We start from the raw sequence: 576716 nt of genomic DNA on the forward strand, positions 1-576716 counted from the left end.
AATATACAGTTGATCATCGAACAAGCCAGGGGGATTACTTATGCCAATCCCTGCCCAGCTGAAATCTGCATATACCATCTGAGTTCCCAAAAACTTGAGTGGTCTCTTTATATCTGTAAGAGATTGGTTCCAAGACTTCTGTGCATTCAAAATTTATGGACGTTCAGGACCTGAAAGTAAAATGGGGGAGAACAATGCATACAATTAGCCCTCTGAATCTAAAGACTGAAAATACAGTTTTCCATTCTGTTGGTTAAATCCACAGATGCAAAATCTACAGATTCAGTGGATGAACTGTATATTTATTAAAAAAATCCACGTACTTATTGAACCCATGCAGTTCAAACAAAAAGCTAATTGTACTACAAGTTTATTTTACTACTTTCCTGTGGACACTAATTTCAAAAGCTTTCATTTTTGTTTCATTTCAAGAAATTTTTTAATATCTTCCTAATACTTATTTTAGTATTTTCTTTTGTTTTTATAGTTTTTCTTCCTATCCATATTTCTTTTTTAAAATTTTATTTAGTTATTTTTCAAGTAAAGTTTGTTGTCTATTTCTTAAATTATTTAAAAATTGTTATCTTATAGACTTTTGTTCTACTACACCCCAGTTGTGCTTTTTTATTTGCTAAACCTGCTTTCCCATGAACTTCAGTTTTTCATGTTCATGAATCATAATTTTTTAGCTAAATATCACATACACACGATTTTAGAAGTCCTCTGTGCACTAGACTAGAAGTATGGGATTCTATTCCTTTACAAATTAAGCTTCCTGCAGTTAATTGGAAGAGGTTTTGTAGTCCTATCTTCGGTGATGAACCAGTCCTTTAAATCACTGTGTTTTACACAGGGGCTCAACTGCAGTTCTGTTACTTGTCAAACAGGAGAGAGACCTTCCACAGGGAAATCATCAACCACAGCCCATAGAGCCTGTATGCAAATACAACATCTCAGTTTCAGATCCCATTTTTCTTCTCCCTTTGTGTTCTTTCTTCATTTCTGGCACCTTCCCACTTTCATCAATGATGTATCAAAAGACATATTTAATATTATTTAAAAATTTTGTGTGTTTATAGAAAATTTGGAATCACTTTGAATTGTTATAATAGCCCTGTTGTTCAATATTTTGAAAGAATATTTTATCATTTGTTTGATTCTATCCCTGGTGATTTCTCAAACTATGCACATACAGTTCAGATTATGTAATACGTACTTTTTCTTTTAGCTATTTCAGTGTAATTAAGTATAATTAAATATTCTAATTGTCTTAAAAACCCAATAATATCACTGTTTCATTAAACCTTTGGCTTATATACAAATTTAGCTAAGAATATTTTTATAAAAATTAAACAACAATGTGTAAATATTATAGAACTTCTAGATATATAAGCAAATGATTTATATGCAGACTTTTATTCTCTTTTATTTAAACTTAAAATGGGAATTTACTTTAATCCTATTCTACTGCTATATGCTTTATTATTTTCTTAAAGTTGGCGAGTAGTCAAGCATTAACTCCCATGTCAGTTGACATTGCTTTGTACCATCATTGTTAATGGCTTCCCATCATATTTTAGGAGCAGACCCATTATCTAAGTCTGTCCAGAAAAAGTCCAGCCATTGTTACTATAACTAATGGTTTGCATGACATCAATGTAACCTGGCAGCCAAAGAGAATGGACTGGAATGGGCAAACATGAACAATGATGACTTCACTGTACTGGACAGTGAAGGTGGTAGACACTGTTGAGTGAGCATGTGTACTGAGTGGCCATCACGTTCAAAATGACTGAAGTGAGTAGAACAACAAATCTGCATCAAAGTTTGTGTCAAGTTGGGACATTCCTCTGTGGAAAGGATGGTTCAGAAGGCTGCAGCAATGGGAACTGGTGAATGGCAGCTTCATCATGACTATGTACTTGCTCATACATCACATCTCATGCAAAATTTTGGTGATACATTAAATCATCTAGGTGACTCAACACCCCCTCACTGCCCGGATTTGGCACCCTGTGACTTCTGGCTTCTGCCAAAACTAAAATCACCCTTGAAAGGGAAGACATTTCAGACCATCAATCAGAGTCAAGAAAACAAGACAAGGCAGCTGGTGGCAATTGGTAGAACTGTGGGAGGTTCCAAAGTGTCTACTTTGAAGAAGACTGAGGTGTCATTTTTCAATGTATGATGTTTCATGTATTTTCTTCAGTAAATGTCTCTATTTTTCATAGCACGTTTAGATACTTTCTAGCCAGACCTTGTAGATTAATACTAAAATTGGAATTAAATAGTACAACACTGCATAAAAATTATATCTTATTTTGTTCTCATGACAACCTTCTGATAAAGATATTATTATTCTCATATGGGTCAGAAGCCAAGTTTTACAGTCATTAAGAAATTTTCTTTAAAAAAATATTTGTGAAGTTTCAGAGCCCTGAAATAAACACACTGACTCCAAGGCCTATGTTCCTTTTATTGACCAGTGCAGAGTCCCATCAACATCCATGTAACTGATACCCTATTCTTTAATATTTATGTTTTTGTACTATGTATTTTGTTTTGGCTATTATAAACAATTAAATGATAACTGTTCTTCAGTTAAATATAAACCTACATGCAAATGTTCGTACTGTTTCAGTATAAATTCTTGTATGTGGGAGTAATTAAATGGTGGTTTTATTGCTTTTATTTTGACAAATTATCATCCATCAAGTTTTTACTAACATATACACTTGCTTGAGCAATTTAAGAAAGTTTCAGTTTTCCTATGTCTATGCTCATATGAATTCTGGTCAGCCTTTTTTTTCCTTTGCCAATCATCAATAGCATTGTCAAAACCCAGAAATTATGAAAGGCATTTTCATTTAAAATTATTTGATTACTGTTTAGATTTACTGTTTGTTTATTTTATTTTTTCTTTTGCAATTTGTATTTTTAAAAAGATTTTATTTATATATATATATTTTTTTATGTAGAGGAGAAGGGGGAGAGAAGGAGAGGAAGAAAAACATCAATGTGTGGTTGCCTCTCACATGCCCCCTACTGGGGAACCTGGTCTGCAACCCAGGCATATGTCCTCACTGTGAATGAAACCAGCTACCCATTCTGGTGCTCAGTCCACTGAGCCACATGAGCCAGGGCTGTATTTTTTTTTAAATTGACAGATCGAGTACACAGAAGGTTGCCCAAGGAAAGAACACTCTTAAATAGTTTGACTCTAAGATTGAGTATGAAGCATATTTAGACAAAGTCTATAGTTTTTAGACATGGGAAGTAAAAAGCTAAGAAGATAAATGATTTTGCTGATGTCACGGATTTTCTGGGATTGTAAGGATTGAAACCCAAGTCTTCACAAATCCATTTCAGGACACTTTCTATTATCCTACTTTTTCTGCATTAGATATTGATTAAAGTCATCAAATTTCTACTAATTGAAAAGTTTTTCATTGAAAATTACTGAAAACAATGACAATTTACCAGGAACACTTGTTCTGAAAGTTTCCAAAAACATGGTGTCTTACAACATATTTGGTGTGATGAAATAAATTAGAAATCAGCTGTGGACTATTATAAGTTTTTAATAATTAAATGCTTCATCACCAGAGACCAAAAAAGGTTCACTTTTTAAATCAAGAGGATAATTATTTTTTCCTACTAGACTTCACTGTGCTTAATTGAGATTTGGGGATGCATATATATAAGTTGACAGTTTGCATTTACTGTGTTTTCCCCTAGGTGAAATCGGAAAGTGTCTCATAAGTTTTAGTATTAATGAGAACAGAGACCATTAACCCTAAAAATGCCCTTTTTGCTCAAAGGAATATTCCACCTGGAAAAGTGATTTAAAAGTATATTTGACCATGAAATGAAAATTTGGCTTTTTAAATAAGACATGTAACCCTTTAATTCAAGATATAAAAAAATAAAGAAAATCTTCATTGATTTTCATGGTAAAACTATATTTAGCTTGGCTTTTAAAGAGAGGTAAACTGGATCATTGTTTTTTGCATTAAATTTAAGTGAGCTGGTATTAGATTTTTAAACATGGAGGCCGTGCAAAAATACTCAGAAAGCTAACTTCCGTGAAAACTGTGTTTTGGAAGCAAGACAGCCCTACTTTAAGAAAACTATTCTTATTTATTCTATTACAGTTGTCCCGATTTTTCCCTTGTGCCCCTCTACACCTAGCCCACCCCCATCTCCCACAGTCAGTTCTCACTCTGGTGTCCAAGTCCATGGGTCATTCATACATGTTCTTTGACTAGTCCCTTCCCCTTTTTGCACCACTCCTTCTTCCTTCTTTCCTCTGGCAGCTGCTAGTCCGTTCTCTGTTTCCATGTCTCTGGCTCTGTTTTCTCACTAGTTTATTTTGTTTCTTAGATTCCTCTTATCAACGAGATCATATGGTATTTGTTTTTCACTGCCTGGCTTATTTCACTTATTTCACATAATAGTCTCCAGTTCCACCCATGCTGTACTAAAGGGTAGGGATTCCTTTTCTTTCTTTCTGCTGTGCAGTATTCCATTGTGTAAATATACCACAGTTTTTTAATCCATTTTATCTACCGAGGGGCACTGAGGCTGTTTCTAGCACTTGACTATTGTAAATAGAGCTGCTGTGAACAGAGGGGCACATAGGTTCTTTTGAATTGGTGTTTTGGGATTCTTAGGGTATAGTCCCAGCAATGGAACTGCTAGATCAAAATGCAATTCCATTTTTAGTTTTTTGAGCAAGATTTATACTGTTTCCCATAGTGCCTTCACCAGTCTGCATTCCCACCAACAGTGCAGTAGGGTTTCCTTTTCTCCACATCCTCACCAGCACTTGTTTGTTGATTTATTAATGGTAGCCATTCTGACAGGTGAGGTGATATCTCATTGTGGTTTTAATTTGCATCTCTCTAATAGTTAGTAATGTTGAGAATTTTCTATATGTCTGTTGTTCTTCTGTATGTCCTCCTTGTAAAAATCTGACAAACTTACAGGAAAGGCAGGCAAGTGGCACTCTCCCCACATCTGCAGACAGCTCAGTTACAGCACAGTGATTACTGTGGAAAACACAGTACTAATCTGAGACACTAGCACCTCTTTCTCCAGAAGACTCGGCGTTGGTTCTATGGAGAGGAGGTCATCTGTGAGCAATAAGGTAATAAGGACTCATTTGGATGCAGATTTGAAGACAGAGAAAATCTCACATTAAATATCAAAAATATAGGGTGAAAGTCGAATAAGAGAAAAATAACAAGCCCTGGCTGGTGTAGCTCAGTGGGTTGAGCGTGGACCTGAGAACCAGATAATTGCAGTTCTATTCCCAGTCAGGGCACATGCCTGGGTTGCAGGCCAGTTCCCTGCAGGCCAGTTCCCAGCAGGGGATGCATGAAAGGCAACCATACACTGATGTTTCTCCTCCTCTCTCCTTCCCTTCCCCCCTAAATATAAATAAAAATCTTTTAAAAAAAGAGAGAAAAATAACAAATAGTTGACACCTGTAGTGTGATTACTCAGTCATTATCAAAAGTGCTTTTCCAGGTCCATCCATAGTGCTGCAAAGGGTAAATTTTTCTTCTTTTCTTACTACTGAGTATTATTCCACTGTGTAAATATCTCATAGTTTTTTAATCTACTCATCTACTGATGAACACTTGGGTTACTTCCACATCTTGGTGATTGTAAATAATGCTGCAATGGACAGACGGGTGTTTTATGTTCTTTCAAATTAGTGTTTTGGGTTCTGTCAGATATATTCCCAGAAGTGAGATAGCTGAATTGAAAAACAGATCCAATTTTAATTTTTTGAGTTATCTCCATTATGCTTTGCACAGTGGCTGTACCAGTCTGCATTCCCACCAACACTGCAAAAGGGTTCCCCTTTCTCCATATGATGAGTTTTGTAGGTTCTTTATCAGTTTTGGGTATTAACCCCTTATCAGATGTATCTGAAAATATGTTATGCCTTTCAGTGAGTTGTCGTTTTATTTTTGCTGATATTTTCCTTTGTTGTGAAAAAACTTTTTAGTTTGCAGCAGTATGAATAGACCTGGAGAACATTATGCCAAGTGAAATGAGCCAGTCAGAGAAAGACAAATGCCATATGATTTCACTCATAAGTGGAATCTAATAAACAAAGTGAACTAACAAGGAAAGTGTGGACAGACTCACAGATGGAGAGCAGGATGACAGCTGTGGGAAGTGGAGGTCAGGGGGTGGATGGATTGAGCAAAATAGAAAAAAAACACCTCATGGACATGGCACTAATGTGGTGATTGTTGTGGGGAGGGGATAAGGGAACTAAATGGTAATGGAAAAATCCAATAAAGATTAAATTTTTAAAAAGTGCTTCTCAGGATTTATCCCATTTAGTTTACATAGCTATCTTTGAAGTCTAATTACTCTCTCTGTTTTATAAACGAATAAACTATAACCAAAAAAATAAAGACATATGCTCAAGATTCCACATCAAGTGCGTGGTGAACCTTGGCAATGAGGTTCCAGAATAAGCACTCTTAACACCATACTCTCCACCCTCCTGGTGGATCCAGTCTCAGTCCCACATGATGCCCATGAAGACGTCAGTTAGGTTTTATAACCCCAAGTCTGACAGCTGGTGTGAACTCTTTCGAGAATTCCCTAAAGGACTTTGTTAAACGAGGTGGCATGAAGCTGAATCATGCCATTCATGACTCAGGGCATCTGCTAAGGAATTGAAGCAGAGAGCCCTGACTTAAACCTGATTTCTAATTTTCTTTTTCACATTTGCCAAATGGTTAAATTCAATCTATCTTGTCTACATGCTTATCCCCCTAAGCTGCTCGATTGGATGAAATTCCATGAAAAGCATGACTGATAAATTCCTTCATGTTTTAAAAATTAGCATGTTTGCATACTAACAAATATGAATATAGGAAAGCAGTAAGTGCGATTGAAATTCTTAATAAACAATGTTCGATTGGGTTATAGTAAAAAAAGAAAATAAAACATTTCTATTTTTATTTATTTATTTATTTTTAAACATTTCTATTTTTAAACTCACATACTATGCCTAAGTAAGTTCCAATATGCTTTTCTTTATTTATGTATTGTTTTTTAAAGTGTGTAAATATATTTAACTTTTTGAATAAAGGGAAGGTAAGACAAGCATAAAATTAATTTTAAGGCAACAAGGGGAAAAGACTCTAATAAAAAAGGGTTAGGCCAATGAAAGAGGATACAGCAATTGAGGGGTGATAGTCGAAGGGAAAGTGTAACACAGATTTTTTAAATATTATCTTTATTTATTTTTGAATAATATAAGCATATAGCACACAATTAAAAAATAAAAACAGCCACTCAGGCTCTTCTTTTAAGAGAAAACTATTATAGTAGTATCTTGCATTAGTTTCTTCAATTATATGGAGAAAACTCTACATATAAAAGGCCCACATATATATACATGTATACATGTACACATATATAAACACACATATGATACATGTATATATATTATTTATATATAGTGTCTGAATGTGTGATTATGTAAATGTAAAGTGTAATGCCACTTGAAAACAAGCATAGGTCACTAAAAAGAAGAATTTAAAATAAGTTTCAGGGTGCCTTGGCTGGTGTGGCTCAGCAGATTGAGCGCTGCCCTGGAAACCAAAGAGTCTCCAGTTGGATTCCTGGTTAGGACACATGACTGGGCTGTGTCCAGTGACAGGTCCTTGGGTGGGGACGTGTCAGAGGCAACCACACACTGATTTTTCTCTCCCTCTCTTCTCCTTCCCTTCCCCTCTCTCTGAAAATAAGTAAATAAAAAATAAATAAAGTAAGTGGGAGTTCTGGATAATTCTTATAAATGCACTTAATCTATCACTTTACAATTTTAGCTCCCATCATGAAGCAGGCACACAGAATTGCTAAGGCAGTATTTTTTTCAGGAGGATGTTAAAATCTTAATTTTACTATGCAGCAATTCTTATATAAAAATGAAAAAAAGATAACGAGAAAGAACAAAACAGGGGAGCTATATTCAAGTTTGCTTGGTGACATTGAGTTAGGTTGGGCCTTTTGTAATCTTTTTTTTTGTAGGTAAAATAAAAATGCAAAAAGAAAGGAAGACTCAGGTCCTATTTTTGTATTTCAGGTATCCTTTTGTCCCTAATACATATCCTAAGCCATCTTTTACTAGAATTTTCATTCCAGTTTTGCACAGGCTTACCTAATGACTGAGCTCAGCTCCACTATTTAAGGTACAAATTACATGGCAAAGTAGTTATTTCTCTCTCAACTAAATACATGGCATCCAAGAAACATGTAGGAAAAGTATTCATGTACAAAGTAACCGGGAATAAATAAAATTTTTCACTTGCTTAGAGAAAAAATATTCCCAAGGACCACATTGATTGTATTCAAGTCAATAATGTATAGCCTGCCCAGCAAACCCATGGTGAGAGCTCCATCAGGTCAGGAGGGGAGTGAGGCAGAAAACGACTGGGGTGGCCATCAGGGAGTCCAGTGTCCATGGGACACTGTGCACTGGGGAGGCATGCAGTGCTTAATGAATGTTTGCACCAAGTCACATTCAGAAGTTCTCGCATGATTCTTTCTATACACAGATAATTTTTCTTTAGTAGTTTAAAGTCTCTCATAAAAGCCTGATATGTCAGAAACCAAATCTCTTTAATGAAAACTCAAACAGGTTTTTTATGCCCCCTAACAAAATGGTTTTTATATTTTCCACAGATAAAGTAAAATTAGCAGATATTTACTCAACATCCACAATAACAAACTTTACTGGAGGAGACCCAGTGAGCCTCTGGTTCCTCTTCAATAGACCAAGTAATCTGAGAAATAAATTAAAAGTTTAGATGAATTCTGTTCAATAGAATTACAATACAGACATACCTGTGAGCCATATATGGAATTTTACAGCTTCTAGTAGCCACATTGAACAAATAAAACTTAAAAAAATACATTTTACTTAATCCCACATTAAAAATATTTTATTTCAGTATTTAGTCTGTGCAAAGATTATTGAGATATTTTGTATTATTTTAGTATTAAGTTCTCAAATTCCAGTGAGTACTTTTTCACTCACCAGATTATCTCAGCTGAGACTGCCCATATTTTATTTTATCTATCTTATTTTTAATCCTCACCTGAGAATATGTTTATTGATTTTAGAGAGAGAGAGAGACATTGATGTAAGAAAGAAACATTGGTTTGTTGCCTCCCATATGCACTGCCCTGAATGGGGATTGAACTCACCTACATCCTTTTGGTGTGTGAGATGATGTTCCAACCAACTGAGCACCTGGCCAGGGTGAGACTGCTCACGTTTTAGGGGCTCATTAGCCATATGTATCTAGTACTTGCTAACACAGCTATGATTCTGGACTCAGAAAAACATTGTGTGAATATACACGAACAATTTTCCATGAAATGCCAAATGGTCCTTGAACCCCAAATTAAGATTTTTGTTCACATAATTAACTATCCCTTAAAAAGATCACGTTCCTGTCAGAAATTGCAGAAATATCTTTAAGGAGCCATAGGATAAAATTCTTTCCAACCATATAAAAACTAAACACAGAGAGCAGGATTAGTAATCTCTTATAAGAATGCTATCCTTTACATCCCACCTTTCATTTCCTCATTGGACTATGAACATAAAAAATGCTTGATCGGAGTTCACAGACAGCCTGTGAATTGCTATAACTACCCAAACAGAACTGCTTCCCGAATCATCAGTGGCAGATGTTTTCTATTTACCCTCTTTCCAATTCAAACCAAGTCTCTCTTCTCCTGCCATGTCTGTCTTTCTGCATCCTCCTGAGTCCTATGTTACAACAGGTGCAAGTAGTTGGTGTTTACCTTCATTTCCATTATTCAAATGCAACAGGATGACCGTCTACAAAAGTAAATTGACTGATACAAGGAGTTGTGACTTGGACGTGGCCGATAATTTTATAACTAGTTCTTCCGGGGGGGGGGAGGACAAATGATGGCATGTTAATGATGAGAAGGCTTAAATTTCATAATCCTTCACAGCAGTTTAAATGAAGTCCCAGCTCAGTTGTGTTTTACACTGGTTCTCATGTTCATCTCCCAATTTATTTTCCAACAAAATTTCAAGGTGTGTTAAACACCTTTTATTTAGGAAGACACTGACACCATTTGCGCAACATACTTGCAAGGCTAAAATCACTAGTAAGCCAAGAGATCACTAAATACAGTAATATGTTCATGAAGTACCAGTTAGAAAGGAAGGCAGATGCCATAGACTAAGTGGTTGTATGCCAAGAAATGAAGATACACATTTGGGTGCCAAAGCATGTCAGTCACCATAAAAATGACTAAGAAAAATCACTTATATTGAGTGCAAAGTGATGGTCAGATTATATAAACTGGGAAATATGTTTTATAATAATCATAATTGTAACTTTTTCCATTATTAATAATAAACTTTGCAATTTTTCATAGCACCAAAGAGCTGCATGATATAAAGTCTACTTGAATAAATATTTACATAAATATTTAAAAGCCTTTAATATTTAAAAAATGATAAGTTTGAAACCTTGTTCTACCTCTAAGTAGATTACTTTCCATTTTATTTGCACATTTGACACAAGTTCTAGAGTATACTTCCTTAAACATCACCCCGTTTGATATCAATGCTATTTGTAAATTTATATTTATATATTTTGAAGTTTTTTAATCTTCACCTGAGGATATATTTATAGATGAGAGAGAGAGAGAAAGAGAGAGACATCAATGCAAAAAACATCAGTTGGTTGCCTCCTGCACATGCTCTGACCTGGGATGGAACCCACAACTTAGGTATGTTCCCTGACCAGGAGTCAGATCCGCAACCTTTTGGTATGTGGGACAATGCTCCAACTCACTAAGCCACCAGCCAAGGCAATCTATATATTTTTGAATTTTCTCAAGTGGGTCCAAGAGAGAGCTTTAACTCAATCTGTCGTGGCTTGCAAGTAACTTTTCTTCTAAGTAATTTCTGCAGCAATGCAACAGATTGACTAGATAGAATTAAGAAAAAATAAAAAGAATTTCAGTGGTAGGTGGGAAAGTGCTGAAGTCAGAGGTGAAACACTTGTATGAATGAGAATGCAAACCTAAATTAAGAGAGTCCTAGTAATTGGGGAGAAAAGTGATGGCATAATGTATGGGACAGATCTTCTCTAAGCACATGAAAACCAACACCGCGGAGCCCACAGAGAAGCATTAATTCTGCTCTGCTTCCCTGCACACTAACAGTCCCTGTCCTAATTAAATGTGCTCCTGAAACATATGTTTCATTGTCTGAGCTGTGCTGTTAGATTTGATATACTTGTGACTCCTGTCATCTGGAATGAGAAATCCCTCTTGGAGGCTTATATTAGTATCAATGATTCCCTGCACAGAGAATACCTGAGTGTCATATTGCATTGGCAATGAAGAGCAAGTGCAAATATAAGAACTAACAACACTGAAATAATTCCTTTGAAATCAGTATGCTTATTAGATTTATTAAAAAAGAAATACATGTGTAGAAAAACGTGGCTTAAATCCATTTACACAGTATTTTTATTTCACTTTGGACTGTTGCAGTTTTTTTAATTAAAAATGTATTAATTATGAAATCAGATATTGCCAGCTAATTACCATTACTTACATTATTACGTCAATTTGAGTTGGTTTTTCAGGTAAACTGGTTCCCACTAAATAATTTTTTTTCAGTATGAAAAAAGGTATCACTTAAGCAATTTTTTATGACTTCAAGTATGTTTCATTGAATACTGGAGTAATTGTTGATAAGGAAAGTGGAGAATGAGGAAAAGATGAAAAATTCTTAATTCTTAACAGTGTTAGAATAAGTTGCTTAACTGGATAAAGGAAATTATTTAAGATTAATATAACCCCTTGGAGATTTTAGCTGGTTCTAAAATTCTAATAGAACACATCCTTTAGGGTGAAATAATAAAATATTAGTGAAATATGTGTTTTATTTTCTGGAATCTCTTGATTCTACTTCATAGAAGTCTCTGGCTTTTCAAAGAACTAAAGGGAAATGTGGCAACAATGGAAAAAGGAAGTTTTCTTCTTGCTACCATTAGGCCCAAACATCAGAACCTTGCATTCTTTGTTAATTGTCAAATACTCTCAGTTGAAATAGGGCCCTTTGTTTCACAGGTTCCTCGTAATTCTGTGTCACAGATTAGTATGACTTTTCTGTTCTGGTGGAACGAGAAGAGCCCAGCATCATCTCTGTAGCAGCTATGATGTTCCACATACAGCCACAGGGAAACAGCATAGCTGACTATGAAAAGTTCATAAGCTTAGGTTTAAATGAAGATTGTTAGAACTATTTTTGTAAATCCCCTCACTAATATTAGACATGGACTATTCACTGTCATAATCATCTTCCTAGTCACTAAATTCACAATCATTATAAAACAATAAGGAGAATAGGGTCTTATTTCTGTAGGGTCAAAAGTGTTCAATGATATAGTGTTTGAAGGCTGATTCTAAAGATAGGGTTTATAGAGAAAAATGTATATATACACACACATAGATATCTATGTGTGCATAGATATATATACATAGATGCACTGAAACAATAGGTTAAATATATACCATCCGCTGCAAAGTCCTAAATTTAAAAGGCCAAAAATTTTCCGTTGTGTAAATGCACCATAGTTTTTTGATCCATTCATTTACTGATGGACATTTAAAGTACTTCCATCAATTGACTATTGTAAATTGTGCTGCTATGAACATTAGGGTGACATGATGGACTACTACACAGCAGAAAGAAAGAAGGAACTCCTACCCTTTGCAACAGCTCAGATGGATCTAGAGATCATTAGGCTAAGTAGAATAAGACAGGCAGTGAAAGACAAACACCATATGATCTCACCTGTAAGTGGAACCTAATCAACAAAACAAACAAGCAAGAAAAATATAACCAGAGATATTAAAATTAAGGACAAACTGACAGTAACCAGAGGGGAGGTGGGAAGAGATAATGGGGGGGGAAGGGGAAGGGTCATCAAGGAACATGTATAAAGAACACATGGACAAAACCAAAGGTGAGCAGGATCGAGGGTGGGAGGAAGGGATAGCTGGGGTGGCAGGGAGCACTGGGGGTGGGGAGTGGAGAAAGCTGTACTTGAACAATAAAAAAGAAAAAATAAAAGAAAATATTTTATATATGAAAATAGATAAATAAAAGACCAAATTTTGAATATTGAGTTTACAGTTTTAAGCAAATAGAAGGCTTTAGATTAAAAGTGACATGATAGAATTTGAAAAACTTTGGTCTTAAATTTTCTTGGCAGAAGAATAATCTTTGAAACAGCGTCAAGATTGTATAAGCAATTCTCTCAGGCTATTGCCTTCTCTTACCCAAGGGTACGTGCAAATTGTATGGGAAAAACTCTGATGACAATTCATGTTCCAATTCCTTGAAATATTCTTCTTCCTATCATTCACTGATTTTGTCATGACATTAATGCATATGTGCAGTATCAGTGTCATGAACTATAGACTAGGGGAAAAAGAAGACAAGGTCCTCTGACTTTTTAAATGTATTTCTTTTATTTCTATTTTGCTGTGAGTTGCTCTGCTCTTTACTTTTGGGATTTCTCCTCTGTGAGTCTGATATCTTTCCTAGTGTTTCACTTTATTCCTGTTATCTTTATCCATCCTTATTCATGTTGCCATTACTCCATGCTGAAATGAAATGTTTGGACTTTCTTTTCAAGTACATACGTTTTTTTCAACATAATTATTTTGCTGCACGGTTCTGCAGTATTTAATTTTTTAAATGTTTCCAATTATTTTTATATCAACACACCCATTTCTGGTCTTAGTTATTCCTCAGTTTATAAATTCAGTCTTGTCAATCTCTTTGAGAATAAGAATTTTCCAGTGGTCCTCCCAGCAACTATTATGTTACAAATGTGTTTGTTCTTGCTCCTTAAATATTTTCTCATCCTTAGAATTAGAGTCACTTTCTATAACTTATGATATTTATTTCTCTTAGATCAACTTTCCAAATTATAGTCCATAGACTATCCTAGATTTTGAGATATCAAAGGAGTCTATCATATTTGTGACTCCTTTAAGTTCACAGTCACATGAAAAAAGAAAAGGGAAATCTTAGCATTTCTAGAGTTTTATTTTTCTAGTACGGAAGTCTCATTGTCTCTCTCTGCAGAGCTCAGTCAAACTACAGAGGGGGGCATCTGTGGAAAATAGGAGTATTTGTGGGCCTACAGGTTTCCAGTTCATACTATTCTTTAACTGGCTTTAGATTTTCTTCCCTACCCTGCATAATGATTATCATCAGAAAGTGGTGTTATTTTTGTTCCTGCTTAATGTAGCAAACTCCGCATGCCTGGAGTAATGTAGTGAGCACTTTGATGTGCTCCCATTGGCCCCTAACCCCAACTCAAGAAAGGGTCTATCACCTAGGTGTTGGAAGGGCTGTCAGTACACAGTCTTCTGGTTTCAGTTCCTGTTGTGGACCGTTCTGCCTGGTTTTGGGAATTGTAACTCTACCCCTTGTGGCTAAGGACAAGGGAAGACCTTTGGAATGCTAATCTCAGGAGACAAAGCCTGTCTCTGGTAACAAATGTTGCCTCAGTTCCTCTCCCTGCCCCCAAAGCTTGGTCAGAAGTCAATGAGGAGTAAGACCCCTCACAGCGGGGGGCAACCTATGCCAGACTCGATCACTTGGGAGGCCTTTATGGAAGAACTCAGGGGGCTGCAACAGTGAGCAATGGACTCTCGCCCCCCAGCTTTGTCAAAGCCCGAGCCCCCATGTTCTCTGGGAGAAGAGCTTCCTGGCTCTAATCCCCTTAAGCCTGAATACTTGATGGGGAGAGGTGTAGCTCCTTGTCTGAGAAGAGCGTGCCCTGGGGAAAAATCTGGCACCACAAAGACTTCCTGATAAACCTGTGAAATCTGCTCTGCTAAGAGTGCTTTCATTCATATGTTAAGGATTCGAATAGGAAACTGACTCTGACTCATACTAAGCCCTCAGCTTTCTTTGAACTGTTATCTACTCTTTGATCCTTGCTGCCCTGTATTCCTGAGTCTTACAACCCAGTAAAAGTTCTTGGAGGAAGGGGCTCAACGCCGCCTTTTTCCCCTGAGAAACTGGCCACTGCTCACGGCCTTTTTCCTCTGGGAAGATGGCCACCTCAAATGGCCACCTCTCCTTTCCAAGCAGATCACATCATATCTCTGTCATGTTTACTCTAATTTGTGGCACATAGGCGGACTTGTGAGGAAAGTCGCCCCCACAAGCTCCTTCAGGAATTACCTTCATTATAGAGAGCCACCCTGTCCAAGGTGACAGCCCTTCCCATGAAGATCCACATACAGTGTTTGATTGGTTTGTAGTAATAAGGTCTGAGCATCGTGGCTCACTTTGAAACAACTCAGAAGAACCATTCTGCTCCACAACTTCCCACTGGGTTCGCTGCTCCACTGGGTTAGCCAAACCTATAGCTAAACCTCAGCGCATGGCATCTCAACTTCTCCTCTGCTCAATGTGTTATCCTTCCTCTTCTCTGAATCGTTATTGTCTTGAAAGGCATTCCTTGACAAATATCTAAAACATAAAACTCTATTCTTAAATCTGATTTTAGGGGAATCTACCATGGAGCAGTGTTATAGAATGATCTCTGGGTATTTTAGCTGTGTGTGAACTCAGTAACAGTGAATATACAGAAAACATTTGAAGAATCTAGATCTCACTCCATGCCCCTAAGCTAGCAGTTGTCATTGAAAAATCCTTAGGTGGTTTTGCCCCATTATTTTCCCTCAGGGCTCCTATTTTGCACATAGTGAACAATGAATTTAACGGCCCTGCCCTCAAACCAGTTCTCTCTCATCTCTCTTTCTGAAAAGCTTCTGGTTTCAGGATGATATAGTTGTCCTAGATTATCACAATTTTATTTCTTATTTTCTCTATTTTTGTAGACCTTTGATTATTTACAGTGAAGTTTTGGAGAGAAAGGAAAATTCATAAGCAGGAGCTCAGACTACCATCTCAAAGGAGATGTTTCTGACATACTCTTGATATCAAAATTAATATGTGTTTCATCTCCACAGAGGGAAAGGAAAATAGAGCACCAAAATTTATTAAACCAAAAATGAACAGTGTTTTTTTTCTTATACAAACTAATGATATCTGAAGTTCAAATTAAGATATAGTTATCTATCTGCCCTGGCTGGTGTAGCTGAGTGGATTGAGCCCCGGACTGCGAATTGAAAGGTCACTGGTTTGATTACTGCTCAGGGCCACTGCCTGATTTGCAGGGCAGGTGTCCTATTGCAGGGCATGCACCCTTCTCTCTCTCTTTTCCTTCCTGTCTCTCTAAAAATAAATAAAATCTTAAAAATATATATAGTGATCTTAAAATCACTTTGATTATAAAGATCATATAAATAAGAGGAGACATGCACAAAATTTTCTAGTTAAGGTTCTTTATTCAGAGCAGTTACAAGTAAATTAGGAACATAAAGTTAACAAGCATTTCATCTGGATTTAAATTCCGAGGTGTTGGTGTTGCTGTCAATTTTGTTTGAGTGGGAAGACAGATAACTCAAATATAAAGAAAGCGTAATTGTTTGATGCAGCGACATTCTCTGAACTGAAAACATAGATTCATACTATAGCATTGTCACAAGAGGAGTGGGATCTTGAAAACTTATTTCACATCACTGTCACTCAGTTTTCTCATCTATAAATGCAAATAAAAAACAGCCCTGGCTGGTGTAGCTCAGTGCATTGAGCACGGGCCTGCAAACTGAAGGATTGTGGTTTGGTTTCCAGTCAGGGTACATGCCTGGGTTGCAGGCCAGTCCCCAGCAGGGGACACAAGAGAGGCAACCATACATTGATATTTGTCCCTTTCTCTCCTTTTCTCCTTCCCTTACCCTCTAAAGATAAATAAATAAAATATTTAAAAAGAACAAAACAGGATAAATTCCCTTAAGTGGAATCGCTGAGTCATAAGGCAGCTCCATTTTTAATTGTATGAGGTATATCCCTACTGCTTTCCACAGTGGCTGCCCCATTCTGCATTCCCATTAACAGTGCAAAAGGGTTCCTTTATCCCCATTTCCTCACCAGCACTTGTTGTTTGTTGATTGATTCATGATAACCATTCAAATAGGTGTGAGGTGATATGTCGTTGTGGTTTTAATTTTCATTTCTCTGACGAGTAGTGACACTGAGTATCTTTTCATATGACTATTGCCCATCTGTATGTCCTCTTTGGAGTAGTGTCTAATCAGGTCCTTTGCCCATTTTTTTAATTGGTTGGTGTGTGTGTGTGTGTGTGTGTGTGTGTGTGTGTGTGTGTGTTGAGTTTTGTAAGTTCTTATAAATTTTGGATATTAACCCTTGTCAGATGCTTTGGCAAATACATTCTCCCATTCTGTGGGCTGACTTTTGATTTTATTGATGATTTCCTTTGAGGCACAATACTGTTTATTTTGATGTAGTCCTATTTGATTATCTTTTCTTTTGTTTCCCTTCCTGAGAAGATATATCAGAAAAAAATATATACTGCTATGAGTTATGTCTGATATTTTACTGCTTATGTTTTCTGCTAAGATTTTTCATGGTTCCCGGTCTAACATTTCAGTCTTTGAGCCATTTTGAATTTATTCTTATGCATGGTATGAGGTGATCTAGTTTTATTTTTATATATGTATCTGTCCAATTTTCCCAATACCATTTATTGAATAAACTATCTTTATACAAATGTATATGCTTGCTTCCTTGGTATAAAGGAAGGTATTGAGTATAAAGGCATGCATTTATTTCTGGGCTCTCTTTCTGTTCCATTAATTTACGTGTCTGTTGTTATGCCAGTACCATGCTGTTCTGATTATTCTTACCTTATATAATAGTTTGATATTAGGTAGCAGGTTGCTTCAGATTTGTTCTTCTTTCTCAGGATTACTGTTGCTCTGTAGGGCCTTTTGTGGTTCATATACCTTTTTGAAATATTTGGTCTAGTTCTGTGAATTATTGAAATCTTGATAGGATTGTATTGAATCTATAGATTACTTTGGATATATGGACAATTTAATGATGTTAATTCTTCCTATTCATGAACCTGATATGTGCTTCCACTTATTTATATCTTCTCTAATTTCTTTCCTCAGTATCTTAAACCCAAAACACTTATTTGAAAGAACACAAACACCCCTCTGTTCATTGCAGCATTATTTACAATGGTGTCCATTGTAAATGGACACTAGAAGTAGCCCAAGTTTCCATTAATATACGAATGGATAAAACAACTATGATACATTTGCATAGTGGTATACTACTCAGCCATAAACAAGAAGAAAAATTACTATTTCGGACAGCATGGACGAACTTGGAGAACATTATGCTCAGTTAAATAAGCTATTCAGACAAAGGCACATACCATGTGATTTTACTCATGCATAATCTAATGAGCAAATTGAACTAACAAGCAAAATAGAGACAGACCCATAAGACTGACAGCTCTGGAGTTGGGCAGTGGATTACAGACTAGAGAGATCCAGCAAAAAGGATGAAGGACTCATGTACATGGACAACAGTGTGGTAATTACAGGGAACAAATGGTAATGAAAAAAATACAATAAAATGAAGTTAAGTGCAAAACAAAACAGTTATCTTACAATGTTTGACATTATGTGTTATGAGAATCAGATTAGAGGATATATATATAGTTTAATATATATATATAAACTATCTTGAAAATATTTTAGTGTTGTAAACATTTAAGACATCATCACTGTTACTCTTTTCTTTAATCCAGCTTATTGATATCTTTTTCTGAAGTTTGTGGGAAGTTCTTACCTTGGAGTTCAGGGATCAAGCCTGTCTTCTTATACTAAAATCAGATCATCTGAGTTAATTACTGGGGATGAACATCTAGAATATAATAGTGTCTAACTTTTGAATTCAATAATTAATGATTTATTCACCTTGGCAGATTAACTTAGAAGTGAATACCACCGTATATACATTTCAATACAACTATTAACTTTTTATTTAGTGAAGCTTTGAGAAAGAGAGACAGAGAGAGGGTGAGACAGAGAGAGGGAGAGAGAGAGAGAGAGAGAGAGAGAGAAGAGAGTGACAAGCAGCAATGCAACAAAGAAGGATAATGGCTCATTAGGTTTTTGGTTTAGTCTAGTCCATGGACTGAACATCCCAGAAACCATGGAAACAAGAACAAGAACTCAGTCACAGGATATGTCATGGAATATTTTCAGTCTTCTAAAAAAATCTCAAAAATATGTAGTAAACTAAGTGTAAAACAATTTGATGTTGTAAATATCCTCATAAATTTTCAAGGGTATTAATTCTAGTGTTCAGATCACTAAGGAAGACTTCTAGAAATATTTTTCTAAAACTGTGAAACCTGTGGCTAAACTATAAAATCTATAATCTTTAATGTGTGGTACACTTATTACTTATGTTCTCTACACAAGAATATATTCTAAAAATCCCCAGCAAGTGCCTGAAACTGAGGATAGTATCAAACTCCATATAAACTATGTTTTTTCTATAATACATACCTATGATAAAGTTTCGATGATAAATTAAGAACAGTAAGAAATTAACAACAATAGTGGTATAGAACAATTATTCTATAATCAGAATAATTAAGTTGTCTAATCATAGAACAATGATAACTACATACTACAATAAAAATTAGGTGAATGGAATGTGGTCTCATGCTTTCAAATCTCATCGTACTGTACTCACCCTTCCTGTGATAATGTGACCTGATAAAATGTCTGAGTGATTAGATGAAGTGAAGTGACTGAAACATTATTAAGTGAAATGAGTGTTACTGGACTACAAGCACTTCTATACCAGACAGTGGATCTGATAAGCTACATGGTTACTAGGTGACTAACGGGTAGGGACCCTACAGATCATGCAGATACTGCACAAAGCAGTAATTCATGTCATCAATGAGATGAAGCAGGGCAGTTTGAGGTTTTATCACATCAGTTTAAATGGCAAACAATTGAAAATTTGTAAATGGTTTATTTTTGGAATTATCCATTTAATGTGTTTGGACTACCGTTGACTATAGGGGACTGAAACTATGGGAAATAAAACGGCGAATAAGATGGGCCTGCTATACTTCATTGTGTTGTTGACTGCAGATTTTCCAGTCTATTTCAGTACTGGCTCCAGCACAGATAGTAAAGATGAATTCTAGAGATGAATGCAATAAGCAAAATCAGAATTACAAGTAAGGTCAGAGGATTTGTATCTTCTCTCTGGGCTTGTATCTTCTTCTTTGTACCTTCTTGCAATGAAATTTCTCTGAGTTTTAGTTTTTCTAACTAATGATTGGTAATACTTGTATCCTTAGGACTATCATGTCATAATATACACCCATAGATGAGGTAGACAAAAAAGGTTATTATAATAACAATATTCGGATCAATGGCTGAGAAGTCCAAAAGTTCATGGAGAAATGTGATAGGTAAAACGTGCATAGGACAAAGGTCTTCATGGCCTCTCAGCTCCATTTTGGGTCCCTTGACCTAAATGACTACACCTTGCAATCTCTGGTCATGTTATCAATGTCTTTCTTCTTCATGCCCACTTTATGAGATGTGTGTGAAATAAAATGATACTGAGTAATCGAAGTGGGTCATTGTGATAATGAAACATAGCATTTATTTTCCAGATTAAATTGTCCCATAACCCATTTTATTGTCTATATGTTATAGTGTCAATGACCATATTGATGTCTAATCCATACATGGTAGGAGTTTCATAATCCTAGAAGACCCTAAGTAATTCTGTAAAGCGTTTGTGCTCTCTAAAGTGGAGAACTCATCAATGACAGTGTACCCTGGCTATGATGAGGACAGACCTGAGGAGGCATGTGCCATTATATATGTTGAATATGTGTCTAGGGGGAATTCACTGTCTCTCTGGAAAGAGTCTCATGGGCCTGCCTCCTACAGAGAAAGCTCTGGCATCCTTTAACACTAGTAAGACTGTGGATGATGACCTAAGCTCCACATTCTGGCCAGTGTCTGCCAGAACACTGATTCTGTAGGAGGTGAGGGGACTGCTCATCTAGGGTTTCAAATTTTAGATAGAATGTTGTATCAATGCATGTTTACTCATTGTTGTTGTTCACCTATAACTCTCCATTATACTAATTTCAGGATTTCTACATATAGGGCCTTTCAAATAAGTGTTATTGATGCTTCTGAAAGTTTTGAATGCCATTGGGGATGGCACTCACTTTCTGTAGAAATAAACTTGCCATTTACTGTTAGCTAGTCTTGTCTTCACATGGATGTATTCCCCCTGTATAGTGTAACCTGAGCATAGATGTATAGTAAAGAAATTACTTATTCCCATTTAATTCATTTTGTCAATGATTACTTACACAATGAAAAAGATATTCTCATGAGAATTTTTTTCCTAAAAGACCTACAGCATTTGACATGTAATTAGGGCTCTGTTAGAGTAATATTTCAGTACATTTTTTCTTTAGGAATTATATATGCAAGTCTGCAAAGATGACAGGAAAGTAAGCACTACAATTATAAAAGAAAATAAATGCAGAAAAAGATCGCTATATTTATGAATTGCAAGAAATTAGATACAATTATTCATGTAAATATTGAAGCACCAAGTTCGATTTTTGTTGTCTCTTCATAAGAGAACTAAATCCATAAATAGTCCAAATATATTTAACATATTTTAAACAATAAATGTTTTCTAAACCTTGAACCTCTTGGGTAAAGCTCCTGAAAACTATTTGCTTAATAAAAAAAAAAGTACATGAAAAGATTGGATTAAGTCCTTGATCTAAAAACAATCATCTCAAGCCGGGCAACATGCCCTAGTTTGTAAACCACCTGCTAAGATACCTGTTGCACAGTTTTCTCAAAAACAAGCTATGGTACTATAAGATTTAATTTTCACATAAATGTAATTTGGTCAATTTTGAAGTGCTGGCAACTCAGTTTAATGCAAAAATGTCTTCATTTTCACCTCCATTTACTCTTGATTCTCAACATTTATGGACTTTTACTAAAAATGCTAGATATAAGCTATAATATATGCATATTCTATATTTTAGTATATTTCTATATTATAGCTTTTGAGTATATAAAAGATATATGTATATATACAATTTTAAAAATAATTTATATATTTATTTTTAGAGAAGGGAAGGAGGGAGAAAGAGAGGGAGAGAAACATCAGTGTGTGGTTGTCTCTCACATGCCTCCTACTGGGGACTGAGGACCTGGCCAGCAACCGAGGCATGTGCCCTGACTGGGAATCAAACCAACGACCCTTTGGTTCACAGGCTGGCACTTAATCCCCTGAGCCACTCTAGCCAGGGCTATATATGGCTTTTGAGTGTATATATATATATATATATATACACATATATACATATATATGTATATATATGTGTGTGTGTGTGTGTAAAGATATGGGTATATTTTGTATTTATATTTAATAGAATTTTCCAGTACTTTTTAATCTTTACTATTTTCAATGTTCACTGTAAAGGCTGAATATGTCAACATTGATTTTTTGGGTTTAGCAGGTATACCTCATTCTTAAAAATTTCTTCTTATTATTTCAAATAATGAGTGATTTTTAAAATTCTCTATAAATGCACACGAGAAATACAATGAAACAGCATGTAGCCACATAATTTTATCCCAATTGGTTGTGGTAACACATGTGTCAGGAGTCCGGATGACATTTAATGGCATAGTGGTAATATAGTGAGGAGACAATTGTCATTGTGCTGTTTTTTCATGGTACCCACAGGACCAGGTTGTATGCACATCCATGCAGAGAAATTGTTTATGTTACCTGACATCTAAATATAAATTTTTATGCCTTGACTACATGTCAAAATTGAAGCCTGTGACATTCAAAACAAAAAAACCTTGGGATCATTAGCCTCCTAGCTGATGCAGTCTGAATGGCATCTTCCCCAATTATCCCACAGCAAAAGTTAATTCACCTTGCTGACCCTTTCAGTAGCTCATTTCTGTTTTCTTAATTTGATTGGACACATCTTTGTATCTTTGTCTTGTAGTGCTTTTGTAAGGATGAACCATGATCTGCAGATGTTCCTAGAAGATTTAGGCACAGGCAGCAAAGACATTAATGTTTTTCCAAGCACAAAAGAATGAAAATAGAATAAATTGAGAAAAATAATGGAGAGATGCATAAGCTGTGTCCTGTCATACTCAGTGTTCTTGTTATTTATCCCGGTTACTGTTGAGCTGGCCTGTCTTTGTCTTAAATGTTTGCGAAGCCGCCAACACTAGCCCAGTTCTATTTCTAAACAAATAAAACCTAATGAAGACATAATTCATATTCAAAATGCTTATTATTATGCCATTGGCTATGGTCAATAACTTGAAGCAGATTTTCTGGGAAGTTGCTAGATTTGCTCCAAACAAATTAGTATCAGATGATAATGGTTTTGTCTACTCTCAGCTGTATTTTATACCCCCCACTCCTCCTTTCCTTCCTTCTCCACTTCCTCTACCTCCTCTTTCTTTTTCCCTTTTCCTTTCCCCTTGTCTTTCTCTTTCTTAAAATGCTGCTTCTGAGTCCTTCAGGGATGTTTTCTTCTAAGTATTTGCCAATCTGGCAGTTATACTCACAGACAGTTGGTAACAGGGAGAGGGAGCTTTTAGATCTTACCACTGAAAACATTATTCTAAATCCCTCCCGAGCATGTGTACCTTTGACATTTCTTCCAGAGTGTATATCTCAGATTAGGCTGATCTTTGAAAAAAAATTAAATAAGGGAGAAATTTGTCTAAACCCAGATATTTTTATTACTGAGCAAAAGACAAGATAACTCCATTAGTTCAGTTTTATGTGTTTAACAGACTAGATTATCACAACTAATTAGTTGGTGATGGAAACCCTGGTGCTAAGGAAATTTAGGATTTGTAAAGAGCTGATGCTTCATTCCATCTTTGACCCTGACAAAGGAAGTGACGTTTTTAGTTTAACCTGATTCTCAGTTTTATTGTCAGTAAAATGGGAATACCACTAGTACGTATCCCATGGGTTGCTGTGAGGACTAAAATGCTTGTAACATTTACTTGGAGCTTTGTTTAACACATATGCACATATGTAGGAAAATAAAGTAATTGAAAATTAAATGTAAATCATTACATAGTATAGCATAGTGCTTGGCACTCAAAATAACAAATTATTATTTTCACTCTGGAAATCTCTTCAATGCTTTCTGCATTCTACAAATAATGATGAAAACAGAAAGAAAACTCTCAGCCTCTCACAGCCTTAAATAATCAAAGTAATGAAGTAGAAAACTAAAAACTTTCATCTTTAATTTCACCCATCCTCACACTGCCCCTCCCCTTGGGCAATAATCATCGTATTCTCTACTTAGGGATCTGTTTCTCTTTTGTTTTATTTATTACTTTGTTTTGTTTATTTAGAGTCCACGTATTAGTGAAATCATAAGATATTTGTCTTTTTTTGACTTATTTCACTCAGTCTAATATCCTCTAGGTCCATCCTTGTCACAAATGGCCAAGTTTCATTATTTTTCATTGCTAAGTATTATTTCATGCAATATAAGCACCACTTCTTTTTCTATTCATCTGGTGTTGAGAAACCTAGGTTTCTTCCATATCATGCTTATTGTATATAATGGTGCAGTGAACACAGGGGTGCATATGTGTGTTTTTGAATTACTATTTTATTATTATTGTTTCAGATAAATATTCAGAGATGAATGGCTAGTTTTTGTGGCAGATTTATTTTTATTTTTATTTTTGAGGAATCTGCATAGCGTTTGCTATAGTACTTGCACCGATTTGCAATCCTTCCAATAGCATATAAGGTTTCTCTTTTCTCTACATCCTCTCTAGCACTTATTTTTAAAAATTTTTGAAAGCCATTCTGACTGGTGTGAGTTGGTATCTCAATGTGGTTTTAATTTGAATTTTCTTGGTGAGCAGTGATGTTGAGCAACTTGTCATATATCTGTTGTCCACATATGTGTCCATTTTGGAAAAAAAGAACCATTTAAGTCCTCTGCCTTAAATTATCCAGGTGATGAAATGGAAGAATAATAACTTTTTATCAGACTTGAGAGAGTATATTAACCTTTGGGAAACTTGAACAGTTCAATAATTTCCACTTCTTAATAAAGTTAGTGAATAATACATTAAATTATGCTCATGTTTTTGTGAAATTCAATAACTCTTCCCCTCTAACTAATTTCCCTAGTAATAAATCCATTAGAAAGCATTGATACACATTAAAAACAGCTCTGACAAATTACTCATGTTCTTGGCCCTAAGCAACTCTTCAAACTTCTGTGTTCTTTTTCATAGCCTTTAGTAAACATGGATTGTTTAGTGTATTACAACCTAAAGGCTGCATTTAGCAATATTTTCAGGCATAGAACTTGAGTTACTCAAAATAAAATAAATAAATTTGGGGTTTTTTAACAGTTTTAGGACTCTCTCTCTCTTTCACACACACACACACACACACACACACACACACACACACCAGAAGCAAAAAAGCAAAAGTCCCTCTTTCTCACTTTTCCTAGCATCCAGTTATTTGCTCTGCTTTTAAAATTATACCTTTCATGGTAGAGAGATGGATTAAAGAACAATGAGGTAGACATATATGGGGAAACTAGACAGTGTTTTAAAAAGAATTTTAAATGATTTTTTGAGAGAGAGAGAGCAATTTGTTGTTCCATCTATTTATGCATTCACTGGTTGCTTCTTATATGTGCCCTGACCAGATTCCAACCTGTGACCTTGGTATATCAGGATGACATAACTAACCAATGAGAATTTAGCCAGGGCTTAAGGAGAATTTAATTGTGAGCACACCATATAAGTCTAAAGCACAGGGGATTTAGAAAGGTTCCTGGATTTGTTTCCAGAACAAACACAAAGGGAAGAATTCTGGATCAAGGCATTTAAGCTTTTTCCCTCACTTTTATCATTCTCTTTTGTTAACTAGAGGCAAGTATCTTAATTAAATTAGAACATATTATGAATATTATCATATATAATATGTGATAATAAAAACCACTGACAAGGATAAAATAAGGCATATTATAGAGATTCAGATAACTGCCTGTTCTGGAGGCAAAGTGATTAGTGGATTTAAAAAAAAACTTATAGAAAAACTATAAAGTAACACTTACCCTAATGAATAAGAACCTCCAAAATGTAATATTAGAAGTTTTTGGAAGATGACCATGTAATAGATATATGTCTTTGATAACTTATGTTATTGCAATTTTAATATTCACCTTAATATTTCAGGATGTTTTGTGATCATTGATGAGCACTCTGGGTTGCTTTCTTCCCCAATGCCTATATTACCCCAAAGGAGAAGTCACGGACTTTCACTGAATAGTAGGGTATCAATTTTGTGAAAGGCCTCGTGGTCATACTATGCTGGCAATAAGTTGCTTACTTGATATACACAACAAGCCTCCATGGTGCTGGCAACCAGGTTTACAGAGAGATTTCTTGAAAGCTTTGTGGAGTTGGGATCATGTTTCTGTGGAGGACACTTTATCCTTCCCTTTATTTAAGATCAAGGTTGGCAAGGCTTGATCCTCATCACAAAGGAATACCGTAGCACTTCATTGAGACACAGCAGTAAGGCCAAAAATCCAAGTTAGGCCAAGCAGGTGTTGGATCAGACAACTTTTCATCAAACAGAAAAGGTTTGAGAGAACCAGCTTGAAATAAGAAGAAAATTTATATTAAATAAAGTTCAGAAGGCTTCAGTCTGTCGCTTGTTCAGACAGGCCTTTTGTGCTTGTACTCCGCAGAATTCTAAGTTTGCACTGTCCCAGACTTAATTGATTGGTTTTGTTTTCCTGGCAGGAGCTGTCTAGACATTTAAGACACCCACCTCTGCATTACAAACACCTGTTTGTATCGAGAACATGGAGGCACTGTTCTTCCCTCGCCCTTAGCCATAAGAATGCTTAGTGTCTACCTTCAGTGACAGTCCTGCTGACTCATTACATGAGCCCACTGGAAAATCAAGAACTTAGTCAGCACTGTGGGCTGGAAGAGACATGGACTGTTCTTTTTTCCAGTGCTTGTTTTGTTCCCCTAGGTTAAGTCAGCGCTCTTAGGTAGTGGCTATAAATCTGGATCCCTGACAACACACCTTGAAAATGAGAACCCCAAAACAAAGGAGATTTAGAGACATAGATATGTTTTCTTTGATTGAAAACACCTATTTGTAAGGACAAAGTGGAAAATCAAACAAGAAATAAAGATATTAAAAATGTAAAAATCGGTATGATTTTCAAGTATAATATTCTTTCTCATTATAAAACACAATAAATTTTTTTAAATATATTTTTTTTATTTTTTAGAGAGGGGGGAGGGAAGGAGAAAGAGGGGGAAAGAAACATTGATGTATGAGAGAAACATTAACTGGTGGCCTCTCCAACTTGCCCCAACTGGGTTCCAAATCCACGACCTAGGCATGTACCTTAGCCAGGAATTGAAATGAGCAACTTCTCACATTGTGGGACAAGGTGCAACCAACTGAGCCACACCAGTCACGGATAAACTTATTTTTTACCTAAAACAGAGAAGCATAGATTTAGAAAGATTTTATATGGTGTTACTAGACAGGACTTTCAGTGATCTACTGAAATACTATTGTTTGTTGTGTTGCATCTAACTTTCGCAAATACATAGGCCCAAGGACATCAGTGAAAAAATACTTTGCCTTTAATTTGAAGTCACACTTCCTAATATATGTTTGTAATGTGCAGAATTTTATATTTTGGGTTCTTTCATGGTTGTCTTATAACTCTAAATCCAGATATCAAACTTTCTCTGAAGGCTTGACTGGGGTTGGAGGATGGGTTCCAAGACCATTCGAGTGCATTTTTACAGGAGACATCTATTCTTGCCAGATGGATCTTTTTGTAAGGTTACCTAACTCATTATTTACCCCAGAGCAAGGGATGAGAGAAAAAGAGGAAGAGAAAGGAAAAGAGAAAGAGAGAAAAACTAGGAAGGAAGCTGCATTTTTTTCTTTCAATAACTTAATCTCAAACATGACCTCCCTAAACATTGTGTTAGTAATATTCTATTGTTCACACAGATCAGTTCTGATATAACACGGAAGGGATCTACACACAGGTGAATATCATAAGCCAAAGATCATTGTGGGCTCTCTTAGATATCAGCTACAGTATAATTTATTAGTTTACTTATTCTTATGACTTTTGCTTAAATGTAATTTCATTAGCTTATTCAGTAAACATTTGGGATTTTTAAAAAGATTTTACTCATTTCTCTGTAGATAAAGGGAAAGGGAAGAAGAAAGAGAAGGAGAGAAACATCACCATATGGTTGCCTCTTGCACTTCCCCTACTGGGGACCTGGCCTACAACCCAGGCATGTGCCCTAACTGGGAATTGAACCTTCGGCCCTTCAATTCACAAGGGGGCACTCAATTCACTGAGCCACACCAGGCAGGACAATCAGTGAACATTCGTTACGTGCATAGCATGAACGATAAGGATTTACATTACCGTCTAGTAACAGGAGATGGAAAAGGAAGTGAGAAAAGTGAGAGGTGGTTTGGGCTTTGAGGACACGGCTTGGCGGGTGTCCATAGAAGACAAGCATCTGGGTGAGTGACACATACACTGAGAGAGGAGTCACATGAAAAATTTGGGAAGGTAAGAAACTGTGCATATCATGTCAGCATTTTAGTGTAGTTAGAGGATAATAATATACCAGGGGTGGGGAGATGAGAAAGATGAGTTTGTGCATAATGGAACTAGAGAAACCTTCAGAAAGCCAGTGGCAGAATCGAAACATAAATTCCAGACTTCTAACGAATCTTTGGCTGTGCATGTTATAATCCTCAGGAGCCCTCCGAGAGACAAAAAAAGTGGGTAAATATCCTTGAACTCAAAGGAGTGCAGGCCTTTCCAGGAAAAAGCCAATGATGTAAACACCTTGCAAGGATTAAAAGCCTAATTTTCCTTTTATCATCTTGATAACCGGCATCGACTTTGCTCTTCCACTTTTAGGTAATACTAAATCAACTCCCAGAGGAACCTATTAATAGCTCCAACCCTTTCCAGGAATGACCTGACAAAGCCCCTGCATCATTTCACATTTTTCTCTACATCCCACATTTCACTTGTAGGATGAGAGAAATCCATATAAAGTGAGTTTAGAGAATTGATTTCTCATGAAGGGAATCTATCTTTCTTATTTGTAATGGAATCACCATTTTACTTACCTCTGGGAGGCTGCATGTGGCACCTTTTGCTTTCATTGCACGAAGAGAAATATATCACACTACAGGCGAGAGGAAGATATAATAAATGATACAGAAACCAAGACAATAATCTCACTTCCCAAACCTCTTTGTTTCCCTGCTTCTCTTCATCGTACACCCCATAGGCCCAACACGGACTTGTATTCATTCCCTCACTATCTTGTCGTTAATAATGCTTAATCTTTATCTCTTCAATTGTTCAGATTATCTCCATTGTAGATAAGTTTTTAAACAGTGTATACACACATACATGCATACAGATAAACCAGAACACATATATGCATATATATGAACCGGTGTGTGTGTATATACACATACAGACACCTATATACATACTTATATGTATACACATACAGCCAAATATATGTATGTGAGCAATCCCCTACTTAAGTCACTAGAGTCAATCAGAACTCAGTTACCAGCTTCAAATGAAATTTCTATTAGTCACAATGATTTATCAAATCATATAAACTAAGAATCATGCTCTTGCGTTTTTTAGTGTAGAGGTTTAAAAAGTTCATATCTTTATGTCTTTCTTACACCATACACACACACACACACACACACACACACACGGGATATACAAGAATACATATATATTTCCACTTCACTGGTATATAGACAATAAACACTATAGTCATTTGTTTGTATGGATTTTGAAGACCTCTGATTGGGAAAGTTAATGGAGGAGTAACCTGCTCATTTAATGCCCTGCCACGGAAATCACATGTGGTGCCACCTAACATGTCCTGCTCAGTCAGGTCCCAATTGCTACAAAAGCTACACATTTCTGCCTGCTCATTCCTGTTCCCTGAAGATGCATATTCAAAGATGTGCTAGACAATAGAAATGTTTTTGAAAAGTCAGCACCATGGTAGGTATTGACCTGAAGAAGGTGGATGTCGTGAACTACATTGCAGTAAAAAAAAACAAAAAAAAAAAACAGGGTAGTCAACAGAATATCTTGCTGCCATATTCCATTGTCTGGAAAATCTGTTCCATAGATCTGTGCTAACGGTAAAAGGAGTATAATACTGAATCAAATATTAGCATACCATTCAGAGACCTGGAAATATGGAGAGTGGCTCTAACGTTGCTACTTAAATCGAACATTTACCAGGATTTACGGGATCATCTGGCAATATCTATGACTTGAATATAAAGGAGATCCCCATCTTATCTTGTTGAAAGATTTCTTCTAGTAAAAACATCAGCTCTTGACTCAATTTTTGTTTTAATCTTTTAAATTACTGCTTCTTTGCATCCAAATGTGTGACTTATGTTGTCTTTAAGTAGGGTAATTTAAAACATGGGTTTTTCTGCTTATTTAGTGTCACAGTATATAGAGAGCCATATCATTGTGATTCTATCTACTTTGCCATTGTCCTGGATGTCTTCAGTGTGGTTCCTGCTCTTGCTACTCTGCACAAGCCCCAGGCCTTTCCCACATTCCACCTCTTGTTTTTGTTCTCTTCATTTTTCACACCAGTTCTTCCAGATATAGGACTCTAATTCAAACTCCTTTTTTTCTATTATAATTAAGGTTCTGCCCTGAACTGTAATAACGGTGGCTTCATTTTCCTTCATGTACATCCTTCCTGAGGCTATGTCTAGACAAAAGAGTAAATCACTATTTTACTGTCTGGTAGGCTTTCCTTATCATTGGCTTCTAATCCTTTACATTAACCCATTTTGGAAACCTCTCCTTGCCTCATCAGTTTCTAGATCTCCCTCATTTCCACTGTATTGATATTTTGATTTGCAATAAGTGTGATATTTTCTCTGTCCCTCCCCAAACACAGGGAGATGTATTTAGATTATGGTTACCTTTAAGAAAGAATGGGTAACAAGTGAAGTCTCATGTTCGTATTTTAATTGGAATACTGGTATACATGCCATGAAAATCACTTGTAGTTCCACCCAACCTACATTAATATAGCAAATATTAACTCCTGATGTGAAAAAAAGATAAAAAACAGATAAACTAGATTTTCCATCACTGTTTTCTTTAAAGGCAAAGAAATATGAGATACAACATCTAAAATAGAAAAAAAAATCTTTCTCATCCAAATTTCACTCCAAAATGTTTTTTCTTCATTTATATAAGTATTTAATAGGATACTTAAGTTTAGATTTTGGATTCGTGAACTTATGCCAATTGGGATACTTTCTGCCTCTGTGTGCTTATGAATACCACCGTTCTTTGCAAAGGCCTCATCCCACACTAATGCGTAGAAGTTAATGAACATGAAGAAGTGCTGCAGCGTTGCCATTTAGGATTTCACATGGTTCATTTGGGGCTTCCTCCTCTATTTATTTACTCGAGGCTGTAAGCCAGAACACAGAAAGAAATATTTAATTAAACGGAGTTCAACAGGAAAGTTAATTGACTTTAGCATGACAATATGAAAACTATGCCAAAAAAAGAAGTAAAAAGACTGAATTATGAATGAACATTTCCTCCCCCCTCCTCCTCTCCTTCCCTTTCTCTGTGTCTTTGCATGATTGGGGTTGTCTATAAGGGGTGACTTTTTCCCCCCCCAGTTTTTTGTTTATGTTATTTTTCTCCTCAGTTGATCCATTTTCTTTCATGACTGGGTCCCACTATGCAAATGAATTTGGATATTCAGTTTAGAAAAAAACATTTTTTACATATTCGATTGACTCTAATTTTTTTTGTTTATTGTTCTTAACCTTGTAGCTTTTGTTCAAGGGTCTGATCATTTTCTGACTGCTAGAGTGGATACATATAAAACCTGACATGTCCCCTATAAATAAAAAGCCTTGAGGAATTCGAGGGACTACTGAGTCACTTGGAGTGGTAAAATCGCACAAATAATATTTTCAAAATTTGTTATTTCTCGCTCATTACAAGTTGCTGGATTTTCTGAGTTTCACTTCTTCTTGACCTTATTTTCCCTTATTACTTGAGATAAGCTTTTTCCTTGGATGATTTTCTATTATTTATTTAGTTAAGTCAGTGAGCAGACTCCCATGGGGAAAAGTATACATTTATGGATGGTGGATGGCAGAGCTTTTGAATAGAATATTAACATACAATTGCCAACATCAGACTTTCTCAGCTACATTTATGAAAATTGCTATAACAGTATATGTATGTCCAAATATATATGTCCTTTAAAATATAAATGTATATATATATATATATATATATATATATATATATATATATCCCTACAGCATGAGACCTTTCTGTGAAATATGATATTTAAACAGAAAACCAAAGATAAATATTATTAAAACTCATTCCATTTACTTTTAAACTACAAAAATATTTTAATGTACTTGGCATTGCACTAAGGCTCATAATTTGATTCATGTATAATATTGGATGTGAATCATTCCTATCAAAATGAATAATTTCACTCAGGGTGTGTTTGGGTGGATACTTTTTATGAAACAGTTTTTTAAGATCTCTGGGTGATAAACCTTGTCCAAAATACATTTTGTACTTAACTATTTATAAAATAATATATACTATATAGAATATACATTACGCATAAACACAAATATTATACATGTATTCATTTTCTAGAATAATAATAGCAGTGCCACCAAACAGGGAAACTCTATATGCAGCTGCTCCTTCACTTACAATGGGATGACATCTCAATAAACCCACTATAAATTGAAAATTTCATAAGCTAAATGTGTATTTAATTCCATAACCTACTGAACACCATGGCTTAGTGTAGCTTACCCTAAACATACTCAAATCACTCACAAACATTAACCTATGGTTGGACAACATCATTTCATACAAACCTGTTTGCTAATAAAGTGTTGAATACATCTTGTAAATAGTGTATGGACTACTGTACTAAACATGAAAGACAGAATAGCTGTATGAGTATTCACCATTAATGTACACAACTGAAAGCACACTGGTACACAAGTGGGAACTTTTTGGATGTGATGGAAAGCAAAAACCCAAAACACAGTATCCAAATAATGTTGGTGACACAGGACACTGTGGCATATTTGTTGTTTATGCCCATGATCCTGTGGCTGACTAGGAGCTGTGACTCACTACCACTGCCCAGCATCACCAAAGTGATGATGGTGATACAGCTCCTACACCACATGCTAGTAGCTGGGAAAAGATCAAAACACAAAATTCTAAGTACTGTTTCTATTGACTGAGTATTACTTTTGCACCGTTGTAGTCAAAAATTTTAAGTAGAACCACCGTTAAGTCGAGACCGTCTGTAGTCATGATGAGTATCTGGTTGCACGATGAACTACTGCTCTTTTCCTATGCACATTCATTTGCACCAGAGCCTTCTATCATCTTCTGAACTATCTTATTTTATTTTTTATTTCTATGGCATAAATCTTTTGTTTATTTTTAAATCATTCTCACCCACCTTATAAATTCAAACTTTATAGAATTAGTCAAAGCAAGCTTCTTGGTTTTAAAGTTTCAGGTATGTGTTTTTTAAACTGTAAGCCTCAAAATAAGTCTATGTTTTCTTAACCTGTTTGCCTTGAATTGAGGAGAAAACACCACTTTTGCTCTGTCTTGGAGAGGTAATATATTATGCTATATTCTTATTTAAGTGCAGTTCAGTTTTATTGAAAAGATGTTCATAATAATATTAAGTTTAGGAGCTAATAATGACATCATAACATACTGTTTCCTCTTTAAAATTGACACATTTTCTCTTATTTAAAGAAGATTCAGAGAGAGAGAAATGACAAAACAGAAGCTGTCCAACTTCAGAAACATCATTAGAAGGTGGATTCTTGGGAAAAGACAATAGTGCTGGGGAAAAGAGAAGTCAGCAGGGAAAGAGAAAGACCAAATATAAGATAGAATGACTCCATACAAAAAGCCATAGGCATGTGTGTAAAGGAACTGGGCAGGGCTCTTGAGGACAGAATACTGGAACATCACTCGTTCAGAGAGTCACCAGGAGTTGGAGCCAATTCACATTTTCTCCACCCATTTCCAAGAAAAAAAAACTAGTTTATTTTACCAGGACTTGAAGATTTGAAATTAAACTCTGTCTCTCGTCTTGTTTACCTCTCTTGTCACTATCTTCCAAACAGTACACCTACGCACACACAATCCACACAGGCACATACATTTTCTGTGTTTATTTTTCCAGACTGGTTTCAAAATCATTCTGTACACTTGAGGTTCTGTACTTAAGAGCCGTAGACTGCTGCTAGAAAGCCAAATTATATGTTCTCAGATTGTCAGAGAACAGGAAATGTTGATAGAAGGAAGCTTTCCTCCATCGACACAAATGCCATGCATCAGCAAAGTGAGTACAACGTTTGGCTCCATCAGAGATGCCAAAGACGTTCTTTAAACGTGCAAATTTTGTTTTCCTATGAAGATAAATACTGTTCTTTGTATGGAAAAAAATTGTATTTTCTGGTACTGTTGAGAAATTTCTAAATAAACTTGAATCTAAGAAAGTGAGCTTACAAAAGAGAGATGCTTCAAGGTATTTTTGAAAATGAAGCATCAGAAGCATGAAATTATATTAATGACCTAGAAAATTAGTCAACTATTTGAAAACCTTATGTACCTCGTTTCTGAATTTTTTAAAATGATCCATTATAATATTCTATTTTATATAATTGAATGAATATTGGGAAAGATCTCTGCTTTAAGTAGTATTGATATTTTTAATTTTTTTTTACTATTTTAATAAAGCACATGTTTTGAAATTCTCACCATCACCTTTTAGTTCAGTTTCTGCTCTTGTCCTACACTGTTAGCACACTTTCTATGCCACAGGCCCACCACCAATGGGCCAAGGACAGGTACTGCTCTGGGTCTCTTAGGAAATGGACCGAACAGCAGGAGGTGAGTTTGAAGGCAATGAGCTTGAATCATTCCCAAACCGTGCCTACCCCTAACTGGTTCATGGAAAAATGGTCTTCCACGAAATCTGTCCCTGATGCCAAATTCACTGGGGACCACTGCTCTGTGCAATGATTTCTTAAGTCTCTTTCAAAGTCATTTGAGAAACTTGCAGGATCAAGTAGATGATATATTAAATAAATAAATTGCTACTTATTAAATAAATACATGCTCTCTCACATTGGCACTCTACCAAATGCCAATGTTGTGTGCGAAGTTATGTGAACCAAATCTGGACCAAAGCCAATTTTCAACCTTCTAACACCTCCCTTTTTTGACAATAACTGTGAAGGTCTGTGTAAAAGTGGATCACTGAGTCACATTTTGGAAACTTTTCTAGAATTATGCCTAGACAGCAAAATTTCCATGAGTAAAGATTAGGTACATATTGTTAAGACATTGAGATTTGGAGTTATGTGCAAATTTAAGCTATCCTTATTAATATGTGAGTCCTAGTTCTTCAGACAGAGTAGGTTCTTGATCAGCTACCCCAGCATATCTTTATAGTTCAATTCCGGTCTTGGTATAAAAAGCAGAAAAGAAGCCAAGACTAGAAGAGAAAGTCAACTAGAGCAATAATATTTAAAATTCTAGAGATCTAAGCCAAACTTCATTTGGAAATTACGCTATAGGAGTAGACTTAAATAATTGGTTACCACATTTTAAAATTATATAAATGATTTTGTTGTCTTTTAATTTTATTTCTTGGAAGTACACCCCAAAAGGCTAGCTCATCATTGCTCTATCTACAGTAGCTACTCTAGATGTCGAAGTAGGCAAAGTGAAACATGGCTTACATGAATAAATGATTACTTGATATCTATGCCTATGAGTAAAGCCCCATAGACTATGGTTGGGTGACATCTTGATTAGTTTCTTTTATATCAAAATATTTTTTAAAAGATTTGATCTTTAAATGTCAATTGAATAAATAAAAATTAAAATAACATTAAACTTGCTGCTAATAATTAGCACTTACTAGATGTGAAACACAGTGCTAAGTGAGCATTACATGAGTGTTCAGGAAGTCTTATTTTATGTGTGTTTTCCTAGGATAATTATTGATAGCTCCCTTTTCAAAGTATCTTGATTGGAACAAAAATGTACATGTTCTAACTGGCCCTTTAGAATTTTCTCACTAGATTTTTAAATAATTTCTATGCATTATTATCCCCATTTGAGAGGTGAGAAACCCAAGTAATTTTTCTCTAGCTCTCAAGTAATTAATAAATAAGAAGTCAAGAACTATGTCTCCATAATGCATGTTCTTAAACACTAAGCTTTATCACCTTCAGCTTTCCAGGAACATATCTATTGCATTCAGCAATGACCATTCACTTTGATTGATTCAATTCTACTAGAGTCCAAATATTGCACTTTATCAAAAGCTGAAGAGCCTCAATAAGAAATGGGTGTAATGATGCCTCAACAATGTGGCATGCTCTATCCATCATTGAAAGATTTTGAGGATTAATAGGAAGCAAGTAGGATTAAAAAAATTGTGTTCCAGCCAACTCAGAAACCACAGCAAAAAGTAAAAATGTATTTGGCAGTGACTTATCAGTTGCACTGATGTTACTGAAGAGTATACATTTTCTTCATACAGAAAGGATATACTCTTCTGAGTTTGAGGTTGTAGATTTTTCTAGTTATTACATCAATATTAATACTCAATGTTTCTGAGATAAGCTATAATTTAATAATGTATGGAAGTAAGATTATCACATTATTTTTAAGGGTTTTTTATCCATTTTTCATAAACATCATGATGTGAAATGGTCCTCATTCCAGTGGCAGTGTCTCTGTGAAATCTACCAATTCCTCGCAGTGACAATATTTGATAAAAGTGCTAGTCTTATATCTATTAGTAAGATCAGTGTGATGAGGAGGAATATTTTCTGAAGGCAATAAATTTACTTTTAATTATAATATTAATTGCTAAATTCAGCGAACATGAAAAATAGTAATTTAGTTGTGAAATAAACTTTAGATTTTGACAGTAATAATTTTTTGTGTACAATGAAGAAGTTTTGAACTTCACAATGAGAGTTTTGCAGACAGAAAGTTCTTCCACTGTACTGAAATTCTGTCTTTTCAAACAGCAGAGTTAGACCCAACTAACTCAATTATTTTTTTATTGTTTCAATTATAATTAGCATTCAATATTATATGTTTCAGATGTACAGCATAGATACTTATTTATACAACTTATAAAGTGATCCCCCATAAGTCTGGGGCCCACTTGGCACCACACAGAGTTATTAGAGTATTATTGACTATTATCCCTATACTGCACTTAACATCCTAGTGACTGTTTGGAACTAGCAATTTTACTTCTTAATCCCTTCAAATTTTTTACTTATCCCCCAACCCCAACTGTTAAGCACTATTTTGTTCTTTGTATCTATGAGTTTCTTTCTATTTTATTTGTTTGTTTTGGTTTTTGGATTCAACATATAAGGGCAGTCATATGGTTTTTGTCTTTGACTTATTTCACTGAGCATAACAATAATAATTAAATATTACCATATGCAACAACTCTTGAATTCTTAATGCAGAAATAATCTCTAGCACCTAAAATAGGTCCAGGGTCTATAAATGTGTTAGAATGCTTGAATAAATTAAGCTAGTTATGAGATTTTAAATATTTTATTTATTTTAGAAAGAGGAAAGAGAGGGAGAGAGAAAGGGAAACATTGATATAACAGAGCAACATCGCTCAATTGCCTCTTGCACCCACCCTGACCAGGGACCAAACACACAACCCAGGCATATGCCTGACTGGGAACTGAACTGGTGACCTTTTTTGCATTGAGAAATGACACCCAACCAACTGAGCCACACTGGTCATGGCCAGTTATGAGATTTTTTAAAATACAAAAGAAAAACATGTATTTATATATGTTCATACAATCTGTGGAACTCCCATATGGTTTAAAAGATTCTAAATTGAATCAGTTGAATTTGTTATATTCATTATCTTCGCTGTATAATCAGTTTGATGTGGCAAAGTTATTTATTTGACTATTGCTAATATATAAAAATTACTTTGCACACTTTCCACTGCCATTTGGAGCAGATGTTCTATGGTAAAAAAAAAAAAAGAAAGAAAGAATGTTGCTTGAAGAAAAAGACAGAAATTTATAATTGAGTATTAGATAGTGTATAGTGTATTTCCTCAATTCTCATGAATAAAAACAAATGCACATATTATTTACATATGTGAGATATAATTAAGTTTTACAATGAAAAGTCTGACATTTTTGCTTTCTATTTAGTCACTATAAAATTGTATATCTTCAAGTTTCTTTTTTAATCTTAGTTTTAATTCTTAAAATTATAGGTATTTGAAAATATATGCTAAACAAAATTAATACAGGGATGTTCATAACAGCATTATTTATGACAGAAAAAAACACAATGTCCATCAACTGATGAATGCATATATAAAATGAATCATATGCATATAATAGAATACTATGCAGCAATTAAAAGGAAAAATAAACTATTTATGATACAACATTGGTGAACCACATTACACAGTGCACTGTGAAAAAATAATAAATAACAGGACACATATTATTAATTTAATTTATACGATATGTGCAGAAGAGGCAAATAAATAGATAAACTGGTTGCCTGGGGCAGGCGTGTGTGTGTGTGTGTGTGTGTGTGTGTGTGTGTACAGCATATGTCCATGAGGGACCATATGGGTGTGATAAAAGTGTGCTAAATATGATTTGGATAGTGATAGTTATACAACTTGGTAAATGTCCTAAAACATCCTTGAATCTTGCATGTTTTACTTGAAATGGATCAACTATATGATATGTAGAGACCTTGGCTTATTTTGAAAACAGGAAGGAAGGTTGAGTACATAGGGGACCAGGAAAAACTTCTTATATTTTTCTAATATGAAAAATAGGACAATTGTTGTTTCTTCACTACAAAAACAATACAGAACAAAATTGTGCTCCCATTGAAATCCCCCCAATATTGTGTTAAAAGTTAGCATGTTATTCTCTGCTACATATACATAAAAGAAATTGAAACATAGTTGATTCTTTTGAGTTGATTATGAAGCTATTTTATGAACCTACACACTTTGGTCTAATTGTGTACCTTCATACTGTCAAAAACTGAGGACATATTTATAACCAATGATAGCATTTAGTTTTTATTTTTTCCGAATACAAAAGCAAAAGTTTAGTATAGAAATAATTTTAAAAAAATTGTCAAACACAAAGGTTATTTGAAAGTACTCACAATTCCATTTCCAGAGATAACTAATATTAATATTTTGGAGGCTATGTCAGTAGTAATTTTTCAGAAAAATGATGTTCAATTTGTATATAATAGCGCAGGCTCCTTTTGAAAAAAAATTTGATAACTATTCATGCTTTAAACAGATGTCTTTCTATAAAAATATGATTAATAATGGCATAGTACTCCAATCTGTCATGGTGTATTTCACAAGTTCCTTCTAGTTAGAGGTCAAAAATATTTCTGATTCCAATATCACATAATAGGAGTCAACAAAACATGGCTGCTCTGACAAATCAATCACTTGTCTTCTCTTTCCTATAAACTAGTATTAATGCTAAAGGTATGATTGGACTCAGCAATAATGCTTTTGCAGCAAGAACACTTTGTGGGTGGTGCTGAGCCTTTTGTACTGCATTATATGAAAATTGTCAATACTAGTTACTGGGAATTGGGAGATGTTCAGTCCAAAGCTAGTTTTAGTAAAGCATGTCAAGGTATTGTTACTGTCATCAGATGAAGCATTTAATGGTATGCTAAATTATATTATTTTACTGTATTATTTTATTTTGTGCTAAATTAATTCAAGTTAGCACAAATTCTTTGAAAAATGATAGATACTTGCTGTTCTGTCATATTCAATATTATTAATGCAAGTGTGTCAAAAGAGTGTGATGAGGCTGACAAGGTTAATGTGTAAATGATGCAGAAATGACAGAAAATGTATTGAATGTTAGTGAAAGGAACACGAGGATGCCAAATGATGAGAAAACAATCAATAAATAGCTTAGAAGGAAAAATAATAATAATTTGTGGGAAAGGGTGATTCAGCTATTCATAAAGCAATTAGGTTATTTATAAAATACCCATAAGTTATTTGTCTCCAGGAACTGATTTATCCACATTTTTGCATTCTACATTCATGAAAATCACATAAGTGACTGTGAATAAAATATTATTTTATTTAAAATTATGTTCAGATGAATGTTAAAATTTAAATAAATGTTATTATATTTAAAAGAACAAACTGACAGTAACCAGAGGGAGTGGAAGAGAATAATGGGGGAAAGAAAAGGAAGGGTCAAGTCAAGGAACATGTATAAAGGACCCATGGACAAAGATAATGGGGGGTGGGGAGGGTTGAATGTGGGAGTTGAGGGGTGGGTAGGGCAGGAGAGAGTAATGGGGAAAATGAGACAACTGTAAATGAACAACAATAAAACAATACAATACAAAGTAAATAAATGAATAAAAGTTATTATATGTAAATACTTTGAGTATTAGTTGGATTCCATAGCCTTTAGTCAACCATAATAATCAGTGAAACATCTGTTTTTACCACTTATTAATTTATGCAAACATACAAGTTGGTCTGACTGTTCTCCCTATTACTTAACATTTATTATAAATGATTTCTGATATGCAAAAAACATAAAAAACAATATTCATGTGGCAACTATACTCCTAATAAAATGAAACATTTAAAATTATACACTATTCTTAATTGTGCTCTAGTTCTTTTCCTCTGGGAGTAACCATACAGTGTATGTGTGCAATTGGGTACATGGCTTATAAAAATGCAAATATATATATATATATATATATACAAGTTTTAATACAAATACATGTAAAATCAGAATATATGCATTATTTTCTAATTTTTAGTATAATAATATATTTGTGAGATTCATTCATTTTGCCATGTATAGGTCTAATTCATTCACTTTCACTGCTATGCAAATAGTCATGAAAACAGCACAATTTCTTTTTCCATTCTCCAATAGTACAATAATTTGTATGTAATTATTCTGCAATGAGAAGAAACATTGTCATTATGAATATACTTATCTATGTTCACTGGTGCAAAAGTTTTTCTGGGTTATACCTAGGAGTTTACCCATTTACTATATAATTACAGACTACATAATTGCTCCATAAATTGTCATTAATCAATTTAAATTACCACAAAAATGTATGTGGTTTCCATTGTTCCACCTATTAGCCATCTTTTGATATTTTCAGACTTTTATATTATGTCAGAGTAGTAGGTGTGAAGTGGTAATTTATCATGGTTTTAATATTAATTTCCCTATTTATTGGTGAAGTTTAATAACTTTTCCTCTTTTTTGACTCTTGAAATTTCCTCTGTATATATTTGCTTATTGATTTGTTTTTATTTTATCGATTTGTAAGTGGTCTTTATCTCAATTCTAAAAATTAACCTTTTGTAGATAATATGTGTCATACAGGTTATACTTTCTAGTCAATAAATTGTATTTTGAATTTTTAGCAAAAATGTTTGCATCACAGAAGTTTATAACTTAAGCATGATCACTTTTATCAGTACTTTTATTTGTGGTATGTATGCTTTATGTCTTGTTAAGTTATTATTTCCTACCAAGAGTTATTATGGATTCTTTTTAAAAAAATCTTAAATTGCTTTTCAAGTACAGTTGTCTCCATTTTTCCTCCACTACCACCCCCTACCCCAGCATCCCCGCCTCCCACCCCTGATCCCAGCCCCTCTTGGTTCTGTCCATGTGTCCTTTATAGATGTTCCTGAAAACCCTTTCTCCTTTTCCTCTCATTATCCCCTTCCACCTTGCCTCTGGTAACTGTCAGTTTGTTCTTAATTTCAATGTCTCTGTTACATTTTTAACTATAAGTGGAACCTAATCAACAAACCAAACAAGCAAGCAAAATATAATACAAAATAATTCTTGTATTTACTTCTAAACTTTGTAAAGTTTGAATTTTTATATTTAGATCTTTAAAGTACAACTATAATTTTTGGTCTATGGTAGAAGGTAGATATTTTACTTTTTTCCTATGGGAGGAGACTTTATTCTATGAATTACGCCTGAGTAGCCCTTTTATCCCAAGAGATCTTTAATGTTATCTGTTTTGCATGATAAGTTCCCATGAAAATATAGTGTTCTTTCTTCCTCAATATTTAATTTACCTTTGGTCTAATTATCTATCCCTGTATCAATAACACATGTATGTTTACCACACAGCCATAATGATATTTGGCAAGAATGATATTTGGTAGGAAAAACAACTTCAAATTTTACTTGATTAATTTAGAATCAAGTTCTAGATCTAGAATCAAGTTTTGAATATATTTGTGATTTCTAATTATTTTTCAATGTAAATAATAATTTTTGTTTTATATGAAAGTGTTTATCTTCTTTGCACATTTAACTTTGTCATATGTAGTTTGTAATATTCCCAAATTAAGGTTTAAAATTTTGAAATGTCTGTAATTTTGTCACTTTTTTACTCTTAGCATTTTTGTTTCTTTGTTTTGATTACATGTACAAACTCTGGAGCCTGAATATTGAATAATTTTTTAATCTGTTCAAATGATAACTTTTTCCTTTATTGATCCTCTGTCTTGTCTTTGTTTTGTGTTTCACTAATTACCTTTCTTCTATTATATTATTTTCTTTTATATTCTTGTATCACACTATTCTTTTTTTAAATTTCTTTAATTCTTGGATGAATCATTTTTACACTTTATTTTCTCTAAAATGAACACTAAAGATTTAAAATTTTATATTAGCTTAATTTGCTATTATATGCTTTTATTATTATTATTTTAGTTGTATTTTTAAATTTAATATTAATTCTCCTTTAATCCATGAGTAATTAAAAACATATTTTAAACTTATTTGTTATTTTTATGTATTATGTCATGGATTGTTTATATGACATACATTTTTAAATTTGTCAAACATTGCTTTATGGTTTTGCATAAGTTTAATTGTAAGTGAAGAAGAATGTGTAGTTTTAATTAATAGTTGCAAAATTTTATAAATAACCATAAATAAATTGTGATAATCAGATTACTCAATTTTTTTCTTACACTTATTTAAATCTCTTTCTTAACATTGAAATTTCCAAATAAAGGTGGATTGGTCAATACACCATTGTAATCAGATAGTTGTACCTTGATAAATGATTTGCCAATATCAATAAGGTTATATACAACAGGAGAATTTTAGTATCTTCCAAGTGACTTGTCACTTTGATCATTATATAAAAATTATCTTGATGCCTAGTGTTTTTAGTCTTAAAGTACTTTGTATTGATGTCATGATAGCCCTCCCAGCTTGTTACTGGTTAGTATTCACCTGCCATACATTTTCTATACTCTATAACCTCAAATGCTCTATAACCTCACGTTTTTACTGTGTTCTTAATAAATACTATTATAGTATGTATATGTAAATATATTGGCATGTGAATTTTGTGTTTCAAATGAGGCCTTAAAATTGAAAAGTTTAGTCCAATTGCCTTAAGATGATAACTAAAATATTTGGAATTATTTCTCTCACTTAATATGGGCTTTTTATTTACTCAGTTTTATACACTTTATCTTTCAAGTTAGAATCATTTCTCCTCTTGGATTAATTAAAGGTCATTCAATTTTTTTCCTGGTAAATACATTATATAGTCTATTTTAAGTTTTTGTAGTTTTTATTCATACTAGAATGTGCTTTTATTTATACTAGATTTGGCAATGTCTGACTCTATCATCTCTACTCCACTCTAATACTAATTCACAAAATATAATGTTTTTGCTTTTATTAATCTCTTTTATTTTATATGATGTTCTCTCAGGCATTTAACTTGTATTTTGATTTTTACTAATTATCTAATTATAGACATATTTCATTATTTAAAACTCTATTTTTGTGTATATTTATTCACGGGTTAATCAAATTTTTGCTTACTATATTTTTCTTACATCTCAATTTTTTCTTAAGAGCTTAGAGATCTTCTACTTAAAATTTCTTAATAATAACCTTTTTATGAATCTCATTTTCTCCCTCATAACAATGATACCTGAACATATTTTAGTTCTAAGTTAAGAGTTTTTATTCAACACTTTGAAGGCATTATTCCACAATTTCTCTATTCTATTATTGCTGTTGAGAAATCTGATATTCTAATTTTACATTATTCCTCAATTCTAGAAATATTTAGTAGTTATTTTATTTACTATAACCTCCTTTTCATTCTCTATGTTATATTCACCTGAGACAGCAATTTCATGAATAATACACATAGGGCATATTTGTGGATATTACTAAGTAAGAAGTTGTTTTTTAAGCAGCTGGATTTAGTGTGCTTTGTCTCACTGGTCCAAGACTGGTCCAAAGAATCTACAGATGTCTTATGCTATTTCTCTATCTTGGCACCAAGTCACAATGACCACTGTCACAATAGGCTGAGGGATTTTCTGAGGCTACTGTTCTCAGGCTCCCTACTGCTAAATTTTTTAACCCAACCACAGTGCTAATTGGTATAAGTTTTATGCCTGTGCTATGTTCCCCTTGCCTCCACCTCAGGACTTCCCGTGGCTTCTCAGGCATGAGACACTGTAGGACCTGTTTTATATCCACAGATGTACAATCTTAATGTGAATGGAGTTTACCTCTACGTGGTAAAGTGCCAAGTAGAAGATTGAATTCAGTGATCAAGAACAATTCTCATCTCTGGTCCAGACAAGACCATCCACTCAGCTTGCCAGGCAGTTGTGACAAGCTCAGTGATGTGCTTAAGACATTTGGTTATATTTTTTTCATCTGCTTCCCTGATTCACTTCCCTTTTCCATTCACTTCTGCTTCCCTGGGATTGCACTCCCCATAAAGTGTTAGCTAGCATATGATATTTTTTTTGCCCAGGAAAAAAGGAAACTGGGCAAAGACATATGTTTATATATTTTCATATTTCTGTTATTTTATTTTGTGCACATATGCCTATCAGTTCATTAATTCTCTTCGTTATTCAATTTAGCACATCTATCAAAATATTTTAATTAAATAATTATATTTGTCTTTTATGTATTTTTTCATAGCTGCTCATTTTCTTTTCATACTATGTGTTTTTGTATGGTCCTCGATTCTGTCTTCAAATATACTAATTTTATATTTCTGTCAACTTATTGTTTTATTTTTTATTTAATTATTTTTCAACTACAGTATTCTGTCTTTTACTCCCATTCCAGCCCACCCTCCCCATGCCCCCCGTCCCCTCCCATTTCCACCCCCCTTAGTTGTTGTCCATGTGTCCTTTATACTAGTTCCTGTATTTTTATTATCTCTACCCTATGTTGGTGTTTGTATTATGTTTCTGAATACTCCTAATGGTTCTCACTTACTGTGGCTTGAGTCTTTGTGTATTTGATAAATTTAATTAATAAGCTCAGATTCCCCAAGATTTAGTTTGTGAGAATTCTATAAATATTGGTTTAGCATTTGCATACCAGGAGAATATTTAGACTTAATTCAGTCAGGCATTCTAGGTTACTATTAACCTGGAGAAAATGTAAGTAAACTTACTGACTGACATTATTTTTCCTGACCCATGCAGAAATTATAAAATCAGAAACTTAACTATGGAGAACAGGCTGTGATTACACATTTCTATGGGAGAGATTTTTCCTTACCAGATCTTAGGCCAAGAATGTCATATTAGCTTATGGGTGTGCATTGACCAGCAGAAAGAATTTCTCTATCTCACCAATTCACGGAAGATGCAAGCCATTGAGAGTTCAATTTAACTGTATGTATATGTGTGTGTATTTTACCCAAGGTCTTGTTTCCGATATAACAGTTATTATTAAAACTCAAGCTGCCAGCAAACAAGCCTCTTGTTTAATAAGGTCAGCAACTATACACTGGTTGCTTTAGTTTTACCATTAACTTATCATTCTATTTTTCTTTTCTTTTAAGATTTTCTTTATTTATTTTTAGAGAGATGGGAAGGGAAAGAGAAAGAGAGGGAGAGATACATCAATGTGTCGTTGAATCTTGTGCACGCCCTGCTGAGGACCTGACCTGCAACCCAGGCATGTGCCCTCACTGGGAATCGAACTGGCAACCCTTTATTTCACAGACCGGTAGTCAGTCCAATGAGCCACACCAGCCACAGCTCATTTCTTTTTTTTTAAAAAGTGAACTTACTGAGGTGAGTCATAAAACCATACTTCCATTATGCCAAGCCAAGTCTTTTATTTCATCTTCCATCCCTCCTTTGTCCACCTCAACCGTCCCTCCTTTCCCTGTGGCTGTCACCACACTGTGTCCATGTGTCATAGACACCATAGGCAGATAGATGAGAGACCGTAGATAGATAGATGATAGATAAACAGGAATGATATATGTATCATTCCTATTGAAGTCCCCTCTTCTTTGGGGACTCTGGTATTTAAAATAATACTATATTGTGAGCTCAGCTGCAAAGTTTACAAAATTGTATTTTCTTTTTCCCCAGACTGCTTAGGTGTGCTTACTTTCTTTGTGTTATTTAGATAACTTTACTGCTAGAAACAGAAGTCTGTTCTCTGACATTATGTTGTTAATTCAGTGTGCTAGAGCTTAACAGGCTTTCACCAAGTATTTTTTAAATTATGACAAATAACATCTCAACTTAACTGCTTAAAAAGAAAAACAGATGAACACATGCTTTAAAATTTTAAAGAAATGCAACACTGAAAATTCAATAAAGCGTGTTGGTTAACAACATAAACTGCAGGCACACAGCCTAAGTTTGATTTCTGGCTCTACTGCTTCTATAACACTAGACCTTGGGCCAGTTGCCATTCTCTGTGTCTCCTCTTATCTACAAAACGATGCACAAATAACAGTATCTACCTTGAGTGGCTGTGATGACTAAACAAATTAGTTTAGGTGAAGTATGTAGAACAGTTCCTGGCAATTTAAAATGCTCAAATAAATAAATAAATAAATAAAATGCTCTGTGAATTATATATATGTATGTATGTATATATGTGTGTGCGTGTGTGTGTGTGTATATATATATATATATATAATTGCTTTATACAGTCCACCTTCACTGGAGCTTCGAATTACTTAATCAACATAGTCAAGACAGTATTTTACAAGGCTTTTTAACCTAGATTAAATTCACATTCTTTTTCCTCTTTTCAAAAATGGATTTATATTATTGGGCAATAACAATAGAATAAAAGACTTGGTTCCTTGTAGCTCTTCATTATCCACATAAGTTTTGTACAGATAGGAATATTCAGACAAACAGGAGAGGTTTAAGAGATGTAAGAGCTCAGAACATTTAGAAACTATTTTAGTCTCATACACTTCACATTGGTTAATTGGCTTATGATAAGAAGCTATATTTAAATAAGTAGAAAACATTACCTGATGTACAAAATGCAGAATATAGACAAAAAGAAGATATAAATTTGAAACTAAATGATTTGATTGTTCTCTTTAGTTGAACACACTTTTTAAAATAAAAATTAAAGGAATTGTGTCAGACAGAAAATTGTATTTCACATGGTGTTTGCTAAAAATGCACATTAACAACAAAAGTCACATTAGCATTAGCATTTCCCTGAAATACAAAGCCAGGCTACTATGCTTTCTTAATACATAACTCTACGTTTCAAAGAAAATAGGAAATTATATTAATCTCTAATTTTAGTTTAACTTAATCTATGTTTACCAAGAGAATCAGGTCGTTGTTAAAAACCTCCAATAATTTACAAGTAACATACTTTCAAAAGAAAAGTTGTGGACTTCCACTAAGATGGAGGCATAGGTGGAGACGCCAGGCTTTCTCACAAAACCAAGTTTAGAGACAACATAATATTAGCAATAGAAAACACAACCAGAACACATAAAATTATATATATAAAATTATCACTGACATTAGTATGAAACTGTAGCTTACACTAATTGTTCATTACCATGTCCTATAGCACATAATTCAAAAGATGTAAACTGTAATTTTACATATATATGTGTGTGTATATATATTTATATATATGTATATGTATTTATACATATACCATAAATTTGGGTACTTTATAAATGTTCTCAGCTAAGATAAGCTCTTATATGCAGTTTTAAAATTATTTCTCATGACAATACTATGCAGTGGTATTACTCATAATTATTTATTATTAAACCAGCTGAGCTGACCCCATGGAACCCAAGACAGCAGCAGAGTAGGGGCAGCTCTGCTCACCTGCTCTCAGAGACCGTCCTGATTTGAAGTCAGAACTCAGAGCAGAGAGTGAGTGAAAGCACCTATAAGTGAGAGCATACATGGAGGAGAGTGTGGGGAATGCGAAGTACTCAGGAACCAGCCCACCTGCAGGGCACCTGGGGGCTAACCGCCAGGCTTTCTAGGCTGTCTGTCCACCACCGCTGCCCAGCCCAATATTGCCTGGCTGCACAGAGCTAGGGCGGCTTAAATCTGCGCAGGACCGCAAGAGAAGGCAAGAGAAGGCTATCAGGATGGCAAGAGAAGGCCTGGAAGATGCGGGCTTCAGAAACAGTGCTGGACAAACTGGCAAACCCAAGGTTGAAGACCTCTGGAGGGAGCAGGGACAGCACACCGTCACTACCTTGTGTTAATGTAGAGCTGAGGGGATCTTCCCAAAACCATCCAGGAAAGATTCAGAGAGAAATATTATCTAAAATTGTCGGAGCCCTGTAAGGAGGTGCCCAGCCCCAACCATTAGAGATTGGGTGACTTTAGGGAAGGGGGAGCACATGGAGAACAGGACCACCAGGGACCCACACTTCAGCATGGGGGCCATAGAGATGCTCTTTTGAAAGGGGAGCTGAGACATACTGGAGGCTTGGCAGGAACCCTGGCACGAAAACCAGTGTGCAGCAGCAGGACGCAGCAGCTTTGCTAACCAAAAAACTCAGAGGTAGAGAAAATACTGAATGAGAGGACCCGACTCAACACAATTCACAAACAGAGGGCAGAGAGAGAGTGAAGAAATCTGGGTGCAACCTCCTGGGAGCGACAGGCAGGCTCTGGTCTGGAAGGCAGGAGCTGAATGCCTTAGATTTGCTCCAGTCAGCCAGAGGCTTTCACAGACAGGTGAAACCCAATCCCCACTTGCAGGATAACAGAGGCAGCAGAGCAGTGAAGTTTGGCCCAGGAGTTTCCTGTTGCTGTATAAATCTCTTCAGGGGAAAGAAGAAAAAGGCCCCGTGGCAGACACTACTGTGCTACATAGTTCCTTGGGTCTGGGTTTACTAAACCAAGCAGATCAGAAAAAATAGAGACAGACACAATAAATCACTGTAGTTTATCCTGCAAATTTGTTTAACATTCATTTCATATCCTTCAAAGTTTGGGCATAATAAGGCACCAGATTTTATAATGTAGTAGTCTATTTCAAATCTCCTATACTGCTCTTCCCTTCTCTTACTCCATACCACTTCCTTCCTCCTCCTCCTTCATGTATTTGTTTTAAATTCTATTTATCTCTTGCTACAGTTTGTTTCTATTCTGCACTATTACTATTGCTCACCACTCTAGCACCTTAAAACCACTTGTGATAGTCATTAATCAGTTCACATTCTTTCTCCTGTCCCTAAAATACCCTTATTCTCTCTGCACCTTTATCAATCTTTGCTCATAGGAAGTGGATAAGGTGGTTGTTACAGTTCTTCAAACTTCTTTCTAGATAGTGATTAACTTCTATTTCAAATCTCAGATTTCACTGTTCCCCTCTCTTATTCCATTTTGCCTTCCTCCTGTACTTCCTTTTTTTCATTTTAAACATGAATTATTCCCTGTCTTACCCAGGTTTCACCCATACTCTTAGTATTTCTTCTCCCTCTACCCTCTCAAAATAACTTGTCTTCCTTTTAGGCATCCCTTAAGCTCTTCTTTCTTACTTTGTTACCTCCTATTTCCATTCTACTTATATAAATTTTAGCTCACTGTTTGTTGAAACCTCTGTGGTGGAGATTTCTCTGCAGTTAGGGCCATTTGTTTTGGTTTTGGTTGTCTTTTTTCTCTCACTATAGATCTTCTTTAAATTTCAGTTTTAATCTAATACTACAAACTTCTCTCTTATTCCATTCCACCTTCCCTCCTCACACTTTAGTTATGAAGTAAATTTTATTATCTTTCCTGCTTTGCTTTGTCTCTGTTCCCTACTCTTATTATTGCCCCTCCCTCTATATTCACAAAATCAGTCATCTCATATTCATTTTTCATTTCTAATGGTAGTCTTAACCTCTCTAAACCTTTATTAATATTGGCACATTGGCTGTTGGTAGTATAATTGTGAGTGGAGGTGTCTCTGTGTCTGTGGATCTGTTTCTTAGGCTGTTCAGTTTTTGTTCTGGCAGCACCTGTACAACAGTATACAAGATGTGGAGGGTGCAGTGACTCTCAGTCAGTCAGCCGCAGGGAAGAACCCTCCAAAGAACGATGACCCAAGAGCAACCAAAACTCAATTATAACCACATAAAAGGCCTAAAGAGCAGTGTAAGAGCATCAGGCATAGGTGATCAAAGAGATTGCACCACTGAGTTCCACATATCCCTTACCACAAAAGATCATACCACAAAGACAGGGAGCCAAGGTAGATAAATCTAACAAACAGAAAAAAAAAGAAGAGACATCTAAAATTAGGAAGAAAAAGAAACAATGTCCAATCGAAAGTAAAGGAAATATCCCCAGAAAGACTGCTAAGTGAAATTGAGGCAACTGAATTATCAGAAAAGGTCAAAGTAGTGATTATAAAGATGCACAAGAAGCTCATTGAGAATTTTAAAGAACTCCAAAGAAGCTTCAAGGAACTTACTGTGAACTACACCAGCATGAAAATTGACATAGAAACTATCAATGAGACAAGAAGAAATGAAAAATACAATATCTGAAATGAAGAGCACAATAGAAGGGATTAAAATCAAGTTAAATGAAGCAGAAGATGGAATCGGTGAGCTGGAGGACAAGAAAAGAATTCCCAGATAGAACAAAAAAATGAAAAAAAAACCTAAAAAAGAACGAGGACAGTTTAAGGGAGCTACAGGACAACATGAAGCATCGTAATATTTATAAATAGGGATACCAGAAGGAGAAGAAGAGGAGCAAGGGATAGAAAATTTGTTTGACAAAGTAGTGATAGAAAAGTTCCCTAAATTGATGAGAGAAAAAGTCATGTAAGTCCAGGGGTCACAGAGGGTCCCAATCAAGATGAAACCAAAGAGGACCACTCCAAGACACATTATAATTAAAATGGCAAAATTCAAAGATAGAGAATGTTAAAGGTAGCAAGGGAGAAACGGATAGTAATATACAATAGAGCTTCAATTAGGATGGCATCTGACTTTTCAGTGGAAACACTCCAAGCCAGAAGAGAATGGCAAGAAATATTCCAAGTATTGAACAACAAAGGCCTGCTTCCAATATTACTCTACCCAGCAAGGCTCTAATTTAAAGTGGAAGGCCAAATAAGGAGCTTCCCAGACAAAAGAAGGCTAAAAGAATGAACCTCCACCAAATTATTATTCCAAGACATGCTAAAGGGACTGCTTTAACAAGATGAAGAAAAAAAGTTAGAAAGAGAGGAACACAGGTACAAAGGGGAAAAATGGCAATGATTAAGTACCTATCAATAATAACCTCAAATGCAAATAGATTGAAGTCTCTAATCAGAAGACATAGGATAGCTGAATGGATGAGAAAGCATGACCTACATATATGCTGTCCACAAGAGACCCACTTCAGAACAAAAGACATACCCAGACTGAAAGTGAAGGGTTGGAAAAAAATATTCCAAGCAAATGGACAGGAAAAAGAATCAGTGTAGCAATACTTTTATCAGACAAAATAGATTTCAAAACAATGGACATAAAAAGAGACCCAGAAGGACACTTCAGAACACTCAAGGGAAGAATCCGTCAAGAAGACAGAAACACTGTAAACATATATACACCCACCATGAGAACACCCAAATATATAAGAAAAATCTTGGAGGACTTCAAGAAAGATATAGACAGCAACATACTTATAGTAGGGGATTTTACTACCCCACTGTCAACAATAGACAGATCCAAGAAGAAAAACACCAAGACACATCATAATTAAATTATCCAAGATTAAAGATGAAGAGAGAATCTTAGAAGCAGCAAGAGAAAAGGAGACATTTATCTACAAAGGAGTTCCCATAAGACTCTCAGCTGACTTCTCCAAAGAAATTTTATAGGAAATAGGAGCTGGCAAGAAATATTCAAAGTGATGAAAAGTAAGGACCCATATCCAAGATTATTCTATCCAGCAAAGTTATCATTTAGAATGGAAGGGCAGATAAAGTACTTCCCAGATAAGGTAAAGCTAAAGGAGTTCATCATCATGAAGTCCTTATTATATGAAATGTTAAAGGGACTTACCTAAGAAAAAGAAGATAAAAAAACTATGAATAGTAAAATGACAACAAACAACTCCACAACTAAAATTTTAAAAAGTAAGCAAATGACTAAAACAGGAACAGAATCACAGAAATGGAGATCTCATGGAGGGTTATCAGTGGGGAGAGTGAGGGGGAGAGAAGGGGTAAAAGGAACAGGGAATAAGAAGCATAATTGGTAGGCAAAAAATATAGAGGGGGAAGTTAAAAATAGTATAGACAGTGGAGAACCCAAAGAACTTATATGTACAAACTCATGGATAAGAACTAAGAGGAGGATGCTGTAAGTAAGGAGGAGCAAGGCAGAAGGGGGAGAGAGGGGAGAAAAAAGAATAGGACAACTGTGATAGCATAATCAATAAAATATGCTAAAAGTAAAAATAAAAATATGTTTAATAAACTAAGACCTGGTAAAGATAAACTGGGTGTGAATATACACGAGCATATTTGTATTTCTCACCTTGTTTTAAAAAATCCACACAGAGATATATAAAAATTGCACATGCTTCTTTGATGTATATAGTGCCCTTTTGAATAGATTTCTAAGTTGTCTTTTTTCCAGTTTTATTGAGAAATAATTAATAAACAACCTGTATAAGTTTATGGTATAAGACATGATGGTTTGATTTATAATTATTTTGAACCACAATAGTTTCAGCTAATAATTATCTTTTCATATAGATAAAATAAAAAAGGAAGAAAAAATGTTTTGTGATGAGAGTTTACTCTCAATAGCATTCCTGCATATCACAGTGTTTTTTATAGTCGTCATGTTATATACTAGTACTTATTTTTCATTTTTAAATTTTTTATTGTTGTTCAAGTAGTGTATCCATATATTCCCCAACACTTCTCCCTGCCCCACCTACCAGTTTGTACATTTGGACCACCTTCTTCCAATTTCCCCTGCCTCCACCCCCTGCCTTAGGTAACCACAGGTTTGATCACTTTTTTCTTTTTGCTGCTGCTGTTATTCCTGATATGTGAGATCATGCAGTATATTTCTTTGTTTGTATTATTGTTGTTGTTATTGTTATTGTCGTTCAAATACAAAATTGTCTCCATTTCTTCCCACCACTTCCCCCACGACACCCATCCCCACCTCCCATCCTCAATCCTACCTCGCTTTGGATTTGTCAGTGTGCCCTTCATAAATGTTTCTGAAAACCCTTCCCCCCATTGTGCCCTCCCACCTCCGCTCTATTTACTGCCCGTTTGTTCTTAATTTCAATGTGTCTGGAATTATTTTAGTTAGCATGATGCCTTTAAATTTTTACTTATTTTTAGAGTGAAGAGAAGGGAGGGACAAAGAGAGGGAAAGAAACATATTGCAAGAAAGAGACATTGATTGGTTGTGTTTTGCATGTGTCCTGACAGTGACTGAACCTACAACCCAAGTATGTGCTCTGGGAATTAAACTGATGATCTCTAGCTTTGGAGAATGATGCCTACCCAACTAAGCCACACCATTCAGTGTGCACAAGGCCCTTAAATTCCATTTATGTTGTTGCAAATATTCGGATATCCTTTTTTTAATGACTGAATAATATTCCATTGTGTGTGTGTGTGTTTGTGTGTGTGTACAAAAACATCTTTATTCATCTACCAATGAACACATAGGTGTTTCTATGTCTTGGCTAATATAAATAATGCTGCTATGAACACGGTGGTGCTGCTATGTTTTGGGTTGATGTTTTAGTTAAATGGAATATGCCCAGAGAAGAATTTCTGGATCATGTGGAAGTAAAGTGGTCTTTAAGTAAAGTTGTAAATTTGTCTTTAACCGTGGAAGCTGTAAAAATTCAAAATAAATGTTCATGTTAAAATGTATTTAAATTAATAGTCATTTCTATAACAAAACTTACTAAAAGAAAGAAATAAAAGAGTAAGTTTGTGTAATCTGATTTCCTCCAAGCATGTACTCGAAAGTTAGTTAAAAAAACAAGGAAATTAACACAAGTGGCTAGGAAAAATAAGAATATCCTGTACCTCAGAATCAAAATCCAAAAGGGTACATCAATATTGCTGGAATTTTACATGAATTATAAAGATAAGTGAGAATTAGGACAGAAAAGTTAATGAAAAGAGGCCAGCAAGAAAACAGGTGCTCTTCTGGTCTATACTTATCTTCCAGAGAGAAGGCAAGAATAAATAAACAACAACAAAAAATAGACAATAAACATCAAATACAGGTGTAACTAAGGTTGCTAAATTTAAATCAGAGAATATTGTGTGGATTATAAAACTAATAGAAATAGGATGAAAATTGAATAAGAGTTTTTATTTATTTGATTATTTGAAAACATAAAAGCTGACTACATGTATCTTCATAAATCACCTAATGCATTTTGTGGCTGTCACTATTGAAATATTGCTTCCAGAGATGAGCGTATCTGATTGGTCCAGGAGGATATTTATTGACTCAGCAATTGCCTATGGCAAGAAAGTTGAACAGTTTTTCACAGTGCCGTATTATCAGAAAATGAGGTCTAGAACATTTTTAAAACCTATCCATACTGTACTCGGAAACTGATAAACTGCTATGGAAATGTAAAATTCAGAAAAATGCCTATATAGAATTCCAAACTACAAAATACACCTGGCATTTATTGGGAAGAAAGCCAATTCTCCTCTGTACTTTATATTTATAAATAATGAAAGCCTGAATTTTTCTGGTGTGAGGACAACCATGCATACATATGTAAATTTAAATACTCATTTATATTTGTAAACATATAAATGAATATTTAAAATAAAAGTAAATTTAAAACATATTTCCATTATAGAAATTTCATTCAAGCATTCACAAAACTGGAATATACAGAAATCTATAAAGGAGCAAGTAAAATAATGGAAATAAAAACCACCATTAGTCTATCATTCAATAAACAGTACAGGCCTAACTTTTAATTAATAATCACCGTGCTTCATGGACAGCAAATCCAGGAATCAGAAATTTTATTTCTGTAATAGAAATCATAGTAAATATTATAAGCCCATAGGTTGTAAAGTTACTGCCGAGAATACTCAATTCTGTAGTCTTATGGTGAAAGCAGCTACGAACGATATGTGAATCAGTAAGCAAAGTTGTGTTCCAATAAAACTGCACTTACAGAAGCAGGCATCGAGCCCTCTTGGCCTGCCAGCTGCAGTTTGCCAGTTGTTGTGCGTGACTATCATGGCATTTAAGATCCCTGCTCCAGGTTTAACTCCATAAAAAAGATGAAATATTTAAAATTTGTAAAGTCCAAATCCATTACTGACAGAAAAGACAGTTTTTCTTTGGTGAATGTGTTTTTCTTTATTTCTAATGTACTTTTAAGCATCTCCTCAGATGACAAACATTGGTGTGATTGTGGAGTAAAGGGAATCCTTGTATATAGTGAATGGGAATGTAAATTGGTGCAGCCACGATAGAAAACACTGTGGAAGTTTTTCAAAAAGTTAAAAATACAATTGCCATTTGAACTAAAATTCCAATCATGGGTATATATACAAAAATAATTGAAATCAGGATTGTAAAGAGGTATCTGCACTCCTATGTTTATTGAAGCATTATTGACAATATTCAACATATGAACCCAACAGCCCACCAACAGATGAATGGATAAAGATAATCTGTTATATCCATACACTGGAATGTTATTCAGCTTTTAAAAGCAGGAAAATCTGCCATATGTAACAACATAGGTGGATCTGGAGGATATTATGCTAAGTGCAATAAACCCAACACAGAAAAATAGATACCGTGTGACCTCTGTTATGTGTTGAATCTTAAACAGTTGAACACGCAAGCAGAAAGTGGTGGCACCTGGGCTTGGTGAGGGGTCTCTGGGGAGGTGCTAATCAAAGCATACACGGTTTCAGTTATGCAAAATAAATAAGCTCTGGAAATCTACTGTACAACACAGGGCCTATAACTAACAATACTGTATTGCATACTTAAAATTTTGCTGAGTGTGAATCTTAAGTTGAGGGGCAATGGGAAGGAAACTTTTGGAGGTAAAGGCATTGTTAGTGATGATGGTTTCACAGGTATATACTTATCTAAAAACATAGCAGGTTGTAGACATAGAATATTTATAGCCTTTTATATGTCAATCATACTTGAATGAAGCAGTTACAATTATTCTTTCTAATTAGAGGCAATTTTCATAAAAGTCTCGACATGTTTCCATAACCTTTGGTTTTTGTACAAGGTTTACTACTGTATGCTATGTGGATCATGTAATCTGTTTGTGCCAAAATCCCCAAAGATAAGTAGCTTTCTAAAATAATGTCAATTGTTTTATAATATACTATGACCGCTGATCCATACAAAAGACTTTTTGACTTGCTAAGTTAATAAAATATTGATTAGAAAAAATACAGTTTATAATAAATAAAGAACAAAGCCAGCTCATGCATTATCGTTGTAAAATTTCACTTTATTATTTCACTTTGTTGCCAGCCTCTCTGTCATTTGCCATCTGTGAGCCCATAGAACTGTACACCAGAATATATATTTGTATATATCCTATGTAGAATATATATGTATAAAATATATGTATAGAATATGTAGAATATTCTACATAGAATATATAGACGTGTGTATATATTCTATATAGAATATATAGACATATAGAATATATATGCATATAGAATGTGTGTATATATTCTATATGTATAAGGTGTTCTACATATATAGAGAACAATACGCTAGAGAATCTATTCAACATATATATATTCTACACATGTAGATAGGGAATATTTATATACTTTAATAAGAATATATATAGAATTATATATATATAAGCACACAATTCAGTAAGAATGTTTTATTGTTGTTGTTGTTGTTGTTTTAGAAAGAACTATATATTAAATTAAAATATGGAGAAAGGCATCTAACACTTAGGCCCTGAACAGTGTGGTTCAGTTGGTTGGGTATTGTCCCACAGAGAGAAAGGTCAGGTTTGATTCCTGGTCAGGGCACATGCCTGGATTTGGTCCTGGACAGGACGGGATGTGTACAAGAGGCAACTGATTAATGTTTCTTTCCCTCTCTTTCCTCTTCTCTTCCTCCCTCTCTAAAAACAAATATATAGTATTTAAAAAAAAACTAACACAGAACCAATTTGAATTTTCTAGTCACTGTTGGATTAGTTTGTTGCAGATATAGAGATATAAGAGGACAAGATTGGACAGGATCCTTGAAGAAATCTCAGATAGTTCATGGGGGATATATAACAACAAAAATAACCCCAGTGCTGCTTATTGCCTTATAGCAAAAAGTAAACACATGACATTATGAGAAAAACCTTGCTTGAAAGAGTACCTCAAGCACTTCAGAAAGGAAGTGAAATATGGAATTTGTGACTATAGGTACTGGGAAAATGAAATTAGGAAATCTCTTGAGAAAATAAAAACAGAAAGAAGCACATCATTTTACTTCTTCGTGCTTCTTCTTCTTCACTTAAAAATGCAATACTCCCTGATATGGAGAATTGTGAAGATTTATTATTTCTCATATACTAAGTACTATGAAGGTGCTCCGTGTAACTTTCTCATTAATCAGAATGGAAGCTTCTTCAGTCTTGGTCAGTGTACTACTGTTTTAGAGGGTACTGAGTACATTATACAGGCATCAAGACAAACCAAGAAATTTTTGTTTTTATTGCCCAAAACTATACCCTGGATTTTCACTAGACTTCATCATTTCACGGGAGCCATCTTTACAGTACTAGAGGTCTTTCTGGATCTTGTGCACTGGAGGGTTCTTACTAAGTTCCAATATCATGAGCCGTGATTAGGGAACACAAGCAAACAGCATCTTCCACAGCCCCCGACAGTTGGGTTTTCTATTATGCTCCGCAGGCATTTCTGGAGAGTTAGAAAAGAAGATTAAATTTATGAACAATAAAGTGGCAAAAATACATACCCATCAACAATTGAATCTAAAAAAGAAACTAAACAAACAAGAACAGAGACAGATTTGAATACAGAGAGTGTTTTGATGGTTCCCAGATGGGAGGGCAGGTGTGTTGAAATGAATGTAGAGGTGAGAGGATTAAGTACAAATTTGTAGTTACAGAATAGCCACAGGGATGTACAGCACAGTATAGGAAATGGAGTAGCCAGAGAACTTACATGCATGACCCATGGACATGAACTGTGGTGGGTGGATGGATTGCCTGAGGGAGTGGGGGGGCACTCAGTGGAGGACAGAAAAGGGGGAAATCAAAACAACTGCTACAGCATAGTCAATAAAATGTAGTTAACAATTTAGTGAGGCTGAATGCAGCCTCTCACAAGAGGACCATCTGGCACAGTGATACAGATGGGTTTATAGAATACCCATATATAGTCGAAGAAGCATGTACTACCAGGGCTCTGCCCTTCAGAAGATAACTCCATTTTTTCGAGGAGGTCCCCCCTTATAGGCTTGTTCTTAGCTGAAAATTTTTATTTGTACAACATCATCAATCTTGAAATTATCTAGAGTTTTGCTTAAAATATTTTGTGATGCAGGAAATATTGAAACTTTCAATAAAGCATATTAAATTGAAAAAAAAAGAAACATCTAGTGCCTAGGTGTAATGTCATAGCAGAATTTTCTAATGTTTGTGACTAGTTCCAAATGGTTCCTGGAATAACTGGAAAAGGTCTCTGGCATTTCTCATCTGAAGTATCTCTTAGGATATTGTAACACTTACCATGTTCCTAGACTGGAAATAAGCTAACACTGGCCAAGTTTTCTCATCTCATGCCATCAGGTTAATTATAGGTATGCAACAAATATATGGATTTAGAGAATTTTCTGAAATTTGTGGCAAAATCTATTGATGCTTCTAACTAATAAGGCGACCTGCTACATATTTGAAAAGAAGGTCTTATGTTACACACATACATCCATACAGAGTTATCACCTCTTGTGTTCCTATATCGTTTTTGTACTGTGATATACTCTGTGTACAAACAAATGCAATGGAAGATTTGGCATGTTTTTCAGAGGATCTAAGTACTACTAATTAAATAATCTATCAGAGAAGATAACTGACTCCAATAGTTGCAATGTCTGTCTTTGTGTTTCTTCATTTTGTTGTTGTTTAATGTTATTATGATCACTGTAAATAGGAAGGAGAGAAAAATAAGTTTCCTGATAAATGGATAAACTGATGCAGATTTTGGTACTTTCACATTTAGCATAGGTCTAGTAATAAGGAAATGCTTACAGTCTGTTTTCTCAAAGGTTACTTTTACAAATAAAGAAAATGGTCATTCATGGATTATTTGGACAATGACAGCATCATTTCAAATCACATAACTTAAAGCTAGAGAATATTGGCAATATAAAAATTATATTTATTTGCATGGACTTTTATGCTTTCATTTTTACTAATGTAACACTTTACGGACATTTAGACACACATTCAATGACATTGCCCAGGCTTCATTTCAATATAGCAAAAAAGAATAAATATTATTTCCCAAGAAGAGCAAGAAGATATTCATGCTCATTTGTTATAAGAAAAATACTACAAAGTATCCTTCTCATTAACATGGACAGTTGTTACTATAAGTCTGTTTTTTTATGCACCGCTTGTTTTCTTCTACGGCTATACTTCAAAGGTTAGGAGAGTGACGGGGTCTGAAAACTGTGATCCCATGTTTCCACTTGTCAATTCAATTATATTCCATCAGGGATTTATGTGGTGAAATATTCTTTAAAGTATTTGAAATATGCAAATACTCTGCATCCTGTGCATAATATGTATCACTACAAATTAGAGTAGTATACTTCTCAAGATAAACCCAAGTACTGAAGAAAGTTTTCTATCTTTCAGGGACATTGTGAGTTCTACTAAGTATTGTAACTCAGAGACACACCATGGATGTCAGATGTGCTTCTAATGAATGTTTTCCCTAGCTGCAGCATCTTTCTTTTTGAAGAATGGCTCTGAGAGAACAAAAACGCCTTTTGCTTCATGTAATGTCAGAAGCTTTACTGACCAACATAGTATTAGAAGAAAAAGACCTACAAAAAATGGAAATAGTTCTTGCAAAGGAATCTACATCCAGCTTCAGAATGGCTCTTAGAGAACCTAGCTTAACTCCCCAACCACTCCATTCATTTAAAACATGTTGAAAGTAAGTTTTAAATTATGATTCTTAGTATCGCATTTGAATTCTACTTGCATGGATAAAAGAACAATACACAACTCGACAAGTTTATAAAGAGATCTTAAGTAGCATTTAGTATTATTGCCGCTATAGCTATATCCTTGTAATCCCTGTGAAGCATGTCACACATTTTTGTAATATAAACCCACTAAATATAAACCACAGCTTTATTTAGTCTGAAGAAATTTAAAACAATCTAACTGTAGATTTACTTACTAAAACTAATGAACAGACTGACAGAGAATCCAGTTTATTTGTGACAAAGGCTAATTTTTACAAGCAGAAAAATAAATAATTCACCTTTTCTTTAAACACTATTCTTTCAAAACTCAACCTCCAGATAAATATCAGAATGATATTCTACACTTAATGTTAGTCTGTTTTCAACTTCAGATTTATCATATGTTAGAAGGGGCATCTCACCTACTATCTACTCTAAGAAGCCACCACTGATGGTAAAAATAAATAAATCAACAAATCTTTAGTTTTCATTCAAGAATGAAAACTTGACACCAGATATTCTGGCACCAGATATTCTCCCTGTCAATGACACCAGATATTCTGATCTGGCTTCCATGATTCATACATAATTTCTGCTTTAAATCGACAACTATCTAGTAGTCTTGAATGTTGCCATATACATTTCCACTGAAATACTTGATCAATCATAGAAAACAGCAAAATCTTATAAGGTCCTAAATGAAGTCAAACTTCTGCTGGTGTATCTATTTCCCTTTAAACTATACTTGATGGAATTTATTTGATTAAATCAAATGTCGGTGCACCTTTGCTATACCAATGAGGAATTACAGGAAAATCTATTCTATGTTTTCTTACCTTTGTTTAGAAAGTGCAGATTTATAACAAATGACCTGCTGCCATTCTAATGTTGAGGGCTAATTTCTTTTTTTGGGGGGGGGAAGGCGGTGTCTGTTTTCATCTAATTTAAAAGTGGAAGACTAATTGTTGTTGCTGTTTTTTTCATTGTTGTTCAAGTGCAATTGTCTTCATTTCCCCACCACCACTTTCCCCGCCCCACCGACCCCCGCCTCCCACACTCAATCCTACCCTCCTTTGGTTTGTCCATGTTCCTTTATACTTGTTCTTCGATGGCCCTTCCCCTTCTTTTTTCCCATTAGCCCCCTCCTCCCTCCTCTCTGGTTATTGTCAGTTTGTCATTACGCTGAGTGAAATAAGCCAGGTGGTGAAAGACAAACACCACACGATCTCACCTATAAGTGGAACTTAATCTACAAAACAAACAAGCAACAAAATATAGCCAGAGACATAGAGGGCTAATTTCTAAAACAGCGCTTCTTCCAAATCAGGACTTCTATTTCTACTTTCAATTGGTGACTATAATCCACAGCCATAAATCCCATCCAACCAGATAGAGATAGGTAGATGACAGATATCAACTGGGTAGGACACATTTAGGAAAGTACAATCTTGGAAATTCAGTCACTAAAAATACAGTGCAATAGGCTTAGCAACCGGAATAATGGATCTAGGAATACTAAACATTTAGCCTTGAGTTTTTATAATTCCAAGCATTACAGGAAAGGGAAAATGTCATCTTATTACTAATAATTTCCACATGATAAATTTGACATCAACAGTGGGAAGTATTCATGGGGCTGTGCATAAAAATTCACTTTCCCAGCTGCAAATTTGAAGATATTTATCACCTGGTCTCAGGGACAGAGATCATACCGATGCAATCCACAAACCCACACTGTTAGCCAAGGTTGGTTAGAAACAGGGTGTCTATGTTTGAGGACAATATAAAGGTTGAGATAATAGAACAACAGAATACAATTCAAGTAGAAATAGAAAAGGATGTGTTTGGCACAATTAAATTATTTAAATTTTGCCTTCAATACAATGAAGCATAAATAGACACCATGCAATAGTGAAGGGCAAACTTGTAAAGGTTTATGCAGAAGAAAAGTACAAATGTAAGACAATGATGAGAAAAATAATGTAGAGCTAATTAAGAATGCATTTCTCAAAATATAAATGGTAAGATTATGTATATTTAATAGGAGACTTTTAGCTGAAAAGCAATTGGACTATATAAATAAAAAGTGTTTGCCAAATTTCTAGAAAAATCTTTTTTAAAATAATTTTATTTAGTTATTTTTCAAGTACAGTTTTTTTGTCTATTTCTCCCATCCCAGCCCTCACCGTGCTCCCCACCTCCCTCCCATTTCCACCCCCCCTTAGTTCTCGTCCCGGTGTCCTTTATACTTGTTCCTCTAAATCCCTCCCCTTTTTTCCCTTTAAATTCCCTTCCCTCTCCCCTCTGGTCACTGTCCCCTCGTTTTCTATTTCAGTGTCTTTGTTTTTATTCTGCTTGCTTTTTTGTTTTGTCGTTTAGCTTCCTGTTAAAGGTGAGATCATATGGTATTTGTCTTTTAACCCCTGGCCTATTTCACTCAGCATAATGCTTTCCAGTTCCATCCATGTTGTTGCAAAGGATAGTAGCTCCTTCTTTCTCTCTGTTGCATAGAATTCCATTGTGTATATGTACCACAATTTTTTGATTCATTCATTTACTGATGGGCACCTAGGTTGCTTCTAGCTCTTGGTTATTGTAAATTGTGCTGCTACGAACATTGTGGTGTATAGGTTATTTGATATTGATGTTTTAGGATTCTTAGGATATAATCCTAGCAGTGGAATTGCTGGGTCAAAAGGCAGGTCGATTTTTATTTTCCTGAGAAAATTCCATACTGTTTTCCATAATGGTTGTACCAGTCTGCAATCCCACCAACAGTGAACTAAGGACCCCTTTTCCCCCACAACCTCTCCAACGTTTGTTGTTTGTTGCTTTGTTTATGATAGCCATCCTGACTGGTGTAAAGTGGTATCTCATTGTGGTTTTAATTTGCATCTCTCTGATGGCTAGCGATATTGAGCATCTCTGGATATTCTCTATGTCCTCCTTGGAGAAATGCCTGTTCAAGTCCTTTTCCCATTTTTTAATTGGGTTGGCTGTCTTCTTAGAGTGTAGACATGTAAATTCTTTGTATATTTTGGAGATTAAACCCTTGTCTGAGGTATCATTGGCAAATATATTTTCCCATACAGTTGGTTGTCTTTTTAATTTAATACTGCTTTCTTTAGCCACGCAGAAGCTTTTTATTTTGATGAGATCCTATTTGTTTATTCTTTCCTTTATATTCCTTGCTCTAGGGGACATGTCAGTAAAAATGTTGCTGCGTGAAATATCTGAGATTTTCTTGCCGATGCAAACTGTATTATAAGGCCACTGTAATCAAAACAGCCTGGTACTGCCATAAAAACAGGCACATAGACCAATGAAACAGAACAGAGAGCCCAGAAATCAACTCAACTCTCTACAGTCAATTCATATTCAACAAAGGGGTCAGTAACATAAAATGGAGTAAAAATAGCCTCTTCAACAAATGGTGTTGGGAGAACTGGACAGCTATGTGCAAAAAAATGAAACTTGAGCACAAACTTACACCATACACCAAAATAAATTCAAGGTGGATAAAGGACTTAAATAGAAAAATCTTTTAAAAGGTACATATTTAGCTATGCTAATTTTAATTAGCACAAAATATATAAATATCCAAGCAAAAATGGATAAATATCTATAAAGAAAAAGGAATCAAGTTTTTCTTTATTTGATTAATTATTACTAGAATTCGTATTATATTTTCCATAGTAATACATATTCATTTTTTAATTTAAATCAGTTAATACTAAATTTGATAAATGAATTTCATACATGTGCAGGTAGTATAGCTTTCTCCTCCTCCCTGGAAATCATCAGAGTAACTGTAAAAGGTATCGTGACCCAACTGCTAGGTTCCTTTTTGTTTTGTTTTTGATTTTTTAAAGATTTTATTTATTTATTTTTAAAGAGAGGGAAAGGGAAGCAGAAAGAGAGAAATAGAAATATCAATGTGTGGTTGCCTCTTGCGTGGTCCCTACCAGGGATCTGGCCCACAACCAGGGCACATACCCTGACTGGAATTGAACCAGGGATCCTTTGGTTTGCAGGCCTGTGTTTAATCCATTGACCCATAGCAGCCAGAGCTAGCACATTCATTCTTTTACACCCTTCTTTTACAATGTATTTGAGAATCAATTAAAAACTAAAAGTTAAAATTTATCCAGTAATGGATAAATTACCAGTAATGGTAAAATTTAAATTTTAGCATTAAAAAAACTGGTATTTATACTTTAGAATTCAACCATAAGGAAATAAAAAATACTAATGATTTAAGAAACATAATATTGGTAACATGTTCATAGAAAATACTATATCATAGAAATAAAATGTATAATGGTAGGAAAAGTGCCATTAAAACAGCCATGTTATAAGACTTTGTACACCATAAAATTATATATTCTATGTATAATATGCAATAATATATTAATTAATATATTTATATAACTAGAACAGCATGCACTAGAATTTTACACTATGTGATAAGAATTGGGTAATTCTCAATTTCTACCCTATTTTGTTAAGGTAGTTTTTTCACAATAACTATGTCACTTAATAATAAAATTGGAAAATAATATTGATAACTTTTAATGCTATAACTATTTTAATATAACATCATAAAATGGTATGAATATGTAAACTATAATATGTAGAAAAGAAAAAATACTGGGTTCTCACCAAAATTTCAAAAGCAATTGCCTCTATTATCAGTATTTCTCAAAATGCAATGTGCTCATGAGTCTCCTGGGAACCTTGTTTAAAAACAGATTTTGATTTTGCTCTCTGAAATACAGACTGATGTGCCATGTCGAACAATCACCCAGCTGATGCTGGTGTAACTGAGCTGAGTACCACAGTTGGAGGAGCAAAGATCCATACAGTCTGCTTAAGGCTAATATTTCTGCTTCTTTATGCATTTCTGTATTGTCAAATTGTCAGTAATAAATAATTTATACTTCTTATATTTTTATATACTAAGCTTATGTGTAGGTTCTATATTTAGGATGAATATATAATGTTATAAAAGTGGTTATATGATGACATTTAAACCATACTTGTCACTTCTGTATAATTTTTTTATTGCAAACCCCATCAAAACTGTTGGTCCTAACAAACCATCATCTTCCAAAGCCTTCTGTTGTGATCTGGTAGGCACAAATAGGTAGCTAGCTAAGAAAATCATATACAATTTAGAGATTGTGGAAAGAGTTGATAAAACAGTTTTGGGTGAGCTATGTGGGATGTTTGAATTTCAAATGCACATTGTAATATACAGATGATGTATTATGGAATTATACACTTGAAACTTATGTAAATTATTAATTGGTGTCACTCCAATAAATTTAATGAAAATAAAAAAGAATACCCTAAATCTTTGGATGTAGCTCTTTCAAATCAAACATATCTTTTGTTCCATGTTTATTTTTTATTGTTGTTCAAGTACAGTTGTCTTCATTTTCACCCACCACTCCCCTCCCACCGCAGCCATCCCCACCTCCCACCCTCCATCCTACCCCCATATGGCTTTGTGTTCTTTATACATGTGTTCTTTATACATGTTCCTGACAACTCTCCCCCCTTTTACCCCAACTAAAATCCTCAACAAAATATTGGCAAACTACATCTAGCAATATATTAAAAAGATCATACACCATGATCAAGTGGGATTCATCCCAGGGATAAAAGGATGATACAATATTCACAAATCAATAAATGTAACACATTGCATGAACAAAAGGAAAGACAAAAATCACATGATCATATCAATATATGTGAGAAAAGCATTTGATAAGGTATGGCACCCATTTATGACAAAAAGAAAACCTCAATAAAGTGGGAATAGAGGGAGCATTTTTCAACACAATAAAGGCCATATACCTTCAGCCAGCATCATACTTAATGGGAAAGAACTAAAAGCATTTCCACTAGGATCAGGAATGAGACAATGATGTCTACTTTCACCACTCCTATTCAACATAGTATTGGAAGTCCTAGCCAAGCAATCAGACAAGAAAAAGAAATAAAAGGCATCCGAACTGGAAAGGAAGAAGTATAACTGTCATTGTTTGCAGATGACATGATACTGTACATAGAAAATTCTATAGATTCCACCAAAAAACTACTTTACCAAATAAGTGAATTTGGCAATAAAACAGTATACAAAGTCAATATTCAGAAATCCAAGGAATTTTGGTAAACTGACTCTTACAACTCTGAATTGTCCAGATAAAAGATTTCATATATATAAAAGATACATGCACATATATACATATACACACACCCTCATATGTACATTATATATTATATGTTATATCTGTATATATTTTAAAATTATATAACATTAATATTATATATTTTCCTATTAAGCAAAGTTGTTACAATTTCTGGAGAGTTAGGCAGAGTGGAAAAACAATTTGATAAACTTTAATGAGAAACTGCTACCAAGGGAAAATTTCAAATACCTGACAGTTCTCATATTTTGCACTACCAACCAACCTAATAATTCCAGAGCTGTAAGGTAGGTGATACATACAGAAAGTTTGGACACTGGTTTTCTCAATTTTTCTTTAGAGATGCTAAACTGTGGGTCCTGTTTAAAGAGTTTTGTTGATGAACAACCAATACTATCTAATATTCTTGAATTTTACTATTTACAGAAGTCTATGGCACAGTTACCCACAAATGAAAATAAATCCTACAGCACATAGTTACTAAACAATATAGCACAATTAACTTTGGATTTGTTTTATGTGTCCACAATTTTTATATGGTTAGAACTTGAGATTTTTAACAATTTTCTTTTGTGGGCTTAGCTTCTGTTGTAGGAATAAACATCTTGTCTTTTTAGCCACTGTAGGCCATAGTTATAACTGTTTGCATATTTATCTTCTTCTGAGTGTTGAAGAGAACTCAGGAGAAACATTTCAGTGTACTCCATGACACTTAAAATATTTAGGTTGCAGCATAATAATTAAATGAGTATTTAAAATACTAGATAGCTATCTTTATATGATTCATAAATTTTCAACTTTTGTAATATTGAATTATATTAAAATAATATAGTCAGAAATTTAATAAACATTTATAGGTCTCTAGAAACCATTGCAATGCAGAAATATATCAATAACTATTTGGGTTGAGAAAATTTTGTGGTTGAAGAATTTTGATTTCCAAAACAATAAAAGTTCAAATTATACAACTATTATGTAGATTCAAAACTTCACAGTGGGATTTAATTTGTCATCTTTACATACTTTGTGAAAATGTTGGTGGCTTATTTTGATCTTGAAGTTATGGATCACAAGGCTTTTTGTGAAATATCCATTAAATACAATATTTATCTATGCATATTATTTCCAAAGAATATAAAACCTCTAGATTTAAAAAGAGTAAAATGTTAGGTATGTACGGAAAATAATCTCTAGTCTCTGGCTAGGATTAAAAATACAAGATTCTAAAGAAATACAGTCATTGCATTTCAAAACAATTCTTTAAAAATTATTTGTTACTAATATTTAAAAAGATGCAGTTGTATAGTTTGTACAAAAATTAGAAAGTAAAAATTGAAATATAAAAACCACTTGCTAATTTTTACTAAAAAACAATATTATTTTTAGATTGCTTTTCTGCATAATAGAAACTATAACTATTTTTAATGTGTAGTTTTGTTGTTTGTATTTTACCTTTGGAATATTCTGTATAACTGGGGATGGGGAACAGTGCTGAGGGTAACGATTCTATTTAAGTGATGTCGGTGAAAATGGCAGAGTAAGGACCTCCAAAAATTTCTCTTCATAAAATCAACCCAAAACTGGCATAAATTGTTCAAAGAAATATTTTCCTTTTAATCTTGAAATTAACCAAAGGTTTACAGCAATTCTTGGAGCATTTATTTATTATGTATGTACATATGTATGTATATATTTATAAAAGTTACTCTCAGTAGTGACAGAGAGTTTTGTGGCATTTGATCTCCTCCTAGCTCCATCCCCTGTGCTTGAACTGGACAATAATTTTGATACAAATAAAGCAACCCGAATTTCAGGAATTGAAAATAACACAAAATAGCAGAGCTCTTTTGAAGATCCATTCCCAAGAAATTATTATTGTTTAATATGTTTGATGGCTACCTCAAACCTCTAGTCAAAAAGTTTACCTTTATTTTATTTGATTTTGGTTTGCCATGGCTAAAAGCTTCTCCCCAGGACTGACTATACTGAAAAATATTTACAGGCAATTTTTTAAAACTTTGCAACTGCTTGGGGGAATGGTAGATAGTCGGAATAAAGAATAGACTGACCAAAAAGGCATTCTTCGCAGAAATAAAATAAATAATCCTAAAATTTGTTTGGAACCAAAGAAGACCACAAATAGCAAAAGCAATCTTGAGAGAAAAGAACAAAATCAAAGATATCACACTTTTGGATTTTGAACCATGCAACAAAAGCATATTACTAGAAAAGGTATTATACTGGCACAAAAATAAACACATTGACGATAAGAAGAGAGTAGAAAACCCAGAATTAAATCCTATCATATAAGGTCAACTAATATTCATTAAGAGAGCAAAGAATGCCAATATTGAAAGGATAGTCTGTTCAACAAATAGTGCTGGAAAAACAGGACAAACGCATGCAGAATAACAAAATTGGATCCATATCACAGACCAATCTCAAAAGTTAACTTCACTGTAGTTGAAAAATAATTAAATAAAAAAATTGTGTCTGATTTTTTTTAAAAGTTAACTTCAAATGGATCATATACTTAAACATAATAATTTAAGCCATGAACTTCTAGAAGAAAAATACAGGGGAGAGGCTCATCAATATTGGTCTTGGCAATTTTTTTAACATAATCCAAGGAGCACCAACAACAAAAGCAAAAATCAACAAATAAAATTACAAAAGCTTCTGAACAGCAAAAGAAACAACAGAATGAAAAGACAACCTGAAAAATGGCAGAAAATTTTATAAGCCATATATCAGGTAAGTGTTTAATATCCAAAATATATTAAAAACTCAGTCAACTTAGTAACAAACACAAATGATTAAATTAGAGATGGACATGCATTTTAATAGCAGTATTATTCATCATAGGCAAAAGCAAATAAACCAAATAAAGAAATAAACCAAAAGAAATAAACCAAATATCCATCAATTGGATAATGTAAAAACAAAATGTAGTATAGATATACATTTGGAATATTATTCAGTCATAAAAAGAAATGCAGTACTGGTGTATGCTAGGAAATGAACATGTGAAACTATTATACCATTAAAAAAAGCCAGATAAAAGGTCATATATTATTTTATTTCAGCTACATTCCATGTCCAGAATAGGCAAATTTATGGAGATAAGAAATAGGTAATGGTTGTCAAAACCTAGGAGACAAAAGTGATGAAGAATGAATGAAAGTAAATTTAAAATTTCCTTTTGGACTATTAAAATGTTCTGAAGTTAGACAATGGTGATTGAGTGACTGTGAATATACTAAAAATTACTGAACTGCATCCTTTAAAAGAGTCACTTTATGATATGTAAATTATATCTTAATTAAAACAAAAAAATAGAAGCATTTGGTGGGATTGCAGGCTGGCACAACCACTATGGAAAACAGTATGAAATTTTCTCAGAAAATTAAAAATGGATCTGCCTTTTGACCTGGCAATTCCACTGCTGGGATTATACCCTAGGAATCCCAAAACACCAATCCAAAAGAACCTATGCACCTCAATGTTCATAGCAGCACAATTTACAATAGCCAAATGCCAGGAGCAACCTAGGTGCCCATTAGTAAATGAATGGATCAAAAAACTATCGTACATTTACACAGTGAAATTCTATGCAGCAGAAAGAAAGAAGGAGCTCCTACCCTTTGCAACAGCATGGATGGAACTGGAAAGCATTATGTTAAGCAAAATAAGCCAGGCAGTGAAAGACAAATACCCCATGATCTCACCTTTAACAGGAATCTAAACAACAAAAAAAAAAACACTCAAACCAGCAAAATATAACCAAAGACACTGAAATAGAGAACAGGCTGACAGTGTCCAGAGGGGAGAGGGGAGGGAATTTCAGGCGAAAAGGGGAAGGGTTTACAGAACAGGTATAAAAGACACATGGACAAAAACTAGAGAGGGGTGGAAATGGGAGGGAGGGGGAAAGGGCTGGGTGGGTAAGCTGGGATGGGAGTAAAAGACAGATAAGTGTACTTGAACAACAAATAAAATAAAAATTACTTACTTACTTAATTAATTTAAAAGAAATAGCTAGGAATTACTAAAGTAAAAAAAAAAAAGAACCAAAGTGAAATAGTCACTGAGTTTCTGGCTGTCAAATGTTCCTTTTATATTTTGTTTTATAAGCAAAATTTGGGGGGAAACAAGAATATTATATCACAATTTAAAATTTGGATTATTTTCACACAGATTATACACAAGTAAATTAATGTCTACATTTCCAAATAAAAACCACACAAATTTTAAAAAGCCTTTATGTATTTCTTATATATATTTTTTACTTCTAGTATATGTATGTATAAAATAAATATTATTTATATATCATTAATAAAATGTATCAATTTATAAGAACATTTTATAAATGTATTTATTTATCTTAACTACAGAGTGATACTATGTACTCTAATTTGTCATTTTGTTTTAAATTTATTTTATGATACTTTAAAATATAATTTTATCATTAGTTATCTTAGTTTTGACACACAAGATTAGTATATGTTTATATATTCAATTGCATAGCTTTTTTCATTAATTTTGAGGCTATCTTTGGAATTAGAGATAATCTCTCTTTTCATGTATGGATTATTATTCCCCAAATTTCTGTTTTTTTCATTGTTTTGAAAATTCTTTTTTACATATGTGCCTTTGAAAGTTAACCATCCCACCTCTTCTCTTTATGGCTTTTCCATAATATTTATCTTTTTCTTCTTCCCCTAAATTCTGGAGAAATGCTTGTTTTTACTTTCTAATTCATTGCCCTTTTGTTTTGTCTTTCTTTTACAGTATTCCACTCAGAGATGCTTTATAGCTTTAGCTAGGTGTATAAACATAACTCCTTACCCTACCTGCTCATTACCTACTTTGTAGTCCTCCTCAGAAATTGTTGTTGGCTTATCTTAGCCAGGTTTTATTTTACAGAGTTGGGTAAAAAGTAGGTTTGCAGCGGTAAGTGTGCAAAGCACAGAGTTAATTTTTGTATATTATTATTATTAGTTAATTATTTTACTATTTCCCATATGAACAACGGTAAACCTACTTTTTCCAAACCCTGTACAGAGGTATTCATTTCTCTAACTTGCAATAAACAGTGAGGCACTCAGCCCATTCCATCATTCTGTCTCATCAGCCTTTTATCATTTAGAAATTCTTCTAGTTTTCAAGATATTTTTAAGCCTTATAAGTGATTTTTATGTTTTCTATTATTTTCTTACTTCAATCATTTCAATGGGAATGAGGAAAAAGCGGTGTTAAATTCAGATTGTCTTCTGACAATCACTTTGCTTATTTCCAGCACTGTGCTGCAATAAGCAATATAAAGCATCCAGAATAGAAGATATTTCTAGTTCTAATTAATGTCAAATTGTAATTATAATGGGGTATCTGAATTCCCCTGTTTCCCCCCAGGCCAATCCACTGGCTTTGAGCAAACTTGGAGTTTGGTGCTCTCCCCGGGAGAATTCAGAAAAGGCTCCTAGGTTTGTGATCAGATTAGTTGCAGGTTGGAATTCAACCCCTACCACTCTGTCAGCCAGGTGTTTATGCTGGACGTAAGACGTTCAACATAACCAGGCATCCTTGGTTGGGAAAATTCTTAGTATCTCTTCAAGACTCAACCTAAATTTCACATCTTCTTTTTTTAAGTTTTATTTATTTATTTTTAGAGAGAAGGGAAAGGAGGGTGAAAGAGAGGGGAGAGAAACATCAATGTGTGGTTGTCTCTCATGGGGCCCCCTCCACTGGGGACCAGGCATGTGCCCTGACTGATCACATCTGCTTTAATTCTGTGTTTTATAAAATGCCCATCTTCAGTGGTCTCTGTGATGAGTCTTTTTAATTAAGTTGTCATTTAATCACTGTAGATGTTCAAATGAAGGAAAAATGCTGAGCTTTCACACTAAGTTCCTGAAATCCCTTCCTTTAATATAATTTCTCTGTGCCTTAGTGACTTTTTGCCACAGTTTGAACTTCAAAATGAGTCAAGTAAGAGAATTTGAGCTTTAGAGTATGAATCTATGACAACATGTGGCTTCCTCCTCCTAAGATGATGCCCTTTAGTCTTCTGTTTTTAAGGTGTTGACTACATATCCATGCTGTTTAAGTCCCTTCTCTGTTTCAATCATTTAACTTAACAGACCAGGCAGGTCCAATACAACTATTAACTCCCTTTTTATAGATGGAGGAACTGAGACATATAACACTTAAGTAATATACTGAAGGTCTCAAAGTAGTAATTGACAGAGCTGGGATTAATAAAAAACCTATCTAACTCAGCATCTAAACTCCTAACTTGTCTGCTACTCTGTCTTTTACTAATCTAAACTGTTACTATGATACTGCTGAATCAAAGAGAGAAAGCTACAGTACAACATTTTGCTCCTGTTTGAAAACCTATAGCTTCTTTTACCATCCTGGATTTATTTTGTAGAGATTGGTAGGCTGTAAAGGAAAGATCTATCAAATCCCATTACATATAAATAAACATTTATTATGTACTAACTCTGTGCCTGGAGCTGTAGTTAGTATTTCTTGCACATGATTTCATTGATATGAAATACGTAGAAGGCCGACATCATTTCTTTTCTTAACAAAATAAAAATAGAGGCTCAGAGGTTATTTCAACCATGCAAATGGTTGATAGGCAAATTGGGAATAAACTCCATTCTGTTATCAGATGTTAGGAGAATCGATTGATAAGATTAAAGGAGGCTCCTGGCTTTGGACCAGGAATTTACTGTGATTCAGCCAAATGTTCTGTCCCTGTGTTACACCCTTTTCTTGATATTGAGTGTGTGTCTCCTGAATCAGGCCCCAGGCTTTTCCCAGCATCACATGCAGCTTCATTTCATGTAATGCAAAATGGTATTCTGTCAGACTCTGTTGTGACAAAATGTGATTTAGTAGCATATAGGAGTACTTACTCACTCACTCAACACTATATTTAGCATCCTCTCTGGGCAAATTGAGATGATGAAAATAATAAGACCCAACAAAAACAGGTCAATAAAGAGCAGGGCATCAATTGATTTTATACTGTATTTTAAATATTTTTCATAATTAATCTCCATTATTATCATGTGGGTTCTCTAGGAGCAAAGACTGTTCTTTTATTTCAGTCATTCCTGATCCTATAACTAGACATTAATAAAAAGATAGTAAAAATTATATGGCTACATGTCTAGCAGGCCTACATAAAAAAGCAATTCTGCCACTTAATTAAAAGAAGCAAATAATATAGTTCCCTATTGAATGGGAGCAGTATTACTTAAAAGGATATTGGGGATAATTTTAAAAAAGAATGTCTAAAAATTACCCACTGTAACACTTTACACATGATAGTTTTTCAATAAGCCATTAATATTATTGATACTTATTATCATATCTGTTAAATCGCTATGTGTCGAATGAACCACAGTAGACTACAAATAGGTGCTATAATATTAATCAACATTCATTATAATGTTTTACCAGATCATAGAATATTGAGGGGCTACTTCTGAATGGACAGACATCAGAATGCAGCTGATATTTTAGGTAGGTTGCCCAAGAGTGGGTTGCATCTGTCAATGAGAACAGGTAGAGGAAGGTAGGGCCCAAAAAGCCATGGCCCAAATAGAATATTCAAAAGTTCTTTCTGTCTCTGACAAAAATTTCCCCCAAGGTGCTGGATAATTTTATGGGCATGTACTCTTGAAAGAACATGAAGAAATAGCATCAAGCAAATCTCAGATGCCATTCACCTGCTGGGAGAAATGTGCTGAACAATATACTTCTGGCCTCAATGACCAACCGTAACCTTGCTTGAAGACTAGATGACCCCCCACTAAGACAGGTGCATACTTCCTTGGCCTGGAGAATACAGTTAAGAGCTGCTCTGTGGAAGTATTTTTGGCAGGTGACTTTCAAAGGGTCTATATCTGTGTCTTCTCTCACAATTTTCCTGAAACTTTCAATAGGGAGGAAAAGTGAACTTTAGCATATAACAACTTTGAAATCTACTTTTATATGAAGTCGTTAAGATACCCTTTCTCAGTGCTTTATCTCTCCTATATATCCTGCAGCAAATGGGACAATTATCAGGTTGCCAGCTAAAGGCATGCTTTAAAGAACAGATAACGTACTATTGCAACACATCATTTTTCTAAGTATTAATTTCTTAAGCTTATTCAATATTTTCTAGGGACTATTTACTGGATTAGAGTTCTCCAAACCTTCTTTAAAAGGAGCTAAGTGAATTTTAAGATAAAATTGTTACTTATTTCCCAGTGTATTTCTTTTTTTTATTTATTTTAATTGTTCAAGTACAGTTGTCTGTTTTTTTTACTCCCAGTGTATTTCTTTTAAATCACGTTTCTGACAGCCCAAGTGCCCATCAGTAAATGAGTGGATAAAAGAGCTGTGGTATATTTAACCAGTGAAATATGATTTGGCAGTAAAAAAAGAAGGAACTCTTACCTTTTGCAACAGCATGGAAGGACCTGGAGAACATTATGCTTAGTGAAATAAGCCAGTCAGAGAAGGACAAATACCATATGATTTCACTCTTCTGTGGAATCTAGTGAACAATGTAAACTAATGAACAAAATAGAAACAGTGGCATGGACATGGAACAGACTGACAACTATTGGAAGGGAGGGGCAGGGGGACTGGAAGAAAGAAGGAAAAGGGATTAGCCAACCGAAACTTTATTTGAAAAAATAATGAAGGAAAACTTCCATAATCTGCCAAAGGAAATAGACTTCCTTGGCTATCATCGGTTGGCTAGCTCTTCATTGCTTATCTCTTTTGGTTGGCTATCTTTTCATTGCTTAGTCCTATTTTTAAAGCTTTGATTTATTCTTTCATTTGATCTATTCTTCCATATTTTTTTGTCTTGGCACACCTTTTATGTTATAAGGGGTGGAGTCTTAGGTATTTCCCAAAACGGGCCAACCCTGCCTTGTGGTGCTGTATGTGGGAGAAAGGTCAGAGGGGAAACAATGCTACTTACTGGGCTCTGCCAGCTTTCAGCCACTTCCCCTGCTACCCACAAGCAAATTGGGCACTTCTGATGCTGGGTCCTGGATGAGTGAGTTTGTGTACTTTCCAAGACCCTGTGGGTTTCTCCAATGAGCTTTCTTGTGAGGCCAGAAGTTTCTCCCACCACTGCAACCCCCACAGGTTTTTCCAGTCAGAGGTTTTGAGGCTTTATTTTCTTGCACTGGAACCCTGGACTGGTTGGTCTTTCTCGCTCCACAGTTGTTCCTCCAGGTTCATCCTCATGCAAATGTGGGACTGCCTGGTCTGCCAGCCACCATCTTGGGGGCCCGGGTCTGCCAGCTGCCACCAGCCACCACCTTACCCTCTAGGTTTTCCAGCCTCCACCTTGCCACAGGTCCTCTATGCCCCAGCTGTCCATCTTTGTCCCTCCTATCAATCTGAATGAATGTTTCTTCTTTATCTCTTGAGTTGTCAGACTTTCATACAGTTTACTTTTCTGGCAGTTCTGGTTATTTTTTAATTTTACATTTGTTGTTGCTCTTCTTTTGGTTGTGTGAGGAGGCAACATGTATTTACCTACACTTCCATCTTGTCAGGAAGTCCAATTCCATTGGACATTAATGGACAATTTTTAATGTCATTGAAGTTTGGGATGTTATAAAATGAGTTGGCTTAGTTTTAAACTTGAATGACCTTTGCTCTTTATAATCAGTAGTATCTTTTGAAAACTTATGGAAAAAAACAATAATTTGAAAAAGACTACACACAGATCTTCTGTTGACAGAACAACAACAAAATAAGACAATGATTTCCTATTTTATGTTTTTCTTCCCAAGAAAGTAATTGTACATATAACTTGGTGGGAATACAGAGGCGTGTTATATAATGGCCCTATAGTTAGCAAATATACAAGGCTAAGGAGGCAGCATTACATTATTCTAAATAGAATGCACTCAGCAGATATAAAACAAGACTTTGAAGATCTTACAGTGATTTTAAAAAGTGAACACAACAATGAACAACAGGTTGTGTATGCTATCATGAAAAGGACAAGGGAAATTGAACACAGAAAAAAATATCAGAAGAGTGTAAGCCTTAAAATTTACACTGAGAACAACAAAGAGCCACCTCTACCTTCCTGCATCTGTGCTGCAGAATGCTGTATCTTGTGCCAACATCACAGAATGCTGACGAGTGACTAAGCTTGGGATAAGCTACATGCCCCAGCTTCACTTTATTGGAGGCAAGAATAAGACACCGTGAATGTTTAAATGATCCAAGACCATGTCAAACTGCAGGAAGAGAGAGAAAGGGAAAAGACACAGAGAGAAAAGATAATACCTCAGTTGCCTACCTGCCTCTATCTCTGGTTTTTAAAATATCAACATAATCACTATATATATTAAGTTGGAAGAAGACCCAGGTTATTTTCCAAATAGGGATTTGTTGAATTGGAAAACTTGCCATAATTACTAGATTAGTTAACTCATCAATCACTGGTTAAAATTATTAGCTTTAAATTGCATTAAATTGCAAGTATTAAATTCTCTTGTCAAATATTGAGTTTTATCATTTTCAGTGACTGAAATGCTATTATTATGTATGGTTCTAAGATTTTAAATGGAGAAATTCTTATCTGCTTTTCTCCCTTCCATGTGCTTTTTCCTTAATCTAGTTTAAAAGCTTTAAAACAAACAAGCATGAAAACACTAATGTTTCCATTGTGTTTAGATATCGAAGTTATCGTCTACTGCAAGCAGGAATTTACTGAATTGGAAGTATGTTCAACAATGTAAATATGCACAATAGTATGCAGGAAAAGAAAAAGTGGGTCTTTTCCATGGGTTAATTCAAACCACCAGGTAAACTACGAGAGCATGTGGTGGACCCCATGACCTCTCTGTTCCCCTCGTACATCTGTCACAGGCATATCCAGAACACTATTTTCATTGTATCACGCTTCATAAGGTGTACTTCATGAGTTCTCAGACATTCTGCATAACATATTTTAATTGGCTCATGAATAGCTATCAATTGTTAAGTACTATGTAGATGACTTTGAAAGTCAACTCAGGTTCAACTTACTCATCAGGAAATGAGGATAACACAAAGTGACTAGATATGTACTAAGAGAGAGAAAGCTAGTTCAATTAACTCATGAGTATTTACACTAATGAATTATCATTTCAAGAATTTAATAGATGGGAGTTGTGTGGTAGATCATTCAGAATGGTAGATAATGGACAATCATATTTGGAAGTTGTTTTGATATATATAAGAATAATATTTTATGCTCACTTTAGAATTAGCAGTGCTGCAAAGAAAATAGGGTTAAGCACACCCATGTGGCTCCACAAGGAACACTCTTCCTAGAGGGATTAGAATGTTCATGAGAAACCTTCAGACTTAATGCAGTAGAACAGGCTAGAGCAGAACTAATCTCTGTTCGAGAGCTTCTGCCTCACATTCAGTAAGCAATTAATGTGCCAGCTCTCAGAATCTCAGCAGGATCATTGCTCATTATTTTGATTTTAGGGACCACTGTTTTTCAAATTCAGGACTAGAGTAGATTAAGGAATTATGAAGACAGCTATATAGAACCCTAGCCTTACCATTTGAATTACTGACATTAGCAAAATAAACTTTGAAGATTTGTCAAATATAATCATGCTAATCAAAATTGCAGCTACTATTTACAATCTGAAAGATATGGCATTCTCTAATGTACTTCTCATTATGACATTGTGATATAAAACAGACAACTAATATGAATTCATTTTATAGATTTAAAGAAATTACACTTAAAAGAAATATAAGTATTTCTCTAAAATTATAAGTCAAGAAAGTGGCCAAAAATAAAACTTGAATTGATAGTATTGATTCTAAGTAACTTGTTCTATATATATATATTTTCAGCAAACCAGGGTTTCCTTCTTAATTATATAATTTTATGGTTTTCTATTATTTCTTTTCTCTACTATATTGCAAAACAAAAACACACACATAGAGAATAAATTTATATAAATTGTATTGAGTCATAATTAAACACATGTGTCAGGCATGTGCTAAAATCTTTCCATGAATTGTTCTACTTTTCCCTCTAAACATTCCATTTTCCTTGCATTTTGGGAAAAATAAGTAAATAACATCTTAAACTGCACTTAGCCAAATTAAGAGCTGTTAAATGGCAGAATCCAGAATTGAATTTTAAAGATCTGTTTAGCATTTAAAATAATGTATTATCCATATAAAGATATTTCCTTTTCTTAATACTGGACTTTCTATATTTTACCTTGAATGTAAAATACTAATTGTTAAATTATCTAGTATGTTCCTATGTTTTCAAGCTTGATTCTCCCAAGGATATGAACCATTTCTGATACAAAGAAGGAACTATATAGTTTTGTTTTCTAAAGGTAATATTTTTAAAAAATTCCAAAATCGTATTTCTCTAAATTCATTTTCCTAATATCCATTTTTCAAGAATATTTCATTTGAACTCTTTTCATGCATTGCTTAATAATTTCAAAAAATAATTGCATGTTTACCATAGATACTTTTGAAAATGCTTCCCTTCCCCCAAATCACATAGACAATAGGAAAAGCCATCAGTAATTTTTTGCCCACAACTACCATTAACAACATTAAGGCATATGCCTTTACAGAAACTTTTTCTAAGCATACATGTCACGAGAAACTGAAGGCATAGAGGGAATGCGTAATGGGACACAGGTTATGTAGCCACACCAAGGTGCAGTCCAGATAAACTGACTCCAATGCTCCATTATCAAATAGATGAGAAGTGTTTTTTCTATAGAAAGCACTCTTAGCTCTAGGTCCATATTGGATCTATGGGCAATAGTTTGCCAGCCTCTGCTCTTGACTATTACTCTATCTTTCTTCTCAAAAACAAAACAAAACTCAACAAGACAAACAAGCAAAAACAAAAAAAGAGAGAGAGAGAGAGAATTCGGCTTGATTATGTTATTCCTTAAGATTCCTGTTTGCCAACCAATTGGAAATGTCAAGTGTGGGGTCCTTGAGAAGAGTTGGAGATATAATATGGAGTATAATAAAATTGCATGAAGCAGAAAAAATACATCTAATATAAAAAGTGACTTTAAGATGTGGGCAAAATATCTTTGGCTTTGCTTTTAACTTCTTCCAGAAGGGAACGATTACAGTCCATTGAACAAAATTATCAGCCCTTATGATTGTGTACTCTACTGCTGTGGTATGTGGGTTAATCGATCACTTGGTATAGAGTGTGCCCATAAAAACACAGTGTTGTTCAAGTTTAAGAAATCCCATTTAACTCAAATGAAAAGAAAAAACGGATTTGGCCCCCTGCCATTGACTCGATTCCTAACAAATTATGCGGGTCAGACATACGGAATGCGCTCCCAATGACTGAGGAGGCACTGGCACGTTTGTTCCAGAGCTCATGTTGATTCCAGTTCAGAACATAAGCCTATGTTTAGTTTCTTGCTTTTTCACTTTGCCATCTCATTGCTGGCACTACCATCAGGCGTGGGGGGAAGTAAAGAAAATAAAGGCTTGGGAATATATAGACAACTGTCCTGCAGAAATTATCTACTTCGACAAGATAATAGCTTTGTTTATTTACTGAAAGACAATGGCCTTTCAAATCTCAAGTCGTTTGTAAGGAAATAAAAATTGAGTCTAATACAGTATACTTATTTTGAAGTACATTGTTTTAGGATGATAGTCTAGTCCCCTGGATTCAAGTATGCTAAATAGCTATGTATAAAAGATTAAATTTATGTGCAAGTTCTATAAAGCACTGACAACTTTAGCACATTAAAAAAAAGATGGACAGCATTTAGTTGGAGAAGAAAAAGACTTTGTTTTTAAAATGACTTTTTGATTGGTTTAAGTAATGAATAAATTTGTAAAAGTTGCTTAGAAAATGGTTACTTTGACATTTACTGAATCAGAGAATTATTTTTAAAAATACATTTATAGACATTCAAAGAAAAAGTCAACTAGTAAAAGCCAGGAGTTTACAGCTTAAGATTCAAGGAACGAACTGTCCATTATTACCTAAGGTATGGTATTGGATTGATATGAGAATTCTGTTTAATATAACTAAGTAAAATTGCTTGTGTCCTATCTTTGTTAGACATTTTATACTAATTTTCTTTAATGGCTAATATATTTTAACTATTAAAAATTTCTTCTTATATTAGTATGTGTTTTAATGAAGAAAACTATGGGTTATAACCACACTTATAATAGGTGTAAAGATGGCTACAAGGTATTTTACTTTGTTTAGGAAGAATGAAAGAATAAATGGAAATGAAGATAAAAGTAGGAGAAAAATACTGAATAAGGGAGGAAGGAAGCAAGAAAGAAATAAAAGATGGGAGAAAAAAAGGAAGAGCTAAGGAATGCAGCTTCCTAAGATGCTATGCATCCATAATGTGCAGACAGCGTAACCGGTTTATCTCTCCTCATCTTCAAATAACAAAAGCTGACTCACCATAGACCTGGCCTTGGTGGGTACTGGCTGTAACTGATATGAACGGGCCTCACTCTGACCCTTAGCAATTTATTATTTTCATTGAAATGTAATCACCATATAAAATTATATTTGTTTCAAACATATAATAAAGTGATTAACATTTTTATATCTTATGAAATGATCACCACAGTAAGTCTAGTTAACATCCACCACCTAGTTATGTAATTTTCCTTGTGATAAGGACTTTTAAGATGTACTCTTTTAGACATTTCAAATATAAAATATGGTATTTGCTATTATCACCATGACGTACACTATATTTCCAGGACCGACTTATTTTATAACCAGGAATCTATGCCATTTGATCACCTTCACCAATGTGTTTGTATTTTACATTTTCTCTATCCATTTCTTGGCTATTGTAAATAATTCTGCAGCGACAACTAAAAGTAGAATTGCTGGATCATATGGTGGTTCTATTTTTAATTATTTAAGGAAACTCTATACTGTTTTTCATTGTAAAAAATATTCCCACGGACCATGCATGAGGGTTCCCTTTTGTTCACATCCTCACGAATACTGTTATTTCTTATCTGTTTGATAACAACCATTCTAACAGATTGAAGATGATAACTCATGTGGTTTTAATTTTTTCCTAATGATTAGTAATGTTGAGAACCTTTTTTATTTATTTATATTGTTAATGAACCTATTAGCTGGCCCTTGTACTTATTTAACTTATTCCCCTTCAGCCAGAAATACTTGTTATATGAACAAAGATAGGAAAAAAGAATTCTCATTAACTAATGACCTCTGCTCTATGACCCATACTCTACCATGAAATATGAATAGGTTCAAACAGACTCTTTCCTTGAGATTTTTTTGTTGGATAGTTTGAGTTAGAAAACTGAAGGAAATAAGGATAAAAAACGCTACTATAAAATGTCACCACAGGGTGAAATTGATGACGGACCCCCACGAAAAATCCATACTATTGAGCAAAAATGTATGGAGCAACGGAAAACCTGCAGAAGCCAGTTGGTAGCAGGCTCTGAAAAAGCTGACACAGGAAATGGGACCGAGCCACATTTACGTGTCTATACATTCGAGTGAGAACGTTTTCAACTCCGGGTTCCCTGAATCCTTGCTTGGGCTGGCATGAATCTTATTCTTAGTCTTCCATGAAATTTACCTCCCCGCTCAGGAAGCACCCTAACTACAGGTTCCTTTAATTAATTGAGGAGTTAAAATAACTCATGCTTGTTGAATCTGGCTGCACATTAGAAGCATCTGGAGAGCTTTTAAAAATCACCAAGAGGTTCCGATTTTATGGGTCTGGGTGTGGGAAGGGCACTGGTGTCGTGGTCGAAAGCTCCCAGGTGCTTTAATGAGCAGCCAGATTTAGAATCACTGGACTAGCTTGGTTGGTTCTTAATTTCTTGAAATCGAAACAGCCATTTTGAAATTCAAATTAACCATCCTGCACTATGACTTAACAACTAAATTGCATGTTACTATACTGCTAACTAGTTATTCCTGTAATTAATGATCTTCTTGTGGTTAATGGTAATCCAATTAATTTGTTTAGCTTATTGCAGTTTTCAAAGCATTTTTAAGCACATAATCCCAGTCGCTTTCAATGGTAAGTGTAATACTGAGCCTACTCTCTTCCAGGACATTTTTACACATACATAGGTTTCATAATAACAACACAGTTACCTATGCTATACTCCACATTTTACAGGATTCTTCTCAAAATTAGTTCTATAGAATATTTTTATAAGAAGCATAAGTGAGTGGTAATCTTTTAAACCCTTATATATCCTTTTGACAATCAGTTAGCAATGTTTGTATCAGGGGCTGGTAGCTTTTTTGTAAAAAGCCAGGTGATAAATATTTAAGACCTTACAAACCATTCAATCTCTATTGCAGTTACTTAGTCATTGTAATCTGAAAGCAGGCATAGACTACATGTATTACAATAAAACTTTATTTACTAAAACAGGTGGTAGACCGGATTTGGCACATGGGCTATAGTTTGCCAAAATCTGCATTGTGCAAACTATAGTTTGTCTGTGTAAACAATTCTTTAGGTATAACCATTACCTTTCAAAACTTTAGATATGTTGAAAATTATCTTGAGACATTTAGAGTGTGCAAGCAAATTAGATAACAAAAATAATTTTTTGTCATCTATCAACCAAAAGAGGCAACCATTTTTAATTGGAGGAGAATCTGATTTATTTTCATACAACATTAAGATTTTAAAACTTAGTAAATTATATACCCAGGTATATACAATTTTGCCTGGTACACAGTAATGTAAGATCTTAAATATTTCTTCAGTAAATGACTATTTTACCCTTTATTTTTATTTCATATATAATTGTCAGTGAAAGTCTTTTCATATTTTTATCTATTCATAAATCATTTATATTTTTCCATTGTTCTTCACCCTTTGCTTAAGTCATTTATTATTTTCTTTTATAGTAAACCTGCTCTCTGTGTTCTGCTTTATATATTAAATTTATGTTAGTCTTATTTTTGTATTGTCTTTGATCTCAAATGATGATCATTGCATTATTACTAGTTCTTGATGTATATTTTAGATTTATTTTAAATATAGATTTGAGATTTCTTTCAAATAACCTTATCATCTTTTAAGACCTCACAGAAGGACATCTCAAATGCTCTGGCTGAGTTCCCTTCTTATAGACTGCCTTATCTCTCTCCATACCCCATGATTATTCTCAAGTTGATTCTATAAATAAGATATATGCCCAGACATCAGAGCACAGCTGATTTTCCTATCAGTAGCTGGGTGCGTTCTCCTTTGAGGATCTCTAGCCCAATCATAGAGAAAAGGAGGAATTTAGATGTCATGTCATTTTATTTTGGTTTTGCAGGTATGTAGCTATCCAGGCAGGTAGTGTGGAAAAAAGCAAAGGAGGAGACAGTCATGGCAGGGAGATCACCTCTGTGCTAGACAGTTCTTTTCCTGTGTTTGCTATGGAACTCTAAGCTAGGAGACACAGGTCCTCCTTCTTTGCCAGCACTGGTCCTATGTTGGGAGCCAGCTCCCACAGGGCCTCTGCCCTTGGCCCAGCCTTGCAACCAGGGCAAGAATAAATGCAGCCACTCAATTTCTACTGCGTTGAAAGCAGGCAGTCTGGTTGCAAATAAATTGTTTGGGGAAAAAGGTTGCAAACGAGTAAGTTGAAAACAAACTTGTTGAAATGATAAATCGGTCAAAAATGAATTTTTCCAGTCACTGATTTTGCAATTTTTCCAGCCACTGATGCCTGCTTTACTTTGAAAAACAGCAATTACTCAAACTAAAGAAATAGTCTGATTGTTCCTACTTTTAAAAACAGTGGTCAGCCAGTGGTAACTACCTCTTTATATTTACAAACCATGATTCTTTAATGTAAGTGTATAGCTTTCTCTAATTGTAAATGGTTACACTTTAGGCCAAGGTTGAAATAATGTCTATAATTATCAGAAATGTTAAATCAATGAGAAATGCTTATTTTGGAGATTTTTCCCTTAAGAGTACTTACTTTAACTGTTTAGTCATGTATACTCCTTTTATCCTACATAGTTTTTATTTCTTTTATTAATAAATGGCTTTGTTTATTTGTCTTATAAACTAAAATGCCCAGAGAAGCAAATACATATGGATTTTGTCTGTATGTGTAAAATATTTATCTAGCACTCCCCTCATTGATCATGCTATTAGGTAGTCTGTATCCATTGATTTACCTCATTATCTGCAAAGTAAAAGTGGATGCCTCTGGGAAAATACATTTAAATCAATGATTAGACAATTTGTAGTCTGTTAATTTTGTAATTTGAACCACATGCAACATATTTTGTCAACCAATTTTTTAAGAGTTTACTAGGAACAATTCATTGTGGTTTCTAACCACTTCTCCATTTGGACAGGAACTGGCAGACTCTGTGTAGGTGTCCTCTCCTGAGGTCACCTTCCCACTGGTCTACGCTCTTACTGACTCCCCAGAAGAAACCCCTGAAGTAGGTACCATCCTACCGCATTCTACAGACAAGGACCCTGAGGCACAGACTCGCAGCTAGAAAGTAGGCAAACCCAGATTTCATTTTAGGCATGCTGACTCAAAATCACTGCTATTTGACCTCGTATTAGCACAGAGTAATTGGAAGATGCACTGTCCAATTTATCGATTTTCTTTTGCTGTTGTTTTAGTCACACACCTACATGTGACAAACAAATAAAACAAAACTATCTTATATAAATGTCTTTTAGCCCCAAATTTTCATTTAATTTGTCTTTATGTTTATTTCTACCTCACAGTTGTGACCTAATTGTGTACCCAATGTTTCTGAGGTGTTTGGCAAAGAGAGTCATTAAATCTATTTCCCCTAGCAAAATAAAAGGTGGGGTTTGAAATGACTAGCAGCTACAGATCAATATCCTAACTCAATAGAGATAATTATTGAAATCACTAGGAGACTAGCAAGCTGTCAGCTGTAAGCAATCATTTTTGGGCCTGGAATAAATCTGCAGAAAACACAAAGCAAACTTGAAATGTGTTATTTTAAAATGGAGAGTCATATGCCTACAGTTGTCTTTCCGTTGTCCGTTTTCGCAGATATGTTATCATTGGCTTCTGATGTTATATATTGTATTTTAAATAGTTTGTCCCCCCAACTTCATATTATATTGAATCTCAATTCCTCTGTCTGCTTTCTTTTCTCATTGACTACCCCCGTTTTGCTATATTACTGAACTATTAAATTTCATCCACTTACTTTAAATGTTTTAAATATGAATGTCTTATTTGGATTTAAGCATTGACAGTGATCAGGCATGGAAATACAAGAGACACAGTTGTCGTGTATCCACAAATTAAATAAAATTCCTATAAACATAGCATTTCTGTAGTATCTGAATTTTTTCTTTGTGATAAAGTTGCATTTTGTCTTCCAGTCATGGTCTCTTTGAATCTCTGAGGTTGTAGTTAGCATCAAGGACTCTTCTTTATCTGTCTCAAATTTCACAGTTTTCTGTTTCTTCTAAACTATGTCAGTAAAACATCTGCTTATCTTCATCCCTTTGTCTTTTTTTTTTAACCTTCTATCCTGGGATTCCTAGCTCCTTTTCAAAAATTACTGCACGGCATCTGAAACCTTATTATATTCGTGAATTCAAATGGAAAGCTATTCTATCGTATATGCCCTGAAGAAAATCAATGAGGCTAAGCTTTACATCAAGCACATTTTTCACTTTTGCTTTGCATTTCAGTGTCAGCATCATTGGTATTGCAAGAAAATAATTAAAATAGAAAATTAATGTGAAACTTTCACAAGGATACACACACAGAGATGAATTTTCTATTATTAAGAAGTAAATGCAATGCTTATAAAAATATTAGAACAAAACCTATTGTGTTGATTCTGAACACACTCATTATAAAACCAGGAAGCATATGGCTTCTTTATCCAGATCAATAAAAATAAATAAGTTAATTAATTCAAAAGAAGTAAAAGACAACAGGAAATGTTATAACTAATTTGATGAATAATATAGACATAAACCATCACTTTTAAGAGCCTGGTTCTCTCTTGTGAAAATGGAGATGACAACTTGGTATACCTTTGCCCAGGGTGTAAGTGTTTTTGCATTTCTTTTATTGATCCCTGTGTGATGAAAGGTTAAAAATGCCTCCAAACATAACCTACCTCCCATCTACAAATAAATATATTTTTAACACTTACACATAAATTACGGTAGGTCCTTGAAGAAAAATGGAAATGCAAGTATTTAGGATTCAAGGAAAAATTATGGTTCCTAAAAACAGTGGCATACTGGAGGGAAATGGTTGGTTGGCTTTCATAGATGCTTTTACCGTCATGAGAAGCAGCCACTGCTTTTCATTTCCTATTTGACAAGGTGAGACAAAGAGTGAAAAAAAGTGAAAGTCTTTATCCAGGTGCTCAGATGGCAAATTTGATAATCAATTTAGTCTTTATGTAAATAGTTAATGCTAACAGATGACAGCCTCACATAAATACTAGTTTTATAGATGTCTAGGGACCTTTAAAAGGCTGGTATATTATCTATTCTGGAGAAAAAGTATGGAAAGTAGTTTCCAGCCATGACATTTACATGTATTAATTTCAGTAGCAGACTCACACACATGGCTAGTGATCCATTGGGGAATTTCATTTATTTTTGTTTCAAGAGCTTAGTCCTGGGCATTAAGATGACAGATTTATCCTAGTCCTAAAAGCTTTCTTTTGAAAGTCAGACTTCCGTAGTCCAGAGAAAAGTTCTTAATTCATTTGACAATTAGAAATGTCTTTGTGCAGTTTCTGGTGCAAATGGAAACAGTTTCTTGACTGTCATTTGGCTTTTCTCTAGACATAGCCTTCTTTTCTGATGACCTTGTTTTTTTTCATAATAGTAATTCTTTGGTTTGTGTTAGAAAACATCTCTAATGAAGAGTTTCTCAATTCATACACTACTAACATCTTGTTTTGGACCAGATATTGCTTTGGGGGGGGGTTGTCCTGTGCACAGGAGGATATTTAGCAGCATGCCTGGCTTCTACCCTTTAGATGACAATATTGCGCATGCCCACTCTTAATAATGAGAAATGTCTGCAGATGTTAATAACGCCCCATTGTGATGGGGGATGCAAAATCACCCAATGCTGAGAACCATTGCTCTAGTATGTAATGTTGATTGTTGTCTTTATTTGGAAACTGGTTGGCCTAGATACACACAAGTAGAGTTAATTATCCATTTCAGTCATTTGAGATGGGATCATTGTGATGATTAGGGAATGGGTGAGTGGGTAATCAAAATAATTGTTGCAAAAATAATAGTAGATAATAGTGCTTACTCAGGCAAACAAAATTTGAAGCAGTTAAAGTGTATTAACTTTTTAAATACTCACTTAAGCTAATGAAATAAATACAATTACTTTTTTCATTTTTTAGAAGTGGGAAATGAGGTTTGGACAGATTAAATAATGCCAAGATTATACAGGTAGCAAACAAAAAAAGTAGGTAAGAGATGCAGTTCGTGATATTCAAGATATCAGTTGAGATCTAAGACCTAGTTTGTTTCTCCAACAATGCAAAGCAGTTAGTGACCATAACTTTTGTCAAATGTGTAAATGAAGAAACCTCTGTGGGTTTATGTTCTTTGCCTTCAGAATGATGAATTACATATTTTTTGCCTACTCCTTACAGAAGTGTTCTGATACCTGTTTTATTTTTTTAATTTAGTTTCCAAAGATCCAAATTTTAAGTTGAGATGGTAAACCCATATGCTATGTACAGGGAAGTGAAATTAATGGAACTGGTCTAAGTTAAAGCAAACCAACCAGAATGAATGGCATGTAGCATTAAGCTGGATGGAGAAAACTAACAATGGTGGGGGGATTAGCCCAGTGAAAGGCATCTGGCCATGGCCCAGAGGGCTGCAACTCTTGAGCTCCATCTGATGGTTGCTACCCAAGAATGAGAGATCAGGAATCCCAAAGTTGCTGATTTCTCAAGGAAAAAGAAGCAGCATGTTCAAACTTTCAAATAAAATTTTTCCTATTATGTTCCTTATAACGAATTAAAATCAAAGAAAATAAAAAGGGAAGTGTTTGACCAGACCAAACACAGCTGCAGGCAAGTACAGTCCACTGGGCACTGTTTCTGATCTCTGCTCCACACAGGTGTCTTTATGTTAGAGCACACCATAGGGTCCAATCTTTCTTACAAAAAAAAGAAGAATATTTCTGAAATACTATTTAATTATTAAACTTTTGATAATTTCATTGCTTTTATTTTTATTTCTAGAAGAAACACAAGTCTACCAAGCACTCTTGAAACTATCTCATTAAATTTTCATAAATAATTTTGCCAACTTAAAGAATATTATTTTACGAAAAGTTTATTCAACTAACCTAAATTTGTTATATTCCTTTTCAGAGAATAATGTGAGTTAGAAATATTGAGACTATTAGGTGAAACAATGTCTACATTTCTTTGTCCTTTTACAAGGCAAGCAAGGGATATTACAGCATCAACATTTACTAAGATGCCCTAAAAATGGCTTTAATAAAAAATGCACAAATAGTGGGAAATTTTTTGTCCATATGAATGGAATTTATTGACACCTGTCTTTTGAAGCATAGTTTTAATCATATGCACAAATAATTTCTCTAGTTAAACTTCCAGTTTTAATATTGTTATATTAAAAAGCTCTAACACGAACCAGTTTTATTGCCTATTTCTAAAAATTGATTTGTTTTATGTGCTTTTGTTTTAATAAAATAATTGATTCCAAATAGATTTACAAGACCCAAATATCTGTATGATTCCTCTTTTTTTAGTTTGATTGACCATAACATTATTTTTTTCTTGTAGATGCTTTCTAAGACCCTTCTGAGTATATTCCTACACAAACAAATAAAACTATATACACAAACATATATTTATCTACTTTAAATCATGATCATTTTGTACATAAGCCAAAGTATATACTGCTTTATTTTCCCCTGTTAACACAGAACCTATCATTGCCTGAACATTATTTTGTTTTCAATTCATTTTTATAAGAGATCAAAATAAAAATTCAAAGATACAAGATGAGACAAGAATTGTGTTTTTCTAAATATAAACACAGAAATGTACTTCTTTAGAGAAGTTTATTTTAGCGTTATTGCTGAAGGGAATAGCAAAGGTCATCCATTTCTGTTTTTATGATAATTTTGAAGTTCCTGTGTATAGTGTGTATAGAGATATAACTCAAAAACCATCTAAATGTAAAGTGGTTCTCAACTGGGGCTCTTTTACCCCCAAAAAGACATCTGGTAATGTCTGAAGACATTTTTCCCTAATTTTAATATTTATTTGGAGCAGCATTGGTTAATAAAATTGTATAGGTTTCAGGTATACAATTCCATAATATTAATCTGCATATTGTATTGTGTGTTCACCACTGAAAGAAGACATTTTTATTGTTATGTCTGGGGGTGAATTTCCTATTGGCTTCAGTATGTGTGTGTGTGTATATATATATATGCAGAGGGAGAGAGAGGTCAAGAATGCTGCTAAAGACAACCTGTAATGCACAAGAAAGCACACTCCCCACCTCAACAAAGAATTACCAGGTTCAAAATGTCAATGGTGCCAATGTTGATAAACTGAATAGTTTATCATCTAAGTACAACTGGTCTTGGTGTTGTAGGTTGAAAGGAATCCCCCCAGAGTTCATATCTGAAGTACTAATCTCCAGTTTCAGGATGTGGAAAGTTGGAAATAAGTCACTGTATTTGTAATTAATTAAGGTGAGATGAAACCAGAATAGGGCGGGATGCTAATCTAATGACTGATTTCATTCAAAAAGGAGGATTTGGATTCAGACACACAAACGTATTATATGAAGATGAAAGCAGAGATCAAGGTGACGCTTCTACAACCCAAAGCATGCCAAAGAATGCCAGCAAACCACAGGAAGCTAGGGGTCAATCATGGAACAGATTCTTCCTAACAGTCTTCACAAGGAACAAACCCTGCTGACACTTTGGTCTCAGATTTACAACCTCTACAACTCTGGGACAATAATTATGTATTGTTGAAGCCACTCAGTTGGTGGTACTTTGTTATGTCAGCTCTAGCAAACTAATACACTGTGGTTTTAAATTTTCTGTTACTACGAAGTTTACTTTGTTTCTGCTTTAGAGCAGTTGTGAAAAATAAATAATAATAACAATGCCCTGCACCTGTAACAACCGAGTCAGGCTCAGTTTATTTAGCAGTGCATTGCCAAATCATATTGAATATGATACCAAATCAGGGGCAACAAGTATTCTTCTAAAGGTGTGCCAAGACACAGCAAATGTGCCAAGAACAGGATTTCTTCTTCTAAAGGTTTTTCCCCAGCTGAGATGCAATGTATTTCTGGACCACTAAACACATTTTAACATCTGAATTGTGACAAAATGTGTCTTTATCCTTGGATGCTTGTTCTGAAAGAGGAGAAGGATATCAGGCAAACAAAGTTAGCAATCAAAATACAGAACTGAAGGATCGATTTCAAGCCCTTTCCTCTTTCCACAAATCTCTCTCAGTCTTGTAAATGCATATCTGAATATCCTGCTTCTGCTTCCCTTTCATCACTGCAGCCAGAATCACTTCATTTGGTTTAATGATAACTCTGATTACATACCTCAAATATCAAAGTCATCCTGTCTTTTCTTGGATAACAAAAACTCTCTGTGTGCATGTATATCTCTATACATGCATATACTATGAAGCAGATCTCCTTCTGCCTTTGTCCTTGTGCTTCATTTCTTAATTTTATGCCTTCTACCATTTTTCACAGTGTGAATGAGGCAACTGCTTCCTGAGAGGAAATGGATAATTCTGTACTGCAGCCCTAAGAGTTCAGGCACATGGATGTCTTCCTACTGAGCAGTATCTACTCTAGTTCTTCTGCCAAAGGCTCCTTCAGGGACTTCATGATCGAGACTGTCTGCCAGAGCTGTATTACAATTGAATATCAATTTTTTTTAGTGTACAGTGTGGTGGTGTGGTAGAATATATAGGCTGGCAATTAGTTTTCGTATACCAATGTTTTATAAGTCTTTTTTACAGAAAATAAATCTATCCATTGTACATCTTGTACTTTGGTTGGCCATCTGTGTTAACAATAGTCCCCAAAGATAAACTTCATAGACTCATATAAAAGGAGATTCTATAATATATTGGAAAGTGTGTCATTTTAGAATCTGATACCCTCTCTTTTAAGCTTATAGGGCTGGTTCTAATTGAGGTTATAGTACATAGGACCACCTGTGAAATATTTTTCCTAAATAATTGAACAACTATCAAATGGAGATGCTAGACTCACAGGTTATATGAAAGTGTAAAGAAACAATTCAATGGAATGAAAAGGAATAAAACATACAGATCCAGAATATGGAACATTTAATAGGACCATCAATTTTCTTCTTTAACAAGTCAGTGGTATGAAAGAAAAAGAGAGGAGGCTGTTCAGTACCAACAAACTTAAGAGACATACTTACCAAATGCTATGTCTCTTGATTCAAACCAATTAAAAATATTTCTGAAGATGTCAAATACATTTGATTACGAACTAGACATTTGATGATAGAAAATATTGCTAATTTTGGTTTAGGTGTTAAAATACACTTATTCTTAGGTAAAACATGTCCATAGTTTTGAAACAATGAATACAGATATAATATTCAGGTGAAATAACATGATGCCTGAGGTCAGCTATACAACACTTCATCAACAAATAAAAATAAAATGATAGATAAGGAATGAGGCAAAATTCTGGATTATTGTTGAAACGAAGCGGTATTGTTCATTTATGATATTTTCTCCACTATTTTGCAAAATTTGAAAATTTTTGTAACAAACATTAAATATAAGAATGCCAACTTTAGAATCTCACAATTCTGGATTCAAATGTTACCTTTTTCTCCAAATTTAATAGCTTTCTGCTGGATTAACTTATTAACTTTTCTAATCTAATCTCATAGTGTGTTAAAAATGTCATGTTAACTTTTCATGTAAAGACAATTTTTGCTAACATATTGAAAGGGTAGTGACATAACAATTAGTGCTTGGTAACCGATTAACATATTTATACTATTTTTACTACTTTAATTGTGTGTGGGTGTGTGTGTGGCCAAAAAGACTGATCATGGTAATGACACCAGATAAACCAGTTTTTCACTCCCAAACTCCTCTCTTTTTCACACACAACTAATATCTGCATTTTTTAGAAAAAATACATTACAATAAGAGATATTTTTCACTAAAATGTTTTATTGTTCTTCAAATACAGGTGTCTGCATTTCACTCCCATTACTACCCTCATCAAAAGAAATATTTTTAATGTCAATCTCAAGATCTGTATGAAATTGCTCTTTTAAATTATTACCTTTTCAATAAAAACAGGACCAAGGATAATATTTTAAGCTTTTCATAATGTAATATTTGGACTGCTTGATGTAATTGTCAGAGTTTGAATAACTATTCAAAGAACCATATTTTATGGATAATCATTTTGTTGAACTATTCTTTATTGGAGTAGTATATGTTTAATTCCATTAAAAATAATATTGCCTTTAAAATTTTATGCACTTTATATATTCAAATATGTTCAAGATATTCAAGTGTGAAGGCAAAAATGTCCTTTAGGTGTGTATTCCCATTTGTGAGGACTAAGCAAGAAATTCTAATTACTGCATCCATCATTAAAACATCTACTGAAAATTTCCTTGAAAATTTAATGGGTTTATGAATTTTGTTTTCATTTGCTTTTATCTGGGAGGATGATGTAGAATAAAGCAAACAAAAATGAAGAAGGAGCCTGGCTGGTGTAGCTCAATGGACTGAGTGTGGGCTGCAAACCAAACTGTCCCTGGTTCAATTCCCAGTCAGAACATGTGCCTGGATTGTGGGCCAGGTCCCCAGTAGGGCATGTGCAAGAGATAACCTCATATATTGATATTTCTCTACCTCTCCTTCTCCTTCCCTTCCCCCCTCTCAAAAAATAAATAAATAAAATATTTAAAAAAACAAAAGGAATGAAGAAGGAGATGAGAAAATCCTCTTTACTGAAGCATCACACATCATTGAATAAATGTGCAGACATCTCCATAGTTGGGGTGTTTACCAATCTTGTGTCCAAGATGGGGGGCTGAAAATTGTTTTTGTCTACTTGTGGGCTGCAGAATTTATTGTTTGACTATTTTAACTATAAACAAATTATAATTGATTTGTTTTTTTCTTGATATATAAAGCTTAACCTCTATTAGCTATAGTTCCAGTAGAAATCTTTCACCTCCTTAAGATGAAGGATGTTACCAAGAGGAATTCTGCCATATTATAGCCTCATTAGACTAGTCCCCATTCATTATTTTTATAAAGCTTGGTTGTAATCTGCACATTGATATGACAATACTCCAGTTATGACTAACTGTTTTTGTGTTATACCTTTTGAATAAGATAGCAGTTGCCTAACTTTTTCTTTCTCTTCACTTGTACTCTATAACTGTTGACAATGCCTTGATTTTGATTTCAGAAGACTACATAAATTCAACACAGCATCATTCATTTAAGTATCTTAAAAACCCTTGTGCAAGCATTACAGGAAGATACTTCAGTGAATTAGAAATTTCCCAGAAGTGCTTCCTGTTTCAAGGTTATATGTTAGGTTAGAAGTAAAGAGTAATGCTTTTTGAGAAGCCAGGATGCCTGAAGCCACATTTTGCATCCTCCTGTACACAACACCTCTCACAGATACTGAGAAAATGCATAGAGAAGGTGAGTTGTCAATTAAAACATTAATCTGAAATCTGAATGCCTACACTAAAGGCAGCCTTTGACCTACAACCCAAATAAACAAAGTGAACCACTCCTACTTACACACCAGTATCACCGAAAGGTGAATACACCAGAAGTCTAAGCATCTAGAAATGAAAACTCGAGGTGTACTCTTTTGAGACTTATGACACAGTTAGCCTAACAAAAACACACACGAGCTTTTCTAGGCCTTAGTGTTCCCAGGAGAACCAATATGTCATGATAGAAGACAGACAGAACTCCACAAAGACGTCCCTGTCAAAACACCAGACTTAGCTCTAATCCCTTTGCCTGGCACAGAGAAGATCCTATTCTTTACTTCTATGGTCCATTCCAAAGGCTTTACTGAACAAGAGCAGGAGGGGTCAGAGGAAGGGTAGGAGGACAAAGGGAGGAGCCTGATGTTTCTGAAGCTACAAGTGCTATTATTACATCTTTCAGGTTTTATAATAAAAAAAAGCTCTCATAGAACAATGTAACAGAATAGAGAGCCCAGAAATAAACCCGTGTCTCTATGTCTAATATTTGACAAAGAGGGCAGAAGCATGAAATGGAGTAAAAATAGCCTCTTCAACAAATGGTGTGGGGAGAGCTGTAATGGTACATGCAAAAAAATGAAACTAGACCACCAACTTACACCTTACACCAGAATAAACTGAAAATGGCTAAAAGATTTAAGCATAAGACACAACACCATTAAAGTTCTGGAGAAAAACATGGGCAAAAAAATTTCAGATATCACATGCAGCAATATTTTCACCAATACATCATTTAGAGCAAGGGAAATAAAGAATAAATAAATTGGATTACATCAAATTAAAAAGCTTCTGCATGACCAAAGAAAACATCAGCAAAAAAGGGAACCAACCACATGGGAAAACATATTTGCCAACAATACCTGAGACAAGGATTTAATCCCCAAAATATATGAAGAACTCATATGACTCAACACCAGGAAGACAGACAATCCAATTAAAAAGTGGGCAAAGGACCTGAACATACATTTCTCCAAGGAGGACATACAGAGGGCCCAGAGGCATATGAAAGGATGCTCAGCATCACTAGGCATCAGAGAGATGCAAATTAAAACCACAGTGAGACAGGATCTCACACTGGTCAGAATGGTCATCATTAACAATCAACAAACAAGTGCTGGTGAGGATGCGGAGAAAAGGGAACCCTCGTGCACTGTTGGTGGGAATGCAGACTGGTGCAGCCACTGTGGAAAACAGTATGGAATTTCCTCAGAAAACTAAAAATGGAACATCCTTTTGGCCTAGTGATTCCACTGCTGGGATTATATCCTAAGAACACTGAAAAACCAATTCAAAAGAACCTATGCACCCCTATGTTCATAGCAGCATAATTTACAATAGCCAAGTGCTGAAAGCAGCCTAGGTGTCCATCAGTAAATGGATGGATCAAAAAACTATGGTACATTTACACAATGGAACACCACACAACAGAAAGAAGGAGCTCCTACCTTTCATGAGAGCGTGGATGGCACTGGAGAGCATTATGCTAAGTAAAATAAGGTAGGTGGCAAAAGACAAATACCATATGATCTCACCTATAACAGGAACCTAATGAACAAAACAAATGAGCAAAATAGAACCAGATGCATGGAAATAAGGAACAAACTCACAGAGATCAGAGGGGAGAGGGATAAGTGAGGAAAGAAGTGGAAGGGTCTAGTTAAAGAACAAGTATAAATGTCCCATGGACATGGACAATAGGGCAGGCATCGACTGTGAGAGTGGGGTGGGGGATAGCAGGGGAGAACGATGAAGAAAAACTGAGACAACTGTAATAGAACAACAATTTCTAAAAAAGAAAAAGGAAAGTTATTGATGTGTATAAATTTATAAACCTTTCATTGGTAACATTAAATTATGTGATATTTACATAAATCATTTATACATGATTATAAGAACTATATACAATTAGATTTCATATTAAAAATACTTTCTAGATAATAAAAAGACCCCATATTTTATTTTAGACTCTATTATACACATAAATTACAGCCATGTTACAATTCCAATACTGTTGAGTTCCCATGATAATAGACATTACATAACCACCATGTCTCATACATAAAATTACGCTTCATGACAGCGAGAGATATTCTTGTTCATAACTTTTATAAATTTTAGCTTTTTATTCTGACATAATTTGAGACATAGAAAAATATGTTGAACAAACAATTTTTATGTCCTTCCCCCTTATTCTCCATATACTGACATTTTTCATAATGATTTATCATTTTTCTTCCACCTCTTTATTTTTTTAAATGATTTGATAATAAATAGCAAAAATAATTATTTGTCTATAATTATTATTCTCCAATGTGTATTTCCTATAAAAAAGTTTTTATATACGCATAGTAGAACTGTCAAGGTCAGGAAATTAAGAGTGGCATATTACTGGTATCTAAACCACAAACTTTATTCAAAATGTTCTAATTATGCTAATAATGCCTTTTTGAAGAAATGTCTGTGTCACATATTACATTAAATTATTATGCCTCTTTGGTATCATTTTAATTGGGAACGTTTTCACAGTCTCACTACACAGATAAAAGAAGTGGATCCACACAGTTTGTCTTTTCTAGGACTACAAAAAATAATTAATAATTTGGTTGTTGTCCAAATATCCATTCCTTTGGTTTCTTAAACTTAGTTCAATATACCATGCCATTTTTTCAACTTTGTATATTGGGAAAAGTGTATGGCTTTATATTAGAGTGTTTAGCATCTGCAATTTGCATCACCAAGATTCCAGAGTATTTTTATCGACTGAGAAGCCCATTTAATAGCGCTTCTCAGTAGGGCTACTGAATCATGAGCTTGATGACTTTTTTTTACTTTTTATTGAACTTACTGAGGCTTAGCTAAAATTTATCAATTTGACAATCTCTTTCAGCTTCATATGATGTGACCTTATTCAAGCTTCATTTAGAGTTTCAGTAGATTACACAAAACCTGTTTATTTTTAGTTATTACATATGTATCATTTGTCAAAATCTCTGAAAGTATTTAGCAAATGAAGAGCTGTAAAGTTGTTTCTTAATGATTATATACAACACATACAACATGAAAATTCAAGGTATACATCTTGTTTAAAGGAAGAGCAATTATATTTTAATTAGTATGATACCAAATTGTATAAAGCATGAATAAACTCAACAATTTTACATGGCTTGAAGGATGTGAACCTCAGTGAAATCTATGACGAGGGAACTCAGACCACCCCAATTTATGTATTCTGCTGCCTGCCCACAAGTCCAGGAAAGTCAAGTTAAGGTTCTAGGTAACTTAATTTAGCCAATAAGACATAACAAAAATCCATATAATCTTTCTTATAAAGAGAGTTAAAAGTAATTTAAGTAATTAAAAACTGAGAAATAATTATGCAAAATAATTTATTAATATTATCTAATGAAATTAGTGTAAATATAGTCTTCCCTTTTGTGGGCTCAATGTTGTTCTTGTGGGTTTTCTAATAGTTTTTGGCTTTATATAAAAAATAAGGCAAATATAAAAGCAATAAAAATGTTTCTTGGAAATGAATAGCAAAAAAAATAGAGAACTTTCTAATGCAATAATCCAATCTGTGTGTGTGAACCCAGAATGGTATTCAATTAATAAATATGAGTGAAATACAGTACAAATGGCAGGATTCCTTCTATTATTTTAAAATACTATAGCTTCATAAAAACTAAAAGACAGATTTGTATGTCTATGTTGGGGGTTTGTTTTACAAAAATTCAAATATAATTCAACTTCGAAATTGTCTCTGATTGCTAGTCCTAATGCATCTTTTTAAATTGAAGATAATGTTAGTGATGATGGGATGTAAAAAGATATATATTTTTATACATGTACATATATATATATATATATATATATATATTATTGACACTGAAGGAACTGACATTAATGATTAAAAAGTAGAGCTTGAGTAAAACAAATACACCTGGACATCAATCTTATTATTCTGTGTCTTTGCTTCATAAAAATAATAATAATTATAATTTTAAAAAGTTGGTTAGAAGATTTTTGGCCTTATCTCACAATATTTGAGACTCTAACAAAAATGAAAACTTATGCTCTGGACAGTGTGGCTCAGTAAGTTGGAGTGTTGTTCTGTAACTGAAGGGTGTGGGCTCAATTCCCAGTCCAGGCACACACCCAGGTTACTGGCACATGTGATCCCCAGAACTGACATTAATTATTAAAAACCAGAGCTTGAGTAAAACAAATACACCTGGGCATCAATTCATATTATCCTGGGAGCATAGAGGAGGCAATCAATGATATTTCTCTCTCTCTCTCTCTCCCTTCTACTCTCCCTTTATATCTCTCTAAATGTCCTTAGATGAGGATAAAATAATAATAGAAAATGTCAAAACTTACCTGTTCTTAGTCTTCTTCACCTTCAGAAACTCTTGTGATGCCTTTGCTAAAAGATGACAGATCTGTTTTCTTCTCCATTTTATAAAGTAATTACTTCTCTTTTTCTACATGATCAAAGAAATATTTTGATAGATTTATTTTAATTAATTGCATTCTTTGCTCTACTACAGATATATAGCCAAAATCAAATTTCTTAGGAACTGAATGAGCTTTTAGAAATCTATTGACCATCACCAAATTTATAGTAGTGCAAATGCTATCTTTGTCTCTTGTTGATAGATCTTTAAAACACTCACTATATGAAAGGAGCAATGCCACATACAATGTAGTTTCTTCACTCAGTTATTATTCAGTCAGATATAGAAAACAGTTGTGCAGAGAAATGGAATGCAATATGAAATGGGTCAGTTAAGGAAGAGAGAAACTCTTCAACTGACTCCCCTATTAACATTGTGAAGCCTGATAACTTGAGTCAGGAAGAAAATCTTTAGTTAATTATATGTATGTTCAGAATAATGTCTGGGGGAATGTCTTTGCAAAAGGCTGCAGGACAGTAAAATTGGTGAGATGTGGGGAAGACAAATTGCCTTGCCAACAGCTCAGTTCTATCAGTAGCATTGATCTTACGAACATCATACACATGCTGTTGGGGACAATGGTAGAAATTAAATTAAAGGGAGCTCAAAATTTTGCATACTTTCAGCATTCAATATGTGACATAGATAATGCTGAAATGTGACTTCATAGAGCCTGAATAATACATTATAATTTTCTAAAACAATAGTCATCAGAATATAAGTGGTATCTTATGAAAAACAAACCAACCGAACAAAACAAAATAAATGCTATTTTAGGATTGCTGTTAACATGCCTAAGGTCAAGTGAATTCTAATAGCAAAGCTGTGCCTGACTGTGCATGGCAAATAACAATCTATTAGGCAAATTTAAAATGATGAATTTTTAATGCAATGTAGTGATTAAACTACCATTTTAATTGGCCTCTTTTTAAAAGATTTGTGAAGAATTATTGAAAACCATAGTAACAATATTGAATTAGTCCTTACAATCTTTTCTACTCAAGAGTCCACAGAGATTTTTTCTTAGAAATATAGTGCATTTCATGAATAAATATTCAGAAAGAAATGTAATTGGTCTAAAAAGAAACATATGGATGCTGCAAAGAGCATGACCTGTGGGTTATAACAGTTTTAATGTCCTCTGGCCTCCTCCAGGCACGCAATTCATTCCTAACATCCTTGAGAGTGGACCAGATAAATGTGTGCATCCCACCAAGTGCGTTAATATGAGACCAATTAAATTGTGAAATGAAAACTGAGAGAGCGCTTAGTATCTATTGCAATTTTATTGTGGGCAAAAATAAGCTCTAGGTATAAATGCTCAAACAATAAACAAATAATAAATAAAATGGGTCTACTGGTGACCATGCAGAGATACCTAAATTATAGACTTAAGACACAAAGTATTTCTTCCCATGCTTCAGTCTTTACATTTTTTATGGAGATTTGTCTTTCTTGCCTTTCCTGTTTACAGGAGACATAGTGTGCTAATTGAATATGAGGCTTTTCCTTGCTTAGTCCAGAAAAAAGATAAGAACTATGAGAGAAGTCATTGACAAGGTTATATTTGCAAGTAATGCTTCAAGCATTGAGAGACAAACAGAACATTTATTTGCTGTTTAATGCTCAAAATTGCCTGAGAGGAAGAATTAAACAAAGTTTATACAGGGAAACACTATGGCCTAAAGAGATTTAAATGACTGAATTCTTTATAAATTTAAGATTCTTAAAAAGGTAACAGGAAGCCATATCGTTTGATTACAAGATGAATTTTATCTCTAACATAGTTTGCATAAATTATGTTTAACATCCATTGAACTGGATGAGGACATTGTTGGGAAAGCAGAACAAACCCACCACTCCTCTTCCAATAGTGAAGAAAATATTAGCTGACTTATATCCCCAGCTTCACAAATGACTGGAGTCTACTAGTGGAATCTCATTTCATCATCTTAGGACCTCACTTTGGGGAGAAGGAAATGGTGAAATTAATTCTCACAGTTCGATCCCATTGAAAGCCTACCCAGGGATATGCCAAGCAATTGCTGTTAGTAACAGGACTGGGATTCACTAGTATTCTAAGCATGTTGAATAACCACCCATTTCTGCAGATTTAAACAGGGCTCAATCATTTCTAGAAATATTTAGATTATCCCTTCTAAATCATAGTTTAGTATAAAGTGTCTATGCTTTGCATGAGTTAACTGAATATTTAAGAAATTTCTAGCTGAGGCGGGAGGAACATAGATAAAATATCATTTGTCTTCTTTCTTTCTTAGTCATTATTATTGGGTCAACTGGAAAAGAGTCTTCTTGTAGAGATTTAGCAATGTCTATGCTTATTAGCTCAAAGCCAAATTTGACAAGTCCCGTATATCCAGTATTTGAAAGTCTTTATCCTGAGTGCTTAGAACATTATAAAGAAATAATGCTGATGCTCCACTGTATACATGATATTTTTAAGGCAGAAGATAAAATTTGTGTGAAAAGAAAAGTGAAAAATTTACAAAGCATCAAGAAATAAATAGTAAGAATTTCAGGAACTTATGCCTTGGTAGAGAGATCCATGTTAGCTGGGTTATTCAAGGATGGCTCTATTGAGAATGAGTTATCTGAGCAATATCCTTAAAGAAGAATTTTTAGGAGACAGAATTTTGTTTGTTGAAAAATTAATAATGCTCCAAGAATTAAAAATCAGCCTGAACAAAGGAATTTATATTAGGATAACGCCATGTTAGCCCATGAAATTATGTAATCTCTATATGGATTTGTAGATAGAGCCAGCAATGCTATCTCCAAAGAAACAAACTTTATTTTGCAACTGCTTTATTTTTCTATCTCCTCCCACTCCCACAATTTTTTCTTCAATATTTCCTCTCACTTTAGTTTCTCATGGCAACATAATACTTTCCTCTGGTTTATATTTCTGTTCTGGTCTTCAGTATTTATTTTAGCATGTGATTCATTTTTGCTTGTGCATAGGAATAAAATATCCAATTCTATCATATAGCTTTTATGTAGCAACATCTACGTAACTATGGGAATAATATGTCTTAATTAATTAAAGGTCCAAACTAATTCTTTGAGAGTAAGGTACCATAACACCCTAGGGAAGGACTGTTGAAGTCTGGAATCAAAACCATTAGGCTGTTCTTCAGAGCTTAAGCCAATTAAATTATAAAGGAAAAGACTTGAAAAAGCCCCTGATAATAGCTTAGAAGGTGCCATTGTTGATTACATTTAACAGCTAACAAGTATTCCAAATTCTTATAAAGCATTAAATGCTTATCTTATAGTTAAGGTGTATTTCAGAGAGTACTGTATTATATTTTGTTGTGAAAAGAACACTGGGCCATAAATCAGAATATAAAGAATCTAGTCTATTCTGTGCTACTCAGTATAATAGGTGTCACTCTTATGAGATAAAAGATATTATCTGGGCATTCAATTCAAAAGCATTTCTTCTAAATCATAAAAGTATAAGGGCGTAAGGTAATTTGAAAAGTATAAGTTAGAAATATTTAAGTTTCTATTAAAAAAGAAACATATTTCCAATCTCTAAATCTTTAACCTATTCAAAATCTGGTTTCCAAAAATATACAGTCACCATTCTAAAGATTAAAATCACCTTTACCACTAATAAAATAGATTAAAAATATCTTCTCCTACCTCACAGAATATGCTCTTCCTAAGGTCATCGATAATCTTTGTGTGGCTAAATTCAATCGATATTATTCTGCCTTTATTTTACCTTACTTCTCAGTAACCTTCAATAGAGCTGACATCCCTCTCCTCGAAGCATATTTTCTTGAATTCAGGACAGTAAAGTTTCCTAGATTCCTTCTCCTGCCTTGCAAATCAAATCTCAGTTTCTTTTGCTGTCACTTTCACTCTTAATCTACCTCTAATTTTGAGGGAGGAAGAGGAGTTCTAACAATTTGCTCCAACTTTTCACTTTCTTACCTATAATTTTCTATTCAATCTAGTTTTGAAATATCAGAGAATTCATTAAGCTATCAGTTATTCCTCAAGTATGTGCTTACTCTCTTAATGACTAGCAATCTCTTATTAATGTATTTAATTAAATACATATTTATCAAAAGTTTAATATGTGTCAGGCATAATAGGACAGGATTTGGGAAATACAATAGTGAATGAGATGAAATTTTGGTCTGCATGTGACATACAATGTACATACATTCAAAGGGGACCTTCATGAGAGAATGAATCTTCATTGTCTGTGCAGTGCAAACATAAACTAATGTTTGTCGACTAAGCAGATGATGAACAAGATGACAATTAACCTAATGTTCTATGAAAAGCTTCCAAGAACACTGTATATTGTAAACATATTTCATTAACTGCCATTTTGACATTATTTTCTTTTCTTCAAGTAGAGTTGGTTTACTTTCACAACTATTTCAAAATAGTTAAGTCTTTAAGAATTACACTTAAAGAAAAACTATTGAGTTAAAATACTTATAAAACTATATTCTCCCAAATGTGATAATAGTTTATATAGAACATATGTATACTTATTTGTTCACTATATATACATATGTGCATGCACACAATGCAGAAAGACATAAAGACACAAAGAATAAATTGCAACTCTCAATTATTTACTGTATTAAAAGGAGTAGTAACATGTGAAATTTTTAAAAGTTAAAAAATTTCAACACTATTTTTGAGAATCAATATTTTGAAGTGAAAAATACTGACATGAGATAATTTATAGCATTTGTAAGGTGAGTAGAAGTCCCACTTCCTTTTCTCTTCCTCGTCAATGGCAAGATACTCACACACACACACACACACACACACACACATTAATATACATACAAGTATACATAGAGAGAGAGAAACCTTTGTAGAAGTTCCTGAGATATGTTTCCATCCTTGGTTTCTTACTCCCTAGCACTTAACATCCCATTGCTTAGGGAATATAAATGGTTAACACATTTGCTATGTATTTCATTTTTTTCTTTTTACCAAATCAGAGCACCTGGGTACTTTTTAACTATCAAAGGTTATTCAGGAACTTTGAGGTAATTTTGAAATTTGGCAGAACCACCTAACTGCCAAGCAAGCAATTAAAAAAAGTGACAATGGAACCATAAAATATCTATCCTTCTTTCTATAACTTACAGAAAAATGACATGAAAAGTTGACATGATCAATCATTTTTCTAAGCACTATAGAATCTGCTTTAAAAATAGACCAAGTTAATTTAAGATGATACCAAAAGAAGATGCTAAAGCACATCAGAGAAAGAATACAAAGGCAGCTATAACAGATAAAATAGAATTTATGTTTGCTAGTCTTAGTACATGTTTGGTGACATAGAAAAAGGCCACTTCTTATAGAATCACATCTTAAAGTTCATCACCATTGCACACAAAATTAAACTACTCAATGAATAAATCTCATCTTCAGTGACTCTGGAAGGTAAAGCCCAAGCTAGGCCAACTGAGTAAGAGTGATGATCAAAGAAGTGCAAATTAAAACCACAATGAGATACCACCTCACACCTGTCAGAATGGCTGTGATCAGTAAATTAACAAGTGCTGCTGATGATCTGAAAAAGGGAACCCTTTCGTACTGTTGGTGGGAATGCAGACTGGTGGACATGCAGACTGGTGGACTGGTGCAGCCACTGTGGAAGGTACTATGGAGATACCTAAAAAAATTAAAAATTGGATCTGCCTTTTGACACAGTGATTCCACTTCTGGAAATATACCTGAAGGAACCCAAAACACTAATCCAAAAGAATATAATCACCCCTATGTTCATTGCAGCATTATTCACAATCACCCAGATATAGAAGTAGCCCATGTGTCCACCAATAGACGAGTAGATAAGACAACTATAGGACATTTACACAATGAAATAGAACTCATCCATAAAAAAGAATAAAATTTTACACTTTGTGACAGTGTGGATAGACCTGGAGAACATTATGATAAGTGAAATAAGCCAGTCAGAGAAAGGTAAACACCATATGATTTTATTCATGTGTGGAATCTAATGAACAAACTAAACTAACAAGTAAAATAGGGACAGATTCATAGACAGAAATGAGGATGACAGCTAAATGAGGGGAAGTTAGCAGATGGAGGAATTAAACAAAAAGGAAAAGAAAACTCATGGACATGGATAACAGTATGGTGATTTCTGGGGCAAAGGAGAAAAGGGGGACTAAATGATAATGTAAAAATACAATAAAGGTGTTAAAAAAGAAAAATGTATTTAAACTACTTGGGGAAGTATTCTTATATCAAGATGAATTTTATTCCCACAAATGTATGTGGTAGCATGATAATTCTGATAATGTTGTATTTTTCCATATTTTGTTTTTTTAAAAAGCATCACTATCTTACCCATACCCATTAAAACCCTACTCATTTGCCTTTATCTCACAGATGAGTCCTTTATCAGGAAAAGACCTGCCAAGATGGAAATGATTCCAGTCTTATTTTCTTTTTGTCTCCTAGGTGAAATTGTCTGTGTGAGAGAAGGGGCTAAAAATGGAATATGGTGTATCTTCCTTGGGATTCTGAAGGGTAATTTATGAATACTACAAAAATTTTTAAATTCCATTATCTTGATTATTGTTAGCAAATGTGGTTTTAGGTATGCATAGTGCTTGAATCTCCCAAAATCCCATGTAAGAATGGACAGAGAAATAATGTGGATAAGTTAAAAATTTACATATAATATTTACTATGAAACTAGTTGGTAAGGTAATCCTCATTAACTCTAAAATTCAATAGATAGAAACACAAGACCTATTGGCTTCAGCGAAGAAAGATAGAGAAGCAAGTAAGTCATCTGATGGAGTCAGTAACAGGAGAATCCCAAAAGAGCCAACTTATATTTACTGGAAAACATAAAGGGCACAATTTAAGAATTCAAGGTAAAACTGAAAATTGTTTCACTTAATCCAAAGCTGAGTGAATGCAAGTTGGTTGGGCTCAGGTCTACAGACATTGGATCAGTATAATATTTGTGAATGCTCAACACTAACCAACCTAGGTTTTTCTAGAATATATATTTTTATTGAGGAAAAAACAGCTTGGAGTGGAGTACAAATAGAGAGACAGGAAAAATAAATGTGAAGAAAAGAGAATTCCAGATAAAAATGAAGGAAGAGGAGGGCCAGGGAAGCTCAGACAGTGAGCTACCATATCCTTAAATGCTACAGAAAAATAACAGGAGAAAGAGTGATAAGTTAAAAACAAATATCCTGGCCTCACTTTCTCCCTAATAATTGAGGAATAATCCTGAATCTTCATAAGCCGATGACTCCATAAAACCATACAAGACTACAACCAGAATGAGTTGAAAAATTGAAATTAAAATATACAATATGAAACAACATAAACCAAAAGGTAAGAAAATTAAAGACATTAGATAAGCTCAGAAATGCATTAGAATTTAAAAGAAATTATTTCAGAAATAAAAATGAAGCTAGAAGTAATATCAAAGCAAATAAACTCAATAGATAATGCCTAAAGAAAAGTACATGATTGAAGCATAAAATGTTTCAAATTTCGAGAAAAGATTAATAAAAAGCTAAATATTCAACATAAAGCAACAAATACCTTAGGAGAGAAAAATATAAATTGAACATATAAATAATAGCATACAAAATAAAACAGCATATCATGCACCTAAGGGTAATAACATAAAGCAACAGACACCAAAAAGATTATAGTAAAATTACTAGACTTTAAAGAAAATAATTTGTGAACAAGGGAAAAGAATAAAATGAATTTAAGGGAAAAATAGATTATTGTCCACATTTACAAAAGCAATAGTTTACTCCATAAAAACAGCTATGCACACTTAAAACAGCTATGCATACTTAAGACAATAAAAAGAAAAAATATGTGAGACAAAACTTTTATACAGGGTGGGGGCAAAAGTAGGTTTATACTTGTTTGGGTGGAAAATGATACAATAATTAATAAATAATACAAGAATTAACTGTGTCTCACATACTCATAACTGTACACCTACTTTTATTCTACCCAGCATATATTCATAAAGAGTGTAGTCAAATTATATCAATCTTCAAGTCCTAGAGTATAATATCCCCATGAGACCTTCCTCAAAAATCTGTTAGAGAAGAAGCATCAGATGACCAAAATTACTTGAGAAAAATTGACATAAGACTGGTGCTGAATGTAACTATGGTTACTTATAAGACTAAAAAAGAGAAAGAGTATATTCATACAAAATGGCACCAGACCTACCCCAAAATTAACAAGACTCCTAAAAATTGAAATTGGAACAATTTAATCTTCATTAAGGATAAAAACTTGCAATTGATTTGAAATCTATCAAATATGACTCAATCAATTATAATATATATTTTAAAAGACTTCTTCCAAGGAAATGAAATACACCTATTTTGCCCTATTTTTATAATAATTACAGCCAAACACAATGAGCTTCAGAGACATTAGATATAAAACATGTGTAAGAACACTTTAAAAGGTAGTGAGAAGTCACACCAACTAGTGATCTTAGACTCAAAGAACATGTTGATGAAATCTTTGGATTTTCTTTTTGCCTCCGACACTCCAGACTTGAAGGTAAAAAAGCCGGTAAACTAAAAATTCCAATATTCACAGACAAACAAAGCCCTAGCAAAGTTAGTTCTTTCTAGCCAAGGGATTAGGAAAAGGACAATTTAGCAAGACAAAAACTTTTCAACTAAAGCTCTATAGCATCCACCACAGAAACAAACATGGCCTCACCCCTATCCACTCCAGCAACAGGTGAGTGGGGATATTCAACTTCTATACTGTTGAGGATAAATGAGGCACCTCAATACCTGCAGCAGGGTGGTATCAAAGAAAGTATACTCTGGAGTCAGGACTTTACTTCCAGCTGGTAACAAGACCTGCTACACCGCAGTGATAATGGAGAGCATGTGAGCCAAGTGGATTTACACTTTTCCCTAATAAGAATTAGGTCTCCTTCTTCTTTCCCACTGTGATGGGATCAGAAGGGATAAATGAAGAGTCAGGACTTTTACTGCTACCCCTAGTACTGTCTTGGTCTCAGCAGAAGCTACATGCACATGTGGAAGTTTCTCCTACACCCAACAGTTATAGTAGCCCAGCCCCCTTTGGAGCCAATGAAGACCAATGAAGGAACATAGACTTCTACGTATTCTGGAATGAAGACATGGCATTCCCTATTCCTTTGCCAAAATGGTATCAGAACAAGGAAGTCAGAACATAATACAAAAATGTCCATGTGTCAATTGAAAATCACTTATCCTACTAAATACTAGGAAGATAGCAAACTGAATGAAAAAATACACTCAATAGATGTTAACCCTGAGATAACCTAAGATGTTAGAGTTATTGGATAAAGACTTGGAACAGCCATGATTAAAAAAATGCTTCAATAACTAATTATGTACCTACCTGAAACAAACAAAAAAATTTAAGAACTTCACAAAGAAATAGAAGATATAAAAAGGAAAATTTTAGAAGTAAACAATAAAATAATCAAAATAAAAAGCTCATTGGGTGGGTTCTATAGCCAAATACAAAGGACAGAGGAGAGAATTAGTGAATAAAAGGATGGAACAATGGAAAACAAAATGAATACAGACTCAAGAATCTGTAGGACTATAACAATTAATTGAGTGCTCATTCATCCATATTGAAAGAACAGAAAGGGAAGAGCAGGGTCGAAAAAGTACTCAAATAATAATGACTGAAGACTTTCCAAATCTGGCCATAAACCTATAGATTCAAGAGGATAAGTAAATAAGATAAACCCAAAGAAATAATGCCAAGAGTCATCATAATTCAACCCATAAATCTGAAGAAAAAGAGAAACTCTTGGAAGCAGCCAGAGAAAAATGAATACATACCTAACAGGGAAAATCAATTTAAGAAAAAGAGTAGATTTCTCACCAGAGAAAGCTGCACGATATCTTTTACCTATTGGTAAAGAAAAATAAGAAATTGCCACCCAGAATCTTTGTACTGACTGAAAATAGCCTTCAGGAAAGAAGAGCAAATCAAGATAGCCACACATGAAGAAAAACACTAGGGAAATTTGTTGCCAGTAAACCTGTTCTAAATGAATGGCTAAAGAAAATCATCTAACTACAAAGGAAATGATAAAAGAAGAAAGCTTGGAATTGCATGAAGTAAGAACTTTGTAAGCAAGCGTATGGATAAATACAACAGGGGTTTCTTCTCTTGAGTTTTCAAAAGCAGGTTTGATGGTCAAAGCAAAAATTATATAGTTCTAAACATATGTAGAATAAATATTTTAAATGATTGTATTATAAAGGAAGGGGGTAAAAATATTTAAAATGTGGAGGAGGTAAAATTTTTGCTGTTACTCGACTGGTAAAATAATGACACCAATAGACCATAATAAGTATACATATTCATAAATATCTAGAACCACCACTAAAAAAGTTATATAAGAGAAAAATTTTAAATACTATAAAAATTTAAGAGGCAATACTAAATATTGTTCAAGAAATACATTGGAGAGCAGAAGCAGAAAATTTTTAAAAAATCAGAGAGATATCAAAACAGAAAATAAAGTGGCAGACTTAACATATCAATAATTACATTAATATACATGGTGTAATTACATCAAATAAAATGTTGAAATTAAAAATAAAGAAAAAAGTTATACTATGTAAATAGTAATGAAAGTAAAACTGGAATAAATATATTAATATCAAAAAAGTAAACTTCAAAATAATAAAGTTACGAAGACAAAAATAAAATTAGTTATAATAAAAATACTCAGTTCACCAAAAAAGACATTATCTTAAATGTGTATACAACAAACAACAGAAATTAAAATACAATATGTGATAAAAATATTATAGAACTACAAGAAGAAATGATGAATACACAAATTTAGTCAGAATTTTAACACCCCTCTCAAGAAGTGACAGAAAAACTGCTAGTAAATTATTCAGGATATATAAGAACTCAACCACATAATTAACTTACGGGATCTAATTAATATTTATAAAATATTCTACCAACAGTATAATACACATTCTTTAAAAGTGCCCACTGAACATCTACAAAGATAAATTGTTACAAAAATATCAACAAATTTAAAATAATTGAAATAATATACAGTATGTTCTATAATGCATGGAATCAAACTAAAAATCAGTAACAGAATGATAACAGGAAAATTTCTCAAAACTGGAAAACTAAACACACTTTTAAAAATATCTTATCGATTTATTTTTAGAGAGAGGGCAAGGGAGAGAGAAAGAGAGAGAGAAACATCAATATGTGGTTGCCTCTCGCGTGGCCCCCACTGGGGACCAGGCCTGCAACCCAGGTATGTGCCCTGACCGGGAATCGAACTGGTGACCCCTTGGTTTGCAGCCCATGCTCAATCCACTGAGCTACATCAGCCAGGGCTCTAAACACACTTTTAAATAATTCATGGGTGAAAACAAACTCTGTAGAAAAACCATGTTATATTAAACCAAATAAAAATGAGGAATAAGGACTCATTGACATGGACAACAGTGTGGTGACTGCTGGGGGGGAAGGGATATAAGGAAACTAAATGGTAATAGAAAAAAGGAAATAAAGATTAAATAAAAAAGAAATAAATGAACCCATGTCTCTATGGTCAATTAATATTCCACGAAGGGATCACAAGCATACAGTGGAGTAAAAGCAGCCTCTTCCACAAATGGTGTTGAGAAAACTGCACAGCTACATGCAAAAAATTGAAACGAGACCATATCTTACGTTATACACCAGGATAACCTCAAAATGGATAAAGGACTTAAATATAAGTCATGATACCATAAAAGTCCTAGAGGAAAACATAGGCAGGAAAATTTCAGACATCCATGTGGCTTTATTTTTCCCAATATATCTTCTAGGGCAAGGGAAATAACGGAAAAAATTGGGACTGTACGAAATTAAAAAGTGTCTGCACAGCTAAAGAAACCATCATCAAAATGAAAAGGGAAATGACTATAGGGGAGAACATATTTGCCAACAATACACTGAACAAGGGCTTAATCTCCAAAATATATTAAAAACTCATACAACTCAACATAAAGAACACAAACAATACAATTTAAAAAATTGGCAAATGACCTGAAGAAACACTTCTCTAAAGAGGACAAACAGATGGCCAACAGACATAGAAAAAAAATTCCACAACTTCACTAGCCATCAGAGAGATGCAAATTAAAACCACAATAAGATATCACCTCACACCAGTCACAAAGGTCATCATTAATAAATCAGCAAATAGCAAGTGCTGAAGAGGTTGGGGAGAAAAGGGAACCCTAGTTCGGTGTTGATGGGAATGCAGACTACTGCAGCCACCTTGAGAAACAGTATAGAATTTTCTCAAAAAAAGTTCAAAATGAAACAGCCTTTTAACCTAGAGATTCTATTGCTGGGAGTATACCCTAAGAATCCTGAACCACCAATTCTAAACAACCTACGCACCCCTATGTTCATAGCAGTAGCCAAGTGTTGGGAACAGCCCAAATGCCCATCAGTAGATGAGTGGTTTAAGTAACTGTGGTACATTTGCAAAATAGAGCACTATGCAGCAGAAAGAAAAAGGAAGTCCTACCTTTTTGTGACAGTGTGGATGGAACTAGAGACTATTATGCTAAGTGATATAAGCCAATTGGCAAAAGGCAAATACCACTATGACCTCACTTATAACAGGAATGTAATGAACAAAATAAACTAATGAGAAAAATAGAACCAGAGACATTGAAACATGGAACAGACTGATAGCTATGGGAGGGCAAAGGGAGGGACAATGGAGGAAGGAAGGGGGGAGGGACTAGTCAAAGAACATGTATGAATGACTCCTGGACATGTACAACAGAAAGGGGACCAACTGTGGTAGAGAGGGTTGGGCTGGGTGAAGGGGGGCAAAAGGGAAAAGTTGGCAAAAATATATAGAATAAACTATAAAAAATAAAATCAGGTAACAATTTCAGAAAAAAGAAAATACAGAAATTTGTGAGACATAAACAAGTAATGTTATAAAGGAATTTTATTATTCTAAATGCAAATATTAGAAAAGACACAAATAGTTACAGCAAGCTTGATTCATAAATGTCAAAAATTGGAAGCACCCAGATGTTCTTTAGTAGATGAAAGGATAGATAAATTGTGATACATCCAGAAAATGGAATATTATTCATTTCTAAAAAGAAGTGCACTATAAAACCATGAAAACACAAGGAGAAAACTTAAGTGCATATCACTAAGTGAAAGAAGTTGATATGAATAGGCTACATACTGTATACATACAAAATCATGAAAAAAATTCTTGAAAAGGCAAAACTATGGAGATGGTAAAATGATTACTGGTTGTTGGGAGAGCTGAGAGGAACAATAAATAGTTAGTACTTTGGTTAAAAATATCCTGTGTGACGCTATAACAATAGATACATGTCATTATACATTTGCCTAAACTCATAGAATGTACAAAACCAAGAGTAAAACCTAATGTAAACTGTGGAATTTGGATGATTGTCATTTGTTGATTATTATTTCCGTGCAATAAACTGAGTTCTTTCATACCTAAAAGAAAAAAAATAGAAGCTGAAAGCAATAAAATGGAAGACAAGCAATGGGGAAACTCAATGAAACAAAGAAGTAATTCTTTGAAAAGAACTCTAATTGAAACTTCTTATATTACACAAAAATTATACATAAAATTATATTAGACTTTATTAAAATAAAAAATTGACTTGTGAAAGGCCTTGTTAAGAATATGCAAGTAAAAGCAACAGAATAAAAGGAAATATTCACCCATCATATATCTGATGGAGGACTAGTCTCTAGATATAAAAAACTCAAAGCTCAACAGTAAAAAAGTAAACAACAAAATTACATCATGGGCAAAACATGAGGCATTTTATCACAGAAGATATGCAGATTACATATAAGTGCATAAAAAGGTAGTTAAAATCATTGGCCATTAGGGAAATGCAAATTAAAATCCCAACAAGATGTCACTTCATATCTAAAAGAATGGCTACAATTAAAATTAGTGACAACATCAAATCTTAGAGAGAATATGGAGAAACAAACCACTCATAGCACAACAAAAGCATAGCAGTTTGTTAGTTTCCTAAGAATCTATACATGTTTACAAGGGTGTTGTTCACTTTATATTATGTCAAACTCTGCATTCAAGGTCTGTCCAAAAAAAGTCCAGCCATTTTTAATATAACAAGAACGGTTTGTGTGACATCAGTAAAACCTGGCAACCAAGGAGAATTAATTGGAATGTGCATGTGTGTGAACAATGATGACTTCAGTATAATAGTCAGTGGGGGTGGTAGAAGCCATTGAGTGAGTATGTGTACTGTGTGGCTGTTACTTTCAAAACAACTGAGCAAATAGAGCAACAAATCTGCATCAAATTCTGTGTTAAGCTTGAACATTCCTCTGCAGAAACTATTTGGATGATTCTGAAGGCCACAGGCTGTGGGGAACTGGAAATTGGCAGCTTCATCATGGCAGCTCATGCGTCATGTTTTGTACAGAGGTTTTTGGTGAAACCTCAAATCACCCAGGTGACTCAGCCCCACTACAGCCCAGATCTGGTGCCCTGTGACTTCTGGCTTTTCCCAAAACTAAACTCATCTTTGAAAGGGAAGAGATTTCAAACTGTCAATGAGATTCGGGAAAATTCAATGGGGGAACTGATGGCTATTTGAAGAACCGAGTTCCAAAGGTACCTGCTTTGAAGGGGACTGGGGCATCATTGTCCTACGTACAGTGTTTCTTATATCTTGTATCTTCTTCAATAAATGTCTATAGTTTTCTTATTACATGACTGGATGTCTCCTGGGCAGACCTCATATATTTAGTAATTAAGGAACTTTAAAAAAATAACATCTTTGTCATAGACAGAAACTGGAGTGAGTCTGATGTTCTTTAAGAGGTGAATTGCTACTGCAGTACCTCCATAACATGGACCACTACTCCATAATTGAAGGGAACGGACTGTTGATACACATACACACCTAGATGTCCAGATAATTAGGATGAATAGAAAAAATAAATTCAAAATTGTTACTTATTGTATAATTTCATTTTTATAAAATTCTAGAGATGACAAAATTATAGCAATCATGAACATACTAGTCATTCTCTGAGATTATGAAGAGGTTAGGAGTGTGACAGACATGGCAGTGGGTTTAAAAGTAAAACAGTAAAAGGCCCTTTGTGGTGATGGCCATGGTCTCTGTCTTGACCCTGTGGGTATCAATAGCTTGGTTGTAATATTGTACCATATTTTTGCAAGATGTTCTCATTGGTGGAAACAGGGTAAAAGATTCCTGGGGTTTGCTGTATTATTTCTTAAAACTACATGTGAACATAAAATTCTCTCAATGTAAAAATTTTATTTAAAAAAAGAAGGAAAGAAAAGGCCTAGCTTGTGACTTTTGGAGGACTACAGGAAACCAACTCATTTTCTTGGAAAATAATAAGTAGGGGAAAACCCTTGCCTTTATCTTACTTTTTAGATATTAACTATAATGCCAAATACACTAATGGATGAGTGAAAATTTCTCTTTATTATTTCAATTAGTAAATAAACATCAAAGTCAGAATTAGAATATTACCATTTTGCAACCCTAAATAATTAATGATTCCAGGCATTCAATAACAGTTGGTAACCTGATAAAGCAGGCAGACATAATATAGTTCCTGAATAAAAAATAAATAAATAATTTTTAAAGCATCATCTGTAGCTTTGATCAAGTAACAAAACAGTCTAATCAAGCCTCTGGAAAGGAGTGTTAAACTATACCATGATTGTGAAATCAGCAAAATTCAGATTGTGAGATGCCAAAGAATTTATTTTTCCGTAAATAGTAAGACAACAACAAAAGATAGAGTGAGAATCTGAAGATTGAATAGCTACTTAAAAGGGATTTAAAACCTGAACAGGATAAACTGTAGTGTCTAAGGGAGTACACTTCGATATTAAAACTAGAAAGGCTCATAAGCAGGTGATTCCTGTGACTATCCAGAGAGCACTTTCTTTCTCTACCAAAGTAAGAAAAAACATATTAAAGCTGCGATGACCTGAGCACTTGCAATGTAAGTCTTTATTTAACATTTAATTAATCCATCTCATGCTTTGTAAGTTGTTTTTGGGAGACAGAGGTTAATTCACTTAATGAGATGGCATTACCTTTTGAGAGACAAAGAACTTAGGTTTGTAGTATAAAACTAAAGAGCCCTGCTAATATTAGAAATGAACTGAAAAGCAAATGAAAATAAGTTTTAACTCTAATGTTGATTTTTGCATAGCCTAGATTATTATCCTCACCCCTCCTCACCTGCTCAAACATGGGAAAGTAATATTTATCTTCTCAGATCCACCAAAAGAGCTCTGTCAGATATATGGTGAAAAAAGTTTTTAACTTCTATGTGTTTGAAATACTGGGTTGAGTAAAAGTGCACTTACAGTTGTGAGTATGCAAGACACAGTGTTTCTTTTTGTATTATTATTTCTTAATTATTATATTATTTTCCATACAGACAACTGTAAACCTACTTTTGCCCCATCCTGTATTTGTTTCTTCAATAAATTGATATTCAGTACACAGGAATATAGTTATTTATTTTTTCATTATTATTTACAGCTTCATGGCCAATATTGTATACAAAATTAATATATTAAGAATAAAAAACTAATTATGCATTTATTGCTTCCATAATTATGAGCTAATTATACTACTAATGGAAAGTGTCTTTTATTGCTGTTAGACTCCAATAAAGATATTTTTAATAATCTTTACTTGGCATTTATTGTGCAATAAATGTCTTCATAAATATAAATTCAGTGCTTTCTTGAGAGAGCCAATTTAAAATAATAAATGCACATGACAATGATCTTATTTTTAAAATATGAGTTTTAAATACTGAATAGATAAAAACCTATGTTGGTTCCTTGGAATTTTTTTCATTGTAACTAAAATGTAAAGCCATTTTCCCCAAGACACGTTATTTTTGGGGCAGCTTTTCAGTTACTTTTCAATTTAAAGACAGCAGGTAACCATAGAGTGTGATTGTCTCAAAAGCTCTTTCTTCCTTGACACCTGCATGCTGTTCTCTGGGAGCTGAACATATTATTATGTATAAAATGTGTTATAGGTAGATCACTCTTAGTACAATTAGTAGAAACAAGTTCTATTACATAACAGGTAATTAGGGCCCAGAAAGAAAAAAACCTTGTGTAGCAAATCAATATGACAAAACTGGTGGTAAAATGAATAATTCCAAACATATTATTAATAATACATAATTACTTTAAACAAATACTATACATGACAGAGAAATGTAAAGATAATTAAACAGCTACGACTTAAGAAAGTTTTGGTGCAGCCCTAGCATATAATAATGAATAACACACGTATATGAACATTACGAAGTATGTATTAATAATTAATTTTCTTCCAAACTGAACGGCTCTTAAAAAAGATGGAAGAAAATAGAAACAAACAAATCTTAATGATTCGGGCTTTCTTTTATGTATTCGATCATTTACTCATATATCAAACTCCGGCTTTGTGCCACTCTCTGCTGTAGCATATGACATGTGAACATCACTAAGCTGCGTTTTCTTGGACCTGACAATCTACTGTGGGGATAAACAAGTGAACAGTAAAGTGGACATGCAATTTCCCAATAAGTAGTAAGTGCTTAACGGAACCTGAGCAAAATGAATTAAAAAAATAGGACAGAGTTCAGGGCTGCTATTTATATAAAATAGCAGGATTAGGGATGATCAATCAATATGGGATGATTAGGACAACCTCTCTGATGTGGTGAAAACTGAACAGAGATTTGATGTAAATGAAGGAGGGAAAAGCTTCAGAAAGAGGACATGATTATTAATGTCCTGTGGCACTTGAGGGATAGTGAGAAGAAGGTCAAGAGCGGCTGGAATTCTAGCTGATGAGGCTAAGTAGGAACAGATAATGTCGAGTACATTAAGTCCTGTTGTGGAAGTTTGATTTCACTCATTAAGATGTGAAGCTATCAGACATTTTGAAAGAAAAGATATAATCTCAACATGATTTATGTTTAAAAAGTTTCACTCTTGCTGCAGAGTTGGGGAGACAATACAAAGGTGGAAGCAGAGAGTGTCACTAGAAGCCAAATGCAGTGATCCAGGTCCAAGGTGATGGTGGTTTGCCCCAAGGCAGGTAATAGCAGGGTAGTAAAAAGAGATCAGAATCTTGATATCTTTAGAAAGTACTTTGACTTGCTGATGTATGAGTTCTAATAAAAAACAGCATGTGGGGTATAGAAGAAAGGAGTTGATAATAACGTTAAAGTTTGGCACCTGAGCCACTGGAAGTCTAGAGAGGCTGTTCTGCTATGGCAAAGAAGGGTGGGAATATAGATGTTCCACTAGAGATGTCAATAGGCGGATACTACCTCTATGTTTATTTTATATATTATTTACACAGCACACAAATATAATGTGTATGGAGAGAGTTGGAAATGAGATGGTGTCTGCTGGTATCTGGAGACATTCATTTGGGGAGCTCATTACCCATGTATTTAAAACCATATGATCACTAACACAAATATGCATTAAAAAGGGTCTGAGAATTAAATCTTAGAGGTTTGCAACATATTCAGCTCACTGAGTAATCCATGATTTATAAAAACTTATAATTTTCTCAATGCCTTTTACTTCAACAATGTCTAGTTTTAATTATGTGAGAAAATTAGGGGATAACTGATTAATGGCCCTAGAACAATTGTGATCTACTGGATAAAGAAGTTAATTCCTAAGTCAGATATCACAGCAAAACAAATTATGTGTAGCGTGAATAACTGAAAATATAAAATGTTTTAAGAAAATATTTATTTGATCTCAAAGTGGTAAAAACATTTACAAGTCCATTCTTAATGGAAGAAATAGTAAATTAATGATGTAGCAGATTTAAGCTACATAAAAACTGAAAAATAAGGCATGTCAATAAAACCATAAAATTAAAAGTAAGTGGTAAATTTTTAATACATATTTTGCAATATAAATAACAGAAAAACAGTAATATGCATATAAATCTATATAACATATTATAAATTTTACATACACCTGGAGTAAAACACACTAATTAAAATATGGGTAAAGAATATTAGTATTTTACCAAGAAAAAAATGAAAAACCACAATCCAATAAATCTCTCAAAACACTCATAATTAACAGCTATTAATTAACTGAAATTTAAGAGAGACACCACTTAAGTGGCAACATTAGAACCTGAATAGGGTCTTAGCTTTGATAAGAAAAGAATAAAATTTTCTTGAGAACATTGCTAAGAAGACTGTATGTAGGTACAAGTTTCGACAGATAATTCATCATTACTGATAAGAATTTTAAACATTGCCAATGACCTTTGGTAGAAAGCATTTTGGGGGATTTCAATCTAAGGAAATAGGTCTTTTAAAAATAATGGCATTGGACTCACCTAATTTTATATTCATAACAACTTATTTTTCATTATCAAAGATTTACGTATTTGGGGGTGGTGTTTGTTTGTTTCCTTTTAAATACAAAAAGGACGACTTGAAAGCAGTTTCTCATATCTTCTTTTAATATTGTCTCATAAACTTTAATAGCCAAGCAAAATTATTGAGGTTTTAGTCATGTGGGTGATTTCTGTTCATTTTTTCTTCCCTTGGGCTTTTACAGAAGTCCTTTATGGACTGAGGGAAGGTTAGAAAGTTGATCTCAACATTTTTCCTGGAAATCCTCTGATTAATGTTTTTAAGTGGTTTCTGACACCTGATTCCCATTCGTGCTTTTGGCTTCTGACGTTCTACTTCTATATCATTAACCATTTGCCACCTTTTTAAACCTATGTACCTTCATTTCTCAGTGACTCATATGTTACCTTTGATGTCTTGTCCTTCTTCAAATCCTGCTTCGGACTTTAAAATTACTCCTCCTAGCCCTCCTGGATTCCTGTGGCTGGACTACTAATAAACTTGGTACAAGGCAGAATAACGGGAGAATATCCCATATTTTATCATATTTCCATGGAAGAATTAAAGAATAATTCTGTGAGAGAAGGGGAGTAGGCCATGTAGCTTTACTTTACATAAAGAAATAAATCTGTGGAGATTTGACAATACAAGGAGCATAGATTTCAGTGGATGTAAGTAATAAAAAAACAAGTAGAATGAAGGCTTAAGGCAGTAAATTAGCAAAATTAACAGGGATTTGTGTATATAGGCTTCTCAGCTCTGGATTCTCTATCACTGGCGATAAGATCGCCTCCACCTTCGGCTGATTGCTCATTAGCCCTTTATAGTAGGGAGGGCACCTTCCGCATGGAGATTTATTATTTAGAAAGATAAGAAAGTCAGAAAGCTTCACCCACTCCTGTTACTTCTGAAGGGATTTTAATTTGAAATAATCAGTATGCCATGATGAGCTATTTTGGGATGGCCTACTGTGGGCCCCAACATAGATTTGCCTTTTTTCCTAGATGAATACTCAGTTCTTTGAGCTAACACTCTTTTGAACCGTGCAGAGCTTCACAGAGGTAGCACCATAAATAAATGCTTTTTTAATTTTGAGTATAACCTTACGAAAGCTGATATAGGTGTGAAGTGAAAAATCTTAAGTTCATTTTACATATTTTTATTCTGGTGAGTATATATATATATATATATATATATTAACTTGGAGAGATTAAAAAAGAAGAAAAGGCACAGGAAGCAATTAAAAATGATTCACTATTAACTCTATGATAATTTTTATTTGCCTTTGAGCAGTATCCCTGCTTTTCAAAGAGAAGTTTAGTGAACATATCCTTTGGATATTACAAATAGAATGTGTTAAAATCCACATGATATGAATCAGGCAAATTTACTAAAATTAATGCAATGCATATTTTAATTCAAGTGTCTTGATATTTGTAATATTTCCCTTATATGTTATCAGATTGACTATTCTAATAGGCAATAAAAGATTAGACTCTAGGTAAAATCTTCTTTATACAATCCATTTCTAACTAATCATTTAGAAGCCTCTTAATGATTCAAAATTTACATTATGTACTCAGAGCTGGTATTCCACTCTTAGGATTGGTACAGACATGCCATTCGTTAAAATGTTAAACTGCTTCTATACTGGTTGGTAAATAGCTTTTACCAGGAGCTTCCTGAGTGGCTCCCCACCTGTCTACCAAGATTAGGAGCACTTCATTGCTCCTAATACCTTTTAACCACTGGTGCATGCATAGACTGCAAATTAATTTTGGCACGCTGTGATTACTCGGTCTACTACATAAACTATTTTTAAAAGCATTTATTACTTCCTTTTGATATTTAATTCATCTTCTTCAATTTTATAACCTTAAAAATCTTCAGATTAAAGCATCTACTTCCCCATTAAAAACTGAATCTTGCTCTTACATAGTCCTTTTTTTTCCAATTAAGAGATATGGGAATAATGACCTTACACTGTCTGTGTCAGAAAAGAGCCTTATATCTACTGGTGCAAACACTCTGTAAAGAATTCAGAGGAAAAGGCAAGAAAGAGTGGACATGAGGGGGCGATATGGGCACTGCAGGGGTTACTATACTTTTCCTAATCCTAGTAAAGTGGCAGATATCAGAAGATCGTTGGAGCAAATGGGGCAACTCAAATTTTGTTCCAGAATTATAATTAAAAGATGTTTTTCCTTTGCTTATGTTTTGTTATACTATGCATTTTATTCAAACAGTATTTTACAAAATATTCACAGCTGCATCTAATACTTTTTTGCATTGTTTTTACCTATTTCTTTTGAATACTTCATAGCCCTAAAGATTAATATTGTATTGTGAATTTCTTGAAAAATGTTATTATAGTTCAGATAAAAATTTTAAACAATACTTGGCTTAATGTATGTGTAGTGTGTACAACAGACAGATACAAATGTAAGTAAATCATTCTTCATTCAAAATTTTACTTTCTTATATTTATTGATCCTCCCCTGAGGACAGGCGTGTTGATCTTAGAGAGAGGAGAATGCAGGGAGAGGTAGTGGGAGAGAAACATCGATGTGAGAAATTCCCATGGATCAGTTTCCCCTTAGTTCCTGCCCTGACTGGGGATCCGGCCTGCAGCCGAATCCATCCCTCCACATTCGGGTTTGCTGGACAATGCTCCAACCAACTGAGCCACACCAGCCAAGGTTTCATTCAGAACTTCAAGTTTTACATGACAATAAACTGCTTTTCAGGTTTTACAGAAAGATTTACATATATTGGTATAATAATTTAAATACTCCGGTAGTTATTTTAAAAATTAGGCTAGTTATATAGTATTGCTTTGGTTTGATTTCGCATATAATTTTTAAAAGTGTTAAAACTTATAATAAATTATTGTAATCAATTAAATCTTTTGCAAATGCACATGCCGCACAGCAACTACTCCCATAAGCATTGATTTGGTTAAAAAAAAACAAGCATCTAGAATCTGGCATACAGATAGTTGTTTTTTCACTCCACCTTTCATGTTTTTTGGGGATCTAAGAAATTGGAAAAATATAATATATGTTCCCTAAGGTTTCAGTGAGGATTAGATAGGATAATTTAGGTAAAGTGCTCCAGGCTTCCACTAGAACATAAATGTTTACTATTATTGTAATAAACCAAAAGACCCTTCCTCTTGTGCTAGTTACTTAAGAGCATCCCACAGAGTATGCTCTAGTGCTATTATATAATTATCGAACCAAGTCAAAGAAAACAGAATTTAGGTTTTTGTAATGTTTAGAATACATGACAATGTTAGAGCTGTGCATTTGCCATTCCCCCGTTGTAGATGACATATTTTGACGTAAGTAGGAGGGATGTGTAGTCAGTCATAACTTATTTCTTCAGCAAGATGATTTATTGATATTTATGAGAAGCAGTAATTGACTTCAATCTGTGCAGTACTGAACTAGGGAGGGTCTCCTGCCAAGTGCATGCTGAAATGGTTGTCGATGAAATGTCATTTAAGAGCAGGGTAGGCAGGGCAGGGGAGCACAATGGAGAAAAATTGGGACAACCATAATACAACAATAATAAAAAATAAAGGAACAAAGAATTATGAACCATGTATACGCCATGGAGTGTGATAGAGGTGGTTAAGTCTTTACAACATTAGTTACTCTTTAACCAAAATTCCTCAATGGCTCCATAAGTATTTGATTTATTTTTTAATCACAATCCCCTCAACCCATATTCATTCAATTTTTTTAGGACAATCCCCTCAACCCTGACCCTTTGCCTTTAGTCACTGAGCTGTCGTAGAGTGGAGAAGAGGGAACAGGTCCTAGACTTTGGGGCACCCAGTAGTGTTCAAAGTGTAAAAGATATGATTTGTTGAAATACTGAGGCAATTTACTTGCATTCTGATGGTTGAGAAAAATAGCACTCAGAATATTAAGAAAGAGAAGGAGGAGGAACAGGAAGGGGAGAGGGTGGGAAAGGGTCTAGAGGAAGAGACAGAAGGAGGTGGGAAGGGGAAGGAAGAAGAGGAGAGGGTGAAGAGAAGGTAAAAAGAGAAGGAAAAGGGAAGAGGAGGGTAAAGAGAAGAACAGGTCTTTGCCATTTCTAAGAACTGAATTGCAGAAAAAAAATGAAGAGGGTGTTCACTCATAAGGAGTAAATCCAGATTTCTCTTGAACCTAAACATACACAAGACCTTTTCCAAAATGTTCAGTTCATTATTAGAAGGCTCAAGGGGTATTTAAATAGAAAAAAAAATTAGACATTGTGAAAAGCAGCAGAAGAAGGGAAATGGACCTTGTACTTAATAACCGACCTGATTCAAAATTTCAAAGAATTATTATTATTTGAAAGAACTCATGATATTTTCACAAGAACATAGTTATGAGCTGTTAACAAGTTATGGTCATGGGTTTAGACAGGAACATAAGACATTACAAATCTCTTTGTTATTGAGATTTTTAACTTTTAGAATGTGACATAAATATCCAAAACTAAGGAGGGACCAATTTCTTTATTATAATTTAAAATGTGCAGCCAATCATCTTGCTCCTAAAAACACACACACCCACCCACATCGTCATTTTTTCAGATGCCAGTAAAGACCCCTTTCTTTCCACTTCCCACTGACATTTGGTCTGCTGGGCCCCCAGCCTCCTTGCCAACAGACTTTTTGCCATTTGTCTACTCTTTGCCCACTCGCTGCCTGGTACCAAAGCCAGTGTTAACTACCTCTTTCAAAATTTCTACCACATTAAAACCTACTTTGAATAAGATTTTCTGCTCAGTTATCTGTTGTTAAGTAATGAGTGTCATTAATGTAATAATTTATAACTGTAACCAAGTTTGCCTCTCTTAAAATTGATTTGCATATGTTAAAAACAAGAAACTGACTTTATCTGCAACTGATTTAATTTTTATTACTCAGCATATGACTTCACGCTCATCCTTTTAAGCTATTACTGTGTGCCAGGCCCTGTGCTAAGGACTTAAATTCATTTTCTTGTTTTTTTCTTTAAAACCATTCTTTCCATGAGATTCCTGGCACCATTTAATTGGCACAGGAACTGAAGCTTAAGAAAGGTTTTCACATTTCTCAAGATCCCACAGAAAGTGACAAATTTGCAATTCTGACCTTATTATTCTGACTTGAGACAATACTCTTAAACACTACACAGTGTTGCTTAATATGTTGCACATCTAACATTAAGGCCATTAGGACTTAATAATCACAAGAGATATTAATAATGAGGACCAACATATCCTGTCTTCTTTATTTGTAAACCAGGGACAAGTTTAGTGTCCAGTAGTATATTCTTAAATAAACCCAGCTTTGTAAAACTCCGTATCATCCATTTGTTAAAGGAAGCCATATCTGATGCTCTATCACAAGTCTAAAAATTGAATTTCCATATTGCATTCAAGAAGTTTTTTCTCATAGCACTGCGAATTGAATAGCAGATTGGGGCTTTCTAGGTGGTGAGATTTGAAATTAGAGTTACAAATTTACTACATTTCTGTGGTAAGATTTTCCTCCTTTTTTCCTTTAGAGATGGAATGGGATGCTAGGTGAAAAATATAAGAATTAAAAATATTTAAAGAAATTATGCTTTATCATATTCAAACATAAATAAATTAAAGCATTGATACCCCCTAGAAGTTCTTAATCTGCATTCATGAGAGGGAAATAATTCGAATTGTCATACAAATTGTTTATATGCAAATTATACTTTTCGCACTGCATCAGAGCAATTAAACCTTCTAAGGGGCTTTAAACCTCATTCTACCAATTATATATCTCTATTTAGTTAGAAAGCTTTTCTAAGGTAATCCTTCACACTAACTTCTTCTGAACTATTATTAGCAATTCAAAATATATATTCAGCTAAGAAAAATGTACATATTTAAAATCAAAACCTAATGATTCTAGAAATGGCCCTGGAAGTTGTTACAATAAAGCAAGGAAGAGCTTGGCTCCTGCCTTCAGTTCAGCAGGATGTTGTAAGAACTCTGAGTGGACAGCCCTTGTGAATGAGTCCATGCCCAGCAGTCCAGCACTAGAGGTTATCCAGACACAGGTATGATACGGCAGCTATGTAGTTTGTTCTGAAAAAGATGTAAATGAGAAAATCCCAGCCATCAACAAAAACGAACGAACAAACAAAAAACCCCTAGAAATCCTTCAGGTATCAAAGAGGGCTTTACACCCCTCCTGTTCTTTATTCATCTGCTCACTGCCAGAAAAAAGGCAAGTGCAAAAAATGAAAACAATTCAGAGCTCAGGAACTCATGGCTAAGCAGAATGCATGTTTGAACAAAACAAAAAAACAAACAAAAGCATTTTTCCTTAGGGGAGCTATATTTTATTACATAACAGAAATTAAATGTTTAAAGTAGAAATTAGATTTTAAAAACATCAAAATGAAAAGATTTCTTCCAATTATTTCTTATAATAAATAATTTGTCAATTATATCTATAAATAAAAAGTCACACATATTGATTTAATCATATATGTGGATGAGCCAGATATTTAGATTTTCATTACTTATACACAAAATATATTTACATATCAACATTTCATTATGATTATTTGTTCACATCTTGCCTCTATTTAGCTAACACTTACTAAGTCAGGATATTCAGTGATATATGCTCTTGGTTATTGTTCAAACTTGCTAAATATAAGTGGATGGGATTCTCATATTCTTCAAACTTATAAAACAGCTAAATAAACTGGATGAGATTAAATGACTATTGCATAGTGATTCCTAGAACTATCTTTTATACCCACCATGTATTTTTATTTTTAAATATTGTTATAATTACTCTGGGTTGTGAGAAGAGGAGCAGGAAGAGAGAGCTTATTTTCATAAACAGTGTATTTGGTATAAGTAGTTCATGATTGTGTTGTAGGTCTGGTCACAGTGACCTAACTGGTTGGAAGTTGCTCCTGCGGAGCTGACTCTCAAGCACCGGAGAGTGCTGGCTATTACTTTCGCCAAGCTGCAGCAAATGATCTCTCTACCTGATTTATGAAATCCTAGGAGGTACAGCTAACAGAGAGGACGTTAAAAAGAAAATATTCTCGTATACGTTTATCAAAATTAAAAGAAAAAAAATGGTAAGGGGGATGGGTAAGGCCAGTAAGGATGGTCTTTGTACTGCAAATGAGTTTCCAGTAGATAATATTTTTAGAAGGTACCTCATAAGTGTATTTATTAAAATAAAAGTTCATTTAAATGCGAGTTTCAGAGAGTACATATTTTACATAAAGTGGCAGCATGGCAGAGAAAAAAGGAGTAGGCCCTAGTTAAAATCCATTTCTGCTTGGATATGACAGTCTCTGGAGCCGCAGTGTCCTCACCTGTGATGATACAGGTTCTAGAGGGTTCTTTTTAATGGCACTTAAGTGATATCAAACAAAGGGCAAAGTGCCCACAACCTAGTGTTGATTTTATTCCCTCAGGCCTTTAAAATGATTAACACCCTGTGTGTTTTACCTGAATGTCATTGAGAAGGAAGCATAGAGTATTCATGCTTTGCTACTATTAAACAGAGAAAACAAAATATGACCCTAACTGCAGTCAAATAGAGAGTGCTACTACATACTTCTCTGTTGGCTATGTCTCCCCTTATTTAAAAAAAAAGTCAATACAGTATCATTGCAAATCTCCCGTTGGCCTTGCTTCCTAATCAGTTTCTGCAGCCACAAGCAGCAAATGGTGAACAAGGCAATAGGTAAGAATGGGAAGTTGCTGGAAATAGAAAGTGTAATTCTAATATGTAATTCACTAGAGGAAACACTTCAAGGCCTCCATTTATCATCTGTGAGCAGGCGCCTCTGTGGGGGTAAGTTTATTTGCATTTTCAGGGGCAAAATGTTCTGCCTTTCTTCAGAAATAAGAACCTAGCTTGAGAGGAGAGAGGCAATCCATGTGGTCCAGTTGCAATAGATGTGGAAATAGTTTCCGGCTGATTCGGTGCGTCAGCAAGGCTGCAATGCTTTGCAGGGTTTATCGGGCCAGGAGGAAAATCTCCATCTCGATTACTCTGACACTCTAAATTTGAAGAACGTGTTTATATTCATCAATTAGAATTTGTTTCCATTTCTCCTTCTCCCTCACGCATCCCTCATCCTCTGCAAAACAGGGCTAGGTTAGCACATTAGCAATTAACCTTGGCATTTCGGTTTCTTTGACATTTCAGATCTAGTACTATGGGTATTTCTGAGAGATTTCAAATGTTCAGCTTGTTTTCCTAAGCACTTTCTGCAGTCACTAGGCTGATGAGCTTCTCTCGATTTATTCTCAACCTCAACATACAGTCTGTGGCAATACTGTTTCTAGAAAGAAAAATGTACTCCCTGCATCAGTACAATTCAATAAAAAAAAGACAAACCAGTGGGAGACGTATAATGAAAGACATTGCGAGAAGTTGACTTACACAATTGCGATCCAGGGGCTGGCTAAGCAAGTCTGAAATCCTTAGGGCAGACTGTCAGGAAGGGCAGGCTGCACAGGCAAGACTGCTGAGCACAGGAAGGGGAAGTCTCAGCTCCATTTTTAAGAACTTGCAACTGATCAGATCAGGCTCAACCCAGGGTGTCCGAGATATGTTTCCTGCTTGTCGACTGATTATGGATTTTAATCACATCTACAAAATACCTTTGCAGCATAATGACCTAACCAAGATGACACATCAAAAGACCATTATGGTCTCTAAATAATGTAGTTCTTTGAAAGAAATATCAGTAAATTAATTATAGTACAACCATCTTATTGGATATTATATAATCATTACTGTACAATCATTAAAAGTAATGGTCCTAAAATGTTTTATGATGCATAAACACATCTTCTGCAATGTTAAAAAAGACATTGTCGATCATATCAAAATAAACAGTATTTAGTAGCTATATTAAAGTTATTAAATACGAGGTAGCAGGAAATGGTTCATATTATAGGATAAGATTGTATTCTATAAATTTGAAACATTTCAGTGGGCAGATATTTTTATGATAAATTAATACTTAATTTATAAGTAGAATAAATGCTTGTATAAGCCTGCATTCTAAACATACTTGAGCTCACACTTGGCCTGTCCCTTGAGCATCTGCTTTTGCCTAGTTTTCAGTTTCTTCCAAATTCCGCCCTCTCAGTCTCATTTGCTCTCATGCGCCTCCTTATCCTTTTTCTCCATCAAGCCCTCCTCATCCTATAAGGCAGCAACCAAAAAGTATTCATGTTCACACTCACCATGCAAACTTGACCATATTCAACATAGTTCCTCATCACATTCTTATCACAGGGTTGAAAATTTACTCACTTTGATTCTCACATAGGAAAATTTTAAAAAGAAAACTAACTTCATTTTCTAAAACTAAAACTAATCTTACCTTTAAACTCCCCTTACAATGAGTATGACGATCCTCATTCTGTTCAAGGGAAACTAAGGCCCCAACAAGTGAAGTAACCCACCCAATGGAAGGCAACACATGCTCCCAGCTTCAAATTGCCTTTTTATAGTTAACATGATCCCATCAGGGTAACTATATCACCATTTCGAAATTCATATTTCTCACCTGAGTTATGTCTCCCATCATACAGAGTTTTTCTTCCCCTTCCTCTGTCCAAGACAATATGTCACCTTACTGGGAAGATTGTTACTGCTTTTGGCTTTGGGGTTGAGTTGAATTCTGCCCCCATTGCTAACTTGATGAGAAGCCAGAGACTGTAGTAATTCCAATTCTGTTCTCTCAGAATGGAGGGTCTCCATTAATGTTGATATTCTTACTTCAATTTTTAATACTGCTTCAGATCTTCTCACACCTGGCTGCAAAACTTCCTTTGATTTCCAGTTTGCCCTGTAATGTTCATTACCAGGCAACTTTTCCTTCACAATGGTGACCTCACAGACAAGCTTGATCAGGAGGAAGACCCCTTCTGTACTGCCTGGGAGCTGAGAGAAAATGGCGCGCACCTCTCAGGCTCTGGCTTGGCCAAACCATGTGGCCAGATTATGTCTGCTTTCTGCAGACAACACTTAGAAGCAGAAAAAACAAACAGGAATCAAGGTACACGCCTTCTCCCATACTGCTTCTAGCTCAAGTGTTCTGAGTAGTTTCACCTCGTCCCTTGAGGTTCGATATGAAGTTGGGAAAGAGAAGACCCTTCCATGAAGGTCTCTCCCAGTACAAAAGGTACAGGAAAAAATAAAGACATAGAAAAGAAATATCTTTTTTTTTTAGACATAAAAAAGAAAGAAAACAATAAGTATGGAAAGTGGGGAGAGGTTATCTAGTCTTAATTATTTGTGCTATATTCTATTTAAATCTGCTTCCCTTAAGGGTATATCTCTTAAACATTTATCTTTTCCTTTCCTTGGTAGGATGTGCCTTAAGCTTACTTGTCACTAAAAATGCCCTGTACCCATTACAGTGGCAATTTATTAACCGTAATGTGGCTAGTAATTTTATATACAGGAATTATGTATCTGTGGTGAGTTAGGTTTAGCCAGGAAAGTAATCTTTGCTTGATTGAATAATCTTATTGATTTTTCTCATTTTATTTAAGTTATAGTATATTAGATCTCTTGAAAACAGAGTCCTATTTTTTTGCAATATTACTACATAATCAAATGATTTGAGGTTACTCAGTTTATATTTCTGGGTCTCAGTACCTTATCTGAAAATTCAGTTTGATAACTTGAAAAACCATTTCTAGTTCTAAAAGCCTGTGATACTTTTGCTTTAAATATTACAGTAAACTTTGACTAGTACAATTAGCACTCATCAGTCCTGCCTGGGCTATGTAGTCGATACTTTATACTCTCCAGGCTCTCTGTAGTTAAATGATTTTGTGTTGATGTATACAGTTTTAGATTTAAAAAAAGAAGAAGAAAAAGCAGAATAAGGGGAAACATATATCCATTAAAGTTCTATAGGCAATAATTTCTCAGTGTAAAAATTGTTTCTGCACTACAGGAGGCTACATTTGAACATCTGTTTCAAACCCTGTGTTGTAATATTATTGAGGTGATATTTCCAAGAGTAATTTCAATTTTGATAGGGCTTGGAAATACTGGAAATAAGCTATCCTACCTGCCTATCATGCATTTATATTATAACCATTTAGTTAGGCTGGAACTACTATTCCCAGAATTCATTCCCTGTATGGTTTGTGGTTTACATTAGTGACAAAAGATATTCTTCATGAGATTTGGAAGGCAGAAGTAAAACAATTGCAATATGTCTACTTTTTAAAGCTTGATGCAGGCCTTCAAACACTTGGCAGCTGTCACATGTCACTGATTTGTTATGTCACCTGGTAGGTGTTCAGCAGCATTTAAACCTACAGCCACCCTACCTCCCACAAGTTCTCTTTTAAGAACAACTGGGTTTTGAGCTCCTTGAGTGGGTAGGTGGATTCATGGTGAATGGAAGCAGTCTTACCTGCAAGTCGCCGACAGCACCTCGGGTGGAGATGGTGAGAAACACGTGTGTTGCACTTTGCTCTTATGTCTTCCACTGTTTCTCCATTGTTATTTTTAAAAATCCTCTTAGAGACATCATGCTTAACATTAGACACAAAATGTAAATCTTTATAGACCCCTCCATCAGTTCTTATAATTATGCACTATATAATCCTGACAATAAATTCCTTGTTCTAGCTATATTCTATCCCATGTAATGGCTACTAACACACGTGGTTATTGAGCATGTAATTGTAAAGTACTCTGAATTGAAATGTGCTAAGAGTATAAAATACAAATATTTAAAATACTTAGTATATAAAAAAGAATGTAATCTCACTGGTACTATTTTTGTAATTTTATGTTGAAATTATATTTTGAAAATACTGCATTAAATAAAAGACATTAAAATTAATTTCATCAAACTATCTTACTCAATTCCACTTGCAATAACCAAGTACATAGACTGAGGGGTTTATACAACAAACGTTATTCCTCTCAGTTTTGGAGACCGGGAAAAGGTGTCGGCAGATTCGGTGTCTGATGATGGCCCTCTTTCTGGTTCGCAGACTGAACTCTTTCTTGCTGAATCCTGATTTAGAGGACAAAGAGCTCTAGACTCTTTTCTTACAAGACACTAATCCCATGTGGTAACCCCACCCTAATGCCCTCATATAAACCTAATTACTTACCTCCCAAAGACCTCACCTCCCTGTCCCATCTATTGGGATTTAAGGTTTCAACATGTGAATTTTGGAGAATACAATAATTTTATAACATCTTTCTTGTTAGTTTTTAATGAGCCCATTAGAATATTTTAAATTACATAGGTGGGTCACATTATATTCCTATCAGTGCTATTCTAGATGTCTCAAGAACTTCTGATGCTATGATAGAAAACTAATTTATTAATTTTAATATCCTGAGTTCCCTATATGTATAAGTAATATTAGAGAAAATCTCCAAATTGATGTTGATGTGCAATTGATCAATTCTGATTTTAAATTCTTTTTTTGAATGTATTGATTTTAGAGAGGGAAGAAGGGGAAAGAGAAAGGGAAAGAGAGATTTGTTGTTCCACTTAAAGTTTTATCCATATGTATTCATTGGTTAATTCTTATATGTGTCCTAACCAGAGATTAAAATTGCAACCTGTGGATAAGACTTTAGTTGACTAACCTCAGTCTAAATAGTGGATTCATTTGTTGGTATATTTATTTAAATTTTTAAAATATTTATTTATTTATCTATCTATCTATTTATTTATTTATTTATAGATGGGGGAAGGGAAGGAGAAGGGGAAAGAAACATCAATGTGTGGTTGCCTCTTGTGCATCCCCACTGGGCTCCTGGCTGCAATCCAGGCCTGTGATCTGACTGGGAATTGAACTAATGACTCTTTGGTTCATAGGCTGGCACTCAGCCACTGAGCCACACCAGCTAGGGCTCATCTGTTTATTTATTCACTCAGCAAATATTCTCTAAATACCTCCTAAGCACAGCTTTGAATGTGTTACAAAAGGGCCCTGCCTTGATAGAATTTAGAATTTAATGAGGGGAGACAGATGATAAATGAGCCGAAGGGATGATTAGAGGGTTTGAAGAGTATTCTGAGCAAAAATGAGAATAACATGATAGTGAACAAAAAATTTTAGGTGGTTTGGACTATGACTATTTGTCTCAAATTATTATCAGATAAAAGCACACATTTTGTTGAAACGAATGCATTTATTTATAGAAGTGTAAGAATACACTAACACATTTTAATTTTTATTTATTTGAAACAACAAAAAGGAGGACAGAAAATCATAAATATCAAAATGGAGTTAATTGCCGTTGATATTCAAGGCATGGTTACTGGATGTTAGAGCTAGTGTGTTCAAATTCATTGTTAAAAAATCCATGTCTTACCAGTTCCTTAACTTTATTTTGAATCGTACACATAAAGTAGAGGGTAAGTTACAATTTTACAAGTGAACAAAAAAAATTATATCTCATGGGGCTTTTAAATGTGTTTATTAATAGTTAATGTATCGGTAAGAAGCTTTAAGGATGTAGTTTATACAATCAGTGCATTTAAAAGGAATGAGTCATGGTACATGAACCACATTTGTTATCTCTGTTAAAATTGAAAGTCCCTAGCAGTCTTCCATAATGCATGCCCATTTTTTAAAGGAAGTGTGAGAGGACAAACCTCTCATGATAAAAAAAATGATGCCACAAAACACAGTTCAGAAAAAAGTACTCTTTCATATAGGTGTCAAAGTGGAAATCACAGTTACTGCGAGGAAAGAAATGTACTGGATCTGACATCTTTCCTTTCAGTTGGCACATGAGTTGTCTATGAATGGTGTCAACTTTCTGCTTGTGCTGAGAACATTCGGTGGTTCAGTGTCAAAGCAGTTTTGACAAACTTTTTCATTGGTGCCAATTCTCATGAAGGTATGCTCTTAGCATTTGCTTTCAAATTTCAAGTGGTTGTGAAACTCCAGGAGTTCACACTGTGAATGAAATGAGACAGGAAGATGTAGCAAAACTGTGTGGCTTCATTCTTGTTTCCTTCTTGGCTCCAATGTGGCTTGAGACCTGGCAATCTGTATAACAGTGAAGTGTTAGAAAGCGCTAACCCCATCAGAAACAGTGAATCCTACAAGGAGAAAATAACAAGCTACCAGAAAGGCACTGCCGATGTCTAGCCAAGCTTTAAGGCCTAGAAAACAATTATAAAAATGGTACATTAAAAATCAGTGTGTCACAGGCAGAAGCAATAAATTGAGTTACTGGGAGCTATTTGACTGCTGATATAAGCATGTGCTACATGGCAAGCACACAACAAGAAAGATAGTAGTTTAGTCTAGTACACAGATGCTATTCAAGTATAGAGCTGTTAGGCACTGTATTGCCAACATTTGGTGCATTTCATCTTTTCAGCCCTATGTCATTTGTTTTATGGTGACAACAGCAGCAACCTTATTTTAAAAGCTTAACCAATATCACATCCACGGGAAGTCAAACTTCCCACAGTAATGCCAGCTTTTGAATACAGCTGCATTATTTTGAACATGCGGAAGAGTTTGACCTGTATTTTTCATGAATTTCTGTGACTCTGCTTATTGGAATTACCGAGTTCAAGAAAAATTAATGCAGATTAGATTGTGTTATAAAGTAAACCAAGATTAGAGGTTTTGTCTACCAAGTCTCACTTATAATGCTGGAATAAATAAAAATATGTGTACCACTATGTCATGTAGTCATTTTGACGTAAAAGAAGTCACTGGGGATGACATTAATTTTAATTGACCACTCTACCACATGCAAGGTTTTTATTTTCTTTTTCATTGTCTCCTTTATTAATGCATCTGGTCAAACACAATAAGTGGTTTCCTAAACAGTAGAATTCTAAAATTGTGGTATTCATCAGTGTGGTTTATATTTTTCTTCCATATTTCAATTGGGTGCAGTGAAGATTAATACCTTAGATATATATCTGGGACACAGTAAAAGTGTATTTTTTTGTGAATGACTCAATTCACTGAAGGAACACTAAAGCTATATGAAAGCTGTCTTGGATGTAGGACAAAATCACTTAACCTCTGTTATGTCTTCTGCAGGGTGGTATAGGTCATAGAGTTGCCATAGTCACCTGATTATAGGAGAGTAATTAGGAAGAGAGCCAATTTCTATTCATCAAGCTCTCTCTGAAGCAGAATAAAAGATGCACAGCTTTTCTTTTCCACTAACTCCCTGCAAGAACACTATAAATACCTTGCTCTATGCTGTTTCCTTACAAGAGACCTGAGTGATGGGTTTTAGTTGTAAAAACATCCACTAATATGCCAGCAACATGTACAATTTATGAACACTTTTAAGTTACCATTTTATTAGACAAGGAATGGGTTATTGCAAATAAATGCTATTTCAAACCTTGGAGTCATTTTTCCCTTAGTCCTCCAATGGGTGGAAATGCCTATTTCTATTTATAGATTTTTACTACTTTCCAAATATATTCTTTCATGTGGGCATGCAATTTGATCATATAGCCAATATAGCTCATCAGATTTTATATGCATGACCGCTATCTTCATATTGATCTTTTAAAATTGCAGTAATATTTTGCACTGTGTCTAAAGGCACTCAATGTTTCTATTAATATAATGCACAAGGGAGCCTGGATGTTCACCTCTTTTCCCTCACATCTCTGTGAATTTTTAGTCTTACTTCTCTTAGAAAACAGAGCTGCATATGTGCTCACAGTACATGTTATGGGCACGAAAAAAATGTTTCTCTTCATTTCTTATAAGAAAAAGTTCTAATTTCCAGACTTTCCATTTCTTTCCCAAGTCCTCTCAAGTTTTAATTGTGTCTTTTAAATTAATTAATACGCTTTCTAACAAAAGGTCATTAAAATGTGAAAAAATATCAACATCTAACATCATATTGGGATATTGTCTCCCAAGCTTTCTGTTATTATAGTTCTTGGAATTTGAAATGTCAGCATCTATGCTATGGACAAAACCATGCAATTACTAACGCATTATTTCTCCTAGAAACCCTTTATGGCTCAGAAGTAGATAGACTGTGCGCTCAGTCCTAAAGAGGAAATTGTCCCCAAAAGAGGGCAAAGGGTTCTCCTGTGCCTCAGTGCTCCCGCAGGCTCATTCACAGCTTGATTTAGGGTCATACTTTTGTACCTATGGACACATTTTGCTCGTCTTTTTCCATCTCAGCAATTGTCTAAGGCTCGTGTCAATTCATCAAGTTAAACGAGACTCAGAAACAAACAAACAAACAAAACCCCAAAACTCACATAGGCTGTATTTTCAGCCTGCCTGCACTAATGTGTAAAGAAGAACAATCTATTGTACAGTTTCCTGGCCTAAAGAAGCTATTGTCACTGTCCATTTTGTTCTTTCCGTAGTATATAGAACTGTCGTCCTACCCCTGTGCAATTTTAAACTGTAACAACTTAGTTTTAAGGTACAATAGAAACCATCTGAAAATGGAATTTTGAGGCAGTTTTATAAAGGTTGGAATCTGTATTGTATAATTGTTCAATGTACTTTCTGATTTGAGATCCTGAGACAATGGAAAAATAGATACAGCTATGGAAACTCTAAACAGTGTGCTGTAGAAAACAAAATTGAATTCAGTATTATCTAGTGAAGAAAATTCAATGCATCAGACATATGCAGGTTGTACTATACTAACAGATTAAGTATTTTAAGTTTTACTAACTGGAAGTTGTAAAAAAGGTAAAGCGACTACAAATGCCCTTCTGTTGGGAGTGATTTGTTTTATCTTGCTTAAGCTAAACATGTTGATTTTATAAACTTGAAAGAAACTGTTGATATGCCTCACATTATTATTTGTAGACTCCTCACCGGCCTTTCTTTTTTGTTGTTTCATGTTTTCTCTTTTTGGACCTAAGCATGTTTTATAGCCCTGTGATTGGCCCCCAGAGAGCTTTAAGTCACGGTCATCATTATTGTGTACCAGTTGCTCAAGTACATCTCGAGATTCTATCAAGATATTTTCTGAAACTGTTCCCTAGAGTTATATCTATTCCCAGGATAGGAAATGGAAAAAAACACATGTTAGGGCAAGTAGTTACAGTTCTTACACCAGTGAGTAATATTCTTTATGGTCGTAATTTAATTACATTGATTTATTGATTGTGCTGCAGTTCATTTTGAAAGTGTTTGGGATGAGTCATAACCACAAAGGGACTATAAGTCAGGACTGACTAAAAGAAACTTTAACTTATGCCTGATAAGAAAAGAGGCAAAAATGAAGAAAAAAACTGAGGAAAGGGTAACTGAGGATAGTGTCAATAACTTTTTCCACATTGGTCCCTTCTCTGCAGGGGTAGCCGTTTATAGCTGTGGATGTCAGGCTTCAGTGGGTACAGAAACCACCTGGCATTACTTGTTAGTCATGCAGGTTTCAGAATCTCAGCCTGGAGGTTTGCACTTCACCGTTTTATTGTTTTGGAGGGTGAAGGGTAGGGAAGAGCTGTTGTGTATATGGGTTTCGTGTGTGGTAGGAAAGGGATTCAGCACTCAAGTTCATTGTAATATGGATATTAGAGGGGCCACACTTTACTATTAAGGCAGTTTGGAGGTGGCCTGAGAAGTCACCATATGCAGATGTGGGCATGACTCCTCTATTCTCTAGTGAGACCTACGATGGAACCCTCCACACCAGCGATTTTCAACCCTTTTCATCTCAGGACACACATAAACTAATCACTAAAATTCTATTGCATACTAAAAAATATTTTTTGCTGCTCTGGCAAAAAATATAATTTTATTGGTTTACAAAAAATACTAGTAGTTACCTACCCTTTTTACTCAAAAGTGACTCTTTAAAAAAATCAGATGCTTATACTTGTATATAAGAATTTCTGGTATCAAGGAACAACCAATCACATGCAAACATATTATGCCACATGACCAATAATACGCAACTCTATTATATGACCTATATAATTATGGTTCAAGACAGGAAATTCACACTGGAGGGCTATTGTGTTGGCTGTTTTATATTTTTATTTGACATTCTCGGAGAAAATAGGTCAGTACCCCTTACTAAATATCAGGTATTGCAGTTTTAAAAAAAATTATAGCACACTAGTTGAAATTTGCTGCTTTAAATCTATGTAGAAGAAAAGAAAGGGTTACATAGAATTTCCTGTGTAAGATAATGGGGCACAGTGTATGGCAAGTGGTAGATACTCCATAAAATGTTAGTACTTTTTCCTCTCGTTCTGTTACCACCAACCAGATATCCTCAAATATAATTTCATAGGTTTTGGGGGTCTTTTGTATTTATTTTAGTTTATTGAGGAACAGGAATCTGTAAATTAGTAGAGTGAATAAGGAAGTGGTAGCACAAAGTTCAAGGACTCTGGTCTGAGCTCCACTGCATGACATGGGATAGGACCCCAAGTTGGTAAAACCACTTTAGGTTCCAGATGCTTATCTATTCATGCATGGGCAATAAGGCCTGAGCCAGAGGACCGTGTCATGCTAAATAAAATATCCAAAAACTAAAGTAAATGATACATTGCTAAATTAACGAAATTATAGTAAAAACTAAAATATTTATATCGACAGGCACACCAAGATATATACAATCAGCAAACTCTGTCACTATAGTCAAACATCATGGGAAACTCCTCCACCAAAAAAAAAATCAGGACTGAGAGTAATAATTCACTTCTAGAAATCACAGTTAGAGAGATCATAAATATTTGAAGTCTATTTGATTGAGCTTCATAAACTGATGGTCGCTTTGGGAGCCTAGAATCAGAATGAGGGAAATTGAGTTAATTAAAATTTTAGGGGATTTAGAATAAGACATTCTGAGAACCCCATCTCAGAAAAGAGCATATATACTCAAAATAACCTGACAATACCTTGTCCTATGGCTCTGGATCCTCTTCCCTTGACCAGAACCAAGATTTCCCTCTTGCACAGCACATTTGCCAGATTTGATGTGTGCTGCTGATTGCTTTCTGCAAAGTATCTGCAGGAGGAGGGTCTCTAAGAAAAATATTGAATAATGCATGGATCTTAGACCACTACTCAGTTATAGAAAAATACTTTCTTGCTTTTTTTTATAACTACACTTAATTTTATTTTGGGGGCAAGAGATCATTTGTTCTAGGATCATATTTAGGAATTATTGCAGCCTTGTTGTCACCATTTTTTTTCTGTTAGTTCTTAATGTTATATTTTTAAAGAAAATTTTACTTAACCATATACCATCACTAAGAGATAGTGGAGGAAAGAAGGGGACGTATTGTCAAGGAACATGTATAAAGGACCTATGGACAAGAACAAAAGAGGGAAAGACAAAGGGTAGGAGGTGGGGATGGGTGGGGTGGGGGAGAGTCCTGCTGGGAAAATGGAGACAACTGTATTCAAACAATGATAAAAATGTTAAGAAAAAAAGAGTTTTTCTCTCCCCACAATTCTTCAGAGAAATATTCCTGATTTATATTCTTTTCTCTGAAATAAACTTTCTCTGTTTTGATAAGTTGAAAAAACATTTAATAAGACACTAAACAAAATTATAAAAATGTGTACAGCTTTTATTAGTATGATACCTCATGATTAGTGCTATTTCTTCTTTATTTAAAAAATTTTAAGATTACTTATTTCTTTTTAGAAAGAGGGGAAGAGAAGGAGAAAAAGAGGGAGAGAAATGTCAGTGTGTGGTTGCCTCTCACATGGCCTCCACTAGGGACCCAGCCTGCAACCCAGGCATGTGCCCTGACTAGGAATTGAACCTGCAACCCTTTGGTTCACAGCCCGTGCCCAATCCACTGAGCTACACCAGCCAGGACTAATTTATTTTTTAAATTTCAGCTTCATTAAGATATAATTAACAAATAAAATTATAAGATATTTAAAGTGTACATTCTGGTGATTTGATATATGTATACATTGTGAAATAATTCCCCCATCTATTTAATTAATACATCCATAGCCTCATATTTTATTTTTATGTTTTTTGGTGTGAGAATATTTAAGTTCTACTCTCTTAGCAAATTTCAAGTATATATAACAGTAGTACCAACTATAGTAGCCATGATTTACATGAGCTCCTCAGACTTTGTTTCTCTTAGAGCTGTTATTCCCACCCCCAAGCCCTTAGCAACCACTCTTCCTTCCCTAGTCTCTGTTTCTGTGCATTTGATTTTTGTTTCCCAGAAAATGCATGATTTCTTTCTCATGACCGAATAGTATTACATTGTTTATATGTACCATATATTCTTCATCCATTCATTCACTGATGGATACTTACATCGTTTCCCTGTCTTGACTACTGGGAAAAACGCTGCATTGAACATTGATCACAGATATTTCATTTGTATCCTGTTTTCCTTTCCTTTACATAAATACCCCAAATTGGGATTGCTGGATCATATGACAGTTTTATTTTTAGTTTTCTGAGGAAAACCCATACTATTTCCACTGTGGCTACACTAATTTATATTCCCACCAAGATATACAAAGGATTCCTCTTTTTCTACATTCTTTCCAACACATTGTTTGTTAATTTATTGACAATAACTATTCTGACAAGTGTGAGATGATATCTCATTGTGGTTTTGGCTTTTATTTCCCTGTTGATTGGTGATTTTGAGCACCTTTCATAGATTTATTTCTTTAATAATTGTTCAACTAAAGGTTTGGCAAGGTTTGATTTAACTACATGAACTTTCTAAACCATGTTTGCCTAATCCAACAAAATTGATTTAATTTATCCATTTTGTTTGTTTGTTGGTGTGGGAGATAATACATACTTCTTATCTGGAGGAAAACTTCAGCTTCTTGATCTACATTCTGTCAGGAACAATGAAGGAAACACCTTGAGGGGCTTGTAATATAAAATGGACCAGAAAACATCGAGTCAACTTTCAGCAAAGTACCAATGTCCACGAAGGATCTCAGGGCCTCAGTGATTTGTGACATTGCCACACCCACGCCCATGGCCTTTCTCCTGCCCCACACTTCCCTGAGATTCTTCACGGTTTTCACAGTGCACTATATATGATCTGAATTTGTCAGCATCTTGCTAGTTACACAGCTCATTAGTCAATTCAAGTTTATATGAGAGGAGTTCAAAACAATTTTATGCAATGCAACCCATATATACAATATTATACTATTGGGGTTCTTATTAGAAATAAAAATAAATGTAATATCACAACTGAGAATATCCATATCTTAGAAGATAGTTGAGGTTCTCGGTTTGTAAGTGCTCTCCTGTCAGTTCTATGATGCCTTTCTCTCACGTGGAACTAACAACCCACTTTGTTTTGCCAAATATACCCTGTCACTTTTATTTATTTATTTTTTTTGCTTGCTTTTGTGGCTGAAACAACAGAAATTTATTTTCTCACAGTTCTGGAAGCTAGAACTCCAAGATCAAGGTGTCAGCAGGTTTGGTTTCTCCTGAGGCTTCTGTCCTTGGCTTGCAAATGGCCACCTTCTTGCTGTGTCGTCTGTCACGTGCTCTTTCCTCCATTGGAAAGCATCCCTGATGTCTTTTGCTCCTTCTTCTTTCTTAGTGGGCTGCATCAGGTTTTCTTCAAGTCCTTTTAGAATGGACTTTCAAAAAATCTCTACAGTAGAAGTAGTTACCAGTCTCCAAATTCAATTATAACCCAGATCTCAGAAGTACATATCAAACACATTTTTTCTCATAGGACTCAGCATTCTCTCACAATAACTCTCATAGGTTGTGTGGTATCACACCTGCATGACGTAGATATTCTGCAGCTGCACAGGCTTCGGCAGGTACAGAGTTGCCGTCTTGTCCTGGAAAACATCTCAAATCTTTGCAAATTTTTTTTTTCAAAACCCTTCTCACTTTGCTTAAGAGAGAGGTGGAATAATAATCCTCATGATCACGGTGGTCCTAGAAATTCTCCCCACTTTTTTCCTTATTTTTATATTGATTGGGCAGCTAGAAGTTTAGTACTGAAGTTAAAGTAGGGCCTTAAGCTTTGATGGGTGGTGCCATGCCTCTGTGGCTATGTTAAGAATATTAAAATATTGAAATTATCAATAGCAACAGGGACGAGAACTAAGGGGGGGGGAAATGGGAGGGAGGTGGGGAGCAAGGGGCGGGGGAGGCTGGGATGGGAAAAATAGACAAAAAACTGTACTTGAAAAATAACTAAATAAAATTAAAATAAAAAAAAAAAAGAAAATGTGCAGTTTCCTTTTTGGTTTAGCCTTTTCTCAGAGGAAGGCTAGATGAATAAAAGTTGGCCCTGCAAAAAAAAAAAAAAAGAAATTATCAATAGCCTTAAAATATTTGACACTCTTAAAATATTTGACATTGTACTTTTTCCTTAGCTACGGATATTGGCTGAAGTCCCTTTGCACTTAAGACCCTGCCTGGTAAGTACTAAGAACTAAATAAATATGCATTGAATAAGTGACTCAGTCACACTCAATGTGATTTTATGCATGCTTAATTTTATATTGTTCTATCAAAATTTAATATCATTTACATTCACTGCCTTCCTCAACTAGAAATGGCCTCTTCATATGTTACTCACTAAGGTCCTCCATTTGTATTATATGATATTGATATTTAGAATTTTGTATCTATAATTTGAAAAATACAATTTTTCAACAGTTTGTCTCTTTTGCTTTTCACGCTGCAGTCCTTCTGTATTCACATTATATTATGTATTATAATATTGAATAGTTAAATTTCATTAACCTCTGTTTATGACAAATAACTTCAGTATTTGAAAGTTGAGGTTTTGTTTTAATGCTCATCCGTACATGGAAGTTTAGTTGAGTGTAAAATTCAAGGTTGGCTTTGATTTTTTTTTCCAGACCTTTGGAAGTAATACTACAGAGCCTTTACACACTTCTTGATACTGTTGAAAAGACTGTAGCAATAGTTATGATTCCTGTGTACACATTCTAATTTTTCTCCTTGATACCTCTTAAAAATTATTTTCATCTTTAGTAATTTTACAATATGTTTAGGTGTGTATTTATGTTTGTTTGTCCTGATTAATATTATTTTGTTTTCTCTGTGAGGATTCATACCTTCCATTGATTTAGAAAACGACTATGTCATTACTTCTTTAAACATTATCTCTGCCATTTTTTCTTGTTTTAATGCTCTTATTTACATGTTGAAGAATATAAAACTATCTTCCATTTCTCTTACTTTTTTTCTATATTCTACTTTGGCCATTTTCTTATGATTACAGTTAAATGATATTCTCTACTACTGTGTCTCATTCAAAATTGATCACCTATTTTCTTTGGATAACACTTTAAATTTCTAGGATTTCTAAATGGTACTGTTATATCTCATCTCCTTCCTGATTTATATCTACTTATGTTTTGTTTCATAATTTCCTGTTAGCAATTTATGAATATTATTTCTTTCTGTTTTGCTCCGAATAGTTAAATTTATTTTATAGTCCTTTCCAGAATGTTGCTACAATATTCAATACATTGAATATTTCAATGTACTGAAACATTCTGCATTCACATTTTTAACACATATTCAAAGGCAAATAAATAGTAAATTCATTACATTGTTCTTGAACATATTGCTTTTCACAAGCATGTGCACTTAAGCCACAATAAACAAAACAAGAAATTATGTAGCTAGCTCTTTTAATTCAAAATTATTTCTTCTCTTTTTATCTTTTTAAGCATTTTTCTGAACTTTACTTCTATATACCAAACTCTAAAATGTAAAGTTCAGTTCCTCAGGTCATATTCCTCATTACAATCTCAAGTGTTATAATAAGAAAAACTTGTCTTACCCTTGGAACTTTTCTTCTTGATTTAGATCAAAATGTCAAGAACAAGTTTGAGCAAAAATTTCCTTTTTCTAGTTAGGTAGAATAATCATTAACTTAAACGGAACACCATATATTGAAATTTCCTAACTTTTTCTGAAGAGAACTTTTATGCATTGCTATTGATAGTACTGGGAAATATTTTACATGTTTTCAGTTGATTTTTCTTTGATCTAAATGACGTGTTTCTAAAATAATGAGTTATACTTTCAGTGATTTAGTAATAAATTATTTCATTTTTTATATTAATGTCTCTTGGGAAACTAATATTTCATATTTTTTTAATTAATCTATCTCAAGAACTTTTCAGCATTTGAAATTGTATCCAACTTACTAGCTAACATGTTAGCCTGACACAATTTCAAGAATGTACGCAGGTGTAATGAAGCTCCTGAACCACACAAGTATTTTGTCACCCAGGGCAATGTCACTAGCTAGAGCTTCATGTTGATTTGCTTCAGTTCTCTCTGTCCCCCTAAATTCTACAGAGGAAGTGCATTGTCAGTACTTGCACATGAAACTCTTATGCTACAGGAGATGAACATTGAATTTGGGGGTTTCATTTTCTTTATAAAAAACAGAAGCACAGCTGCTCTTTGAGGGGCACAGACAGGGAGGGGAGATTTAAGAAAGATGAGAAGAGATGTTGTCTAGTCCATCAAGGTTGTCCTGCAAATACAAACTAGAGGAATGACCTTGATAAAGAGTGATGAAGACAGTGCACTCTTGGCTTGCCCAGCCAGAGCTTGCAGGGAGGTTCAGGGTTCATGGAGAATTGCCTCTTCTCAACCACATAAGGTAATGGTATTGTATAATCCTGATTAGATATTTAAAGAATAGTATTAACAATAAGAAATAATAGCCAACAGTTACTAACTATTGTGTTAGGTGCCTTACCTACTTTATTTTAATCAGCTTTGATAATTTCCTACCTTGTACTTGTATTTACTCCATTTTTTAAGATTAAAAAAAGTCTTAGATATTTGAAGTCATTTGCCCAAGGCCAGTTCAAGCATGCCCCCCACTAAAAGACTATTAGAAACATCTTAAAACTGAACTTTGCAAAAATAATGTGAAAATTTTCTATGCCAGGTATAGATTTTTAAACTTAATCCTCACACTAACACATTGATGCTCATGATTCTCCTTTTCTAGTTCCGGATACTGAGACTTAGGGAGGTTGAATAAGTTGCACAGGCTTGGAGTAGCTGCAAAGACAAGAATGAAGGTAGCTCCAAACTATGCATTCTTACTCCATTTGTAATATTGTCTTCAAACAATGATTCTCGCTTCATGATACCAAACATACTCTTTTTCTCCTAGTACAGTCAACATAGGCTATCTTTGTTTATGCTATTTTTATACAATTGCAGCTTCAAAAATTTTATCATCGTTCTATAATTGAGAAAAAGTGAGCTACTCACTTCAAATCATGTGATTATTAATAAAAATAAATATTTGTTTTAGGATCCCATTACAAACCATTATCACTGCTTGCTTTTGTGGGAAACCAGGAGCAGTGTGGAAAAGAATGAAATCTGGACAGACCATATTAAACAAATTATGATATTTCAAATCCTGTCATGCACTCTGCCAGTTAGTCAGTTTTTTTCCAGGAGAAGGAGGGATTATGACCAAGACTGACAATATCAAAAACATTCCAAAAATAAAGGGAGATATCAGAATAAAAACTATAGAATTATATATATGTATATATAATTTCTTATAATACTTATTGGGAAAATGTTTTGATAAGATGTTTGAGGTGGAAGTTAAGAACAAAAGACACACTTGCTTTTATAACAATTGGTGATAGCTAACTACTTTTTAATTAGTTATGCCTGAGTGATCATTTATTTCACTAAACATTATTTTACCAATGTAGCTGAATTATTTTACTACGTTAACTCTTTATTCTTCTTAGAGTAGTTTTAGTTCACAGCAAAATTAAGAAGATACAGATATTTCTAATATACTTCATTTCCCCAACATACCTAGCCTCCTTCATTATAACATAACCCAGCAAAGTGGTGTATTTGCTACAATTGAACCTTTATTAACACATCATAATCACCAAAGTTCATAGTTTACATTAGGGTTCACTATTGATAGTGTATATTCTATGTTTTTAAACAAATATGTAAAGACATATACACATCATTATGGTATAGAGAGTATTTTTATTTCCCTAAAATTTTTCCGTGCTCTGCCTATTTATCTCTCCCCACCCAAACGCGTGACAACAAATGATCATTTTACTGTCTCCATAGCTTCACCTTTTCCACAATGTCATGGTTGGAATCATATACTATGAAGCCTATTGACATTTGGCTTCTTTTATTTGGTAATATGCATTTAAGACTCCACCCTGTCTTTTCATGCTTTGAGAGCACTACATAGTAGTGAATAATATTTCTTTGTCTAGATGTACCACAGTTTATTTATTCACTCCTCTTCTGAAGGACTCAGTGGTTGCTTATAAACCTTGTCAATCATAAATCAAGTGACTATAAAAATCCATGCACAGATTTCTGTGTGGACATACATTTTCAACTCTTGTGGGTAAATACCAAGGGGTACAATTGTTGGATAATATGACCAGTATGTTTTGTTTTGTAAAAATTTGCCAAACTATATTCCAAAATGGCTTTACCATTTTGCATCCCCACCAGGAATGTATGAGAACTTCTGTTGTTCCACAACCTCATCAGCACTTGGTGCTGTCAGTGTTTTGAGTTTTAGCCACACCGATAGGTGTATAGTGGTATCTCCTTGTTGTTTCAATTTACATTTCCCTAATGACATATAATGTGTAGTATCTTTTCTCATGCTTATCTTCCATCTGTATATGTCCTTAGATGATGTATCTGCTCAGATAGATTTTTGGCCCATTTTAATCAGATTATATTTTCTTATTGTTGAATTATATGATTTCTTTATGCATTTTGGATAAGAGTTCTTTAACAGATGTGATTTTTTTTGCAAATATTTTCTTTCATTCTGTGCCTTGTCTTCTCGTTGTTTGGTCAAGGAGAATTGTCTTTTGTTTTTCTTTTCTTTTTTTTTTCCCGGAAAGGAATTTGAGTTTTCTGATGAAAATTTTGATCGATAGGCAAGTGCTAAGAGCTGTTAAATCTGGTACTTCATGGCAGAAAGGGGGACTGGGAGAAACACACCACCACCTCCAGAACTGAGGAGAGGGCTTGGTGAAGAGAAATATCTAATGAGATGTTTTAAAGTAATTTTACTATGACATGGGTGATGTAATCACTGCATATATATCTTCTTTGAAATATTTAGTAGAAAAATGGGCTCTTAAATTTTTCATTTCCTTTTTGAAGACCTTGAAGAGGTGACTATTCAAATATGTGATTTCAGTAGTAAAAGGATAAAGTCCGTTGATGTTTGTGGTACAATAAAAAAATCAAAATGTCATGTAAATTGGATCATTCCATCACCAAAAATTCATAGAGAATGATTTCCCTAAATGTATAGTGGTATGAAGAGAACTATTATCATCAACTATCCTGATGTCCCTAGATCTAGATTTTATTGGTGGTTTTACTACTGTGTGACAGATTCCTGACGAAGCATGAACATATAAAACATTCATTTTACTCCATTCTGGTTTTGTGCTTAAGAAGACTTGCTACAAAATTATTGGTTCATGTTTTTCAAGTTATCAGTAATCATGACAAAAGCTGGGAAGAGGAAGGGTTAGGAAAAATTAAGCTGGCTACAGATTAGAAAACAGAAAAAATACTAATAATTGGAAACAATCATAGAGGCAAATGAAAATTGGCAATGAAAAAAGAAACAAAATGTAATGTATTAAGCAAGAATATAACAGTGGCTAAACAATCTCCAAATACTCTTATCACACGCAATACTAGTAAAATTTTTAAACATTTCCTCAAATATTTATTCTTTAAATATTATGTTTGTATAGTATTCCATAAATGTATTACATCCATAATACATAAAGTCAGAAGTAAGTATTACCAGTTCCCACCAATATGCAGCTTTCATTTACTGTCTGGGCATTTGAGTAAAGCTCCCTTATCAGTGGAGATACAGAAAAGTCCTGCAGAATTCTCCTGCCATTCTCATGATAAGCCTTCACAGTAGGGAAGTCTTGTATCCCTATTGGTGCAGCTAGAGGATAGTTGAGATTGTCATCCTGTGTCTCTCAGCAACAGCTCTCAGCCATGGGAGATAAGGTTTTGTTATGATGTTAATGAGTTGAAATTTCAGAGTTCCCTGTTACTATGTCATGACTTAAATTATCTTAACTAATATACATTTTACAAGATATTAGAAGATATATTGCAAGTAACTGTTTAATATATATTTACCTTATATAAATATGTGGTATAGACGCATAAATATACCTCAAAACTATATACATGAATATAATATATACAAACTCATATACAGGTAAACCCTTGAACAAGGTGAGGGTTAGGGACGCCCACCCCAGAGCAGTTGAAAACCCATGTTTAACTTTCGACTTCCCAAAAATAACTGCTGTCGTCCCTTGGTATCCTCAGGGAATTAATTGTTTCCATGATCCTAAAAGATCCCAAACTTTGGAATCCTCAAGTACCTTATGTGAAATGGCATAGAACAATACACACAGTCAGATTCCCAATACTCACAGTCAGATTCCCTGCATATCAACAGATTCCGAAACATGGAATGAAAATGCTGTTTATAATCCACAGTTGGTTGACTCTTCAGATTCAAACTGAAATATGGAGGGAAAATAGTATATTTATCGAAAAAAATTCTTGTATTAAAATCTGTGTTTAGGAGTCCACTGAATTTTCTCTCTGTACCCATTATACAGTTCTAAATATTCCTTGGGATATATTACCTCGGCTTTGGAAATCAGTGCTTTAAAAATCACCTGCTATCGCCAAAATAGAAAGACATCCAAGGTCAACTGTAAAACATCACCTTTAGTGTTTGAATTGTTAAATAATAAATTTATGCCATGTTATAATTTACTAAAGGGGTTGTACTTTTTCATTAAGTGAGGTGTGGGTACCTGCCTGACATGTTTCAAGTTCTAGCATTTTCAGTACAGCCACATAACAAGCATTTCTTGGTTATAAAAAGAAACAGCACTACTTATTCACAAAGATATAGCAAAAATGAATGTAATAAAGGTGATTTTTAAATAAAATTTACAAACAAATGATGACCACATAAGTAAAATAAGATTCATTGTTACTTATCCATATTACTCTTCCAATTATATATGTGTGTATATATATATATATATATATATATAGCAAATATATACATATATACACATGTATACATATGTATATACATATAATTTTGTATTTATATGGAATCTGTAAAGGAATACTTTATTGGAGCCAGTTCTATTCACCACTGACTATTGACTTTTCAATAAATACAACATCAAAAGAGTTTATGCTACCCAGTTATTTGAAATTTTGTCTAGCAGCTACCTTACAAACTGGAGAGAAGGAAATGGATTTGTCACCCTAATTTGGGTTGGGTAAGGTAGAAACTAAAACCAAACTAGCGAAAGCAAAAGTAGTGTATTGGCCCATATAACTGCAAAGTCTAAGGAGTAAAACCTTTTCCAGGTGTGGCCAAATCCAGAAGAGCAAACAGTACCATCAGAGTTCTGTTCCTTTGTTCTCCATTTATTGCCCTGGTTTCTCTCTGTTGATTTCATTCTCAAGCAAACTTATTCTAAGTGCCACAATAACTGCCAGATTCGTCTGGCTTCCACTATCTTTAACTCCTGAGATTTTAGGAGCAAGGGATGTCTTTCATATTGCCGTCCACCAAAATGAATGTATGCTTACTCCTGTGAGCTAGAAGCACTAATAAATGATTGCTTTCTCTGCAGAAGGAGACATTCTTCCAAAAGGTAAAAACATAAAAAATATAGAAATAAATACAATCTGTCATACTCAAGAGAACCTCTGATCTAGGTTTTGTAGTCCATGTGGACATCATAATTCCAAAAGAAATTTATCCACTATGTTGGGGGTTGAAGACTATGAGAATTTCCTGCAATGCTAAATCTCTTGTAAGCCTATCTATTCATTAATGGATACCAGATAAGAGCATAATTGTATTTTGCTTTACAAAACAAGCAAGCAAATAAACTTTTAAATGTACACTAAAATTCAAGGCAAATAATGAAAGTTCAAGTCAATATGCAGAACAGACACCTTGGAGCATGAAGCACTGCTAAAATGCAAAGGACCAGAGTCCCATGAAATCTAGAGTTAACGTCATCTCAAGTTTACTAAGTTAGCAAAGCAGATGATAAAATTCAAAGTTACAATGTGCACACAGGGTCAAGGATTCCACCCTTTTTCAGAACCAGCAAAGTGCAAGAGTATGAATTGAGAATTGAAAGGTTCAGAGGCGGATTATTTGTTTGCAGCACTTTGAAACAGTTAAGGACAATGTGTGAGGGAAGTACAGTAGATTCATTCTTTCCTGGGCACTCAGGAAAATTAACGATTCATATTCTCTTTCAATATTCTCTTATATCATTAAAAGTGGTGAGTATATGGTACATTCATGAAGCTACCCTAACACACTAAGCCTATTCCATTTTAAAAATCCTGCTTTTAGCTGAAAAGAAAATGCATTACATTTTATTTCCTTTTGGATTGCCTCTCACATGTTATTCAGAAGCCTCTGTCTTCCTAGACCCCTTAATAAAAACTTCAAATCATGCGACAAGACTTTTGACATAACAGAATTTTCACTAATACCCTTTCAGCAACTGGCAACTTTTGTCTCAGGAGGAGATCTCTCACCCTGCTCTAGGTTATTAAAGATAATTAAAGTGATGACCCTTGTTTGCCTTACTGCCACTCAAGGTCTCTGGAAGGGCCATCCTATCCTTCTAGTTCTTCTGTTCCCTTTCTGTGATATTGGCAGACAGAAAAAAAGGAAATGCTGTCCCACTGGGCCTCTGAGCTGAAAGCCAGTCTCTCTGGAAATTCTTTCTAACACAGAGAAGGTAATTTCTGAATTTACTCTTAAGGAAACATTATCCCCCTGATTAATTTACAGTTGGGAACTTGTTTAAGTAAATGCTAATTTTACATGTTTCCAATACAAACCCTCTAAAAAATTCTAATTGAAAATGTATCATTTTTTAAACAAAATACTTTGAAACTGGAGTTTAAACAGTTTTCTAAAGGATACTCACATTTTGATACAAGGTAAAGAATTATTTTTGGAGAAAAGTTATGAGGAACTGTGTGGAGTTATGGGATTTTGAAAGACCCAATCACACAAAATTTCTTCTAAATTTATAATATTGTTGACCCATGGACAATGTGGAGGTTAGTAAGGGGTGCAGACCCTCCGTGCAACTGGAAATCTGTGTATAAATTTGGACTCCCCCCAACTTAAAATGTCCCTTGGTATCTGGAGGGGATCAATTCCAGGACCCCCTGCAGGTACTGAAATCACAGACACTCAAGTCCCCTGTATAAAAAGGCATTGTTCAATGCAGACAGTTGGCTCTCCACACCCCCGGACTCCGAACCACAGATCAAAACCTGTGCAGAAACTTATTGAAAAAAATCTGCGGATAATTGGACCTGTGTAGTTCAAATATGTGGTGTATGAAATGAGGTATACTTTAATTTTAATGTCTCTGTTGGAGTATTAAAACTTTTATTCTCTTTCTCCAAAATCCAGAAATCAATTCTTATATTGTTTTTAAACATAATTCTCATTTTGTCAAACCTCCACTTCACTACCTACTTACGAAAATCTAAATATAAAATGCCCATTTCACTTCTCTAGTCATGTTAACCTGAGAATGTGTAGTGGAGTTAGGAATGGTTTGAGCTGGAGGTGACAGCAAATCCAATTAACTCCAGCTTAAAGAACTAGGAGTATATCTCACTATACAAGGAATTTCTGGAGCAGTTTCATGCTGACTCAGTGGCTCCATGATATAGCCGATATCTCAGGCTTCTATTGCTCTCCTTATCTACTGACTTTAACATACTGGTCCTTGACCTCCAGTTGCAAGAAGCCTTTTCCAAATCCAGCATCACATCCTATTTTAGGGCAGGAAGAAGCAGGTGTCCCAGAGGGCTTTCTGACAAGTACGTGCCATCCAGAAGACTTCCCTTTACCTCTCAGGGGCGGGAATGATATTACATGGCTACCACACTTAAAATTCATTTAAAAAAGTAAGATGGTGGGTGTATAACAGCTAAAATTTTGCCACAGTTTTAGTATCTGCTACTAAATCTGCTACTAGTCTTTGTTGCTTATTTTCTTTGAGATAAACATGTAAAATCCACCTTATACTCCATTATTCCTTAATTGTACATGAAAAAATTCTACAGTGTTTTATTTCATTTTAGTTTTTGGAACTTTTGAAAAATTTATTGTGGTTCAGTTACAGTTGTCCCACCTTTTTGAAACATTTCTGAATCTAAGGAACAACTTTTAGTCATTGTTTACTAATATTGAATGTACTTTAAACTTAAAAAGCAGCTGTTATTGAATTGATCATGCATCTTCAAGCTGAGAAAACATGCCATATGAATCACAGTGTGTTAATTCTCACAGGATCTCTTTGGGTTGTGCCTATCTATTTTCTAATATGAAATTACTAACATTTTAACAAGGTAAATTTCATTAATACTAAATAATTCATGCTTGTTTAAGCAACCATCTGGTGAATATTAATTCATATACTGATCACAAAATGCAGGTGGGTAGTAGTCACTCTGGGAATCACTGTATTTGTCTCCAGGGGTATTGGTTCAATTTTTGTGCTTTCTATCTTAAAAAGATGCAAAGAAATAAGTGTACATCTGAGAGTATGACTTCCTTGTGGCCTCACTATTATTGTTTTGGTTGGGTTTTTGTCTCTAAACTAGGTAATTGTGAAGGCAGATGAATTTTTAAATATTGCATACCCTCATCTTCCTTCATCTTGCCAAAATAATTTATAACATGGGAACTTGTGAATATCATTGGAAATGGTTCCAGATTATTTCCTTTCTAATTTTTGTATGATTTCGAAAACTGCAATGTAAACTCAAGGACCAAACTAAGAAATGCTACTGTTCAATAATATACAGTTTAGAGTCTAGAGAAAGGGTTCATCTTAAGGCCAACCTGGGCTTTTCTGCTCCATTCTAACTATATGATTATCTCACTTATTTAGGTGTTTTAAATATTCTTGAATTTCACAGCAACTTTTCTATAACTGGCAGAAATGAGTGGCTTTCTCACTGAAGCTGAATGAATGAACTACTTAAAATCTTTTTGATGATAACTGTACTGTAGTATAAAGAACATAATATTTATAGTCAGAGAAATTAACTATGAGTCTTGATTTAATTTTATGTGTGACCTTGAGTAAATCATTTAATTGCCAAAGCTGCAACATTCTCATCTGCACTTGAAAAAGAAAGATTGTTTTAGAAATGCTTTCTAACTTGTGGCTAACAGCTGCAGCTATACAAGCAAGATTAAAAAAATGAATAAAACTTGTAAGTCTCCACCTTGGTTTCACTTATTTTACAACAGTATACTATATTTGCAAGTCTATTTAAATACTGGCTTTCGCAATTTACCACGCTTGGGTCCCTTTCATCTCAGACTTTCTTGTTCTCCTTGTGCAACTCTGGATTCCCCTCGGCCTCGCCTGTCTGCACATCAGCTCGTGTTCCACATGCTACAGCATCTGGAACAGGTCACATTCCATCACTCTCCCTGGTTTCCCCCAGCTGGTCACAAACTCCTCCATCACCCAATGTCACCTTTGGAAAATTGTAAAGAATTATGCAAATTTACATTTTTATTATCATCCTTGAAATGAAGGTAATGGAGTTCAAAGTTTTCTCTCCTTTCCACTTAATTTAAGTCAAAGAAAGAGCCCAATTGCTTGAAAGTAAAATCTTTACATGGTTAAAATGCATTTTCCATTATGCATCACTAAAATTTTTAGAGTGAAATTCTATACATGTTAGAAATGTTCTAAGAATTCATATTGTTTTTTTATTATTCTCCTTCTCAATAGGATTTCTTACTTTTTGTACTTAAATACAACAATGGTCGAATCCATGGAGGCCAATGGCAGACTTTCTTTTCACGGTCAAATAATTAGAGATGTATAGCGAATATACAGACGTATGGCAAATGGCAGATCATAACAATATTTATGAGCATATGTGGTGGGATAAAAGCTAGGATTGGTAATATAAGAAAATAGAAACTCGCTGAGCACAATTTTTGTTAGCAAATATGCTTCTAATTTTGTCTAAGAAATGATTGTCTACTAAAGGAAAAAGAAGTCTCAAAGACACATTTATTTTTTAAATAATTTTATTTTTTAAATGTCTTATTTTTTATTTTTTTAGACAGGGAAGGGGAGGGAGAAAGAGCGAGAGAAACATCAAGGTGTGGTTGCCTCTTGCGTGTCCCCTACTGGGAACCTGACCCACAACCCAGGCATGTGCCCTAGACTGGGAATCAAACTGGCAACCCTTTGGTTCACAGGCTGGTACTCAATCCACCAAGCCAAACCAGCCAGGGCCCACACTTTAATTTCAGTTTTTAAAGACTGACCAAGTTAGGTAAATTTAGACTGAACTTATTCCTTTTTATATTCATTCTATGCCCAGTGTTTATGATAAAACACAGTATATGCTCCATTACTATACATAGAAACCTAGATTTCTTCTTTACAGATACTTAAAAATTATGTTTAAAATATATTTCCAAATATTGCTAAGAAGTTACTTTAGATTTGCAAAGCCCAATTGGCCCCGCTTTGGCAGAGTGTATGCAGTAGGAACAGATGCCCTGAGGTGAATGGAGATTTCTGTCAGTGGTAACTACCTGCTATTCCAAGCTGTGAATTTTTGAGTAAAGGATAATTGAGAGGTAATCTCCTACCTTCTGAGTTTTTCTTTTAGGAAAGAAACTGTGATTTTCATAGTCACATCTTTCTATTTCCCACACATGACCAGTATATGTTGCTCAGAAGAAGGTCAATAAATGTTGAAGAGGAAATGAATGAACACTATGACTTTTTTAATATAACAAAATAAGTAATTATTGTATTTATTCATTGAATATGAATACTTTGTAGCATTTATTATAGTGGCCAGCACTTGCAATTGAGCAAAACAGCATCTGATAACTATATTAATCATCCCATTATAATTTTGTCCCAAAGAAATTGAAGACCAGTGTTAAAGAACAAGCCCCCTTCATTAACTAGATGGATAAGAGAACTTAAATATCAATGTGTTACCACTGGAGTCTTAATTCTCCGATTTATAAGAAATAAAATATAATTCCAAAGTATAAACTGATAGCTCCTCCATTAATTTTTGTCCTTTAATGGGTGCTTTGTAGCTGATCACTGCCTCTGGCATAATCTTTTCTGTTGGTGGTCAGAAGTAAGCTATCCCTCTTCACAAGGCATTACTTTGGAACTTGAAACACTGTGGTAAACACCCCACTACACACACTTACTGTGTGTAGTCTCCAGCTTTTCATGAGCTTGCTAACATACAAGGGTAGAGTTTATCTGTTTTAATAATCTGGTGCCAGATTATTCTAAAAGTGGATTTTTCCAATAACTATCTTTTCTTGTCTTTAATCTTTCTGCAAGAATCACATAGTATATGGCAATATCCCATCTGTTTTTTTTTTTACCTTTTTTAATTGATGTTCAAATACAGTTGTCTCCATTTTCCCACCACCACTTTTCCCACCCTACCCATGCCCACCTCACACCCTCAATCCCACCACCTCCCTTGGCTCCATCCATCTGTTTTCCTGCCACTTTTTCCTTTTAGAAATTCACGTATTTGAAAAAATGCAAATAACCTACATGACCGTTCAGAGCCCCTTTTTATTCTTTCTGGAAGATATTCAGAGCTAAACACAAACTAGTTTGAATGAAGGCATAACTTCTTACCTTAGCGTGTTTGGTTGGACTGCTATAACAAAATACCATGAGTAGGGTAGCATATAAACGACACAAATGCATTTCTCTTAGTTCAGGAGGCTGGAAGTAGAGTGTCAGCATGGTTGGATGTGGGCCCTCCTCTGGGATGCAGAGGTCTCATTGCATCCTCACATAGTGGAAGAGGCTAGGGAGCTCTGTAGAAATTTCTTTAACCAGAACAGTAACCCCATTGAGGGCTCTACCCTTCATGACCTAGTCACCTGTCAAATATCCCCCACCTCCTAACACCCTCACACTGGGATTAAGATTGCCAGTGTGTGAGTTTCAGGGGTTGGGGTGTGGGAGATGATGCCCAGACTTCAGCAACAGCTCCACCTAGGTACCCAGTTGTCATCAGGAAATTTTCTTCATTTCTCGTTGTTGATTCTCTCTGAGAATCTGTGATATTCTATGTTCTTTAGTCAGACAACAATACATGGTTTCCTATCATGAATTTGTGTATTATAATTAAAGTTACCTAAAGAAAGTCTAATTGCATTCTCTATTATCTAAAACCCAGAGAAAGTAATGATTTTCTAAACCCACCAACCATGAACCAAGCAACTGTGACCAGATTCTGAGAGTAAACATCTGCTTATAGAGTAAGGTGGGTGAGAACAGAAGAGATGCCCAGATGAAGTGATGTATGGTAAGAAAGTTACTAGCAAGTGGAATAGACTCTGCTCCTGTTAACCGAGTTTTCATACACGGTCATGTTGGTGTGAGCATAAATATCTTCAAAGAGTCACATAATTTCTCACCATTTTCTATTTATAAAAGTTCCACAGGTATTTTGAGCATATAAATACAGTTTATCTTTTTTTGTGACTTAAATCTGGGACATTGTTAAATAAAACAATTGGTAAGTGGAAAATAGAAGATTTGATTTTAGGCATGAGTAATTGACTATAAGGAATATTAAAATAATAATAATCTTTGTACTGAGGACTTTTTCAAGGATGTTTTCTATTAATTAATTCAATCTTTATATTATTATCCGCTTCATATGGATGAAGATACTGAGGCCAGAAAGCTTAAAATTTCCAATGATCATTTGTTTAGTGAATAGGGAAGCTTTGATTTAAACCCAAGAATCTTGTTTTCATAACTTGTGCCTTTAATCTTTATTATATCTATAAATATGAAAATAAGATGCCAGTGGGGACATATAGGTATACCTTAGAGGTATTGTAGGCTTGGTTCCAAGCCATTGCAATAAAGCAAATATCACAGTAAAGTGAATTACCTGAATATTTTGGTTTCCCGGTGCATATAAAAGTCATGATTACACTAGAGCATAGTCTATTAAGTATGCAGTAGCATTATGTCTAAAAATACAATGTACATACCTTAATTAGAAAATGCTTTATTGTTAAAAAGGCTAAACATCATCTGAGCCTTCAGTGAGTCATATTTTTGTTGGTGGAGTCTCTTACCTTTAATTTGTAAAAAATACAGTATCTGCAAAGTGCAAAAATGCAAAATGTAATCAAATGAAGTATGCCTGCAGTCTAGAAACTTGCTTCACATTTTTCTTAGGCTAAATGTTGTCTTGTTCACATTCTCTGTGGTTCACACTAGTATTTCATCCTGTTTTACCATTTTCTTAGCATTTTCTGCTTATTCATACTTTACTCTCTCCTATATGTTAAATATGTGCTTGAATCATCATAGAACTAGCAATCTTTTACTTTCTTAAGGAATCTTTTGAGCTTCCGCTCCCAAATCTAACTTACCCTTCCTATTAGTAGTCCCAGGTTGTAAAAGAGGAGTTTGAGAATATGAGTAGCCTTCGGAAGGTCACTTTTGTGTTTAGTAACTGCTTCTCCTCCAATCTGCTGAGGACAGTGTCATGTGGTACAAATGTAGCCACCTTGATTCAGACTTTGGCACAAAGTCATAGTAGATATTATAAGACACGTCTCAGTGTCTCATAATATCATCATCATTCCTTTTACACACTTATTCTATTTTTAAAGAAAGAGTAAGAAGAGAAGCCCTGACTGAAAATATTATTAGACCTGAAAGAGTCAACTTGGAGAAGATAAAATTCACACTTATGTGCAATGTCATGAGAGATATTTCTTTACACTATTTAGAATGTCCACTGTCTGATATAAACCTACACAACATACACTCTAAAAAAGAGGTTGTTCTGCTTGTTATACAGGCTTCCTATGCGATGATGACCCATTTCCTTTCCATTTATCCATTTATGAATAAAATTTGTAGAAATGATGCATTCACATTATTGCTGACACCAATCTTATATCCAGCTTTAGCCAAAGCATTCAGCACCTTCTCCCCATCCCTCAAGCTAATTCTGATTAGGTTGGTTGTCTGCTTATTTTTGTCTCTTTCTGCACTCTGAGAAGACTCTTTTATCTTCACAGAAAAAATACAGGACATTAGAAGGTTTTTTTTTCTCAGCTGTCATTCCCCAATCCCTTCTCTCCAGTAGTAGAAGCCCTTGCCTCACCTTCACCTACTTCCTTTCCCTTCCTTCACTGGAGGAAGTACACTGTCATCTGTTCAAGGCAGATGTTATTTAGGACCTATTTCTTCATTCCTCTTAAGGCAGTTACACCAACAGTTGTCTTCTCTTTTGAATAGCTATCTTCTCTCTTCCCATTGATTCTTTCTCTCCAGCATATAAATATGCTTAATTATACCACCCTAAGTAAAGTAATAAGAGCCAAACAATTCTATATAATTTCTTCCTTTCACAGGACTTCTCTTTTTACTGTTGTCTGATGGCCTTTGCTAAGTATATAGTAAACTTGGACCACACACTGCCATGCATTCATCTATTCAATCAGAAACATATTATTTTCTCCTGCTTGCCAATCATTGAGCTGCTGTTTCAAATACAGCATAGAATAGGGAAAATGTGGTCCTTGAACCTTTAGGAGCTGACATCAGGTTAGGATGCATGATATTTCATGAAATGGACTCTACTTGTCTTCTAAACTCATGTCAACATGTCTATATATCTATTTCACTCTCTTTCTATTATCTATAGTCTATTGCTTATACCCTAATTGAAACCCATGGTTCAAATATAGCCAAGCTCTTGCAAGTCCATAAATATACCATAGAATGTCTTGCTAATTCTTTTGCTGGAGTGCATTTTATGTTTCCTTTATTTTTGCCTGTATCTTCAAAGCTCAGACTTTCAAGCCTGGATTGTGTATCTATCTCCCATGATCCCATCTTTCTCTCTCTCTCTCCCTCTCTCTGTCTGAATTATCACAGCATCTTACACTAGGTTATACTTATTATTTCTTCATTTTTCCAGCTCCCCTACTAGCATATGAACACCTTAGGTTTAGGTTACCTCCTTTCTATACTCAGTACCGAATATGTAAATTACCCTTAGAAAGTAACACTTTTCTTTCCTAGACTTCAGCAACCTACAGGTTAATTTAATCTTACCTGTGTGAGATTAAGCATCACTAAGCATCACTAACCTGTGTAAGATTAAATTAACAGTAGTAACAGAAAATTCTACTTTTTCTTGTTTTTACCTACTCATACAAGATCTCGAATGACCCGAATTTATCCTGTAAATATTTCTGGGAGCCCCCAAGGAACGTTTGCTCTATGGTCATGCATATGTCTGATGATACTGCAATTTGCCACTACTTTGATGAGTAACTGCTGAGTACTAAGTGGGGGCTAGGCATCCTCACTGACCACAAGCTCCTGGTCTCTATGGCTCTTTTCTGATCACTGAGAATCACCATGAAAGTCCACATGATACCACAACCTCAATGACCTATTGCTTGTGGAAGAGAGGCCAAATCTGCCACTCCCCACTCTGTGCCATTTTCTACTGTCTGGAGACATGGGATTTCAGATGGTCCCTCAGTGTCAAATACCAGGCTACACAATAATAGCTTTTATAGATTCTTCTTTATCTCTGTCTCCTTAGACCTCAGTTCCAATTGATGCTGTAAGATAAGGGAGGGACCTGCATTGTTCTGCACCACTCCCATCCTGGTCTCAGTCACCACATGTCAGCACTCAAAAATCTTCCTTTTCATTTTCTACAAGTTTTCATGTAACCCAACCACTCAAAGATCTGTTTACCAGCTCTCCAGGCACCCCCAGAAAAGTTTAAGTTTCCATTACTGCTGGAAGTAGTACACTTGATAGGCATAACCTCTGGGGCTTTGTTGATTAAACAAATGATGGAGTTAATAAAACAAGGATTAAATGCACTGTGGTATTTCACCACTTTCATTTTTATTCTATGTCTGTGTCACCCATTGTTTGGAAAGCAAGAGTATTAAGCTAGAGGCTATACGAGTAAGTGAGCATTTGGATTACAGGAAATGTGAAAGCAGAACAGTGAAAACACTATATTTTCATGTTATATGAGAAAAAATATCTATAGCTGTTACCATACATCATCGCCAACATCACTAAGCAATAAAATCCTCTAACATAAGCCAAGTATGTGCCCTGATTCCTTTTTCTATACCTAAATTTCAAATAGCCAATGATTCTGAAGAAAATGCTTTAGCAAAGCTTTACTTTTCTGCAGTAGAAAACAAAAGACCTTGCCTTCAGAGTCAATCATGTTAAACTTATCTTGATGGAGGAGAGAATCTGTTTGTAGGTCAAGGGAGAGAAGAGTTTGGGAGGGCTCATAAAAGAAAGAAAACTATGAGAGGGCTAATGGTTGCTGTCAGAATATAATTTGTGTGAGAAGAGCCAGATAACATATTAACCTTCTCCGTAGACTCATAAGCCATGGTTTTGGCCATATGGAACCTCACATTCCCACTGAGTGAATGTAAATAAAGGTTTTCAACTCCAGTGCTATCAACACCATTTATGTTTCTAGCTCAGCAAGCCTTTCAATTCTTTCCTAGACATATTTAGCATAAAAGAGCATCCCACTGTTTTCATTACATTTGGATGAAAAAAATATTTTATGCCCTAATCCTTATTTGTTTTCTTCTAATAGGTTTTGAAAGAGAAAGCATAGATCCTGTGCTTTAGATTGCTCCTTTGAGATTAAAATATAATAAAGAATCACCAATTGACAACCATTATACTAAGAAAAATGACATGCCACTTTCCCCCAGTCTCCATGTTACCAATATTCCAACAGAAATAAAACTTTACAGTGAATTACATCTGTGAGGACCTAGGAATTCAATAACAGTTTACAATGGTTAGTGCATTTATGCCTTCAGCATTCAGAGTCAGCCTTAAATATTTTGGAATCAACAGGCTGCTGGTCCAAGTGTAGATGATGGCAGTGTGTTAATGATCTACCTACCTGCTGAAATTTGGGGTTTATATTGAGAATAAGCTAATACTTGCAATCTTTGTGAGTTAGCTGGTAATAAAATGTCTACATGTGGTGTGTCCTCCATGTAGGAAATTGTGATTGCCACCAGGTAGGCAAGTTTATGAGTTTCTGTACTTAAATTGATCAAAAGTTAATCATCACTTATTATTCCCAAGTGAAAACCTTACCAAATGTTTTAAATATGCAAAAAGCAAAATTGGAGTGAGTACAGAAACACATCTTGATGTTCTGTGAAAAATTAAGAAAAGTTGCTAATGACATGAAGAATTCCAGAAGATGTGGACTCAAGTGTTCAATTTTTGACTTATTAATGTTACAGTGGGATACCCAAGAGAAAGGACCAGATTTCTGGCTGAGGTCAAGTTTCCACTGAGAGCAGGAGCTATCTGCATGTGCACACATGTTCACACATGAACACACACACACAATGCAACCAGCATGCTGATAACTTTTGGTGGCATAGAGATGTATGAGATCAAATAATGGTATGTGTGAGTGGAGGAACAATTTTGTCTGAGTCTGGACACACCAATATTCAGGGGTATATGGAGGAAGCTGAGGCAGCAAGGAGACCTACAGGAGAAATTACAGTAGAAATAAGAATTGAAGAGAATCCATATACATGGCATGACCAAACAACAATGTCATCTACTTATGAGCAGGGAAAAAGAGACAGGAAGTTACCTTTCTTAAATCTTTCCTTATGATTTATGTCTTAAGAATTCATATTTATAATTGTTTCTAAATTATCACAAAATTATTCGATTAGCCACAAAGCAAGCAAAAAATGAGAGAGAAAGATACTGATTTAATTCATTCCTTCCTATAAACTTGGCCAGTAGTTTTGGCAACATGAAGACACCACAGGGTCTTTTATGAAGAACTCTGCCAAAAATGCCCAATAATAAATCTTCTTCAAGTCTGTGTAATGTTTTCTGCTTGCAGAGTACTTCACAATTAACTCCTCACATTCACCTCATGATCACCTTTGGATTTGTAGTGGAGGTCTGATCATCTTTTATTTTTGAGATATGAAATTGAGATTCAGTGATGTTGAATAAAATGCCCAGAATCATAAGAAATATGAGTGATGAAAAGAGTAAGGCAGTGCCTTGGTGTCCTTGACACCATTGTTAGGCCCTTGTAAAAATGGCCTCCCTGTCCTTTTAGGTTTTCCCCACAAAATCACAAAGAAGTAAGCCAGAAAAATGCATTTTTAAACATTCTCCTAAGATGTTTGTCTTGAACTCCTCAGTTAGCGGGTGAGGCTACATTCCCTTTGTCTAAACTAGGTGTTGGCAGCAAAGTGGTCTGTTTCTCATCGCATGCATGGCAAAGAGGGATCCCATCTAGGAAATTACTATGAAGAACGGAGACTCAATTAGCAAAAACAAGTAAGTTCTTCTAGTTCGTAATGTGCCAATATTTTAAAAATAAATGGGTCCAGCAGTGCACTGGAACTGGCACATGGATACACCCCCCCCACCATGCACATCTCTTCCATCTTCACCTTCAGTGGTGTCACGTTGGTCGCCTGAAACCCACCACGCTGGGCGTGTTTACCAATTAAGGCTTTGTCTGTTTGTTTTTGCTAAATGTTTATCAGCATGAACACTGTACGTGGTTTTTGTGATATGTGTAATAACTAGCCAATCTCCAACATACCACTTAATTTACCTCCTCTGAATATCAGGAAAGGTGAAAAATGTAGAAATAAAAAATAGCTTAAAAACAATACTAAGATGATTAGTTGTACATAAATATTTTTTTATAATTAATTTTATTTAGTTATTTTTCAAGTACAGTTTTTTGTCTATTTTTCCCATCCCAGCCTCCCCCGCCCCTTGCTCCCCACTTCCCTCCCATTTCCACCCCCCTTAGTTCTTGTCCCTGTGTCCTTCCTATTTGTTCCTCCAAATCCCTCCCTACATAAATATTTTTGTATGTCCATCATAATTTCTTAGATTTAACAGGGTGTAATGTTGTAAAGGGATTAAACAATGTAGAATTTTAAAACTTCTGCAATACATTGTTGTATAATTTTACAAATATTTTTGGAAAATTAAATTTCTAACATTAGTATACCAGAATATTCATCGTGTTTTATTCTGTCAAATATGACTAAATTGCCTTCCAAATTTTAGCACAACTTACTAATTTCTTTTGAAAAAACCCATCACTTTACTCTTTGAAATTTCACTTTTCCCATTTTTATTGTGTTTTTCCATTACTATCTACCCTCATGCCCTTTGCCATATCCACCGGTGCCCCCCCCCACAATCACTGCACTACGATACACTGAGTGATTGTATCATGATGGTACTCCCACCCTGTTTTATCTATTACAAGTCGATAGACATAGTGCAAGTTTAGTTAATATTGTAAAATACACCATATGTTGTAGTGATAATAGAATCACTTGATACTTTAAAACTTTTTACTGTTCTCAAGATAAATGCTACTCTCTGAAATAATGTTTTAGTAAATTTTAGGAGTAACTATCTCAAAATACATTAAAACTCTATTAAATTATTGTTAATACTTTGGTATGTTAGAATAAATAATAAATATGTTACAAAAATTCATTAATAATCTTGTGACAGCATTAGAAACTGGACATTTATCTGAACAGATTAAAAAAAACATTTTCTAAGGAACTGGAAATTATCATATATACATACTGTATCCACACATACTGTATCTTTTTTATTTTTAATTTTTAAACAAATATATTGATTTTAGAGAGAGAGAAGAAGGGGGGAGAACGAGAGAGAGAGACATTGACCCATTGCTCCACTCATCCATGTGTCCATTGGCTGATTCTTGCATGTGCTCTGACCAAAGATCAAACCTGAACCCATGGGGTATAGGGATGATGTTCCAACCAACTGACCTACCCGACAAAGGCCATACTGTATTCTTAACAGAGCTACTCTTTTTTTCAAAAAAGAGATGGAGATTTCATATTCCTTCATCTTACAAATGTGAAAATGACATGCAATACCAGTTGCATTTTGTCTGAATGTGTATTTCATTGATTCTTAATTTAAGAAAAGCTGAAAAGAACCTTCCATCACATTTATCCCATGACACATAATTTCAACTGTGAGAATTAGTAACAGAATGAGTGACAAATGATAGGGAACAACTGACAGATACTAGTAATTGTATGTGCTACCTTGGTTATTCTGTTCTGTCCAGACTTCTCTATTTCACTTTGGAATCCTTTACACATTAAGCTCATTCATCCATCTTGCAGAAGGATGGAAAATTGCATAAATGGGTTGTTCAGCCGTATTTAGCACTGATAAAATAGAAATGAGCATTACTGTTAAAAGTATATATTAGAGCTCATCAGTAGTGATATGGGGTGCATTACCTCTCATCTCATAGGAAAGGCGGGTTTTTTCTTGGGCAGAGAGTTCCAAATACTGATGGAGAGCTCTTTCCATTTGAAAATTTCACACAATGGAAAAAGTGAAGAGCATGTCTAACTTCAGGAGAGTATGCACATCAAATGTGATACATATTTTCTACATTATGCACTAGAAAGCTAAAGCTTTTGAGAAAATATGTTTTCCACCTAAGAATATTTTTAAAATCAACAGTCAGCAATTTGATGTCATTGGAAGCAGGAAGAGCTAGTAATCTCCTATTTTATAAACAATGCAATAAAAAAAAACCTGTGCATGACATGGGATACTTTGTCATTACTACTTTAAAGATAATAAATCATTTAACCTATAATTTTAAGGTCACAGTAATCACGTCCTAATTCAATGTCACTGATCTTCTAAACCTGCTTTTGTCAGCTGTCAGTTTCATTCAAAGGGTCATCAAATATGCCACTTTTATGCAATAAAATTAGTCTATATCTCACCAGATAGCTTTCCCATCTACCCAAAGGGGTCAAAACCTGCTTTCCCTGTATAGGTGTCATAGAAAGCATTCCCATTTTGATCTGGGCAAAATAGGACAAGTGTCAAATGTTGGTAGAAAAAAATCTTTATATAATAGTCTAGCCTACCTTTTAAAGAGAATGCAGGAAAAGAAAACACAGGAATAACTCTAGCAAACCTTTCCATTATACCTATTCCATAATTTCATAGGGCAAATATTTTTTTATGAAAGGTGACATTATAAATCAGACACAAAACTTGACATGAGGAATTGCAAATGCCATGAGGTTAGGGACATCAACAGTCTTATTAATGGATGTGCCTAAACTACCATATGGCACACAGAAGGAGACTTACAAAGTGTTCAGTACCAGAATGAATTAGCCACGCTAGATATGAGGAAGAGAGTGATAGGTGACTTTAAAGTGCTATTAATTAGGAGCTGGGACACAGCAAGGAGAAGGAAGAGAGGCCTGCAGTGGGTGTGAGGCACAGCCACATTCCCCTTCACTGTCGCTCCTGTCCTTATCCTCCTCTGACCTCATCTAATATGGGCCGATCTGACCAGAATTTTCAGGGAATGCTATCAGGTCCCCCCTTTTCACTCTGCAACACATTCTTCTGGGAAACATCACTGAGAATGTTCGAGTTTTTACTAGACTGGCTGACTTCTGAGAAAGTTAGAATAACAACCAGATATTGTGCTGCATTTGAAAAGGAGGCCATAAAACAAGAATGATGGTAGTCCTCACGAGAAAGCCCCTGTTGCTCCGCAGGTCAGTGAAACAGCATCATTTGTGAGATGAAATGTACTGCTATCACTATGATTATAAGTCTTCGTTTTATAGAAAAGTAAATAACCATTAAAACGTTTCTGCTACAGTGTAATTCCTATTGATCTTTCAGTTTCTCTTTCACCTATGTATTTCTGGATGAAGTGCAAGGAGTTTATTTTCTGTTCCTATGTGTCAAAGGAACTTTGAAGAAAACCCACAAATGAATGATTGTATTTGTGACTACATTTCAATACAGTTGAACTCTGGCCCTGTTTGTTCTCTATTTCAGAATGATTCAGTATTTTCTGTCTACTCTCCAGCCTTGTGCCAATATTCCTCAAACAAGGGGCCACACATAAGTATTCTCCCTTGAAATGAGAACTGTACTCAACCTGAGACTGGAAACTTGCTACCATTCTGTCTGGGAGGTGCCTCTTTATCGCTCCCAGCTCCCTTGAGCCAGTAAATGGCCTTCCCAATGAAAGCCAATGTAACTCCTTTGTGTGAGTTAGCACCTGTTATCACCTGCTTGCCTCTCACCAACCGCCTGTCACCAAACTCTAGGGATCAGTGGTTGTCAAACTTCAGTGTGCTTTAAGAATTGCATGGGGAGCTTATCAGAGGTGCATATTCCAGGACTCCAATGCAACACATTCTGATTTGGTAGGTTGGGCTGACAGTGTACATTTGTAACAAATACACAGGCTGCTGCAGGTATAGATGATTCTCACACTTTCAAAAAGTTGCTGTTGGGAGTTTCATCTGTCTGGGAGACTGCTCTCCAGAGGCTGCTGCTCACTCCTCTAGCACTAGCCTGGCCACAGACAGTATAACTGTCATCCCCAGTCCAAGAATCTTGGAATGTTTAGACCATCAAATTACCTACATGTTGGTAATTTGATGGTCCAAATTACCTACAGCCCAACATGTTGCTTCATACTGTCATGTGTTTTCTGTTCTGGAAGCCCTGGGGTTGGTTCAAAAGAGCAAACAAATCTATGATGTAGAGACATACATGGGCCTCATTTACATCTCAATGGGGACTCCGTATTGTTCTTGTCTCAAAGCCATTCCCTGAAACCCGGTAATTGTAACTCAACTTCTCAACTCCTAGCCATGACATTTTTGCATAATAAGCAAACTATATAGTTAAACACCTTCCAGTGAAATCAGCATATTCAGTTGTAAAATAGAAATCTAATTACATTGCTGAAGCTCTAGGCTGGGAGGTTTGGCTTTATATAACTTTTGGAAGAACATATGTGAAGATGGTGTGCAATTGCTTCAGGGTATTTTCCCTCTGTGAAAAACTACAGGTTTCATAATGCAAACCAATTATTTTCAGGAGTTATTGAACTAAGGCTAATAGTTATTCTATAACATATATAACATTCATATGCTATGTCATGAATAGTGCTGAATTTATGTACCTTGCCACAAATCAATAATGTACTTGTAGAGTGAGAACCCAAACCAATGTGCCTATTGTTTTAATAGGAAAGGGGCATTTGAGAATTTGCAATAAACTGAAGATAATTTTCTCACTATACAACAGTATTAGTTGTCATGAACACCAGGAGAGGAGAGGATTTTCACAAGCGAACACTGTAAAAGTCATCACTTTGGTTTATGAACTACATAGGCAGCATGATGTTTGGTTGAGCGTATACATGGGCTTCTCAGGGGTTTTAAATACTCTATCACTTCTACCCTGCGCACGTCTTCCCAATAACCAAATCACGAGTCCTCATTGTTGGGGCCATTGGAGACGTCAGGGAACACAGATGTATTGTGAATGGGGGTTGAATTGCAAGGCTGGCTTTGGAGCTTCTCTGATGAGTGGCCATGGGCGCCTCCCTTAACGCTGTGAGATTCAATTTCCTTTCCCCAAAATGAGCGAGTGGGACTGTGTGATTTCTAAAATTGTTTCTAATGTGAAGTTACATGACAGTTATCAGAAGTCCAGCAAAACAGAGGTACTTTAAAGAAGAATACAGGAGAGAAATCATCAATTTCTTAGCTTATAAGAAATAAAGTAGTGATAACAATGTCAACTGTTTGGTTGTTGAGGCTGAATAAGGACAATGTATGTAAAAACAAGGGGCAGAATAGTCCCTAATATAGTTTGAGAAAGCAGTAAGTGCTCAAACATCATTATCAGTCTCATCATCACCTTTATCATCGGTCTATATTATTACTTGTATTGTTTTTTGTGTTGTTATGGCATTTGTTACTGTTAGAAAATTTTGGGTACTGCATGGAAAATGCAAAGCCTTGATCAGCATGTAATCTGGATGTCTACCCAAATGGCTAAAAATTTTTCTATCATTAAAGCTGAACCTGCAGCTTTTCTACAGTTGTGTTTCTTAGAGGAAATCTGAGACATCTGTTTCTGGATTGATGCAAATGCTAAAACCATTGCTTTTCTGGCAATTATACATCTTCATATCTGCCATTCAGGTGGAAACCGAAAGACAGAAAATGAAAAATGATGAGTTGTGTGGAAAAGTTACCAGAAATTCTTCAAGGTAGAATAAATGGAAGTTGCAGAATGACTGGTCAAGAAGCAAGGTCCATGCTCCAGCGCCCCCAGCACCCTGACCCATCCTCACCATAGACTGAGGAGCTGGTCAGTGCACTGCCAGCGTAAGCAGGAGGGTATCTCTGAGAGGACCAAAAGCTGTTCCTAAAACACATTCCTAAGTTCTAAAATTCAGATTCCTTCAACTTTAAACAATGAGATATATAACAGCACATTTTAGATATACTACGTAGGAGAGAGGAAAGCCCTTTGGGGGGGGAATAAGGGCAGCAGGCTCTCCACTGTGCAGTTAGCAAAGGCTAAATAACTGTGCGGTAATGGACAGCTCCCCCGCACTGGCCGGAGGGGCTCGGTTTTGATTTACTACATGGACAATGACACTCTGGGTTTTCCAGATCTTTATAAAGTAGCCACAAACCAATGAGTGCTTTGTTGAACTTTGAAAGCCTGGGCAAAAGTGTAGACTAAGGGGGGATATTTTCACAGGGTAAGAATCCTTATCTGGTAGAAGCCAGGCATTGGGTGCACATCACTTATCTCTTTCTCTTTGCCTCCTTCTCTTCCTTCCATCTTCCAGACACCCCACTCCTCTTCTGCCCAACCAAAGAGAGAAGAGTTAGCTAAGGAGAAATGAGCTAAGGATGAAGGGAAAGCTATCAATGGAGACTAAGATGGCTGTGGAAGCATAATTATTTCTTAAAGTTTAACCTGAAGATTTTATTACATATAATGCATGTACATTATATAATATATAATATACTTAATACATAATATATACATATATATGCATGGTATATAATACATATATATTTGAGAGATATATATCAAGTAAGAGAACAATAGACATAGATAAATACATACATATAGAGGGGAGGAGAGAATGAAAAACAGAAAAAATGATTAATTTGATTTGATTTACTTTACCAACCTTTATGTTTACATTTTGCCAACACTATGTATCATTAGATATTAGATTTATTGCCAGATTTTATTTTCCTTTTAAAAATGGTTCCTAATGCTGTTTTAATTTGCAGTCATTTGATTTCCATTAGTAAATTAAAGGTATTTACATATGTCTTGGGAGCTTCATTTTTTCTTCATAAAGTTTGCATAAATGAAAACCTAAATGTGTGCCAAAATGTTAATAACAGATAGATGGCTAGTGTAGTTGACTTTTGATTTTCTTCATTGTGCTTATTTATACCTTTAATCATCTCTGTTGTCTTCTTAATCAAGTAAATAGATGACAATAACATGTCAGTGTTCAGTCAAAATTCATGTATCTCTACATCTGTTAAACAACTGTAATGTATCACACACTGAGATGGCTGGTGGAAACAGAGGAATGGGTAAGATATAGTGTCCCTTCACTTAAGAGTCCAATATCCGGGACTCTTAAGTGAACGTAAGAAGGATTATAATATCAGTATTTACAAGGTATTATTTTTTAAAAGAACAGTAGGCATACTACTTGGTGTGGCTCAGTGGATTGAGCACCAGCCTACCAACCAAAGGGTCACTGGTTCAATTCCCAATCAGAGCACATGCCTCCGTTGCAGGCCAGGTTACCCAGTGCGGGTGTGGGTGTGAAAGGCAACCATACGTTGACATTTCTCCCTCTCTTTCTCTCTCCTTTCCCCTCTCTCTAAAAATAAATAAATAAAATCTTTTAAAAAGAGACAGTAGAAAAACCTACTTCCCCCTAAAAAATGTAATATGTAGAATTTGACATATACAGAGTTGGGCAAAAGCGGGTTTACAATTGTTTGTATGAAAAACAATAGTTAATAAATAACAATATAAGAATAAACTGTGTTTTGTGTACTCACAACTGTAAACCTACTTTTGCCCCACTCTGTATATATATTGCTGGGGGCAAAGACAAAAATTTTGTATCCATGACCAATTTGACAAATTCCAAATTATTTTGTGTGGTGAAAAAGGCTAAGCGATGGAAAGATAATTTGAGAAGATTAAAAAAGAGGTCTGCAGCAGGTCAAAAAGGATCCATACTCACTTTCCAAAGTATGAAGGAGATCCAAAATGTTCTATAGGCATTGAGGACCTGCTGAATGCCCTTATATTGAAAGTGTCATGATCAAAATCACCACATTAAAAGAATAAGCCAATTGTTACGTAGAATGGTTCTGTCCATATATGAGGTCTGCCCAGAAGGTATCCAGCCATAAAATATGAGAATTAGAGATATTTATTGAAGAAGATACAAGAAACATTGTACAAAGGACAATGATGCTTCAGTCCCCTTTAATGTAGTCACCTTGGGATCTCACACAGTTCTTCCAATCACCATTAGCTGCCCTGGTGTATTTTCCTGATTCATTGGTGATCTGCAATTTCCCCTTTCAAGGGTGATTTTAGTTTTGGGAAAAGCCGGAAGTTGCAGGGCACCAAAACTGAGCTATAGGCAGCCTGAGTTACCTTGCTGGTTTGATGTTTCCCCCAAAAACTTTGCATGAGACACGATACATAGTGAGCATGTTGTTACAATGAAACTGCCAAACACCAGTTGCCCATAACTACAGCCTTCTAAATTATAGGAATAGTTTCCATGGAGGAATGTTCAAGCTTAACTCAAAATTTGATGCAGATTCGTTGCTCTACTCATTCAGTCATTTTCAATGCAATGGCCACACAGTACACATGATCATTAAAATGTGTCTACGAACCCACTGACTAGTACAGTAAAGTTGTCATTGTTGACACATGCACATTATAGTCCACTTGCCTTGGCTGGCAGGTTATATCAATGTCATGCAAACCATTATCACTATATTAAAAGTGGCTGGACTTTTGCAGACAAAAATCTGAATTCATAGGACTGTGTAAGTAGAAAGCAATCAATCGGATATGTTTAGGAGATAAAATCTGAAAAACATTCCAGCTAGTTGACTTTGGAGTATGAAAGAAGCATCTAAAATGAGTCCCTTGTTGCTGATTTGGTTGACTGGGTAGATGGTTGTCCCTCTCCTGAGAATGAAAAGAGAATGATAAGATGAAAAGAGAGCCCCTGTTCTGAGAGAAGAGACGTATTGGGCAAAATAGGTGGAGGCATTTAGAAGACAATGAAGATGTGGCTTGGGACAGTCACAGATGACATGCTTTTAAAATACAGATTTGGGAGCCAATTAATTTATTTATAAATTCACTTATTTGATAAATACTTAGGTGGACTGGTAGCCACAAAAGCCAAAAATATGGATGTTATGATGCAAGGAAATATATTAGAGAAAAAAATTGAGAAGATTCCCCTAAAATATTATAGGGGAATATTTAAGGACCCAGATGGAAAAAGCCAAGGAAGGCAACCTATAAAGTAGTCAAAGAGGATGAAGGAGAACCAGTAGAGAATACTACCACACGTCCTCAGAGAGGGTAAATCGACAATCAACAGTGTCAGAAACTAAGAATGTTGTATGAGAATCGAAAATGTTACATTGCAGATGGCACTTAGATTGTCATTTAAATTATGGCACTACTATTTTCTTTAGAACAAATTTGATGGACCACTATGGTAGTACGATAGAGAAACAAATAGAAGATGAGAAAGTGGCAACTTTGCTGAGAAAATTCATTTTTTCAATGGAAGGAGAATGATAAAAATCGTTTCAAAAGTGGAGATACAGATTTGAGGGGTTATCTCTTTGCCTGTGTTTGCCACAAACTAAGTGCTTGCGTGTTTGCTTATTTAATTTTTTTAGATGTGAAAGAAGCGTATGTGTGTTTGATAGCTTCTGAAAATGATGCAATGATTATTTGTCCTTTTGTTACCACGTGAAACACAAATCTGAGAACAGTACCTATCCTAAAAACATACAACAGATACAGAGGTGCGCACCCTCAGGCAGTGCTCCTATCCACTCACTGGTCTCCTTTGCCTCTTTCTCGCTGCCCACATGACAATTCTCCTTCACCTCCTCCTCCTTCTATTTCATCACTGCTTCCTATCCACGCTTTCTCCTCCTCCCCCTTACATGTCCTCTTTTTCTTTTTGGTTTGCAGTTCAATTTTATGTTACAAAGTCAAAATATTTGTTGCCATTGACTATAAAATCTGTCAAGAGATCTTGCTTCTGGAATGATCACTCTACTTCAGAATCCCCTGTCAATCCTAGTACAGATTTCGCCTTTGCTGAAACTGCTCATGCAGGTACCACGTAGCTGTGACAACTCTTGACACGGGAGTAGCTGCTAGGAAACTACTTTGTGCTGTGAAAATGAAGCTTGGCTGTGGGTGTCTGACTTCAACAATCGCTAAGAACATGGTACAACAAGCTTGTGCAAAAGCAATATTAGGTACTCTGTTTCAACTTTATTGATGTACAAATAATGATGATTATTTGTACTTGTATTTGCATAGATAGTTTATTATTGTCCTAAATGAACAAGTACAATTCACATAATGAGGATGACTTAGTACCAAATATTTTTCATATATAAATTTATTTTCAGATACTATGTATTTTATAATTGTGATGTATTAAAATGTTTATTTAAAATGCTTAATAAAAATTTAAGTAGCAGGACCAAGCATTATCCAAATGTAAATTCAAATATAAGATAATCAAGTCGGTTCTGAATAATTATTTTTGATTTGCATGTTGTGATAACTATAGTAGTTAAGTATGCAGATATGTATTTACTTCAGGGACTAAAACATGGAAATAGTTTACATAGCCCCAAGGTAAATGATTAGAAATTAAAGATACTTTCACTCAGATCAGACATCGATTGATATGATCATAAGATTTTTTTCTTTTTACCCTGTTGATGTGATGGATTATGCTAATTGATTTTCAAATGGTAAATCGAGCTTGTATAGCTGAAATTAATTCCATTTGGTAATAGGAACAATTCTTTTTATCATAGTTGAATTTGACTTGCTAATATTTTGTTAAGGATTTTCGCATTTATTTTATGAGAGACATTGGTATGTAGCTTTCTTATCCTTTTTTGTAATATCTTCATTTCATTTTGGTGTTAGGATAATACTGGTTTCATATAATAAGTTCAGAATTATTCCCTCTGCTGCTATTTTCTGTACTAGATTGTGAAGAACTGGTATCATTCCTTCTTAAATGTTTGGTAGAGTTCATCAAGGAAACCATCTGGCCCTAACACAGGTTATTAATTATTGATTCTATTTCTCAATGGATATAAATCTATTGAGATTATCTATTTCTCTTTGTCCGAATTTGCTAGTTTGTATCTGTAAAGGAATTAGTACATTGTCCACTAATATAACTATAAAGTTTGTGAATATGGAACTGCCCAACTGGCTACCCCAGGACAGGGGCCCCACGTAGGCCACAGGAGGTACACTGCTTCCACTGCAGGGCTGCCGAGCCTTGCCCACCAAGACCAAGCTGGGATCCCACCTATCCATGACCTTCTGTGGGCCTGGCTAGCAGAACCAACCCCTAGCTAGCACCCGTGGTAAATTAAGCAGTATTTGCAATTAAAAATAAAAACTGTTCATATTATTCTTCTATTATGCTTTGAATGACTGTGGGATAAGCAGAATACCTTTCTCCATTTCTCGGCAATGGTAATTTGTGTCTTCTCTTTTTTTTTTCTGGCTTAGCTTGGCTAGAAGTTCATCAGTTTTATGGATCTTATCAAGACCCACAAATATTGGGTTTCTTGATATTCTGTATTGTTTTCCTGCTTTCAATGCAGAAAATTTCTGTCCTTATTTGTATTATTTATTTTCTTCTGATTGATCTAATTATAAATTGCTCTTCTGTCTGTACTTTCCTAAGTTATAAATATAGATGATTAATTTTAGGTCTTCTTACCTAATATATGCATTATTCAAACCACTCTAAAGTATAATTGTATTTTAGTTTTCAATATGTGAAACAATTTAAACATATTATAGATGATACAGATACCTGTAAAATTATTGAGGTTGATCTAAGCATAGGAAAAAAATTTGTTAAGTTTCAACACTCTTGAAGGACAGTACAGAAAGATCAGAGGAAAGTTCATTGGCACTGACTTATGATGTTACAGAGATACTCTGTATGAAAGACCTGGAATTTATCACTAAGTTATTTCTTCCCAGTGCTTCATATTACAGTGAGGAAAACAGATATCAGGGAGCAACTAACAAGTCCTGAACTGGTTGGACTGTTTACTGCTTAAAAATTTACTCTCCCCCCTTTATTCCAAATAAAGTGAATTGCTATTCTCATCACAGCTATGGGCACTCATGTTGTTTGGCTTATACTGGTTCCTTTTTCATTTCATATCAACTCTTACCACTTCCATAAACTTTTATCTGATATTCATTGACTAAATTTATTTCTTTTATCCCAAATGCTACAGAATTTTTATTTGTAATATACTTTTTATTGTATTATAAAAGATTATTTTAACAAAAAATAATTTATGACAAAATGTATTAATTGTTGAAGTATTGTTTAAGAAAATATATAGTTTAATATATGTTTTCAGAAATGTGAAATATTAAGTATATCAATGAAAAGTTTTAAATAATGTCATTTTGGTAACATGCTGTGGGTGAAAGTGCTCCATTAAATGTTCACTTTCATTAACTTATGTTACAGACCTTTGGCACTTGTTGAATATTTACATTGTTTACATTTATCACTGCTATAAACAACATGGCATTGGACTTGACCAACATCCATGAGTATTTTTTATACACTTTAAGCGTAGGAAGCTATGTCAACCCATAAGCAAAATCCTAAGGCTTTAGAAACATAAAGCTGAATTTCCTCACCTTCTTATGAAAAATAAGTAACAATAATATGGCACTTTTATTCAAAACATTAGTGTTTATTCTATATCTTAGTCAATACTTAGAACATATTTTCTATTTCGATAGGAAAAATAAATTTCATTATTTATTAATTTCAATATCTTAAAATGAAATGTTTCCAATGTTTCAAACTTTTTCGATCTTTTCTTGGCCATTTGTGTTTACATATTGCCTGCTCATGTTATTTTCTCATATTTATGAGAAATGTTTTTTGATTGATTACATTACATATAATTTTCTCACATTTTCTTTACCATGTTTGTGGTGGTTACAGATACAGGTGAGCATGTGTTAATGTTTATGTGTATCATTTCTTCTTTTCCAGATATATATCTTTGTCAGGGTGTTTGGCATCAGCCATAACGTTCGGAGCTGTGACTACCAGTAATAAACTTCACTGTGCCCTTGACTTAAAGCATCTTGGGTTTTACCTCTTAATTTAATGTTGACTATTGGTTTGCGATACATATAACTGCTGCATTAATCATGGTTCAAAAATCCAGTTGTAGTAATACTTGTTTATTCAAGATTATAATTGCACTTTAAGATAATTTTTACATCAAATAAAGTAATGCATTGAAATTTCTCATTATTTTGTCTATTGAATAATATTTATACTGAAATGTTTTTGCATTCTTAGAAGATAAATTGATTAGGTGTATATTATATTTTATTATATTACTGGCATTTTGTTGGAATTTTAATTTTTTAATTTATATCTGTAGTTGGATTGATCTGAGGATCTATGTGAGAGAGAGAGGGAGAGAGAGACAGAGAATGCATTTGTTTATTTGGTTTCAGAGTCATTATGGCACTTAAACATAGATTGGAAAATTTAATGTCTTTATAAATGCTCTATAAGTATTCAAGTAACAGAATTATCTGTGTGTTGATAAAAATGAATAAGCTAACCTATAATAACTTCTGGGATTTCTTCCATTATACTTGTCTTTTCTTAGATTTTCTGCCTATCTTGGTAGTAAGGTTTATTCATACCGTATTATAAAACCATTCATTTCACAAAAAAATTTAATTATATTATGATGTGAATGTTCATATATTTATTTCAATTATTTTGATTTTAAAAGTTAGTACAAGCAATTATTTTTCCTAGAAAGAAAATACTCTTGTTGGTTATTATAAGATTATGGGTTTGCAGCATTTATAATCACCATCACTCATTTACCCCCAATATATAATACTTTGTATTATAATCTTAGTATATCCTAGTATGATCTTGTATAAACTGTCTTTTCAAAACCAGGCCCTGGGATATTTTAATTTGAATATGATGTCAAAATTATATTCAACCTCTTCTTTTTAAAGTGTGCCCTTCCTTATACAAAGTGTTTACCGCTCCAAGCCTCAGTTTAACCATATGTAAAAGACAGTTATAGTAGAGGATGGATAAGGCTATTATTGGATTTATGGTAAACTTATACAAATGCATTCAGCATAATATAGGTATTTCCAATGTATAAGTTCTAGATCCAGGAGAAAGAAATCTCTGAACACTATGGGTTAAATATTATACCCACAGATTAGCAGGACTTCCTTGAGAAGATAGGTAAACTTCAAAGATGAACCAAGTTCAAATAAAAGCTGTGATTCTCTTACTTCCATATCTTGAAATTTAACAAAGCTTTGAGGATTAATGAAGCAAAATCAAAGACTGCAAGAAGAAATTTAGAGGTAAACTAAGCTAAATAAGACACGGGGTAAAAGAAACTTCCATGCAGATATTTGATTTATAGAATTTACTAGAATTAACATGCTGTGGAAAACAAATCCAGGATGTTGATGAGTATGGCATAAACTTGGCCTATTTACAACAATGTCTATACTCACAGTTCTGTTACAAAAGTTAATAAAGGAAAGACACTTTCCAATTATGATGCTAAAATTGTGTGACATTCTAACGCATCTGTTAATTTATCAGATTAAATTGCCTCAAACAAAACTAAAAGCATATTATTGAAGTAAAATTTGTTGGAAATGATATACACATATATGTGTATCATGTTATCACAGTTTGAGAGCCCACATACACATTTGTCTTTATTTCATCACAAATTCTTGTTTTAGAAATGAAGAAACTGACATTCAGGAGTCAGTTTCATATGTGACTGCACTAATATGAAATTGTGTCCTAGAGGGGGCGCCACTATATATTCCATTTAATTCGGGTCTCTTTGTTCCAATACTTAGTTTATACAGGATGCTTCTTTCCCCAGCTACTTTGGTTAAAGGTACAGTGGATAAGATCTATTACATTGATGTTCTTTTGTGATGACAGCCAATCCTGGCCATGGGTGATGGAATAATATTGTCCCTTATGTAGTATGTGTTCAAAGTAGTATAGATAAGAACTTGTAGAAAATAAGTAGTAAATGTTTCACATTTTAAAAGGTAAATGTCATTGGAAAAGAAAATACTACAACTCTACCATGAAGCATTCCTTATTTTTTTTAAAACAACCTGCTTTATTGACATATAGGTCTCATCGTTTCTTAACATGACAGCAATCTGGGAGTTAATTGTTAAAACAATGTTCAAGGAAGACAGGTACCACCTTCACTGCTCCAGGCATACATACACCGGAAAACATGAATAGGATGAGCTTAAAATGTTTTGTTGGGAAAAACTCACAGACAGAAGATGATCAGGCTGCAAGGGTCCCTGTCCTCCTACTAACTGTGGAAGTGTGTCAGACCTGGAACACAGGAAACTTCAGATGGACATTGCTCCTCTCTGCTCCAACCACCCACAGACAGCTCCTCACTCCTCACTCCTGTGGTGCTGTTTATACTGTTTTTAGAAGAACTAGAAACATTTAGGTAACTAAATAACAAGGAGATATTTCTCTGGCAAATGGCATTGTAGCAGGGTGGAGGGTTGTTAGTGAACAGTCACAAGCCAGAGTAGGATTGCCTACACAGAAATGTCACTAGTGTTAACTGGAATCTTGGTGGTTTTCCATTCTGACAACTCAATCTTGATGAGCTAGTGCATCACAAATGTACCAAAACGTGGAACAGGGATCTAGGCAAAAGTTTTCTCTTTTCCCACATACAGAATCCATTTCTGTTAATTGCAAAAGGTATGGTTTTGTCATTTTGTTTTGTTTCATTCCTGAGAAACTGACCTTCCTTTTTTTGCACACACCAGAAGGGCCTCATGGTGTAGATCTTATGCTGCATTTTCCTCTTTAAACAAGTGTTTTCTAGATTCTGGCATCTTCTATTCCTCACATTTAACCAAAGATTTCTAAGTCAGAGGTAAATATCTTCAAATATTTAATGTTTATTTCTTCATTGGTAGCAAATCTATAATGTAAGCTTGCTTATTTTTCAATAAATATAAGGTCAATTTGTAAGAACAATTTCACACATAAAAAAGTACTTTTAGTATCCAAACTTACAAATGTCAAGATTTTGTAGTAGTTATTCCAATTTGGATTTGAAAGCTGAGAACACTTTTCCTCCAGTACCAGACTAAAAAATCTTTATTTCTCAAAATGTCTTGAATAAATGTAATGATAAAATAGTAATTAATGGAGATTATTTCTATAAATATATAGAATGTGCTACACTGCTTATTAGAACATCTATACTTTATTTTCAATAGAATGTATTAAGTTGCATAATTCACCAACCAAATGACTTAGGTAAGCCAAAAATATTTGCTTTTAATAATAATGCAATATGGTAATCGCACTACCTTATTATAAGTTCATCTCAAGAAGAGGGTAATTGGAGGTTATTGGAGGTGATTCCTTCTAGGGGGACACAATGTCAATGTCATATCACTCAAAGTTTGCTAATATGGCTAATTATTTCAAGCGACTATGGAATGAAGAGCACTTATTTCTAATTAAAAGTCTCCACTGTAAACTATTACGCAGCGTTTTGATTTGCACCCCTACATTTAGTTCTGGTTTACACATGTTTTGGCATAGTTTGTTGTTGTTGCTGTTTTTACTTTTCTGTAATTCAAAGCTGCACATTCACACAAGGACTTCCATACAAAAATAATCACCTTATTGGGAGGTGATGAAAAATTGGAGAGTCTTAAGGGTGATTACTTTTTCAAGATTAAAAAATAATAATTATAATTGACCAGTCTAGTCTCTGAAACTTTGGTATTCGTGTAGATTTCAAGATAATGAAAGCTCTTCAAAATATTTTCTATAGTGGAAAACTAAAATGTTATTTAAAAGAGAAGAGATTGAGAAAATTTGTAAGATCTCATAAACTCTAACTAGCAGAGGCAAAAGCAAAAGTTTATTTATGTAACAGAAATCTTTCAAATCAGATGACAAAATTTTGCTAAACATTCATATATATATGTATATATATAATATATATATATAAAATTAACCCATTTTCAATCAGTATCAGATTTGTCCTGAAAGTCTTATATAAAAGCATATCTTATTTATGAATGGTTGATAGTATTTTGTGATTGCAGTAAAGGTACAGGACAGAGGTGTCAACAAAGAGCAAAATTATATAGGAATGCATCATTTCATTACTTCACCCATTCCTCTCTCCCACCCCCACCCTTGTCCACACTCTGGAAAAGAAGGTGGCCGGTGGTCAATGCCTAATTCCTGATGACCACTCAAATATACACCTTTCTCAAAAGACAATATGTACATTATTAGATTCTGAAAGGGCACTTAAAGTAGCCATTCCTTGATAAAGATTTTCTCATTGGCAGAGACAAAGGCATAAAATTTTGATGATAGATCTTTCTTGATGTATAAAAATGTTGGCAAGCTAACATATTTTTAAATTTCAGCTCCAGTAAGCTTTATGTTGGCACTTGGGAATTTGAAGACATAGAAAATGATGATGTGGACAAATCTTTTATGTTTGGGCAGCATCTCCTCTCAGTGCCCAAAGATTTTCAGATATATGAAATAAATATTCACAATGCCATCTGAAAATTAACACTACTGTCTATAATTTTATTTGATCAGAAAAGTCAATGTATTATATTATTCAGTTAAGGAAGTGTTTTTACCCTGCTGTTGTAATAAGTAAAAATGAAAATATGTAATAAGTTAGTAGATTTGCACCTTGGATGTTGGTAGGCAAAGTGAAAATAGGATTTTTAAATTCTCTCTAATCTGTCATAAGTATTGATTCCAAAATTACACAAGAACAATAAATCATCTTGTAGTATTACTCTTATTTCTGTCACAGTCTCAGCATAGTATATTATGCATAGTCATTACTCAATAAAAATGTTCAGCATTTATTGTTTACAACATAACGAACACTCTGCTAAGTACTTAACATATTTCTCAATTTAAACCTAAGAGCTGTAAGTTCAAATATTTAAGAAACTATATAATACATTTACATAAATTTTATTTTACAATATATATGTGCAGAGGCTCACACCGACAGAAAATAGTCAGGTTTGAAACTTACATTATGTGATTCTAGCATCTTTTTATCTTTCACACTATCTTGACCCTCAAGAAATTATTCTTAAATGAGCCTCCTAAAGAGGATGGATATCTGGTATCCCTTGGAGTGTGTGTGTGTGTGCATGCTGGGTGATTTATTGGTGATGGCCATTCTGACAGATGTCGGGTGATATCTCATTATGGTGTTAATTTGCATTTCCCTGATGATTAGTGATGTTGAGCATCTTTTCATATGTCTATTGGCCATCTGTGTGTCCTCTTTGGAGAAGTGTGTATTTAAGTCCTTTGCCCATTTTTAGTTGGTTTTATTTCTGTTTGTTTAGTTTTATAAATTCTTTATAAATTTTTTAAATTAACCCCTTACCACATGTGTTGGAGAATATAGTCTTCCATTCAGTGGGCTGTCTTTTCATTTTGTTGATGATTTCCTTTGCTGTACAAAAACTTTTTCAGTTTGATGTAATCCCATTTGTTTATTTCTCTCTTTTCTTTCCCTTACCTGAGCCAATATGTCAGAAAAAATACCACTGTGGGAAATGTTATAGATTGTACTGCGTATGTTTTTTTCTAGAATTTTTATGTTTTCAAGTCTAACATTTAAGTCTTTAATACATTTTGAGTTTTTATGTATTGTGTAAGAAGGTGGAGTAGTTTAGTTTTATGCATGTATCCATCCAATTTTCCCAACATCATTTATTGAATAGGCTATCTTTATCCCATTGCATGTTCTTGCCTCCTTTGCCAAATACTAACTGACCATAAAGATATGGGCTTATTTCTGGGGTCTCTGTTCTGTTCCAATGATATCTATCTATGTCTGTTTTATGCCAGTACTGTGCTGTTTTGACTACCATGCCCTTGTAGTTTAGTTTGATATCAGGTAGTTTAATTCCAACTCTGTTCTTCAATTGATGTGGCTATTCAGGGTTTTTTTGTGTGTGATTTCATACAAATTTTTGGAACAGTTTTTCTAGTTCTGTGAAATATGCCATTCATATCTTGACAGGACTTGTGCTGACTCTGTAGATTTCTTTGAGTGGTATGGACCTTTTAATCATGTTAGTTCTTCCAATCCATGAACACAGTGTATGCTTCCACATATCTGTATCTTCCTCAATTGTATTCTTTAGTGTCCTATAATTTTCCAAGTACACGTCTTTTACCTTCTTGGTTAAATTTATTCCTAAGTACCTTATTTTTTATCATTGTTGTTGCAGTAATAAATGGAATTGTTTTCTTAGTTTCTCTTCTGAAAACTGATTATTGGTATATAGAAAGGCAATTTATTCCTGAATACTGATTTTGTATCCAGCTATTTTACTGAATTTATTTATAAGTTCTAGAATTTTTTTCTGGTGAAATCATTTGGGTTCTTGCTAACACACATTCTTCTCAAACCATTCCAAAAAATGTAAGAGGAGGAAGACTCCCAAGTTCATTTTATAAGGCCAGCATTATCCTAATTCCAAAATAAGATGAAGACACTACAAAGAAAGAAAATTATGGTATAGGTCTATATACCCAAAGAACATAGGTTCTAAAATCCTTGACAAAATATTAGCAAACCAGACCCAGCAATACATTAAAAAGATTATACACCATGATCAAGTAGGATTTATGCCAGAGATGCAAGGTTGGTACAACATTCACAAATAAATAAATGTGATATGTCACATAAACAAAATTAAAAACAAAAATCACATGATTATATCAATTGATATAGAAAAACATTTGATAAAACTCAGCACCCATTAATGACAAAAACTCTCAGCAAAGCAGGACTAAAAGAAACATACTTTAACATAATAAAGGCTATATATTGCATCCCCAAGTCAACATTATATTCAATGGGCCAAAACTAAAAGCATGTCACTTAAGGTCAGGAACAAGACAGGGATATCCACCTGCACCACTTTTATTTGACATCATATGGGAAGTCTTAGCCATAGCAATCAGACAGGAAGAAAAATAAAAGGCATTCGAATTGGAAAAAAGAAATAAAGCTGTTATTTTTTGCAGATGACATGATATTATATTAGAACACTACAGTCTTTTTGTAAATAGCTTTTCTTAAAGCATAGACATGCTCTTTCATTTACTTCTTGTTTATGGCTCCATCCATGCTACGACAGCAAAGTAAAGTGGTTTCAACAGAGACTCTCTGGTCAGCAAAGAGTATTTACTACTACCTGGCTCTTCACAGAAAATCTTATGAGTTCCTTGTTTAGAATAAATTTGTACTGGTTGTACAAAATTATTGTACAATTTAGAGAAATAGTTTTATATTTAATGAATCATGAAAGCTATTCAAGACTTGTTTGCTTGTTAAGTGAGATTCTAGGATTCTGGAGGCTGGGCATGGGACATGGGGTATCATTGTAAATCAAAAGGATCTTGCATGAAAATGGATGCTAAGTTTACTTATTCATAATATTTGATATTTAAACAATAATGAAACCAGCTGAAGTAGAAACATAAATGTGCTCTAATTGGAACATTGGGTTTTTCTCACTGTTTCCCTTTTCTGTGTAGGGATATGCAACAACATGGATGGAACTGGAAAGCATTATGCTGAGTGAAATAGGCCAGGTGTTGAAAGACAAATACCATATGATCTCACTTTAACAGGAAGCTAAACAACAAAACAAACAAGCAAGCAGAATAAAAACAAAGACACTGAAATAGAGAACAAGTGGGAAGTGACCAGAGGAGAGAGGGAAGGAAATTTAAGGGGGAAAAAGGGGAGGGATTTGGAGGAAGAAATGGGAAGGACACAGGGACGAGAACTAAAGGGGGTGGAAATGGGAGGGAGGTGGGGAGCACCGGGCGGGGGGGGGCTGCGATGGGAGAAATAGACAAAAAACTGTGCTTGAAAAATAACTAAATAAAATTTTTAAAAAAGAGAAAAAGGCATTATAAGATTTGCCGTTTGAGATGATTATCAGCCTCAGTTGGCCATCCTTGGGTTAGAAAATCTATTAACACATACATCACAGAGAGACTTACTTAGTCACCCTCAAAACTTTCACCAATCAAAAGATTATGCAATTTTTTCTAATTTGCATTTTGTATTCCTGGGAAGATATTGTCATAAGAAATTTGGCATACACTTATACCACATACTCTCTACCTACCCATCAGGTACAAGTGGTTAGTTTCTCTATAAACATTTGATGTTATATTAAAGGAAAGGAAAGGGTGGAGAAATGTTTCATTCCATGGAATTTTGTAGTTAGCAAGACATCTGTGCCACCTTGTGAGTCATATCAAGTGTTAAAGCTGATCTTAGCATCTCAAAGATGCCCAAAGTTTACAGCTGGGAATAACTGAAATTGGAACCAGTGATATAGAAGACAAGCCTGAATAGAACAAAGGTGTTTATCTCTTGAGGGAAAGCTGGTCTGCGTGGCAGAAATCCAAAATTTATGTTGTAAGCATTTCTAAAATCATATGACTGTGTCATTGTAAAAAAAAAACTTGAATTGTTACTGCTCGTATTCAGCCTTTTGCATCCTCTGAATAGAAAGTGGGTTAAATTTAAGTCATTTCTCAATGAGTCTACTTTCTAACAATGAATCCTAAAATATTACTAAATCAATTTAAAACTAACAAAAAAGCCCTGGCAGGTGTGGCTCAGTGGATTGAACACTGGCCTGCAAACCAAAGTGTTGCTGGTTCAATTCCCAGTCAGGGTTGTGGGTCAGGTCCCCAGTGTGGGCCACTCGAGAGGCAACCACACATTGATGTTTCTCTCCCTCATTTCTCCCTCCCTTCCTATTTCTAAAAGTAAATAAATAAATAAAATCTTTAAACATAAATAAGCTATCAGGAAAGGACACTCGAATATGATAATGTCCGCTACATTCTTAAAGGTTTACTGACTAGGAATTAATGAAATGCTATCTGGAAGTATATTTGTTAAATACGATAATCCAGATTTGCCCAGGATTAGAGCATAAATTATTAAATTAAAAATAAACAGTTATCTTGAATTTGTAAATTTAAAATCAGAATAAAATCTCTACTAAATTAAATGCACCTTTTTGTTATTTTAGAATGCAAAACATCATTTCTTAGCTAGAAATTCTTAAACTATGCCTCTCCTACTTGGAGAACAAATGCTCAGAAAATACTTGGACTAGAAAGAAGATGTGGTCCAGGGACCTGTTTTTCTGTAATTAACTAAGAAAATATTTTCTCACTATAGAGAGCAGAATTCAAAAAAATTGTGCTCATAGATAAAGTTGAAAGTCTTTCAAAGGAGGTGAAAAGTGAGCCACTCATGAGTGGCAGAAAAAAGGACTCCAATCCACTTTTCTAATGCTTATACTTACACAGGTATCATCATTCAAATTGTTTCCAAAATGATCACCACAGTATGTATACTTAACATTTATCATTTCATTTCAAATTATTAATACTTGATGACTGTAAGTTTACTTTTAAAATTTGGAACAAGCAGAAAATTTATTTATATGAATGTTCACTCGGCCGTTTTTCTAGGTATTATTCAAAGAACAGCTTATCTATCAGTTTTTATAAACCCTCTCGGGCTAAAATCATCATTAAATTATATGTGGCATACGTATTGTATCTTCTTTCTTTCTCAATATAGAAAATGCTAATATGCAGATCTATTCTTAAATACACTGATGTGTTCCTCCTCCAAAGGGTTGAAATGAAGTAGAACAGGCTGCATGTGAATGCATCTGTCTGGTCTATTTGGAGACACATTGTCAGGAAACAATGCGGTTCTTCTGACATCTGGGAAACTCAAGTTCATTTAGGCTTCATTAATGATGCACTTTTAGATATTGGGCAAAACAGTTCTTGAATAACTCAATTATGCTATGTATTAATGGTGATAACAAAGCTCTTTCCAGGAAGGGAAGCGACTAAACTGCTCAAGCCCCAGTAATTGCTTCAGTCTGAATCGCTTCCATTCAAATAGACAAATGTACTTTCCAGATAGCATTTCATTAATTCCCAATCAGTAAACCATTAAGAATGTAGAGGGCACCATTATTAAATAATCCAAATCTTATATTTTCGAGAGACATTTATTGCTTGTCCTTGTGATAAGCTTTATAATTATCTAGAAATAGAAGAGCTGATCTATATTCTGAATATATTAATAAAGATAGAAACATATGACTCAGCCAGTTAGGGAATATTTGTCATTTTTCATTCAAACATAAACATAAACTCTGGGAGCAATAAATTAATGTTTTATAGTTTTCAGTGGTGTGCAAAAATCATATATATATATGTATAGATATATATGATTGTATGTATATATATGTGTGTATATATACACATATATATATATAAAATCACTGAAGTTTTATTTTATGAGGGGCTGCAGTTTGGCACACTTAATCTCATCAGTTTATCTTGTATTTAATACTTAGGCCAACTGAATTATGATCAAATATAGGAATACTGAAATAGGAAGAGTCTTCCATTGGATTAGCTTCACACTTATTCTAAAGGTTACATTTACATATATAATTATTTCCATAATGCTTTATCTACACTCTCATTTTTTCAACAAATACAGATTTATCATCAATGAACCAAAAAGTGGCAAAACAATGTGTCTGACACCATGTGATTTAAAACCCAGCTGTGGCAGAGCCACTTTATGAAAACATGTTGAACTGCAATTGCTCCTAAAAACTTAATTTTTTATTATAAGAATTGGGTCAGACCTTAATATTTCCTATTAAAAAAAACTCTTATAGAGACATAAACTGAAGTTTACACAGGATGTAATATATTTTAATTATTTGTAAAAGTTATGATTAGAAGTTGTGGATGGCTGTCTGCTCTGGCTGAAAATATGAATCAGTATTGCCCTGATTCACCAAAGAATTCAGTTTTCTTTTCTAAACTTTTAATTCAGATATGATATTTATGGTTTTGGTTTTGAAGGTACATATAATTTTCCTAAATAAATGCTTTTAGTTTCAGTTAGATGGAGTCTGAAAGCTATAAGCAGGAATGATCTTCTGCCATATACTGGGTTAACCTGAGCTGCGTTGAGTGGGGTTGTTTTATTTGTGACTGATTCCTTGCTGATCTCTGAAGTGCCGTGGTGGATTGATATGCTTTCAGGTATCCATGAGCTAAAATGCTATGATACCACAGGGACCTTCAAGTGAACTTCTGTAACATGCTTCTAGACTATTCATCAGATATATGGGCTGTTCTTACTTTTTTCTTGGCAAAATGGTATAAAGATTATTAAGCTGTTATGGATATGTTCTAAAATCTGGGAGGACTTGCTTAAACCTTTCCCAAGGATTCCCATTATTCCTATTCTTCTCGTCATGAAAATCTATTTCTCTGCTTGCACTACGGCCTCTAATTTCACTCATTCTACTAAGCGTATGTTTCTTACTAATGACTTCTTACTGTCTACTAATTTTACATTTTTTTCTACCTTTTATTTTTACTACACACTTGTTTTCCCACAGCTCATAGTTTTGGCTACAGTATGACTTAGGCTGTGAACTTGACCAGTCAATGATAATGCTATTTTACCTCTTTTCTGTTAAAACAGTTATTGCATTTTCCTTATTTTTCTAACATCGTCATCATAAATAAGTAATGTGTTTATAATATCACAAGGTTATTTCACTTATATCACCATGTTTAATGATGATAATTCTGTTAGATATGAGCAAACTATGATATAACAGGGAAATAACACATTTTATAGATAAATCAACTCACGTACAAAAAGACTGCATTTAAGGGAAGAGTCTGTGTCTTTCCACATACTGTGGTCACCAAGCATCATCACTTCTCTGCTGGCAATTTCTGGCACGTCTTCCATGCCACCACCAACACTTTAAATTCTTTTCATCCAGCAAGTCTGGCCGAAATGTTACATCTTCTATGAATTGCTCTGTGAACTACTCAAGCAGAAAGAATAGTTCCTTCCTTGGGGTGCTTCACTCTGGCCCTAGTAAAGCAGGTTTTACATTGTTTCATATTTAGTTCTGTGTGGCTCTGCAATCTGCTTTATTGGGAATTCCATGAGAGTGAGCAGCCTTGCTTCTTTATACTTGTATTCCAAGTGTTTAACACAGAGCCAGGGACTTAATAACTATTCACTTACATGAACTCAATTTTAAAAATTGTGCCCAGATTCAATGTTGTCTCTATAATAGCTGAGGATGCCTGAGATACAGTGAAATGGAGGTTAATGCATTTTGATTAGCTGAAGCACTGTATTTTTCCACAGACTACTCTTGTTTCCCTTAATTGTATAAAATAGTTAAATTGGGGTATAAATATAAAGTATTCACTGGGGAGAACTGAACACATCAATCACTTAAATCAAATATGGCTTTGGTAAATACTTAATTGCCGGAAGCTTCAAATCTCACACAGATAACTTAATTTAAAATCGGTAAAATATTTTAAATCTACCACATATCATGTATCCTTTAGCATAAAGTGTAAAAAAATAGTATAATTGATGGCATTATTATGAGTCCCAAACCTCATTACTGACTATTGCTGAATTTACCTGCAGTTCAATGTTTAAATATGGTGAGATTAAAATTATTCAGTGAGCCCTATAACTTGTGGCAAATCATTATTACTTCCTCCAATTGCTACTGTAGTATTATTAATCACAATGAATTTCTTTGAAAATCAGTGAAGCAGCAATTTATTATTCTATATGTATTTCTACTATAAATTAGCTCTTGTGACTTAACTGCCTAAGAACAACTATTGTTACTATATAACACCTGTAGAATCATAATCAGACCAAGAAATTGATTCCAAATGAGATTACTATGACCAGTTCTACTGGAAATGGAAATCAGATAAATGAAAAAAGATGAGTTGCCCTAAAATAAAGTATTTCTAAATAGTGTAAGATTATTGAATTTCTCTTGCAAATAGGTCCCATAGACTTCAGTGAGAAAAATTAATATGCAAAGACATTTGTCTTCACCTGACAAAACACAGGAGAGTCCAGGCATGTAGATTATACACATCTCTCGTCTAATTAAATGGCAAAAAGGATTTATGGGTACAATAGGAACATAGCCTCGAGGTATATTTGTCATTACCTCTATCTGTAAAGTTTTCTGCTCACAATAACAGCAAGTAATGAGGGCAGGAAGAAACAAAAGCCAGTCTTGACCCTCTCATCACTGAATGGATTTTCCACTTTGTAATACAGGTTACTTGCTGTATTTTTGCAACTTTCTGCTCTCGCAGTACTTAGGAATCTCTGTCTTAAGTCAAAGCTCTCTTGCTTTCTACACTACTGTGAGTGAAATATAGCATCTGGCACAAATAATGCCCCTTCTTTATTACAAAATCATAAACATGTAATTCTGTAATGAAACAATATCACACTCAAGCACACCATATGGCATTTTAGGTGAAAATTTCAGAGTAAAACTATAAATTATTACACCCATGGTATTACCCTACCAACCACACTGAAGCAGGCATTACTTCTACCAGACTCTGTAGACTGAGGTTCTGCAAAAGGAGAACTCTTCAAAAGCCAGCTTATGGTACATAGTTTAAAATGGTTCTCCAGTCCAGGACATAAAGGAGGAAGATTTGGGTATCTGGGAAATAGACACAAATACACATATATGAGTATATACATGTGTATACTGTATAATTTTATTTTTAATATGAAAAGTTACATTGAAATTTCTTTAGTTTGTTTGGCCATTTTTAAGAATCTAGTATAAAATTTCCTGTTCATTCAAACTAAGAATAAAAAACATGTTTTCAAAGTGAGGCACAAATGATACTGTGTTTGATGGATGTATTGACTTAATTATACTACCCCTCCTTTGTACTAGGCAGCTGCCCTCTAAAGCAAGTTATCAGAATTAGAACTCTGTTGCTAGGTGTATGTGTGTGTTTGCATACTTGGGCAAGGGCATGTGCAAACGTCTACTTGTTGTGCATGCCATTCTGTGTAAAGAAGTCTCATCTCTCAGTTTTATCTACAGATTCATTCCTTGAACATACAAATGTGAAGGAAGTTTTAGGCCCTAATTAGTTCTTAGATTTTCTAAATTTAATTTTTATTGTATTTTTTGCCGTTACTGCTTAGTCCCCTTATACTTGCTCCCCCACACCCAGCAATCATCACACTGTTGTCCATGAGTTCTTTTTCCTTTCTGATACATTAGAGCTTTACAACACAAGTCATTATTTTCATAATTATTGTATGTAGTTTAATATGAAAATTCTTTAGAAGAATTCTGGCTTCAAATCCAGACTTCTGCATTTTGCTGGATTTGTTTTTCTAGGCAAATTGTGTACACTATATAATCTAGTTCTAACTCTGCAGTGGGGAAACTATTAGTAATGGGGCTATTATGGGGGTTTGAATGAGAGAATCACATAGTATCTCAGTGTATCCTGGGAGCAATTGAATGCTTTCAGTAAATATATTGTTATAACCTGCTGCTATGTATTATTATCAATATATCACTCTCTCTAATTCCATTGGACTTACTGCAGTTGACAAGTGCATTTAGCAATTTAAGAGTATCATTTATTCTGTCTCAAATCTCAATATTTCCTTGAAATTACAAGTTCAGGAGTGAGAATTAAAAATCCCTGCCCCCTTTATCCCAAAGTGATGATGGCATCATACTTTTATTTATCATATAACCATCATATACTTCTTGATATACTTTAGTCTGTAATTGTACCTCCATTCAGGCCTTTCTCGTTAGAGTGTAATATAGGGAACCACTTCACATGGTGTGGAAATGTAGCTCAGCCTCCACGTGGAAAACCAGTGAGGAGGGAGTGGCACACAGGACCATACTCACAGAGAGGTTTTCCAGTGGGGAATCAGGCCTGTGTTGTACCCAGACTGCTATGAGACTTCCTTTTGCTAAAACTCCCTCACCCTGAATTGAGGCAACAAGTGCTTACTGTAACTTCCTAACGTCTATGCTAAACCTCCCAAGTATGGAGTGTAACTAGTTCAACAACGTTTCCCCTTGGTCTGCAACATCCTTCTCTTTGAAGTAATTAGCAACATTCTTTCCTTTATTATCCGTAAAAAGTAATACCCTGAGTGAAACTGTGCATTCTAAATGAGGACTACCCTCCATGTAATATACCCAGAGAAACAATAAAAACCTGTCCAGGCAGGGACTGGGGTCTCTGGCCCTCTCGCCCTCTTTCTCTCTCTGAAAGAGTGGTCGTGTGGTCCCTTTTTCTCCACAGGACTTCTGTTGTCCATATGTATTTGTTCTCTAGCAGCCACAACATACACAGATACTGCAGGCCAGGATTTGCACAGTGTAATCTTTCCAAAGAAAGAAATTTGGTCTTTTGTTCTCTTCCCCCCACCCCGTATGTGACAAGTGTAATTTATTTGTGTATAAAAAGACATTTTAAATAATGGCACATAAATAAATTCACCTGTATTGAATGATGGTTCAAATAATATTTAAAAACTTCATAAAAACTTTACAGGAAAAATCAACTTCTTTATATTGTTGTAGAATTGTGAAGATCATAGCTCAACTTATTACTTTGAGTTAGCAAACATTTAACATTTGTCGTATGTCTGCTGTGTTACTGAAACTGACCATGCTTCCTATATTCTTTTGTATTTATTCCATCAATGAAGCTAGCATTGCAAAATTATTATCCTAATCACAAAGATAAACACACTGATTTCAGATGTGTTTATTCAACATTAGAAGTGGTAGAGTTAACCAATGGGTATGACTATTTAGTGTACGTTTTTACCACTTCACCATTAAGATTTATTCAAACACTGAAGTTTTCATTTCACTTTCGATCTAGTCTATAGCTGATTTTTTAAAAACATAAAAGAACACTGGACATCTTTCAAAGCAAGAAAGTATAGTTTTGATATTTTCATATACTTGTGATTTAAATTTACTTTTATACTTACATCTTAGTCTGTTCCAGCTACAGCAACAACAATATTATAAATTGGTGGTTTACAAAGAAACAAAAATGTATTGCTCACAGTTCTGGAACCTAAGAAGTCTAAGATAATGGTACTAAAAGGTTTGATGTCTCGTGAGAACCCACTTTCTGGTTCAGCGATCCTTTGCTCACTGTACTTGCGCAGGAAGGAAAAGGAAAGAGCTGTCTGGGTTTCTTTAACAAGAAGACTGATCCCATACATAAGGAACCTACCCTCCTGACCTAATTACCTCCCAAATGCCACACCTCCAAATGGCATCACGGTGGGCGCTGAGTTTCAACATATGAATTTTGGGAGATCCATTCTATATCAAGTTATAATAATAATGCAAAAGTTAAAAAGTATATTAATTTATAAAGTTATATTAATTCCATTTAGAATAATTTATAGTGTGATTTTCTTAGAATACTTCTCAGAAGGCTTTCTACCATCTTTTAGAAAAATACTTATGTCTAGGGAAAAAAAGTTGACTTGTAAGGCATTAATTATCCATGGAGACAAGATACAATGTGCCTACATATATAAAACATGGTCAAGCTATACCTTAATGGCACTGCACTGAAACTTTAAGCTGAAGTTTAGAAGGTTAAAATATCATTATCATTTTTAGGAGAAACTCTTATTTTATTTATTCATTTCTTTTTAGTATATTTTATTGAGTGTGCTATCACTACTGTACTAATTTTCCCCCTTGGTGCCCCTTTGCCTGGTATCCCCTTTCCTCTAGCAATCTCCGCACTTAGCTCATTTCCATGGGTCATACATGTAAGTACTTTGGTTTCTCCATTTCCTATACTATTCTTCACATTCCTCTGTCAATTTTGTTTCTAACAATTATGCTTCTAAATCCCTGAACCTTTTCCCTTACTCTCCCAATTCCCTCTGCCAGCTGAGAACTGTTCAGATAATCTCCATATCTATGATTCTGTACTTATTCTGGTGATTTGCTTTGTTTTTGGTTTTTTGATTCAATTATTGACAGTTGTGTTTGTTTTCATTTTAATGTTCATCATTTTGATTTTTTCTTTTTCTTGAATACGTCCCTGTGATATTTCATGTAACAAGGATTTGGTGATGACAAATTCCTTTAGCTTTATTTTGTTGGGAAGCACTTTACCTGCCCTTCCATTCTAAATGATAGCTTTGCTGGATCAAGTAATCTTGGTTATAGGTCCCTACTTTTCATTACTTTGAATACTTCTTGCAAGTCCCTTCTTGCCTGCAAAATTTCTTTTGAGAAATCAGCTGACACTCTTATGGGAACTTCTTTGTAGGTAACTCTGTGCTTTTCTTTTGCTGCTTTTAAGAGTCTCTCTTTATCCTTAAGCTTTGGCATTTTAATTATGATGTGCCTTGGTGTGTTCCTCTTTGGGTTCAAATTCTGTGGGACTCTCTGTGCTTCCTGGACTTGTATGTCTATTTCCTTCACCAGAATAGGAGAGTTTTCTTTCATTATTTTTTTCAGATAAGTTTTGCTTTTCCTCTTCTTCTGACACCCCTCTGATTCAGATGTTGGTACATTTAAAGTTTTCCCATAGGTTCTCAAGCCTCTTCTTGTCATTTTGAATTGTTTCTTCCTCCATTCTGGTTAAATGTTTAATTCTTCCTTTTAAAAATATATTTTATTAATTATGCCATTACAGTTGTTCTATTTCCCCCTTCATTCCCCTCTACCCTGCACACCCCCTCCCCCACCATTCTCCCCCTTTAGTTTATGACCACATGTCTCAAGTTCTTTAGATTCTATATTTCCCATACTATTCTTGCCCTCCCCCTATCTATTTTCTACCTACCATCTATGCTACATATTTTCTGTACCTTCTCCCCCCTTCTCCTTCTCCCACTCCCCTGTTGCTAACCCTCCATGTGATCTTAATTTCTATGGTTCTGCTCCTGATCTAGCTTCTTCCTTTCATGCAAAATCACTCATTTGAATCCCGGCTTCATTCCCTCCACTCTTGGTTCCCTGTATATTTTCCTTTATTTTGCTTAGTTTTTATTTTGCTTATCCTTTATTTCTTACTTTATTTTTGTGGCCACACTAAATGGGTTCTCTGAGTATCCTGATCACCAGTGTTTTGAACTCTGCATCTGCTGGCTTGGCTATCTCCATTTCGGTTAGTTCTTTTTCCAGAGATTTGTTCTGTTCTTTCATTTAGGCCATATTTCTTTGCCTTTTCAATTTGGTGGCTTCCCTATGTTTGTTTCTGTGTATTAAATAAAGCTGCTTTTATTCCCTTAGTAGCACAGGCTATACAGAAAATTCACCTGGAAATTTTGTGTGTGGAACCTTAGGTAATTGCCAGGGCAGAGCTACCCACCTCACCACTTTGTGGCTCTGTGTGTGTTGGCCAGGGAGTGGGGGCTAGTACTTGGAGAGGGGTCAGTGCAGTTGCCTGGCTTCTGGAGGCCTGCCGGGCACTTGTCCTCCTTCCAGTCATCTCCTGTATATGACTGGCACCCTTCCAGCTGCTGTCATGGCACTAGTGTACATTTTAAGCTGGTGTAGGCCCTTTAAGTTGCAAAAATCTGGCAGTTTCTTCTGCCACCCCAATTCCCACTGGCCTGTACAGAAAGAGGTAATGAGGGTTTATCCTCCCAGTGGTGAAACCCCGTGCTATGCAGTCTGGCCTGGGACTGGGATCGCTGGCCCCCATGGTATCCCTCTTGTTTTTTATCCATCACACATGAACATGGGACTGTGTGTTCTGCTCCTGCTGTTGTGGCCTCTCTGCCCGGGCTCTGCCACTCCACCCTTCCATCCACCCCACCCATCTGAGCAAATATAGTTTCTTTAAATTCTTGGATGTCAGACTTCCATACAGCCCAATTACTGACAGTTCTGGATGTTATTTGTTTCTGAGGTCTGGTTTTAATTATTTTTATGGCTTTTCAAGGAGGTCAAGCATGTCTGCCTATGCCTCCATCTTGACCGGAGGCTCAAGAAACTCTTACTTTTAAAGAGAAATTGGTCGGATGACAAGCATGAGGAGGGATATATGGATTTCTTACCATGAGTTCTCAATTGTGGTTGCGTACTTGAATGAATTCAAAGTCAGTTTTGCTATTTGTACTTTAAAATATCCACTCTTCTGGAATGCTTTATGAAAAAAATATACACACACTTCTTCATCACTCAAAATATGATTGCTTGACACATTTCATTTTTTTACCCCAAATTGATTTGCTAGTCAATTTTTTATTATTTTCTGCTCTCTTTGTTCCTGACATTCATTGCAAGACTCTAAGGAAAGGGTTGCATCACAGATATGAAGTTTTTTTTTCAGTGCTTAACAGATAATTAGGTTAAAATGTCTTTGTAATAAAAATGCTGCTTCTTATTCTATGGAAAGCTATTTAATATTCTACATTACCCCATAAATTCTCTTTCTGCCAACAGTCACATTGCGCATTTGCCACAGCAGTTTACTCTTCATTTTCACCAATATTGCCCCATGCCTTGTAGGGCCATTTCCAATCTGCTGAAATAAAACATGATGCATTTTATGGTGGTGGCATTTTTGCAACATATGTTTCTGCACTAAAAAAGTTGTTACTCAGAGACCAATAAATATACATTAAAGTGAATCTTCCTCTCCTCAGGAAAATATAAAAATTGTCATTTAGATATACTAGTTGCTTTATCTTATGAACAATTTCCTTGAATGGAAGTTACTTGAATATTTTATCTTCTTTTTACAAAATAAAGGAAAGCTGTTACAGAATTGTTTGTACTCAGTAAGATTATCTTTAGTTTATTGTATTTTGTTTGTAATAATCTATACAACACTTTAGCCTACTATTTACTATACCTATGACCTTGAACACACTACATACCTGTTCTAAATCTAAATTAAAGTTTTAAAATCCTCAAATCTGGGTCCTGACTCCACATTGTGATTTCTGCATTCTACAGATGGTGTGGCCTCTCATTGCAGTCCTGGACTCTTACAACAACCTACGGAGTAAACTCTGTAGAAACTCCATAATTGGTAATTTCCTTTCTTATACCTGAGCTGAAGAAAACTCATAAATGACCTGAGGTAATACAGAAGCACGCCTTTACAGATACATGATTTTGATGCTCTCTTCATTCACGAAGAAGATCTTTTTAGTTGTCTTTGATACATTTTCTGCCATTCTTCTAAAATAAACTCTAGGAACACCTTGAAGAGTACTTCTCAGTTTCATAACTGAATACTCTATCATCATAATATTTAGAGTAGATAAATATAATTGTACATTTAGAACAAAATTGAAGACAATAACATTATGATTCCTCTTCATTTGCCTCCCACTTATTCATATCTGTAGGTGAAACTACCCACACCTTCCTTGTGATAAGTTGTATTGTTTTACTTTCATAAACTTCTTCATTCATTAAATGTTTGTTAAGGTATTACTACTTCTCAGGCTCTGGGAAAATCACCCGAGACACAGCTGGGAACACTGCAATTAGGTCCCATCAGAGAGTGTTCAGCATTTTTAAACAAATCAACAAATAGTACAATAATTAAACACAATATTGTAAGTACTGTGAGGAGAAAAATATGGTACCATAAGAACCCTTAAGAAGAAACTTCATCCTGAAATTTAATCCTGGCACTAGTGTGATGATACCTAAGTATGAAAAGACAGGGATAGACCAAGGAGATGTATAAGAGAAAAACTGTCAGACGTTTGGCATATGGGCTTCCATGTGAGGGAAGAAGATAAGGAAGATATTAAGGTTGATGCTCATTCTTTTGGCTTAAACAAATGAGTGAATTACAGGGCCTTTCAGTAATAAACATAACAGAGGAAGAGTAGATATGGGACAAAAGTAGTAAGTTGATTTTTTGCTATTTGAGAATTAGATTTCTGGAGGTTATACAATTGAAGCCTTCCAAAAGGCAGTGAAATAAAGAAGTCTGGAACTCAGAAGAGTAGAGCAGAGTCCAGTGTTTATGGATGGGGAATCAATGGTAATGAGGAAATATAGACAATAAATGTAAATGCCTCTTTATGGCATGATTACTGTTTCCAAGTAATGCGTTGATTAAATGATGTTACCTGGCTCTATATCAATCATCAAGAAAGCTTTTTGAAAAGTATTGATGTTCAGGCCTTGTTACAGAAAAAGTAGAGCAGAATTTGGGGATTTGATGACTTAAAGATTCGGGACTTGTTATAACCTTTCCAAGAATACGAAAGTGAATTTAGAGGTAAAAACTACTGATTAAGAGTTGATTTACCAATGACCATTTTATGGAATTTAATAACATCTCTATATTTACAATTTAAAATGTATTACCTATCTTGTTTTGAAATGAAAGGGGAAGGACCAGCATACTTACACTTTATAACCAAAGAGTATATGACTTAGAACTACTTATTGCAACATGTCACTTTAATCATTGGCAATATTAATTACCTACCTTTACAAAATATCTTATTATTTCATGGATACATTAATTTTGGAAATAGAACACATAAAGTGGACATTTATTATTTAGTATTCTTCGCAATCTGATTGAGAGGTTTATCTAAATTAGTCCATACAAAAAATTAAAAGCTTATATCTACTCTGTTTTGATAAAATAAATATCTCTGAATCCCAGAGGTTGCTTGCTTGCTCATGTCTCCATTGTAAATATACCACAGGCAGACCAGTGTTTAGAAAAACTGAAGTTGACTTATTGGGCATATCAACTTTATAATACAAATGTATATATATTTTAATATGGCTGAATCTCTCTATTTAAGGATGTTTTATTGTAAAAAGAGCACAAAGGTTTAAGCATCAGAAATATGTGTTCTTTTATCTATTCTCAGAAGGTACAACAATTATCTCCAAATCTTAATAATCTATTATCTGACTCTTGCTCTTAGAATGTGCTTAATATAAGCTGTCATTTTTGCCTGAAAATTAATAAAAACAATTCAATGTATAAAAGTTATATAATATACATGCATTCTGTTAGTATATGTTTCCCACATTTTTCTCTTGTTTCATTTTTCAAATAATGTTTTCCACATATTATATTTTACTTTCTTCTGTACTGTATCTTAGCTTATTACTTATTTCTTTTTTATACACCATTAAACAAATAAAGTTGTAATAAAAATGAAGCAAAAAATAAACCTCTGAGTCACTAAAAGCAGTTATGAAAATCAACCTCAGTTCTGAAGAAAACAAAGCAAAAGTGGTAAGAAGTCAAGAGTCATTGAAATGCTGTATGAAGCTTGACTTGCTAGTCATATCAGAAAAGAAAGAAAGAAGAAAACGAACAAACCCTAACTGAGAGGAAGACTTTTGCCAGACATAGGATATCGATTTAAATTCTGGGCATGGGAAGGATAACCAAGTAAGCGCAGTGTATAATGAGCTTGGGTGAAGAGCTAATCTGCTCACCCACCTCAGGAACTCTTCCTGATGTCTAGATAGCAAATATAATCTCATATCTGCACATCTAAAAACAAGAAACAAACAGAATATTTGAAGAACCAACCCTATCTTCACCTAAAAAATGGTGTGTCCAATTAAATATAGCAATCAATGGTATCAACCAAACACATCTGGGAAAATCCCATTATTTTTCCCTAAATCTCCTGAGAAATGCAGAGAATTATGGGTGACCTATGTCAGGTTAGAAGATACTGTATACTAAGTTACCAAAAGAATATCACATACAAATCAGACCATTTGGAACTGTCTAAATGCTTATAACAATTTAGAATAAGGTATATGTCACAATTTGGAGGTCAGAAGAAAATTTGTGGTTTAATAAAGTCAGGGGAGAAGCATTGCATTGATCAAAACAGTGATGAAATATTTGTTTTATTCTTTGAATACCAAGACAGAACCTCTATATAGCCACACGTGCACACACACACACACACACACACACACACACACAAACAAATTGTGACTGAGTAAGGATCTCTTTGGAGTCAATGTGAATGCAAAGTGAAATAAATTCACAAGTGGACTTTTAGAGAACCCAACAATGCATGAAATCTATATCTGGAAATGACCTTATATATCGTATATAATGACCGTATACTTCATGGTTTATAGATAAATAAATGGAGGACACAAAGTTTGTATGCACAACGTCATAAGTACATGAAAAGATTCAAGATCACCACACTCACAAGTATTACTTTGACTACACATAAGTGCAAAATACAGGCGTTACATAATCCACATACTCAGTGAAGACTGTGTAAAGTGTATTCTTCATTATACGAGTGGTCTATTGTAACTAAACTTGATTTTTTATTATACCAAAAGTATAGTTTTAGGTATATTCATCTTTGTAAAAACACAAATTAATAAATGCTTATTAACATTATAATAAATAAGGAAATTTAACACACAATTTTTTTAACATTGAAAAGGCTCATGAATTCTTTCCCCTCAAAATTTACATGTAAGTTCTGTATTGGCATCAGGCAGCTATTGTATGGATGTCCCTAAAATGCTCAAATGAAAGAAGGTATAGTGGGTATATATGGTAGTAGAAAAAATACAGCAAAATGGAACCCTATAATATTCCTTGACTAGTAACAATATACTTGGAGTCCAAGGGTGATGCAAAGATTCTTCACTGTTCCTCTGTGGTTGCTTTTTATTCTTAGCTGACTCAACAAGGGCTCTTAACTTTCTTTTATTGTGTCTTCAGTCAACATGGCTCATCTACTTCCGCACTCAGCTTCACCCTTCCGTCCTGCTCTCAATCTAGTTCTATTTCATACCATCACTCCTTGAACCTCAAGTTCCATCTCAAACACTTGGTCGTTCCAAACTGCAAGTGCTATTGTATTCTGACTCTGCATTCTTTATTTTTTAATTATTTTATTGTTCAATTACAGTTGTCTGCATTTACTGCCCACTGCTCCTCCCCTACCCCAGCCATCCCCACCTCCCTCCACTGCTTCCACCCCTCCTTGGTCTTTTCCATATGTCCATAACATTCCTGAAGACCTTTCCCCACTTTCCCCCATTACCCCTCCCACCTCCCCTCTGGTTACTGTCAGATTGTTCTTAATTTCAATGTTTCTGGTTATATTTTGCTCTTTTTTTCTTTTGTTGATTAGGTTTCACCTAAAGGTGAGATTATATGGTATTTGTCTCTCACCACCTATCTGATTTCACTGAGCTGACTGTATTCTTTAGCTTAGGCAGTTGTGCAGGACAAAAAAGGTATTTCTCTACTTAACATGGTTCATGTGGCTTACTTTTACTGTATTATTTTGCTTAAAGAATCCGTGTCTACCAGGAAAAATGATGGAAAAGGGACAGTTGGGAATAGTTAAAATACAGAAATATTATTCATCTTTTCCATTGTTAAAGGACATTTATGTTGATTCCAAGTTTTTATTATGATAATCTCTCTACTATTAACATAATAGAAATGTATTATCCTCATGTTATCTGTGGTACAAATAATCTCATAGAGGAAAAATGCCAAAGGTGTAGTTAAACAGTTATCAAGGGAACCCCCAAACCTACACCATAGATATACTTGAATGATCTATAGAGAATCATTTTTCTACAGAATAACACACTGTTGAATGCTAAATCTACCCTCACTTTTCCTTCCCCAAGCCTATCCTTGCTGGGATCCTCTGTGATACAGGCTGGGTTCTTAATATTGTCAGATATTTAGGGCTTTAGATACAACCTTTTAAAAAATAAAAAAAGAGTGTATAATAAAAATAAGACCTTTCATGACAGATATGTAAAATGTGAATAATTGAAACATTTTGCTGTTTTCTTTTCCTATTAAATTCATTTATTTTCAGATATATTACAAAAGAGACTAATACCTTTCAAAAAAGTGTCCCTAATAGCATTCCTTCTTGCATATGACTATGATCAAACAATTACAGAAAAGTGTTCTAAGACCTCTTCCTATAAAAAAGAGCTTGATATTAAATCTAAAATTGTTTGAAATTTTATTTTAAATTGAGAGGAAATGTAGAGAAAAACTCTAGTTTACTCAAAATGCAGTATTTCATTTTATTCAGTGAGGTTCATTATGGTCTAGCTTATTAATCCACTGATGCAAACTCACCATGCATGATATCACATCTCCCAAATGTAACTATAAACATAAAAAGCAGTTAGGAGAAAACTCTTTATAATGATAGTATGTAATCCACAAATCAGTAAAGTTGTTCTAAAAATGTATAATTTTTGATATAATTTTTATAGTAACTTACATTATTTTGTTTTTGAAATTAAGAAATACCATAATAGTTTTAACACAACTTCTAAAAGTTGTGATGCTCTCTGCTACTCTCTGCTGAATCAGTATGATACTCTCTGTTGAATGCTTAACTTTGCTAGACAATTAGGGCCAGTTACATATTTTTGATTACTCTAAAACATCAAGACTAACCTTTGTACTCTTTCTGGGATTGCCAATTAGATGAACTTAGAACTAAAGAATGTTAGGGGGGAATCATAGAAATAAATTTATGACATGCAGCTAATGGTCAGTAGAAATTTTCTTGATCAGAAATTAGTTTATAAAATAATACAAATTAGAAGGTAAAGCCAGTTACTGCATATTTTAAAAATACTGGAGAGGGAAAATACTCAGGAGAACATTAATAAAATATAAAGTCAGTTAAAATTTTCTAAATGTTAAACAAAATTAACATATTTTATTTACTCCTTTATTCCCTATATGTTATGCTTTAATTCAAAAATGTATTACTCATTTGGTATTAAAGTTACATATTTTAAATATGCAGTGATTTAATAAAAATTACTAAGATACACCTAAAGTATAAATAATTATCTGATGCATTAGCAAAATCAAGTTTGAAAAAATGAAAGTTCCATCCAAAGATCAAAAATGGATGACCACCACACTGATCCTGGTGCCACTTTTTCTTCATATCTACATTGGGAAAGTAGTTTATCAAACTACTATGCAAACGACCTTTTACTAAAACTTCCTAGAAACTGGAAGGTCCATCCTCCTGAGATTTTGACTACATCAGCTGATCACTTTCATGATTATTTTGCTTTAATCACAGTCATGATTAAGGGCTTTTAAGTTAATGTGCAGTCTATAAGCCAGAAGCACTCTTCATATTATTTTTTATGTTGAATTTTCCCTGTTGGAGTTCAGCAATGCAGAGACCCTGTGCCGACCACTGTGCTTCTGAAAAGATGTTAAACTGTTAGACAAAGCTTATTAAGCTTTTCCTGTGACTTAATTTTGTCATTGACACCATAGATCTACTGATTTGATGACATGCTTTCGCATGCACTTAGTTGCATCTTTGAATGTGAAATTCACCACTAAAAGAGTGACTGTGAATGCAAAGTTGGTTTTTTTTTTCATTTCATACACAATGTACAACCTGGCCTAAAAAAATTACAGCTTATCATTACTTAGATTTGGATGACTGACTAAGTGTTTAATGCCATCTTGTCTTTTCTCTTTCTTTGTCTTGAGTACTGAAAAGTGTGTGCTGAGACAATTAACATTGGTTGTATTATTGTTACTTTTATATTCTTTTCTATTTTCGGTGAAATGATACTGAATTCAGAAAATTTGCTAATGATCATATTTAGCTAAGATTTATATCTGAGATCACTTTTTTTCTTATTCTAAGACTATGGAATTGAGAAGAGAAATAGCCAACTGCTTTCCAGAATTTTATTTTGATAATAAATCATAAATGTAGCTTTATAGTCTTATGAGGCTAAACTAATTAGTATTAATACAACAGCTTCATTTTCTCCATCTGTGTAAATGACCATAGGATCCATTCATGCACACATTCACTCAACAAAAATTCAGTCAGCATCTGTCTTTTATGAGATACACTACAGATAACCTCTTTCCAGGGAAAGAAGCATGTGCTGGAATTTGCTCATATCAACACAGGAGACCTGATCTTGTGCATCAGTTTCTAACTCCATGCTCAGTGACATGTTGACACCTTGAAACTGGCTGTGGTGGAGACACTTACTCTCCAAAAATTGGCAATTACTATAGACCAGGGCCTTTTTTTCCTGGAAAACTGGCTGTTAAACAGTTAGAGAACATCACTAAATGAATGCCTTGCAAAAAATATCTAAGAAAGTTACATTGATTTGAATTTTACAGATGGAATATGAGAGGTCTATCAGGAAAAGGTCCAGCCATCATTAATATGACTAGAATGGTTTGTACTACAGTGATGTGAACTGTCAGCTGGGGAGAGTGGACTGGAATGCACATGTGTGAACAAGGATGACTTCGCTGTACTAGTCAGTGGGGGTGGGTAGATACTGTTGAGTGAGCATGTGTACTGTGTGGTCATCGCATTCAAAATAACTGAGTGATTAAAGCAACAAATCTGCATCACATTTTGTGTTAAGCCTGGACATTCCTCTGCAGAATTATGTGGATGATTCAGAGGGCCACAGCTATGGGCAAGTGGTGATTGGCAGCCTCATCACGACAACATACTGCTCATGCCTCGCATCTTTCGAAGAATTCTTTTGGTGAAACATCAAATCACCCAGGTGACTCAGACCCCCTAAAGCACAGATTTGGCATCCTATGACTTCTAGCTTTTCCTAAAACTAAAATCACCTTTGAAAGGAAAGTGATCTCAGACCATTGAAGAGATTCAGGAAAATATGATGGTCCAGCTGATAGCGAATGAGAAAAATGTGTGAGGTCCCAAGGTGCTTACTTTGAAGGGGACTGAGGTGTCATTGTGTTATGTACAATGTTTCTTGTATCTTGTATATTCTTTAATAAATGTCTCTATTTTTCATAGTTCATGGCTGGGTACTTTCTGGACAGCTATCAATAATTCCAAAGTCTTAATTAGCTTGCCCCTCATCCTAACCATCCTGGATGTAATAAGATTGAAATGCAGATTTTCAGACTTTAAATCAATTCGTTTTTTACCCTTCACTAAGGTTGTTACTCTGTCCGACTGAAAATTAGGTCTTCCAATACTACTTATCTCTGTGATCAAGTTATATAGGTATATGTGTGTGCACACACACTCTATTTTATAGCTTTTTATATTTAACACATATTGCAGTGACATTTCTGAAGGAAATCTGAGTCATAAGGATGGAGATACAAGCTTATTTTTATGAAATATTTTTAAAAAGTCTAGTTCTCTAATCCCATTTAATGTAGAATCTTATTTTGGAAAACTAGATAAAAGCAGTGTGAATGTCATTGGCATTTTAGCCACTTACTTATAGATGTTATCTTTCATAATAGGTGTATTTTGCATAGAGCAAATTTTTCCAATATATTTAAATTTTTTACCTTTAATATTAAAGAAAAGGGAAAAGGGAAACATGCAAATTTGAGTGAAGGTTTAAATTTTTTCATTAATTTTTCCCAGAAATGTCATGGTTGCCTCTAAAACCAGTATTCCTGGGTGCACTAATAAATACCCAGCAGGGATAATTCATTGATTTTGACAGTAATGCTGTGCTCAGAAATTTCTCCCTCTTTATTTATTTAAATCATCAATCTCTGGTCCAGGCTATACCTTGTAACTGAAGAAATTTGTCTGTCAGCTTTCAATCAATATAATGGATACAGCTAGTGCACCAATGGATCACACCCTGCAAATGATTATTCCAAAGTGTGATGCTATAGAAAGAACGCAATTATTAATACCAGAGGCTAATTTTAGCAACAAATTATAAAAAATTAGTACACCTTTCCTTTTTCATATCTCAATTTTATTTACCTTCCTTTAATTACTCCAGGTAGTTAAATGGGCAAAATTTGATCCTCATTTCAGTACTAGAAGAATGACCAGCCTCTTTGGGTATGAAGCTATTTGTATGATAGTATGAGAATAAAAAGAATGCTTATTTTGGACACAGGAAATATGTGTTATTATATTATGCACTAATATTTTAATATGCACTGATTTGCAGGTTAAGTAGTATAATGGTTTAATATACAACTATATCATTTGAGCTTATCTGTCTTATTGATTACTCACAGATTACTTTGAGATTCAGATGGAGGAAATTGATGATGTTTCATAAAATGGGTTATTTAGATAAGTTTACTGTCATTTACCATAAGTTGACTTACTCTTGCACTCAATATTATTTACCTTATTGGGTAAGGGCTGTGCTCCAAAAAATTAGATTTGAGAAGTTGAAGAATATACATATATCAAAAATTACTTTTCTAAATAGACTTTAACAAATTGTGTTAGGATCTAGCAGTTGAAATTAATTTATTTAAGGTGAGCATTTTGCTCTCTTAGTGTGTATCAGCAAATATATGTGTGTACATATGTATATAGAGAGTACTGTTCTGAGTTTATGTATATATGGTATGTATACATGTGTGTGTTTCTTTTTTCAAAAATTAGTGTGTGAGTCACTAACATGTTAGTCTAAATTAGCTTGCTTTTTTCATTACCAACACTGCCAGAAATACCTTATAGCTTTCCTCTGATAGGGAATGTAACAATCCACAAGAACAATAAACCCAGAATAAGGATGCCTTTGGACTTAAAAACAAGCATTATCTGTTTTAAAATTTGCCATTGGCAGGTTCTGGTTATATCTATCTGATACAGATTTGACTTGGAAGTGAACTTTTATAATACTCTAGAAAGCATCCATCTACAAAGGAGAAAACTGAGATCCAGAGTACAGACTGAATACTAAAAAATCATTGGCCCCTCCTCCCTTTAAGGATGCCCCTTTACACATTAATTCCACTGACATTTCTTTACGACAATTTCATGCAGTGGACAAACTTAGGTTTGAGGAAAGTGGGGAATATTTTTATTATAGGATAGCTATTTGACCAGATATAAGTTTGAGATTCTATTACTCAGGAAAAGAAGGGAATAAGAGTTATTGATGGGAGACAATACCTATTTCTCAACATGCAGTGCTTTGAATGCCCAGATAATGGTAGGAACCCTTTCCTCTTAGGTGAACATATTTGTCCCCTACCTAATGAAATAACCTCAACGTTGCAGTCCTCTTATGTCTCCAGTTCAAAGTCCAGCCACTCACTTCTTGATATGATGTCCATTGCTCAAGAGAGCTCTTTCTGCCTCACCCGACATACTGCATGAAAGAGGCAGAGGAGAAGAACAATACAATTCCCTTTTAACAAGGGGGAAATGGGGATATCACAGTAGCAACTGTGACTGTGGTGGGCAAATCCCAGGTCAAAGTAACTGAAACCAAATATCTTGTGGAAACATTTTTGAGTCTTCAGTCATTATTGCTTTCCTTATCAGCCTCTCTATTCTGCTCATCTTTCTTTCCCTCAAACTAATGCAAATGACCTTGATATTGAAATTATTTGTTAGAATTGGAGGCATATTCATTAATCATAACTCCCTCACTTATCATTTGAGAACTAACATAAGAGTAAGCTAGGTATCAAAACAGCATCTTTGGGGCTGGTAAATCTGAACTGAAGAAGATTCATTAGATCTGAGATTCAAAGGGGATTTTTATACTTCCCTCCTTTAAATTAACCCATTATGATCTATCTGCAGGGACAAGAGGTAGATCTTTTGAGAACATATATACCTGCCAGACAATTGGATTTTGTCCTCCCAACTCGTAGCGCAGGGCAGAATTGTTCTGATGGACAGAACAGTTGGGAGGCACGCAAGTTATGGGTACCCATGGGAACCTTGTTCTGTACTCATGAATCAGAGAAGACATTGTGGTCAATGTCTAGAAGAGCAGTATAGCAATAGGTGAGTGGTTATGGAGAGAGTAAAAAAATGGTTTTCCCTATCCTACTTTAATTGAAAAAGAAGTTCAGTAGGTTCTTTTACTTAATTCTTTATTTTCAAAGGAACTATTGTGCTCCACCCCCTGTCTCTTCCTCCCCCCCCCCTTTCTCTCTCTGTCTCATTGATTTTCTTCTATACTTTTGTAGTCCTTGGCTTACATAGGTAGGTAAGACACTGCCATAAAACAAATTTGTACAGATTCTTCAAACAAAAGTCCAATACCTCAAAAATCAAACAGGGTCTATGAGCTTCAAACAATGCTGATGAAGTGGTATAAATATCACTAGGCCTGGGGTGAAAGTTTTCTTTTGCATTTTAGAAGTTATTTGACTCCCAAAAAGACAAGTGTAAGAAAAAATAAAATTGATTTGTTTACATAAAACAGCATATAATTTGTTGAGAAACTTTAGTGTTTTTCTCAGTAATTCATTATAACACCTCTTAGCTAGCTATATAACACTGACCATTATTTTACAGGCTAGGAAACTAAAGATAAGAAGGGGAATGACTTTGTCTAGGGAGGAAAGCAATCCAGATTTCTAAATCGGGTCCTCTGATTTCACATTCCTTGCTTTCTCCACTACAGCATACTGAAGTCACTAGCAAAAAAGCACTCCATATGTCACGCAACATGCCATAAGACTGCCTAACTATTTTGAAGAAAATATCCCAGAAAAATCAATGACCAAGAGAGAATTGTAGAAAGCAGATGGTGTAAAAAGCACACTTCTGGTGTGGCATCTGTGGTTACTTCTGTGCCTCTACATTGGATTGTACTTACATTAAAAGAGCCAGTATGTCCAGAGAGGAAAAAAATCATAATAAAGTAAGAACAAAACTTCCAGCATGAACACATTTACTAATTACAAGTCGCTGATGGATATTAACCACTCCGTGTTGTGTGAATGTGAGCCCATGAGTCCAAGCACCAGCAGAAACTACCTAATGCTCAGTGAATGCTGTAAAGCTTGGAAGCCCAGAGGCTAAAGGGACCCCAAGAGACTCACCTAGAAATCACAGTAATAGAGTTGCAGTAGTAACCCCCTACCTAATTACAGATGGTGCTCAAGGCAATATCCCATTAAGGCAAGTTTTATGGGTTTGTTGCAGACTGGCGGTTAGAAATTACACCATTCATTCATACATAGGGTTTGAAATCAAAATAATACTGATTTCCAGTCTCTCTGAAGAGATAATAAATGGGAAAAAACAATAACAAACAAGCAAACAGACCCCACAGATAGTTCAACTTGAGCTAGATTCCATTCTAAAAAAAATGCTATACGTCAATTTAAAAAAGAAAACATTCTGGTTTGTAATTGCTATTAAATATTCACTCCCAAAACATTGAACTATATATTTTTCATATTGAAAACAAGCTTAGAAAGATAGGATACACGAGGTCCTTTTGATTTTTACTTTGAAGCAGTGTGTTTTGTTAGATTACTAATCTAGAGCCCGTGGCTGGACCTGAGTCCTACACTCCACTAGAACCATGAGGGATTTACAGGGAGGAAATGCCAGGCTAATGTCCACCTTATTATAATGTCCTAATCCCCTATGTCTGTGCCTTCGTGAATTATGCTGGACTGCATGTGTAGCCCAAGACCTTACTTGGGGTATTTAACATGAAGTCAAGACTGAAAGCATGCATACTCTCACTTTTCCTTAAGTTTTGTACTAGACATTTAGATTTTCTTAAGGTAAGGGCAAAGCAAGTCTCAAAAGACAAATCAAAGTAGAAAAAACTATGAGAACTAGAGCAGAGCAGGTCTGAAATTCTCAGCTTATGCTTCTTTCACCTGTACCAAAATCTTGTGGGTTGACAAATATTTTCTGCAAATGTCCAAATAGTAAATGCAGATCCAGCTCTGTGGGCTATAATACCTTGGTTTCAATTACTCAACTTGGCCACTGAAGCATGAAAGCAACCACAGACATGCTGAAAACAAGAGGGCACAGGCAGGTTTGTAGGTGAACAGCAGGGATGTGGTTTGTGAGCTCTCTCATACTGCCTACATAGGTCTCCATAAGAATGCCACTTTTCCTCTGGGAATGAGTTTGCAGGCCGTCTCTCAGAGAAGGTACTGCACGAAATGCAAAGGAGAGACTATTAACAAACAAGCACTTAAAGAAAAACAAAACGAGCACAACCTATTTCTTCATTTCATTGATATCACTGACACTTAACTCTATGGACTAATTTGGTTTTACTTACTTAAGGCATCCAAAACTACTTCTAAGAGACTGAGTTTGTTGGCTTGAGCTTCAGGTTAAAATGTGTCCTCAATGGTATCACAAAGAAGTTTTTCCTAAGTTTTAACCTAGACGTATAATTTAATCATCTTCCCACATTTGCAAAGGAAATCCTCAGGAAAACCATATTCAATCACTCTAAAAGTAATAGCATATTACACCACATGAAGCTTTCTAGTTTTTGTAAAAGTAAATATTGTAACATAGGAAATATATTTAATATGATTTTCTATTAAAGATGACATCGCTGCACTTCTGTTTTTTGGTAGTCCCTGCTTCAATTTTTCCTGGGTAGTAAGTGAAAAAATGAAGGGAAATCATCATAAATTAAGTATCAATCTCTACAAACATTTTTATTACTCGAACTGATTCAAGGTCATTTAGTGGCTTGAAAATATTGAGAACAAGTTAACGTTCTGGGCAATTGTTTTCTTTCCCTATTCATGTGAAGAGAAAGTAAGTTGGTCTCCTCAAATGCCCAGCTCAGTAGCACCAGCAGCTTCATCCTATGCCTTGAAATTATTTAAGGTATGACTGCCTTTAAAATGCATAAACCTGTATTTGTCCTCAATGTTCCCGTCTTTGAACTTTCACCCCTGACTGTTGTACATCAGCAAAAATTCTCCAAGCTCCTCTATGAACACTGGTCAGGCCTATGAGCACACTGCAGAATCTGATCTTGAACCCACAAAACAGGAGGTATTTAGGTCTCAGACACCAGTACTATACTTGTATAAACAATTCATAAGACATTGGAATGGATTTTTCTGTTATTCAGTAAATTATACATTATACCACTTTTAATGCTTTAAATGAGAGAACTGACAGTCAAAATTGAGAATTCCAATTAACACTGAATTTTTATTTTATCAATATTTTAAAGGATTTTAAGCTTCAGATATGAGGTGTGATTCTAAAGTGTGACTTTTGTCACAAACATAAATCACATCCACATGGCTCCTGTCCTTCTGATGGATTGAACAAACATTTATCATGTGACTATTATATGTCTGATATAAAGCCATGCAAAATTGGAAAGGAACATTCTTGGCCTTCCAGGAACATGAAATTTAGACAGAAAACTAGGGTATATGTTTTACAAAATTAGTCAGTTTATTTGAACAATTTCTGCGTAATTGTTTTTCAAGAATAAGACCTCAGAAGTAGCTCTAGCTGGGTAGCTGAGTTGATTAGAGCATCATTCAGATAAGCAAAGGTTGTGGATTCTGTCCCCGGTCAGGGAACATGTAAGAATCAACCATTAAATGTATAATAACTGGGAAACAAATTTCTCTCTTCCCTTTTGTCTCTCTCTAAAGTCAATACTTTTTTAAAAAGACCTCAGTAATAATAAATCATATGAGAAAATGAATCTTATTACTTGGAATAGAGGACATTATTCTTTTTACCCCTAGGCTTCATTATCTCTTGTCCCAACTGTTGAGAACCCTACAGAGATAAATCATTTCTTTGACACAAACAAACAAAAAGTTTTGGACATAGAGACCAACACATTAGACTAAATTTGAAAACTGAGAAATCACAAGGTAAAAACTAGAAAGTGAAATAACATACGTTCGTGTAGCTGCTACCTTTCTAACAGTGTATTTATTAGGAGTGCTTTGGTTGCAAGTGATGGAAACCTAAGTAAATTATTGGAGTAAAACAGAGAAATATATTGACTCTTGAAATACCTGACTTTTGGAAACCAAACAATGGGAGAGGTAGTAGCTCTGCCTTGTAGACTTTTCTACTTCATTATTTGGCTTTATTTACCTCTGGCATTTGCTTTATTATCTCTCGTGCTTGACTTGTAGGGATTATGGCTATCAAGAAAAAAAAGTTTTTTATGAGGTCTTTTCAGAAGGTATCCAACCATATAATATGAAAAAACAGAGACATTTATTGAAGAAGATACAAGATACAAGAAATGTTTACACAGGACAATTGGTGCCTTCATCCCCTTCAATGTAGGCATCTTGGGACCTCCCACAGTTCTCCCAATCACTGTCAGCTGCCCCATTGTATTTTCCTAAACCTCATCAGCAGTCTGAAATCTCTTCATTTTCAAAAGTGATTTCAGTTTTGAGAAAAGCCAAAAGTACCAGGACGCCAAATCTGGGCAGTAGGTGGATGAGTCACTTGGGTGACTTGATGTTTCACAAAACAAACTACATGAGATATGATTAATGAGTGGGCACGTTGTTGTGTTGAAGCTGCCAATCATCAGTTGCCCATAGCTTCAGGCTTCTGAATCATCTGATTAGTTTTCACAGAGGAATGTTCAAACTTAATGCAAAATTCGATACAAATTCATTGCTCTACTCACCCATTCATTTGGAATGCAATGGCCACATAGTACACATGCTCACTCAAAGGTGATTACCACCCCTACTGACTAGTATAGTGAAGCCATCATTGTTCATGCATGCACATTCCAGTCTATTCTCCTTCACTGCCAGGTTACATCAATATTAAGCAAACTTTTCTCATTATTAACAATGGCTGGACTTTTTCTGGACAGACCTTATCATATCTCCTAATTTTTATATTGGAAAAGACTTTGCAGATTTCTTAACCTCCTCATTATAACATTTTGGAGAAAGAATTTGACTGGCTCAACTTGGGGCAGGTTCATATCACCAAAAAAATTAAATGCATACCTAAACATTATGGTGCCTCAGGTTGTCAGGTAGGTATAACAAAAACAGTGCTCCCAGGGAAAGTACAAGATTACCACTGAGAAATGCCTCTACAGAGGCCCACTATAGACATATAAAATGTAAGTATTGCAAATGGCTAATAACCATAAATGCAAATATTATAATAAAAACAGCATAAATAGTTACTAATTTGCAGTTTTAATGAAGAAGAAATTAAGCAGATGTAATACATTATGTCTCTATTCATCATCTTGACATGTTTTTATGCTTTTGTTTTGGTTCTAATAAAACTAGGAGGTAGTTTTATGTGTACATGAGCTTTTTTGATGTAGGTTTTGGGAAATTTTAAGATGAGAATAGCATGTGGATACAGTTGAGTGGTAATTTTTTTAATTAAACACCTTTAATCATGGTAGTTATATTAATTCATGCAAATGTCAACTGTAATTCAAGTCCCATTTATTTTATCAATTTACTCTTTAATAATAGACAATGATAATATTTTATTTGAATAAGTAAACTAGAGAATGCATGTGTTATGTTTAAATTTTATTGGATCTAATATAGAATAAATGCATACTATAACTGATTGGCATGCATAACCTTATCGAAATAGTTTTTAAAAATATTTTATTTATTTATTTTTAGAGAGAGGGGAAGGGAAGGAGAAAGAGTGGGAGAGAAGCATCAATGTATGGTTGCCTCTAATGTGTCCCCTACTGGGGACCTGGCCTGAAACTCAGGCATGTGCCCTGACTGGGAATTGAACTGGTGACCCTTTGCTTCACAGGCCCCTGCTCAATCCACTGAGCTACACCAGCCAGGGTCGAAATAGTTTTTATAAGATAATTTATTATAATTGAATTATATATGTTTAAATGGATGTTTTTTTAAGATCTTAGTTTTCTACTCATTGAATGAAGAACCCCAAAGGAAGAAGCAATTAGATTTCTCAATTTATGAAAAATAGCAAATCCACTTAAAATTATAATTCCCAAATAAAATCTCAGATTTACTTTGTGTTGTATGTAAGGTTATAAGTTGGAAAGAACAATTTTGTAATATCTTTGTTTTATTGCTAAAGGCCTCACAAACTATTTATTAAAGGTAGTTTGAGAATAATTATGTCAACTACATTGAATATTATTAGCCAAATGTCTTACTTTGTATAGGATGTTCGCATTATAAATACTTGTGAAAATGGTTCTTTCCAAACAGGTTGTGGGTACAGCCCCTTCTCATTTAACATGACCTATGTAGTCTGAAAAATCCTTGTGCTATGTAGAATTGCAAAAATAAAAATGGGATTGGATCACAATGCTCAAGAGCTTGGTTAGTGACATATTTAAGAAAAAATAAGAATCTAATAAAAACAGTAGCACACTTGTATACATAGTAAATAGTTAAGAAATACATGAATAATGTCTCAAAAATGGCACCTTACTTTAAAAATGGCCCGAAGTTTGTTTGTGGATGTAGGCATCAGAAACTGTACTAGTTTTCTATTGTTCCCATAACAAGTCACCACACACTTGCTGCCAGCAGTTTAGATGCGGCTTAGCTAGATCCTGGGCTCGGAGTCTCACAGGGTGAAATCTAGGGGTCAGCTGAAGCCGCGATCTCTGTTAAAGCTCTTGTCCTCTTCTCAGCTCATTCAGGTTGTTAGCAAAATCAGCTTGGGGGTTGAGGAGTCTACCCCTCACCTCCTAGAGGCCGCCCCTCTCCACGAGCAGCTCACATCATTACAGTTTGCTCCTTTACAGCCAGCAGAGTGAACATCTCTGACATTTTTCATCTCTGACCCTCTTCCAAAAGGCCCTCTATTAAAGGGCTCCCATGATTGAAGTTCAGCCAGAATAATCTACCTTTTGTATAACTTCGAGTGAACTGAGTGGGGAACTTAATTACAATGGTAAATATCCTTCATCTTTACTATGTAATATTTTGTAATCATGGGAGAGATAACCTATCACCTCTGCTGTGTTTCAGTGGTTAGAAGCTAATTATAAGTTTCCCTCACCCAAAAGCAGGAGATGACAAAGGACATGAATCACGGAAGGTCGTGTTTTTAGTTCTGCTTAAAACAACAGTTGCAGCTTGTCAATTACCGTAGGGTGGTGGAAGGAGGGCTACATGAAATTGGATGGAAAGTTCTAACACAATAATGTAGATTAATAGGGGGAACAACAAATGTAGTTAATTGAGGTACCTGGTAGGTATTTGAGGTGTGTGTCTGTGTGTGTAGTGAATTCCTATGTGGTAGCTCAGTTTAGCTGGGTGTAGTTTTTTGTACATTCAGCTAGTGTCTCTCACGGATGAAATCATGCAAAAGCAAATACAAAATCTGTACTATGTTCAAATTGTTTGTTAATATCTCAGTTGTGCTGGGACTGATGTATATATTTAAAACAAGCATAATAGCAGGATAAATTATAGATATTCACCTTTCTTCTGCTTTCAATACTTAAAAGAATGTTGGCGTATAGTGCAAGTTTTTTTAATACCTTTAAAATTAAATAGAATTGAAATAGACTTTGGAATTTGGAGTAGATACAAACATGTCAGTCCATCGGGTTCTCCCTGAGTTGTGTTCATGGTTCCCATGAGCCAAAGAAAAATAGAAACTGGATAAATATATCATTTATTGATATAATCACATAGAATTCAGGGAACAAAGGAGGAGAGCTCAAGAAAATATATTGTGCCCTGGCTGGCATAGCTCAGTGGATTGAGTGCGGGCCTGCGAACCAGAGTATCGCAGTTCGATTCCCAGTCAGGGCACATGCCTGGGTTGCAGGCCAGTTCCCAGCAGGGGACACATGAGAGGCAACCATACATTGATATTTCTCTCCTACACTTTCTCCTTCCCTTCCCCTCTCTCGAAAAATAAATAAATAAAATATTTTTTTAAAAAAAGAAAATATATTGTAAAGACAGAATGGTGCAGTTTGGTTACCCGAGTTCTAATTTCAAAATTACCATGATGATCTTTATTATGTGAATTTCTTCTTGTTTTAAAATGTATTGGAGACAGGTGAGTTTCTGAAAGTAAATGAGTATTTGTAACAGAATCTTTCAGAAAGACATAAGTAGATTTGTCTCTATTTCCCACTTGAGGTATTTGTACAATATTGCCCAAGTAATTGAGGATCTACTATATTTAAGAAATTTCAGTATCTCTCTCCAATCATTCTTTCTTCATAGATCAAGAATCAAAACAAAAATAGGCAAAAGTGTCTAAACAAACTGGCAGGAAGGTTTGCATCTGTGGACCAGCAATATTAAGAATGCTTCATTTGTAGCTCATCAGCTGTAACTACTTTGGAAATGTAAGGAGGACAACAAGAAGACATTCTTCTTTAAATATAACAATAGAAGACCCAATACTTAATTTCCACTATAATAACTAAAGATACATAAAATAAGAGTATTCTTATTAGTCTTTGTTAGATATAGTAATAAAATAGCACCAAAACAAGACAAATTTGCACAAAATATTTGAGGGGTAGAGGAGAGAGATGGGGGAAGAGAGAGAGAGAGAAATTTGTTACTCCAGATCTTAGTTTGCAATGCCATTCTCAGTAAAAGTACCCAGGTCTCCCTGAAGAAATGGCTGACACCAAGGCTGGGACATGAATATACAAGATGAGCCTGGAGCATCACGTGGTGCCAGAAAGTAAGAAACTGCTCAAGACCAAAAAATAGGGATATATCAAAGAGACAAAAGGGCCAAAAGGAAAGAAAGCCAAGTGCCAAAGCTGGAACAATTTGAGTAACCAAAAAATTAATATAACCTATAGTATAAATAAATCTCTATGAGCTCACATGATATAAATAAATGGGAGAAAGAGACAAATCCCCAGACAGAAGAATCCCAAATCATTTAGATAGATACCACCTGCCCTAGGAAATGGAGCTTAATCTCCCAACCCTTCAGTATAGACCATACTTAATAACTTGCTTTTACAGAATACAGCATGAAAATTGGTGGAGGGGAGATAAATACAGTGAAGAAATCTGGAAAACCTTATGTTTGCCAGGTGAAGAAGTTCAACATCACTAATGATGTGTCATCTTGATATGATGGCATGAGAAGGCAACACGCCCTATGTGCTCTCCCGACCAGAAACCCGTGGTCCTGTAAATACAATCATATGAAAAATATCAGACAAATCCAAACTGAGCAACATTATACAAAACACCTGACCAACACTCCTCAAAACTGTCAGGTCATAAAAATAAGCAGTGTCTGAGAAACCGTCGTTACTAAGGAGACATGACAAAATGTAAAGTAATATTCTGGGTAGGATCCTGGAACAGAAAATGAACATTTGGTGAGAATTAGTGAAATCTGAATAATGTACAGAGTTTAGTTTTAAAAAAATCATATACTGCCCTGCCTGGTGTGGCCTCAGTGGATTGAGCTCCGGACTTTGAAGCAAAGGGTCACAAGTTTGATTCCCAGTCAGGGCATATGCCTGGATTGTGGGCCAGGGCCCCACTAGGGGCCACACGAGAGGCAATCACACATTAATGTTTCTCTCCCTCTCTTTCTCCTTCCCTTCCTCTCTGTCTAAAAATACAAATATTTTTTTAAAAAATCATATACTACCGCTAATTCTTAGTTTTGATAAATGTAGCATACTAATAATGTAAAATGGTAAAAATAGGGAAAATAGTGTGAAGAGCAGTAGACAGCAACTCTGTATTATTTTTGCAAATTTTCTATAAAATTTAAAGCAAAAAAACTTTAATGAAATTGGAAATATATAAATTAGTACACATACACATTAATTAAAATATGGTAGAGGGACGGTCTAGGATAATGGTGTCTTGGCAAGTGAAATGAAAGGCAAAGACTGTTTGTTGAGAGTCTACCATGGGCTGAGGCTGTGCCACACGGCCGCTTTATACACCATATTTTATTTGTTGCTTTTGCATTACTCTATATTAAGGCAAACGAGAAAATGCCTCTAAGCCAATAAACCAGCTCCAAATAGCTACAGGCTGAGTCTCTCAAATTACGAATAAATCACATTGACAACTTTTGAGAGTCATTAGGGGTTACATCTCACCTCGTGTGACAGGTATGAAAATGAAGTCTTTTCCGGGTTCTAAAACCAATTACTAAAACCTCAATGTCATTCTTTCACACAGATGCAAAACCAGAATTCTACAGGAAACTAAACTTTTATTCAAAGCTGAGCAGTCAAGCCTGGAGGTTATAAAAGGTGTTTCTATAGTGTAAGACTATGATGAAGAATTGCAAGTAGTGTGGATGGTACTTCTAAAACCCCAGGATTTAAAATAGCTTATCCGAACTTACAGGGGCTGCATCAAAGTTTACTCTTTTTGGAAAAAAAAGTGTTTTTATTTCTATAGAAAAGAAAGAGAAAAATGATAAAAAAAATATGGAATGGCTACACATGAACCATTATATCAAGACTACAATCTCATAAACATCTCCTGCAAAGTGATTTTTATCATCTGTTGGTGCCAGAAAAGGATCCTCAATTGTTCTTTTGAAAAAATTATGTGGCAAAATCTCATTGCAAAAATATCTCTTTGAAATTCAAATTGAACAGTCAGTATATTTACTGAGAGTTCATTATACAAAATACTAGGCTAGTTTACTAAAAAATAAATAACATTTTAAGAAAATATAAATGGGGGAAAATTATGAGAATTTTTTAGAATTGTAGTAATGAAGCTATTATAGTCATTGCATGTACTTAGCACTAGACAGAGGACAAAAACAAGACAAGAAGCCCTAGCAGGGTAGCCCAATTGGTTAGAGTCCATCCCCAATCAGGGCACATACAAGAGTTAAACAAGGAATGCATAAATAATTCAAACAACAAATTCCTCTCTCTCTCTCTCTCTCTCTCTCTCTGTCAGTCTCCTTTCTCCTCACTCCCCCAAAAATGAAAAAAAAAGACAAGAAGACAGACTTCTGTTATATTAACATTCACTCTAAGACCAAATTCTATCAGAATATATATATATATATATATATATATATATATATATATACACACATATATACATATACATATGTATGTATATCTTCAAACTTCACTTATATGCCATGGTTTGAATTGGATTCTGAGTCAGTTAAAATCCATTTTGCAGGATAAAAGAGAATAGTCAACTAGCATAACTTTAAAACAGAGCTCAACAACTTATTTCACATAACAACGCGTTCACAGAAAGGACAGCGGTTAACGTTGGTAAATGAGAAGTTCAGATACGTCAGGGCTCTCTCTTATCAACTCCCACAGTCCTCTCAACTTCTCTCCTAGGTCATTAGATGGAGGCTTCAACTCCAAACACCACGCCCTCACACACAATCAAAGCGTCCACAGAGATGATTAACCTCGAAGGCTGGGGTTACTCTAACCCTGCACATTCCCAAGAAAGCTTTACCCTCAGCTCTGGCCCTTGGCTGGCTCCTGGGAGATGAACACTGAGCTCTCGGAATATTCTGGCTGAATTTTAGTATTTTGTGTTTTATTTTGTATGCCTGGGGAGTTGGGCCATGAGGTACAGTCTGATCAGCTAGTTTATGCTAATAGGATTTTGTATGTGACTGCCAGTTTTTGTTGTGGGGGTTGGAGTTGGAACCCCTGAGGTCGGTCATAGGTGCTGCATGCTTGTGTGACAAACAAGCACTCTCCTCAATCCCTCCAAAACAAACCTGTATATGAAGGCTTGGTGGGCCGCCTTGGTCGGCAACACTCGCCCTGTGTACCACACATCATTGCTGGCAGAATTGTTCATGTTCGTATGACGCCACTGGGAATGGACACCTAGAAGCTGTACCTGGTTTCTCCTAAATTCACCCCACACATCTTTTCTCTTTGACGATTTTAAGCTGTGTTCTTTTTTTGCTGTAGTAAACCACAGTGCTGAGTTAACTAACAGCTTTCTGAGTCTTGTGAGTTCTTTTAGCTAGTGATTGATCCTGAGTGTGATTTTGGAGACATCCAGCTAAGTTGGTGTCAAAAGTGTGAGGTAATAAGGACATCATTCTCACTCACATCTCCTTTTACAACAAAAGGAAATTTTTCCTAGTGTTGCCCACTAAAGGAAACTCATCTTTTTTCAGTGAGAACTGAGTCATAGGGTCTCTCCTAGGTGCAACCGAAGCTAATTGGAAATGTGGCAGTTTTAACCTCTATCATGTGATGTTTGCTGTCATTAGGGAAAATAGCTGTTAATTAGGCCACCAAGAGTGATGACCCAGATGATTTCAGGTTCCTCCATGTTTTCATTGTCTCAACCCATTCCTTTTTTGGCCCATCTCATTTATTCCAAATGCTTTTTTTCCGTTCACATTTTTTGTTGGGGATACACCTTCATGTCCCATGCACATATGGCTCCTGTGACAAGCTCATTTGAATTATTTAATTCCTAGAATAAGTTAAAACTACTACATTAAAGGGGCATATGGGTGAAATTCTGAATTATATAAAGTTATATAAAAATAATGTTAAAAAGTTGGCATATGACTTTTACAAATGTAACAATTGAGGATGCCTTTGGTTACAAAACTTGTTAATCACTTATAGAGTTTGAGTGTGAGTTTTCCAAGTTCCACACCAATTATTTTTTCCACTGAGCCAACAGCCTTCTAAGATGTTGAGGTAGATACCTCTATGCTCTGATATATGAAGATGGGTCCTTCAAGGGCAATTAGTATGGTCTATACTCTCACAAAGATTTATAATAAACTGCTGAGAGATGTATAATGTTTCTGCCATGTATATTTTTCAAGCTTGCATGCAAAGAACAGATTATTTTCTATTATGAAAATATAATTTGAATGATGTATGAAATGATAATATGCGAGGCCAGTATCAAACTTCATCAGGTTGGGAAGGTTCCATGTCCATTCTGTCTGTGACTATCTCCTTCCTTTCACAACAGTCACTGATTCAAATCTGGTGTGGTCAGCAGGGTTGCAGTTTTTATTTTCCCAAAACGTATATAGCTTCTCAAGCAATCGGGTTATATTTTTCTTCTAAGTTATCTAGCTATGTAATAGAAACGTCATTACTTCTCCTTCAGTCTTGGCCTACGGAAAGAAGTGAAAATATGGAAAGCATTTGGTAACTAAGGCACTCATCATCATTGCATAACTTCTATGTAAACAAATATTTATACAATGATGTTCCCTAAGGAAATAAAATCATAAATAATCAGAGTTAAAAGACTTAAGCATCCAGTCAATTCTTTCTTTGCCCACTCCAGTCCTGTGTACAACATTCTGAACAAATGTCTCCATAACCCACCATTAAAACTTCTACCAATGACTAGCTTATTAACTTCATTACATAATTTATATTATTTTTGTATACCCTTTACAGCTGGCAGTTCCTATCTCCTACGGAGCTGAAAAAATACCTCTCTATAAATTTAACCCAGGAAGTTAAGGTATTTCACACATAAGCACTTTAAATCTTTGAAGGCTCTTTTTTGGGTACCATTTAAACCTCTGATATTATTATTATTTATTATTATTATTATTATTATTATGTGAGTCAGATCTGCTAAGGTTAACTAACTATTGTTTTAGTCTGCTTTTATTTCTAAAATAAAGTTCATTTTATAGATTTTATTTATTTATTTTTAAAGAAAGGTGAAGGCAGAGTGAAAGAGAGGGAGAGAAACATCAATTGGTTGCCTCTCGCATGCCCCAACTGGTGGCATAGCCTGCAACCTAGGCATGTGCGGTGACCAGGAATTGAACTGGTTACCTTTCAGATTGCAGGATAATGCCAACTCACTAAGCCACACAAGTCAGAGCTAAAATAGTGTTACTTTTAATAAGTTCTGAACTTCATAATTAACTTTATATAATGATATAATTAAAATGATGTGTAAATTAATTCCATCATTGAATATTTTCAATAGCCACATTATCATTATTCACACTCTGAGTCTGAGGTATATGCTTTTATTTACAATTCCAGAGTGTTGGAAACACTTATCCAATGCTTCAATTACAGCAACAACATCATCAATATGATTTTGAAGAAGTATAATAATTTATGAAAACTTCCAGCCAAGAGAGAGGTATCGGTAGATATACCTTGTGTCCTCAGACAATAAAAAGAAGGACAACAAAAAAAATAAAAAACAAAAAATAACCAGAACTGCCAGAAAATCAAACTGTATCGAAGTCCAACAACCAAGGAGTTAAAGAAAAAACATTCATCTAGACCTGTACGAGGGATGGAGATGAGCAACCTGGGTGGAGAGAACTGACGGCAAGGCAGCTGGAACACCAGGGCAGGTTAGATGACAGCCGATGAAGCAGGAAATTTGCCATTTGTGTGTGGATAAACCGGAAGGGACAACTGAGGATCAAGACAGACCTTGAAACCCAGGATTCCAGTGCAGGGAAATAAAGCCTCAAAAGCTCTGACTGAAAAAATCTGTGGAGTTGAGGTAGCAGGAGAAACTTCCAGCCTCACAAGAGAGTTCATTAGAGAGACCCACAGGGTCCTAGAATGTACACAAATCCACTCACCCGGGAATCAGCACCAGAAGGGCCAATGTGGTTGTGGGTAGTAGAGGAAGTGACTGAAAGCCAGATGAGAGCTGAGCAAGCAGCACTGTTTCTTCTTGGACCCCTTCTCCACATGCAGTCCCACAACACAGTGACCTGGGCTGTCCCACCTGGTGAAAACCTAAGGCTCTGTCCCTTACTACACAATAGGTATGCCCAGACAAAGAAATGTGGCCCAAATGAAAGAACAGATTAAAGCTCAAAAAAAAACCACAACTAAGTAATGAAGAGATAGGCAAACTATCAGATACAGAGTTCAAAACACAGGTAATCAGGATCTCACAGAAATGGGTGAGTATAATGACAAAATAGAGGAAAAAGTGAAATAAAGGAAAATGTACAAGGAACCAACAGTGAAGGTAAGGAAACCAGGACTCAAATCAACAGTTTGGACCAGAAGTAAGAAATAAACATTCAGCCAGAATAGAATGAAGAAACAAGAATTTGAAAAAATTAGGAGAGTCTAAGAAACCTCTGGCGCAATTTTAAACATTCCAACATCAAAATCATATGGGTGCCAGAAGGAGAAGAGGAATAGCAAGAAATTGAAAATGTATTTGAAAACATAGTGAAGGAGAACTTCCCCATCTGGCAAAGGCAATAGACTTCCAGGAAGCCCAAGGAGCTCAGAGAGTCCCAAAGAAGTTGGACCCAAGGAAGCACACACCAAGGCACATCATAGTTACATTACCCAAGATCAAAGATAATGAGAGAATCTTAAAAGCAGCAAGAGAAAAGAAAACAGTTACCTGCAAAGGAGTTCCCATAAGGCTATCCACTGATCTCTCAAAAGAAACTTTGTAGGCAAGAAGAGACTAGAAAGAAGTATCCAAAGTCATGAAAAGCCAGGACCTACATCCAAGATTACTCGATCCAGCAAAGCTATCATTTAGAATGGAAGGGCAGATAAAGTCCTTCTCAGATAAGGTCAAGTTAGAGGAGTTCATCATCAACAAGCCCTTATTATATGAAATGTTAAAGGGATTTATATAACAAAAAAGATAAAAAATACTAATAGTAAAATGATAACAAACACAACTATCAACAACCAAACCTAAAATAACAAAAACAAACTAAGCAAACAACTAGAACAGGAATAGACTCACAGAAATAAGGATCGCATGGAGGCTTATCACTGGGGAGGGGAAGGGAGGAGAATGGGGGGGAAGATATATGGGATAAGAAGCATAGACAGTAGGTACAAAATAAACAGGGGGAGGTAAAGAATAGTTTGGGAAATGAAGAAGCCAAAGAACTTATCTGTATGACCCATGGATGTGAACTAAAGTGGGGGAATAATGGTGGGAGGTGGGGTGCAGGGTGGAGGAGGATAAAGGGGAGAAAAAAGTGGGAAAACTATAATAGCACAATAAAAATATGTTTAAAATGAAACGACTAAAATAAAGAATATTGGAGTTAGGAAAGGTGGGAGAGGAGGAAGATTCAAACAGGAAAGATTTTATGGTTCCAGAAAATTCTGAAATATTTATTCTGTTTTTCCAATTTTAATGTAGCATTCATGACAAATAAAAAGAAGCACATTGGTTAACATTTTTTTAAAAATTATGATTTTTTAAATTTTTTAACCCATATAGGAGTATCATTTGGCATGATGCCAAATGTTAAGCAGTTGGGAGTGTTTGATCTTAGAGACATACAAGCCTGTGTTCATCTCCATTTTATTTGTTCTTATCTAATGAATTTAGCCTAGCATTTTAAACCATGAGTATTACATTGTTTCCATGTGTAAGTGTTATAAAACAGCATTATAGTTTAATCATGAGGCTATAAAATTTTTTTAATTTTTGGTATGAAATAAAAATTAATTTTCTTTTTTTAAAGATTTTATTCATTTATGTTTAGAGAGAGGGGAAGGAAGGGAGAAGGAGGGAGGGAAACATCAATGTGTGGTTGTCTCTTGTGCACTCTCAACTGTGGGCCTGGCCTGCAACCCAGGCATGTGCCCTGACTGGGAATCAAATCAGCAACCCTCCAGTTCGCAGGCTGGCCCTCAATCCACTGAGCCACGCCAGCCAGGGCTAATTTTTTTAAGAAAAGTAGTATGCCGGATGATTCCAAATTAATCCAAGTTTTGCCATTTTATGTTTTTTTTTATTATTTAAAAAATGCCCATTCCACCTTTCCTATAATCAATACTTTTTTTTACTCTCATAATCATTCCCCAGATTGTTTCTCTAAGAAAACTATTTTTGTTCTAAATAAATTAGTGAAATTCTACTAGGCAATTAGCTTACATAGCTTAATTAGAAGATAGGAAGATCTGCCAAGCGTACTCCAATCATACAAGAGGAGACGCAGCATGGGGTGAAGCCACAGCTCTCCTGCCCGGAGGACCACCGCAGCGGTGAGCACCGGGCTGGGAGTGCGTTGTCTCTATCCCGATACCACCAAGTCCTGCAAACCTGGGGAGTGACTTTCCTCTCCTCAATTTCAGTTCCTTGTAAGTAGGTGGGAATAAGACCTGTCACCGTGTACTGCTGCAACAATTAGATTAAATCAGATATGAATGTGAGAGCTTCTGGCTTTCACCCTTTTATTAAATTGAATGTTTTACAGTTGAAGAATGGCCACTGATGCTGAAACATTTGAGGGGTTTCCTTTAAATCTTAAAATATTTGAGCCATTAGTCAATGGAGAGAATAGAATAATTTACCCACTAATGGCTTACATTATCATGAAAAAAATTATATAATTAAGAACTGCAGCAAATCATCTTTCCTGGATGCAACCTTTCTATGATCTATTTATTAGTAAATGAATCTATAAAATATTTGCAACCCAGTAAGATACTAAATCTATCTTGTACTTATAATGAAAATGCTTTATGGATGTTTCTCTTTTGATTTAGCTCAGTTGTAAGAATATCTGTTATGGACTGCTACTCAGAAATCTAATTTCTCTAGACAACAATGTCATCAACAAACATAGCTTTAGCTTAGATAAAATAAGCTTTTGTAGTTTTAACGAAATCCGGGTGAAAGATAAGAGAAACAGTTCAACATATATTGATGAGCTGAGGAGCTGTGGAATTTGACTGACAATTTAAAATCACATTAACCTTGACCTGCCCAGTTTATTAGTTTATTATAGAAAAGGTCGCTCAAAGTCCCTGGAAATAGAGCTAATTAAGAGACCCCAAGAAATGGTTAGAAACACGGAACAAAACATTTTCAAAAACTACTTTCAAATGCACCAGAGAAATCTACCAATTTGGGCTAGCTCATGTTAACTCATTAGAACATTTTTAAAAGGGCAGTTTGATTCTAGATAATGTTCAGTTTAAAATAAATGGTGGTGCCCAATAGAACTCAATGCAGAATACAAGCTCAGGTCCAACTGAAAATGGACAGCGTTTGCATGCTGACCCGAACTTCATCCAGGAACTGTCTGTTCGGGTTCTTGTGGGCTCCATATAGTCTCTGTTTGTACGAGGCCCTCATTTATGGCTGTCATCTTCCATCTCTACCCCCAAACTCTAAACTTTCCACACTAACCCCAGTCCTCAAAGTCCACATACCTCATGCTCTTTTCTCTAAGAAATTCTGGTTCATCGGAAGTGATCTGATACTCAGATTCATGTAAAGTATTAATGTACATAGTTTCTCAAATATGACTGAATAGAAGCAAAATTGTTAATCAATCATAAGTAGAATAAAAATAGTTAATCCATCAATCACAAAAACTGTTTATTTAACTTTAAGAAAGTGTGATTTTAAAAAGAGATATATAAACAACTGCCTGCCTGTTAACAGTGTGGCAGGTAGGAGCAGGAGTACTTGGCCATAGCCACAGGGGCCAGGGTGCTGTAGAAGATAAACAGTATATTTTTAAAAAGACGTGGAGATGGAGCATTATTTCATGAGTATGTTAAGTGGAGGTCAAATAAGTGGGCCTCCATTGAATTACTTTCTTTTAGACAAAATTCATATTTTTATAGTTTTTGTATGTGCCTTGGCCAGAAGGAAATCTAAAACTCATTTTCATTACATTAGAGAGAGAGAGAGAGAGACTGTGTGTGTGTGTGTGTGTACACATGTGTGTATGTGCTGGGTATAAAAAATAAGTCAGACACATGGGGTAATTTTCAAAAAGTATAATTGGTGGTAGATAGACTAATAGCCTCCCAGAGAGGGCTATGTCCTTATTCCTCAAACCTGTGAATATTTAGGCTACATGCAAAGGGGGAATTAAGGTTGTTAAACACCTAATCTCAAAATAGGGATATTATTTTGAATTATACGAGTGGGTCGCAAATAATTTAAAGGTTTCTTCTAAGTGGAATAATAGAAAGGAGAGAAAAGCAAGAGAGAGATGTGGCTGTGGAAGAATAGAGAGATGTAAAGTTGCTGGTTTTGAATAGTGAGGATGGCGGTCGTAAGCTAAGGAGCACAGGCAATGTGGCCAGCCTCCAGAAGCTGGGAAAGGCAAGGAACCGCAGTTTATTCTGGAGCTTCCCAAAAGGAACCAAGTCCTGCTGACATCTTGAATTTTAGGCTCACGAAGACTTGTATCAGACTTTAAACTACAGAACTGTAAGATAATAATTTTGTGTTGCTTTAAACGGCCAAATTTGCTATTCTTTGTTACCACAGCAACACAAAACAACTCTTTAATTCCCCATTCTTTCTTGTGTGTATATGGTGCCCACTCCTATCAGCTAAGTTACTGCTAGAAGCAATTTAAGTGTGCAGAGAAATGAGTGAATTTTGGTGACTTCACAACCCTCAGTCAACAAGAATGTGGGATAGTAAAAACATACTTAGGATCAAAAGAGTTATTTTCTAGTCCCAGATTTCATCTGGGACACATATCTGCATACAGTAACTTGACATTCTGCAGCCTGACTACCTTCTTCTGGATTTCAATTAAACTTGAACTGTTTCTTTCACCAGGCTCAGGGCATCCAAAGAGTCCTAAGGGGATTTCTCTGAGCCTTCCGTGGGCAGCAAAATGAGAGAAGAAGACAAGTGCTCAGGAATTAGTGCATTGGGTCTTCCCCTGCTTTTCATCCTCCTTCTTTCCTCTCTGAATCACCAGGAGTCCATTCAAAATGAGATTTTTCTCAGTAGGCTTCTGATTAAAATTTATTTAAAATGTTTTTTAACTATACTTATGTTCAGTATTATTTTATATTAGTTTCAATATGTACAACATAGTGGTTAGAGAATCATTCACTTTACAAAGTGTTCCCCTCGATATTTCCAGTAACCACCTGACACCCTACATAGTTATTAAACTATTATTGACTATATTTTCTATGTTTTAGTCTGAATAAAGAAACTAATTTAATTTCCAAAAATAAATAACTTTTAGAAAATATCTGAATTGCATATATTTTTAAGTCTCTCACAATTCTAAAATTCAGTTCTAACCAACATCTGTTCATATTCAATTCGAAATATGTTAATTGAATGTCATAGGACTTAGTGTTGCATTGTGTTTAGCATATCACATGTCTTTTCCTTTAATATTAAATTTTTGTAAAGAATATTAATTCCTATATGATATTTCATCAAAGGATATGCCACAATTTTTCATCATTACTTTGATTTTGTAAAATAATGTTGTATTATTTTAAATTATGCTGTAATTAATGCCTTGTACATAAGTCTTTGACTTCATTTCTTAGCTCAGTTGGAATTTTCACCAGCAATATAGTTATTTATTCATTCACAGAAAGCCGTGATATACCAGGAACAAGCTTATGATTTGACAGACAGGGAAGAACAAAACAAAGCTGTCACCCAAACAGACACACTATGACAATATAAATATAAAATATAAGATAGGAATGACTATTGATTTGAAAATAATAAAACAAGTTGAGGGAATGAAATTATAATTAAGCTTTATATCATGAAACTTTAAGACTTGTGATATGTATTTCTAACTATTGAATACTCTGAAGAAATTCACGTACTACATCCACAAAAATGTATTATAATGTATTATAAGGACCTTCTACACTTTCACTAACATATATGAAGCTTTTAACAATCAAAATCTATTTAATGCAGACATACAAAGGACACTTTTCCAAGTTCTAGAGCTTCACAGTGAGCAAAAATCTATTCTAGCTTTCATAGATCTTATTATCTGGTGTCATATCTTTTGTTATATTCATTCCCAATATTTGATACCAGTCTGTCGTTTGCCTCTTATTTTATTTATAATTGTATATTTAATTTTCAGAAGTTGTTAGTGTATATGTAATTAAATTTATCATTACTTTGGTAATCCATCTACAGTTTTAATAATTATTTGACTTCTCCTTTTTCTCCATTCTATGTACACTACCTTCCTTGTTTCTTCAATATCTCTCAGGTATGAACCCGCCTTAGGAGCTTTACATTGGCTGTTCTCTTCACGTGGAAGTCTTCTTTTTTTCTTACTTTTTTTATTGATGCTTGAATACAATTGTCACCGTTTTCCCATCACCACTTCCCCCTGCCCTCCCCACACATCCTCCCGCCCTCAATCTCACCCCACCTTGGCTCCACCCATGGGCCCCTCATTCGTGTTCATTTACATCCCTTTCCCTACTTTCCCACGTCACTTGCCTCTCCTCTCCTCTCTGGTTACTGTCAGTTTGTTGTTGATTTCAGTGTCTCTGGCTATATTTTGCTTGCCAGTTTGTTTTGTTGATTAGGTTCCACTTATAGGTGAGATCATATGGTATTTGCCTTTCGCTGCCTGGCTTACTTCACTTAGCACCAAAAATCTTCAGGATTTATTTCTTATCTCATTCAAGTTTTGTTCAAATATCACCTTCATTAAGGCCTATCATGGCCAGTCTGTTTCCAACTCTTAAACCATCCACCTTCCACATTTTTTGTCCTTTCTGTCAATAATATTTGTCACCTACCATTACAGAATACAGTGTTCATGGAACCTTGTTTATTTATCTTTCTTCCCCAATGAGACAGTAAGCTCAATGATGGCATGTATTTGTTCCATTTGGTTTACTTCTATATGCCCAACACTTTTTTCTATATAATTACTGAATAAATTACTGAAGTTCTTTACTATCTTGAAATATGTAGAGATTTACTTGCATTTCATTTTAATTTTTATCTCCTAATAAAATACTCACTTTTATATAAGGAGTTAGGTAAGAGATTCATATTTTTTCACATGTGTAGTTAACCATTTTTTCAATATTAATTGCTTATATGCTTTCCTTTCTCAACTGATTTGTAAATGAAACTTAACCAAAGAGTCCATTCTTATAGAAACTAGTCTGCTTCTGGGAAATTCAATCTTTCAAAACATTTAAAGTGCTAAGTGAAAAATTAGAAATAAAAGGTAGAAATTAATAATTGTTCTACATCATGTGTAAAAATTACAAGTAAAACTATATATATATACACACACACATATACATGTCTTATACTTCCAATAATAAATTAGTTCTTTTTAGATCTGGTAAATATCATCCATACAATTTCATGTCCTCTGAGAGATTTTCTTAGGAGACTTTATATGGGTGCAAACAATAAAAAACTAACACATATTTGAGCAGAAGACATTAATTAAATTATCTTCTACCACCACCCATTACTGACTGACACTAATGAATGTTTTGAAATTAGTCCTTTCTACAGAAGTAAAATTTTGACTTCCAAAGCATGCAAGGGGAAATTATTTCAGTGGTTGTTTGTCATATTATGTCAAATATAGCTATATAATTCACTGATTTTTAAAAATGTGTTAGTCATCGAACAGTTTATGTAAATTTTCTAATTACTAGCATGTTAAGAGAAGAAAATGATTTTGCTGAGGCATTCTTATGTATTTAAAATACAGAATCACTATTTAATGGGTGCATACTTTGCTCAAAACTAAGAGGCGGAAACAACCAAGAGTTATAACATGATGCATGGAAGTCTCAGTGTACTGAGTCTGATTTAGAATACCTGAGAAAATAATTTATAAAGAAAGAGAATGTGTAGGAAGCTGTCACACTTCTTTTGCCTGTCTTTTCTGGTACTAGAGGGGGGTTAGTGGGTCAGTTGTGCCCTCACCTTCATTCAGAGAAACTCAGAGGGAGGACTAGATAAATGAGAAAGTTTAGACCATTTTGTTTGGGGTTGGAGTTTACATTTCAAAAAATAGAGAGCAAAATATTTTTTGTATATATTGTCTTCCCTATTTAGATTGCCTTCCTTTTTGATGGCTTAATTCTTGTTCTTTCTCCCTCTGTGGCATGAATGGCATCACTGTAATTAATTGGCCAGGCAAGAGCAGAGGTGGGACTCAAGGACAGGAGTCCACAGAGTAAATGGCTAGTGTGAATCTGTGCAATGGGAATTAACATATGGCCAAGTCCAGATCACTGAAGGAAACAGCATTTTAGGAGGTGATATAGTTCAGCTAGTGATTAAAAATAGCCATTGTCTAAAGTATATCACCATCTATTAATCAGAGGTAAACACCGACATAGGTAGAGCCACAACTATGATGACTACCTTTTACAGACTAATATCTGAAATTCGATTTTTCCCTTTTCATTCATCACGTCTCATATTATACCTATATGCCCTAGATTAATGACAGGCAATTTTGTCATAAACTCTATAGAGAATAACATAATGTAAAAAATCCATGAGAAAATTCAATCAAATTGATTCATTTTAGTTACATTCATACCCAGTAGACTTAGCAGTGAAAGTAAGTATTGGAAGTTATTATACAGGCTTTTATTTTTACTTTAGATATGGGGATGACATTTGAGATATCACAAGAGTTACATGGCCACATTTCCACCTCCATCTTCCTAGCAGTTTCCTTGGAGGAGTGTAACTTTTCTCAAGATGCAGCATGGAAGATGACTGACTGTATTATCAGGAACTCCTGCTTTGCACTGGACACACAACCAAATTTTAGCTCAAAGCTTGCTGCCTCCCCTCAGTTTTCAGAGAATTTGAGCTCTTTCAGACTCATTAAATCAATGACTATACAGTTGTAAGCAAACACTTTCTGAAACCTAACCTAAGAATTTCAATCTTTATTAAGTGCACTTAAGTACCCTCATCGAAATATTCTTCTCCCCAAATTGAAAACAACCAAAAGTATGAGCTCTAGATTTTTTACTATTTTCCCTCTTCTTCAAATGTACAACCCACACTTTTATCTGGTTTTAATAAGCTTGGTTGACATTGCTTTATATAATTATTTACATCTATCTTTTATCTATAGATAGCAATGCCTAAGCAACCCTGTTCCTGGTACAAGAAACCGTCATGTAAATCTTGTACAACAACCACAGTTCATAAGAAAGTGTTATAAGAATGTATCCAATAAGTGCTGGCTAACATGAAGTAAAAGGATTTGAAAATATGACTCAAAGATTTGATGAGATGGCACTTTCATTAACAAAGTGAAAATATCAATAAATCATGGTTTTAAATATAGTAATTGCCTTCTGGGAAGACTCTCTAAACTACTGATATGTGCTCTGTTAAATTTCGAGCCATATAAATTTTGCCAATTATAGCTTAGTTAACATTTTGAATCTTTGCCATTTCATAAAAATTTCACCTGAGATAAGCCTTGTGGATTGTTCAAGCTTGATAATTTATTTTTCTTAGAACAGAGCATAATTTGCAATACCCTAGCCAGAGCTGAAATTAAACTACATCCACATCTGATGAAAACTGTCAGTTTTGTATCTAAAACATTGCACTTTTCTCACCCTATTTTATTTTTATTAGCCACAACTGCATAGGTTATGGTGTTTATTGTCTAAATTATTTTTCAAATATTTTTGGACACAACATGGGGAAAACTTAACTAAGAGTCTAATCTGTTTGTGTGAGCTGCAAAGCTAGTGAAACTAAATGTAAGGCATTTCAGATACATTGTCCTTTTTGAAATTTTCCCTTAAAGAGTATTTTGGGGATTTCATCTATATAATAGATGATATTCTTTAACATGCTTGGGACAAGGCGAAGTGTTTTTCCAAGGACAACGACTTGGCACTAATTCGTCCCCGTATTCACACACATGGCAGCTCACAAACCTGCTGAGTGCTTTTATTCCCCCTGGAAACCAGACAGATGTGATCCCAGTGAGGTTCCACCACATTCCACAGGCGAGTGGAGCCCATATGTTCTTGAAAAGAGAAAAAGAGAAGAATAAGAGTAATTCCATTGTCAATGTAAGTATGCGAGGTTATGTTGCCACCCTCTCTAGTCTGCATGGAAATTTGCTATTTTCTTAAATTATTTATAAAAACCAGAGATGGGCTCAATACTACCGATATATGTTTTGCAGTGTGTTTACCCCTGTGGCTCTTTACATTCCATTCAGATGGAGTAATGAAGGCACAGATTGTTGTCTTAATTGTACAACCTGAAGGGTATCTTGGATTTATGAACAGATAATGGACAAGCCCAGTAAGAGTAGAAAAATATTGCTTTCCTTTGTCAGAAGCCACGACTGGGAGGGAAGAGAAATTCTGAGGACTATATTTTAAGCTCTATGGCCATTGGCTCAGAGGATCAATGATTTAAGCTTGATTATGTCACACAAGTCTGTGTTTGGTCTGAGAATCTGCATCAAAATGAGATAATATTTTTGACCTTGACTTATAAATTATACAGTCGTATAAATTCTCCATAAGTCATTGTTTTTATTATGACCACACTTTCTCTTTGATGAATAAGTGATAGAGCAATTTGAGCATAGATTCATTAGTAAAGAACTTATAGGTATTCTATTTTATAAAGCTTATTGGAATATGATGTGTTTTTATTCATAGCAAATCAGTCAACTGTCTTCCATAAGAAGACAGTTTTATATGAATAGAGTTTGAAATTATCACAAAGTGCTATAAAAAGTAGGTAAGATGCAAATAGAAAGGCAAATGAAGTGCTAAAATTTGAAAATAAAAAATGTCAACTTTGGATTGCTCTATGAAGTTGGGCTCCTTTCTATTTTCTTAAAATTTTTATTTTTAAGAGACTTTATGTATTTATTGTTTAGAGAGAGGAAGGGAAGGATAAAGAGAGAGAGAGAAGCATCAATGTGTGGTTGCCTCTCACCCACCCCCTACTGGAGACCTGGCCTGCAACCCAGGCATGTGCCTTGGCTGGGAATTGAACTGGTGACATTTTTGTTTGCAGGCAGTACTCAATCCACTGAGCCACACCAGCCAGGCCTCCTTTTCTTTCTCTTTTTCTTCTCTATTTAACAATTACATTGTCTGCCATGTGTTTTTCCTTTGTGATTAAAATAAAAATTTTAAAAGAAAATATCATTCTTTAATATTTTATAAGTAAGTTTTCTGAAGAAGTGAAAATGAAAGATTATAATTTATTGTTAAAGTGTTATATGCACAAATGAAGTGATGATTAAATTATATTATTTTTAACTATCTCATACAGCTATATGTATCTGTGCATGTTTATTGCTAATAAACAATATGTGTATGTTTAAACCTATAGTGTATATACATCTAACATATGCACATATATGTAAATATTTGCATACATAATGTGAGGGCAACTTTCCTCAAAAGTCCCCCCATGTTCCATGGATGAAAGTAAACATGACTGAGACATGATCTGCTTGGGGAGGAGAGGCAGTCAGCTTCTCTTGAGAAAAAAGGCCTTGAGCAGTGGCCAGTTTCTCAGGGGAAAAAGGCGTTGAGCCCCTTCCTCCAAGGACTTTTATTGGGTTGTAATCACAGAAATACAGGGTGGCAAGGATCAAACAGTAGATAACATTTCAAAGAAATCTGAGGGCTTAGTGTGAGTTAGAGTCTGTCAGGAGCAGAGTTTTAGAATTTCTTGCTCGAACCCTTAACATATGAATGAAAGCACTCTTAGCAGAGCAGATTTCACAGGTTTATCAGGAAATTTTCGTGATGCCAGATTTTTCCCCAGGACACGTTCTAGCAAGGCAAGGAGCTGCACCTCTCCCCAACAGGTATTCCAGCTTAAGGGGATTAGAGCCAGGAAGCGCCTCTCCCAGAGAACATGGGGACTCAGACTATGTCAAAGGTGGGGGGTGAGAGTCCATTGCTGTTTGTCGTAGCACCCCCCAGTCCTTCCATGAAGGCCTGCCAAGTGGTCGAGTCTGGCTTAGGTTGCTCCTGCTGTGAGGGGTCTTACCTGTCATTGACTTCCAACCAAGCTTTGGGGGCAGGGAGAGGAAACTGAGGCAGCGTTTGCTACTAGAGACAAGCTTTGTCTCCTGTGGCTCGAATTCCTGGGGTCACTCACTCATCCTTAGCCATAGGGGGTAGAGTTACAATTCCTGAAACCAGGCAGAGTGGTCCACAACACATATATAGTATATAATATATGTATACATCACACAGATATTTACACACAGATACCTGGTAAGTAAGCTGACAATCAAATGGTTTAAAGTATTTGTTATGTTGAATAGCTTATTAAAAAATTAAAAAAGTCAGTTATGATACTTGCAAAAGATTTGTAATAATGATTTTTTTTACAATAGCTTCACCAAATAGAATTCTGAACCATGTAAAAGAATTAATGCTCGGCCCATTTTGTGCATAGGAACATTAACTTAGTTTTCCAGCACAATGCCATTTACTTCAAAGCATCACACTGAAAAATCAGCTGTTCTGTTTTTACCAGTTACATCAACCTAACAGTACAAAAGTTCCAGTTGATTATAAAGAAGTTAATTAATAAAATGGATTATATATATTCTCCTAAAAAGTGGTCCATTTGGAAGCTATATTAGACATGGCCTCCATGTAGGTCTTCAGAATCCATAGAGTCGGTGTTCTATCCAGACAAGAATCATGGAACCCCGGAATCCCAGGTCCAATTGGACCTAATATGCCATATAATCCAATTACTAATCAGTGCTTAAATTCTTTGTTTTGTTTTACACTTTTGTTCAATTTTATTTACATTTGTTTTAAATTGAATTTATTGGGATGACATCGGTCAATCAAATTATACAGATTTCAGGTATACGACTCTACAACACATCGTCTGTACACTGCAAGGTGTGTTCACCACCCCAAGTCAGGTCTCCTCCTATCACTACTTATGCCCCCTTTCACCTCCTCCAGCCCCCCTCCTGGCAACCACCACTGTAGCATATGAACAAAGGCCTAAGGCCTCCTGAGGACACCGACTTGAGTGTAAATACCACCTGACTTTAGGGAAGAGAAGTTTTAAATACCCAAAATATATCTCCTATAAATTTTACCACTAGTCATCTTTATATATCTTTAAAAACAGATATTGATAAGAACCATGATTACATACATTAACAAATATGTTTCAGTATAATATTCATATTTTAATTTTAATTGGGAGAGTTACTTGTACTTGATTATACCAGCTGTGCTGTAAACTTGTTTGAATTTAGGTCATTTAAAATCTAAGTTCTCTTCACATGACAAATCTACTAATACTTGAGGGGGAGAAGTTGTGTGTTTCACAGTGGTTCATGATTAAATAATAAAAAATGCCTTCCTCTTCCTCTAATGTCAAACATATGAGATATGAGACATGTACCCTAAATGTGTATGCAATTTTGAGCAATACAACTTTCACAACTTACACATAGCTTTTTTAAAAATCTCTGGAAACCAGAGGTTTTTTTGTTTTATTTTTGTTGTTTTGTTTTTTTTTAATAAATAAGGACACTATGCATTGCCACAATTAGAATATTCTCTACTTCTGATACTAAGATTTGATTATTGGGTCAAACGTGTCCATTTCCTTAGGATGAGTTCACTCTCAGTAATTTCTAAATATTTCTACAAAATAGACTCCTGGAGGACCCACGCCTGAACTGAGCAGGAGGATTCAATTTAAACTAAAGTTGATATCCTGCTTAGGTATTTACACACATTGAAAAATAAGAAAAGGGTGAGTCAAGATCCCTGTGGAATTTTACTAAAAGTTCCCTCTCTTTGTGCATACATATCTAAGCAACATAATTTTGGTGATAAAAAATATATACGACTAACCCAAGTGATAAATTGGCTTGAAATTTACGTTTTTTGTTTTTTGTTTTTTTTTTTTTTTGCTTTTCTTAGCATGAATAAAATTAAACTAGCTGGGAATAATGCTTTGTAATTGTTTACTTTTGGGACCCTGGAATAGGCCAAATAAGCTAGAAAATATGTATTCACTCTGAATATTTCAAATGACTCACCGAGAATTATCTATATGTAGAGTCATTTGTTAATTATTTCTTGCTTCTAAAATTAATTTTATCAGAAGGTATCAGAGGTTATTAGAGTTTTTCCACAACTACTGGATTTTTTCAAAGCCACCCCTTTCTCAGAAAACTTTACTTTTTTTCACTTATATGTAACTCTTCAAAAGTACAGTTACTTGCATATCTTCTTATGAATATCATATACTTGAATTTATTTTAAAGGTAAAGTGTGAAATCATTTTCTTTTACTATAAAATGTAATTAATTGAAATTTTATTAGTAAATTTTAGAATCATTTTACTTCTTTCATCTCATTTGATGGTTGATTTATAAATTTAAACTCTATGGTGGGTGTTCCTTGAACTTTTTGTATATTGATGTTTTGGGGGGGGTTTGCTGAGGTTCAAATTAAGTAATAGTCCTCTAATTATATTTTAAATCTATTTTTACACTTTTGGGACAACTTCAAATACATAAGTAGGAAAGATTCATAATTCCCAAAGCACACCACTGAAGGGCCATTTCAACATTTCTTACCATATTTCCTTCTAAATCAGTATTTCCCATAGACTATTGGGGAACAATAGTCCTGTAAGATGCACCTTGAAAAGCATCACTTGGCAATGTACTTGGGAAATGCAACATAATTCATTTCCTTCTGGAGGGCCATAATGAATATTTAAAATGCTGTTACTTTCTGAGTTTTAAAATATGCAGTATCACCCAGCTTTTCCTAAATATGTTCCACTTTGAATCTTCTTTACCCCACAGATTATTTTTTTTTCTTTTTAAATCAAACCTGTTGACATTCTGTGGTGCCTTAGAACATGTTTTGGGAGTTCCTGATATATATACCACTCTTTTTAGGTTTGCCAAAAAAAGTTACAGTTTAAACATAAAATCGATTTTCTAAAGGCCTTTGCTGGGAGAATCTATGTCTCATGGGCCTATTAGCTCTTCCTAACTTCTGAAAATCTACCCTGGATGCCATAAAAACAGTATGAGCATTATAACATTTACGTCATGGACTTGGCAGGAAATTTGGTAGCAGAATGAAACAGCGAGGGCTTTTGGCACGGGACGTCCGTGCTACCATCCATAGCTAGAAATCTAGGTACTATTGTGCAAGGTCTAAAAATGGAAGAGAAAGTAATCTCAGCAATCAAAATATGAAACCTGCTCAAAATTTTGTATCCACGAGGCAAGGTGAGAATGAGGAAGGTAACCAAACAAACAGTTTCGCAGTAGGAAAAGTAAACTAGAAAGTGAAGCATGGGGTTCAGCAGTTAGAAAACTCCGGTGCTTCTTGATAAGCTTATTGTCTGATGGTTCCATAGTCTCCATTTTTTTTCCCCATTGAGAGTCTACGAAAGACCATGAGCACCCTCTGTCCATTGCAGCATTGTCACCGAAATATGGAAGCAGCCCAAGTGACCATCAGTAGATGAGTGGATAAAATAACTACGAGGCATTTATAAAATGGAATACTACTCAGCCATAAAAAGGAAGACAATTTTATTTTTTTGTGACAGTATGGATGGAACTGGAGAACATTATGCTAAGTGTGATAAGCCAGATGGAGAAAGACAAATACCATGTGATTTCACTCATATGTGGACTCTTATGAACAAACCAAACTAACAAGAACAATGGGGACAGACAGACTCATACATGGAGAGCAGGATGACAGGCTGGTTTGGGAGAGGTTAAGGGGTGGAGGGATTAGCAAAAAGAAAAAAGGACTCATGGGCATGAACAACAGTGTCATGATGGCTGGGGAGAGGGAGTATAAGGGGACTAAGTGCTAATGGGGAAAATACAATAAAGATTAAATTAAGAAAAGAAAGAAAAAAGAGATGCATGAGAAGCTGCACTATATGATGGAGCCTGGTTTTCTCTTTGTCTGGATGTCAAGTACAATGCTGTTGCCAGGGTGAGTCCCAGTACTCACCCTGCCAGCTGTGCAGGCTGGTGAAGTTATCAACAATTCCGCTTCTGCTACCTGGTGCATAAAATAGAGGTAATAATTTTGTGGGTTCTTTTTTTTTCCACGGCATGCATGACTCAGCCTGGGCACTAGTCAGTCCTGACAGTGTGTGGGCTCCTTTTACCTTAGAGGAGATAAAACACAAATGTACATAAAACAATCTTGGGCACATATTAGAATTTATAAAATTATAGAAATTATTACTGCTATTCAACTTTATACTATTATCAGTATTGCAGGAGTTTAAAAATACCTGTTCTCTCCCAAATAATCAAATAGCTATTTGCAAAAAGTTCCCTATTCTGTTAGACACAACTTCTTACTATTTGAAATTAAAAATTTGAAACCTTTCCACTTTAAGAGATTATTATATAAATTCTTCCTATAATAACTGAGAACAAATTTAAATAAAAATAGTGTTTACAATAATGTCTTGGGGTGATTTCAGTACTACTGCAGTATTATTAAATATTTCTAATTTTTTCCCTGGCTGGTGTAGCTCAGTGGATTACACACAGGCCTGAGAACCAGGGGATCGAGGTTTGATTCCCAGTCCAGGCACATGCCTGGGTTGCAGGCCAGTTCCCAGCAGGGGATGCACAAGAAGCAACCGCACATTGATATTTCTCTCCCTCTCTCCTTCCCTTCCCCTCTAAAGATAAATAAATAAAATTTTTAAAAATATTTTTTCTACACAGTATACCAAATAGAGGCTATTCTGCATTTATTTTTTAATTTTGATTTCCCCTTCTCATAGTTTAGTGTTTTATATATTTAGGTGATTAATTTTTTATCTGTGATATATACTGCAAGTATTTAATCCTTGATTATTTCCTGTCTTTGTATTTTATGATTTTTAAAATAAATCTTTGTCAAATTAGTCCATTTTTTGCACTTGCATTTTCAGACATAATTAGACTTTCCTTATTATTAATTTATAAATTAATTCATCTGTGTTTTCTTCCAGTACTTATATAACCAACTGTATTTGTTCTATTTAGATATCTTATTCATTTGGAGTTGATTCTGATGTGAGGTATGGAATCTAATTCCATCTTTTTCCACATGATTTTTTAATTGCCTAATACCTTTTATATAAAATTTGTATTTTCCCCATTGATTTGAAATAAGACCTTTTAACATATGCTAAGTGTCCACTTGTGTTTGTATTTATTTTTCCCTGTATCAGTTTAAAATTTGTTATTTCATTTTTGTGTTACAAAGTAGGTTTATTCTTTCAGTATTCTAACCAGAATTTATTCATATAAAAAGATTATTGACCTTTCCCTGTTTATTTCATATTCTGCCACTGTAATGAAATGGTAGTCTGTGTTAATCTTATCACAGATTCTCTAGGGCAAGGGTCAGAACACCTTTCTTTAAACGGTCAAATGATTATTTTAGGCTTTGTTGGCAACACAATGTCTGTTGCAACTGCTCAACTCCACTGTCATACTGAAAAAGCAACCATGGACATAAATGAATAAACATAGTTTATTCCAATGATACTTCATCTACAAAATCACAAGTTATAAATCATAAACTATAGCCTATGGGGTATAATTCAATGACCACTGCATATAATAGTGTTATACCATCTGGAACACAGTATTTTTTCTCTGGTTACTTCAAATTACTAGTTTCTGTTTTGTGTTACATTTTGTTTCACCTTGTCTGAATGGGTTAGCAGCTGCTGTGCAATGTTGAATACAGTGGTGTCCTTGCCCTTTTGTATTGGGGTACATCCCTAGTGGGAAAGCCTCTAGCGTTCTCCTAATAAGTAAAATTCTGGTTTATTTCAAGCATACATTTTTTAGCATATGTACTAGTCCTCATCAATTTCTCTTTTATTGTTTTTTTTACCAAACGGGTATCAAATTTTACAAAAGACATTTTTAGTATCTACAGAGATAATCATGACTTTCTATTTAGAAAGTCAAATAATAGAAAGTAAATTATATCAAAAGACTTCTGAATATTAAACTACTTTTACATTCTTAGAACAAATCCCACCTATTCACAAAGAATTAATTTACTGTTAAATTTTTTGCTAAGATTTTATTTAGGAATTTTACATCGATATCCATAAATAAAATTGATTAGTTTTGTGTACATGAGTATGGACGTGTTTAAGCCTTAATATTAACTTTGCTACATGTAGAGAATCTGGATGTTATTCTACTTTTTTGTTCTGGGAAAATGGAAAATAGCTGTGTATTTATGGTTTTTGAAAATTAGAATTCCTTGTAAATCTTCTGAGCCTGGCAAGTGCATGAAATATTTCAATGACACTTTTCTCCATTCCACCAGCTAATATACTGTGATTTTTCTTCATTTTTAAGTATGTTGTTCTACTCTTTAGTTCACTTTGAAATTTCTTCTAATCTTCTTTACCAGCAATAACAGATTTTTCTTGTGAAGGAGCGGCTCAGTTGGTTTACTACATTTCTTTAAGAGTTTCTCCTGCTTTTATAGTTGTCTTCTCTTACTCCATTTGGCTTTATGCGATTTCAGTGACCCGGGGCCAAAATCTTAAATGGAAAAGTCTAGAAATAAACTATTCATAAATTTTAAATTGTTTGCTTTTCTGAGAAACATGGTGAAATTTCATGTCATCTTGCCCCACCTACATAGGACACAAAACATCTTTTTATTCAACATCTCAATGCCGTACAAGGTCTGTCCAGAAGGTATCCAGCCATGTAATATGAAAAATAGAGACATTTACTAAAGAAGATACAAAACACAAGAAACATGTACACAGGAAAATGACATCTCAGACTCCTCCAAAGCAGGCACCGTGGGACCTCACACAGTTCTCCAAATCACCATCGGCTGCCCTCTCATATTCTCCTGAATCTCACTGAGGGTCTGAAATCACTTCCCTTTCAAATGTGATTTCAGTTTTGGGAAAAGCCAGAAGTTATAAGGCACCAAATGTGGGCTGTAGTGGGACTGAGTCGCCTGGGTGATTTGATGTTTTGCCAAAAGCATCACAAAATGCACAAAATGTGATGCACGAGTAGGCACATTGTCATGATGAAGCTTCTAGTAACCAGTTGCCCACAGCTGTGGCCTCTGAGTCATCCAGATAGTTCCCATGGAAGAATGTTCAAGCTTAACACAAAAGTCAATCCAGATTCATTGCTCTATTCATGCAGTCATTTTGAATATGACAGCCACACAATACACATGCTCACTCAATGGCATCTACTAAGTCATCATTGTTCATGCCCGTACATTCCAGACCACTCTCCTTGGCTGTATGTTTCATTTCTATTTTTTGTGAAACAAGCATAATGTAATTAAGATTGACAAGAACCCGTGACCACCTTTGGTCTCCGAAGCAACTTTTGATGATTACATAAATCATGCTTAGCAAGAACGTCAGAACTTGTAAAACAGAATATTAAGATGGTCTAAACATAATATTTTTTTTGTTCTTGCTTCACTTGTGAGGCTTTGGCTCATCCCCATTTGAAATTTTAATTTGTGGGAGTAATAAACTATGAACTAAAAAACACCATTAAGGGTATTGTGCTAAGTAAAATAAATCAGTCAGAGAAAGACAAATGCAATAGAATGTCACTTATATGTGGAATCTAAATAACAATATGAACACATCACCATGATAAAGAAGAATATAATCAAAAAAGGAAAACAGAAACAGATCCATAAAAAACGAGAACATAATGATTGTTGCTAGACGAGAGGTGATTGGGGGACTGGGTGGAAAAGGCCAAGGAATTGAGAAGCCCAGATTGGTGGTTACAAAATAGGAAATACAGTTACAATGTAAGAAATATAGTCAATAATATTGTAGTAAATATGTATGGTGTCAGATGGCAGCTGGAAATATCAAGGGAAACACTTTGTAAGCTATGTGATTATCTAACCACTATGCTGTACGCAGGAAACTAATGCAAAGTAATATTAAAAAAATTAAAAATACTACTGAATTTGAAAACACGAGACATAGACTCTAATAACCAGTCAGACAACTAGCTGATTGGTCTGCACAATCATAAGTGTGAGCCACCTCAGCATAAAATCATTGGATTGGTGGTGGCAGGGTAATAAAATCGAACTCCAAGAGAAATATCACTCTAAGATTCTATCTACAATTATTTCTTTTCATTGGTCCTGGATGGCACATTCACCAGTAAATGACCTCAGTTCTTTCACCCTTGACAAAATGACAGGACTCCCTGAATGTCCTTGCAACCTTCCATCCAGGAGAGGTCATCGTGGTTCAGTGTCTGTGGCCATGGCGCTCTTCACTGCTTCCCTTTGCAGTCATTCACTTTATCTCAATCTCACTCTCTCCCCTCCTCCTCTCCTCTCTCTTGTTTATCCTTCTTCCTCTCCTTCATGAAAACACAGAGGAGGAGAGAAAGCAACATTAATTTTTTCTGCTGTATTCTGTAAACATCCACCGGGAATGTGGGAAGAGCCCCTGCTTAGGTCTTTGTGCCTGCCAGCCCTTGCTAACGGATGGATTATCAGTTCACTTAACCTCCCATTTGCTTTCATCAGTATTCTTGGATTTTTTATTCTTATATATCCTTTGCCAGGTTTCCAGCCTATCTTTATCACCCTCAATTCTTAAATTCACATAAATAAAATACTAATCCTTAATAATATTTAAGTTTCATGAAAATATTGAAGGGGTGGTAGTTGATTTTTCACATTGATCCAATTGAAAATGAAAAGCATTTCAAGCAAAGACTCTTCTCATTTATTTTTTATGAGATTATCCACACAAAAAGTAATATTTTAAAAATCTGTATAAAAATATTTATTTCTAACAATCAACATCTGGTTACTCAATCTAAGAGGCCTCTAATGAAGATGTTTGTGCTGAAGTATTTCAAAGCTAAAATCAAAACCTTAGTTTATAAACAGATGAGTAAAGCAGTAATTAAATTTAGACAAAATTATTAATTTTACATCAATTTTAATAATTTTATAATTATTAATTTTAATTGTACAGCCTAACTGAAGCAAAGACTAAATATTGCTTCATTTCCTTCATTAAAAATAGATAAGTGAGTAAATAAGTAAACAAGTATATAAATAAAATGTATATTTCAAATTCAATTTTTAATAAGGTTTTTACTATTGGCATTCTGATTCAGCATTAAAATAGAAATATTATTTTGAGATACTGAAGTACATAGATTTCATTAAGAAAAACATATTGTTAAAATGTAAGATTCTTGACATGTCTTAATGAAAGAATTTAGTCTCACATCCTTTCCTTGAAAAAGGAGAGAGCAGAGCCCTGACTGGTGTGTCTCAGTGGTTGCCTGAGGTTGCTGGTTGAATTTCCAGTCAGGGAACACGCCTAGATGTCTGGATGGGCCCATGCAAGAGGCAATTAATCTATGTTTCTCTCCCTCCCTTTCTCTTTCCATTTCTATCGCTCTAAAAATAAATAAATAAAATCTAAAAAAAAAAAGAAGGCGAGGAAGAAAGAGAAAGCAAAACATGACAAAACATCAAGTATGTTGTAAGTACTGACTTCATCAACAAACTATGAAAAAAAATCATTTTTTGAACATGACAACCAGGTGTGAGATGTAAAAATATTTAATATTATTTCTCTACAACAGCAAAATAAAAGTGCTGAATGAAGTAAGTATTATAAAAACAAAACACAAAAGGCAAAGAAAGTAATGGTCCAAATAAAAATTTAGGGTAAAAAAAACTATTATATAAGTAAAATAAACTTTGAAATTTGAGTAGAATTGATAATTAAGGTGATGATTCCGATTGACCAGGGTAATTACAAAGCATCTACCATCTCAACAAATCAGAAAGCCTTTCTTAATTTCTTTGCTTAAAATAAGTTGAACTATTTTTTAAGCTCCAAATATATTTTTATAAAATCTGAGAGATATGCATGCACACTGAGAAAATTAATGTTGCCACACATGGAGGGTAATTGTTAAACTATTCAGTATGCTCTTTCAGATATGTGGGTGTATGAGTGTGTATACAGGAACAAGATACATATAATCTTTATACTTTATATATTATACAATTATATATGCATGTGTGTAAAATCATTTCATGTCAATAAATATACTTCTATGACATATTTATAATTACCACAGAGAAATAATTATACAATTAATATAAAAATGTACTTTCTGATACTTAATTCCAGGACTGTTTCTTGCAGTTTGTTATTATACTTGTAGCTAATGTATTTCTTCTTTAAAATTATATATGTACACAAACAACACAGACATTAAGAGTACATATATATTCCTTTTGCTGATGACTTAAGTATTATGTCTTTTCTTTATTGGTCTTAACAATTTGACAAACATAAAGTAGTACATTATTTCATTATTTTAGGTCATATGTCCTTGGCTGCTGTGCATTATAATTATTGTTATGCTATTTTTGTCATTTAAATTTTAAAACTTTAATAGTGTATTTGTTTTTTAATTTTATCTCTTATAGTTCATTTTGAAATATACATGTATACACATAGACATACATGTATACATAAACATAATATGTAGTTGTATGCATATATAAATACTAATGGTGTATTAAATGTTGCAATTTTTTCACTCTCTTACTATTTTGAATTGATGGTGCTGTTTGGTGTATATTTATATTTATCATGCTTTTATTTTCATTATTGGCATTGCTGACAAGCTTCAAAAAATTCTTCTGTATACATATAGGAAATGCCAAATTATATTAAAGATTACAGATTTTGAATATTTTATACCTTTTCTTTCCCATTACTCTCTACCCTCTTCAAGTTATCTTAACACATGATACTAGATATGCATTTATTTCCACTTAATGAGTTAAGCATTTTATTCAAAACCATTTTATAAGGCATTTATTTGCTTATCTTTATATCTTCCTTATATTTATATTTCATTTAATAAACCACTGTGTATTGCAATATTAGCATCACTTTTAAAATAAATAATTGTGATGCAAAAATAATACAACACAAGTCTACTTTTACCATCATTCACCAAAATATTCTGAAATATAAGTTAAGACTTATAGACAAATGTGAAAATCAGCATATTAAGTTCAAAAATTTATTTTAAAATATATATCAGTTTTGATGAAATTGATGTCTTTTTTGTATTGATTTTTTATTTAGAAATAGTGTCTTTTAATAGAAAAAGTTCACTTATTTTATTCTTTTAAATCTATCAGAAATAAAATATAAAGATCTTAAACATATAATTGTCAAATTTGTACAAGGTATTTAATATTTCTTTGCCAGTCATTTTCTTTTAACCACTTCATTTTCTAAATGGTTATGTTTAACCCCTGGAGATTTTTTTTTGGGGGGGTATTATTGCAACCACCATTTGTACAAACATTTTTATTGCCTACTGGCTTTTCAATATTTCTTTAAGTTTTCTAGGTGATAAATAAATCACCTGTAGTAAAGACATGTCTCTTTTTTTCCTCCATGTTATACTATCATTATCTTTTTGGGGGGGGGCATGAGATAGGGCAAAGTGTTTTTTTAATATATTTTATTGATTATGCCATTACAGTTGTCCCATTTCCCCCCTTCATTCCCCTCCACCCTGCACACCCCCTCCTCCATATTCCCCCCCTTTAGTTCATGTCCATGTGTCATAAGTTCTTTAGCTTCTACATATCCCATGTTACTCTTACCCTCCCTGCCTATTTTCTCCCCACCATCTATGCTACCTCTCAGATAAGGTCAAGTTAAAAATGTTTATCATCACCAAGCCCTTATTATATGAAATGTTAAAAGGGCTTATCTAAGAAGAAGAATTTAAAAAATATGAACAGTGAAAAGACAGCAAACTCACAATCATTAACAACCACACCTAAAACAAAAGCAAACCAAGTGGAGAGCTAGATCAGGAATGAAGCCACAAAAATGGGGATCACATGGAGGGTTAGCAACAGGGGAGTGGGAGGAGAAGAGGGGAGAAGGTAGAGAATAAGTAGCATAGCATAAAGGGCAAAGTTTCAAACTGCTGATCGTGAGGAATCCTTACTGAGTCTTGACTTTAAATGGAATTCTTCTAAAGCAAGTATCTAACCTGAGTTCAATGGGCATTTCAGCTAAGCCATCGAACCTCAGAAATTACATAAAAATGTGTGAATGTACAACTTTATAGGTGTCTAATTATCATTAATGATGAAGTCTCAAAAATGTAACTATACTGTTGACTATTATTAATAAGTAAAATATTGTTGTTTATTTGAATGGTATCCTTTAATACACTATGATGAGAGTATTATAATTTGTTTATTTTTAATGCTTTTATTCATCTTTTTATGTTTTTTAGTTTTCCTTTGCTTTGGTTTTTTTTACTCAAGATACAGATTTTAAGTTTAACCTTTGGCTTGATAAATTATATTGAACATTTTGAAAGTTAGCAATGGGTTCTGTTCTATTTGTTATAGCGAACTCTATCTTTTCGTTTTTTGGAGAACATTATATTTGCCGGGTCTATTTACCTAAGCTGTTGGTAGCTTCCCCAAATAAATTGAAATGCTTTCTGTCTTTTGATCTATAAAAGTTTATATAAAAATTATTTTCCTAGTTGAAGTTCATATGTAATTTCTACAAAACTCTCACAGGCTTGTGATATTTTCTTGACTTACTTTTATTGTCAAAGGCCCCTTTGTGTTTGTCAGCCAGCTCCAAACTTCTATGCTGTCTGTTGTTCGTTCTGTTAGCATCGGTTCAGCATATAGCGGTGGGCAAAAGGAATGTATGTGTAATTGAGATGCTCTTCTGGCCCTTTACAGTTCATAATCTAAGAGGGAAAAGTTTTACTGTACAGGTCACCATTCAATATATTTTCAAATGTGTTTATTTATTTATAAAAATAATAATGTCTTTACAAAAATGTAGAAGTTACTTTTTATTTTAAATAAAAATAATATACTGCCCTGGCTGGTGTAGCTCAGTGGATTGAGCGTGGGCTTGCGAACCAGACAATCGCGGTTCGATTCCCAGTCAGGGCACATACCGGGGTTGTAGGCTGGTTCCCTGCAGGCCAGTTCCCAGCAGGGGACGCACGAAAGGCAGCCATACATTGATGTTTCTCTCCCTCTCTCCTTCCCTTCCCCTCTAAAGATAAATAAATAAAATTTAAAAAAAAATAAAAATGTGGTTTAAAAAAATAAATAATATACTGCATGGTGATTGTAGAAAAATGTAGAATATAGAAAGTTATAAAGGGAAAAATCAATCAACCACTAGAAACATTCTGACATATTTCTTTCCAGCCTTTTATCTGTGCTTATATTTTATGATCAAACTATACATACCATTTTGAATACTGTTATTCTGCTTGCTGATATATTGAAAGCATTTTCCCTCGACATAAAAAAGGTTTTAAAGGAATAATCACTACATAAAATTACACCTTATCTGCGCACAGTAATTTTCTCAAAAGTGCTCACTTGGACATTTAAGTTGTTTACATTTTTTAACTTTGATGACCATCTTCACTCATAAATGTTTTATCCACTTTTTAGAATACTCCTTTAAAAGTGATTAGAAAAAACAGAATTACTATCTTAAAAGTCTCAACATCTTAAATGCTTTTCGTATATACTGCCATAGAAAAGAAAAATTGTATTGGCTGGTGTTCCTTTTTCTCCCTATGCTCAAGTTTAGTGGGTTTTTTAAACTCTATTTTAGAGAGGCCAGTTATTTTAAGGTTTTAATTTATTTTGCTTTTTCCATTATATTTGACATTTCACATTATGTTTAATATGTCCAGCATTGTGATTAGATAATTTTTATAACTTACAAAACAATCTCCCGATAACTCTAGTACCTACCTGATACCATACAGTTATTATAGTATTGTTAACTATATTCCCTGTGCTATATCACACACTGCAGTGACTATTTGGTAACTACCAATTTGTACTTCTTAATCCCTTAACCTTTTTAACCTGAACAATCAAACCCTCTCTCTCCTTAGCAACCATCAGTCCCTTTCTGTTTTGTTTGATGGTTTATTTTGTTTATTAGATTGCATATATAAGTGAAATCATATGATATTTTTATTTTTTCTGACTTATTTCACTTAGCATAATACCCTCTAGGTGAGTCCACACTGTCACAAATGGTAAAATTTCATTCTTTTTTATGTCTGGGTAATATTTTATTATATACAGGACATTATATACAAATAACACCCATTTTATCACAAAATTATAAGCATGTAGTTCTGTAACATAACAATATCACACTCAAACACACCATATGACATTTTAGGTGAAATGTTCAAATTGCTGTCCACCTTGTGCACGACATTCCTGTACCCTCCCAACCACCCTATAGTAAGCCCTACTTCTGCAGGATCCTATATATATATATATATATATATATATATATATATATATATACACACATACATCTTTATTCAGTTATCTGTCAATGGACACACATTTTATTTTGTTGTTGATTTCTCAAAGTCATACAAGGCCTGTCCTGAAAAAATTCCAGCCATTGTTAATCTAACGAAAAAGACTTGTGAAACATCAGAGTAACCTGGCAGCCAAGGAAAGTAGACTGGAATGTACACATGTAAAAGGTTCAATTCCCAGTCAGAGCACAAGCTTCAGCTGTGGGCCAGGTCCCCAGTAGGAGGCACTCGAGATTTTTCTCTCCCTTTCATTCTTTCTCCTTTCCCCTCTCTCTAAAAATAAATAAATAAAATATTTTAAAAATTAAATAAATGAAATAATCTAAAAACCCACTAAATAGGCAGATAAGATAAAAACTGCTGGATCTAAAGTAAAATTTACTTGTAGCTGTTTAAAAAATGTGTAAGACCCTTTTTTATTTACCAAAACTGATACATTCTAGATAAAAATTTAGAACTTTATAAAAGTTATTTACATTTAAGGTATTGTCTATATGGTACAAACTATTAGACAGTGATATTTTTAACATTTGGAAACCTAGAGATTGTATACCTTTATTTTAACCAATTTATAAATGTGGTCTTCACTGTACCATTATCTCTTTTCTATTGCATGGCTTAGTAATTTATATGTGCTACTGTTTTCTATTTTTTAAGGTATTGTTGACATATTACTTTCAGTTGTACCACTATATATATACACACACACACCATACTTTGCCATGTATAATGTGCACCCACATTTCTGACCCAAACTTTCAGGAAAAAATCTTTTGTTTTAATTTTTAATTCAATTTTTTATTTATTTAAATTTAGATACTTGTTTGTTAATACATATATATATATATATATAATACATAGAGGAATTATAGCCTTTATTTGTGAACATGCTATAGTAAAGTAAATTTTATATAACAAATAATTACAAAATATAAAAACTAATAAAGATATTTCATTCAGGTACTACTTATACATAATGTGTATTCTTTTTTCCCCTCAAAAATTTGGGCAAAATAGTGCACATTAAACATGGCAAAATAAACAAACATGGGCTAGAAACATCAGAACTTCATGATAAATTGGCTGACTCTTATGAAGGGGGGAGTAGAACGGGAGGAAAAGAGGAAGTGGGAAAGAGCGCAAAGAATGACATTCAACTTTATATATAAGAATTTGTTAAAAAGATGTGAGGCAAATATGAAAATAATAAACAATATATATGAATTTTGAGTATCAGCTATATAGATATGCATAATATTATTGTTTGTATTTTTCTACATCTAAGGAGAATGAAATTAATTTTTATAGTATAATACCTGAGAGATAGATATTCATAGCAGCACAATTTACAATAGCCAAGAGCTGGAAGCAACCTAGGTGCCCGTCAGTAAATGAATGGATCAAAAAACTATGGTACATTTACACAATGGAATTCTATGCAGCGGAGAGAAAGAAGGAGCTACTACCCTTTGCAATAACATAGATGGAACTGGAAAGCATTATGCTGAGTGAAATAAGCCAGGGGCTGAAAGACAAATACCATATGATCTCACCTTTAACAGGAACCTAAACAACAAAACAAACAAGCTAGCAAAATAAAAATAAAGGCACTGAAATAGAGAACAAGGGAACAGTGACCAGAGGGAAGAGGGGAGGGAATATCAGGGGGAAAAGGGGAAGGATTTACAGGAACTAGTATAAAGTACACATGGACAACAACTAAGGGGGGTGGAAATGGGAGGGAGGTAGGGGTCACAGGGGTGTGGGCTGAGATGGGAGTAAAAGACAGAATACTGTAATTAAAAAATAATTAAATTAAATTAAAATAAATAATAAAAAAGATATTCAATAAAATAATATTAATTCCAATATATTTCCCAGGCCTTTAGCAAAATTTATGTGACAATGTTTAACCTTAATGTAATAGGGCTTGGTTTTAGGAAGTTTTATGCCTCTACACTCCAGCATCACATCTGGTACTTTTCTTAGCTTTATAGGTGTCTGCTGAGTTAGAAGATACTATAGCCCTGGCTGGTGTGGCTCAGCGGACTGGGCACTGTCCTGTGAACCAAAAGTCATTGGCTCAGTTGTGCCTGGCTTGTGTGACAGATCCCCAGTTGGGGGTGAGCGAGAGGCAGTGGGTTGGCGTTTCTCTCACACGTTGATGTTTCCCTCTCTTTCTCCCTCCTTTCTCCTCATTCTAAAAGTAAACGAAAATTAAAAATAATTTTTAAAAAGATATTATAAACATTTTAAAATAAGTTTGTAGTGTATCAGAATTTAACATAAATCAATCCAAATTTTACTCATTTTTTCAATAAAATACTTCCTCTTTCCTCTAAAACCTTTAGGCATAGTATATACAGTGTGTATATTATTCTCACCTCAAGGGAAAACCCCAATTAGCCTTTATTAGAGAGAAGATTCCTCGGGGAACAGCTAGAAAAAAAGCTTGCTAACTTCAATTATTGTAAAGATGGCAACAAGTTGAAAGATTTTTTTTCCTATAAGCAAGTATTCCAAGTTAATAAATAATCACATTGAAAATGTGTTCTATCACCCTCAACCCTGTAGTGAAAAACTTATTTTTAACCACACACTATGATAAAATTCAGCTGAAGTAAGATATAGCTTGTAGCAAGTGCCTATAATCCCCACACCGTGTTTCAAAATGTATTGCTGCCTTTGGAAGAGTAGTTTCCGTTGAGGATATAAAGTGACCAACAAGATCTGGCAGGTCGTGGGAAAAAAATCCTATAGAAACACATCAAACTCTTCCATATTATGAATGATTACTTGAAGCAATGGTTAATTGTGATAAAGGAGACTTCTAGAAAACAGATAACAAAGGCCAGAGTATTTTTTCCTAACATTTGTTAGTATCAAATTTCAACTTTACTGTTCCCTTATGTCCCTATTATCTGCAATACAAAATAGATAGAAATGCATTTTAATGACTTAACTGATTCATTCACTCATTTACTCATAATTCACTCATTACCACCAACATATTCCAACAAAATGTGTCATGTATGGGCTAGGCAACAGACAACAAAAGTGGCCGCCAGGCATTCAGAGAACTAAAAATAAATTACTGTGTATAGTATAAAAGCAATAGAATGAATGGAGAAGTTTATGTAAATTACACACAAATATCAAGGAAGGAGAAATCATTGAGCAGTATTAAAGAGGGAGTGCTATTTCTCTGAAATGTTCTTGTAAAGATCAGAATGTGGTAGGAATTAGCTGGTAACTGCAGCAGACACATCTTTTGTATCCCCTAAGTTTTACCATAAGAGTAGTTGCCTATATTATTTCAGGCAAATACATGTCCTTAATGTATGCATCACTTAAAAAATACTTGTATCATTTAATGAACATATGGCTATTTTTATCTGTATGCTACTGATGTACGTTCTTCCAGTTTCTACCATACTCCAGCAGAATATATGGTCATAGAAATAATTCTACAAATCAGGCCCTGGCTGGTGTGGGTCAGTGGATTGAGCACTGGCCTGCAAACCAAAGAGTTGCTGGTTTGATTCCCAGTCGGAGCACATGCCTGGGTTGCAGACCAGGGCCCCCAATAGGGGCCACAGGAGAGGCATCCACACCTTGATGTTTTTCTCCCTTTCTTTCTCCGATCCTTCCCCTCTGTCTAAAAATAAATAAATAATCTTAAAGAAAACAAAAATTTTTGCACAAATCAAACATGACTTCAATGTAAAAATAAACTGGGGGTACTAAAAATAAAATGTAAATAAGAAATATAAATTGTTATAACAGTTGAAGAGATGTATATTATGAAAGTAGATATATTATAAATATAAGAATATTTTACCTTTATCACATAACTATAATATAAAAGTTGTCTGTCACTTATAAAATAAGTAAGCTTGAAGAAATAAACTATAACTACTGTTAAGAGTATTAGTCATTAATCTTTAAAAACAACTAATGTGGCAGTAGTATCAAAACCTTTAAAATATTCTATTTTTAGAAATCTATTCTGAAGATTCAGAAATGGAGATTAGGATTTCATTATAAGATTGACCACTGAATTAATAACCTAAAAATAACACAGCATTAAAAATAACATCAATGACCAAAAAAATAAAGAAAATAAAAAGGACTAGATAAACAATGGTTCCTTCATGGGACAGAATACTTCCCAGCTATTCAAAATCTTGCTCTCAATGTTTAGTTATCATAAAATATACTCATAATTTTATGTATGTATGAAATGAAGCCATCCATTCATGCAGTCATTCAGATACCAATGTGCACTGGTTTCTTACAACATGGCTATTCTGTACCTATTTTAGGAGTACAGGTGTGTGAAGTACATTGTCCTTGCCCACATGAGAATTATATACTCTAGCTGTGGGATTAAACAAATAATTGGGCAAATAGAAAGTGATATTGTGTGTATGTGTGTTAAGATAGAAGAGCAAGGTACTAGGAGAACACAATTTTACTGAAGCAAAGCCCATTGAGTCACTTACCTTTGATTTGTTGATTTCCTCAGTTATTGTCCAAGGTGGGACAGGAAGGATGAGCAGGACTTAAGCAGACAAAGATTGTTTGGGAGAATATTTAAGGCAGAAGAACAATTAGAATGTTCAAAGAAAAGCAAGAAATATTTCCTGTACAGTATAATATAAATTTTTAAGTACTTCCACATACTAAAAATGATTGCAGGAGGTAGATTTTTGGCTCCTATCTATACTTTTTTTTATTTTTATTAAATCTGGTCTACTGTAAACAGATTCGCTATTGCATTAGGAAAATATACCCATATAAATCTTCAAGAGATTCAAATGATCAAAGTAGAGTGACCTTCAAAAGAGGTAATCAATACTTAAATTTATTCCGTACACACCTTTCGAAAACCCTCTGTGTTTACATACCTTAACATCAGCATTGGAAAATCAATCCGTCAACCTGTTTCACGTGCCTCACCTATTTAAATGTGTGGCTTCGAGCAGCACCCCAGATGATCAACAGCAGGGTCCCACAGTGCCCAGCAGCAGACCTTCACCTTGCACATAGAGGGCCACAAGGCTATCATCACAGAATTGAAAGAGAGGGCACAGTATTAGTATAGTGACCTGCCTGAATGTCATAGAAAAATAAATAATTGCTTACAAGATCTAGCTTTTTTTTCCAGTGCTGGTTTTATAACTGAGCTATGCATGTATAGATGACTCACTAGGTCAAGGAAAAAGAAGATGTTTGAAGAAGAGCTCTGGGTCTTTACTAACCAAACTAGCCAATATTCTACCACTAGGATATAAATGCATTTTCTTATATTTTGAAAGCTTTTGATATTTGAATTTTCTCCTTAAATAGGACAGACGTGAATTATTTCTATTATCAGTATCAGTGCCATGATCCACAAAGACATTTTTTAGCATTTTTCTCTGTCATGAATTACTCTGTACCATGCTGGTGATAGAGAATGCATTATTTCTGCCTATGACATTTCACTTACTTAGAAGGGCATATTAGGGAAACAAGATATACCCATGCACCCCCCCAGCAGTATCTGCAATGTATTTTAAGTGCATATAAGTGAACACAAACAGTAACTTCCTAGGAAGGATGAAACCTCTGTTGGATGTAACCCTCAGCTCTTTGCCACCAGGCCTCTCATTAGGGAAGCTTATAACGTAGCAGGTGGCATCATCCAAGCCTGGAGAGGAGACAGTCTGACAGCAAAACAAAATAGGTCCAGAAGGCCAGCTATTGCTTCCTGGAGGTGCTACATGAATCCTCCAAGAAGGGGAAATACAGGCCAGTAGAGAGTGGCATTCAGAGAACAGCTCTGCTGTGAGAAAAGACACTTTGGAGAGATTTTGCAATTGTAATCTCTTATTATAAATTCCATTTTCATTATTGCTTTTACTGTTTAAAGGGGGCACAATAGTTTTATTAGAATCGAGGTCTCATGACTCTGATTCTAATCTATCCTGAAGAAAAAAAAATATGTTCCTTCTATTGCAGTTGCATTCCCTTAATTACGAACAAAACTTATTTCCTTTAAATAAGGGGTTGGCAGAAGTAGGTTTAAAGTTGTTCTCATATAATAATTAATAAATAATAATGCAAAATAAACTGTGTTATGAGTAATCACAACTGTAAACCTCCTTTTTCCACCTCAGTATTATGCATCGCTATTTTATTAAGAAGAAAATTATATTAATTAACTATTGCAGCATAACAGATTGTTCCCAAACTTCATAGTTTACATAAATCATCATATGTTGATGGACTTATAGTTTCTGTGAATTTGGAGTCTTGGCATGGCTTGGCTGGGTCCTATGCTTCAGGGTCACTCAGAAGTTTCCGATCGAGGTGCTGGTCTATGCTGAGGTCTCACCTTAAGATGTGACTGAGGAATAATCTTCTCACAACCTTATCCATATACCTGATGTCAGAATTGAATTCCTTCTGGGCTTGCGACTGGGTGACTGAATGCCTTGCTGGCAGTCATAGGTAACCTTCACTTCCCTGCCACCTGGGCTTCTTTATTAGGCAGCTCAGAACAAGGCAGCTGGCTTCATCAAAGCCACAAGAAACGCTACTCTGTTAGTAAAACAAACTTTACAATCATGTGTCATGTAACCAACTACCATGCTCTGCTGTGTATAATGTACGTGTTCTTGGCCAAATTTTTGGAGGAGAAATAAGGATGAGCATGATACGTGGGCAGTACCTGAAATACTTTGTATCTTGCGTTTTGTAATTATTAGTTACATAAGATTTCTTGAACCATAATATGTTCAAAAATAAACATTAAGATCCCTTTATAATATGAATAAACGATTGAGTTAGAAATTAAAATGAAATATTTTTTCCTGAAAATGTGGGCCCAAAATGTGGGTGCGCATTATACATGGCAACATACTGTACTATTCATTAGAAGCAAGCCACACTTTCTGCCCGTTCGATGGGAAGGGATTATACAAGCGCATGCGTGCCAGAGGCAAAAGGCACTGGGGTTGTCTCGGGAGCTGCCTTCCACACCAACTTACATGTCTTATTCATATGCTTACATGGGTTGCATAAGTTACGGCAGAAGCACAAGATTTTAAATTTAACACATGTAATGACTAAGACATTCTTGACTAGAAGACTATTTAGGTACTATGCTAGTTACTGGTTGAAAGTGAAAACTACTGTCTAAACTCTACATGCTCTACTGACTACTGTATAATGTGAATCAAGATTCACATTCCACTCACGCCCAGTCCCATTTTCTGTAATATCAAGAAATGGGACTGAAAATAATCTTAATGCTAATATTTTAGTACTGTGCACAACACAGTTATTTGAGGCCTTAAGACAAGCTTTTCAAACTTTCTATTTTAATATTTCTTTTAAGTGAAAATTCTGTTTTTTCTGCCTTTGGGTTTCTACATGATATGAAAGTTGAAATAATGTTTGTTCGCTGCAGTACAGAGGATGCCATTTTAACATATGGGTTACCATGCTGATGTGGTATTAGCTTTTCAAAAATTTTATAATCTCCACTTCATTGCAACCTAACTGCGTAGTCTGTAAGATGTTGAACTCTACAGAATAAGGAGCAGTGTTCCTGGATTCATTCAGAAAACAAAGTCCAGTACAAAGGTAGAACGATTACATTGTGTGTACTTGGGGATGAACTGAGTTAAGACATTCTAGGTGCAGTTTCCTGACATCTCTCCATTCGTGTCGCGTTGGTGCACGGCGATCCATTTATGCGATCAGCAGAGTGTCCTGCCACATGCAGGTGGTTTACATGGCATTGCAGACACACTGACCTACTCTGAACCCAGCAAATTTTCTTGTTTTTTTCCTAGTGAAGTAAGTCACTTATTCAGGGAGAGGCTTAATCTATCTTAATGTGACATGTACTCAAGTGGAGAGAAAAAACAACTCTAATGTGATACCAGAGGAACGGTCCTTCTGCTGAGTTTAGCAGTAGATTCAAACACTGAAAAAAGAGTTCATTCACCTGCCCCATACCTGTGCTCACTATGCTACATTTCCCAATGCCTTCCTTTCTAAAGTAAGTGTTTTATTCAACAGATTGCAGTTTTTGGGGCGGGGGGCGGAGGACCATTTGGGTGGAGGTGGAGTATTCTGGCAATGCTTGTGCAATCGTTATTCAACAATATAGGACTTGATGAGAGATGCCAGGGAGGGTTATAATGGCTTCTGTGGTAAGACACAGCATGCAACCCTCTTGAAAAGACCCTGTCAGAGTACTCAGCAACTCCACAGAGCCAAATGCAAACACTGTATTATTCCTGGAGAAGGCAGTAAAAAGTATAGGCTTGTAAAATTGCTGAGCAAGCATGAAGCACTGGCAGACTCTAGTAGGAAAAAAGATCATATGTCTTTCTGGTAACATATGAAAGAAGGATCCCAGCTACTAGTGAGCATGAAAGACCCCAGGATACTCCCCCCAGGATGGGACTAATGACCTATGCGTTCTGGCAATATTCCAACATGGGTAGTTGTTTTCTACCTCCCTAAATCTCTTTCCTTTTTTATTTATATTGAAAGCAGGTCACTTTCTATCCTAAATGGATTCCATTGTCACTCAACTAGAATAGGATATTATAAGAAAGAAAATATAAATGTGTGTGTAAATGCCAAACAAATTCATTACACTATTGTCTTTTTCACTAGTATCAATTTATGTACAGTTATCTCTTAGAATATTTTGTTGTACTGGGATATTGTTTTACTTTTTGGCTTTCTATCACATTTCTTTCCAATCTCATACTATTAACTCAATCCTATTTCCTGAGTTAAATAAATTCATTTTGTCTTTGGTTATACAGTATTTTGAATTTAGTTGCATAAGTTTACTATGTCATACTTAATAACAGACATATTTTAAGTACATCTGGTATTGGCAGACATTTTTAAAAGTTCCCTCGAAAGGTCTGACCTTTTTTAAAAAATCAATCTTATGTGCCCTTTCCCACCTCCCATTCATTTTTCAAACCAGTCTCCAATAATCCAAGCAGTATCTCATGAGCTTTCTTAGCTTTGCCAGTCTTCATTTATAAGTTTAAGACAAGCCTAATATAAGAAATCTATCAACTGATGACTATAGTGTTACACAATATGAAAGACAGAGAAGGCTCTGTCTCATCAGCCTGCTGCCTGAAACCATCTCCCTTACTTTAAAGTTTTATTAGCTTTTAAAATACAAAATTGCAGAGAGGTCAAATAAACCATTACCCATTGGGCATTCTATAGGGTCAAGTACATTTCTTATCTTTTCCCAGGGGCATGGAAGGTATAATGAGAATATAAGAACTTGAGATCAGGAAAGGACAAAGAGTGATTTAATGGGGGCAAAACACTGCCCAGAAAAGTGCCAGGAACAATCAGAGACGTAGTACATCCACCTTCATCTGGTCTGACTCAGTTTAAGTTTTTACACTTCTCTTTGTTGAAGAGACCAGGCTGTCTCCTACATATCACCTGGTGCACACCCACTGGATGTTTTTGTTATATTTTTAGCAACATTTCCTCATAGAACTAGGCAATATAAAAATAGCTTAAACTTTTTCTTTTTTATTCTGCTAAAAACTTTTTTAACATAATTCTAAAATAGTCTCATGAAATTGCTAATAGATTTGTGGTAGTTTAATGCATGTATTTGAAGGAGAAAATTAACCATGTACAGTGTACAAAGAACATTCTGATTGAAAGGTAAGATATTAATGAGAGATTTTTTTCATATTCTGTTCACACTCAAAAACGTGTGCAAAAAACCCCCAAAATAATTGTTAGAAACTAACCATGACTATATATAGAACATATTGAAATTTTAATAAATGTGATTCATCCTCTTGTAGGAGTATAGACTGGGCCCAAAATCTAATATCTCCAGGAGCTGTTCATTTAATCAATGTGCAAAAATAATACCAGAAAAAATCTAGTTTTGTTCTAAGATTTTGGAATGAATATCTGCTTCTAAAGTCTTACTATAGATCAGCTGTTTAGCTGATTAAAAACATTCTCAATTCCATGAGATGGCTACATTCTTTTCCTGACCCAGCCTTTGATACAGTAGACAGGATCCTAAAATCCCAGGTAGAGCAGAGCATCTATGTTCAGTGGAAATGTCTCATGGCTGAATTGATTCAGTAAGGCTTTTTTTTGTTAACTTGGCAGAAAGAATCAATAAGAAGTTCTCATGGAGTTCATCTCTCTAAAAAATCACGAAGGCTATTTAAGCCCATCAAACCCTGACCTTACATATCCTAGGTATAGGGGTAGATGGCTGTATCACAGGGAAGAAATATGTCTGTTAGAAAATGCATTCTATTCCAGATAACATGTGCTTCATAGTACGAAAAGCTATAAATCAATAAGAGCAACCTACGTCCTAAGCTACCATCAGTGATTATTATTAAGGTGCAGTATCAAATTGCGGAAACTGCGGGCAGTGATACTGTTTGTGGTTTCAGGATCATTGTAGTATCGGTCGCACGTGAAGCTAATAACAAATTATCTTGAGCCAAAAAGAATCCTTCAGGATTTTTATAGAAACTAACTTCTAACATTCATAAAAGGAAACAAGCAAAAAAAATTAAACAGACACACTTAGCATCCACACCAGATATACCCATAGGAAATCAATTGCAAAGCGTTTCCACAGTTTTGGCCACATCCCAGATATTTTATCTTTAAATCTTTTATACTTGAATTTATTTGTGTCTGATTTTGTTTTCAAACACCATTGAAAGCTTTCATATTTCTATTTATTGGCAGAATATGTTGTAAAGCCTCGAAGAAACCTATCGAATAACTATCACAATGCATCCTAATGTTTCCTGTTCAGCTCAGTCCATCATTCCCACTTGCTCCTTCACTACAGCAATGCAAGGAGACAAGCGTTACCTAAAGTGACATGCCTGAACAAGACACATCAATCAAGGATTGTGTGAAAAAGGATACAGTTTCGAGTTTTAAACGTATTGTCTTTTGGAAGAAAAAGCTTTTAAGTTTGTCTTAGATTTAAAAAAATAGATGAAGGGCTAATCCAAAACTGAAAGAGGAAAAAAATACAATATTGATCCAAATTCTGCTTGCTGAGTCATAAGGAAATTGAAAATGCTCGGGGGAATGAAAGGTAGCCAGCCAAGCTGATGAAAACCCTGAGGAAAGTGTTCCAAATGAGATTACTGCATTATGATCATTTCATGTTGGTGAGCTCATCAAGGCTTCAAAGGGAAAGATGGTGGGAACTAAGGTTGCTCCTCAATGAAAACGCACAGACAGGTCTAAATGAACTTCTGAAATGTTCAGTGGCCCTCAAACAAATTGAATTCCTCAACTTTGCATAGATTTTGCAAGGAGGTAGGTAATTGGGATTCTTCTTAGGCAAGAGTATCACCCTGCTCTGAAAAGAATAGTGCCAAGTTACTTTGTTGTGTTTGTTTACATTCGGGAATGGGCTGAGGAGCTCCTCCCAGACCCCTCTCCCCAAGCTCCTTTCACTCCCACTTTAAGGAAAATGTTATCTGGAGACTTTATTGATCCCGCTGATAGTAACATATGCCTTCTTCAAAATTATTTAAGTGGTTTCATGACAGGAATTTTGACATATAAAACACTGACTTGATGGGAAGTAGTATTCTGGACTCACTCCTTAATTTCCAGCAGTCAAGAAATAAATATGTTTTGCTTTCTTACTTACTCTCTAGGAATACACCATGTGATAATCTTAGTACATTTTCTTTTATATATTAAACAGGGTCTTCAGATGATACTAGATCTCTTTTGTTTAAATGTATATACTTCACCTTTTAAAAAAGTCAATATCTATATTCTAAGCATGTATATTTCTGCATGATTTATTTTTGAAATAGGAAGTATCTTAGAAATAGCCTGATTCTGAAAAATTATTTAAATTTTGCCTTTAGCAACCATGACAAAGAGTACAAATTCATGTATATGTAGATGCTCACTGAGCAGTTAGGCAAAACCTTTGAAAGCAAACATATTCAAATTAGAAAAAAGTTTGATGGACAAATAATACCTTTCAGATAAAATGATGAGGATGGACAACAACTGGGTAAAAAATGTAAAGTGTAGTATTGGAAATAACTCTTTAGTCTTGTAAACTGTGTTCAAAAACGACTGTTGAGCTGGATGGGGCCCGCCCATCCTCCAGATCCGATGGTGCTGTTGGCATGAGTGCTGGACCGCCCTCGGACTCTTTCCCTGTCTGAGAATAATTTTAAAATGGCTCCTGAAAAGGGGTCTCTAGTATGTGCTTATTCTGGCCATTGATATTTATTGCCCCCTTCTTCCATGAAGGTAGCTAAACTGTAAATATAAAGATAAATATGGTTCCTGCCCTCATAGAGTCTACAGTTCAAAAGAAAAGAGAGAAATGACATATTGTGCAAAATGTTACATAATTATTGCCTGTGCTGTAGGAGAGTGTGGGGAGAAACCCCACTGAACTGGGAACAGGGTGAAGAACGCTGCCAGTGTCCCACTAACAACTTCCTTACATAAGAATATGAGGAGCGTAACTACAAATCCATATTTAAATGGGATCATAAGCATCATCTGATACTAAAATCACTTATGAAACATCCCATAATATTTTTTAAATCTCTGCATAACAATTTTTGGGGTAAGACAATTTCTACATTCTGGGTATTTTATTTCAACTTTGTCCAGACATCTTGGTTACATAGTGACAGTAAATGTTTGCATCCCACATTCTGCTTTTTTATCTGAATTCCACCACTTTAAAAACACATAGCATTGGTCTACTTTTTGTTCCACATGACCATATTAAAATACGGCAAGAGGGCTATTATACTTTCTCAAGACTTTTATTCTCTTAGCCAAATTTCTTTGGTGGAATATTCTCAGTTTCCTTAGTGATCATGATGTCCTTTCTCTAACTGGGAGAGAACTTGTTTGGCTTACCATGCTGAAAGGTGGTGAGCTGGTCAGTGCCTAGATAGTTTTAAGTTTTGCAGGTTTTTAAAAATGAGTGCAATGTTTAACATTTATTCTTTCTAAATTTCATCTTATTTGGTGCCACCTGCTATTTTATCTAGGTGAGAACATTCGGATCTCACTTTATCTCCCAGTGTACTTCAGGCCAGGAATGTTAATGACTTGTTTAATATGATTACCTTACTTTCTACATTGTCGGAAGAATTGTTAAAAATCAAACTGTTAATAAATATATCAGGAAAATAACTTTATCTTTCTCTGTGTGTTCTATTAATTTGGGGGTTGTTTTGTTTTATATATGAAACTACCATCTATTAACCAATACTATTTGAAAATCTGTAGACTTGAATTTAGGCAAGAAAAAGGGAAAATCGTAAATAAATATACTCTTCTACCTGCAAAGTATAGTGAAAACGCTGTTGAATTTAGTGTCAGGTGGTTCAAGATTTGGATTCCCTACCTGATGTACGTGCTGTGTGACCGAGAGGACCTCGCTAATCTCTGCATCTTGATTTTCTGGCATGGACACATGCGCGTGCATGCGCGTGCACACACCGGCCTTACCAAGACATTGTGGGGACTGAATTACTATATGCGAGAACCTGGTTTCTGGCAGTCACATTTTCTCTCTTCACCAAAATTTGTAATATCCTGGAGTATATGGGCACATTCTCAAATAAAAGAAGAGTTTGAATGAAAGTGGTGGGTACTTGGGAGATAGGACTGTCCAGAGTTGCATATGTTGACATCGCCACCTAAATATTTCCAGTTTTTAATATTGGTGTGATGGTGTACAACTTTAAGTTATTTCCTGGTAAAAGTTGGCAATTGCAGGATAAAGAAATGGTTTGGAAGTAAGTAACTTTGCATAACAAAATAAATATACAGTTAGCACTATCCTTAACAAGTAGATTTTCTGCAAACATAAGAATTCATCTTGCCAGCGAGGTGACTTCATTGATTAAAGTTACATTTCTTTCTTTTAGCTCCACTTCTCCTATTAAGTAAAAAATATATGTAATGACCTCATATTTGGCTCTCAAATTGTTCAAACAGTAGCCAACAAAATTTAACAAATTACACTAACAGAACATCCTCTAATGTTATTGTTGTTTTTACATATGTAGTATTTTATAAAATGCATAAACATTTATATGTATATATATTTAGAAAAAATATTTTCTCTTCTCCTCAAAGTACAATTTTTGCTTTCTTTCCTTCAGGAAGGTCATGCTGCTACTGTCTATTGTTACTTTGTCTGGTCCAGAGCAATAACCTTCAGGGTGATCTTTTCAGGACAATAGCATTTCTCAGCATTTGTTTCTCACCTGAGAAGTGACAGCTGGCTTTATCACCCTTTCCCTGCACTACTCTGAATAAAGAACAAAGTTCTCAGCAATTTTAGGTAGAAGCAACAACTAAGTGATTGTTAGATCCCCAGGAAAGCATTTTCTGAGCACTGCTGTGAACCACCATTTAATCCTCGCTTCCTGACCCTCCAAGGACATAGTCTGACCTGAGAAAGACTGTGGTCCAGAAGTACAAAAGCCCACCACCACCACCAGCCTTACCAGCCCTATAAGCAGAGGCTCCAAATGCCACCAAATGTACAAGGATTTGGAGGCTGAAGTCCCGTTTTATTTTGTCTTAATTTAGTTTAAATAATAGGGCAAGCATATCTCATTATTTATAGCCATGTGAAAAAATAATTTTAATGTTTCTTTTTCAAATGCCTAAGTGAGCAAGTACCTGTACCTATGGCTCAATATGGAGGTACTTGTACTATGTATGGAAACAGCCTAGGATTGTTACAAAGAATATTCCAGACAAAAAATGCCTAATTTGACACATTATTTTAGCTGCTCTGGTCTCTAAACCAATGAAAGCAAGATCACAAAATGTGTTCATGTTATTTTATATTTGTCTGTATTATTTCAGATAAATGTCACTATATAGTTAAGGATAGATCAGACTTTCTTTGATCTTATGGGAAATTTAAAGTCAGAATAATACTTTAATTTTTTAAAATTTTTATTTATTTATTTTTGAGAGAGAAGGAGAAAGAAAGGGAGAGAAAGATCGATGTGTGGTTGACTCTTGCAAGTCTGCTACTGGGGACCTGGCCTGCAACCAAGGCATGTGCCCTGACTGGGGATCAAACCAATGACGCTTTGGTTCTCAGGTCCGCACTCCATCCTCTGAACTACACCAGCCAGGGCACTAAATGTCTTTATTATAATTTATTAATCTGGATCATTTTATTATTTTTAAAGGGGTGGATTTTAATGTATGTTAATTTGCTCTTGACAAAGCTCAGGAAAATTTCAGATACTCAAGACTCATTCACAGAAGAAATTCTAATTGCCATGTTCGAACTCAGGCAAGGGCACCTTTTAAACTCTCCCAGTGAAAGTTCAACACAGGGCCTGAAAACTGCTACTTTACGGTGTTCATCTTGGAAGCCTTAATCTCCCCCAACTTTGACATCACAATCCTATGCAATCACAGATTGCTACCTAAAATATGAGTGTCATAAGCATCCCTCTTTTCTACAAATGGAACTATACTGCAGTGTTCCTTATCAATGAACATCTGTTCATTGATGCAGCAGAACTCAATACAGTAGTTTCTCTATATTTTTCTCTATGAAGAGCTCATTGAGGCATTTGTTTGTTTGTTTGTTTGCTTATTTATTTACCCTGGATGAACTTTCTCCCTTTATGACTCCTAAAAAGGAGAAGGTGAAAGTGAAGAAACTCTTTCCTCAAATGAGCAAGTCTATCCACCTGGCAGATTTCAATGTGTAAGTCAAAAATTAAGGAGCAGCAAAGATCAACACAAATTTCCTAAAAAAAGACAGACATGGTGGCTGTTGAAAAATTGCCTTGACATTTGAGCTAAGAAAGCAAACTACTATATCCAGCAAACCATCAGGAAGAAATTGAAACTGAATGAACCAGACCACTTTGATGGGGAAGTGAAATGTAACTTCATGCCCCTTAGTGGTAAGTGATGTGTGGTGTAGATGTGGGAAGAAAAAACAAATCAATGGGTAGTGTGCAGAACGGTTCTCGGTGACTCCAGATTTTTAAAAGTGCAATCTTAGGTCAATGATTCATACTCTCCTGCATTATAAGGATTTTAGGATATGACACTATACATTAATTCAATCAAATCATTGAGTTATTAAAAGATTGCATTGTAATCCACCTCATTCTCCAAAGAACACAAATTGTCTAAACTTAGACATAAGCAATTTGTTCCTTAAAGAGGCAAGATAATTTGTCACAAGCTACCCACCACTTAAATACTAAACCAGACCTTCTTATTTTGACCTCCCCAAAACCGTTTTCTCTGGGAAAAAGTGGACTGGCCACTTTCTTAGCCAAAGAGAAAGTGCCTTGATTTGTTTCCCTTTCACTTATTCTTAGTAGTTCTGTACTATGTCGTATTATTACCAACACCTTTTTTCTTAATGCCTGCTTTTTTCTTTCTTCTTTTAAATTTTATTTATTTATCTTTAGAAGGGAAGGGAAGGAGAGAAGGAGAGAAATATCAATGTATGGTTGCTTCTGGTGCATCCCCTACTGGGAACTGGCATGTGCCCTGGGAACTGGCCTGCAACCCAGGCATGTGCCCTGACAGGGAATCAAACCACAGCCCCTTAGTTTGCAGAGCCGTGCTCAATCCACTGAGCTACACCAGTTAAGGCCTGCTTTCTTATCTTATCTTACTACATGTTATATGAATCCCATACTTCATCTACATTCATTACCAACTTGATACATCTTTCCTTGCAGTCTAATTTTTAATTGTTGTTTCATTATAGTTGTACCCATTTTCCTCCATTACTCTTCTCCTGCCCTACCTACCCCCACCTACCACATTCATTCCTCCCCCCGTCCACTGTTGTTTTGTCTGTGGATGCTTTATACAAGTTCCTTGACTTGACCCTTCCCCTTCTATCTTTGGTTATCTCCCTTCCCCATTCCCCCTGGTTACTGTCAGTTTGTTCTTTATTTCCATGTCTCTGGTTCTATTTTACTCACTTGTTTTGTTAGTGGCTCCACTTATAAGTGAGATCATATGATATTTATCTTTTACTGACTGGCTTATTTCATTTAGCATAATGATCTCCACTTCTATCCACGCCATTGTGAAGGGCAGGATTTCCAACTTTCTGCTGCGTAGTATTCCATTGTGTAATTGTACCATGGTTTTTGGATCCACTCACTTCTTGATGGGCACTTAGGCTGGACATGCAATAAAAATGAAAGCCAATCACCAACTTATGCCATAAATCAAAATAAACTCAAGATGGATGAAAGATTTTAATATAAGTTTTGATACCTAATTTTTTAATCTAAATATTTAAATCTGGGCAAAGAAATTTAGGTGTCTCCCTTTTATCAGTACAGTCTGGTCTGTTTTGCAAAAATTAGAAAAAATAGAACATAGTAGAAATCCAGAAACCTAAGTTCTACTACTGCAAAGATTCCTTAATTAACACTATAGACATACTCACATGCACACACATACATACAGACACAAATATACTTTCAGAGCAAACTTTTATCTAATCTATGATACAAAGGGTAGAATATCATAGAATCTGTAGCTAGCCCAGAGGGGTGCTTTCTAAATTAATCTTTATTAAGTTTCATGGTAATATTTCCTCTTGCTTTCAATTATATGGTTTTGCCCCATATGTGCACAAATTTGTGTTCATCAGTAACACCTAGATATCATTTGATATCATGTGAATAAGTCGGCATGCCTTCAATGTTCCTTGCTGCCCAACCAAAGTCTAAATGTCTTCTGGGAGCTAGGCTAAATAACAGGCTTTTGCAACTTTCTCTATGTCATGAAATGTGTAGCAATATGATATGATTGTTTAGAACAATTGAGCATTTTAATCTTAGTCAAGGAGCATTATATCTTTGTAATATCATTAGAATGTATCATAAGTTTGGCAAATCTTTCCAACCCTTGGACACACTTTTATTATTTAAGTTTTCTCAAGGCATTGTATGGTAATGAATTCCCAAGTCTTTCTGTACTGAGTGGAAACACAACTTTAGACTCTAATTGATAGCTCATTGTGAAAAAAATGACATTTATTATGTCACACGTATGCATTTTAGAGCCTACAATTTGGTTTTAGGATTTAACAACTTACACCAATCAGCCAGTGTGTAAATGAGAAAGCCAAATATTAATTTATATTCAGAGATAAACACTACACAAAAACTACAGATAATATTGTAGTATTATGGCCATCGAGACCAAAGAAGACCAGGTCAAAATCAACAGGTAGCTTGAGTTTGAAAAGTAAATTTTGTTTTGTTTTTATAAAAAAGAAAAGAAGTCTCACGAAAACCTGTGGGACACATGTTAATGATGGTCTAACTGTCGTATGCCCCTCACTGTATTAATATGAATGCACACTTGACTGTTTTTCATAATAAAATTTTGCCTCAGCAGCTCAACCTCTTTCCTTGGCTTTTATGAAAGTATGCTCTTGTAAATATCTTTGAAATGATTCCTTTTAATCTAATAATATTATACTCTCTAGTAGGCAAATAAGCTTATTTTTCAGGCATTACAAGAATAAAGTAGCAAAATGTCTCTACAAAGAATTGTGTGACTCTTCTGAATAAAACTAGGAAAGGACAAAATGTCAGTGAGCAATTGGGAAGTGTCCCCTAACAGGGTGAAAGAGTGTAGCTTCAGATAATTCTTGGCACTATTAGCATGTCCTAAATTTTTATCAAGTACAATTTTTACATAACTAGTGAGAGAATATTAGCAATGACTCATCTGAATAAAAAAAAGTAAGTGGGCAATTGGTGTCCTTACAGCTCTGAAATGTTCTGCATTACTCCTTAGTAGTAAAACAGCTTGGTCATTGGAGCAGGATTACTCCTTGAGTCACACATTCACATGTTGATCTGTAACCTACACACTGAACAACTGGTCTTTCTCAGAAATTTCAAGTTTCATGGAGATTGTGCTGGTTGAGGATGTGGATACTTACCACATTAAAGATGATTTTTATTATGGCAATTTTATAAATATTTCTTGGGCTGTGCAGACTTTACTTTTTGCTCTCTTAATTTACGTGAGACAATATTTTAAGTCCCAGAATCTTTGAGATACTGAATGGTTCAACTTTCTGGAACTTCAAAACTCCAGTTCATTCATCAAGAACGTGTCTTCATATATGTATGTGTCTAAGAAGCCAGTTCACAGCTCTTCTTGGGCAAAAGATCAAGGGGGAGGGGTGAGGTTTGTGAAAACCACCACATAGGAGAGTCATTGTTATTCAATTTATATTTAAAAGATAACCATTTATATTTTCCAAGGTAATTTTCCTCTTAATATGCTAACTGCTCTTTAGAAGAAATTATAAAACAGAAAGGGCTGAAAAATATCATCTTTAACTTAATGAGAAGGTAAAGCTGTAGGTCTAGTGATGGGACAGTGGACTTAGGCTGAGCCTGAGTCCCACCTTTGTCACTTTTTAATGGTTTCTTTCAAATTATTATTTATCCTCTTTTCCTGAAGCAAGTTCTCTAGTTTTCAAATGAAATGATGATAAGCCACCTACACATAGGGTTGTTTGAACAATATATGATCCCTGTTAAACACATTAAATACTGTCCAAAACATATTAGATTTCAATAGTATTAACTGTTTTATACATTAATGATATTGCTTGTTAATAGAAAAATGAGACACAGAGAAGTTCAAATGATTGGCAAAAAGCTAAGAGACATGGTTAGTGACAAAGTTGAACTTAGAAGTCACTTCCTTTCAACCCCTGTGCCAATAACCTTAGTATTTACATAATATATAACAGTATATGATTAAGTGCAAAATACAGAGGTAATTAAAAATTACATGGAAATATGCAATAGGGATAATTATAAATGCTATGTTTTCTGCCTTTGAAACCAATAATTTTAAACATTTTCTTGGAGTTTATGAACTTCCAGAAGCTGCTAATTAGGTATGAATATTTTGTTATGTGTATGCATATGTAATATATAATTTAATATATAAATACATATTGACAACATTTGTAAATATGTTTCCAATAAAAAAGGTAATGAAATATTTATGTGCTAGAACCATAAGAGGGAAATTTATCATATTTTGTTAGCAAGCTGAAAATGCTTTGTTGTAATTTTTAATTTTCTTTTAATAAATTTTTATAATGAAATATGTGCATATTCATTTTTCAAAACTTAGGAGTAGAAACAGAAAAACACAAAGGCAAACAAGCAAAAATCATGCAATGATTCTTGTATCATGGTATATCCTTTAATAAAGCCATATATATGTAAATTTTTTATTTCATATATTTTATATATACATATTTTATAAAAACACCCTAAAGATTCATAATACATATTTAGCTTAATAATATACAAGAACATAATTCCAAATCACTTAATATGTATTATTTCTAATGGCAATAAAATGTTTTGTTGATAAATAAGTAATAATTTATTTTAAGCACTAACATATTAAACATTTAGGTCGTTTCCAGGTTTTTTCCTATTACAAAACCACTTGTAGACAAATTATACACAAGGTTAACTTTTTAATAGAAATTTATAGAAATCAAATTTCTGAAATAAAAATAGGCATATTGATAATGCTTTAGACATATTATACATGTCTTAGTAGTAAATGTACCTATTTCAGTATTTATATTTTCAGATATAAAAGACTCAAGTTGTACATCAAACATATTTAATATTATATATAACATAATATTAATTGAAAAATACGTAAATGAATAAGGTAACTATTTTTTAACTTACATTGCTTTGATTATTGGAGGAACTGAATGATTATTACAGTGACCACTTGTAGTTTTTCTATGGATTGTTTATTTTCATTTCCCACTGTTAGGAATTCCAGAATAGGTGTTATTTAAACGTACTATTGCTTCTCAGCCTTCAATAGCAGGATGATTTGCACTTTCTTTCGAAGCTCCCCACACCTGTTTGGGGCCTGTTATCAAGTGCCCAGAACCGTGCACAGTCCCCTGACATGGCCAGAGGAAGATCATTTCTCTTTCCCCAGTAATGCCCTCAGATCCACATTCTAGACTCTTCTGCACTCTATGTTTTCAGAAAATGCTTTTATATTTTCTGAATATAAGCCAATGCTTTTATTTGTTAGGGTTTTTTTTAATGATTACATATTATCTGACTTCCATGAACTTTTGGTGGGAATGCAGACTGGAGCAGCCACTATAAAAAGTATGGAGTTACCTCAAAAAAATCAAAATGGAACTGTCTCAGGACCCAGTGGTTCCACTTCTGAGAAGTTAGCTGAAGAAATGCAAAACACGAATTTGAAAAAAACATAAGCACCCCTGTGTGTATTGCAGGTGTTATTTACAATAGCCGAGATTTGGAAGCAGCCCATCAGTAGGTGACACATGGCTAAAACAGCTATGGTACATTTGTACACTGGAATACTACTTATCTGTAAGAAAGAAAATTTTACCCTTTGCAACAGTATACATGGACCTGGAGAGTATTATACTAAGTGAAATGAGCCAGTCAGAGAAAGAAAAGTGCCATATGATTTCACTCATATGTGGACTCTAATAAGCAAACTGAACTAACAGGCCAAACAGAGACAGACTCCTAGATAGAAAGCAGCCTGACAGCTCTAACAGGTGGGGGCAGGGATTGGAGGAAGTGGGGGGATTGAGCAAAAAGGGAAAAAAAGACAGAAAGAACTCATTGATGCAAACCACAGTGTGGCGATTGCAGGGAGGAGGATGGGGTAGGCGGAAGAAAGCAGGTGGGGGATAAGTGGTGATGAAAAAAATAAAATGAAATTTGTGTTAAAAAATGATCCAACTTTGTATAGGCTTCTGATGGTGTCATTAAATATAGTTTAGAGGGCAAAAGGAAGAGGCAGGTATAAATGAAATGTATTTTTTCTAGCAATAATATATTCTAAGGTAGTGTTTGGTAACTTTGGTTTTAGATGAGATTTTATAAAGTACTTGATATAATTCTACCATTTGCCAAATAAGAGAAATTTTGTTTTTTCAATAGTAAAGTAGAAATGTTATAAAATGTTAATTGGCTTGGCTGCAACTGTCATTTCAGGAGAAAAATATTTTCCTGCTGAATGGTTTAAGTCCAAAGGAAAAAATTGACCTCACGGAGCAGAAGTTAACATTACGAGACTGTAAAAGACTATGAGATAGGACGTTTATAAACATCGACTGTTGCAGAGAGTCAACTTCCTTCAGTTATTCAGCAGTGATGTTCACTGCCTTAACAACTGACGACATGGAAGGGTCCCCGATCCTGTGCCTGTCACCTCTTCACCCTTCCTCCTTTTTCACTTTGCTCCTGAACACTCTTCAATCAGGCCGCCCAGGCTTCTTACCAACAACCTTTTCTCTGCCAGTTCTCTCTGCCTGGAATGCTCTGCTTCCCTATAGCTTTTGGCTGAATCTTCTCTTTCAAATCTTTAGTCCAGTGTCACCATCTCAATGCATCTTATTTGGATCATCTTCTTTATCCCAACAATGTGCTCTTTCTTACCAACAGACTCATCTTTCTTACCTTAAGCTACTGTTTCTTTCTTTCTTTTTTGTTTTCTAATACTTATCAATGTCTAAAATACTATACAGTTCAGTTATGTACTATGTTTACTGTTAAGTGTCTTTTATTTTCATCTAGAATATTATTTCCATGAATGCAGGTATATTTTTCTGTAATTTTGTATGCTGAGGTATCCCAAATGCCTTGAATAGCTCCTGTTTATATAGTAGGTGCTCAATAAATAATCTTTCAAAACATAAAAATAGATATCTTAACGTAGGAATCTATAGCAGGCTCAGTAGGTCAATTTTGTCATCAGATACCCAGGGAGTGTTGCACTGGATGTTCAGTGATTGGTAGTTTCAACTTGGACATAATGGGAATATTGACACCATTAAAATTGGTAAACGATATAAATCAGGACTTTTCTTCCTTAGAGAGTGGGTATCAGCACACGTGCGGACCCAGGCATTTTATTTCTTTAGTTCTACCATGCTCATTGATAAGAATTTTGGTCATCAAGCTGGTTGCTTCATGACTGAAAGATAACTGTCACTTCAGTAATATCCGGATTCACCTTGAAGATTTATGTGTTTTTTGAGAGAAGGTGAAAACAAACTCCCAGCATGACCAGCTCTATCAGGCACCAAAAGCTCTCAGAAGCCTCCTAAAAGGTTACAGCTAACATTTCATTGGCCCACATTTGTCGCAGGGCCATCTGTTAGTTACATGGGAAACTGCAAAAGTAAATGTTTGGCAATGAAGAATTTTCTACCACTATTGCTTTAGAGCAATCATAACTCACTCCCTAAGAATGTAAATTTTTAATACTATATTTTTAAATTTAAACTTTGTAAACCAATTGGAACGGAAAAACTTTTGATTCTATTCCATTATTTTGCATTTATTTAAAAATTGCATTATACTTTTGATCACTAAAGGGAATTTAAAACTTTAGCCTTTGCCTGTTTGGCTAGTAAATATTTTGCTTCTTTTTTTTTTGTATTTAAACATTCTGAAGGCTTGCGTCTATTTTATGTATTTTTATTGTTGTTCTATGACAGTGGTTCCAATTTCCCCCCTGTTGCCCTCCTCTCCTCTGCCCAGCTCCCCACAGTCAATCCCCACCCTGTTGCCATGTTCATGGATCATTTACACATGTTCCTTTACCAGCCTCTTCCCTTCTTTCCCCCTTTCGCTCCCTCGTCTTTCCCACATGGTAGCTTCAGTCTGTTTCTTGTTTCCCTTCCTCTGGTTCTGTTTGTTCTCCTTTGTTTGTTTTGTTCACTAGGTTCCTCTTATAAGTGAGAACATATGGTATTTGTCTTTCACCTCCTGGCTTATTCCAGCATAATATTCTCCTGTTCCACCCATGCTGTTGTGGAAGGTAGGAGCTCCTTTTTTCTTTCTGTTGTGCAGTATTCCATTGTGTAAATGTACCAGTTTTTTTTATCCACTTATTTACTGATAGATACTTGGGTTATTTCCAGCACTTGGCTATTATAAATAATGCTGCTATGAACATAGGGGTGCATAGGTTCTTTTGAATTGGTGTTTCACAATTCTCAGGGTATAATCCAGGAGTAGAATCACTGCAGCAAAGGCAGTTTCATTTTTAGTTTAGTTTTCTTTTTTGAGGAAATTCCATATGGTTTTTCACAGAGGCTGCACCAGTCAGCATTCCCACCAACAGTGCACTAGGGTTCCCCTTTGCCCATATCCTTACCAGCATTTATTGTTTGTTGAAATAACGATGGTGATATTTCATTCTGGTTTTAATGTTCATCCCCCTGGTGGCTAGTGATGTTGAGCACCCTTTCATGCGCCTATGGGCCCTTGATATGTCCTCCTTGGAGAAATATCTGTTCAGATCCTTTCTCCACTTTTTAAATTGGATTGTTTCTCTTCCTGGTGTTGAGTCATGTGAGTTCTTTATATATTTTGGAGATCGAACTCTTGTTTGAGGTCTCATTGGGAAATATGTTTTCCCATACGGTTGGCCCTTTTTTCATTTTGATGCTTTCTTTAGCCATGCAGAAACTTTTAATTTGATGTTGTCCCATTTGTTTATTCTTTTCTTCATTTCCCTTGCTCTGGAGGGATATATCAAAGAAAATATTGCTGCGTGGGATACCTGAAATTTAACTGCTCATATTTTCCTCTAGGACTTTTATGTGATCACAGCTTATGTTTAAGTCTATACCCATTTGAAGTTTATTCAGATAAATGGTTTAAGTTGGTTGTCAAGTTTCATTGTTTTGCATGTACCATTCCAGTTCCCCCAACATCATTTGTTGAAGAGGCCACTTTCACTCCACTTTAATGCCCATGCCCACTTTTTAAAATATTAAATGACCATAGATGCATAGGTTTATGTCTGGGTTCTCTATTCTGTTCCACTGATCTATGTGCCTGTTCTTGTGCCAGTACCAGACTGTTTTGATTGTAGTTGCCTTGTAGTATAGTTTGAGATCAGGTATTGTGATCCTTCCTACTATGTTTTTCTTTCTCAAGATTGCTGAGGCTTATTTGGGGTCACTTTTGGTTCCATATACATTTTTGAGACATTTGCTCTAAATCTGTGAAATATGTCCTTGGTGTTTTAACAGGGATTTCTTTGAATCTATAAATTGATTTAGATAGTATGGACATTCTAATGATATTAATGTTTCCAATTCATGAACACAGTATGTGCTTCCATTTATTTTTGTATTACTTAATTTCTTTCTTCAGTGTTCTACAGTTTTCCACTGCAGGTATTTTACCTCCTGGGTTACGTTTATTCCTAGGTACTTTATTTTTCTTGTTGCTATAAGAAATGGATTTTTTCCCAGTTTCTTTTTTTGGTATATCATTGTTGGTGTACAAAAATGCCTTTAATTTCTGAATATTGACTTTGTATCCCATTTTGTTCGCAGAACAATTTTTAGGTTATGAAGTTTTTTGTTGGAATCTATAGGGTTTTTCTATGTACACTCTTGTTATCTATAAATACAGTTTTACTTCCTCCTTTCCAATTTGGATGCTTTTTATTTCTTTTTCTTGTTTGATCTATGTGGCTTGAACTTCCAATATTATGTTGAACAAGAATGGTGAAAGAGGGACCTTTGTCTTGCTCCTGATTTAAGTAGAAAGCTATTAGGTTTTTCTCATTGAGTATAATGTTGGCTGTAAGTTTCTCATATATGACCTTTATTATTTGGAAGTATGTTCCCTCTACTCTCACTTTGCTGAGTATTTTTATCATAAATGGGTGCTATATTTTATCAAATGTTTTTTCAGCATCTATTAATATGATTGTGTGATTTTTATGTTATGTTTTGTGTATGTGGTATATTACATTTATTGATTTGTGAATATTATATCATTTTTGCATCCCTGAGATGAATCCCACTTGATCATGATGTATGATCTCTTAATGTATGGCTGGATCTGGTTTGCCAACATTTTGTTGAGGATTTTATCATCTGTGTTCATCAACAATGTTGGCCTATAATTTTCTTTCTTTGTTGAATCTTTACCTGGTTTTGGAATTAGGATAATACTGGCCTCATAAAAAGAGTTTAGGAGTCTTTCCTCTTCTAGAATTTTTTGGAATAGTTTGAGAAAGATAGAAGTTAGCTCTTCCCTAAATGTCTGGTAAAACTCTCCTGTGAAGCCATCAGGTCCAGAGCTTTTGTGTGCTGGGAGTTTTTTGATTACTGCTTCCATTTCACTAGCTGTTATCAGTCTATTCAGGATTTCTGGTTCTTCTTGATTCAGTTTTAGAAGATTATATGTTTCTATAAATTTCTCCATTTCATCTATGTTGTTCAATTTCTTGGCATATAGTTGTTCATAGTAATTTCTTACAATTATGTGCATTTCTGTGGTATCAGTTGTAATTTCTTTCATTTCTGATTTTACATGTTTGGGCCCTCTCTCTTTTTTTCTTGATGAGTCTGGTTAAAGGCTTGTTGATTTTGTTTATTCAAAAAAACAGGTCCTGAACTGATCCTTTGAATTGTTGTTTTAGTCTCTATGTCATTTAATTCTGCTCTGATCTTGATTATTTCCTTCTTTTTACTAGCTCTGGGTTTTATTGTTGTTCCTCCAGTTCTTGTAGATGTAGGGTTAGGTTGTTCGTTTGAGATTTTCCTATCTTTTTTTAGGTAGGCCTGTATTACTATGAAGTTCCCTCTTAGGACTGCTCTCCCTGTGTGTACCCTAGGTTTTTGGCTGTTGTGTGTTCATTTTCATTTGTTTACAGAAACTTTTAAATTACTTTCTTGATCTCATCATTAACCCATTTATTATTTAATAGTGTGTTATTCAGTCTCCATGAATTTGAATGTTTTCGAGGTTTTTTTTTATTTGAGGTTATTTTCTAGTTTCAAGGTATTACCATCTGTAAAGATGCTTGAAAGGATTTCAATTTTCTTGAATTTTTTGAGGCTTGTTAGAATGTCATGTCTCAAACAAAATAAAAAATCAGTTGTTAGGAAACAGAGAATCATGAAGATTGACAACTCAGAGTGGTTACTTCTAAGTGCAGAACATAATGAAAGATTTTCTTAAGTTTGGAATTCTTCAAGAGGCAGACAAGTAAGACAAGTAATTTTAAAGAGAGTCAGATATATATGAAAATCCAACAATTTTCACAACTGTGAGGGAACTGCAAGCTGATTTGTGCCACTGATAAAATACATTTCCTTAGATACCTGGTAGAGTAAGTTAGCAATGTCTAAAATAAGCCAGAGTGCTATGACTGCAGTTGCCCTTGAAGAATGTCAGTTCTCCTGTTTTTTGATTTCCTGTTGGAAAATAACTCAATATTGAATTTATTTTACCTTTTTTGACATATTATATTCCTGATAGTCAACGTGGAAAAGAGTTTAAAGTACTATTTTCAAGATCTTCTTTAGAATTAACCTTTTCTGTTTTCTGTGCATAAGTGTTAAGAAGTACTATGAAGAGGTTACTTTTAATTACAGCTTATGAGTAGCATATCTTAGACAAATCATCCACAGTTGAACAGTGTTTCCATTTAAAGACAACTTTTGCATCCAAAGGGCAAGAACCAGGGTTTGGTTGTCCTAGAAAAAAAATATCAGCGAGAAAGCAATTGAGTTCTAGTTAGATGGTGACAGGTGTTCTCAACAATTTAGATGTTGAAATAAAGGCAGACTTGTATTTTAAAAAAATCTATGAGGACTGAGAGCCTATCTCAATTCAATCAGTTCTGTTGATTATATTTCTTGAACACCTCGTGAATCAATTTTTTACTTCTTCTTCACCACAGCTATATTAGTCACAACAGCTCCTCCCCAATGCATCCCTCATACTGTACACAGTCTTATCTCTCCAACACCAGATCTGATCACATCAAAGCTCTGCTAAACACAAAACAAAACTGAAAAATCTTTAGTGTCTCTTAAGATAAAGCCTAGATTTTTCATCATAGCACAAAGTTTTCAACACACAAATACCAAGTCATGAATCCTGTGTCACCTCTCATGGTTCAGTCATTCTACTACACAGAATGCCATCTTTTTCCAAGAATAAACCATATTTGTGCTTGCTTTTGCATATGGCATCAATGTACTCTCCTAACATCAATGTACTCTCCTATCTGAAAAAAATCACATTTTCCATAATTTGCAGCTTTCTCATTGATACACTCTGAAACCAATTCCCTCCACAAAGCTATCGTCCACATCTGTTGTTATAACAACATTTAAGGCACGTTTAATCGTGAATTGTTTTGTACAGTATTTTAATTTATTTGTTTGGGTTGTCTGTATCACTCATCTCACTCTTTGAATTGCCAAATGGTTAAGACTACTTTATCATATTTGCATGTTTCAGAGCAAAAAAAATTAAAATTCTTATTGAGTGGATTAAACAATAATTATTATAAATTTGCATGACCAGACAAACTCCCTTTTTTTTTCCAAAAAGGAGCTTATAAGAAAACACTAATTTGCCCCAGCTGGTGTAGCTCAGTGGATTGAGCATGAGCCTTTGAACCAAAAGGTTGTGGTTTGATTCCCAGTCAGGGCACATGCCTAGGTTGCAGGCCAGCTCCCAGAAGGGGCCAGTTCCCAGCAGGGGATGCACAAGAAGCAACCATACATTGATATTTCTCTCCCTCTCTCCTTCCCTTCCCCTCCAAAGATAAATAAATAAAATTTAAAAAACACTAATTTAATGAATAACACAACAAAATACAAGATTGTACCCAGAAGTGATATATACAAAATTTACTAAGAATAATCAGGGAACTCATTAGATGAAATCTGACATAATTTTTAACACTTTTAATAAGAACTGGGACATCATTTGGATCTTAACATAAGAATAAGGTTTGCATAGTCCAGAGTGGAAGGACCACAGACTGCTAAAAAGCAGAAGTAACTTTGAGTATGGAATGAATCTGCGATCATGGTAAGAGTCAGGTTGACTGGTCTCTGGTGTGAACTGTGTTGTAGTAAAAGGCATAATTTAATAGAAAGGTTGTTATGAAAGGCTGCTAAATTTAGAATGAGAAGATTAGAGTTTGAAGCCATGTCCTGATTTCTCATGTATGACCTTCAGTAACACTGTTGTGATGGAAATATTCAATAATGTAGGTGAAGTTCTCTAGCATAATGTATAGTAAATAGTAAGGGTTCTAAATTAGTAGATAAATATAAATAGTATTAGAAGAAATAAAGTTTCCTTGGGGCTTTAATATACCTTCAATATATCTCAACCTTACACAATCATAAAAGCAGTGTTTTTCCTTCTCTCCACCACTTGTAATAGAAGTTGTTTCAGATGTGATGAACCAATAGGATCAAAATTATAGCATAATTCAGGATCAAGAACCTATATTTAATTTATCACATTCTGGGAAGACAGCATCACTTTGGGGAAAGACTCAGGAAAACACGGGCTGTCAAACAAACATACTAACTAAACATGCAAGTTTCCTTAGAAGAGTACACTTCTAGACTGTGAAGGGACCTGAAGGTCATCAACTCCAACTTGAGCAAATTGTTTAGAATATAACTGAGCCTTGGGCAGATTAATCAGCTACCTAAGGCCAGTCATTCTAACAGGATGGCTTCTAGAAGATGGCTTCCTGATTGCCATGATTTCTAAAGCAGTAGTCCTCATTGAATCTAGCTGGATAGCTGTCAACGACAGTAAGATTAGACTGCATTTGTCTTGTATTTGTTAGCTAACTCCCTTGTGCTCAAGGCAAACCCATTTTTATGGCTTAAAGAGATGCCCAGATAAAAACCCAAATTACAGTTGCAGCAAAACCCTTGCTATTTCAGTACATTAGCTACAGATTCAATAAAGGTAAAGTGGTTGTTAAGCTTTTCAGCTTGAATGGTATCATTTTTTTTATTGCACTTGGAAGAAAAATGTGGTGGCACCCACCCAAAACCATAAAACCAGAGATCTAACAAAAGATGCTGTGAGCCTTGAGCTCCATTTTAATTTCAGATTCGGTGTGCTTCCCACTCTGTAAATCACCTGAAATTTATAGCTGCACCTGCAAACTCAAGCAACAGGCTGAACTCTTAGATAAATAGAATTGCTCATAGTGTTCTGTGAATGTGCTCTGTTAGCAAAACTGGGCCCTCAGCCCAAGTGGGGCTCCATATTTATCCAAACTGGTTGCTTCTATTTAGTCAAAATCAGATGAAACTTTGGGAATTAAATATATCTAGAAATAGTGTCAATATTTCAGATGTTCTAAAAGAGTCTACAATAAGGCATGTGGGAACATAAATTGATATGCCATATATCTTAGTTGTGATAATTGATCCATTTCTAACTTTCTATGAATTTTCCATTTTCTATATAATTATTTAGGGTGAATAAATTTAATTCTAAGACCAGTCAAACAATAACAGAATATTTATTTATTGACTGATAAAATAGTGTGTATAACATTGGACCAGGTTCTACAAAGCGTATGCACAAACATACACACACAGACACATCTGATGACATGGTCACATGGTCCCTACTCTTAAGATGAACACAATGGGAAGAGGAGTGACACCTGTTAATTGCCTACTATGGGCAGAGTGCTTAGCATATAGTAGAGAAATACACATGGCTTCCATTCCCTACTCTTGAATTTCTCGCTTAAACATGGCATTTAATCATGGCAGTAACTGTTCATATCAGTTATTTTCATTCTCACCTACTAAAGTAAGGATTAAAAGTATCCATTAGCCTGCTTAACATCACTGAATTATAAATACAAACAAGATTTGAATCCATTTTTCTTAGTCTTTATTCTTGCTCTGACTGTGATGGTATGTTATGATCTTTGTACTGCACAATAGCTTGCTTTTCACTGACTTTCTAGTAAATGCACCTATTTATGGAGTATATTGAACTTCAGGTCGATCTTGACTGATAGATAGATAAGATGCAAATGACTGTAAAAGAAAAAAGCTGTGGCATGAAAGTGCAGATGAAAAAAAGGGGTCTTTTGCCCTGGCTGGTGTGGCCCAGTGGATTGAGTGCTGGCCTGTGAACCAAAGGGTCACTAGTTCGATTCCCAGTCAGGGCACATGCCTGGGTTGCAGGCCAGGTCCCCCATTGAAGGCATGCAAGAGGCAACCACACATTGATGTTTCTCTCCCTCTCTTTCTCCTTCCATCTCCCTCTCTAAAAATTTTTTAAAAAGAAAAAAATTAAAAAGGATTCTGGGAAGCACACACACAAGAAAAGATGATCTAGTTTGCTTACAAGAATGTGTTTAACTTGAAAACTTGTAGAAATGAAAAGTGAAAAAATTGAAATTACATCGAGAATTTTCTAAAATGGTGGAGAGATTAAAATTCAGGAACTGATAATTATCTATTAGTTCCAAATGATTGCCACTATGGGCATGAGGACAGATTTCTCTTCACCATCGTTTGTACCTGTGCTCCAAAAGTTAAACTCTTTCACTGTCTTCTCCTGGTTAACTGTCAATCACTTTCCTCTTCATGTAGTGAAGAAGGGAAAATAGGATTATAAACCAGTTCTTTGTATGAAAGGAACATATTATAGCACTTCCTTTTTGAAATGTATTTCAGACTTCTAAGGTGTTATTGAACATTGGTTTAAATTCTGTGAGAAACTCAAAATTATATATTATAGACTCAAATACAAGGAAATTCTAATCTGGTAGAAAGCATTTGTTGATAAGTCATTTTAGGATAATATAAAATTAACAAAGTTCTTTATTTTGGGATTTATTTGCTAAGAAAGAATTGGATGGAGGTTACTGGTCAGCACAGATATATTTTATTTTAACACATGATGCCTTCTTAAAAACCATCTTTTATAGAAGTATAATTAATAATACACTTATTTTGTAAAGCCTTTTCCCCCACAACTATTATTAGAAATGCATATAATTTATTTCTTACAATTTATTCTGTGGAACTATATCATACATATTTTCACAATATTGCTGGGTAATATTCCAGCTCTGTGTTTTTTGCCTTCATTTACTTGTACAAATACATTATATCACAGCAGAGAAATTTCCATTCTTCCGAGAAAAAAATTGTGACATCCCAAAGAAGGGTAGAAGAGGATCATGCTCATCACACACACCTTGCATGCAAAGGCAAGAAGCCTTGTAGGAAAGAAATGGTCTTGCATCTCACTACCTTTCCTCCATTCAACCCACCTTCCTTTGCACTGTCCTCCCCGTACTGTTTGCAAACTGGAAACCCTCATCTCTTAGTAAGACTCAATTCTACCATTTAATCCAGAAAAGGACCTTATTTTCATTCTGTTTCAAAGACACTTTAGGAAAGAGTAGTACCTGGAGAACAAACAATGAGTTCTACTATGGCTAACCTATTACAAGTAGGTTGTTGGTAACTAGGATTTCGCAAACTTTGGCTTAAGCATCAAGGAGGGTGCACTCATAAAATAAGTGTCCAGAATCCTGCATACACTTTCCTGCCCCTGCAATGAACATATTTTCTAACATGTAAATTCTCTATTGTTTCAATATTCTGTCAGAAATGAACACTTACACTGGGTGTAAACATGTGTTCCCCAAACATTTAATGATCAGGTAAAGTTTTTTTTCCTTATTCTGAAATGGCTTATTGTCATTTGCAAGTTAGAACATAGTTTAGAATCCTCAGCATAAATTAAAATAGATACTTCATGCATTTTAAATAGAGTAAAATAAAAATCAACTTGAAAATAATAATGAATTCTAAGAAAAATGCTAAGAAAATTCATATCTGAAATTAACTCAAGATGAAATTTAAAATATGAACGTAAAATAAATCAAGTGAGATCCTAAAAATTAATTGTCAAACTAGTCTCTAAAAAGGCAGTTGGTTTAGAAAATTTGGGGGATGAATGAGTTAAAATTTGGAAGGATATGTAATTCTGGTGTATTTAAGCAGTGCAAAAAATAAATAAATAAAAGATGACTATTTGCAAATTGTATATAAAGCTATTGTTTCTGGAAATTATTAATGTCTTTAAAATAATTCAAGGGAATCAACTTAGGAAAATGGTCAGTATGGTAGCAAATTTCTACATAAAAATGATTAAATAAGTGTTCTCATATAACATCAACACAGTAATAAAAAATCAAAATATAACAGAAGAAAATGTTACACATATACCATCTCAAAAGAAAGAAAGAAAGAATTAAAAGGAAAAATCATTGGGTAAAAACAATATAAACGAGCTCTCAAGAAAACTGCTAAAGTTAAATATTTTCTAAAATTTACTAATATTCAGCCATGCCTTCTTTCTTGCTACCCTTTTATACTGGCCAGTAGATCTTCCATGTCTTTCTAAAGTGATCTGAATATATATTTTTAATTCCATAAAATATCCGCCATGAAACAGATACTATATCCTGCCCACCCTCATCATCTAGAATGCATTACACATACCATAATCTCTACCTACACTGCTGAATGTTCCACATCATCTCATGTCTTTGGGATCCCTTCACTACCCACTGGGTTCAGCCTGACCCCAACCCCTAAAAATCATCCTTGGTCAAAAGCTCAGTTATGTTCTACTAGAAAATATTTTTCATAACTCAATCAAATAGCATCTTTGCTTTGGAAATAGGACCACCACTACAGCATATTTACTACATACCTCTGCTGCACCAATCAGGCAATATTTATTATTATTGCTTATTTACTTATATATTGCTTATATTGTTTATATCTGTCTCTTCTGGAGCTGTTTGCTATTTGTGATCAATACATTAATTACTGAATCAGCATGGTCTTGAATTGAGTGCTCCATAGGTAGCAATAAAAAAAAGTTTATTGAATAAATGTGCAACTGGACGGGTGAATGTCTTTATAAGGGTATTAAAAGGAGTCTTAGGCTCCTATATGAAAATTCTATGTCCTTTTTCAAAATCATGGAATGCTAAAAATCTAAATGGCATTTATTTTGAAAATTAACAAAAGATGAATCTGCATTTTCAATGTAATTTTCTGATAAAATAATAAAGGTAAATAAAAATGGGCAAATGTAGAATATTTACCAATAAGTAACAGAATATCAAAACATGAAAATGTTTACTCTCTTAAATGTTTACTTTAAATGTTTAATCAAGCAAATTTTCTTTCATTTTTCAAATAGAATATTTTCTTACATAAAAGTAACTTAGAAACTAAGTAAAATTAAAATGAGTTTCTAAAGAAACCCAAAGTACACTGCTGGTCATATGCCTTTGTAAACACAGAAACTTACTTTGATAAATTAATGGGAGAAAATCTATCTTAAAACTGGTTGGGGGTGTAGGAAAGAGATGATGACCAGAAACATTACTTGTTCATGTGAAAATTATAAAATGCAAACTTTCAGTTTTAAAATAAATCTTGGGGCTGTAATACATAGCCTGGTGAGTGTAGGTAACAATAGTGTATTATGTATTTGAAAGTTGTTGAGAATAAATCTTAGAAGTCTCATCACAAGAAACAAATGTGACTGCATGTCAGGGAATGTTAACTAGACTTGTGATGATCGTTTGGCAGTATATACCATGGATTCATTCTGTTGTACACCCGAAGCCAGTATAATGTTACGTGTCAACTACTTCTCAATATAAAAATGCAAACAGGGTTTATTTTAAATTTTAACAACTATTTTCAAAAGTTTTCTAATATTATATTTGTGGTCATTGTTACAGAAGACATGTATTTTGTGGGATAGCCTATTCCTAGTACAGCATAGTAAGCCCAGTAGCATTTCCAGTACAACCTGTTTGTGTTGTGAAGAGAGTTTATTAGGAATGAGGTGAGGGATGAATGACCAAAGTCTATTATTTTACACAACATACACTCTTTCTCTGCCATACCTGCCATGGAAATAAACATTCACTTCTTTATACTTTTTGAAGTACTGCACTTAAAATGGAACATTCCTAGTTGGGTTGGTTTTTTTAGGGGTTTTTTTTTATATCTAGTCTATCTAAAAAGTACTCATCTAATAAGTGTTGCCCATTTGTTTTTCCAAATCTAGCTTAAATTCATTTTCTTCATAGAATCTTTTCTGAAATCTTTTCTTCATAAAATCTTTTCCTAAGTTGCAAGAATTTTTAAAAAATTATCTCAACTTCAACAACTCATTATTTGTATTTAGCATGTAGAATTTTTAGTTTTGAATTTTATTGATAGTTCATTATGCACATTTTTATCTTCCTCCGATGAGATGGTGGGTTACATTCATAAAAGTTTCTAGATTGATTCAATTTTCTACATCCGAAATACAAAGATGTTCCCAGCATATATTTGGGGGAAAAGTGTGAATATTTATATTTGTATCTAATAATACAAGGCAGATAAACCAACTGAGTATTATATTTATTATTTATAGCTAAAAAGTGTTTCTCTTCCTTTCTGTGACAGAGAGCAGAGGTGAGATACAGAGAGAGAATATCAACTAGATAATGTGTGTACATTTTGAGCAAAATGTTACTCTAGTTCTGTAATTGGGGGTTGGTTTTATATTAAGCACCTAGACCAGGACAAACAAAAGGGAGAAAGGTGCCAAGGGCACACACTTGAAGGAGATCCTCAGTAGGGTGGTGCAAGTGTGGGGTCGGCCCCTGAGAGTGTATCCTTCACTTGTGACTGACTCCTAGGTAACCACTCGCTCATATCTCCGGGGTCTCTGCACCTGCCCCTTTTGGAACAGTATGTTTTATCATTCTTCCTCTAGACTTCCAGAGCACCCCTCTGATGACTAACTTCTGAGCTGTCCCCTCTACTAGAACTCTGAACCCCACTCACATTTAGGAACCACTCTCAAACTTCTGTATTAAATCCCCAGGTGTATCCGCACCATTCTTAGGGAGAACACTGTCACATAGAGCATTTTATAAATAATCATTTCATTTTTGTGATAAAAAAAAGACTGAAAAGCATCTAATGGAAGCTCCCCAGGTAGTACTTGCATTTTAAAGAAACATGCCTCAATACTAAGGAATATATTTTTAGTATTTTTAGTGTCCTCAGCGCGCCCCTCCACTCCCTGTCTTCCCTGACTCTGCTTGCAGGATCCCATCCCTCTGCCCAGCCGCAGCCTCCAGCCGAGCCACTGCTGGGGAATCCTTCCTTCGATGTCTGCAGGGGGCCTCCGCTCACAGGGCAGTCTGCAGCAGGTCCTGCCCTGTTTCCACTTGCTCCGTACACTTTTACCTTCTTGGTGTTGTTTTTCACTTGTGGCACAAGCACTGCTTTGGTTACCTTGATTAAATTATAGTTTCTTTGCAGTCGATCAGGTAGTGCCATGTTCAGAATTTTTGTAAATAAATTAGGAAACATGAATTCTCTGACATCAAAGCAGACTGAACTAGGTTAAAGGAAGCCATACATGTCGCCACGAGCAGGGTTATCCTTTGCATCATTAAGCTAAGTTCATGTTTGCAGCCCCAACACATCTCTGCCTACAGCCAGCCCTGCCAGCTCGCCTCTCCCTCCTCCTCGCCCCAGCAGCTCCCTCACTGGTGACAGAAGAATCCAATTGTTGTTTCTCAAAATGAAGTGAACATGCTCTGTTTTTAAAAAAATGACTAATCAATCTCCAAACTGAAATCCAACTACACAATATATGGGGGCCTGGTAGCATTAACCACCTTCCTTCATTAAAATCTCTATGCACCAGTGATCTATCACTAAATAAGATGTTCAGTGACTTTAAAAGACATAATCAAATAGTGTTTTTACCTCAAACAATTTAACCCTCCTTGTCAATAGAAAGGAGGGTGACATATTTTAAACATGAGACTCAGTGATTCTGAGCCACATTATTGGAAATAATAAGTTGTTGGTTTCTTTGCTTCTTTTCTAAACTTCAGTTAAAAAACTAAATTATATAGTAGTAGATGAGGAAAATGTTGCAATTTACCTTCCTCTGACATAGGTATGGGGACCACAGCAAAAAGATTATTCAGGTCCCCAATATACAAAAACAGTGACTCTCTCACAAGTAAATAGTAAAAATGATATGACCATAAGTGTTTTAAAGCATGGGGTTTGGAGAAAAATGTAGTACTGATATCATTTTAACTTTTCAAATGGAGAATTTGAATATATGCATAAATAATATCATACGATAAACCTTCTTGTACCTGCCACCTGCACTCAACTACCACGAACCCTGGCCAATCCTGGCTGAGCCTCACCTCCATCCAATCTTCCTCCTCCAAATTTTTTAATGGATCCCAGAAGTCATATCATTTCATCTGCTAATATATTTGTGTGTGTTTTTGAAAATGGAAATTTATTTTATCAATAGAGCCAATAATCATGATCAGAGGATTATCCAGTCAGCATTAATATTTGTACTTGTACACTAATAAGAACTGGGTTTTAGTCCCTACAGTTTCACTTCTGTATGGCCTTGCTCCCCTCGTCCATCAAATGAGGTTAAAATCCCCACCTGAAATTGTGAGAATTAAATGAGATGTTATATATGTATATGTAGAAGCTAGGAGTGTAAGTAGTACTTAACTCACTCAATGTCCTTAAAGATATTTTTATAATACTATATTTTAATGCTTCCTTTTTTATTGTATTTCTTCTATTACCATTTATCCCCCATACCCTCTTCCACCTACACCCCCTCTGCAATTACCACACTGTTTTCCTGGATCTCTCCATCACCCCATCAAAAAAAGAAAAAAAAAACAACCTCTGGAGCTCTCAGCCTGCTCCCTATATACTTCAAAAAATTTTCAACACCAAACCTTAAAAATTTGGATCTAGAAAAACTGTAAATCACACTCTGGCTGTCTTCTTATTCCTCCCTCTCCGGCTTCTGTGGATTGAGTTTCTGCTTCTCATCCAGGCCCAGGAGTGCGGCTCCCCCCGGGGGCGCCAGCTCTGGCTCCTTCCTCACTCACATTTGCCTATTTCTGACCATCGCCTGTTTGTCACTGGGGAATAATAACAAGCAAAACCACATCATGGTGTGAAGTTACCATGGAGGAGAAAAAAAGGTGGCGATGTGTAAACTTTCTCATTTATTTTAAAGCAAAATTTTGAGACTACAGCCACATTGAAGGAGCAGGTATCTCTCTTTGCATCTGAGTCTGTAGAAGGGACAACCAACCCCAAATATGTATTTTTAAAAGTGTATTTCCCCTAATGCAGGTAGATCTTGTAAAGATTTGTCCTATTCTCTTTCCCCTCCTGTGAAAACAGAGGGGCAGTTCCCTTACTTATTTTGTCACAAAAATGTAATTTCCTTTATTTTGATATCATTTCAAGTGAAATATGGGAAGGAAAGATGTTAAATGTTTGCATAAATTGCCAAGTTGAAGCTAAAGTCCAAATACATTTTTAATGGTAATGACTTTCAATTGCTAATAACAAATGTCAGAATTTTTCCTATGAGCAATGTCTGTGTAAGCCTATTATTTTTCTAGTCTCACTAACATGTTTAAATTTTTGCCCATTTGATATACTTTAAATATTTATTTGTTTTAAATTGCATTTCTTTGGTTTCCAGTATGGTTTAATATTTGATATTTTATTGGCTATTTTCAACTGTTTTTAAGAATGCTTACAAATTCTTACATTTTTCTATTGGAGCATTTTTCTTTTTCATACTGCTTTTACCATGTATACACAGTGCCGTTTTCATCTTCCTTTTCTCAAGGTTGCCAGACTGAATCTCACAGCCTGTATCCCTGACTGGCATGGTGTGTCTTGAATACAAATAATCACTGAAATTATTTTAAAATCGGGGGTTTCAAAGTAACTCATAGTAATAAATTTCCATCCCACCCCAGTGCCTTTTAAAGATGGTAAATTCAAGGTGACATTTTCTTAGATTCATGGTCAGAAAGATGACCAATTTATGATCAGAAACATGAATCCAGGTATTAATATAAACTCCATCTCTTTTTTTTGTTTGTTTTCTTACTTGTTTTCATAGGAAATTAAAAACTACATCTAGTCCGGCATTTATAAAAAACCCAACTAGTTGTTGGCTTTGTTTAGTTTTGTGTTTGTTTTGATGTTTGATTTTTTGTTTGTTTGATTGTTCTGTTTATTTCACCATCTGGGATTCTGCATGTGAAGGCCAACAGATAGAATTTTGATATTCACTGATATCACCTTTTGACCTTGTCTGGTGAGGGTGAGCATTCCATTGAGAACACTTAAGCATTTGCTGTATGCCCAGAACTTAGTTCAAGGAAATAAAATGAAAGGGAAGCGATAGTTCTGCTAGTATTCTCAAAAGGCTGGGTTCGTGGACACCAGCGTCAAGAGGATGACTGTGCTCAAATAATTTTATAGTTACATTTGCAGTTTTCTTTAAAACCTGTTTGGGCTTCCATCGTATTTTGTGTACTACCATTTGGCGGGGGAGTTCTTATAAAAACTTAAGTGTTATGAATTTCACTAAACTTAATTTAAAGTAACAAATGGTTGTCAGCTTATCTTGTCTTTACCCCATAAACTCTTACTAGAAAGTTTATTTTTTGAGGAAACAATGCTTTGTCACTATTGGTGATATTCAAAAGAACACAATGATCAGAACACAAACAGGCAAAGTTAAAAGAGGGTCCTTCTAGAGTAGAAGCAATATCTGGACAGCAGGTGGGTCTTCCTTATTTTTCATTTGCATCCTGATGGTCAGGCTCAGTCTTGGCACATAGAAGATGCTCAATAATTCTTATTGAAAAGCTGGATAAAATGAGAGTTCATCATTTCAGAATCATATTACAAAGCAATTATTTCCTAATGTAACACTGCCATTGAGATTATTCTTCATACCCAAGACAAATACGCACTTTGTTCACGTTTATAGTATTCAGCATTTACAAAAATAAAACAGTATTTAAAAATGCTTAGAATCATAAAGTATTTAAGAAATAATTCAGTCATACAATACATGCAAATATGTGCTTCCAAATAAGATAATCTATTCAGGTCCATGGGAAATGTTGTGTTAAAATAGTATTTTCATGAGGTGTTTTGCAGAATAACAATCTCCAGCAAACAAGAATGATTAATTGGGAATGACAGGATTAAAATGATCTGGCAGCATGGCTTGATATGCAATGGAGGCTTAATAAATTAGAAAATATAATTAATTAATTATAAGGAAAATGGATATTGTTTGCAAATTATTGAGTAATTGTACAGTAAAAATAGTTCACCAATTTCTTATTAATTTAAGATTACCTTTTGAGGTTTTAGAAGCATTAACATGTTGGTTATGTAGAAATTTATTGAACATTTACTCCTTTCTTCTGTGACACCTGACTAGAACAAGTAAAGCAGTCTTGTGTTTGTGCTTCGAGAACTTCCCCTTTGGAAGCTCGTGTCATCTGAGGATAAAATGTCTGTATCTCTCTACTTCATTGGCTCCCCATCTGTTGTCAACAATCACTCGAGAACATTTCTTATTCTCCTCATGTTATTTCTTAATTTCTTTTTCTCTTTTTAACAGTTACATAATTAACACTGTATTATAGTAAATATCCTTGGGAAAAATGCTACAAAAATATTTCACTTAAAAATATTTACATTACAGAAATCTTGAGGTAATCTGGCTTCTATAACAGGACCCAAATTCTCTTTATTTTTATTGAGGAAAGGGTGTTATGTGTTTCATTGCTAGCACTGTTGTTAGTAAATATGAATTCATTATGTAAAATAAATCAGATTGGATAGATGAGTTTCTTTTCTGTACAAAACAAATAGACATCTTGAAATGATTATTAAATTGATAAATCAATGATGTTTTCCCAGATTAACTTCAAAAGTGACATTTCCTTTATATAAGTTTTTAAGTCCATCAATGAGCTTATTAATGCCTGCAATATCACTGTCAAGTTTTAAAATATCATTTTATTCTGCCCTGCCTGATGTGGCTCAGTGGATTCAGTGCCTGCCTGTGAACTAAAGGGTCACTAGTTCAATTCTCAGTCAGGGCACATGCCTGGGCTGTGGGCAAGGTGCCCAGTGGGAGGTGCTGGAGTGGCAACCACACATTGATGCTTCTCTCTCTCTCTCTTTCTCATTTCCTTCCCCTCTTTCTAAAAATAAATAAATAAATTTTTGAAATATAAATAAATAAAGAGGGCTGGTTTAAGAAAATCATTTTATTCAAATAACATCAATTTCTTAAAAATGTATTTTTATATGTTTATGGGTGTTATTCCATGTCTGATTCAGAGAAGAAACTGTAAGATTTCAGAACTGAATAAGTGTTAATAGCAGTTTTAAGTAGAGAGTGGCAGTTTGCTTCTCTAGGGAAGGGATCAAGGTTGGGAGGAGGGATGGGAAATGCATTCCAAAACTAATTTGCAAAGACACTTGCAGTAACAAAATTAGAATTAGTTTCTTCAAGCCAAAATTCTTTCACACTCTCATGTTGAATAGTAGGATAAAGCCTGAAATTTTTAGAGCCTGAAATTATTTGTTTCTCTGCAGTAAGTTGTCCTTCTTAATTTAGGGGTATACATTAAACATTGCAAAAAAGCATTCTTATGTAAACTGATTATAATCTTAAAAGTTGCAAAACAACTACTTTAAATATTGTACAGAGTAAACCAGTGGAAAATAGGCTTTTGGATAACTCAGCCAAAACCATTTCTTACAGTAATATAAACTGAAAAATAAATGTGGTTAGGCATTTCTTATATTAATTAATTTACTACTAGGACACTTTTGGACATTTAAATAGTACTAAAATATTTTAGACATTTCCAAATTTTCCCTCCATTCTCATAAATGCTTAACTTTTGAAGGTAACAAAACAACCCCATTTTAATATTTTATGTACCTGCACACAACATGGGAAACTCTCTGATTTCATGATATTATAAATTATTTTGATTTACTGTACTAATAGAACTTATATTAAAATGTACCTGGGACAGATGGGAAAAAGACAAAATTATTTCTCGTCTTTTCTCAAATCAATCTCAACAACTCATGACCAAATGTAAAGCTAATTGGGTAAGATGTTGGATTCTGAATGTATAGATTTAAATCATAACTGCACTTACAAGCTGTGTGACTTTGGATAAAGTAATTAATATCTCAACCTCTGTTCGGTCACAGGTAATCTTAGATAACAGGACACCTTACATATGAGAGTTTTATCAGGATTAAGTGACGTGTATGTAAAGCATTTAGCATAGTCTCTATGATATAACTGTTCTTTAGCTATTAACTATCTATATTATCATCATCTTTGTCTTCACAACTAAAAATGTAACAAAAAGGCAAAATGAAGCAGAGCTGATAGAAAAATGTGCAGAAGAAAATGAAGTTGAGAAAGAAAACAGGAAGGTACAGAATACCCAAGAATAGGCACTTTTAAAAGCTGGCATGGGCATGATAAAAAACATTGGAAAAGAAACAAGAAATCAGGAAGCTAATATCTATTGAGCAATTGCAATATGCCAAGAACTTTTGAAACATAGTTTTAAGTAATTTCAAAATTACATCATAGGTATTACAAAGTATTTTAGTTTAGAAGAAAGTTGAAGCTCAGAAAAGTTTTGCAATTCAACAAAAGTCATATATCTATGAAAAGTCATATGAACAAAAAAGAATTAATATTCAAATGTTGCCATTTCACTTTTGTTGTTTATTTTAACCACATATCATTTATTATATCTGAAGGCTAGAAAAGCGAACTCAAAGACACCATGTAACAACTTTATTCCTCTAACATTTTTTTTCTCATTTAAAACTAATTCTTATAAAACTTGATGAGGGGAAAGGGTCTGTTGATTTATCACTCTTGTTTTTTTTAATTTAAATTTTTTTATTGTTGTTCAATTACAATTGTCTCCATTTTTGCCCCACCACGCTCTCCCCTACCCCACCAATTCCCACCTCCCCACCTCCCACTCTTAAATCTATGCCCCTTTGCTTTGTCCGTGTGTCCTTTATATGTGTTCCCTGATAGTCCTATTTTCTCCCATTATCCCTTTTCCCTCTCCCCTCCAGTTACTGTGAGTTTGTTCTTAATTTTAATGTCTCTAGTTGTAATTTGCTTGCTTGTTTTGTTGATTAGGTTTTACTTACATGTGACATCACATGGTATTTGTCTTTCACTGCCTAGATTATTTCACTTAGCCTAATGCTGTCCAGTTCCATCCATGCTGTCACAAAGGGTAGGAGCTCCTTCTTCCTTTCTGCTGCATCATATTTAATTGTGTAAATACACCACAGTTTTCTGATCCACACATTTACAGGTGGGTACTTAGACTGCTTTTAGCACTTGACCATTGTAAATTGTGCTGCTATGAACATCAGGTTTCATAGATTCTATCCAACTTTAGACCATCTAACTTTCCTCAATATCAAGTGAGGAAAATTAAAATCTTTGGGCATTTAAGAGATTCTGTAATACCCTATAAGTTCAAAAACATTGCTAACTACAATATTAATTTAAGTTTGCACCTGTGGATTTTAAGTCACATGATTAACCCATTTAGAATATTTTCAACACTTTTCTCACCTGTACATTATCAATTTCCTGATGACTCTTACTGGAACAGTTTTCTACTTATGGCTTAGGACATAGTTATAAATAGGAAGCTGTTTCCCTGGTGTAAACTTTCTCAAGTGACCTTATTAAAGATAGATGTATAAGCAAATACACAGAAATAAACATGAAAATTGCCAAGTGACTGAACAAATTTGCTATTCTTTTCATGCTTGTTTTCCAAAAACTACTCCCATATTTTAGGCTAAGCCTGTCTTTTTATTTAAAATATTAAAACATTTCTTACCTCAAATGATCAAAGCTTAACATTTTTGTATAAGCCAAAATAAATGGCACTCTTTGCTAAGTGCTCAAAGAGAAATTAGAGATTCTCACAGTTTGACTGACTACCATTGACTTTAGAATTTAAGATAATCTAAAGTGGCTTTTTTCTTTGTTAACAGATATACAGTGTTTCTGTTAACACTGTATTTACCTCATAAATTGGTACTCATGTTAAAAAACATTTATCCACCCACATTTCTTTTTATTGTTTTCCTTCTTTGGACTTTTTTTCTCAACGTTATTGAAGTATATTTGATATGCACATATTTAAACTGTGCAATCAGACACTTATTTCATTATATGTTAAAAATAAAATTAGCCTAAGAATTTAGGTGATTTGCCCAATATATATAAACTTCTGGGTTTGTGGATATATTACCACGGACAAAGGATAAATCAGAAACCAAAAATAATTCCTTTAAGTAAAGTTACAACATTACTGACTTCTTACATCCTGCTCATGATGTTATTATGGGGATGGCTTATCTTGAAGCAACATGGCACAAGAGGACTAGAGTTAGACTGTAAAAATCCTGATTTATTTGCTCCTGAAAACTAAACATTGAAATAATTAAGTAAAAACTCTGGTCACCCAGTTTTAATATGGGGTAGTGTTTTCCCCCAAAACCAACAAATAATACTTTGATACCACCTGTGTGTATACAATTCAACTCAGTTCTGACACTGTCTACAGAAATAGTGTCACATTCCATAAGACCTGTGCTAAAGATTGGAGATTCTAAGGACCCCCACCTTGAGTTCAATTATTTTTTTAGAGTGGCTCACAGAACTCAGGAACATTTTACTTGCTAGATTATTAGTTTAGTATAAAATGACATAACTCAGGAATGGCCAAATGAAAGAGATAGATGAAGCGAGGTGTGAGGAAAGGGTGCAGCTGGGGCTTCCATGCTTTCTGAGTTCTTCATTCCTCAGGCATCTCCACCTGCTTACCAACATGGAAGTTCTCGGAACCGTTCTTTTGGGTTTATATAGAGGCTTCGTTACAAAAGCATGGTTGATTAAATTGATGGTCATTGAGAATTGAATTAAATCTCCAACCCCTATCCCCTCCCAGGGGTTGAGAGGTTGAATCCTGGCAAACTGTTCCCATCCTTTAGAGCTCTCCAAAGGTTCCTCATTAACATAAACCCTTTTGTGATGAAAGGAGCTTTCTATGAATAACAAGGCAATCATTTCACCTTGTTAAAAGCAAAAATGCAGACCAGTCTTGAAAATTCTCTAAGCAGACAATACTTGTTTGATTATACAAACAAAGCTTAATATAACTTATTTTTCAAGACCAGATTGACTTGGGTCATTTTTTTTGCTTATGCCTATGAAAATCATATTAAAACAAAACAACACAACACAATCAAAACTAAAACACTTGAACTCAAAGGCTAATATGTTAACTACTAAAAATTCTAATAATATAACCAATCACAGTAAAGAGTAAGAAGTCACTGGTTTCTTACTATATTAACCGCTTTACAAAAATATTCACCTGAGACTTATTCAGTAACTAGTGAAAAGGTACCAGTTGTTAGACCTTGGCCCCTGAGTTTGGCTAGGAAAGAATTCAGAGCTAAGAACTCGGATACAAGCAAGTTTATTTAGAAAGCCTCAGAGGTAAAAGAAGTGAGCTGTGGGAGAGGTGAGCCAGGTGGGCTGCATGGACTCAGAAAACAAGTTACAGAGCCAAGAAAAAAGGGCCCTTGAAGCTCAGGGGAAAGAAAACATACGCACATAGGTGCCATGAGGAAGAAGGGGGTAGGGAAAGTCATGAGTGTGGGACAGCAAGAGGGACAGAAGAGGGAAGAAGTAGAGAGAGAGGGAGAAAGAGAACTAAATTCATCCTCTTAAGAGCTTTTATCTGTTCTCCAAAACTGGAGGTGTTAGGGGAGGTCTCAGGTAGGATCTCAATAAAATATTCATCAGCTTTCTGGGTCTATTCTTTTCAGGATCATAGTCTCTACTGATTGGTCAGCGCCAGGGTAGAGGGTCATTAGGCATTGCAGCTGGTCCTGATGTCAGTCATGGTGTTACTTTATCTGATTTTGCTGCTCTTTTGGGCCTAGAACTGAAACACAACTGAGGCTTAGATGTTATCTCTAGTTTGTCCAAAACTCTGTCTTGGAGGTCAATAGACCAAAGGCTTTTTTCCTAAGACTATTGAGATGGGAACCCCATTCTCCTGAGGGCTTAAGGCTTGAGGGAGTGGTTGTACAAGGTCTTATATGGGAATCACATGAGGCTCTTTTCTGGCCCACTCGTTCTTTCTCTAAGGGGGTTTACCACAAAACAAGAGACATGCTAGGGGAGTAAAGGTCAGGGGAGGGCCAGAATTGAATGACCAGAGATATGAAATAAAAGGTCAGGGTTTCTAAACCGCAGACCAACTGGATATGTTAGGGGAGAAAAGTTCACTCTGGGGGCAAGATCATATGCTATTATACCTGTTTTCCTTGCTGCTAGACATCTGGTACTTTCCAATCTGGTGACCTTCTGTACCTGACCTATTGTCCCTGCTCTGCTTGTGTCTGTCAAACTATCTATTGTATCATCCCATGTTTCGGTTTGAGCGCTCCCAGTTTGGAAAATGACTTTTTGATGTGTGGACAGTAAACTCACTAATTACTGCTTTAGTAACTTCTATGATAGTTAAACTTTGGACAACTTTTAAGACTCTGAAGTGATTTCAGGAACTGAAGACCAGGCACCAATTATTATGACAAATGATGCTACCATTACTCAGAAAATTCCAAGGATTTTGGGAGCTCTGTGCAAGGGAAGTATGGTTATCTGAATAACCAAATATATATTTCTCATATATCACAATATTGTACTTGGTCAGTTGTCTAAAGTGTCTTTTTTCTATTACCATTTTTCCACATTTGAAGAGAGGATTAGATGTTTTTGGTCTTTTAAAAATCCTTTCATTGGTCATGGCCTACAAGCAGAGTGAAATCATCCATTTGATATTTGTTCATATATAACTGTATAACATTGTAGTGTTTCTCCTATTTTTATTTAGTGAATTTTATATGAATCATCTTTCCAAAGGGATCTATATATTTAATGCATATACCATCTATACAAGTAAAGTGTAAGCTAACAACGTAAATATTTTAATAGTCTCAGAAGTCCTACCTCAGAGTTAAATAACTTTTGAATAGAAGTTGAGCCACTGAGCATAGAGAAAGCATGCCCATCTTAATGACATTATCTAGAAGACACAATGAATCTGATTATGTTGGGATGATATATTTATATTGCTTACATAAAAAAACAAGCATAAATGCAAAAGATATGAAGGCACTCTTAACTGTATTTTTATCTTAAATCTATTTTTACAGATATTAAAGAACTCTGTTTTGTGAGGCCATCATTTAAAAACAATGGCCTGTAAAAATTTCATAAATGTTCCTAGAACCTAGAGTAATCTTACATGATTGCAATAATGTGGACCAAAAGCCTCATATAAATCTGCAAACCTTGACTCATTATTCTAATTCTAGGAACATATACAAAGTGAAAACTAACTGAATTTTATATAGTTTCTTATTAAAAATTATTTACAGAGTTATTTGAAAAAAGTTGCCTTTAAGTAAAAAAATAAGGGCTTGTTCAACTAAATCACGATTATCTGTTTAATGGAGAAATGTTCTTTAAACTTTCTTATATAAAGAATATTTAATAGTTTTTGGGAAGAGACAAAAAAGAAATATAGAAAAATGCAAAAACTGTCTTTGCTGTTTATAATTAAATAGAACAGTATATAGTTAACGTACAGATATACCAGAATATAATTTTTCTATATTCTCCAAGAAGAAAAATATTTTAAATTTTTATTATTTAAATTAGATCTATTTTCAATGTTTTATGGTTAACATGTTAAGCATTTTATAAATAATTATAATAAGGTAAATGACTTTAAAGACTACCAAATGAAACCATATTATATATTTATAATACCATATTTTATAATAATATGTATATTGATAATATACTTACTCATGAAATTATGAATGGATATTCCAGTACTAAATAGTTAGCTAAACTGAGAAATATCAATCATCAGTCTTCTTCTACTGGGTTTTATAATGATTAAACTATAGTATATTTGAAATGTGCATAATGTGTAAGAATAGCTGAAGTCTTTTTTTCTTTTGTAAAATGTACTTCAGTGCTGAGATAAAATGTGTTGGTTATAGATAAATGTATGGATTCAACTGCTCTGACCCACTTAGAACATCCACACAAAGTTGGGGAACAAATGGCATATTTCCAATCAGAGTTTGCCACGTTGATGTGGATGGGTAAGTCACAGAGGGTTCTCTTAAAAGAAAATAGAAGCTTTAAAATAAAACTCCTCACCATTTATGATCACTCCCTTGCAGAGCTCATTTACTTTTATGGTTTTAACCATTATTTTTATGTCAAACCAATCCCAAGTCTGTATTTCCAACCATAATCACTCACCCCAGTTCCAAATTTACTTTTCACACACGTTCCACCCAGACATCTCATAGTCACTGCAGACTTGAAATAGCCCACCATAACTTTTCCCACCCAATAACCATGATCTATTTTCTAACTTTCCAATTTTGCTAATAGCATCAAAATGTACCTAGTGCACCATGCCCTTTCCATTCAACAACTTGCTGGGGTTTGAATTCTTCTAGGCCCTTTGGATACTGGGTTAGGTCAGTCAGCATGTCCTATTGACTCTTTCTTTTCCTAATCCTCCATCCTTTTTACTGCAACTGCTAGCCCTCTAATCTTCCCTTCATCACACATCTAGATTGTCTATCTTGGGCATCTTTAAGCGCAGTAGAGATGCTATAGCTGGCTTTCAGTCAATCTCACTGCCTCATCCATGAGCTACAGTTAACTAAAAATAGCAAGAGTTGAGAATGAAAATGTTATTTAAAGTCAGTCTGCCCATATTGAAATGAAATCATCCTAACACATCTTTGTTATAATACACTGGATTTACATTGATAAAATTGAAACCTCAGAATATTCACAGAAAGTAAAAACATGCATTCACCATTCGATCAATTTTTATCCAGGACCTAAGAGAACCCTGGTCTTCTCTACACTGTTGAGCAGGGTAGAGATGTTTTACTTCAAGGATACACTAAAATAACTTATTAGAAAATGGACTACAGGAAATGATGAGATATGCAATCTAAGTAGTGGTTAAATAAACTGTGTTTGTGCATGTGTGAAACTTTCATCAACCTGAGTACAGTAAAAAACCTGCTTCACATTCAGCATATTCTGGGCTCACTAGGGATTCAAAGAAACTGAAGACAAACTTTCAAATGGTTTATCATCAAATCGGTGATAGGAAACTCAGGCAAGCTAAACAAAAGCAAATAAGATAAAACAGAACACAGACATCTCTAAATATCAAAACCTAATTTGTGTCTGCTGATGTATTGTAGAGCAAATTTTCAGAAAGTGGGAGCACATAGTACATTATTTTAAAGGATGGAAAGAATGGGTTCCCAGTATATTAAAAGCCCAAAACATCTTGCTGCAAATCACTAAAATATTTTTAACCACCAGTACAAGGCACTGAATATTTCTACAGAATAGAATGTTTTAAAGATACCAATTATCAAATTACTTAACTTCAATGAACCCCCAAAATATGTCTATAGGTAGAATACAAAGATACTATATTGGGTCAAATATAGATTACATTTCTTTTCTGCACCCAGAAAAAAAGAAATATAAACCACCATATAAATTGTAATAAAAAGTAGTGAAGTTACTAAAGATGATATCTGAATTATAGCCAGGTTCGTAGTGCCTGTGGGTGCTTGGTAGGTATAGCATTCTGAGCCATGAAGAGCTAAGTTCTCAGGAAGAATGAAGAAGAGGCTAGTGATAACAATGGAACCTTAAAAGAGGGGTTGAACAAAGATGTTAGCATTCTAATATTCTTTCAAAGGTCAGTATTTTTACTTATGCATGAATATATTCAGTAAAGCAGTGTTACAATTTGGATAATAGATTTGGGGTATGCCATTTTGCAAGTCACTGTAGCCAAGGTTGAGGTATTGAATAATTAGATATTAAGGGACATACATTTTTATTAGCTACAAAATTATGTGTTTGGGGTTATATATGTTATAGAAGAAATTAAATAGATGGAGGTCAAGAGCAGAGCTATTGGGAAACATGGGAAGGAAGAACCATAAAAGTGGCTTCCAGCCCTGACTGGTGTGACTCAGTTGGTTGTCATCCTGCAAAGCAAAATGTCATTGGTTGGATTCCCCATCAAGGTACATGCTTGTGTTGCGAGTTTGTTCCCTAGTCAGGACATGTACTGGAGGCAACTGATCAATGTTTCTCTCTCTTTCTCCTTCCCTCCCCCTCTCTTTAAAAGTCAATTGAAAATTAAAAATAAAACTTAAAAAAGTGGGTAATGAAGAATGGTTAAAATATTCCTGGGTATATGTAGAACAAAATCAGAGATGCACAGATAATGGAGAGAGATTATTTAAAGGATGCACACACACAAGCTCACACACACAATAACAGTACATAGGCAGGACTATCAAATTTGGAAATAATATCCAGTAGTTGCAAAGAACTGGAAATCCTTAATACATTGCCATTACATATGTGTGCTTATGCATATTTCTTTTTATACTTCTAGTCCTTCCTGTCAAAGAGCCTCATACACATGTGTATGAACACCTCAACCTCAGATTGAAGCTCTGGCTATAACTATCTCATTACCCATTCAGCAGTGGCTCTTTGACTCTACATCTCTGAGCCCAATCTCCAGGGAAAGCAGGTTTGGGGGTTATTTAAGCAGGGAACTAAAGATCTGGATTCTAAGACTGTGGGTCTGAAGGACATAGGTTTTGGATGGATTCATCCCCTAAGCTCCATAGATTCTGGTCACATGGAAAGGGTCACAGCAAGAATGGAAACAGAGAGGGTCTCTTCAAAGCAAAGGGTCGGGAGCAGAATACAATAAGTACCTGTGGTAATAATTTATAGGAGACTCTCAAGGCCTAATAACTGATTAGAAATTAGACTCCAGATTAAAGAGAAATTTATAGTTAATCTGAGGTTATAAAACAAGACATAGGATGGAAGGTGGGAATGACTAAGGAAGACTGAAAAAAAGGACTGGGGGAATTTAGGGCTAGGTTTATTAAATTTGTTTTTTTCTTCTACATCTACAAAATAAAAAGGAAATCTGAGGAAGCCATGGGCACTGTACTCATATGAGCCTATATTTGTTAAAATGCCTTTTGCAAATAAAGAAAAATCTAAACTGTTTTTGAAAACGCAAAGGAAAATTCAGTTTTACCTAGAGCTCATGTTACCCACAGCTTGATAGCTGTAGTAAGAAACTGTTAACTTCTTAATGGATCTGTACACTTTTCTTTTGTTCTCTCTCAAAAGGCAGCATTAGAGTAACACTTGAGATGGAATTTTTCAGATTCTTCATAAGTGCCACCATTTCATTCTCTGAACACTTCAAAGCACAGGGAGTTGAGAGAAGTAACACCAAGTCTCTTTGAAATGTGCATTATGATGATATCACTTCCAAAGCATATTGCTGCTCCATTTTTAGACTCCACACATTTGGGTCAAATAAGAGGCAATTATGGAAGGTCTGAAATGAAGATGGTCTTTTCCTATTGAAGCTTTAAGAGCTCTTCTACTTATTGCAGTTTGGAAGGGAACAGTCACTCTGAACAGAATTCAGTAGTGTCCTGAAAGACCTGCCTAGACAATCAGGTGATCACTTACCATCAGATCACTCAATGCCAGAAAGAATCTCCCAGGAGATAATTCTATTCCAAAAATTGGTATTTATAAATACATCATGAAAAAACTGATTCTTCTTTTTATGAAGTCCAAAATCAACTTGTAAACACTTAAACTTACGCAAGACTTTCCTAACATAGGCAACTATACTATTTTCCAAAAGTAAAAGCAAATGCCGTTTTCCTGTGTACTCTGAAAATAACATTGCATTTGTTCTATTGTGTTCCAAACTAAATTGTTATAGTTAGAATCAGTAACTGTAGAACATGGAAATTCTGATTCCTGAGAAAAGCAACAATGACAGTAATATGATTATAACTATGTAGTTTCCATGACAAAATACTTTTAAAGTCAGACATAAGAGGAGAGAAAAATAAGCAAAAAGACCTGGTATCTTGACAGATTTTATATTACCTCAAACTGAGGCAATATATTTGTAATCCTATTGGTACTCAATACATTGATCTTAAATACACAATCTAAGGAATAAAGTAAGTTGGCTGATTTAATTATCCTTACACACACAGCTTTTGTGCATGACTCTGAAAGGTGATCAATTTAAATTACACATTGTCAGAATCAACTGAGAAAATTTCTCAGTGTTGTGAAATGCCTGTCAATCCATCAAGATAAAAGTCCTCACAGTGTGTAATTTCCAGCACCACCATAAACTTAGATGACTCTGAGCAGCGTTCGGAGGACACAGTGCCACAGTATGAGTTTCTGTTTAGTGGGGACTCATTATTGGTAACAATTAGGGCAGGTGACTTCTAAGCATAGACCTCATGGAATGTGATGCTTCTCTTTTAAGACCCCAAAACTCTCTCTTTAAGTATTTGGTAATAATCAGGACTTGAGAAACTAAACCTTGTTATTTAATATGCCTACAGAGTTGAAACCCCAAATTTTTGGCTTACTATTTTACAGTGGAAAATAATGTCACAAGACCTGGGAATAATTTTTATGTCAGTGTGAATGTTACAGAACAGACCCAGAGGGGGGTGTACAATATACTATTACCAAAAGGACCCCCTACTAGGTTTGCTATGCCTGCTGCCAAAGGAAAGACATCTCTCAACGTCAGAGATTTGTGAAAAGGAAATGAAGTGTTTATTTAATGCTATTCAGGCCTAACGCTTCCACTAAAATATCAAAGTCCTTTAGGGTGTACACCTTCACCCACGCAGCGCTCCCTTCTCCCACTGTCCCAACCCCGGGTACCGTAAATCAGGAAAAGAGCACTCGTCTGTGTTGCAGGCCACTGGTATCGTCAGCTGTGTCAGGCAGGATCTCTAGTTAATCCAAAGTACTGTGGTACCCTCCACGGTCCACTGGCAAGAGTTCTTTGTATCCAGTTCCAGTCAAAGTCTGTCCTGCTTTCCAGGCCATGCAGCCAAAAGGGGCACCCCAAAGCCACGTGGGCCTCTTCTACCAAAGCTGCAGGGGTTCACACTCCACCAAAAGCATTTCGCTTTCTTCTTCATCTGGCTGCAGGGATCTCCATTCTGGCAAAGCTGCATGGTTTTCCCTTTCACCTGGGAAAGAGGGGGTCTGCACTCTGCCAAAACCACATGGCTCCCTCTTTCACCTCGCCAAGAGGGGATCCTTACTCTGCCCCGAACCGTGTAGCTCTCCCCTCACCTCGCCAAGAGGGGACCCTTATTTTGCTGAAACCGTGTGGTTCTCTTTTTCATATGACTGAAGGATCTCCATCCATTCTGGCAAAGCCAAGTGATACTCTTTCACTCTGCTGAAAAAACCGAGTTGCTCCCCCTTCTACCTGGCTCAAAGCATGGTCACAGTTATTTAACATATCTATGAAACCAGTCAAAGGTTATAGATATGTTAAATAACCATTCCAGAGGTTAGCTGCAAAACTGTTGCTATGCAAAACAGCTCTCAATCGCCCTGCTCTATTCATCCCTTCCCCGTGGGGTGGGGGACGTGAGGACATCTTATATGTCTCTCCAATATTCCTATAACTTTGAATTCTGGACACCATTCCAAATCTTTTTTTGGGCCCCCCCCTTGGATGCACCCTGTATCACTTTCACCCCTTTTCCTCCAGGCAAAGTCTCTCCTGCTTCCTAAGCCACATGGCAAAAGAGAGCACCCCAAACCTGCAGGGCCCCCACTCTGCCAAAGCCACGTGGTTCTCCCCCACCCTGGCTGCTGCATCCAGGTTTAAATCCCCACTCCAATCTTCCTCTGCAGCTCCATTTCCAACTCCTCCCACAATCAGTTACACCTGCCAACCTTCCTGTATTCGTCCAGCTTTACTGGCTGCCATCCTACGTCTGGGAAGGTATGGCCCCATGTCATGGAGCCAATCTTCTCCAAGCTCTCACATAGGTGCTATAACCAGGAGGACCTGCCTCCCAGTTACACCTTGGGTAGAAGTCACTTCCACCCCCCTGGCTCAAAGCATGGCCACAGCTACTTAACATATCTATGAAACCAGTATAAGGTTATAGATATGTTAAATGACCATTCTAGAGGTTGTCTGTGAAACTGTTGGTATGCAAAATAACTCAGTTACCCCGATCCGCGTGTCCCCCAGCTTAGCCTTGTGGCAGGGGCTGGAGGGTGGTGATCAAAACATCCTGTATATTTTTCTCATATTTCCTGGATGCTTTGAGTTTTGACTCCATCACAAATCCCTATTTGGGGCCCCCCTCTTGGCTGTACTCTGGTACATGAACTGCACATTTCCTCCTCTGCCATTCAACACTATGGGAAGCCAAATCAAAATCAGAAACCCCTTCACTGATTTACAACAAGAGCTAATGGTCTTGGGAGAGAGAAATACTCAAAAAGTCCATCATATCAGCACATTCTCATCACGACATGTCCAAGGGGCTGAGGATGGCTTGTTGAGCATGGAAACAAAAGGAGGCCAGTGGGTGAATCAAAGCTTAAGGCACCTGCTGGAGAGAGCCAGAAGCTGCTTTCATGATTGTGGTGACTTTCCCTTCAAGAATTGAAATGTACACCTGGCTGGTGTAGCTCAGTGGATTGAGCACAGGCCTGCGAACCAAACAACAATAGTTCGATTCCCAGACAGGGCACATGCTTGGCTTGCAGGCCAGTTCCTATCAGGGGACGAATGAGAGACAACCACACAATAATATTTCTCTCCCTCTCTCCTTCCCTTCCCCTCTAAAGATAAATAAATAAAATCTTTTTAAAATGTTTATTAATTAAAAGAATTGAAATATACACCCCCTTGGACACAGAACATTATAGCTATTTCTACCCAGAGGTGGACTTCCGATAGAAGACAAACGCTTCCAGATCATGATTAATGGGCACTTGTTGCTCATAGTACTTGAATCAGTGTGACAAGCATCCTTCTCGTCACTTTCCTTTCATCTCTGCTTTGACCGCCGGCCAAATCTTCTGAACGACACAAGAAATTTTTAGTAGGTTAATGCAGTTCATTGAAAATACTGATAAATCTTCTGGCTTTGTAGCTATTCTCTTGCAGGTAAATTTTAAAGCCCATTATATATATTATCCACTATTTATGTAATATATAAATCACATATATAAATAACCTTATTTCTTTGTTTCTATGTAGTTGTTTCTATTTCAAAGGCAATCCATGTTCCTACTTACCCAAATCTTAAGGAGTACACACTGTAGCTCTTAATATTGGCAACTTTACTTTTTTGTGAATGATTAGATTATGTTAAAAGGGTTTACTTATTTAAGATTGCACATGTGGTGCGCAATGACAATTGATTCAAAACCAGCTGTTCTTCACACCTAATCCCAAAATCTTTGCCACTACATTAAACAACTTGGTTTTCCTGCAATCTTTTTTCTGTTATTTTTCCTAAATTATTTGTGTCATTAACACTTTTATTTGTTAATAACCTAGAATCTTCAATATTAAGACAAAAATGTTTCAGTACATGTACCATGGCTTTTCTTTGGTCTTTTCCATAGGAAAACATATGGATAACACTTGCTCACATGTAACCATCTTTTTTTAATCTCACATTGTCTTCTCAACTAAGTGAACGTCCCTATATTCAACTTCAGTAAAACTTACTTTTACCAAGATCATTAATTAATCTATGTTAGCAAATTCAGTGTTCACGTCTTTTATTTGTTTTAATATATTCAGAAAAAGTAAATAACTCGTAAAATAATGTCTGCTCTTGGAGCAGAAATTGTAGTCTTGGAGACTACAACTCCATAATTTCTTGGTTTTCCTTCTATTTTACCACTGGCACTTTCTCATTCTCCTTCTCTGGTATTTTCTCGTTGACTTAACCCCTCACTGTTAGCACGCCCCAGGTTCAGTTCCAGGCCTTCTTCATCTTGACCTCTATTCCACTTTCTCCTTCAGTAACCGCATGCAGTCCGTGTACACATCTCTAGCTCTGACTTCTCCCCAGCACACCAGACAGTATATTCAATAGTCAGAGGTCTGTATATCATCTTATATTTAATACATAAAAAATAAAACTTTTTAACTTATTTTCATACCCATCACCCTAAAACCCTCACCTCACTTCTCTGTGTCTTCCTTTGTCACTTCCATTTTACGAAAATAGAATCACAATTGCTCAAATCGAATAGCTAGAAATTACTAGTAATACCTTTCTCTCTCTATTACATACAATCCATCAGTATATCAATTCACTCTTCACCCTGAATTAGACAATTCCCCCTATTTCTGTTACTACCAACTCACTTCCCTACATCATTACCTTTAGTGTAGGGTGTTGCAATTGTTTCTTAACTATTCTCTGGGCTTCAACATTTAGCCCCTTAAACCCCGGTCTCCACATGTCATTTAAAGTGACTTTTTAAAATGTAAGGCAGATCATGTTTTTTTAAACTCTTAATTCTCTCCATTTCTTTCTCATCTTTTGTATTACATTTGTTTATGAATTGTGAGTGTTTAATATTTTATTTGGTATCTTCCACAAGATATATTATGCCAATTTCTTTGTCCACATTGTTTCACTATTAGAATAACTGTCTCTACATCCATTCAAATATCCATTCTTGATTGTCCAACACATCCAACTCAAAACAGCTACCCTGCCATTAGAAATACCCTGTAACCATCACCTTTATCTTCCTCTGAAATGCTAAGAAACTGCTAGCATTCTTTTGGTACTGTTTGAGTCATTATTAACTAGTCACTTATTCAGCAAATATTGACATATTGTCTAATATGTACAGATGAGAATAGCTAATTCTCCCACTATATTCTAATTTCCCAAAGGAAAGGAGTTATGTCCTGTTCTTGTCTGTCTTGTTTGGCATCAGTGTTACAAACATAAGCAATACTTAAAATAAAACAGCCTGTTTAATTTAGTGAAGTTTGTGTGTTGGTACCACTTAGAATAAGAATTTATTAAATGGCGTATAATTTATTGGCTGAACATTAAGATACCATAAGAAGAACTTTGAAAACACTCTATTTATATGTAATCTATGAGTATCAATTGGAAGAAAACAGCTTATTTTTTCTGAAACCAATGTCATCGATAAAAAATTGAACAATAAAATTATGACTAGAATGCTGATATAAAATAAGCACATTCTAAAGTTTTTTGACTCATTAATTTATGAGGAAACCATGCAGATGTTGTAACTGTCAAAAAAGCATCAAGATCACACATTTATAGATCAGGAACTTTGAAAGGTTGCACAAATGAAGGAGAAAGTTGGGAAGAATCAACTGAATCTCTATCAAACAAGACAGAATTTGCATGTCTATAGCTAAAATTTATTTTTTGTATTGCTAAACATTACCTCCACCTCACAGAGTTGTAAAATAGCTCAAAGACAGGAATAGATGAGAATAAGATAACTCGAGGAAATATTCTGTAGACAATGCGTAGTTTTCCATTGGAGCATACATTTTTCTGTCATTGAACTCAGGTCTTTCTGTAAGGGTTAAGTGGACTGAAAGTGAATGGTTTGTGACATATTTATTAAAGAAACAATGCCCTGGCTGGTGTAGCTCAGTGGATTGAGCGCGGGCCTGCGAACCAGACAATTGCAGTTCGATTCCCAGTCAGGGCACATGCCTGGGTTGCAGGCTGGTTCCCTGCAGGCCAGTTCCCAGCAGGAGACGCACAAAAGGCAACCATACATTGATGTTTCTCTCCCTCTCTCCTTCCCTTCCCCTCTAAAGATAAATAAATAAAATCTTTAAAAAATAAATAAAGAGACAAGAAATACATCATTTATTAACTTATAATTAGAAAGTAAAACATGTGTGTTCATAAGCTTTCATTTATTTTTCTAAGAACTGTTTTATTTAAATTTAATATGTTTCTGAATATACATTGCAAATATTTTCCAATTTTCTTTTCATTACTTGTTTCTTTTTAATATCTGGTTTTAAGTTTATATAATTAAATCAGTTAATCTCCCTCATGTGTCTATTTTGTATATTATTATGTTTTTGAAGTACTTGATTCCCACTCAATTAACAGAACACTTACAAATATCTTTTTAGTTTGTTAATTTTTTAAATAACTTGAAGTCATATGTATGTAAAAATTATGTAAAGATATCATTATATATGTTCTTAATAGTTAACCATATACTACTCTCCAGCATATCTGTTTATTCTTGCTACATTAATACAAATTCAACATTTTTTACATATTTCTAGGAATAGCTCACTATTTTAGTGTGTCTGTCTGTGGACTTGTATGTGTTAGATATAAAAAATAAGCAGCAAAATTTCCCTCATTGTTGAGTGTTTTCATAGTTTCTATTTGATTATGTATTCATAGCAATGTATTTTCCATACAAATTCATTTTAAAGAATTATTTTAAATAATACAAAAATGGAAGGTAAACTTTTATTGTTTCTTTTATTCTTTGTAATAGTAAAAATGTAACCTTCAATTATAGTACAAAATAATTTAATTTTTAGTTCATACTCGATTGCTTTCAGTTGCCTTAGTTCTCATATTAAATTTCACTTTGTTCCTTTGTATTGGGATTGATTATTGAAAATAGAATATAGTTATCTGGGCACATATATATATATGCATTTTTACTGAATGTTTTACATGTTGCTGCATGCAAATTATTTTAAGATTGAGTGCTTTAAAACAGCAAATGTGTAGTATCTCACAGTTTCTCATCAGGAATTCCATAGCAGCTTATCTGGGAAGTTCTGGCTCAAGGTTTACCATTCGATTGCAATCGAGTATCATCAGGGGGGAGCAGCTATCTGAAAGTTTGACTGGGGCTGGAAGGTCCACTTCCTAGACGGCTCATTCATTCAAAGCTATTGCTTTGTCTGCCTCTCCAAGACTGTTTTAATATTCTTACATCAGGGCAGTCAGTTTTCCCTAGAGCTAGCAATCCAAGAAAGTGTGAATGATAAGGAAGCAATAGTGCCTTTTATGACCCAGTGTTTAAAGTCATACACTCTCATTCCTGCCTTATTCTCTTGGTTAGAAGTGAGTTATTAACCCTGGCTGGTTTGGCTCAGTGGCTCAGTGGACTGAGAACCAACCTGTGAACCAAAAGGCACTAGTTCGATTCCCAGTCAGGGCACACGCCTGGGACACAGCCCGGGTCCCTAGCTGGGGGCATGTAGACGCAACTGATTCAATCACACTAATGTTTCTCTCCCTCTCTCCCTCCTTTCTTCTCTCTCTAAAAATAAGTAAATAAAATCTTTTTAAAAAAGGAGTTATAAAGTCCAGCCAACACATAAAAAGAGAGAAATTAGGAATTAGTCTTCATCTCTTGAAAAAAGGAGTATCAGAGAATCCGTGACTATATTTTAAAACCTCCACATTTACTTCATTTGAGAGTCTTTTATTTTAATTTAAGTTTTTATCCAGTTTAATTAAAGATATTTTATTTGGTCTTAATTTTTCATCTTCATTTTTTTTTGGTTTATTTGCTCTCTTATTCTCTTCCACCTGGGTAAATTCTTTTCCAGTCTTTTGCTCTAAAAACGATGTATCCTTCCTTAGTTTCCTTTTGTGATTTCTTTGTTGTGTGACTTATTTTTAGTTCCACCATGGCAATATTTACCTTTTTAAAAATATTTTATTTATTTATTTTTAGAGAGAGGGGAAGGGAAGGAGAAAGAGTGGGAGAGAAACATCAGTGTGTAGCTGCCTCTCATGTGTCCCCTACTGGGGACCTGGCCAGCAACCCAGGCATGTGCAGGGTTGATTTGCCTACTGGGAATAGAACTGGGGACCTTTTGTTTCATAGGCCCATGCTCAATCCACTGAGCTACACCAGCCAAGGAGCAATGTTTACCTTTTTACCTGGTCATTTCATTTTGCAACCATTTCATCAGAACTGATGCATAATCTTTCAATGAAATTAATTATGTATTTTGTCCCATTTCTGCTTTTCCCACTTCCTCATTATTGTTAATTTTACTTGTAGTTTTCTGACACAAATTACTTTCAAATGTTACTTTTTAAGGTATGCTCTCTTTTCCAATAGTTCAAAAGATTTTGCAGTTGTTGTTTTTCATTGCTTCATTGATAACAGAAAGAATTTGTTTATTTTCACATGAGTACAGTTTGGCTGGTTAAGGATCAGTGCTATTGACATTTTATTTCAAATGAACAGACCAGTGATGAGGTGCGTGTGGCTTAAAACTAAATTGTTTAAGTTAGTCAGATTTAGGGGAACATTGTCCTTCCGCACTTAACAGATGTTACTTATTTCTCACTTCAGAGTGACTTGTTCATGTTTTCTTCAAAGTATTCACTACTTTCTCCTTTAGCCTTGATTTTCTATGTTTACGAAGCCAGTTATAATGAGTGCTATTTATTGTTATTTTTAACTTATTTTTTGATGTCAGAGTTGTTTCTTACATGTTGGTTTAACTCACTTGGAATATAATGAGCTATTTGCCTCTGAAAGTTCAGAGTATTCTTTGTCTAGATAAAGTTTGCTTAGCTCTTGTTTGTTTCCTATTATTTCTTTTATTAAGATTCACTATAATATTACCAGTTTCTTCCTCAGGAAGTATAATTTTATCTATTTTTAATCCCTGGTTCTTTATTTAACAGCTAATAAATTATTAGTTTTTCTGTCATGTTAATTGCTATTTTCATAATTCTAATGTCATTTTTAATTCTACTGTAGCACTGTAGTTTACTTACAGTCCTTTATTACAATATGTAGCTCTCTTTATTTCCTATCGTTTTCCATATCATTCTTCCTATCATTTTCAGGCCTTAGCAAATCTTGCCTTCAGCTCTAATTTCATGAAGTTTTTGTTTTATTGCAATTGTTTTTGAAAACACAAAACACATGCTGTTTAAAAATGTATTCTCTAGAGCAAATTATATTTTTGGAAATATCTTTGACTCAAATATTTTTTGGCTTGCAAAATATTACTGAATATTTTCATGAGTAAAATTTGGTTTTCTATTTGTAGTCATTCAATTTAAAGGGTTCATTCCATTCTACTATTTTCCCAAACTAAAATAGGTTCATTTGCTTGGGACCCCCTCAAAAAGTCGTTACACTGTTTCAATACACACTTGCTATGAGGATGGCCGAGGAGTGAACTCACTGGTACATTTCTTTTTGCCCTCATGGCTGCTATAACTTCAGTATTTTCTCTACAGTCTGTTTTAATAAAGTGGGGATGTTACCATTTCAGGGAGAAAGCCTCCTTCTCCAGTCTCTCTACTGACGTGGGCATTTGCTGGGTGTATCAGCACAAATGTCCCTGGGTACCTCTTTTCAAAGCAGGTAATAGGAAGGGGTCTGAGGACTCAAAGGAGATGATCACATCGAACACACAAAATAGTGCCAATGTCCATTAGCTGTTTTTATTCTTATCCAGCTCCTGATTTCCTTTGAAATGGATAGGTCTCTGAGATCTCTTTTCAATTTGGTTCTCTAAGTTGTATTCATAATAGAATAGCTTTCAACTTTCCAAGATGTTTCAGAAACAAAGGCTTTTTATCTTTTAAAATATATATATAGCAATTATATTAGAACTCAGGAAAAAATAAAGATAATCTTCCATCCTAATTTGTACATAATATCTGGGGATGCATTCAGTCTTTCTTCCATTTTAATTTACTTCCACCTGGAGTAGAGAGGGCTTAGTCACTTTTTATGATCTTCTCAAGTTGTTGAATCTTAGTTTGTGGATACATTTAAACCAAGCACAATCATCTCTTTTTTAAGTATGTGCTTCCACAAATGTTTGACTTTGTGTTTCTATACAATTATACGACACATGATGTTGTAGAAGCAACTTACATCATCTTGGCACAGACTGCTCAAAAATCAATCTCTCATTTATTTGTTACTTATTTTTTATATTCTTACAATCAGTGGGATAGAGGGCCCTCCATGCTTAGTGTGCTGACATCAACCATGATCTTACATCAACATTATCACCTTACTTTTAGTTCAAAAAATAGCTGTCAGATAGTTAGGTGATGTCCTGCCTCTTTGCCCTGATTCTCACAGTCTTTAGAGAATGAATGTCATGGATAGTTCAGATACTAAAATTGCTTCTTTCTCTTTTTTTCTGCTTCAATGATTTTCTATTTTATTAGTACAATAACCACATTCATGATTTCATATAGTATTAAATTATAAATGTACATTATCAGTATTACCAGCCTAATACTTAAGGTTATTTTTCTATTATCTTTAATAGAAAAATAGATTTAGTTTCTTGATTAATTTTATATGATAATTGATGATGTATTATAAGTAAGTTCCTACAGAAAAAAACACTAAAAATTGTATATAGTTGGATAGCAATATGTATGTAATTTCTTCAAGATTAACATATCTAACACAGGGTCTATTATTTTTGTAATAAATTTCTTCAAGTGACTCCGTGTCCCAGGGATTAAGGCTAAAATAAAGCCGTGATTGATCCTAGAGTTCTGTTTTGTCTTCATTCCCATTCCCATGCGGGCCTGAAGAATTCAAGCTCTCCATTCATCTCCAATCTCGCTGACATCGCAATAGCCCTGGACCTAATCTGGCCTCCTGTGTTGTCCTTTCCGATTTGCTGCAGCACAAAGTCAAGGAGCATAGGGCCAGAATGTTAGTGGAAGAAAGCAAGTCCAAGATGGAGACAGGAGGGACGCCAATATTAAGAAGCCAAGTGAGAGGTGGGCTATTTAACACACACTAAAAGAGAGAAACCATGAGAACTTAAAAAACATCAATTAAACTGAATAATAATTAAATAGCTTTCATCATGGTGTCATGAGGAAAAGCCTTTGTTAAGTAACAAATTGAGGTAATAGTATACATTGTTTTCGTTGGATTTTTATTTCTTTGTTTATTGCTTAAGAAATTTTGCTGAAGTTTGATCATTGTAAGGTGGACATCTGGATGGACATGTGAGATCCAGAAAGTTTTCTTGTAGTTGGTATTTTTGTCAAGATGGGCACTATTAGGACACAGCAGTATGTCAAGGAGATACTGAGGTTGAACATTCAGATCACAGAATTGGTATGTTGATGGGTTGGAATTCCTGCAAAAGAAAAAATATATAGATGGATTGGTCTTTCATGGGAAGGCTATCAAAATTGGAGGAAAAAAGATGGTTGCACATGAAAGTCATAATTTCAATAAGGTGGTTGGAATTTGAGCAAATTCTACTTGATATTATCTATTTTTCAATTTAAGTTTTGTGGGGGCAACTTTGCCTTCAAGTCCCCCCTTCTGCCATGGATGAAAGTAAACACTACCAAGACATGATCTGCTTGGGGAAGAGAGGTGGCCAGTTTCTCAAAGGAAAAAAGCCTCCAGCCCCTTCTTCCAGGGCCTTTTATTGGGTTGTAAAACACAGGAATACAGGGCAGCAAGGATCAAACAGTAGATAACATTTCAAAGAAATCTGAGGGCTTAGTCTGAGTCAGTGTCTGTCAGGAAAGGGGGTTTGCAGAAACTTTAGGAGACATACTCATTTCCTGCTTGGACCCTTAACATATGAATGAAAACACTGTTACTTAGCAAAGCAGGTTTCACAGGATTTTTTAGGAATTCTTCCTTATGCCAGATTTCCCCGAAACTGCTCTAGCAAGGCAAGGAGCTGCACCCCTCCCCATCAGGTTTTCAGGCTTAAGTGGATTAGAGCCAGGAAGCACTTCTCCCAGAAGACATGGGGACTTCGGCTATGTCAATGTCACATAACTGGGGGGCAAGGGTCCATTGTTTCCTCTTTGTTGTAGCCCCCCAAGTCCTTCTATGATGGCCTCCCAAGTGATCAAGTCTGGCTTAGGTAGCCCTTCTCTCCGTTAATGGTCTCACCTGTCAATGACTTCCGACCATACTTTGGGGATAAGGGGAGGAAACTGAGGCAGCATTAGCTACCAGAGACAAGCCTTGTCTCCTGTGGCTCAGCATTCTGGAGGTTGCTCACTCATCCTTAGCCATGGGGAGTAGTTACAATTCCTGAAACCAAGCAGAGCTGTCCCCAACAAAGTTTTAATCACAGTGGTACATTGGGAGTAATAATGTGGAAGATGAATTAAAGTTTCTTTATATATTTTATTTACTTATTTTTAGAGAGAAGGGAAGGGAAGGAGAAAAAGAGAAAAGAAACATCAATGTGTTGTTGCCTCTCTCATGGCCCCCACTGGGGACCTGGCTGGCAACCCAGGCATGTGTCCTGACTGGGAATTGAACTGGTGACCTTTTGGTTTGCAGCCCATGCTCAATCCAATGAGCTACACCAGCCAGGGCAGATGAATTAAAGTTTTAACAGTGGAAGAAAGTATGAAGGTTTCACTCTGGGGTGTGGCAAAGTCTTTGATTTCCAATTTTATTTAATTCTTTTAAAACAGAGTTTTTTTAAAAATATATTTTATTAATTATGCCATTACAGTTGTTCTATTTCCCCCCTTCATTCCCCTCCACCCTGCACCCCCTGCCCTCACCATCCTCCCCTTAGCTTATGACCATGTATCTCAAGTTTTTTAGATTCTATATTTCCCATACTATTCTTGCCCTCCCCCTATCTATTTTCTACCTACCATTTATGCTACTTATTTTCTGTACATTCTCCCCCCTTCTCCTTCACCCACTCCCCTGTTGCTAACCCTCCATGTGATCTTCATTTCTATGGTTCTGCTCCTGATCTAGCTATCCTCTTAGTTTGCTTTTGTTTTAGGTGTGGTTCTTAATAACTGTGAGTTTGCTGTCCTTTCACTGTTCATCTTTTTTATCTTCTTTTTCTTAGTTAAGTCCCTTTTAACATTATAAATTGAAGCTATGGATGTTTAAGTACCTCACTTACAAATAAAAGTTAAATACCATTTGTTTATTGATTTGTTTTCTTCACCTAATTGGTCTGTCTCAGTCTTTGTTTTAAATATAGAATGCTTACTAATCTTTCTTAATTTCTTTTGATATGTTTTGACACCTTGGCAACATTTGATATGCTATTTATGTGTTTTATTTAGGAGGTATACATACCATTTTTATGAACTTTATAAATAATATAACATTTCTGTGACACAATTTCCTTATTTGTATAATAAAGAAAATATTAGTATCTACCTCAGAAGGATTTTTTTAAAAGAAGATGAGATGGAGTAATGCATATGTTATTAACAGTATAATAGCAATAAATACTGGTTACTGTTACTATTGTTTACCTTTACCTTATCCCCAAATTATAGAGTGATATGTAAAGCTTTATTTGGTCTATTATTTCATTTTACCCATTTTTGGTAAAATAGTATGGGGTTTTAGGCACAGAATAAAATTTACTACATTATTTGTATTTCAGGAATTGTTCTGGCATTTGCTTTGGTTTATAACTGTGTAGACAATTATTTAGAACATTATATTTACTGGGTTCTAATTTTAATTATTTATTTATTTTTAGAGAGAATGGAAGGGAGGGAGGGAGAGAAGCACCTCTCCAGCGCCCTGTCCTGGGGACCTGGCCCACAACCCAGGCATGTGCCCTGACTGGGAATTGAACTGGCCACCCTTTGGTTCAGAGGCCAGCGCTCAATCCACTGAGCCATACCCCTCAGCCAGGGCAAGGTTCACTAATATTTAATATACCATGAGTTCTCACTTTTTCATATTAAATGGTGTATGTGGAGGTTTTACTTTGTCTATTTTGTTAGGATTAACCAGTTTGTTAATTATTATTATTATTGTTATTATTATTATTATTTTTATAGAGAGGGGAAGGGAGGGAGAAAGAGAGGGAGAGAAATATCAATGTGTGGTTGTCTCTCACGCGCCCTGTACTGGGGACCTGGCCAGCAACCCAGGCACGTGCCCTAGACTGGGAATTGAACTGGTGACCCTTTGCTTTGCAGGCTGGTGATCAATCCACTGAGAACACCAGCTGGGGCTAACCTGTTTTTTAAAAAATAATATTCACTGGAAATATGTAATGTAGACAATTACTTATCTGCGTAACTGGTGCCTGCCTGGGTGATACATAGTTGAACTTTTATGTTCAAGACTATCTTTCTAATAACCTTAAATATTAAGTGAGAATTTGGAAAGTGTCAGTATTTTATTTGTGAGGAATTGAGAAAGGGAACTGGTTACCACATTCCTTTCCACTCTCCAACACTATTTTCATTGCAGAATTTGCTCAATGTGGCTGAAGATTTTGAGAGACCACTATGGTTCAGATTTCATGTTCAGTAACACAATGAGGAATACCTATGAGGCAAGAACAGTTTTTATGTTCTTTTTTAATTTTTAAAGTAGAAATTTGATATTATGAGAGACATGTCCCAGTAAATACATTGTACCACATTATTCAACCACTAAAGAAACACAACAAATCAATAAAACCTTATATTTCCAAAATAAGTTAAAGAAAATACATAAGTTAATAAAGTTTACTTTTTTGTCATTATTTTTAAAATAAAAAGTACTGTCCATTTAAAGAAGAAAATATACATAACTGGCTTAAATATGTATTACGAAGAATAATATGCTGTGTTTTTTTCTCTTTTTTTGACCAAAGTCTACAAAACCACAACTTCCATGCTTCTAGTGCTATCCATATCCTCACGACTTTTTAACAAAATTTCTCTGAATTTTCGTACACTAGAAGTTTACAATAGTATGAAACTGCTTAATGTTAGGTCCATCATAATCATGCTTTGTGAGTGATGGTATCCTCTGTGCTAAACACCACAACTTTTCTTTCCTGAAGAAGAAAACCTACTTTTTCACATAAAAGATACAAACCTGGAGTATCTGAAGCAAGATGATGTTTCTCAGCAGCCCAGATTCATTAATATAAATTTGATAGGATCATTAAAAATATCTCTCATTCCAAGAAAATGTAAGCATATTTTAATGCAGTTTTTATTTTAAAATGTTACTAAAGAAATTCTTCTAAGACAGTTGCAAAGAACTTAAGCTGATATGTTATGGGCATAGCAGAACTCTCTGTCTGCAAGTCCGACTATTCCTCTGAACTTCTAGTGCCAAGAACGGAGTATTAGGTTGTGACATCACTGATTTACTAGCTGTGTAACCACGAAAAAGTTACTCAACATTCCTGAGGTGTTCCTTGTCATTTCACAGTAACTGGTATCTCTGTGAGGATTAAACAAGGTCCTACTCCTTTCATTTCCAGCATCTTAATTTGCTCAATGTCAGTTAATTGCCCTAGCTCCTAAGTCCCAGCTCCTACTCCATTCTGCACAGCCACAGTCCTCAGCTTTTATTTCTATAATAATCATGTCAACTTTAGTACACCAGTGAAAACTTAGACTCAGCAACAACCTCAATCAAGTTTCTAATTAAACTCCATATAATCTATTAAATATCATTGCCCAGTATACATCACAATAAATTATCAAGCTATTGAGATGGCTTGCTCACTGATAACTAGAAAAAATATAGCCCTCCTGGCACTCACCATTGCTTTCAGACTGTTCTCTCCCTCTCAAATGATTTTCCTTTCTCCTCTCAGTTTGAATACCAACATAATTCAGAGACTAAGGTTCACTTTATTCTTAAGATTTCCCCCTGGCGGGTGTGGCTTGGTGGATTGAGTGCCAGTCTGCAAACCAAAGGGTCATCAGTTTGATTCCTAGTCAGAGCACATGCCTGTGTTGTGGTCCAGGTCCCCAGTAGGGGGCATGTGAGAGGCAACCACACATTGATGCTTCTCTCCCTCTCTTTCACCTTCCCTTCCTCTCTCTCTAAAAATAAATAAATAAAAATTTTTAAAAAGATTTCCTTTGACCCCAGCAAAAACATATATTGTCAATATAATATTCAAGATTTAACAGAACTCTCTGCCTTAACCTGAACACACAGGACAATTTACATGGCTGTCTTTGCTCCTGTGCACTGTAGTTCTGTGTGTGTGTGTACTTCCCCCACACATGCAAAGCCATTTCTGTTCCTTATATGGTTTTTATAAGGAAGGGCTTTAATGTCTCCAAGCACATGAAATCTTTACTTCAAGTAAAAGCCAGGTTCACATAATCCCTAGCAAATCTGGGGCAGGTCACAAGAAAGAAGGTGACTCTGAGGTAACCAGTGTCACCAGCTGAAATTTATAAGACCCAAGGGTGTACTGAAATTTGTAAGACCCTTCAGAAGCATGAAGCTAACAGGAAACTAATTAAGAAAACATACAGAGTGGGTGATCCTTAAAATTATACGGAAGTCTTTTAGGAAAATACTACCCTATATCCATGGTTCCTACCAACTAAAATTCACCATGACAGATCTGTGAGTCTGATTCCTGGGAATGCTTGCATGCATTCTGATGAGCAGCCTGCTTGAGAACATTGTGTTCTTGAAAGAGGTCAATCATTACTCTACTGACCTCTGTGGGGCCCACAAAGTAGCCGGCCAACAGTTAGTGACCATAGTTCTGAAGGTTGACTGTACTCGGTGGAGAAGGATCTGCTAATGACCTGTGTAGGAACAGCTCCTATCACCAAGTCTAACTATCCCCTTTGCATACAAACAATCTTTTTCTTTTGGCATCAGATTCTGTCTGATACCTGCAAGATCACCTTCTCCAGGCAGAGTGGAAAGCAGGAAGAAACTGGGGCAGATTTGTGACCTTGATCTTCTCCACGTTGTATCTGTTATTCTGGAAGGATTAAACAGGGCTAATGAATTCTAACCCCAGCTCTAAATTCACAAAAATAAAAATAATTGTAGTAATAAGAAACAAAACAAAACTGAATAATAAATTATTAAAGAAAGTAGAGGGGAAGACATAATGGAAGAAATACAGCAGTTTGCAGAAGAGCTCCACTAGTTGTGAATGACAGTTAAAATATCCAAAACACAGGAAGTCATTCCTCTACTTAATATTCTACTCTGTTCCATCCATATCATTCCACGTCATTACAATTCATCTCTGATACATATTTATTTTTTATGTGTACCTGCAAATTCAGTTCTCCCTGCTACATCTAATGCTTGGATTTAGCAGAAGGCTATGTTTTTGCTCAGTCCCAACCCGGATTCCCAACTTTTTGTAATCCTCAGAAGAATCCAAGAACGGATTCATACAAATCCATTACCAATATTAACTACTACAATTACTACTGCTCCTTCTATTATGAATACTAACTGCACAGCACTTTTTGCCAGATTCTGCTTTAAGCCTTTACAGATATTAAATCATTTACACTGATAGATGGTAAATAAATTAGTAATCTGTTTCAGGTGGCATCAGCCATCTTTCTATTGACATGGAATTGGAAAGAGCAACACAGCTGAGAGAGTGAGGCCCTTGAACCCCTTGGTCTGGCAAGAGTCAGGCCAGCCCCATCTCTGTGGTGTTAACCTGTTTTCTGTCATTTGCAGTGAGACCTGTCAACCTAATTCACAGGATTAATCTGACTGTAACTTAGTTGGGCACCTCAGCTCTATCTTTCAGTATGAAGACTACATTTTAAAAAGTATTATAACTAATTTTATGTATCACATTATTTATTTTAAATAGATAATACTGTCACCTTTCAAAAAGCAGGAAGTAAAAAAGGAAGGCACATAGTGAGATTATTTCTTTCTCATGCCCCTCTCCTCTGGTCCTTACCTATCTACCTTCCCCGTCATTAGCATCTTATCCAGTTGTAAATACTCTTACATTTCCATTTTCGGTGCAAATGGTAGCATGATGAACCCACACTTTTATACTTTGATTTTTTTCACTGTGCACTATATCTTGAATACTTTTCCTTATTAGCTTTTGCATCTAACATATTTCTTTATTTTAATTCATCTTATGGGTGCACCGTAATTTATTTAGCTCGACTTCCCTTGTGGAGATTTAGGCTGTTTAACAACCTTTGCTAGTTTAAAAATGCCACAGTGAATAATATGTGTTATTTTGCGAGTGATAATATTTCTGTAAGACAATTCCTAGAAGTAAAATTGCTGGGGAGAAAAGTATGTGGATTTTGATAGTGGAAGCAGCTGTGCCTATACAGGGACAAAGGGTGTGTGGGAAATCTCTGCACTTCGGTCTCGATTCTACTGTGAAGTGAATATTGCTCTCAAAATAAACTTCATTTTTTAATTTTTTAAAAGATTTTATTTATTTATTTTAGAGGGGAAGGGAAGGAGAGAGGGAGAGAAATATCAGCGTATGGTTGCCTCTTGTGAGTCCCCTGGTGGGGACTGGCCTGCAACCCAAACATGTGCCCTGACTGGGAATCAAACTCTGATCCTTTGGTTTGTAGGCCCACACTCAATCCACTGAGTTACACCAGCCAGGGCAACTTTATTTTTTAAATAGTAAAAGAAAACACAATAAAATAAGGTGTATGGACAGGAAATATTTATGGTATGGCTACTATCTAATATATTATCAGGTTCTGTGGTATCAGGGATAAAATGGCAAATATGAGGATGTGAAAAGGTGGTTAAAAAATTAACCCCAGGGAACTAAAACAATTCCCATGGCCAGTTTTATAGGTTTCATCGAAGAGATGAAGAAAAACCCTTTTTAAATTCCATATTATTACAGCCTCTACCTAATGCCTAAAATTATACAATTAATAATTCATTTGAAATAATCATTTTTCTCTCTGCAGCATTTTATGTATGCATATCCCCTACTTACAACACTTCCCTAATCATAATGAATTATAATTATGCATGTATCTGTGCCACCTTCTAGACTGCTGGTTTGCACAATGCCCATGTTTAGCATAGAATCGTTACTGCGTTAATGTCTGCCAAATGGAATTGCCTTAAGTAACAAGTCAGAGCATTAAGTGATTTACTGTGTGCCCTGTTATTTGGTTTATGAGACGCTTTTCTCTAGGACAGGTAGAGTCAAATTGGCAGCCAGAAATCACCAAGTGCCCTGGGGTGACATTTCTGTTGAAATTAAAAGAGAGAGAGAGAGAAGAGGGAGAAGGTGCTTTCCGAGACACCCTTGCCCAACTTTACAATTCTATCTGCCACTAACTCATGGGAAGAAAACCACCTCTCGGTGTAAAAGCTGGAGGCGCCTTACACCTGACTCAGAGACAATACACATTACAGGGATTACTTGTTGTTTTATTTGTGTTTTCTTTTATTTACTTGGTAAATATAGTAGCTCCCTCTTACCTGTGGTTTTGCTACCCAGGCCCTCAGTTACCCCTGGTCCAGTGTGGTCCAAAAACCTAAGTGGAAAATTCCAGAAATACAATTCATAAGTTTTAAATTGTGTGCCCTTCTGAGCAGTGTGGTGAAATGTCTTGACGTGTTGCTCCCTTCCACCTGAGACATGAACTTTGTCCGGTGTCACCGTGCCGTCAGGGGTTGTGCAACATTTTGGTGTCTTTGGGCCACACTGGAAGCAGAAGAGTTGTCTTGGGCCACACAGTAAATACATTATGATGCGTAATCACAAAAAAAATATCTCATACTGCTTTAAGTAAATTTATGATTTTATGTTGGCTGCACTCACAGCTGTCCTGGGCTGCCTGTGGCCCGTGGGCTGCAGGTTGGACACTCCTGCTGGGCGCTCCCCCACCCTCGGTCACTTCGTAGCCGTCTCAGTAATCAAATCGACTGGTGATCATACTGACCTTTTCAATATTGCAGTGCTTGTGTTTAAGGAACCCTCATGTTACTTAATAAAGGCCCCCAAACACAAGAGTAGTGCTAACTTTAAGTGAAAAAGGTGAAAGTCCTTGACTCAATTGTTCTGTTTTTTTAATTAGTTATTGCTGTTAATCTCTTATTATACCTAATTTATAAATTAAAGTTTACCATTGGTATGTATGTATAGGAAGATCACAGAGTACACTCATACATAGGATTTGATACTGGGGGGTCTTGGGACGTATCCCTTGGGGTTAAGGGGGACCACTGTACCCTGTTTTCTTCAAACTGGGATATGAAGAGGTACTGGAAATCGTTATTGTTGTTATAATTGATGAGTGTTCTCTCACAGTGTTCTCATTGTCTAGGGAGAAACATACACATTAAATAATCAAGTACTAGATAGAGGCATTTACCTACTTCAATTGTTACTTGAAGATAATTTTAGGAAAATTGGTAATTTTAGAAAAGAGTAAGCAGGATGTGAGACACATACTCTTTACCAAAACCTCTGCTTTACCTTTGAACAGAGGACTGATAAAGTTGCACTTCTTTGGCTTTTGAAGCCTTTTCAGTATTTCTCTTCTTATTCTTAATATCTCATTATTATATTATCATAAAATAGATATTTATGTCAAAGAGATACAAAGAGCCAACTGAAGAGCTCTTGGTGACCAAGCCTGCAACAATTTGAACAAAATATATTTCTGTATCACAGGTTGTAACCCAAAGTACCAAATGAATACCCATGAGTCATGCTAATATTAATACATGGTAGAATATGTAAAGAAATGAGGGGCAATAGAAAAATGTCCAATGCAGAATTCCAGATAATTTATATACATCGTCTTCAAGAAGGAGGAGTCTAACTCTGTTTCTTAAGTGTGGGCCGTGCACAGTGATTTCCTTCCAGGACACAGTAAGGAAAACAGTGAGGAAAAGAGTAACTTCCTGGTGGACAAGTCTGGAAAACACTGCCTCAGACAGAGCGTCAGGATCATCATTATCAGTAATGAGTTACATAGATAGTATATATGTACCCTTGATAAGGTTGAGAATGTCACTTTCCTTCTGCGATCTCCCTCCAAAAATACTATAAGTCTCCGTTTTTCATGAGACAACAGTAGGCAAATTCCAGTTTAGGGCATGCTGCAAAATATGTGACCTGTACGTATCAAAATGCTCAAGTTTTGGGAGGGGAGCACAGTCTGACACACTGTGACAGCCCACAGGAGGCTAAAGAGATGGGAACACAAAATGGGAAACACACTGAAAGGCGGTCCCCTGCCCCACCCCGGCCCAGAGTAATGCCAGGAAGGAGTTTAGACAGAGGGCACTGTATCAAACTCGGTGCGCATATGGAGTGGGAGGAGTTTATTTACAGCTTTTTAACATTTTTATAGATTGTGTTAATTACATAGCTGGTTAGTGGGTTGATTTAGATACTTATGCAAGCTTTGAGATGAAAATAAATGTGCATGTAATCATGATAAAAAATTAATTTAGGATCCTGGAACAAGAAAAGGACACTAGAAAAGACTAAGAAATCTCAAAGATTCTAACTAAGAACAGTATGCCAATTTGGAGCATTAACTGTGGCAATATAATACGGATGCCTCCTTAATAATGGCAGGTGTTAGATGTTAGATGTCAGAAATAGTGGAAACTAGTGAGTAGTATGTGGAAACTCTCTGTACGTCTTTTTGGTAAAAATTCTTCAAAACCTTTTTTTGTAAATCTAAAACTACTCTAAAAATATTTGTTAAAAAGTATCCCCTCTCTCTCCCTCATCTGCTCCATTCCATGGCTGCAGAGGTAATACAACCTAAAGATGATCAACCAGCTCTAAACTGCATTTTACAAGAAAGGAAGTTCACCAAAAGCTACTTAGGGCTACTTAATCATTTTTGCTACCTGGGACTATTCTTATAGTGCTAACATAAGAGTAGTGTACATATACAAATACATATGTATATATATGTATACATATATACACACACATATATATATATATATATACATATATATATACATAATCTCCAAACAAAAATGAGAGAAAGAACAAAGTAGTAAAAGATATTTTCATACTCTGTGTCTTCGGGATTTCTTGGCTTTTTCTTGCCTTGAGGCTGCCCATACACCCAGGGCTTTGTATTTCTCTGACAGCTGGCAAAGTCAAGCAAGCTCAGGGCTGATGAAAGACATTTGATGGAACATCCGATGAGAGATGGCCCTTGCCTGACAGAAGCAAGATTATACCTCTCATGTTGATTTAAGTAAAGAAAAATAGTTCCTACAAATAATTCCCCAGGGGAGTGATTTCCTGTGCATACCTTTCCAGATGAAATATGTGTACATATTCCTCATTGAGTGGATCTGAAGGAATTTTTTTTTGGCAGAAACTTCTAGAAACTTTTTCTGAACCTGACCTTGGAAAAAACCCATTTTAATGCAGAAATTTGGTGAAGGTACCAGCTCCAATTAAATATTTATCCCATCTTCATCTTAAGTACAGAAAGGCTGCCTTGTCATAAAACAGCTTCTTCATAACAGACTCCTTCCCAGGAAAGCATCTGGGCAGGAGATGACCCATCTATAACCCAAAGCCAATAATTACAGTGAATTAAGTGTCTCTTAGTGATGCAGGCTCTTATCAAGCTTGTGCTGAGGCTATTAAATCTCATTTCAATCCTAACAAGTGCCCCCAATCAATTTAGACCACAGTCTAGCAAGCCGCCACTCTCAGGCTTTCCCAACAGGTCTTCAGGCTGCACAATTTACTGCTGGACCAGACATTTGTTAACCACGGTCCCTCCTCACAGAACGTTTCATTGGTTAGCATCCAGGAAAACACTCAGTGAAGTTTCATTCTGCCGGCCCTTCTATAGTACCGAGCATACACATAGTATAATTAAATGCTAACAAAGTTTATGTGATGTTTAAGTGGCTAGAATGGATCTGATATCTGAATGTTGAGTTGGATATACAAGGTGGGAGGAAGCATACATTGTCTCCTTCTTCCTTCCAGACCTCAAAGACTTCCACTTGCTGTGTTTATTATTCAGTTACACTATAAATTGTTTCTTAGTGCTTTATGAAGTTCAACTAACTCCATTTATCAGAAGAAATATAAGTTATTTTAATGTTTTATTGCTCCAGGAAAAAAAGAAGCACAGCGTTTGAAATGTAATTCTTATAAAACATATGTATTATAATAGGAGTAAGGTAAATGGGAGATTAGCATAAGAAAAGTAAATGAGTAAATATTATATACTATAAACAACAAAGGAGGCCAGAGAAGACAAACATGCAGTTTCACCTGTTCTTTAAATGCTGCATCCCTGTAATTTCCTCTCTTCTGAATCCAATGAAGGCTGACTTTCGACCATTGAGAAATCAGATTCTAATCTGCTGCCTCCTTGGTGTTCACTCTGGGCATGGTGGGGGTTGGGGAGTAGAAGGATCAAGCAGAAAAGAAGAGACTCATGGTCATGGACAACACTGGTGATTGTGGAGTGGAGAGTGGTGGGTAGAGGTGGAAGGAGGTATAGGGAATAAAATACAATAAAAACGAACTATTCAAAGTAGAAATTCGAGAAGCGTGAGGACTCTGCTCAAAAATAACTTAGAAGAGTCAGCATGGGGCCCATCAAACAGTCGAGTAGGCGGGTCAGACACACATGGTGTCAGTCATTTGTGTTCAGTTTTCTTATATTGATTCTCCCATAAAAACGTAACATAAACACACTCACCTACTAGACATAGACATTGTAGAAACAAAGGCAGGCAACTCTGACTGCAGTGATAGCCAAAAAGGAACGGGTTTTTCTTCAGGTGGAAGATCAGAGGTAGAGTCACACTGCAAGGAGAGTTGATGGTGTGGCTGCTCCCTCTGAGCATCTAGGGACCTGCTGCCCACCCCGCATCCAGCCAGTGTCCACCTGGTGCCTTCTGGATATCCAGAGGCCTCCAAATGAGTTGCTTTGTCTTTGCCCGCATCTCATGCCTCAGAATGTCTCCATCTGTCATTTTATCTTGAAGCATCTGCAAGCTGCTTTGTAATAACTACAAAATTGGATAAAATGCTGAGGGTAAGGGGCTATGAGGTACAAATGCTTATTTTTCTTTGGTAATATTAATTCATGAATGTTCAAAAAAGTTGAGAGTGCCTGTAAAACGTGAGGAACTATGTGTTTAAGAATGTTGCTATTAACCTTTGGAAGCAAAGCCTCAACAGAAAGATGTGCCTCTGACTGTGGAAGTTCCAGGGTCTGCAGCTGGGACATCATGGTAAGGATGGAGCGAGGGCGGGGTGGGGTGGCTGATGAAGATCATCCAAGTAAGAACTTCCCATTTCTGTATGTCTTTCAAATGAGCCAGCTCCAAATATCTACTGATTTGTTTTCAGTGGATTTAGTTACTAATATTTTTGACTATTCAGGAGTGTGGTATTTCTCAAAATAACCCAAGTATATATAAATAGTAGAAGGGAGTTTGTAATATTGAATGATAGCTAGACATAAACCCTCTGGATTTTAGTTTCTTGAGAAAACACATTTTTTATATCTAATCAGCATGCTTTCGTAATGGGGTTTATTCATTGATCTCAATGCACCCTTTTTATTAAGAGAACAATATTGCTCCTGATGAAGAGACTTTAATATTTTAGTGAAAAAAAATGAGAAGCCCAATAAGCAAGTTAAGTTGCGATAGGCTAAAAAAGTCTTTTATATTTTAAATACAAATTCTATAGATTTTAGGACCTATTAGAAAAACATAATTTTTCAAATTACTAAACTGTATTTATATATAAATGGTCTCAATATTTTTCACACTTCAGATATTGGTAATATTTAGATAATATTATCAATATCTAAAGTGTGAAAAGACCTTACTTCACAAATAAAGGGAAATATGAGAAAAATGATATAACTCAGTATTTATAAGATTATAGGAAAATATTCTGATACACTAGTAATATAATCATAAATCCTGTTATTAAGAATCATTTTGCAAAATGGCCACTTCTTTTAAATGCTATATTTTGCTACTTAAAAATTATTCTTAAGTTACAATCAAGGATGAGAACCATTGTTCACAAGAGAAATTTTAAAAATGTCCAAAGGAAAATGTTTAAATCAATTAAATGACTACTGCCTACCACTCACTTGGGAATATGATCATTAATAAAAACTGATGATGTCCCTATAATTATCCAGCTTACATTATAGTGCAGCAAACAGAAAATATATAAAATGAGTACATAAATATACAACATAATATCCACTAGTGATACACGCTATGAAGAAATATAAAGCAAAATGTAGAACAGCAAGTCACAGGTGACAATATTTTTCATTGGTTAGTAAGAGCAGGAGTCTCTGAGATGGTGACATTTGAATAGGAAGAGCACAAAGTGAGAGAAGGAACCATGATAGTGTCTAGGAAAAGGTCTTTCAGCCAGAGCAAGTGGAAAGTAGAAGGATGCTCAGAAGCAAGTGTGGCACATTCGTGAAGGAAGCAACCATGGCTGGAGCCAAGTGAGAGAGAAAGATGAACAGGTCAAGGAGGCAGCCATAAGCCAGTCATGCAGGTTCCTGTAGGCCACTTTTTATCAGTGTGATGGAAGGGCTTTGGTGAGTTCTAAGCAGAGGAGTACAGGTCTGACACATTTAATCAATGGTAAGGTGGGAAGTCTGCAGATTATGGGTTTTTTTTAGGCGAAGTTACCAGAATTTGTCGATAATTTGTTATGGGTTGTGCAAGAAAAGAGTCACAGGAAAATCCATGGTATTAGACCCCAGTACCTGACCAACAGAGTCGGCAGAGCTGACGGGTTTACCGGACAGACAGGTGGTGATCAGAGAGTAGCAAAAAATTGCGAACATTAACGTTCATACTTTAGAAGAATATTCAATCAAATTAGAGACTATTAAAGCTAGACTATGAGGTATAAGTGGTACAAAACAGTATGTACAATAGGATTGCATGAATTTGTATGCAGAAAAAATGATAAAAACATGAGAACACCATCACTGGTTGGTGTGATGATAGCTGACTCTGATTTTCTTCATCATTTCATTCTCTATTTTCCAATTTTTTTCTACTATAAACATGTGTATTGAGTCAGGAGAAAAATCATTTGAAATAGCTTTAAGATCATGGAGAAAGATAATTGGGGTAAAATATGGTTGAGGAGGCCCAGCTGTTTGAAAATCGCTTGAAGCATCTGACAAACACAAAACACAGCTGGCTTGGAAAACAGACATATTACATAATTTGAAATCTTAACTGTTTTTGCTAAAATGGGAAATAAATGGAGGAAACATTCTTTTAAAATAAGAAGATTGTTATCTTTTTTTCTAAGTTGAACTAAAAAAAAAAAAAAAAGAATGCTAGCGGAAAATGTTCAGCCATCCACGCCGTGTTTGAGGTTCCTGGCACAATGCGTCCGCAAAAAGCTCAGCGGCCTTGCCGCGGTCTCGTCCCTCCCTGGGGCCTGCAACGGCAGAGACCGAACTCACTCCGCACCAACTCTAGGAACTTCAAAGTGATCTTCAGAATACCGGTTTTTCCATTTCCAAGAAAATGAAGAGGTGTGCCAAAATAATGTCCATAGTAACTTTGCAAATTTAAAAGTAGCACGAATTAAATGTAGGAAAAAAGAGATAAAGAAAAGGAACCTCCCCCCCAAAAGGGTGATGGTGTTTATTTCTGGGTGATTGGATTTTATTTTGTGTGTTTAAAGGGAAACAATGTACATAAATTATTTATGTAATCAGGCAATATTTTATTGTGAAAAATCAGCAAATGGGCTTCATAAGTGACTGAGAATAATAGAGGTAAAAAGAAATACAAGAGTAAGTACAAAACTATGAAAATGAAAACATATGGAAAACCAAGGTTATGATTTTTCTTTATACCAAGTTTATAGAAATGTTCAACTATGTGCTCTTTTAATATGGTTTTATTTTCTTCACATATGCATCTGTTTTAAGTTGTTTAAAGTGAGGCACCTTTTTTTTAATTTAAAGTAATTTCTGCTTTCTTTGCTCCAAGTGCCCATCCAGCTGAGTTGTTGAATGATGCCTTTTTCTTCTTACTTGAAGTAGCAACCTTATTGACTGCTAAATTCCTACATTTGCTTACACTTAATTTCATGACTTTGTATCCTTCAAATAGCCTTGCCCTCTACCAATAGCATCTCACCTTTTTATTTATTATAGCTATAATAAGCTGAATAATAAGCTGAATACACCCACAAAGATTTTAGGTCCCAATCCTTAGAACCTATAAGTGTCATTTTATATGAAAAAAAACAGCATTTGTATGTGTGATTAAGTTAAGGAGTTCAAGATGAATTTATCCTGGATTGCTTGGTTGAGCTCTAAATGCAATCACATGTCCTTTAAGAGAGACAGAGAAAGATCACACACACACACACACACACACACACACACCCCAAGAAGGTGATGTGCAGGCAGAGCAGACAGGTTTGAAGATGCTGGCCTGGAAGATTGGAAGAATGCAGCCATAAACTGAGAAATGTTGGCAACAACCCAAAGCGTGAGAAAACAAACCTCGCCCGGGGTGTCCAGAGGAGCACAGCCCTGTGAAGGGCTTGATTTCAGCCGAGTGATACGATTTTGAATTTCTGGGCTCCAGAACGGTGAAAAAAATATTTCTGTTGTTCTAAACCAAATTTGTGGTAATTTGCTACAGTAGCCATGGGAAACTAATGCTGAAGATTTTTTTATATAATTAATTTTCAATACTCTAAACCATATTTTAGACTTGTCTTTCTAAATTTTGATAACCATTCTTATTTATTCCATAACTATTTGTTGAGAGTCTATTCTATGGCCAACAATGATTCATATATTTTTACAGAAAACCTTGATGAGAATTTATCAAATTCTATAAAAAGTTGCATGTAGTATTTTTCATAAACTTATTAAACTATTGCACTAATCAATTAATAATTATCATGGAAATATTAAAATATTTATTACTCAGAAATTTCCACTTTCTTCATGTTTTATTTCATGTCTGAGCTGAAATCGCATTTTTCATTAAAAAAATAAACTTAGAAGATATTTCTTGTTCAACTTATTTCAATACTTTAAAATAGTTTTTGTTGATTATATACACAGAAACACACTAAAGGGTCGCTTTTGTTTGGGATAGTTTTTTCCACCCCTTCCGGAAACTAGCAGAAAGAAAAATGCTACATACATAGAAATAATTAGTCTGACTTTTGAGATTTTTTGATAACCAACTTTCTATTTTCCTGCAATGAATTCATTTGGAAGCAACAAAAAAATTGATACTATAAAAATGCAACTCACCACTGTAGATGGTGAACCACAAGTACATGAAAATTATGTCGATGTAGAGAAGTGAGAATATCCGTGTAGATCAGCAATTTTCAAACTTTTTAATTTCATGGCACACATAAACTAGTTACTAAAATTCTGTGACACACCAATAGGTATATATTTTTTGCTAATCTGACAGGAAATAGTATAATTTTGATTCATTCACACTGGATGGCTATTGTGTTGGCTGTTGTCATTTTTTATTTGACATCTTAAGGGAACAGAAGTCAGTGCCCTGACTAAAAAGTCAGGTACTGCATGTTTTAAAAATTCTAGCCCTGGATGCTGTGGCTCAGTGGTTTGGGTGTCAGCCCACAAGCCAAAGGGTCACTGGTTTGATCCCCAGGCAGGGCACATGCCTGGGTTGCAGGCCAGGTCCCCAGAGGGGGGGCATGTGAGAGGCAACTACACATTGATGTTTCTCTTCCTCTCCTTCTCCTTCCCTTCCTCTCTCTCTAAAAAATAAGTAAATAAAATCTTTAAAAAAGAACACTTAAAAAATTCTTGTAGCACACCAGTGGAAAGTCGCTGGGGTAGGTCATCAGCATAACTGAAGTAATAACCAGAGTAAAGAAAACAGGCAAGTATTCAAAATACAATGACAGGAAACATTTTTGAACTGGAAGAGACCAGCATATTAACGCTGAAAGAGCTCACATGCTTTATATAAAATTGACAGATATAACCTTCTTTTCTGTAGATCCTGAAATTAGTCTTTGAGTTGTAAATGTAATGAAATGTACTTACAAACACCCCAGTGGAGAAGGACAGGAGAAAGACACATTTACTTATGATGAAAACAACATTGTATTGGCTTTAATTTCTGACCTGACCAGGAAGAATGACAGATAATGGAACAAAACCTTTGGTTTTTAAAGAAAAGCATTTTACCCAAATATGATTTTTCCTATATAAAGGTGACCAAAGATATTCTAAAATACACAAGGCATTTAAACATATTGCATACTTACTCTGAGTGGCAAAAAGAATTATTAAAATCATAAGTTTAGACATAGATTGTATAAATCAAACTTTTTGGAAATACATTAAACCCCCCCTACCAATGAAAACAAGGGTGGCTGTGTCTAATAGAGGGGCAGTTTTAATTAGTCCTTTTAGAGCTTTTCCCCCAAAGTGGAACTTGGTCAGGATAATCTCTATCCATTGAGACTGTAGAACATTAAACCTCAAAAAAAGGCCGTTTGGGGCATTCCTCATTTTCTTTACAATTTTACCTAGTTCTTTAGAGAACTTTTGTCAGGCAAGAAAAAGAGTTGTGATAAACTGTTTCCCTTTGGCAATAGGCGCCTATTTACTTTTTTAGCATAAATGACAGGCCATTTTAAATATTTAGGAAATTATCAAATTCCTGTGACTTGATAACATGATTTCCTGGTTTTGCTACAATTATCTGGTGGCAGCTTAAAAATCTGTTCTAAATCACAAATTTATAGGCATTTCAGGAAGTGTTTATCTATCTAAAATTTTCCATTGCAATATGGTATAGCATATGTAATATGCATAGTGTCTTATGGAGACACATCCAGTGCAAGTGATCAAATGTTTAACAAGGCAACAAAAACGCTTCAGGCAAATTGCAGTAGATTCCTCACGAATCAGAGAAGACACCGCTGATCCGTGCATATGTCATCATTTATTTGCTTAGTCCTACACTCATAAATAGTCTCCATGTTTTCAAATTTATAAATAATACTGATAAGTTATATGTTAGGGGTGTATATGTGTTTTCATGTTATTTTTCTCAGGAAATTTTTCAAGTAATGGAAACACAAAATCAAAGGGCATATTCATAGTAAATTACGATATATATTTCCAAGTAACTTTTCAGAAATAATGAACCAATTAAAATCCTCACCATAGAGTACCTGTCTCTACTTAACAGCATGAACAAAAGGTATGCCCACCCTGTTTCAGGAGTGTCCAAGACCGCCTGCAGTTTCACTAGGAGGACCGGGAGCACTCAACACGGAGTTTTACTCCCAGCTATAATATCATAAGCACACTGATACAAAGTAAAATCAGAAAAGGGAAACAGCACATACTGCAAAGTCCAAGGAAACCATTTCAAGCTTCTAAGAGTCCTCTCCCCATGGAGTCACACAGAACATGCTTAATTCTTCAAACAAGGAGTTGTGACAAGTGGGAAATATTTTCTAGGAAGAAGGCTCACTCCCCATGAGTCCTGGTGGGGGCTGGTTATGCAGGCACCTGCCAGGCTCCTTGAGAGAAAGCAGGTGTTCAAGATAAAACATCTTGAACTGGCATCTAAACACTCTGATGGGGAGAAGGGGCAAGGAGAGACGAACAAGTATGAAGCATGCTGAGGGGAAAATGGTTCCCCTGAAACCTAGAATAAACGGCATAGCGGTTTACCTTGATCTAAGTGCCCCCCAACCATATTTGCCTAAAAACTTGAGTGTAGATACCAGCTCATCCATGTTCTGTGTGAAATGCAGGAAGTTATTTACTATTGGTAAAGTCTCTCTTTCTTCACTGGCAAATGAGTAATGTCATGCAACAGTAGTAAGAAATCAATGAAGACTTCCACCTTTCATCAGGATAGAGTTACAAAGGTAGGTTTCCCCCACCCACATATAACAAACAAAAAAATCTGCACAGAATACATGAAATAATGGTTTCTGAGACCCTGGACATCAAGGAGTATAGAACAGCGATTCTTGAGAAACAGGAAACAAATAAAGTGAACCCTGTAATTGCTCCAGCTCAGTGGCCTGAATCAGTTTCTGGGCCACAGTGTGGGGACAGGAACCCAGGCAGGCCCTAGCTGACTCCCTGAGTTGGTGGCTGGCAGAGCAGAGTGGCCTTAGCTGCTGGTGGCTTTTAAAGAAAGAAGCGTGAGAGAAGAAAGCACAAAGAGAGAACTCCAGAGATCTATAGAGGCTTCTCATCAATAATTCAGCAAAGAAGTGATCATTAGCAGCAGCATTACTACTCATAGGGCAGTTTCTCTTGCTTGAAACACTATGTTCTATGATAACTGCTAGAAGAATAGCATAGCTTACCTTGCCAGGTATATGATTGAATACCACACACACACAGACACACACAGACTTCTTTTCTAGTACACTATACATTCTTAAATGATGGATATAAGTCTTTCTACCTTTAGGTCATCCATGTTTTCTAGCAGAGTGTTTTGTACAGAGTACATGGCAAAAAAAATGTTTCTTAGAGTTTAACATTACCATTCTATAACACTTGGCCCAAATGCTATATAATCCTGATCTCTGGGGGAGGTGGAGTTAGTATTTAATGTAATGTGTAAAGTAACACTGTTCCATCATCCTCTTCATGTACAGTGAGGGATAATTGTTACTATGATTACTTGTTTCTAAGCTAATTTGTTATACATTATTTTTAATGCCAGGGCATAGTAATACTACAGGTAAAGTACTATGCCAAAAGGCAGCTTTATTTATGATCTTCTTTTCTTATTCTGCAAGCTCTTTTTAGATTAGAAAAACTCCATTTTTCTAAATATGGGCATTTGTATTTTAAATATTCTGCCTGCCTCCAGGTTTGTGTGCTTAGATAAATAAGATCTGAGTTTCTTTTTGAAATAGAACACTATAATAGAGAAAAATAGAATGTGATGAAATTTATGACCCAGATCTGATACAGAAACATGAGAAGGTGATAGGCTAAGCCAGTTAAAGGGTTTTTTTGGTTTGTTTTTTTTGCTTTCCCCTAACAATTCTATGGGGCTTTAAAGTCTATTTCAATAACTGGAAACTAGCTTATTACAATGTTTTGACTTGATTTCTACTGACGAATGTTGTTGGCAGAGTGAGTATAGCCCCGAAACCTGCAGTGCTTATCTGATGTGCATCTGTAGAATGTACACTCCACGGAGCCCATTCTGTCACCAATGTGCACTATGACATTTCTCCATAGGAGAACAAAACAGGCATTGAAATTGTGTCTTTAGCCAGTTCTCACAGCTTAAGAAAGTTTTATGTACAATCCAGAAGCATCCACTGTGTTTTTACCTTGTCCTATTTTGTTTCTTATACAATACCTGATTCTGGCAGGATAGCATGTATCACTCTATTAATACTTACGGTGAAGTAGAGGCCTTAAGTTCCTGAGACCCTGTGACTTCCTTATGGCATCTTGATGTCCACATGATATTCTTATTTACTTCTTTCTAAATTATCTGGTACATTATCTAATGATTAGCTCTGACACTTATGTACCAATTTTGCAGTCAAAAGGCTTCTCAACATGGGTAATGAACATGGGTAGATAGATTCGGTCAAGGAATTTATCTTCTTTATGGTTTTATTGTTATTTTGTTACAGTAGTCAAAAATTCCCCTCCCCCACGCAGCCCCCCACACACAGTCACCCCCCACAACCACTGGCCGTGTCCCAACAGTGACTTCCAGGGATGATCACAGAAGAAGTTGGGCAGCTGCTTGTGAAGCCCCGTCCACATCTTTCAGCTGTGCCAGGGTTTGGGTAAGCTGCTTCTCTGGATTACTTGGATCTTGAGTGAACTGTGGTTCTATCACTCTTTGATTCCAATCTTGTCTTAAAAATAAGTAGCCCCTGCAACACAGCAACTCATTGGGGAATGTGGAGGATGCAAGCGAGTATTGACTCTGGATTCAGTGAGGCTAGCAGAGTAACAGCCAATAAGTTAAGCTTTCAGTAAATTACCTCTTCGTCATTTTAACATCAAACTGGTTTATCAAGAAATTGAGAAAAGACCCGTGGGGTGTGTTTTTCTATACTAAGAGTAAGATACAGAAACATGCTTTGCCACTGTAACAGGTTGGTATGTATTTATTAACATGACCCTCTCCAGGTCAGTGTTAATCAGACAGCGTTACTGCCCAAATCAACCTCATGGTGCCTCCTTCTTTAAGTCTGGAATGACTGCTTTGGTAATTCTAAGAGTAAATCAGAGTCCCTGGTGCAAGAAATTATTTCATGCAGTAGTGACAAAATGAAGGAAGGCTAGCAGAAAAAATAAGTAAGATAGAACATATACCCAACTTTCCCCAGCAGAGCTCTCCTGGGTCACCTGCCTGGGACTGCTCATCTAAGGAAGCGAACTTGGTCCTGGTGGCTGCAAGGAAGAACGAAACTATGCAATGGGAAAATAGATGAAAACCTAAAGCTAAAAAAAAAAAGACCATTAGGGCTGACTCTAAAGCAAACGAGTCAAAGTTATCTGCCAACCAGCAAATTTGTTTTCCCAGGCTCTGTTAGTAACATAAGAGTCCTCTCAAAGATGGCCTGCGATATCACTCGTGCTATTTGAACTAGCCTTTGAAGATGAGTGTTATTGGAGAGGGAGAGGGGACTAGAAGGGAGTTCAGCGATGAGAATACAAGGCTGCTGAGCCACCGGTGGGGTTTAGAAAACAGAAGTGGAGGTTTCTAAAGGCACACCTTACCTACTTGAGCACCTTTTACACTGTCCTCCCTGCTGGTTATATTCTCTTTCATCAGTATCTCTGCTAGCACCTACAGTGCCTTGATGTGAACTTAAAAAGACTGAGCATCCCCTCCAGGTGACTGCAGCCTAATTTCAGGTGTTCCCCTGGAGGAAGGAAGGGTGGGCGGAACACGCACTGGGGTTGAGCTCCCTCCTTCATTGGCTGCGCAACTTCTGAAGGGAACCTAACTAACAAAACCTAAGCAGTGGTTCTGCAGTTGTTTATCAATTAGTCAATGCCTTGGGTATGCAGCATATAACGATGGCCTGTGCCGAAAAAACGAGAACAGGTTGGAATTCTGGGTCCTTGCAAAGAAGATAAGCCAGGAGGATCTGCCAACACCTGTACTAAATAGTTTTCCTTGTGTCACATTAACATTATTGAAACTCACAGAGTAGTGTGGGAGTTGGCAGGACTTTCTTTGATCTTTACCCATTTTCTGTTAAATAATAATTTTGTGTCATTTTTTGAAAACTGAAATGCATTTCTTTCAGAAGGCAAAAGGTGAACCATTATGACAGTGCTGGAATAAACTCTAATATCCTAGCATGCAATTCCTTGTTATCTCCATGTGTCACCGTATGAGGGTGGGGCAGGAAGGAAGGACGGCCTAATTGGCATTTCTGCCATCTCCTTCCCACCAATTACTTTGGCATTTAAAAATAGTGGGGATTATAGAGAAAGCCGCAGCACCTGGTTCTGACTTCAAACCCTGGCCTTAGCCTTAATGGGTTCTCAACTCAGAACTCTGGGGCCCTAGCATCTTTATGGCATAAGGTTGTGTTGTTACTGAGAAATAGCTTGTAGTGGGAAAAGCACAGAATGAAGACCCAGAGAAGCAGGGCACCGTGTATTAGCTGTTTAACTTAGTGTAAGATAATTTATTTTTCTAAGATCCAGCTTTCTCATCTGTGAAATGGGAGGAATAAAACTTCCTTTTCAAGATGGTGAGGTAATCAAAGCAAATACTGTAGGTAGAAATTATTTTGGAATATATTATCTCTAGACACATAAAAACATTTGTTGTTGTTATCATAGATCTTAATATAAAAATCTCTCTATGTTTAAGAACCCTTAACTGTGAAGCAGTGTGACCACTCCTTTTCTTGAGTGAGTTCGCAGGGTCTTCTTTCTTACATCACAGGACAGGATGGGGATAAACGGACACAGAGACCCAGCACCACCATAAGTCTGTGTCATTACTTTTCCGTGTTGTGTGACCCCCCCCATAGGATTACCTTTAAAAAGCCAGCTTTAAATTTTTATCTAAACTTCACCTTGCTTTATAAGCTTCCTTGCAGTTTATCTTTTTTTATTTTCCATGGATATCAGTAATTTTAGCCATAACTACATCTATACAGGTTAAATAAAGAACATTACACTTCGTATCTTTGCTGACTTCCTAGTACTAATAAATCTGACCTTGTGTTCAAGCTTATTTTAGCTCTGAGTTTAGCTCCCATGAGCAGATACACTCATCGCCTTTGCCTTGATTCTGTGTTTAATATTACAATGTTCAATGACAGTTATTTATCAGGAATAGCTAGAGGCAATAATGTGATTGGCTAACTCTTTTCTAATCTAACTCTCAAATGTTGCCCTTCCCCTGCCCCACCACCCATATTTCTCTTGACCCTGGGCAGAGTTAATTGCTGCTCTACTTACATTTCTATAGCACCTTAGGTACTTACCTCAATTACATTTCTTGATACATTGTACTGGAGCTATTTATTTACTTGAGTCTTCCACGACACTTTGACCTCCTTCAGTGTCAATCCTGACTGTGCCCCAGCACCGCGAACCAAGAACATTAGCAACCACTAATGTTCCACTTCGTTCATCTCTCCTTACACCAGGCAAGGTTCTGCTTTTACCCATATTAACCTGTTACAAAACAATTTTCTAGAAAAATGGTACAGTCAGAAATTTTATACCGACATAAATGGATATGCTAAAGATTTTATTTCAGTCATACTAAAGGTACCAGACAGATGTTATAACTCATTCAGAGAGGAAGTCAAACAAGCACAAATTTGTATAGAGAATGATAAAATAAGTTTACTAATAAATAGAAACTAGCTTTTTCCATGGTAAAAAAGGAAAGTCATCTGAACCTCCATCTGACAGAATGTATTGTTTGTAGATAAAAATTATCTTACATAGTTGTAAAATAACTCCCATGGGTTCAGACTTAGATAACCTGAAAAAGGCTCCCCTAGAAAATGCACAGTTTTCCACTGAAGCACAAAGTTTTCCCTATAACTCTATGCTTACAAAACAGGCAATATTTGTTCAATTTAACCAAAGCACTGAATTTTTCTATTAACTCTACGGAAATTTTATTTCTTTCTTCTTTTTTTAACCACCACCCTCCATGTTCAGTTCACACCTAAGCACTATTTTGTATCAGCTTCAATAGACAATGGGCTTTCTACCTGTTGATCTTGAAATCAGGAAATGCATAAATAGCGGACAGTCTTCTTATATATATTAATACAGGAAAAAAACAAGGGAGACAAATACCGCTATGGGCTGGAAACTGCTAATAATTTCCACACACATTCAAATATCTGGTACCAACTGTTCACTATCACTGAGTGCTCTTTCTCCACCCCAAGTGTCACGTACCCCAAATCAGCAACTTTTACTTGCCGCATCCCTTTTCTCTTTCCTACTGAGACATCTGTTGCTGTCAAATAGGAAAGGGGAAGAGGGGGGGTAAGGGGAAAAAGGGGGAGGGATGAGAAAAATAGAAAAAAAGGGGGGGAATGAGGAAGGGGAATAAAAACTGTACTTGATAACTATAAATTAAAAAAAAATAGAACACTGTTTTCTTTATAGCACAGATACTGTCCTTCAATTTCCTTTGCCAAATACCATCCTTCTCAAGCCGTGGTTAAGTGTTCTGTGGGGATTTTACCCAGAACACTCCTATGAACTTCCTATCAATGGGCCTTCAGATTCACTAAGATACACAGTCATGGGTAGAAATAGAAAGAAAAGCACCTGTTAAATTTGCTCCCTAACAAGTTTTCACTGTGTTCAGCCAATCAGGGTTGAGGAACTTGCTAACTGGAATGGGTTTGACTTTGATGCTATCATCATGAAGAAGGAAATAGCAAGGAAAGCAATATGGAAATCCTGTTCCCTCTGCATTCTTTAGACAACTTATTTTTAGTTTGTCAATAAAGGAAATGATGTGTTTCCTTGAAGAAACCTTATAGCCTGTTGACACCAGATAAAGAAGTAGAAATGGGGACCATGTAAATAATTCATCTGCAGCTTCCCCAGATATTTTTAAAACCAATTACCTTCCTGCTCTTAGCTGTCCTGTTATTTTGCTCTTCTGTAAGTTAGAGAAATGGTAAAGGAAAATTGAATTAGACAACTCCCTTAAGGTTTAAAAGAGCTACACGACAAGTATTCAAAGTTTCTATTAAATTTAATTGTGACTACTTTTATTTTCAAATATTATGAAACTGAGGCAACAAAACTGAAAATATTAGGCAAGTACTACAAATCGAGGGTTGGAAATGTTAGCAAACAAACCAATTTACTACTTTATCATTTGTAGGATCTTGACTGCTCTCCATATTTTATAAATATTCTCATTCAATACAATCTCTGCCATTTTCAAACTTAATCTAAGGAAAATTGATCACTTGGAAAAAATAAGTTTGAGTATGGTTTATTTTTAATGGTTCATGGTTCATTTGGGAAGATGGGCTAGAAATGTTATTGCTGCACGAATAGGAAAGTATTTGTGCTTCTTTTCCGATCAATTATGGCAGGTTTCCCAGTCGAAGCTGAATTTGAGGTGAGGCCTGAAGATACAGCTTGCCAAGATGGTCATATAGCTTATGTTTTCTGGACTCACACACTATTAAAAAGATAGATACAGAGAGGTAGCATTCAGCTGCACTGCATATTGTTCGAAATCACTGCACTGTCACAGATTAAGTTTTGCTGCCGATATTGCTACTCAGTTCATTTTACTTGTGGTCGACACGTAGGCAAGGGCTTTAATTCCTGGGGCAACTTTGTAGATTTGATCTAGTTGTTCTTTTTCTTTTAATAACCATTATTACAAATAAATTCAAGGACAAAATGAATCAAGCCATGCTATCAATTTATATATATGGATTTGTTAAGCTTCTTGTACATCAAAATCAATTTAAATTCCCACTAGGTATTTGCAAAATCTCAATTTTCATCAGTATGAGAAGGGTAAAAATTATTTTCTTACTTGAATATCTTAATATATATTCTCTAACCATTTACCCTTCTTATGGTCTTTTGTGAGGAAGGCTATTACAAATATGTGTTTACATTATTGGCATAAAATATAAAACTAGAAATACAGTCTAAATTGAAACAAAAAGGATCCTTCTTGAATTATCACACAAAGGATATTGGATGATGATCTGCCTCTAAAATATGATATGAACTAATTGATTTTCCAACCAAAATTCACCCTCATGAAATATGCCTTTAATATAAGTTCACCTGAGCCACTTTAATAAATATATTTCTGATATTATAAAGTGAATCGTTATAAATTGATGCTTTATTTTCCATAAATTGTCTATTAATTTTATCAGACCACTTGTTCTGCATGCTTAATTTCTGAAGGAAGGTTGTACTCACATTTGAGAAAAGATTCCTCTCATTACCAATATGATAAATCAATTATTAAAGTCATCATTCCTAAATGTTTTGCAAACTATTCAAAATGTGGAAGACAATGTAAACACAAGATCAGAATTTTCAATCAGTTGTTTGTATTCTCTTCTTCAAGAATGCATGTAGCAAGATGCCTTTGGAGAACTGTCATCTAAATTGTTTATTTCCTAGAGCAGAATAAATTAAAAGTTTATATAGGCACGTTACCAGAATGACAACCAGCGAATATTGTCTATGAGAAATTAGAACAGGATAGACTAAAGTGAAAAGTCCCAAACTGCTACAGTGCATCCTAGAGTTTAATCTGCCACTAAGTTGTTATAAAATTTTTGTTTGAATTGAATTAGTTTTGTAAAAAGTAATTGAATTAGCAATTAAAGCATTTCAGTACATACTGAGCAAAGTATTTTTATGCATATTTATGTAATTTAGTATTGCATTTTTATGAAAACAAATAAATAAAAGAATTGCACTAAAAGAAATTCAGTCTTGACCAAATTACTAGCCAACCTGAACAGATTTCATGTGTGAAATATAAAGAATGTTACATTTTCATTTCAAAATTAGTGATTCCCAGTAATAAATACAATTTAAATGAATGAAATTTCATAGAATACCTAACTTAGAAAATATGACATTTATTCATATTATGTGTTAACTAAAAACACAAAAATCAGCTTAATCTCATACCCAGTGAAAAACATAGAGCACTCATATCTGTATATATGTATATGTGTTAGATATATTTTCATGGAAAAATTGTAATTTCTAATCTATATGTCATTTGACCACTTATATGTAAGTTTTTCATGACATTAAATATGTTTTCCTTTATAATTTTTAAAGTCTGAATAGAATTACAATGCATGAACTAATGTAGTATAAGTTGCTTATCTAAATAATATGTTTAAATGGAGAAACTGGAATACATTAATCTAGTGGTCCTAAGCATCTTTTCTTGTGATATATCTATATGAGAACTGAACATTAAATCAGTTACACAAAAAAATACCATGAACTTTGGGGATGTTTTAGTTCAAAACATAAAAGTTTATTTGAAAATTAATTTAAAAAATAATTATTTACATTTTCTTACTTTCACAATAAAGGAAATACAAGTAGCACTTGTTAATAATTCATACATTTTGTTAACCCTCCAGTGTCTTGTTTTTCCTAATGAATAATTTAGAGATTTCTCAGCACTTTTGTTATGAGTCTTTGGTAGTTACGCGTCCTTGTATACATCCTTCTGCCATCTCATTTTGCAATACTCATAGTTAACGTTGCAGTTAAAATACATAGCACACACAAACACAGACACAGATGCATAAGTGCTTGGGTGTTTTTCAAAATACTCTTATGTTCTCTTGCCTCCTGCCTTTGCATCTGTCTCTCATCTGCCTGAAATGTCGTCTTCCCCAACCCAACTCTTTGACTTCATCACAGATCTTGATTGAAGAGTATTGTGGCTACCTTCTTATTATACCTGTGGAATGCCCTGGCATAATTATCACCTTGTCTCTTGTCTCCAACAGACCATGAGCTATGACAGGGAACCTGTCTATTGTGTCTGCTGTATACTTATCCCCAGGGTCTGGGGGATAAGTCCAATTAAATATTTGTTAAATAGTATGTGGTCACTGAAAAAATATAGAGAGATTAACAAAAGGAAAATCTATTGGTCATATTTTCTAGCTATTTTTAGAGAAAAGATTAAATAAATTATTCAAAACTATGGCTAATATATTTTTCTTTTGATAGTATTTAATAATTTGTCAAATTCCTCCTTGAGGTAGACTTTCCACCACAAATTTAGTTCATCGTCTTTTTTAATTTGTTTTAAGGTTCTGTAAGCAAATGTTTAGTTAACTTATGTTCATTCTCTTTTAAATACTAAAAGAAAATTAAAGGTCTACATTTTCCTCTAAATAAAAATAGTGATTTACTTATTAATTCTCTGTTGGTGATATTTGAATGGTTCCTAATACTAATTTACACTGTTTGGTACATCTTTAATTCTAAGATACACTCTCCTCAGAATTTAAGTTGTTCCCCTGGCAACAATTTAAAGTTTCCGAAATCAGTAAGTTCATAAAAATCAATGCAGTATGGTTATAACCATTATAGTGCTGATTATTATTTTATGAAAAGCTATAAATATCTTAAAGTTTGGTGCACTTGGCACTGATAGGATTTAAGAAGTCTGAAAATATGTTATGCCTAGGAAATAAAATGTACTGAGTCCAAGATGAAACTTCCTATGTACCTATTTATTATCATGTTCACATGGTCTTTCAAAAATTTTAAAGAAATTTCTCAGTTTCCTTTTGGATTCCTAAATTTTTTTCCTAAACTATTTTTGGTTTTATATGTTTCTTTGATGCATTTTTATTCTATGTAAAGATCACATCTTTGGGAACTTCGATTTAAAGTCGTAGTCTTTATTTGTGGTTGTTTTTTGCTTTGAAGCTACTTTGCCTGGAATTAACATTTGTTTTCTTTCAATTCAACTTCTAGAATAAAATTACATAGCTATATAAAATGATGATGAAAAATATATTTAACATGTTCACATATATCGTATATTATATACCAGCTTTTACAGAAATGATATGACTTTACTTTGTCAAAGTACAATTGCACTAGGCAGAGTTAAATAGTCAAGAAAGATATTGTTCGCAACTATTTTAATAAGGGAGAGATAATTGAACTGAACTCTGCTAAACAAAGGTCTGGACAGTTTTTAAGCCCTGGAGTGAGCTGGCGTGAAGTTCCTGGAGGTTGCTAGAGGGGATGTTCTTCAATACGACGCATCCGTATGTGTTTGCTACTTGGTACTTATGGAAGTTATGCTCCTACAATCCCACAGAGACTGAGAGATAACAATGCCATCTTTTTTAATGGTTATATTTCAAAGAGATAGTATCTGTGTCCTTCAGAAAGATGTCCCTGCTTGTAAAACTGGCCCAAGCCTGGACAAAGAGTTACATCTCACAGGAGCCAAAAAGTAATTTTAATTTCAAGTTTTCTAAAGTAAATTCTCTTTTTAAAAAATGAAGGTCAGGGGCTTAGATTCATGAAGAAACTAATGTTCGGTCCAGGTGAGGAGCAGGCAGAGGCTGTTTTGGTCAGTTTTGTAGGTAGTTTATTATTTCTTTTACAAATTTTTAAAATAACTCTTTTCTATTGTTTTAGTACTTAATATAGTATCACCATTTATTCATACATTTCTAAACAAGCTGTTCTCTTTGCCTAAGACCATTTCTTTCTCTTCAATAATTTTCTGTAAATATTTGCATTCCTCTAATATCTGGCTCCTATGTTTCGATGTTTATTTTATTTTATTTTTCCTCCTTCTTTGAAGAGATGAAGGAAATCCTGGACAAGGAATTCCCTCAAATCACCTGGGAGGGTTTTCCTCAGATTCGTCATTGCTCCCACGAGAACATTAGAGTCTGTCAGGATATTAAGGGCTGTTGATGAAAACAGACTGAATTTAGGATCCTACAGCATTAGAGTCCGGCTAGGCCTCAACTCTGCATTTGTTGAGGTGCGTGGAGGCCAGCTGTAAACTGAATCGTTATTTCAGTGCACTTGGCAATGATTCCAGGGACCACACACAACCTTCTCAAGGCTTCAGGGAATTGTTCTAGCCAAAGCCCTTTGAAGTGACAACCCAGACAGTGCTGGGCTGCACGTTTCCCAGGCAGCTACTTACGGACACTGCGGAAGCACAATGGTTAACTGGATTCCACGTGGAGCCATTGCTACCGTCCTGCCTCACCTCCATCCCTCATTCCTACAGCGAAGGTCGTTTTAGTGGGATTTTGTCTGAATCTCATCTAAATCAGATTGAGTAGTTCTGAGTCAGCCATTGTTTTCTTCCGTCTGGCTCCTGCTGCATTAAATCCCACAAAAATCCTCTAAGGTCATGGCAAATGGATGGTACTTTATACTGTTCCCAAGTTGCTGATACAGCAATTCCACGCCCTGCACACTCACACACATCTTTTTCATCCTTTAATCGTTTCTCTGAGTCGCAAGTGAGATGCGATGAGGCTGAGAAATCTGTGACCACTTCACTGTATTTTCAACAATTCTTTGTCACTTATTTTTCGGCAGTTGTTTTTCTTTTGTTTATCAGCATTAAACCTGGTTAGGAGCTGACCTGAAGGAAGCGGAAATATTAAGGAGCTGGGAATAACATTGTGAGCCGGCAATCTAACAGCTGCAAGGGCTTGCGTTTGACAGAGTGAATTTTTAATTTGGGTCTTTTTTAACTATTGTATAAATGAGGAACATTTGCTGGCATTCTATTTTTTGAGGATTACAGAGATGAAACTAACTTGGGCTCTTGGAACATGCAGCCCAGTGTGAGTACTTAGTTGACCTAGAAAATCTCTCCAAGGGACTGAGAAACAATTAGAAATTTCAATGCATGAAAATGGAGACATATTTTATATTATGTCAAATGTTTCAATTATACTACTGGGGGGTAAAAGACCTTCTATGACTTTGTTGCTGAATTTTTTTAATGCTTAATATATAACAGGAGACATTCTTAACATCACTTACTTTTAATCAGAGGATCTCAACATATATTTTAGGTAGTTATTCACCTTTAGCCAAAAGAAAAGTACAATGACCGGTATATCAAGAAAAAAATAAGGATTTTTTAATACCAAAATAAAAGCACTAAGAAACCAATAGGAAACGCTAGACAGTCAATGTGTCCGAAACACATAGTTCTAGATGCAGGGGACTGCATCCACAGAAGACAAAATCTCTACCCTCTGGAAACTTTATATGTGAAGTAGTCCCCTAGTGGTGCCCTGGTAACTGCTACTGGAAAGTGAAACCACCCCGTGGTCTATAGGAGCGAGATATTCAGGACAGTAAAAAGTTACTCTTGTTGGGGAAAGGCTTATGTGAAAGAGCTGGTGTTTCATATGAGTTTGGAAGACAACTCCTATGGAGTTGGAGAAAATATAACAACCATAGTCCATGCTACATATTATGTTGCTAACCCTTTGAAATGTGGCATTGTTTCCGGTCCATGTTTCTTCCAAGCCCCTTTTTGGAACTTTTTTTTCTTCTTGTTTGGTAACTCCTGTCAATGGCCTTTCAGACTGATTACCTACCTACTCTTCCACTCCCACTCTGCAAGTCCTATTGCCTATCAGAATCACCCATACAGCCTGCTCAAACACAGGGTTCTGGGCCCTCAACCCAGAGATATGACTCGGTAGGTGTGGGGTGAGGTAGGATCACGTACATTTCTAATAAGTTATCAGGTCATGCTGCTGCTGCTGCTGGTCTTCCAGACCACATCTCTGGGTTCTAAAAAACAGTTATTTATTTTTTCTTTTAATGCATTTTTGGTCTAGGTAGAGTGGAAACATTGGGCTACTCGGTTGTAAATATCATTGCCATTCTGACAGATGTGTAAGGTAAAAACCTGATCAGTTAAAACAGCGTGTTACGAACTTTAATTTGCATGTGAATGGCCTAGAGGCCCTGGTAACATGCTGACGCAGATTTAGTAAATCTGGGGTGAGATCCGAGGCTCTGTGTGCCTAACGTGCTGCTAGGCAATGCGTACCACACCAGGAGAAACAATGTGCTGAAGGACCTTAGGCACAGTGTCTTAATCATTAGATTATTGTTTTTCGGCTGCAAATGACCTTTTTTAAAGAGAGTCATCTCATATCCCAAATTTACCTGATTAATTTAGTTTTAGTTATATTATGACTGTCAACTACTCCAATAGAAAAGAACTTTAGTATTCACAGAATGCACAGAATAAGGCAGAGTGTGCCTTAAATATCTTCCAAATCAGTTCCTTCATTATATTTATCAGGAAAGTTTTCTTCTAGTCCTACATCTGATTGAGACTAAGAGGAACATGGTATAATCATTTGAGACCTCTTCCTTTGCATTTTTCAAGGTAGATTTAGTCTAAAATTTAAAAGCCCCTAAGTAGCAGTTTATGAAACCAAAATAGCAGAATGATTCTTCTAGTCACATGGGATGTTAATGACCTTCACCTGCCTCTTTTTATGGTTATGAAATGAAATATATACTTTATAGCCCCTACTTTCCTGAATCTAGTTGGCAATTACAAGCAGACTCTCAGAAAAAAAACCCCAAAACTTGAGTCAGGTGCAGAGCCACAGGAAGCTTCACTTGAAATCTTTGTTCAGACCTCTTCATTGCTCTAATTACAATGATGTGCACATCAAAGAATAACAATTCTGAGGGTCAGTTTCATGTGAATTTCAAGAGTGTTTCCCCAGCACTTTCTGTTCCCTACAAAAGGTAAGGTGAATAACGCCATTGATCTCTCCCAATTTTTCAGTTATCAGGAACAGTTCTGCTAATTTTGGTAACATTTCTAAAAGGTCAAGAGATTGGCTTGCTTCTTGCTCTGTGAGAGGGATATTTACAGAGAAAATTTGCCATGAGAAACAGAGTTTTTGTTTTCTTATTTGTTGAAGATTTACTATTATACATCAGAGGACAAATATAGAACACTTTGAATTTACAGGCATACATTTTGGGTTTGAACTCTCTCCATATACAAGTTTAGGACAAGGATGTTGTTCATGGTTCTCAATTACTCATAGAAATTGGAAATATTTTTCCCTAGGAAAAAGATTGCTTGTATATCTTTAGAAAGAGCATTTAAAACTCTTTAAAGAAACCATCAATTTTAGGTAGTTCTTTTGCATGCTATAAATTCTCCATAGACCTAATGAAAAGCCAATATTTCCTCTAAGACAAAAATCTTATTTTACTCATTCACCAATGCATCCATTTATCACAGTGTCAGGCAGACTCAGCTTTTGATATTAAGTACTATACATATTTGTGGTGAAAAATGAATAGAGTAGTTTACTATCTCTATGATTTTTGCATGTGAAAAAGCAACTGTACTTCCTCTCTGTCATAACTCCTTAGGGAATTGATCAATTTGCCTAATTTTGAAAAATATTTCAGAGAAACCATTACTTTCTAATATCAAAATTTCATATTTTCAAACCAATGCCCTTATATTAACAGTTTTCTTTTTATAGAAAGCTTTACATCTCTATATAGCATATATGTGTGTGTGTGAGTTAAAACCTGCTTTTTCTGTGTTTCTAAGACATAGGCTTTAACATTTAATTGATTATTTATCACAAATTCCTTATGAAATTGGCTATATAGTTTTAAAATACTAACACTTGGGAAAATTTTAAATGTTTTTGTGATTAACATTTCATTAAACCTCTACAATAGGCTTAATTAACATTTCATGCATCCTTCCTGTTTCTTATGATTTGAATGCCATTCTGACTAAAAACTGAACCCAATTTATTTCACATTAAGGTGCCACAGGCAGATGTAAATTTTGCAAAACTAGGCAAGGCAAAGAGAGGAAAGACTGGAAGTGAAAAAATATGGAAGAATAAAAGCAAAAGAGACACACAAAGGAAAAAGAGAGAGATGGCAGATAGCATAAGGACAAAGAAATAAAGGGAAGAGTGTTTTAAAAGGGCGCACAAAGTGGGAGTGTACAATGACATCAAGAGTTACCTTGGATGCCACTCTGTGAACCTTTCTGATTCATATTTGAATGATTTACTAGAGGCAACTATTGCTTTCTGTGTCTTAGATATTGCAGTATGTTTTTTTTTCTGAAGGTAGAGGGCCTGCTGGAGGCCATAGCTAAGCACTCAGGCTTGAGACCCATTTTCAGTACATGACCTTGAGCATGGCATTCACCTGTGTATGTGTGCATCTTTTAAATGAGAATCATATTAGCGTAACAGATGGGGTGACAGAGACCTGAGTCAGGAGGCCTTCTTCCTCCACCTTGGCTCTTGTCTCACCACAAGAGATGAATTCAAGTGAGAAGCAAACATGTATAGATTGGAAATGAGACAGCAAGTTTATTTATGAAATGCACAACGGCACAAAGCTGCAAACAGGCACCCAGCTAGTCTGAATGCCCCACTTATAGAGGAAAGAAAGTTGTTAGTCAGTTTGTTCTATACCCTTGAGCCAAGGCTACAAGTGGGTACTTAGCTGATCTAAGTACGCCGACTATTGGGGTTCAGGAATTACACACCTCAGCTGTCTCCTAGATTCCTCCTTCTTGCTCCCTTTGTGAATAATGTACAGCTATAAAGCCTTTCTTTCTCAGTAAATGTTCTTTGTCTTAGTGAAATTGTTACAGAGGTCCCCTTTCCCAGCATAGACCCCCTCTTACTCCTGTGTGATCCCCACTTGTGATGTTCAGAACACCCAGCGATCTTGGCAATCATCAGACTGAGCTCAGGACTGCTGAGTTACTTGCTGAGGCATGTCTTCCTTCTGCTTCTAGCCTCCTTTCTTTGTTAGACTGTAATGGTGAAGGTCCTGCCTTTATTTTCCTTCTGGTCACTCATTCCTAGCTGCTACCTAACATTAGCATCCAAATCATAGGACTCTTGTCAACAATTTCATTTACTCACATCAAGAACTTATAAAGATATTACTCAGTAAATGTTAGCCTTTAGTACTGGTGAAAGTTAGCCATTCTACCTCTAATTTAAGAAAAATGTACATGATGTTAAATGCCCATATCAATTGCTACATATGAGCCTAAAATTCTGTCAGAGTTCCAGAAAAAAAGCATTGTACCCTCAAAAGTTTTGATCAAAGAGAGTTTCATGAGAGGAACTTTAAAGATGGGTCAGCAGTGTTACAGGAGGAGTTACCAAAGTTGGTTAAGAATTCAAACAGAAACAGCAAGAAGCCCAAACCCACCCACCCCCACCATCTTGGCCTGAAGAAGAGGGAAGGTGGTGCGACTAGGTCCTGCATCTGTGAAAGAGGGTGCGCCTAAAAGAGCTGCAATTGTAGCACAGGCTGGCTTGACAGTGGCACTTGGACATTTATCTCAGATAATTCTTTGTGGTTCTGTGCAATAGGAGATGTCATGAACATTGTAGAATGCTTAATAACAGCCCCGGCATTACCCACTAGATGCCATTATCACCTCATTCTTGACTACCTCTTGTCTTGACAAACTCTGCCTTCACAGTAGAATTGCCCCCAGATATTTCCAAATGTTCCCTGGGAGGCAAAATGGCTCCAGGTTGAGAACTAGTTCTGCAGAAGAACCACACAATCTTGAAGCATAGCAAGGTCAGAATGGGTAGCAAGAAATACATATTCTGACCTCCATCTCCTACCACCAATGAGTGCCCCTCATTCCTGAAACTAACCAAAGCCAGATAGCAAGGAAGCTTGCTGAAGGAATATAGCCATGTAATGAGTCTCCTTGGTCATGAGTCTGGGTAGGAAAGGGTATTAGGGGACAAAAGGAGAATAACTAATATGCAGTCCAAAGACATACATTAAGTTAGACTGACCTAGTTCCATTTTTAGTACTCATGACCCTTTGGAGTAACAAAAAGACAAGAAGCACAATGGCTTGTAGCATCTTAGGAAATTATATTGATATCACGAACCCCAGCTGGATACCATGGGAGATATAAATGTCTCCAGCTTGGATTCCAAGTAGACATTAGAAATAAAACACAAAGAAGAAAAGCAAGTCCCGTCATGCGCAATATAATCCTTTCCCAATCCCAGCCTTATTTGACAGTCTAAAGATTAACATTACATGATGGAGGACGGATGAGAATGTTCGAGGAAGAAGAATATAATGATCACGCTTCTGTAATCTTTTCCCTAAACCCAGATGCTTTCCTAGGAGGCAGAACTCAGCATCTTGTGACAGCCAATGTACTGATGCTTGCAGTCTTATCCTCAATCCAGCATTAATATAGCAGATAAATGCCACTAATATCCACATACTCTGCTATCAAATAGCAAGATTTCTCTCCTCTCAATAGTTTTGAAAGGCCTACAGAAGAATTAACAGTAATTTCTCACAAAATAGTTTTGTGGTCATCTGCTATAGCCACATTTCTTCCATCGGGTGACAGCATCTACCCATCTTCATGCAAAGCCTCAGAATGGTCATGGTACCTGTGTTAGCTCAGGCTGCCATGACAAATTAACACAGTCAGCATGATGTAAACAACAATTTGGAATCTGGGATGTCCAAGATCAGTTGCAGACAAGGTGGATTCCATTCTGAGGCCCCTTCTCCTGGCTTGAAGGCATCACCGTCTCACCGTGTGCTCACATGATCTCCTCTTTTTGCACATATGGAGAGAAAGAGACAGGAAGCTATCTGGTGTCTCTTTCATACAGAGGCAAGGCTCCTTATAGCCTCATTTAACCTTATTTATTTCCCTGGAGGACCCATTTTCAAACATAGCCACAGTGGGGGTTAGAGTTTCAACATAAGAGTGGGGGGCAGGGCACAAACACTGAGTTTATGACTGTGTCCCAGCCCTGACTCAGTAAAGAAGGCAAGAGTGCAGCTCTGCCCAGAAGAGGGAGGGTAGCCTTCCTGGTGAGTCTGTGCCACCTTTGGCATTCAGTGTGTCACAGAATCCTTCACAGACCTTTTCATTACCTTCTGAACCCCCCCAACCTACTGACCACAGGCAATGGGCAAGAAGGACATGTCCTCCTGTTATCTCTTCCATTGTCTTCGATCTTCCCAGCTCCTGCTCACTAAGTGCTCCCTCCACCACATCATACTACAGAAACACTCTACCCATTAAGGAGATAACATGGGAAAGAGGATTGCATTACCAGTGACTTACTGACCTTAAGTTAGTTAAACACAAATTTATGGTTTCACCCAATGAAATGAAGTACAATTTTCAAAAAATACTATATAATTATAATTCTTACTGAGTGGTCCCCTCTTAGTCTGAACCACTGAGTTTTTACTACATGTTTAGCTAAGAAGAGAATAGGGCCTTTCCATGTTTTCTGTTAGTTAAACACAAATTACCTGCCATCCAAGAAAATGGTACTTTGACTGGTGCTATGGTACCCACAAAAAAATAAGCCAATCTAAGCATATTGTGAGTCCTTTTCCTATCAAATTGCTGATGCTAGGCCCAGTTCCAAGAATCTAAGACTTCTCTGAGGGTCTCAGTTCATGATAAAATAAACTTCTTTATAATAATTAATAATAATATGTTAGAAGTAAGTTTCTAACTTATCATTATAATGGATAAGAATTATTATAATGATAAAAATGTCAATTCAGTAAGCTCTGCTAAAATTAGTTATTCTGTTAAGCATTCCTGGTAATATTCAATGAGCACCAGTCTTCTTGACAAAAAGTTATAGATGATCTACACTGATATAATTCACAAATGAGAACTTTCAAATCAAACTGTTAAGAGCCGTGATAACCTAGGAATCTAGGCTAAATATCCAGATGAGGGATCATGCACAATCAAGCACCCATTTTGGAATCAAGCACCCAAAAGTCAGGATCTAGGAGAAATGTGTGAAATTAGAATATAACAGTAAATTGGAAGTAACCTGCTTAGATAGTCAGAAGGAAAGGATGTCTGATTCCTAGTAAACAGCTGAGGAAGCTACATGCATTCATCAAAGTGAGTTTGAATAAAAGGTAATGATGGAATCAGAATTTAAGATTATAGAGTGGGATTTTTTTCATAGAAAATATTAAAAAGAAATTTGGACAGAGAAAAAGAAACAGAATATTATAGGAATAAGGTGGTATAGATACACAGAAGAGGTTAGGTTTTGAGTATTGGCCAAGGAAAACAATGAAGTTCAGCATAGACATTTACCCACCTCCTCTGGAGTGTGTCAAGCAAACCAGCTACTCAATTTAGCTTCATTCAGAAATAGGAACTAATGAAGGCAGTTTGTAAGGTTAATGATTGTTTTGCTGGAGGACTATAACCATGTGGACATGGTGGCCTGTGGGGGAGCATGGTAGTAAAAGGCAAACAAGTCAGCCCTGTATTTCAGGGGCAGGAGGCAGCTGGTGTTGGGGATTGGGGGATGGAGGGTAAGGGAATCGCTCCTTCAAGCTGTTCTCCACAGTCTCACACATACAGATAATTTCCTCCTATGACACACTACCACAGATGGTGAAATTCATCAACTATTTGTTAACTCTTACTATTTCCAGTTGCCGAGGACATGGTCTCCTGTGTACAGGAGTGTCAAGTTGCTTTAAAGCAAAGATGAGCTTTAATGACCCTTTTCTAAAATTATCCTCATCTTTATTGCTTACTTGCTAACACTCTTGGGTTTTAATTCTTTTCCTTTCCTTTTAAATTTGTCACTTGATGGAAATAACTGGGAGGTTTGAATATTTTTCGACAGTGGGAGCCTTTATTAGCTTTTAAGTAGTTCAAAATATCCTTTCTTCCCCATAGTGCAAAGTGGAATGGGCTATTACTACCATCCCAGTAAATTAAATTACTTTTTTAAAAAAGATAAAAGAAATAGATTGTGAAAATGTTTAGCCAAAGGAGTTCTCCAGCTGATTTAACATTTATGGGCACTTCGCCATCAAGGCAAAGTAAATTCACCTACAAGTAGCTATTTAAAAACATGCGTGTAATGACAGTTGTTAAGCTTACCCAACTGAATTACACCTAACTTTAGACAATAGAGTAGAATATATATATATATACATATACACATATATATACATATACATATACATATATATATCACATATATATAATCAATAATAATGGAAAGAGTGACAGAAAAATTACCGACAAGAGTAAGAACAGGACAACTGAAGAAGCTTAAATTGGTGACATAGACTAATTAGCAGTAATGAGTTGAACTTCAGAGAAAAGAAATTAATTGAAGAGTAAAAAACACACATATGTGCATCATGTTTGGTGACTTTGGATTCAGAAGCAGTGGGCTTTGTTTTAAGCCAGGTATTCTCCAGGCAGGTTTGGAAGATTAGGTAAATCAAACTGTGTACTTCCTTCTGGGCCTACACCTTTAAGGAAGGACAATCTAAATTTAATAAGAAGCAGCTTTCTCAACCTTGGTTGCACTTTTTAATTAGCTGGTGTGCATTTTTTAAATAGTGTGGCCTTGGCGATGCCCTCAAAATTCTGATTTAATTGATCTGGGATGTGGACATCACGTAAGTATTTATAAAATCACCTCAGATGTACTAAAGTTGCAGCCAAGTCTGAGAACCACTTCTTTTTTTTTAAGATTTTATTTATTTATTTTTAGAGAGGCGAAGGGAGGGAAAAGTAGAGATAGAGAAACATCAATGTGTGGTTGCCTCTCCCATGCCCCCTACTGGGGACCTGGCCCACAACCCAGGCATGTGCCCTGACTGGAAATCGAACCAGTGACTCTGGTTCGAAGGCCGGCACTCATTCCACTAAGCCACACCAGCCAGGGCTAAAAACAACTCCTTTAAAGGGCAGTTTGTGTGCTTGATCAAATTCCAAATGGCACATGAAAAGGATCATGAGGCGCTTAATATCTTGACTTCCATGAAGGGTGACACAGGTTGAATTATTTTGTTCCTTAGCAGAAGCGACACAGCAGTTGTAGCAGTGTCCTGCCCCCTCCATAACTGGGAGATAGAGTCAGTCTGCTGTGCGTCATAACTTCAGGATGCTTCATTCACAAGAGACTAGGGCTGAGTGTTCACCTGAGAAGTGAGGATAATGACTGTAGATATAGAGGGTGTGGATCCACTCTCCAGAGGAGCAGTTGTGAATCAGTTGGATAAATTGTTAAATTTTTTGAAGAGTTTGTTTTTGATATATATATATGTATATATATCTAATGTATCAAATATATTTATATATATAACCTGGATAGTAGGCTTCCAAAAGCACATAGAAAGCCATGTTGCCATGTCAAAAGCAGCAGATATGCTGATTGTACGGATTGGCCAAAAAGTTTGTTCATTGTGTTTGTAAACTGGCTCCAATAGCACTTAGTTGTCTTTAACTTCATTTGAAACCATTTTTTTGAGATTGTATTGTGACAGCTGTCATATCAGTGTGCATTTAAAAAAACTTATCAAAATTGGAGAATTTTCATACAGCTATCTCACGATTGAAGATGAAAGAAAATAGGCAACATTTTGGCATATTATGCTTTATTATTTCAAGAAAAGTAAAAACACAACCAAAATGCAAAAAAAATATCCATGCAGTGTATGAAAAAGGTGCTATGACCGACTAAACATGTCAAAAGCAATTTGCGAAGTTTCATGCTAGAGATTTCCAGCTGGACTATGCTCCATGATTGGGTAGACCAGTTGAAGTTGATAGCTATCAAGTTGAGACATTAACTGAGACCAGTCAGCATTATACCACACAGGAGATAGCCAACATACTCAAAATTTCCAAATCAATAAAGTTACTGGATAATAAAAAATGCATTTTATTCTATGGAAAAAAACACACAAACTATCTAGCCAACCCAATATGTAGATGCTACATGTGGCACCAGGCACTTTAAGCACCTATACTTGAGATCAGATACCAATTGTAAGCATCTTACTTCCTCTTCTTTCCCACCTTGTCATTTCTTATATACCAACTGCATTACATTCTACCATTGCTGATGTCACTTTGGAAAAATGAGCTGATGTTTGTCTTCCATATTAGGATATAGGCTTCTTAAGGTCATCGATATCTTTAGTCATTTTAATATCGGTGGCTCTCAGAACATGGCAAGCACACAGATACTGGTAGATGGGCAATGTTTGTGTGCCTTCCTAGATCCCCTTGTTTAAATTCAAGGCAGAGAACAGATGGGAAACAGTAAAAAAAAGAAAAGAAAAAAGGAATTTACAGTTTCTCAGTCAAGATTCTTCTAAATAAAAACCAATTCTCTAACAAATATCTCTCATAAATTCATACATTCTTTTAGCACACATTTATTGAAATATGTTAGCCAAACAGTAAGAAACCAGCCAGAAATACTCTGACAGCATGGAGCTTATACTGGGAAAAAAACAACAGTAAAAGAGCAAAGATATACATAACTGTGAATATTTAACATTTTGATAAATGCTATGGAGAAAATAAATAGGAAATGGCTTACATGTGTGAATAGGGATGGGGAGGTATTTTAGACAAGGTAATTAGGAAAGGCCCCTTTCAAAACATGTCATTTATGCCATGACTCATAAGATCAGCATGGCCTCACTACAAAGATTGGGAAAAGAATATCCCAGGCAAAGTACACAAACTCGGTGAGATTGGGAAACAGCAAGAAAGCTTTTTAACTTTTTCACAAAACAAAACAAAACAAAACCTACTTAACATTATATGACCCGGGAACCTCACCTCCTTTAGAAAATCACCAAAGTTCTCTTGAGCTTTGTGTCTAATCCATCACACACCCAGGGGCAGGTTCATTGGCTTGAGTGTCGCTTAAGATCTTCACTGAAAGGTCATTGGGTATTCATTCCACCACAGCATGTTGGATCTAAATGGCTTGAATGGTGACTTAGAACTCCCACCTAGAAGTTCAAGTCTGACTTCTAAGTACCGAGGTCCTGTGAATGCAGCTCTTTGCAATCCACTGAGAGCTTTACTGCAAAGTAGAAGACCTGGATCTTCAGAAGGAAACATGCAAGGCAAACCAGCTGGAGGGCTTTTCTCCCTCTGCTTCACTGACTTGGATTATGCAGTCTCAAGTACCAGGTTTGTCTCAATCTGTCAGTTGTAAAGAAGCTCTTTGAGTAAAGAACTGACCACAATGCCTGGCTCACATACAGTAAATTAGATCCAAGCTAAATAGTTTTGTTTTTAATTGTTTTGTTATGGTTCAAATAACAATTAAAAGAAGATAAATATGTTGTAATACCTGATAATTACACAAAAGTCATGCTTCAGTGTTAATAAAATCAGTTGTGTGGTTTTTTTTTTTACTGAAACTGAGCCTTACTCCCCTCATTCATGTTTTTCCTAAGCCTCCTTTCATACTGCAGTGGCAGCCTGGAGTTCAGGAGCTGGCAGAGACTGTATGTGCTGCAAGTGCAAAATATAGCATTGGGCAAAAGTAGGTTTACAGTCATATATATGGAAAATAATACTATAATGAATAAATAATAATAAAAGAATAAACCGTTTTGTATACTCAAAACTACAAACCTATTTTCACCAAACTCTGTGTTCACCACTGGCCCTTCACAGAAAAGTTTTTTAACCTCTGTAATAAGTATTTTTCATGTGGATAATTGAATACAAACAAATGAACTGTTATGGCCAATTCTTTTTTATATAATTACTTCTTAATGGTATATACTCAATGACGGAGATCTGGGCAATAACATAGGTCTTAGTATATTTTATTTAAAAATATGAGGCCAGTATTAATTATGCACCATTCTGCCATGGTATTCTAAAAGGTACTCAATCAAAAGAAAAACTTTAATTGCATTTTCTAATTAGGTTTCTCCTATTTTTGGAATTAAATATACATCACCAACCTCCTTTACATTAGGATCAGCCAGTCCCCCAAAAAGTTCTATTTAAACTCTATTAAAGTCAGGTTATATAGCTCACTCAATCAAGTATATGTGTGTCCTTCTGGGGTTTTCTTCCTTCTGTGTTTGTCCTTTGGTTCTAAACTTCTACCCTGGGATATGCAATTCTGCTATTAAAAAATATGGGAATGCAAGAAACTTAATCACCTTCCTTACATATGAATTTTATTTTATTTATGCATTAAAATATTACAAGTTTTTACTGAATACCACTGCACTAGTGAACTAGATGTTTTGGGAGGATTAAAAATAGAGTGTATCTTCAAAAAACCAAACATATCAGTAACATTTTGCTTAGACAAGATGCATGTTCTTTATAAAACAAATGATAGACACTATTAACTATCTAACACAAATTATACATAATGCTACACAACTCATATGGAAATGGAAATAAGCTACTAGGAACTTTGTAGAAAAATTAAACTTCCAAAGAAAATGGCTCTAATTCCGGTTGTGTGTACCTTTCTAGTAGCAGCATCCCTGCTGCTTTACTTTGTTTACTTTTCCAAATTGTTGAGAGGGGTGGCAAAATAAATCTTAAGTTGAATCTATTAAGTGTGTTGAGAAGTTTTGGCTTCGTTTCTTTCTTTTGTATGGTTTTATTTTTAAGTTTCCAGGAGTAGAGTTGGGCTCACGTAAAGATCATTATCTTGTTTTCTATGAAAGACGTGCCTTCTGTACACCATTGTATGTTATTGAAACTTCTACAAGTTTTGTTTTTATAAAGGAAATAGGTGGTTTTTGAAATTTCTGTGTCTTTGTTTTTATTTAAGTATTTTAGAAGCAAATTTATGTAGAAGTCATTTAAATAAAATGCTTGCTTGAAATACACAGTTGAGGAGAACTTAACTCTTCGAATTCAAGGGCTGGAGCTACAGAAGGAAAGCATTTAGAAGTTAATACTAGCCCTGGCTGGTGTAGCTCAGTGGGTTGAGTGCAGCCTGTGAAACAAAGCATCACTGATTCGATTCCCAGCCAGGGCACATGCCTGGTTTGCAGGCCAGGTCCCCAGTGGAGGCCACATGAGAGGCAACCCCACATTGATATTTCTCTCCCTCTCTCCCTCCTGTCCCCTCTTTCTGAAAATAAATAAATAAAATATTTTTTAAAAAAGAAATTAATACTAGCTAATTAACCCAGCTCATTAGCACAAAGTTTCACTGAATGCTGAGAGTACTGCCAATGTTAAAAACTTCACAGTTAACAGATTCAAAGGTAACCTCAAAAATGGCTAGTACCTCATTCACTAATTTCATCAACTCTGTAGACATTTCAAAGACAAGGCATCACAGTAAGAAAGCAATAAAGAGGTAAGTCTTTGTGTTCTGTTGTCCCACAACTGACTTAAACTTTAAAGTTTGGGCAACCATGAGCACACAAAGAGTATATATATCACCACCTTTAAATAAGAACAGAACAGGGAAAACAAACTACTACTGTGCAACTTTTGTCAGGACTTAAGTTAAAATGGTTTAGACAGTATGGTCAATAAAAAGATAATATCTATTTCCTTCATGAAATTAGGGAAGTTTTCTTTCATAATTTTTCAAATAACTTTTAATTTTTTTGCTTTTTCTCTTCTTCTTTCAGCACCCCTATCATTTGAATGTTGGTACATTTGAACATGTCCCAGAGTCTCCTTAGCCTATCCTCAAATTTTTAGATTCTTTTTTCTTCTTTCTGTTCTGACTGAATTTTTTTCTTCCTCATGTTCCAAAGTCTTGATTTGATTCTTGGCCTCATCCACTCCACTGTTGATTTCTGGTAAATGTTTCTGTATTTCACTTAGTGTAACCTTCATTTCTGCCTGAGCCTTTTTATGCTTTCAACTCCAGAAAGCACAGAGAGTCCCAAATAAGATGCACTGAAGAGGACACCAAGACACATCATAATTAAAATGCCAAAAGTTAAAGATGAAGAGAGAATCTTAAAAAGCAGCAAGAGGAAAGCAGATAGTTACATGCAAAGGAGTTCTCATAAGACTGTCAGCTGACCTCTCTAAAGAAACTTTGCAGGCTAGAAGGGACTGGTAACAAGTATTCAAAGTTATAAAAAGCAAGGACCTACAACCTAGATTACTCTTTCCAGTAAAGCTGTTATTTAGAACTGAAGGAAAGATAAAGTGCTTTCCATACAAGGTAAAGCTAAAGGAGCTCATCATCACCAAACCATTATTATGTGAAATGTTAAAGAGCCTATTTAAGAAGCAGATGATAAAAACTATTAATATTAAAATGGTAATAAATCCACAACTATCAGCAATTGAGTCTAAAAAACTAAGCAAGCAAACAGAACAGAAACTAAAATATAGACATGGAGACCATTTGCAGGGTTATCATTTGGGAGGGGCAGGGGGAGAATGGGGGAAAAGGTGCAAGGATTAAGAACTGTAAATTGGTAGGTACAGAATAGATGGGCATATTAAGAAGAGTATAGGGAAATGGAATAACCAAAGAACTTATATGTATGACCCATGGACATGAACTAAGCAGGGGAATTGCTGGAGGGAATGGTGGGTACTGGGTGGAAGGGGGCAAAGGGGAGAAGTTGGAACCATTGTAATAGCATAATCAATAAAATATACATAAGAAGAGACAATATCTAGCATGTTTAGTATTGTGCATTTATATGCTGGAGCTACTGTATACACTTTAGCTCATAAACAAAATGAAAGTGAGATAGTTACTGGTTTGCACCATTGTCTTGTTTTCATTTAAAGATTTTTATAAAACAAAGATCAATAAATTTAATGACTGTGATGAACAAATATTAATATAAAATTGTTTTATATTTTTTACATTTATTACTTATTCAATCTTCAAAACAAAGTGGTGAAAAATTGTTATGGTTTTCTCATTAAACAAAGATGTCAATAGCTATTGTGTATTGAAATAATGTCTAGATGATGGTCATTGAGGATGAATTTTTAACTATTTCTATTTTTATTTGGTTTTAGTAAATCTTCCCTTTTTCTTTAATTCCTTGAACTTATCATCTTCCCTTGAATTCTTCAGTCTTTCTTATTTCTGGAGATTCTTCTCTACTACAGTTACTACTTAGAGAGGAAAGCTTTTGTGTCTGCATAAAGTGTTAGGATGTCAGATATTTCATGAGCCTTTATTTTTTTAAAAAAGAAGTAGGTTTTGTTTAATTAGTGAACCAGATGACAGTGGGAACTGAGGGAGAAAGAGAGTAGCCACTGGTGAAGGCAATTGAACAGTAAGAAGTAACATGGCATGGTGAGAGGTTCTATTTCACTTTTGTCACTTAAAGAAGACTTATTTTCTTAAATGGAAGGTGAGTTTTCTGATTCAGGCACACTCTTGCTTTATTCAACATCTCACAATGTGAACCCTGGAAATGAGGCTTATTCTCCTCCTTCTCCACTTCCAATACTCTCACTGATTTTACTCATGGCCAGGGATTGTTCAAAACCTTCTCTTTTCTTTCTTCCTCACCAATTCTGGACACTCAAGGCTGGTGAATGTTTCATAGTTCTGAAAATTTCCCCAGCCCAAATCAGCTTTTCCTGCAGTTATATTGAACCAGATGATAATGTTTTTTTTCTTTTATGTTCTGTTATGTAATGTATCTTGTGGGAATTTCTAATACTTTTGTATTTAATTTGGTGATGGAAAAACCAAAAAACAAATAAGTAAGCATCTGTATTTTTTTAAAAGTATTAATTTCAGTGGTAAATTAAAAGGTAGTCAAATTTCTATCTTACTGCAGAAGACCAGTTATTACCTTTTGAGTTCAAGGTACTTTCTCAAAATTATGTTTTAAAATGAGCTTTATAACAAATGTTTTATAAATAATGTCACGTTATGTTAAAAGTTTTACTTTTTAATTAGCAGAAATTAATCCTTAGATAATTGGTATTTCCTAACAAAAAAGCAAGCTTGCATTGAAAAAAATTAAGAATGTTTCACTGAAGAATGGGATTAAATAATATAATTTGATAAATTGATTTTGATTCATTAATTATTTATTGTGCATTCCTCTTTTATATTAGAAATGCCTTCATATATTCAAATTTTAAGAATGTTAGAATATCTGCCTTAAGAAGGCAGAATTTATGAAAAGTCAATTGCTATTTTTATAACCTCAGTTGAGAAGTGAGGCACGAAATCAGATTTGCAAGAACTGTCGATTTTATATCTCAGTTCAATGTCTCGTATGCTTTTTGATATAAGGTGAAATGGCCCAGTTCTGCTTCTTTGGATCCAGCTGGGTGGGGCTTTTGCTCCTGGACTCATGGGCTTGTAATGAGCTTCTGTGAGTCCTAGGGGACACCAGCTGAGCTAAGATGCCTCAGTGACTCCACAAGGTATTCTGTCTGCTGTTAATCTAGCCTGGACTTGTTCACATGGTAGTAGCTACCCTGGCCAGGATCCTAAGAGCCTTGGAACCCAAGCAATATTGCTGTTACTGTGTTTTATTGGCCAGAAAAAAAATGTTACAAGGTCTGCCAACATTCAAGGCAAGGAGAAACAGACTCTACCACTTGACAAAAAGAGCTAGAAAGAACCATGGTCATTTGTGCAATCTGCTGTGGCTGGGATATGTAAAACCTTAAAGCTGTCATAGTCATCTGTCAAATCAGATTGAGAATGTTGATTGGCATTCAGTATATGAGGATAACTTGCTGAGGTTATCAGGCATTACTGACTGAGAGGGCCCTGGTGACATTTGTGTTTCTGGCTTCAGTTGTTCCTGAAACCCAGTGGAACCTTGCTCTTCCCTGGTGTAGCTGCTAAATCCTTTCTTGTGTCTATCTATGACTTAATTATGTCTCCCCATTACCCAATTAACATAAATGATTTGAAGTTCTGTCAACTTCAATCAAAAATCTTTAAAAAACCTGTATTTAAACTTGTTTACATATTCTTATTTCCTGGCCATTCTTGCCAACTATTAATACAATGAGTAAAATACAGCCTAATTTATATATTCATTTAGCTATTGCTCTTCATTTTTAATCAATTTTATTGCTAATAAATAAAGTGCCCATCTTCATTAAGCAACTCAACTATATTGAATTCTTCATCTGCACTTGTAGAATGGTATTTTTCAATGGTCTGAGAAGTCAGACACTACCCTTTAATTCTAAAAATTAGAGACCAAATGTCATTTAGGAAATTGAAAATCAACTTTTTATGACTTCAGTTGAAAGAACTCATACTGAAATTTGAACAATGTTCATGAAAAGTTAATAAATAAGACTAATGATAGTGCATGGTAATTGTAGAATGATAAGGCTATTAAACTACTTATAACTAATGCTAATACCTTTGAGAAAAGAGGGTAACAATATTGGAATTTCATGCTCATAAAAAAAAACTGAAATTCAAAAGCCTTTCATGATCACATATATCAAGAGGCCATTTTACATTGCTCTCACATTTGCTATACAGACACATTTCTCACTTTAAATATAATTATTATGGATGTGAAATTACGGGGTCTGAATCAATTTTCAGACTTTTAAGCTTCCACATATTTCTCTACATTTTGCCCTTCCTCACAATATTTAAAAATACTCTATCCCCGACTTTCCTCTTTGAGTCACTAATGCTATGAGCCACTGTAATTGAAAGGAGTCCTTTTATGCTCCCTCTAGCACTTTGGAAGAAAAACATATTCTAGGCAAAGGGTAAATGGTACTTTTGGAAAATCAGAATGTACACTAAAGTCTCTAAGCTTCTAAGTGCACAAAGTAGGACCGAAGCCTTGGTTAATGAACTACTTGGTGACCCCTCATGTCATCGCACCTCCCTGAAGGGAAAGTATAGACAAGAGACAGGAATGTTTTCATAAAAGATGCTGTCACTTTTTAGTAAACTAGAGTGAGAATGTTTTTCAGTTTATTCTGGAGAGTCAGGGACTACTTTCAGAATGATCTGAAGTTTATAGAGGTTAATGAAGTGTCATTATTATACCCATTTTCAGAGGATTCACAGGAAACTCAGGAAAATTAAAGGGACTTTAATTAGAGATAATAATGGTTCCTCCCCTTTGTAACTGACTCAGATTTCATTATGAACTATGCCTCTACAGAAGTTTATATATTTCTATAAAAGTTTTGATTCGAGTTAAAATGTTTATATTCTTGAGAAAAGAAAACAACAGAATTTCAGTATAGTATAATATACCCCCTAGTGGATTCCTTCAGTCCCTGTACCACACCCATTACCTGTAAATAAAGTGTAGCTTCCAATGCAAGCCATGAGCAGTCAAGCACACAAATGAAGCCATCTTTAAGAAATGTTGCTGTGCTGTGCTACAGAATGAAGTCCATCAGAAGGCTGATGGAACATTTGGGAAAACTCTAAGAAAACATTTACAAAAATCCTAATGCACATTAAGGGGAACTTAAGGATACTTTATTCTGACTGCTGGACAGGAAACAATGACACACACAGGGACCCAGGTGGTTAATGTACTGTACACTATTACTGTACAGTACAGACCTCAGTCTCTTAGACCCTCAGAAACTATAAAGTCAAGTTATTACATGTGCCCAACAGAATATTACAACAGTAAATAAGCAAACATCTCAGATATGCTTTCAGAGCTTCCCAATTCACTTGGCTTTTGAATTCTGGCTCTTGGGCTGTTGTGCAAGAAGGAACTCTAGAGTGTTTTATGCCCTGTTAGAGGTTCTAAGCCCAACTCAAATGCAATAGAGAAATGACAATACATTGAATTAAAAAAAACATAAACCAGCCCAACTGTAAAAGCAAAACAAATTTCCTGAGTTCAGAGATGATGCAACACATAAACCTAAAGCTCCACAATTAATACAAGCCACTAGACATCTGAATCAATTTAATTTTAAGACAAATACCATGGTTCTTAGACATGAAATTGTGTATTCCCATTGTAGCTCAACCTGAAGGATATTATTCTACATTGAAAATTTAGTCATATTCACAGAGGAGCTAATGGCTTTCATCTGTAGTTTAGGCTGGTCATGCAGAAGGGTCTGTAGCACCCCATCTCACTCTTGTATTCACTGTTCACATGTTTGTAGATTTGATTATCTGCTGGTTACAGTGACTGAAAAAAGACTGCATGGAGCTACAAGACCATGAACAAAACTAAACCCATGCTTAACCTTAATTTTCACAACTTGTAGTAACTTGGATAATTTGGAGACAATGAGTGATTCTATTAAATGAAAGTGTGCAACAAATATTTTATACCTGATGAATGTCATTGGAAATAATTTGGTGATTTTTTAAAAATGTTTTTGAGACACTATTCCACCTATTAACAACACATGAGTAAGAGTGGACTTTTAGGAAGGTGTTCTTCATAAAATTATCGCTGCTGAAATGTCAGAACAAATCGGTTTCATTTCTATGATTTTTCAGAGTTTTGGTGACCTATGACATGAACCCCGGATACCTCTACCTACCCAACACATTGCAAAATCCTATGAGGTTTCCTAAAATAGAGTCTGCTGACAAACATTTCATGTCTAGACCTGAACTGACTTACAGGAAGAGGTCTATAGTGTAAGAAAAAATATAGATTCGGGGTAGGACTAACTTGATATTTACTATCTAGTAATTCAGCCATGTTGTCTTGCAATGAGTGCCTTGATCTCACTATCAACATACGAATTAATATCTCATGTTAAAAATATCTTTGTATCAATCACACTTCCCTAGTATGCACTTTTTTGAACTTTTTGAGAACAGAATGGTATATTCAAGGTTATATCAACATTTTGTTTGATGAGAACTTATCTTTTTTATTATATCTTAAAGGGTTGCTAAAATTTGTTAGAGTTTCATTAGTCATGTGCCTCTTCCTAAACACAAATTTGTTTTTGTTTAATTTTTTAATTTAATTTATTTAATCTTTTCACTCATTGAGAAAAACAGTGAATTATATAAATTCACAAACAAGAGAGTAGTAAAAGCAGGATGAAAAATTCTCCAGGTTATTGCTGAGCACATTAAATAAACTGCAATCTCAATATGTGCTTTAATTCTACTTTAAAGGTATCTCATACAGTGATTCCTAGTTTAAAAACATCACAGTGTGACTTCGCAGACACTCAATCACGTGCTCACACACAACTTGGAAACAAAGCTTTCATGAAATGACTTCCTCACATGATATACTCTGACACTTCCCATCCTTTAATTTAAAACATGTTTATCTGGTTTTATTAAATTAATTTTACAACCTGCTAAGTAGTCATGATCTTCTATAGAAAACGTTTTAGTCTACCTCTTTAAAAATATGAGGAAGTGACTTTTATCTTAGTAAGTATAGACATGTTAAAAATAAAATTCTTCATACAGAGAGTGAATTTGTGTAAAAAAAATTGTTTATCAATGAAGATACCAGGAAGAAAACACAAGACATAGCTTGAAGAGCATTTCAGGGATTATATAGTAATAGGAGGAATGGTTTCTTCAAATAAATTTGCTAAGTTATATATAAGACTGGTTAACTGCCTACAAAACAAGCCATCAAAACATTGGGGATTAACTACCAAATAATAAAATTAAAACAATGTATCAATTCTTGCAGTTTAACCTACAGAAAGAGTCATACTATCCAGTCAGAAGACAGACAACCTATCAGTTATTTTAACAAAAAATTATATAAGGAAGTGCTAACTAAATACTGTTATTAACTAACTTCCTGCCAAGGCTAAACCATAGTACCATGGGCTAGCAGAGACAGCAACTTCAGGAAACAAATGCCACCCCTACCACCTGTAGGACGAAGGGACTAAATAAAGTTACTGGATCACTAAAATAAAATTTTGGGAGGAGGGGCTTTGCGGAGATGAATCTTAGACTTGCCGGGAGCTGCAGTCTCTGTGGGGCGGGGACAGGATGGGATGAAATATGGGGAACACTGAAAATGTTGGAAAGGCTACAAACTGCAATGGTCTGGTATGGGAAGACACTGCCCCAGCCAGAATGAAGTGCTGCTGGGCTAACTCCCTGGAGCAGAAAGAAGCAGAGAGGACGTCCACTGTGGAAGCAACTCCCCTCACCTCCTCTGGCCGTGCCATCTTTCTCCACGAGTCCCCTACTCACAAAGTCTAACAGGGAGCAGCAGGTGAAACACGTGGAACGTACAGAGCCCCAGCTGAGCATGACAAAGGCAAGGAGAGAAGCGAGGTTGGAGCCTGGAGACAATAGTTTAAATTGCCACGACCTCTAATCTTACACAACAGTGAAATAGTCACAATTTAATCAGAGGAGTGTCCACTTGGGTCTAGCGGGTTATGAGAAACACTGCAGCATGAGATCAAGAATTGAACAATCATCACTCTCCTTTTTCTAAGCTTGGGACACATCTCTATCAGAAATGTGTGGTTGAATTACAAGCTGCACATAGAGTCAAAGTTGCTGTACTCTTTCCAGATTTTCTAATTAAAGAGATTCTGTAGACCATTATTCAGGGATTTTATTCTAAAATTAGACACATATTTGACTTTTTAGCTTGAAATCAATAACATTACATATTATAAACACAAAGATGTACCCACTTTAATGAGTCTAGAGTTCTTGTGTGCAGAATTTACAGGATTTTTAGAAATCACCTATAGCGAATTCTTAAAGTCTTAAATAAAAGTCACATGTGCCCATAAAAATGTCAATATATATAAAATGTTTTGAAAAATAAAAACCTCTATATATTTACACTTGTATTTACACAAAATAGATCATAGTACACAGTCATTCACCTTAATTTCTTCACTTAATATCAAATCTTGCCATCTTACAACAGATTGCTACTCTGCAATAATTGTATTATATTCATTCTAATGTATGAATGTACATGATACATTTTAAATTCCTCTGTTGATGGGAATTTGTTTTTTTTCTAACTTTGCTATGTCATTAAATGGTAGAATGAACATTGAAAAATCTTTATAGATGACCTTATATACAAAGTATACATATGCACACACACACACACACACACAGGATATATATTCACAAAACTGGAGTTAGTATTTAGCGTGGAGTTAATTACTGACAATTGTTATTTTACTATTTATCAGTAGTTAATCAGCAGTTGATGACTTGAAAAAGCATAAAAGGGGACAGAGTACAGTCCTATGTCATCTTCTTCTCTTTCCAAAACATGTTTACCCTCAATCCTTCTCTTTCTCACATCCAGATCCCACACCACGTGAAGCCCTTGCCGTATTACAACTACGACCAGCCGGTGATCGGGTACTGCCAGGCTCACCAGCCGCTGCACGTCAACAAGGGCTACGAAGCAGTGTCCCTGGACCAGGAAGAAAACCCCGGCCTGGAGCTCGGGCGTGACCACAGCTTCATCGCCACCATCGCCAGGTCGGCAGCGCCTGCCATTTACCTTGAGAGATTAACAAACTAACGCAAAACTCCTCATTGGGGGATTCGAAGTGTGGGGAGGGAGGGCCTTCATCTTAAAGAAGAACCAGTGTCCCAAATCGCGCGAGCAAGCCGGCTCCTCGTTCTTGTTAAAAGGTTGATCACAAATTGGAAAGGAAAAGCAAAACTGCCTAAAGAGAGCAGATGCACCGGCAGCATAACCAGGAGAACTACAGAACTTTCTTTGCTTTAAAACAAAAGACAAACAAATGTGCTCCTGGATGTAAATAGTCAAAGTGTCGAGTTCTTATAAAAATAGCTTTCACCCTAGCTACGTATAGGTTCGTTTGTATATTTGCTTTTTCTACACTGCATGGTTCCTGGGCTGGAGAACCCTAGGGCGGGACAAACCTGGGGTGGGCGGGAAGTCGGGCAGATAATCCAGTTTTCCTTGTTAGGTGTGTAACTCTCAGACTTTATTTCAATTGCTTTGCTTCTTTTTTCCTTTAAAAACGGTGTTTGTTCTTGTCTGGTTTGCTTTATTTTTATTGTTTACCTGGTCCAGTGACTCTGTTTCCGATGTTGAACATGGGCATTCAAGCTTATGTTGTACCAAAAGAAAATCCGCTTAACCACAGGCCACAAAGAAACACAATTGATCACAGAGCTTGACAGAACTACTGCAATGAAACCCTGATAGAATGTGGGTGACTGGCTCCTTGGACGCACGAGGTGCACTCGGCGGGGAGTTCTGCTTCTTCGGGTTGGCTGTCCTCACTGTGTGCGTTCCCGCTGTGGGAGGTCCGAAGGAGGGGCCCCTGAAGACCCGCAGGGGAAATGACCCCCCCAGCAATATCCTCCAGCGGACTGGGAGTAGCTGAAGAACAATGGCCTTGTGGTCAATGAATGAAACTGTCGAGGTGACAAATTTCTAAACACAAGATGTGTAACATTGCTTTTTAAATTATCAATTACTTTTTGTGTAGTTTTATCAATAAAAATGTTGGAAAAATAAATATATTATTTTGTGGCTAAACCATAGCTCACTTAATGTGGAGTGTTTTATCTCTAAATGTGAGATCCTTCTAGCCCGGGTTAGAATAATTCAACAAGAAATAATTAGCGTCCATCAAGTAAGTGCCTTCTGTGTAAGTACCATCAACCGGGGAGACTCTACAAAGTATAGGCAAGAATTATGAACTGTGGCTTATGCACTAACTTATTTCACAGTTATTTTTACAGATATATAATGTAATGCAACATTATATAACAATATGAGGGGGGAAAGTAAGTGGTTGTACAATATTCTAGGAGAAAAAGAACTGTGTTAAAATTAATTACTATCTGAAAGAGCCATAATGATCACCTATTTTTTAACCAAAAAGATAATTATACATACATCATTCGAACCTTTTCATTTGACTTCCTTAGGGCCATAATGCCATATCTTAGCAATTTTTGGATCCTCTGGGGGCTTATCCTAATCTAGCCATTGATCTGCTTTACCTCGTTATATTTTTAAAACAAAATGCAATTATAAAATTTGGTCATCCTTTGTTAGGTCAGGTTTGTCATTCTAAAAGGAACCAATATACATAGTAGTTTTAGTGGGTCTTCTGAAGAGCGAAGTTGATACCTGCCCTCCACTTAATTCCAAAGTCTACTAAAAGAATAATTAAAAAGCCTTGTGAATATTTTCACATCAAAGTAAATCAACATAGGGTACTAAGTATGTTTTTCCCTCAAAGTCATTATTTTAACTACTATTTTTAATTATGCTTGAATTAAAACTCATTTAAAAAATTTATTGTGCCTTTTTCTATTACCCTTTTTCCCCCTTATTCTACCCTTCCCCCTGCAATCACCACACTGTTGTCCATGTCCGTGAGTCCTCTTTCATTTTTGCTGGATCCCTCCACCTCCTACCCAACCTCCAGAGCTGTCAGCCTGCTCTCTCACTGAATGCCAAAAAACTCAATTACTTTTTAAAATCAAAAGTAGACTACATTATATTATTTCAAATAATTCTATTTTCCTAGATAGTTAAGTTTGTTCATTAGATCCCTCATATGAGTGAAATCTATGGTATTTGTCTTTCTCTGACTGGCTTATTTCAGTTAGTATAATGTTCTCCGGGTCCATCCATGCTGTCAAAAAGGGTAATTTTTTCCTTTTATATGACCAAGTAGTATTCCACTGTGCAAATGTCCCATAGTTGTTTCATGCATTCATCCACTGATAGACACTGGGACTGCTTCCATATTTTGGTGATTGTAAATAATGCTGCAATGAATGTAGGGATGCTTATGATTTGAGTTAGTATTTCAGGTTTTTTCAGATAAATTCCCAGAGGTGGAATTGCTGAGTCAGAAAGCAGTTCCATTTTTAATTTTTTGAGGTATCTCCATACTGCTTTCCACACAGTGGATGCACCAGTCTGCATTTCACCATTCAGTGCAAAAAGGGTTCCCTTCTCTCCACATCCTATCACTTGTTTGTCAATTTATTGATGATAAGCATTCTGTGAAGTGATATCTCATTGTTTTCATTTGTATTTCTCTGATGGTTAGTGACATTGAGCTTCTTTTCTTATGTCTATTGGCATCTTTATGTTGTCTTTGGAGAACTGTCTATTCAGGTCCTTTACCTATTTTTCTAATTGGATTGTTTGTTTTTCTGGTGTTGAGTTTTTTAAATTCTTTATAAATTTTGGATATTAACCCCTTATCAAATATATTGGTGAAAATGTTCTCTCATTCAGTGGGTTGTCTTTTTATTTTGTTGATGGTTTCTTTTGCTGTGAAAAAAACTTTTTAGTTTGATGTAGTCTCAGTTGTTTATTTTGAAGCTCAATCTTAACTGATAAAATATTATATCACAGTAAAAAAAATTTGTCAGAGATTTTTCACATTGGAACACAGGAGCTAGTGCAGTACAAACTCTGGTATCTTTCCTACTAACATTTACAATCAGGATTACATTATATCTGACTGTGTCTCCCAAGTGTTTAAATAGAATCAGTTGATTATGAATTTAAAAGTTAATTTCTTGGCATTGTGATTTTCCTTAAAAATTATTTAATGAAGTTGAGGCAGAACATTTTGCAGTGTCTACCCAAATGACATGGACTCTCTTAACCCTTCCCACCTTACTCATCTATCCAACATCACTCCTACAGCCCATCTACTACTCGTCCCTGATATAGGCAATGTACTATAAGCCCTGCTTCAAAAAGTTTGATTGAAGTTGGCCCAAGTCAACTATTTATTATGTTTATTTCTGTTTCTCAGAAGCAAAAAAACCCCTACATCGATAGCATTCTTGCCGATAGCATCATGTTATTTAAAACAACATACTTGGCCAACAGTTTCCTCAGTATAACATGAAATACTGAACTGCTAGCAAAACAGGTGGCATTATGAAAATATTTTGCCCTCTAAATATGAAAAATTTCCAATATCTCTTTAAAAATATTATTTACACATGCCAGAACAAGCGTACACTGAGCTTTGGAAACCTATTGGTAATCAAACAGCAACACAAAACCACCAAAACAACTGCTCGAGGAGGCCTGGAAAAGCCCTTAATGGAAAAATTCAAGCTTGGTATTGTGTAAGAGGTCAGGCAGATTTTCAGAAAAAAACAAACACACAAGTAATCAAAAAGCATCTTGAAAATAAATAGAGATGTTTCAACAGAGCACTTAAACCATATATTGGATTAATTGATTCCTTACACCCAACATTCAGCCATGCCTGTGCTAACAGCCTGGTATAACCGATGAGAATGTAAGACTTTTGTTAGGCACCGCTCTGGGTCTGTCAATAATAGGAAGAAAATTGTCTCCCCAGGTAACTTTCCTCTAAATTTCTGCTTCATTCAAGTGTTTTTTGCTTGCAAACAGATTACTCCAGAGTCCTCCCTGTCCCTCAATATGGAAACTGTTTGTAATTTTGAATTATGACCCAGTGAGGCATCCAGTGAGGCAAATGGCATCTTCTTTTCATGCAGAGGAAGGAATATATCACACTTCTACAGGTATTTGGAATTCTTGTTTTCTCTGAGTCTAGCTAATATATTTTTCACCATATTCTAAAAGTCAGAAACTAATTTGATTCTACTTTTTATGTTGAAATGTTAATGAGCTCTCTCATAGAAAGTTATGCTTCATTTGAAGACTAACCTAATTATTATTTTGATTTTGTACTATAATTTCAGGGAGCCTCTGAAAGCTGTGCATGTTGGGAGTATTTAAAGAGTGAGGACATTAACACTACACCTAAAAGGAATGTGAATTTGAAAAATACAGATCGGAATAGTCAATTATTCAAATATTCTGATTAATTTTTTCATAAATATTCTTAGTAGTGCTGAGTTTGCAATAAAAAATATCTAAAATCATAAGTTTGATTAACATATGTATAAATGTAACTAGGATTTGCAGCTCTAATTATAATATTTCATGTATGACCTTCTGAGACAAACGATATAAATAAAAAGAGTAATCACTTGCAGAATGCCAAAAAACTCAATTACTTCCTAAAATCAAAAGTACACTATGTTACACTATTTCAAATAATTCCACTCATAATAAAGCCAATGAGGGGAAAGAGACTCTCATGTTATTGGCCTTCGTAACTCATTTTTATCAGTAACTTGAGTGCAGGTGTGGCAGATCTACACTGTGAAGTGTGATTCGTGTCACTAGAAAAGGAAGAAAAGGTAATGTTCCAATCTGTAAACCTTTGCATTTTATGAGCAATCTGTACATGTGGATTGCATTTGGGGATTTTGGTTGACAGCTCAATAGTATAGCACAAGATCACCAAAGAAAGTGAATCATAGAAATGCCCAAAATAAAGAGTGTTACTGTCTGAATCTAAGTTTTACTAGTAAAACCACACCTGGAATTAAGCATCAGTGTCAGACTGCCAAGGGAACAACTGCAAGAATAGTAACCAGAATGTTGAAAGTTATTCAGTCCATAGAATCCCTGCTTAAAGGAGAGTTGAAATCAGGATCATCCATTGGGTAAAGCTGTTAAAGCTTTATAAATAATCAATCAGAGAAGAGAAGCAGACTCACTAGTCTGCAGGCCCATGATATACACACAGTATTGGTAATTGATTACCACTAACATTTAATTTTTAAATGACACTTTTCACTCAACATTTTGTATTCGTTTTAGGTGTACAGCATAATGGTTAGACCATCATCATCTACTTTGTAAAATGTTCCTCCCAATATTTCAGGTACCACCTGGCACTCTACATGGCTATTCTAATATTGACTATATGCCCTGTGCTGTACTTTACATTCCCATGACTATTGTGTAACTACCAAATAGTACTTCTAATCCTTTCACCTTTTTGGCAATTGATTATCTAACTGAGGAATGCAAGGTCTTGAGGCGATAACTTGTCTAGGTCCTTGTCAAGCTCCTCATCTCTGTGGCTTTCTAATTTCTGAAGTCACATGGCCTCTCTTTAAGGCATACTTGCCATATACACTCCCTATCATATAACCTTTAATTGCCTTTCTTTCAGAAGAGCGTAACCAGCCCAAGTTCAGAAACTTCGGTGATCTATCACTGAAACTAAGTTTCAATTTCACTCACTCCAAGTGCATACCCATAGTGACAGTGCTCGGCATTGTTTTTATAAAATTCTGTGACTGCCTCCTATTTTGTTCCCTGGGGAGCTGAGTTCCTTCTGCCTTGATACCTCTCTATGATTGTGGTTCCACCAAGGCTGATCATCTTTCTCTGGCCCATAAATCCCAGGTATTTGTTACCAAACCTGTTCTGTTTATCTGTAGATAATACTCTGTTCCTCAAACACCTAGTTAGTTCTGTTAGGCCAGCCTTGCTTCCGTGTATAGTACCTTTTGAGCAGGTGCTTTATTTTCTGGATAAGTTCTCTCTCAGCTAGCTGCTTGACTACTTACTCATCCTCTGTTGTTGAGTTTGCGCTATTCCAGGAGTATAATTTTATTTCAAAAGAGTGCCTGTTCTGAACGTTGAGAACTAGTTACTGATGTGATTGTATCTTAATATGTAAAATCAGTGGCTTGGTTCTTAGGCTCTCAAGTGTTAATGTATATGACCATGATCTGAAACACTTTTAAAAACATATGTGTGAGGCCCACCCTAGCATGTCTGCTGAAGTGGGTCTGGGGTCGAGTCTGAGAATGTTCATGTCTAATATGTGTCCCCTGGTGATGCTGATGCTGCTGGTATGTGAACCGCATTTTGGAAACCATTCCCATAGAGAATAGCCATTTTTATCCCTATAGGTTAATGACTATACACTGGGACTCTAAGTTTTTATTTCATATTGATTTGGGATTTAATGATAAATGAGTTTTTAAAACAAGAATTGATTAAAAAGAAGTAGAAGCATTATACAATCATGCAACTTGAAAGGTCCATGACTTTATGTAAAGAGTATTTTCTAAGATGTGCTGTGTAACACTAATAGAAGATGATTTCTGTGAAAGAAAAGAAGAAAGAAAACATCAGCCACAACAACAACAAAGAAGTTTCTATGATCAAACTTAATTTGTAAAATATTGCACTTGACATGTCCCCTTTGGAAATTCACAAACACTTTAACATTTAAAAGATACCAGAAATATTGTCTTCAAAAAATTCACTTAACTTTGTTTAACTCTGAGTTTTCTGAATGCATTTGAAAATAATATCCTTCCTCAATTCACAACCTAACAAATTCCTGTAAAACTAATATTCCATAAAACTCACTTGGTAAATGTTCATTAAAAGAATACTCTTTCTTTGACCATCAAGAAAAGTATGTGCCTTTGCAAATAGCTATTTTCATACTTACAAATGGCATATTGTACTCTTCTGAGATGCATGGAGTCTTTTTTAAAAAAATCAAGAACTCAATATATTTTAATCTTTCTAATAATAAAGCAAAAGTCAAATTTGTCTGGATTAAATGAGAATGAGTAATTAAAGTGATAAGAACCTGACATCATAAATAAAGAATAGATCTGTAGGAGATTAGACCCATTGTTTTTACTGTGTAAAAGCATTGCAAATCATAAGTCACTAAAGAGTACACAGAAATGTAAGCAGCCTTATTATCTGAATTGACAAGCTCCTGCTCAGTCACTAGCCTTGGGTGATGACATTCATTCATCTGTGTCTTCTGGGCTAGAGGTTCCCCTTGGACAAGTAATAAAAAAAAAAGGAGCAGGAAGGGCAGATGCGAGGACCAAACATGGAGCTTGGTTCACTCTAAGTCATTTCTTTACATGATCCAGGCAATTGACTACAATGTCAGAATGAATTTTAGACTCCCTATACACATTATTCTTTGTTTTTATAAATAATATGAGTAAAAATGCATATGCATGAGGTTAGACATGAGATCAGATTTTGTGTGTGCAAAAGAACATTACCCTAATGACAATAATGGAAGAACTGTACAATAATTATTCCTCGAGATCAAAAATATGCATAGTATTCAAAGTCTTCTGTGTGACTATACCCTTTTAGGGGTAAATTAATTTGATTTTACATAATGGAAAGAATCCGATGGAAGATGACTGAAGGGTGGCTTAATCAGGCAGTATTTAGTCTACTCAGACTGCCATAACAAAATACCATGGAATGGGTGTTTTAAATGAAAAAAATTAATTTTATCACAGTTCTGGAAGCTGGAATGCTGGAAAGTCTAAGATCCGTGTTACAAAAGAGATTGGTTTCTGGTGAGATCTCTCCTCAGGGCTTGCACTTTGCTGCCTTCTCCCTCTATCCTCCCACAACCGAGAGAGGAAGTGTTCTCTGCCTTGCCTCCTCAGACACAGAAACTAATCCCATCAGACCAGGGCCTGCCCTTCTGGTTTCATTTAGACTTAATTACCTGCTCTGGACTGACTTCCAAACACAGTCACACTGGGGGCATCTGAACTTTGAGGTAACACAATTATAGCTCCGTTCTCAATATTTTATCATGGTTTGAACAAAACTAGGATACCGTGCTCACTTACATTTTGAAATTCACATGAAGTATGGTGAATAGAGTATTGAGAGGCTGGAAATCCTAACAGAAATGTGGAACACACTGGAGAACTTTAGAATAAAGAAGAAATTCAGGTAGGCTAAAACATTCCTGTCTTCAGTGGTTGAGATGACTGTCACATAAAAGGTGGGAGTGCACTTGCTCCTTTTTTCAGATGCAAAAAACAGCACAGGATGGCAGTTTTTAGTTAAATGTATTCATTCTTTCAATAAGTTTTTAATAAGTATTGTTACAGGGAAGAGCAAAAGTAGGTTTACAGTCATTCATATGGACCATCATATGATGATTAATAAATACAAGACTAAACTTTTGTGTTTCATGTACTCACAACTGTAAGGCTACTTTTGCCCTTCCTTGTATGTGCCAGCCACTTATGCTGTCCTTTTAAAGAGGTATCTCCAAGGATATTTCACAGACAAGAAAATTTGCTATTATAGTTCATGCTAAAAGTGCTATAATAAAGAAGAACTGAGTGGAATTGAATCACATATTAAAGTGACATATTGGCAGGAGTGAAAGTACTACACTAAAGATCAGTAAGATGGAAATAATATTCCGAGGAGTGGATCAATCAACCCAAAGATAAAAATAAGATGGATAAGTTTAAGGAATCAAAATAGAGTAAGCAAGGGAAGATGTGGCACAGAGTTAAGCTGGAAAGGTACACAGAGACCCAATCATGCATGTGGAGACAGATATACTACGGAGTTCAGGCTTTAAGGTACGGGATTTATATTACCAACAACCAGGGAGTCATAGATGGATGTTAGTGAAAGTGCTGAACATATCCTTTGGCTTTGGTAGGAAGACCGTGTGAAGGGAGACAGACCAGAACTCTGGAGATCAGTTAGGAGTCTACTGCAGTATAACACTTGAGACATGATGCAGGACCCGTGTAGAAAAATGCCAATTAAAATTAAGAGCAAAAAGGAATTAAAAAGATAGTTAAGATCTATAAAGTGATTATTATTTGCCATACATATTCCCAACAATTTTATATTTAATAACTCCTCTAAAGGATATTTGAAGCAGCATAGATACTGTTGTTAGGTTCATTTTACAGATAACAGTATCAAAAATGGAGAGGTTCAAGTATTAAGTCATAGTACCATGATTCAAAGCCAGGAAATCTCTTTTTTAAAAAAATATTTAATTAATTTATTTTTGACAGAGGGGAAGGGAGGGAGAAACTGAGGAAGAGAAACATCCATGTGTGGTTGTGTCTTGCGCAGCCCCTACTGGGGACCTGGCCCACAACCCAGGCATGAGTCCTGACTGGGAATCGAACAGGTGACTCTTTGGTTCTCAGGCTGGCACTCAAGCCACTGAGCCACACCAGCCAAGCAAAGCCAGGAAATCTCCTTAAGAAAGGGGATTTTTTAGCATTTCTGCTCTATGGCTTCTTAAAACTTTACCTGAGAGCTATTTAGGCAGTAAAAATAGCATGTTTATGCATCTGGAAACAAGAAATGTTTGAGGACATGGGAGGTACTGAGGATAGAACCCATATTTCATGGTTTGAGCAACAAAGACCATATTGATGTTATCTGCTATAGCAGCCACAGAAGGGATAACCTGGTTTGTGGTAAAAAAAAAATGATGAATTCTCTCATGGACATGTTGACTTTTAAGAACTTCAAACAGTGCTGTGCAGGTGCCAGTGAGTTAGGTAGCTCTACAATTAACAATGACAGGGCCGTGTACATTAGGATTTGATGTTGAATCCATGGGAATTGAATAAAGTAATCATAGACCGTGTGCACACTGAGAAGAGAAGGTGGACCATATCAGAATCTTTGATAACAGCAAAAGTGACATCGAAGGAGAATCAAAAGGATTTCTAGAAAATTATCAGGAAAACAATTACAGCTTTTTTTGAGATCTAAGGAAGAGAGTATTTTCCAACTTTGACAAAAAACAGACATGCCTGTCTGCTATGTAGTGAAAACTACTGTGTTACTGGAATATTAACATGGATTTCTAATGTCCGGCTTCAGGGACGAGGTGCAAAGCAGTTCGTATTGGCGAGGAGTTCGAACAAGATGACACCCGGGTTCCTTTCAACTCTGTGATCTGATGATTACATACATTTTACCTGTATAGATAAAATGATACACATTGCCAGAGCCTCAAACTATGTGATGACTGTCAGTACTTGAGATGAAAAACATATCCAGGAGTTCATTTTCTCGGTTTCAATTCATACCCGTTTTTTAATTTTGCATGCATGCATGGTATGTGAGATAGACATAATAAAACATATTATTTGTCAGACTTTTCAATCTCTAAATTGAATACTGAATGACTGAAGAAGGTTTATGGTGCTTATTTCAAATTGCCTATCAATTACTCAAGTGTTTTTGAACTTGCCAAAATTACACAGCCTGGCATATATGCCTCAGGGGAAGGGTGCGGAGAGACGAGGAGGAGACTTTGGCTGACCACCACCTTTACCGGGGAAACCAGCCCCTGGGGCTGCTCACAGCAGCAGACAAGTGGGCTGGAGAGCCACTAAAACGTCAGGAGAGAAGGACAAGCCACTGAGCAGCCACAGCCTGCTGGACAGTGAGGGCAGCCTTGCCAGAGACCTCCAGTGAAGCCCCCAAATGTTTCTAACAGTAAACATTTACTAGAAAATGAATGACTAAAACAAATCCATGCTATTGTTTCATGTTTGAAATTAGTGTGAGACTATTGTTTTTGAATATAGATCTTTTTCATTTTACTTTTTTAGTTTAAATCATTTTTTTTTTATTTTTCAACTACAGTTGATGAACAATATTATATTGGTTTCAGGTGCACACCCCAGTGGTTGGACATATAACTTACTAAGGAATCATTCTAATAAATCTTGTATCCCTCTGACACCATACATATTTATTAGAATATTATTGACTCTATTCCCTATGCTGTACTTCACATCCCCATGACTACTCTGTAGTAACCAATTTGCACAGCTTAATCCCTTCACCTTTTCCCCCATCTTCCCAATCCCCCTCCCATCTGGCAATGTCAAAATTTTCTCTGTATCCATGAGTTTGTTTCTGTTCTGCATCTTTGTTTATTTTGGATTTTTTTTAGATTCAGTTATTGATACATATGTATTTATTGCCACTTGATTGTTCACACATTTTTTATTTTTTTCCTTCCCTCTTTTTTTTATAGAATACTCTAACATTTCATGTAATACTGGTTTTGTGGTGATTAACATTTTTTAGATTTTTCTTGTCTGGGTAGCTCTTTATATGTTTTTTGATTCTAAATAATAGCTTTGCATTTGGATAGAGTAAGATAGATTAATCTACCCAGCAAAGCTACCTTGATTTTAGGTCCTTGCTTTTCATCACTTGAATATTTCATGCCAATCCCTTCCAGCCTGCAAAGTTTCTATTGAGAAATCCACTGACAGTCTTATAAGAGCTCCTTTGCAGGTAACTAAACTACTTTTTTTCTTGATAGTTTTAAGATTGTCTCTCTGTCTTTAACCTTTTGCATTTAATTATGATGTGTCTTGGCATGGGCCTCTTTAGGTTCCTCATAGATCTTTTTCATCTTCTAGGTGCGGAATACAGTCTGACATTTATTCCATGGGTGGTTTTTGCCCCAAGGACAGTTAAGCACCATGCCAGAAACAGAGTGATTGTTTGAGCGGTCTCAAAACTTTTACCTTTTCATATTAAATACATATGTGTGTAACAAGTTCTAAAAGGTACCTAAAGAAAATCTCAGGTCATACACATTAAATTGTCCAATTTCATATTAAAATGATGATTCCCCTACCCCAAACACACTTTTTTTTTATTTAGTTATTTTTCAAGTACAGTTTTTGTCTATTTTTCCCATCCCAGCCTCCCCTGCCCCTTGCTCCCCACCTCCCTCCCATTTCCTCCCCCCCCCCTTAGTTCTCGTCCCTGTGTCCTTCCTATTTGTTCCTCCAAATCCCTCCCCCTTTTTCCCCTTAACTTCCCTTCCTTCTCCCCCTCTGGTCACTATCCCCTTGTTCTCTATTTCAGTGTCTTTGATTTTTGGGTTTTTTTTTTCTGCTTACTTGTTTGTTTTGTTGTTTAGCTTCCTGTTAAAGGTGAGATCATATGGTATTTGTCTTTCAGCACCTGGCCTATTTCACTCAGCATAATGCTTTCCAGTTCCATCCATGTTGTTGCAAAGGGTAGTAGCTCCTTCTTTCTCTCTGCAGCATAGAATTCCATTGTGTATATGTACCACAATTTTTGGATCCATTCGTTTACTGATGGGCACCTAGGTTGCTTCCAACTCTTGGCTATTGTAAATTGTGCTGCTATGAACATTGTGGTGCATAGGTTCTTTGATATTGATGTTTTAGGATTCTTAGGATATAATCCTAGCAGTGGAATTGCTGGGTCAAAAGGCAGGTCGATTTTTATTTTTCTGAGAAAAATCCATACTGTTTTCCATAATGGTTGTACCAGTCTGCACTCCCACCAACAGTGAACTAAGGACCCCGTTTCCCCACACCCCCCTCCAACATTTGTTGTTTGTTGCTTTGTTTATGATAGCCATCCTGACTGGTGTAAAGTAGTATCTCATTGTGGTTTTAATTTGCATCTCTCTGATAGCTAACGATATTGAGCATTTCTTCATGTGTCTCTGAATGTTCTGTATGTCCTCCTTGGAGAAGTGTTTGTTCAAGTCCTTTTCCCATTTTCTAATTGGGTTGGGTGTCTTCTTAGAGTGGAGTCGTGTAAGTTCTTTGTATATTTTAGAGATTAAACCTTTGTCTGAGGTATCATTGGCAAATATGTTTTCCCATACAGTTGGTTGTCTTGCTAATTAAATACTGTTTTCTTTAGCCATGCAGAAGCTTTTTATTTTGATGAGATCCCATTTGTTTATTCTTTCCTTTACATTCCTTGCTCTAGGGGACATATCAGTAAAGAGGTTGCTGCGTGAAATATCTGAGATTTTCTTGCCAATGTTCTCCTCTAGGACTTTAATGGTGTTATGACTTACATTTAAGTCTTTTATCCACCTTGAATTTATTTTGGTGTATGGTGTAAGTCTGTGCTCAAGTTTCATTTTTTTGCATGTAGCTGTCCAGTTCTCCCAACACCATTTGTTGAAGAGGCTATCTTTACTCCATTTTATGTTACTGCCCCCTTTGTCGAATATTAATTGACTGTAGAGAGTTGGGTTGATTTCTGGGCTCTCTGTTCTGTTCCATTGGTCTATGTGCCTGTTTTTATGCCAGTACCAGGCTGTTTTGATTACAGTGGCCTTGTAATACAGTTTGATATCAGGTATTGTGATCCCCCCCTACTTTGTTCTTCTTTCTCAAAAGAGCAGCTGCTATTCGAGCTCGTTTATGGTTCCATATAAATTTTCGAAGTGTTTGTTCTATGTCTGTGAAATATGCCATTGGTACTTTAATAGGTATTGCATTGAATCTGTATATTGCTTTGGGTAGTATGGACATTTTGATAATGTTAATTCTTCCAATCCATGAACAAGGTATATGTTTCCATTTGTTTGTGTCTTCCTTGATTTCGTTCTTCAGGGCTGTGTAGTTTTCTGCATACAGGTTTTTTACCTCCTTGGTTAGGTTTATTCCCAGATATTTTATTTTTCTTTTTGCTATATCAAATGGGATTTTTCTCTTTATTTCTGCTTCTGCTGATTCACTGTTGGTATACAAAAATGCCTTGATTTCTGGATATTGACTTTATAACCAGCTGTTTTGCCAAACTCATCAATTAGTTTGAGGAGTTTTTGGGTAGAGTCTATAGGATTTTCCATGTACACTATCATGTCATCTGCAAACAGTGACAGTTTTGTTCCCTCCTTTCCTATTTGGATGCCTTTTATTTCCTTTTCTTGCCTGATCGCTGTGGCTAAAACTTCCAATACTATATTGAATAGAAGTGGTGAAAGTGGACAACCTTGTCTTGTTCCTGATCTTAGTGGAAAAGCTTTTAGTTTTTTCCCGTTGAGTATGATATTGGCTGTAGGTCTCTCATATATGGCCTTTATTATTTTGAGAAATGCTCCTTGTATTCCCACTTTGCTGAGTGTTTTTATCATAAATGGGTGTTGTACCTTATCGAAAGCTTTTTCTGCATCTATTAATATGATCATGTGATTTTTGTCTTTGCTTTTGTTTATATGATGTATTACATTTACTGATTTGCGAATATTGAACCATCCTTGCATTCCTGGGATGAATCCTACTTGATCATGGTGTATGATCTTTTTGATATGTTGTTGGATGCGATTTGCCAATATTTTGTTGAGGATTTTAGCATCTATGTTCATCAGCGATATTGGCCTGAAGTTTTCTTTCTTTGTTGTGTCTCTATCTGGTTTTGGAATTAAGATGATGCTGGCTTCATAAAAAGAATTTGGGAGTTTTCCATTCTTCTGAATTTTTTGAAATAGTCTGTGGAGAATAGGGGTTAGCTCTTCCTTAAATGCTTTGTAGAATTCTCCTGTGAAACCATCTGGTCCGGGGCTTTTGTGTGATGGGAGTTTTTTGATTACTGCTTCAATTTCTTTTGCTGTTATTGGTGAATTTAGATTTTCTGCTTCTTTTTCACTGAGTTTTGGAAGATTGTATTTTTCTAGAAATGTGTCCATTTCCCCTAGGTTTTCAAATTTCTTGGCATACAGTTCTTCATAGTAATTTCTTACAATCTCTTCTATTTCTGTGGTATCAGTTGTAATCTCTCCTTTTTCATTTCTGATTGTGTTTATTTGTGTCCTCTCTCTTCTTTTCTTGATGAGCCTACTTAAAGGCTTGTCTATTTTGTTTATCTTCTCATCCAAACACACTTTTAAAGTGTTAGAAAGTGTAAGATGAGCTGTTATTTTTCTAATGAGTCTGAAACAAACTACAGCAGGTCCAGAAAAACTATCTGAAATACCAACTCCATGTTGATGTTTGACTACTGATAGTTTTGAAGTTTCAGCACTCCCCTATCCCCTTCTGCCACATACCTGGGTAAACTCTTAAGAATATCTGATTATTACATCCCTTGGACCCAGTGGCAAGCCACACCCCAGCCCCAACTCCAAGCTAGCCTCTTTTCTCTGCTCTCTCAAGATCATTTTTGAAGTAGCTTAGGAGCCTGCTCTATTATCTCCAGGAAGCTTCATTATGTGGGTAATAAACTTTCTCACACCTTCCTGTTGCAGGCAAAGTGTCGTCCCTCTCGACATCCAGGCCACAGCAGAAACCCAAACAGAATGAACATTGTCTATAGGTTACTAACACTTCTGAGACCCTCCTGGGGCCCATAAATTACCTAATATTTAACACAAGTTTCTATGACAGCGCTTAGTAAGAGTCATGTTCTTTTTTTATAGTGTATTACATAATCAATATTTCTGTCCTTTCAAAAGAATGATTCTCCTCTGTCTCCCCCACTGTTATTATTCATTGGTAAGCTTATATATCTGAACTAATATATCCGAGTCTTCTTTCTCCTGGTAGATAAAACAAATTCATAGTCATATAAATGGACCAGGGAAGCCTGACTTTACAAATTTGCATTGTGTACAAAGTGGGTTGCATTAGTTAGGAGTTTGAACTGGATGACACTTTGATTCCTTCTAAATAGAGTATTTTATGATTCTTTGCATTTTCCATTATAGGTGGCATAATATACATTCCCAGAATCCCAAACGATGTGATGATTTTCAGTACTTGAGATGAAAAAACACCCTGAAGTTCATTTTCTGCTCTATCAACTCTAACTAATGAAACAAAATATTCTACTCTGTGTAGAAATTCATGCAATGTTGACTAGCTGTTTTATGGATGAACCAATTTTCTTTTTTAAGATTATATTTTTTAAAAGCATTTAGTCACTCATCTAGCTCTTCATATGTCCCCCGAGTACTATAGTAGAGACTATGCGATGTGCTTACTGTATCATTTTCCCCTTCTATAGAATCCTGAAAAGCTATAGCTCCCATCAGCTGACCATCAGCTATAGCTCCTGGTGGTCAGATGTGACCCAGTAGTTGGGTTCTGGCCAGTATAAAACTGAGTCACAGTGATCTCTTATTTGCAACCTGAGACAGTTAACAGGTGGGAATTCTCCATGTTTTCTCTTGCCTCACCATGTAGCTCTTGATCCTGGTTTTCTGAGTCACCTAGCAGAAAAAGTTTTCAAATACAGCTAGCAGAACCCATACCTAAACATGCTGCCAATTGGTATTTTGTGTGATGCCAGTGAAATTTCATAGGTTCTGTGATGGCTGTGAAACCTATCTTACCATGACTAATACCAAAATGTGCATAAACTAAAAATACTCCATCGAATAAACATAAGGAAATCTCTATGACCTTGTAATGTCTTTAGCTAATTTCTTGAGTATCAAAGTAGGCAAACCCTAAATCTTTGCATCCACCAATGTAGCATTTTTAAATGTTTTTTTTTTCAACAATTCTTTTGTTTTCTCCCCTCAGATCTCTTGATTGCTCTCACCTATCTCAAGGTCACACTTATTTTTTTTAAGTTATTTTTTGGTTACTTTTAAGTTCTTTGTCTTTTATATTTATCTTCTGTGTTACCTTTTCAAAGAAAAACTTGCCTTTTAGAATCTACCTTCTTAATATGAGTACATCAAAAGAGGCAGGGGCACAGGTACCCTTGCCATGTCATTAGAAATGGTCCCCAGAGCAATCATAAAACCTGTTTCATAATGTATCTTCAAAAGTAATATAAATTACTTTGTCTGAAGTATGTCTTAAATTTGTATATGTCTATTCTCAGGACTTTATTACTTATTTCAAAGAGCAAGGTAAATTGCCAGCATGTATGCTAATGAGCCAGCTATTTGAAATCCTTACTTTCTTACAATCAGTCCAGCTGGACCCCTCAGGATTTGAAATACTCTTACTGGCCACATGTGGCCTTCTCCTCCTCAGTGCAGAAATTTGGGAAATACTGACGAGCTGCTGTGTGGATAAAGCAATTTTTCTTTCCCAATATATTCTCTTTTTGAAAATATATTGTCAGACTTTATAACCATTCAATTTTAGTCTTTTCTCTAAAGTAGCAAACAGTACAAATTCATCAAAAAATTTGAAACCTCCATCCAAAGATTAATGGGACTTCTGCACAGTGTGAACAAGCAAATAATGAAATAAAATGCTGTGTTAAGTTATACGTGGCAGCTGCTTACATCATCTCTAATTTCACTGTAAGTTGTAACCTTTTAGAAACCAGAATTATAGATGGCTTGTAAATTGTGGTATTTGTTGAGACAGATGTATTTGGGTATTGCAAATCTGGGAAGAATTTTTAAAGACACAACTCACATAGGTTTTTAGATTGAATCACACCTCAGTGATAGTCTCCCTGTTTATACTTTACTTACATTGAGATTCAGAGTAGTAAGCTAGATTCACATCACATGCATTTTTGTCCTCTAAACTCGTGTTATTTGTGTGCACTGTTTACTTGTTATGTAATAAGATAACATTTATACACTTGTCTTATTTTTGTCTTAGATTTTTATTAATTTTTTATTGTTATGTACTGTTATTTATTTGTAACTCTTGGTTTTCTAAAGTTGAACTCTTAAAGAACAAAATCTTTATACCACATAAACCACTGTTGCAGAGCAAACTGTCCCTAAAAATTATCTCATAAAATATATAGCTAGTAACAGCCTCATTTTATATAGTTCAATAAACCAAAATAGATGCTTACACCCAGAATGTATGGGTCCCAAAATGTACACATTCACATACCCATGTACATATTGACCTTAATTAAGTTGGGCTATCAAGAATATTATCTAAAATCTTAGACTTTGCTGGACAACGGTAGGCAATGATTGCAGCATTAAAACCACCCCTTGGTTATTTTTTGTTGATTTTTACCTTATTTTTTAATTTTTATTGTTTTTCAAGTACAGTTGTCTCCATTTTCCCCATCTCCTCCTCCATGTCCCACCCACCCACAATCCTACCCCCCTTTGGCTTTGTCCATGGGTCCTTCATACATGTTCCTTGACAACCTTTTCCCTACGTTCCCTCGTTACCCCTTCACCCTTCCCCTCTGGTTACCCTCAGTCTGTTCCCTTGTTTCAGTGATGCAGAGACATCTAACTATTTAAACATCAATTCATTTCATGGGTTTTAATGAAGAAGCAGACCAAAATGGCTAGGAGATACCAATTATTTCAGGAGGACCTGGCCACTGGGCACAGCAGACCATCATGCCCTACATTGTTTGGCTCCGAGTATAAGAAGAGGGGAAGGTAACCCGCAATTGTCCGTCAGCTAAATGGTCCATTTACCTGAAATAATAAATGTCTTAATGAGGGAAAGACAATTTTCCATGGTACCAATGACAAAGGTGTTCTTTCTGCACTAGTTCATGGTGACTGACTGGCTAATTAGCATTTAGGATGGACAGATACAATTTTTTACATTTGAGTTTGAAATAAATTTTATTGTCTACCAAATAGCAGAGACGACTTTGAAATTTTGTTTTTTTTTTTCTTACTAAATCCTTGTTGTTTTATCTCTACAAATAACTAGACTTTTTTTTACCAAATACTTCACAGATTTTCACTGTGGCTATGGAATAATAATAATAACAGTAACATGAAGAAGGAAGAGGGGCTGGAAATTGAGTTCAACCAATAATGGCCAATCATTTAATTAACCATGACTATGTAAAAAAAAAACCCTCTTGAACATTGTGGTTCCGGGAGTCAGGGAGCTCCTCATCTGGAGAACACGTCAGTGTTTTGGGCAGATGGAGCACCTGGAAAGGGCACGGAAGCACGGAAGCTCCTTCCTTTGCCCTATGCACCTCCTCTCTTTGGCTGTTCCTGAGTTGTTATCCTCTATAATAAAGCTATACTAGCAATAATAGCATTTTCCTGAGTCATTCTAATAAATCACTGGACCTAAAGGGGAGTTATGGGAATTCCCCAAGTTATAGCTAAATCAGACAGAAGTGTAAGGACCCTGGCGACTCCCACTTGTGGCTCACGTCTATAGTGGGAGCAGGCTGGTAGAACCGAGCTCTTAACCTGTGGGGTTCAGACTAACTGCAGGCAGGTAGTGGCAGAAGTAAATTGGTTTCAGTGGTAGGAGGTCCCTGCTGAGGTCCAAGAATTGGTTTTGGACAAGCAGAGGCATAGTAAGTATGCAGTGCAGACCTTCACCTTTTCATATTCTCTCCCTTACACACCATGATCGCCACTTTCATCCACATCGTCATTCAGGGCCCCCCAAAGGTTAAATAACACACTGTGGAGCAACTGTAATATCAGTTTATTTTTCTAATTATTAAAATATTAATTATTGAAATGGATAATATGTGTCTAAGAAAGAAGGAAATATGAAAAATATTCTTTATGATCTCAATAATCCAGGAAACTAGTAAATACTTTCAACATTTCTATATACAAAATTTACAAATAGTTTAATCTTAGTATTGTTTGCAGACTGACTGACTTTGGCTTGCTTCTAATACATTACTAATAGTTTTCCCATGTCAAAAATAATCATCCATAATGTTCTTTGAGAGTGACAGGTCATCAGAGGGAGGTTTCATACCTCACCCTTCTGGTGACTATTTAAAAGACCACATGTCAAGAATAACCATTTCATTAGCTTCACACAGCTGAAGATAAAATCTAGACTCAAATAAACGTTTTCTGGGGGAGGGTGATTTGCAATCTATTTTATATTTAGCCAGATCTAGGCCAAAACAGAAGTGCAAATTATTTTTGTTTTTATTTGGTCCAGTTAATTTAATCCAGTTTATTGCCTGTCTAAGCAATATGATCACCTTCACATATAATTACATCTGTGTTTAGTAGGGTGTAATTTTATGCCTAGAATTTATCTAGAACTTTCTTTGGCTTACAGCAACCTGTATGAGAACTCTCTGGCCCTGTACTCAGACAGAACCACACACTTCATGATTTTCTTAGCCTCCACAAGCCTCAGTTTCCCATTTGCAAAGCAGGGATGATTATGGCTCACCTCTTGGGACTGCTGTGGAGAATAAATGAGATATTGAATGTATAGATTTAGCTTAGAGCCTAGTAAATGTTCAATAAAGGTTAGCTATGCATAATGCATATTTTCTCATAAAAGTGTTAATCTTCCTAGGGCCCAATATGAAATAATTGATTACTTCTTCACTGATTAAAAACACCACTTTTACCATGTAATGTACACTTATGGAAAATGAAGGTATGAAGTACTGACTTAAATTCTCTCTTGTCCTGAGAGTCTACAAAATGCAATAGGAATTAACCTGCAGAAAATCAGCCTATTGAAAATGAAATTATCAAATTCTCTAAGGCTGCATTCAAAGAATGTCAGTTCTTGGCAAATGATTCCCAGTACACCTCAGGCACAGCACAAGGGGCCTTAGGAAAAGCCAGAGGGAGACACTGCAGAGGCAGGAAGGACACTCTGCAAGCCTAGAAGTTTCGCAGTGTGTTGATTTTTACCCTCCAGAGCACCCCCACTTCTCCACATCAGACAGTGATGAACATCTGTGCTGAACATACACCCAGCAAGTGTTAGCTCTTCTTAAACAGAATATAATGCTCTATTCTGACCTGAGTATCTCCAAAGGCATGAAGCCCCATGGAGTGTCTCCGGGGAGTGACAACTCCCATCATAACAAAACTGCTGCTTTTTTGAACCTTATTTTATAAGATTTTTCAAAAAAAGTTTAAGAATTTTAATTAAGAGAAAAAAGCATCATCTTTTCACTTGGAACCTAAGAAAACATCAGAGTGGCCCCCAAACATTCATCCAGCATCCGCTGAGAAAGCACACAGCAGTGGAAGCTGGCCTTGCAGGTGGCAGGCAGTGGAAGCAGCATGCTTCGTAGGAATGAGTGGGCGAGTCTGAAGATGTCTGAGCCCTGCAGAGGGTCACAGACGGCAGCTGAGCAGCATGGAATTACATTCCCCACCAATAACCAGCTCTCGTGGGGCCTCCATCACCACTACACAAAATGTCATACCTTACAGATAAACATTGTGATCGGGATCATTGCCACTATGGATGCGCTGTCTCTCACATTATAACCATTACAGAAAGGAAGGGGTCAGCGGACACTCAGCACCCACAAACAACATACTCCATTTCCCACCTCATCTAAGTCTTGAGAAGTAGACACCAGGGAGCAGGTTAGTGCTTGCTCATGGGGAGATGACGCACTACTATTTCCAAGTTCAGCCTGACGTTGGGGATGAGAAAGTTGTAGGTGAGAAGGGACCATTTGAATTATATGTGCAATTGAATGTTTTAATGCACTGGACTTTCTTTAAATAACTATAGTATAGTTACATGATTGGACCAAGATATCATTAAAAAGGGCCAATTGCTCAAGAGGAAATGTGCTTATAGTTGTTAGCAGTTTTTGAAAATTAAAATAATTTCATGTTTAGACCAGAATAGTAAAACATGTGCATATATTATTATATCTGCTCCTGGGCCTTCCAGTCGACTTCATTAAATTATGTCTTCATTAAATTATGTCTTCATTGGTATCAGAGAACCAGCCTGGTTCATTCATTCCAGTAAAGCTACTGGAGTCATTGTAGCTTTAGTGTGTGATAAAGTGTGTGCATTCTCATAGGCATTCATATTCTCTGAAATGTATTCCAGGCTGTAGGTCCTCAGACTGTGTTTTCCATTCCAGCAGCTCCTGGGAATGTATTGGAAAGACAAATTCTTGACTCCTATCTCCCAAACCTGCTGAATCGGAAATGCTGGGAGTCAGGCCTCCATCTCCCAGTGATTGTGTTCAGCATGCTCAGGCACAAGAATCACTGTTCTAGGATATTTTTGTGCTTCTTTTGACTGCTTTCTACTTGTTTACTTGTTCACTTTCACAATAATGATAAAACGACTTTGTATTATCTTAGGAGAAGCAAGGTATACTGCAATCACAAATGATCTTTAAATCTAAGTGGTATAAATAGCACAGGGTTTATTTCTTGTTCAAGCTACATAACTCACTGGCTAAAGGGGGGCTGGCAGGGGGCTCTGCTAGTCATTAGGTACTAAGAGACCCAGTAAGATGGAGTAGGCATTGTCCCTGGCATTGTTGGTTGTCCTGCCAGAGCTAAAATTCAAACACTCCAATAACTCCCTCGAATGGAAGGTGATCAAGAAAGTCATAAATTATGAAGCAGCAGCTCTCCACGCGAGTCGAGGTCTCAGAACAAATAGCACGCCTGTCTTTCTACTTGGAGTACAGCTCAAAGCACCTTCTGTTCGACACATATAAGTGTCCACAGAAACCCAATATAGTATGCTTCAGAGTCTTCTTTATCACACGTTTATCAGCATGGCATCATGACTCAAAAAGAAGTGTTACGGCAGATTTCCTGCTTTTGGCCCTGAAATTCACATTTAACCATATTTCCAATTTGCAGCACTTATATTAATAGACATGTTACTACCAAAGAATTAGTTACTAGTGCTCCTTAGATGATCCCTGCCAGCATAGATAAAAATGGCCAAGACCTGACTATCCATTGAATCCTTAGCAGCTTCAGATCCATTTGGCATCAGCTCTAAGAAGGGGTAAAGCTTGGTGACCCAGGATAAAAAGATGTGATGACTATTATATACAATTGGACTTCATCTGATACTTTCAGTGCTGAAGTAACCCATATATGTGCACCACACGCAAACACTCACAAACACTTCAAATATTCCACTGTGATAAGCTCAATGATTGTCAAGTATAATTATCTTTTGGGCCTCTTTTCTGGACAAAATGTTAAGTAAGAATGGCATTTCAGAAACTGGATTGAGGTAGGAAAATTAACGATGAGATCATTAACATACTTGAAGGCAAGGCATATGCTTAAAGAAAAATATATAATTCATGAAAGAATATTTAAAGTGTTGTGAAGGGTAAATTAAAAGAAAGAAGCAAAAGAAAATATAATCAGCTCTTTGATTCTGTATCTGGAATTGAATTTTGAATTGTTTGTACTTCTAAAAATTTGAATTCAATAGGAAATGTCATGGTAGAAAAGACTAATTTTATTGGAAAAACTATCTGAATGTTGAAATGAAATGGAAAAGGTGAGTGACATTCTGTCACTGTACATGGGAGAAAAGGCCACTGAGAAAAACCCAGGGGAATGTACGTGGTTCATCTTATTGTTTGTTAGTGACTAAAGGTCTCAGACCAGGTGAAATTGTCTATTAACCTGCAGGTTCATTGACAATTCTCTGTCAAATTATAGAATAACCTGTTTCTTAAATGCTTTTTGAACCTGCCATCGCATCTTGCTAAAGTGTCTCATTAATTAATAATTTAAGTAAAATATTTTCATATATCCATTTGATATTTACCTTATGGTCACGACTTATCTTTGTGAAAAATATACTATAATGATATGTTTCAAACTAAAACACGTAGAATGTGTTCCCAATGGTTGAGAGCGGGTCTGTTTTACAAAGATTCATAAAACAGAAAACTCTAAAATAGACTCGTGACCCCGGCTGGGGTGGCTCCCTGGATGGAGCACCAGCCTGCAGACCTAAAGGTCACTAGTTCAATTCCCAGTCAGGGAACACACTTAGATTGCGGACCAGGTGCCGGGTTGGTGGCATGCAAGAGGAAACAGATCTCTCTAAAAATAAATAAATCTTTAAAAATAGATAAATAAATAGAATAGAGTTGTGTACACCTCACACTAAGGAAAAAAATCAGTTAAGTAGGTAAGATATATGCCTATGAAAGTGAAAGCAGTTTGGATACAGCCCAAGGGGCAGGAAAAAGGGATGATCAAAGCATAGTTGCTCAAACATGTCTGCCTTCTAGCTAAACAATGACTATATTTTTCTGGAAGTATAGAAAAATTAACATAGATCCAAGAGATCTGAGCTCAATGTAATTCATAAGGATGCATGGAAAATATAGACACTGGGAGGGAAAGAGACGAATGTGTAAATTGTACATGACAATTTTCCAATCAACTCCGGTTCTTCCACTGTAACTGCCTTGCTCAGAGACACAGGAAGGGATGCATCACAGTTCATTTCAGCCCCTCCTTTTTTTCACACTAATCTGTTCTCCACCCTCAGGTTCAAGTGATAAGTCATGAAATACCATCATCCAAGATCCACCGGTCCACTTGTTAGGCAAGAATCCACCTGACATTTCTCTTAAGATAGCCATCAGTGCTTTGCAGGTGGACTGTGAGATTACACCTGCTGGCGCAAGGGGTGGGCTGGATGAAGCTGATGGGCACTTGGATTCCACCATCCCAGAAGCTAATGTGACATTTCACTTAAATGTTTTAGCGAACCAGACACACCGAGTGCAAAGTCTTAAGCAAAATATGGGTGGAGTGCCCTGAATTTTTTACTTCCTAAGTCCTTAGCTCAGAATTGTGCTGAAGGGGCAATCTGATGTACAGTCAGGTGCTAGTGGAGGAATTGTGTCTCCCTTTTGCACAAGTCTTCTTCAGCAGAGATTGATGCTTCACAAGCATAGGTGTGTAGAAACCAATCTGTTAAAAATACACAGGTGCCGAAATTTTGGGAACTATCATGACATGGTGGCTGTGTTAACTCTGCAGCTGTGCTACCTGCATACAAATCTCAGTTTCATTCCTTAACAGACTTATTTGGCCTCACCAAGCAAGACATGTAAGTGTCCTCTGCCTTCACAAGCCATGGGTGGAGCACCTGGTGCAAAATAACTGCAAATTATTATCAGTATCTTCCACACCAGAAGTACTGGTGCACAACCATAGTGACCATAGTGTTTCCTAGCACTGGTGGCCTGAGTTACAAGTGGCTAGGTGATGGGGTTACAGTGGGGAGGTTGACAGAATGATCTACTGTGGGTTGCTTTGAATTTCATTTTTTGTCTCTCTATAACATCTTCCTTAGTAAATGCCTGATCATATAGACCCATGATTCTCAAGGTGGAATGACTTTGCCTCCTGCTGAATCAGGGATCATTTTTTATTGTTGTGCATGGTATATGTGGAGGTTTATAACTGGCATCTAGTAGCTAGAGGTCAAGAATGCTCCTAAATATTCTACACGGTCAAGGACAAACCCCCATAACAAAGAATTATCTAGCACAAAATGTCAGAAGTGCCACTACGGAGTACCTTTAATACATGGTGTTTTGATTTGATCAAACACCTATGGATTAGTGAGGTCACTACATTAACTGATTAAAAATGAAACAAATACTGGGAAGCTCTGCTTTGGGACAGAGATTGAATCAGTAGTAATTCAGTCCAGGTGGCCACAGAGTTCTGGCATCTCTTACAGCAAATAAACTGAAGGGAACCTTGAGCTCTCGGAGATAACTGAATTAGTTCTTAAGGGTCTGTTATCAGATCAGGCAGTAAAGGCTCTTCCTAGTCATTATTTTCCAAACTTCAGATAGCGACCCATTGTCTATGATACGATAAGAAAATCACTTCTTTCTCTCCATCCCCTCTCTCTCTCTCACACACACACACACAAAGAAAAAGAAGAGGTAGTAAAAATGTCAAAAGTAATGTCATTTCTATGGGAATTGTTTTCTGAGGCTTTGGAAAATATTTTTGTATATTTGACCACAATGAAAAATATATTTCTTAATATGGATCACAGCTAAAAAGGCTCAAAAACACTGTTCAAATTTTCTAGTTTCCTCCCAGTTTATAAATCAATATTCATTCTCAAAGGCCTAGTCTAAATAAACTATGATAAAAATAAAATTTGGTGGCATCTGCAAAATTGTTTTTGAATGTATATCTTTACTTAAAAAAGAAGAAAGACTATAAAAATGTAGGATATTTATTTAAGTAATAAGGGTACATGTTTCTGATGGCACCGTTTGCTCATTTTTATTTTTATGCACTGTTTAAAAGGCCTACAGTATTTTTGTGTAACATTTTAAATCAGAACACACGCTGATCCATACACACAAGAAAACTTACTATCACTAAAGAGAACCATTTCTGATGGAAGGCTGATGGGAAACACAGATGTTAGAGGGTTCATGAGTGAGTGATGCAACAAGGAAGTTGTTTGGAGGTGAAGGAGTTAGGAAAAACTATGAAGTGAAAACTACAGAAATGTTTGCATTTTGTCTTTAAATAAACTTTGTAGTTTATAGATTAAATACAGAAAAGATCAAGTCTATGAAGAAGACAACTACAAAAGCAGATTTTCAAAGTGATTTTTGGAACAGAAATATATCTTGATAATATAGATAGGTTTCCAAAAACACTTTGAAAGTTGATATTCATTTATTTTAGTAACCTTTCATTACTGTTCAAGATTAGCTATCTCACCATTAATAGTCATATAACCTAAACACTTAGAGGCATAAAGATATGTGGGATTCCTAAAATGAAAACAAACCAAGAGGGCCCCACACAGCATCATGCTATTCTTCCCAGTCACAGTAAATTATAATAGATCATTTTGGAGTTCAGTAGCTTTCAATGAATATCCAGGAATTCAAATATTTATGGTAAACAGAAGATCAAAAGTATGTGGTAGAATATAAATCACAAATTATGTATGGGTCATTATATAAAATAAATAGTTTTTGCAAATATTTATGAACTATTCATAAGGCACACTAACCTATTGATATCATTTATCATGTAACAAAATACATAAAATTATGATGGGTAACAAATAAATCCCTTGTAAAATATTTACAATGCATTGGTTGCACTAATATTAATTAGTCTACTCATTGCTTCGAGTAATTGGTAAGTGATTTACAAATTTCTTGTCAGCCAGGCAGATGAGGCTTTATGGTTTGAAATAAATATATCTTATGAGTTTGTGGATATCCTCTTTAAATATTTTCCTTCATTTCCCTGTTGAAGGCTGAGTGCAACTGTTACAAATTTAGGCCTTCAAAAGATTGGGGGAATTAGTTGGCTGTTGACAACTTGAAAAATGGATCAAGAGTGAGAAGTTATACAATTTCAAGTAAAGAGGATGAGTGGCCCAAATCACAGTTGCTTACAACATCACGAGTTTATTGCAGCTCATCCTATAGGTTTAGTGCCGCTTTGAAGGCAGAGTTTTTCTTTAAGGAGATCATCTCCAAAATTCTTGCTCAGTTATGAACATCTTATAAGAACTGCTAGACTTTGTTCTGGACTCTTTTTAGAGAAGTTTGTATAGCGAACAACCTTGGAATATAGAGATAGCATTCCCTTTGAAGCAAAGAGAAGGCCTGTTTAGTGTCCAGTAAAATAAAGGTAATTTCTCCCTCCAAGGCAAAGGTAGTGCAGGTTTGTTGTAGTCCATTGTAGAAGGTTTGAGTTCCAAGACTCAGGGTTCCCACACATGGGCTCAGCACACTGACTTCCTCCATATCAATTCCATGGGAACTGGGGCACAGGGTAGACTTACATGAAACTGATGCTTATGCTATTCCCCTGGGCAAATAGCGTAAGTAATATTTTTTTCTCTGACAGAAGACACAAGCCTCATTGTGCCTTCACCTCTAAAACAATGTGAGGCTAAAATGGTTAACTTACCACTAGGCTAACATCTCAGACTCTCGGACTCTCATAATTTGGATCTGTTGTGGGACGTGTCTCCCTCACCCTCTCTCTCTCTCTCTCTCTCTCTCTCTCTCTATATATATGTATGTATACATATATACACACATACATATATACTCAAAATAACATTTGTTTATCTCTACTTTGAAATCACAGGGTTTAGATCTTATTTAATATAGTAATGAAAACACATATATGAACACATTAAACTTTATTTTATACATGTGTTTTAGTATAATTGATTAATTTTATAAGATTATGCTATTTTATTCACTTATTATTTTAAGAAGTCCACTGGCTTTAGCTTACCAGAGAAGTCCATGGCACCAAAAAAGGTTAAGAATTGTTAGGCAAAGAAGAAATTTCATAAGGAATAAAATGAGGTCTGGATTCAGAGGGATCTATTTATGTGTTTCACAGTCACTTCTGCATATAATCAAGCCATAGCACCCTGACGAAGAGTAAGAATGTCTTCCAGTAATTCATGGTCACCGACTTTGCTGACTCACAGATGAAGGTGTAGGACCAGAGGCCAAGTCGCAAAGTGATAATGTCTTGGGTATGAGTGGATAGTGGGGAAACAAGTTCTGGAATATATGGAGACAGATGCTGATCTGTGCAACATTCTTCTAATCATCGGATTCAGGTCTCCTGGAGCCTCCTTAAAACAGAACTTTTCTTTGGTCAGAATGTACTTGAAAATGCAATATTTACAATTATAGACATACTTTCATTTCCTTTGTATGGGGATTCACCAACATAAAATTGATCATAATATTTTATCTGTGGAGCAGAATTACGTAGCAGAAACACAGAGTGTCTGAGTGTGGACAGGGTTGTGTTTGTATGCAAATGGTGTTAGGTTAAATCTCTCCTGCATCTTGACATGGTGAATGTTAGGGTTATATTTGTGCGGCAAAAGAGGCTAAAGAAACAAGTGTTGCTCTGAGAATCTCTGTGCCCATCCATCTATAAGTCCATAAAGTCAGCATGTGCAGTGTGAGTAATTTGATTACATGATTACGTAGCTCGATCCTACAGAGTACCAATTTTAAAAGGCATTTAGATTATTGCTGTGCATCTGTCAGTTTTAGACTGATTTTAATTGTCTTCAGATTTATTAATCACAGTAAAATCCATCCATAGAGAAAAAGAAGATCCTTAGCAGAAGCTAGATGTGTACATTTAAAAAAAGAATACTGGCAGAAATCATGACATAGGAAATCAATGCTATGGTTTATAGTCACTGAAAAGAATAGTGTAGTTGTGTAGGAACAGACAGAGATTATGTATAGTCATACAATGAGTAGAATATATCAGGCAAAAAAACGGTATGAGAGAGTACGACCGTTTGTTTGACAAAAAAACACATGCACCAGTGTTTGCAGCTGTGTGGACCATCTCAGACATGGCCCAGGTGTAAAGTCATAGGGTCTGCTCTGAGAACACTGAATGAGTGACTGGGAGCGGGGAGGAACACATTTATTGTTTTACGTATACTATTGTGTACCTTTTAAATTTTGTCACATTCAGAAATGGCTAGCTTACTAATAAATACATGTGTAAATAAGTTTTTATGAAAATAGAAATCTCAAAAACGGTCAGAACACAAAATTCATCTGTATAGTACTTATGAAACAATCATTCAAAAATAACCATAAAGGGATTAGCAAAACTCTATCAGGCAAACCATATTAGCAAATCTATATTAATGGGCAAAGTAGTAATCCAGGTGAAGAAATTAGATAAAGAGGATTATATCATTTTTATTAAAGTTTCGCTCCAGAGTAAAAATGTATTGCCATAAGCATTTATACAATTAGATACTTAGTATCCAAATGTATGAAAATATTTTCCCAAACCAATTGTAATGGAAAATTTTGACTTAGCTTTGTTAGACCTTAGAAAATTAAAAAGAGAAAAAGTAAATATAAAAAACATAAGGTAAAAAATATTTTCTTTAATACAATATTGCTTCAATAGTTTTGTGAGGTAGGATAGATAACAAACCAGGGCAGGGGGTAGGAGACATGTCTCACCCACTAACTCAGCAGTCCTGAGCCTGGTCCCATGATATTGCCAAGTGTTCCAACATCACAAGAAACAACATGATAGCACGGGAGGAGGGGAGCCTGCATGAAGCTCTGTATGTATCATTTCCACTATTTGGGAAAGAAAGCCTTTGAAACTGTGTATCATTCCAAGGTCTAGACGGGGAGGAGGAGGAGATCCACAGTGCCCAAAGAAAAAAGCCCATATGACAACTTTGGTTAATTACCTACCTGTTACTATCTGTTTTACAACAAGATGACCAGATGTGGTGTGGAACAAAACTAGAATTTGGGCTAACAGACCCCCAAACATGACTACTTTTGTTTGGGTAGTCATGTCCCCCAGAGGAAGCTGGCATCACCTTTACCCACCATCCCACCAACTATCTAAATCCTCAGGACAAAGGACCTGATGCACTCGGCACCCACACTCTTGCCGCCCTTGCTTTTTCCACCCAAGCGTATGCCTTTCACCCCCATCTCGGCAGGCCCCATTCTCTTCCATGAGAACGTATCACTAATAAACTTTGATTGCACGCTAGTAGACTTGCTGATCTATAATTCTTTACTGCACTGGCCAGAAGAAAACAAGAACCAAATTTTCCTGTAACAGTTTCATATTAAATATTGTGTTCTTCTGAGAATATGTACTGTTTTTATATGGCTGTGAGTGTCCTTTTTAAGTGAGGCAACAAAGAATATCTTATGGAGATCATATTCTCTTTCCCTAGGTGATTCCAGAAAGTAATAATTAAATAAACCAAAATAATCAAACTACTTGGAAACCAAAAGCACTATCTTTAATGACTTTTGGGTCAAAGAGAAATCAAAACTGTAATTTCAGGCTTTAAAGAAAACATAAAGATGACAAGACTATATATCAAAGCATATGAGATGCAACTAAAGGTGAAATCAGATGAAAAATGGTAGCAACACATACTTTCATTTTGAAAAAAAAAACCATAACTAACAAATTCCACATTTAATTAAATAAGTGAGAAGAAAGAACATGATCTATATTCATAAGACTGTAACTAAAAGCATAGAAAACAGCAGCTTAAAAATAAGAGAGAGAATAAAAACAAAATAAATTGGAAAATATAAAGACTTAAGAGTTGAAGAAACACTGATAGTAGTTATTTGAAAAGATCACTATTATGGACAGTCTTCTGACAAAGCTAGTCAGAACACACTAATATACAGGATGAATAATTAGAAGCATATAACCAAAGAGAACTGTAACTCGAGATGACATAAAAGTTGGATTGGTTTTCAAGATGTGCAAAGCTTGAATGCTTCTAAGTTGGAGAGAGAGAGGACAGTAGATAGAGATGTTATGAAGAAATAGAAAAAAATAAGTTAGTAAGGCAAGGTCTCCAAGAAGGCAGAAGGGCACATTGAAAATAGACTATATATATATTTAAAAATAAAATCAACAGCCCTGACTGGTGTAGCTCAGTTGATTGAGCACAGGCTTGGGAACCAAAGGCTTACCAGTTCGGTTCCCAGTCAGGGCACATGCCTGGGTCGGTGGCCAGGTCCCCAGTAGGGGGCATGCAACAGGCAACCATACTGACATGTCTCTACCTCACTTTCTTCTTCCCTTCCCTTCTCTCTAAAAAGAAATAAATAAATAAAATGTTTAAGTTACAAAAAATGAATAAAAGAAACACTTTTATTATAACAGAAAAAAAAGTCGGTGGGTGGTGCAGATGCAGTTACATTGGTAGGTGGTGGATGCTAGGTGACCAGGTGGCGAGTTAAAGGAGCGTGAGAGCTTCTCTTGCTTTTGCGAGGTAGGTAATAGGTTATTCGCTGAGAGTGACAGGGAAGTTGCAGGATCTGAGGTTTGGGGATAGAAGTGGATGTGGACTATAAACAGCTATTATTAAGAGTTTGGAACAAGGGCTCCTCAGGGTAACACCACCTAATGGCTGAGCAGCGACAGGAGAAGCAGGACAGAGCACTCCTGAGGTGTCTAAGAGCCAGACTCCCCCCTGGGCCCTTGTCTGCGCCAGCTTACTCCTGCCAAATTTCCTTGAGAGACAGGAGCTCTGCAGAGGCAGGGAGAGGAGCGCGCTTCCTGGAGAGGGCTGGCTGTCCAAGTCCCTCCCTGGACAGGTGAGAGATACTCCTTGGAGTCAGATTTGATTTGGTGCAAATGATTTAGAGAAACTTGGAGCGGTACCACCTGGCCAGATTTTTAGGGTGGGATGAAAGACAGCAATTTATAAAATACCTAGGCATTTACCTGGTAATAAACCTTGTATAAACACAGGTCCACACACAGCTTGCAGTACAGGAGACTTGAATAACAAGGAGAAGCATTGCCAGTTACTGAGAAGGATTAATACTCTGCTGGTATGAATTCTTCCAAGCCAAGTTTATAGTAAATTTAATATATTGTATTTTCAATACCAAAGGGACTTTTCTATGTTTTGATTCAAAACATCTGAGAATAGCAATAACATTGAAACATAAGTATAATGAAGGGAAAGTTATGTTTTGAGATATTAAAAATATAAGCAAGCAACCGTGGATAAGAAAAGGCTTCACTGCGGACAGGATGCGGAAGTGGTTGCTGAAGAAAAAGGGCCACAGACTGAACCCGACAACTCAGGGGAGGCCTGACCAACTCGGAGACCCAAAGTAGTCACATAGGATGGTCTGAAATGGAAACTTTTTAACTGAAAACAGTTTTTTAGAGAGGTAGTCGCGTTCTAGGCTAGAATCTGCCGTGACAAAAGTCAATCTTTCCCGTAATTGACCCTGTCTATTGTCATTCTGCATCTTCAGTCACCTACCCGTGGAATGTCAGGGTACCCTCCCCTGTTCTGGGTGCCTCGGGACACAACACCCACACCCAGAGCAGAGGCCGCCAGTCCTCTGCTTGTCATTGTCATCACCTTACTTGCTGACTGTAAACAATCCTGTATTCGCCTGGGTAAAAAAAAGTATGGGGCCATCATCTCCCTTTCTGTCCAATCCCAGAGGTCCCCAGGGCCCTGAGACTCCCCCTTTGCTTGCTCCTGCCTCCCTAATATGTCACCCATGGATTCCAGGGAACCCACTTGCTGGTGTACCTCTTCTTTTGATGGTAATGTATAAAATGAGCTGCAAAACTGCCATTTTCTGGGGCATTTTCTCAACTCCGAGGTTTTGCTTCCTGGCAACTGACCTCAGTTTGGCTCAGAGGAACTCCTAAAAATTCTCTACATGTTTGAACATGTCTTATATTGACATAGGTCACATAAAACTTAAAAATTCCAGAAACAGACTTAACAGAATATGGGTGTATAAGTGTATATCTATGTGTGCATATATAATTTACTGGTATATGAAGTTGGTCTTTTCAGATTGGAAAATTGTATATAGAGAGAATTATATGTGTCTGGAGAAATTTAAACATATGCATATATATATATATATATATATCAGTTACTTACATTTGAAAGTTGCTTTAACAGCAACAAATTAGTTTTTACTTTACAACATGCCTCAAGATAAAACCAAAGAAGAAATATTTAAATGTAAAATGTTAAATAATTAAACATGTGAAAATATACATTTTAAGTGCATAAGAATACTATAAAGTAAATGAATGATATTAGGGAAATGCTAAAGGCAGAAATCATAAAATTGATATATTTAATAAATAAAATATAAAACTCTGTAAAAGAAATATCTCATTCAAAATCTAAATTAAACTGGGCCTTTAAAAGAATTTGCAACATAAATAATTACGAGTTTGTAATATCTTTAATATACAAACATTGCTAAATAGATATATTAGTGATTCTATTTATGTAACATCATTGAAATATCAAAATTATAGAGATGGAGAAAAGATGAGCCGAGTGTAAGAAGCATCGGCAGTGTTGGGAAGTGAGAGGTAGGTGGGATTATAAAGGGTTCTCCAAGATAATCTCTGAGCTGATGAGATACTTCTGTGCCAATGGCTACAGGATATTATAGAAATTGTATATAACTATAAACACATTGTACCACGTCAATTTCTTGGTTTTGATATTGGGTTATAGTTTTGTAAAATGTACATATTGGAAAAAGTAAGGTGAATTTTACATAAGAATGCTGCATTTTGTTTTGCAATTTCCTATGAGTCTGTAACTATTTCAACATGAAAACTTTAAAACTTTCTACACATAGAAAATTACATAGAAAAATATAGAGAAAATGGTAAAGATTTTGTTAAAAAATTCACACACACATTCACATACAAATGCATACACAAGAAATAAAAATGCTCAATAACCTTTTTATCAAACTGCAACTTATAAAGGTTAAAAATTACAAAAACCCAAATGTGCAATAATAGAGAACATCAAAGTGAATATTAAACATGAATTAGAGTGAAATATATGTCAGTTTATGCATGTACATTTATTTCTGAAAAAGTATATATCAAAAGTTTCTGTTTTGTGATAGAATTAATAGTTTCTTTATATTTTCATTATATCAGTTCTTTCCAGAATTTCTTAAATGACATATTCTTTTAAAAATTAGAAAAATAAGTAATTTATTTTAGTTTAAAATGTATTTAAAATGTAAAGAAAGAGAATAGCATCAAATGGTTACTGAAGTTCCTACTTTCTATATGCATTCATGGTTCTCTGTTCCACAAGCTAAATTAACAGCTCACTTCTGTACGTCAACATAATAAACTTTAGCAATTTTACATTGATCAGTGCTTGAATGTGACATCGGAAATTCTCACTTATTTTAATCTTAAATATCTGTTCCAAAGATTTGTTAGCTTTCTCTTATGTAATCTAGCTGAATTGTTGTGTCTTTCTACAAAAAAATGAAACCTTTCCTCCCTTCTCCTATTCTTGTCTGAAACAACATCGTCAATCTAGTTAATGGTGAATAAGAATATTAGAGACACATGTGACAGTTGATGTGGAAAAATTAGGTTCCTGCTGGCAATTACCCATCAAGAACAGGTTGACTGATTGCCAGAGTTAAAACACATGCAAACTGTCAGCCATCATAATAGAGCAACTATTCGAGAACCTTGGTGCAGCATCAGGTAGAAATTCCGTTTGCACTGCTGGGAACCTGCCCTCGGTGCCACACATTCATAATCTTCTCCCATCAAGCCAGGTCTACACATTCAGAGATGTCCATCATTCCAGCAGTCAAATATATGTCCTGTCAGATACATTCAATGGCTCTCGTGATAAGTTGTACGAGAAGTGACATGCTACCCATGATTGAATAGAAGGGCATATCGTATACAATTCCTGCTGTCATAATTTGTCATTCTATTTCTATATCTAGGTGAGGGACTTACCCTTGACATTCCCTAAGTTCAAATGTTACGGCCAATTAATGAACAAAATAAAGGCATAAAATAGTTCTGTAAGTTGCGTATAAAACACAACTGTGATGATGAAGTAGAGATCAAATAACTATTAGTTTGATTTTGAATTTTGAAACAAGCGTATCAAGATTCAATAAGAAAATCAAAATGGTAAGCATGGCAACGTGTAGTTTCAAATGTTCCCTGAACTGCCAAAGGCATCCTAAGGATGAAACACTGTGCTGATGTCTTTTAGTGTGAAGATATGTTTTTCATTACACAAATGAAATCTCTGTAAATCAATGTGATATTAAAAATCCATTGATTGACATCTTTCTTCGAGCCAGATCCTGGGCTAGAGAAAACTCCGGACTTGTATGTGGCAGATAATGCATTCTAAAATGAACCAAGCGCTGCCAGGGTGGGCAGTCACCTTTTTCACCTGAGGTTTTGCCTAAAGTTTCTATTGGTGGATTTTGATTGGAATGGTCTCACTAAATTCTCCAGCTAAACTTCTGTCCCTTTCTAGCTCAGGGACATGAAGAAGGAGAGAGCACACTGTTGACCTCGCTGTGCAGTTTATCTGCAATTTTTTTAATTTAAAAAACAACAACAACAACAAAAACCCTGGCCAATGTGGTTCAGTTGGTTGGAGAGTTGTCCCAGTCTCATACACTGAAAGACATGGGTTCGATCCCTGGTCAGGGCACATACCTTGGTTGTGGGTTTGGTCCCCTGTTGGAGCGTGAATAGAAGGCAAATGATCTCTCTCTCTCTCTCTCTCTCTCTCTCTCTCTCTCTATATATATATATATATATATATATATATATATATACACACACACACACACACATATATATATTCCAGAAAAAGAGGGAGAGAGTGATAGATATGTATATATGTATAAATGTGTATGCATATATGTATACATATACATATATGTATATGTGTGTATATACACATGAATATATGTATACATATATCTCTATCACTCTCTCCCTTCCTCTCTTTCTGGAATCAGTATATCATCAGGTGAAGATTAAAAATAATTTTAAAAAAAGAGAAAAGAAGGAAGGTAAAGAATATAACTTCTCCCCCTTAAACACCATTTAGTTTTTATCCTGGCAGCTGTTAGCTACAAAATTCTATATTTAAGAGCCTCCTTGAGATCATATCTGAGATGTAAACACATATGATTATGGCTCATCCAACACATGGGCCTCAGGGATCCTTTACTCCTGCCTCAGAAATTCTTACCCTCCCCTCACGGATGCACACACACACACCTGTAGCAACAGCACACAATTGGTCTTCTTTTGGTTTTCTCTTCTTTCCAAAAAGCTTTTATTTAAACATGTAATTCTGACTGCTGTTACTATCTTACTGGATTTCCAACATGCTTGTTCTCTCTAGTCTTGCACTTTGTGACTCATAGTGAACACTGCTTATTTTTGGTTTCCTTTTTGCTCATTTTATTGTTTTTATAAACTTGAATCATTCTAATTACTCATTTGAATTTTTCCCTTAGCCTCAGACCCCTACTTGCCATTTTTTAAAAATTGACTCAGTTTTCTTTAAATAAACTTGAGAGAGACACTGATGAAGAGGGAAAAAGCATGCAAAAGCACAGAAAAGAAGGTGCTTGATGCCCAAAGCTGAGCAACCTGGTTTAGAGAGCAGAGCTTGAAAATGCCTTGTAGTACTGAGGGCGGGGGGTAGTGGTCCAGATAAGATAGTGAGGAGAACAGGAAAGTGACCAAGGACAACTAGACTTGGGGAAAAAAGAAACCTCAGAGTTTTCATATTTATTCACTCGATAAGTGTTTATTGAATACTTAGTAGGATGCAGAATAATCTAGACAACTTGGAAATATTAGTCAACAGATCAAGAGCTGTACCTTTTGCACTTTCCATTCTAGTGCAAAGAGACAAAAACAGCAGATAACACATAATAAGTAAGAAAATGAGATGATATGTTAAAAGAAAAAAATCTGTGAAAAATAAACAAAGAAATATAGAAAGGAGTAAGGGGCTATGGAGCAACACATAAATTTATCTTGGGTTACCTGGACAATAGAGAAGCTTGGAATAGACTCTCCCAACTCTCCCTGCAAGAAGGAATGTAACTGAGTCCACCTCCTCAAGGACTCTTCCTTTCCTGGATAGAAAGGTCAATAGTCCCCAAGGCTCCCAAAGTCACCAGGGCTGGGAAACTGACTGTCTCAGAAAACTCCTGTAAAGCAGGCTGCTAGAACTGTCTGCCTGACACTCTTGTAATCCGCACATCCCTCACTGACTCAGTCGTTTTCCTGCTTGTCCTAAAACGGGGGCAGAAAAAGGTGTGCAGGAATCTGTCCTGGAGTTCAAGCCCCTAATACCACACATCCAGCAGAATGCCCTGGCCCTGGCTTGCTTCCATCTGTAGAGGATGGGGCCCTTGTGGAATTATTACCTAATCTTCTTGTTGACCCTAGATTCCTAAGATTTCTGAACAAAACTTGCCTCTTAACTCATACAATATGATTTGTGGAAATTGTTCCAAGCCCTAGTGCATGAGAAGCAGCAATTACAAAAGGACGTTTTTTCAAATGTGTTTTTTTTAATCCTCACCTGAGGATATGTTCATTGATTTTAGAGAGAGAAGAAGAGAGAGAGGATTGGTTGCCCCTCACACACACCCTTACCGGGAATGGAACAGGCAACCTACGCATGCGCCCTGACCACAGGAGATCAAACCCATGACCATTCCGTGTGAGGGACAAGACTCCAACCAACTGACTCACCTGTCTAGGGCAAAGGACATTTTCATTACTTAATTTTCAATATAAAATTGAAACTTTATAAACATTAAAGAGGGATTTAAAAATATGTCTATGAAAAAAGAAACCTTACCAGGTATTTTAATGGGTAATATAAGGAATCAGTAAAGCAGTAAAGATTTTGAAGAAATTTTTGAAAAAAGGGTAGGGAGGATAGTGAATTAGCAGAGCTAACAATTATAGGACATAGTTACTACCCATAAGGCTGGGGAACAAAAGGAATGTATTGGGTTTATCAGATACTAGAAATTTAGAAAAATTATTCTATGGAATTAGAAGTCTGCTTCCTTGGGAGGGTCATTGTGAGTCAAGGGCAGACACCTCAACATCCTGGAGGGGAGTCCACAGAGAGCTACAACACCTTCATGGGAGACACAGTTACATTTTCTTAGTTTTTTTTAACGTTATTTGTCACCCTGGCTGGTGTGGCTCAGTGGATTGAGTGTTGTACTGCAAAGCAAAGGGTCACCAGTTCGATTCCCAGTCAGGGCACATGCATGGGTTGAAGGCCAGTTCCCCAGCAGGGGGTGTGTGAGAGGCAACCATACACTGATGTTTCTCCTCTTTTTCTCCTTCCTTTCCCTTCTCTCTAAAAATAAATAAATAAATATTTTTTAAAATTTAACTTTAAAAAATGTTATTTGTCCATAGATATATATTTGTGTTTGTAGTTTCTTTTGTTTTTTAGATTTTAAAACAGCCCGCCTCATTCAAACTCATACAAATATTCTATTCATAAATTTTGCTGCTAACATTTTTATATGTTCATGTTTTTTCACTCTTCACTCTTTAATATATCCAGAATTTATTGTGGAGTGAGATTAGATTAGAGATATAACTTTATTTTTACAAATGGGGAATCAGTTTTTTCACTACCGTGTGATAAGTAATCTTTTCTTGGTAATAGAGTGAATTCTGCACTTCAACTTCAGAGTTTTTGATTCAGTAAGTCTGGTATGTGGCCTGAAAATGTACATTTTGAACAAGTTCCAGGTAATTCCAATAGTGCTGGTCTGGGAATCACATTATTCTTCAAAATAAGATTTATAATCATCTTCACCACATTTCAAGAAGAGTTTAGTCATATATAAAATTTGAAGGACATTAATTTATTTGAATTTTTTGGAGACATTGCTTTTGTGAACTTTTCTTCTGGACTATGTTCTTCTTCATCTTATTGACTGAATGTATAAAAGAGTATCCACAATTCCGTGCTCAAATTCTAGTTTCTAAAGCATTCAGAGCTCACTATATTTCCTCACTGTACACTGATCAAATGTACTTTCTATACACTACCTTGCCATCAAATACCCTAAACAAATTTGTATGTTAACGGTTGTAATACTAGGATGCATTGCTAAAGCAGATGCTTTTATTTCTATCCAGTCTGCTCTTGCAGACCCAACATTATTAGTGAAACAGATAGTCTCATCTTCCTAAAACCCAGTTCCCACCTCCACCCTTGCCATGTCCTTCCCAGCGCTTCCTGAAATTGAATGTTCCTGCCGGTTTATAGGTAGATAAGAAAAAGCAGGATTAAGGCCCTGTGTAGAAATAATATTCTGATCCCTTCATCAGAAAACATCTGGGGAAATGTTAAAAACAAAACTAAACAGGGAGACAGCTGCCTGGATTTTTTGGATGACAGAGACCCTGTATCTCGGAGACTGACAGCAGATGGTGGCAAGATGACAAATGTCTGCCTCCTTATTTCATGAAAAATTCAGTAAATGTCATTCTGGTAAGTATAATCCCCATACAAATTCATCAGTTTGATAATTACTGTGACTTTCTTCTCAGAAATAGAAATCAAGATGTGCGCTAGTCTTTCTTCTTAATGTTGTTGCTGCCCCTTTTCCTATTTCCATGGGTAATTTAATGGGAAGTTAGGGATGTGGGCAGGAAGGATCTTGGTTAGATATCATTTTAAACCAAAAGGCTCACTCCATGTCTGATCCTTTCATAACAAAGGACAGTTTTATTCCAACCTTCTCAACAATTATTAGAAACAACCCAAAACTTTATAAATAAAATGTGTTAGTTTTATTTAATTATTTATGAAAATGTTAAACCCCTTATAGACAGAGAAATAATTTGTTTTCACTTCAGTGATTTTGATTTATAGTACTTAATCTTTTTCTCAACGTTCCTGTTAATTTCTTCCAGTTTTTAAAAACAAGACACAGTGCAAAATCTTTTTAGTACAAGAAGAAACTTAAAGAAAGAAGGAGCTACTACCCTTTGCAACAACATGGATGGAACTGGAAAGCATTACGCTGAGTGAGATAAGCCAGGTGTTGAAAGACAAATACCATATGATCTCACCTTTAACAGGAAGCTAAACAACAAAACAGACAAGCAAGCAAAATAAAAACAAATACACTGAAATGGAGAACAGGTGGACAGCGACCAGAGGGGAGAGGGGAGGGAATTTAAGGGGAAAAAATGGGAGGGATTTAGAGGAACAAGTATAAAGGACACAGGGACAATAACTAAGTGGGGTGGAAATGGGAGGGAGGTGGGGTGCATGGGATGGGAGAAATAGACAGAAAACTGTACTTGAAAAATAACTAAATAATTTTTTTAATTATGAAAAAAAAGAACACAGAGATTAGATCTGTTTTGCCCACTGGGATAGCAGTACATAAGTTTTTCAAAACAAACTAATGAATAAGTAGCTCCCATGTTTAATGTTAATCATAAAATGTTTAATATAGTCATTTAGATAAAATGTTATTGATCTAATGAAATATTTCCTTTAAATTATATACTTCTTTTTCTTGATTAAGAACTACAAAATTGAGGAAAGGAGGGCCAAATGTTTAGTATAGTATAATACAGTATAGTATAGTATAGTATAGTATAGTATAGTATAGTGTAGTATAATAGAGATCAGTATAGTAGAGTATAGTATAGACATTTCATCCTGAACATAAGAAAGTACCCTTTCTTCAGGCTTTTCTAATAAATGAATCATAATCTCATGAATAGTTACAAGAATAAAATCACTGAAAATTCACTTTTGAAATCAGTATACTTGTTTTGCTTCTATTTTTAAGTATATTTTATACTTAAATATTGTTTTAATAGATCTACATCTTTACTGTAACTCATGTATTCCAAGAGAAGTCCTCATCAAGTTTTCTAGACATTTTCTCAAAGAACCAGGTCACAGAGAAAGCTCAGACAGAGAGAGGTTAAAGAGTGTGTTTGGGAGCTGGAGGCTGTTTTCTATCATTTTATAGTCAGATTTTTCTCTTTTGCTTTTCTAGTAAACATGGGACCCAAGAACAGGCAATCGAGGGATCAGCTGGTCTCTCTGCAAGGTGTGCTTGTGGCATTGATGCCTTTTTAGGTTTAGAAGGTAGGAGTGTCTCTTAATAACCTAGCATTTCCTCCCCGAAACTCATTATTTTATATTTAATCTTTCTAAGTTTTATTTTTGTTTTAAGCTAAAGACTTAAGCTTTGTTTTTGATGCAATTTGACAGTTTATTTAGCACATAATAATTACACTTTACTAAATAAAGTGGAAAATATTAACCCTAAGATCAAGTAAAAGCATTTCTCACCATTCTATCAACACGGTACTAAAATCTCCATATAGTACAATTGGACAAGAAAACGAAGTGAAAAGTATATGTATGTGGAAAAAAGAACTTTAGCAGTGTTTATGCATATAAGATCTGGTTGCTATACGAAAGATCTCGAAGAATCAACAAATAACTTCTAGAACTAATAAACCAGTACAGCAAGGTTTTAGGATACAAAGTTAATGTATAGGAGTCAATTGTTTTATTATATGCCAAAAATGAACAATTGGAATTTGAGATTAAAAACAATACAATTTACATTAGCATACACAAACACATGCAAATGATATACATATTGGTTTAAATTTAACAAAATATGTACATGATCTATCTGTGGAAAATTATAAAATACTGGTGAAAGAATTCAAAGAAAATCTTAATAAAAAAGAGAGATCTTGTTAAGATGTCAATTCTACCCACCAAATCTATAAATTTCATACAATTCAATCAAAGTCTTAATGAATTATTTTGCAGACACTGACAAATGGATTCTAAAGTTTACTTATAAAGTCAAACTAGAAGAGCCAACACGGTAGGAATTAGAATGAAGTTGGAGGATGTGTGCTACCCAATTGCAAGACTTACTAGAAAGCTACAAAAAACGGGGTAGAACTGTCAAATAACACACAAATAAGCCAGAATTATAGGACAAAAGAGGGAGCCCAGCAATAGACCCCTATAAATATAGTCCATTGATCTTTGACAAACGGGTAAAGGCAAATCATTGGGAAAGAATTATTTTTCTCAGAAATGGTGCTGGAAAAATTCAAAGTTTTTATGGAAAACTAACACACCTAGAAGTCGATCTTATACCTTTTACAAAAATTACCAATAATTTATCACAGACCTAAAAGTTGTATGCAAAACTATAAAAATGCTAGAAAAAATTATAAAAGGGAGTCTGAGTGAACTTCAGTTTTATAAATTTTAGATAAAATACCAAACATATCCATAAAAATGATTAACTGATTACATTAAAATTAAAAACTTCTGCAAAAAAATATTTAGGGGGATGAAAAGTAACACAGTATGAGAAAATATTTTTATAACACACATTTGATATACAACAGTATCAAAAATCTCCAAAAACTCTTAGAACTGAACAATAAAAAAATGAACGATCCAACTGAAACAGGCTGAAGATCTCCACAGAGCTGTCAAATAACATATACTGATGGCAAATTAGCATATGAAAGCAAGCTTAAAATTGTATGTATCAAGGAATCGAAAAGTAAAACAACAGTGAGGTACCACAACATACTTATTAGAATAGCTAAAATACAAAAACATGATAATAACAATTTTGGCAATGATACAGATGAACTCTTACTAATTGCTGGTAGGAATGCAAAATGGCATAGGCACTTTGTAAAACAATTTCACAGTTGCTGACAAAGCCAAACATTGCCTTCTTATGCAATCCAGAAAATGTGCTTCTAGGTACGTGTCCAACTGATTTGAAAATGTAACCTGCATGAGAATGTTTATAGCAACTTTATTTATAATTACCAAAAATTGAAATCAACAATGTTGTCCTCTAACAGGTAAACATGCAAACAAACTGTGTCACTTCTTTACAATGAAATATTATTTAGCAATAAAATGAATGATCCAGCTAAGAACAAACATGATAAATCTTAAATGCATATTTAAAGTAAAATAATCCATTCTGAACAAACAATATACTGAATAAATTCTAAAAAAGGAGGTTTGAGAGGACCAGAGGATACCAAAATAAAATGAAGAATGTAAAACCTCATTGAAGGGATGGAGCAAGGTACTGACCTAAGTAATTTTGTAAATGTGTGGAGTTAGTAAGAATAAGGCAAAAGAAATCCAACATATTTACTTGATACAGTTGTTTCCCACAGGATGTGGATATCAATTCTATTACTGCTCTGCATATATTCTGAATCAAACATTTAATTAAACTAATGATGATTGTGGGAGCAAAGTTTCTCACTGTTGAAGTCGGAGGTCACAGATAAGAAAGCAGAAGAAACTAAAATGATCCATGTAGTAATCTTTGGATTTGGAGCCAACGATATATATACATGCTTAATATAGATCCAGATGGTTACATAGCATTTTTATAGCTATGTATATACCGGATCTGTACAGAAGGTACCCAGCCATGTAATATGAAAAACAGACATTTATTGAAGATGATACAAGGTACAAGGAACATTGTACATAGGACAATGACACCACAGTCACCTTCAAAGTAGTCACCTTGAGACTTCACACAGTTCTCCCAGTTGCTATCAGTTGCCCTGTTGTGTTTTCCTGAATCTCATCAACAGTCTGAAATCTCTTCCCTTTCAAAGGTGATTTTAGTTTTGGGAAAAGCCAGAAGTTACAGGCTACTGAATCCAGTCTGTAGGAGGGCTGAGTCAGCAGGGTGATTTGACGTTGCACCAAAAAACTCTGCATGAGACTTGATGCATGAATGGGTAAGGTGTGGTAATGAAGCTGCCAGTCACCAGTTGCCCATAACTGTGACCTACTGAATAATCCAAATAGTTTCTGTGGAGGAACGTTCAAACTTAACACAAAAGTTGATACAGATTTGTTGTTCTACTTGTTCAGTCATTTTGAATGTGAGGGGCTCACAGCGCACATGCTCACTGAATGGCTTCCATCATCACCCAACTGACCAGTACAGCGAAACCATCATTGTTCACACATGCACATTTCAGTCCACTCTCCAAAGAGAGAGCTGCCAGTTACATAGATGTCACACAAACCATCCTCATTATATTAACAATGGCTGGACTTTTTCGGGGCAGGGCTTGTGGTATACACAGGTTAGTATACACAAATATATGTTCTTGTTCTGTCAGCTGACAGGGCCTAGAAATGTCATCTTAGTTGCAATAAGAACACCAAGTTACCAGATCTTGATTTTTTAAATACCATTTTTCCATTAAAACAAAACAACAAAACTGGGGCTCTTTGGAGAAGTGGCTTATTTTAGGACTGGGGCAGGGAATATACAAAATAAGCCTGGGCATCTTAAAGCATCAAAAAGTAAGAATGTACACACACAGAAGTGATAGATTGTCAAGGTGTACAGAAACCTGCCGATGAGCTCCCATGACCAAAGCTGAAAAATGCCAGCAAACAAGTATAATAGTTGTATTGTGCTGTGCTTCTTTTTCTAATAGAAATAGAGGTTAAATCATTTAAACTTTTTAATACAAGTCCAATGTATCATAAAATACACACACAGAGAAGTGAAGAGAACAAAGACTTGTCACAAGCAGCTTTTCCTGTGGTATACCTTTCTGTGGATTTCTTCCAAGCGCTTTGTATGTTACAGGTAAAACCAGAAGTCCCCACTGAGTTTTTAGTTGTGCTTATTTTATTTTTTCAGTTGTGTAATTTTTATTTTTATTTTCAAATACTTTTAAATTTTATTGTTCTTCAAGTACAGTTTTCTGCTTTTTCCCCCATCTCTCCCCCTCCACTCCATCCATCCCGCCTTCCCTCCCTAATTCCTTGGTTTTATCCATGTGTCATTTATTGTTCCTGCAAACACTTCACCCTTTCCCCCACCATTATCCCCTCCCATTTCTCCTCTGATTACTGTCTGTTTGTTCTTAATTTCAACGCCTCTGATTATACTTTGCTTGCTTGTTTGTTTTGTTGATTAGGTTCCACTATAGGTGAGATCATATGATCTTTGTCTTATACTGCCTCACTTATTTCACTTAGCATAATGCTCTCCAGTTCCATCCATGCTGTTGCAAAGGGTAGGAGTTTCTTTTTTCTTTCTTCTGTGTAATATTCCATTTTGTAAAAGTACCACAGTTTTTTGATCCATTCATTTACTGATAAACACTTAGGTTGCTTCCAGCACTTGGCTATTGTAAATTGTGCTGCTATGAACATTGGGATGCATAGGTTTATTTTGATTGGTGTTTCAGGGTTCTTAGGACATAATCCTAGCAGTGAAATTGCCGGGTCAAAAGACAGTTCCATTTCTATGGTTCTGCTCCTGATCTAGCTGTCCTCTTAGTTTGCTTTTGTTTTAGATGTGGGTTTTAATAACTGTGAGTTTGCTGTCCTTTCACTGTTCATATTTTTTATCCTCTTTTTCTTAGGAGGGTTAGGAACAGGGGTGTGGGAGGAGAGGGGGAGAAGGTACAGAAAATAAGTAGGATAGATGGTAGGTAGAAAATAGATAGGGGGGAGGGCAAGAATAGTATGGGAAATATAGAATCTAAAGGACTTGAGATGTGGTAATAAACTAAAAGGGGGGAATGGTGGGGGAGGGGTGTGCAGGGTGGAGGGGAATGAAGGGGGAAATAGAACAACTGTAATGGCATAATCAATAAAATATATTTAAAAAAAGAGAAAAATGCAGTTCCATTTTTAGTTTTCTGAGGAAATTCCATAGTGTTTTCTATAGTGGTTGTGATACAGGGTGCAGCCAGGGGGCCTCCCCCAAAAAAGATTTGGAAAGGTGTCCAGAATTCAAAGTGTATAGAAATATTGGAGAGACATATAAGATGTCCTCACCCCCCCCCCCCCAGGGGGGAAGGGATGAATGGAGCCAGGCCATTGAGAGCTGTTTTGCATAGCAACAGTTTTGCAGCTAACCTCTGGAGGAATGGTTATTTAACATATCTATAACCTTTAACTGGTTTCATAGATATGTTAAATAGCAGTGGCCAAGTTTGGAGCCAAGGAGAAGGAACTAGCAGGGACTCAGGAGAATGTAACTAAGGGCTGCACTCCTGAGTGAGAAAGACTGGTACTCAGGAGGAAAAAAACTAGGAGCTGGACTCCTGAAGGAGAAGGAACTAGCAGGGACTCAAGATGGGAACTAGAAGCTGCACTCCTGAGGAAGAAGGGAGTAGCTAGGACTCAGGAGGATGTAACTAAGGTCTGCACTCCTGAGGGAGAAGGGTTTGGACTCAGGATGTAACTAGGGGCTGCGCTCTGGAGTGAGAGCGCCTAGGTGAGAGCTTGGAAAAGACTGGCTCCAGGACATGAAGGGTCCCCGCTTGGCCAGATGGGGGAGAGCCACGCGGTTTCAGCAGAGTGAGGACCCCCTCTAGGTGAGGTGAAAGAGGGAGCCACGTGGTTTTGGCAGGGTACGGACCCCTTCTTTCCCAGGTGAAAGGGAAAAACCACGCAGCTTTGCCAGAATGGAGATCCCTGCAGCCAGGTGAAGAAGAAAGCCACATGCTTCTGGTGGAGTGCAGACTCCTGCAGCTTTGGTAGAAGAGGCCCACGCGGCTTTGAGGTGCCCCCTTTGGCTGCGGGGCCTGAAAAGCAAGAGAGACTTTGACTGGAACTGGGTACAAAGGACTCTTGCCAGTGGACCATGAGAGGGTATCACAGTACTTTGGATTAACTCGAGATCCTGCACAGTGACACAGCTGACGGTGCCAGCGGCCTGCAACACAGACGTGTGGTCTTTTCCTGATTTACGGTACCCAGAGTTGGGACAGTGGGAGAAGGGAGCGCTGTGTGGGTGTAGGTGTATACATAAAGGACTTTGATATTTTAGTGGAGGCATTAGGCCTGAATAGCATTAAATAAACATTTTGTTTCCTTTTCACAAATCTCTGGCATTAAGAGATGTCTTTCCAATTGGCGGCGGACAGAAGGGCCCAGTAGATTTTAGTATTCTGTCCTTGGGAGGGGCCCCTGTTGTATAGCAGTTTTGGGCATCCCTGGGTGGGCCAAATATTGTATTGCCCCTCCCAGGGGGGAGGGGCAATACAATTACCGGACCTCCTCTTGTTCGGTAACAGTTGCATCAGTCTGTAATCCCACCAACAGTGAACTAGGGCTCCCTTTTCTCCACATCTTCTCCCATTTTTTAAGTTATTTCCAGTTATCTTCCTCAAGCATAGTTACAATAATCTTAAAGTCTATATTTTTGTAATCCAATGACTGGAGCATGTCATGGTTTTTCATTATCTGTTATTTCAGGGGGTTGTGTTCTAATTGTTTTTTGTATGTTTGTTTTATTGAGCCTTGTTATTTCTCATTGTGTAGGACATTTTAATTACCAGTTTGTTAACATAATTTAATACCAATAATATTATCTTTCTCATAGGAGGATGTGTTTCCTTCTTCCAAATACCTAGGGGAATTATCACTATGTGATCACCTTAATTCAATTTTGTACATTTATATTAAGAGCATTTTGAACCAGAATACCATGCAATAATGTTAATTTCCAGTTCATTCTTATTCCTAATGTGAGCCCCACATTCCCAATCCCAATGAAGGGGAATTCCCCAGGCTACATCCTCACTTAGGAGTGCTCTAAATTCTCTCTTTCCCTTGCCATCTGAGGTTCTCAAAGGTGATTACAAAGCTGCTAACTCTCTCAATCATCTCCTGTGATTATTAGCAAATGTCTCCAAAGGGAAAAGCTAACCTAATGGTACCAATTCCCTAAGCTTCTGTTTACCACTCCTGAATCTGACTCACGGAAAATTCAACAACTTGTTAGTTTTGTGATAGCCCTTGTGTAGGTTTTTAAAATGTTTTGTATAGCCTTTACAATCCTCCTCATAAAAAATTGATATGATTTACCTATTCTGCTATTATGTCCCATGCAAAAAGTCACATGTAGAGGTTGCTAAGATTTATGATAAGAATGAATGTTCTATCTAAAATTGTTAAGAAATTTTTTTTAAATTGAGCTAGTTTTGCTGTTGTGCCTTAAATTGAAAAAAGTTATGGCCACAGTGCACGCTAAATGATTTGCTAAGATGGAAAAGGCATGCAGTGTTTGGGTGAAAGACGTGAACAGGAAACACGTTTCCAGCGACAGCAAGGTGTTGCATCAGAAAGCATGGAGTTGTATGAAAACTTCAGCAAGGGGTCCCCTGAAACAAGTATTACCATATTCACATAGCTTTTATTGCTATAATTGTTCTATTTCATTAGTAGTTATCATTGTTAACCTCTTATTGTGCCCAATTTATAAGTTAAGCTTTATCATAGCAATGCCTCTATAGAAAAAACATGATAGATACAGGGTTTAATACTGTCCACTGTTTCAGGAGCCCACTGAGGTTTTGGGACATCTCCCCTGAGGATAAGAAGGAACTACTGTGTAGCAGTGTAGGCCACACACAGGAGATGTATAGAGTCTTATTATTTATTTCACCTACCTGTAGTAGAATATTATCTCCCACACTGGATGTATAAACAAAGAAATAGTCTATTAAAATATCTCTAAAATAACTTCTTCCAATATAATTTTGTTCTTACAAATACTATTCAGTGGGTGAAATTTTTAGTTAATTCAGATTGACTCTCACCACCTTCAACCTACTTCTGTGAAGAAATGGAGGGAAGGAGGAATCAAGTTTTTTATTTGGGGGTGGGTGTATGTGTTTTTGTTTACACGTGTGTGTTTTGTCACTGATTTTGTTAGTTTGTATGTCTTTCAAAGATTAAAGTCAGGCCATGTCCTGTGTAGCTCAGTTGGTTGGGTGTCAGAGTGTAAACTGAAAAGTTGCTGGTTCGATTCTCAGTCTGGCTGCATGCTTGGGTTGCAGGTTCAGGCCCATGTATATTGAAGGCAGTCAATTGATATTTCTCTTCCTCTCTTTTTTCTTTCCCTCCCCTCCCTGTTAAAAAAATTAATACAAGAAAAGTAAAATTAGAATCAACACTATGACACAAAACATGCAGCAGTACTAAAATAAGAGTAAATTCAGGAGACTGGAAAAAAAGATGAAGAGAACAATATAAAGCAAGGGAGGAATGAAAGGATAATTGAAGCAAACAGAAAGGGAGATTAGCAAAAGTAGGGGCAGAAAGACAGAAAGTTAAAAATAAGTAAGTGTTAGTGAAGTACACAGAGTAAAAACAGCAGTGGATGGATTTAAGTGAGCAAAAAAAATTAGGATAATATATGTCTTATTTGTTCAAATTAAGATTAAAAAAAACTGTATGAAGAAAGGAGATATAAATACACCTTTTCCAGGCTTTGTTGTACAGAAAAATCCCCAAGACACAAGTGGTCGGCAATATTTGACCAGACTTTGGATGTAAAATGATAATGCTTTTCCAAGATTGTTTGTAATATTAATCATAAAAGTTGGTGTAGAAGAATGTTAGCCAATGAAATAGATTTCTGTAAGGTAATAATGTTGTGTCTTAATATCATAAACAACTGAGAAGTACTTAAAAAAGAAACTTGAAGAGGATACTTTGAATTTTAATGGCTTATAGAGTAAGTCTTAGAATGTATTTGAAGACCGGATGCAGAGATTGTACTGGATGGTCCCTAAAGGTTTTCTTTTCAATTCTAAGGTTTCTGATTTTTGTGACTATTGCTATACTACTTCTTATTCTTTTAAATATGAACTTGGATAGGGTCAAACACACAATTAAATAGCCTTTATCAAAATATTCTGAAATTTGGGATGTCTGACTTTGTTCACACAGTCATCCCAGAAGAAGTTAAGAAAAGTAATAAGGCTGGTAGTCTGAATCCAATGTTGCATAACTGCTACATTAAAATAATGCTGAAAACTGTATGATCTTAATTAAAAGGTAAGTACTGGCCTATAATATACTCCATTCTCCACTATACCGATGTTAGCAAATAATGTTTAACTGTCATGTCTCAGCCCATTAGCTTCTCCATCTGGTTATTTTATTATAGTGGCTCAGTAAATTAGTCAATGTTCCTATAACCTCCAGGAAACCCAGAACAGGTCATGTCTTTTGCTAGATTGACTGGAAATTGCTATCATTAGGTGGCATGTCTGTATTCTCTCCAAGAGTTAATGGGCATAACTGTAGAATGTGTCTGGGCCTGCGGCCTGGTTGGTTTTTTTTTTTCTTTATTTCTTTTTTTCCCCCTCTGTGTAGAGCCTGGAGCAATGTAAGATGGATGACCAAGGCTTTTTTTGCAGGTTGATTCTTGAAAATACTCCATTAGCCTCAACAGTTCTAATTTTATCTTAACGCTGAATTGCACTCATCCATTAATATAAAACCTGCACTACCCTGGTTCTAGGATGTTGTGCGACATATAAATGCCAAGCTGAGAGCTTTTAAAAGTCTTATCATTAGGAGCTGCCGCATGGCTATGGGTGATGTCATTTGAGTCCCTAGTACTAATAGCCTCAAATTATTCTCCTTCACTTATGAATGGACATCTATCATATTAAATGTGTGCCAATAGCTGCAATAACTGATTTTATGGTAATATTTTTTATTTTACTTCTAATATCCCCACCTTTTGTGCAAACTCCATAAAAGTGCAAAATTTGCACCTTTTGTGCAAACTCCATAAAAGCCTAAAATTGCCAGGTTATCTTACAAATTGTGAATTATATGAGAGACACACTGTAGTACATAGAAAAATTTGGACAAATATGAGTTGCAATTAGAGAACCAAGTGTTGACTTTGTAAGACGTTGTTCTAGGATAACCTATAGGAAAGACTCAACTTCATGGTTAAACTATGCAGACGTGAGACAAGATAGAGAGACAGGAAAGAGCTGTGGAAAGAAGGGCAGGCTTGGCTGGATGAGAAGACTTGAACAGGTGGTAGAAACTACCTCTGTCTAATGAGTTTAGGACTATTACTTTAACTTTGGTGATAACTAGATCGAATCAGTGCCCTGGGGAGAATAAACTGGCAATCTAGAGGGGTAAAGCCCATTGTTTTGCCACTTTGCAATTGAGGAACATGGAATTACATTTGTTGCCCAGCAGCGGAAGATAAAATTATGTAAGCTTAAAATATCATTCAGCTTGAAAACAAATTATAAAAGTACTGAGGGTAGTGTCATTACATAAATATCAATCACATTTAAAATTACAATGCACCTTTTGTGTCTCAAATCAAGGATTATTTGCAGAACAAAAACCTCTTAGAATGGGAAAACAATGGAGTGTCCACACTCTCTTCTGATGCACCTTTCCCTTCATAACAGCTTTGTTTTTAGTTTCAAGGATGAAAAGCTTATCATTTAACAAAACTTCAAATCTTAGTGTGGACACATCTATTTGAGAAAAGAAAAAAAATTCTTACTTATGTTGGAAATGTTAAACACCCACCTCCTAATTCTATTTCTTCCTTTGCAACAGAACTTGAGAACTTGCATCTATTTTAAATGTGTTCTGTAACAAGGATGTTTTCCTGTATTTGAATGGATATAAATGTATATTTTTATTAATATGAGTATATGTAAATGTTTATGAGAGATGTATGCATAGAGCTTTTCCAATTAGACAGAAAGTGTAGAAAAGGGAACACAGAACAGACCAGCCTGTTTAAAACTGGCTGGTTTCACATCCTGAAACATTTGAGAAAGGGAACAGTTTGCTTTGTCTTATCCAATTGTGTCAAGCAGTTTTACTTCTCAAAGGCTGCATGCTACCTCTGGTGTGCTGGAGACAGCAGCAGCAGGCTAATGCACCAAAACAGCATGGCCTAAGCGCAGGGTCAGCCAAACCCAATAACAACAACAGCAGGGAAAAAAAATCACCAACTCAAGGATAATTCATTTGGCTGTAGCTATAGCTGTGCTTTCGGCAGTAATTTTTGATTTTGTTGCTTTGAGGCATTTCCTTTGACTTTTACTTTTTTGTTTGTTTATGTGTTTCATTTTTATCTGCAAAACTAATCAGACCTGTTGTCTTTATCCACCGTCAGCTCATTCAGTTTACCTGTGATTCTGCAGCAGAGCACCTGAGAAAAGCCTGGTAGAGTGGACTCCAGAGAGAAGCTGAACACACACTTCCATAAGTCCACTCTGATGAGTATAGAGTGAAAGACAGGTTTGTGAGGACACACTGGGGTGCTCTTCAGTGTGATGGAGTTCTACATTCTCTATGGGTTTTTAAACCTTGCAGTTATAGTCTCGATGTTCTCCAGTTTTTTTCTGCTTTGATGATTTATGAATTCAGCCCAACACCATTCATAAAGCAGGGGAGAGATGCCAGCGACTCTGACCTCCAGCAGTCTTAGATAGAAAGCACGCACCTCTTTTCCTATAAGAGAGCCCATGATTTCTCATTTGTGGTCAGAAATGTACATAAATGTGTAAACAGCATGGTTTTTTATATTATAATGATAAGTTGATTAATTTCACTCTTGTTTCACACAGCAAATAGTAACACTACTACTACTAATAATAATAATAGCTACCAATACTGAATATCTCATAAGTGACAATGGTTGCACTCAGATCTTTACATTCACTTATCATTTAATTTATAAAACAATGATAAAAGGTATATTTCATTATCTGTACATTACAAATGTAGGACTCTTCCAATCTCAAACAACAATTACCAGAAGAAGGACATTGAACTCAATGCTTATTAAAAAGCCCTGAAATACTCATAAGTTCTAAATTTGAGTTCTATGGATCTATTTATTCTTCATGGTGATTTTCCATTTGCAAGTTTGTCTTCTTTTATAAAATATTTCATATATTTAGTTTTATGTATTTATATTTAATGTATATCATACTTATATTAAAATAAATTTTGAATTTTTTTCTCCTTTCAAACTTTCCTCCAATTTTTTATTTCCTTTTTGACTGTTTCGGCTTCCAAATTTGAAGTTAGAGGTTTTCTTCATATGCTTGTTAATCCTTGGTTGTTATGTTTCCATCTAGAGAGGTCATTGAAGCACTGTAAATCTGTGCTGAAATATGAGTTTCTCTGAAAGACCATCCCCTTGGGCTGCCTCGTTGAGGCTTTTCTGACATCAGTTTCCCTAGGTCTTCAGGGCTAATCAGGTTCCTCGAGAAGGACGGTGTCCACCTGATGACAATCCTGTCACATGCAAGCGAGATGAGGGCTGGTTGTCTCTTCACTTGATATACACTCACTTAATTTCTTTAACTTATGTACGTATGCCTGGTGTAAACTGTGTTTTCTGTAGTCATGGCTTAGCTCACCCTCTTCTGCCTGGGTGAGGAAGGAGCAGCCGTCAGCTGCACAAGTTGGGGCGGGAGTCTTTCATCAGAAGGGTAAACCCTATTTATAATAACCAGCTTCTGTTACCTGACCTAAATCTTGGGTTTTCCTTTTTTGAGTTTTATTGCAGATTATGATCTTTCTGTCTTTAACCCCATCTTTATTCTGACTTCCAGATCACCTGTCACCGATCAATTCTGAAGCATCTTTGTGATTTCTAAGCTTTTCCTACTTTGGCTCTACATACTAAGTCAGGTACCACTCATCCTTCTTTTTTTGTTTCCGAAATGTTGCTGTCAATTTTTTTCCATTTCCTCTGTGAGATTAATCTTTAAAAATTTCTTTATTGGTATCACATGGGGATTTAAGAGAAACTCAAAATTAATACTACTGCTTCATCTATCATTTTTATAAAAAATAATAAAAATTCTTCATAATTCTACAATATTTTTTCATAAAATCCTAATTTCATCATGAAGTAGTATAGAATAGACCATAATATTATCAGTAATTATATTTTTAGCTTTACTTGTAATACAACCATCTTCCCTACCAAACACAGTCTGGCAAGGCTTTGCAGATGGAGAATATAGACAATGGGTTTGTGTTGGGAACCACTCTGCCTGGTTTCAGAAGGTGTAAACCCCCATGGCTAAGGCTGAATGAGTGCCCTTCAGACCATAAGCCACTAAAGAGACAAAGCTTATCTCCCTGGCAGGATCCGCTGCTTCTGCTACCTTTCTTTCATCCGTAACTGGCCCCCAATGCTTGATTGGTTAGCCAATGATGGGTAAGACTCCCCAAGCAGAGAATGACCTAAGACAGGCATGACAAAGGGGAGGCCCCAGGGAAGGACTTGGGGGGCTTAATCAAAAGGGGGTGATGGACCCTCACCCCTCAGCTAAGACATAGCCTGAGTCCTCATTCTGTCTGCAAGAAGTCTCCTAATCCCTTGGCTGCTTTACTTCCCCTGCATAATTTAAGCCTGAAACAATGACAGAGGGTAGTCCAGCCCTCTGCTGGAAAGGGCAGGTTCCCCCGGCGATCAGGCCAAGAAAGAATAAATAAACTCCTGTGAAACTCGCTTTGCTAAGAATGCCCTCAATTAAATAATAAGGGTCCGAGCAGGAAATAAGTTTGTTTCCCAGAGTTTTGTAGCCCTTTGGCTAACAGACCCTGACTCAAAATAAGCTGTCATAGTCCTTTGAATGTTACCTATTGTTCGATTCTTACTGCCTGACAATGATTAATGAGTTTTGCCTCTATTCCTGTGCAAATTGAACCCAATAAAAGCCTGTCCCAGCAAGGGTCAGTGCGCTCTCCCCTTGAGAGGGTGGCTAGGCTGCTCCGAGGTGCTCTCCGCTTGAGGGAGTAGCTGTGCCATCCTTTTTCCTCCACAAGATTCGGTAGTCCATGTGAATTTGTCTTGTATCTCAACCATAATGCCGTGGACACTGCGGGCCAGTTTCCGTGTCAGATTTGGAACTGGAGGTAGGCTAAGCCCCATAGGCTGAGCAATGGTAACAACACCTCAATATGCTGCTATAGCATTTCCCTTGGGAAATGTTGTATATGTTTCTAAGAGGATCTTTTTTTGATGAGGGGGAGATATTTGATTTGAGTCTGGGGAAGTTTCTCATAGATTTAAACTGCTATTGCAACTAACAGCATTTCTGGCAGATAGAATCTCACATGGAGTGGAAAAATTAGAAGATAGAATCTGGTCTAGGCAGGAGGAAAAATTAATTTTAGGATTTGAAGCAAAGTTATATAGGGTCTCAATTTGCAAGGCAGCTGAACTCATTTCAACAGTCATACATGCACAATAAGCTTTGATGGAGGTGGGACTTTCTTTCCTGGAAACAGAAGCATTCCCTGCAGAACTGCACTGTAAGAATGTGGCCTAGAGGGTTCAGGCACCAGTGTGTGGCATTGTGTCCCAAAATAAACAAATGGGGCTACATCAAACTCGAAAGTGGTTGCACTACAAAGGAAAACATCAACAAAGTAAAAAGATAACTCATAGAATGGGAGAACATATTTGTCAATACATCTGTTAAGGGGTTAATATCCAAAATTTACAAAGAACTTATAAAACTAAACATTAAAAAACAACCCAATTAAAAATGGGCAGATAACGTGAATAGACACTTCTCCAAAGCAGATATACAAATGGCCAATAGACATAAGAAATGATGCTCAGCGTCACTAATCATCAGAGAAATGCAAATGAAAACCACAACGAAATATCACCTCATACCTGTCAGGATGGCTATCACAATAAATCAACAACCAACAAGGGCTGGTGAGCATGTGGAGACAGGGAAACCTTTTACACTGTTGGTGGGAATGCAGACTGGTGCAGCCACTGTGGAAAGCAGTATGGAGATATCTTAAAAAATTAAAAATGGATCTGCCTTTTGACCTAGCGATCCCACTTCTAGGACTACACCTGAAGATATCCAAAACACTGATTTGAAAGAACATAAGCACCTCTATGTCCATTGTAGCATTATTTATAATCACCAAGATACGGAAGCAGCCCAAGTGTCTATTAGTAGATGAGTGGACAAAATGACTATGGGACATTTACACAATGGATACTACTCAGCTGTGAAAAAGAACATTTCACCCTTTGCCATAATAGTATGGATGTACGTGGAAAGCATTATGCTAAGTGAAATAAGCCAGTTAGAGAAAGACAATATGATTTCTTTCATATGGAAGAATATGATTTCTACCATATGATTTCACTTATATGTGGAATCTAATGAACAAATTAAACTAACAAGCAAAATAAAGACAGGCTCATGGAGAGCAGGATGACAGCTGAGGAAGGGGGAGGGATTGAACAACAAGTAAAAAGGACTCTTGGACATGAACAACAGTGTGGCGATGGCAGCACGGGAGGGAGTATAAGGGGACTAAATGGTAATGGAGAAAATACAATTTAAAAATTAAGGGAAAAAAATAACTCAAATTTTTCTTTTCCTTTTGGAATGAGTGACTGACAAGGTAACCCAGAAAAAAATAGAGAAGAGAGGTATATTACAGTCGAAAAAATAAAACATTAATACTACACTGTACTGTTTATAGAGCAGTAAATTTCCAAAGGAAGGAAAGGTATAGATTTTAGGAGAGCACTTGATTAAAAGTCACAGCTTAAGGAAAAACCATCATAAACTGCCCTGGGATAAAAAGTCTTTAGCTTATTCCAGGCTAAACTATGGGGGCTGGGAGGTTGCCTCTTCGATTATGGGGATGGCTGACCCCACCCACATCAATGTAGCACTGAAACGCTAGAAAGACACAACCCAAGAAGAAATAAAAGGCTTAATAAGAGAGATGAACAGGATAATGAATGGCAGATCCTCAAGAAAGCCCTTAAAAACTAATCTGAGATTTGATCATACTTTAGAATTCCTGTGAGTATAGGGCTGATGCTCTGATATCTACGTGTCTTGGTGACTCACTGGAACTTCAGAATGTGGGAGACATAAGTGACTTGGATGTGGGGTGATCACTCATTACTGAAAGAGCCACACTGGTGGCATTGGAGTGAGCCCAAACAGGGCTGTGCATGGGCTCGCTAAGTGGGAACTGATGATATGAGAAAAAATGAGGGCAGGGAGTAAATTTGGACACGTATTAGCCTCAATTTACCTTTGGAAACAAATGATTTTCTTGATAAAGGCCAATCTGGGACATTCTCCAGGGTGTTTTTTTATAATATTTGGGATTATCATGTTATCAGGCTCACATCGGTTGATCAACTTAGATAATTTAGCCTCTTCTGAAATGGGAGCGAAGAGGTACAATTTCTTGCCTTTGAATTAATTTTGAATATAGTATTTTAAGTTATATTAATTGAAGGCAGAATAACATGGTATTTATGAGCAGCTACTCAAATTAGAAAAACCTAATCTTAAATCCCAGTTCTCAGGAAATCAAGTACTTTCAAATATCTCCACCTTAACTTTCTCATCTGTAGGTGGGAATAATGAATGCATTTGATAGAGATAATACACTTTAAAATGGGAACTCATTTATCCATATGCAACATACCCTTCCAAAGTTTGTGTGAAGAATTTCTTTGGAACTTTCTTTTGAAAATATGCAGATAAACCCAGTGGTTTTCCTGAGGCATTTATAAGGCCACACTGACCCAGATCCTTGTATGCTGTGAATGAACAAGGTTTGAAAGGGATTTTATTAATGCCTTTAGAGTTATAAGAAGCAAATGTAGGAAGGAAATTAGCCCTCACATGAGGTTGCCATATTTAGCATAAATAAATAAATAAATAAATAAATAAATATTAAAAAGTTGGATGCCCAATTAATTTTGAACTTTTGATAAACAATAAGTATGAATATGTTCTGTGTAGTATTTGAGTTAAATTTGGGATTATTCAAACCTTTTTTATTGTTTAGATTAAATTAAAATTTACCTAAGAGTCCTATACTTTATTAGACATCCTACGTTCAGTGTATGAAAAGAGAAAAATGTCTGAGAAAGAGGGCCTGATGTGTTCAGTTGAGTAAGTGGGCTGTCACTGCCATTAGAGTAAAAGTGGTTGCTGATTTCTCTATTCAGTCAATACCTTACAAGTCAAAAGAGGTTTCATTAAAGCACAGGAGGAACCCAGCATCCTTACTGGCCCTAATGCTAAACGCAGCAACCCAGTTCCAGAGGTTTCCATAAACCATCTCACCAAACGCCAGGTGGCGCTATACAAAAGAGCGCCCATGGAGTAAGGCTTTGGTTTGTTGGTTGTCGGATTTATCTCTTTGTCTTACCTAACACGTCTTTGCCTACCTTTAACGCGTGCTATGCTCAGCATAAACATGACATCCTTAGCTTTCTTTGATTCTTCAGTTTGAAAACTTCACCCACTCTTTGTAAGGAAGGATAATTTTCTGAGGGTAAATTTCTGCGTTTTCACACTGGGAAGTTTGTTCCTTCCCTCTGCTAGAGCAGTTAGCCCTCTGACCTTCCACACTGTAACTGTGTGCCTGCTGTGAAGGTGACGACAAGGCTAGAGAACTGAAATATACGTCAGGCACTATCGGGATGACTTTACAAGCATTGTCTCATTTGAGCTTACATTGACTAATAGATGAGTAAACTGAGGCTTACAAAGTTTAAATAATTTCTCCCAGGGCATGCAGCCATTGGTTGTCAGTCTCAGTGTGTGACTCAGTTTTGCCTGAATCTGGGATTACTCTGCTCTAGTGTATTGCCCTTCAGTGACAAGGAGAAGAGCTAGTATATGTAGCTGCTGCTTTTTTCTCTATGAATATTCCACTCACATTTAATGGAAGTTCATCTGCTGGGCAGGGTATTAAGTTCTGTAACACAAGATAAGTAAGACTTGGTGGCTGGCACCTCTCCTCCAAGCCTAACACGAAGCTGGTGTGTTAGATTTCCATGAAATATTGGTAAAATGAATGAGTAAATGCAGTTCAATCACTCAATAAGTAATGGACTTGATATTACTAGAATAGTGCATTGGGTTTATAAAATGAACATATATGATTATTTAATCTATAATTATTACAGATGTTACTATAATATAATTAACAGAGATGCTCACTTAATGGAATAAGCTTTCCTTTTTCGGTGGTATTTGACGTTGTGATTCCATTTTCAAAAGATGGGATAGAAGCATCTAGGACTAAGAATAGTAGTGGGATGAAAAGGACAGGTATAAAAAAACTTCTGTTGGACACACTGCTGGGTTAGAACAAGCAGAAAAAATCCAAAATTAAAAAAAAAAGAACTATGCAATAATCAGGCTATAAAGAAAGGCACCTGGAAGTGGAGAAGCAAATGGAAAAAAAATGGTGGGACACACTCTCCTAGGAAAATCCATCTGTGACTGGAGGGGGGGTGAGGGTAGTTTCCACTGAAGTAGATAGAGGGCTGTAAAGAGATTTTTCTTTGAAAATCTGAAGGGCAATAGCATGTGCACAGTTCCTATTTTGTAGCAGAATTGTAAAGAGATGAAGGAGAAAACACTTACAGGAACATCTGCTGCGCCAACCACTTCAAGAAAAATACGCAGGCGGCAGAATGAGCACATCTGCCTGACACTGGGCACGTGCAGTGAGGTTGTGGGAAGGGAACGACAGAAGAAAAGAGCAGCGTAATAAGAAAGGGTTGGAGAACATTCGTCTCCTGCAGATTTCCCCAGAGTTTCAGAGGAAGGAATTGAAGAAGGGTTACTCATCCAGAGGGGGCTTTAATATGGAAAAATCTCCTCTCAACTTGGCTGCCAAATGGAAAGGTGCCTGTGCAGGAAATGTAATCACAGCAGCTAAAACATGACAGCAGATGACAGTCAGTTGATCATCATATGTGCAGAAACCACTGTATCCAGCAAGGGAGCTGGTGAAGTTCCCAGGCTTTTTTTTTTTGCCCAAAGGAGTAAGTCTGTAAGAGTGCTCAACCCATTAGCACCCACACAATGTGGCTGAGGTCTTCTGTTGCACGGTGGAGCAAACAGTCATATGGGATTGTAAGTAGCAGCATTTTTCATATTAAACATTGATTTTTAAATATCAGTAAACTTAGGGGGCTTTGTCAAGGAGCAGGATTGCTTACAAAATGACCCTGGAATATTACTACAGGTTTCCTGAGCAACGTGTTATCTGTGACCACAGGCCCCCACCTTTTGCTGGAGGGCTTGTGACAGTCCATAAAATCAAGGTAAAGTTGTCTCCGAAAGTGATCTGAAATCCATTCATACTATGGCCTAATGATAGGTTAAGAGACATGTGTTTTTTCTTTTATGCTTATTTATAGAATTTCATGCTTGTCAACATCATAATCCCTTAAACCTATGTCTATCTTACTTGACCTGACAAATGGACTGTGCAAATGTGATTAATTCAAGGATCTCCAGATGAAGACGTTTTTCTTAATTATTCAGGTGTGCCCAGTCTAATCACAGGGGTCCTTAAAACTGGAGAATCCTTCTTGGCTATGCTCAGAGGAAAAGCTATGATGATGAAAGAGGATCAGAAAGGGAAAGTGACAGCCTCCAAAGCTGAAAACGGCAAAGAAACAGATTCTTGCCTGGTGTCCCCAGAAAGGAACCTAACCTTGACAACCCCCTTGATGTCAACCCAGTGAGACCCATGATGGACTGCTGATGTATAGAATCTTAAGCTATTAAATCTGTGTTGTTTTAAGTCTTTATGTTTATAGTAACATGTTATAGCAGGGATAGACAACTAATACACTTTTCAAGCCATTAATTTAGGTAAAACACTTTTAGGTGCATAATTAGGTTATTTAAGAGTCTTCTGTAACTATCTGATAAACTCACCTATATCTCCTACATAGAAGTTTTGCCCAGTTTATATTAAAATGCCTAGAGGATGGGAGGACTTTCCATCAAGATGGAGGCATAGGTGGGCGTGCTTTGCATCCTCACATAACCACAAAAAGAATTACAATTAAATCTCAAAACCAATTACACCCAGAATGGTCAGAAAAATTAAACTGTATAGCAGTCCAACAACCAAGGATTTAAAGAAGCCACATTCATCCAGACCAGTGGGAGGGATGGACACGTCGAGATGGGTGTTGAGGCAAGGAGACATGGTGTGGTACAGAGGTTGGTGGTGGAACAGGCATGGGCAGTTCCACATTCATGTGTGGTGGGCAAAAGTTGGGGGGGGTACCTTGGGAGTAAGCAATCCTGGCCCCAGGCCAGACAACACAGCCCAGGGTCCCAGCACTGGGAGGATAAATCCCCATAAATTCTGGCTATAGAATCTAGTAGGGGTTGGGATGGCAGAAGAAATTCTTGGATTTTCAGGAAACTCCACTTAAAGGGCCCACAAGATCTTAGAACATGCATAAACTCACCACTCTGGGATTCAACACCAGGTCAACAGGTGGAAGGGCACCAGTTGCATACAGGGAGCAGGTGAAGTGACTGGAAATGGGGCACATGCCAGAAAAACCTCCAGAAGCAGCTGCACAGTCCTCTCTCTGAGCCCTCCCCCCTCCACAGAACCACAAAGTGGTGAAGAAGGTTGCTGTGCCACCTTAGTGTTACCTAAGGCTCAGCCCCTAACAATTTACAGGTACGCTTTCTATAATATGCCATATTAAGACAGGGAGTCAAAGCAGTTCTACCTAATACACAGAAACCAACACAGGGAGGTTACCAAATGAAGGAGACAAAGAAACATGGCCCAATGAACAAAGCGAAACCCCAGAAAAAGAACTAAACACAATGGAGATGGCCAACCTATCAGATGCAGAACTCAAAACACTGGTGATCAGGATGCTCAAAGAACTCACCGAGTACCGCAACAACATAAAGGAACAAAGGAAGGTTATAATAAGTGAAATAAAGACAAATCTATAAGGAACCAATAGTGAAAGGAAGGAAGCCAGGGTTCAAATTAGTGATTTGGAACACAAGGAAGAAATAACTTTCAAGCAGAACAGAAAGAAGAAACAAGAATTCAAAAAAAAAAAAGAAAACAAGGATAATATAAGAGGATTCTGGGACATCTCTAAACACGCCAGCATCCAAATCTTAGGGATGCCAGAAAGAGAAGAGGAAAAGTGATATTATTAAAATCTTATTTGAAATGATAATGATAGAAAACTCCCCTAATTTGGCACAGGAAATACACAAGTCCAGGAAGCACAGAGAGTTGCAAACAAGTTGGACCCAAAGAGACCCACACCAAGACACATCATAATTAAAATGCCAAAGGTTAAAGATAAAGAGAGACTCTTAAAAGCAGCAAGAGAAAACAGTGAGTTATATATAAAGGAATCCCCATAATATTATTAGCTGATTTTTCAAAAGAAACTTTTCAGGCAAGAAGGGACTGGCAAGAAGTATTCAAAGTGATGAAAAGCAAGGACCTACAACCTACATTACTCTAGCCAGTAATGTCATCTTACAACCACAGGCATGGAAATAAAGAACAAACTGACAGTAACCAGAGGGGAGCGGGGAGAAGGATAACAAGGAAAGAAGGAGAAGGGTCTTTAAGGAACATGTATAAAGGACCCATGGACAAAGACGACAAGGGGGGTGAGCAGGATTGAATGTGAGAGGTGGGATGTGGGGGGTGGGTAGGGCAAGGGAGAGTAATGGAGGGGAAAATGGACTGTAATTGAACAACAATCAAAAAAAGAAAAAATATGTAACTATTTCATATGAAAAAGAAAGGACAGATAAAGTGTTTCACACACAAGTTAAAGCTAAAGGACTTCATCATCACCAAGCCATTATCACATGAAATGTTAAAAGCATTTAAGAAAAAGATAAAAATTATGAACATTAAAAAAGGCAACAAATTACAATTATCAACAACTGGATCTAAAAGATAAACAAATTAAGCAAACAACCAGAACAAGAAAAGAATCGTAGGTTTGAAGATGACTGAGAGAGTTATCAGCTGGGAGAGGGAAGGCAGAGAATGAGGAAAAACATGTAAGGTTTAAGAAGCTTAATTGGTAAGTACTAAATAGACGGGGATGTTAAAAAAGACAGAAAGCAGTACTTGAACAACAATTAAAATAAATTTTTCAATTAAAAAATAGTATAGAAAATGGAGAAGCCAAAGAACTTATATGCATGACCCATGGACATGAACTAAAGGGGAGGGGGTTGATACAGGGAATGGGGGTATGGAGTAGAGGGGGCAAAGGGGGAAAATTGGGACAATTGTAATAGCACAATCAATAAAATATATTTAGAAAAATTTCTACAGGATGGAGAAATAATCTAGTAACTAATACAGGAAAAAGACTGTTTACCTAGCTAATTTGTAAAATCTAATAAATTTTCTTCTACTTTATGAGATTGTAGAAGACATTTCTCCATAGATTAGTCAAAGGTAGTTTTTACAAACTTCTTGGAGACTTCTGGAAAAATTTAATTCTATTAATTCTCACATTAACCATTAAAATAGATAGGTACATAGATAAAACCCTGCTTTATCTATGCATCTATTTATTAGTTCTATCTACATGCCAAACACTAGAAATTTCTGCCAGTGTGGTATAGATAAGATAGGATATAAGGAGAACTCAGAGTGAACATGAAATGCACCACCCTCAAATGCATCATGATGTGGCAGGATTCAATAGAGAATAGTATATGCAGATTGATTTATCCCCAACTCCCTAGGTTAGAGAATCAAAGACTGGAGGCAACATGGTGACTCCTGGTAAGGGAGACCTATTTCCTTTGGAGGGTCTTCGTCCTCTTGGTGGGAGGAAGTTGAGGCAGCTGGAACCTCCCAAATCTTAGGCTTATAGATGTGTGGGGGGGGGAAAGCCCAAGTGGGCTTGTTGAGAATGCAGGTCCATTGTAGCACCAGAAAAGAGCACAGTCACAAGTACTGTTGTAAATACATAAACTGAATTTCCCAGCTACCAGATGACCTTCTGCCCTCTACACATTCCCAAGGGGCTGACAGATCTGGCAACTAAACACCAGTCTTCTCTTCCCTTCCTCTCAGTGAAGTGCTAAAGAGACATTCTAAAGGCCACGCTTTTGTTTCGCTCAGTAACAACATTCCTGAAGTATGCGCACCATCAGGATGTTTTCCACTATGTAGCCTTCTGACTAGTATCTGAAGAAGCATAATAGCTCTAAACTCAACATCACTATAAAAGAAGATCTGAGATCCCAGGGACAGAGAAATAACATTCTAACTAAAATCAAGGTAAGATTTAGATCTTTTTACACTAGGTAAATATTATATATGTTTATTAATTATGTGTATATATACACTATATAACTAATTGAGTTTTTATTTATAATTTGAGTCACAGTCTATCACACAAATAAAAAGAAATGTATTTTCTATTTTATTTTATCACAAGAGTTTAAAAAACTAATTAGATTCCTTAGTTTAATTATTCAACTTGATTAAATTTTAGTTATACATCCACAACCCAAAATGAAGTACAACTTTCATAGGCTTATTTACTCTATTTCAATACAATTCTTGTATTTTATTTAAAATATATCATATTTTCTTTCTTATTAAATTCATTGGGGTGACATTGGTTAACAAGATTGTGCAGATTTAATGGGTACGTTTTCATCACACATCATCTGTGTGATGCTTTGTGTGCCAACCACCCAATGACAAATCAACTTCTGTACCTTGTCTTTGGCCCCTTTACCCTTTGCTACTCCCCACCTGCCTTTCCTCTGGTGACCACCATATTGTTTGTTGGAAGTGTGTGTTTTTGCTGTTGTTTTTATTATTCTTTCATTTGCTGCTTTCAGTTTTATATCACACATATAAGTAAAATCACATGATTCTTCAATTTTTCTGTCTGACTTATTTTGCTTAGCATGATATTTTCAAGGTCGGCCATGTTGTCACATATGACAACAGTATTTCTTATGGCTGAGAAGTATTCCGTTGTAAAAACTGTTTACAAACCAAATGTTTAATCTCTTTATTATGGAAGAAACATGTATTCATAGTGTAAAAAAAAGAAATAATTGAGAAAGTTGTAAAGCACAAATTTTGTACCCTGTCTCCCAATGCCTTTGCTCAGAGGCAAATGCTGTGAACAATTTTTGTCTTTCAGCCTTTAAGTCTCCATCATGATCTTAAATGACATGATGATTTCATTACATGTGTTAATGTTTTAATTAATTTATTTGTGTTTGTTTTACATGTATTTTTATCAAAGTAATTCATTTACATACTTTAAGTTAAATTATAATGAAAAACACCAATATGCTGTCCTTGTTGTCTCCAGAGGAATTCACTTTCATAACTCTAAAATATTTTATCTGCTTTTACTATTAAGTATGAATAAAAACTCTGTTAGGTAATGTCATTCTGTGCTGTTATACCTTAATGTCCTAACCTTATTTACAACCCACCTATGGACTTTCTGTTGTACAAATGAGGACTTTGTTTCCTCAAGGCTGCCAAGCTGCTATTTCCTTATTCCTCCCACTTTTTTCATTTGTTCTTGTTATGTGTTTTTTCTACACATCTCAGATCATGTTTAAAAAAACCCACTGTAAATGTAATATAACTGAGTAAGGTTAAATATCAAACAATGAAAAACTGTACCAAATACAAAATTTTTGGAGATGATGGGTATGTTTGGAGTGTAGATTGTAGTAGTAATGGTTTCATGAAGGTATACTTATCTGCAAACTCATCAACTTGTACACTTTTTAAGTATATGCAGCTTTTTGTTAGTTAATCATACCTCAATAACATGATTAAAAAAATAAAAGTTAAGAAATATGAAAGGCATGAGTACAATATTAAAATATTACTGAAATTTAAAATCAATATTTGGAAAAAAACCCACAAAACTCTTATGAGATTGGCAGTGTGCATGTGACATAAGTCATTAACTTTTAATTAAGGGAAAAAAACCTAAAATATGAAAGCAAAGTATTCAAGAACATGTTAAAAAAAAGAAAGTACATACCTGAGTATAGATCTCTAGATCCTTGACAGAGCATAAAACAAAATAAAAACACAGATATGTAAAAATTGAAAGCTTTTTTTTTAAAAGATTTTATTTATTTATCTTTAAAGGGGAAGGGAAGGAGAGAGGGAGAGAAACATCAATGTATGGTTGCCTTTCGTGCGTCCCCTGCTGGGAACTGGCCTGCAGGGAACCGGCCTGCAACCTAGGCATGTGCCCTGACTGGGAATCGAACCGCGATTGTGTGAGGCCCGTGCTCAATCCACTGAGCTACACCAGCCAGGGCGAAAGCTTTTTTTCTATTCCTACAATAACTATTTACTAAAATAAATAGATAAATATTCTATCATAAAGAATAACAAAAAATGATTTATTCTCTTAAAGCTAACAAAAACAAAAAAAGCTTTTTACCTATGTGAAGAAAAATACAAAAGTTAATCGCTAAATTACAAAAGAAAACAAAACATTTAAAAAAACTGAATAGATATCCACTAATCTTAAATAATAACATCTGATATCATTTGTGTTAGTTCTTCTACTTAATTTATAAATTTAATGCAATTGCATTTAAAATGCTCAAATAATTTGTTCCAGCACTGGACAAGGTGGTTCTCAAATTCATCCTCAGCAATACTGTAGTCAACTTTGAAAAAGAGTGACTGAAATTGTTTCATATTACCGACCAGCTAGCTATTCTGATGTAATCTCCAGCAACAGCCATTTAAATCAAGCAGCACTAGTACCAGGCAGATGGGCAAGCAATGAAGCTGACAGCAAGTCTTAAAATATCAAGAAGGATTACATTCAAGTTAGGCTTTAAAGAATTAATTATTCAATAACCTGTGGTCATATATTTACCTTCATATATTGAAAAATATTCTATTGACTTTTACCTCACTGCATATGACAATCAAATCTTAAAGCATAGTCAAATATACACAATAAAACTCTGAAAAGACTAAAATAAAATACAGAAAAAATTTTTGTTACTAATCTTTCTGGGGAAAGCTTCTCTAAGTGTAGTATCAGAGAGAAACTATAAGAAGTCAGATGTCTTAAAATGCACACTGAATGTCAAAATCATCATATGCAGCATTAAGAAAAAATGGTAAGGTAAGAATTATGGGGAGGAGTTGGCCAGGGTGGGGGTTGAATTCATTATAGAAGTTGAGCAAAGGTCCTGTGGTGAATATAGCACATTGGCCACTCAAATCTCCCAAGGCCTTGCAGTTAACTCTGAAGGTAGATAAGGGCTGGAAAGTTGGAGACCAACTTCATCAGACTCTCTTAGTGCTTGGGCCCAAGCTCCCATAAGGAAGATAGACTAGTACAAAAAGTAAAACAGAGTAGTGAGGTTGAGAACATGTTTTTGCTGTTCTTCCTGCTTCTGCAGAAAAGTTCAAAAGTGGAGGTGAGTGGTTTTGTGGCTGCAGTGGTAGTGATGGTCCCCGTGGGCACTCCATAGCTTTATAAACATCAAGATGCAGTGTCCAGGGTACCTGTCACGTGTACATGTACTGAAATTTGAGCAACGCTGGGAAGCAGCCTCCCTGACTCCCAAGCTTACAGACTGATCCACCAGCTTCCATGGAGGGCTAGTGCTGCTGTAGTATTTCTCACGGTCATTGTGTTCAGTTAGGGTACCTGGAAGCAGAACTGAGATGGGAATTCTTGTGTGAGCGATTTATTGATGGAATGCTCTTAGGTAAAAAGGACTTAAGGAAGCAGGGTAAAGTGGAGAGAGACTAAGCAAGGTAGTAGCCTGTGCCCAAAGGTAGTTTTAGCTTCAGAAGAAACTGGGGCATCAAATGCACTACCTTGAGGCAAAGAATCTGGTTTTTTGTACCTCATGGCAGTTTGTTATTGGCTACTAGCCACCTCTGGAGATGGGGATGGACTAATGTCCAGGATGAGATGTTTCCATTCAGCCAAAGAAAATTCTAGGGAGGAATGTGCTTCTGTGAGCTAACCTTCAAGAGCAGCGAAGACATGGTGCCGTGGCTGATAAGAGAAATCTGCCATGTCAGCAACAGCATCTTTAATGCATGTGTTCAGACTCCAGTCTGTGTTTCCACACCTTCCAATGATTTTATAAGTATATAATGCTCTGTATTTATTATATTTTGATTGCTTGAAGTGGTTTCTGTGAGCCGTAGTGATTTCTGTTATATACAACTAAATCTTGACTCAGAAACTCATGAACAACGACTCATGAAGTAAGAAGTAGAACTTGTCAACAAAATTATTAATAAGTTTGGTAATTGTAATCAAATGGTAATCAAACAGTGTAAATTAGAGGGAAAACTGATGGATGACATTTTCCTATGTAGGAAAATTTAGGAAAAATAACTCTGGTTTGGAAAGGTGCAGAAAACTGAGCATTCTAATAATTGCTAGGGGTAGCTTAAATTGATGCAGCTTTTCTGGAGGAAAACTTGATAAGACACATCAAAATCTTTACAAATGTATATGTATATTATTTTTCAACAAGCAATTCTAAGGATTCTAAGGAGACATGGCTTATGTGGCTGAGTGGACTGAGTGCTGGCCTGCCAACCAAAGGGTCACCTGTTCAATTCCCAGTCAGGGCACATGCCTGGGTTGTGGACCAGGTTCCCAGTTGGCCATGTGTGAGAGGCAACCACACATTGATGTTTCTCTCCCTCTCTCTCTCCCTCCCCCTCTCTCTAAAAAATTAAATAAAAATATTTTTTAAATAATTCTAAGGAAACAATTTCAGCAATTCAGAATTTTTTAAAAATTTGTGTATACCATAAAATTAATCATAGCAGTGTTTATGTCAAAATATTAAAAATAACCCAAGTGAAATACCTGATACTGTCTGAAATGTAGTAGAAATGTGTTATATGCATGTAATGTAGGAACTATGTATACCTATACCTGTCTATATAATATGTATGTATATAAGCAATAAACAGCCACTAAAACTAGAAATCTAACTAGGTTGACAACTAGGTTGTCAACAAATGGAAAATAACATGCAAAAAATAAGTTTAAAATGTTATTTTTGCAAATACTTATGTGTGCATAAAAAAATCCCAGGTAGAACTAGCATCAAATATTTATAGTACTGAGCTCTAGGAAGTAGAATTATGGATAATTTCAAATTTTATTTTGCTTACCTTTATTTTTTTATTTGTTCTACAGTAAATGTGTATTATTTTTATAATTTAAAAATACATTATTTAAAAATTGAGGACCATTTGCTTATTCAAGCAGTCTCGTTGTAACAGAGAGGTCTGGCCAGATTGCTGGGCCAAGGGAAGGGATGTTCGACAGGGCTCTGGAAGTGGCCAAGGCAGCAAACTGGCACATGCTCCCATCCCCCCCCCCCCGGGGAAGAGTAAACAACTAATATCACTATGACACAGTTTGCACAGAGAAAGTGTGAGCTGTAAAGGTCACAACACGAGTGCACTGTGAAGGTGAACTTGGTGACGCCCCACCCCAGCAGGGACACTGCTCTGCATGCAGCTAGAAACCGCCCCCCACCTGCTTCCAGATCATGGTTGCAGGAGGAGGGACAGAGACGCAGCGCAGCCTAATGAACATGGTGGATGTTAGCCTGAGTTGGCTGGGAATTTGTGCACGATTTAAACAACAAAGAATCTCGCCTCTTTTTTGTGCTCCTGTACTCTGAGCAAATCAAGACTGGAGCATTCACAGGACCAGTGGATGCCAGCCCACTCCTGGCTCTTGCCTTGCCCTTGCGAGCACAGTCAGGAGCAGCCTTGTGTGGGATGCACATCCAGCCAGCAGTGGACTCCCAGGATGCTATGGCCCCATGGCCCATGACACTGGTCCGGGACTGCTCCCATTTTCTTGCTCTGAGATTAGTGCACAGATGCATGGGCCGGCCTCAGGGGCATAAGCAGCCTTGGGGGCTGAGGCCCAGTGGACAGAACTCTTTGCACAATTGGTCACTGTCATCTGGCAATGCCCCAGGAGAGGGAGGTAGCTGCAGTGGAACAAGAAAGACACTCGCCCCACAAAGTGAGCACTACAGAGAGTGAGAGCCTGGACATAAAGAGAGAGAAACCCCTTCACATAACAAACTTGGACTCCCAAAGGACAGATAAGAATGAAGAGGGAAAGCATTATGCTGAGTGAAATAGGCCAGGGGTTGAAAGACAAATACCATATGATCTCACCTGTAACAGGAAGCTAAACAACAAAACAGACAAGCAGAAAAAAAAAACAAAGACACTGAAATAGAGAACAAGGGGACAGTGACCAGAGGGGAGAGGGAAGGGAATTTAAGGGGAAAAAAGGGGAGGGATTTGGAGGAACAAATAGGAAGGACACAGGGACAAGAACTAAGGGGGTTGGAAATGGGAGGGAGGTGGGGAGCATGGGGCAGGGGAGGCTGGGATGGGAGAAATAGACAAAAAACTGTACTTGAAAAATAACTAAATAAAATTTAAAAAGAAATGAAGAGGGGTCTCTGGACCTAAATTTGGATTTCAGTCTTTTTTGTTAACGAGGGGATTTCTGTGTTTTGCAAAAGAGAATGGCTTGGACCATGGGAGCTTCCAGCTCTCCCAAAATGGGCAACATTTTAATAAAACCCTTTTCCCTCCCCCACCTATCATTGTGTATGCTTGTGTATGGCAGCAGGCAGCTGAATCCCACTCTGTTCAGTAACAATGGTAGCTTCAGGACCCGTGTGGCTGTATTGCTAAACCACACAAAATATGATGTGAGCTTCAAAATGCTTTTGGCTTTTGTTTTTTATTTGTTTGGGTTTATTATTATTATTATTATTATTATTATTATTATTTTGGTCGTTCTTATTTTTTTTCTCTCATCTTTGGTTTTCTGAATCTGACACAAAAGGCGGAAGGAACAAATGACTTGCCTATATTCTTTTTCACACTTCTCCGGATAACCTGTTCACACCTAAACCCACAATGTTTATCTGCCCAGTGGACCCAAAGAAACACTGTCAGGAAGGCACAGCATTCAGAAAAGATGCAATGATTCAGAAAATGGAAATCTTTACCCCTTATCAATAGTCCAGCAGTTCAGAGAGCCAGGTCGCCTTCAGGTCATGACAGGAATCTGAGCTGTGAGTCTCCTTCCTGTGTGATGTTTTACTTGCTTTTTTTGAATGGATGGAACAAAAGCTGGGACTTCACCACCCCTCCCTTAAACCCTTCTTTCTATTGTAATTTTAACCTTGTTCACTGCATCTGTTATTTCCTGTGGTTGATTTAAAGCAGAAACAAACTGTGGATTCATACTACATAAATTCATAGGCTGCAAACTTATGTAGCTATTCTGGAACATTCTACAGGGTTGTCTTTTGTTATGACCTGCTGTAAAACCTGATGGTGTGTATACTGTAAACACAGAAAGGTCTAGCTCACAAATGGGTCTCTAGTCATTTCAAAAACCCATTACTACTTTAAGACATTTTACTTGCGTTTTGGAGCATGCACTTTATTTAGAAGTCTCTTTATTATTATTTTTAGGGTTTTAAAATTATTTTCTTCTCAAATGTCACAGAATGTCTTACCACCCATCTGCTCCAAAGACATAATTTTGAATCTGACAGTCTTTTTTGACACCTCCCTGAAGTGGGAGGAATGAACACATTTTCATTCAGTTTGGGAACTTAAATTTTGGCTTTCTTTTTTACCCTGTAGAATGAGCCTTTTGAAAAGGGTCGACATTACGTAAGTGTTTGCATGATGTGTAAGACATTAAGGACTTTTTAAAAATAAGATAACCCTCTTGACATGCTCAACTACTCGGGCCACTGATGTGAACTGGTACATTGTCATTTTAGCTGACAGCTGGCTCATTCAAGCCAAACATTTAAGCAACTTTTACACACCAGAGTTGCCTGCATGTGTTGTGCCTCTTCAAAGCAATGCAGAAAACGTGACACTTTAATATTTTATGAAGCTATAATAGTAAATAATAATATTTATGAACAACTAAACATAATGGGAATGATATTTGCTTGAAAATATTGAAACATCAGTGGTTCTAGTTTATTTTTAGAGAACAACACAAAATTTTCTCTATTGGAAACATTGTGTTTCCAAGGATTTTCATCTCATTTACTTTTTAAATGATTTTCGTCATGACACTAGAGACATGTTAACCATTTAAAAGATCACTTTGGGATACTCTGACGTATAGCATGATGAGCTGGTTCCATTCAGTATGGCTTTTGGTCACCTCTGGCAGGGTGATACATTTGGGTGGTATTTTAGTACCAGCAAATCAAAATTTTGATACTGAATGCAATTTTTAAAATAGCTATTTTTGTAAGACTGGACAGATTTCAAATCTGGTAGCAAAGGGTCAGAGTAACAAGTTATCTATTTGTTTTAAAAAAGCATAGTTTAAGAGCATACCAAAAATAAAATAAATAAGACAGATATATATATATATATGTATATATATGTGTATATATATATATATATATATGTAACAAAATTACTTTGGAACTTAAAAATATTACAGTGATTCAAGAATGCAGTTTACCCTAAATCTCTAGACAGTAGACATTAGATTGGATCAATCCAAACTTTTTAAGGTACCTGTGTGTGATAAGCAGCAAGGAATGAAGAATAAGCCCCGAGGCCCTAGCATGACATCATAGGCCAAGCTTATCATATAATTAGAAGAACATGAAGAAATGTGAAAATTCAAGAACTGCACATAGTTAAAGAGTATCAACATTTGATAGAAAAAGAGGTTGCCAATCATTGTCTTAACAGTAAAGCTTTAAAACTGCTTTGATGGCCTCATTGGATATGTTTATGAAGAAGACTTATGATTACATGCATGTGTAAAAGACACCTTGGTGTTCTCACCTAATGGTCTCTTATATAATGATCTCTCAATCTAAATATTTTCTTCCCCCGCTAGGAACATGTTATTATAATACAAGGGTATGAAATGACAATTGCTGGACCGAGAATGATGACATCAGGCAGTAAGCAACAATTATTGAACACCCACCACTCCAGTCACCCCTAATGAATACATGTTCTCATTTAAGTGTCTTTCAGCACTGTAGAGTAGACACTACTGTGCACATTTTTTACACGAGGAAACTCAAGTCAGTGAGAGAATGTCATGCACAGAGATCTAGAACGTGGTAGAGTAGGACCAGTTCGGTCTCACTGTCTCGTGATTCCTTTGATCAAGTATAGTTGTGATAGATAAATAAGATATAAAGTCAACTTACATATTAGGAATAATCTAAAAAATAGCATGTGACCATAAATAGAGTGAAAGTAATATTTTCAATATCAGGGTTGTCTTTAGCAAATTTTGGATTTAGATTTGGAACAGAGGACTGGCTTATAATGGAGCATTAAAACATGTATTTATTGGGCAAGTAAAATGTGGGTTTGTGTGTATGAAAGTAAATGTTGCATGCTCTTAACATAGTTCTTTATATTGACAGTAACCTGAAAAAATAGTTCTAGAATTATCTGCTCTGATGCCAAAAGTTTTATAATAAACCATCTTCTTGAACTACTGTGATATTTGAATTTCAAAATAATTTCTCATGTGTATGTGAGCAAGAAGGATATAAAAGAATTTGTGGTGTAACTTTAGTAATTTCGTAAATGTTTGATATCAAGGACATAGTAATCTCACTGCAATCAGAATACAGTACAGATAAAAACTAGTTCTTTTGAACATAAAAGCATTTATTCTTGGGAAGTGGAAGTTCACACAAATTGCTGGGATGGCTAGCAGAACAGTGTCTAGGCCGAGATTCCTAGAAAGACACCACATAGAAATTCCACAGAACTGGTCAGCCAAAACAAATGCCAGTTCTCCCACAATCTAGAATCTTGAAATATGTGGTAGCTGCTGACTCAGCTACTTGCACCCTGCTCCGGGGCTAGGCAGCTGCACTCAGAACTGTCAGCCCCAGACTCTGTAATAGCCACTTGATGTGCAACAGTGAAATGGATGTTTCAAGGGCTATTGCCTGTCTCCCAACTTAATTACAGATTCAACACTCACGCAAGTGCATTTTAATGGGGGGTCCTAAATTACATCGGAAACTCCAGGTGCAAGGGAGTCTGGAAAATGTAATATTTTGTTGTCCAGCCTCTTCAATGTAGAGGGGCACCATTAAAGGAGTTTCAAACAGATGGCAAATAACACAGTAGAGCATGTACTCCTCCACAAGCAGGTGTAATATACCAGAGAAATTCTTTAATGCATGTTACTGAAGTAAAATGAGAAACTGGTAGGCAATTGACAACCAGCTTCATGGAGGCCATTATTGAGGAAAGCAATGGATGCTGAGCATTGAGCAGCCTTGGAAATCATTAGCATAATGAGAAAGATATAGAGATTGGGAAATTTTATAAAACCTGTAGTGTAAACTTGGAGCCTTCACCTCCACCCTTTCCAAGATTCCTTTAGTGAGTTGATCTAGTGCCAGAAGTGAGACTGCCTCAGACCAAGGCCAGGGCTTTTCTGGACCATAGCCTTTCTCTTTGTTTAAGTAAAGAAGGTGAAGAACTCCATTAAAGGGATTAAGTGGATTGATTCTAGAACCACAATTATGACATTTATTTCAACTGATCTTTCCCAAATTGAATTGTGCTGTATGTTCTTGATGCACTTGGAAAATGATTGTTCCATATGATAAATTCATACTGCAAACCCTGTAATGTGCCAAATGAGCTTTTATGTGACACAGTAACTTTTAAAGCTTGCCAAAACTTTGAAATGTTGGAAAAGGTGTTGCTAGCTTTCAAAATGTGCTAATTGGGTTTGCCTACCCAGATGGCATAAAAGAAGGAGGGGGAGGAGAAAAAGGAAAAAAAAAAAGGTGTCATCTTATAGTTTCATCAAGAAAATTATAAGAATAACCCACAGACGAACAAATCATATTGGTGGATATAATAGGGTGATTTTAATCTTCTTTATCGTGTTTTAAGGAATTTGTGCGTGGAGTTCCTATTTAGGGAAAAATAGAATCACAACAGCATAAAATAAACAATTGAGGTCCTATAAGATTCTGAACACAGTTTTCAGAATCTCTAACTTAAAATGAACTATTCATATTTTACAATTATATAAATGGATCTAATGTAGCTGCTTAAATACAGTTGTTTCTGTGTGTGAAAATTGGTAAGATTACTTGTTTCCATGTATAATCACATCTTCCTTTATTTGACCAAACTGAGATGTAGCTCCTTAGTCACGTGGAAGTGGCTGACAATGAGTCATCTGGAGAGCACATGCCATTCTCTGTCTTAAAGATCTGTGATTCTTGATGTTCTTACTGACCTTGTGCCATGCACTGCACCATTTTGTGTGAATGCTTTATATATGACCAGCTATTTAAAATAATCTGTAGCATCAGGACATTGAAAATGCTTTTCTGCCAAATCAGTCACTAAGCCGATTAAGCTACTTCAATTTCATTGGTTCTTCTTTCTAATATTGTCTGGAATTTATTCTGTTAGAGCCCTACCCAGCTGACCAAGGACTAATTGCTAAGAGATTTGACATTCTTGGGAATGTAGTGAATAATTGATATGGAAAACAATTAGACAATATACTGTAGCTGGTGGCATCAGGGTAAAATTTTAACTGAACACTAAGTGAAAGATGTGAAATTGCTATTTTGCACAGGCTCGAGACACAGTGTAAACAAACCAAAAGGAATACCAACAGCTGACTCACAACTTCTCTGTGAAAGATATGAAACATGTGGGAGAAAGTAGAGAGGGTTACTTCAAAGCCACGTTAATGCTCTGTGATTTGAAAAGTCAAGAACTAGAGACTTCCTACGGAATGAATGTTTGCATCCCCCTTAAAATTCTATGTTAAGACTGTACTCCTCAATATGATGGTATTTAGAGATGGGGCCTTTGACAACTAATTAGTTTCAGATGAGGAGGTGAGGGTGGAGCCCTCAGGATGGGATTAGTGCCCTATGGGAAGAAGAAGGGCCACCGGAGCTTTCTCTCTCTACTTGTGTGCCAAGCGAAGATACCCGGTGAAGGTAGCTGCCATCAAACCCACAAGAGGATTCACAACATGTATTAGATGTTCCGGAAACATATTCTTGGACTTTCTATCCTCCAGAACTGTGGAAAACAGTTTAAACCACCCAGTCTATGGCAATTTTGTTCTAGCAGCCTGAATGGACTAAGACAAGGCCATACCATGCTCTGGTACAGGGACGATTTTGGTCAATATGGGTTGAAGTGTGGGATGGCAGTTGTGTGCTGCAGCTTAGAGCAAATGTTTACCAGAGAAAAGGTCTTCATCTTGACACCACTTTTTTCCCGATAGAATGGTCAGAAGAACCAATGTGAGTTTTAGTTCAAAAATATTTTTCAGATGAATGAAAGATATAAATGTAAAATAAAAGAAAAAAACATGAATTTAGGAAATAAAGCATAAGACAGAAAAATATAGATAATCACTTATTTTAATCTCTGGAGGTGAAGTTTTTTTTAATTACAGAATGCAAGGCAGAGTTATATAAAATTTAATAATAGAGCTCTAGGTATGTATATAAATAAATTGGTAAGTACACCAATACGTAGAACTATATTACTTCCTGTTGGTTAAGATGTTTCCAATGCCCTCGGTAGCTCGGGCCTCGACAACGTCCCACTCCTCCCAAGTTCCCAAGGGGACCACAAAAAAGGCAACCATACATTATGTTTCTCTCCCTCTCTCCTTCCCCCCTCCCCTCTAAAGATAAATAAATAATAAAATATTTAAAAAAAAAAAAAAAAAAAAAAAAAAAAAGATGTTTCCAAACTGCCCTGGCTGGTGTAGCTCAGTGGATTAAGCATGGGCCTGTGAACCAAAGGGTCACTGGTTCAATTCCCAGTCAGAGCACTTGCCTGGGTTGCAGGCCAGATTCCCAATGGGGGCCACATGAAAGGCAACCACACATTAATGTTTCTCTCCCTCACTTTCTCCCTCCCTTCCCCACTCTCTAAAAATAAATAAATAAAATCTTTTTTAAAATGTCCAAAAACTAATTAAAAATGAAAGTGCACATCAGATAAAAATATAGGTTAACATACTTAATAATTTTAAAATACTCAAAAACAATTCGAAAATGCTCATGTTTATAATCTCTTAAAAGTTTTGTATTTCCTGAGATTTCATTTTCTTCTCTCTAGAAGAGGGTAATAAAATTATTTTTTCTATATGTATAAGATCAGTTAAGGTGTATATATCTTGTAGCAAGATTTCCTGAACATAGTAACTATCCAACAATAGTTACTTTAAAAGATTATTTTATATTCTGATCAACTATAATAACTTTAGCAAGGTCTATAAAGTACTATATAATCCAGCCCGACTTACCCAGCAAGGCTCCACCCCTGGAAACACTGCATGAGCTTTGTTCTCCTCCTAGTGTTTTTCACAGTGTGGTGTGTTAAAACGTTCACCCCCTCCCAAACCTGCGTAAGAAAAGATACGTTCAACCCCAAGCCCCAGCACCTGGGAATATAACCTCGTTTGGAAATTAGGTCTTTGCAGATGGAATCAAGTATCCAGATGAGGTCATACTGGATAGATGGGCTCCAAATCCCATGGCCAATATCTTTTAAAAAGAAAGGAAATCAATATTTGGACATGGAAACAGAGAGGATACACACAGAGAGAAGTTGAAGGCAGACATCGGAGTGATGAGGCCACAAGACAGATGCCTGGGGTCACCAGAACCGGAAGGAACAAGGGAGATTACTCCCCAAGAGCCTGTTGGTGCCTTGATTTCAAACTTTTAGCCTTCAGACCTGTAACAGAGTAAGTTTCTGATGTTTGAGGCCCCCAGTTTGTAATGATTTGTTGTAAGAGACCTACGAAGCTAATATAGATGGTCTGAAATTAACTTCTTTATTTTTGACATTTTCCTTATTGTCTGTCTCCCTTCAGGAGCACATATACCACATGAAAGCAGAAGTTTGTCTCCTTCAAACCTATTTTCCCAGTGACCGCAGTGACGTTGCCTGCAATATAGTAGGTACTTAATAAATGGAGGAATAAATAAATGAAGGCTGATCGAATAAATAAAATAAGAAAGCAAATTATAATTTATTACAAATGACCAATGACTACATTGAAATTGTTTCCACTTGTGAAATAATCAAATACCTCCAGTTAAATAAAAATGAGATAAAATATTTAATCTATTAAATAGGTATTCAAAAACTTCATAATCGCCACTGTCAGCAATGATAGAGACATAAACAATTTTATCTTACTGCTGGTAAGGATTAAACTGGTATAATATTTCAGGAAAAAGAATTTAATAATACATATTTTTGGCTATTTCTATTAATTTATTCTTAGGAAACCATTAAAGAAGTTGATTTTTTTCCAGAAGTTTATTTCTGCTGAGATTATTTATAATCATTTAAAAAGTTAACAGAAACACAACAAATGTTAATAGAGTATTGATTAAATAACTATTGATACATTATGAATTTTATATTCATTTATATAACTTTATCCAAAATATTTTAATACAGAGAGATATGCTCCTGGTTTATTGTTAAGTGAAAAAATTAAGCTATAAACAAGTAGAATACCACTCTCCTAATTCGGGGGCATGTAAATATATTTGCATATTTATGTATTTTTAAAGAATAGACTTGTTTATAGTAGGTATCCCTGGGTTGTGGTATTCAAGCAGTTTTTGTTTTTTGTGGCTTTTTAATATTTTCCAACAGTTTCTACAGTGAACATTTGTTATGTTTACAGTCAGAAAATAATTATTAAAAGAGAAGAATGGAAGAAGTGTTTGTTTTATGACTCAGCAATAACATGTCCTTGAATAATGCTGTTGTGCTCTTAGAAATCATAGACTTGGATTTTTCTGTCAATAATACATTGAAATCTAAAGGCTTTATCAAACCAATGATATAGCACAAAAATATTAGCCAATTTACAAGTCAGGACTTATCTGTACTTCTCTTGGGAAGCCAAATAATGTGTTACCTTAACCTGCACCTTGATTACACCACAGTTTGATAAAATGTGGAGTAAAAGACAATCCAGCTATAAACACAGCAGTGAAAATCTCAAACATATTTTCTACTCTATGGAATGGTAATGACTTTATTGAAGGCTGAACAGCTGATCTAAAATTATTTTCCTAGGGAAGAAAAATGCTCTAAATAACAAATTTGGTAATACTTTTTCTCCAATGGCCATTTAAAAATATGTAAAAGGAGGAAAAAAACATCATGGGTTTAAAACTCAGGGTTTTGTGTTGAAATCTGATATCTCTGATCCCGTATAAAATTACCATGGATGCTTTGTGAGAATGTGTCCATGGTAATTAGAAATGTGACTCATGGAAATGAGAAATGTAGTTAGCAAAGTCTGTGCTTTAAAATGACTGAAAATGATGCTTTTCCTCATTTACCCTTGATGGTAAAAAGGAACCACAGGCTCAGGGAGAGTCTGGTATGGGATGGTGGTGGTGCAGCTGACTACAGGGGAGACCAGCCTGCTGCCTGCCAACCCTGCCCTGGCCAGGTGCTGGCTCTGCATCCATAGGTTATTTACCTAACTTCTACAATTTCCCCATTCTTGAAACGGCATAACAACATTATCAGAAAACATTTTTAGCACCTAATGTGCTTTGTAGTGTTTGTCTTTGCCCAGGAGAAAAGAAGGTACATTCTTTTTGGATGCCACCAAGCTCTTTCACTGTTCTCAAGACATGTCCATCACTCATGGAGTAGTTATTTCACTTAATTCTGACCAGTTTGCTTGGTGGCCTCTTCCTGTCACCCTAAGCTGGCAGGGAGCCTGACTTCTCTGTTGCTGTGTTCAGGAGAATGAAGCTGTATCGAAGTGACTTACTTCTGCTATCATTGCCAAGCAAGAAACCTAGGCATCCCAAGTTATGATATATAAAGTTAAAGAAATGCCAGAGGCAAAGACTTTTTCCCTATCAGCAGTTAGCAGGTGTCATTCTCTGTGCCAACACAGAATTATTTCTCCTCTGCACCTTAGCTACCCCTTGAGTTTGAGCCATTGGTTGGCTGGACCGTTCAAATCAATGATTCTCAAACTCTTTGGCTTGAAACATCGGCATTAGTTAGTTAGTGTTAGATGGTCCTGCATTCACACAAAATTGTGAAACAAAGTGTTGCTTAGTTAAATTATAAGTTATTGTTTTTTCCTGGTGCACAATCTTATATCTTATTTGCAATAAATCACATCCTACATGTATTCAGTAGAGCAGTTGACATGCTGTTTTTCAAATTACATCATGGTTCACTGAAAAAAAATTGAGATCTTTCCTTTTTATTGAACTGTGAGTCTTATCTTTCCATCTCTTTTCTTTGATGTATTTTTGGCAAGTAAGAAATTAATTATAACTAATAAATCTTCCATTATTATTATGGTTCAAGGATGAAATCCAGGGTTTATAAAGTATGCAAAGACACTTCATCCCCAAACATATATCTAGGTACCTGGCACATACTTGTTACTCAATTGAACAAATAATTGAACAAATAATTGAGTTCAATTGTTCAATTGAACAATTGAACTTGTGAACAAATAAATGAATGAAATATTAAGGGTCTGTGACGATCATGTCTTTAACTTTGCATCAGTAATAGTAGAACAATTTCAATAGTGTTAGAGTGATTATAGAAGAACAACTGGCATTTTACTAATTCAGTATATCTTTGCAGCTGCTAGGAAGAAAATACAAAACTCAGCTTAGGGGTCTTTTTCAGGCTTTGGAGGAGGGGCTCCAGTGAGGTAAGAGCTGATTGGAAATCGCAGATGGCAATCCATCAGTACAGCACTCTCGTTTCAAAGGGCATTCAGAAAATGTCCTTACTGATTGTTTCTAACCTTTACTTTACTTTAGCTCTCTTAGGCATATCAAAATGAATAAGAAGAAACAAGTCTTACACATATACTCTTCATTTTCCAGTAAATTTTGAAGCTTTGCATTTTACCCAGACCTTTTTCCTGCAAACCATTTTACACAGTACAGTTAACTGCGTACATCTCAAGGGTTCCTTAAAGGTGAATAACTTTCAGTTTGGGGACAGTGTTTTTATAAGGATGATAACAAGCAAATTTAAAAAGCAACACTAAATTAATTGTTATTATAAGACCCTGGAGGCACCATAAAACAGACAAAAAGGAACCTAGAATATTTTTTGCTTGCTTTTGTTGAATAACAACAATTTCTAAAAAGCATTTTATTTTATTTCAATCTGAAGAAGGTTTGCTTTCTCTTGGAGGTTTGTTCCATATTTTATATAAATCCAATATGCAGTGATTCCAGGATCTGCAGTTTGAGAAATCTCTTATCTGAATCAGTACTTACTGAGTTAATTCTAGACAAGGTGACACCAGTTATTAGGAAGTATTGAGAAAGTATTTTGTGACATTGTCAATTTCAGTGTCATGAGATCAGTATTTAAACAGTGTTGTAAATATATGCACTGTGCATAGTGCTGTTTTAGGAAAATACAATGATGCATCACACCCACCGAAGAATATATTGATGCTACTTTTCCTATATATTGAACTTGAATCACTGTTAGAGGACAGAACGTCTTTCCTTCAGATATTTGCCATTAGCTAAGCAACTGAGTTAGTCTGGGGTTAGAATCAAAAGACAAAAAGATTAATAGCATTTGGAACTGCTAGATATTGCTGTTATTCTAATCCTCACTGTTAATAAGAACATGAATTGGCTCTTTTACCAATGAAACCAAAATTTTGAAATAATTGCTATTGGTTGTATTGAGTGGACAAGTGAGAGATGGAGGAGAATGCTCGTATGTGCATGTGCACAGAACACATTACATGATTGCAACATTCTTTCACATAAAAACATTTCATTTGCACTCTGTGCGCACAGAAACACTTAACAATATTGCAGAGTGTTAGTATAAAGGCTATTAAAAGATCAACTCGGTATTTTCTTGCTGAAAACTCACTGCAGTGTTGGCCTTGACATGACCTATAGAATTTTATGTTGGCAGAAAACCAACTTTGAAATTTGTTCTGTAGCAAATCATTGTGGCAATATACTTCCAGGAATTAAATCCTTTACATCACATGGCAGTGTTGCCAGAGAGCGAGTAGGGTCTCTTCTGATAGGAACCGTGAGAGAGACTTTGGCCAGAAATTCAAAGCCATATGTTAGTCCTGTCAAAAATGATATGGATCTGCTTACAAAAACCTTGCACAGTGGCTTTGCCAGGAACCCTGTGGCCATGTCCTGCCGGAAAGCTATTGCACATGTTATCACTGCCAGAAATTGATGCTGCTCTGGGAGCATCCAGCAGCACTAAAAACTCAACCTCTGGGTTTCTACTGCCAGACTTTAACTATGAACAGTGCCTGAGAGTGTATTACAGGGAAATGAGGCCTATTTGCCCTCTCTAGGGTGAGGGTGGGCAATTCCATTGGCTTCAAATTCTTGGAGTTAATTAGCTTTTTGGAAAGGATTTCTGGCTGGGACTATATTAGTTATTTGTCTTCTAACGTGCATGAATTCTATCTAACATTTCCCCAAGAATGGACTTAAATTATTTTTATTTATAAAAATCTATTTTTATGAAGTATAAATATTTATTTTCATAAATTATAAAAATTTTACTAAATTTATTTATACAGTGGGCATGGTAAGATAAAAGCACTGTAATTTCAAGATATTTTGTCATCAGAAGATTAGTTATCCCTGGCTTATATTGCTCAGTGGGTTGAGAGCTGGCCTGTGAAGCAAGCGGTCACTTGTTCGATTCCTGGTCAGGGCACATACCTGGGTTGCAGGCCAGGTCTCTGGTACAGGGTGCATAAGAGGCAACCATACATGGATGTTTCTTTCCCTCTTTTTTCCCCCCTTCCCCTCTAAAACTAAATAAATAAATATTTTAAATAAATAAATTAAATCTTTTAAGAAAGAGCAGTTAGTGTATTATAAAGTATGCTACACAACTTAGTGTTTCTGTACAAAACCTAGAACAACCACAAAGTTTCCAGTTTGATATTTGTGGCACAAAACCATTGCTGACAAATAACTCCCATATTCTGCAGTGTGGTCAATGCAATAGGAATTCATTTTACTTTGAAAAGAATATTTGGCATATTTGGGACTTGAATTTTTATAGAGACTTTTCAGTTTTCAATTAATGAGCCTGTTGACCAAAGTTGTGCAAAACTGTGCTACACAAAGTATTGCCAGTTTCTGAACTGTTGCAATTGATCTACCGAACACAAGTCTAGAAAATCAGGGAACATGCTTAGAAAATGTACAGCAATTTGATATTGCTGACATTTTTAATTGTATTTTATGAAATATCAGTTTGAAATATATTGAAGATTAAAAATTTCTACTCACCATTTCCTCACCATAATTAGAGATTGCCAATCAATCACAGACTTGATTTAACTATTTTTTATCACTGTTATGTGGACTTTGCCTATCATCTTATCTAGTACAAATATTAATAACTCTGTTCTACAATATTTGTACATTAGTGTTTGGGTGCCTTGGAATTTCTGTAAAAAATGATGTTTGGGTCAGCCAATGACTCCAAGCTGACCCCCTTTTCTTTGTTAACCAGTTTCATTCTAGGGAACTCTAAAAATGATATTCTTTTGTCAAAAATATGGAGTTAATATGTATGAGTTTTTTTACCTACATAGCTGACCCTCACTGGAAAACCAGTATGCAATTTCCCTTATTAGTAAGAGTAATTGACAAAACTTAGGTGGCTCTTAGTTTCATGAAGGGTATAAAAGGGTATAATGATGTTGGGTTCCCAGTCACATGTTTTAATGAGAATCAATTCCCACTCAGGTAAAAAATCTAGGCTCCGTATCATGCTATCAGCCCTGCAGGCTACATATAGTCTCCATTTTGTTTTCAAAATCAGGTATTCTTAAGCATTTAGTCCACCTCCAGCTTTACCCAAGAACTACTTATAGAGAACATAGCATTATTTGGGTTCTAAGCCGAGCAGTGGGATTTCAGCAAGAACAATGGCAGAGACCATCTCTGCTGGCAAGGCACTCACCATGTAGCAAGGGAGAAAAATATTGTGCACATAAAAAATAATTACACATGTTACTATATAAATGCTAGTAGAGAAAAGGGACCTGTTCATTGAATTTAGTATATCATAGAATAATATATATTTAACAGGATGACATATACCTATAATTTCTACAACAAAAACATTTCCACAATATATTGTTTGGAAAAAAAGAAGGTTATCAGAGCAACATATATAAAAAAAACCTGAAAGTATATTCTTGCAATTTTATGTGTGTCAATATAAAGTAATTCATCAAAGCACTAGCTATAAAAAATATATGTGCAGATCATGAAGATCATTTTTTCATTTTGTACATTTGCGAATTGTTTTAATATTTTACAGTGAACTTATATCTTACAAGAGAGTAAAGAGAGTTGATTTTTAATGAAATTTTCCATTGAATTCAGTTGATTTTTATTTTTAATTGTATTTTTGATGATGAAAGATTTTAATTTATCAATACTTTTATGTATAATTTTTACCTTTCATAACCTGTATAGAAAGGCCTTTTCAGATTACTGCCTCAACATTTGCATTGTACATATATTTTTGGCTTCATGTTTTACTACTAATTAGTTAACCATTTCGAAATTTATTTTGATACATAAAATGAGGAGAGCATCTTCTTTTCTCCTTTCAAGCAGTTGGTCGGTCATTTCAACCCCATTTACAGAGTAACTTGGGTATTTAGTGCTACTGTAAAATGCCATCTTATTCATGCACTTGTTAAATATTCTGTTTTATTTCCTGATGTTTTGTTCGATGAACTTATCTACTTGTATAATCAGTGACCAATAGCATGTTATTTAAAGTATCATTATCTTTACTGTATATCTGTACTTCTTATACTTTTATATTTTTATACTTTTTAATGTTAACCTAAATGTGTTCTTTAGATTTCTCTTCCATTTTAGAATTTTCTATTATTTTTTTCAAATTCAGACATAGATATTTTTCTCAGAAGTAAATTACCTAAAAATTATTTGAGTGAGAATTGCCATACATTTTTATGTTGGCTTTACAGAATTTTAGAATAATTTTGTAAAAATACATAATTAGGATTTTGACTTAAACGAACTGAACTCAACTAATTTTGGAATTTTTTTCCAATTTGTATTATTCACTTTTTCTATTCAATAGTAAGATCAAACAACATTTTTCTAATATATTAAAATCAATAAAATATTTTTAATCTTCCTGTATAAATGTCATGTTCATAATTCTGCTACTTCTATATATTTCATTTTTCTTGTCATTGTGCTTGTGGTGCTCACCTTTCAGCATCATATTATGCGGATGTCTGTCATTCCTGTGTCCACACTCTTTTGCATTATGTCAGAGGTTAGAGGACAACAATGTACTAACTGAATATCAAAATGGGTAGATTTTTTATATTTTTACAAACTACAGAAAATTTTACACAGCTGAACCCTTTCTTTTTATTTATTTATTTTTTTGTCTTTCCCAAAATGTACATGTTTTTCCTTAAAAGTGGAATCTGGCTATCCCCTCTTCTGCCTGTTTCTTCTAGCTTCAGATGTGTGGTTTCACATTGGGTCTGTTATTCTTTCATCCCTAGAGCCATTTTATTTCTCCACAAGGAGCCAGAGGAAGAGGATAATCTTTTTTCCCTTTTAACGCTGGATTTAAAAATTAGATAAAACATTTTTAGCACAACCACACAGCATGAGACTGGGTGGAGTGGCATCATATCTAAGTAGATGAATATAACTTAGTCCAAGGCCTCAGCACAGGACTCCCCAATGTTGAAAAGTTTAAGAAACAGAATAGAGGCTTAAATGTTATTGTTATAATACATCCTCACCTACTACTGAGATGTGGTACTGTAGCCAAATAACTCACATGGAATACAATAGGCTGACGTCCCATTCCCAAGGATAGCTTCATGTTTGTTCCTTCAACTATGTGATGTACATAATGGCAGTTAGCCTTTTTCCAATGAAGTATAAAATTCTAACAATTTCAAAACCTATGTATTTGAAGATCAAGTGATTTAGTTTTGCTTTGTGTCACTACTTTATTAAATAATTATTGTGTATCTTTTCACTGGGCCAAGAGCTATTCATATTACCAAGAAAATCATGGTGATCACTCCAAAATCTTGGCCTAATGGAGTTCATATTTGGAGGCTCTAGCATAAGTGTATAAATATGTAACTATCTTAGATAACAACAAGAGACTCCAAAATAACAAAACAAGATCATGAGTTAAGAGAGTGACAGGTAGGGCTTTGTTGCTACTTTATCTGATTGTCATAGGAGACCTCTCTCCAAGAAGATGATCTTTATTGTAAATGTTAAGAAGACAGACATGCCAAGGGTATTCTAGAGAGAGGACATAGTACGTGCAAAAATGGAAGGCAGTTGTAACCTTGGCCATCTGCAGGGATGGGGAAAGTAATCTTTCTGGAGCATAATGAGCAGACAGAAACTGACATGAGCTCAGAGAGATCGCCAGGGGTCTTGTCTATCATATAAAACAGCTTAAATATTGGGTTCCTTTACAAATACCATGCTCTATAAAATGGTATTCTGCTATCTAATAGGTAGTACATGCTCAATAAATGTGACTTTTGAGAGACAATAAATAGTCTCTCAAAAGGAGAATACATATTTAATTATAGTTATTGTTCTAAAATATCAACATAACAAAAACTGAAACTGAAAGTTGATTATGAGTATTATTTTCTTCTGTGTCACAAAACATTAGATTTGGAAGCTTTTTCCCTCTTCTCGCACAAATTTTTTAAAAAATGAAATATAATTAATTCTCCATAAGTGTTTTCCATTTGGCTAGAAACACTGACAAACAAAATTAAATTTCTCTTAAAAATTCATTGTTTTACAAAGAAAAGCCCAAACATCATGGAGAGTTTCTATTTCCTAGAATAATGAGTCACATTTTTATTCCATTAAAAGCTATCAAACAACTGTAGTGTTTTGAAATTTCAAGAACATGATTTGCATTTAATTTATGACTTTCTTCCTTTTCACTCTATTCTCACCATGGACTTTTTTAAAACTTCTTATGGTACGAGTCTTTTCATTGTTCACTCTGTGCTCCTCCTCAGTAAGGGGATGTTTTGTCCCAAGTGCTGTCAGCACCCTCACCGTCTCCATCACTCCTACTTGTCGCCGTGATGAGCTAGCAATCCACATTGCAACACGGCATACCACAGCTATACCAGTTGTCATACCACTGGAATATTCCTTCACTGTTGGGTAAAATATGGCTGTCCAGGAGCTCACCACATGGTTCCTGATGCCCCTGCTCCTCCTCTGAACCTCCTCAGTATCACCCTCATAAGGGCGATGCCTGGCTCCTAGCTCCTTGCTCTAGCATCCAAAGCTGAATCTGCTCTGACTGATCAGCGATTATGATGTGCTACTTGCAAAATAGTTTAAATATTACCCCTGATTTTATGAATCAGCACTCAAATTAGTAGGCAATGTGCTGAGCACTTTATTATCCTATTTTTAAAAAATCAGCAACTTTGTGTAGCTGGTGTTACCTCTATAAAGATAGGGAAATGGAAGCTCAGAGGAGCTAAATGATTTGCCCAAGATCACACTACCAGTTACTGACTTGGCTAAAATTAACTGAAAACTGTCTAAGTTTAATACCTGTGTTGTCAGCTTTTTTGTGTTTCTCTGTTATTAGAAGTTAATGTGGATACCTTTGGGGCATATAACTGAAATAAAAGAAAAAACAAAATAGTTTTATCAGCTTGAAAGCTACTGAGTTTGGGAAGGACTTTTTGATATCTACAGAGTAAAGTATTTCATTATTAGCCCTCAGTGTCTATGGACAAAATAAGTGTTCTCATTTTGAACTCTGTTTAGAGGTTTTAATATTTACTAGAAAAATATCTCTACTAAAAATACAGTGTTAGTTTTTCTGAATTGGAAGTTGAATATGACTGTCACCAGGCTGCTTTGTTCTTCTAATGTCAACTCATAAATAGTCCCCCCCACCCCCAAAAAAAGTGTTATTATGTGGTCCAGGTAATAGAGCTTAAATATCAATAGGTAGTACATTGTTGCTATGCTGTGGAGTCCAGGAGGGATACAATGGGGCTCCCCAGGTTACGTGATTTTACTACCAGCTTCAAGAGTAACTTAAGACCGCTGCAATTCTACCCAGGTAAAATCACTCAGAATTCAGACATGTCGGGGTTGAAAACTTCATCCCACCACAGACAAATCACTGATCACTTGAAGTTGTGGGTGAAGATTAAAGTAACCATTTATATAAAATAAACTTTAATTGCTAGAAAGGGAGATTCATAAATCCATCTCTTGCGACAAGAACTAATGTACTAGACACATGTTTTATTTTATCTTGCATGTGTGCATATAAATGTGGTTCTATGTGTGTATACTGGAAGAGAGAATGTACTTTTTAATTTTTTCTGACGTTTCCCACGTTGAATATAATGAGTTTGGCTACATATATGACTCAGTTGGTAGTTTGCCCACATACAGTTTGTATTCGGGCACAAGGAAGGGAAAACTAATACCCATTGTTCAGGGTGACACAGTAGGTAGCTTGACTTTTGATGCCTCCTTTTGATGGTGAAGTGAGATATTACTTTGTGATATGGAATGATTGCATCATGGTAGGCAAGACCTACCATGTTGCTTTGAAGTGCAGGAACCGTATATATTATTGTCAAACAACCAAAGTTTCAGGTTATAGATAATATTAACCATTTTTACCAGCCCAGTTTTGGAATATCCTCATATGTTTGGAAAATTCCTCTGTGTTTAAGTCTTCATTGAAAAAAGAATCTTCTATCTCCTATAGAAACCAAGAAGCCAGCCTCCTTGCAACAAAATGGTAGGTGAAGGATTTAAGTCTTAATATTTAGACATACATTCTGACCTTGAATTGGGAGTTAGTGATACATAGAAGTGGGGACATTGTACACTCAGTTTTGATGATGGTGGTGGTAGCAGCAATGCCGAGTTGCCTGATGGAACAGTACACACAGTGGTATCCTACATTCTGTGCATCAGCATCAGTGGAGCAAGCGTCCCAAGACAGTGGAAATGAGTCATCTCATAGTGTTCAGTTGTCTTTGATCCCAACTGTTTTTCAAGTATAAACTTAAGAACACCTGGTGATTCCTGTATCTGTTAATATTCTTTCAAAATATCCTAGGTTTTTCTATTGCTTGCAATTAAAAACTCTAAATAATTCATGAGATGATCATATTATAGTTGGTCATTTCAGTGCAGATGTGACAAGGCGATGTCCTATTAAACACATAGATTCTGATTTTCATTATGGACTGGGAGCTCCTGTTATTTTCTCACTTGAAATTTTTATTAGAACTCCAAATACATCATTAATGAATTCTCTAGAGAAATATGACAGCCTCCAGCTAAAGTTGAAAAGTCAATTCTGATAAAAAGAAACCAGACCAGACTGTTGCTTTATTCTATTTTTTCCCAGTGGCTATAAATGTTTAAAGCTCTTTCCCCATTAATTTAAATTCCCTAGTTTAGTTTTAGATGATATCCTGGTGAAAAGAATTTTTATTCCTATATAATTGAGGCCTCCATTTATAATGAAACTGATTTTAAGTGTGTGCAGTGGAAAATTCCAATTAATGAGATTAAAGATTCTAAGTTTTCACTTATTTCTCTTAACTAGATCTCACAGTGATTTTTAAAGGTTAACTCATCACTGCTTCAGGGATCCATGTTCCAGGTCTATTATTGTCTCATTATTGAAATGAATTTCATTATATTCAAAATACTATCCTGTCTTCAACTCTTTCTCTAATATTTAGGGTGCTATAATTGTTCATTAAACAGCTACCAGTGAAAGGCTTTCACTTTATTAAGTAGCCTGTTAATCTGCCTGCTCAAGGCTCTGAGAAATTCTATGTTAATTTCTATTGACCTTGCTTTTCCTTTTGGATATTTTCAGCAATTACACCCATAATGATGACATGGTCATGAAATTCTGTTATTTGTTTTTACATCAGAGTTCCCTTTACCAGAATATGTTTGCTATTCATCACCAGATTTATTTTTTATTCTTCTAAAGAGAAATGCCTGCTTCATATTTGGAATATTAAGACATTGTTAGTAGTATCCTAGGAAATTTACTTTCAATAGCTATCCCCAAGATTTAATAGATGGCTTATAGCATACTCTGATACTTACTTGTAATCTGCCTTTTTTTAACTGGAATAGAATGGGGGTCAATTCTGTGAATTCCTAGTGTGAAAACCACCCCACTCCTTTCAAAAGACTTTTGTTATTATTATTTTTATTATAAAATTACACATTTATTTTAAAAAACTTAATCTTAGAAAAACGTAAATAAGTAAATGAAAATTATTCACAATTCCCTGAGTGATGGCAAGCAATAACATGACATTTTGGTGTTTACCTCTACATTTTGTCTTTCTGTCCTCCATATAGTCACAGATTTATTAATTCATTCGACAAGTACCTTATGTTTTAATTTTTTATTTATTGATTTTAGAGAGAGAGAAGGGAAAGAGAGAGAGAAGAAGGGAAAGAGAGAGAGAAACATAAACTTCAGCTCCGCCCATTCACGCACTCATTGGTTGATTCCTGTGGTTGGTTCTTATATCTGCCCTGACACAGAATGGAACCCACACCCTTGGCATTTCAGGATGACACTCTAACTAAACTTAGCTATTTTTCCAGGGCCCAGCAAATGTTTTTCCAGTGCAAACTAGTGCCCAGTTCAGGTTCTAATAATATTGTAATAAATAAAACATATTTTTTAAAAACTCTGTCATTATAGGGTATATAATCTAATTGAGAGCCCGCCATAAACAAATACATACACACAAATATCTCAATACATATTTTGCTAAAAACAAGGATGTTTGGCATTTGGTGGCATAAAATGTTTAAAACATTATGTTTTTAAAACTGAAGTGATATACAAATAGCAGAAAATCAATCATATAAGTGTACAATTCACTGTCACTTGGTACATGCACATTGTTCTGTAACCACCACCTCTTTTTAGTTTCAAAACTTTTTCATCTCCTCAAAAAACCCTGCTCATAACAACCAAAGAGTCATTTCCTATCTCCTCACTCTTTTGCCTTGGGATAACAGGAATCCGTTTTCTGGCTCTGAATAATTCTAAATATTATATTTAATCTACATACAATTATGCAATATGTGACATTTTGTGTCTGACTTTCACTTAAATAATGGTTTTGAGGTACATCCATGTATTAATGCATTTTTACTTCATTATTTTTTATGCTGAAAATAATATGCTGTATATATATATATATATATATATATATATATATATATAATATTTTGAGTGTGTGTTGACCTTGTATCCTACTATTATTAGCTTCAACAAGATTTTTTGGTGAAATCTTAGGGTTTTCTCTATGTATAAGATATTATAATCTGCAAACATAGATAATATTACTTCTTCATTTCCAATTTGGATTCCTTTTATTTTCATTTATAGCCTAAATGTTCTGGTTAAACTTTCCATTGCTAAGTTGAATAAAACTTAGTGGTAAAAGTGGGCATTCTTACTTTGTTCTTAACCATAGAGGGAAAACTTGCAGTTTTTCACCAGTGAGTTTTATCTTCATTGTAAGTTTTTCTATATATGGCTATCATTATGTTGAGGTATTTTCTTTCTATTTCTAGTTTGTTGAGTATTTTTATTGTGAAATGGTATTGAATTTTTTCAAATGCTTTTCTTCTGCATCAATTAAGATCATAATATAGATTTTTTATTTCTTCTATTAATATGGTATATTAATTTAAAAGATCATACACCATGATCAAGGGGGATTTAACCCAGGGATGCGAGGATGGTACAATATTAAAAAATCAATGAACATAATACATCACATAAACAAAAGGAAAGACAAATATTACATGTTCATATCAATAGACAAGAAAAAAGCATTTGATAAAGTAGAGCACTCATTTATGATAAAAACACTCAGCAAAGTGGGAGTAGAGGCAGCATACCTCAACATAATAAAGGTAATATATGAAAAACCTACAGCCAACATCATATTCAATGGGCAAAAACTAAAAGCTTTCCCAATAAGATCAGGAGCAAGGCAAGGGTGTACACTTTCACCACTTCTATCAGCATGGTATTGGAAGTTGTGGCCACAGTGATCAGATAAGAAAAATAAATAAAAGACATCTAAATTGGAAAGAAGCAAAACTGTCATTGTTTGAAAATTATATGATAGTGTACATAGAAAACCTTATAGACTCCACTAAAGAACTACTCAATGTAATAAATGAATTTGGCTGCCGGGATCCAGCCTTGGCAGGGTTCAGAGTCCCCAAAGGATGGATGGTGCAGGTGACGAATGATGAGTCAGACACCCAGTTGGATGCCGGAGAACAGCCAGCCTCTGAGGGTCCCACCCAGAGCTCCCAGAGTCTGACTTAAACTTATTTTAATGGGGATCATTACATGTCATTAAGGAAACAGGTGCATGGTATGATCAGTTAACGGAAAAATCAATACAGAGGTAACTAGGGAAAATACAAGAAATTCCAGAGATTCAGTCATGTTACACAAAAGTCATTTTAACCAGGAGAGTTATCAGTCAGTTAATTAGAAATAGCTGTTTATACAAATCTTCAAATGTCTCATTGATGAATAGATGTTTATTTAGAATTTGGCATGGGTCACAAGGATACGCTAGACTGGATGGTGTTTATGGGAAACTCACTTTGAGGTCTTTGTAGTGCCTAACTTAACTACCTATCTTTCTGTCTAACATGTTTCTTTATGTACTATGGGCTCTGACTCTTTGGTAATTGCTTCCTCGTACTTAGTTTGTAATAGCTAACCTGCTTCTCCTATTTCTTTGTCTAATTCTAATTAGCATATATTCCTATCCAAGGTAGAGGAGGGACTGTTAGTCATCAACTTGTGAACATTCAGGGGCTGTCTCATTTGGGGGGGAACTTTGTTCTCTAGCCAAGAAATCATTTTGTACAACGTCATTGGAATTATGAATCACTGAACCTCCTGAAACACAGGTGTCTGAAAATCCTACCATCTATTAATCACCAAAACGAACATGCAAGGAGAGATGGACAGCAAATCTAGCCTCACTTGCCTCTGCTGTGCAGATGCATCTTATCCATCCCGACCATGTCAAAGGAAAAGTGTGGGTCGGCTCCCGACATTTTGCAAAACAGCAGGTACAAAGTCCATATTCAGAAAACGAAGGCATTTTTGTACACCAACATCAAAATACTAGAAACAGAAAGCAGGAAAAATCCCATGTGCTATAGCAACAAGAAAAATAAAGCACCTAGGAATAAACCTAACCAAGGAGGTAGAGGACCTGTACTCAGAAAATTATAGAACACTGAAGAAATAAATTAAGGAAGACACAAATAAATGAAAGCGTATACCATGTTCATGGATTGGAAGAATTAACATCATCAAAATATTGATACTACCCAAAACAATTTATAGATTCAACAAAATCCCTATTAAAATACCAATGACATATTTCACAGATATAGAACAAACATTTCAAAAATATATATGGAACCAGAAACATCTCTGAACGGCCATGGCAATTTTGGGAAAGAAGAACTAAGTAGGAAAGGTCATAATACCCAATATCAAACTGTATTACAAGGCCACTGTAATCAAAAGAGCTAGGTACTGGCATATGAACATAGATCAGCGGAAAACCCAGAAATAAACTCCTATCTCTATGGTCAAGTAATATTTGACAAAGAGAGCAGAAATATAAAATGGAGCAAAAATAGCCTCTTTAAGAAATGGAGTTGAGAGATATGGACAGCTACATGCAAAAATATGAAACTCGATAACCAACTTACACCATACACAAAAATAAACTCAAGATGGATAAAAGACTTAAATATAAGTTGCGACACCATAAAAGCTCTAAAGAAAAACATAGGAAAATTTCAGATGTTCCAGGCAGCAATATTTTCACCAGTATGTCCTCTAGAGCAAGGAATATAAAGGAAAGAATGAATAAATAGAACTACATCAAATTACAAAGGTTCTGCATGGCTAAAGAAAATATCAGCAGAATGAAAAGGAAAACAAACATATGGAAAAATATATTTGCCAATGATATGTCAGAACAAAGGTTTGATCTCCAAAATATATAGAGAACTCACATGACCCCACTCCAGGAAGATAAACAACCCAATTTAAAAAATGGGCAAAGGAACTGAACAGACACTTCTCCAAAGAGGACATACAGAGGACTCATAGACATATCAAAAAAAGTTCAACATCACTAGCCATCAGAGAGATGAAAATTAAAACCACAATGAGATACCACTTCACACTGGTGGGAATGGCCATCATAAACAAATCAATGCACTTCAAGTGCTGGCAAGGCTGTAGAGAAAAAGTAACCTTAGTACACTCTTCGCAGGGATGCAGACTGGTGCAGACACTATGGAAAACAGCATGGGATTTCCTCAAAAAATTAAAAATGGAACTGTATTTTGACCTCACAATTCCACTTTGGGGATTATACCTAAGGATCCTGAAACACCAATTCAAATGAACCTATGCACCTCATTGTTCATAGCATTATTTACAATAGTCCAGTGCTGGAAACAGTCTATGTACCCATCACACTTTAAAAGAGGGAATAAAAAAACTGTGGTATATTTGCACAATGGAATACTAAAGAGCAGAAAAAAAACAAGGAGCTCCTACCCTTCACAATAGCATGGTTGGAACTGGAAAGTAATATGCTAAGTGAAATATGCCAGGTGGTGAAAGACAAATACCACATAATCTCACCTATAAGTGGAATCTAATCAACAAAATAAACAAGTGAGCAAAATAAAACCAAAGACATGGAAATAAAGAACAAACTGACAGTGACCAGAGGGAAGGTGGGAGGGGGATAACAGAGGAAAGAAGGGGAAGGCTCATGTCAAAGAACATGTGTAAAGGACCCATGGAAAAACACAATGGGGCAGGGGTAAATTAAATATAGAAGGGGCGGTTGGTAGGGCAGGGGGGAGTAATTGGGGGAAAATGGAGACAATCTTAATTGAACAACCATTAGAAATATGGTGTATTCTATTGATTAATATTTATTTATTGAACCATCCCTGCATTCCAAGAATAAATGTCATTTGGTCATACTATACATATGTAATCCTTTTACTACCCTTCTGAATTTGTTTTACTAGTATTTTGTTGAAAATATTTGCATGAATGTTTATAGGGGATATTGGTCTGTAGTTTTATGATCTTGTAGTGTCTTTATTATGATTTGATATGAGAGTAATACTGGCCTAATAGAATGAGTTAGGTCATGTTTGCTCTTCTTCAGATTATTGTAAACCTTTGAGAAGTATTGATGTTAGTTCCTTTTATAATATTTCATAGAATTTATCATTGAAGACATTAGGTCCTGGGTTCCTCTTTCTTGAGAGAGTTATGATTACTAATTCATTGTCCTTACTACTTACAGGTCCATTCAGGTTTTTTGTTAATTTTGCCTTGTTTAGTTTTGCTGTTCTAAAAATTGTCCATCTCATATAGGTTATTCAATTTTTTGATATACAATTGTTTATAGTACTTTTTGATAATACTTATTTTTTTAGAATTGGTAGTCATGTCCCCACTTTCATTTCTGATTTTATAATTTGAGTCTCCCTTCTATCTTTCTTAGTTTACCTAGCTAAATATTTGTCAATTCTGTTAATCTTTACAAAGAACCAACTTTTTGTTGTTGTTTTTCATGGTTTATAATTATATTTGTTTTAATTATAGTCCAAGTACAGTTTTCTGTCTTTTACTGCCTTTCCAGCTCACCCCCTTAGTGCTCCCCACTTCCCTCCAATTTCCACCTCCCTTAGTTTTTGTCCATGTGTCCTTTACACTTGTTTCTATAAACCCTTCTTCTCCTTCTACCCCTGAAATTTCCTCCCCTCTCCCTTCTGGTCCTTGTCAGCCTGTTCACTATTTCAGTGTCTTTGGTTATATTTTGCTTGCTCGTTTTTTTGTTGTTTAGCTTCCAGTTAAAGGTGAGATCATATGGTATCTGTCTTTCACCTCCTGACTTATTTCACTCAACATAATGCTTTCCAGTTGCATCCATGCTGTTGCAAAGGGTAGGAGCTCCTTCTTTCTTTCTGCTGCATAGAATTCCATTGTGTAAATATACCATAGTTTTTTCATCCATTCATTTACTGATGGGCACCTAAGTTGCTTCCAGCACTTGGCTATTGTAAATTGTGCTTCTATGAACATTGGGGTGCATAAATTCTTTTAGATTGATGTTTCAGGGTTCTCAGGATATAATACTAGCAGTGGAATTTATGGGTCAAAAGGCAGATCCATTTTTAGTTTTCTGAGAAAATGCCATACTGTTTTCCATAGTGGTTGTACCAGTCTGCAATCCTACCAACAGTGAACTAGGGTCCACTTTTCTCCAAAACCTCTCCAACACTTGTTATTTGTTGCTTTATTTATGATGGCCATTCTGAATGGCGTGAGGTGATATCTCCTTGTGTTTTTAATTTGCATCTCTCTAATAGCTAGTGATATTGAGCATCTTTTCATGTGTCGCTGGATCCTCTGTATGTCCTCCTTGGAGAAGTGTCTGTTCAAGTCCTTTACCCATTTTTTAATTGGGTTCCTTTTCTTCTTAGAGTGGAGTCATGTAAGTTCTTTATATATTTTGGAGATTAAACCCTCATCTTAGGTATCATTGGCAAATATGTTTTCCCAGTTGGTTCTCTTTTTATTTTAATACTGTTTTCTTTAGCTGTGCAGAAGTTTTTTTTTATTTTGATGGGATCCCAATTGTTTATTCTTTCCTTCATGTCTCTTGCTCTAAGGAACTTCTCAGTAAAAATGTTGCTGTGTGAAATATCTGAGATTTTCCTGCCTATGTTCTCCTCTAGGACTTTAATGGTGTCACAGCTTATATTTAAGTCTTCTATCCACCTTGAATTTATTTTGGTGTATGGTGTAAATTGGTGCTCAAATTTTATTTTATTTTTTGCACATAGCTGTTCAGTTCTCCCAACACCATTTATTGAAGAAGCTATTTTTATTGCATTTTATGTCGCTGCCCCATTTGTTGAATATTAATTGACCATAGAGACTTCGTTTATTTCTGGGCTCTCTGTTTTGTTTCACTGGTCTATGTGCCTGCTTTTATGCCAGTACCAGGCTGTTTTGATTATAGTGGCCTTGTAATACAGTTTGGTATCAGATATTGTGATCCCTCCTACTTTGCTCTTCTTTCTCAAAATCGCAGCAGCTATTCGGGGTCACTTATGGTTTCATATAAATTTTTGAGGTGTTTGTTCTATGTGAAATATGCCACTGGTACTTTAATAGGTATTGCATTGAATCTATAAATTGCTTTGGGTAGTATGGACATTGTGATGATGTTAATTCTTCTAGTACATGAACACAGTATATGTTTCCATTTGTTTTTGTCCTCCTTGATTTCTTTCTTCAGTATTGTTTAATTTTCTGTATACAGGTCTTTTACCTCCTTGGTTAGGTTTATTCCTAGGTATTTTATTGATTTTCTCTGTTGTTTTTCTTTTCTTTATTTTGCTAATCTCTGCTTTATTTATTATTTCTTTCTGTTAAATTTGGGTTCTGTTTTTTCTTTACTTCTAGTTTCTTATGCTATAAAATTAGATTGATGGTTTGAGATCTCTCTAGTTTTAAAATGTAAGCATTTATTGCTATGTTCTTATCCTCTTGACACTGCATTTGCTGCATCCTATAGTTTTGGGATGCTGTGTGTTTATTTTATTAATTTCTAAGCATTTTCTACGTTTTCTTGTGATTTATTTTTGATTTTCACAATTTAGTAAATTTTCCAGTTTTACTTCTGTTAGTGACTTTTATTGAGTTAGCCAAATACATTTGTTTTTCCTGTAAGATGGCTCTAGTTGTGCTTAATTGCCTCTAACCTCATTCAAAACAATTTTGTTACATTGCATTGTGACAGCTGTCATAACAGAATGCATTTTAAAAACTATCAAAACTGGTGGATTATTGGGTGCCCATTTTAATATTGAAGATATAAAAAATCTGCAATGTTTTCAGCATATTACGCTTTGCTATTGCTAGAAGGGTAAAAATGCAACTGAAATGCAAAAAAAGCTGTGTGCAGTGTATGAAGAAGGTGCTGTGACTGATTGAACATGTTCAAAGTGGTCTGTGAATTTTCCTGCTGGAGAGTTCTCACTGGATGTTGCTCCATGGTGGACTAAACCACTTGAAGTTGGTAGTGATCAAACTGAAACATTAATTGAGAAAAATCAACCTTTACCACATAGAAGATAGTCAACATACTGAAAAGATCCAAATCAATAAGGTTATTGGTGAAAATAAACAATGGGTCTTTTATTTTATGGAAAAAAAGGAAATATACTTTTAAGCCAACCCAATGACTTTAACCTGTTTTAGTCAGAGATGATACTTTGTAAAATACCCATATTTTTAAATTTATTGACATTTAATTTATAGATGAGCCTATGGTCTACACGAAAAAAATGTCTCATGTGTTTGGGGGTAGATTGTTCTGAATTTGTTTGTTAGAGGTTTATTGTATTGTTGAGATTAAGCATATTTAAAACAGTTGACTGTTTTAAATCTTTGCCTAGGAAATCTAATGTCTATGCTTCTTTAGGAATAGTTTCTGATGATTTTTTCCATGAATGGGCCACTCTTGTTTCTTTTCACACTTTGTTATTTAAAAAAAAGAAAACACTTGACATTTGAGTGACGTAATGCTATAACTCTGGAAATCAGATTCCTTCCTATTCACATTTTGTTTTTCTCCTTTGCTGTCTTGTGTAGCTGTTTATCCTGTCACTTTCCTACAATGTTGCTCTGAAATCTGTATACACACTTTCTCACCTCAGATCTGTGAAATGCAAAGGCTTAGGATCTTCTCAGGTCTCTTATGTGCCTTGTCCCACAGATGCGCACAGCCCCCTGGATTCTCTAGTGTGCCTCGATACTTTTACATTTATAAAATCAAACACACGGGAAAGTCTCTCTCTCCTCTCCTTTTACTCCCAGGATTTAGGTATCTCGTTGTTTGACGTAACTGTAATCCTTTACCACAGGCCACATGAAATTGCTCATTTGTCTTACAATTTTTGTGTGTCCGTGTGTGGAATGCCCACCACATTTCCACACTGTGTAAGTTCTGTGTCAGGCACAATGAGGTCAAGCATCTCCTGCCAGTCTTCAGGTAGCCCCCAGGCATGCTAGAACAGATAAGAACAATTCTTTGAGAATAACGTCTAAGCTGTTCCTGCAGAATGAGAGACAAGGTTTCTGTACTGGGAAGCAGGCCATTGTCAGCAATGCCATCAAGCCCAGGAGGGGTCTGGGCAAAGGGAAACAAAACACCACGTGGCTTCCCCACTGTTTTCAAGTTGCCCTTTTGGTGATTCGGTGCTGACTTGATTGCTGAAAGCCTTTGACTGTTTTTCCAGAGCTCTGGAAGAGACAGCGTTGATTCAGGTAGTTTTTGCTTGATTTTTTAATGTTCCTGTGGATGAATTAACCCTTAGAGCCACCAACTGTTATTTCTGCTGATAGCCTCTTCTAAAATATTCTTTTTTTAAAACTGCAAATATCTGTCTTTTAGAATATTTGAATGATAATGTAGATAATAGGTGATTATTGCTCCCCATTTAGGTAGCATCTAATTTTCCGAGAACAGCATAGGGAAACGGTTCTGATATTTCTGGACTGACATATCAGGATTGAAATGTTTATTCTCCCACTCTGCTTATGGAATAGGTTACTAAATATCTTTAGACTACAATCTTTTTTCCTGTACAAGGGGATGATTATTCATACTTCTTAACATTGTTGTCAATATTAAATTTAAAAATATATGCAAAGTACTTAGTACTGTGCTTAAGGCATTATAAGTATTATAAAAAATAATATAGAAGGTAATTGCCTCAATATGTCTTTGCTTGTAGCTTATTTCCTTAGAGTGAGTCTTTAGAAGAAAAATTGTTGGAATAAGTAGTCTGTACATTGCTCAGAATTTGAATTAGTATCAACGTATCAACAATTCTCCTTTGAAAAGCATTGTACAACTTTACTTATCTTTTGTGAAAAACTCTAATTGTCTACTTACTCTCTTACCACCTGGTTCTGTTGTACTGACACTTGAGGGAAAATGATATAAAAATGACAATTTTCAGTTTTCCTATGTTCATTTAGTCTTACAGGGTCATTTTAGACCAGTTACCCCTCACCCACTTCTGCTTGGTTTAATGGTGGCAGTTCAGTTTTGTTTAGTTGTTCTACCCAAATGCACAAACATACTAAAGCATGTATGTGTGGGGAGAAAGAGCCCTTCCACACCCTTGTAGACATCACCCAGAGTTAGTCGGTGGCTCTCTAATTCCTGCTGGCTTCAGGCCTATATTTCTGAGACATAAACATGCAGAGAGAAGCATTACATGTCCCTAGGATGACCATAAAATTAACCATCAATTTTTGGAACATTTTTGGCCAATATTTTATTATTTAAAAAACTTAAACATATAAGCCAGTACCCCTTTGAAGGTAAAAGTAGATTGTCCCTGGCAAATAGGGACACACAGTCATGCTACACACAAACTGTCAGTTGGTTATATTTTTTTCAGTCTTGCTCCATCAAGCAAGAGTTTGGAATTCGTTTGGCAGTCAGTCTTGACTTTTTGGTGGGGGAGGTGTATGTACTTCCTGGTTATTTTTGCTGAGAGAGGAAATGAAGCTCCATGGCATTTTCACTGTAAGTCATTCCTCTGACACATTGGTCAATGTGCTATATTAGCATTATGGCTCAATATGCCCGTAGACCTTTCTTGGGTGCCCCTCTTTGTATTTTGGAATGTTTTCTCAGCTCTCTTGGTCTTAAGCATAAATATACATGCATAACCTACTATGGCCTATCAATTACTAGTGAGATTTAAAAGAATATGTCAACCTTTATTTCCTAAAAATTCTTTCTGTGTCAACTCTGACTTACATTTCTACATGAAATTGGTAATATCTTGATCAGGGCTCCACTGTTAGCCTGAATACTGGAATAAAGCTACATGAAACAAAATCTGAGGCAACTCATTGGTAGTCATATAATCTAAGGGAAAAAATCAACTCCGTTGTGAGTCTCTGAGATTTTGTTGTTGTTTGTTACAGTATTGTAACAGACTAAACCAACAGACAAAGTTGGCCCATGAGGGCATTGGTTTGCCCAATGCTGGGAGAATAAAACTAGATTTGACTATTAGACAGTCACTTTATTTACTTAGTCTTGTCTCCTTCTCACCTGCTATCTCACTATTCTTGACCGGACACGTCACGATTCTGTACACTATTATCTATTCTTCATGGATGGACAGCTAAGGATAAGATGTCTTACTTTTTAATGATCTGCTGCTTTAAACTAGGTATAGTTCATAAAGACTGGATCTTTGTCTGAACCTCATGACCTTTTCATGAGAAAACTTAAACAAAAATGTCTTAACTTCCCTGGATAACTAAAATGATTATCTCCAGTGGTTCTATTTACATCAGGGATTTTTATCCCAGATGCCTAGGATAAAAGTTTGGAAAAAAAATTTATTCTAGATTTTCTAAATTTGAAACACTAGAGAAAAATGTCTGAGAATTAAAAAGTACACAAGTGAATGAATATATTGTGGGATAAAATCATGTAGAATAAAATATCTTGAACAGATTCTTTAAAATTTGAAGGCAGAAGGAACTGGAAACTTTTTAAATATAATCCTCAGCTACTTATCTTTACTTAAAATACCATCCAGAGGTAACATTGATCTTATGAGGCACGTTTTATACTTGTAAACTTTGCGATTGAGCATCTCCACTCTAGCCCCTCTTGTATAATAAGCATTCCAGTGTGCAAGGGAATAGGCCAGCCTTTCAAAAGACTACACCTACTGGGTTGAGTGTTTTAAGACCTGAATGCATAAGTTCCGCAAACAAAAAGTTAATGCAAACTGATTTCAGTGATTTTTGAGAAGTCTTTTTTAAGTCATAAATTACCTCTTCCAAAAGCTACCAGATGATACCAAAATATAGTGCACTGGAAATTTCGATATGGTTTTATAGGAAGACCACTAGATTGGAAATTAGATGATCTAAATTCTAATCTCCAGGCTATTCCACTTAAACTTTTTGGATTTTAGTTTTGTTCTTATTAAAATGAAGTTATTTGGCTAATTTTTCATGTGCCGGTCTATTTACTAAATTTCATATAGGACTATGGACACATCAAACTCTTCTCACTAAAAACACCAATGTTTGAGTTAATTTCTAAGTTAGTGTTATTTTGAATGGGACAAGACTCTGGGGTCATCGAATCCAATATCCTAACTAATAGAGGAGGCCTCTCCTTGCCCCAAGGGACTGCAAATTGGATAGCAGAGGAAGCTGCATAGTTTAGTCCTGAGCTAGAGAATGTTTCCACCAAAAGTGTTGTACATCTGTTCTTGTTAATTTATTTCTAGTAAAGCTGGAACAGTCTGTTTTCTCCTTCTACTTTCTTGTCCCTTATTGCCAGACCAAGCTTCTTTCAAAAAATATAATGCCTATATGGAAAAAGAACAAAAATAAGGAAGATGTGTGAAGCAGCAACAGACACCAGCAGCAGCCACTCTGCTGGCGACTGACGGGAAAGAGGAGGCTTGTGCAGAGCCCATCAGTTTCTGCAGCTTTAGTGAACTGTGCTGAGCATACGCAGCCCTTGCACCGTTCCTTACCACTTAGAAGAGAGTTGGTGAATTGTAATAAACCCAGGCTGTCTCTTTCAGGTAGGGCAGGAGGATATTTATATAACAGAGGGAAATGTTGGAAGTCCTTTCTCTAGGTTTGTAATGTGAGGTTGGGACTATTGCAAGTGCATCACTTTTGGCTTTACCTTCTGAAAAAATAGGGTGGACTTGCTTGTACTCTTTGCTTTTAAAGATTTTATATTGTATCCCTCTAATACAATAATTTAGGAAGATAGGATTTGAGAGAGAGAGAGAGAACAATTAAGCACAAAGTTTTTCTTGGGCTTGACTTGGTTGTTTAAAATCTACAAGACTTGCTCTGAAAGACAGTCCTATTATTGACAAGGAATCATGTCCTAGCCAAGTTAGGAAGGATTTGTCAGACAAGTAGCTAAGAATTCTTTTAGAAAGCAGTCCAGATCCAAATCTCTCCTCATCAGAGCTCTTCTATTGGAAGTGTAAAGATGTATATATCTTGGAGGGCATCAGATATGGTATTTTCCTGAAAATATATAATTGTTTTAGTTTTTACCTTAGCAAAAGAAACATTTCTAAGTGGTATCCAATAAGGATGGGCTTATATGTGAATATTTTTAACTGCATAAGAATTTCTTTAAAATAGATAATTTAATATTTTTACAAACAGTGAAGTAATTTCATAATCAAAAGTTTAAATATTTTATTTAACACAATGACATTTGCTCAGAACCATCTTGGTGCCAAGCTGTGTCCCAAGTTCATTTTTCCATGCAGTGTGGTTCATACATAATTAGATAAAAATAGAGAATATCAACAATATTAATTATTGGGTGCTTACTATGGTCCTGGAATCTTTCTGTTTATTTATACATATTTTGCATTTATTAACTAATTTCTCTTCTCAATAACTTAATGAATTAGGCATTATCATTAGCCCCCATTTTATTTATGAGGAAACTTAGGTATAAATAATATAAGTCTCTATCTTAAGATCATTCAGTAGGTAAATGACAGAACCAGGATTCAAGTAACACTATAAAAAGAATATTTAGAGCCCTGGCTGGTGTAGCTCAGTGGATTGAGTGTGGCCTGCAAACCGGACAATGGCAGTTCGATTCCCAGTCAGCACACATGCCTGGGTTGCAGTCCGGTTCCCTGCAGGCCAGTTCCCAGCAGGGGATGCACAAAAGGCAACTGTACATTGCTGTTTCTCTCCCTCTCTCCTTCACTTCCCCTCTAAAGATAAATTTAATTAAAAAAAAGAATATTTAGAATATATTCTGTACTTTATTTAGACAATTACATCATTTCTTTCCCAGCACAATGGATCATATTTGGCCATCTTACCCACTTGCAGTAAGGGAATGGCTGAGACCCGAAAGGCCAAGCTTGCAGAACTACTGCAAGAGGCCAGGGCTACTTCCTGCCAACCAATCTTTGGAGTATATGCAGTTGTGATATAGGCAGGGGTCACCCAGTTGTTTCCTTGTCCCTCTCTGCCTGCGCCTTTACTCTTCTTGGATCAGCAGTATCCCTTGACTTGCCAGACAATCAAATTTCTCACAGTTTTATTGTTTTTATATGGCTGTTTTGGGGGATAGGAATGAGGCTCAGATGGAAAACTAACTCTGGAGTCTTTAACAGGGGAAGTAGATGCAAATATACTATTGACATTTTATTAAAACTATCAATATTATTAAATGTAAATTGCATAATCTATTTACTTTATGTTGAGATAAAATTTATTATTTCAAAGAGCCAATTTTAGACCTTAGAACTCAATATGTAAGAAATCTTATTTAAATAAGTGTTTCATTAGAAAAATACATGAAAATTATGAAAATGCAAATAAAGAGCATAATTAACATGTCTTTCAATATGTCATTTAAAATAGTTAAAAGCCCTAGGAAGAATTATAATTAGGTACTTCACAGTGTGAGTTCTAGAGAAAAGATGACCATCCTTTAAATGTTTTAAATGCAGGTTTCTGTGTAATATGGACAAGCTACTTCTTGTTACTGAAGTTCACTTTCTTCCCAAATGAAAATAGGACAGGTTAAGAGTGTTTTCTCATATTGGTTCTGTGAAGATTAAATAAGCTATTGCAGTAAATTGCTCAGCTCAGTACTAGCCAGTAGTGAATAATAGGTAAATTTAAAGAAATTAAGAGAATACACCAAGAATGACAAATGAAATCCCTATAAAAATTGATCATGGACATCTTGTAGCCTAGGATGGTGAAACTCCATAAGGTATTTCTAGCATCACACTTGCCTGTTGTTTGCTGAGTGATTTTATCCTATTTGGTTGTTAGTCCTATCCTCTCAGAAAATTCCTACACATTGAGCCAAAAAGCTTGCCAATTTCTGACTTCCCTTGATTTTCACATGGCATGTTCTTGAAACCCTAGTGCAAGTAACAAGCTTTCCACTTTAGTCTTTTCATGGGTCTACTTGAAAAGGACAGCTGATTTTTTTCAAATAATACTTGTATAGCCCTTTACAGTGTCAAGAAAATTTCACTGTTTGATACAATAACACATTTACTCTTTATTATTCTGTAAAGAACCAATGAGTATCTACACTTGAAAGAGGACATGTGAGAGTAGCTTAGTCAAACTTGAACCCAGGTTATCGGATTCAAAACTTTTGCTTTGCAAACTTCTACTGGTCTATACAGTAAACATTTTAAAAAGCAATGTACTTTCAAATAGATGGTTTAATCAGTGTGATACAAAGTACTCAGAGAATGCTGTCAAAACCCAGGCTCTCTGTGTTCATTGCAGAAATGATTTGAAACCTCAGCCACATTCAACACAGTAGTATTAGATTTGCCTAATATGTAAACCTGACTCATTTATTTAGTTTGTTTTTTTTCTTTCTTCATAAGTAGCCTGTTGAGGGCAATTTGGGTGCAGTAGTGGTTTTGTCCTGCCAAAGGAGTGGAGAAATACTGAGATATCATATACAATCAATCATGCAAATATTACATATGTCCATATGTCCAGGGACCAGGAGAAATCACACCACACCTTGAGCACGCTGCTCATTCTTACTAACTATTTATTCTTGATTGATGAATTGCTTAAAATATGACCCGGTCACTGGGAAATCAGGCAGGGAGCCCGTCAGAATTTTGATGAGCTTGGCCTTTTGCCCACTCCTATCATAACGCATGTCCTTCTTTCCCCCACTAACATTTAAAGTTGAGAAACAAAACCTGTCATCTCATTCTCCATTTTCCTTTTTTTGGAATACAGAAAATTTGTAAATAAAATTTGTTATATTGACTATAAGCAAATGGCTTTTAAACTATAGTGCATATAAGAGTCACCTCACTGAACTTGTTAAAAATATAAATTTCTCACTAGATCTCATGTTAGATATCGGGGGTAAGACAAAAACTGTGCACTTTTAGTACATGTTATTGTCGGGGCCACTCTTCTAGAAATGGTATAGAGAACCCTTTATATTTCTTTTTGAAAAATTGCAAAGGGTATTATGTAATGTTTGTTCTAGTAGAGTGTATATATCTAACAAAGTATATGAATCTAGTAAAGTATATATATATATATACTTTAACATAAATTATATTAATAAACCTACTAGATCTTTAATGACTACTAACACCATTTGGTGGTTTATTCATCAATTACAGTACCACTTCTCTAGTGTGACCAAAAAATTAGTTGTTTAATGTATGTCAGTGATAACAGTCAGCCTTGGTCATCATGGTCATCATTAATGTGGAGAGTATTCATTCCTTTAATAAAAAAAATAAGAAATTTTAAAGATTAGTTCAGTATACATAATAATTTATCATTTAAAAATTTTTATAAACGCTAAATGCATCCTTTCCAAACATCACAAATAAAATCAAGAAAAAAGAAGTGCAGAGTGTAGAAGAAATAAGCACAAAACAATAATTAAGTATGTCAGATAGTAATTTTAAGTAAAATTTAATAGGAATTTAATGATATGGCCTTCGCCAGTGTGGCTCAGTTGCTTGGAGCATCATTTCATACATTCAGAGGTCTGGAGTTTGATTCCTGATCAGGGCAAATACCTAGGTTGTAGGTTCATTTACAGGTCAGAGTGTGTATGGGAAGCAACCAATCAATGTTTCTCTCTCACATTGATGTTTCTTTCTTTTCTCTTTTAAATCAATAAGCATATTTTTAAAGAAGAATTTATTGACCTGGTGATAATACTGAGACTGATCATGTAGCTATAAAATTTGAATATAGAAGCCATTAATGAGTCTCAATATTATCACTAAATCAAATCAGAATTTAAATTTTGCTGTCAGATATGAATATAACAAAGCATCTTCTATTACAGTACTATTTTTCCTGTGCTGTTATTAGTGATGGTTCATTGGATTTTTTCTATAACCTTTTGCATTTCTTGATTCATTTTTAATCAACTGTTAATATACTTGTCTGTACTCTGCTACAGTTCTTTAATAGATATTTATCTCTACCAGGTCAAAGTTGGTTGAATTTAAGTTTCTTGTAAAAGAAGATGTATTAAATTCTCACCTATAAACAACTCTTAGTTGCGTATTGTGGTTATTTACAAGGTAGTCCATTGCACTTCTGTTCAGGAACTATTCACCACTCCTGTAGGTCTGAGCAATATTTCAGCCTCACAATGTAATTTTCTGGCTGTAGTTAGTTGGTCAAAATGTAAACTCCTAACTAATGCAAGGTCGATCAGTTTTGCTCTGCAATAACTTGGAATTAGGGAAAAATAATTTTACTTTGTCTAGACTGCCCTTTAAATGGAAAACCTGCATAGACCTGTCTTTCAACTGAAGAACAGAGAAAGTTCTGCAGAGGGAAAAATCTAAAGCAGATACAGCTCCTGAATTTGTATTTCCTTCTTGGACCTCTCCTATGATAACTACATAGACAATTTTCTAGTTAACATCTTAACTTAGATATCCCAAACTACTTCTAGTAGCACATGCCTAAGCCTGAAATTACAATGATCCTTTCAAAAGTTTTCCCACCTGCCTTATCCTCCATTTCACTCTATGTAACTACAGATTTTGAGCATCTTATACACAGGAAGTGGTATTATCTTTTTCTTCTCTTTCATCTCAATTTCCAGGATTATCCCCAAATCCTATTGACCCTTTCTGCAAAATATAATCTCTCACCATCTTTACTATTTACCTCCTTGGTCCAATTTACCATCATCTCTCACCTGGGTTACTGCTATTATTGCCCCAATAGGTCTTTTCATCCACTTTTTACCCTCTAGAGTCTATTTTTTAAAAGCAACCAGAGTGATCCTCTAAAAATGTAAATTCCTGTAACTTCTTTGATCAAACACCTGTGACATTTCTTCAGTTAATTCATATTAAGTGTCTATAAAACCCTCTTTAGAACTTGCAAACCAAAGTTATTACTAATACATTCAGGTATTCTGATGGGCAACACTCAGACTTATAGGACTTGGTTTTTACTGGCTTTCAGTATTCATGGTGACCTTAGGCAAATGGCTAAACCCATTTGAGTCTTAGTTTGCTCATCTGTAATTGAGATTAACATCTGCTCTCTACATTTTGAAGATCAGAATTTGGAGTACATTCAGGAGTACTATACATATAAACAATTGTTACTAAAAAGTAACACACATCTTGTACTTTGGCATTCAAATAATAGTGGAAGGAATATAACACTTAAATAATACAAGTCTTAGAGTATGAAAACATATTGAGTTTTCATCTTTATTCTATTAATTTCACTTAAAACTATTCAAAGTATAAGTGAATTTGAGCGAAAATATAAAAGGTAATTACATATAGAAAATAATGTGTGCAACCAAGATGCCAATTTATTAATAACGAATGAAAAATACTAAATAAGTAAACACATTAAGGTTTCTCAGTAGGTATTCATCCCATAGACAGGGCTAAAGAAAAGGTGATGTAGTCAGGAAGAATTTTCTCTCTATATCTAGAAAAGAAATATACGATAAGTCAATGGACAAAGTTCAATATATTTTGTAAGATTTCCTCTGAGGTCAGAATTTTAGGGATCTATAAACTACAATTCTGTGCTCACTTTTGAATAAGAACTATTCAGTGGTGTCAGGTAGATGGTGATACATCAATAGAGCAATAAATGAAGGGGAAAAAAGATAATTGACATAGTTGCCAATTTCTATTTTCTTAAGACTGCTAGAACAAAGAATACTAGCACACTATTTCATAAAGTAGGAATTAATAGAAAACATTGTTGACTCATATTTTATATATTTTAATTTCACAATGTATGTCTCTTTATTTGGGATCATCACTTTGAACTGAAGCATCATATCTGAAACTCAATGCCCCTTCTTGCAAGGGAGTATTACTTTTTTGTGTTCTTCTCTTCATGAGTAAAAATCAATAGAGATTCACTTCTTCTTTTTCAACAACTGGAGAATCTTGTCTTTCCTATTGGTTCAATGCAAATATTCAACGTCTATGGAGTAAGGTTTGAAAAAAGAGTTTGTGTTTACAGAAGAATTTGGAATGACTCCTGGAATGCAACTAGGCTCATTCCTTCTGGTCTTGGTACACTCAACAAGCACCCTTTTATATCCTTACCACTAAGGTAATGGGATGAGTTAGAGGTACTGCAGCTAGTCATTAAAACCCATGCAAACATGATCCTGAAGGACAACCAGTATCTCTGGGCTTCAGGTGGTCGTGAATGACTGGAAAGGGACTTCTGTGACACAGGGAAGAGCTGACTCAGTTACACCAAGCATCCTTATCCTTAATCCCTGAAAACTTGGTTTCCTCATTCCAGTGTGGGGAATTATCTTTCTCAGCTTTCACTGGCTATGGCAACATGGATTCTTCAGAAGAAATAGTCAAGTGGATATCCCTGATTGGAATTGAGCCCTATGGAGGTCACAGGAAAAAGGGTCTTGAGAAGCAGGCAGATGACGAAGGACCAGCCACATACTGCAGAGGATGTTTGTCCTGTCAGTAACACAGGCATCCATGGAAAGTTCTACATCATATCTCATATTTGCATTAAGAAATACCCTAGTAAGTATGGAGAATGAATCGGACTACAAGAGGGAGAGAGGGGACAGAAGAGCCCCACTGAGAAAGCTGGAGCAACAATTCAGGCCGCAGATAATAAAGATCTGGCTGAAAGCAAGCAAGTGAGGGTTTGAGGTGACAGGAGGTGATTGAGAAATGTTTCTCCAGATTTCTTGATGTGAGAGGCTAGGAAAAAATAAACTGTTGTTGAGTTAAATAATATGGTTTAGAAACTTTCTTTCTCTAGGGCTGAAACGCCAAAGTCTAATTAAGGCCGTCTCTCTGACATTTTAGAACTAATTAGAAATAAATGTTTTCCTAAATTGAATAATAGAATACCTTCCCTTTCTGATCCTCACCCCACCACACACACACACACACACACACACACACACACACACACACACATACACACACACACACGATTTCCTAACTACAATGGTTTTAGGGCTGGGAAATTTTAATGGGATATCAAGCCTGGTCAAACCAGCCATCTCATTAAATCTGTCCTATTTTCTTAAGACTTTCCAGTTCTTTCCTAAGGTTGTAGACTTGTGACTCAATTCCTTTGTCCTTGCATAAATTAATAATCTTGTTTAAATACCTGGACTGCATCAGACTTGAAGACATGTAATTTCAATACTCTGACATGTACCTGAATATTAGTTTTTCAAATCACAACCAATTTTTGGCATCTAAGATAACTGAAATTGCCTTAAATTTGTCATACCCCTCTTTCTACTTAAGTTTTCATTGTTGCTCTTCACCACCACCTTTGCTCTGGGTAGTTGCTTCAGGTTCTTCCAAAGTTTAGTTCTCTTTAGGTGTAACATAGGGTAGAAAACTTGGGTAGGTACTAATGCCCTGCTGGGCACTAATCTACTTAGGATTTGAAAATACTTATAGGAGGGATTCTCAATGTCATTATACATCACAATCATGTATGGAATAAAAGCAAAAAGAAAAACTTTACTAGGAAAATGAGAAAAGAAAAAATGTATGTACATGAATGGATGAATTCCTGGATGGATAATCTGTTCCTGATGATTTATACAGAAGCTAAGTATCTCTAGTTTTATCAAAATTGTGGTATACACTTTGATAAGCTCTCAAGAATGGAAATAAATTTAACAGCTTATATAACAAAAATTACTACTTTCAAGTGAACATCTGGGACACAACTAAGCAGAGTTTCATAGTTAGAGGTAGAGTATAGAACTCTCAAATATTAATGTGTTTTCTATTTCTAGAAAACTTCTTGTCTTCATTACTTGATTCAAATAGTTAGTAGTAATATGTATCTCATTGCAGAAGGTAATCCACACATTCCTTTATTCTGCTGGGTCATAAGTGTCAGAACCATATACTACCGCTTATTGCTCAGCCAGACCTGGTGACTACAATATTTAATAAAGATGTATAAGTCTCAAATCTGGTTATATTCAGAATAATAGAAACTTTTCATATAATCAGCCAAAAATGTACAGCTAAAGCCTTTAGAAGCAGCCCTATAAATATCATAACATGGACTCAAAAGTTAGTGCCAGTCTTGTCCATAATTTTTTTCCAGTGTTTAGGAGCTTGAGCTACTAATGAATTCTGTTAAGCAACATGCCAACCTGTTTGAAAACATGCCACACCATTTATGAGTATGGGCCTATGTTCACACCAGATGAAGAGAATTTGTTTGCAACCTGTTATATTAGTTTTGAGCCTCTTGGGAGATTAGGGCAATAAATGTGATTACACGTTTACAAGTAGAGTCTGTGTAACTTTTCCTCTGCTCTCGGGTTTGAGCTTACTGGTAACCCTCACATTGCAAGCAAACATTATCTTTTCTTCTTTTATATCCACAGTTATTGTTTAAACCTACTTGACTCTATGCAATACTCTTCCCCTATTAGTGAAAAAACCCACAATGTGCCTGACAAACCCCTTCTGCATATCAGCATTTACCACAATAATTTTTACCAATATGTGCTGTCCTGTGGCTGAGTGTCTTCGCACGGCTCAGTGAGTAAATCTGCTTGACAGTGCCTTTTGTCCTGCATCTTGGCAGAGGCACAACAACTCCAAGTGTGCACTACTCTGTGATTTTCCCTGAGGCATGGCCCAGCGGGACTAGGCTGTCCTCTAGTAAATGCTGCAAAACTGAGAGTTCCTATTCTGTATAACTAATTTTCTCACGGTATTCTGGAGACTCCCATCTGCTACTTAATGCCATGGGAAGACTTGAGGACAGCTAGAAAGATGCTGACTTGGGCCCAGGAGTGTGCGCTGCCACTACTCCCCTTCCATTACATAACTGAAATTAACGGAAATATTTATGCACACATATGTATATACCTATATACGTATATGTATTTATCTATGTATGTGTATATGAATACATATGTATAAATATGCATATATATATACAAGGTCTGTCCAGAAGGTGTCCAGCCATGTAATATGAAAAATAGAGACATTTATTGAAGAAGATACAGGACAAAAGAAACATTGTACATCAAACAATGACACCTTAATCCCCTTCAAAATAGGCACCTTGGTACCTCACACGGTTCTCCTAATCACTCTCAGCTGTCCTCTCATATGCTCCTGAATCTCATGGAGGGTCTGAAATATCTTCCCTTTCAAAGGTGACTTTAGTTTTTGGAGAATACAGAAGTCTCAGGGCACCAAATCTGGGCTGTAGAGGGGCTGAGTCACCTGGTTGATTTGATGTTTCACCAAAAACTGCACAGAATGTGATGCATGAGCAGGTGCATTGTTGTGATGAAGCTGCCAATTACCAGTTGCTTGTAGCTGCAGCCTTCTAAATCATCCAAATAGTTTCCTTGGAGGAATGTTCAAGCTTAATTAAAAAATTAATGCAGATTTATTGCTCTACTCACTCAGTTCTTTTGAATGCAATGGCCACACAGTACGTGTGCTCACTCAATGATGTCTACCACCCCCACTGACCTGTACAGTGAAGTCATCATTGTTCACACATGTGCTTTCTAGTCCACGCTCCTTAGCTGACAGGTTACATAGGTGTCATGAAAACTGTTTGTGTTATTTTAACAATGGCTAACCTTTTTCTGGATAGAGCTCATACATTTATGTTTGTGTTGATAAAATGAATTTTTTAGTGATAGAAACTCATAAAGGGTGTTAAATGAATGGCACAAAATGAAATAGATTTGGTGAGATCTAATTATGATACTGAGGAAATATCACAGTTGATTAACAATTCCCTAACAGAGATAGCTATACAGAGTTACAGAAAATATAAGAAATCCTGGTAGGCCCTGTCTGGTGTGGCTCAGTGAATTGAGTGCCAGCCTGTGAACCAAAGGGTCACCAGTTGGATTCCCAGTCAGAACACATGCCTGGGTTGCAGGCCAGGTCCCCAGTAGGGACTACACCAAGAGGCAACCACACAGTGATGTTTCTCTCCCTCTCTTTCTCTTTCCCTTTGCCTCTCTCTATAAATAAAATAAATACAATTTTTAAAAGATAAAAAAGAATTCTGGTAGACCACCATTCATATACTGTAATTTGAAATATTGCCCAAGAGGACACAAAGAGGGTAGACAAAATGTGAGATAAAACTTGGAAAGAACATGATAAGAAGAAGAAGCAGAAAGAGAAGAGAGACATAAAAAAGTACTGTGTTAAGTAAAAAAGATTTTATGTGAATTAAAGCTAAGTTTAAAAAAATTAAGAATTTTCTTTGAAGCTATAAATGGACATTAGCAAAGAAAAGAAATGAATCAGGAGCAGGAATATAGAAGAAAACATAGAAAAATAGAGAAGAAAAGGAAGACAAAATCAAAGAATAAAGGACCATCAAAATATCATAGACAAAGGGACAGGCAATGGACATCAAATACATTGAGAACGGTGATTCTTAAGAAGAGGCAATGGCAACAGAAACAGAAGCAGCAGCCATTCATACACTTAAACGAATACTACCATCCACCAACAGATAATTGAAAATAAATGATACATTAAAGGAAAAGTCATGCACTAGGCTTTTAAACATAGAATAGACTAAATCATTTGTAAATATAAATAGAAGATAATGCATAAATAATTCTTGACTGCCAATATATTGTATTTAAAAAGTCAACATAAACTAGGCCAACTCTACAAGCTTCTTTTCTTTACTTTTTTAATTTTATTTTTAGGGAGAGAGAAAATAAGGGAGAAAAAGAGGGAGAGAAACTTTGATGTGTGAGAGATACATCAATCAGTTACTTTTCACAAGCCCCCAAATGGGAACCAGGCTTGCAATCCAGGCATGTGCCCTGACCAGGAATCAAATCTGTGACCTTATTGTTCTCGGGCTGGCACTCAACCCACTGAGACACACCAGCCAGGGCAATTTTCTTTAGAAAAAAAAACGCCTATAAGTGGAAATTAGGATAATGGGATGAAGCAATTTTGTTGCTAAATATTATTTTATATATAATTAAAAAATTATATAACTATAAATCCTAGAACATATTAAAATTCTTAAAATTAATTTTTTCAGAATTTGGAAACACCTATAGCACAGAATAAAGTCTTCGGCAGACAAAGAAGCTGCTGAAAAATAACAGAATCTATTGGTGACTTCACTAATTAGAAATAGGATGTGTTACATATCTACAGTGTTGAAATCCAATTGTTAGAAACATTGATGGGCAAAGAAATCACATCTGTACCAGATTACTCCTGGGGCCTCCCTAATTAAATACTTGAGACAATAACCAAAGAAATAATATCAGAATAGCAAATGCTAAAAAACAAAGAAAATAAAAGTGAATATATTTTTAAAAACTAAATATCTATATATGTATTTTCCTTACATAGCAGAAAAACTCATAAAAACAAACACAATTACCCTTATTTACATTATTAAAACTCTATGAAAGACACGTGTTCATAAGGAAGAAATAATGGAAATTCAATTTCCTCACAGTTGACTATCTAGCATAGTGCGTTGCTCTGACATAGTAATTATGACGTAAAGTCTTGAGGGATTGTAAGAGCCTGTTTGACCTGACTTGCCATGGAATGAAGTCTTCTTTTCATTTTGGTCTTCATAGTTTCTCCTAATTTCTAATATTTTCAAGAAATCTTCCCTTGATGTCTTGCATTTCTAAAATTTTTCCTTTCACCCAATTTACTACTTAGCCTCTATTATGAATTAAGTTTTAAAGACCTGGTTTTCATCTCTGTTTAGATTTTTAGCTCACTGAGGGCAAGGGTCATGCCTTATTATAGACATTGAGCAATGGTTTTGAAATGACCTTAAAATAAGTCAGTTGATTGATTAATGTGCTCATATGTGATGAAGTTTCCACTGGTTGTTAAGAAAAAAATACAGTAAGCACGTTTTTTTGGTGTGGAAGGAAGACATGATTTTCTGCATTCTCCATTTTAATGACACTATGAAATGCAGTGATTGAATCTTGGATCTGAGACACAGTTGTGATGTTTTCAAAGGATCATGTTTCTGTGTCTCATAAAATATTATGCAGTGTGAAAATGCAGAGTAGCCTGGTTTTATGCTCAAGTCAAATTTGAGAATTTTTCCAATCTCTAATAAAACTAAAATATAGGTTTACTATGCAAGTACACTTGGAAACAAGATTAAAGATCATGTGTTAGTAAAATGAAATTAAACTATTTACACTCTTTTTTCAAGCGTTTGGTAAGCTATCCAATTGTTAGTTTTAATTTAATATAATTATTAGGCATTGAATATGTCATGGAAATTCTATAAACTGGCAAGCATCTTCCACATCTTACCAAGTACAGCTTGATAGAGAAAGACAAAGTTAGCTAATAAAATTCACATACTTTAAAATGAATAGCTGACAAGAGAGCCAAGTGGAGATGGCAATAACTATGTGAAATATATTTTTCTGGCTCTGCTTTACATGTTGCCGTTCACTCTTAAAGTAAAAGTCTTTTTCTGGAAACTGGTTCAAGAAAAAAGAAACCTGTGCTAAAGGAAATATTTAGTATTAGGACAAATAGTTTGCTTTTTGCTAGCAATTTATATCTACAGGTCTTCTAAAAGAAAGAAAACAGTTCAAAACATGCTGTTCTAAAAGGTACACTCATATCTTCAGTGCTATTTCAAGCTCTCCTGAGGCCACTGCTGATACCCCAGTATCTGAGCATCAATTTGATGGCTTGCAAAGGAAGTGATCTGGGGGTAACAATGGATGATCAAATTTAAGACATTTCTCCTCATGCAGAGCTCAGTCTCCATATATATGGCTGACCCTCAAAAAACGTGGGGGTTAGAAACATTAAACCCCAAGACAGCTGAAAATCTACATATGATGTTTGACTCTTTTAAAACTTAACTACTAATAGCCTACTGTTGACCAGAGCCTTACCAGTAACATAAACAGTCAATTAACACATTGTTTATGTTCTCTGTTTTATACACAGTATTCTTATAATGAAGTAATCTGGAGAAAAGAAAGTGTTATTAAGAAAGTCAGAAGAAAGAGAAAATTCATTTACAATATTCATTGAAAAAAAATCTGTGAATAAATAGACCCTCACAGTTCAAAACTCAGAGGTCAGTTGTATTTTGGATATAGTGCTGATCTTCATAAAATGCAAACATGAAACATTATATATGGTAATATAAAAAATTCTAGAAATCATTTAGAGATAACTTCTAATTTGTATTCAGATTTTATAGGATTCTTAATTATATCAGACACCAGAATATGTTTTAATGAAATGAGTATGTATCTTTATGTTTGAATCAAAGTTACTAAAACTGAACTTAAATTTTGTTTTATAATATAAATTAAGTAAGCTAATAAAAGTAAACTAAAAGTTAATTTTTATACTATGTTGTTTATTACCCTCTCCTGAATTTCAAAACATCTAGGCAGTTTCCAAAAATAGAATTGAATAGTTTTTTTGGAGGGGGTTGTAAAGAGTTAAGTTTGAAGCAGATAATCTATAAATTGTCTATTCTCTTACAATGGCAAACTATGTCTACCACTATTAAAACAATCTATTTACGACTTCTTTTGCAGTACTTTTCTATCTCCAAGTTTACTGGGATTTGAAACATAGACAGTAAGGGCTAAGAATGTTGACTGAAGGAAGTTTACTGGTCAATATCAGCCCACGGCAAGAACGTGAAGGGCTCAGTTTGCGACAGTGGAAGTGTGATCATCCACAAGTTAACAGGGGAGGCCATGGATTTGGCAAGAGAGCTGAAAAGAGGAGACAGGGATGATCAGAGCCTCAGGAATCAGCCAAGTTGGCCGCAGATGAAAAATCAAAAACGTGAAGCTAATCTTACTGATGTGGCCAGATAACACTGCTCACTCCAAACAGACTGATGCATCTGTAATTTATTTTTAACAAACATTTATCAAGCTTATTCTTGAATTAAAAAAAATAAATCAGGAAAAAGGACACCTCCAATTTATGGACCCACATTTGGTATGTAATGATTTTTGTTTAATGAGTGTGGACACAAAGTTTTCCTGGGTACAGTGTCCAAAGTTTAACTATAAAGCAAGAAAGCTTCTGGGAGCAATGAATGAGCCCGGCATTTATGCTAGAAAAACTAAAGCTCCACCTGGTTGGAGAGCTTGTTTTTAAGCTCCGCTGCATGTTTTTATGTTACACACTTGAGTAAAGATGTCCGTTAAGACTGAGGTAGTACTAATCTGGAATGAAAAACATCAGTGGACCTGCGGAAAGGTAGAAGGGGTAGCTGACAATAGTTCTGCCTCTGCTGTCAACCTCAATGGATCACACAAGTCATACAAGTTTGTTACTGTTAAAGCACAGTTTAACTGAATAGGCTTATTTGTCAGGGCCAATGTGACATAACCGAGAATAACCAGAGTAATAAGAGGCCAGCAGTCGGATGGAGTGTCTGAAATCGAAGTTGAGAACAACAACAACAAAAATACATAGTGGAAATTGTTAATGTGGCCCTGTTTAAAATGCTGAGCTACTGGGGGAAAGTGTAAGCAGGACTCACCCCAACAGATACAGTAATAAACCTCACACAAACAACAATAGGGTGATTTTACCTGCAGAAGTAGAAGCATTTGACCAGAGAATAAAATACCAGAGGTAACATTTGAAGCGCCAAAGAGTTGAGAAATGAGGAGAGACTTCAAAGCAGAGAAATTGTGGGTTAAAAGGAAAAGACATAGAGACATAGGAAAAAAAGGGCTCATTCAGAAATGGGGAATTTCAATGTGGGCTGGTTGGAAGCAGAGGGGGCGATGTTTGTGGAGGAGAAATGTATTGGGAAGGTTTGGAAATGGGATAAAATTACAACATAGGGAGCTTTGCATATTCTGCTAAGTCACATAGAACTGATTTTATAAAGACTATACATAGTATGATTTTGGTAAATAAATCATGCAATCAGACTTGCATTGGTAACAAGGTGGGAATAAAGATGAAACCCAATTAGGAAATAATTATAAAATTCAGGTGGAAAATGATGAGGATTTAAGCTAAAATACTGATAGGTATGATTAATATTACTGAGACAGTAGTGAGTAAATAGAATATAAATGACGACTCAAATGATGGTAATGATTATGGGAATACAAAGGACAATACAATTGACTGTAGAAAGTGACCCACTGGGTACAGTTGAAGAAGGTGTCTAATATCCATTCATATTTATGGCTTGAGTAAATGTTGATGCAAATAAACAGGTTCTATAGTACAAAATGAGAAAATATATTAAATTTGTTTTTGTTCGTACATGAGTTTGAATGCAGAAAATCAGGTCTTATGTGGAAATATGTATTCGAGATTAAATAACATATACTAGCTAGTATGCTCTAAAATTAGCTTATCCTAGGATATTCTAAATTTTTAAAAAACATTTGGGAAATGTTCTATTTTCTTATTCAGCATCTAATTGAAACTGTTACATACAGGGTCCAGAAGAAATAAGGCCTGCTTGAGAGTGGTTGGTAGGGTAATAATATGGGCTTAATAATTTATGGTTCTAATTTGAACATTTCATCTAAAATGTCATGTGGTGTCCTTGAGTGTGATATTGCTATGTTACAGAATTACATGCATATGTTTTGCAATAAAAGATTTTTTAATATAAAAGGAGTGTTATTTGTGCTGGACCTGATACACACATATGTGCATATATACACACACATGTATAAATATCAGTGCTTATCTAGATTTTAATTTTTGAGTGTTTAAAAAAGAATCAGGGCAAAAAGCGAGCACTATTAATAGAGTTTTGTATCAGATCAGGAGAGAAACGTAACATATATTTTCTATTTCTTAAAATCTTTGATATTAACTAGGGTAGTGGTAATTGTAAAATCTCGGAGGGAGACATGAGATTCTGAAAATCAAATATAATACTTTTAATTTGCATTCTTCTCATGCAGGGATCCTTGCAAGGCTTAAATGATCTTGGCACAGAGGAGAATGGTGAGAACTTGCAACTGCAATTAAGAACCTACCAGTCAGGAAGCCTTCCACATACTAATAGGCAACTCTGCTATGCTTTAAGTCTCTATCATCTTGTTAACAAAGCCTTCCCTAGTGCAAAGGCAAGCTGGGCTACCTCCTCCATAGGAGTCAGGGCATCCTCTTGTAAATAACTACCTCACTGAGAAGCAACTGTCCGATTGCACGTCTGGCCTCTCTTCTCTGGCTCAAGCTCTTCTTTGTTGGGGACGTTGATTCGAACATTTCCAGTTACCAGCAGAGTGACTAGAAAATATATTAAGTTCTAAAAATTGTGTCCAGTTGGTGCATGGGGAGTGAACCTGCAACAGTAAATAGCCACTATCCCACCTGGTTTTGAGAATTGCACAGCAACAGTGTGCTCGGACTGGCCTGTAGAGCTGAGTATGTCTGTCAGAAGGATCTATCACACCTTCTGAACTTCGGTTTTCTCACTTATTGAAGGTGGAATAACATTTTTCTCAAAGACTTATGCTGGTGATTAATTGAAAACACATACTCAGAACACTTGGTAGATAATTCTAATACAGTAAAATATAATTTCTTTTAATTTTCTCATTCCTCTGTCTTTTAGATTCTCAACTCCTACGTATAAATACATGATCCTAAAATATGTACATTTCTAAATACAGTGATAGTATAACACTTGGAAATTTGTTTTTATCTTTTAATACATATTCCTTTGTCATTGTTGACACATACATAATATTTTGCCAGAATAAAATAACAATAAAAACTAGTTTTAATGATTCAAAATGATATCCCTGGATGGCTCATGGAAGAATGATTCTACTATTATAGATGAATGCATAAATTTTGAGAAACAAAAATGACAAGGGAAACTGCTTTAAATGCAATTTTGAGAGACTGACTATAGAGTGCTCCAAAATGTTCTAAAGACACATAAAAAATGCCAAAATGAGTATACTATTATACAAATCGTTGTTAAATTTCTACTAGAAAACTGTGTTACTACTTTAATCATTATATTTCTTGTTTGTCTTTATTTATTAAACAGCACTTTGCCAAAATATTATGTATTAGAGGAATGATAAAAAACATATAACCTCAGATTTCTCCCTTATTGCTGATTGGCCACTGGAGGCAATTTGCTCAGTCCTCATATAAGCCTTCCAACTTCCTGAATATGAGTCTTTGGCATGTTACAAAACTTCAGCTTTCACATGGGCTAAATGAGTTAAAATAACACATTATAGGATTTTTGTTACAAATGAATGAGAATACATTAAAGAATATCTGACACATAGGTACTGCTATTAATAATTAATAGTTACTCCTGCTGTTTTTAGCTTTAATATTAAATACAAAACTCTAGTGTACATATATTCATGTATATATATACATTTATTATATTGATAAATATAGTTATACATATATGTATTTTAGTTAAATGTGGTTATTATCTTTAGAGGTCCATACCTAATGAGATGATTTTAGGTTCACTTTTTTGGTGAGTGTGTACAGGTAATTATTGTAGCTCAGCTTCAAGTCTTCTCTTCCATGTTTGGATCTAGGATGCTTACGTAGCTTGGCAAACTACGGTTTTCAGATCCCCTTACCGCTCATGTTCTCTTAGACCTGTTAGAAGTTTTGTTACAGGAAGATAGTGAAGCAGGATAAAGGGAGAAAAGACATTTCCTACTGTTTATGATTTATGTCAGTATCAGGTAAGTTTCAGATGACAACTATAATTTTATCTCCATCTCTTGGGCTACCTTCAACCCCAGAGATACCAGCTCCAGCTGCCAGTGCCTTTCTCAGTGATACATGTTGCGCCTGCCTCAAAGAGGTTCCAAAAAGAATTAGCTGGGGTGCTAGGTTCAGATACCACTTCTTCCACCCATCAGCTTCCTCAGTTACTAATACCTAGGTTACCAAAGCCTAATGAACAGTATCTGTTATTACAGTAATGAGTACCTGGTCCCCTTTTTTTGTTTAAACTTTTAACATCTATGTGCCAATTCCTTGTATGAAATCTCTTGTTGAAATGTCTAGAGTTTTTTTGTTTTCCTGATCTCTGAGTTAGCATATAACTAGTATAATAAAAAAACAAATGAAAAATAATTTTGTTGTCTTAAGCACTGATTTTGTAAAATTTATATTTCCTTAAACATTTGGGAATTAATTTGAAAACTGTGCACTAACCAAACTTTCTGTGATGATAGAAATTTTCTATAACTGTATATATGCTTTTATGCTAACTACTGTATGGTAACCACTAGTCACATGTTGCTATTGCCCACTTGAAATGTGGCTAGTGTGACTCAGAAGCATACATTTTAATTTTATTTAATTTTAATTTATTTGAATTTAAACGTTTGCATGTGGCTAGTAGCAACAACGTTATTCAGCACCAGCTATGCAGTTAACTAGGTGACTTAATTCCAAAGGCTTTTTAGAATATGCTCTGTCAGGTACACAAAATATCTTTTAAAGAACTGTAGATCACAGTGATTACTTCTAGGATATTATACTCCTCTGAAAATCACAGAATATGAGTAAATATGTTTTGTGATGACCTTAGCTATTATTTAATATCTTAAAGACTACTTATAAACTTTTATCTAAGATAATGAGCATAAATTAATATTATGTTATGATCTTCAATCATGTATATTTTTTACTTTACCTTATGCTGTTTGCATTTTCTCAAATCCTTATATATTCTTTGAGAATATTTACTTAATGGTCCCATTGCAATCCCATCAGGAGTGCCTCTTTCTTCATTTTCCCCCTATAAAACACTGGAAAATCTGGGACATATGTCTCCCACTATTTTGAATGTGATTTCCTCACACTATTATTTGTCTAATTATTGCTGGCATATAAAACATCTGTTGAACTTATGTTTTATCCAGACACCTCATTGACCTGTTATTATGATAATTACAAAATGCAGTCATCAGTTGCTCGTTTCTGACAATGTGAAAAACATAACCTGCATATCTTTCAAATACAAACACAAAAATACTGTATGTAATTTTAAACATAAATAAATTGTCATAGAAGAACTTGCAAGAAACAAAAGTCCTCAGGTCCCAGAAATAAGGAATTGAAAACTACTATAATTGCATTAGAGCAGAATTTGAGGGGATTACTCATGGCAGCAATTTAAGGCCTGAATTTTAATTCTCATACAGGTAAAGCAAATGAGGCCTCATAATGAGTGAATTGTGGAGTTGGGATGAAGGTCTTGTATTTGGTAGGGACTTTTCAAAAACCTGTGTGTGCTTTTCATGAAAAGCAATAATCAAAAAATTCACATAACCCAGAATTAGACACTGTGGGATGGTTGAGAAAATATTTTGATGGTTCTGCATGGCTAGGGTTTTCTACACAAAGAAACCTGAAATCTGGATTAAAGTACATGTCTCTTAAGTGAAAAAAATTATTTAGTTCTCTACAGAGCAGAGATTTTCCTCCCCTGAGGGTGTGTGTTTACATTTCAAAGAGGGAGTACGTCTGGAGCTACATTTACATTACAAAGGGTTTGTTTACATTTAAAAAAGTATTCTTTCCCTTTCTTAGAGGGGAGGAGAGGCTCCTTTGCAAGCCGTTACATAATTCCTGGTTCAACGTCTCTCTCCTATACTGCCTGACTTCAGAAGAGGAAAGAACAAAAGAAAAGGGGAACTGGTGTTCTTTCTCTATAACGATAATCTGCCTTGTCCCAGAAAGGCTGTTCATTTTCATAATTAAATATAAACATCACAATTTTATCAAAATGACAGAAATGTGTATCTTTTCTTGAAGTCTGGACTTGGGAAAGTTTATCCTGAGAATTTAAAGCCACTAGTATATAATGTACCCAACTCTGTGTTTCGGTTTATGCTACCTAAGTGGTCCCAGGAATTTCAATGTAATTGTACCAATTATATAGACGTTGTTCTGGGCAGAAACAATAAAAATCATTCTTTGAGAATATTTGGACAACTCAAGGTACAAAGTATTCAAAAGAAAGAAATAGAAGTCAAATATAAACAATCAGAAATCATAAAATGCACAGTGGAAAGAATACACAGAGTGAGCATAAACAATAGAAATAATATGTTTGCACAGAACTTTGTTTCTTTAATGTGACTTTTTACTTAATCCAGGCTAGTTTGGTCTTGTCTAACAGCACTGTGACTTGCCTGACTTCTCTCAATAGACTCTCCACCTTTGCACAAACTATACTTCCACCCCCTCAATCATTCAACCCTCAGGGCACCAGGTTCTGTCTGCCTCAGACTGTCTTAAGAAAAAGCCACAAGTCTGTTGATCAATGGAACAGAGTTTCTGTTGCACCTTCTGTTAAACCAAAGGTAGTACCTGGACCTCAGTTGTGTCTCATTCACAGTCTCTTGAAAGTGGAAAGACCCTACCAACCATGCCTTCAGGGGACTAGATGGAATGAAACCCTGGCTGAGATCAGGGCTAGTGGATGAAATGATCCACTAGTCCCTACTCTGGCCACAACTAATCAGTAGAGCCCAGCACCCTAATTCCTTAGTCACCATAACTATGATTTTTTTCCCTATAAAGACCACCAGCAAGCCTGGCCTTAGAGCTTTAACTAACCTGTATCTTGAGGCTGGGAAGGATTTTTTTTATTAAACACTGACTTTTTTGCTGCAACTCCTGTTCATGTTCTATCGGGTTTTGATGCCCACTAGCCACAATAATAAAAAGCATGAATTTCAGATCATGGAAAAATATGAGAAAAAGAATATACATTTTTAAATAATGATTAAGGACATAACTTATTAGATCACAACTCAAAAAAGAAAGGTTTGAAAGAGACATAAACAGGATATATAAAATTTTTAAAGTATTTTAAATGAATTACAAGAACTGTGAAGAGATTGTATAATAGGTTGGACTAGTCTAGGTATCAAATTTATTTATTTATTTATTTATTCATTCATTCATTCATTCATTTAAATCCTCACCCAAGGATATGTTTTTATTGATTTGGAAGGGAGAGAGTGACAGTGAAAGAAAGAGACATCGATGTGAAAGAGAAACATCGATCCTTTGCCTCACGTATGGAGCCCAGACAAGGACTGAATCGTAACCTAGGTATGCACGCTGACTGGGAATCTAACTCCCAACCTTTTGGTGTGTGCATTGGTGCTCCAACCAACTGAGCCAAACCAGCCAGGGCTGGTCATGCCTGCTTATAAAAGAATGGTAGATCATTTGTATTATGTTTATGTAATACGTTATGTATTATGCTAAATACAGTATTAGCACTTAAAATTAGTGAGTTAGGTGCTTCAAATCTCAAAAATTAATTGCTGAAAGGACTTTACATAAGAAAACAACAAATGTTGTTTTCTTATGTTGTTTATATAAGAAAACAACAAATCCATTTATGTGAATTATTTAAAAAATAATTATATAGTGTTGTTGATAAAATATACATTTATGTAAGAGAATATTAAATACATGTTTGAGAAATACTCCTACCAATTTCAAGATGACAATAGTAACTGAAAAATGGGGTGGGGGGAAGTATCCATTGTATCTCCAAATTGGGGTTTTAGTTTTATCTGTGATATTCTGTTTGTTTTTTAATAGAAAATAGATTAGACAAATATCTGGCAAGATTTTCATATCTGTTTTACTTGGGCAGTGCATATGATTGTGTCATATTACCAATAAATTTTGAATATTTTGCAGTTATTTTTTAAGCTAAAATATAAATAAGTTTATTTATATTTTAGCAATGTTGCTTCAAATAGCAACATTGTTTACTACCTTGCAATGTTTAAGTTCTTAATAATTTACCCATTAAAATCACCAATACAGTTTAATGCAGTAATTCTGTCTTATTTCTTATATTTTTTAAATAAAAAAAATGCTTCTGCTGCTTTATGGTCAGTATGATGATTCAGTAAAGTGTGAGAATATCTAAAAATTATCTTTTTATTTTCATTTTGGTATTAAGAAACATCCTTCCTATAGGATTATATAAATCAATGAGACTTAAATATTTTATTAGTAATGTATATTGAATTCCAGCAATTCCCCTTTGCATGTTGATCATATAAACAATATTTTATAGTTTCTAGTAATTTAGAGCCAAACTACTGTTAGGTAGGATAGATAATAAACCAAGGCAGGGAGGAGGGAGGGATGGCTCACCCACTAACTCAGTAGCCCTATGCCAGGTCCAATAATACTGCCAGGTATTCCAAACATCACAAGAAGCACCATGCTATCATTGCAGGAAGGGACCCCTTGAAATTAGGTATGTATCATTTCCACTAACTGGGAAATAAAGCCTTTGAAACTGTGTATCCATCCCAATGTCTAGAAGGAGAAGAAGAGGGGTTCCACAGTGCTCAAAGAAAAAACCCATACAACAACTTTGGGTAATTGCCCACTTGTTACTGTTACTATCTTTCACTATCTATTATATGAAGGGGTCCCTAGTGCTTACAGAAAGAGCCCATGAATAACTTTGGGTAACTGCCTCAACTTTAATTAACGATCTCCTGTCACATATCTGTTTTACAAGATGACCAAATGTGGTTTGGAGCAAGATAGAATTCAGGCTACTGGACCCCTACACATGCCTACACTTAGGTAGTCATATCCTCCAGGGCAGTTGGCACTGCCATTACCCACCAATCAATATGCAAGTCCCTCACCCCCATCCTACCAACTATCTAAGTCCTCAGGACATAAGAGCTAATCCTCTTGTCACCCTTACTTTTTGCCACCCAAGCTCTTTCTTTTCTCCCCGACCTCAGCAAGGACCATTCTCTTCCATGAGATTGTGTTACTCATAAACTCTCCTTGCATGCTAATAGACTTGCTGATCTGTAATTCTTTACTGTGTTTGCAAGAAGAACCAAGTTTTTTCTGTAATACTACTTTCATTGGTTCCTGGCTCTACCACTTGACTTTGTAACTTATTTGCTTTACTTATGTATTTTTTGCACCCATTTCATAGGTTAGTGTGGAAATTAACTAGGTTAAGTAAGCTACAGCAGTCTGGTAAGAAGTAAGTAATTAATAAAATGCTAGCTATTATTATTTTATGTGCATTTTTCTCCTTCATTTACTGATGATGAAGTCATTCAAATAATATCTATTGAGCAATTAATCTAAAATAAACACTTGTATAGTCACTAGAGATAAAGTGGTATACAAAAAATGTCTCTTTTCCTAAGCAGTATAATTGCTATACTGAATTCTATTTATGTATTTTCTAATATTCAAATATCTTTACATTCTCAGAATAAGTCTCAATTATTTAATTGCCTTTGTTGGAAAACTATATTTCTAAAGAATTTTTAGCTTCATATGCCTGACTGACATTGTCCATAGACAGTTTTGTGAATATGTGTTCTTTTTCATTAGAGTTTTTAAATGCATTTAATTTCTACATGAAATTTCATTAAACCTAGTATTAAAACCTTTGCACGAGACACCTCTTTACTGCTTAGTTCTATGACAACTCTTAGAATTTCTTACATTATTATTTAACTATTGTTATTAAAGTTATTCTATATGATCTTAAATATTTTACATTATAAAATTTTTCAAATAACGTATTTAGTTATAATTTTTAATTAATATTTTAGAATTATGTTTTTCAAATCATCTTTAGATCAGTGTTTACATACTCTTTTTCATATATAATATATTAAAATTTTGCCTTCATTCTGTCATAAGTGATTGTATCTAGATTTGCCTATTTTATTGATGTTATTTAACAAAATTAGACCTTCACTCTGATCATTTCTTTCTGTTAATTAATTTACATGGTGATTTTATCTTTATCTTTTATCTTTATCTCCTCCTAAATTTGTTTCTTTTATCTTATTGTACTTGCTTTTTAAAATGTTTTTCTTCTTGACTCAGTTTTGGCCCAGATGGAGGCATAAGTAGAAATCCTTCATTTCCTCACACAATCGAAAGGAGGATAACAACCAATCTAAAATTAATAAACAACCAAAATCACCAGAAAATCAAACTGCATGGAACACTCCGACAACCAAGGAATTAAAGAAAAAAATCAACCAGAACAACCAGACCGGCAGCACAGCAAAGAGGGTTGCCCTGCCTGGGTGAATACCTAAGGCCCTTCCCCCTTACAACCTATCAGCCGTACCAAGACAAAGAAATATGCCCCAACTGAAAGAACACAGCAAAAGCTCAGAAAAAGAACTAAGCAATGAGGAGATTGCCAACCTATATGATGAAGAATTTAAAGCCCTAGTAATCAAAATGCTCACATAACTGATTGACCTTGGTCAAAAATGAAACATACCCAAAATGAAATACAGAAAAATATTCAAGGAACCAACAGTGACAAGGAAACCAGGATTCAAACCAACAATTTGGAACCTAAAGAAGAAATAAACATCCAACTGGATCAGAACAAACGAGAATCAAAAAAAATTAAGAGAGGCTGAGGATTCTCTGGGATAACCTGAAACATTCCAATATCTGAATTATAGAGGTGCCAGAAGGAGAAGAGGAAGACCAAGAAATTGAAAACTTATTTGAACAAATAATGAAGGAAAACTTCCCCAATCTGGCAAAGGAAATAGACTTCCAGGAAGTCCCGGAAGCTCAGAGACTCCCAAAGAAGTTGGACCCAATGAGGAACACACTAAGGCACATAATCATTAAATTACCCAAGATTAAAGACAAAGAGAAAATCCTAAAAGCAGCAAGAGATAAGGAGACAGTTGCATACAAAGGAATTCCCATAAGGCTATCAGCTGATTTCTCAAAAGAAACCTTATAGGCAAGAAGGGGCTGGAAAGAAGTATCCGAAGTAATGAAAGGCAAGGAACTGCATCGAAGATTACTCTATCCAGCAAAGTTTTATTCACAATGGAAGGGCAGATAAAGTACTTCCCAGATAAGGTCGAGTTAAAGGAGTTCATCATCACCAAGCCCCTATTATATGAAACATTAAAGGGACTTATCTAAGAAAAAAAGATAAAAAATGTTAACAATAAAATGACAACAAACCCACAAATGAACCTAAAAGAAAAAAAAACAATGAAAACAAAAATTAAGCAAACAACCAGAACAGGAACAGAACCAGAGAAATGGACATCACACAGAGGGAGTTCAGTGGGGAGGGGGAAAGTGACAAATGGGGGGGAAATGTACAGGGACAAAGAAGCATAATTAGTAGGCATAAAATAGATGGGGAGAAATAAAAATGATATAGGAAACAGAGGACTCAAAGAACTTTTATGTACAACCCATGAACATGAACTAAGGCAGTGGGAATGCTGGAGGGTTGGGGGGAAGGTTGGAGAGGAGGTAAAGGAGAAAAATTGGAAAAACTAATACCATAATCAATAAAAATACTTTAAAAAATAAATATGGTTTTCTTGTTTAAAAAAAAATTTAAGCCTTAAACATTCCTGTTGGTACAGCTTTGTTAATATCTTGTTAGTTTTGATCATTCTTATTGCGATTGATAATAATTGTAATTACTTTGAAATAAAATTTGCAGCTATTATTAATTTTTTGATGTAAGGAAACGTATTTTGTTAACTTAAAATAAATGGAATTTTCTTACTTATTGCAGATTCAGAAAGTCTACTTGTTTTTGAATGATGCAAGGTATACTTTTACTGACTGACATTGAGGAATATGGTGGACAGAATATCCAAATTGAAAAAGTCCTAAAACTTCCTTAGTGCCTGATATATTCTCAAGGTTTATTCTTCTTCCAAGGATATACTATGCTTTTTCTGTTTAAAAAGATAATTTGCATTTCTTAACTAAATCTTTATTTTTTACTTTTTTATCTATTGAAACACAAGTGAATATGATTCTCCATTAATGAAAAATAAAAAATTTAAAAATGACATGACCAAATCTTCAGAAGTTTTATACCTTTATTATTAATTTTATATTTTAATACAAGTATACTTTTCTGTAGATATATATTAACATAAACATAAATGTATGTCTATAAAATATAACAAATGAATATATTATAATAAAGACCTGTTTAGTCTTAATTACATAGTATTTGTTTTAAAGTACATTTTGTTTAATAGTATCTTTATAAAGTATATCTCTCTCCATTTTTAAAAAAAATTTCTACGCTATGTTTTCTATATGTTTCAAATTCTTATTATTTAGAAATGTTTTTATTTTTATGAATTTTGGTTTTTTACTTTTATCCTCTTGAATTGTATGTGGATATATATTATGAAAGATACAAAGATTCTATAAGATCTTTTTGTGTAGGTTAAGAAATTTAGCAACTCTTCAATTTTTAATCAATCTTGAACTCAAAATCTATTGAAATAATATGTGATTTCAAACCTATACAGACCCAACTCATTGTTTCTATATACAGCATTATATATATTCTCTTTCAAACATTTTCAAATATATTTCATTGTTTAGTAACAATTACTAGTAATTCTTAGATGTAAATCTTCATTTTATTATTTTCATAAGTCTTAGTTCTTAATTTCATGTTATATTTTTTCTATATTTAGTTTGTGCATATATATATTTTAATTTATTAATTAGGTGAAACATTTTGTCAAAACTTTACACTCCAGAAAAAGCAGCACATTTTGTAGCCAGATTTCGACTCAATAAATAACACACACACACATTTATATATATATATATATATATAATTTTAAAGGATTTTATTTATTTTTAGAGACAAAGAAGGGAAGAAGAAAGAGAGGGAGAGAAACATCAGTGTGCAGTTGCCTCTTATGCACCCCCTACTGGGGACCTGGCCTGCAACCCAGGCATGTGCTCTGACTAGGAATGGAACCAGTGACCCTTTCGTTCACAGCCTGTACTCAATCTGCTGAGCTACACCAGCCAGTGCTTATTTTTATAAAGTTCCCATATTGTCTACAGTTTGAATGAGTATAATTTATATTACATTAAAAACTGGGTAAGGGACGTAAACAGACACTTCTCCAAGGAAGACACTGGAGGGCTCAGAAACATATGAAAGGATGGCATCACTAGCCATCAAAGAGATGCAAATCAAAACCACAATGAGATACCACTTCACACTGGTGAGAATGTACCTTACAAACAAATCAACAAACAAGTGCTGGTGAGGTTGTGGAAAAAAGGGAACCCTAGTACACTCTTGGTAGGAATGCAGAGTGGTGCGGCTACTGTGGAAAACAGTACGGAATTTCCTCAAAAAATTAAAAATGGAACTGCCTTTTGACCTGACAATACCACTGCTGGGATTATACCTTAAGAATCCTAAACCACCAATTGAAAATAAACCTACATACCCTAACATTTATAGCAGAGCAATTTACAATAGCCAAGTGCTGGAAGCAACCTAAGTACCCATCAGTAAATGAGTGGATCAAAAAACATGGCACATTAACACAATGAAATACTACACAGCAGAAAGAAAGAAGGAGCTCCTACCCTTTGCAACGGCACGAATGGATCTGGAGAGCATTATGCTAAGTGAAATAAAGCAGACCATGAAAGACAAATATCATGTGATTTCACCTATAAGTGGAACCTAATCAACAAAACAAACAAGCAAGCATAATATAACCAGAGACATTGAAATAAAGAACAAACTGATAGTAACCAAAAGGGGAGGTGGGAGGGCATAATGGGGGAAAGGGGGGAAAACGTTGTCAAGGAACATGTACAAAGGACACATGGACAAAGCCATGGACACATGGATCCTTGTAGGGTCAAAGGTAGGAGGTAGTGATAGGTGAGCCAGGGGACTGGTGGGAGGGAAATGGAGACAATTGTACTTGAACAATAATATTTAAGAGATACATATTTAGCGCTCCCCAAAAATGTAAAATATTACTCTATCATCTTTCAACATTTAGTATTAGAAAAATGAGACAAATAAATTTGTATTTTCTGTAGAAAATATAGAGGTAACATAATTGTGTATTACCTCTATTTTTCTATCCAAATAATTTAAATATCTTTGTCTTAATTTCTAAAATTTATGAATACAATTTTATTTCATCTAGGTCAGTATGTATTTTAATTAATTTTATAGAGTATTGAGGGGCTCTTTTAAGATGAAAACACTTGTCTTTCTAAGGAAGTTATCTTGTAATATAATTTCTATTATTTCTTCTTTGTATTTTCTGGTCTCCAGCTTTATAAATATCTGTATATTTTTAATAGTTTTTATAATTATTTTATGTATGCATTATATTATTAACTCTATTTTTTGAGCAAAACAATTCATCAATTAGAAATAACTGAATAAAATTTTTAATCATTTTTAAGAATGGGATTTCAATTAAGCATTGCCTCTGAACTTAAAAGTTAAGTGTTTATTATTTGGAATGAGATTGCCTATTTTTACTTCTGGTTTCCACCTACTAGATGAATAACCTGGGTGAGTTACTTTATCAATCTTTATGTGGTTTCCTCACCTGATAAATTAGCATGATAAAGATATCTATCTTATTAAGCTATTACATTAAATGAAATGATATCTTTAAAAGCCTCAGAACACTGATGGGCTTTTACATACTATACATACTAACTTTTTGTTATTATTCTGAAAATACACTGCCTAAGTGTATGAACCAGGCTTTTTATGCTCACTTTGAGGTTCTACCCTGTACTTTCTATAAACTTGGACAAGTTACTTAAATTCCTATATTTCAGTTTTCTCATCAGTCAAGTGGAAACTATAGCACCTAATACATATCATTTTGAGACAATCAAAGGTGAAAAGAGAAATATAAACACACATATCTATATACCTATCTGTATCTATCATATGTATAAGATATACAGCTTTTACATATGTTATTTATGATATATATAGCATATCTGGTATGGAAGAACTACTAAAAATGTATTATCTTTTTTAGTTCCCCTACATAATATCTGGACATAATGTCAAATTAAATGAGTATTAAATAAATGAATAAACTCTTTATAAATGAGTACTTGGATAGGATATTTCTAATTTAATGATGACTCAAAATTTCTATAATTTTCTCTGTAGTAATACATAAGACAGATGATGATGATGATGATGATGATAGATAGATAGATAGATAGATAGAGATATAGATATAGATATCTTATTATTAATTTAGGAACAAAGTAACTTTACAAAATATTCATGGGGCTATGTATCTTATCTTCCAGAAAGTTATTTCAATTACTGCATTGTATGAAAATTCTGAGTTTATTACAGATGATGATTTTTGAAAATTGCTATTATAAAAGTTGAAAAAAATGGTATCTTAAAAAACATGTTTCTTCTGTTAAGCCTTTTCCCCTCAAAATAGCTATTAACCATTCACATTTTATTTTTTTCTGTGTGTCAATATTCCAGCCTTGTTTTTTTTTCTTTTGAGATGTTCTTTTTTAATTTCTTATTTGAACATCAATTTTGCATAGTAAGAATACTATTTCACCATCTTCCATAAATAATATAATCATTTCCCCTGGTTTATTTTTTTGATCATTCATATTGAAACTCATATATTCTTCAAGTAAAATAAAGTTATAAACTATTTAAATTTGAGACTGGTAATAATATAATACATGTTCATTTACATATAGTTTTTATAAAAGAAATAGTTCACAAATTTACCAAAAATAGGTCTTTTTCTGAATCTTAATATTATATATATACTTGTATAATACAGTGCTAATGTTCTCTGGGGTGCTCTCACACCGTGTTTGGACCATGATCTCAGTTGAAGTCCTTTGTACTTTCATACTATCCAGAACTCATACAAGTGCAGTTCAGACATCAAGCGTTATCTACTAACCCAGCACCACAGAAGCCACTTATCACTTACTGGGTCCATCAGGTATATGTATATATATATACATGTTAAGGTATCTAAACTTAGCTCAGCTAATTTAAGCACCGTTAAGATGTAGCTTGCATGTGAAGTCTGTTTCTCTTTAGTTATAGTCATTAATATCAGAAGATTATCAGGGGATAAGGGCATGGGCTTTCTCCAGTTTCAGGTGGTGGCAATAGCGAAATACCTGTGATGTGCCAAACTTTTTGATTCTATGCTCAAAAAGGTTGTCTCTCAAAGGAGCCTTGCTCTGTCAGGCAAGGTGACTGTGGAAAGCTTTGTGGTAGACAATGCATATTTTTTTACATTATGTCTGAATCACTGCTCTGATCTGGAGCTGATGTGTGAACTCTTAAGGCTTTAAAGTGGAAAACAGTGCTCATGTTTGAGAGACCTTCATTAAAAATTAGCAAGGTAAAAGGACTAGCCAAGAACATAAGTGCATGATGCACAGATGACAGTGTGGTGATGGCCACAGGGAAGGGGGTGGGAGCTGGGTGGCCGTGGACAAAGGGAGGGGACAGGGGGGAACGGGACATCTGTAATAGTGTGGACAATGTAAATAAAGTTAAAAATTATACATTGTACTTTCTCCAAATTGTTAAAGACAGAAAAATTTAATAAATAAGCAAGAAAAATTTTACCAAGAAACACCATTCATAAAATATTTAGTGATTACACCAAAAATTAAAGGGTCAAGAAGGTAAGTCATAAGTCATGTTTGAAACACAGCCTGAGCCTAAATTGCAGAAAAAAATAAGTAGGCTCCAAAGTGTTCCCTTGAATTTTCTTTGAATATTTTATTCTTTTCTTTCACTCTGTGTCAATTCTGAAGACAGAAAATACTAGTCTTTGTTTACTAACCGCGCTTAATCTAAGGTCAACTGTTTGCCTCAGCTGTCTAATGAATGTTGCAAATGAGTTTTATGATATATACCACAGAATATTCTTAAGAATATAATCTCCAAATTTAGTCAGCTATGTTTTAAAATGCCTACTATGTGCAAAACTGTCATATATTAGAGTAAAAATAGATGTGTGAGAAATATATAAGAACTATGGGAAATAAAGTTTCTTGCATTGTTTCATGTAGTTGACATCGATCTACTTTAGACTGTAATTCTGGACTACTTTCATTCTTGTTAATGCCCCTATCAGTTCAGGGTATGCCTGTATCAGGTCAGTGCTTCCAATCTTAAAAACCCGAACCAAACAGCCAGATTATGAATTACCTATAATTCCTCCACTCACCAGTAAGCTTGCCAACTCACCACCAGCAACACAACCTTATAGAAACTTTGTTGTGTATGCATCCTGACCTGAGCCGGAGCATTGCTCAGGCCACTGATGATTAGGAAAAACTACATTAAAAGTTTGGCCAATGGAATCTTGATAGAATGGTAATTAAATGATGCATCTCATTTATGATGAATGTTGGCACTTTTATCCTGTAGCATTGTTACACTTAATGGTGAAATAATATGGGGTTTCTACTAATGTCGGGAAACTAGAGATCAACTGATATCACCACATTTATTTAATCTTGTTTTAAAAGTTTTAGCTGAGGAAACAGAAAAGGAAATTATTAAGGTATTACTAATTATTATCTTAGAAGATATGAATCTATAAGTGAAAAAACAAATAAATTATAAATAGGCAAGTATTTTGTTTAGAAAAAAGTGCATAAATAAAAGTCAATATTTCCTATATATGAAATAGCTCATTTAAAAGTAAAATGGAGAAATACTATACTTATAGGTCTAAGTCTCTGCTCAAGATGCATTAAAATATATCTTATTAAATACTTCAAGAACAGATTGATAAGAAAATTACAACTGACTAAAATAAATAGGCAAAAAATTAAAAAATTAAGACAGTATGTGAGGGTGTGATGAAATGGATATTCTTACATACCATTTTGGGTGGTTTATGTTGTTATGAAGAGTGGTTTGTCGGCACATAAAATTTTAAAGAGAACACGTACTTATTGACTTTTCAGAAAGTATTTTAGACAAAAATTAAGTATGTGTCCAAAGTCTTATTTACATGGAGGTTTACTTTGGCTGTTGAGAGCTGGAAAGGTGAAAATGTTAGGAATAAGGGACAGATCAAGAACATTACAGGGTTTTAATAACATAAAACATGATGCCACATTAGATCTCAGATTGCACTAAGATGCTGATTGGTATGAAAATGTGATTCTACATTTTAAGTGAAACAATCAGATTACAAACCAGGTAATGTGTGATTTCAGTTCAAGGGGTGCACGAGGCAGATATTTGAAAGTCTAATAGGCTTTTCACTCTTAATGTAACTGAGGAAGTGCTGGTTCACAGCCTTGGGAATTCCCCAGGTGCAATCTGAAACTAGATTCTGTACCTAGAGGATAAGACTAGACCAAAGAAAGAGGCAGACCACTCCAGAATGGTAAGTGACAGCTTTAGTAAGCAAGGGGACTGACATACAAGACTTGTCTCATATGACCACAAGATGAACACCCCATGCCCACCAGCCAGAATCTTAGAAGTTTATATGGAGGCCTTGAGTGGGTTCAGTCACATATTTTGTCCAGGTGGTTTTAATAACACCTTCCCCTCTCAAAGCTACATCCTTGAAGGTGCTTCTAGTGTGAGAACAGGGGGTGAAATTTACATTCAAAGGACAGGAAAGAAGTAAGGAGCCTCTGATTTCCCCCCATCCAGCTCAAGTGTGAACTGGTAGTTACGCCTTCTCCATGACTTCCTCCAACTGACAGCAAAGAAGCTGGCTTCCAATGTGTGCCTCCTCTCCTCCTCTAAAAACTGAACCCTTACTTTTCCCTGGCCATGGACTGCCCAGCTAAAGACTGCATAATCTAGCCTTATTTGCATATAGTTGTGTCTTTGTGACTAAGCTCTGGACATTGGTATGTGTGTGGAAGTGGTTTGTGTAGATTGCCAACTCTGGAGCTTATAGATAAACTCCCAAAGTCTCATTCCTGAAACTTTACAGTAGAAGATGAGTTATTTATCAATGTATTACCCTTTAGTTTCTAATTTACTCTTCTGTGATAAAGGACTTGAATTCTGTAAACATTTCTTCTCTGTTATCACAATGGTAATTTAGTCAGTAGAGGACACTAGAGGGACATTTGAGGAGGAAGAGAGTTTTTCTGGTGCCATTTGCTTCTTTGGCCAGGCTCTTGCAATGCACTGTAACTAGAAGCGTCCATTGCTCAACAGCTTTCCAGGCACCTTGAAGGGTAGATTTCCAGCAGATCCTGTATGTCATAGGCTCTCACCATTGCAATGGGCTCCCTGATTTCACAGCAGATGATGAAATCTGACTGATGCAGAGGCCGCCTGGCAGCACCTCACCAAAAACAGAAAGAGGACGTACTGAGAAAGGCAGCAGGATTCTGCCAGTAATCAGTAGACTTGGCTTGAAAAGACACTTGGCTTGAAAATACACTTGGCAGTGGCTATTTGATCATGAAGTCTCCAGCAATAAAATAGTTTAGTCAGCCCACTAGAGTATTGCATGATCAATAATCCAGGAAAAACACTAAGTCTGGTAGTCAAAAAGCTGACTTGATTCATCACAGTGGAGAGTCCCAGACACTCATAATTTTTCTGTCCTAGGTTAAGTCACAGACCTTTTATTGAGGGCTGGAAGGATGGGTTCCTTTGAGGAAGATTTGCAAAAATTGTACACCATAATAAATCTTCCTCCAAGCATTTTCTTTAAAAAGCCTATTTATTAGAATGACTATACATTGAGAAAAAGGAATTACTCCAGACTTTTCAGACATTACTGATTTTGAATTGATGCTAATAACCAAAGGCCCAAATTGTCACTCTACCTTAATGAAATATGGTGAAGAAGTATGTTCACAGACCTCTCAGAATGGGCTTAGACTGTGGAGATATTTGTGTTCCATATGAATGCTCATTAAAGGGCATCTTCTGTATGACAAACTCTTACTAGTCAGATAGATAGAAAGACCTGTAGGCTCTGAGCACATTAACCTGCTTTTTTCTTTCACCATCCCACAGTTTGCTTAATGGACCCATGAACAAAGTAGCCATGGTGATAAGGTTAAAAGGTATGCATTCAGGTCAATAGTATGGTCTTCTGCTTGCCAAGAGTAACCTGGATAACACTGCTAATTTGTCCGTGGCAGAAGTCAGCTCTTCCTGGTATAACACCATTTCCTGGGGCAAAGTAGCCAGCTATCTGGTAGCAAGTTGTATACAGCAGATTAGAAGGTAAGCCTCACTAAAGTAGACATGACTTCGGTCAATGGACTTGCCTTCACTACCCCTAATGCGTCTGTGGTTGGTAACCTGTGGACTCATAGAACGTTCCCCATTGCATTGCTTCCAATCAAAGACTTATTTTACAACAAAGAAAATGCACCAGTGGGCTCATACCCATAGGATTAACTGAGTAACTACATTCTCCACCAGTAGGAAACAGCTGGGCTAATGAAAGGAAAATGACTTGCCAAAGATTCAGTTACATTTCTGGTTGGGAGATAACACCCTGAAAATGGCTTACATGGTGGAATATATACATGGGTGGGGCAAAAGTAGGTTTATGGTTGTGAGTACACAAAACACGGAGTTTATTATTGTTTTATTATTTATTAATTATTGTATTATTTGCCATATGATCAACTGTAAGCCTACCTTTGCCCCACTCTGTATGTTCCTAAATCATACATATTGTATGGTACTTTCCCTTCTATAGCTAGAACATACAAACCCAGGAATCAATGGGTCACAGAGTAGAAGAGGCTCCTTTCACTAATATGCACAGAAAGTCATTCACACAATTTTTCCTCCTATTGTGGCAACCTTGAACTCAGCCAATTTGGATTTCTCAGTCCCCAAAGACAGAATGCTTAAGCTCCACTTTTGGTATATATCCAGAATCGAATAGTGTCTTACTATCTTCATTACTATTACTTTGGCCCAAACCACAATAATTTCTTGGTTGAAAAATATCAACAACATAGCCAGTTTCTCTTCTAGTCTATTCACATGGCAGACAGTGTTTTTTAATGCAAATTAGATTATGTCTCTCCTCCATTTAATATTTTCCGATGACTTTTCCTTTCACCTGATGTAAATGCCCCAAATCTTTGTCACCTTTAATAAGGCACTACACCATTGGCAACCATTGATCTCCCGACCTCATTTTATACCAATCACCTCCTCACCACGCTCTATGCTCGCTGGCTTCCCTGCTCTTCTTTGAACACACTCTACACATTTGTTTCTCAAGATGTTTGTGCCTATTTTCCCTTTGCTAAAATACTCATATGATTAGCTCTCCTGCATCATGTATGTTTGCTCATATGATAACTTATTTTAGGTAATCTTCCATGACTACTTTATACAAGGAGGCACAACAAAAAACCCTAAATTTATTTATAAAAATTGTGCATTTGTTCTTATTTAAATTTTGGTCATCTTCAAAACACTCTCCATTTGATGCAATACACCCATCAAGATGTTTTCTTTCACCTCTCAAAACATTTTTTAAAATTTATTTATTTTAATTATTGTTCAAGTACAGTTTTCTGTCTTTTACTCCCATCCCAGCCCCCCCCCCCCCCCAGTGCTCCCTATCAAAACAATTTTTTAATTCATCGATCTTGGTGCTTTTTAATGATTCTGCTATTTTGTTGTTGTTGTTGTTGTTATTGTTTCACCTCTTCCACATTGGCAAAATGTTTCTCTTTGAGGACTTTTTTCATCTGGCGTAACACAAAAAAATTTTGCTTGGGGTGGGATCAGGTGAATAAGGAAGGTGGAAAGTGGAGGTCATGGTTTTTTTTTGGTCAAAAACGGCTGACCACTCAGTGCGGTGTGGGCAGGTGTGATTATCACTCACCCATCATGAAATGGGCAAATGCACTGAGTCCAAAAACTCACTAAAGCTGAATGCAGGATCTCACAACAACACCAGCTGGTACATGGCTACAGATAGATTCCTAGAATGCTTACGTAGCAGGGGAAGCCTGTACTACAAGGGGCCCACCCTCCAGAAGATAATTTCGATATTTTGGGGTTCTCTCCTTGTATGAATTGGCAATCCCTTCATCATGACTCACTAATGCTTTTTCATGAGTTAATTTGTTTCCAACTCATCTATTTACTTTTGTGTGTTAGGACAACAAATAGAGACATTCTCCATGAAAATAGAGACTTTATTTTATAGTATACTGTATCCCCACCATCTAGACTAGGATTCTCAACCTTAGCACTACTGACATTTGGGGATGAATAATTTACTGATGTGAAGGACTGTCCTATGAAGGATAGAATGTTCAGCAGCATCCCTCCCTCTATCCACTAGATGCCAGTGTTATGGAAGAAATTTATTTTTTTCTCACCAATACAGTAAAGAATTACAGGTCAGCATACAAGTAGTTTATTAGTGGTACATCCTCATGAAAGAGAACAGGTATTGCTGAGGTGAGGGTGAAAGGCAAAGGCTTGGGTAGCAAGAGTAAGGGTGCCAAGTGCATCAGGTGCCAGCTTCCCCTGGGGTATGCGACTACCCAAACATAGGTATGGGTGGGTCTATTACCCCGAATTCTAATTTTGCGCCAGACCACATTTGGTCATCATGTTGTAAAACGGATATGTAACAGGAGGCAGTTACCCAGAGTTATTTATGGGCTCTTTCTGTAAGCATTAGGGACTCCCCTTGTACAACAGTGACTAAGAGGTAGACAATTAACCGAAGTGGTTGTACAGCTTTTTCTTTAGGCATCGTGGGCCCTCCTCTCTCCCCCTTCTAGATGTTGGGATGAATACACAGTTTCAAAGCTTTCTTTCCCAGTCAGTGGAAATAATACATGGAACTTCAAGGACTACCTCCCTCCTGTGCTATATGGTGTTTCTGGGGATGTTCCCAACCCCTGACAATATTATTGGACCCTGCTCAGGACTGCTCAGTTAGTGGGTCAGCCATGGCTCCCTCCTCCTCCCTGCCTCGGTTTACTATCTATCCTACCTAACACCAGTGGCACTTTTAGTAGAAATTATGATGACCAAAAATATCTCCACACATTTCCAAGTGCCCTCTGGAGAAGGGAGAGGCAAAATTGACCTTGGTTAAGACCTAATCATCTAAATCAATATATTAACCGATTAAGTTCTTAATAATGAATGCATGGTAAGTATATAAATGCCTGGAAATGATTGAAATGATAGGCACTCAAATGCAAATTGTGGAGAGCTTATTTGTGTATTTTTTTGTATTTTGAATATTTACTTCAGGGGCCTTTTATTAATTTTACAGGAAAAATAATTGCCAGTGAATTCTTGGGACAATTCTCTTTTGTCTCCAAGTTTCATGTTCCTCCAGTCTTTGTTTAATTCCTCTCCGGCATTAAGGATTCATTGGTTGAAAAGTTTGTTCCCAAACTGATGTAAACAAAATGACCTCCTTCCTTTGTCCTCTAGAAGCTCTTCTAATTACCTATACTATTTTTCTCTCAGTTCATTTTATTTCTATCCCCAGGAAAAGGTCACAAACAACTCTATATATAATCTGTAAAGTTCATAACCATTGTTTTCTATTGTTAATGGTTATTAAAAGACAAAGGTAACTTTGCAAAAATAATTTAACAAGCAAACTTAGGCATTAATAGTCACATAAGTAGATTCCTTTGACCTTCTTAAGAATAAGACTTCTCAATCAAGTAAAATGCAGAATACAGCAATGAGATGATTGATCTAAACATTAGCAGGTGCTTAAATTGATAATGGGTGAAATTGGAAGTTTTATCAGTCTTTTATTTTCCTTTGGAAATACATATAGCCAATACTATATTATTCTAATGCTTAAAAAGTTATGTTCAAATTTTTAATTTTGTATTAAAATACCAAAGTAACTCTCCTTAATATTTACAGTGCTTATTTAGTATTTAAACTTGCTTCTAACTACATTTTCCTGGCATATCCCTTTTTCAAACTGAAGATGTTTCCTTCTTTCTAGATATCCAGATTTGAACCAATGCTATCATTCTCTGGGACTCACCCACAATGATAGCACGTTCTGTTGAGTGCCTGGTGTATCATTACCACTCACTTCTCTTATCTACTCCATCACAGCTACTGCAGTCCCCACCATAATTAGTGCAATAACCTACTAATAGCATCTAAACTTCATAATCTCTTTTTCTTTAGTTACATACAGTGCTGCCAAATGTACCTCCCTAAAGCAGACCTCCCTACCTCTTTTCTTAAAACATCAACAGCGGTTGTAAGTTGGCACTAAAGAGAGTTTCAGCTCTTTAGTCAAGCATATGAGGGTCTCTGGTAATATACCCTAAGTTTAGTTCCCCAGACTATTACTCTATTACTTACACCATGCACAAACAGATTTATGTGCTATCAAACTGTCATATATTATGAAAAACTGCCCTGGTTGGTATGGCTCAGTGGATTGAGTGCTGGCCTGAGAGCGAACCAAAAGGTCACTGGTTTGATTCCTAGTCGGGGCACATGCCTGGGTTGCAGGCCAGGTCTCTAGTTGGGAGTGAGTGTAAGAGAGACAACCATTCACTGATTCTCTCACACATCGTGTTTCTCTGCCTTTCTTCTCCCCTTCCCTCCTCCCTAAGAAGTAAATAAATAAAATATTAAAAAAAGAAAAACCACCTAAAATCTACTTGTGCAACCACATGTCTTAGTCCCACCCTTATGTTAAGCTCTCTTCAAATGTGCTTTTTGTATCCCTCCAACACAAGGAAGCAACACCCCTGTTTCCTGAATTTCTAACATGATTCACATTTACATTATACTACGGTAGCCATTATCACCTTATAGCATAGTTGTTAAGATATACGTCATCTATACTCTGCTCTAGCCTATAAATTTCTAGAAGTTTGCACATTCTTTTGGATTATTGTTTCCTTTCCATGGTCTTGAACAAAGTAGGTACTGACTAAACGTAATTTCTTTGAGTAGCATCTAGATCTAATGATCCTCAGTAAATCTTATGATCTTATTAGGATTTGTCCATGTGAAATTAAATTTACATATTTCTCCCTTACTCAGTCATGAGTAGTGTTATCTTAAGTTCTGCTTGGCTGCGATTATTCCCTTTGAGCACAAAGAATTCAAAAGCCAGAAGAAAGTATGACTGAGAGGAAACCTCATTGTATTAAAATGAGTCAACTTTGCTTAATAATGCTGTTTTCTAACTTTATGACCTCTAAGATTCTGCCTCTAATTTTTGCCTTAAAATTATAGTTCTTCTTATTCCTCTATTTTAGTTACTTACCATAAACCTAACATATAATTGTTAAAACCAGGACCATCTCAGAACTGTGCTAAGCTGTATGTCCAGGCTTGGACAGTCCTTTGCTCTTTGTGTTCCAGGAGCTGGTGTGATGGCCTGATGATGTACAAGTCCTCTTTGTGTCCCCACTGAAAAAATTTAAAGTACTTTTTGTACACTGTTTTCTGCATGACCTAATGATTTCTAAATCGAATGCTTTTAACTCAAAAAGATGCTCTACACTTTTAAAAAGGCAGACAATAGTTATCTTTGGACAATTTATTTGTGATAATACAATGTATACACTTATTTTTTCATGCTCATTCTATGTAAAATGCATTTATTGGAATGCATATAGAAGCAATTACAAAAAAATCAAACTGCATTGAATAGCTCACTAGCAGCCATCTGCTGGTCAACTCACAACTTAAAATGGATTCCCCAAAATGGAATGCGTTCTTTCATAAATGTTACAACTAAGTTTACTTCATTTTTAGTAAGAACTAAGGAAATCAACATATATCTTAATATGACCAAGAACTTCCCAGGTTTTGTTTCAGAATCTGTATTTACACAGACAATAATGGCTGAAATGTTAAGTGTTTTCAGAGCTGGTGCTGACAAGAGCTGGGTGTTAAAGGAGGTAGCGCTCCCAGTGGTCAGAACACACAGTGCATTCATTTGTGCCAAATCCTCAATGAAATAATGTTTATCAATTTTTTAAGTTTACATTTTATAGAAACTAAAGAAAGATACAATCTATATATTCCAATATGTTTGGGTTTCTGCATATTATACTCTAAGCAAGATAAAATTGAGGCCGGGACCAAAAAACTCATAACTTCTGCACATACTGCATGCTTGTACAATAATAAAAAATCCTCTAAAAGTAGAAATCCTCGACTTCTTCCACTCAGAGAGGAACTTGACAACTGATAAAAGAAATAATTTTTTTTTCAGCTTTAGACCAAGCTCTTATTAATGGGAACAGAGAATACTAAGGGAAAATATTAACATGTTTTTTTCCTAATAAGAACAGAGTTTTTGTTAATAAGAGAAAAGCTGAATTTCCTCAGTTAAGGTTTTAGCCATCATAGTTAATATGAAAGAATTAATTCAAAGGAAAAAAGTCTCCTTGTGATGTGTATCAAAGACAGTCAGCCAACTATTTACCAAAAAGCATCTTTCTTATTTATTGTACAGAGGCACTGCTGATAAGTGCCCAGGAAAGAATTACGTTCACCGTGTTTGTTGTATTTAGGTAGGATCATGTGACTAGTACTCTCCAATAAAATGAGAAATGGTGTAATTATATCAGTTCTGGTGTAGGCATTTGAGAAGGGTATGTTTGTTCTTCACTATTCCATCTTCCATCTGCTGACTACATGCAGAAGACTCTGGGTATCCCCAACCAAAAATAAATGACCCAAAAGTCCCTAAATTACCATGGAATGAAAGACTCTTGCTGACCAGTAACACTTGTATTGGCCATAAATAAACATTCACCTATTTTGTGTATGACAAGGAAATTGAGTTTATTTTCTGTATCATATAGCTATTGTTTCCCAGATATTTCTGATATGGCTTAGTAAAACAACAGTCATCCTAAATATATTTACAATGTTGTAGAGGCTCATTGGTAGTTTCTGCTTCACCAGTCATTCTTATTATATCATTGGAAAAATAAATAGACAAATATCCAAAATGCAACACCCAGGGTAAGTTGAGCAGTACATAATTTACTAAATGTTCCTGGGAAGATGAAAAGAGAATTGTGTTTTACTTAATGTTGGAAAATGTCTTTAAAACTGCCTGAATGTGTTATTCCCAATATTTACTTCTTGTGGCAATGACCTCACATTTCTTCTCTTTTCCCGATGCTTCTTTGAATACTTGGTTGCCTACCTTTCCTCAACCATGAGTTCCTTTTCACTTCTATGAACCAGAGTATCTCAAGTTCCACACTGTTAACATTTTATACTTAATCATTCTTGGTGTAGAAAATCTGGTTTGTTTGTTGTGGCTGGATTAAAAGCATCCCTGGCCAGTAGCTCACCCCCTTTTGTGCAACCACTGAAATGTCTTTAGACATTACCACAGTTCCCCTGGGGTACAAAATAATGCTCATTATATGCAGAGTGCTTTATATCGCTTCCTCTCTCACCATTCTTCAATTCACATTATCAATCATCAGCAAAAGGACCTCACTTTTTCAGAACAACGTGCAACCCGGACATAAGCTTTCCGTGATTTACAAAAAGAATAATCTCAGTCTTCATAATCACAGAATCATATATATAAACAATATATAAAAGATATAAAGTGAAAGCAAACAAAAATGTTAGACTTATAAGAAATAGAGCAAATTAAAAGAGATTAATTGGAAGAATGATTCCCTTAAAATAAGACTTATAAAAGAAATAAATACAATTTTAGAAAGCCTCTATAAAATAAGGCTTATTTATGATCTAATGCCATAAGTTGTAAAAAACAAATAGATTACTTAGAGATTAGAGACTTAAAAGTGCCATGGAGAAAGTAAAAAACAATTTGGATATCATATGATCTGTTTAATATGTTCTTTTTCTGACATTAAAAATAATTCAATAAGATAAGAAAATGATGCTTTAGTATGACAGACTTGGAGGATTAATTTTAAAAACCTAGTATTCATGTAATAGAAATATTAGAATAGGGCAGATACATGAGAAATAGTAATCCAACAAATGACAAAAATACATTTTATTTTTCTAAAGGAGGTTATTATATTAGACATTCTAGTTTTACATAAAATTTATAAAGCTATACAGTAACACACAAGTTTGTGAAAGATTGATATTTTAGTGTAAAAATATTATCCATCCATTATATAAACAGAAGGGTAAGTGAACTTCATAATTAAAAATGGGAAGTTTGCCACAAAAAATTGTTCAAATTTTTAAATTAGCAGTACAGAAACAAAGCCAAAAATTTTTTTACAAAGGGACTTAAAGGAAAAGAAAGTAATATTTTAATTAAGCATAACTTAATAATATTCAGCATTAGAAATTATAATCCTGGCATCTGTTGGTGAGAGTATACATTTTAAATTTTTATGTCTAGTTCCAGGTGAATAAGTAAAAGTTGATCTTCTTAGGGTAAATTTGAGTATTCATTTTTTACATCTGATGTCTCTTCTATAAAACTAGAAACTAATAACAATAATGATCTAATGACCTAATAGAGCTGCTGAGTACTTAGGTACCACATCTGGATAGGAAGCTCAATAAATGTTAGATATTACTTAGCATTTATTAAAAATTTAATTTATCAAGATACAGAGTATTGAGTCTCTCTAGGCCTAAAAATTATTGTTGTAATATGTTGAAAATATTTCGATAGCTACATAAATCAATTGACAAATCCACTATTATAATGAGAACTTTTTAATTACTATCCCTCTGAAACTGAGACAGCACATTTTTAAAATTACAGGGAAGTATTAATAAAACAAATGAGTAACTTATAGTTCTAGACAGATAAATATGATTGTGTACCAAAAAAACAGAAAATAAACTTATATACAGATACATTTAACAAGCCAGATACCATATGGTCTATTAAAGAAACTCAACAATTTTCTCAAAGCAGAAAACATGTAGGCTATTTTTCTGAAAATTATGAGAAAGTTTGAAAATTTTCTTTTTCCCTTTTTTATTTTAAGATTTTATTTATTTATTTTCAGAGAGAAGGAAAGGGAGGGAGAAAGACAGGGAGAGAAACATTGATGTGCCAGAGAAACATCAATCTGTTGCCTCTTGCCGGACTGGGCCCACAATTCAGGCATGTTCCCTGACAGGGAATCGAACTAGCAACTATTTGATTCACAGGCCAGTGATTAATCCACTGAGCCACACCAACAAGGCCAAAATTTGAAATTTTTCAACAGAAGAATAACATTGCCCTATCTCTTCAATGTTTTGTACATAGAAAATAAGAGACACGCCACCAAATTTGGGATAGAGGGGAGGGTTAAAGGGGAAATGAAATAAAAATTAGAAAGTAGTTTAAAATACGTAAAAATGAGATCAATACATATTTAAACTTGCAGAGTCCACAGGACCCTCAAAGAAAATGTATAGCCACATATATTACATATTGCATATATATGTAATAGAAAGCAAGAAAGTTTCAAAATAAATCAACTAGATTTCAAATTAACAATTTAGGAAAAAACAAAATAAATTTAAAAATAGAAAGTATGTACTTATGAATATAAAAAGCAACATAAAGAAAAAGTGTTGACTTGATTAATATAAATGAGTCCTTTATAATATCAATAAAGTAGGCAAGCTTTGAGGAAATCTGACCAAGAAAAATTCAAGAAGACCAAAACAAACAAACAACAAAGTTGGAAATAAGAAAAAAATGTGTAACTACAAAACAGAATAGTGCAGTTATGAAAATTAAAAGTTATAAAAAAGAATGTTACAGACAAATTTATGCTACAAAATTGCAATCGAATTAACATTTGATTAACATAATGAAACAAAATACATTAACAGACATTTTAAAATCCATGGAGAATTAAAATACCTAAATAAACTAAGAGGCATAGATTTTAAAACATAGAACTATCTTTAAAATGAATGTGAGTTTCTGACAGTTTGTAGATGATATTTACCAAAACTTCGATAGTATCAATGTTAGAAAGAACAGAGTGAAAAAAACAAAAACCAGAAATTAAAATAAAACACTCAACTTCTCCCTCAAGGCTAAAGCAAATCTGAAATCAAATCTGAACAAGTAGTGAACATAATGGAAAATCCGTGGAGCAACGTAAACAATAAACAGGGAAGCTGAACTTTAAATGCATTTATAGATAGTACCTGATAACCTTTTATTTTTCTTCCAAGAATAAAACAATTGTTTATCATCAGTTATGTCCAGGATTATTTTTTAAATATACTATTGTAAATGATTTTTAAAAAGACATTTTTTATCAATTTAAACACCTGTGTCTGGTTTAAAGGTAAAGTAAAATTTAAAAGAATTACTAAGGTAAGGATAGAAAAACAATTGCTAACTCTTAGATTTTGCTAAGAAACCCAGAACAACGATTATAAGTCATTTAAATGATTTTAGAGAGAGAGAAACATTAATTTTTGTTTCACTGAATTTATACACTCATTGGTTGATTCTTGTATGGGCCCCAACCAGAGACAGAACCCACAAACTTGGTATATTAGGATGGTGCTCTAACCCATTGAGCTACCCAACCAGAGCTATACATCATTTTTGTTAAACTCCAGAAGATAAAGATGCCCACTTTCACTCAGAATCTTCCTGATAAGAAATTGATATTTAGAAAGTGATATGATATCTGTATACTGGAAAGAAAAATGCAAAAATGACAAATTAACTCAAATATTCAAATGAAAGTTTCCCTTTTTTTAGGCATCAACATTGTGGAGTCAATGGTCCTGGTGTATTATTTCAGAATAACTATGATCCCAATTTGGATTAGGGGAGAAACAGAAGGATAGATGGATACAGGCAAACAGAAGAGGCATCATATGTAGAAATAGCTGGTATAGAGAGTAGGGAGGTGGACGGGAAGAAGTACAAAGAAACAGCCAGGAAAGTGAGAGGCAGAAACAGGGGAGAGAAGGAAACTGCCATTATTCTGACATAATTGTTAAACAAGTGTAATAACCAAAACTTTTCTCCCTGAAAATTTGTGGGGAAAGCACCCACTCCCTACCACCTTTCTCCACTGCTGAGACAGTTTTAAAGGAAGCATCTGTTCTTTGTCTTACATTTCTTAGTTCTTTGTCTTTTTTTTCTTAGTTCTTTTTCTTATATTTAATAGAAGTATAGCTGGGGCTAAATTCTGGTGTTAGACCCATTAGTTCTTTCAGGTTTTGCATCCATAAGTAGAATTTTATTCTTCGCATTTGCTCCTTCCTGCTGGCTTGGTTTACTACCAGAACACTTGATATTGATGCCTGCTAATTCCTGCATTTGGGGTATCCCAGGTTTTGTGATTTTCTTTATGTTGTTCACCTGGCTTTTGTTCTTTCTTGGCTGAGTGATTTTGAAAAGTCAAAGAGCCCTTCTTAACCCTGTTTTCCTTATCCATAAAATGAGAGTTATAATAAGGCTTATTTTACAACTTTGTTTTCTCAGCCACTAAAATAATGCTTTGCAAAATGCTAAACAAATACTAGTTATTTTTAGAATGTCAGAGTATCTTAGTATACTCTGTGCTACCAGGCACAATCATTGAGCTATTTTCAGTAAAATTACCAAGAACAATACAATACAGCTCTGAAGTTTCACCTGAATAGCTCTCAAAGTATAAAATACTCAGAACATTTAAAAGAGAGCGAAAGAAAGAAAACACTGAATGATATCACAGACTTATTCAACTTTGGATAGAAATCTGAACCTCATATGAAAACAAATTGGTTGTCACTTAAATTTCAGGACCCTGGTCTGCATTAACTATGTTCAGTTTGCTAAGTAGTGAATATGGCACCTTATCAATTATTGTCAATACATGCCACAGACACAGTTTCTGAATCTTTACACAAAATAAGAAACAAGATCACAGCTTTTATTAAACTGCTGATCAATCTACCACAGAAGGAGTTTGATGGAATCTAGAGCAAAGACAAAACTGTGAAAGACCTGTGGGGAACTAGAAATTGGTAGGGTCCTTATGAGGTAAGAAAATAGGACTCAAGGTGGAGCAGGGCCAAGAGCTAAAAGAGAAAATAAGGTAAGGAAAACTTTCTGGTGTGCTGGCCATCTCTTTCCTCCACACAGGATGGATCCTTGCTTTCCGGTGGCCTGTGTGGCAGGAAAATATTAACACCACGGGAACACAGAGCGGAGGTGGCGGCATTAATTCATGCAGGGCAGCTGGGGTGGGAGAACGCAGCAGACTGGAATGGCCCTGCGTCCCCCATAGCTCGACCTCTGGAGTCACACAGTGAAAAGGTAAGTAATGAGCACGCGGAAAATCGAAGGTTTTTCTGTTCCTTGATAGGCAAGATCACCTCATGGGATGGAGTTGAGACCCCACGAGAACACCAGAAATTCTTGGCTCTGAAATCTTATCCAAAGGAGTCTTGGAAACTCATTTGGACCGGCATAATGTAGGGCTGTGGCTTTCACCATGTTCACAAGTTTACGGTAAAGCCAGGATAGCCGGCAGTCCAACGTATCCCAGGGACATCACAAGGAAAAATGACAGCTCATTTGCGACCTCAAGAACTATGAAAGAAAAGAAACATTTTTTCAGAAAAAAGAAAATATTAATAGGCCACACGAAGTTTGAGTTTGAACCAAGTACATCCTGTATATTATCGCAGATAAGGGATAGAGTTGGTAGCAGACAGGTAAGCTTTACAAAGAGGAACCACTTGGAGGTACTGGAGCAATTCATATAAAATATGAAATGAAGAACTAAAAATAAAATAAAATATTAGTAACCAAGGCGAGATCAAGCAATATTTTATAGAAGACACATAAGAGAATTAAAAGGATGGCAAAATAATGGATAAGTTCAGGGATATAGAGTATAAAGATAAAAGTGTTATCACCTGTAGCAAACATGTATAGAGAAAAATATGCATTTGTATATATATGTGTATATTACATGTATAAAGGAAGTAATGTTAGAAACTACAATTAAAAAGTATTCCATTTTAAAAGATGAAATGTGCATATACAGTATTAAACAGAAAGATAAAAGCCCACACTTGCATATATTATTATAATATTTGAGATTATCCAATATAGAGAACATTTTAAAAAGTTCCAGGGAGAGAAATCCAGTTAACCTACTGAAGTACAAGCATCAGATTGAAACCAGATTTGTCAACATCAGCTATATTGTGCACCAGAAGCTAGTAGAATATTTGTGTTTTGACAGAGGAGAAAATTGAAAATATAGTTTTACCTAGCAAAGCTATCATTTAAATGTGAGAGCAAAATATTATTCTCAGGCATATGAGAGTTTATAAAATTTCCTATGCAATTTTTTTAAAAGCTCTCGGGAGGAAGTCTCAAACAGAAATAGAAATGAATTCAGAAAGAAATAAGATATAGGAGATAACATTGAATAAATACTTTGACAAAGCTTTATAGTGATCTCAATAAACAATGTCACCAAATTAATAAAAGAGCAGAAAAGATCATTTTAATGGGGTTGTTGGATTAGCAGACAGAGAACAAACAGAAGAAAGAAATGTATACTGATGTCCTGAAGAAGGAGATGGTATATATATAAAAATGGGTATTGCCTGGCTGGTGTAGCTCAGTGGATTGAGGGCGGGCCTGGGAACCAAGCAACCACGGTTCGATTCCCAGTCAGGGCACATGCCTGGGTTGCAGGCCAGTTCTCTCCCTCTCTCCTTCCTTTCCCCTCTAAAAAGATAAATAAATAAAATCTTTAAAAAAATAGATATGTATTGACTTACCAAGAGTAAAAATCAAATGAATAAGCTTTCAAATCAGAGGGGGAAAAAATTAACTTATTTAACACAGTTAGAAAAGAAGAAAGAACACTGTAGTAACTAGAGTTTGAAATAAATATGATATATAAAAAATAACCTTTATGTACAAAAGCAGAAGTAAGTCTTAATATAACAGTAACTATAAGAAATGTAAAAGGGTTAAACCACAAAATAGATAAAGTCTGACTGTACAAATCATATACAGGTTAGTCATGATAATGTTAATACTAAAAAAATATAATTTAAGCTAAAAATCTCAAAAAAATGAAAGGAATGTTATACTGGGCAAGAGAATAACAACAAAGAGATTATTAAAAATCTGAATGTATGCAAACCCAACAATAAAAGTATAAATAAATTAATACTTGTTAGACTTTAGATATTTTAATACCATCTCTCAATACTTGGAAGGTTAGCCAAAAAAGATTAAAATTAAGTAAACTATAAAAAATATAAAAGCAGGTGGAAAGTTTCAAAAATTGAATCTGTTCAGGGCCACAAAATATATATGTGTGTGTGTGTATTTACGATGCAATGATATTAGAATTCAACAATTATAAAAACAAATACACAGGGCTAAAATTCCACATGTTGAAAATTATATTAAGCCCTGGCTGGTGTAACTCAATGGACTGAGCTCAGGCCTGTGAACCAAAGCATCGCTGGTTTCATTCCCAGTCAGGGCACATGCTTGGGTTGCGGGCCAGGTTCCCAGTATGGGATGAGCTAGAGGCAACCATACATTGATGTTTCACTCCCTCTCTTTCTCCCTCCCTTCCCCATCTCTCTAAAATAAATAAATAAAATCTTTTTTAAAAAGAAAAATAAAATTATATAAAATATTTTTATTCAGAAAAAGTGCTTAATAAAATAATAAATAGAGTCAATTAAAAAAGTGTTTACATCTGAGGTCTTGAGAAAAATATTTGTGCAACTTAAGATATACATAGAGCAACAAATAAATGCAAAGGATTGAGAATGATAGAAATAATAAAGAACAATTAATAAGGGTAAGAGTAGAAAAATCAAGAAGGTTGTTGTATAACATAGTGAGATTCTGCACATGTGAGCTAGTTTAGTGTTATGGGAACTCTTCCTTGGACCCACTCTCAAGGCTGTGCAGACACAGCTTACCTTAGTTCCCCAGACACCTGGGTAAGGGGGCCAGATTGCCTCCGTGTACCCTGCAGTGGGCTACGTAGCAGGAGCTGGAGTCACAACCAGCACTCCGCTGAACGCAGAGTCAGAGGAGCAGAATCACCCTTCCTTCTCCTTCCTTCCAGTCTCCCATGAGTACCTCTCACTGACCCACGACGGAAGGGAAGGCCTAGACATGTAGTTCACGGAGGGTCACTTCCTTGTGTTAAAAAAGGAAGCAAAAGAGAGAGATGAAGAGAAAGGGAGACTAGGCAGCTGAGTAGCATGGGGCCTGGAAGGCAGAAGGAAACGAAGGAGACAGGAGACGAGGCTGAAGTCGGGATGAGCCTCACGCAGACCCAAACTGCCAGTGCCCCGTGAACTGAGGAACTGTACCTGAGGTAAACTGCAAATCAATAACATTATTTAAAACTGTGAAAATAACATTCATGGAATGAAAACTCATAATTAAACATTTCAAATTAGCCAATTGGCTGTAATGCTTACTTCATTATTTTAAATGGGATCTGTGGAAGAGTACATAAAACTAGATAAAATTCATATTCATGGAAAATAGCAGTAATTAAATGGTACAATTAGCTTGACATTTTGAAATTATTGTCATTTATTTAAATAAACAAATGGCCAGAACCCAAATTTTTCATCTAAGGAAAGATAAAAGATAAATACATGCCCAGGGCTCTGTGTGTGACTGAGCCCATTCTGCCTGCGTTGACTTATTTAATCTTCTCAACAACCCTGTGAGGGAAGTAGGGGGTCATAGACTTCCCTACAGATGAGAACACTGATGACCACGATGGTTAGAAGCTTGACCATATTAACTACTGGAACTGGTAGAGCTGAAATTTGAACTCATTCCTCTTCTAGCTACAATAAATTGGAAAGATAAGAAATTGGTTGATTGATAGGTAGCTTTTGCCCTCTAAATTCTCTCTCCTATTCTCTCCAAGTAAACTGGCTTGCTCACATAACAAAAAGTCTAAAAATACTCTTCCCTCTTGGCTTAGAGTGAAGTCAAGACAGATCAGCAAATCCTTGTCACCATCAGCCTCCATGCTGGTTACGGTGTGACCTTCCAAAAGCAGGGGTGCCCCAAACACAAGAGAGTTGTGCCCAGTGAGACTTGCCATCATCTACAGAAGGTAATGGGGTTTGAGGTAAATCAAAGAGAGATAAATCACCAAAGAAAATGGGTTGCTTACTTCATGTTTGTATATAAATCCATGATTCTTCTCACTGAAAACATTGCATTTCATTCACACCTATCTTCATAGACTGGGACTCTATTTAATCCCTTATATCTATGAGGAGACTTCTTTAAAATGTCTTGGAGATAGGTGGCAATTTTTCCCCATGGCTGAGTGAAAGGAAATATGTAATCAGAGCTATTAAAATACATTCCATTATTATTTATCTGTCTGAATGAGAAAATAATGGCTAGTAAGTTTAAAGGCAATTAAAAGATTCAACCTCTGGCCTTTGTCAATGAGTACATGGCTGTCTATATTCATTACACGTGGACTTTGTTAAAAATTCATGTTTACACTGATACGAATGATACTAATGCTCTCTTGTTTAACTTGCTCAGTGATTATAGTCTGAGCTTTCCAGTAAATCTAAAACATACTTGCTTCTGCTTTGGATTATTTTGAACAGGAAGAAAACAGCCCTGAGTACACAGAATCATTCGGAAAGAAACACAAGAATCAATGGCGTCGGCTCTGCATTAATATTTCAGGAATATTCTATGTTCTCTTCCTTTGTTATTTCACAAACTGCTCCTCTTGCTTTGCTAAATAGCAGTAAATAATTCAGCCTTTGAATTTCTCAAGGAAAATAAAGTTTGAATGTCAGGATCAAGACCAGTGATTAGGAAGAGGTGAGGCCAAGGTGAAGAGTCCTTAATCCTCTGAAACAAATCCCTATAAACAAAGAGTAGCTGAGAATTCTGCAAGGGTTGAGCTGTTTAGAAAGGTTTTAAGTTGCCAAGATGATGTAAAATAGAAAAAGTGCAGTGATGTTCTTCAATCTCTTTGCTTGTCAGTGGCATGTATCAGACAGGAATGGCAGAGCTGACATTTATTTGCAGAAAGACAGTGTGATCTCAGGCGCACCCAGAGAAAGGGGCGCATTCCCAGCTGGGCTCTCCCTGCTGAAGAATAACGGGGGCCCAGGGGGCAAGTGAGGAGGGAGCAATAGAGCGGTTCATCACTGATGGTATGAATCCCACTTATCTCAAAAAATGTTCTCTCCTTCCAGGTCCTTACAAACATCGCTTCTCATCTGGTATCTGTTAATCAACATTAGGTATACTAAGTCACTATTTGTATGCATGATATTTTCTCACACACACACACAAACACACACACACACACGCACACACCTAAAAGCCTATAAAGCAAACTTCGGTTTCACAGAGCGGTGGGGTCCAGTGGAGTTTCCCTTCTCCTTTGAGACCTTCTTTCCCTTCATGGTCAGTGTCCACTCGTGCTGAGAGGAGCGACAGTGCACTGTGCTGCCTTCTCGCTGCTCCTTTCCCTTGGCTCAAACAGCGTATCTTTAATGTTTATGTTTTACTTGTCTGCATGATTATACTTTAATAATTATGAAAGTTATACAGGTTCACTGTCAATAATTTGTCCAATCTCATAAATAGCAAAGGTATTTTTCATAATTTGTCTGCAAATACTACATTTAGTATCAGATATGCTTTCCCAAGATTGCCTCACACACAAATAGACGTGTCTGTGAGTTTGGCTGTCATATTTTATATCAGATGTGTTATTCTATATTCTTTATGTGTTAGATTGCAGACGTTTCCCCACACTATTCAGTATTTCTTGAAAACACAGTTGATGGCTGCTCCCTAATATGCGATGATGTAGATGTACCACAATCCACTTGGCTCCAACACTGGGCATGTTGGTTTTCTCTGATGTAGTCACATCCACTTTGTAAGTTAGAATCACCTTTTCTCTACTATGCAATTTTATCTCTAATGTAGGTGAGTAGTTTTCTAATTTTATGTTTATAGAAGTAACTAAGGTGCCTGGCTCCAAGCAAAAGCCCTGTGAGGAATTTTTCAGGCCTGAGTATGGGTAATTGTAAGGTTCTTCCTGGCAGATCTCCTAGGGCAAACCTTTCCTTCTCGTACCAGAGGAGGTGCACAGCTAGTGCGTTAGAGAACTGGGGAGGGAGCTGTGGTTAAGAACCCAGCCCCTGACTGCATGTCCTCGCATCAGCTCTGCTCATAGTCAGGTCTGCATTCCTAGTGCAAATCCCCTGAGACCTCCTATCAGGTGGCTCTGGCTGAGGCCCTTTGGTCCACTCTGACTCGGCCCTACTCCATTCTTACCCTTTCCCCTGCCTTGCCTCTTCACCCCTGGCACCCTGGGCCTATAAAAAGACAGGAGCTTTTGGTTTAGTGCGTCTCAGCAGTGGGACAATTTCCTGCACCTGCACCGCATGCTCCTTGATCAGTGCTGTTCCTGAGGAAAATGAAATGCTAGGGAGCTGGAGCTTAATTTGCCTCTTTATTACACCATCACAATAAGTGACAAAAGCCTTGATTGTTACTTTCACTTTGGCACATTGTCCACCTCATCACCTGGCAGCTTAACACTGGTAGGTGTTTACTTTTTTCCATCTTTCTGATTTACAGGTGAGTACTCCAATGTTTTTTTTTCAGTTTCCCAAAGAAAGAGGAGAAAATGAAAAAATTTGAAATAAAAATTTAAAATGCAAATGAATTACTTTAAAAATAACAAATGATTAAAATAATGAGATTAATACTGGTAGGCCAATTTCTTAATTTGAAGAACTGTTCTAGGTATTTTTCATCTAGATACCACATTCAATTGATGCTTATTACCTCACGTAGTGTACACAAACATTTTATCTGAAAGGTATTATTCACCCATTTCACAGGTGTAAAAATTAGATGTCAAATCAAAATAACCTCTTGAAAATATTCAATTTTCTTTCTGCATCAATAAATCTGAGTAAATTTCCTCTTGGAAGGTAGTGAGATATTTTAGAATAAAGCCTTTATTTCTCCCTATATTTAAAGAGACAGTAATTCTAAATAAATACTGAAGATCAACACACATCTACTTTAAGTTCATGGCACCAAGTAAAATATTATTCTCCTTGATGTTTCTTCAGAAATGTGTTCTGCCCTTAGGAAGACAAGATTTCCAGCGTAAGTGGAAATAAAATCCAACTTTCATTGTTACACTGAGTTCTTTCCTCTAGAATGGAGGTGATTGTCAGGAGAACTTGATTCCTCAAAGGAAATAAAGCATATTTAATCGTTGTCAAGCTGAACTCAAAAACTTGAACACATAGAAAGAACACTGCAGAGCACTGTAAGAAACGCGCCTGCCTTCTGCTTTCACATGCCTTTACCATTTCAACTACTCACCCCAGGGAATCTAAAATGCCAATAAGAAGATAGAATTTTATTATGTAAGAAAAATATACAAAAATAAGATGTGATACCCTCCCTTTAGAAGATACTCATAAAGGCAAAACAAAAATTGGAATCATGGGTTTTGGAGAGGCCTCAAGATAAAATAAAAATGGATGCACTAATTATGAGCAGGCATGTTTACTAGTCTGCAGCTCTAACAAATGTTCATCTGTGTGCTGCATCTTTATGCCTGTTCTTCTATTTTTGAGATTTATGTCTGATGGAATATCAGAAAAAATGACATAGAAAATGATTTTTATAACTATTGCTGAAGGGAAATCACTGGAGTTACATAAATTAGTTCTGTGCCCCATACTTCAGTAATTAGTTAAATGTCTTTGCTTGTCAGTGTTAGCTTGAACATGCCTTATTTTAGTATGAGTTGCACATTTCAAGATCTTGGTGGATTAATTAATTTATCTATTCCTTAAATATGTTTGAGAGCCAATATTAGCTATGTATTATACCAGCTTCGAGGATTCATCTGACAATGCATATGAAAAAGCAAACAAACAAAGAATCCCAGGCTTCTAGGAATTGGGCCAATAAATGGAATCAGGAATTAGAGCACATAGCTAGAATATTAGAAATGGAAGCCACGGTGTTTTATAAAATGCTTTGAAAACCCAGGGGAAAGAGCAAAACCAGGTATTTGCAAAACCAGGTATTTCTACCTTTCAGAGTAGCTATGCGTTAAAATGTAGCAAAATTAGGGTGTTTGGGTAAGAAAAGTAAAATGGTAGGAAATAAGAAACAATGACTCCAATATATTTTCTCAACATATAAACACTTAAAGGGAATTCATCATAATGTCTCTATTGGATGGCCAAAGATAAAATGTTTGTATTTGCAGCAAGTAAGGTCGAACTGCTTATAATTATAATATCAAGGCTAATTATGTTGTGTTGGCACTTACAGATGCATTGGATAATAAACATGCATTTGAATTCTCATGAGTGCATTTATATTTCACACATTTTGTATTTCAAAGAAAAGACTGCTGTCCAGTTAAAACAATATATGTTGATACTTGTCATTGATAACTCCTGAATGTGATCTTGATTACAGAATGGTTTCTAGGTGAACTTAATTTACAAACACTCACCATGCATTTTGATGTAGGTATTCTTTTTTAATACCAAGAATTTTAATGGACATGGGAGAGAGAACAAAAAATAAAAATGGTACTAATTACCACCTCCTTTATGCCCATACAAACTTCCAAAGTAAAAGAGTCTTATAAATTAGATGTTCTTTCTCAGCTACAAATAGTAATGTCACATCTGCTGGTCCTTGGCTATGCTGAGCTGCCATTGTTTGTTACTTGTCTTATTTTTATGGGGAAAATGCCAAGAATTCCTGGTGGCTCTCAAACAGTCTTCAACGGAATGGGATGTACTCTGTAGCATCACTACCCGTGGCAGTTAGCCGCTGCTGCCAGACTCCCTACCTGCCGGTCCAGAGCAGAGCTAGCTCTCCATGTGGCTTTGATTCAAGGCCGTCACATTAAGAGTGGAGTTCTTTTCTTTAGTAATGCTTTTTCTCCTTTAATTTTCATTTGGAATGGAGAAAGGCTTGTCTCAATCACTTAAATTCAGGAAGGCAAGTTTTGGCAATCCAAAAGGCTTTAATATTTACCCTAAGCTAACCAGCACAAAATTATCTTGGAAAAGATCATCTTTTATACCAGTATAACACCTAAAAGATAAACATCATTACATTATTCTATTCTGTTTTAAAAGGCATAAAAGTCATATTTGTTAAAATAAATAGGGGCTTTCAGATTTTTAACCAAAAGTTACAACTCTAAAAATGCTTTTGTACTTTTGTGATATGGATTAATATTTAGTTATAAACTATTACTATCATGTAAATGATTTTTTGTATTTCACAAATCCACAACAAATGTTAATAAAACAAATGTGGCTGTCCTCAAATGTCTAGGCAAAATATGACACTTTTTTCAGAAAGGCAAGTTTCAGAAAAGGCCATTTATAGAAATAATAGCAGAAATACAGAACTCCAAAAATTATGAAATCATCAATAGAGTAAAATTTTTCAAGAATGAGTGGTTAGGAAATTTATAACAGAATAATACTATTACTGCTAAATATCTAAGACTCTTTGACAGTTTAAACTTATAAATATATTGTGATATACTTGATTTATTATTGATATCATCATGTTAGATATACTTAATGTAAGAAATATTTTTTTAAAGTTATGGCTGGTGTTGCTCAGTGGATTGAGTATGCACCTTCAAGCCAGAAGGCCACTGGTTCAATTCCAAGTCAGGGCACATGCCTAGGTTGCAGGCTAGGTTCCCAGTAGGGGGGGTGCAAGAGGCAATCACACATTGATGTTTCTCTCCTTTTCTTTCTCCTTCCTTTCTCCCTCTCCAAAAATAAATAAATAACATAATTAAGAAAAAGATAAATGATGTTGTTAGTTATTAATTAAAACCTAAAAATATCTTAATGTACACAAGTGTGAGTATGTATATATGTGTGTATTTTATCTGTTTTTTTATCCCATGGATTTTGTTTTTTTGGCTTCTACCCTATAATTCTGCATCTCTAACTAAACATAAGCATATTAGATTATGACATAAATTATTGTAAAAATTTTTATTTGGTCAATTTTTAAAATTAAAATGATAATCATTATGATTCTAATTCCTACCACTTATTTGCTCTGTTAGGTTATTGTAAAGATGAACAACATCACACTCAGTAAAATCAGTGTTTCTAAAAGTCTTTGTATTCTTAGGAGATAAAAGCAATAGAAACAGTTATTTCTAGTCTTTCTTATTATTCATGTTATTAAAATTAGAAACGAGAGCATAATAATTATCAAAATATGTGTCCACTCTATGTGTATGAAATTTCTCTTGCAAAATTACTACTCTAAAGTAAAATTATTCTAAACTATGCAAAAATATATCATCTATAATCTTCTATATTTCATTATTTTATTACTTTTATTCATTTCTAAAATGAAGATCAGCTATTTATCTTATTTTTATGATGCTTTAGTTTATCAAGCATAATATGAATTCCAAATGTTTACTAATCATATTAATATGTACCTTGAAAAGATTAAAGCAGCTTAGATCATATATCCCTGTAAAAATATCAGTCATTTTTATACTACAGTGAAATAATCTTTCTGGTACGTTGCCTGGGAAGTGAACTCTTTTTAAAATCATCTCAATTTAGATTTTTCCCTCCTCCCTTAGGAATGCATTTTATATGAGTAACAAGTAGTAACGATGTGTGCTTTTGTTGTACATGCAAATCTAAAATGTGACACAGAGAAGAAAGAACTATAATGATTCAAATGCCAGTAACAGTTTTTATAATCTACAGAACTGACTCAAAGAAAAATTGTTGGAAAAGTAACACCTAGCTTTAAGAAACAAGAAAGGAAAGTTGATCTTTAATGGAGCAAATCGCTTTGTATTACCGAAGGAAAAGGAGGAAAAGTACTTATTGAGTATTGTGTGTGTGACAGACAGATTCACTTATATTAAAATTATGAAGGCTGCAATGGGGGAAAGAAAAAGTAAGAATGAATCACTGAAATGACAAAGCAAATCCCTGTAACTGTGAAATTTATATTTTAAAAGATGATGATGAATATAGATTTTGATTACATGATCTATAAAAATGATGAATATAAACTATTAAAAAGTTTTTTAAACTATATCAATACTACAGTAATAGTATTACCATACTATTATGGTAAATTAGTAATTACCATACTAATCAAAAGCAGTATGGTATTGGCATGAAAATAAACAAAACAATCAAAGGAAAAGGAAAAATAAAAAAGTCCATAATAAACCCATGCATACATAATCAATGAATGTATAACACAGGAAGTGAGCAAATTCAATGGGGAAAGGACAGTCTCTTCAATAAATGGTGTTGGGAAAACTGGACAGCCACATGCAAATGAAGGAAACTCCACCCCTATTATACACCATACACAAAAATTAACTCAAAAGTATTAAAAACTTGAATACCAGAAACCATAAAACTTCAGAAACAAACATAGGTGGTAAGATACTTAACACTGATCTTGACAATAATTTTGGGGACACAACTCCAAAGGCATGGGCAATCAAAGCAAACATAATCAAACTGGACCATCAAGCTAAAAACCAGCTCTGTCAGCGAAGGAAACCACCAGCAAAGTGAAGAGCCAACCTACTAAATGGGACGAGATATTGCCAACTGTGTATCTGATAAACTGTTAATATTCAGAGTATATAAAGAACTCACACAACTCAATAACGAAAAACAAACACTCTATTTAAAAATAGGTAGAACATCTAAATGGACATTTTTAAAAGAAGACATCCTGATGGTAAACAGAACAGACATATAAAAATTTACTCAACATCACTAATCAACAGAGAAATACAAACCAAAACCACAGTAAGATTTCACCTCACACCTGTCAGAATGGTCATTAACATGAAGACAAGAAAAAACTAGCATATTCTGGGACATGAGGAAAAGGAGACTCTCATGTACTGTCTGTGGGAATGCAAGCTAGTGTAGCCACTATGCAAAAAAAAAAAAAAGGAAAGAAAAAGGATCCTCAAAAAAGTAAAAGTAAGACTACCATATGATCCAACAATCCCATTTATGGATATTTACCCAAAAGAAATAAAAATGTTAATTCAAAAAGACATACACTTCTCTGTTCATTATAGCAATATTTACAATAAACAGTCAAGAGATGGAAACAACCTATATATCCACTATGAATGAATGGATATAGAGGATGTGGTATATTTATATACATACATACACACATACAATAGAATACCTGTCAACAAAAAAAAGAAGGAAATCCTGCCATTTGCAACAACACGAATGGACCTTGAGGTTATTCATATGATTAACTTATGTAGAATAAAAAAACAACAACTCATATATATATATGAAGAACCAGATTAGTGGTTGCCCAAGGCAAACACTGTAGAGTGGGGTGAGAGAGTGGGCAAGATGAGTGAAGGGAGTCTGAAGGTGTGACCTTCCAATCATCAAATAAATAAGGCATGGAGGTATAATATGCAGCCTCATGACTATAATGAACAGTTTCCTACTGTATATTTAAAATTGTCTAAGAGAGTATATTTTATAAGTTGTCTTCACAAGAAAAACCTTTTTCTGCCAATAGTATGTGTGGTGATGGATGAAAACTAGATTTATGCTGTTCATTTTGCAATAGATACAAATATAGAACCATTACGCCTAAAAATCTTTAAAGTATAAGAAACAGCAAATATACAAAATCATGTTTGGAAACAGGAAGTAAAACTATCAATACACCAATCCTCTGTTCTTTGATAGCAGAAAGTTAACACTGAAAGTGTTGGAAACGCTGGGAATGTTTGAAAGTCGTGGCTAAAACACAATATGCAATGGCTCAGTCTTTGAGGTATTTAAGGACTTCTCTGCCCTCATTAGCTTCAAAGGGGTGATTTTTAATGGACTATTATTTTATGAAGGACTTTACATTGTAGAACTTAAGTTCTACAATACATTTCCTTTCATATCAAGTTCATTTTTGTATTTGTGTCAAAGTAAATACATTTTAAAAAATCATAAAATACTAATGAATGCTTCATCTATCTAGTCATATGTATCTTACTGTCATACTATCTTACTGTCTATAACAATATCAGGAATTATGTCAAACAAATGTTAATGAGTCCCACTTGTGATTCATATTTCCTCTTCACATTTTTGCCTAATCTCTCATCTATCAATAGTAAAACCATCACCTTATTTATTTATATTATTATTTGTCACATTTAAATCTTTTTGAATACCTTGCTGAAAATATAAAATGGTTAAAAGCAAATGTAATTAAATGTAATATTTGGTTAGTTAGATCTTACTGAGCTCAAACTCAAAATTTCATGCAAGTTCAATTTCTCACTTACCATTAGGGAATCCAGAAAAATAAAACATAAAATTGGTTACAATTGTAATCATTCCAATAAAGAGAAAATATAAATTATAAACTGAAAAATTACCAAGATACAGGAAACAAGTTTGCATAGCAGTTATAGTTGTAAGATCTAAAAAATGTTAATAGAAAAAAATTTTCTTCTTCTCAAAAAAGTGTATATACCAGTGACATTTTTTGAAGTTCCTTTCTGTGTATGTGGATGGTGGAAATAAATTTAATATTTCTTAACAACAGTGGCAAAAAAGATAATATTTGGGATACCTGTATAGTTTTATTTATCTCACCTTTTTAACCCAAGATTTCATTGATCTCAAAGAGTTTGTTATATTTTTCTTTTATGGTTAATATTATTGGGCACAAAGTGTAATATGTGATAATAAAACCACTTTGTGTGTGTTTTCAATGTGCCTAGCTCCTTTTGCTAGAAATAATGAGCCTGCCCCTGCAAATTCTTCAGAAGCTGCTAACTCCCTGGTGGAAGAAAAGATCTCTATTAATAGTCAGCTGAATGCATAAAAGGGCTTTAAACTCCTGAAGCAGGATTTTCCGTTGTGGACCTTCTCTCTGTCTGTGCTGCTTTAACTCGGTGTCATTCTGTGCACTTTGCAGACTGTTAGACATTTTCAGTATGCTGTGGTGGAAAGGGAATTTTAGAGGCTAATGGAGATCACAGGAGCATTCCATAGAAATGGAGTTTAAGTATAAAAGATTCAAGGACAACACTTAAGAACTATCAATAAAGCTGGACGAGAAAACATTCCAGCCTCAGAAATGGAAAGTGTAGAAGTGTAGGAAGTAACAGAACAGATACAAAAAAAAGGCTTTGTGGTAAAAAGATGAGAGATTGAAAAAATACATTAGTGTATAATCAAAAAGATAAACACGAAATGAATTTTTTTGAAATATAGTGAGGATACTATTTATATTCAGTAAATACAGGGTGGGGGTGGCGGAAGTGGGTTTCCGGTTGTAAGTACGTGAAATAGTGTCTATTCTTGTATTATTATTAATTTATTGTTTTCCACATGAACAACTATAAATCTGCCTAGTTTTGCGCACCCTGTGTTGCGCCAGACACTTTTAATTCACATTATTTCATTTCCACAATAATTAGTCTTTTGACTTAGGTCCACTGCAAGCACCTGGGGACGGAGAATCACTGCACGAGGATTTTGAGTTCATACCAGCCTCTGACTTCGAGATTGGACACTTCTGCCCTGTCCTGACAGTCCCACAGGCTGTGCTGTGCTTCACCCAGGAGTACTTTATCCAGGAGTCACACACAGGGGAACCCCATCCCCCATGTGTGACTGTGGTCCCTGGCAGCCAGGGACACTGAGTTCATTCTACAATCAAACCTGGATGATAGTGATGGACAGCCTGTCCAGGGAGACCCTTGGAATCAGGCTGAGCTCAGATAAATAGGGGAGGCCTCTGTAGGAGATGGATCTGGGCCATAGTACTGGGACTCGGGAGCTGCTTTTGCCCCAAGCCATGCTTCTCTGGGAGGAGGTTGGTGGTTCCAGCAATGCCTTAGCAAACTGCCTGGACCATGACAAGGACATTGAGTCTCCTAGTGCAGGGATATGAGTCTGGTTGACCAGGTAACCAGTCTGGTTCCTTGTGAATGCCTCCACCCACTGCCATGCTGTAGTACTGCTCCTGGCTGCAGATGACTCTGTCTCTCCTTCTGAGACCACCCTCAGTGTTGCTGTGTGTGTGGAGGGGTGGTTTCCATGTTCCCTTTACATAGGCTTTGGTTTGGTAGCTCTATGCCTGTGAGCTCCAGTGTGGGCAACTCAATACATGCTAAGGACTAGGACATGGGAATCATGGGGGGCTGGGGCTGCCCAATGCCAGAGGAGGTCCTCCTCTCCCCTCACAAGATGGCTGCAGGAGGAGGTTCTTACACTGAATGCTGCAAAGTTAGCAAGATAATTACATAGAGGAAAAAGGTCTTCTACACCCCTATCAGTCTGGGGGTGGGACCAGGGGAATGAATGCAGGCAGGTGCATTACAGAAGTCAGAATGAGGAGGCTGTAGACCAGAGAGTCATGTCAGCCTAACTAGGGGAAAGAAAGGACAGGTTAGGAGATGGACCCAGCCAAAGTGCATGGAAGTTGAGGAAATTAATTAGTCATTCCCAGAAAGCACCTGGTCTGTCCCCCACCCAAAGCTGATATAATCCCAGGAGAACAAAGAAATGGGCTCTTCACTACTACTTGGGACCTTCATGGGACCTGCACTCTGATGGTGCACTGGCCTGTCCTCCCCTTAGGCCATGTGGTCTTAGCAGTCTAATGGCCCAAGGCCTTCAGGAGGGAGTTTCTCCTTTGCTCTCCCTCTCTCTTGTCTCTTGCTGACCTGATGGAGCATTCACTGGTGCATGCGCATGCTCTCCGGCCTGGGAGCACAGGACCTGCAGCCCTAACAGCTGCATGGCCATGGCCGCCCTGTCTCCACACACAGCCTCTAGTAGGGAGCCTAAAGCCAGACATCAGCTGGGAACAGACTAAGCTACCTGGATGACCGCTTAGCAGCTACCTCAGGCTCGAAAGGCCAGTACTTTAAAATGGAGCAGCAACGCTGGGCACCGCCTTTTGTTTTTCACTTGCTGAGGCTGGCTGGACTTTGTCTGGGTTTTGTGGAGGAGATGAATTTGCAATGGGGTGTCCCCCATTCTCCCAGATTGTGCAGCATCTGAGTGAAAACCTTTTTCCTTTTTCACCAGCTTTTACCTCTAGAGTTGTCTTTTGTGCTGGCACAGAGTGGAACCCCTACTACTGAACAGCAACATGGAGAGCACACAGACTAACTTTAGATACATTTACTGAACATGATGTTTTCCGTGGTGTTTGTACAGAACAGAACACTCTATTAAAGCTGGGAAACATGAAAATATATTTTATTTGATTTACTACTTTTTTATGTACTGTCCAATTGGGAGATGTTAAACTGAAAGCACTGGCTGACAGGTTGCAGTCTACAGAACAGGTTAACAAGGGATTATCTAGAAGCCACTTGGAAACAGCATGCTGCCTGTTTGCAGCAGAGAGCGTGGGTGATGGCCAAACCCACAGATAGCGTTCCTCCTCAGAACCTGCCTCCACACCCCTGCTCTCTCCTCTTCTGTGAGACAATTGGTCTCCTCTGGTCTGCTCTCTTGTTTTGTATTGTTTACCATTATTTTAAGTAAGTTTTTCTTCATCCCAAAGTGCTTAACCTTTAAACGTTTGGTTCCAGTAGGTCTTGATAAGAGACTTCCCCTAGGAAATTGAGATGATATCTAGGGACTGACTACATGGAAAGGATGATATACACAGTTGACCAAGTGGCAAGAAGACCAATCGGTTAATGCACAGTAAGGCTAAGGAATGAGGAGAAGGGTCATAAACATCAGTTTTTTTTATGAACAAGATTTTAAATGATTGCAAGAATTCAACCCCTGTTCTACACCACTTCAGGATAGTCTATGTTCTTTCCCTTATCATGTAAGAAAACAGGGCACCAGAGGGACACAGCTTCCTATCAAAGTTTTCAGACCTCTGTGCTTTTGATGACTTAATGCTGTTTAATTATATATTAGTCTATCTTTTAATTCTTTGGTTTATTTTCACTAATTATATTGTAATCTTTTTGCAATCAAAGATAATGTATTGTACATTCTTGCAAAGAACAATGTGATGGATTTTCAAGAACAATTCTTAAATGGTTGTTTCGCTAAATTATCAAAATGAAGTATTAGCCACACATAGCTAGAATATGCAAAAAGCCAAACTTTTAACATTATTTTTGTTGCCAGTTTTATTTTGAAAGCTATAACAATATGATAAAGAAAAACAGTGCTACACTTGAGCGAGTGTGGAAGAAAGTAAATTTAAATGAGTTAGAAAATAGGGCCGAATTTATCTTTTGTTCATAGTGATCAACAGTCTGTGATCATGAAGATGTTAATTGAATTATGTCATATATCATTTTCGGGGTTTCTAAGCTTGAAGAATCAAAAACTAAATTGGAATATTCTTAGTAAAACAGATCCATAACATTGAGTATATTTACATCCTTTTCCCAACTATAGATCACAAAGTAATGATTCATTTTAGCTAAATTTTAGTGCTACAAGTAAAAAAAATAAAAGAGGTATAATTTATCACCAAAAATCAATTGGCAACAGCTAGATGAACACCAGCTACCTCGTGCTGGGGAGTAATAAATAAGACTGTATAAAGAATAAATCATGTCAGATTAATCTAATTTCCTTATATGTCACAGTGTCTTTGGAGATCAAAAAGAAGCAATAGATTAAATATATCTTGATGTTAACAAGATTTTCAATGCTGTTCCATTTAACACCATTAATCATTAACAACCAAGGGAAGATGTGGCTGATGTTCTACTTATTAGATGGGTTGACAGATATTTGGAAAGCCTTTGACATAACATCACCGGTGACAGAAGTGGGAGATGGGGTCACAGCAATCCTGACCCTATTCCATGGTGGTCTAACATCAAGCAGCAATCACTTATGTAAATCAGTTGTTTATCAATAGATCATATTTTCCATATATTGATAGCAGACACCAGAACACTTTGCTTTAATATAGCCTTACAGATTTAAGAAAAATAGGAGAATTTTGCCTTAATTTTTTCAACTCTAAAATGAGGATATTAACAGCCCTGGATGTTGTAGCTAAGTGGATTGAGCTCGGGCCTGCGAAGCAGACAATCGCGGTTCGATTCCCAGTCAGGGCTCATACCTCGGTTGCAGGCTGGTTCCCTGCAGTCCAATTCCCAGCAGGGGACACACGAAAGGCAACCATACATTGATGCTTCTCTCCCTCTCTCCTTCCCTTCCCCTCTAAAGATAAGTGAGTAAAATCTTTAAAAATAAATAAATAAAAATAAATAAAATGAGGATATTAAGAGAGCCAATTCAAAGTGCTGCTATAATAATTCAATGAAATAATTTATATAGAATGCTCATCACAATGTTCAGAATATAGTAACACTTCAATAGATGGTCACTTTATAATTAGTATTATTTCCATCAGTGTATAACCTGGAGGTCTTGTAACGTACAATATGATTTCTAGAGGTTGGGTGGCATAGTCTTCATACTTTGTTCACTGACCACCTGATATGAGATGGGTTTATTTTATGCGGACTACCAAACTCAGAAAGTAGGAAAAACTCAACACAAATATGTCATAAATGGCCTCAGATTAAATGTATAAATTAAAAATAAAGTGTCCTTGCACACCTATGCAAAGTTAAAATGTAGTAAAAAAAATCAACTAGAATTACAATTGGACATACAATTACTAAGAAAATTGTTTCTAATTACAGGGTATTATTTGTGAGAGTTCAACAGATCTGTCCTCTTCTCCAACTATCAGAATTTTTCTATGTGATGCATTTCCAGATATACACAAAATCTGTGAATACTAAGTTCAGTTTTCATGAAGTAACCTGATTATTTCCTTCAATTAAAAAACTCTATAACAAATAAACTTGGTACTAACTTATTTGAAATTTGTCCACATTCAAGGACTTTTTCTTTCTTCCCAAGTCTAATTTTACTCTGGTATCTCTTTGCAGATCTTGCAATACAAACTCAATTATGTGTGAAAGTAAAATTATTTATATGAACTTATTTTAATAGACATAATATACGTCTTATTTGTTTTTTATATGCATTTAAATCAAAATAGCTGTTATCTATACATTCATGGAACATGCAAAATTCCATTCTACATTTTTTGCTGTATTTATATTTTTATGTTAAAAACAAAAGTTCTGAGAAAGGGACAAAACACTACTAAAGAATGATTTACTATCACCGTTTACTGTAATAATGCTGCACAACAAAAGCATTCCCAAGGCCATGTTTCATAACAGTAAGCATTTTCTTACTGTGGGTTCATAGGCTGGTTGCAGCCCTACTTGTCTAGCCTGGGTTTCCCTGCATAGCTTTATGACACTGATTTAGGCTACGGGTTTGCTGGACTTGATTGACTGCAAGCTGCAGCTTGGGTCCATATGCTTCTAATTCTCTTTTGGTCAGAGACTAATGGGTGTATATTTTTCTCACGACGAATGATCAAGTGTAAAAATGAGCAATTGTAAATAAAAATGAGCAATTGTAAATTCAAGGCTCTGTTAATGTCACATCCACTAACATCCCAGTGACTAATCCAAGGCACATGGCCAAGCCCAAAGCAAAAGAGTAATTGCACCATGACACAACAAGTATGTGAATGCCCATTTTCAAACAGGAGAGTAAAGAATTGGCACCAATAATTCAATATCCCACATACTGTTTAATAAGGTGAAGATCAACTAAAAGCAATATTAAAAAGTATGTAAGAATATGGAAAGTTATTCTATTTTTTTCTATGCTCCTTTCTTCTCTTAACATCAAACTTAGGATTCTGGAGTCACTTCTCACCTGCAACACCCATTTTTGCTTGTTATCCATATCTGTTCTCCCAAACTGAAACTCTAGATATAAACATCTCACTATATTATTCGCCACACTGTCATGAGTTTATGTCCCATTCTTTTACAGTCAAATTAGTAAACCACAAAAATTAATTTTCACTCAATTGCTAATGACCAACTAAAGATTCTAAGGTCTTGCTCAAGGCTGTTGGCATTTTGCCCTACACAGCTGAAACCTTAGCAGAGTCCCACAGCATCACACTAGTGTGAATTGTTCTTAGACATCTAAGGAACTAGGATATGCAAGTATGAGCACACGCCAAGTGTTTATGCTAAGTGAAGTGAGCTGAAGATAGTTTTGGACTATTTACATATGGTTTTGAAATGTAATTAGTTCGAGTATTTCTTTAGTTATCTTCTAAGGGTAAATTTCATAAATTCATATAACATGTGCAATGCATTACCTATTTACTCTAAGTTCCATGTTAGCTACCTGTATTCCCATGTCATTCTCACACATTGATATGAATTTGTTACAGTAACCTAGAATACCAGGAACTTGTCAGCCTACACATAATCATATTGCCAAGAAAGCAGTTGTTAAAATATAGGGTTAGCCCTGGCTGCGGTGGCTCAGTGGACTGAATGCTGCCCTGTGAACTGAAGAGTCACTGGTTTGATTCCCAGTCAGGGCACAGGCCTGGGTTGTAGGCCAGGTCCCCAGGAGGGAGCAAGTGAGAGGAGCCACACACTGATATTTCTCTTTCTCCCTTTCTCCTTCCCAACCCCTCTCTCTAAAAGTAAATAAATAACATCTTTAAAAATGTAAAAAGAATACAGCTTTAAGTACCAGATGATCTAAGAGTTTTTTCCAGAAGATAATTGGGGAAAATGTAATTGTTGCATTTACCATTATATGAACATGAAGGTATAAAATTACTGACTTTTCAAGCCAGAAAGCACCTTAGAATTCAGTTCAAAATCTCTGTGTTTTTTTTCAGATGACCTAAAAGAAGTGGAGTTATTTGCCCAACCAAAACTCTTTATTAATCAAAGAGCTAGACCTGACTTCAAATCATGTCCTCTTTCCATCATGCCATGCTTGTCACCACAGCCATGGTGGATGATCTGTGAAAAGGAATCAATGTATAGGTGTTCAATATCTTTAAGACTTAATCATTATTGCACAAAGAGAATTGCCTGAAAGACTCTTGGGGCTTTGGTGGTTTAAAGAAAAAAATTTACCAAGTGGCAGTAAGTGTTTTCTGAAACAGCGAATTCCATCAATGAATTGACTGTGGATCTATGAGAGTATGTCTTTACCTCAGCCTACCTCCTGCCACAAATGTGGGTAATTTTCTAACAGGTATTTTCCATATTCGACTCCCCAGTGCAACACTGAGCAGCTCTATGACGGCCCACCTCACAACTGTCATAGAGCTGCTGTTGGAAACAACTGATTGCAGAGCATTTTAGAAAAAAATATGCCTTATAAATACTATGTGACCGACCTCGTATTTCTAGCAGACCTGTAGTGCGGAGACCTAATAAACACAATCCTTTAACCAGTCATTCTATGGCTGAGATGTGAGGCATTTGTGCTAGCAGTCAGCAGCTTTTCCAGTCTGTAAGCCAAGTCAGGCATTTACTACATATTTATATTATATTCATTTGTTTCTTGTCAAATTTTTAAGAGAAGTTGGTCTTTAGGTTGAATAGTTGCTATTTAGTTTGAATAATGAATGCTCACTATTATATTTTGAAAAGGGGCAGAATGAGCATTCACGAAAAAAACAGATATTTATTTGGCTGCCTGGGGAGCTGTTCACAGCAATGGGAAGTGTAAGGCTGAACTGGGTGCTCCACATGCAATTCAGGTTTATTGAAGTAAAATATTTTGCAAAAATCAAACTCTGGTAGGAGAAATGAACTATAAATGATAAGTTTCATCCCCAAACCAGTATCCATAGCAGCCCTACTCTATTATTTTTAAGGCCAAGAGAAGCTGCTTAAAATTATATGTATTTTTGTCCACCTTTAACCCCTTTTAGCAGGAGCTGTGCCGTGTCTGCTGTCTGAAACATTAGCCAAATGAACTCCCTGGCAGTTTGTCTATTTCTTCTCATTACACTAATATAGAAAATTAACCAGGAAGCACGCTTTCTCTCCCATTAGGCCAGTGGCACATTTATAAGGCCATCATCAAGACTGTTCTTTCCATTCCATTCTTGGATTCTCTCTGGGTAGTTGCTGCACTCTCTCCACTTGTAATTTCTCTTCATTATACTGCAATATGAGGCTATGGAGAGTCTTTTGTTGCAAGTGGCTATAGACATGGCTTTCATTTTCTCCATTATTAGGTCAGTGGTGTGAGTTTTGAGAACAAAGGCAATGGACATAATGGTAGTTGGTATTAGATATTAAAGTCACTAAATTATCCCAAAGGATCCACAGAGAGAAGAAATCATTGCCCTTATTTTCACATATATATGAACAGTTACTGGGTGACTTTTGCAAGGTCAAGAAAACCAGTGGTATGTAGAGAGAAGATTAAAACAATTTAAGTCCTTACAGCAGCATATTTTGTGAGGATAAAAGCTATAAGCCTTGTTCTTTTTTCCTTTTTCCTTTATAGTTTTACCCAGGTATGCTGTGGATTGATTTTTCTTTTCTTTTTTTCTTTTTTGTGCTTCATTTATTTACTTTTTTTCCTTTTGTAAAAAATTAAATTCATTAGGCTGACATTGGTTCATAAGATTATGTAGATTGCAAGCATATGTGTTGTGTCCAGAAAAGTCCAGCCATTGTTAACATAACGGTTTGCGCAACATCAATGTAAACTGGCAGCCAAGAAGAGCAGACTGGAATGAGCATGCGAAACAACTTCACTGTATTAGTCAGTGGAGGTATTAGGCGTCACTGAGTGAGCATGTGCACTGTGTGGCTGTTGCATTAAAAATGACTGAGCAAGTAGAGTAAAGAATCTGCATCGCATTTTGCATTAAGTTTGAACATTCCTCATGGGAAACTATTCAGACGATTCAGAAGGCTGCAGCTATGGGCAACTTCTTCATGATTGGCAGCTTAATCATCACAACACACGCACTCAGGCCTCACGTCTTCTGCAGTTTTTTTTTGCCAAATATCAAATCACTCAGGTGACTCAGCACCACTATAGTCCAGATTTCCTGCCCTGTGACTGCTAGCTTTTTCTAAAATTACAACCACCTTTGGAAGGGAAAAGATTTTAGACTATCAATGAGATTCAGAAAAATATGATGGAGCAACAGATAGCAACTAGGAGAATCGTATGTAGTCCCAAGGTGCCTACTTTGTAGGGAACTGAGACATCGCAGTCCTGAGTACAATGTTTCTTGTATCTTGTATCTTCTTCAATAAATATCTCTAATTTTTTATATTATATGGCTAGGTACCTTCTGGACACACTTCATATATTTCTGTGATACATGATCTATATATTGTATTGTGTGCCCACCACCTAAAGTCAAATCATCTTCACTCATCTATATATTTGGCCCCCTTTACCCTTTCCTTCCCCCACCCCTAATATCCCCTTTCCTCCGGTAACCACCATACCATAGTCTGTGCCTCTGAGTTTCAGTTTTGTATCCCACATATGAGCAAAATCGTATGGTTCCTAGCTTTTTCTGGCTGACTTATTTTGCTTAACATGATATTCTCAAGGTTCATCTGTGATACATTATTTCCTGTTTGTATGCGGATACATTTTTTTAAGCCAGAAATCCTGCTTTTCTTTGAGCCACTCTCCTTGAAAGAAAAGATTTAAAAAAAAAAAAACCTTTCCACCATTGTTTTAGAAACATGCCAGGGGACAAAAGTCACCTAGACTTAGGCAATAGTTTCTTTTCCTCCTATTTTCTTTATTCGTCATAAATACATTCAGTCTTTGGAAACAAGTGAGTTTCGTTTGTGCCCAGTGAGCCCTGACTGTGGAACCAGAGTATAGATGAGGGGAAAGGTGAGGGAAGCTTCAGTCTCTGCACATCATCCCTTCTCATGTCTTTCATGATATTTCTATGGGTTGACAGCGTGATGCCAATTTATCCCCATTTTAGGACCAAACACAACCAATATCAAATATTAAATTACAAATGAGTTAATATAACCAAAAGGAAAAACTTGTTTCTGTTCACTCAATATGCATCTCATAATCCATCCCAGGGTGAGAAACAGACAGCAAACTCTCAGACATAGGAAGAAGTGAAGCAGAATGATGACATTAATGAAACTTCAAATCAGCATACTTGACTCTGCTACTGTGGATTCTGTGCCTGCTCCTTAGGGCCTGCTCCTTAGGACCTGCTCTAGCTGCCTGGAATGTGCTTTTCTAGATAGATGCTTGGCTCACTCAATCACCTCCTTCAAGCCTTTCTTCATGCTTAAAACTGCACTTACATTTTTACCTCTAGGTAAGTGAAATAACTTCCTTCTTTACATGCACATCATCATATCTGTGAGGCTCATTATTGTTGATGGATGTGGTGTTATCCCATCACTTGGCCTATTATATAGTATTCCAATGAAAAAATACAACTTGTTTATCCATTATTCTGGTTGATGGACATTGCATTGTTTCTGATGTTTTGCTTCTTAAGCATTGCAGTTTTCACTCATATGTATGGTTCTTAATAGACATATAATAGACTTTCTCTGGGCTACATTGCCAGGAATGAGAATGCTAGGATTTTAGGGTATGAATGACTTCAACTTTACTAGATAATTCCTCTTTTCCAAAGGTGTTATGAAACCTTACATACACTTCAGCAGTAGATAAGGATTTTCAGTCCTAGTCTACACCCTTCCCAAAATTTGATGGCCTTTTAATTTTTGCTAGTTTGTTTTTTTTTAAATTTTTTTAAAGATTTTATTTATTTATCTTTAGAGGGGAAGGAAAGGAGAGAGGGAGAGAAACATCAATGTATGGTTGCCTTTTGTGCATCCCCTGCTGGGAACTGGCCTGCACGGAACCTGCCTGCAACCTTGGCATGTGCCCTGACTGGGAATCGAACCGTGATTGTCTGGTTCGCAGGCCCGCGCTCAATCCACTGAGCTACGCCAGCCAGGGCCGCTAGTTTGGTTTTTATTAAATGGGATCTGAGTGTGATTTAGTATGGATTTCCTGACTAGATATGTTTTATATATTTTTATCTTTACTGATCATTTTCTTGTCCTCTTCTGTGAAAAGCACATTGACGTCATTTGTCTATTCTCTCCTGAGAATATTATTTTTAATTTGTATTTTTACATATATATATGTATAATATGTGTATTAACTCTTTTTTTAATTATATGAGACTTATTTTTTCATCCTAGATTTTGGCTTATATTTTTACTTTTTCAAGGTATCTTTTGACATTTGGAAAAACTCTGTTTTAAAAATGAGCCAATTTTCTTTTAGGTTTTGTGTTTTTTGTGTCTTTCTCAAAATTTATACGCTTTTCCTATTTAAAAAAATTTTTTGTATGTCTTCTTGGGAGAAGTGTCTGTTCAGGCCTTCTGTCCATTTTTTAATTTGATTGTTTTTTGTTTGATGTTGATTGTTTGATGTTGATTGTTTTTTGTTTGACGTTGATTATTTAATGTTGCATGAGTTCTTTATAAATTTCGTAATACTACTCAGCCATAAGAAAAGATGAAATACTGCCATTGCAACAACATGGATGGACTTTGAGAGTAGTATGCTAAGTAAAATACATCAGTCAGAAAAAGCTAAGAACTGTGTGATTTCATTCATATGTGGGATAGAAAACTGAAACTGAGAGACACAGACAAACAACAACAGAATGGCAATTACTAGAGGGAAGGGCGTGCAGGAGGGTAGAGGGTAGAGAGGGCCAAATACATGGTGACAGAAGATGATTTCACTGTGGGTGGTGGGTACACAATGCAATATGCAGATCATGTATCAGTAATGTACACTTAAAACATACATGACCTTATTAACCAATGTCACCCCAGTAAATTTAATAAATTCCTATCTGTACCTGAAATTATATTTTAAGTAAAGAAACATTCTGATTTTTTTCAGTGTCAAATATCTCTAGTTTTATTACATATTATGTTTCTAAATATGCATAGATAAAATTTTGGGCTCTCGATTCTGTTCCCCTAGTCTACAGCAATCTATATTTCCTCCATAAAATACATATAACTTTTGTTTAATCAATATTAATTAGCAAATAGTTCAAGTTTCATAAAAATTTTTGTTGGAATTTTCATAGACATTGCATTGATTCATTATATCAATTTGGGAAAAACCAATACAATTACAATATAGGTGACATCCATTATTCTTAATGGAGCTATAACAATTTTAAATAAATTAATCAGGGCAAATTAACTACTAAGTCTGCATTTATTAAAAATATTAGTAGAAACAATGATAATGTTCTTGCCATATTTCTAATTTTAAAGAAAATGCTTCTAATGTTTTCATTAAATATGTTTTGCTATAAATTTTGATAGATATATTTTATCAGACAAAGGAAGTTTTGTTCTATTCTTAGGAGCTTCTATTTTTATCAGGAATTGGTGTTTTATCAAAAAACATTTTCCCACATCATTAAGATGATTTTTGTTGAGTTGGAGATGTATACACATATACCTGCATCATGATACTATGACTAAATATGATATATAAGAACCTGACCTTTATTAAGTTATACTAACTTAGACAGTAATTACTGATGGTTTTGTTATAAGAAGCAGTGTGTATATTTTTGTTCTCAGAGTTAGTCCTCATACCTGAGTTGAAGTAAATTATTAACAAAAATTTTTGAGAAAGTTACTCAATCTCTTGAAATAAAATGTCTTCTTTTATTAGGTGTACTTAGTGATATCTTTATTATAAGGGTACTTTGAGGATAAAATTATATATTTGTGTTTAATAAATAGTAGTAACTTTTTGTCTTTTCTAACTTCATCTCCAAATATGGCATCTCCAAGTATAAACTGCAAATGTAAATACTCAGTGAATGCAGACCAGCCCTGCTGAGACATGTCTCAATTTAAAAGTAGTTTGACTTAAATTAGTGTGAAATTAAAGAGCTTATAAATTAGAAATTTAAAAAGCAAACCCTTCACTCATCTCTTATATCAGAATTAATCCTTTTGAAAGTTCACTCCGGTCAAGTTTAATCAGTTGCCATCTGGGATGCTAATAATATAGCAGAAAGCAACCTTGTGATTTTAATGTTAATGGAATTTTACAAATATGGTATCTCAGCTCCAGGGTTGATATTCTAGTGTGACTTTCTCCTCTGTGTTTCCATGGTGCATTGTGCATAACTTTAATCATGGCACTTAGTTTATATTGTAATTATTTGATTATATTCCTCATTCCCTTTCTCAACCATGAATTTCTTTGGTTGGGCTTATGTTATATTTGTCTTTGTTCTTGTAATCTTTTATACAGTTCTCAAAGCTTGTTGAATAGTAATAACTAGAAGAAAGCTAGCACTTTTGTAGACACTCTTCAGAAATTCACATTATTCATATATTGAAAGGTCACAGCAACCTTGTGAAGTAAATGATGTTAGTATACTACTTAACAGATGAATAATAAATGGTTGAGTGAATGATGAGTGTTATTATTTATTGTGCCTTCTGTAAGCATGGATGTGCAGTTCCTTAGTTCTTAGGAGAGTGGAATAACATTTATGTAGCTCTTTTAGCCTGGGTGCTTAATAACTGTCTATTGAAAACAATTATAGCAACACTTTTGTATTTTTCAACATCTGACATGCCCTGAAACATAGATGTTTATGTTGTTTTACGTGCAAGGGAAATCTATGGTTTCCTAAAGAGCTAACAGGAGCCCTAGCCAATTTCTCCAAAATCCCTTACTATGTACCATCTACTTGGCTTATTGTAGCTTTCTGACAACCTATCAATCAAGTCCACTACCAACCCACAGAAATCCACTCCACTCCACTCCACTTTGGATTGCTTAGCATTCTTCTTTCTAACCCATGTATCTTCAACTTTCACAACCCCAATTTAATCTTTGACTTCCTGGAAATTCTGTTAAGACCCACTCCTATCATTGTACTCTATCACTGTCCTTTAGATTATTCCCAGAATAGAGCCCCATGAGTCATATCCAGGACTAACCTCACATGCAAAGGATATAAAATGATACTCTTGAGAACAACCAGCACTTGGATGTATATACCTATCACGATCCCAGGATGAGAGATTTGGTGGCAGCAGCTGATGTTGCAGCTCAGCCCAGGCCCTGATTTACATATCTTGTTTTTTCTTATGCATGCACATAGTGTTAAAACAAATCCTGTGACTTCTGGCTTTGTGCTCCCAAAGAATTAGCTATCAGCCTTTGCCTCATTATACCCCCACTGTAACCATCCTGCCTCTGAAAAATTTTTCTACAGTTCTGAAAACTATCCTGTTTTTTATTTTTGCTTAAAATTTGTCTGTGACATTGAATATACAAGTAAACAATGACCAGACCAAATATGCTAGTAGGTCTTTGACCCAAAACCTCTGAAAGAATCAACCTAGACATTCAGAACTTTGTTGCTGCTATATCTTTTTGCCCCAGTTCCCTACTCAGGATCAACTAAAGACAGACAAATATGCTCACTAAACCAAGTACATGAACTTCTACATAGTTTGCATCCAGATTCCCTATGCCATTGACCTCCAACCAGAACTTAACCATAACCAATGATGACTTCTCTGTTTTTCTTCTATAAATCTTTTCCACTTTCCTGTATATCTTTGAGTCTCTGCCAAATGCCAAGTGTTGGTGGCCGACTCCCTTGTTACAGCAAGCTCTGAATAAACAATGTTTCTACTTAGATTTCATTTTTTTACATTTGCATAAACAACCACTAAATCCCATGTCTCTATATAAATTGGCAAGTTACAATATTTGTTTCTATCCTAAAGAAATTTATAGAAAACTTAAAGTGTCATTACTTAAAGGTTACACGATTTTCCTTGTAGTTCTGAGACAAATAATTGCTAAACTCACCTTCCCTAAACCGCCCATCAGCATTATTTTTTTATGTTTTAAAACTTTTTCTTATTTTTATTTTTAGTGTTGTTCAAATACAGTTGTCTGCATCCACTTCACATAGGTGAGAATGGTCATTATAAACAAATCAACAATCAACAAGTGTTGGAGAGGATGTGGAGAAAAGGGAGCCCTAGTGCACTGTTGGTGGGAATGCAGACTGGTGCAGCCACTGTGGAAAACAATACGGAATTTCCTCAAAAAACTAAAAATGAAACTGCCTTTTAACCCAGCAATTCCACTGCTGGAATTATATTTTAAGAGCCCCGAAACACCAATCCAAAATAACCTATGCACTCCAATGTTCATACCATCAGCATTATTAATACACTTTTGAAATGACCATGGCTGAAACTTTGATTCCACTGAATCTTCCCTTCTCATCCAAAGGCAAGAATTAAATGAACTGTTTCCATTTTCTTTATACTGAATTAGCCTCCCCAAAGGAAGAGGAAACTAACTATTTTCCTCAAGTAGATAAATATCTTGTAATGTCCTATTTAACCTAATCTTTGCTGGTCGAACATAATCTTCTGCTTCTGGCATATTAGGTGTCTGTTGTTCCTGGTCCCTGACTGCACCTTTAGAAAACTTTTAGATGAGGGGAGAAACAGTGTTAGTGAGGTGAGATGCAGTGGTTAAAAGCACAGAGTGTGGAAACATTACACCTATGTATAAAGTCCACCTCTGCTATTTACTAGCTTTTTCATATTGGGCGAATACTTGGACAAATTATTTATACTGTCTGTGCATCCCCATCTTCAGAAATAGTAATAATAATATTATCTAAACTATACAGTTGTTGTGAGAATTAAATGAGTAAATTCATATGAAGACTGGAGAATACTACATACCATAATTGAACTTTCAATAGGTGCTCATGGTAATGATAAAGACCGCTTCTTCTTAGCTAGGGTCAATTATACCAAATTATGCCAAATGTCAAAATAGGTGTACGGGTAGTATTTTGACATAGCTGGAATACCAGCTACAATTCTCTGCCTGTTGTAATTTAAAACATTCAGGACCAAAATAAAGAATCTATTTTATGATTTGATCTCAATTATTATTATAGGTGACCCCAGTTGTTTGTGCCATATGAGCACTTTGGTCTAAAAAATATTTTGAAAAGCTACCAACAGCCTATTGTATATATTGAAAAAGCTGCTTGTGGTTTGTAGAGCATAATCATTTCTGAGTGTATTGTCCAGCTATGTTAAATTATTTAAGAAGGATCAGTTTCTAATGGTGAATACAACCTTTCTGATTTTGATGTAATTGATGTTGATGTTGGCATGCAAATACTAATGCCTCTTTCTTTTCCATTGAAGTTCAAGAACCAGTAAAAGCATGTGATTAGTAAAAAGAACAGTACTTGCTTTAGCAGAAAGATCTGCATGTAATTGGCCTAATTGTTTACAAACAATGGGAGATAATGAGTAAGTAAAGAAAGGACAGCTTTAGTTAACACCAGGTAGAATAGAAATTGCACCTGCTATATTAAGCTTCCTAATTTCTTTCTGGGTCATGTTTTGATATAATTGCAAGATTTGTACTGCATTCACTTTAAAGCATGTTGAAATTGCATCTTGGTAAATTATGCAATATATTTATTTTTTATTGTAATATTTTCAAGGAGTATTAGTAGGTTAATCTGTCAATTTCTGCATGATTCCTAATCTCAGCACCATTTTCCCTCTAGCATAGTTTATTTCAACCACAAAATTAGTCCTTCATTTTGGTTCTAATACAAAATGAGCATTTTTTTCTGCCCTCATTTCTTTTTGCTCTACCTATTTTCCCGACCAAATTTACTCACCTTTATGGTTTAAAAATTCACCTGGGTGAAATATGACTGAAAAATATCTATTTTTAATTCTGGTCTTAGAAACTGAATATACAATCAACTTCCAGACATGTCTAGTTAAGTGACCGTGGTAGACATTGAACTCAACATGTCCAACATTGAGTGCATCTTCTCTGTGGGATCCATGACTGTTTGTCATCAGAATCCTTGTTAATTTTTTTTCATCCGAGTAGCACCTGAGCCAGAAACTCAGAACTTGTCCTAGATACCTCGCACTAGATAAATCCCAGCCCTGTTTCTTAAAAATACTTAAAATCCTTCTGAGAATGTTATGCTAGCCGTATGTCCTTCCATTTCAGACACACATAATCTTTGATCTAATCCCTAACTGGTTTCACTGTTTTCAGTCTAAGTCTTTGTTCAACTCGTTCCCTGCTTTCCAGGCAGAGTAACCTTTTTATCTTGGTCAAGTGTTATGCCCACGTCGTTGCCTGATATCAAAAGAGACAGGCCCCAGTGACTCCACACTTCAAATCCTTTGCCCAATCCTATTTAATCCTTTCCTAGAACATAATATGCCCAGTGTTCTATAATGTTGTAAAAGTTCTATATGATCTAGCCCCTTTTAACCCTATATCTGATACTAGTTAAGGATAAAAAAAATTATTCATGATATTTGTCAAAGTGAGGGACAGAGATTAGGCTCACCTCCAAATACAAGAAAAAGTGGGAATTTATAGCCAAGGAGCAAAGTGTGCATGCTGGGGGAAGGAAAATTAGTGCACAGAAAATTACTAAGAGGAACTATCAGGGGTAAGAAGAGATTCTGGATAAACTAATCCAATAGGTTTTTGGCTGAACGTCATCCAAGATGATAAGATATCACCGGAAGAATAGTGGAAGATGAGCAACCTAATCAGATGTGAAAGGTGGGGAATTCTGCGTAAACTAACCTAGCGTGATTCTTGCTAAAATTATGCTATGCAAAGTCAGATATATTAAGTACAGAAGTAAAAGCCTAGTTGAGAGGATTTAGAGGAGCCTGATTAAAATTTGGTAAAGACTGTCATATTTTATTGAGTGTATGTACTTAGAATGCTACCTTCTATGTAACCCCACACTAAATGTACATGCTAGAAATAGCATACTGCAGGTGCTCCTCAGCACCTTATTTAATAACCTCATGCTTCTGCTTTTTCTATTATACCTGCTGCTTCTCTTTGTGTGGCTATTTATTATATCTACTAGACAGTGATGAAGAATTCTTGTGGATTCCCTCTCCCCCCAAACACACATAGTGTTTTTCAGGGGAACACCACAAAACTCTGGGGAATAAAATAATAGCAATTTTATAATCATGATGTTTTAAGAAAATAACAGTAATAGTAACCTTATAATAAAAATGCAAAACTAAACTACTTAACTGTGACAACTGCCATAATGACTCCAGCTCCTACCATTTGTTGAACATATGCCACATTTTAAATGCTCTGCAAGCATGCTCTTATTTAATATGTAACACAGACTTGCAATAGAGGTATTATTCCCATTGTAAGATGAGAAAACTGAGCCACACCAAGGATGAGGAACCTATCCTAGAGCAGGGATTGGTAAACTACAGCCCATAGACCTAATATACCACACAACCTATTATTACAGAGGCAACAAATTTAAAGGATTTTAAACACACACACACAATTTGTGTCAGAGATCAAATGTGGTTTATAAAGCCTAAAATATGTACATATGATCCTTTAGAGTAGAAGTTGCCAGCCCTACCTTGGACCACAAAGCTTGTAAGAAATTGCACTGGGTTTTGAACACAGGTCATTTTGATTTCAAGTGTAGGTCCTTAATCACTAACCAGAACTTTCTTATCTGTTCTATTATTGCATAGGCCGTATGTGCACACCTTACTTCATTCACTGTTTCTACCATTTAGCAGCCAAAAATGTTCGTTGAACTAAACTCTAGTTGAACAGTCAGTGATTTTGCATCACAGTAACTTTTCTGCTAGTCTTATGACCTCTCGTTCAACTTTTGAAATCTGTGTTATGATTATTCCCTGTGATGAGTATACTATGTGTGATATCCACATGTTGTCTTCTGCAAAGCCTGCACAATTTACAATCTTTTGAAGTTCACACTGAGAGGAAAAACTTCTGTTTCTCCTTTACTCTCAATACTTCACTTTTGACACCAGATCTGTGGAAGGGTTTCCACATCAAGCAATTCTCTGATACCAGCTGAGCGTCCCACAATTGAACTCAACTCCGATACTGTCCAAGTGGAGATGGCTTCAGATCTCACAGGTTACGGGCTCAGTCCTGCAAGACTGCCCCATTTCAAACACCAATTTCAAGTCCAGGTTGTCTCCTGGGCTTCTGACTAATTGACTATAAATCTAAGGTTCCCACAGCCCCCTGCTTGGGTTCCGCCTTTTGATATAACAGTTTGCAAAACTCAGAAGATTATTTACTAGATTTCTGATTTACTTCACAGGCTCTAAGGCAGGAACATGTAGGATGGAAGAGACACATAGCAAAGTACAGAGGAAGGAAAGGGTGGGGTGGCTCCATGGCCTCACTGGGTGTGCCACCCTCCCAGCAGCCCATCTGTTGACCTCCTGGGATGCTCTCCAAACCTTGTGCTTTGGGCCCTTATTACAGAGCTTTATTATGTAAGCCTGATTGATTAAAGCATTGGTGATTAAGTCAACATCCAGTCTTTGATACTTGGGTTTGGAAGTTCTAAGGTTCTAATCATATGTTTGTTTTCCAGACAGCTATCCCTATCCTGTGGATATCTAGAAGCTTTTCAAACATTATTCTATTAATATAAATTCAGGTTTGGTCAAGTCAAAAAGGGCTTGATATGAATAATAAGACACCTTTATTGGTTTTATCACTTAGGAAATTCCAAGGGATTTAGGAGTTCTGTGACAGGGAATAGAAACCAAATATAAACCACTTATTATAAAATCACAATATCAAAAATGCAGTCAGGGATTATAATGGGGGGACTCAAATGCTGGAAAAATTTTAGTTTCAGGTAATAGCTAATAAGCAAGCAATCAATTTAGGTGAAAAAGCCATCATTTCAGGAACTGAAAGTAGGACCCATCCTGACTGTAGGAGACCTTAAGCAGTTCTACCTTTGAGCCTCAGAAGGACTGCAGGCAATGAAGGTGGAATCTGAGCCATCTCACTGCATGGTGAGCTGTCCACAGCTCAGAACATAGATAAAGACCACCGCCTGGGGCACAGATGAAAGAATGCCACAGCTTTTATCTGATTAACTTCTTCCCTGAATTCCAATCCCCTTATCTACGCTTTTCTTCTCCTTATAAAAAGGGACGGTTTTACATGGAATTTAAGATGGTCTGTTAGGGTACACACCTTCTGCCTTCTCAGATCGTAGCCCTCTGAATAAAGCACCCATAAAGATTTAATCCCTGCCTCTGCTTATTGGGTCTGGTAGGTGACCGACCAACACCCACCAGCCTTTCCAGTTCCAATTATTTTGAAGAAGAATCTTCCTTACACTGAAATAAGTTTACTATTCATCTAGTATGCCGGTAAGGCCGTCCCTGCGTTTTTGCATCTCTGCTGGGATTTGCTTTATTTGTTTAATGTAAATGTAATTAGGTTTCCTTGAATTTGTCCCACTGCGCATTGATATCTATTTCTCTCAAAGCCTTGATTGCCTATTAGCCTGGTGTATAAATACCTTCTGTGTGAAATACGCTGCCATTTGTAATGACTTACAGATTACTTAGATGGCACACCTAGTGTTTCTTACGTGAGAAAACAATCATTTGTATTCTCCAACATTAATACCCACTTTTATTGAGACCAGCAGTTTTTCACCTTTTTCTAAAATGGGCATTTTAAGTAATTAAATTCTGTGAAGTTATTAATCCAAGCTAATGAGTTTTATATAGTATTCCTCATGGGCTCGCCAAGAAGCAAAGCGTAGCAGGATCCCATAACATCAGTCATTAGGCAGTGCTGTCCACTGTGACCCAGGTACCTCACCTGCATCAACCAGAGTGCTCACATCTATCTATCTGATATTGTTCGCTTGCTCACTCCCTTCATTAAAGAGTGTGCCTTACTACTGAGCCTTGCCCCAGAGTTATCTTACATTCTTTCATCTGCTTGGAATTCTCCATTAAAAGAGAGTTGTGATAACTGAATAACAGCAAAAACAAAAACAAACAGTGCTCTCTAGATAATGACTATCATCAGATGAGTAGCAGAGGGGAAATACAGAATATTAAAGAAGGTTACATGATTTTATTTCCTCCTTACCAACACCCTCCAAATCTAACTTTTATACTGATTGCCTGTTTTCCTACACTTTAGTCACAGAGACTGTTGGTTAGTGGTTTTTGTATAACTGCTTTAAGAAGAGGAGCAGAACAGTCTTTTTACTGGTTGACTGAGTATTAAACACTGTAAGGGCTTTTTGTTGTTGTTATTCTTCTATCCACCTAAATACTTAGATTTCCAAATTTGGAAAAGTGATAGATTCTCTCCTCTCTCTCTCTCTCTCTCTCTCTCTATCTCTGTCTCATGTCTCCCTCTTTCCAACTTCCCTATTCTTATCTAAGACCTTAGGATCTTCTATTGTAATCATGAGGTTAATTGCTATGACCATGGATTTTGTAAAGGTTACTGGGTCCTCTGTTTGTCATCATTCACTGTGTATATTTTTTTCAAATATTAAGCCACTTGTTAGCTAAGTTTACAAGGTCTGCATATTTCATTCACAAGTCCTTAGGCAACCCCCTATTGCCATAACATATTCAAAGGAAAACACACAAAGGAATCCATTCATTTTGTTTATCACTGCAGAGCAGTGTTTCTCAATTATTTTATAACACCCCTCAAGAAGCTTTTTTTCCTGTCTCCTTTAATGACATCCCCATGACATTTTTTTTAACCACAGATATGCCTGACAATGCAAGAAATGTCCAAAACTGTAGAGAATTTTTATGAGTTTATTTGAGCCAAAACTAATGACAATTGCTGGGAAGCAAGATCTCAAATGTGCTGGATAATAACAAATTTGCATTTTATTTTATATATTTGAAATTAAGGAGAATATATAAGGAAGATTACATGAACGAAGGAGAAAGGAAGGCAGGGACTGGATTACAGGATTGTTAAAATGACTGTGCTTTCTTGAGGGTGGTGATGCTCTGAGCAGTATTACTTCTGGCATTTTAAAGATGTGTTAACCTAAATGCACAACAATGAAGAGGGCCCTCTTAAAAACCTATCACTAAAGAAATTACAGGTCGGCAACACGACTACCCTCTATGACCTGCCCAGTTAGAAATTTATGATGTATTATAGCATATTTGTTTTTCCCATGATCCCCATTTTAGTCATAAATCAATGTGAAGAATACACATTAATGCCCAAGCTCTTGATTGGATACTGTAATCTTGCAGCGCTAGGAAAGGCTCACACCTAGGATGTCTCAGTATCAACATTATCTTATTGAACCAGAGGACCACTGGGGATGAGACAACACCACAACCACTGTGTGTGAGTTGAGGTCAAATTTTCCCCAAAAGAGGAAGGGCAGATAAAAGAAAAGCATCAGTTCTTTCAAATGTTGATTAAAGCAACTATGCATCCCAATTATAAGTCTCATTTGGTATGACATAAGTGTGTGTACATGTGTGTAATTCTAGTTGCTCATGTTTTGTTAAGCATTTTTGAAACTATATTTGTGAATTATGTTATTCTTTAGTTTTCTTATTTTATACTTTTATCTACTTTGAAACCAAGATGATAATAGCTTCATATAATAAAGCAGTTTTTGGAGATTTTGTTGAATTCTTATTTTTTTCTTTAATTACCAACTTAATTTCTTTAATAAGGCAACTAAATTGATGTTTTATATTGAATAAGTAGTGATAGTTTATATTTTTAAAGAAATTGTTCATTTAACCTAAAGTGTCAAATTTATGTATATACCGTTGTTTATAGAATATCTTTAATATCTTTTTGATGTTTTCAGGGTTTGTGGTAATATCTCTTATTGTGTTCTCTCTCTCATTTTTTTTTCTGTCAGTCTGACTAAAAGTTCATATATTATATTGGTCTTTCCAAAGAACAGGCTCTTTATTTATTATGTCTCACTTTTTTTTAGTTTAATTGATTTTTTTTTAATGTTTGTTTTGGATTTATTTCTCTTTTTTATGTATTTGATGTGGAAACTTAGATTATTAATTTTAGCTTCATATTCTTTGCTAACATTTTCCTTTAATGCTATAAATTTCCTGCTTACTACTATTTTAACTGCATCCCACAAATTTTTATGTATTTTTATTTTTATTTAGTTCATATATATATGTGTATATATATATATATATATATATATTTCCTTTTAAAAAGATTCTATTCATTTATTTTTAGGGAGGGAGAGAGGGAGAAAGAGAGGAAGAGAAACATCAATGTGTGGTTGCTTCTCTTGCACCCTCTCCTGGGTATCTGGCCAGCAACCCAGGCATGTGCCCTGGCTGGGAATCAAACTGGTGACCCCTTGCTTTGCAGGCTGGCACTCAATCCACTGAGCCACACTAGCAAGGGCTATATTTTCTTATTTACCTTGACATTTCACCTTTGACCTATGAATTATTTAGAAGTGTGTTGTTTGGTTTGTAAGTAGTGATTTTATTTTCACGCTTCTATCACTGAATTAATTTATTTTAAAATTTTGGTGCTTTAAAGTTATAGTCTTCTGACTAGATATTTTAGTGTATGTTTTTGGGCACTTGAGAAGAAAGTTCACTCTGCTGTTGGATAGAGTGTTCTATAAATATTGATTAGATTTTACTAATTAATGGTATTGTTAAATTCTTCTACATTCTTCATGATTTTATGCCTACTTGCTCTACCAGTTGTAAAGAGGAGTATTGAAGTCTCCAACTATAGTGGTGGATTTGCCTATTTCTCCTTTTAGTTCATTTCATTTTTGCTTCAAATATTTTGTAGCGTGCTTGTTTGTTGCACACATTTAGTCTTCTCGATGGGCTGGCAATTTTTTTTATTATGTAATGTTTATTTCTGTCTCCGGTAATCTTTGCTCCAACATTTACTTTATTGATTATTAATAATGTACTTTCTTCAAGGTGGATAAAAGACTTAAATATAAGCCTTGAAACCATTAAAGTCCTAGAGGAGAACATTGGCAGGAAAATCTCAGATATTTCACGCAGCAACATTTTTACTGATATGTCCCCTAGAGCAAGGAATATAAAGGAAAGAATAAACAAATGGGATCTCATCAAAATAAAAATTTCTGTGTGGCTAAAGAAAACAGTATTAAATTAAAAAGACAACCAACTGTATGGGAAAACATATTTGCTAATGATACCTCAGACAAAGGTTTAATCTCCAAAATATACAAAGAACTTACATGACTCCACTCTAAGAAGACACCCAACCCAATTAAAAAATGGGAAAAGGACTTGAACAGACACTTCCCCAGGGAGGACATACAGAAGATCCAGAGACACATGAAGAAATGCTCAATATCTCTAGCTATCAGAGAGATGCAAATTAAAACCACAATGAGATACCACTTTACACCAGTCAGGATGGCTATCATAAACAAAGCAACCAACAACAAATGTTGGAAAGGTTGTGGGGAAAAGGGGTCCTTAGTTCACTGTTGGTGGGATTGCAGACTGGTACAACCATTATGGAAAACAGTATGGAATTTTCTCAGAAAAATAAAAATCGAACTGCCTTTTGATCAAGCAATTCCACTGCTAGGATTATATCCTAAGAACCCTAAAACATCAATTTCAAAGAACCTATGCACCACAATGTTCATAGCAGCACAATTTACAATAGCTAAGAGCTGGAAGCAACCTAGGTGTCCGTCAGTAAATGAATGGGTAAAAAAATTGTGGTACATGTACACAATGGAATTCTATGCAGCAGAGAGAAAGAAGGAGCTACTACCCTTTGCAACAACATGGATGGAACTGGAAAGCATTATGCTGAGTGAACTAAGCCAGGGGTTGAACGACAAATACCATATGATCTCATCTTTAACAGGAAGCTAAACAACAAAACAAACAAGCAAGCAGAATAAAAACAAATACAATGAAATAGAAAACAGGGGACAGTGACCAGAGGGGAGAGGGGAGGAAATTTAAGGGAAAAAAAATGGGAGGGATTTAGAGGAACAAGTATAAAGGACACAGGGACAATAACTAAGGGGGGTAGAAATTGGAGGGAGGTGGGGTGCATGGGGGAGGGGTGGGCTGGGATGGGAGAAATAAACAGAAAGCCATACTTGGAAAATAACTAAATAAAAAAGTGATTAATTAAAAAAATAAATTCAAAAGATAAACATCAAAAATAATGTACTTTCTGATTACTATTTGCTGTTGGTTACTGTTGACTACTGGCATATAATGTTTCATCCTTTACTTCACCACGACTATATATTCATATTTAAGATAAGTTTATTAAAGATAACTATTGGTATATTTAGACAACTTATATTTAGTGTACTGTGTTTTATCATGTATAATGCATGCCTGTGTATTATGGGCATCCATGATTTTGGCCTAAACTTTCAGAGAAAAAATTATTTCATTTTAGTTTTTAAGTCATTTACATATATGTATATATATGTGTGTGTGTGTATATGTATATCTATATATATATAAAACAGATTATTATATTCCAGAGTATTATTTTGCATGTGGATATCATTATTGCTTTCTAGTTCCACTTTTAACTCATAAGTATAAATAAAATAATTAAAACCATTTATATAGACATAGAATTAGTGCTACCCTTGTATAATGAACATTCTTATTTTTCCTCAAAAATTTTGGCAGGAAAGTGAGCTTATACATGGCAAAAATGGTAAATAATGTTATACATATATATGATTATATATATATTAGTACTTAAGCATGCCATTTTACTTTTTGCTTTTCTTTTGTTATGTCTATATTTTATTTCTGTTTTTTTCTGAATTTCTTTGGATTATTAAAACATTTTAGTTCTGTTTTGATTTACCTATAGTATTTTTGAGGTTATCTTTTAAAATATATTTTATAGGGGTTTTTATAAATTTTACACTCTATATAAGTAACTTATCACATGAGTTTGAGTAAAGTATAGAAATCTTACCTCTTTTTTACATTTTATTAATCTCCCTCATTTATTATGTAATTATCTTAAATATTTTCCTACAAATGTTTATAACCACATTGGACAGGTTCCATTCTTTTTTCTTCAATCATGAAACATAACTTAGACAACTCAAAGGACCAAAACAGTCCATTATATTCACACATATTTTTACTTACTGTGGTCTTTTTTTTCTTTCTAACATTCTAAGACTCCTTTTTATCACTTTTTTTAATTTAAAAAACTTCCTTTAGTTATTTGTTTTAGTGTAGGTCTGCTAATTCCACATTTTTTAATGCTTTCTTCATTTAAGAACACTTTATTTCTCCCTCATTCTTAAAGGATATTTTTGCTGTGGAGAAGACTCTGGTTTGACAGTTTTTTGGTTTTTGTTTTTTCTCGGTACTTAAAATATAGCATACATGTCCTTCTGGCTCTGTGGCTTCAGAGGAGAAATCCACTATTCATTTGATTTTTTTCTTTATATGGATAAAGTGTAATTTTTTTCTGACTGCTTTCAATACTTTTTTCTTTGTCCTTAGTTTTCAGAAGTTTAATTGTGATATGTCTTGGCATGGATTTCTTTAGCTTTATCCTGCTTGGGGTTCATTTAGCTTCTTGAATTTGTATATTTACATATCTTGCCAAGTTTGGGGACTTTGTCAGCCATTATTTTCTCAATTACTTTTTCAATACCACCTGTTTTCTCCTCTGCATATGGGATAAAAATAAAACAAATATTTTGTCTCTTATTATAGTCACACATACTTCTAAGCAACTGTACTTTTTTTTTAGCCTGTCCTCTCTCTGCTATTCAAATTGAGTAATTTCCATTGTTCTATTTTCCAGTTTACAAATTATTTCCTTTGTTCCCTTCCCTAAATTCTGTTTTTAAGTTTATCCACAGATATTTTCACTTAAATTATGATATGTTTCAGCTCTAACATTTCCATTTGTTTTTTTTATGTCTTCTCTTGCTTTGCTGACACTTTCTATTTCTTTGCTAGGACTTTATACTTTTCATTGGTTTCAAATATATTTGTAATTGCTCACTGAAGCATTTTATTAGACCTGCTTTAAAATCCCTATCGGAAAATGTTAAATATCTCTGTAATTTTAATGTTGTCATGTACATATTGCATTTTTATTCAGTTTGAACTTTTGATTGTTCTTGGTTTGATAAATTATTTCTTCATTGAAATCTGAATATTTTTGTATTATAATCAGATACTGTTATCTCATACAGATAGTTTTTTCTAGTTGGCTTTGATAACACCCACCCAAGAGTAGGAGAGGGGCCCTTCATTGTCTTCAAGTAGAAGTAGAAGTCAAGCTTCTGTACTTGACATTCTTTGGCAGTCAAAATTAATATTGCTCATTATTTCTGGATAGGAGTGCATTGGTGCTGAACAAAGGTAACTCCCTCTGTGGTCTCCCCCGAAAACCATGTAACACCATACAGAGGTGGCCTTGTTACTCCTGGGGAATGGTGAAAGTCTTGACTCTCCAGCACACCTCTTTTGACATCACACTAAAAGTGAGGGGGAAAAAACTGCTTGTTACTGTCATGTGGGAGCGAAGTCAGGAATTCTCACATGATCTTTTCTTATACCACAAGATTGGAGAGTCTCTTTAGGACTGACAGTAAGGAAAAATCTTGTCTCCCTACTTGCCTTCTCTGACACCACTCTACCAGAAACATCATGGTGCCTTGTTACAACCTTCTGCAGACAAAGTCTACATTTCCCACTCAACTTTTGCTGGTATGGGGCATAGTTTTTGCTATGGTTTATAACTGGAGTAGAGTTATTATTGTCTAAAAGTTTTCTGTCTTACTAGGTGTACTTTTTGTGGTCTTTTGGCTAAAGATAACAAATTTCTGTTGGGACTTTGGTTTTTGTTGGTCTTGTTTGTTTGTTTGTTTGTTTATTTGTTTGTTTGTTTTGTCTTCCCACATTTACATTTCCAGGTTGCCATGTTCTTCAACTATGAGATGTCAGGGGGAAAAAATGTCAGGGAATTAATCATCATACAATTTCCTAACTTCCAAGATCCCTTCTTCTCTCTGCCTTTCAGTACATTTTTATATTTGCTTAACATATAGTATAAAATTGAAATATGATTTAGTTGTACTTAGTGGAAGAATAAGAAAAAATATGTCTATTTCATCTGTGTCCTGCATTTTTATTAGTTAAGGTTGACAAATCTATAGGGAAAAGTCCAGTGAAACTCTCATCCTTAGTAAGAAGCAACTATGGACACATGTAAATAAACTACCTGCCGAAAAATCAGGGGAAATAAACAAAACCTAAAATTTCCCAAAAATCACTCTCTAGAAGTTTGGCCAAATATACATATATTCATTCTCTACCTAGACTTACTTCTAAAGGCAATAGATGGGGTAAAGAAACACTAGCCTCCTATTGAACAAAGAAGTAAAAGTATAGGTTTATTAGATTCTCAGTGGCATGGGTCTTTTCAACAATGGAGAACATCAGCAAAGTATAAAAAAGTGTTCTGTTAAATTTCTTTGACCACTTCTGGTTTCTCTAAAGACATAGAAAAAAGATATGAACCCTTATATCCTTGAAGATATTGTATGAGTCCCTTTTTCTTTATCTTTTCCTGAAATCTATTAAGATAGGTTAAGTTTACCCCAAAGCACATATTTTATGTGCTCCACAGACAGACCCTCTGTCCAAATTATGACAGCTCAGTTGTCCAGTAGAGCTCAGAATGAAGATTACACAAAGTGTACCAGATGAGAGTGAAAGCCCTGATGACAGTGTTGAAAATATACGATGCCTCCAATATACCAACATCCTATACAATTTTAATATGTCAGCTCTTCCATCAACACTTCCATTCAGTTCCCACTGATAATTTAACTTAAAATTAATTACTCTCTTTTCTCCCTGTAGGTAAATTTAGGAACAGAATATTGACAAAGCATCTCATCTCCTTCATCCTTTTCCATATAGACTTAGTCCCACCTAGAAAGATTTCACTCAGATAACACACTGGATGTGAATTGTTCTCCATGGCTGCCCTCCTCAACAATGCACATATACCTTTAAGAACCACTCCAGTTTTCCAAGCTTCCAGAGTAGGAGCAGAAAACATTCCAAGTATCCATTTCTGAAACAATGCTTCCCTATGTCCCCTAAATCTATTTATTCTACAAAGGCCCAAACTTATGAAATCTAGAAGTACACTAATATTACCAGACTAGAGCAAATAATGTTCTGGGGGCTAAGATGGTAAACAAAAAAACATGAGAAAAGAAAAAAGTTTGTTTTCTTTTTTTTAAAATTTTGAATGTGACTAAATGGTAAATTAATCCAATGCTGGTTTAGTCAGAAATTGATAGCTGTGAAGTTTGCCCTTAATTGGGAGAAATCTTCTGTCAAAATTCTAACTTGACACTATGCTTTGAAAATCATAAAAGGGACACCACTTAGAATGTCTTTTCTCTCCAAGACAGCATGTCAAACACACCTGCATTTTTTTTACATTTAGATATTGAAATGTCTGTATTGTCTATCTCTTAAATCTTTATGTAGATCACCTCTTTCTTTTCAGTTTTGGTGCCAAACCTTTATAACTTCCATTTCCTTTTAAACTTACGATTAACCCTTGTGTTCGTAGTAGCTCAGTGATTAATAATAAGCCCTGACTAGAGACACACCATCTAATCTCTATACGTATAGAGTCCCTCACGCCAGTCACAGGCCATTCTCCAAACAAATGTTGCAATATTAAACGCCCCATAGTCCCTTCTTTGTGCCCTTAACTCAGCATTTTTCCATCCTTAGAAATATCCTAAGGCTTTCTGATTTGTGCTGCCATGTTTCTGCCTTAGAGGTCACTGTCCATGCTTTCTGCTCTGAACTTCCTTCAATCTGAGAACTCTGACTCTTGGCAGATTGTCACTTTATTCTCTCAGTTACTACTTCAGAAAGTCCCTCTCAATAGGTAACTTGAGAGGTAACAATAGGTAACAAAAACTGTTGGAGCTACTGGGGATTAAGTTCTTGAAGTGCTATTAAGAAACACTGCATCATGGGCCATGAGGTTCTTTCCCAAACCAGATCTTTTGACGACTTTTAAATTCCTGAGACCACAGAAGTCTCTCTTTCTGCCCCTGATTTCTCTGGGTCCTCTTTCCATTTCTTCTTATTTCTTTCTAATTCCTTTCAAACTACTTCAAATAGATCCCATTCCTTTTTTTTTTTTTAGGACACATGAAGTATTCACAACACTCAATTTAGTTGTTTTCCTCTCTTTTCCTTTCTATTTCTCATAAATTATGTTTGAATTTCAGCATCAAAATCCATCTTCATTAACTCTATTTATCTCTGAGTTTCTGGTACCCACAGGGCAAAGGAAAAGTGCTGGTAACATGCCTACCTGTGGAGCCTTCTTATCTTTTTATTGTAATTGTTCTTCTATTTCTGTCCCAGAGTTTCCAAAATTTTTAAAGCCCAAATGTTTCCAAATATTGAAAAGTCTTCGTTATTTCTTTCCCAGTCTTGGATTGCCTCACTTCCATTGAGATTTATTTCCCAAATAATTCGAGAAGAAAAAATATCTTCTACTCAGTCTTCTACCCCCACACTGAAAAGTAAGTGGTCTTAGTCCTTTTTATATTTCCATTCAGAAATCTACTATAGTTAAAACAGGGTTCTAATTTTCCAAATGCATGAAAGCTATAAGTATGCCCTTGCCAATCATTCAGCCTTCCATAAAATACAGGGTAAGGAAGATTCATACCAAGAACCCAAATGCCCAACATATTGGTGCCCTGCTTGTCTTGACAGACAAATTTTTCAAGGTACTGATGCAGGGAATGGCTAACTTCTCAGCACTTGATGCTGGCTTGTGAAAATGTGTTGCCTAATCAACAGTTTGTGGTTTTCTATGAAGTGTCTCTAGGTCACCTAAATGGACCCCTATCCTTTCAATATTTGGTTTCCATTTTCTCTCTATGGATTATACAATTCAGTAATTCAGAAGTTTAAGAGAAGGGACCTGAGGCTTCTCACAGTGAACACAGGACTTTACTTCCCTGAACAAGTTGCAGAATCTGTTATTCAGATTTTTCTAGCTCATGAGGTTTACTTATTGATGGGGCTCTACAGGGCCATTTATCTTCTACTGTCTTAAAAGTTTACTCTGTAAACTTAAGCCAGCTCTTGTTTAGATAAACTGGTATACTATTGAATGTCAATTCATTTTATAGGCTACTAGTGAACCTGCCTCTAAAAACAATAGCAGGTTTAACAATATCATGCCTCTTTTTGTCTAGGATGGTACCTTATTATCAGGCCTATGGATTAGGCCAGTATGACAGAAATATAATGCCAATTTTATATGTAATTTAACATTTTATTGTGGTCACATTAAAAAGGGAAAAGAAATAAATAAATTTATTTTTATGTAACCCAATGTATTCAATAATTTTATAGAGAATTACTATGGAGATATAAATACATGCACTAAGTCGTTGAAATCTATTGTGCACCTTACACTTAAAGGATCAATTCAGAGTAACCAACTAAATATGCCTGGAAGCCACTGTGACTAGTGGCTACTATATTGGGCAGCATAATTCTAGTTGTCATTGATAGTAAGAAAAGGCAAATCTGAAAGCAACAAAAGAAAAAAATCCTTTACAAAGCTCAGAGTACAGGTGGACTGAAGTACCCCCTTAGAGTTTTCCTAGAGGGAAGTGGTACCCAAGAAGATGGGGGTTCTTCATCCATCTTTATCATATCACCTTTGCAGGTGAAACAATGAGAAGGTAATCACAAGTGAAAACCCACTGAGTGTGTCTGAACTGGCTCTACCCCAGTCTGGAGAGCAAAGTGAAGATAGTATGGGAGATGGAGGATGCTTTGGATCCCTCGAGAGGTAAAAATTAGTGTAGCAGAAATTGTGTATGTAGATAGATGATTTAGACAGGTTTCAACTTGGTAGCAAGGTGTTAATTGTAGACTCAGTGTAATGTTCTTAGATTCCCTTTGTCTTAGACACCTCATGTATAAAGTGGAGATGATGATATATAACTGGCAGAGTATGGAGAATATGACCTAGTTAATAACAAAGAATAAGTGCTTAATAAATGGTATGTGGTCATGAGCCAATATCCTTTATTTTCATTTTAAACATAAGAAAGAAGAATAGTAGCTGTGTGTACATTGGAGTCACAAGGAACTAAATAACCTTGGGTGTTATTTAGTACCTCGCCCTCATTTTACCAACAAGGAAACTGTATAAATATGGTCCACCTATCCATTGAATTCTTAATGATTATTTCTGTAATGAATTTAATCATACAAGTATCCTCTGTTGTCTGGACTCATCAGAGAATGAATCATTTTGGATAAGATTATTTTTCATACAGTTAGTAATTTATATTCCAAATAGATTTGCAGAGTTTTTATTTTGTGAAGTATTACTGCAATATGTTTTATGTGATCATGCCTTATTAAATGTATAAAATCTATTTTATACACTATGGGAAAAATAAAAAAGTCAAGACATGGTTACATAAATAAAAGGCAGTAGAAGTGTCCTTTCCGATCAAAGGGAAAAAACAGTAGTGTGTCAGAGATGGACAATATAATTTCTGCATCCCTGCAACATCAGAGAAGATGCCCACAGCTTCCCTTTTATAGGAAAGAAGCTATATGTTCCATTTTCAGTCAAACTCATCAGAAGAAAATAAAAAAGAAATGTATAACATGACCAAATTTGTAACAGGGATTTGGGACTGATTCAGGTAGAATTAAAAAAACAAACAAACAAACAAACCTAAAAACCTACAAAAATCCATGTATGCTGAATTGTTTGTTTTCAACTCAATACCATTCCTGTCCCCACTTTACTTCTCTTCTAAATTACTGTGGAGGCCTCTAGCTCTACATTTTTCAGAATCCCACTAACTTTACGGTACTAGGTTAGAGTAACCTTGTGAGGAGAGGGGTTCCCAAGAGATTTGTAAGGTAGAAGAAAAGGAGAAGGTGTTAGTCCCCATTAGCAGGTGGTGTTGAAGGAAGCATTAGAGATCATAGGTGGCCAAATTGTCCTTTACTCGATGCAGTAGTCAGGATGCATTTCCACACTTCTCGGTGGTACCTCACTGGGGCTTCTTGATAAATAAATGGAGCAGACTTTGATATTGCCTGTTTATGTCTCCAGACCCAGCTTCAACAGTGACCCCTAATCTGAGAAATGACAAGCCTTCTAAAGGTATATTACCTCAAGTCAATCTCAAGAAATGTTTTAAAGTTCTTGAAACACAATTTGTCCAGTGAAAGTATGACAAAATGCCAGTAATCCAGGAAGTCAATAAAAGCTATGCCTAATAAAGAACTTTTCAATACTACAAAACATACATTCTCTCTATATTTTTTGTCTAAAGGGGTCAAAAAATGTCCTCTTGCTAGAGAATGGAATTTGGAGGTAAGAGTTTTATAGTTGTTGAAGAAATTATTCACACTGCCGATACCCGAATTTGGCATTCAACCTGATGGGTTTGTGTTGTCAGTCGTGCCGCCGGGACATAATGTATAAGGAATAGGTGGAACTTGGAACCGTACCTATTTACCAAGGCAGAGAAAGCAGAGAATGTTCAGTTTAAAGGTACTTCAAGGAACTTTGTGTTGGGCAGCAATTTGATGTAGGGCAGTAGTTTGACCTAAACATCAGTCAGAGACAAATTAGCCCAGTCCAAAGTTATAGATATCTCCTAAACTGATACAGTGACAGGAATTTCAGAACTATGCAAAATCAAAAATATGGCATAAACTTAGAGGTTGTGGCTGGCAGAATTTTAGCCAAAAGGCTAGAGTTCAGAGTAAGAAATCTTTCCTTTAGGAAGTGGATTATTAGAGCAAAGCCAGCCTTAGCCTGGAATATAAAGAATTTGTTAATTCATAGGTTTTTTTTATAGGGACTATGGTGGGGAATTCTATTTTATAATGTTATTTAAGTGTGGTCTTATGAATAGAATCAAAGCCCAAGTTTCTACAGTGAGCCTACAAAGTCAGGGCTGGAATGACTTAGCCTGGGTTACCCACCAAGTGAAAGGCTAAGACAAGGATATACACTTTAATTAAGACTACTTCAAGAAAACAGGAATGTAGGACATGGGAGAATTATGAGAAGGAAGAAAAACCAATACAAAGTACATTTTAGAAGTGCAAGAGCAATCGGGACATTATCCTTTCTGGGACCTTTTGAGAAACATACAGAGCACTTCTCAGAATTGTTTTTGCCAGGAAGGACTTGGAAAACTATTTTCTGCTTTGGATTCATCTCCTATTGTTTTAGAATTGTTTCCCCACTACAGTCATCAACTTCAAGATCTCCACATGCCAGGTTTACATGTTTTTTTTGCCAGTAACTCCCCAGCCAATTTCTGTACATTGGAGAAGTGAGCCCAGAAAATGTCAATAGGGGATCATTAGAGAGTTGAAACCCATGTGGATTTGCCCACTCAGCTGTGGCTGAATCAGAGACAGGCTGGTAGCATGCGAGTCTGCCATGAGAAGAGTTCCATAAGTACATGGTTTTGAAACATGACTTAAATATAAAAACAAAATTCCAGAGTGTCGACTTAGGGCTCCTTAAAGCCCTTCTGAAAATATTACTGCTACGTATGGGGGGGGATTAGCACAGAGATAAGGGTCATGGTCTATTCAGAAGGGAAAGGAAAATATGGTCCTTGTTAAGATAAGAGCCTAAACTAGGCTCCCATTTTAGAGCTTATTGCAATGTCTGGAGCTCCACAACTGCCATCATTTTAAGAACTCACATTTCCTTTTTCCATTTGCCTAGTTACTCACATTATTGTTCTAGATGGCATCAGAGAATGCATGACATTGAGAACCACTGGCCAGGTACAGAAATTACTTCAAGAGACAGGATTTGTTTCAGAGCTGAATGAAATAGTCATACCTGTGTAACCAATTCCACTCATGTGCTGGACTCATGTAGGGGCAAACAGGAAGAGGCTAAACAGATTAGCTCTACCTGTTTCAGTAATTTGGTACCAGGTTGCTGTTTAGGGAACCATGCCAGCAATTTCTTTAGAGTTGAGGAATCCTAAATTTTATTTTAAACCCCAGCTCTCTCACTGATTTAAAAAAAAAAAGGCATTTGTTGGAAAATCACTTAGCATTTTGTGTTCATGTAGAGGAAGCAGGCTTTTGGCATCAATACACCTGAATTTAAATTTATGCTCTAACGTTCCTGAATTTATATAACCTCTGAGATATAGTTTGTAAACTGGTCGATTCTTATTTTACTTAGCTATATATATAGGGATAATTAGGCTATAATCTTTAATCCCTTTTCCAGATTGTTGTAAAGTCAGATTCCATAATGCATGTAGAAAAATGTTTTGGAAACCACACTATAGAATGAAGCTGAAGGGCATTTTGAGCATTATCTCATGTGGTGATGTGGGTAGCAATTTATGTTTGCTGTGTATAAGTTTAACATGCAACTGGTATGGTTCTGCCTTAATTTGTCTCATTTAATATTATTTATTTAATATAATATGTGATTTGAGAAGCAGAATAGAATATAGAAGAGACAGCCAGGAAGAGAGTTGCCTGAGCAGCCTTTCTATAAGACATGTTGAAATGAGTCCAAGGAACTAAAATACCACTGGAAATATGATCAGTAAGAAAAAGCAAAACCCAAAACAAATACCTTTGTGGTTGAACATTGTGTGTGTTTGGAAGAAGCACTTGAGAGTGTAGTTGGGAAATTCTGGAGCAATGTAACGTATCATTTTATATACTTCAGCTTTTCTTTTTGGAGTATCATTAAGGCTTTTCAGAGCTTTAAATTGTTCCCACATTTTTAATAATAATATGTTTCTAAAATCATCCAAATATGGCCATGGGGCTGCTCCAAAGTCAGTTCTTTCTTTGACACTGCCCTCAACAAAAGCTTGTAATTATTCTTCCCTCTGGCATTATCAGGCTACTCAAAGTTCCTTCTGGTATTCTCCTATGGAAGGATATGGAGTCAGCTGCTCTCCGTGGAGATAAGTATGTCAGGCACCAGAACTAGGACCCAGGAAAGCCACCAGAGGTCCTGATGAACAAATGGCAAGCTGATACTGTTGCTATTACTGTTAGGAGTATAATTTTACTTTCTATGTGCTATAAATTTTATGTTTCTAATTTAAATAATCAAGTTACTCTACCCCACCCTTCTTACATATGAAGTTCAGGAAACCATTAAAATGTTTTAGTACCCTGAAAAATAAATCTAGAGGTAAATATTAATTTTTGCCAATTGAGCATATAAAATCAGCCTTTGGTAATGGTTTATTTAGTGATCTTCACAACTAAAAATTGAATTCTTCTATTATACAACTAAGATTTCTTTTTAATTATAATGAAAATTATTTCAGTGTGCTAACATAATTATGTGAGAGGTAACAATAGAATGGAATAGAAAAGGATTCGTTTTATTATTATTTTTTACTCAGAAAGATAATTTAAAGACATATACAACTTAAAAATCAGCAAAGGTATGGTAATGAGACCTAAATGATTGAGCTAATTTCCAACATCACAATTTAAAATGAGCTTTGTTTACAATATGAATATATTTTGCTGACCTGGAATGTAAAATAAGACCCAACAAGAGAGAACAGCTGAAAGAGCACCTGCATATATTTCAAAAAGTTTCTTGTTTTGAACAATTAAGAAAAACATGCAAAAGAGATTTCAGAGTTCATGAGAAGTGTTTGTTCTAATGCTATTTAAGTTGGAGGCAACTCCTTACAAATTTTTTAAATTTCATTTGCTCATCTTTTATTAATAAGAAGATTTGCATGAAAATAGAATCTTTGCTACTCGAGGCTTTTGTTTTATTCTAACGACCTGATAAAAATAAAAGCTATAATATATATAAACACTATCTGATTCACTATGTGAAGCAATGCTGTTTAAAAATCGACAAGAGGAAACAAAATTATCTTTTTCATTTCAATCAGAGCACCTTATTTCAACTTGCCTGGAAAACAAATCTGATAAATACCTTTGTGCTCAATAACTAATTTGTGTGTTTTGGATAAAACTGCATGTTTCTCCAGCAGTGGAATACCTGCAGCTGATTACTTCAATTAAATTTTGACAGGATTTTCAGTAAGAAAGGTAAAATCAACAGAAAAGATGATAAAAATAAAGTATAATGTATTTTAGTTTAAAATAAATTAATATAGAAATAAGGCTACTAATTTGTCTTCTATTTCATTGTGTTTTGATAAGGCGGCTTTGAAATACACCACATTCTGTGTCCATTTTTTATTATTTCGAAATATTAATTTTCTTATTTTATATTTTTATGAATTTGGTTTAGACATATGCTTGGTATAGGAATAGGCCCAAACTTATTTAATTTGGAGGTGATAACTCCTGGGTGCCTGAATGGTAATTAATTTGAAATGAGGAAAAAAAAATATAACCTATATGTAAAAATGTGACCAACCTCACCAAATTCGCCAGATCAAGAAAAAAATCATTTCATCTCTGTAATATTTTAGTACATTGTTGGCTTCTTAGTCTATAATCGCCTACCCTTTCATATGATAATAATTTTATAGGAGAAAATAAATTAATATTTCCTCTCTCATGATTGATCAAAATCTGATATGCTAATATAAATTTTTAGAATTGCTGTCAAATTCAGAAAAACCTGTTGTTTTTTTAAATATGTGAGCTATAAAACTTTAAGACATGTCAAGTTTTCTTGATCAATAACTGAACTTAAATATTCAATACTCTTTGAATTGACTACACTCATTACCAGTTGTTTTATTTCTGTCTCCATGTCATAGATTGAGGAAGAGTGGGTCCTGAGGGTAGTTTGAATATTCCTGGAAACCATTTCTGTATAAATACGATGAGTGATAACTGCATATGCAAATCATTTAAAATTGTTTTAGTCCTGATCAGTGTGGCTCAGCTGGTTGGACATCATCCCAACCAGAGTGAAAGGTTGCCTGTTTAATTCCAGTCAGGGCACATGCCTAGGTTGTGGATTTGTTCCCCAGGTGAGGCACGAAGGAGGGGCAACCAATTGATATTTCTTTCCCTTTCTTTCTCCCTCCCTTACCCTCTCTCTAAAAATAAATAAAAACTAAACTTTTCTAATAAATCAATAGTAACCTTCCCCATTAGACATATACCCCACGTTAACTTTGTATTAGCCTCCACATCAACTTCATAGTAGCCAGATCCCCAAATTGCCCTCAGCCATTCAGTACTACATGACAGGAAAGAATATGCTGTGTAAAAGTCAGAGTGGAACTAGACAATGATCCTAGTAAATGACAGTTAAAATATCTATTTTGAAAGGATCATATGAACAGATTTAGGCTACTAGGTGAGAATCTTGGAAGGAGCTTATGTGAAGGAAATTGAGGCTTAAGTTTAATTAACTTCATGGTAATTTTTTTGTCTCTGGTTGAGAAATTTGAGAACTATAGAAGTTATAAAAGTAAACTGATATTCTGGCTCAAACTTGGATCTGGTATGTGGCCTTAAATGTAGCCTTATAGACAAACAGGCAAACACTCAAAAACACGAAGACTAAGATTTTCAGACTGTCTAGTGTTGCAAGACCTCTGACAATTGCAGCATTGGGCAGTAGTCCCAGCTTGAATTTTCAGTGTGTCTGTGTAAACTGAGCAGAAAAGTATCACCACCCCTCTACTGCATGTGTGTATATGTGAATAGAGAAGGCTAATGGGAACTCAAAAATTTGAAGGGAGACTGAGAGATGAGATTAGAAGATAGGCAAGAACCAAGGGAGCTTCTGAGAGTCAAGAAAGTTGAATAATTATCTGTTAGATGTCATTGCTATCTTGGTTTACAAGAAGGAGTTTCATTCTTAGTAGAGCTTTGAATCAGCCATGTAAAGAGTGACACCCTCCATTGTGAGAGGTGAAGCTCTGCCGCCACCCAAACCATGCAACCCTGGTGATTGTCCAGAATTGGAAATTGTGAGGTAGATGTGAGCATCCCTCGAAATGATCTTTTTTTACCTATTTTTTTAAATTGAATTTATTGGGATGACATTGGTTAACAAATGTCTGTTGGAGTCACTATACTGGACAGTATAGAACAGTAGCCAGCTGAAGGTTTACCTCAAGACTAGCACTGAGAGTAAACAATGGAGGTGGAGAAAAATCGTTAGTAGTACTCATGGGACTCCGCCCGGACTTATATACCAATATCTTTGTGTTGGCTCACCTTCTAAACTACTTTTGTTACTTTGTCCCTATAAAAATAGAACAACAAAATGTAAAAAATCAACTCCTTACTTTTAAAAATAGAGATTGTCTAATAGTTTCACTATTTAGGTCATTCTTTTTGAGTTTGATTTACTACTAAATGCAGGATGTTGTTGACTTGGTCCTGATTTTCACCCATGTTGGCGATCTGGAGTCAAACAGTGTGTACTCTACAAAGTTCCTTGTTGACTAACACCAATTCACATTCTCTCCAAGACTATATGGTTTACCTGTCAGCTTATGTTCTTCCTGATGTCAGGTTATCATCACACAGAAATAACAACTTTTAGTTTGTATAGGTTAGAACTGGTAGGCTCTGGGAAGGGGCTACCCGAGTTCGTAACGGGACAAGCAGTGTACTCAAGTTCTCCCAAGTAATCCTCACCAGCATTTTGGTTTTCTGTAAAACCCAATTTTCAACTCTGAATTGGGAAGTGTAGAGATGGGAGACTGATCAGGTAACCTCTCCAATAATTTACATTCCTATATGCAGTTAAGCTTAATTATTTCAAATAGGTTAAGTGTCTAGATATCATTTTCAATAAAGCAAAATCATATGGATAAACTCATTCATATTCTTTTGAGATATTTCACCTTTTTCATGTGTTAATTAAATTCTTATGACTTACAAAAATTCATAGAAAACAACATAACACATTACGCACCATTCAATAAAAGAAGATTCTGTGAGATTTTGTTTTTGGTTCTTCTACTGAAAGATGTAAATTGATAATAGACAAAAGGAAATTGCTGTTACCCAAAATGAGTCTGTAAAATATAGGATCCGGTTTCTCTCTTAAGATTTAAAATCCAATGTCTTTTAATGTGGAAAAACACTGACTATCCCTGGGGTACTTGATAAAATTTATTTTGAAAAACTACTTAATTATCTACATGACTCAATGTCTGCCTTAGTATTATTTAGAGAGACTCTCACACCATTCATTTTAGGAAAGACCCCCCCTCCCTACTTAGTTCAGAGCAGAGCTTTTCTCTGCAGCAATCTTAAAAGCACGGCTTCATTTGTGAAGGATAGGAATAATTTAAAAAAAATTAAATGCTGATTCACAAGCACACAAACACACACATATACATGCACACCCTAAATCCATATTCACTGCACTTCTCATTATCCACTTCACCAGGTTAGAACTATTTAGTAATTACACTACTCCTACAACTCCTTTGATAGGGCTAACTCACAAATAGGAGTGGCTGCTATTACAGAACTCCTCTATGAAATGTTCAATAAAGAAAATGATACTAATATAATAAAAAGAGGGAGAAAAGCTGCCTTTATATATAACCACTCCCTCTGTGCAGGTGGTTTAAAAGTATGTAGACTAAAATGTATAATGCTGTCTTTTTGTTTGTACCTGACAAATGGATTGATGGGATAGTTCAATGAGAGTAAAATATTTCAAAAAGAGAAGGTCAAATGTATTGAAAATGATAACAATCAGAACTGGTTTAAAATAGCATATGATTACTAATCATTGATAAAACTTTTAATTAAAACAGTCCACAAACTCAAATATGGAGAGATTTTTGTCTTATTTTGTTTGCTTTTTTACCTAAAATTTCAAATATCCACTTTTAAGGGATGACAAAGACTTAATTTCAGGCAGTTTGGCTCCTGCCTCCTCATTTTCCTTAGCATTAAGTTAAATTCCCACAAGGCTATGTGTAATGCCATGAATTAAGGTGCAAGGCTAAGACCAAGCTATGGGGGGTCAAAGAATATGATTATCAATGTCACATTTTATTTTTTGCATCTGTTGATAAAAGTGAATCTCCTAATTTTTTGTTTAGATCCACTCAAGTCAGTCATGGAATTTCTCATATATTCTACTCTTCATTACCCTTTAGGTGCAATGACTATAAATTCTGTTAGACACGCAAAATGTATTGCGTTACTCTTATCCTCTACATGCAGTGTTAAAGGAAACTTGTTAAGCTCTCTGAGACTCTGTCTCCTATAAACATAATATTTGATGCAATTATTTCTTTTCTGGGGACTTGATTATTTCACGGACTATTGAATAAATTGTGCCCCCTTCCAATTTCATATGTTGAAGCCCTAACCCCCATTGTGATTGCTTCTGGAGATGGAGTCTCTGGTTGATAATTTGGTTTTGATGAGGTCATGAGGATAGGACCCTCATGTTTAGATATACTGCTGTTATAGTGGGGGACACCAGAGAGCTTGCTCGATCTCCAACAAGTGAGGAAACAGTGAGAATATGACCATCTGCAAGCCAGAAAGGAAACTCTTACCAGAAACCAGCCATACTGGTACACAGAGACCAGCCATACTGGTACAAGATTTGGAAATCTTGGATTTCCAAAATCTACACTGTGAAAAATAAATATCCCTGCTTAAGCCTTTCAGTCTGTGGTATTTTACTACGGCAGCTCACACTAAGACACTGCTAGGCAGTCAACCTGAAATAGAAGCCCAGATTCCCTCTATGTTCTATTTTTATAAACTTACCCTTGCCACTTCCATGGGACCTGACCAAGGAAGCAAGATTCAGGGACCCTTTTAAAGGACACAAATTCTCCTCACATCTCAGATGTTGCCTCCTTCTATAACCCTGGGCATCATTTCATATTTTGAGGTGGTTAGAGCTGATCACCCACAGAGGCATTTACATTTGCTGATTGTGGCACCACAAACCCAAGTGCATGTGGTTTGGCCTCGTACTGAGCAGCAGGAAGTGATAGCATATCACTGCTGCATTTTCTTTTCTTATTTTATTTTTGTTTTACCTTGAAAATTGTATGAGAGACAACCCAATATGCAATATGAGATAGTGCTGAAACATGAGACCCTCAGGTCTGCCAACATAAACCAAGGTGAACAGGACACGGAACAGCAAGAAATGGAATATCTAAATATTAACAATGCAAACACTGAAATTGTTTAAGATTTTGCTTACCTTGACTCAGTCATCAATTCAAATGGACATTGCAGCCAAAAAATGAAGAGAAGGATGAGACGCAAAAGCGTAGCCATGGAAAAGTTAGGAAAGATCACCAAGAGCAAAGATGTCTTATTAGAGACCAAGGCTATGATTATCCACACCCTCACGTTCCCAATCACTATGTGTGGGTGCAAAATAGGACAAGGAAGAAGACTAATAGGGGAAAGTAATTCATTTAAAACACGATGTTTGAGGAGAGCTCTATAAATACCCTGGACTTCCAGAGAGATGAACAAGCGGGTCCGAGAGTAAATGAAGCCAGAAATGTCACTGGAAGCAAAAATGATAAAACTGAAGTTGTCCTGCTTCAAGCACATCATGAGAAATCAGGGGCTCTTTGGAAGAGAAAATAATGCTGAGAAAAATAGAAGGCAGCAGGAAAAGAGGAAAACCAAACACTGACTAGATCAACTCAGAGCTGACTGAGTGGCATCCAGCATACACGCAGAGGGCCAGCGATAGCACTTTTGCTCTTCTTCATCCCAAGTGCAGTCTGCCATGAATTCTTTCCACTTAATTCTGTATCCAGGGTCTAAAACTCAAAAAGCAGGAAGATACTTTTTCTCTTCTCCGATTTCTTTTGTCATATTTTTTACTGAGATATCACCCACTTCCTGTGTGACAGGGTACTGGGAACAGATTCAGATGGAAAGACCAAGAGGAAGACAGATAGAAAAACAGCCATACTTATAATATAGACTTAGTAAAAATGTTAATATAGATATTTATGTGTGTGTGTAACTTCTCATTTTCGGAAAAAAAATTACTGAAAAGTAACTAAATAAAATTTAATATTAAAAAAATAACCTAAAAAATATTTAAAAATCTATATTAATCTTTAAATATGTCTTATCATCTTAATTTTATTGATAAAAATACGATTGAATTGGAGTCTCTACAAGCTGGAATATGATTGAATATAAATTTCTGCATTAAAAAAACTTCACATCTATCTAATTATAAACTCCATGTCTTTAAATTCTAACTGTGTAGTTCTACAGTTATTTTGACATAGGGCGTGAGAGTGTTAGAATAATATATATTATTTTACATATAGAATAATGTGTGTATCAAATTAATGTATTTATGCAATGAATTTAAGATATGAAGGATGACACCTATCATTTATGAATGCTTGATCTAGAGTCTAATGAATTCCAATAAAATTCCAAAAAATTCTGCAAATTAACTGTGAGAAACATCAACAACTTTTCAGATAGGAACCAGTGGATCTTTTGGCTGCCTGGGGTGGTGCTATAAAATACAGGTGCAAACGATGACATTTTGAAAGTTTGCATAGACTTCATGACCACTTCTGAAAAATTATTGGTTAGTCTTTAAACATGGCCTTCACTCCATTGACTTGGATTTCTTATTACAATCGACAAAAAGATTTGCTTCATCTTTTAAAAAGCAAAATACAAACTATTAGCAACTCTTTTTGCATGCTGCCTATAGATTATAGCCGTGAACACAGCCACGGCTGTGGCTGAACAATAATGTTTTGGTCATAGATAGTTTAAGATGGAGAAAAAACTTTTTAATAAACTACCAGAAGAGAAATCAATAAAACAATCTCACTTGCAATCACATGACCAAAGATTAACGTGTCTGTGGGTCTGACATATGACATGTTGACTTTAATTGATAACACTGCCTTATAAAGTTAAAATTTAGTATTAATGAAATAATAGACAAACGTGCCAAAGTGTAACAGAATAAAGAACTTAGAGGTAGACCTAAAAAGTAAAGTCAAAGATCTTTGACAAAAGACATAGGTAATTCAGTGCAGAAAGCACTGTCTTTTCAACAAATGGTGCTGAAACAACAAGACAATTCTCATGCAAAAAATTATTCTAGCCCTGGATGCTGTGGCTCAATGAATTGAGTGCCAGCCTGTGAACCAAAGGGTCACAGGTTTGATTCCCAGTCAGGGCACATGCCTGGATTGTGGGCCAGGTCCCCAGGGTGGGGTGCACCAAAGGAAACCATACATCGATGTTTCTCTCTCTCTCTCTACTCCCTCCCTCTCCTCTCTGAAAAAAAATAAATAAAATATTTCAGAAAAAGAATAAAGAAAACAAAGCAAAAATTTCAAAGAAAATTATTCTAGACACTGGTACTTCATTACCCCCCAAAATAACTCCAAACAGATTATAGTCCTAATGTTAAATGCAAATCTATGAAACTTCTGTAGATAACATAAGCAAAAATAAAAACAACCTTGGGTTTTTCAGTCATTAACAAAAGCAGGATCAAAGAAAAAAACTAAGTTAAACTTGATTAAAATGAAAAACTTCTGCTCTGTGAAAGACAATAGCAAGAGAATGAAAAGATGATCCACAGGCTGGAAATAAATATTTGCAAAACATGTATTTGATAAAGGACTTCTATCCAAAACAAAGAACTCAAATATTAACAGTAAGAAAGCAAACAATCCAATTAAGAAATGGGCATAAAATCTGAACAGACAGCTCACCAAAGAAAATATACAGATGGCTAATTAAGTTGAACACATTTGAAAATATGTTCAACTTCATCTGTCATTAAAGAATTTCATGTTAAAACAATGAGACACCATTATACACATATTAGAAGGTCTAAAGTGCTAGGCATTGCCAATACCAAAAGCTGACAAAAATGTAGCAGCAACAGCAACTTTAATTCATTGCTAGTGGGAATGTAAAAAAGGCTGACCACTTTGGAAGACAGTTTAGCAATTTCATATGAAGCTACAGAATCTTAACATAAAATTTAGCAATTGCAATCCCCTTGTCCAAACAAAAAATTGCATATGAGGTTATGTGAGCTTTTCATTTGTATTTATTGCCAAAAACTTAAAAAAAACCCAAAACATAATTTAATAGGTAAATGGATAAACATACCACAATGAATCCATACAATCGAATATCATTTCACAATTAAAAACAAAAATGAGGCATCAAGCCACAAAAGACATTGATGAACCTTAAATGTGTATTGCTACAAAAAAACAGTATGAAAATGCTACATGCAATATAATCTCCACTATGTCACATTCTGCAAAAGGCAAATCTACAGAGACAATAAAAAAATGAGTGTTTGCCAGGGGAGAGAGAGGAGAATGAAAGATAAATAAGAAGATCATAGGGGACTTTTAGGACAGTTAAATTTTTCTGTATGATAATGTAATAGTGGGTACATGAAATTATGCATTTGTCAAAACCTATTAAAAGGTACAATATAAAAACTGAATCCTAACATAAACTATGGGATTCAGTTAATAATAATATATTATTATTGATTAAGAAATTATAACAAATGTATAATACTAAAGCAAAATGTTAATAATTGCAAGAAAAAGAACTTTGTAGAATATGCTTCATATTTCTGTTACCTAAAACTACTCTAAAATTAAATATGAATTAAAAAAGACTATGAGGAAAACAAAAGGAAAAACTTTAGAATTAAGAAAGAGGCAAATCTATAATTACCAAATTGTTTTCTAATTGACCTCAATTTTTATTCATTAACAGTCAAATTCATAGACTTTGCTGTTCTTAAAAAATAAATTATTTTTGTGCATTCAGCTTATAAAGACACATAAATGACAGCAAAGTGAAACAAAGCAGGGTAAATATATTAATATGTATAAATTATGTTAATGTAGAGAAAGTAAAATTAGTGAACCAGAAGTGAATAAATTTAATTCATAATAAACCTAAGTACTTCATCTTTGAAAAATTGAATAAAAAAGAGCTTCACTAAACTGTCTAATCAAGTATAAAGGCTGAGAATGATAAATATATAGTAGAAATGATAAAATGTGATTAAACCACAGATATGAATATTAGAAAATTATGAGATATGTGCAACATAATGTTAAATTTTAAAATCAATCATTTTTGTTTCTTATCAAAATAAAAAATTTAAGTGTCTTAAAATAAGTGTAATCTGTTGTTATTTTAGAATACAGCAATGAGGTGAAAATTTCAGGGCACCAAGAAGTGTACAAAGTATTCAAAGATTTTTTGTTATTCCTATATATGTTATCAAAAGTAATTGTTCCAATTACTATTGTTGAATAACAAATTACCCACAAACTTAGCTACTTGAATTAACCATTTTATTTTATTTTATTTTTATTTTTTTAAAGCTTTTGCTCTTTTTCTTAAAGATTTTATTTATTTATCTTTAGAGGGGAAGGGAAGGAGAGAAGGAGAGAATATCAATGTATGGTTGCCTCTCATGTGTCTCCTGCTGGGAATTGGCCTGCAACCTGGGCATGTGTCCTGACTAAGAATCAAACCATCATCCCTTGGTTGGCAGGCCCGCACTCAATCCACTGAGCTACACCAGCCAGGCCTGAATTAACCATTTTATTTTAATTGAGATACTGGAGTCACATCAGGAATTTGAGAAAGGAATGCTTCTGCAGTTCTCAATTGCAAATGGTTGCCATTAGGGTTTTTTTGTTTTTGTTTTTGTTTTTTAATAATTTTATTTAGTTAAGTACAGTTTTTGTCTATTTTTCCCATCCCAGCCTCCCCCACCCCTTGCTCCCCACCTCCCTCCCATTTCCACCCCCCTTAGTTCTCATCCCTGTGTCCTTCACATTTGTTCCTCCAAATCCCTCCCCTTTTTTCCCCTTAAATTCCCTTCCCTCTCCCCTCTGGTCACTGCCCACTTGTTCTCTATTTCAGTGTCTTTGTTTTTATTCTGCTTGCTTGTTTGTTTTCTTGTTTAGCTTCCTGTTAAAGGTGAGATCATATGGTATTTGTCTTTCAACACCAGGCCTATTTCACTCAGCATAATGCTTTCCAGTTCCATCCATGTTGTTGCAAAGGGTAGTAGCTCCTTCTTTCTCTCTGCTGCATAGAATTCCATTGTGTACATGTACCACAATTTTTTGATCCATTCATTTACTGATAGGCACCTAGGTTGCTTCCAACTCTTGGCTATTGTAAATTGTGCTGCTGTGAACATTGTGGTGCATAGGTTCTTTGAAATTGATGTTTTAGGATTCTTAGGATATAATCCTAGCAATGGAACTGCTGGATCAAAAGGCAGGTTGATTTTTATTTTCTGAGAAAAATTCCATACTGTTTTACATAACTCCAGGAGCCTGAATTCCAAGATGGCGGCCTCACCTGGCTGGCAAGTGATGTTGGCTCCAAGCTGAAATCTCAACCATGGAGGTTTCAGGGTAGCTTCATCTCTAACATGGCAGCTTACCCCCATGCTAGCATGCCCAGGAAACCATTGGGAAGATTCATGTTTCCTGAACCAGGCTCTGAAGTAATGAGGCATCGTTTCTACTGCATTTTCTTTCATGTGCCTGGTCACTAAGTTCAGCCCTGACTATAGGAGCAGAGAAGGAACAGCTCCAACAATATTACATAATATTCAGATCTATCCCCTGAAGGTTAGGCCTCAGCAGGTAAAATGAGTTGTTTTTTTATTGTTTTTTAAATATTCTGAGCAGATAAAAATCCTCTTGGGTAGTGGAATTTGGGTGCAAAGAATTTTTGCCTGCAAGTAGGCCTCTCTTTCTCAAAATGGGAGAGTTCTGGACAGTTATGTCCTGCCCCAAGGAACAGACCAGATGGTGTCAACATCATTCACAACACTTTCTGACCTCTGTGTAGGCAGAGTTTATGGGCAGGCTATCAAATTTAGCAGCAGTAACAGAAGAAAGCTGGAACAATCTTTGGACAAAAGAAATGTATAAGAATTCTGCTTGTGAATTTTTTGCAATAATCTGAAATGTATGTTTCTGAAAGATATGACTAGAGAACTTGATGAGATTTATTTGAAAAACAAACTAACTGTCTCAATTTGTTGTATATATCAATCTTTTGCTAGAGCGAGATTATGATTGCATGTTGTGAAAGACTTCAAGACATATTAAGTCCAAAGAATTTAAACAAAGTTCAGATAATGCACTAAAAATTTTTATTAAGGGAAATGAATCACTGATGACTAAAGTAAAGTTAAAATATCACATATAGATAAAAATATGAAAATTAAAAAAGGTATTGAAAACTTCCTGAAAAGATGAATACAAAGAAAATTTTACAATTTATTCCTTTTAACCATGAGGAACATATACTAGCATATTATACTCTAGTTATAAAAGGTTGAAATTCTTAATTTGAGCAATAAGATAACCCAGATATGGAAGTTGAAGAAAGTATATTGAAAAGAAATTATGAAAAGCCATCACCTTGCACTTTAGTGATAACTACTCCAGTAGATTTTCTAAGAAATAAATTACTTTAAGTATCTCAGTTTTCAACAGATATTTCTCAAATGTTGATTTGTATTTTGAATTAATGTATCTCTGATATCTGTTGAACAATAAAATGTTTTTCTTTTCTTTTTGGTTTAAATTTCTGCTGATTTGCTAAGTTAAGAAGACATATTTTGCATTAATTTTTATTTTTTAGTAGTGAAATTGAATAATGTTTATTGGTTATGAATATTTCATATGTTGTCACATTTACACATGTACAATTTTATTTTCTAATGATGTGTAGATTTTTCTCTTAGGTGTGTGATAGCTTGACAAATGATTAAATTGACGTCAATTCAGTGTCATGCGTGTTGCAAATAATTTTTTCACTTAGTTTTAACATTTAACCCTGGGATTTACTTTTAATATAGATCTTTTTATTTTTATGATACTTTTTAATAACTTTTAGCTTGACTTCAACCCCATGCATAAAAGGAATACAATTAGATGATATAAAATGCAATCTGTGTTTTCCAATAAATATTAATGTTTGCCTGCTGTTGTGTCAGCACATTTAATTTATATACCTCAACTTGGTATATTGTGTGAGGTAAAGTTATATTTTATTATTTTTACCAGTAACAATAATGTATTTCTTTTCTTGCTGATTTGGAATTTTACTTTTATTAGATGACTATTTATCTATTTGAGTTTGTTTCTGGATTCATTACTCTGCTCTATTTGCTCAACAGTTTGTTCTGTGCCTAGAAAACAATCACACATTATATTATACTGTCTAATAAAACAAATGCCATCCTTATAAAATGCTCCAGACTGATCATTTTGTATTTTTCTCACTGGTAATTAGTTTCATCTTCTTAGGTTGCATTTTTGTATGTGCATATATTTTATATATACTACAATTTTAAATTTGTAAATAATTGAAATTGTCATAATATGATATTTTGTTTATGAACATACCGGTCTTCATTTATTCTTGTCCTTATTCATTTCTCTCAAAAAAAGCTTTCCTTTTCTTAATGTAGGTGCTTATTCATTTTTCATTTTATTTTTTCCTAGATGATTTGTAGTTTTGCTCATTCTGTGAGTCTCATCCCTTATTTTTTTTGCCTGTTTATAAATGGTAACTGGTAATTGAAATATCTATTGCTTTTAATATATTTTCCTTGAGACTAGTCACTTTCTTGGACTGTCAAGTCCTAGAGAATTTTGCATTGATCGTATAAGTTTTCCAGTAAGACAGTATGTCACTGAGATTTAATCAGAGAAGCAGAAATGAGGAAACATATACATATAGATTTGACCTTGTATAACTGTGGTAAGTGGGTAAGCTGTCTCTGTGAGTGTAGTCTTTGGGTGTATGCGGGAGTTTGAGATCTGCAGGCAGATCTGGCTGTAAAGGGTTGAGCCTCACCGATGAGCTGAGACCTGTGAAGACAGACAGAAAGCCTTTTGTCAGTTCCTTTTGTCTCTGACCTTGATGATATGGATGTCCTGCGACAGCCAACTCTTCATTGTCAGTTCTGGCCCAGGTGTCAGACCAGCTAACAGGGTGTTCCGGAGAAGGTAGAACAGTTGCAAGCCTGCTACAGTTTGAATGTTTGTGCTCCTTCCCCTGCCTCATGATTCCAAACATTGAAATAATAACACCCAGTGTGATGATGCTAGGAAGTGTGGCTTTTGGAAGGTGATTAGAGCATAATGGCAGAGTCCTCATGGATGAGATTAATGCTCTTATAGGAGAGGTCCCAGAGAGCTC

The sequence above is a fragment of the Artibeus jamaicensis genome, unplaced genomic scaffold (assembly GCF_021234435.1).
Source record: "Artibeus jamaicensis isolate MK-2021 breed Jamaican fruit bat unplaced genomic scaffold, CSHL_Jam_final contig_384, whole genome shotgun sequence".
Taxonomy (NCBI): Eukaryota; Metazoa; Chordata; class Mammalia; order Chiroptera; family Phyllostomidae; genus Artibeus; species Artibeus jamaicensis.